The 576,716-nt window shown below is 46.0% G+C and overlaps 1 protein-coding gene and 2 long non-coding RNA genes across 12 annotated transcripts; 1 reads left to right on the top strand and 2 right to left on the bottom strand.

Moving 5' to 3' along the window:
- Positions 1-136,598: 136,598 nt before the first annotated feature.
- Positions 136,599-511,428, top strand: LOC308184725 (kinesin-like protein KIF2A). 10 transcript variants are annotated; one of them, XM_080572102.1, is made up of 23 exons: positions 136,600-137,687; positions 210,646-211,141; positions 222,360-222,454; positions 224,089-224,139; positions 235,600-235,719; positions 236,157-236,211; positions 239,833-239,955; positions 240,478-240,578; positions 245,637-245,732; positions 246,216-246,270; positions 249,643-249,805; positions 253,722-253,812; positions 253,955-254,018; positions 254,411-254,502; positions 254,749-254,891; positions 255,758-255,962; positions 258,993-259,103; positions 270,166-270,233; positions 280,950-281,063; positions 281,876-282,026; positions 283,607-283,708; positions 288,669-288,804; positions 291,136-293,419. In XM_080572102.1, the coding sequence occupies exons 3-23, from the start codon at positions 222,377-222,379 to the stop codon at positions 291,219-291,221; spliced, it is 2,205 nt and encodes a 734-aa protein (XP_080428228.1). In that variant the 5' UTR covers positions 136,600-137,687; positions 210,646-211,141; positions 222,360-222,376; the 3' UTR covers positions 291,222-293,419. The 10 variants fall into 10 exon arrangements, 9 of the variants coding, with proteins under 9 accessions (XP_080428225.1, XP_080428228.1, XP_080428227.1 ...); XM_080572099.1 differs by lacking the exon at positions 210,646-211,141 and having other exon boundaries at positions 136,599-137,687; XM_080572105.1 differs by lacking the exon at positions 224,089-224,139 and having other exon boundaries at positions 136,603-137,687.
- Positions 295,857-303,641, bottom strand: LOC308184679. The gene is made up of 4 exons (XR_013942804.1): positions 299,358-303,641; positions 299,058-299,150; positions 297,116-297,213; positions 295,857-296,356 (listed from the first exon to the last, which is right to left on the bottom strand). It is a non-coding gene; the product is annotated as an uncharacterized lncRNA (long non-coding RNA).
- On the bottom strand, positions 358,979-469,833 carry LOC308184892. Its single transcript, XR_013943010.1, has 2 exons — positions 469,254-469,833; positions 358,979-360,647 (listed from the first exon to the last, which is right to left on the bottom strand). It is a non-coding gene; the product is annotated as an uncharacterized lncRNA (long non-coding RNA).
- Positions 511,429-576,716: the final 65,288 nt, after the last annotated feature.

Genomic DNA, 576,716 nt, shown 5'->3' with positions numbered 1-576,716 from the left:
AGGAACCTGCTGCTGGCCAAAGCTGAGGAAATAAGCGACATTGTTTGCGCCTCTGGGAGAACATATTTAAGAAAGGGAAAAAATACTATGCAACAGCAGCTGGGAGAGCGAGGAGTGAGAAACAACCCTTCAGACAGCAAGGTCAATGAAGAAGGAGGGGAGGAGGTACTCCAGGTGCCTGAGCAGAAGTTCCCCTGCAGCCCATGGTGTATCACGGCAGAGCATATTTCCATGCTGCAGCCTGTGAAGGAGCCCACAGTGGAGCAGGTGGATTTGGGCTTAAGGACCTTGAAGTCCATGGAGAGCCCCTGCCAGCCAGACCTGCCTGTGGAGAGGAGCCCATGCAGGAGCAGGGGATCTGCCAGGAGCTGCCACCCAAGGGAAACCCATGTTGGAGCAGCTCCCTCCTAAAGGATGGACACCGTGGTATGGACCCATATTGGAGCCTTTCTTGAAGAGCTGCGGTGAGAAAAATCTCAAATAATTTTCTTCAGACAGGATCTTCTGTGAAGCTATTTTATTCGCGATTGCAATGGTGGGCGTCCTGTCAATTAGGAGTGCATTTTAGTAAACAAATCATAACCTTTTATTCCCTATTACCCGACGCCTGATCACCTCCCCTGTTTCCTCATTGGATGAGTACTACAGGTTCACAAGCTACTCGACGCTCCTCTATACCATATAGGTACAATTTTTCTGTTTTTCAACCCTTTAATTTCTCCTTTCTTATGTTTTGAGAACTTGTGATCTTTGTTTTACTGTTCTCACACTGCTCATCCTGTTTTTCTCAAGCTTCTACCTTATTTTGGAACAGTGAGGCCTTCTACTGTCCACTTATCTACTTAGCATTTCTCCTTGTTATGACTACACAACTACCTTGGAATACAGAAAATTAGTTCTCTACTGCAAAAACACGTTTGTTTCTCACAATTCCCCCCTCTTCTTTTCTTACTCCTATTGTTGTTTTTGCACCTCTTCACATACCGCACTCTTGAGTTTTTCCAACATTAGGGCACAATATTCTTCTTCAGATGTCACGGGGGATGACAGACATACAATGCAATTATTATTACAATACCAACAAATAGTTGTCTGAGCCAATTCTGTTCAGGTAATCACGAAATTAGTGTCTCCCAAATGTTTCTAAATCCCCAGGAACTGTCATCTTGAGTTACTCTATGTAGGATCTTGTTGTGTTTTGTTTTTTTTTTCCCCAAATAGTTTTGAGATCAAATTCGTCCCATTTGATCTACATATATACAGCAACTAGTATTAATTACAGTGCACGCTCCTCTTTATGAGTTTATTAATAAATCTAATACTATTCGATTCTAGAGTACTATTTTTGCAAACTTACCTAACTTATTTTCTAGTTTTTCAATTATAGCTGAGATATTTACAATAGCGTTTTCTAATTCACTCACCCTTAACCAAGGTAAAAACCACCTTGCAAAGCTGTGAAATGCTAGAGAATTTTACTAGAGGATTATCTGAAGTCTGCTTAATTCTGCGTGTGGTCTCAAGGGGGCTTTGGCTTTGTGGGTCTTCAATAATAGTTACATTTGGAATTATTGCCTCCAGGATGCAAGCTCCCTTCCATTCTAGGGGCAACACCTTCCTGGCTTTATTACCACATAGCCAGTACCACCCCTTGCCATTTGGGACAGGCCGTCTGGTTACAGGATTCTCATGTTGTATCTGGTGTGCATTATGTGTATTAGCATTCCCGTGGCTACTATATTCAGTACAGTATGAATTATTCCCTATTTCATGGATATTTCCACACCCGGGGTCAGTAATATTGCCCCCTGAGTTTCTATCAATGTTGTTTAAAAGGCACCTTTGATAACACAGTATGTTGTAGCCAGGAGTATGTGTAGGGAGCTCAACTTCAAAATCTATTCCTTCCCGGGACTGAGTATGATCTGTCATTTTTAGAAATCTAGAGAATCCAGACACAGTTGCTGCTGGAAATAGCAATCAGGGACAAGGCCTTTTCAGTCTTTCTAGGCATCTGGGTGCAAATCCAACAATTATTTCGAGATAGAACTCAAGAGATGTTCTGGATTAACTGGAAATGCTGATTTTTCCCTCCATCCTATCACTAGTCCATTGAGAATAGGTATTACTAAGATAAACTTAAAATACATCATTTCTATGTATATATACACCAAGACAATAAAAATCACAAACTAATAAGGATTCTTCTGGTGGGGATTAAATACCCTCCTTTCTTTTTCTCCCACTTCCAGAGAGTGTTCCCTGGAAACACTCCAATTCTGTGTAATTCAATCCCTTTTACTCATTAATTCATTAAGAATTCTTCTAAGGAGAAGTTAAAGGTTTACCAGAGATAGTTTTAACAGTTTTAACCTTAAAAGTCTTTGTTAATGCAGTCTCTCAGGTATCAGGGTTAACTGATGCTTTTACCCAGGTATGAGTCCACCCTTTCTCAGCTGTTCTTACTGTCGACTCAGTAGTCAGGAGCACTTGGAACAGTCGGTCCCACTAAGGTTGCAGTTTCAGTTCTCTCCATGTTCACATCAGATCCCAATCTCCTGCTCGGAATGGATGGATCAGGGCTTCCAAGGGTGGGATTTGAGCTAATGATCCACGGGTCCTGAGAGATGACAAAGAGGATGACAGCCCGAGTATATAGTTCTTGAGAAAAGCATCTTTTGTCTCAATTTGAGGTAATTCATTCCCTTTGTCCATGTACAGCAATCCAAATAATATTTCATATGGTGAAACTCCCACATCTTTTCTTGGTGCAGTTTGAATTCGGAGAAGTGCCAAAGGAAAGCACTTCGTTTGGGGAAGCCGAGTTTCCAGAACTTAATCAATTGCTGCTTATTGTCTGATCCTCTCCACCATTCCAGAAGGGGAAGGATGCCAAGGAGTGTGAAATTTCCACTTAATTCCTAGAGTCCACATTAGCCCTTGCAATATTTGTGACATAAAGTGATTTCCTTGATCAGAGTCAATATTTTCAACAATTCCATACCTGGGAGTTATTTGTTCTAGAATTACTTTAGTTACTATGTTTGCAGTAGCAACAGCAGATACTGAAGGGAAAGCTTCCACCCACCCTGACAAATGATCTACTGAGACTAACAAGTATTTAAATCTACCTACTCTAAGGAGTTCTGTAAAATCTACCTGTACATTTTGGAAGCGTTGAATTCCTGGTTCTCGCCCCCCCCTTTGTGCTGACTGTGGATAATTTTTCTATTTATCTTTTGACATACTACACAACTCCTGCATACACGTTCAGCCAGAGTATATATATTCCTACACATACATATTTCCATAGCTTGAATTCCCCAATGACCCTCTTGATGTTAAACAGTTAATATTTGCCTCATTAGCACTTTATTCAGCATTTCTCTCCCCTCAGGGAGTATCTGTTTTCCTTTGGACTTCGTGACTCCTAATTCCTTAAAAACCTCTTTCTCTTAAAACTTTTACTTCTTTTTAGTTTTGGGTAGGGGTAGCTCAACAATTCCCTGAACCCTCTCTGGATTTATTCTTCGTTCTCCCTCAGACACTAGATGCCCTAAATACTTGACTTCTCTTTCTACGTATTGTAATTTATTTTCCAATACTTTCAAGCCCTGTTTTCCCAGAAAGTCGAGTAGCTTGTTAGTGGCTTCCTTCACAACTGTTTTCTCCTGTCCTGACAATAAAAGTTCATCCACATATTGTAACAGTAACATCTCCTTTGGAGGTTGGAATTACTCCAAAATTTGTTCTAGAAATTGCCCAAATAAATCGGTGGCCCTGTAAACCCCTGAGGTAAAATTGTCCATCTGTATTGCTGCTTCCGCCCCATTTCAGGGTCTTTCCACTCAAAGGCAAATGTATCTTTGCTCCCAGGGTCTGAGAGCACCCCATTAATAATACCGTTATTCCAGCCTAACAATTTACTATTTGAATGCCCAATTTCATTATCAAATCCCTTCCCAACAAGTTAGTCCCTGCCTCGGGTGCATACAATAATTGCCCAGTGATCATTCTATCCCTAGTCTCAGCTTGGTGTCCCCAAAAAGTGGCACTGTTATCCCAGTCCCTTCTACCCCCATCACATTTAGGGTTTCATTAGTTAATTTAATCCCTGATACTTCACAGGCCAGTAATGACCTAGCTGCCCCAGAGTATTGGGTTCACATGGCAAGGTTCTGGTAGCAGGGTGGGGCTGCAGTGGTAGCCCCTGTGAGAAGAATCCAGCAGCTGCCCCATGTTAGATAAGGGCCAGTTTCAGCCAGCTCCAAAGGGGCCCACCATTGCCCAGAGCCAAGCCATGAGCAATGCAGTTTGTCCCTTTATGAGAGCACATTCAAGGAAAGGAAAAAAAACTGCTGCACAACAGCAGCTGGGAGAGTGAGGAGTGAGAAACCTCCCTGCAGACACCAAGGTCAGTGCAGAGGAGGGGGAGTGCAGTGCAGGGGTGCTCCAGGTGCCAGAGTCGAAGCCCCCCTGCAGCCCACAGAGAGGCCCCTGGTGGGGAAGGCAGACCCCCGCAGCCCATGGTGTACCGCAGCGGAGCAGATCTCCACGCTGCAGCCCTTTCCGGAGCAGCCCAGGAAGGTAGGCACCCCATGAGAGGTACCCCACACCAGAGCAGCTCCCAAAGAGCCTGTTTTTTGCTGCCCGTGGAGAAACTCACACAGGACCAGCCCAGGAAGGTCAGCACCCCACAACAGAGCAGGGAGAAGAGTGACCGTGAAGGAGCAGTGGAAACGAAGCACCACAGACTGACAGAAGCCCCCACTCCTGCCCCCCCTGTGCCACTCAGAGCAGGGAAGAGGTGGAAGAGAGTGGATGGGGGAAGGTGCCCCCAGCTTGTTTCTCTGTTTCTCACCGCTCTAGTCTGTCAGCAATAGGTAATAAATTTTATTAATCTTCCTATGCTAAGTCTGTTTTGCCCCTAACGATAATTGTAGAGTGATCCCCATTGAGGTACACTTTTTCATTTATCAGGGAACTAGCTTTCTGAGAAGCCCTGACTCCCCTATTCTGAATTTATAACAGCAATCTCTCCTCCTTCTTCCACTCCGGATATTCCTATTTGAAGTGGCTGCCCTGGTGTGGTGGTTTTACCCTGCTAGGCAGCTGAACACCACAACCGCTCTCTCACTCCCCCTCCTTAGATGAGGAGGGGAAGAAGAAAAGGAAAGAACAACTCACGGGTTGAGATAAGGATGATTTCATTAAAGGAAAAAAAAAAAAAAGAAATAATTATTAAGGAAAGATTATTATTAATTAAACAATTTAACTAAACAATTTAACTAAATTAACAATTTAACTAAAGGGGAAAAAAAGGCAAGGGGAAAAGGGAGGGGGAAAGGGAAAACTAAACAAAACAAGTAAAGGCTATGTGGGAGTGCAGAGGAAAGAAATTACTCTCTACTTCCCACAAATGAGCGATGCTTGACCACGTCCTTGAAGCAGGGCCTCAACGCACGTAGCCGGTGTTCGGGAGGAGGACAGACGTTTTCCCAACGAGAGCCCACCCCTCCCCTCTTCCTCCTTTTTCCACCTTTTATTGCTGAGTGTGACATCACATGGTATGGAATATCCCTTTGGTTGGTTTAGGTCAGCTGCCCTGGTGATGTTTCTTTTCTCACATTTTTGCCCACCCCTAGGGGGGTTAGAGAGAGTCCTGATGCTGTGCCAGCACTGCTCAGCAGCAGACACAACACTGGTGTGATGCCATTGCTGTTTTAGCTACGAGTGCAGAGCACAGCACTGTATGGTCTGCTGAAAGTTAAAATCCCAGCCCGACCCAGTACACCTGGCCACACTTAAAACATCTTCTCAAAGCCTGTCCCTGCTAGGATTTAGGATGCAACACAGGTAGCTTTCCTTGTCTGCTATTCCTCCATCTCTCTTCCTCTCCTTTCCATCCTGGGCCTGACTCCTCCCGAAAGTCCCTCTATCTCTAGCCCTCTGCCTCACTACCCAGTACGCTGTGAATACCATTAGTTTCACTCTCTGCTTTTCCTTCTCATCTCCCCTCTTGGTACACACCTTCATACTACCTGCACTCCATCCTCCCACCTTCTGGAGCTTTTTCTGCATATCTGGCCAGGCTTTAATCACAAAATGAACTTTAAAGAGCCCTTGGGCTACCGGGTCCTCAGGATTCATCCTCGAGTACTTTCTAATTCTAACCCCAAGTCTCTCATATAATTTCTGTGTTGTGGGTTGTTATTATTTCAGTTAGATAAGCAGATATTTCTGCTGTATCGGAATTACTCTCTGTCGGGGGATGTGTGTTAGTTCTTTCCCGTTCTTGCATAGCTGCCTGGCAAATCATTCCCCTCCTAAACATTCTTCTCCAGTGAATAACATACTCAAGATTGACATTTCCCCCCCCAGGAATACAAATTAGGCCTTAAAAATGGATTTGACTGTTCTGCTAGGTCCTCAATTAAAGACTTCATTTCCTTCTTAAAATTCCTAACCTTTCTGCTGGTAAGGGGGGAGTGGCACCGGCCCCGCGTCGGCCCTGCACGGCCCTGAGGCCCCACCGGGACCCCCCCAGCCTCCGCTCCTGCCGCTCCACGCTCCCCGGCATGACTTCTCCAGGGACAGCGTCAGTTGCAGTCCCTGTCTCCCCTTCTGGAGCAGCTGCCACTGCCTCTGGTGCAATATTAGGATTATAGGGAGCATAACTTGATTCCTCCTCCAAAAACCTTATTGTTTACATATAAATTTCAAGCCTGAGTTTTCATCAGACCTGTATTTTGGCCAAAATACGGAAGTTCCTTTTATTAGCTTTTTAGGCCAGACAGTTACACAATATCAAACCATTTTTAATTATATATATTTTTTAGTATTTTTCCCTAGTTTTTGGGTTGTTTTTCCAAATCCTTATCATTCTCTCCAAAGGGCTATCTTTAGGCACAATCCCGGGGTCTCCAACCCCCACCCTGCTGACTCTTGGAGCCCTTAATCCCCAGCTCTTCCTGACGTGCTGCTGTGGACTTTACCACCCACAGGGTATCACACGCCTTCACCTAGGATTAGGACAGAGGTGGGGTGTACTGCCGAGCACCTCACTTCACCGTGCTCGGGTACCGTACACCTAAGGGCTCAAACCCCCGAGACTCTCTCACTCCTCTCCTCTCTCTTTCGCTTCGTTCCTCTCCAGCCAAGGGGACTTCGTTCATCCTTTTGCAGGACCACCGAGCCTCGCGGATCAGGGCTTCACATTCGCTCCACACTAAAAGTGTGTCTCATTCACATTCGCACTCATTCACACGAGAGTCTCCCCGAACCCAACCCGAGGCAAGATACGGTAAAGTTTCCCTTACCTCGGTCCGTGCACGGCTTCCCGGTCCGGGTTATCAGCAGTAATCCCTGTGCCTGTTCCCAATCCGGGCTGGACTATATGTGGGCTGTGTCTGTGTATGTCAGTTCTGGCCTCCCTTCTCCCCAGAGCTTCGCAGAGCCTGTCTTCAGATTAATAGTCTCAGTCCTTTGCCAGCCGTACCGGGACAACCCACCACCCCCGATGGGACCGCTGAAATCAACGGGGTGCACCTTCCTGTCTGTGGTGGCAAGAAATCTTTGGCAGGCGACAAGATCCCGGACGAGCCCCCAAATTGTGAGAAACATCTCAAATAATTTTCTTCAGACAGGATCTTCTGTGAAGCTATTTTATTTGGGATTGCAATGGCGGGCGTCCTGTCAATCAGGAGCAAAGGAAACTTTGTTTCTCACACTGCCGCCTGTGGGAAGCCCACATAGGATCAATTCGGGAAGGACAGCATCCCATGGGAGAGTCCCCCCACTGGAGCATGGAAAGAGAGTGACCATGAAGGAGTGGCAGAGACAAAGCATTATGGACTGACTGCAACCCCCATTCCCCATTCACCTGCATTGCTCAGTGGGGGGAGGATTTAGAAGAGGGTGGATGAGGCTGGAAGGTGCTTTTAATTTGCTTTTAGTTTCTCACTGTTCTAGTCTACTAGTGATAGACAATAAATTATATTAATCTCCCTCTGCTGAGTCTGTTTTGCCTGGGACGATAATTATTGAGTAATCTCCCTGTCCTTATCTCAGCACTTGAGCCCTTTCCATCATATTTTCTCCCCCTTTTCCTTTGAGGAGGGGGAGTGAAACAGCAGTTGTGGCAGAGTTCAGGTGTCCAGCTTGGTAAAACCACCACATAGTCCAGCATTTCCCTTTTTCATATCCCTGCAAGTACTTTCACTGAGACAGTTTCACAAAGTTGAACGTATTTAATAAGGTGACAGACATAACAGATTTGGAATTGCTGTTGATAAATACTCTTACAGAAATAGCACCAATATATCATAATAGTGCTTTCAAAATGCTGTCCCAGGTATTCCTCACCAAAATGTAAAGGCACAGAGCTTACCAAGAAGGCATCCATGTGTTGGTGGAGGAAAAAGGAACACAGCTCTTTGACTGCCTCTTCTAGGTTTCCAATTCCCCCAACCCCCAGCTCTTCTTTTTTCCTAACTCTAACACTGTCTTTTCCTAACTCTGTGTCTTTTGTTATAGCCTAACCTTATCTGTTCCCCCCCAGGGTGACTTTTAGCATGATTTGGGTGGAGTACTATAGTCATATACGTTTATCATGTACTTTAAGCTCATTATCATATCCTGGGGTGTTAACTTTAATATTCATTTTACAAATAACCAACCAAAAGGCTTCACTCCTGGCACCATGGCCGTTAAGATTTTGTTCTGCTGCCAGAACAGGGTCATACTGCCACTGCAAGACTCCCTCTTTTGGCAACCTCTCATAACAAGCTTGCGGACCTCCATCCACAATGTTTGTATAAGAGATAAGCAGGAACAAGCTACTCAACTCCCCTTTGCCCAAGGCTGGTGCTTATGAGTGACACTAACAAGTCTGACTCTTGTCAGATGTGATGTCCCAGCTCCAGTCTAGGTCTAGCAATGCACAAGGCTGCTTTGCCTCCTGCTGGCTCAGATCCTCACCACAAAACCTCATCCTGAAGCTTTTTGGAGTGATTTCTAGACAACTCTTATGGTCCTGCCTCTGTTAAGTACATCCTGTTACTTTTTTTCTTTGAATTTAAGTGGTTTTTTTGTTGTTTTGTTTTGTTTTTGGTTTTGTTTTTTTAAATCTTTCATATGGCTTGAAACAACCACCAACACCACAGTGATTTTGTGTAACTAAACCAACCAACTCAAAGCCAAGTTGAAAGGAGCTGCAGCAAAATAATACCCATTGGCAGCTGGGAGGTTGACGTTGCTTTTAGCTTCACCTTTGATCTAATGCCTGGGCAGCTCTACTGGTTTCTAATAAAAGCACTTCTGCTTCACAAATATCTTTTTTAGATACATGCAAAGTGTTCCCATATTTGTTTAAGTGAAATAAGCTGCTCTGCAAATGACCATGCATGCCTTGTGCAAATTTAGACTCTGTTTGGAGGCCTAAAGAAGTCCCAAACCATTTCTTAACCATGTCACTTCTTCTTTATGGATTAGAAAAATTTCACGGCCTCTTCCTATGAAAACAAACAAACAAACCCAAACAACAACAACAAAAAAAACCCAACCCAATTTCTTCTGTAATGCTGCATATGGAGGCTTTTTTGAGCATATAGAAAATATCCACGTGATTTAAGTGAAGATGCATATTTTTAACACAATATGAAATCTATCTGAATATAAATACATTCCATGTTGTACTTTGTGGTAGTATCTTGAAAATATTGTAACAATTAGTGGAGAGCCACAGAGAAAACATCTTAATTCTGCACTATTATCCTCCCATTCCTTGGTACCACAGATGAAAGAGAATGGGTCACATTTGCAGTATTATGTGGGATTTTGTTTGTCCCTCTGTCCTGGTTCCAGTTAGGACAGAGTTAATTTTCCTCCTAGTAGCTGGTAGGGTGCTATGTTTTGGATTAGGGTGAGAAGAGCGCTGATAACATGCTGATGTTTTAATTGTTGCAGAGCAGTGTTTACACCAGGCCAAGGACTTTTCAGCTTCTCACTCTGTCCTGCCAGCGAGAAGGCTAGGGGTGCAGCAGGAGCTGGGAGGGGACAGACCCAGGACAGCTGACCCAAACTGGCCAAAGGGGTATTCCATACCATCTGACGTCATGCTAAACAATATATAGGGGTGGCTGGCCGGGGTGGGGGGCCGGCTGCTCGGGGATAGGCTGGGATAGAACGGCAGATGTCATGGTGGGAGTCTGTTATAGACCGTCCAACTAGAATGAAGAGGCAGATGAAATATTCTATAAGCAGCTGGGAGAAGTCTTGAAATCACTAGCCCTTGTTCTCATAAGGGACTTACACTTACCAGATGTCTGGTGGAAATACAACACAGTGGAGAGGAAACAGTCTAGGAGGTTCCTGGAGTGTGTAGAAGATAACTTCCTGACACAGCTGATGATGAGCCAAGTAGGGAAGGCACCCTGCCAGAACTTTTGCTTGTGAACAGAGAAGGACTTGTGGGTGATGCGAAAGTTGGAGGCCGACTTGCGTACAGTGATCATGAAATAATAGCGTTTTGGATTCTTGGAAAGATAAGGAGGGGGGTTAGCAGAACTGCTACCCTGAACTTCTGGAGGGCAGACTTTGGCCTGTTAAGGAGACTGGTTGGCAGAGTCCCTTGGGAGGCAGCCCTGAAGGGCAAAGGAGACCAGGAAGGCTGGACAGTCTTAAAGTAGGAGATCCTAAAGGTGAAGGAGAAGGCTGTCCCCACATGCCAAAAGGTGAGCCAGGGAAAGACCAGTCTGGTTGAACAGAGAACTGTAGTGAGAGCTCAGGAAGAAGAGGGTTTATGACCTTTGGAAGAAGGGGCAAGCCATTCAGGAAGACTACAAAGGGGTCATGAGGCTGTGCAGGGAGAAAATTAGAAGGGCCAAAACCCAATTTGAGCTCAGTCTGCCTACTGCTGTTAAAGACAATGAAAATGTTCTTATAAATACATAAACAAGAAAAAGAGGACTAAGGAGAATCTCCATCCTTTATTGGATGTGAAGTGGTCAGTGAAGACCTTGGTGTCTGCAGAGTTGTTTGTCACTCCTCTCTCTCCCAACTGCTATTGCACAGCAATTTTTTCCCTTTCATAGAATCATAGAATGGTTTGGGTTGGAAGGGACCTTAAAGATCATCTAGTTCCAACCCCCCTGCAATGGGCAGGGATGCCACCCACTAGATCAGGTTGCTCAAAGCCCCATCCAACCTGACCTTAAACACTTCCAGGGATGGGGCATCCACTACTTCTCTGGGCAACCTGTTCCAGTGCCTCACCACCCTCATAGTAAAGAATGTCTCCCTAATATCTAATCTAAACCTAACATTTTTTAGTTTAAAGCCATTACATCTTGCCCTGTCACTACACTCCCTGACAAAGAATCCCTCCCCAGCTTTCCTATAGGCTCCCTTTAGGTCCTGGAAGGCTGCTATAAGGTCTCCCTGGAGCCTTCTCTTCTCCAGGATAAACAACCTCAGCTCTCTGAGCGTGTCTTCACAGGAGAGGTGCTCCATCCCTCTGATCATCTTTGTAGCCCTTGTCTGGACGCGTTCTAATACATCCATGTCCTTCTTGTGCTGGGGGCCCCAGAGCTGAAAACAGTACTCCAAACGGGGTCTCACAAAAGCAGAGTAGAGGGGGAGAATCACTTCCCTCAACTTGCTGGACATGCCTCTTTTGATGCTGCCCAGGATATGGTTGGCTTTCTGGGCTGCAAGTGCACATTGCTGGCTCACATTGAGCTTCTCATCTACTAACACCTCAAGGTCCTGCTCCTCAGGGCTGCTCTCAATCTACTCTCAGCCCAGCCTATATTTGTCTTTGGATTGCCCCGGCCCAGACGCAGGGCTTTGCATTTGGCCTTGTTGAACTTCATGAGGTTCACACAGGCCATTGTGGTTTAACCTGGCCGGCACCTAAGCACGACACAGCCGTTCACTCACCCTGAGACCCCTCCCCGCTCCCTCTCTGGGATGGGGGGAGAGAATTGAAAAAAAAGTGAAATCCTGTGGGTTGAGATAAAGACAATTTATTAGGACAGAAAAGAAAAGAAATAATAATAATAATAGTAATAGTAATAGTAATAATGTGTACAAAACAAGTGATGCAAAATGCTTACCACCCGCTGACCGATGCCCAGCCTATCCCCGAGCAGCGGTCCCCTCACTCTGGCCAGCTGCCCCTATATATTGTTCAGCATGACGTCAGATGGTATGGAATACCCCTTTGGCCAGTTTGGGTCAGCTGTCCTGGGTCTGTCCCCTCCCAGCTCCTGCTGGAACCCTAGCCTGCCCACTGGCAGGAAAGAGCGAGAAGCTGAAAAGTCCTTGGCTTAGTGTAAGCACTGCTCTGCAACAATTAAAACATCAGCATGTTATCAGCGCTCTTCTCATCCTAATCCAAAACATAGCACCCTACCAGCTACTAGGAGGGAAAATTAACTCTGTCCTAACTGGAACCAGGACAGATATCCACCCCTTATTCCATACCATTTATGTCATGCTCAGGTTAGACACGTTCCAATACATTCCAATTAATCACCAGTTTTCAGATATGTATAAAAAATGTCCACTAAGTCTCTCTAGTCCGTGAGTCACTTCAGGCTCCATCTGTCCCAGCAGTCTTTCAGGACAGAAGAGATGGTGTGTGATGTTGGATCGTCGCACGCTGAAGACTGTTCTGGTTCCATCACACTGCTGTGCTTGTACAATTCAATTAACATTCATTCCTTGTTACCTGTGGGGCTTATTGTGATTACCATTAATAGGAAATATAGCAATCACAGTAGTGATGACATACAGTATTAGATAATAATTAACATACTAAAATTCAACTCATGGGCTATTCTCACACAATATTAAATCCCCACTCAATATTAAACACCCACTCATGCTCTTTGGCCCAAGTGTCTATAAGGTTGTTTCGGAAATGAGTCCCGTTGTCTGACTCAATTCTCTCCGGGGTGCCATGTCGCCATAGGACTTGCTTTTCAAGGCCCAGGATAGTGTTCTGGGCGGTGGCATGGGGCACAGGATACGTTTCCAGCCATCTGGTGGTTGCTTCCACCATTGTAAGTACGTGGCGCTTGCCGTTGTGGGTTTGAGGGAGTGTGATGTAATCAATCTGCCAGGCCTCTCCATATTTATATTTCAGCCATCGTCCTCCATACCAAAGAGGCTTTGACCGTTTGGCTTGCTTGATTGCAGCACATGTTTCACAGTCATGAATAACCTGTGCTATAGTGTCCATGGTCAGGTCCACCCCTCGATCACGAGCCCATCTGTATGTTGCATCTCTACCTTGATGGCCTGAGGTGTCATGGGCCCATCGGGCTATAAATAATTCACCTTTATGTTGCCAGTCCAGGTCCACCTGAGCCACTTCAATCTTAGCAGCCTGATCCACCTGCTGGTTGTTTTGATGTTCTTCAGTAGCCCGCTTCTTGGGCACATGAGCATCTACATGGCGTACCTTTACAACCAGGTTCTCGACCCGGGCAGCAATATCTTGCCACAATGCAGCAGCCCAGATGGGTTTGCCCCTGCGCTCCCAGTTGTTCTGCTTCCATTGCTGTAACCACCCCCACAGGGCATTTGCTACCATCCATGAATCAGTATAGAGATAGAGAACTGGCCACCTTTCTCGTTCAGCAATATCTAAAGCCAGCTGAATGGCTTTCACTTCTGCAAACTGACTCGATTCACCTTCTCCCTCAGCAGCTTCTGCAACTCGTCGTGTAGGACTCCATACAGCAGCTTTCCATCGCCGATGCTTTCCCACAATACGACAGGACCCATCAGTGAACAGGGCATATTTCTTCTCATTTTCTGGTAGCTTGTTGTACAGTGGGGCTTCTTCAGCACGGACCACCTGCTCCTCTGATGATATCCCAAAGTATTTGCCTTCTGGCCAGTCCATAATCACTTCCAAGATTCCTGGGCGACTGGGATTTCCTATTCGAGCCCGCTGAGTAATCAGTGCAACCCACTTGCTCCATGTAGCATCAGTTGCATGATGTGTAGAGGGGACCCTTCCTTTGAACATCCAGCCTAGTACCGGCAGTCGGGGTGCCAGGAGGAGCTGCGCTTCAGTACCGACCACTTCCAAAGCAGATCGAACTCCTTCATCTGCTGCCAATATCTCCTTTTCAGTTGGAGTATAGCGGGCCTCAGATCCTCTGTATCCCCGACTCCAGAACCCCAGGGGTCGACCTCGAGTTTCCCCAGGTTCTTTCTGCAAGAGGCTCCAGGTGGGGCCATTCTCCCCGGCTGCGGTGTAGAGCACATTCTTTACATCTGGTCCTGTTCGGACTGGCCCAAGGGCTACTGCATGAACTATTTCCTGCTTAATTTGTTCAAAGGCTTGTCGTTGCTCAGGGCCCCATTTGAAATCATTCTTCTTATGGGTTACTTGGGAGAGCGGGTTTACAATCAGACTGTAATTTGGAATATGCATTCTCCAAAACCCCACGACACCTAGGAAAGTTTGTGCTTCTTTTTTGCTAGTTGGTGGAGACATAGCTGTTATTTTGTTGATCACATCCATTGGGATTTGTCGACGTCCATCTTGCCATTTTATTCCTAAAAACTGGATCTCTCGTGCAGCTCCTTTAACTTTATTCTGTTTTATGGCAAAACCGGCCTTCAGAAGGATTTGGACTATTTTCTTCCCTTTCTCAAAAACTTCTTCTGCTGTGTCACCCCACACAATGATGTCATCGATGTACTGCAGGCGTTCAGGAGCTTCCCCCTGTTCCAGCGCAGACTGGATCAGTCCATGGCAAATGGTAGGGCTGTGTTTCCACCCCTGGGGCAGCTAATTCCAGGTGCATTGGACACCCCTCCAAGTGAAAGCAAACTGTGGCCTGCACTCTGCTGCTAGAGGGATGGAGAAAAATGCATTAGCGATATCAATTGTGGCATACCACCTGGCTGCCTTTGATTCCAGTTCATACTGGAGTTCTAGCATGTCCGGCACTGCAGCACTCAGTGGTGGCGTGACTTCGTTCAGGCCACGATAGTCCACTGTTAGTCTCCACTCACCATTAGACTTTCGCACTGGCCATATGGGACTATTAAAAGGTGAATGAGTCTTGCTGATCACTCCTTGGCTCTCCAGTTGACGAATTAGCTTATGGATGGGACTCAGGGAGTCTCGGTTGGTGCGATATTGCTGCCGGTGCACAGTTGTGGTAGCGATCGGCACTTGCTGTTCTTCAGTCCTCAGCAACCCCACAACAGAAGGGTCCTCTGAGAGACCAGGCAAGGTAGACAACTGTTTAATGTCCTCTGTCTCCAAGGCAGCTATGCCAAAAGCCCAGCGGAACCCTTTTGGGTCCTTGAAATATCCTCTTCTAAGATAGTCTATGCCAAGGATGCACGGAGCATCTGGGCCAGTCACAATACGGTGCTTTTGCCACTCATTCCCAGTTAGACTCACTTCAGCCTCCAATACAGTTAACTGCTGGGATCCCCCCGTCACGCCATAAATACAGATGGGCTCTGGCCCTTTATAGCTTGATGACATTACAGTACACTGTGCACCGGTGTCTACTAAAGCCTTATTACTTCTGTGCGTCTGACATGCCAGGCCATCGAATCCACATAGTCCAATAAACTCGATTGTCCCTTTCCTCCCCCTGGCTGGAGGCAGGGCCCCTCTAGTCCTGGTCAGAATCTTCGTTTCTGTGTTTAAAGGACTGCCTGTTGGAAGTTGGAGCAGCAAACTTTTCAGAGAACCCCTTTTTCCCAATTATTTTCTTTTGCAACTCACGTACCCGTGCCTCTAGGGTCGAGGTAGATTTTCCATCCCATTCTCTCATGCCCTCTCCATGGTCATGTAGGTAAAACCACAGGGTTGCGGGGGATGTATACCCACCATATTGTCTTCCTTGCACAGATGAACGTTTACCCCTGATAACTGAGACACTGGTTTGTACAGGTTGGGAGGAAAATAATCTCTCTTTAAATTGGTGGACCTCTTCAGAAAGTTTCTCCAAAGTATTCTCTTTTAGTTGGTGGACACTGGTTCGTTCAGGTGGGGAGGAAGATAAATTCTCTTTATCTTGGTGTAACTCCTCAGAGAGTTTCTCCACAGCCGAGACGCAGGCCTGTAGGGAAGAGGAGAGACTTTCTTCGTACTGCCATAGTTGTTTAGCCACTTCATCCACTGTGGGTTCCTCATCCTCTTTCCAGGCCATTATTGCCAATGAGCTGGCATATGATGATGGTGCACTCCGTACAAACTTCCGCCACATAGGTCGTGTACACCAGACTTCATCTGGATCTGTGGATATTTGTCCGTTGTCTAGGTCCTTATAAATCACCTCCCGTACGGCTAATTCCCTTAGGTACTGGATTCCCTTCTCCATGGTGGTCACTTGCCTGGTAGACATACAAGTTCTTCCTTGAAGGGATACCTTTCCTGCACAGCTGACAGGAGACACCTCCAGAGGCTGTGAGATCTTGCTCCATCTCCAATTGCTTTGTCAATGCCTGCGTCCCTAGCGAGGGATCCCAGCCGCCTGGCTTCCCTGCTCTCTAATTCCAGACTATTGGCTCCGGTGTCCCAGCACCGGAGCAGCCAGGTGACAAGCTGCTCACCTATGCAGCGACCAAAATCTTTTCGCACATCTCGTAGCTCACGCTGGTATAGGGTTCGAGTAGTTACTGTTGATTTTTCGACATCCTCATCCTCATCTTCATCCTCCTGCACATTTGATGGCCCAGCCTCGTCTTCTCTATACCCAGACCTAGCAGAAGACTGCGTTCTAAACGACCTGAGTCTCTATACCATTTTTTCACCTTGTCTACAGGGGCAACTTGCACTGCTACAGCTCGTTTCCCTGACCCAGCCACAGGGTCTGCCACAGGGGTTGGAATACCCTCTTCAGGGGCAACTTGCACTGCTACAGCTCGTTTCTCTGACCCAGACACAGGAGCGGGAGCGGCTGCAGGAGCTGGAGCTGCTGCAGGAGCTGTAACTGGAGTGGCAGTGGGAGCTGGAACTGGAGCGGCTGCAGGAGCTGTCGCTAGGTTGATAGTAGCATCAATTGCAGCTCGATAGGCACAAGCCAGACCCCAGCACGCTACAGTGATTTGTGTCACTTTGGAACTGCCAGAGTCATGACACCTAGAAGAGGCAGTCAAAGAGCTGTGTTCCTTTTTCCTCCACCAACACATGGATGCCTTCTTGGTAAGCTCTGTGCCTTTACATTTTGGTGAGGAATACCTGGGACAGCATTTTGAAAGCACTATTATGATATATTGGTGCTATTTCTGTAAGAGTATTTATCAACAGCAATTCCAAATCTGTTATGTCTGTCACCTTATTAAATACGTTCAACTTTGTGAAACTGTCTCAGTGAAAGTACTTGCAGGGATATGAAAAAGGGAAATGCTGGACTATGTGGTGGTTTTACCAAGCTGGACACCTGAACTCTGCCACAACTGCTGTTTCACTCCCCCTCCTCAAAGGAAAAGGGGGAGAAAATATGATGGAAAGGGCTCAAGTGCTGAGATAAGGACAGGGAGATTACTCAATAATTATCGTCCCAGGCAAAACAGACTCAGCAGAGGGAGATTAATATAATTTATTGTCTATCACTAGTAGACTAGAACAGTGAGAAACTAAAAGCAAATTAAAAGCACCTTCCAGCCTCATCCACCCTCTTCTAAATCCTCCCCCCACTGAGCAATGCAGGTGAATGGGGAATGGGGGTTGCAGTCAGTCCATAATGCTTTGTCTCTGCCACTCCTTCATGGTCACTCTCTTTCCATGCTCCAGTGGGGGGACTCTCCCATGGGATGCTGTCCTTCCCGAATTGATCCTATGTGGGCTTCCCACAGGCGGCAGTGTGAGAAACAAAGTTTCCTTTGCTCCTGATTGACAGGACGCCCGCCATTGCAATCCCAAATAAAATAGCTTCACAGAAGATCCTGTCTGAAGAAAATTATTTGAGATGTTTCTCACAATTTGGGGGCTCGTCCGGGATCTTGTCGCCTGCCAAAGATTTCTTGCCACCACAGACAGGAAGGTGCACCCCGTTGATTTCAGCGGTCCCATCGGGGGTGGTGGGTTGTCCCGGTACGGCTGGCAAAGGACTGAGACTATTAATCTGAAGACAGGCTCTGCGAAGCTCTGGGGAGAAGGGAGGCCAGAACTGACATACACAGACACAGCCCACATATAGTCCAGCCCGGATTGGGAACAGGCACAGGGATTACTGCTGATAACCCGGACCGGGAAGCCGTGCACGGACCGAGGTAAGGGAAACTTTACCGTATCTTGCCTCGGGTTGGGTTCGGGGAGACTCTCGTGTGAATGAGTGCGAATGTGAATGAGACACACTTTTAGTGTGGAGCGAATGTGAAGCCCTGATCCGCGAGGCTCGGTGGTCCTGCAAAAGGATGAACGAAGTCCCCTTGGCTGGAGAGGAACGAAGCGAAAGAGAGAGGAGAGGAGTGAGAGAGTCTCGGGGGTTTGAGCCCTTAGGTGTACGGTACCCGAGCACGGTGAAGTGAGGTGCTCGGCAGTACACCCCACCTCTGTCCTAATCCTAGGTGAAGGCGTGTGATACCCTGTGGGTGGTAAAGTCCACAGCAGCACGTCAGGAAGAGCTGGGGATTAAGGGCTCCAAGAGTCAGCAGGGTGGGGGTTGGAGACCCCGGGATTGTGCCTAAAGATAGCCCTTTGGAGAGAATGATAAGGATTTGGAAAAACAACCCAAAAACTAGGGAAAAATACTAAAAAATATATATAATTAAAAATGGTTTGATATTGTGTAACTGTCTGGCCTAAAAAGCTAATAAAAGGAACTTCCGTATTTTGGCCAAAATACAGGTCTGATGAAAACTCAGGCTTGAAATTTATATGTAAACAATAAGGTTTTTGGAGGAGGAATCAAGTTATGCTCCCTATAATCCTAATATTGCACCAGAGGCAGTGGCAGCTGCTCCAGAAGGGGAGACAGGGACTGCAACTGACGCTGTCCCTGGAGAAGTCATGCCGGGGAGCGTGGAGCGGCAGGAGCGGAGGCTGGGGGGGTCCCGGTGGGGCCTCAGGGCCGTGCAGGGCCGACGCGGGGCCGGTGCCACTCCCCCCTTACCAGCAGAAAGGTTAGGAATTTTAAGAAGGAAATGAAGTCTTTAATTGAGGACCTAGCAGAACAGTCAAATCCATTTTTAAGGCCTAATTTGTATTCCTGGGGGGGGAAATGTCAATCTTGAGTATGTTATTCACTGGAGAAGAATGTTTAGGAGGGGAATGATTTGCCAGGCAGCTATGCAAGAACGGGAAAGAACTAACACACATCCCCCGACAGAGAGTAATTCCGATACAGCAGAAATATCTGCTTATCTAACTGAAATAATAACAACCCACAACACAGAAATTATATGAGAGACTTGGGGTTAGAATTAGAAAGTACTCGAGGATGAATCCTGAGGACCCGGTAGCCCAAGGGCTCTTTAAAGTTCATTTTGTGATTAAAGCCTGGCCAGATATGCAGAAAAAGCTCCAGAAGGTGGGAGGATGGAGTGCAGGTAGTATGAAGGTGTGTACCAAGAGGGGAGATGAGAAGGAAAAGCAGAGAGTGAAACTAATGGTATTCACAGCGTACTGGGTAGTGAGGCAGAGGGCTAGAGATAGAGGGACTTTCGGGAGGAGTCAGGCCCAGGATGGAAAGGAGAGGAAGAGAGATGGAGGAATAGCAGACAAGGAAAGCTACCTGTGTTGCATCCTAAATCCTAGCAGGGACAGGCTTTGAGAAGATGTTTTAAGTGTGGCCAGGTGTACTGGGTCGGGCTGGGATTTTAACTTTCAGCAGACCATACAGTGCTGTGCTCTGCACTCGTAGCTAAAACAGCAATGGCATCACACCAGTGTTGTGTCTGCTGCTGAGCAGTGCTGGCACAGCATCAGGACTCTCTCTAACCCCCCTAGGGGTGGGCAAAAATGTGAGAAAAGAAACATCACCAGGGCAGCTGACCTAAACCAACCAAAGGGATATTCCATACCATGTGATGTCACACTCAGCAATAAAAGGTGGAAAAAGGAGGAAGAGGGGAGGGGTGGGCTCTCGTTGGGAAAACGTCTGTCCTCCTCCCGAACACCGGCTACGTGCGTTGAGGCCCTGCTTCAAGGACGTGGTCAAGCATCGCTCATTTGTGGGAAGTAGAGAGTAATTTCTTTCCTCTGCACTCCCACATAGCCTTTACTTGTTTTGTTTAGTTTTCCCTTTCCCCCTCCCTTTTCCCCTTGCCTTTTTTTCCCCTTTAGTTAAATTGTTAATTTAGTTAAATTGTTTAGTTAAATTGTTTAATTAATAATAATCTTTCCTTAATAATTATTTCTTTTTTTTTTTTTTCCTTTAATGAAATCATCCTTATCTCAACCCGTGAGTTGTTCTTTCCTTTTCTTCTTCCCCTCCTCATCTAAGGAGGGGGAGTGAGAGAGCGGTTGTGGTGTTCAGCTGCCTAGCAGGGTAAAACCACCACACCAGGGCAGCCACTTCAAATAGGAATATCCGGAGTGGAAGAAGGAGGAGAGATTGCTGTTATAAATTCAGAATAGGGGAGTCAGGGCTTCTCAGAAAGCTAGTTCCCTGATAAATGAAAAAGTGTACCTCAATGGGGATCACTCTACAATTATCGTTAGGGGCAAAACAGACTTAGCATAGGAAGATTAATAAAATTTATTACCTATTGCTGACAGACTAGAGCGGTGAGAAACAGAGAAACAAGCTGGGGGCACCTTCCCCCATCCACTCTCTTCCACCTCTTCCCTGCTCTGAGTGGCACAGGGGGGGCAGGAGTGGGGGCTTCTGTCAGTCTGTGGTGCTTCGTTTCCACTGCTCCTTCACGGTCACTCTTCTCCCTGCTCTGTTGTGGGGTGCTGACCTTCCTGGGCTGGTCCTGTGTGAGTTTCTCCACGGGCAGCAAAAAACAGGCTCTTTGGGAGCTGCTCTGGTGTGGGGTACCTCTCATGGGGTGCCTACCTTCCTGGGCTGCTCCGGAAAGGGCTGCAGCGTGGAGATCTGCTCCGCTGCGGTACACCATGGGCTGCGGGGGTCTGCCTTCCCCACCAGGGGCCTCTCTGTGGGCTGCAGGGGGGCTTCGACTCTGGCACCTGGAGCACCCCTGCACTGCACTCCCCCTCCTCTGCACTGACCTTGGTGTCTGCAGGGAGGTTTCTCACTCCTCACTCTCCCAGCTGCTGTTGTGCAGCAGTTTTTTTTCCTTTCCTTGAATGTGCTCTCATAGAGGCACAAACTGCATTGCTCATGGCTTGGCTCTGGGCAATGGTGGGCCCCTTTGGAGCTGGCTGAAACTGGCCCTTATCTAACATGGGGCAGCTGCTGGATTCTTCTCACAGGGGCTACCACTGCAGCCCCACCCTGCTACCAGAACCTTGCCATGTGAACCCAATACTCTGGGGCAGCTAGGTCATTACTGGCCTGTGAAGTATCAGGGATTAAATTAACTAATGAAACCCTAAATGTGATGGGGGTAGAAGGGACTGGGATAACAGTGCCACTTTTTGGGGACACCAAGCTGAGACTAGGGATAGAATGATCACTGGGCAATTATTGTATGCACCCGAGGCAGGGACTAACTTGTTGGGAAAGGATTTGATAATGAAATTGGGCATTCAAATAGTAAATTGTTAGGCTGGAATAACGGTATTATTAATGGGGTGCTCTCAGACCCTGGGAGCAAAGATACATTTGCCTTTGAGTGGAAAGACCCTGAAATGGGGCGGAAGCAGCAATACAGATGGACAATTTTACCTCAGGGGTTTACAGGGCCACCGATTTATTTGGGCAATTTCTAGAACAAATTTTGGAGTAATTCCAACCTCCAAAGGAGATGTTACTGTTACAATATGTGGATGAACTTTTATTGTCAGGACAGGAGAAAACAGTTGTGAAGGAAGCCACTAACAAGCTACTCGACTTTCTGGGAAAACAGGGCTTGAAAGTATTGGAAAATAAATTACAATACGTAGAAAGAGAAGTCAAGTATTTAGGGCATCTAGTGTCTGAGGGAGAACGAAGAATAAATCCAGAGAGGGTTCAGGGAATTGTTGAGCTACCCCTACCCAAAACTAAAAAGAAGTAAAAGTTTTAAGAGAAAGAGGTTTTTAAGGAATTAGGAGTCACGAAGTCCAAAGGAAAACAGATACTCCCTGAGGGGAGAGAAATGCTGAATAAAGTGCTAATGAGGCAAATATTAACTGTTTAACATCAAGAGGGTCATTGGGGAATTCAAGCTATGGAAATATGTATGTGTAGGAATATATATACTCTGGCTGAACGTGTATGCAGGAGTTGTGTAGTATGTCAAAAGATAAATAGAAAAATTATCCACAGTCAGCACAAAGGGGGGGGCGAGAACCAGGAATTCAACGCTTCCAAAATGTACAGGTAGATTTTACAGAACTCCTTAGAGTAGGTAGATTTAAATACTTGTTAGTCTCAGTAGATCATTTGTCAGGGTGGGTGGAAGCTTTCCCTTCAGTATCTGCTGTTGCTACTGCAAACATAGTAACTAAAGTAATTCTAGAACAAATAACTCCCAGGTATGGAATTGTTGAAAATATTGACTCTGATCAAGGAAATCACTTTATGTCACAAATATTGCAAGGGCTAATGTGGACTCTAGGAATTAAGTGGAAATTTCACACTCCTTGGCATCCTTCCCCTTCTGGAATGGTGGAGAGGATCAGACAATAAGCAGCAATTGATTAAGTTCTGGAAACTCGGCTTCCCCAAACGAAGTGCTTTCCTTTGGCACTTCTCCGAATTCAAACTGCACCAAGAAAAGATGTGGGAGTTTCACCATATGAAATATTATTTGGATTGCTGTACATGGACAAAGGGAATGAATTACCTCAAATTGAGACAAAAGATGCTTTTCTCAAGAACTATATACTCGGGCTGTCATCCTCTTTGTCATCTCTCAGGACCCGTGGATCATTAGCTCAAATCCCACCCTTGGAAGCCCTGATCCATCCATTCCGAGCAGGAGATTGGGATCTGATGTGAACATGGAGAGAACTGAAACTGCAACCTTAGTGGGACCGACTGTTCCAAGTGCTCCTGACTACTGAGTCGACAGTAAGAACAGCTGAGAAAGGGTGGACTCATACCTGGGTAAAAGCATCAGTTAACCCTGATACCTGAGAGACTGCATTAACAAAGACTTTTAAGGTTAAAACTGTTAAAACTATCTCTGGTAAACCTTTAACTTCTCCTTAGAAGAATTCTTAATGAATTAATGAGTAAAAGGGATTGAATTACACAGAATTGGAGTGTTTCCAGGGAACACTCTCTGGAAGTGGGAGAAAAAGAAAGGAGGGTATTTAATCCCCACCAGAAGAATCCTTATTAGTTTGTGATTTTTATTGTCTTGGTGTATATATACATAGAAATGATGTATTTTAAGTTTATCTTAGTAATACCTATTCTCAATGGACTAGTGATAGGATGGAGGGAAAAATCAGCATTTCCAGTTAATCCAGAACATCTCTTGAGTTCTATCTCGAAATAATTGTTGGATTTGCACCCAGATGCCTAGAAAGACTGAAAAGGCCTTGTCCCTGATTGCTATTTCCAGCAGCAACTGTGTCTGGATTCTCTAGATTTCTAAAAATGACAGATCATACTCAGTCCCGGGAAGGAATAGATTTTGAAGTTGAGCTCCCTACACATACTCCTGGCTACAACATACTGTGTTATCAAAGGTGCCTTTTAAACAACATTGATAGAAACTCAGGGGGCAATATTACTGACCCCGGGTGTGGAAATATCCATGAAATAGGGAATAATTCATACTGTACTGAATATAGTAGCCACGGGAATGCTAATACACATAATGCACACCAGATACAACATGAGAATCCTGTAACCAGACGGCCTGTCCCAAATGGCAAGGGGTGGTACTGGCTATGTGGTAATAAAGCCAGGAAGGTGTTGCCCCTAGAATGGAAGGGAGCTTGCATCCTGGAGGCAATAATTCCAAATGTAACTATTATTGAAGACCCACAAAGCCAAAGCCCCCTTGAGACCACACGCAGAATTAAGCAGACTTCAGATAATCCTCTAGTAAAATTCTCTAGCATTTCACAGCTTTGCAAGGTGGTTTTTACCTTGGTTAAGGGTGAGTGAATTAGAAAACGCTATTGTAAATATCTCAGCTATAATTGAAAAACTAGAAAATAAGTTAGGTAAGTTTGCAAAAATAGTACTCTAGAATCGAATAGTATTAGATTTATTAATAAACTCATAAAGAGGAGCGTGCACTGTAATTAATACTAGTTGCTGTATATATGTAGATCAAATGGGACGAATTTGATCTCAAAACTATTTGGGGAAAAAAAAAACAAAACACAACAAGATCCTACATAGAGTAACTCAAGATGACAGTTCCTGGGGATTTAGAAACATTTGGGAGACACTAATTTCGTGATTACCTGAACAGAATTGGCTCAGACAACTATTTGTTGGTATTGTAATAATAATTGCATTGTATGTCTGTCATCCCCCGTGACATCTGAAGAAGAATATTGTGCCCTAATGTTGGAAAAACTCAAGAGTGCGGTATGTGAAGAGGTGCAAAAACAACAATAGGAGTAAGAAAAGAAGAGGGGGGAATTGTGAGAAACAAACGTGTTTTTGCAGTAGAGAACTAATTTTCTGTATTCCAAGGTAGTTGTGTAGTCATAACAAGGAGAAATGCTAAGTAGATAAGTGGACAGTAGAAGGCCTCACTGTTCCAAAATAAGGTAGAAGCTTGAGAAAAACAGGATGAGCAGTGTGAGAACAGTAAAACAAAGATCACAAGTTCTCAAAACATAAGAAAGGAGAAATTAAAGGGTTGAAAAACAGAAAAATTGTACCTATATGGTATAGAGGAGCGTCGAGTAGCTTGTGAACCTGTAGTACTCATCCAATGAGGAAACAGGGGAGGTGATCAGGCGTCGGGTAATAGGGAATAAAAGGTTATGATTTGTTTACTAAAATGCACTCCTAATTGACAGGACGCCCACCATTGCAATCGCGAATAAAATAGCTTCACAGAAGATCCTGTCTGAAGAAAATTATTTGAGATTTTTCTCACCGCAGCTCTTCAAGAAAGGCTCCAATATGGGTCCATACCACGGTGTCCATCCTTTAGGAGGGAGCTGCTCCAACATGGGTTTCCCTTGGGTGGCAGCTCCTGGCAGATCCCCTGCTCCTGCATGGGCTCCTCTCCACAGGCAGGTCTGGCTGGCAGGGGCTCTCCATGGACTTCAAGGTCCTTAAGCCCAAATCCACCTGCTCCACTGTGGGCTCCTTCACAGGCTGCAGCATGGAAATATGCTCTGCCGTGATACACCATGGGCTGCAGGGGAACTTCTGCTCAGGCACCTGGAGTACCTCCTCCCCTCCTTCTTCATTGACCTTGCTGTCTGAAGGGTTGTTTCTCACTCCTCGCTCTCCCAGCTGCTGTTGCATAGTATTTTTTCCCTTTCTTAAATATGTTCTCCCAGAGGCGCAAACAATGTCGCTTATTTCCTCAGCTTTGGCCAGCAGCAGGTTCCTTTTGGAGCTGGCTGGAGCTGGCTCCTATCTAACATGGGGCAGCTTCTGGACTTTTCTTACAAAGGCCACCCCTGCAGCCCCCCTGCTACCATACCCTTGCCACATAAACCCAATACAGACTATTAAATACTTTCAGCTTTGCAAAACTGTCTGAGTTAAAGTCCTTAGCGGGACTCTGAAACAGGCAAACTTTCACCTCTGATAAGTCCCCTTTAACGAGACAGTGACAAAGCTATTATATCATTTTTGACATGACGCCTTAAGCATAAATAAATAAGGTTTTATTTATCGTCATGCAAATTTTATGTATCATTCATTGTCTGACATGCTTTCATTGTATCCCTTTCTCTTTTGCGCTTGACCAGCAAGATAACTGAGAGGCTAAGAGCCATGCATGTTCTTCACATGGGTTCACACTGGCACACACCTCATCAACAATGCTGTCCTGATTTAGGCTAGAATAGACTTAATTTTCCTCCTAGTAGCTGGTATGGTCCTGTGTTTTGTATTTAGGATGAGAATAATGCTGATGACATGCTGACGTTTTAATCAGTGAGCAGGCTGGGGGTGCAGCAGGAGCTGGGAGGGGACAGACCCAGGACAGCTGACCCAAACTGGCCAAAGGGGTATTCCATACCATCTGACGTCATGCTAAACGATATATAGGGGTGGCTGGCCGGGGTGGGGGGGCCGGCTGCTCGGGGATAGGCTGGGCATCGGTCAGCGGGTGGTGAGCAATTGCGTTGTGCATCACTTGTTTCTTACACATTATTATTAGTAATACTATTATCATTATCACTATTATTATTATTGTTATTATTATATTCCTGTCTTAATAAACTGTCTTTATCTCAACCCACAGGCTTCACTTTCCCGTTTCTCTCCCCCATCCCAGAGAGGGAGGGGGGAGGGTGAGCGAACGGCTGTGTGGTGTTTAGCTGCCGGCCGGGTTAAACCACAACAATTGTGAAGAGATGCCTGTGAGAAACAGACACAAACAGGTTGAGATCTTGTGGGTAAAAGTTAAGGACCGCACCAATAAAGGACACCTTGTGGCCAGGGTCTACTACAAGCTGCCTGATCAAGGGGAGCCTATTGATGAGGCCTTCTTGCTTCAGCTACAAGAAGCGTTGTGCTTGCAGGCTCTCATCCCAGTGGCGGACTTCAACCACCCGGATGTCTACTGGAAAAGCTACACGGCAGGCTGTAAGCAGTCCAGGAGACGCCTGGAGTGCATCAAGGATAACTTCCTGGTCCAGGTATTAGACAAACCAACCAGAGGAGAAGCGTTACTGGACCTGGTGCTCACCAATTGGGATGAACTCATTAAAGAGGTTAAAATGGGATGCGGTCTGGCCTGCAGCAACCACGCCCCGGTTGAGTTTGTGATCTCGAGGAATATGGGCCTGGAAAAGATCAAAGTCAGGACCCTGAAGTTTAGAAGACCAAACTTCCATCTGTTTAAAGAATTGTCTGATTAGATCCCTGGAGAAACTGTCCTTAGGGAGATAGGAACAGATCAGAGCTGGCAACTCTGTAAGGATATTTTTCTTTGAGTAAAAGAGTTCCCTATTCCTGTGTGTAAGTAATCCAGCAGGAAACTGGCATGTCTGAGCAAGGACCTGCTGGTCAAACTGAGGCACAAGAAGGAAATGTACAGGCAACGGAAGCAGGGGCATGTGGCCTGGGAAGAGTAAAGGGATGCTGTCCGGATGTGTAGGGATGGGATCGGGAAAGCCAAAGCACATACGGAACTGAGCTTGGCAAGGGATGCAAAAAATAACAAGAGGGGATTCTATAGGTACGTTTATGAGAAAAGAAAGGCCAAGGAGAGTGTACCACCTCGGGATGAGAAGGGTGAACTGGTAACAACAGACATGGAGAAGACCGAGGTACTCAACAAATTCTTTGCCTCAGTCTTCACTGCCAGTCAGGCTTTCCACGTCTCTTGTTTCCCTGAACATGAAGAGGAGGGCTGGGGCTGGGGGAACAAAGTCCCTCCCACTGTAAGCAAACACCAGGTTCGAGACCACCTGGTGAAACTGAACAGGTAAAAATCTATGGAGCCCTGTGGTGGTTTTACACATAAACGACTTGGATGGTGCCAAGGTGGTGTTTTGGTGGCCATCTTGGCCACAGTGACCATGAAGTAGTCAAATTTTAAATCTCTGGTGATAGGAAGAAAACTGGCACCAAAACTTCAGCCCTGGATATGGGGAGAGCAGACTTCAGACTGCTCAGGGAACTAGTTAGTAAGGTCCGCTGGGAAAGTGCTTTTGAAGACATTAGGGTACATCAGTGATGGTCGCTTTTTAAGGGACACCTCTTAAGGGCACAGGAACAGGCAATTACAAAATGTTGGAAGCCTAGCAGGTGGGGTAGAAGGTCGGCTTGGCTGAGCAGGGATCTTCTAGAGCTTAGGCGGAAAAAGAAAGCATATGGTTGGGCGACATGGGAGGACTACAGGGATGTTGTTCGCCTTTGTAGGGAGAAAATTCATGCGGCCAAAGCTCAATTAGAGTTGTAGCTGGCCGGTACTGTGGGGGACAATAAAAAGTTTCTAAAAATATTTTAACAGCAAAAGGAGGACCAGAGAAAACATCAGTCTGTTACTTGATGAGGATGGTTACCTCACAAATAGGAACGTAGACAAAGCAGAGACATTTACAGACTTCTTTGCCTCTGTCTTCAACAGCGATCACGGGCTCTGGGACCCCAGGTGCCCTGAGTTGGAGGACTGTGACTGCATCAACGATAAACTCCCAGCCAACCCCAAACTTCTGCGGGATTTGCTTCTCTACCTCGATGCATAAGTCTATGGGGCTGGATGGGATTCATCCCAGGGTACTCAGAGAGCTGTCTAATGTCATCATGAGAACTCTCAATTATTTTTCAACAGTCTTGGGAATCTGGAGAGGTCGCAGTTGACTGGAAGCTGGCAAACGTTGTTAAAATTTTCAAGAAGGCAAGAAAGAAAATCCTGGCAATTACAGGCCTGTCAGTCTCACTTCAGTGCCTGGTAAAATTATGGAGAAGATTATTCTGGGAGCTACTGAAAAACACCTGAAAGACAATGCAGGCATTGGTCATAGCCAACACAGGTTCATGAGGGGAAGGTCCTGCTTAACAAACTTAATTTCCTTTTATGACAAGGTCACCCATCTAGTTGACCAAGGGAAGCCAGCTGACGTAATCTTTCTGGATTTCAGCAAAGCTTTCAATACTGTTTCTCACAGTATCCTTTGTGGTGGTTTTACTCAGGTGGGCGGCCGAGCTCCACCACAACCGCTCTCTCACTCCCCCTCCTCAAAGAGGAACGGGGAGCAAATACGATGAAAAGGGCTCAAGGGTTGAGATTAGGACAGGGAGATCACGCAGTAATTATCGTGACGGGCAAAACAGACTCAGCATAGGGAGATAGTAAGATTTATTGCCTATTACTAACAAGCTAGAGAAGTGAGAAACAAAGGAAAGAAACCAAAAGCACCTTCCCCCCATCCACCCTCTTCCACCTCCTCCCCCCGAGCGGCGCAGGGGAACGGGGGAACAGGGGTTATGGTCAGTCTACAGCGCTTCTTCGCCGCCGCTCCTTCTCGGTCACTCTCATCCCCTGTGCTGTGGGGTCCCTCCCATGGGATGCAGTCCTTGCTGAACTGATCCGTCGTGGGCTTCCCACAGGCAGCAGCTCTTCAAGAACTGCTCCAGATATGGGTCCGTACCACGGGGTCCATCCCTCAGGGGCAAACTGCTCCAACCTGGATCCCCCACGGGCAGCAGCTCCTGCCAGGTCACCTGCTCCTGCGTGGTCTCCTCTCCACGGGCTACAGGTCCGTCCCGGAATCTGCTCCGGCAGGGGTCTTCCACAGGCCTCAGCCTCCATCGGTGCAGGTCCACCTGCTCCACTGTGGTCTCCTCCGCGGGCTGCAGCGCGGAATCCTGCTCCACCGTCGTACTTCGTTGGCTGCAGGGGGACAGCCTGCTTCACCATGGTCCTCACCACAGGCCGCAGGGGACTTCTGCTCCGGCGCCTGGAGCACCTCTCCCCCTCCTTCTTCACTGACCTTGGCGCCTGCAAGGCTGTTTCTCACTCCTCTCTCTCTCCCAGCTGCTGTGTGTGGCGCAGCATTTTTTTTCCCTGTCTTAAATATGCTCTCACAGAGGCGCAAAACAACATCGCTTATTGGCTCAGCTCTGGTCAGCAGTGGGGCCCATACCAAACATGGGGCAGCTTCTAGATCCTTCTCACAGAAGCCACCCCTATGGCCCCCTGCTACCAAAACCTTGCCACGTAAACCCACTACATCCTTCCAGACAAAATGTCTAGCACACCGCTAGACAAAATACATAATATGGTGGGTGAACAGTTGGGTGATGGGTCGGGCTCAAAGGGTTATAGCAAATGGGGTTACATCAGGCTGGTAGCCGGTCACTAGTGGGGTTCCCCAGTGCTCCATTTTAGGGCCAGTTCTCTTTGATGTTTTAATAAATGACTTGGATGCAAGAACAGGTGGTGTTTTGAATACATTTGCGGATGATACTGAATTGGGAGGAGCTGTTGACTCCCTTGAGGGTGGGGAGGCCTCGCAGAGAGATCTCGACAACTTAGAGAGTTGGGAAATCAACAACAATATGAAATATAACAAGAGCAAGTGCCAGATTCTGCACCTGGGATGGGGCAAACCAGGCTATACATACAGAGTGGGGGACAAGAGGCTGGAGAGCAACCCAACAGAAAGGGATCTGGGGATTTTGGTCAACAGCAAGTTGAATATGAGTCAACAGTGCGCCCTGGCAGCCAGGAGGGCTAACCTTATCCTGGGGTACATCAAGCACGGCATTGCTAGTCGGTCAAGGGAGGTGATTGTCCCACTCTACCCAGCGCTGGTGTGGCCTCACCTAGAATAGTGTGTGCAGTTTTGGGCACCACAGTACAAAAAGGGTGTGAAACTATTGGAGAGTGTCCAGAGAAGGGCTACAAAGATGGTGAAGGGCCTAGAGGGGAAGACGTACGAGGAGCGGCTGAAATCACTTGGTTTGTTCAGCCTAGAGAAGAGGAGGCTGAGGGGAGATAGCGTGGTCTACAGCTTCCTTACAAGGGGGAGTGCAGGGACAGGCGCTGATATTGTCTCTCTGGTGACCAGCAATAAAACCCACGGAAATGGTATGAAGCTGCGACAGGAGAGGTTGGATATCAGGAAAAGGCTCGTCACTGAGAGGGTGGTTGGGCAGTGGAACAGGCTCCCCAGGGAAGCAGTCGCAGCACCAAGCCTGTGGGACTTCAATAAGAATTTGGACAAAGCTCTGTATTGGGTTTACATGGCAAGGGCTTGGTAGCAGGGGTGGCCTCTGTGAGCAGAGTCCAGAAGCCGCCCCATGTTAGATAGGAGCCAGTTCCAGCCGGCTCCAAAAGGAACCTGCCGCTGGCCAGAGCCGAGCCAATAAGCAACATTGGTTGCGCCTCTCTGAGAACATATTTATGAAAGGGAAAAAACTTCTGTGTCACAGCAGCTGGGAGAGCGAGGAGTGAGAAACAGCCCTGCAGACAGCAAAGTCAGTGAAGAAGGAGGGAGAGGAGGTGCTTCAGGCACCGGAGAAAAAGTTCCCCTGAAGCCTGTGGAGGGGGACCATGGTGGAGCAGGTTGTCCCCCCGCAGTCCATGGTGTACCATAGCAGAGCAGATTTCCAGACAGCAGCCTGTGGAGGAGCCCACAGATGAGCAGGCAATTTATTGGGAGCTGCTGCCCGTGGCGGACCCATGTGTGGTGGTTTTACCTTGTTGGGCAGCTGAACTCCACCACAACCGCTCTTTCACTCCCCCTCCTCAGAAGAAGAGGGGGAGAAGAAAGTATGCTGGAAAGGAAAAAGAAAAACTCATGAGCTGAGATAAGGATAAGTTAATTAAAGGGAAAAGGAAGAGGGAAAAATGCAAGCAAAGGCTGCATAGAAGCACAGAGGGAAGAAAAAAAACCTCTCTTCTTCCCATCAACAAGTAATGTTCGGCCACATACTGGGAAGCAGGGCCTTGATATACGTAGTTATACATAGTTGTTGTTTGGGAGGACAGACATCTTCATAACGAGAGCTGCCCCCGCCCTTCCTTCCCCTTTCCCACCTTTTATTGCTGACTGTGACATCATACAGTATGGCATAGCCCTTTGGTTGGTATAGGTCAGCTGCCCCGGTGATGTCACAGAATCACAGAATCACAGCATGTTAGGGATTGGAAGGGACCTTGAAAGACCATCTAGTCCAATCCCCCTTCCGGAGCAGGAACACCTAGATCACGTCACACAGGAACACGTCCAGGCGGGTTTTGAATGTCTCCAGAGGAGACTCTACAACCCCCCCTGGGCAGTCTGTTCCAGTGTTCTGTCACCCTCACCGTGAAAAAGTTTCGTCTCATATTGGTGTGGTTTAACCCAGCCAGCAGCTAAGCACCACACAGCCATTCGCTCACCCTCCCCCCTCCCTCTCTGGGATGGGGGAGAGAATTAGAAAGAAATGAAAGCCTGTGGGTTGAGATTATTAGTTTATTAGGACAGAAAATGAAGGATAATAATAATAATAATGATACTAGTACTACTAATAATAGTGTGTACAAAACAAGTGATGCACAATGCAATTGCTCACCACCCGCTGACCGATGCCCAGCCTATCCCCGAGCAGCCGGCCCCCCCACCCCGGCCAGCCCCCCCCATATTAATTGTTCAGCATGATGTCAGATGGTATGGAATCTCTCTCGCTGAGGCAATCGGCTCTGGGGCAGACGTGTTCTGCAGCGGAGCGGGGGATCGAGGCAGACGGGGCTTTTTTTCGGCATCGAGGCCACTCAAAGCAGCCGAGGGAGCCGCCAGGAAGGACATCGAGGTGCTCAAGAGAGTCCAGAGAAGGGCAACGAAGCTGGTGAGGGGTCTGGAGAACAAGTCTTACGAGGAGCGGCTGAGGGACCTGGGATTGTTCAGCCTGGAGAAGAGGAGGCTCAGGGGCGACCTTATCGCTCTCTACAGGTACCTTAAAGGAGGCTGTAGCGAGGTGGGGGTTGGTCTATTCTCCCACGTGCCTGGTCACAGGACGAGGGGAAATGGGCTAAAGTTGCGCCAGGGGAGGTTTAGGTTGGATATTAGGAAGAACTTCTTTACCGAACGGGCTGTTAGGCATTGGAATAGGCTGCCCAGGGAAGTGGTTGAGTCACCATCCCTGGAGGTCTTTAAGAGACGTTTAGATGTAGAGCTTAGTGATATGGTTTAGTGGAGGACTTGTTAGTGTTAGGTCAGAGGTTGGACTGGGTGATCTTGGAGGTCTCTTCCAACCTAGATTATTCTGTGATTCTGTGACCCGGCAGCCCTCGCGAGGGAGGCTGACGAGGCGTAGGCAGAGCCAGCAGCATCAGCGGCGGGCCATTTAAATTGGGTGTAGCCGCCATTTTGCAGCCACTCGCCGAGGCGATCGGCTCTGGGGCAGACGCGTTCTGCAGCGGAGCGGGGGATCAAGGTGGGCAGGGCCTTTTTTCGGCATCGAGGCCACTCGAAGCAGCTGAGGGAGCCACCAGGACCCGGCAGCCCTCGCAAGGGAGGTTGACAAGGCGTAGGTGGAGCCAGCAGCGCCCCCTGCCCTGACGTTCAAAAGCAGCCCCTAGGGAGCGCGGCGACCAGGACGGGCAAACAGGGCATGGCGCGTCAGTAGGGCGGGGCGCAGCAGTTTGCGCGTCAGTTCGTGCAGGCAGGGCGCGCTCAGGCAGGGCAGAGCGTTCCGCCCCGCTCATAAGAACAACTCATCTACCGGCTGTCTACCTATAGCTAAACCACCATGGTCTCCACTAGGCAGAAAGCTCTTTCTAGAAAGTCTGTGGCCACCCAGACTGAGTGTCCGCTCAAAAATGCGGCAGTTCAGGTCTCTGGATGCACGGAGTGCCTGAGCCTGTTGCTGCCATCTGAGGGCAGCAGAGACATCATGTGTGTGAGGTGTGAGCAGGTGGATGACCTGGTCAGCCTGGTGGCAGAGCCCAAGGAGGAGGTGGAGAGGTTGAGGCCCATCAGGGAGTGTGAGCAGCAGTTAGACTGGTGGAGCAACTCCATGCCAGGCCTGAAGGAAAGGAACTAGGGTGAGACACCCCAAACAGCGGTGGACCCCCTGCCCTGTCGCTGTCGGGCAGGGGGAGGGGACCTAGGAGATGAGGAGGAATGGAAGCAGGTCCCTGCTCGGCGTCGCAGGCAACCCCCCTCCCTACCGGCCCCGCCTTCCCAGGTGCCCTTACACAACAGGTTTGAGGCCTTGGAGCTTGAGAGACTGGTGGGTGAGGATGAGGTGAAAAGTCTACCCAGGAGGATGCCTAGGGCGAGGAAGTCGACTCCGCACCTCAACACTGCCTCCACTAAGAAAGAAAGAAGGGTGATCGTTGTAGGCGACTCCCTTCTCAGGGGAACAGAGGGCCTTATTTGTCGGCCTGACCCCACCTGTAGGGAAGTCTGCTGCCTCCCTGGGGCCAGGGTCAGGGACATTGCCAGAAAGCTTCCTACCCTGGTTCACCCATCTGATTACTATCCTCTTTTGATAGTCCAGGCTGGCAGTGATGATACTGAAGAGAGAAGCCTGAAGGCTATCAAACGGGACTTTAGGGGACTGGGACGATTAGTAGATGGAGCGGGAGTACAGGTCGTGTTTTCCTCCATCCCTATAGTGGCAGGGAGGGGTACAGAGAGGACCCGGAAAGCCCACCTGATAAACACATGGCTCAGAGGCTGGTGCCAACACAGAAATTTTGGGTTCTTTGACCAAGGGGCGCTTTACTCGGCACCCGGCCTGATAACTGCAGATGGGTTCCACCTGTCTCTAAGGGGAAAACGGATCCTAGCCCAGGAGCTGGCAGGGCTCATTGAGAGGGCTTTAAACTAGGTAAGAAGGGGGATGGGGCTGAAATAAGGCTCGTTAGAGGTGTGCCAGAGGGAACAATGTCAGGGCTGGGGGAGAAGGCAATGGCCCAACTGAAGTGCATCTACACTAATGCACGCAGCATGGGCAACAAACAGGAGGAGCAGGAAGCCATCATGCAGCAGACTAGCTATGACTTGGTTGCCATCACTGAAACACGGTGGGACCACTCCCGTGACTGGAGTGCTGCAATGACTGGCTCTAGGCTCTTCAGAAGGGACAGGCAACAAAGGAAGGGTGGTGGTGTAGCTCTCTATATTAGAGAGTGTTTTGATGTTGTGGAACTCAAGGCTGGGAATGATAAGGTTGAGTGCCTATGGGTTAGGATCGGCGGGAAGGCCAACAAGGCAAGCATCCTGGTGGGGGTCTGTTATGGACCGCCAAACCAGGACGAGGAGACGGATGAGGAGTTCTACAGGCAGCTGGCAAAAGCCGCGCAATCGCCAGCACTTGTTCTCGTGAGCACATCAGCTTCCCAGACATATCCTGGAAATGCAATTCAGCTCAGAGGAAGCAGTCTAGGAGGTTTCTGGAGAGCGTGGAAGAGAGTTTCCTGACGCAGGTGGTTAGTGAGCCTACCAGGGGAGGTGCCCCGCTTGACCTTCTGTTCACAAACGGAGAAGGACTGGTGGGAGATGTGGTGGTCAGGAGCTGTCTTGGGCAGAGTGACCATGAAATGGTAGAGTTCTCGAGTTCTCTATTCTTGGCGAAGTCAGGAGGGGGACCAGTAAAACCGCTGTCTTGGACTTCCAGAGGGCAGACTTTCAGCTGTTCAGGACACTGGTTGGCAGAGTCCCTTGGGAGGCAGTTCTGAAGAGCAGAGGGGTCCAGGAAGGCTGGGCACTCTTCAAGAAGGTAATCTTAATGGCTCAGGAGCGGTCTGTCCCCACGTGCCCAAAGACGAGCCGGTGCAGAAGAAGACAGGCCTGGCTGAACAGAGAGCTGTGGCTAGAGCTTAGGAAAAAAAAGAGGGTTTATGACCTTTGGAAAAGAGGGCGGGCCACTCAGGAGGACTATAAGGATGTTGCGAGGCTGTGCAGGGACAAAATTAGAAAGGCCAAAGCTCATCTGGAGCTCAATCTGGCTACTGCCGTTAAAGATAACAAAAAAAGTTTTTATCAATACATGAACACGAAAAGCAGGACTAAGGAGAATCTCCATCCTTTACTGGATGCGGGGGGAAACTTAGTTACAAGGGATGAAGAAGGAAAAGAAAAAGGAAAAGGAAAAGGAGAAATTAACAATTGGTCAAATACAATTGCACATATATGATATAGTAACAAGCGTTGTGTAGGTTGTGAACATGTAGTACTCAGCCAATGAGGAAACAGGGGAGGAGTTAAGCGTCGAGTAATATGGAATAAAAGGTTATGATACACTTGTGCTGTGCACTCCTGCTTGCAACACACACACCATTGCAATCGCGAATAAAAATGCTACTTCACAGAGATCCTTGCCTGAGCCTTTGTTGTTGGCTGCAGATTGTTTCTCACAATCTGGCGGCTCAGCCGGGATCCAGTCGCCTACTAGGGAGCCCTGTTATCACTGCAGCAGTAAGGCATACCCTGCTGATTTTAGCAGTCCTGTGCCTTGGTGACCGTGATTCTGCAGAGGCACTTCTCCCAGTTTAGTGTCATCAGCAAACTTGCTGATGGTGCACTGTCCTGGTTCCAGTTAGGACAGAGTTAATTTTCCTCCTAGTAGCTGGTAGGGTGCTATGTTTTGGATTAGGATGAGAAGAGCGCTGATGTTTTAATTGTTGCAGAGCAGTGTTTACACCAGGCCAAGGACTTTTCAGCTTCTCACTCTGTCCTGCCAGCGAGCAGGCTAGGGGTGCAGCAGGAGCTGGGAGGGGACAGACCCAGGACAGCTGACCCAAACTGGCCAAAGGGGTATTCCATACCATCTGACGTCATGCTAAACAATATATAGGGGTGGCTAGCCGGGGTGGGGGGGCCAGCTGCTCGGGGATAGGCTGGGCATCGGTCAGCGGGTGGTGAGCAATTGCATTGTGCATCACTTGTTTCATACACATTATCAGTAGTAGTACTATTATCATTATTATTATTATTATTATTATTATGTTCCTGTCTTAATAAACTGTCTCTATCTCAACCCACAGGCTTCACTTTCCCGTTTCTCTCCCCCATCCCAGAGAGGGAGGGGGGAGGGTGAGCGAACGGCTGTGTGGTGTTTAGCTGTCGGCCGGGTTAAACCACAACATGCACTCTACTCCCTCATCCAAGTCGTTGATGATTATATTGAATAATACTGGTCCCAGTACTGACCCTTGAGGGACTCCACTAGATACAGGCCTACAACTAGACTCTGTCCCATTGACCACAACTCTCTGGCTTCTTCCCTTCAGCCAGTTCACAGTCCACCTCACCACCCGATCGTCCAGACGACACTTCCTCAGTTTAGCTGCGAGGATGCTGTGGGAGGTGGTGTCAAAGGCTTTACTGAAATCAAGATACACTACGTCCACTGCCTTTCCGTCATCTGTCCACCTGGTTATGTCCTCATAAAAGGCTATCAGGTTGGTCAAGCACGACTTCCCCTTGTTGAAGCCATGTTGACTGTCCCCGATGACTCTCTTATCCTTGATATGCCTAGAGACAATGTCAAGGATAAGTTGTTCCATCACCTTACCAGGGATGGAGGTGAGGCTGACCGGTCTATAGTTACCCGGGTCCTCCTTCTTGCCCTTTTTGAAGACCGGAGTGACATTTGCTTTCCTCCAGTCCTCAGGCACCTCTCCCGTTCCCCACAACTTACCAAAGATGATGGAGAGTGGTCTAGCAATGACTTCCACCAGCTCCTTTAGCACCTGCGGATGCATCCCATCAGGACCCATGGACTTGTGGATGTCCAGCTTGCTTAATTGGTCCTTAACCCAGTCCTCATCAACCGAGGCAAACTCTTCCTTTATTCCGACTTCCTCTGGGGCCTCAGGGGTATGGGGCTCTTCAGGAGAGCCTCTGGCATTATAGACAAAGAAGGTATTCAGTAACTCCGCCTTCTCTTTATCTTCTGACACCAGGGCACCCACCTCATTCATCAGTGGGCCTACATTGCCTCTAGTGTTAGCTTTATCTGCAATGTATTTGAAGAAGCCCTTTCTGCTGTCCCTGACCCCTCTTGCAAGGTTTAATTCTAGGGAGGCCTTAGCTTTCCTAGTTGCCTCCTTACATCCTCTGACAACAGCCTTATATTCCTCCCAAGTGGCCAGCCCCTCCTTCCATGATCTGTAGACTCCTCTTCCACTTGAGTTTGCCCAGCAATTCCCCGTTTAACCATGCAGGTCTCCTGGCTCTCTTTCCTGACTTCCTACCTGTAGGGATGCTCTATTCTTGAGCTCGGAAGAAGCAGTCCTTAAACAATAACCAGCTATCTTGGGCCCCTTTTCCTTCAAGTACCTTGTCCCATGGGATTTCCCATAGCAGATGCTTGAAAACGCCAAAGTTGGCCCTACTGAAGTCCAGGGTTGCAATTCTGCTTGGTACTCTGTTCCTGGCACATGAGATCCTGAACTCCACCACCTCATGGTCACTGCAACCAAGGCTGCCCTCAACCTTCACCGCTTCAACCAGCCCCTCCTTGTTAGTGAGGACAAGATCCAGCAGCGCTCCTCTCCTAGTTGGCACATCCACCATTTGCATCAGGAAGTTATCATCAGTGCACTGGAGGAACCTCCTGGACTGCGGATGGCTGGCTGAGTAGGCCTTCCAGCAAATGTCAGGGTAGTTAAAATCCCCCACAATAACCAGGGCCTGTGTTCGCGAGGCTGCTATCAGCTGCCTGTAGAAGGCCTTGTCAACTTCCTCATTCTGATCCGGGGGCCTGTAATATATACCCACAACAGCATCCCCCATGCCAGCCTGCCCCTTAATTCTCACCCACAGACTCTCAACTCGCTCCTCATCCGCCCCTGGACGGTACTCAATACAACGTTCACATAAAGAGCAACTCCGCCACCTCACCTTGCCGGCCTGTCTTTCCTGAGCAGGACATACCCATCCATGACCACATTCCAGTCATGTGAGCTGTCCCACCGTGTCTCTGTAATTGCCACTAGATCATAGTCTCCTGACCAAACACGGATTTCTAACTCCTCCTGCTTATTCCCCATGCTACATGCATTGGTGTACAGGCATTTCAGGGAGCAAGCTGAGCACGCCGATTTCACCCTAGTGGGGTGGGAGGCCTCCCATTCTTCATCACTGCTAGGGCGTCGCCCCACCGATGCAAGCCCAGCTACAACCCCCTCCCCCTTCGGATCTAGTTTAAAGGTTTCCAAATGAGCCCTGCTAATTCCTGTCCCAGAATCCTTTTGCCCCTGTGAGATAAACCTTTCTCGCGTACTACTGTCAGGCCTGGTGTCTTATAAAACCAGCCATTATCAAAGAACCCAAAGCCCTGCCTGTAGCAACAGTCACATAGCCAATCATTTATGGACCGGATCCTTCTATTCTGTCCCACATCATCACCCCAGAATGGAAGGAGGGAAGAGAAAATGACTTGTGCTCCAGACTCTTTCACCAACTGTCCCAAGGCCTTGAAGTCTTTCTTCATTCCCCTCACACTACAGGATGCAGCTTCCTCCCCACCTATCTGGAAGATCCGTAGTGGGTAGTACTCTGTTGAGTGCACCAGGTTGGGGAGTGTCCTGCTGATATCCCTGATCCAGGCTTTAGGTAGACTGCAGACTTCCCTTTGATGAGGGTCAGCTCTGAATATTGGGCCCTCTGTTCCTCTCAGAAGGGAATCTCCTACTATAATTACCCTTCTTTCTTTCTCTCTCTCTCTCTCTCTCTCTCTCTTTCTCTCTTTCTCTCTTTCTCTCTCTCTCTTTCTTTCTCTTCCTTCCTTCCTTCCTTCCTTCCTTCCTTCCTTCCTTCCTTCCTTCCTTCCTTCCTTCCTTCCTTCCTTCCTTCCTTCCTTCCTTCCTTCCTTCCTTCCTTCCTTCCTTCCTTCCTTCCTTCCTTCCTTCCTCCTTCCTTCCTTCCTTCCTTTTTTTCTTTCTTTCTTTCTTTCTTTCTTTCTTTCTTTCTTTCTTTCTTTCTTTCTTTCTTTCTTTCTTTCTTTCTTTCTTTCTTTCTTTCTTTCTTTCTTTCTTTCTTTCTTTCTTTCTTTCTTTCTGAGGCAGTCTTGGGGCATGGTGTCTACTGCCTCTTCCTACATGACCTCATAGGCAGGCCTTCCACCACATCCTCGCCTACCTCTCCTTCAAGATTCAGGGACTCAAACCTATTACGGAGGGGCACCTGGGGAAGCAAGGTAGGTAGGGAGGGGACTCGCTTCCAGCCCTCCTCGTCTTTTTGGTCCCCTCCTTCTTCCTGACAGTGACAAGGCAAGGGCTCCACTGTGGGAAAGGAATTCGCAGGTGGCTTTGCGCTGTTTCACATGCCCCTGAGTTAGAGATAATGAGGAAATAAGCAGTAGAAACAAGAACTTGAGCAAGGTCAAGATAAATTAACTTGGCTACAGTGTTAAAGATGAGCTTTGGGCAGTGGACAATTGCTGGCTGGCTTGAGGCGTGTGTCTGAGGGTATCTAACCAATTGTATGACAGAATCGGGCGTGTGGACAGCGTATGGGGCTACGGGGAAAGTATATGTAGTGGCGAAAAATGGCAATAAAGGCCTTCTGTTCAAGAGCCATCAGGAGTCCGTGTCTCATTCCCTTCAAATACGTAGAAAGAGAAGTCAAGTATTTAAGGCATCTAGTGTCTGAGGGGAAACAAATAATGAATCCAGAGAGGATTCAGGGAATTGTTGAGCTACCCCTACCCAAAATTAAGAAAGAACTAGGAAAGTTTTGGGTATTAATGGGTTATTGTCAAATATGGATAGAAGCATATGCTCCGAAGACAAAAGGGTTGTATCTTAAATTATTAGAGGAGGTGCCTAATATACTTGAATGGACAGAAGAGGAAAATTATTTGTCTAAACTGTTGGACCCAGTTTCCAGAGGATGGCCTGAATGTGTTCAAGCCGTAGCAGCAACTGCTATTCTGGTGGAAGAAAGCAGGAAATTAACCTTTGGGGGTCATCCGATAGTTACTACTCCACACCAGGTTAAGACGATCTTGACTCAGAGAGCTAGGTGCTGGCTGACTGATTCTAGGATTTTGAAATATGAGGCAATACTGACTGAGAAGGATGATGTAGTGCTAACCACAAGATCATGCTTGAATCCAGCTGCCTTCCAATGGAGAGGAGAAAGGGCTGGAGAGGATATAGAACATAACTGCCTGGATTTAGTCGAGTATCAGACTCACGTGAGACTCGATTTCACTGGAACAGGCTGCCCGGGGAGGTAGTGGAGTCTCGCTCTCTGGAGATATTCAAGGCCCGTCTGGACGCCTACCTGGGCAGCCTGCTCTAAGGAACCTGCTTTGGCAGGGGGGTTGGACCCGATGATCTTTTGAGGTCCCTTCCAACCCCTTCGATTCTGTGATTCTGTGAATTTACAAGATGTTCCCCTTGAGGAAGGAGATCTTCTGTTTATCGATTGATCCTCAAGGGTAGTACAGGGAAAGAGGTATAATGAATATGCCATAGTTGATGGATTTAATGAAGAAGTAAAAGAGATGGGCCGATTGCCCAATAACTGGTCAGCCCAGACGTGAATTATATGACTTGAATCAGGCACTCCAGCTTCTTGAAGGAAAAGAGGGAACCATTGATACCGATTCTAGATAAGCATATGGGGTGGTTCATACATTCGGTAAAATCTGGGAGGAGCGTGGGTTGATCAGTAGTAAGGGGAAAGAACTGGTCCACGAAGAGCTTTTAAAGCAAGTCCTAGATAGATTATTATTACCTACTGGAATTGCAGTAGTGCATGTAAAAGGGCACCAGAAAGGGAATTCAGTCACTGCCCGAGGGAATTGTGTGGCAGATGAAAAGGCCTGGGAGGCGGCCTTGCAGTTAGAAATCACTGTAAATTATCTTATACCTGAAGTACCCTCTGAAATGCAGATATAAGAGAAAGAGGTTTTTAAGGAATTAGGAACCACCGAGTCCGAAGGAAAATGGATACTCCCTGATGGGAGAGAAATGCTGAATAAAGCGCTAATGAGGCAAATATTAACTGTTTTACATCAAGGGAGTCATTGGGGGTTCAAGCAATGTGTGATGCTGTGCTACGGAAATATGTATGTGTAGGAATATATATACTCTGGCTAAACAAGTATGCAGGAGTTGTGTAGCATGTCAAGAGATAAATAGGAAAATTATCTGCAGCCAAAAGTGTACAGGTAGATTTTACAGAACTCCCTAGAGTAGGTAGATTTAAATACTTATTAGTCTTGGTCAATCACTTGTCAGGGTGGGTGGAAGCTTTCCCTTCAGTATCTGCTACTGCAAATGTGGTAGCTAAGGTAATTCTAGAACAAATAACTCCCAGGTATGGAATTGTTGAAAATATTGACTCCGATCAAGGAAATCACTTTATGTCACAAATATTGCAAGGGCTAATGCGGACTCTAGGAATTAAGTGGGAATTTCAGACTCCTTGCCATCCTTCCTCTTCTGGAAAGGTGGAGCGGATGAATCAGACAGTAAAGAAGGAATTGACTAAGCTCTGGAAACTCGGCTCCCCTGGACAAAGCTCTTACTTTTGCCACTTATCCGAACTCAAACGGTGCCAAGAAAAGATGTGGCAATTTCACCATATGAAGTATTATTTGGATCGCTGTACATGGACAAAGGGAATGAATTACCTCAATTCAAGACAAAATATGCTTTTCTTCAAAACAATATACTTGGGCTATCGTCCTCTTTGTCATCTCTCAGGACTTTTAGGATTTTTAGCTCAGACCCTACCCTTGCAAGTCCTGATACATCCATTCTGAGCAGGAGATTGGGTTCTGATACAAACATGGATGGAATCAAAACCACAACCTGAATGGGACGGACCGTTCCAAGTACTTCTGACAACTGAGATGACAGTAAGAACATCTGAGAAAGTGTGGACTCATTACACCTGTGTAAAGATGTCAGTTGACCCTGAGACCTGAGAGACTGTTCCTATAGGAGAACCTTTAAAATTAAAAATTAGGAGGAGATGTGAATCACGGTTGTAAACTAACCTTTAACTTCTCCTTGGGAAAAAATAATGAATACCACGTGTAATTGGGGAAAAGAGTCAGATTACATGGAATTAGAGTGTTCCCAGGGTATTCTGTTTTTATGTTAGTATGTATATCATTCTTCATACTGATGGAAATTCAGGTGGCAATAATACTGACCCTGGGTGTAGAAATGTCACCATACAATTATGGGAGTGCTAATATATGTAATGTACACCAAATACGCCTCAGGAATCATTCGGTAACTGGATGGCCAGTCCCGAATGGCAAAGGGTAGTATTGGTTATGTGGTAATAGGGCCAGGAAAGTGTTGCCCCTAGGATAGAATGGAGCTTGTTCCCTGGGGGCAATAAGTCTGAACATAGCCATTATTGAGGATATGCAAAGCCAAAGCACAGGCCTCCTTGAGACCCACCTATGCAGAATCAAGAGGACTTCAATTAATCCTCTAGTGGAGAGAGGAATGGCGTTCCACAGTTTAGCGAGGTGGTTTATCCCTTGGTTAGGGGTGAATGAATTAGAAAAAGCTATTGTGAATATCTCAGCCATAGTTGAAGAATTAGAAAATAGCACTCTAGATGCAATCTGGGCACTGCAAGAGGAAGTGACAAGTCTGTCAAAGATAGCATTCCAGAATCTAATGGTACTGGATTTATTACTGGCCTTGCTAGGCCAGTTGCTGTATGTATGTAGACCAAATGGCTCGAACTGAGACTGATCTCAAAAATATTTGGGAGAAAACCAAGATCTTACGTGAGGTGGCCCAAGACAAAACATCCTGGGGATTTAGAGACATTTGAGAATAACTGACTTCGTGGTTGCCTGGATGGGATTGGCTCAAGCAACTATTTGTTAGTGTTCTAGTAATAATAGCATTGTATATTTGTCATCCCCCATGACATCCGAAGAAAAGGATTGCACCCTAATGTTAGAAAAAATCGAGAGTGGGGGATGTGAAGAGATTCAAAACAACAATAGGAGTAGAAGAAGAGGGGGGAATCGTGAGAATTAAAGTTGAAGAGAATTCCACTAACCTTGCATATTCAAAATGATTGTGCAGACATAACAGTGGGGACTATGTTAAGCAGATAAGGGGACAGTGGAAGGTCTGACTGCCCCAAAATAAGGAGGATGGCTAAGAAAAACAAGAAAAGCTTTTGTGGAATCAGCAAAAAAAAAAAAAAAAAAAATCATGGGCCCTTCCAGTCATGAGCAAAGAAGAAAAAAGGGGGAAAAGGAGATATTAACGGTTGGTCAAATACAATTGCACATATATGATATAGTAACAAGTGTTGTGTAGGTTGTGAACATGTAGTACTCAGCCAATGAGGAAACAGGGGAGGAATTAAGCATTGAGTAATAGGGAATAAAAAGTTATGACACACTTGTGCTGTGCACTCCTGCTTGCAACACACACACCACTGCAATCGCGAATAAAAACGCTACTTCACGGAGATCCTCGCCTGACTCTGTGTTATTGGCTGCAGATTGTTTCTCACATCTATAACAAGTCTATAGAACCATAGAATCATAGCATATCCTGAGTTGGAAGGGACCCATAAGGATCATCAAGTCCAACTCCTGGCACCGCACAAGTCTATCCAAAGTTTAGACCATGTGACTGAGTGCACAGTCCAATCTCTTCTTAAATTCAGACAGGCTTGGTGCAGTGACTACTTCCCTGGAGAGCCTGTTCCAGTGTGCGACCACCCTCTCAGTGAAGAACCTCTTCCTGATGTCCAGCCTAAACTTCCCCTGCCTCAGCTTAACACCGTTCCCATGGGTCCTGTCACTGGTGATAATGGAGAACAGGTCACCTGCCTCTCCACTCTCCCTTGCGAGGAAGTTGTAGACTGCGATGAGGTCCCCCCTCAGCCTCCTCTTCTCCAGGCTGAACGGGCCAAGTGACCTCAGCCGCTCCTCATATGTCTTCCCCTCTAGGCCCTTCACCATCTTTGTAGCCCTCCTCTGGACACTCTCCAACAGTTTCATGTCCTTTTTGTACTGTGGTGCCCAGAACCGCACCCAGTACTCGAGGTGAGGCCGCACCAGCGCAGAGTAGAGCGGGACAATCACTTCCCTCGACCGACTAGCAATGCCATGCTTGATGCATCCCAGGATACGGTTGGCCCTTCTGGCTGCCAGGGCATACTGCTGGCTCATATTCAGCTTGCTGTCAACCACAACCCCCAGATCCCTTTCTGCGGGGCTGCTCTCCAGCGTCTCGTCGCCCAGTCTGTACGTATAGCCAGGGTTGCCCTGTCCCAGGTGCAGGACCCGGCACTTGCTCTTGTTAAACTTCATGTGGTTGGTGATCTCCCAGCTCTCCAATGTGTCCAGATCTCTCTGCAAGGCCTTTCCACCCTCAGCAGAGTCCACAACTCCTCCAAGTTTGGTGTCGTAGGCAAATTTGCTCAAAACACCTTCTAGTCCTACATCCAAATCCTTTATAAAGACATTGAAGAGGACTGGCCCTAAAATGGAGCCTTGAGGGACCCCACTAGTGACCATCCGCCAGCCAGATGCGGCCCCATTTACCACAACCCTTTGAGCCCTGCCCGTCAGCCAATTGCTCACCCATCGTAGGATGCTTTTGTCTAGCTGTATGCTGAACATTTTGTCCAGTAGGACCCTATGGGAAACTGTGTCAAAAGCTTTCCTGAAGTCCAAAAAGATCACATCAGCTGGTTTCCCTTGATCGACTAGATGGGTGATCTTATCCTAAAAGGAAATCAAATCTGTTAGGCAGGACCTTCCCCTCGTGAACCCATGTTGGCTGGGAGCAATGGCTGCATTGTCCCCCAGGTGCGCTTCAGTAACTTCAAGGATCATCCTCTCCATAATTTTTCCAGGCACTGACATGAGACTGACAGGCCTGTAATTGCTAGGGTCTTCTTTCTTGCCCTTCTTGAAAACTGGCACAACATTTGACAGCTTCCAGTCTACTGGGACCTCTCCAGATTCCCAAGACCTTTGAAAAATAATTGAGAGAGGTCCCGCGATGACGTCAGCCAGCTCTCTAAGCACCCTGGGATGAATCCCATCAGGCCCCATGGACTTGTATGGATCCAGGTGGAGCAGGAAATCCCGCACACGTTCAGGGTCGGTTGGGAATTTGTCATTCCCACTGTCATGGTCCTCCAGCTTAGGGCACCCTGGGTCCCAAAGCCCATCATCAGTGTTGAAGACAGAGGTGAAGAAGGCATTAAATGTCTCTGCTTTGCCTATGTCCTTGTCTGTGAGGAGACCTTCCCCATCAAGTAGCGGACCTATGTTTTCTTTGGTCCTCCTTTTTCTGTTCACACATCTAAAAAAACCTTTTTTATTGTCTCACACAGACATGGCCAGCTTCACCTCTAATTGGGCTTTAGCCACACGAATTTTCTCTCTACAAACACGAACAGCATCCCTGTATTCCTTCCTCGTCGCCTGACCCTCCTTCCAGCAGCTGTACACTTTGTTTTTTCGCCTAAGCTCCAGCAGAAGATCCCTGGTCAGCCGGGCCAGCCTTCTGCCCTGCCTGCCTGACTTCCAATATTTTGGAATTGCCTGATCTTGTGCTTTTAGGAAACAGTGCTTAAAGACTGACCAGCACTGATGGACGCCAATGCCTTCAGAAGCAGTTTCCCAGGGGACCTTGCTGACTAGTTCCCTGAGCAGCCTGAAGTCTGCTTTCCCCATATCCAGGGCTGAAGTTTTGGTGGCAGTTTTCCTTCTGTCACCATAAATTCTAAACTCAACCACTTCATGGTCACTATGACCGAGACGGCCGCCAATTGCCACGTCCCCCACAAGACCCTCTCTGTTCTCCAGCAACAGATCTAGGAGGGCACCTTTCCTAGTTGGCTCCCTTAGCACCTGCACCAAGAAGTTATCATCTAGGTGCTTTATGAACCTCCTGGACTTGCTCGTGTCGGCCGTGTGGTGATCCCAGTTGACATCTGGCGAGTTGAAATCCCCCATAAGGACAAGGGGAGTTGATCTTAAGGCATCTCTTAGTTCTGCAAAGAATAATTCATCAGCGTTGTCGTCCTGGCCAGGTGGTCTGTAATAGACTCCCACAGCGACATCCCCTTTATTTGTTTGTCCCTTAATCCTTACCCAGAGGCTCTCAACTTTGCCATCGCCAACTGCAAGTTCCACACAGTCCAGGCCATGCTTCACATACATCGCCACCCCCCCACCTTGCCTACCCTTCCTGTCCCTCCTGAACAGCCTGTAACCATCTATTGCAACACACCAGCCACAGGACTCATCCCACCAGGTTTCGCTTATGGTGATGATGTCGTAGCTGTGGGACTGGGCCAAGACTTCTAGCTCATCCATTTTATTCCTCATACTGCGTGCATTTGTGTAGAAGCACTTCAAATGTGCCTCCCTACATGCAGCACCTTGTGGAGCCGACCGAAGGACCTCACCAGCACACAGTCCCTCTGATTCTAGTGCATCATCCCTTAGCTCATCACTGGCATGCCTGGTTTTATCCCCTTCCCCCTTCGACTCTAGTTTAAAGCCCTATCTATCAGCCCTGCCAACTCCTGAGCAAAAATCCTTACCCCTCTCTGAGAGAGGCGCATCCCATCTGGTGCCAGCAGGTCCGGAGTCGCGTAGACCCTCCCGTGATCGAAAAACCCGAAGTTCTGCCGGTTGCACCAGTCCCGAAGCCACGTGTTAATATGATGAGTCTGCTTGTCAGCATCAATCCTCCCTATCGGAAGGACAGAGGCAAACACAACCTGTGCCCCTGATCCTTTAAGTAGTTGCCCCAAAGCCCTAAAGTCCCTTTTGATCGCTCTCGCACTTCTCGTTGCTACCTCGTCATTACCAGCCTGAAAGACCAGTAGCGGGTAGTAGTCGGTGGGCCGTACCAGGCGCTTGACTTTCTTAGCAATGTCTCTTACCCAAGCCCCAGGGAGGCAACAGACTTCCCTGTGGGTTGGGTCCAGTCGGCATATTGGGCCCTCTGTCCCTTTCAGAAGGGAGTCCCCCATGACGATAACCCTTCTTTCTTTTTTGACAGAAGATGTAGTGATGGGGGAGATAGGTTGCCTTGCCTTAGGCACCCTCTCCAACTGGGACGGGCTTTCTTCTACTTCGTTGTTCTGACTGTCGTGTTCTAGAGCCCCATACCTGTTACATAAGGGTAGATGGGAAGGTGAGGTGGGCAGGGACAGGGCTCGCCTACCACCCCTTGGAACAGGAACCTGCCTCCATTCCCCCCCTTGGCCTAGGTCTCATCCTACTGCCTGGCGGGATGAGGGAACTTTTGTCTTCTGCGTAGCAGGAGACACTTGTGCTGTGGCAGGCTCGTGAGTCTGTCTCAGAGAGGGTAGAGTACACCTCCACCAGTCAATTTCCCTCTCTGACTCCCTGATGCTCCTGAGCCTGCTCACCTCCTCCTGAAGCACCACTACCTGGCTGAGCAGCTCTTCAGCCTGGGCACACCTCCCACAGGCATACCCCTCGCTGCTGCTGTCAGATACCGACAGAAGACTCGGGCACACCCTGCAGCCCAAGACCTGGATGGCTGCGTGTTTCCCCGAGCCCTCCGTCTGAGTAGCCACATCGGTGACTGTGGCTGGAGAGGCCGCGAGAGATGCGGAGGCCATGGTTTTCTGCCTGGTTGATACCATGGCCAGGTTCCTCGCAAGCAAAAAATAATACTGATGGGAAGACCGCTGCAAAAGAGCGGCGAGGGGCCCTCCCTGCTCACCCTGCCTGTGCGAACTGCTGTGCAAACTGCCGCACCACGCCCTTCTGCCGCACCACGCCCTGTTTGCCCATCCTGTTCACCACGCTCCTGGTTGCTTGTGCTCCCTAGGGGCTGCTTTTGAATGGCCGGGGAGGGGGCGCTGCTGGCTCCGCCTATGCTTCATCAGCCTCCCTCGCGAGGGCTGCTGGGTCCTGGCGGCTCCCTTGGCTGCTTCGAGTGGCCTCGATGCCGAAAAAAAAGCCCTGCCTGCCTTGATCCCCCGCTCCGCTGCAGAATGCATCTGCCCCGGAGCCGATCGCCTCGGCAATTGGCAGGTTGTTTCTCACATCTGTAACAAGTCTATGTTATTTAGCTTTTTCCAAGACACATAAAAACATCTATAGCAACTCTGCTTTTTATGTACCTCCAGCAGTTTGGTCTATTTCTAGCTCTATCTTTGTCAGTCAGAATCCACATTTCATTTGAGACATTCCTTAGTCTGATTGATACATGTATGAAATCTCTCCCTGGGTTTTGTTCTACTGCTTTTGTCAAATGCTCTACCAAGTGCTTTTTCAATAGCCAGATCTCTACTAGGATTGCATTCAAACAGCAAATCATAAATCTTCAGAGAAAATGAAATCCTTTTAGTCTTGGATGACATTTGTGAAGCTCATTTTGTTTCATCATGATGCATGCTATATAATCACTCTCCACTGACACTGATCTCTCAGAAATAAAGTTCTGAAACCTTTTACATGTGAGGACTAAGGATCCTTGTCTATCTAAGCATACTAGCTTTCAGTTTTCATTGATACCTATAGCATATAAAAAGTTAAAACTTCCCAGATAAGACCTTACAGAGATATGAGGATGACAACGTGCTCTTCAGAAGCATCTGTGAATAAGAGACTAGCTCAGAGTGGAGCCTCAATCTCATTGTTGAAAACTCCTATTAAGATTTTCCTTCATTCCTCTTCAATATCTCTGTTCAAAAAGTCCTTGTTCAAAGCCAAAAAGACTACCATATAAGTCTTCAGTTTTATTAGCCACCTTTGCTGCCTGTGCTTTTTTTTCTTTCTTTTTCTTTTTCTTTTTCTTTCTTTCTTTCTTTCTTTCTTTCTTTCTTTCTTTCTTTCTTTCTTTCTTTCTTTCTTTCTTTCTTTCTTTCTTTCTCTTTCTCTTTCTCTTTCTCTTTCTTTCTTTCTTTCTTTCTTTCTTTCTTTCTTTCTTTCTTTCTTTCTTTTTCTTTTTCTTTTTCTTTCTTTCTCTTTCTTTCTTTCTCTTTCTTTCTTTCTTTCTCTCTCTCTCTCTTTCTCTCTCTCTTTTTTTGCAATTTTCACATAAGTTTCTAGCACCATTGGCACATGCTCCCATATTTTTATTAGTGAATGACCCATCTGAGATTAATTTGACAAGGAGGGCAGTGCAACCCTGAGACAGGCTGCTGAGAGCTATTCATGAACCTCTGTCCTTGGAGGTTTTCAAGACTTGAGTAGACAAAGCCATTGCTGACCCGATCTGGTGCTGGTGACAGCCCTGCTTTGAACAGAAGGCTGGACTAGATGCTGCCTCCCAGCCACCATTTCTGTGTCTAGTATAAGTTAACGGTCCAATCACCCTGAGCTGTGATGCTGGCCAATGCTTTGCAGAAGAGCTCCTGTGAGCTAATTGCTCTCGTCATCCTCTTTACCTAAGTAGAGCACTATGCAAAACCTTGGAGATTTTTTAAGCTGTATAATCCATTGTAATGCATCTGTATTTAAATACTGGTCACTGTCTTGGCTGGCGTAGTTTGCCATAGTGTATTCAGCTCAATGCTAGTTTTTATTGATTCCAGATTTGACCCTAGTGCTTCTTTCTGCCACTTGTCTGTTTTCATGCTGTTTTGGATCCCTCTGCATTCTCTACACTCTCTGCTTTCCCTCAGCTTCAGATAGAAGCAGACAACTACATATGCTTGACAAAATCAAACTGTCTGATCAAAAGTTATTTCTGGGTCTTCCAGTTGTTCTTCAGAGTGTCTGGCACAAGAACCTTATCCTTAATCAGGGATGTGGTTAACCCCTACAGCCAGATAGTGAGATTGCTTCCTTGGGGTTTGTGTATTCAAAATAGTTCTGTTTTCACCCTTTTTTCTTGTTGTCTCTATTTAAAAACATATAAACCATGTGCTGAGGAGTCATATGAAAGCCAATATAAATATAAATGTTTATATAGAGTGCAATATTCCTCAAATTTATCTGTGATAGTTTCATAGTTGGCCCTCTCTGCATGAGTTAACTGAAAACTGTTAAGACCAAGAATCTGAGAAGCACTGACTGCCAGAAATAAAGTTGCTTACTGATGATCTACCCCTTTGTTGGTGGCTACAGCTTGCAGAGATAGGGAAAAGTCCTGTTTAAGCTATCTCCAGTCATCCTTGCCACATCCAGTAATTTCATGACTCTTAACTGCTCCCTTCTGCCACTCAGGAGCTTTTCTTAGGTTCATTTTATAGGCAGTGGCAGGTATTGTTCAGCAACTGGCCAGAATCAAGACATCTATAGACTTCGGCTTCATTTGGCTCAGCGCGTGATGCAGCATCTGGTCCCATCAGTGCATTTCAGAGCCTCTTGGAAGTACTGCTTCCCATGGGGAAATACCCCAGTGAGACAGACAGTAGTTGAGCTTGCCCTATTGCCAACTACACAAAAGCTTTTCTCAAGAAAAGGAGTTTAGGGACAAGCCAACAACTGGCAAGGTCCCCTGACAGCCAGGCTCCTGAGGCAAGAAGGAAATCTCCTGGGAGGAGACTTAAACATCCTCTATGCTTCAGAAAGTCCCATTATGAAACCTGGCTTCATTGACATCTGCCTTGCCCTTACACTTAGTTACTCATACGGGCACCTCTGTTATGTCTGTGGAAACACTGTAAAGTAATGGTTTATGTTTGGGGTGATTTAAACTTTTTTTTGTTGTTGCAGGGTTGTGTTTGTTGTTGTTGTTTTTTTTCCATTTAGATATTGGATTATGTTGTCAAATTAGCTGTGAAATAATCCCTTGACCTTGTTTCTGTTTTTCTGGTAGAAATGTCTCTTCTTAATAAAGCTTTAATTGCTTTATACTTTTCTTATTTCAATCAAATATTATTTTAAATCTTTTTGGCCCTGTAGTTTACTCTGCAGGTCTGATCTTGGTGCATCTCAGTTCCTAGATTTTCCCTTATTTGAATTGTCATATTTAATTTTTGCTGGCCTAGTCAACTAACTGGAAGATATTTCCTTTGATTCATTACCCATCTGAATGCCAGGAGTCTCCCTATAACCAGCATACAGTGCATGGTAATAAGACAGTTTACACTAATGACAGCATTAGTGCATGCTGTCTTGCAGCCTCTGATGACAGATAGACTTTATAAAAATTGCATTATCACCTAGTGAAATGTGTCACCAAGAAAAGGAGATGGGCCCACAAGCAGGAAGACCACAAACTCCTCTGCTGCTCTGCTGCTCCTTTTTGTTTATACAAGATAAGAATTAATTTTGTGTAGCAGTATACTTAGCTCCAGATCAATCTGCTACAGTGTTGAGCAAGCACACCTTCATTACTCCATCATCCATTTTTCTTCCAAAGATATTTTTTAAAGCCTTGAAAGCATGAAGTATCAAACTGTTGAGATGCCATCAAAACACATGGGCCTGATTAAGCTAGTGTTATATAAATGATCTATGGAATTACGTAAGAGATCATCTCGGGTCTTTGTGTCATTATAGAGGTTACATACTCGTTTTACCAGAACTAAAATACAATAGGAAGCCTAAACTATATTTTTATAAAACATATCTGCTTTACCTGTTTTTATTAGATGCATCCTCTAGCTTGCAGCATGCTATGGAGTAGCCAGGAAAAAATGCAAAAGATGCATTTTATAGATAACCAAGATGTTCTCCCTACACTCTTGTACTTGCTATATTAACACTTTTCTTAATATTTGCCAACATATTTGCAGCTTTACCTAAGGTTTTTCATTGGAATAGGAAAGGGTCTTATATAAATCAATGAATACAATAACTACTTCAGAGTTTATTTTATTTTTGAAAGCACATTTTAACTAGAAATGCGATAATAAGCACATATGCAAGAGCATATTGAGACAGTACTTTATCATGAATACTTTAAAGAATGCAAATAGTCCTGGAATAGTCAAAATGGCAGCTATGCCTATTTATGCATACATCATAATGTCTATAATTTGAATGAATTATTTAAAGAAATCGCAGAAATGGTCTCATTTTACAATAGCATTGATTGGTTATCTTACTTGATGGTTGTTTAAAATTAAATAATGAATAAAAATAATTCAATTTTAAAATAATAAATGCAATCATGAAAGAAGTATTTCAAAATCATTTTCTTTGTCATTTCGTAAGGATTAAATAACAAAGTCTGTATTCTATATTGCTGATTCCTACTATTAATCCAGCTAGGTATAAGCAGTGCTGATTGCAATATAAAGCATTATTCTCTTGGGTCCTACTTATTTTCATTTTCACTCTACACTTTAAAAACCCATTCATCAATTAGTCTGCAGTGACACTAGAGCTTAGCATGTGCATATTTATCTTTTGCTCATATTCCAGTGCAGTCTTCTGGAGAGGAAAAGAGAAGCTGGGTGTGCATAGCATGTGTGACTTCCCTGCCATACACACATGCACACATAGATCTGCATCTGCATTTGTAGCACATCACATGTAATTGTTGAGAAGCCCATCACAGGGGGTGAATATAACGGACCTCGCTCCCTACTCCCCAGAATCTCTTGTAATCTATGGAGTCATAAACCAAACCAACCTTGCAAACAGCTCGGAGTTTTTTGATATGCAGCGTAAGTGAAAGTTTTTTGATATGCAGCGTAAAAGTTTTGATATTTTTTGCAGCGTTGAAAGTTTTTTGATATGCAGCGTAAGTGAAAAGCTGCATAATATAAAATGACAGTGCTATTAATCCTATAGCACTGGTGATTCCCAGCCCCATCTGCTATTGATACCAACACCATTGTCTCTAGCTTTTAAATTCATCAGTATGCAAACAGAATGTCACTATGATGGGTGGCAACTTGGTTGGATGCACTTTCTACATTTCTGGCAAATGAGTATAATTATTTTCAGAGCTGCGGGCAACTCATGCATATTTTATCCACCATCTGGACCTGCATGGCACACAATAGTCATAAAAGATGATTTTCCCCCTAGGATGTTCATAAGGCCATCATCGACACTGTCTTGATGAAATGGTCATGTATCCCCTAGCACTTCTATATCTGTCACAGCTTGACAACAAAATTATTTCCCTATAGTACTAAAACACTTGAAATATTCAAGCCCTTTGTGCATGTTTTTGTGTTTTAAAGCATTCAGCTTTAGCATAATGTGGTAATTTATTAAGTGACAAATTAACTATGCAGAAATCTGAATGGGGCCTTATGACGTCTGCAAAACAGCCGAAAAGAAAGAAAAAACATTTTGCGCTCTATACTAATAATCTTCTCAAGTGTCAGAGGAAGGTTTTAGTCTCCCATTGTTAGAGGTTTTGACTCCTGGGCTTAGTTACTGTATGCTGAAACTGAGATGCTAAACTATTGTCACGACTGCAGATCATGATAAACTGTGCCATCATTGCACGAGCAAAAAGGGGAAATAAGCTGTTTTGCTTGCTGATCGCTTACTCAATAAACTAATCGACTTACTATAAATGGTGGCATGGGATGTGTACCCACTGTATCGTCTTCCTTGCTCGGATGGACGCTTGCCCCTGATAGCTGAGACACTGGTTTGTACAGGTGGGGAGGAAAATAATCTCTCTTCAAGTTGGTGGACCTCTTCAGAAAGTTTCTCCAAAGTATTCTCTTTTAGCTGGTGGAACTCTTCAGAGAGTTTCTCCACAGCCGAGACGCAGGCCTGTAGGGAAGAGGAGAGACTTTCTTCATACTGCCAGAGTTGTTTAGCCAATTCATCCACTGTGGGTTCCTCATCCTCTCTCCAGGTTATTATTGCCAATGAGCTGGCATATGATGATGGTGCACTCCGTACAAACTTCCGCCACATGGGTCGTGTACACTTGACTTCATCTGGATCTGTGGATATTTGTCCGTTGTCTAGGTCCTTATAAATCACCTCCCGTACGGCTAATTCCCTCAGGTACTGGATTCCCCTTTCCATGTGTCCTGGTTCCAGTTAGGACAGAGTTAAGTAGCTCATAGTAGCTGGTAGGGTGCTATGTTTTGGATTAGGATGAGAAGAGCGCTGATAACATGCTGATGTTTTAATTGTTGCAGAGCAGTGTTTACACCAGGCCAAGGACTTTTCGGCTTCTTGCTCTGTCCTGCCAGCGAGCAGGCTGGGGGTGCAGCAGGAGCTGGGAGGGGACAGACCCAGGACAGCTGACCCAAACTGGCCAAAGGGGTATTCCATACCATCTGACGTCATGCTAAACAATATATAGGGGTGGCTGGCCGGGGTGGGGGGCCGGCTGCTCGGGAATAGGCTGGGCATCGGTCAGCGGGTGGTGAGCAATTGCATTGTGCATCACTTGTTTTCTTACACATTATTATTGTTAATACTATTACCATTATCACTATTATTATTATTATTGTTATTATTATTTTCCTGTCTTAATAAACTGTCTTTATCTCAACTCACAGGCTTCACTTTCCCGTTTCTCTCCCCCATCCCAGAGAGGGAGGGGGGAGGGTGAGCGAACGGCTGTGTGGTGTTTAGCTGCCAGCCGGGTTAAACCACAACAGTCTTTTTGGCGCCCAACGTGGGGCCCGAAGGGTTGAGATATCGACAAATCTGACCAGAGTGTGTTAAACTAAAATTGGTATAAGTATTGGACCTGCTTAATAGTTGCTAGTCACGATGTTGATTGCCTTAATCTCCAGTCTGCTGTACCTGTATTCCAAATTGAGTTTTATGGTGCGTTACTTTCTGTATGTGCTCCCTGTTGCACTGTTTATCCTTTCCGGGCCCTGGTTTAAGATTGTTATGGTACTGTGCGGTGTAGCAATGGCTTATGAAATGATGAGATATCTGGTCATGACTTTAACCTGGTATTTGTACTCAGCACTGACATCGACTCTATACTTTGGAACCCATATCTCGGAAACTATTAGCAATTACACCTATTGCCTGTTTTCGTTAGGGAGCCAATCTGTGAAGGGGACAGGGGAAGACATGTTTCCCTACCTGTTCACTCTCCCTTTCTCCTTCACCACCACCCTCTTATCCCCCGAGTTAGTTACGGTGGTTCTCCGAGATGTTGAATATCCTTGGGATACTCAGACCAGCCTGCTCTTGTTGTTATGTCTCCTGAATGCGCTTCAGATTTTGTGGAGGGTTAAACAACTACTTAGGAATCTCATCCGGAGATCTGTCTTGAGGCGGGATAGTTGCGAGTGGCAGGGAGTGTGGGAGGATATGGGCAGGTTTCTAGAGCAGTGGTCACCTCCAGTGTTTTGGACATTCACCCCTGAACAACTGCAAAATCCTAAAAAGCTGGCAGAATGCTTGAAAAAAAGGTGTCATGACTCTGGCAGTTCCAAAGTGACACAAATCACTGTAGCGTGCTGGGGTCTGGCTTGTGCCTATCGAGCTGCAATTGATGCTACTAGCAACCTAGCTCCAGTTCCAGCTCCTGCAGCTGTTCCAGTTCCAGCTCCTGCAGCCGCTCCAGCTCCTGCAGCCGCTCCAGTTCCAGCTCCTGCAGCTACTCCAGCTCCAGCTCCTGCAGCCGCTCCAGCTCCTGCAGCCGTTCCAGTTCCAGCTCCTGCAGCCGCTCCAGCTCCTGCAGCCGTTCCGGCTCCTGCAGCCGCTCCAGCTCCAGCCCCTGCAGCCACTCCAGCTCCAGCTCCTGCAGCCGCTCCAGCTCCTGCAGCCGCTCCAGCCCCTGCAGCCACTCCAGCTCCAGCTCCTGCAGCCGCTCCAGCTCCAGCTCCTGCAGCCGTTCCGGCTCCTGCAGCCACTCCAGCCCCTGCAGCCACTCCAGCTCCAGCTCCTGCAGCCGCTCCAGCTCCAGCTCCTGCAGCCGCTCCAGCTCCTGCAGCCGCTCCAGCCCCTGCAGCCACTCCAGCTCCAGCTCCTGCAGCCGTTCCGGCTCCTGCAGCCGCTCCAGCTCCAGCCCCTGCAGCCGCTCCAGCTCCAGCCCCTGCAGCCGCTCCAGCTCCTGCAGCTGCCCCAGCTCGTGCAGCTGCTCCCACTCCTGTGGCTGGGTCAGAGAAACGAGCTGTAGCAGTGCAAGTTGACCCCGCAGAGGGTATTCCAACCCCTGTGGCAGACCCTGCGTCTGGGTCAGAGAAACGAGCTGTAGCAGTGCAAGTTGACCCCGCAGAGGGTATTCCAACCCCTGTGGCAGACCCTGTGTCTGGGTCAGAGAAACGAGCTGTAGCAGTGCAAGTTGCCCCTGTAGACAAGGTGAAAAAATGGTATAGAGGCTCAGGTCGTTTAAAACGCAGACAGTCTTCTGCTAAGTCTGGGCGTAGTGAAGACGAGGCTGGGCCATCAAAGGTGCAGGAGACTGAAGATGAGGATGAGGATGGCGAAAAATCAACAGTAACTACCCGAACTCCATACCAGCCATCAAAGGTGCAGGAGACTGAAGATGAGGATGAGGATGTCGGAAAATCAACAGTAACTACCCGGACTCTACACCGGCCATCAAAGGTGCAGAAGACTGAAGATGAGGATGAGGATGTCGAAAAATCAACAGTAATTACCCGGACTCTATACCAGCGTGAGCTACGAGATGTGCGAAAAGATTTTGGTCGCTGTATAGGCGAGCAGCTTGTCACCTGGCTGCTCCGGTGCTGGGACACGGGAGCCAATTATGTGGAATTGGAGGGCAAGGAAGCCAGGCGGCTGGGATCCCTTGCTAGGGACGCATGCATTGACAAAGCAATTGGAGATGGAGCACAATCTCGCAGCCTCTGGAGGCGTCTCCTGTCAGCTGTGAAGGAAAGGTATCTCTTCAAGGAAGAACTTGTATGTTTACCAAGCAAATGGACCACCATGGAGAAGGGAATTCAGTACCTGAGGGAATTGGCCGTACGGGAAGTAATTTATAAGGACCTAGACGACGCACAAACATCCGCAGATCCAGATGCAGTCCGGTGTACACTACCCATGTGGCGGAAGTTTGTACAGAGTGCCCCATCATCATATGCCAGCTCATTGGCAATGCTAGCCTGGAAAACTGAGGAGAATCCCACAGTGAATGAAGTGACTAAAATACTCCGGCAGTACGAAGGAAATCTCTCCTCTTCCCTAAAGGCCTGTGTCTCAGCTGTGGAGAAACTCTCTGAAGAGGTCCACCAACTTAAAGAGAATTTATCTTCCCCTCCACCTGAACGAACCAGTGTCCACCAGCTAAAAGAGAATGCTTTAGAGAAACTTTCTGAAAAGATCCACCAACTTGAAGAAAGATTATCTTCCCCTTCACCTGAACGAACCAGTGTCCACCAGCTAAAAGAGAATGCTTTGGAGAAACTTTCTGAAAAGATCCACCAACTTGAAGAAAGATTATCTTCCCCTTCACCTGAACGAACCAGTGTCCACCAGCTAAAAGAGAATGCTTTGGAGAAACTTTCTGAAAAGATCCACCAACTTGAAGAAAGATTATCTTCCCCTTCACCTGAACGAACCAGTGTCCACCAGCTAAAAGAGAATACCTTGGAGAAACTTTCTGAAGAGATCCACCAACTTAAAGAGAGTTTATTTTCCTCCCCACCTGTACAAACCAGTGTCTCAGCTATTAGGGGTAAACGTTCATCTATGCAAGGAAGACAATATGGTGGGCACACACACCGCGCCACCCTGTGGTTTTACCTACGTGACCATGGAGAGGACATGAGAAAATGGGATGGAAAATCTACTGCGACCCTAGAGGCACGGGTACGTGAATTGCAAAGGAAAACAATTGGGAAAAAGGAGTTCTCTGAAAGGTTTGCTGCTCCAACTTCCAGCAGGCAGTCCTTTAAACACAGAAATGAAGATTCTGACCAGGACTAGAGGGGCCCTGCCTCCAGCCAGGGGGAGGAAAGGGACAATCGAGTTTATTGGACTGTGTGGATTCGATGGCCTGGCACGTCAGACGCACAGAAGTATAAGGCTTTGGTAGACACCGGTGCACAATGTACTCTAATGCCATCAAGCTATAAAGGGCCAGAGCCCATCTGTATTTATGGTGTGACGGGGGGATCCCAGCAGTTAACTGTATTGGAGGCTGAAGTGAGTCTAACCGGTAATGAGTGGCAAAAGCACCGTATTGTGACTGGCCCAGATGCTCCGTGCATCCTTGGCATAGACTATCTTAGAAGAGGATATTTCAAGGACCCAAAAGGGTTCCGCTGGGCTTTTGGCATAGCTGCTTTGGAGACAGAGGACATTAAACAGTTGTCTACCTTGCCTGGTCTCTCAGAGGACCCTTCTGTTGTGGGGTTGCTGAGGGTTGAAGAACAGCAAGTGCCGATCGCTACCACAACTGTGCACCGGCGGCAATATCGCACCAACCGAGACTCCCTGAGTCCCATCCATAAGCTAATTCGTCAACTGGAGAACCAAGGAGTGATCAGCAAGACTCATTCACCTTTTAATAGTCCCATATGGCCAGTGCGAAAGTCTAATGGTGAGTGGAGACTAACAGTGGACTATCGTGGCCTGAACGAAGTCACGCCACCACTGAGTGCTGCAGTGCCGGACATGCTAGAACTCCAGTATGAACTGGAATCAAAGGCAGCCAAGTGGTATGCCACAATTGATATCGCTAATGCATTTTTCTCCATCCCTCTAGCAGCACAGTGCAGGCCACAGTTTGCTTTCACTTGGAGGGGAGTCCAATATACTTGGAATCGGCTGCCCCAGGGGTGGAAACACAGCCCTACCATTTGCCATGGACTGATCCAGTCTGCGCTGGAGCAGGGGGAAGCTCCTGAACACCTGCAGTACATCGATGACATCATTGTGTGGGGTGACACTGCAGAAGAAGTTTTCGAGAAAGGGAAGAAAATAGTCCAAATCCTTCTGAAGGCTGGTTTTGCCATAAAACAGAATAAAGTTAAAGGACCTGCACGAGAGATCCAGTTTTTAGGAATAAAATGGCAAGATGGACGCCGTCAAATCCCAATGGATGTGATCAACAAAATAACAGCTATGTCTCCACCAACTAGCAAAAAAGAAACACAAACTCTCCTAGGTGTCGTGGGGTTTTGGAGAATGCATATTCCAAATTACAGTCTGATTGTAAACCCGCTCTACCAAGTAACCCGTAAGAAGAATGCTTTTGAATGGGGCCCTGAGCAACGACAAGCCTTTGAACAAATTAAGCAGGAAATAGTTCATGCAGTAGCCCTCGGGCCAGTCCGAACAGGACCAGATGTAAAGAATGTGCTCTACACCGCAGCCGGAGAGAATGGTCCCACCTGGAGCCTCTGGCAGAAAGAACCTGGGGAAACTCGAGGTCGACCCCTGGGGTTTTGGAGTCGGGGATACAGAGGATCTGAAGCCCGCTATACTCCAACTGAAAAGGAGATATTGGCAGCATATGAAGGAGTTCGATCTGCTTCGGAAGTGGTCGGTACTGAAGCGCAGCTCCTCCTGGCACCCCGACTGCCGGTACTAGGCTGGATGTTCAAAGGAAGGGTCCCCTCTACGCATCATGCAACTGATGCTACATGGAGCAAGTGGGTTGCACTGATTACTCAGCGGGCTCGAATAGGAAACCCCAGTCGCCCAGGAATCTTGGAGGTGATTATGGACTGGCCAGAAGGCAAATACTTTGGGATATCACCAGAGGAGGAGGTGGTTCGTGCTGAAGAAGCCCCCCTGTACAACAAGCTACCAGAAAATGAGAAGAAATATGCCTTGTTCACTGACGGGTCCTGTCGTATTGTGGGAAAGCATCGGAGATGGAAAGCTGCTGTATGGAGTCCTACACGACGAGTTGCAGAAGCTGCTGAGGGAGAAGGTGAATCGAGTCAGTTTGCAGAAGTAAAAGCCATTCAGCTGGCTTTAGATATTGCTGAACGAGAAAAGTGGCCAGTTCTCTATCTCTATACTGATTCATGGATGGTAGCAAACGCCCTGTGGGGGTGGTTACAGCAATGGAAGCAGAACAACTGGCAGCGCAGGGGCAAGCCCATCTGGGCTGCGGCATTGTGGCAAGATATTGCTGCCCGGGTCGAGAACCTGGTTGTAAAGGTACGCCATGTAGATGCTCATGTGCCCAAGAATCGGGCTACTGAAGAACACCAAAACAACCAGCAGGTGGATCAGGCTGCTAAGATTGAAGTGGCTCAGGTGGACCTGGACTGGCAACATAAAGGTGAATTATTTATAGCCCGATGGGCCCATGACACCTCAGGCCATCAAGGTAGAGATGCAACATACAGATGGGCTTGTGATCGAGGGGTGGACCTGACCATGGACACTATAGCACAGGTTATTCATGACTGTGAAACATGTGCTGCAATCAAGCAAGCCAAACGGTCAAAACCTCTTTGGTATGGAGGACGATGGCTGAAATATAAATATGGAGAGGCCTGGCAGATTGATTACATCACACTCCCTCAAACCCGCAACGGCAAGTGCCACGTACTTACAATGGTGGAAGCAACCACCGGATGGCTGGAAACATATCCTGTGCCCCATGCCACCGCCCGGAACACTATCTTGGGCCTTGAAAAGCAAGTCTTATGGCGACATGGCACCCCAGAGAGAATTGAGTCAGACAACGGGACTCATTTCCGAAACAACCTTATAGACACTTGGGCCAAAGAACATGGTATTGAGTGGGTGTATCACATCCCCTATCATGCACCAGCCTCTGGAAAAGTTGAACGATACAATGGACTGTTGAAGACTACACTGAAAGCAATGGGTGCTGGGACATTCAAAAATTGGGATACACATTTGGCAAAGGCCACCTGGTTAGTCAATACCAGGGGATCTGCCAACCGAGCTGCACCTGCCCAATCAAACCTGTTACGCACTGTAGAAGGGGATAAAGTTCCTGTAGTGCACGTAAGAAACATGCTGGGTAAAACAGTCTGGGCTACTCCTGCCTCAGGAAAAGGCAAACCCATTCGTGGAATTGCTTTTGCTCAGGGACCTGGATGCACTTGGTGGGTAATGCAAAAGAATGGGGAGGTCCGGTGTGTACCTCAAGGGGATTTGATACTGGGTGAGAATAGCCCATGAGTTGAATTGTAGTATGTTAATTATTATATAATAATGTATGTCATCACTACCATGATTGCTATATATCATAGATGAAAATGGTGATTAATTAGAATGTATTGGACAGAGTGTAACCTGAGCATGACATAAATGGTATGGAATAAGGGGTGGATATCTGTCCTGGTTCCAGTTAGGACAGAGTTAATTTTTCCTCATAGTAGCTGGTAGGGTGCTATGTTTTGGATTAGGATGAGAAGAGCGCTGATAACATGCTGATGTTTTAATTGTTGCAGAGCAGTGTTTACACCAGGCCAAGGACTTTTCGGCTTCTTGCTCTGTCCTGCCAGCGAGCAGGCTGGGGGTGCAGCAGGAGCTGGGAGGGGACAGACCCAGGACAGCTGACCCAAACTGGCCAAAGGGGTATTCCATACCATCTGACGTCATGCTAAACAATATATAGGGGTGGCTGGCCGGGGTGGGGGGCCGGCTGCTCGGGAATAGGCTGGGCATCGGTCAGCGGGTGGTGAGCAATTGCATTGTGCATCACTTGTTTTCTTACACATTATTATTGTTAATACTATTACCATTATCACTATTATTATTATTATTGTTATTATTATTTTCCTGTCTTAATAAACTGTCTTTATCTCAACTCACAGGCTTCACTTTCCCGTTTCTCTCCCTCATCCCAGAGAGGGAGGGGGGAGGGTGAGCGAACGGCTGTGTGGTGTTTAGCTGCCAGCCGGGTTAAACCACAACACCATGGTGGTCCACTTGCTTGGTAGACATACAAGTTCTTCCTTGAAGGGATACCTTTCCTTCACACCTGACAGGAGACGCCTCCAGAGGGTGAAGACTTGCGCTCCTTTTCCAATTGCTTTGTCAATGCCTGCATCTTCAGCAAGCTGCCTGGCTTCCCTGCCCTCTAATTTGAGACAATTGGCTCTGGTGTCCCAGCACCGGAGCAGCCAGGTGACAAGCTGCTCACCTATACAATGACAAAAATCTTTTCGCACATCATAGCTCACGCTGGTACAGGGTTCGGGTAGTTACTGTTTTTTTTTTTTTGTGACATCTTCATCCTCCTGTTCCTCTAATGGCCCGGCCTCGTCTTCTCCATACTTAGCACGAGTTTCTCTGCGTTCTAAACGATCTGACTCTCTAAAACATTTTTTCACCTTGTCTACAGGGGCAACTTGCACTGCTACAGTTTGTTTCTCTGACCCAGCCACAGGTCCTGCCACAGGAGTTGGATTGATCGCTGGGCCTGTCACAAGTGTTGGAACAACCGCTGGGCCCGCCACAGGGGTTGGAACAACTGCGGGGCCCATCACAGGAGCTGGAACGACCGCTGGGCCTGTCACAGGGGTTGGAACGACCACTGGGCCCATCACAGGAGCTGGAACAACCGCTGGGCTTGTCACAGGGTTTGGAACGACCGCTTGGACTGTCACAGGAGCTGGAACAACCGCTGGGCTTGTCACAGGGTTTGGAACGACCACTTGGCCTGTCACAGGTGCTGGAAAGACCGCTGGGCCCACCACAGGGGTTGGAGTGGCCGCAAGGGCTGGATCGGCTGCAGAGGCTGGAGTGGCCGCAGGGGTTGGAGTGGCTACAGAGGCTGGAGTGGCCACAGGGGTTGGAGTAGCTGCAGAGGCTGGAGTGCCTGCGGGGGCTGAAGTGCTTGCAGAGGTGGGGGTGGCTGCAGGGGCTGCAGTGTCCGCATGGGCTGGAGTGGTCGCAGGGTCTGTCACTGGGGTTAAGTGGCATCGATTGCAGCTCGATAGGCATGGGCCAGACCCTAGCATGTTGCAGTGGTTTGTGTATCTGGTATTGCCAGGGCGATGACACAAATTTTTCAAATATTCCACCAGTTTTCTAGGATTTTTCAGTTGTTCAGGGGTGAATTTCCAAAGCACTGGAGGTGTCCACTGTCCTAGGTGCCTGCCCACATCCTCCCACACTCCCTGCCACTCATAACTATCCTGCCTCAGGACAGATCTTTGGATGGCATTCCTAAGTAAATGTTTAACCTTAAACAAAATCAGAAGCACATTCAGGAGACACAACAATAACAACATGCTGGTCTGCACATCCCAAGGATATTCAAAATCTTGAAGAGGAATCGTAACTAGCCCGGAGGATAAGAGGGGGGTGAAGGAGAAAGGGAGAGTGAACAAGTAGGAAAAAATATCTCCCCCTGTCCCCTCCATAGACTGTCTCCCTGAAGAAAAAATGTAATAGGTGTAACTGTCAATAGTTTCTGAGATATGGTTTCCAAAGTATAGAGTTGAGGGCAGTGCTGAGTACAAATACCAGGTTAGTCTCATGACCACCAATTTCATCATATCATAAGCCAGTGTTACACTGTACAGTAAAATAATAATCTCAAACCAGCCCCCGGAAAGGATGAACAGCACGACAGGAAACACATACAGTAAGTAATGTGCTATATAACTCAATTTGGAAAACAGGCACAGCAGACTTGAGATGAAAGCAATCAACATTGTGACTAGCAACTATTAAGCAGGTCTAATACTGATACCAATTTTAGTTTAACACACTCTGGTCAAATCTGTTGTTATCTCAACCCGTCGAGCCCCACGTTGGGCACCAAAAAGAACTGTTGTGGTTTAACCCGGCTGGCAGCTAAGCACCTCACAGGCGTTCGCTCACCCTCCCCCCTCCCTCTCTGGGATGGGGGAGAGAAACGGGAAAGTGAAGCCTGTGAGTTGAGATAAAGACAGTTTATTAAGACAGGAATATAATAATAACAATAATAATAATAGTGATAATAGTAGTACTAATAATAATGTGTACGAAACAAGTGATGCACAATGCAATTGCTCACCACCTGCTGACCGATGCCCAGCCTATCCCCGAGCAGCTGCCCGCCCCCACCCCAGCTAGCCATCCCTATATATCATTTAGCATGACGTCAGATGGTATGGAATACCCCTTTGGCCAGTTTGGGTCAGCTGTCCTGGGTCTGTCCCCTCCCAGCTCCTGCTGCACCCCCAGCCTGCCCGCTAGCAGGAAAGAGTGAGAAGCTGAAAAGTCCTTGGCTTAGTGTAAGCACTGCTCTGCAACAATTAAAACATCAGTGTGTTATTAACATTCTCATCCTAAATCCAAAACATAGCACCCTATCAGCTACTAGGAGGAAAATTAACTCTATCCTAGATGAAACCAGGACACATCTAATCTAAATCTGCCCTCGTTTAAAACTGTTCCCCCTTGTCCTATCACTATCTGCCCATGTAAAAAGTCACTCTTCATCTTTTTTTAAGTTCCCTTTAAGTATTGAAAGGCCACAATGAGGTCTCCTTGGAGCCTTCTCTTCTCCAGGATGAACAACTCCAACTCCCTCAGCCTTACTTCATAGGAGAGGTGTTCCAGCCCTCTGATCATCTTCGTGGCCCTCTTCCGGACCCACTCTAACAGGTCCACATCTTTCTTGTGCTGGGGGCCACAGAGCTGAACACAGTAGTCCAGAGGGGACCTCAGAGTGGCAGAGTAGAGGGGGACAATCACCTCCTTCGACCTGCTGGCCAATCCTCTGTTGATGCAGCCCAGGGTATGGGTAGCCTTCTGGGATACACGCACACATTCTTGGTTCACGTCAAGCTTTTCATCCACCAGAACTCCCAAGTCCTTCTCTGCAAGGCTGCTCTCAATGAGTTCTTCTCCCAGTCTACTCATGTCTGAGATTGCCCCAACCCAGGTGCAGCACCTTGCACATAGACTTGATGAACCTCATTAGGTTCACATGGGCCCCCTTCTCTAGCTTGTCCAGGTCCCTTTGGATGGCATCTCTTCCTTCTGTTGCATCAACTGCACCACTCAGCTTGGTGTCATCTCCAAACTTGCTGAGGGTGCACTTGATCCCACTGTCTATATCATTGGTAAAGATATTAAACAGCACCGGTCCCAAGACAGACCTCTGAGGGACACCACTCATCAACAGCCTCCACCTGGACATAGAGCTGTTAACTGGAACTCTCTGGCTATGGCCATCCAGCCAATTCCTTATCCACCCGATGGTCCACCCTTCAAATCCATATCTCTCCAACTTAGAGATCAGGATGTCATGTAGGATTTATCAAAGGCCTTACAGAAGTTGAGGTAAATGATATTGATTGGTCATCCCTTGTCAACTGATGCAGTCACTCCATCATAGAAAGCCACCAGGTTGGTCAGGCATGATTTGCCCTCGGTGAAGCCATGCTAGCTATCTCAGATCACCTTCTTGTCTTGCATGTGCCTTGACATTGCTTCCAGGAGGATCCGTTCCACGATATTTCCAGGCACAGAAGTGAGGCTCAAAAGCCTATAGCACCAGGGGTCTTCCTTTCTAACCTTTTTAAAAATGGGAGTGATATTTCCCTGTTTTCAGTTAACGGGGACTTCACCTGACTGCCCAGACTTTTCAAATATGATGGAGAGAGGCTTGGCAAATCCATCACCCAGTTCCCGCAGGACCCTGTACAGGGAGTGGCTGGGATGGAGTTAACTTTCCCTGCAGCGGCCCTGTGGTGATTTTACCGTGCTAGGCAGCTGAACTCCACCACAACCCCTCTCTCACTCCCCCTCCTTAGATGAGGATGGGAAGAAGTAAAGGAAAGAACAACTCACGGGTTGAGATAAGGATAATTTAATTAAAGGGAAAAATAATTATTAAGGGAAGATTATTATTAATTAAACAATTTAAATAAAGGGGAAAAAAGGGAAAAGGGAAAAGGGAGGGGGAAAGGGAAAAAAAAAACAAGTAAAGGCTGTGTGGAAGTGCAGAGGAAAGAAATTACTCTCTACTTCCCACAAATGAGCGATGCTTGACCACATCCTTGAAGCAGGGCTTCAACGCACGTAGCCGGTGTTTGGGAGGACAGATGTTTTTGCAACGAGAGCCCACCCCTCCCCTCTTCCTCCTTTTTCCACCTTTTATTGCTGAGTGTGACATCATATGGTATGGAATATCCCTTTGGTTGGTTTAGGTCAGCTGCCCTGGTGATGTTCCTTTCTCACTTTTTGTCCACCCCCTAGGAGGGTTAGAGAGAGTCCTGATGCTGTGCCAGCATTGCTCAGCAGCGGACACAACACTGGTGTGATACCACTTTTCTTTTAGCTACAAGTGCAGAGCACAGCACTGTATAGGCTGCTGCAGGGAAAGTTAAAATCCCAGCCCAACCCAGTACAGGGCCATACAGTGCTGTGCTCTGCACTTGTATCTAGAAGATGTAGCGGGTTTATATGGCAAGGTTTGGGTAGCGGGGGACCATAGTGATGGCTTCTTCAAGAAGAATCCAGAAACTGCCCCATGTTAGATAAGGGGCCTGCCACTGCCCAGAGCCGAGCCAATAAATGATGGTGTTTGTGCCTCTGTGAGAGCATATTTAAGAAAGTGAAAAAAAAAAACTGCTAGGGAACAGCAGCTGGGAGAGAGAGGAATGAGAAACAGCCTTGCAGACACCAAGGTGAGTAAAGATGGAGGGGGAGGAGATGCTCCAGGCACCAGTTCCCCTGCAGCTTGCAGAGAGGACCATGGTAGAGCAGGCTGTCCCCCTGCAGCCCGTGGTATTCTACAGCAGAGAAGATTTCTATGCTGCAGCCTGTGGAGGAGCCCATGATGGAGCAGGTGGATCTGCCCTGAAGGAGGCTGTGGCCTGTGGAGGACCCCCACCGGAACAGATTCCGGGCTGGACCTGTAGCCCATGCAGAGGAGCTGATGCAGGAGCAGGTGACCTGGCAGGAGCTGCCACCCATGGGGGACCCATGTTGGAGCAGTTTGCTCCTGAAGGATGGACCCCATGGTACAGACTCATATTTGGAGCTTTTCTTGAAGAGCTGCTGCCTGTGGGAAGCCCATGCAGGATCATTTCGGGAAGGACTGCATCCTGTGGGAGGGACCCTGTGTTGGAGCATGGGAAGAGAGCGACTGAGAAGGGGTGGTGTAGGCAAAGTACTATAGACTGACCTCAATTCCCCATTCCCCATTCCCCTGTGGCACTCAGGGGGGGAGGATATGGAAAAGGGTGGATGGGGGAAGGTGTTTTTGATTTCTTTACTTTCTTTCTCACTTCTCTAGCTTGTTAGTAATAGGCAATACATTTCTCTAATCTCCCTACTCTGAGCCTGTTTTGCCCATCACGATAATTGATGAGTGATCTCCCCGTCCTTATTTCAACCCTTGAGCCCTTTGCATCATATTTTCTCCCCCTTTCCCTTTGGGGAATGGCTGTGGGAGAGCAGTTGTGGTGGAGCTTGGCTGCCCACCCAAGTAAAACCACCACAGAAGAGCACTGGTATCACACCAAAGTTTTGTCTATTGCCGAGCAGTGCTGGCACAGCATCAAGACTCCCTCCAAACCCCCCAAAGCCAGTAGTCTGGGGGTGGGCAAGAAGTGGGGAGGGGACGTTGCCAGGGCAGCTGACCTAAACCAACCAAAAAGATATTCCATACCATATGAGGTCATACTCAGCAATAAAAGGTGGGAAAGGAGAAGGGGGGGGGGGGGTTCTCTTTATGAAGGTATCTGTCCTCCTAAACAACCACTGCGCACATTGAGACACTGGTTCCCAGGATGTGGACAAACAGTACTTGTTGATAGGAAGTAGAAAATATTTTTTCTTCCCTTTGTGCTTCCACACGGCCTTTGCTTCTGTTTATACCTCTTCCTTTTCCCTTTAATTAAATTATGCATGTTCCAACCCGTGAATTGTGGTGTTGTTTTTTTCTTTCCAGCTTGCTTTCTTCTCCCCCACCACACTTCTTCACAGTAGAGTAGTTGTGGTGGAGTTTAGCTGCCCAGCTGTGTAAAACCAGCTGTTATTTTGGCACCCAATGTGGGGTTCAAAGGGTTGAGATAACAATAGAGTTGATCAGAGTGCTTCAGAGGGAACTTAAAATTATCATATTTAGTTAACAGTTGCTAGTCACAATATAGTCTGGTTTCCTCTTAATATTTTAGCCTTTTATAAAAAGGCTGTGGTGTTTTGGTTTTTTTTTCAGTTTGCTGTGCTGTAAAACATCTGCCCCGAGACAGTGTGGTGGTGGGCAGTAAGGTGTGTGGGAGGATATGGGCAGGTACTTGTTATGGTGGAAGTGGAAGAGGCAGGCAGCTGTAAAGCAGAGCCATCAGACATCACAAAAAAAAAGTAGGAAGAAGAGACGGAAATCATAAATGAGTCAGAAACCATCCGATCCTTATCCCTGAGTGAGTTGCGAGATATACGAAGGGATGTCAGCCATCGCCCAGGTGAGCACATTCTCTCCTGGCTGCTTCAGTGCTGGGATAACTTGGCCAATAGCCTGGAATTAAAAGGCAAGGAAGCAGAGCAGACAGGATCCCTCTCTAGGGAATAGGTTTTTAGTAGAGAGATAAGGAGAGAGGCACAGGTTCTCAGCCTCTGGAGGCAACTCCTGTCAGGTGTGAAGGAAAGGAAAAAGTAGTAGAGAGCAATAAGGTCTCTCCTGAGCCTCCTCTCTTCGAGATTAAACCCAGTTCCCTCAGCCACTTCTCACAGGACTTGTGTTCCAGACCCTTCACCAGCTTCATAGCCCTTCTCTGTACAGCACCAGGGCCTCAATGTCTTTCTTGTAATGAGGGGCCCAAAGCTGAACACAGTACTGGAGGTGTGGCCTCACCAGCATAGAGTACAGGGGAACTATCACCTCCCTGGTCCTGTTGGCTACACTGTTCCTGATACAAGCCAGGACGCTGTTGGCCTTCTGGCCACCTGGGCACACTGCCCGCTCATGTTCAGGTGAGCATCAGCCAACACTCCCAGATCGTTTTCCTCTGCACAGTATGAGGGGTCCCTTCCTTTGAACATCCAGCCTGGCACCAGCATTCGCCAGTAAGAGATGTGCTTCAATACCAACCACTTCAGAATCAGCTCAAACCCTTTCATACACTGTCAGTATCTCTTTTCAATTGGAGTGTAGCAGCCCTGAGATCCTCTGTATCCCCGACTCCAAAACCGTAGGGGTTGACCTTGAGTTTCCCAGGCTCTTTCTGCCAGAGGCTCCAGGTGGGGCCATTCTTCCCGGCTACAGTGTAGAGCACATTCTTTACATCTGGTCCTGCTTGGACTGGCCCAAGGGCTACTGCATGAACACTCTCCCATTTAATTTGTTCAAAGGCTCGTCATTACTCAGGGCCCTATTTGAAATTGTTCTTCTTCTGCATCACTTGACAGAATGGAATTACAATCAGACTGTAATTTGGAATGTGCATTCACCAAAACCCCACAACACCTAGGAAAGTTTGTGCTTCTTTTTTGTTAGTTGGTGGAGACAGAGTTGCTATTTTGTTGTTTGCATCCATTGGGATTTGACAATGTCCATCTTGCCATTTTATTCCTAAAAACTGGATCTCTTGTGCAAGTCCTTTGACTTTATTTTGCTTTATGGCAAAACCAGCCTTCAGAAGGATTTGGACTATTTTCTTCCCTTTCTCAAAAACTTCCTGTGCTGTGTCATCCCAAACGATGTTGTCATCAATGTACTGCAGGCGTTCAGGAGCTTCCCCCTGTTCCAGTGCAGACTGGATCAGTCCATGGCAAATGGTAGGGCTGTGTTTACACCCCTGGGGCAGTTGATTCCAGGTGTATTGGACACCCTTCCAAGTAAAAGCTAATTGTGGCCAGTGCACCATTGTGGTAGCGCTTGGCACCTTCTGTTTTTCAACCCTCAGCAATCCCACAACAGAAGGGTCTTCTTGGAGGCCAGGCACAGTAGACAGCTGCTTAATCTTCTCTGTACTTAAGGCAGCTATGCCAAAAGCCCACCAGTGCCTTTTTGGGTCTTTCAAGTACCCTCTCTGAAGGTAGTCTGTGTCAAAGACGCACGGACTCTCCTGGCCAGTCACAACGGGGTGCTTTTCCCACTCCTTGCCCGTTAGATTCACTTCAGCCTCCAATACAGTTAACTGCTGAGATCCCCCTGTCACTAAAGAAATACAGATGGGTTCTGCCCCTCAGTAGCCTGATGGCATTAGGGTACTCTGTGAGCTGGTGTCCACTAGACCCTTTTACTCCTGTGGGTCCAGTGTGTCAGGCCATCGGATCCACACAGTCCAGTAAATACGACTGTCCCTTTCCTCCCCCTGGCTGGAGGCAGGGTCCCTCTAGTCCTGGTCATAGTATTCATTACCGTGTTTGCGGGAGTACCCGCTAGAAATTGGAGCAGCAAGTCTCTCAGAGAACTGCCCTTTTGTGATTGTTTTTCCTCGCAACTCACGTACCCGTGCCTCTAGGGTCGAGGTAGATTTTCCATCCCATTTTCTCATATCCTCTCCATGGTCACGTAGGTAAAATCACAGGGTGGCATGGGGTGTGTATCCACTATATCTTCTTTCCTGAACAGGACGCTTACTCCTGATAGCTGAGACACTGTTTCATACAGGTAGGGAGGAAGTTTTATTCTCTTTGTTTTGGTGGACCTCTTGGGAAAGTATCTCCAAAGCATTGTCTTTGAGTTGGTGGAAGTCTTGAGAAAGCTTCTCCACAGCTGAGATGCAAGCCTGTAAGGAAGAAGAGAAACTTTCTTCATACTGCCGGAGTTGCCTAGTTAATTCATCCACCTGGTAATTCATTTTTCCTGGTCATTACTGCCAATGAGCTGGCATATGATGATGGTGCACTCCGTACAAACTTCCACCACATGGGTCATGTACACTTGACTTGATCTGGATCTTTGGATAGCTATTCGTTGTCTAGGTCATCACAAATCACCTCCAGCATGACTCATTCCCTCAGGTACTGGATTCCCCTTTCCATGGTGGTCCACTTGCTTGGTAGACATACAAGTTCTTCCTTGAAGGGATACCTTTCCTTCACACCTGACAGGAAACGCCTCCAGAGGGTGAAGACTTGCGCTCCTTTTCCAATTGCTTTGTCAATGTCCCCTTCCCTAGTGAGGGATCCCAGCTGCCTGGCTTCCCAGCCCTCTAATTCCAGACTATTTGCTCTGCTGTCCCAGCACCGGAGCAGCCAGGTGACAAGGTGCTCATCTGGATGACGAATGAAATATTTTCGCATATCTCATAGCTCACGCTGGGATAGGCCTCGGGTAGTTATTGATACTGTTATACTATCTTCTTCTCCTTCTTCCTGTTCCTCTAATGGCACAGCCACTTCGGAGTAGCCTGCCTTGTCTTCTCCCAGTCTGAGTAGGAGTTCCTCTGCTTTCTAAACGATCTGACTTTCTCGTTCATTGATTCATCTTGCATGTAGAAGAAACTGATACTGGCAAAGTTTGGTTCCCTGGCCCAGCCTTGGGTCCTGTCACATGGGCTGGAGTTGCTGCAGGTCTGGTCACAGGGGTTGGAGTAGCTGCAGAGACTGTCATTGTGGTTGTAGTGGCATTATCATAGAATCATAGAATATCCTGAGCTGGAAGGGACCCACAAGGGATCACTGAGTCCAACTCCTGGCACCACACACGTCTACCCAGAAATTCAGACAGTATAACTAAGAGCATAGTCCAATTGTTTGTGGCTCGGTAAGCATAGGCGAAGCCCCAGCATGTTGCAGTGATATCTGTCTCTTTGGAATTGCCAGAGTGATTTTTCAAGCATTCTGCCAGTTTTTTAGGATTTTGCACTTGTTCAGGAGTGAAGTTCCAAAGCACTGGAGGTGCCCACTGTTCTAGGTGCCTGCTCATATCCTCCCACACTCCCTGCCACTCATAACTATCCTGCCTCAGGACAGATCTCTGGATGGGCATTCCTAGGTAGATGTTTAACCTTAAACAAAATCTGAAGTGCATTCAGGAGATATAACAATAAGAACATGTTAGTTTGAACATTCCAAGGATATTCAAAGTTTTGAAGAGTTATTGTAACTTGCTTGAAGGAGAAGGGGGAGGTTAAAGAAAAAAGGAAAGAGTGAACAAGGGGGAAAAATATACCCCCCTGTCCCCTCCATAGATTGGCTCCCTGAAGAAAAAAGGTAAAAGGTGTAATTGTTAATAGTTTCTGAGATACCATTTCAGAAGTATGGAGGTGATGGCAATGCTGAGTACAAATACCAGGTTAGTCTCATGACCAGTAATTTTATCATATCATAAGCCAGTGTTACACAGTACAGCAAAATAATAACCTTAAACCAGTCTCCAGAAAGGATAAACAGGGAGCACATACAGTAAGTAATGTGCTATATAACTCAATTTGGAATTGAGCACAGCAGATCTGAGATCAAAAACATCAACATTGTGATTAGCAACTATTAAACTGATCTAATGCTTATTATAGCTATGTTTTAAAATGCTCTGGTTAGATCCGTCATTATCTCAGCAGTTTGGGCCCCATGTTCAGCGTGAAAAGTACTGCTGTGGTTAAACCGGACAGGCAGCTAAGCACCATACAGTCATTCACTCATCCTCCCCGCTCCCTCTGTGGGATGGGGGAGAGAATTGGGAAAAAAATAGTAATATCTTGTGGGTTGAGATAAAGACAGCTTAATAGGACAGAAAAGTAATAGAAATAATAATAATAATAAGGATAATAGTAATAATAATAATATGTACAAAACAAGAGATGCACAATGCAATTGCTTACCACCCACTGAGGCTATCCCTGAGCAGCGGTCCTCCCCACTCCGGCCAGCTGTCCCATATTAATTGTTAAGCATGACATCACATGGTACGGAATACCCCTTTGGCCAGTTTGGGTCAGCTGTCCTGGGTCTGTCCCCTCCCAGCTCCTGCTGCACCCCTAGCCTGCCCGCTGGCAGGACAGAGTGAGAAGCTGAAAAGTCCTTGGCTTAGTGTAAGCACTGCTCTGCAACAATTAAAACATCAGTGTGTTATTAACATTCTCATCCTAATCCAAAACACAGGACCATACCATATACTAGGAGGAAAATGAACTATATTCTAGCTGAAACCAGGACATGTGCACCAGATTTCCCGAAGACTCTTCCTTTCTTTCTTATACCTCTCGCTTCGTCTGTCTCCAGCCACGCTCCTCGCAGAGCTATGGAACCCGGGATCAGGACGCCACACTCACGTCGTACAAAAGTACATCTCAATCACACGTCATACAAGAGTCTTACCCGACCCCCAAGGCAATACTTAATATTTCTTACCTTGGTCTGTGCACAGTTACCAGGTCAGTTCTCAAAACCGGAGTACCTACTTTTCTTTCATCCCTAATTCTTCACCGATCCTGCCTTCCTAACCAGTCTCGATTCTTTTGTCAGCTCTCTGCAGAACCATCGTCACCAAGCACAGGACTGCTGAAATCAGTGGGGTATGCCTTCCTGCTGCATTGATAACGGGGCCCACCCGAAGGCGACTGGATCCCGGACGAGCCCCCAAGCTGTGAGAAACAATCTGCAGCCAACAACACAGGCTCAGGCGAGGATCTCAGTGAAGTAACATTTTTATTCGCGATTGCAATGGCAGGCATCCTGCAAGCAGGAGCGCTGAGCAAAAGAATTTCATAACCTTATATTCCCTATTACGCGACACTGACATTAATTTACCAGAATCCACTTGGCTAGTTAACAACAGAGGGTTCAACAACCATCCTGGTCCTGCTGAAACAAAACCCCTACACACGGAGGGAGGAGCTAAAGTCCCCATAGTGCATGTAGGGAAGTGGATAGGGAAGGCGGTGTGGGTTGCTCCTGCCTTGGGAAAAGGCAAACCCACTCGGGGGATTGTCTTCGTCCAAGGACCAGGGTACACCAGGTGGGTAATGCAAAGGGATGGGGATATCAGGTGTGTGCCTCAAGGAGATTTAACCTTGGGAGAAAAATAATCTGTAATCTAATTTATATGTTGTAGGAAGACACTGCAGAACAGCAAGTCAACTTTGCAAGGAACCAGGCAAGTGCGGCAACAACTCGAGCTAAGCTGGTGCTGGCGTCCAGAAATCCAACTCCGCCTGTCCAGAGTGACCACTTTGACAGATGAAGCCTAAATCGTCAACAGTTCTTACGGACATTTTGGGAGAGGCCTATAGAATGGAAAGAAGTATCTATATATATATCTGTTAAAGGACACGGAACAATGTTGATGAGAATACTTATATGCTAAAGTATGGGGGACCTGATTGTGACACAAATGTTATGGAATAAGGGGTGGAGGTTGTACTGGGTCAGGCTGGGATGTTAACTTTCCCTGCAGCAGCCCATGCAGTGCTGTGCTGTGCACTTGTAGCTAGAACAGCACTGGTATCACACCAGTGTTGTGTCTGCTGCTGAACAATGCTGGCACAGCATCAGGACTCCCTTCAACCTCCCCAAGAGACAGTAAGCTGGGGGTGGGCAAGAGGTGGGGAGGGGACTTGGGCGGTCTGTGAGATTACAAACTTACCATGGTGTCCACTAGGCAGAGAATTCACTCCAAAAGACTGTGGCGACCCAGACACAGGGCCTTCCCAGAGACGTGGCTGTTCGGGCCTCTGGCTGCAGGGAGTGCCTGAGCCTGCTACTGCTGAGGGAGGGCAGCAGGGAGACCGCCTTTTCTCAGGTGGAAGGTCTGCTCACCATGGTGGCTGAGCTCAAGGAGGACGTGGAGAGACTAAGGAGCCTCAGGGCGTGCGAGCAGATTGATTGGTGGAGCAACTCCCTGGCATGCCAGAGAGAAGGGTGCTGGGGGGATGTCCCCCAGCCCCGCAGTCCACACACCCGAATCTGTCATACAATTGGTTAGAGACCCTCAGACACGTGCCTCAAGCCAGCCAGCAATTGTCCACTGCCCAAAGCTCATCTTTAACACTGTAGCCAAGTTAATTTATCTTGACCTTGCTCAAGTTCTTGTTTCTACTGCTTATTTCCTCATTATCTCTAATTCAGGGGCATGTGAAACAGCGCAAAACCACCTGCAAATTCCTTTCCCACAATTCTCCCTTTTTTATTTTCAACCAACCAAATGCTTTCTATAGAATTTTCTATCAAGCACCGCAGACATTGCAATAAGCACAGTACAATAAGCAACAGGGTGAAAATCACAAGCAGAATTACGATTGTAAAGTAGCGTGCCTACTAGAATCTACATCAGTCAACAAGCCACTAAGCGCTAGGGATGTTGCTTCGCAGCGATGCTGCTTCTCACTCGCACAGCACAATCACACAGTCATGCAAAGAGGCCTCTTGCACTTCTCATTCATACCACAAGAAAATATCACTTAAAATAATTTGTCCGCGGCTTCAGGAGGTCCTTGTCTACTCCCGCGGTGAGCGGCTGAGAGTGGAGACCCCTCCGAGGAAAATGCTCGGGGTGCACCTAGGGGTGTCCGTTCCACAGTCGATCCCACAGCCGAGCAGAGCGGCTCCTGGCGCAAGGAAGGATGCTATTATAGTTTTGTATAATTACAGCAAAGAGATGCATTGTGATGAGGAGCGAGTGTGGCGTTGACCATTTGTTTCATGATTTGGTTTTTGCCCATGTAATTGAACCTTACACGTGCTGTTGCTGTTACACATTCCAGGATATCTAATTCCTGTGGCTCTAGGGGCGCTTGCGGCAAAGTAGACAGTCCAGTCTTTGTTATCTGCCGGGTTCCCCACCAGACATGTCGTGAATGGGTCATTAGCACTAGCCAGGGACAGGCATATCGCTTCTTGTCCTGTCATGTTGGCAAGGGTGACCCAGATGTTGCGGCGTGGTTGGATGGAGACCCAGGGCTGGCAATAACCGATGACAGCGGCGATTGTGAGGAGGAGGCCAACCATGGCCTTACCCCCCTTTCTGGTACCCATCTTGGGTGACCTGTGGAGACACAAGCATACACTCGACCCCAAGTTATTAGAGGCTGGGGTCCCTCCCAAAGACCTGTATTTAAATTTTTTACCATTACTAAGGCCTGCTCTGATTGTGGCACCCGTGACAGCGTGGAATTCATATTTTTGTAATGTTTTACTATGGGCGGTACCTCTTTGTGAGGAAAGGGTAATGATAGGTGAGTCATTATGTAAAGTGCCTTTCCCAACCTGTTCTGTGGTGTTTCCTGGGTGTCTCCCCCTTTTTGTTTATTTGGCAGTGCTTTCAAGGTGCGATGTGTGCGCTCAACAATGGCTTGACCCATGGGGGAATGAGGAATGCCTGTGATGTGTCGGATACCCCAAGTTCGAAAAAAGGTTTGAAGGGAGTGACTACCATAGGCAGGGCCACTGTCAGTTTTTATTTCCTTTGGGATGCCTAGCGCTGTGAAAGCAACATGGAAGTGAGCCTGGACATGGCGACTAGTTTCACCTACCGCAGCTGTCGCCGAAATAGCATGAGAGAAAGTATCTACCAATACGTGAAGATATCGGTAAAGCGACCAAATTCTGGAATATGTGTTACATCGGTCTGCCATAACTGTAAGGACCGTAGACATCTATGGTTTACCATTAAAGACGGGGTCGAAACATGTTGTTGACAGTCAGGACATGTTTGGACAATCAATTTGGCGTCAGTGATCGATATAGTGAATTGTTTCGCCAAGACTTTGGCGGATTGATGGAAAAAGGCATGGGATAACTGTGCTTGCTCCAGCACCTTAGGCACCAGGGCAGTCAGGGTCATATTAGTTAGCTGGTCAGCGCGTGCATTACCCTCTGCAAAAATACCGGGTAACATGGTGTGGCTTTGCATGTGAATAATACAATATGGGTGCACTCGCTGCTCTACCAAAAATAACAGCTCTTTAAATTTTAGAAAGAAGTTTTCCTTTGGGATATGTCTCAAATGTGCCCTCTCAGTGCGCTGAGCGACACCTACAGCATACTGAGAGTCCAATACAATATTCAAAGCTACTATTTATTGTTTTTTGTTTTTGTTTTTCCTTTTTTCTTTCTTTTTTCCTTTTTTCCTTTTTTCTTTTCTTTTCTTTTTTCTTTTTTCTTTTTTCTTTTTTCTTTTTTCTTTTTTCTTTTTTCTTTTTTCTTTTTTCTTTTTTCTTTTTTCTTTTTTCTTTTTTCTTTTTTTTCTTTTTTACTTTTTTATTTTTTCCTTTTTTTTCCTTTTTTCTTTTTTTTTCTTTTCTTTTTTTTTTTTCACCACACTAGCATGAAACATATTCTTCACAATTGTTGCTTTCTTAAATTCTTCACAACTATTACGTTCATAAAAAAAAAATCCAGTCCATGTTTTGCCCGTTACTTCTCTCGGCTATCATCCTTATCTCAAATTCCTTGAGCCCCACCTTGGGCAAGTAAAAAACGTAAGAAGTTATCACGGATTTGGGGTAGGAGGTTTAAAGAAACCAATCTTCCAGCAGTATCGGACAATAAATGGCACAGAAACTATAGTAATGCTGAGTCGTACTGGAGCAAACAATTTGTGAATAGCATATGCCAACACAAATGTGCTTGTACCAGCAGCCCTTTAGACTGCAGCGATGATTCACTGAAACCAAGTTTGAAGAGAACTGCAGTCATATCCACACCACTTGACACAGCCAGGTAGAAGATTCCTAGAGATACTAATGAAATTCCAACATGGAATTAAACCCCTACAGCACCATATTCTTTGAGAACTTTTTTCAGCTGCTAGGATTTATTGAGTTTCTTTTTTTCACTGCTGAGATCTGTGGCTGCCTTTTCAGGGGATCCACCCACATCCTTGGCCGAGCTGCCGGCGGCGGCCCGCAGCGCCAGCAGAAGGGCCGGCGGGCTGAGGGGAGGCCGGTGCCGGGGGGAGTGTGGCGGGGGGGCAGCAGCGGCGGCGGCGGCGGGCGGCGGCGAGCGGGGGCCCGCGGAGCGGCGCGCTCGGGCGCAGCAGCAGGCAGAACATGGCAGCGCCCGATGCGTGCGGGCGGGCGCTCAAACCTGAGAAACGCAGTAGCCGGCGGCGGCGCGGGCGGGCGGCTGCCCGGAGCTGACAATGGGGCGGGCGGCGGCGATGGCGGCGCTGATGGCCGCAATGGCATCGAGCGCAGAGTGGCCGCCACGGGTTGGGATACTGTCTCTGACTCTATTCCCAAGTCTATCAGGTTTGCTTTCTCTGGCGGTACGCAGTCACCGCTTTTTATTTCACCCGCCTGCGTAGCCCGAGTGGCCGCTGTCTATACACTTTTTTCCGTTTGCCACGATCTCAGTGTCTCAGTTGCTAAGCGCCAGGCCGTCATCACCTCGGCAGCTGTTGTATCTCCCCGCGAGGCAGTGTCCCATACAGCTGTCCCAGCATTTTCTCAAGTTTTTAAATCAAACACCGCTGAAACTGTCGACGGGGCCCCATTCTTTTGTAAGAACTTTAGCAATAGTTTCACTTTATATGGGTCATATTTCACTCCTCTTTTCACCAGGGGTTGAGTTAATAGTTTTACTGTAGCCTCTTCTTCTGCAGAGAGGTCAGCCCCCATGATTAATGCCTAGCCACTCACCTGTCCTTCAGGTGATGTCCCCGGGGTTGAAGCTGCAGTCCGGCTGTGAGCTTACTTCTTTCGGCTGGGGTCCCTTCGGACGCTCCTTGCAGCGCTGTTCCTCCGCGAATCACGTTGCGGCCACCATCTGAAGGGAATGAAACACGGACTCCTGATGGCTCTTGAACAGGAGACCTTTATTGTCATTTTTCACCACTACATATACTTTCCCCGTGTTGTGGTTTAACCCGGCCGGCAGCTAAACACCACACAGCCGTTCGCTCACCCTCCCCCCTCCCTCTCTGGGATGGGGGAGAGAAACGGGAAAGTGAAGCCTGTGAGTTGAGATAAAGACAGTGTATTAAGACAGGAATATAATAATAACAATAATAATAATAGTGATAATGATAGTAGTATTAATAACAATAATGTGTAAGAAACAAATTATGCACAATGCAATTGCTCACCACCCGCTGACCGATGCCCAGCCTATCCCCGAGCAGCCGGCCCCCCACCCCGGCCAGCCACCCCTATATATTGTTTAGCATGACATCAGATGGTATGGAATACCCCTTTGGCCAGTTTGGGTCAGCTGTCCTGGGTCTGTCCCCTCCCAGCTCCTGCTGCACCCCTAGCCTGCTCGCTGGCAGGACAGAGCGAGAAGCTGAAAAGTCCTTGGCCTGGTGTAAACACTGCTCTGCAACAATTAAAACATCAGCATGTTATCAGCGCTCTTCTCATCCTAATCCAAAACATAGCACCCTACCAGCTACTATGAGGGAAAATTAACTCTGTCCTAACTGGAACCAGGACAGATATCCACCCCTTATTCCATACCATTTATGTCATGCTCAGGTTACACTCTTTCCAGTACCTTGTAATTAATCACCATTTTCATCTATGATATATAGCAATCATGGTAGTGATGACATACAGTATTATATAATAATTAACATACTACAATTCAACTCATGGGCTATTCTCACCCAGTATCAAATCCCCTTGAGGTACACACCGGACCTCCCCATTCTTTTGCATTACCCACCAAGTGCATCCAGGTCCCTGAGCAAAAGCAATTCCACGAATGGGTTTGCCTTTTCCTGAGGCAGGAGTAGCCCAGACTGTTTTACCCAGCATGTTTCTTACGTGCACTACAGGAACTTTATCCCCTTCTACAGTGCGTAACAGGTTTGATGGGGCAGGTCCAGCACGGTTGGCAGATGCCCTGGTATTGTCTAACCAGGTGGCCTTTGCCAAATGTGTATCCCAATTTTTGAATGTCCCAGCACCCATTGCTTTCAGTGTAGTCTTCAACAGTCCATTGTATCGTTCAACTTTTCCAGAGGCTGGTGCATGATAGGGGATGTGATACACCCACTCAATACCATGTTCTTTGGCCCAAGTGTCTATAAGGTTGTTTCGGAAATGAGTCCCATTGTCTGACTCAATTCTCTCTGGGGTGCCATGTCGCCATAGGACTTGCTTTTCAAGGCCCAGGATAGTGTTCCGGGCGGTGGCATGGGGCACAGGATATGTTTCCAGCCATCCGGTGGTTGCTTCCACCATTGTAAGTACGTGGCGCTTGCCGTTGCGGGTTTGAGGGAGTGTGATGTAATCAATCTGCCAGGCCTCTCCATATTTATATTTCAGCCATCGTCCTCCATACCAAAGAGGCTTTGACCGTTTGGCTTGCTTGATTGCAGCACATGTTTCACAATCATGAATAACCTGTGCTATAGTGTCCATGGTCAGGTCCACCCCTCGATCACGAGCCCATCTGTCTGTTGCATCTCTACCTTGATGGCCTGAGGTGTCATGGGCCCATCGGGCTATAAATAATTCACCTTTATGTTGCCAGTCCAGGTCCACCTGAGCCACTTCAATCTTAGCAGCCTGATCCACCTGCTGGTTGTTTTGATGTTCTTCAGTAGCCCGATTCTTGGGCACATGAGCATCTACATGGCGTACCTTTACAACCAGGTTCTCTACCTGGGCAGCAATATCTTGCCACAATGCCGCAGCCCAGATGGGCTTGCCCCTGCGCTGCCAGTTGTTCTGCTGCCATTGCTGTAACCACCCCCACAGGGCATTTGCTACCATCCATGAATCAGTATAGAGATAGAGAACTGGCCACTTTTCTCGTTCAGTAATATCTAAAGCCAGCTGAATGGCTTTCACTTCTGCAAACTGACTCGATTCACCTTCTCCCTCAGCAGCTTCTGCAACTCGTCGTGTAGGACTCCATACAGCAGCTTTCCATCTCCGATGCTTTCCCACAATAGGACAGGACCCATCAGTGAACAAGGCATATTTCTTCTCATTTTCCGGTAGCTTGTTGTACAGTGGGGCTTCTTCAGCACGGACCACCTCCTCCTCTGGTGATATCCCAAAGTATTTGCCTTCTGGCCAGTCCATAATCACCTCCAAGATTCCTGGGCGACTGGGGTTTCCTATTCGAGCCCGCTGAGTAATCAGTGCAACCCACTTGCTCCATGTAGCATCAGTTGCATGATGTGTAGAGGGGACCCTTCCTTTGAACATCCAGCCTAGTACCGGCAGTCGGGGTGCCAGGAGGAGCTGCGCTTCAGTACCGACCACTTCCGAAGCAGATCGAACTCCTTCATATGCTGCCAATATCTCCTTTTCAGTTGGAGTATAGCGGGCCTCAGATCCTCTGTATCCCCGACTCCAAAACCCCAGGGGTCGACCTCGAGTTTCCCCAGGTTCTTTCTGCCAGAGGCTCCAGGTGGGACCATTCTCCCCGGCTGCAGTGTAGAGCACATTCCTTACATCTGGTCCTGTTCGGACTGGCCCAAGGGCTACTGCATGAACTATTTCCTGCTTAATTTGTTCAAAGGCTTGTCGTTGCTCAGGGCCCCATTCAAAAGCATTCTTCTTACGGGTTACTTGGTAGAGCGGGTTTACAATCAGAGTGTAATTTGGAATATGCATTCTCCAAAACCCCACGACACCTAGGAAAGTTTGTGTTTCTTTTTTGCTAGTTGGTGGAGACATAGCTGTTATTTTGTTGATCACATCCATTGGGATTTGACGACGTCCATCTTGCCATTTTATTCCTAAAAACTGGATCTCTCGTGCAGCTCCTTTAACTTTATTCTGTTTTATGGCAAAACCGGCCTTCAGAAGGATTTGGACTATTTTCTTCCCTTTCTCGAAAACTTCTTCTGCAGTGTCACCCCACGCAATGATGTCATCGATGTACTGCAGGTGTTCAGGAGCTTCCCCCTGCTCCAGCGCAGACTGGATCAGTCCATGGCAAATGGTAGGGCTGTGTTTCCACCCCTGGGGCAGCTAATTCCAAGTATATTGGACTCCCCTCCAAGTGAAAGCAAACTGTGGCCTGCACTCTGCTGCTAGAGGGATGGAGAAAAATGCATTAGCAATATCAATTGTGGCATACCACTTGGCTGCCTTTGATTCCAGTTCATACTGGAGTTCTAGCATATCTGGCACTGCAGCACTCAGTGGTGGCGTGACTTCGTTCAGGCCACGATAGTCCACTGTTAGTCTCCACTCACCATTAGACTTTCGCACTGGCCATATGGGACTATTAAAAGGTGAATGAGTCTTGCTGATCACTCCTTGGCTCTGCAGTTGACGAATTAGCTTATGGATGGGACTCAGGGAGTCTCGGTTGGTGCGATATTGCCGCCGGTGCAGAGTTGTGGTAGCGATCGGCACTTGCTGTTCTTCAGTCCTCAGCAACCCCACAACAGAAGGGTCCTCTGAGAGACCAGGCAAGGTAGACAACTGTTTAATGTCCTCTGTCTCCAAGGCAGCTATGCCAAAAGCCCAGCGGAACCCTTTTGGGTCCTTGAAATATCCTCTTCTAAGATAGTCTATGCCAAGGATGCACGGAGCATCTGGGCCAGTCACAATACGGTGCTTTTGCCACTCATTACCGGTTAGACTCACTTCAGCCTCCAATACAGTTAACTGCTGGGATCCCCCCGTCACACCATAAATACAGATGGGCTCTGGCCCTTTATAGCTTGATGGCATTAGAGTACATTGTGCACCGGTGTCTACTAAAGCCTTATACTTCTGTGCGTCTGACGTGCCAGGCCATCGAATCCACACAGTTCAATAAACTCGATTGTCCCTTTCCTCCCCCTGGCTGGAGGCAGGGCCCCTCTAGTCCTGGTCAGAATCTTCGTTTCTGTGTTTAAAGGACTGCCTGCTGGAAGTTGGAGCAGCAAACTTTTCAGAGAACCCCTTTTTCCCAATTGTTTTCTTTTGCAATTCACGTACCCGTGCCTCTAGGGTCGCGGTAGATTTTCCATCCCATTTTCTCATGTCCTCTCCATGGTCACGTAGGTAAAACCACAGGGTGGTGCAGTGTGTGTGCCCACCATATTGTCTTCCTTGCATAGATGAACGTTTACCCCGATAGCTGACACTGGTTTGTACAGGTGGAGGGGAAGATAATCTTTCTTCAAGTTGGTGGATCTTTTCAGAAAGTTTCTCCAAAGCATTCTCTTTTAGCTGGTGGACACTGGTTCGTTCAGGTGGAGGGGAATATAAATTCTCTTTAAGTTGGTGGACCTCTTCAGAGAGTTTCTCCACAGCCGAGACACAGGCCTGTAGGGAAGAGGAGAGATTTCCTTCATACTGCCGGCGTATTTTAGTCACTTCATTCACTGTGGGATTCTCCTCCTCTTTCCAGGTTAGTATTGCCAATGAGCTGGCATATGATGATGGTGCACTCCGTACAAACTTCCGCCACATGGGTCGTGTACACTGGACTTCATCTGGAACTGTGGATGTTTGTGCGTCGTCTAGGTCCTTATAAATTACTTCCCGTACGGCCAATTCCCTCAGGTACTGAATTCCCTTCTCCATGGTGGTCCACTTGCTTGGTAGACATACAAGTTCTTCCTTGAAGGGATACCTTTCCTGCACAGCTGACAGGAGACGCCTCCAGAGGCTGCGAGATCGTGCTCCATCTCCAATTGCTTTGTCAATGCCTGCATCCCTAGCAAGGGATCCCAGCCGCCTGGCTTCCTTGCCCTCTAATTCCACACAATTGGCTCCGGTGTCCCAGCACCGGAGCAGCCAGGTGACAAGCTGCTCACCTAACGAAAACAGGCAATAGGTGTAATTGCTAATAGTTTCCGAGATATGGTTTCCAAAGTATAGAGTCGACGTCAGTGCTGAGCACAAATACCAGGTTAGAGTCATGACCAGATATTTCATCATTTCATAAGCCATTGTTACACCGCACAGTACCATAACAATCTTAAACTAGGGCCCGGAAAGGATAAACAGTGCAACAGGGAGCACATACAGAAAGTAACGTGCTATAAAACTCAATTTGGAAAATAGGCACAGCAGACTTGAGATTAAGGCAATCAACATCGTGACTAGCAACTATTAAGCAGGTCCAATACTTATACCAATTTTATTTTAACACACTCTGGTCAAATTTGTCGATATCTCAACCCTTCGAGCCCCACATTGGGTGCCAAAAGGACTGTTGTGGTTTAACCCGGCCGGCAGCTAAGCACCTCACAGCCGTTCGCTCACCCTCCCCCCTCCCTCTCTGGGATGGGGGAGAGAAACGGGAAAGTGAAGCCTGTGAGTTGAGATAAAGACAGTTTATTAAGACAGGAATATAATAATAACAATAATAATAATAATAGTGATAATGATAATAGTATTAATAATAATAATGTGTAAGAAAACAAGTGATGCACAATGCAATTGCTCACCACCTGCTGACCGATGCCCAGCCTATCCCCGAGCAGCCGGCCCCCCCACCCCGGCTAGCCACCCCTATATATTGTTTAGCATGACGTCAGATGGTATGGAATACCCCTTTGGCCAGTTTGGGTCAGCTGTCCTGGGTCTGTCCCCTCCCAGCTCCTGCTGCACCCCCAGCCTGCTCGCTGGCAGGACAGAGCGAGAAGCTGAAAAGTCCTTGGCCTGGTGTAAACACTGCTCTGCAACAATTAAAACATCAGCATGTTATCAGCGCTCTTCTCATCCTAATCCAAAACATAGCACCCTACCAGCTACTATGAGGAAAAATTAACTCTGTCCTAACTGGAACCAGGACACCCCGTAGCCCCATGCGCTGTCCATGCACCCGAATCTGTCATATAATTGGTTAGAGACCCTCAGACACGCGCCTCAAGCCAGCCAGCCATTGGCCACTGCCCAAAGCTCATCTTTAACACTGCAGCCAAGTTAATTTATCTTGACCTTGCTCAAGTTTCTACCGCTTATTTCCTCATTATCTCTAATTCAGGGACGTGTGAAACAGCGCAAAGCCACCTGCAAATTCCTTTCCCACACGTATTGTAATTTATTTTCCAATACTTTCAAGCCCTGTTTTCCCAAGAAGTTGAATAGCTTGTTAGTGGCTTCCTTCACAACTGTTTTCTGCTGTCCTGACAGTAAAAGATCATCCACATATTGTAACAGTACCACCCCCTCCGGAGGTTGGAATTGCTCTAAAATCTGTTCTAGAACTTGCCCAAATAAATTCAGTGACTCTGTAAATCCCTGAGATAAAATTGTCCATCTGTATTGTTGCTTCCACCCTTTCAGGGTCTTTTCACTCAAAGGCAAATATATCTTTGCTCTCGGGGGTCTAAGAGCACCCTGTTTATAACACCGTTATTCATTTCTAACAACTTACTTTTCGAATGCCCAATTTCATCATCAAATCCCTTCCCAACAAGTTAGTCCCTGCCTCGGGTACATACAATAATTGCCCAGTGATCATTTTATCCCCTAGTCACAGCTTAGTGTCCCCAAAAAGTAGCACTGTTATCCCAGTCCCTTCTACCCCCATCACTTTTAGGGGTTCATTAATTAATTTAATCTCTGATACTTTACAGGCCGGCAATAACCTAGCTGCCCCAGTGTATTGGGTTTACGTGGCAAGGTTCTGGTAGTGGGGGGCTGCAGTGGTGGCTTCTGTGAGAAGAATCCAGCAGCTGCCCCACGTTAGATAAGGGCCAGTTTCAGCCGGCTCCAAAGGGGCCCACCTCTGCCCAGAGCTGAGCCATGAACAACGCAGTTTGTACCTCTGTGAGAGCACACCCAAGGGAAGGAAAAAAATAAACAGCTGCATAACAGCAGCTGGGAGACCGAGGAGTGAGAAATAGCCTTGTAGACACCAAGGTCAGTGTAGAAGGAGGGGGAGGAGGTGCTTCAGGTACCAGAGCTGAGGTTCCCCTGCGGCTTGTGGAGAGGCCCATGGTGGAGCAGGCTGTCCACTCTGAAGTCCGGGGTGTACCACAGCATAGCAGATCTCCACCCTGCAGCCCATGGAGAGGAGCCCATGCAGGAGCAGGTGATCCGGGGGGAATCTGCTACCCGTGGGGGTCACAAGCCGGAGCAGCCCGCTCCTGACGGATGGATGCCACGGCATGGACCACACCTGGAGCAGCTCCCATGGAGCCACTGCCCATGGAGAAACCCACACAGGACCAGCCCAGGAAGGTTAGCACCCTGCGGGAGGGACCCCACACCAGAGCAGGGGAGAGAGCGACTCTGAAGGAGCGGTGGAAATGAAACACCACGGACCGAACTCAGCCCCCACTCACGCCTCCCCTGTGGCACTCAGGGTGGGGAAGAAATGGAAGAGAGTGGATGGGGAAAGGTGCCTCCAGCTTGTTTCTTTGTTTCTCACTGCTGCAGCCCGTCAGCAATAGGTAATAAATTTTATTAATCTCCCTATGCTGTCTGTTTTGCCCATGACGATAATTGTAGAGTGATCTCTTTGTCCTTATCTCAACCCTTGAGCCCTTTTCCTTTATCAAGTGCTCTCAGTGGGACTAGCTTTCTGAGAAGCCCGACTCCCCTATTCTGAATTTATAACAGCAAACAATCTCTCCTCCTCCTTCTACTTCAGATGCTTCTATTTGAATTGGCTGGCCCGGCCACACTTAAAACATCTTCTCGAAGCCAGTCCCTGCTAGGATTTAGGCTGCAACACAGGTAGCTTTCCTTACCTGCCATTCCTTCGTCTCTCTTCCTCTCCCTCTCAACTTCTCCTGAAAGTTTTTCTTCCTCTGTCTCTAACCCTCTGCCTCACTACCTGGTCCACTGTGAATACCATTAGTTTCGCTCTCTGCTTTTCCTTCTCATCTCCCCTCCTGACATACACCTTCTGGGTCTTCCGCAGGAGGGTCTCCAGTGACTGTTCACTCCATCCTTCCACCCTTCTGGAGCTTTTTCTGTATATCCGGCCAGGCTTTAATCACAAAATGAACTTTCAAGAGCCCTTGGGCTACCGGGTCCTCAGGATTCATCCCCGAGTGCTTTCTCATTCTGACCCTAAGGCTCTTGTATGATTTCTGTGTTGTGGGTTGTTATTATCCCAACTGGAGTTGTCAAGTGGATATTTCTGCTCTATCAGAATTACTCCCGGTCTTGGGGAGTTAGGTCTTTCCCATTCTTGCATAGATGCCCGCCTAATCATTCCCCCCTCTTCTCCAGTGAATAACATACTCAAGATTGACATTTCCCCCCCAGGAATACAAATTAGGCCCTACAAACTGATCTAACTATTCTGCTAGTCCTGTAGGGACTAGTCCTGTAGGGACTAGCAGAAGACTTCATTTCCTTATTAAAACTCCTAACCTCTCTTATGGAAGAGGGAGAAATTCACATAACCTATTTGTCCTTGTCCCACTGGAACCTCCCTAAGAGGATAAATAGGAGTGTTACTGCTGTTAGTATCAGAGAAGGGGAAATTCTCAATATCTCTTCTATGTTGTTCTAATTCTTGCTAGATCCTAGAGTGCACTCCTTCTCTAGGGACAGTGTTAACTGCAGTCCCTGTCTCCGTTCCATGAGTGGCTGCTGCTACTGCTGGTGCAGTATTAGGATTACAGAATCACAGAATGGCCGAGGTTGGAAGGGACCTCTGAAGATCATCTAGTGCAACTCCCCTGTCAAGCAGGATCACCTAGAGCATGTTGTGCAGGATGGCATCCAGAGAAGGAGACTCCACAACCTCTCCGAGCAACCTGTTCCAGTACTCTGTCACCCTCACAGTAAAGAAGTGCCCCCTCATATTCAGCCAGAACCTCCTGTGCTTCAGTTTGTGCCCGTTGCCTCTTGTCCTGTCGTTGGGCACAACAGAAAAGATACTGGCTCCATGCCATTGACATCCTCCCCTCAGATATTTATATACATTAATGAGGTCTCCCCTAAGTCTTCTCTTTTCCAGGCTAAGCAGTCCCAGTTGGAACTAGATGATCTTTAAGGTCCCTTCCAACCCAAACCATTCTATGATTCTATGAAAGGGAAAAAATTGCTGTGCAATAGCAGTTGGGAGAGAGAGGAGTGACAAACAACTCTGCAGACACCAAGGTCTTCACTGACCACTTCACATCCAATAAAGGATGGAGATTCTCCTTAGTCCTCTTTTTCTTGTTTATGTATTTATAAGAACATTTTTTACTGCCTTTAACAGAAGTAGCCAGACTGAGCTCAAATTGGGCTTTGGCCCTTCTAATTTTCTCCCTGCACAGCCTCACATCGTTATCGTCCTCGTGAATGACCTGCCCCTTCTTCCAAAGGTCATAAACCCTCATTTTCTTCATGAACTCTAGCCACAGCTCTCTACACAGCCTGGACAGCCTCCCTCTGTGCCAGCTCATCTTTCGGCATGTGGAGATGGCCTGCTCCTGGGCCTTTAGGATTTCCTTCTTGAAGCGTCCAGCCTTCCTGGTCTCCTTTGCCCTTCAGGACTGCCTCCTAAGGGACTCTGCCAACCAGTCTCCTTAACAGGCCAAAGTCTGCCCTCCAGAAGTCCAGGGTGGCAGTTCTGCTAACCCCCTTCCTTACTTGTCCAAGAATCGAAAACTCTATTAATTTGTGATCCCTGTGCCCAAGATGTTCCTCCAACCTTCACATCATCCACAAGTCCTTCTCCGTTCGCAAGCAAAAGATCCAGTGGGGCACCTTCTTAGATGGCTCACTCACCAGCTGTGTCAGGAAGTTATCTTCCACGCACTCCAGGAACCTCCTAGACTTTCCTCTCCACTGTGTTGTATTTCCAGCAGACATAGGGTTTATGTGGCAAGGATTTGGTAGCAGGTGGGCTGCAGGGGTGGCTTCTTTGATAATAGTCCAGAAGCTGCCCCAAGTTATATAAGAGCCAGTTTCAGTCAGCTCAAGTCACCCGCTGCTGGTCAGAGCCGAGCAAAAAAAGCAACATTGGTTGTGCCTCTGTGAGGGCATATTTAAGATATGCCACCATCCGGTGGTTGCTTCCACCATTGTAAGCACACGGAATGTTGTTTATGGGAGTGTGATATAATCAATCTGCTAGGCCTCCCCATATTGATATTTCAGCCATCGTCCTAAAACTATAGCCATACTAAAGAGGCTTTAACAGCTTGGTTTGCTTGAGTTTTATCTCTGCCTTGATGGCCTGAGGTGTCATGGGCCCATCAAGCTATAAATAATTCACCCTTATGTTGCCAGTCCAGATCCACTTGAGCCACTTCAGCCTTAGCGGCCTGATCCACCTGCTGGTTGTTCTGATGTTCTTCAGTGACACGATTCTTGGGTATGAGTACATCTACGTTTACAATGAGGTTCTCCAATATCACAATATCTCCAATTTCACAATATTTTGCCACAATACAGCAGCCCATATGGGTTTGTGTCTGCACTGCCATTTGCAGCAGTGCAACTGTAGATCCAGCATGGACTCTGGATCAGTCCATGACAAATGATTGGGCTGTGTTTCCACCCTGGGGCAGTCCATGTGTACTGAATGCCCCTCCAAGTGAAAGAAAATTGTGGTCTACACTCTGTTGCCAAAGGGATGAAGAAAAATGCATTAGAAATATTGATCACATTATCAGTCGAGAAAAACACATTAGCAGTATTGATTGTGGCATACCACTTGGCTGCCTTTGACTCTAGTTCATACTGAAGTTCCAGCATGTCTGGCACAGCAGCACTCAGTGGTGGCATAACTTCATTCAGGCCACGATAGTTCACCATTAGTCTCCACTCACCATTAGACTTTCGCACTGGGACTATTAAAGGGTGGGCGAGTCTTGCTGGTCACTCCTTGGCTCTCCAGTCGATGAATCAGCTCATGGATAGGAATCAGGGAGTCTTGGTTGGTGTAATATTGCTCAGTGTACCATTCTGGTAGTGATTAGCACCTGCTGTTCTTTGACCCTCAGCAACCCCACAACCTTTCCTGGAAGGGACACCTTTCCTTCATACCTGACAGGAGTCACCTCCAGAGGGTGAAGACTTGTGGCCCTTTTCCAATTGCTTTGTCAGTGCCCCCTTCCTTAGAGAGGGATTCCAGCTGCTTGGCTTCCCTGCCCTCTAAATCCAGGCTATTGGTCATGTTATCCCAGTATCGGAGCAGCCAGCTGACAATGTGCTCGCCTGCAAAATGGCTAAAATATTTTTGCTTATCTTTTAGCTCACTCTGGGATAGGGAAAATGTGGTTACTGCTGCTTTTATGATATCTTTCTCTTCGTCCTCCTGTTCCCAATATGGCCTTACTTTGGAGTAGCCTGCCTTGACATCTTTTTCCTCTTTTCCTTTCCTTTCCTTGCCTTGCCTTGCCTTGCCTTGCCTTGCCTTACCTTGCCTTTCTTTGCCTTGCATTTCATTGCATTTCATTTCATTTCATTTCATTTCATTTCATTTCATTTCATTTCATTTCATTTCATTTCATTTCTTTCCTTCCTAAATGAGCTGACTTTTGCATCCATTGTTGCATCCTGTGTGTAAGTGCAACTGATACTGGCACAGGTTGGTTCTCTGGCCCAGAGGCAGGGCCTGTAACAGGGGTTGGAGTGGCTACAGGGCCCATTGCAGGGATTGGAGTTGTGCTAATTATGGCTTGGTAAGCATAGGCCAAGCCCCAGCACAGTGTAGTGATTTGTGTCTCTTTGGAATTGCTAGGGTGATAGCATACTTCTTTCAAGCATTTTACCAGTTTTTTAGGATTCTGCACTTGTTCGGGTAAAGTTCCAAAGCATTGGAGGTGCCCCTTGTTCTCGTATTCTCCCACACTCCCTGCCACTCTGGGTGGCATTATAGTTGTTTAACATTAAGCAAAACCAGAAACACATCCAGAAGACATAACAGTGGAAACATGCTGGTTTGAACATCCCAAGGATATTCAAAGTTTTGAAGAGCTATTGTAACTAACCTGGAGGAGAAGGAGGAGGAGAAAGGGAGGCTGAAGAAGTGGGGAAAAGCATGCCCCCTTGTCCCCCCCATAGATTGGCTCCCTGAAGAGAAAAGGTAAAAGGTATAATTAGCAATAGTTTCTGAGATACGGTTTCCAAAGTATGGAGGTGACAGCAATGCTAAGTACAAATAGCAACTTAGTCTCATGACTAGTAATTTTATCATATCATAAGCAAGTGTTACACAGTACAACAAAATGATTACTTTCAACCAGCCCCCAGAGATGATAAACAGCATGACAGGGAATACATGCAGTAAGTAATGTGCTACACAACACAACTGTGAGACCAAGAACAACAACCCTAAGAGCAAAAAAAATCAACATTGTGACCAGCAACTATTAAACTGATCTAATGCTTATAACAATTTTGTTTTAACACACTCTGGTCAGATGTCATTATCTCAACCCTTCAAGCCCCATGTTGTGTGCCAAAAGGACCATTGTGGTTTAACCTGGCAGGCAGCTAAGCACCACATAACTGTTCATTTACCCCCCACCCCAGTGCAATGGGGGAGAGAATCAGAAAAAAATAAGTAAAAGCTTGTAGAGTGAGATAAAGAGAGTTTAATAGGACAGAAGAGAAAGGGAAAATAATAATAATGATAACAACCATAATAATAATAATAAAGGAATATACAAAGCAAGTGATGCACAATGCAATTGCTCACCAACCACTGACTGATGCCCAGCCCGTCCCCAAACAGTGTCCCCTCCACATAACCCCAGCCAGCCACCCCATATTTATTATTCAGCATGACATCACATGGTATGTAATATCCCTTGGGCCAGTCTGGGTCAGCTGTCCTGCTTCTGTCCCCTCCCAGCTCTTGCTGCACCCCCAGCCTGCCTGCTGGCAGGACAGAGCGAGAAGCTGAAAAGTCCTTGGTCTAGTGCAAGCACTACTCTGCAACAATTAAAAGCAATTATTCTCATCCTAAATCCAAAATACAGCACCCTACCAGCTACTAGGAGGAAAATTAACTCTATCCTAGCTGAAACCAGGACAGTTGCTCAGTGACTCGTTTTGTTTGTGGCTAATGTATGAGTCCAGATTTCCTTCTGCTTTGTCCTGATATTGTCCTTCACGCTGTCTTTTGTATTCATATAGCAGCACTTCTTGTGTTAGCCCCAGGGAGCTACTGAGGAGCCTCCCCAACATGACTGTTGGAGGCTGGACCATATTTGTCCCTAGTATGATTGCACAATAGTTTCTTTGAAACTTCAACTACAACAGAACAGCTAGGAACTTGGCTGGTTGCTTAATGAATGATGTTTTATTTGTCATATGTTTTTGTTTTTGTTTGCTTGCTTTTTTATGTTTCTAGCTGTGGTAGTATTAGCCCAAACATGCTTAGAGTTTTTGTTGTTAGGTACTGTCTCTAAGTGCTACGCAAGTACATGAAAAGGCTCTCCTTGTACCCATGAAAGCAAAATGTATAACCATATACAGATGGTGGGTGAGGACTGACAGGTAGGGAAATACAAGGAATCACTACCAAGGGCAGACCCATCCCTGATATGGACTGGAGAGAGCAGGGGACTGTGTAGCATCATGGCTCCAGCTGCCTCACAGGAGATGGGCTTGCACTAAGCCAAGGGCAACATCAGCAGGGGGAGGATGTAGGAGAGGGTGGATGGGGGGGGGAAGGTGTTTTTAGTTTGCTTTTAGTTTCTCACTGCTCTAGTCTATTAGTAATAGGCAATAAATTATATTCATCTCCCTATGCTGAGTCTGTTTTGCCTGTGACGATAATTGTTGAGTGATCTCACTGTCCTTATCTCAACCCTTGAGCCGTTTTCATTGTATTTTCTCCCCCTTTCCCTTTTGTGGAGGGGGAGCGAGAGAACTGTTGTGGTGCAGTTCAGCTGCCCAGCTGAGTAAAACCACCACAAGGGGACATTTAATCCAATAGTAATGTGCTTTATAATATAAATATATATAATATTTATAATATTTTTTTCCAATAGAAACACCTTTATAAACATCATCATATCAGATGAAACATGCTGCTCAATTTAGCATGTCAGTCTGATGTTTCCAGGATTACAGGGCTTTCTTACCTTTGTTTCAAGCTCTTAACCTTATTGTTTTCCATATCTCGTCGACTTCCCATAGTCAAATGATACCTTACATGGAGAATTTTTGTCATCCCTCTCCTGTGTGAGAGCTGGTAAACTGTCATAAACCTTCAATTATTTTCAAGATGGAGACTCCTGATTTATTTTGTATTTAATTAACTCCCTTTGTTTTTGTGGAGCACCCCTCCACCTGTGAGAAATAAAGTCGTGGTTTTACAGTGGAAAATTCCACTAACCTTGCATATTCAAAAGTGATTGTGCAGGCATAACAGTGCCATAAGAGTGGGGAATATGTTAAGCAGATAAGGGGAAGGTCCACTGTCCCAAAATAAGGAGGATAGCTAAGAAAAACTAGGATGAGCAGTATGAAATCAGTAACAAGAAAAAGTCATGGGCTCTCTAGTCACGAGAGAAGAAGAAAAAAAAAAAGGAAAAGGAGAAATTAATGGTTGGTCAAATATGATTGTACATATATGGTATAGTGATAAGCTTCGAGTAGTTTGTGAACCTGTAGTACTCAGCCAATAAGGAAACAGAGGAGGAATTAAGCGTCAGGTAATAGGGAATATAAGATTATGATATACTTTTGCTGGGCGCTCCTGCTTGTAGGACATCCGCCATTGCAATCGTGAATAAAAATGCTACTTCACTGAGATCCTCATCTGAGCCTGTGTTGTTGGCTGCAGATTGTTTCTCACACACCAAATTAGATTACAACACTGTAGTGACTGATGCCAATGGTAGTAAATTTTTCCCAGTATAAAAAACTTGAAATACGCCCTCCCAAAAATAAACCAAAAAATAGGTGAAAGTAAAAGTGAGCATACAATTTTAACACAAAATGGTTTAAGTACTTTTAATGTGGCTGATAAGCTGTTATAGAGCTGGACAATTGCTAGTAGCAATGAAGATTGCCATTTTGGAATTATGTCTATTACTAGGCCATAGCAATTAAACCAATTTTAAAGAACAAGAAATGTGCCAAGGTTTTTATATCTATATTTTCAGATACAGTTTATGAAGTTGTATTGAATATAATAATTTTCTCTCAAGTGTATATATAGATACACACTTCCTAAATTCAGTCATGAAGATGTCTTTGAAATGTATTAATTGAAGCTAAATATAGAGGTATTACACTTCCCTTCATTTAATGCTATAAAATTAATGGCCCTTCATTTCTACCTTCAATGCAAATGGTCATCTCCAACTGCACACAGTCCTTTTTCTCATATGCTGAATATGATTAGTTTTCCTTAAGCAGAATTAGAGCATGTGATTCTCTGAGGTTAGGCAAGAGCAATGTCTCCTGGTGTTATTTCAAAGGTTTTGTTATGATGCATAGAATCATAGAATGATAGAATCATTAAGGTTGGAAAAGACCACCAAGATCTTCTGGTCCAACCATCCCCCTACCACCAATATCACCTCCTAAACCACCTCCCTAAGCATCATGTCCAACCTTTCCTTAAACACCACCAGGGACGGTGACTCCACCACCTCCCTGGGCAACCCGTTCCAATGCCTGATTACTCTTTCTGAGAAGAAATGTCTCCTCATTTCCAACCTAAACCTCCCCTAGCGCAACTTGAGGCCACTGCCTCTAGTCCTATCGCAAGTTATCTACGAGAAGAGGCCGACCCCCCAGCTCCCCACAACTTCCTTTCAGGTAGTAGTAGAGAGCAATAAGGTCTCCCCTGAGCCTCCTCTTCTCCAGACTTAAAAAGCCCAGTTCCTTCAGCCACTCCTCATAAGACTTGTGTTCCAGACCCTTCACCAGCTTCATAGCCCTTCTCTGGATACGTTCCAGGGCCCCAATGTCTTTCTTGTACTGAGGGGCCCAAAGCTGAACACATTACTCAAGGTGTGGCCTCACCAGAGCAGAGTACAGGGGGACGATCACCTCCTGCTGGCTACACTATTCCTGATACAAGCTAGGATGCCATTGGCCTTCTTGGCCACCTGGGCACACTGCCGGCTCATGTTCAGGCGAGCATCGACCAACACACCCAGATCCTTTTCCTCTGCACAGCTTTCCAGCCACTCTGCCCCAACCCTGTAGCGTTGCATGGGGTTGTTGTGGCAAAAGTGCAGGACCCTGCACTTAGCCATGCTGAACCTCATCCCATTGGCCTCTGCCCATCGACCCATCCATCCAATGTAGTATGCTTAACAGGATTTAAGAAATGTACACTCCAAAAATTTTAGACAAGTGAGCTCTAGAGGTTGTGGCCTTAGTAGACCAGACCACAGATGAAAACAACAGTGGCAACTCAGATCTCCAGCATCTTCATGTGAGATTAGCCAGACATTACAACAACCACTTGGAACAACAGTGTTATATAGGTATTTCTGAAAGAATATGCCATGCAGTTTGAAAATATTTCTGTAGAGCTCCATCTAGCTCCAACAGAAGGGAATGGCTTGAACAGTTTTAGTAGGGGCTGAGTAAAGCCTGTAACCTTTTTTTTTCCCAAACAGTATTTTATATTTGCCTAAAAGATAATTTCTTAGAAACCAGACAGGCATCACCTAATTTTTTAGAAGTTAGACATCTAAGCTCAAATCATACAGATGTGCGTGATCACAACATATATTCATTTTCTTCCATTTTGTTTGTCAATCAACTGCGTGTGCATGAGGATGGCAGAAAAGACATCTACCATTCAAGAGTGACAGCCAGACATAATTTTTAACGTGTTTCTGGCTGTCAGATCTTCTGCTTGGAAACATGGCAGACAAATACTGCAGTCATAAAAATAATTCGTGATTGAATGATTTTAAGATATATTCTCTCTAAGGGTAAACTTAGAGTAACTATATACCTCCTTTAGGTAGGAGGGATATTGACTGAAGGGATATTGTCCAGAAGGATCCAAAGCAAAGAAAAGTAGATTTAAAATAATAAACAAGATATATATTTTAAACTTTAAAAATATTTTAGTTTTGTTGTTTTAGCGCTCACTATTCTGTCATGGAGCTTTTATGACACAACGGATATACTAACTTGGGAAAGGCTGTGTACAAGAAGAGCTTCACCATGAACAAGCAGGGACCCCCCCCCCCCCCTTACTTGATGGTCCTCCAGTGTGCAGGGTGAAGGCCCAATGCTAGGAGGGGAGCCAGGAGGACCAGCTTGCTGGTGCAGTGAAAACAGCAGCATCTGAGAGGGGAGACCTGCATTCAGGTGTTGCAGTACCGGGGTTACTGACATGGTACTTGACAACCTCTGAGCAACAGCTAGCCTGGGGGCTGTGCAGTCTGCCTAGCAATGTCTCTCCTTGAAATTTTAAGCATTTGGCCCCAGTGGAAGGGAGTGAGGAGGACTCACCCTAGTGGTATAACCTCCTAAACTCTCTACAAAGTCAGAGGAGTGAAGCAGACATTGTTCATATCTGCAGAACAAGCGGGGACTTGGGTGCTTCTCCATTGGCTCTTCAGGGGACTTCAGTGTCTCCAGAAGATAATCCAGGCTTCAGAGATTAGCTACCTACTTTATTAGCTACCTAGGCTATCTGTCCATTGGGATTCATAGGAAACGTAAAGTTTTGGGAGCCAACCTCCTTATCCCTTTTGTTAGAGCAAGGCCCTGGTGTTTCACCTTCTGCATGGCTGACCAAAGACAGCTCAGTCACCGCAGACCCTAAGGTCTGGAGTTTAGGCCGTTTTCAGCATTCAGAGACTGGCCATGCTTTTCTTTCCTGGGTGGCATCCCATAACCACCAAGACACCAGGAAACCTGGGTGAATGCACTCCTTCTCCTGCAGCCTGGAGCTATGCCAGGAGCATGAGTCTCAGGTGAGCAGGAGAGGACCTGCTGTTAGGGTAGTGGCTGACATGCCCAGCTGGCAGGGGACAACTGGGAAACTGGGAGAAGAATAAAACCTACATTAGGCTTTTACTGAGATTTCACCAAAAAGCTTCTGACCATTTCAATAGGAGTATGAAAGCGTGAACAAAATATCCTTGAGAAATATCACAACTTTTCTGCCATCCTATAGATAATAGATTAAATAGCTACTGTCAACAGCGATTTTATTGATTTAAAAATACAATGAAGCAAACCAGAAATTAAAAATAGTTTGTGACCAGCCTGGGAGTATGTTCCAGCTACCTTAGCAAGGTTTGTATTCATCTGATATCCTCAGAAAACCTCTGCATGATCCTAATGTGTAGTGTCCTGTTGCTGCTGGGAGTAATTATGAGTTGGACCAAAGGCTGTCTAAACAAAGCACTGAAGATCATGAGGAAAAGCTCCTACCACAGCTCTGTAGATAGATATGTTTCTTGTGGAGCATAGGCATCTGACTGGAACTGCAGAAAACAAGCTCTGTGAGTAGAAAGGAGATTTCAAATTTCAGCCCTTCATGTTACCAATTTGGCATGGTCCACAGGCAGTCAATTTCACTTTGTTTTTATCTTCAGGGAAAGATGCTTCAATTTTCACTTGCACCCAGTCATTTCAGACTACAGTGTCCATGTCTGAGATTGCTGATGAGTGTGCAGAGAACATTTCTGATACTTCAAAATAGGTGTTGCTGTTCACTCACTCTTCCATGGAAATCTGAACTTGAGGTCTGACATCTTCCCAGGACAACTACAATTTTGGCATTTCCAGGTGTCTTTCATTATTTGAACAAGGTACACTATATATACTGTGCTCCCATGTGAACACTCTACAGACTTCTTCCTAATAGGTCAATTCCTATCAACCAAATACTGCAAAGCATTTGTAACTCATCCCCAGCAATGTTTTGTTTGATGGTTCGTTAAAGAACACCTGTAACAGCTGGTGACTTTTCCCAATTGTTTGAATGGTTGCTGAGATGACATCAACTATGACCCTTTCTGCTTTGGTATTCCACTCTCCATTTCTTTCAGCTATCAAAACTCAAACTAGTACAGTCACTCATTTTGCAGCTCCACAAGCAGTAGGCAGTGGAGGTGCTTAGCTCTAAATCTCTACACCATGTTCCCTGAATAATTTCTACTTATCTTTTTGATAAAATTAAAGGTGCATTGTCAAGCATCAACATCAACTTTTGCACTCCCAGCTCTATACAAGTCTTCTTTGCCACAAATCCTTTACCTACTTTCTCAATTTCTCCTATCACATTTCTTAGGAACACTGCAGTTTCCATGCATTAGTGTGGTGGTTTTACTCAGGTGGGCGATGGTGATGGTGATGGTCAAAACAGACTCAGCATAGGGAGAGAGTAAGATTTATTGCCTATTACTAACAAGCTAGAGAAGCGAGAAACAAAGGAAAGAAACCAAAAGCACCTTCCCCCCATCCACCCTCTTCCACCTCCTCCCCCCGAGTGGCGCAGAGGAACGGGGGAATGGGGGTTGTAGTCAGTCTATAGCACTTCGTCTCTGCTGCTCCTTCTTGGTCACTGTCATCCCCTGTGCTGTGGGGTCCCTCCCACAGGATGCAGTCCTTCCCGAACTGATCCAGCGTGGGCTGCCCACAGGCAGCAGCTCTTCAAGAACTGCCCCAGATATGGGACCACGGGGTCCATCCCTCAGGAGCAAACTGCTCCAACCTAGATCCTCCACGGGCAGCAGCTCCTGAGAGATCACCTGCTCCTGAATGGGCTCCTCTCCACGGGCTACAGGTCCAGCCCGGAATCTGTTCCGGCGGGGGTCCTCCACAGGCCACAGCCTCCGTCAGTGCAGGTCCACCTGCTCCACCGTGGTCTCCTCCACAGGCTGCAGCGTGGAACCCTGCTCCACCGTGGTACTCCATGGGCTGCAGGGGGACAGCCTGCTTCACCATGGTCCTCACCACAGGCCACAGGGGACTTCAGCTCCGGCGCCTGGAGCACCTCTCCCCCTCCTTCTTCACTGACCTTGGCGCCTACAGGGCTGTTCCTCACTCCTCTCACTCTCCCAGCTGCTGTGTAGCAGCGTTTTTTTTTTCTTCCCTTTCTTAAATATGTTCTCACAGAGGTGCAAAAGAACATCGCTTATTGGCTCAGCTCTGGTCAGCAGTGGGGCCTTTACCTAACATGGGGCAGCTTCTAGATTCTTCTCACAGAGCCATCCCTATGGCCCCCTGCTACCAAAACCTTGCCACGTAAACCCACTACAATTAGTCCCAGACTTTTTGTAACTGAGTTATTTCATTCTATACTAGCACTTGCTTGGAGAAATTATGCATTTCTTCCCTTATCTTTTCCTTTCTGCTTCTTACACGTTTTGAAATATGTATATATCTACATGTGTATATGGCAATCTTGCTGGCAACTATTAATGTCCAAAATCAGAAATTTAATACAGTAAACACATGAAGTCAGTTCTCAGTGTCTTATGTTAGGAGTAAAAAGCCTAGTAAACCAGAAGTCCATCAGAGCTGAGAGGAAATCCAAGTCTAGCTATCTATTTTGCATGACGTTTTATTTATTATAAAGAACCAAATCTTTCAATCTCAGCACTTATGTACATTTGGGAAGATAAGATCCAGATCTGTCCTTTATAAAGTCCTCTGCAATGCCACACTATTATCAAGGAATATATTTTTTTTCTAAAGTACTCATGGTTTGTACTAACTATCTCTGCATTCTCGGTCTGTGTGGTGTGTACTTAGAGTGCTGAACTTCACTTTAAGTTGCAGATCTGAAAAAACAGAAAAGCTAAAAGTAAATTAAACCCAAGCTATTGAGGTCAGCTGATTTCATATAAACCACGTGAAGCTGAAAATTTTGCCTGTTTTTTGCAGGTAATTGTAGCTTTGTCCATTTTCACTTCGAAAGGCTGCAGTCCTTCAGTGAACTAGACAACAAATCTGCAGGGTGTGAAGTGTGTAACTGTTGTGGTTTAACCCCAGAAGGCAGCTAAGTACCTCACTCTCCTGACTTGCGGAAAACGGACTCCACAATCAGTAAGACTGTAAAGTAGGTATGTTTATTCAGCACTGGGCAGCACGGGGGGTAGTCCCACCAAAATTGTGCGCACCTGACACGGCAATTTGCCATGGTTATATGCAGCAAAGAGTTACATATGCATGAAGTTTCACAATACGCCTGTACATATTCATAACCTGTCCCCGCTTCATATTAAAATTAGTTCCAAGGAGTCATTTCCATAAACTCCTTCCTTCTACGCTTGCGCAGTGTATCCTGGTGGTGGTCATCAGGGGTCGTGGGGATGAAGATTGATGACTTCCTCGTCACCGCTAGTTGACCTCTTGTCTTTGCGCAGACTCAGTTGCTCCTTGGCTCTTGTCCATCTGCAGGATCAGTTTCTACCAGTTTCTTAAGATAGGCTCACTCTCTTATTAGGACACTGACCTTGGTAAGGGGCCCAAGGCTTCTTGCTTTAGTTAATTTGCACAATGCACCATAGTTAGCAAAGACGCTAAGTAGCATCCTAGTTTAATGCTGTCAGCGCTCTCTCTCTACTTGATAAGATTCTCCTAACTCCCTCTCTGAGTCCCCCCTTTTCTAAAAAATTAGTAAATTCTTTTCCTATTTATAGGTTCAATATAGTGTTTCTCTATCTATCACTCTTTCAAAATATCTATTAGACTCGAGTTTCCGTCTGAGTTGGTTCTTTTCTGTCGCGTTAAGGGGTGTATCCGATTAACCATTACGGGTCCGGTCGTATTCAGGATACTGAACCACCCTTAGCACTGAACTACCACGGTCACGGATTCACCAATAACGTATAACCGCCCTTACTCTAGTCGCATTCAATGAGAACTATCACGGCTAGGAACAATGCAGTTAGGTGCAATTTATTACAGCAACAGGTACACAGGTTCTTTGGATTGCTGGCGATAGTTACTGTCTGCAAAAGCAAGCTAGCATGCATGAAATACGCAGGTGCACAGCCTGGAAATTAACGCGTTAAAAGGCACAAAGACTCTATAGAGATTCCTAAGTTTCCGCGGAGACACACAGTATAACCAAGTGTTCAAATCTCACCCAAAGGCGTCCCAATGGGGGGGGGAAGAGAGGCTCAGCCCGTCGACTGATCCCAGGAGTCAGGAGGTCCAATCGTGATGGTATATTCCCTCGTAATGGTATCTCCCCTGACGATGGTATCTTCCCTGACGATGGTGTCTTCCCTAACATCCCCTCTCTCTTAGGCCAATTTATATTATTTTCTGTCTTTTAGGTGGAGCTTGAGTGACTCTAGTCAAACATATCTTAGTTATGACTGGTGAAAAGTTTTCCCGTCTCTGTTTAAAGGAATAGGCTCCGAGAAATTCAGAGCGCATGCTCAGCGAGGGGTGGTCACACCTTGGAGGCGGGTAGCTTTTGGGATGGAGGTGTGTTTTGGTATTTTAATGATATTACAATGAGCAAAAGTACACTAGAGTACAGCATTTGTCAAAACATGACAGGTCGTTGGCTCAGGGTAGCAAAAAGTGTGGCTTATCAGTCTCGATGTGCAGAAGAACAATCCAGTCCCCACCTGGTCACAGAGCCTAGCCGTGGTGTCTCCACTCCACTCTATGCTCTGTACTGTTCCTTAGAGTCAGCACACCAGATTCCCCCAGTGCGATAGCATCTAAGGTTGCAAGCCTAGGGAACGCTCAGTTAATGCAGCTACGCCCTACCCTGAAAGCCTCTTCAATGCTGTACATTTTCTTTAAAATGTGAATATTAGTTTTATTTTCCTAGTTACTTTAGGCAGTTACACCACATAATCCACCCCGTGACTATAGTCACTCAAGCTTCATGACATTTGGAATATGTCGGGGGTATCACATACATTCTCGGGCGAGGTTTATCAAGTGTATGTACATTAAGTAGGAATGCTAAACATTTCATCATAATCCAGAGTTTAACATACAACCTAATTGTCAACATAAAGCGTAATACAGTGGGTATTAACAAAACAACAACAGGGTGAAGCATCTTGTTGAAGATTCGTGTGGCAGCTGGCGACCATCCAAAGTGTCTCACCAACGGTGTTTTTCATCTCTCTTTACTCTTTCCATCACTTGATGTATTTCTTCTATATCATGATGGACAGTAATCAAAGTCTTTCATCCATTTTCTTGGACTTGTTTCATCAGCCACTTTAAGTCTTCATGTAACAGCAATTTCTTCACCAAGGTAAGGTTCATTCCAACAGGAGTAGGCGGCAGATGAAGCAGAATATAATGGCAACGATTTTATCATTTTCTGCATAGTAGGTGAAGTTGACTAATTGCCACCATGCTTGAAACTCCTTTTCAAATTCTGAAGCATTATCCCAAATCAATTCCTGAATTTCAGTGGGTCAAGTTCCTCTTTCTCCCGCTCTAATAATAGCTGCTGCTACAGACTGTATCCATAACTGCACTTGGATGCAGCTCAAGGCAAGGGAGGTATTGCCTTGAGTTTTTCCAAGGGCATTTACAGTTAATTGATGATCATTTTCTTCAATATGTTTTCAGTGGGGTAAAATGTCTGACAGAAGCCACTGACTTGCTCCTAAGGCCAATAAGGATGATTTTATTGGTCATTCCAATTTCCTTAGGTCATCTGTAGCAGCAGTTATTAAATATACCTAATCCTGTTCCCAATAACCCAGTTGCATCTACCCTTTTTAGAGACCAGCTAGGGTTAAAGAGAATTTGTTGTTGTCCCACATTTTTAATTATGTAAGGACCAGGGTTGAAGATGGAAGGAGTTAGACCAATGGGAGGCCGAGCTGGTACATTTTCAAATATCTGTGGCGGCAGAGGCTTCTTATCCTTTGCAGTCGAAGAAGATGTTTCTGTATTGATCATAAATAGTAATTCTGTTCTTCTGTAACCCCAAAGACAGTACACAATTATAGATTTGGTGAAAGTAAAATTGTACCAGCAATCAAAATTTGGTTCAGTTATTTTGTTACAATCAGTACTATAATTTTGTGGTCTGGAAGAATCAGCATAAATTGTCTTAATTTCAGTCGGCCTATTGTAAGTAGATCCATTAGTTATTTGGCAACTGATTTGTACTGTCTGGCAAGATGTGGCTTGAACTTCAGCCATTCAAAGAGAATCGTTCCAACTCCATTCATCTTTGGAAAATGTTTTATTTCCATGTAGAACTAAAGTAGAGAGAGTTAGGTCGTTTTTGTTTTGAGATGTTCCAATGATAGCGCTATACCGCGACAATGCATGGTTAGATGCCAGGGTGAAACACCTCAGCTCCGTGCACAACCACAGTAGCTAAGCTTCCTTTAAGGCCTGTAATTGCATCAAGGTCAGGGTAAAGCAGAGCATTATTAATCCAAACTGTTGGTTTGCGATTCTCCAGCTGTCCACATGCAGTTCACTCAGGATTCCTGTGAACACAAAAGAAAATAAAATATGCTCGGTTGTATTCAACTGGCAGGGTTAGAAAGAGGGTGAAATAGCAATCTTTGACTTCCCATGTGTAGGGATATTTGGGAGTAGTTAGCACCATTGCTACTGTTAGATGCACAGAAGGCTTTCACTATCTCTGCCGTGTTTGGAACTGCAGCAGTCAAAGGTGTGGTGTTAGCATTTAACTGCCTGTAATCCACAGTAAAATGCCATTGCCTGGTTGGTTTCTTAACCGGCCACACCGGTGAATTGTAAGGTGAATGAGTCCTTTTAATAATGACTCACTTGCAATTCTGTTACCACCCCATCAATGTCAATCCCCATAAGTGCTGCTGCTGGCAACAGATATTGCCGAGCATTAGTGATTTTAGTGGGGGGTAAGGGTATGGATGTTAGTAACAGACTCAATTTCACTGTGCCTGAATCCCTTTGATGTGTCGTGAAACTCCACACAGTTCCATCTGGGAGTTTCCACATACAGTCACGCAGTATGTCAAATACTAAAATATTAGTATATGCAGCAACAACTAATACTTCTACCTTGGTTAATTTTTGTTCCTCTGGCAACCAGAGTGAAATTTTTGCGGTGGGGCATTGTTTTTCCACACCACTGATTCCTGTGAATTTAACCCTGCGTTGACCAGGTGTTATGCTCAGGGTTTGTGCTGTCTCGTGTAATTACTGACATTTGGGTCCCAGAGTCAAAAAGAAAATTTACCAATATTTTTCGGGGTTCAACGGGAATGGCAATGATAGGGTCAGAGTGTTCATTAGAGAGCCATTGAATTGCTAATGCCCGCCGAGCAGGGTGGCTCACTGCCCTCCCCAGGGATAGGAGTTTTTTTGCTGAGTTTCTGCCTCCTCAGATGGGCTCGATGCAGAAGTTGCACTTTCTTTATGGGTTGGGGATTTTCCAGTTAGGCAATTCTCCCCAGCCGGAATATTTTTCTTACCCAGAAATTGGACTAATGTACAGAGGTCTTCCATAGAGGCACCACACAAGAATGGTTGGGGTGCACCCAAAGCTAGAGCCTTACTCCACAACTCACCCCATTCTTTATTAGGTTTGAACCTCTCTTTGAATTTGGGGTATCTGGGATTTTGATTGTGGATTTGGCGGACTCGCCGAGAGTGGTCTTGGGACTTAATACTGGATGAACTAATCCGGCCCATTCGGTGTTCATACTTATCTATGTCTTGTACAAATTCACTCCAGGTGGGAATGGGGGAGTTTGGATTTCGCCTACAACCACGATCATCATCCCTACGAGCAGCTAGTATGCGATCCTGGCTATTTTCTACAAACATCTTAAGACAATCAGGGAGTCCACGGATGAGAGGGGTTAATCGAGCTGGGTCAATAGGAGCTAACATCAGGGATTTCCCAAATTCATCTCTTTCATATGTTGCCTGAATGCAGGCTGCTTTCTGTACTGCTACAGCCAGGTCAGAATAGCTTGTGGCTCTAATTTCCAGGGGTTCCCCTCTCTCCTGGGGATCTATACCGTCTGCCCAGTATGCATCCCGTGCAGTTATAGAGTAATTATGGTCTCCTGGTGTGGTAGTTAAAAATACTCCAGGTCCCCAAAAGCCTCCTGCCTCTTCCTCACTCAACATAATTCGATCTCCTCCTTCAAGAGAAACATGCCACACATACTCAACTTCTGATTCCCCTGACCGCCTTGAGAACTTCTCCTGTATTTTAACCAACTCTGCCGGTGACCATGGAATCATTCACACAGCAGTGCAGATTTCATCATCATCATCAACAGTAGTCTCAGTCTTAACCAAAGGTCTCAAGGAAATCGATTGAGGTTCAGAATCAGCAGTCTCTTTGACATCATCATCACTGTCAAACCAGAAATCACCATCCCAGCTTTCAGGGTCTGCACTATGCATTAATCTACGAACATGCTTAACTGGAGCAGAAGGCTGTACTTTATTTAACAGGTGATTAAACCTCTCCAGCAATTGTTTTAGATGATTATTCTCACTCACAAGTTTGTTATTCTCAATCAAAAGTTTATCCATTCATATTCCTAATGTTTTTCCCATCTCCCTTTCAAAGGCAAATGATGACTTCAACACCTCATTCTCTGATTTAAAGCTGTATATTCCACATCAGAAATCAGTTTGGGAGCAGGAGTTTTATTAGCTTCTTGCTGAGCACAAGACAAACAGGCATCTAACACAGCACAAACCACACCTTTACACTTTTACTGTCTGATCTTTCGTGAAGCCTGACACTGCTCAATGCTTTCTACCACTTTCTCTTGAACTTTCCAAAATTTTTGCGCCCACTCCTTCCCCACCTGGGAAGGGAAACATTTGCATTTTTGCAGCAGTTTATCCATAGCAATCCTGCCAACTACGCCAATTTCTCTGTCGCGTTAAGGGGTGTAACCAATTAACCGTTACAGGTCCGGTCGTATTCAGGATACTGAACCACCCTTAGCACTGAACTACCACGGTCACGGATTCACCAATAACGTATAACCGCCCTTACTCTAGTCGCATTCAATGAGAACTATCACGGCTAGGAACAATGCAGTTAGGTGCAATTTATTACAGCAACAGGTACACAGGTTCTTTGGATTGCTGGCGATAGTTACTGTCTGCAAAAGCAAGCTAGCATGCATGAAATACGCAGGTGCACAGCCTGGAAATTAACGCGTTAAAAGGCACAAAGACTCTATAGAGATTCCTAAGTTTCCGCGGAGACACACAGTATAACCAAGTGTTCAAATCTCACCCAAAGGCGTCCCAATGGGGGGGGGGAGAGAGGCTCAGCCCGTCGACTGATCCCAGGAGTCAGGAGGTCCAATCGTGATGGTATATTCCCTCGTAATGGTATCTCCCCTGACGATGGTATCTTCCCTGACGATGGTGTCTTCCCTAACATCCCCTCTCTCTTAGGCCAATTTATATTATTTTCTGTCTTTTAGGTGGAGCTTGAGTGACTCTAGTCAAACATATCTTAGTTATGACTGGTGAAAAGTTTTCCCGTCTCTGTTTAAAGGAATAGGCTCCGAGAAATTCAGAGCGCATGCTCAGCGAGGGGTGGTCACACCTTGGAGGCGGGTAGCTTTTGGGATGGAGGTGTGTTTTGGTATTTTAATGATATTACAATGAGCAAAAGTACACTAGAGTACAGCATTTGTCAAAACATGACAGGTCGTTGGCTCAGGGTAGCAAAAAGTGTGGCTTATCAGTCTCGATGTGCAGAAGAACAATCCAGTCCCCACCTGGTCACAGAGCCTAGCCGTGGTGTCTCCACTCCACTCTATGCTCTGTACTGTTCCTTAGAGTCAGCACACCAGATTCCCCCAGTGCGATAGCATCTAAGGTTGCAAGCCTAGGGAACGCTCAGTTAATGCAGCTACGCCCTACCCTGAAAGCCTCTTCAATGCTGTACATTTTCTTTAAAATGTGAATATTAGTTTTATTTTCCTAGTTACTTTAGGCAGTTACACCACATAATCCACCCCGTGACTATAGTCACTCAAGCTTCATGACATTTGGAATATGTCGGGGGTATCACATACATTCTCGGGCGAGGTTTATCAAGTGTATGTACATTAAGTAGGAATGCTAAACATTTCATCATAATCCAGAGTTTAACATACAACCTAATTGTCAACATAAAGCGTAATACAGTGGGTATTAACAAAACAACAACAGGGTGAAGCATCTTGTTGAAGATTCGTGTGGCAGCTGGCGACCATCCAAAGTGTCTCACCAACGGTGTTTTTCATCTCTCTTTACTCTTTCCATCACTTGATGTATTTCTTCTATATCATGATGGACAGTAATCAAAGTCTTTCATCCATTTTCTTGGACTTGTTTCATCAGCCACTTTAAGTCTTCATGTAACAGCAATTTCTTCACCAAGGTAAGGTTCATTCCAACAGGAGTAGGCGGCAGATGAAGCAGAATATAATGGCAACGATTTTATCATTTTCTGCATAGTAGGTGAAGTTGACTAATTGCCACCATGCTTGAAACTCCTTTTCAAATTCTGAAGCATTATCCCAAATCAATTCCTGAATTTCAGTGGGTCAAGTTCCTCTTTCTCCCGCTCTAATAATAGCTGCTGCTACAGACTGTATCCATAACTGCACTTGGATGCAGCTCAAGGCAAGGGAGGTATTGCCTTGAGTTTTTCCAAGGGCATTTACAGTTAATTGATGATCATTTTCTTCAATATGTTTTCAGTGGGGTAAAATGTCTGACAGAAGCCACTGACTTGCTCCTAAGGCCAATAAGGATGATTTTATTGGTCATTCCAATTTCCTTAGGTCATCTGTAGTAGCAGTTATTAAATATACCTAATCCTGTTCCCAATAACCCAGTTGCATCTACCCTTTTTAGAGACCAGCTAGGGTTAAAGAGAATTTGTTGTTGTCCCACATTTTTAATTATGTAAGGACCAGGGTTGAAGATGGAAGGAGTTAGACCAATGGGAGGCCGAGCTGGTACATTTTCAAATATCTGTGGCGGCAGAGGCTTCTTATCCTTTGCAGTCGAAGAAGATGTTTCTGTATTGATCATAAATAGTAATTCTGTTCTTCTGTAACCCCAAAGACAGTACACAATTATAGATTTGGTGAAAGTAAAATTGTACCAGCAATCAAAATTTGGTTCAGTTATTTTGTTACAATCAGTACTATAATTTTGTGGTCTGGAAGAATCAGCATAAATTGTCTTAATTTCAGTCGGCCTATTGTAAGTAGATCCATTAGTTATTTGGCAACTGATTTGTACTGTCTGGCAAGATGTGGCTTGAACTTCAGCCATTCAAAGAGAATCGTTCCAACTCCATTCATCTTTGGAAAATGTTTTATTTCCATGTAGAACTAAAGTAGAGAGAGTTAGGTCGTTTTTGTTTTGAGATGTTCCAATGATAGCGCCCTACCCTGAAAGCCTCTTCAATGCTGTACATTTTCTTTAAAATGTGAATGTTAGTTTTATTTTCCTAGTTACTTTAGGCAATTACACCACATTTTTCCACTTGGTGTAGGAGTTTTCTGTACTCTTAAAACACCATAAGGTACATCAGATTACTACGCAAAGAACCATGGATAAAACTACGACCACGATTATTGTGATAAACAATTGCTTTAGCCATGTTAAGTCTGGCAACCAGGAAGTCAATTTTTCTACCAAATCTGTAAATCCCCAGGATGTACCATCCTGAGCTACTGCAGTCTCAATCTGTTTTTGTTTGTTAACATATACACAGCAAGTTCGCATCTGGCGTATATGTTAACATTTTCTCGTGGGAGTAGTTCAAATCTCTGCCCTAGATGTTCACGATTGTCCTTGACAAATGGACATATTCCATTTCTTAGGTATTGTGCTCCCACTGTTCAGTTTCCTTGACCAATGATACCATTAAGACCATGAAAAATGTAACCTTCCAGGTTGCACCTGAGTAACCTTCCATGGGGTCTTGGGTGCCTTTTTCACACTGTTGTGATAGATCCAGGCATTCTGCTCCTTGATTCTTGTCGCTGTGACCTGGAACAATCCTTCCCAGTGTGGTTTCAAGGTCTTCTCGGCAAGAGACTTACACATAATCTCCAGGTTGTATATTGTGCACTGGTCCATCTAACCCTCTACCCCGAGTCCCACTCACATGCTGTCCAATTTCATCAAGCTGTTTACCTAAGGCCACCATATAGGAGGTCATAATTTCATCCCCAGTTTGCATGGATATCCCTCTTTGTATTCCATAGGGTCGTCCATATAAGATTTCAAAGGGGCTTAACCCTTCCTTTGCCCTTGGTATACGCAAAAGGGCTAAAGGAAGAGACTGAGGCCAGACCAAATTTGCATCTTGTCCCAATTTCACAATTTTCTGTTTGATTAAGTGGTTCATTTTTTCTACTTGGCCACTCGACTGAGGGCAATATGTGGTATGAATTTGCCAGTCTATACCCAAATGGCAGCTAATTTGTTGTACCACTTTTGCCCCTGTCAGAGGATATAGTTGCCGAAACTCCAAAACGAGGTATTATTTCTTGTATCTTAGTTACCTCCCGAGCCTTGGCTGTTCTGGTCGGGAATGCTTCTGGCCATCCTGAAAAGGTGTCAGTTAATACCAATAAATACTGATACCCCCCCCTTTTCTTGGGAGTTTGAAAAAAAATTAATTTACCACTGTCTGGAGCTTGATTACTTTTATACCTAACAACGGCATACAAATTAGGCCCTATCCATTTTCTATTTAAAACTCTTATATTACTTCAGCTCCCCAGCATGCTTTATTATGTTCTCCAATTATTGTTCAATTTAATATGGTATCACAATTCTCCCATCATTTATTTACATTAAACCTGTAGGTAACATTTTCCGTTTACATCTTAGAATATTCTACTTCATTTTCTAAAGCTTTTGTTAATACCTGGTTTTCTTTTCCTGGTACTAGTGCCAAAATTTGACTCTCATATGCCCGTTCTTCCACCTCTTTAGCTCCTGCATCAGCTAGTCTATTTCCCCTTTCAATATCAGTATTCCCTGCTTGGTGTAACTTTAGTAGGCAGGTATACCACTTGGAGTAATTTCAGTATCTCTTCTGCATGTTTAATTAAGGAAGATAAAAGTCCTCTCTCCTTCCAAATTGCCCCGTGTGCATGCACCACACCAAAGGCATATTTCAAATCTGTCCAAATGTTTGCCAGCTCAAAAGCTCTTATCAAGGTGATGATATCCACCTTTTGGGCTGATGTTTGTTACCGCATATCCTGTGAGGCGAAGTCCCTGGTGGACGAAGCTGCTGCCATCTATATACCAATCCTCCGCATCTTCTAGGGGTGTATCCTTTAGGTCTGGTCAGCTGGAGTATACAGTGTCCATGGTCTTGATGCAATCATGAATGGGTAATCTGGAAACTCTGTTACTAAGGAAAGAGGCTGGTTCCAAAAAAAATTTAGTAAACTAATAGTCCATTATACACATTCCTTTTCTTCTTCAGTAGCTATCATTTGAATATTGCAACAGTGTCCTCTTTTCCCAAAGGGGTCTTTCAAGCTTCAAAATCACAGGCTAGTTGTTTCCCAAATATGGTGGGGCTATTCGTGAACCCCTGTGGTAACACTGTCCAAGTAAGCTGAGTTTTCCGTCCTCTAGTAGGATTTTCCCTTTCAAAGGCAAAGAGTTTCTGGCTTTCAGTTGCCACGGGCAGGCAGAAAAAGGCATCCTTTAAATCTAGCACCGTGAACCAAACTCGACTGTTTTTCTCAGTTTGTAATTCCAATCATTTTTCCCAATTTAAATTTCAAGCATTGCAAAAAACGCCTTTTCCTGTTGGCCACTTGCTCCTATTACATTTACAGACTAATTAACACAGAGAAAGAAGCTCCTGTAACCAACAACAACAGAAAAATTATATCCAAGCCTCTCTCTTCATTCCCTAGCTTTATTTAAACCAGTGGACCTGCTAGGGTAGATGCCCCAGGTCCCCATCATTCCTGCTCTGACTGTTGCAAGTTTATCCTGCAAACTAAGGCAATCCTCTTTTTTTTTCTTTTTTTTTTTTTTCTCCCATGTCCTTCCTTCTTGCAGTACGCACACTGGTTCTGTCCTCTAAACACTCCTAAAGTCATTTCTTTACCTTTTTCAACTCCCCCTTTGCCCCCCTCCTTCTCTCTTTCTGTTCTAGTGCAGCCACTGTTTGCTGTGGCTATCACCTTAGATAACTTCTGTCCTTTGTGTCTTCCCTGTTCCTAAATGCTTTCTACGCTGCATTCAATAACCTTTCTGGGTCTCCCAAGTCTTGTCCCTCCAGTTTCTGTAATTTATTTCTGATATCAGGGGCTGATTGCTCTAGAAAGAGACTAGCCAATTGCCTCTGTTTGTTTTCTGAAGCCGGGTCCAAATTTTTTTTTCTTCATTGCATTTCAAAGTTGGTCCAAAAATTCAAAAATTCCATAGGGGTTTCCTTTGGACCTTGTTGGAACATATTCTCAATTCCCAATTTAACTAGATTTTGGTATTTACATGATCGTTCATAATTTCCGGGGTGATTAGGGTCTCAGTGGAGGGTTGGTCAGGGGAATGCAATCGTCAACAGTTCCCTGAGCAGTCTCATTGGCAATCTGAGCTCACACAGGAACTCAGGTTGTTTTAAGAGTTAGCTGCTTTTCTGTTTCCATGACAACTCTCTCAAGACCCTATATGATCCCTCTGCCCCAGAGGGCTCACACCCGCGATTTAGAGATCTCAGCCTCGGGTTGAGACGGAACTATTAACATTCCTACATCCTCTTTCCCTGCTCATTCAGCTTCAAACAGCTCTGTGAAATACCACATGCCACACCTTTAACACCTTCAACAACCCTTTTAACACTTCCTTTATCTTTCTCCAGCCTGTACTTTTCTAATGCCAACACCAAAAGCTCAGTCAGGGGCCAACTTAATTCCATACCTTTTCCCTCCAAGATGCTGAAACAACATATCAGTATACAACATTTCATCGTATTTCCCTTCTCTCCTCAAAAACAACATTAATTGCAAGACACTGTTATAGTCGATTGATCCATAAAGTGGCCATTTAGCTTATATAGTGGCCACCGTTGATTGCAATACTTAGTGAAAGTCCTCTTGCTTTCTGTGCCCCCATTTCTAACAATATCCTTCCAATGTGCCAATATGCACCCAAGGAGGTTTTCTTTAAAACGTCTTTGTTTTGGATATTACCCATTTCCTCGATTTCCCATTCCCTCTTGTCTTTGCGCAGACTCAGTTGCTCCTTGGCTCTTGTCCATCTGCAGGACCAGTTTCTGCCAGTTTCTTAAGATAGGCTCACACTCTTATTAAGAGACTGACCTTGGTAAGGGGCCCAAGGCTTCTTGCCTTCTTTCCTCTGCTTTAACTCACCCAGATTATAAATAGTAAGGTTCACTGGATTACAGTCTCTTGAACTACATTCTTTCTTTATTTCTCCCTTTTTAAGATAGGCCTTTAATCCAGTGCACAAAGTAGGTTCCTTCTGCCATGTACCCCAACATACACAGGTCCAGTCCCCGGGCACACGCCCACAGAAATAATGACTTTTGTCGACCTCTCCACCACTACTGATACCTGGAAAACACCATGTCAACCTCGTTCTATATTTTGGACATAGATATTTTTCTTGTTCACTGTAATATTTCACCCAACTCATTGTTCCACAGGGTGTATAATAATCGTCACTAGCAGCATCACGCACATCAAATTCGATTGATAATGGCTTACTAATATTTGTGGTGATGCGACTTTTCCCAATTAACCTTCCTCCTTCATTATTAGTTCTTACCTCTATCCACCACTGATAGGGGACCTCTTTGGGATCATAACAGGTTATCTTATTACTTTCATTACATCGAGCATACCCTGTTTGGTTTACATAGCATGGGTTTAATTCTTCCCCTTTACAGGCACAGATAGTATGATATACTAGTGTTCGTTCCTGAAATCTTCCTCTCCGGGTGTTAACAATACATTCACTACAATTCTGAGAATGTCCCTGGACCAATAGAATTATGCATGTAATTAGGAGAGGCCCGGTAAAGGTCATGTTACCCGGCAGTTATTACCCTAAGGGGTTGCATCCCTTGGTAAACCTTCTTGAGCCGCGGTACTGGTCCCTTCTCCGGTCTTGCCCTCTCCCTGATGCTTCTTAGGAAATGGTCCAGGCTTACACACCCGATGGCTCTCCTACCTGCATTCAACTTTTCCACGAGTTAGCGGGGGCTCGATACAAAGTAGATAACCAATCCTCTAGGTATATTTTCCCACCTATTATTTTAAATTTTCGGGACCAGGGTAATTCAAGATGTTTCGGATATAACATATGCTATCTTATCTCTACCAGAGGGGGCACTCCCCCTATGGGGTTTTGGGGTCCCCAAATCCTTCTATTAGGGCCTTTATATGAGTTTCCAATGATCACTAATATTCTAATCAATACAAGTTTTAATATACATACAATTAGCATCCAAAGGGTAGCTATGCCCTGATATACTTCAAGTTCTTTTAAGCTTAACTTTCAGATCTCCAGGAGTAGACTCAACCTTCCAGGTTCCTGTTACGGGTCCCTTTTCTCCTGACCCATCCTGGAACCTTCAAAGAGGTTCTGAATCCCTGGAACCCTTAAAGAGGTTCCGAATCCCTGGCTGTGCCTGTGTCTAGAGGTGTCTTCCAAGTGGTTAACCCACCCATGAATTCCTAGAGCAATCGTTTCAGTCCTTCACTGGCCGAGTCCCTCGCGGGAGATCGGAACCGCGGTTAGAAGACCTCCACACTCGCTTCGGAACTAAGTTCCGTCTCAGTCACACCCTTACACACAGTCACACAACCGAATCCCACCCCAACTGAACAGTATACTCACAAATCCTCTTCGTTCGGGTCTTTGCGCGCAGAATTACGGGTCACGGAGGGAGAGCTCCTGGTTCTTTACTTGCCTCTTATGTTCGAAATCTTGTTGGACTCTAGCGCCGCTATCGGCAAGGGCCACTAGGTGGGGCGCCTCCCTTTACCGGTCGCAGATCCAAAGTCCAAGAAGATCACGTCGGGGTCACCAAGTTGTTATAAATGAAGATACAACTCAATCTGAATTTAGTAATATTTATAAAAGGCAAGTAAACAGCGCCGGGTGCACAGGGAGTCTACGCTCTACCAACACGCACACACAACCGTCGAACTTTCTAAATATATAGAACATTGCTTTTACATATTCATAAGAAACCCGAGTACGCCTATACATAGGTACAATCAGAAAAGGTATCAACTGAAACATAAACATGGCAAAGTTTTCCGAATTCTGGCAAGTGTTTAACAAACAATCCTTTAAGTCTATTACTATTAATGTCCATGACTGGGGAACATAGTTGGACTTGGTAATCCTGGTTGAAGTGCTCCCATATCTTCCTTCCATGACTTCATTAATTTTTCACAGATCACATAAGTCTCCATTTTCCATTCCTTTCCTTGATTACAAACACCGGCGAGTTCCAGGGCTAGTCGTGGGAACAATATGTCTCACTTTAAGTTGTTAAGCAACTCGGCCTTTGGGCCCTATGTATCCTATTCCTCCCGGATCGAAGGGAAACAGATCCGGCTCCTTTTCAGGGCCTATAGGGCCTGGATCAAAAGGAACGTCCGGGTCACCAGGGGGCGTAACAGCAAAGGCCTGCGATGGCAGTAGCGGCAGGGGGGGCCGATGGTGTAGCAGAAGGATCGGTGGACGAGCCCGCAGCTCCCTCACTATCTGGCAAACCACACGTTTCTGATTGTGGTCGCACACGGCTCTTTAAGGCCTCAGAGATTGCTCGCCAGGTGCCGAGCAATCCCACCGCAACCTTGTCATTTTTAGTAGCAGAGTCCCACACCTTGACCTCAATTTGGTCCCATGTTTCAGGATCATAAACTGTCTGATTGTTAATAAAGGGAATAAGCTGTAAGGTTACCAGGACAGTCTTGTTTCTAAGGACGTATGGTTCCCCATAGCATGCAACTGCTTACCTTCGGCCAGCGAGGGGCAGTTGTGTGCGCGGGTCCGCTTCTCTCAGCTTGAGCTTCCTTCCAGCTCCGGTGCGCCTATTTCCAGCGACTTTCTATACAAGCTTCTTCGAGCGGTTTGCTGAGTTCGGCCGAACCCATCTTCATTAGGCGATCAATGTCCCTGTTCCTGTCCTGGTCCCTGTTCTGCTAGCCTGTCCCTGTTCCTGTTGTTCATGTCCCTGTTTTTCTTCATGCCCCTGTTTGTTTTCTTCAGGTCCCTGTTCGGGTGCCATTTGTGGCGTAACGACCTGTTGTGGTTTAACCCGGCTGGCAGCTAAACACCACACAGCCGTTCGCTCACCCTCCCCCCTCCCTCTCTGGGATGGGGGAGAGAAACGGGAAAGTGAAGCCGGTGAGTTGAGATAAAGACAGTTTATTAAGACAGGAATATAATAATAACAATAATAATAATAATAGTGATAATGATAATTGTATTAATAATAATAATGTGTAAGAAAACAAGTGATGCACAATGGAATTGCTCACCACCCGCTGACCGATGCCCAGCCTATCCCCGAGCAGCCGGCCCCCCCACCCCGGCCAGCCACCCCTATATATTGTTTAGCATGACGTCAGATGGTATGGAATACCCCTTTGGCCAGTTTGGGTCAGCTGTCCTGGGTCTGTCCCCTCCCAGCTCCTGCTGCACCCCCAGCCTGCTCGCTGGCAGGACAGAGCGAGAAGCTGAAAAGTCCTTGGCCTGGTGTAAACACTGCTCTGCAACAATTAAAACATCAGCATGTTATCAGCGCTCTTCTCATCCTAATCCAAAACATAGCACCCTACCAGCTACTATGAGGGAAAATTAACTCTGTCCTAACTGGAACCAGGACAGATATCCACCCCTTATTCCATACCATTTATGTCATGCTCAGGTTACACTCTTTCCAATACATTCTAATTAATCACCATTTTCATCTATGATATATAGCAATCATGGTAGTGATGACATACAGTATTATATAATAATTAACATACTACAATTCAACTCATGGGCTATTCTCACCCAGTATCAAATCCCCTTGAGGTACACACCGGACCTCCCCATTCTTTTGCATTACCCACCAAGTGCATCCAGGTCCCTGAGCAAAAGCAATTCCACGAATGGGTTTGCCTTTTCCTGAGGCAGGAGTAGCCCAGACTGTTTTACCCAGCATGTTTCTTACGTGCACTACAGGAACTTTATCCCCTTCTACAGTGCGTAACAGGTTTGATTGGGCAGGTGCAGCTCGGTTGGCAGATCCCCTGGTATTGACTGACCAGGTGGCCTTTGCCAAATGTGTATCCCAATTTTTGAATGTCCCAGCACCCATTGCTTTCAGTGTAGTCTTCAACAGTCCATTGTATCGTTCAACTTTTCCAGAGGCTGGTGCATGATAGGGGATGTGATACACCCACTCAATACCATGTTCTTTGGCCCAAGTGTCTATAAGGTTGTTTCGGAAATGAGTCCCGTTGTCTGACTCAATTCTCTCTGGGGTGCCATGTCGCCATAGGACTTGCTTTTCAAGGCCCAGGATAGTGTTCCGGGCGGTGGCATGGGGCACCGGATATGTTTCCAGCCATCCGGTGGTTGCTTCCACCACTGTAAGTACGTGGCGCTTGCCGTTGCGGGTTTGAGGGAGTGTGATGTAATCAATTTGCCAGGCCTCTCCATATTTATATTTCAGCCATCGTCCTCCATACCAAAGAGGCTTTGACCGTTTGGCTTGCTTGATTGCAGCACATGTTTCACAGTCATGAATAACCTGTGCTATAGTGTCCATGGTCAGGTCCACCCCTCGATCACGAGCCCATCTGTAGGTTGCATCTCTACCTTGATGGCCTGAGGTGTCATGGGCCCATCGGGCTATAAATAATTCACCTTTATGTTGCCAGTCCAGGTCCACCTGAGCCACTTCAATCTTAGCAGCCTGATCCACCTGCTGGTTGTTCTGATGTTCTTCAGTAGCCCGCTTCTTGGGCACATGAGCATCTACATGGCGTACCTTTACAACCAGGTTCTCTACCCGGGCAGCAATATCTTGCCACAATGCCGCAGCCCAGATGGGCTTGCCCCTGCGCTGCCAGTTGTTCTGCTTCCATTGCTGTAACCACCCCCACAGGGCATTTGCTACCATCCATGAATCAGTATAGAGATAGAGAACTGGCCACTTTTCTCGTTCAGCCATATCTGAAGCCAGCTGAATGGCTTTCACTTCTGCAAACTGACTCGATTCACCTTCTCCCTCAGCAGCTTCTGCAACTCGTCGTGTAGGACTCCATACAGCAGCTTTCCATCTCCGATGCTTTCCCACAATACGACAGGACCCATCAGTGAACAAGGCATATTTCTTCTCATTTTCCGGTAGCTTGTTGTACAGTGGGGCTTCTTCAGCACGAACCACCTCCTCCTCTGATGATATCCCAAAGTATTTGCCTTCTGGCCAGTCCATAATCACCTCCAAGATTCCTGGGCGACTGGGGTTTCCTATTCGAGCCCGCTGAGTAATCAGTGCAACCCACTTGCTCCATGTAGCATCAGTTGCATGATGTGTAGAGGGGACCCTTCCTTTGAACATCCAGCCTAGTACCGGCAGTCAGGGTGCCAGGAGGAGCTGCGCTTCAGTACCGACCACTTCCGAAGCAGATCGAACTCCTTCATATGCTGCCAATATCTCCTTTTCAGTTGGAGTATAGCGGGCTTCAGATCCTCTGTATCCCTGACTCCAAAACCCCAGGGGTCGACCTCGAGTTTCCCCAGGTTCTTTCTGCCAGAGGCTCCAGGTGGGACCATTCTCCCCGGCTGCAGTGTAGAGCACATTCTTTACATCTGGTCCTGTTCGGACTGGCCCGAGGGCTACTGCATGAACTATTTCCTGCTTAATTTGTTCAAAGGCTTGTCGTTGCTCAGGGCCCCATTCAAAAGCATTCTTCTTACGGGTTACTTGGTAGAGCGGGTTTACAATCAGACTGTAATTTGGAATATGCATTCTCCAAAACCCCACGACACCTAGGAAAGTTTGTGTTTCTTTTTTGCTAGTTGGTGGAGACATAGCTGTTATTTTGTTGATCACATCCATTGGGATTTGACGACGTCCATCTTGCCATTTTATTCCTAAAAACTGGATCTCTCGTGCAGGTCCTTTAACTTCATTCTGTTTTATGGCAAAACCAGCCTTCAGAAGGATTTGGACTATTTTCTTCCCTTTCTCGAAAACTTCTTCTGCAGTGTCACCCCACACAATGATGTCATCGATGTACTGCAGGTGTTCAGGAGCTTCCCCCTGCTCCAGCGCAGACTGGATCAGTCCATGGCAAATGGTAGGGCTGTGTTTCCACCCCTGGGGCAGCCGATTCCAAGTATATTGGACTCCCCTCCAAGTGAAAGCAAACTGTGGCCTGCACTGTGCTGCTAGAGGGATGGAGAAAAATGCATTAGCGATATCAGTTGTGGCATACCACTTGGCTGCCTTTGATTCCAGTTCATAGTGGAGTTCTAGCATGTCCGGCACTGCAGCACTCAGTGGTGGCGTGACTTCGTTCAGGCCACGATAGTCCACTGTTAGTCTCCACTCACCATTAGACTTTCGCACTGGCCATATGGGACTATTAAAAGGTGAATGAGTCTTGCTGATCACTCCTTGGCTCTCCAGTTGACGAATTAGCTTATGGATGGGACTCAGGGAGTCTCGGTTGGTGCGATATTGCCGCCGGTGCAGAGTTGTGGTAGCGATCGGCACTTGCTGTTCTTCAGTCCTCAGCAACCCCACAACAGAAGGGTCCTCTGAGAGACCAGGCAAGGTAGACAACTGTTTAATGTCCTCTGTCTCCAAGGCAGCTATGCCAAAAGCCCAGCGGAACCCTTTTGGGTCCTTGAAATATCCTCTTCTAAGATAGTCTATGCCAAGGATGCACGGAGCATCTGGGCCAGTCACAATACGGTGCTTTTGCCACTCATTACCGGTTAGACTCACTTCAGCCTCCAATACAGTTAACTGCTGGGATCCCCCCGTCACACCATAAATATAGATGGGCTCTGGCCCTTTATATCTTGATGGCATTAGAGTACATTGTGCACCGGTGTCTACTAAAGCCTTATACTTCTGTGCGTCTGACGTGCCAGGCCATCGAATCCACACAGTCCAATAAACTCGATTGTCCCTTTCCTCCCCCTGGCTGGAGGCAGGGCCCCTCTAGTCCTGGTCAGAATCTTCGTTTCTGTGTCTGGAGGACTGCCCGCTAGAAATAGGAGCAGCAAGTTTCTTAGAGAACCCCTTTTTCCCGATTGTTTTCTTTTGCAACTCACGAACCCGTGCCTTAGGGTCACAGTAGATTTTCCATCCCATTTTCTCATGTCCTCTCCATGGTCACGTAGGTAAAACCACAGGGTGGCGCAGTGTGTGTGCCCACCATATTGTCTTCCTTGCATAGATGAACGCTTACCCCTAATAGCTGAGACACTGGTTTGTACAGGTGGGGAGGAAAATAATCTTTCTTCAAGTTGGTGGATCTTTTCAGAAAGTTTCTCCAAAGTATTCTCTTTTAGCTGGTGGACACTGGTTCGTTCAGGTGGAGGGGAAGATAATCTTTCTTCAAGTTGGTGGATCTTTTCAGAAAGTTTCTCCAAAGCATTCTCTTTTAGCTGGTGGACACTGGTTCGTTCAGGTGGAGGGGAAGATAAATTCTCTTTAAGTTGGTGGACCTCTTCAGAGAGTTCCTGTTGTTCATGTCCCTGTTTTTCTTCATGCCCCTGTTTGTTTTCTTCAGATCCCTGTTCGGGTGCCATTTGTGGCGTAACGACCACACAGACACCAGGGTTCTTTTAGGATCAGTAACTGCTAGTACTTTATTGATGACAGAACTTCATCGTATCGTGTTGCATCCCATACTGAGGACAGGCTCCCTTCTTATACTATTCGCCCCACAGCAGTCCTTTTCCACTAACTCTTCATTGGTGAAACAACTTTGCCCGGCAACCAGCAAACCCCCAGCAACTTCCATGCCTTAACGGCTGGAGAACAAGCAACCCGAGACGGCATGGCGTCTCCTGAATCACCCTTCTTTGTTCCCTCTCAACTCTTTACATTCCTGATGGCCTCATCGTTATGAGTCCGATGTTATCACCAGCCATGGGGCTTTTGTCGACCCCCATGGCCACACTCCCACATCTCCCCCTTCTTTATTAACATCAACCATCTTCCTGACACGAATTATTACTCCATATATCACATGAGCATGACGTCATATGATATGGAATATGTCTTTGGTCAGCCCGGGTCACCAGTGTTGGCTGTGTCCCCTCCCAGATTCTTGTGCATCCCCAGCCTCCTCGCTGGCAGGGCAGCATGAGAAGCAGAAAAGTCCTTGGCTTAGTATAAGCACTGCTCTGTAACAACTTTAAAACATTGTTGTGTTATCACCACTCTTTCCATCAAAAATCCAAAACACAGCATTGTGTGAGCCGCTACAAAGTAAATTAACTCTATCCCAGCCAAAACCACGACAATATCCACCCCTTATTCCATACTGTTTTTGTCATGCTCAGGTCCCACACTTTTCAACGCATCCTCATTAACCACCACACCTGGGAAATGTCAGCTGAGTTGTTTTAGTCCATGACTTAGCTTCTATCTGTTATGGTGGTTGCTCAGGACAGGAGAGGTGGTATATTGCATTATAACTGGACTCCAAAGCCAGCTCGGGTCAGGTCACTGTTGTGGTTTAACCCGGCTGGCAGCTAAACACCACACAGCCGTTCGCTCACCCTCTCCCCTCCCTCTCTGGGATGGGGGAGAGAAACGGGAAAGTGAAGCCGGTGAGTTGAGATAAAGACAGTTTATTAAGACAGGAATATAATAATATAAGGAATATAAGGAATATAATAATAACAATAATAATAATAATAGTGATAATGATAATAGTATTAACAATAATAATGTGTAAGAAAACAAGTGATGCACAATGCAATTGCTCACCACCTGCTGACCGATGCCCAGCCTATCCCCGAGCAGCCCGGCCCCCACCCTGGCCAGCCACCCCTATATATTGTTTAGCATGACGTCAGATGGTATGGAATACCCCTTTGGCCAGTTTGGGTCAGCTGTCCTGGGTCTGTCCCCTCCCAGCTCCTGCTGCACCCCCAGCCTGCTCGCTGGCAGGACAGAGCGAGAAGCCGAAAAGTCCTTGGCCTGGTGTAAACACTGCTCTGCAACAATTAAAACATCAGCATGCTATCAGCGCTCTTCTCATCCTAATCCAAAACATAGCACCCTACCAGCTACTATGAGCTACTTAACTCTGTCCTAACTGGAACCAGGACAGTCACTTTTGTACTTGCACTGCTTCTCGTGAGGCTCATCCTTTGTTGGTTTGAGTGGTTCCTGCTATAGGACTTCCTATAAAAGGCAACTCACATCATGGGTTACAACAGTTTAAAGGCATATCCATTACAATCTCCCCCTCTTGTCCTTTTGGACTAGGCCATAGTGGTATCCAAATATTCATGCTCGGTGTGCCTGACCAATAGCAACACAGAGTTGGAATCCCCACAAAGGTCTTTTAATTAAAGAATTAATTGTATAATTCTGCAGAATCAGGTGCTTGGCGATCTTTCGCAAAGCAAGTACACCTCTGACTTGAATCACCGTTATTTATATAAAGCTAACTTGTGAAAATATCTCTGTCTACTTCTGATTGGTTGTTTTAGCTCACCTAACTATCTCTATTGAGCCTGCACATTACAGAGGACCAGTGTGTGTGTGTGTGGTGGGGGGGACGACGACACAACACCAAATCCCGTGTTTACATCCATGTGTATTTAGATGGGTGTGCTTTTTAATATGTTAATGACCCTTAACGAGCAAAAGAACCTGTAGCCCGTGGAGAGGAGACCACGCAGGAGCAGGTGACCTGGCAGGAGCTGCTGCCCGTGGGGGACCCAGGCTGGAGCAGTTTGCTCCTGACAGATGGACCCCGTGGTACGGACCCATATCTGGAGCAGTTCTTGAAGAGCTGCTGCCTGTGGGAAGCCCACGACGGATCAGTTCAGCAAGGACTGCATCCTGTGGGAGGGACCCCACAGCACAGGGGACGAGAGTGATCGAGAAGGAGTGGCGGAGAAGAAGCATTATAGACTGACCATAACCCCCTTTCCCCCGTTCCCCTGCGCCGCTCGGGGGGAGGAGGTGGAAGAGGGTGGATGGGGGGAAGGTGCCTTTGGTTTCTTTCCTTTGTTTCTCACTTCTCTAGCTTGTTAGTAATAAGCAATAAATCTTACTATCTCCCTGTGCTGAGTCTGTTTTGCCCGTCACGATAATTACCGTGCGATCTCCTCGTCCTTATCTCAACCCTTGAGCCCTTTTCATCATATTTTCTCCCCATTCCTCTTTGAGGAGGGGGAGTGAGAGAGCGGTTGTGGTGGACCTCGGCCGCCCACCCGAGTAAAACCACCACATAGGGAAAGGTGACTCCATTCCAGCCAGACACAGTATAACCTCCACCCCTTGAGCTGGAGTCCACCCCTATGGTAGTTCCCTTCCATAACATTTGGGTCACACACAGGTCCCACATACTTTAGTGTATAGATATTCTCATCACCACTGTTCCGTCTCATTTAACCTATATGTATATATATATATATGTACTTTTTTTTCATTCTATCGGCCTCTCCCAAAATGTCCATAAGAACTGTTGATGATTTAGGCTTCATCTGTCAAAGTGGTCACTCTGGACAGGCGGAGTTGGATTTCTGGACGCCAGCACCAGCTTAGCTCGAGTTGTTGCCTCACTTGCCCAGTTCCTTGCAAAGTTGACCTGCCATTGGTTCTGCAATGTCTTCCTACAACACATAACTTAGATTACCGATTAATTTTCTCCCAAGGTGAAAACTCCTTGAGGCATGCACCTGATATCCCCATCCCTTTGCATTACCCACCAAGTGTACCCTGGTCCTTGGACGAAGACAATCCCATGAGTGGGTTTGCCTTTTCCCAAGGCAGGAGCAACTCACACCGCCTTCCCCAGCCACATTCCTACATGCACTATGGGGACTTTAGCTCCTCCCTCTGTGTGTAGGGGTTTTGTTTCAGCAGGACCAGAATGGTTGTCAGACCCTCTGTTGTTAACTAGCCAAGTGGCTTCTGGTAGATTCACATCCCAGTGTTTCCATGTCCCAGCACCCAATGCTTGTAATATGGTCTTTAAGAGTCCATTGTACAGGCCTCTTTCCAGAGGCTTGTGGGTGATAAGGGATGTGATACACCCATTCAATGCCATGCCTCTTTGCCCAGGAAGTGACAAGATTGTTTCGGAAATGATTCCCATTGTCTGATTCAATTCTCTCTGGTGTACCATGACGCCACAGCACTTGCCTTTCCAGGCCCATGGTGGTGTGTCGGGCCATGGCATGGTTTACTGTGTATATTTCCAGCCACCCAGTAGTGGCTTCTACCATGGTGAGTATGTAGTGCTTGCCTTGGCAGGTTTGTTATATAGTCAATTTGCCAGGCCTAACCATATCAAAATACTAGCCAGTGTACTGGGTCGGGCTGGGATGTTAACTTTCCCTGCAGCAGCCCATACAGTGCTGTGCTCTGCACTCGTAGTTAAAACAGCAATGGTATCACACCAGTGTTGTGTCTGCTGCTGAGCAGTGCTGGCACAGCATCAGGACTCTCTCTAACCCTCCTAGGGGTGGGCAAAAATGTGAGAAAAGAAACATCACCAGGGCAGCTGACCTAAACCAACCAAAGGGATATTCCATACCATATGATGTCACACTCAGCAATAAAAGGTGGAAAAAGGAGGAAGAGGGGAGGGGTGGGCTCTCATTGCGAAAACGTCTGTCCTCCTCCCGAACACCGGCTACGTGCGTTGAGGCCCTGCTTCAAGGACGTGGTCAAGCATCGCTCATTTGTGGGAAGTAGAGAGTAATTTCTTTCCTCTGCACTCCCACATAGCCTTTACTTGTTTCGCTTAGTTTTCCCTTTCCCCCTCCCTTTTCCCCTTTCCTTTTTCCCCTTTAGTTAAAATGTTAATTTTTTAGTTAAATTGTTTAGTTAAATTGTTTAATTAATAATAATCTTTCCTTAATAATTATTTTTTTTCCTTTAATGAAATCATCCTTATCTCAACCCGTGAGTTGTTCTTTCCTTTACTTCTTCCCCTCCTCATCTAAGGAGGGGGAGTGAGAGAGCGGTTGTGGTGTTCAGCTGCCTAGCACGGTAAAACCACCACAGCCAGCACCCCAAGTTTCAGGGAGACTTTACCCTCATCGCTTGTTTGATCATAGCGCAGGTTTCACACTCACGAGTGGCCTGTGTGATGGTCTCAGTGGTCAGGCCTACCCCTCAGTCACGAGCCTATCTGTATGTGGCCTCCCTCCCCTTATGTTCTGACATTTCATGGGCCCATCGAGCTACAAACAACTCACCCTTACATCCCCCGTCCAGGTTCACCTGAGCAACTTCAGTTTTCAAGGCTTGGTCCACCTCTTCAATATTCTGATTTATTTTTTTTTTTGTGGAGTGACTCTTGGGCATGTGATCATCTACATGACGTGCCTTTACAGACAGGTTCTCTACCTGGGCAGCTTTCCACATCGGATGGTTCCTCAGCACGTGACAGGATCTATCAGTGAACAACACATACTCCTTTCTGTGTTCTGGCAACTCATTGTATGGTGGTGCCTCTTCAGAAAAACTTACCTCTTCAGTCAATTCTACGAAATCTCTGCCTTTTGGCCAGTCCATGATTTCTTCCAGTATTCCTGGGCAATTTGGTTTCCCCATTCGAGCCTGCTGCGTAATTAACGCTACCCACTTACTTCACGTAGCGTTGATTGCTTTGTGTGTAGTGGGAATTTTCTCTTCGAACATCCAATATAACACAGGTAGCTGTGGTATCAAGAGGAGCTGTGCTTCTGTACCCACAACTTCTGAAGCAGCTCGAACACCCTCATATGCCATTAGTATCTCCTTTTCAGTTGGGGTGTAATTGGCTTCTGATCCTCGATAGCCCCGGCTGCAGAACCCCAGAGGTTGACCTCGATTTTCTCCTGGGGTTTTCTGCCAGAGGCTCCAGGTGAGGCCATGCTCCCCAGCTGCAGTGTAAAGTATGCTTTGCACAGCTGGTCCTCTATGGATAGGCCCAAGGGGTACCGCATGAACTATTTCCTGATTAATCTGTTCAAAGGCCTGTTGTTGCTCGGGGCCCCACTCAAAATGACTCCTCTTTTGAGTCACTAGATATAGAGGACTCCCAAGCTGACTATAGCCTGGAACAAGCATTCTCCAGAAACACACAAGGCCTAGGAAAGCTTGTGTTTCCTTTTTACTAGTTGGTGGAGACATAGCAGTTATTCTGTTGATCACATCCATTGGGCCCATGGTGGGGCAGAGAGATTTTCTTCATATTGCTGAAGCTGGCTGGACACAACATTCACTTAGTCCCATCTCTCCAATTCATCTCTGTCAGCGTGCTGGCGTGTGATGGTGGTGTTCTCTGTACAAATTTCTGCCATGTGGACTGCGTGCACTAGACTTCATCAGGATCTTTCTGTGTCTGGTCATTGTTGAAATCGATACAAACCATCTCTAGCACAACTAATTCCCTCAGGTTCTGGAGACCTTTTTCCATGATTGTCCACTTGCCTAGTTATACACAGTATCTTTGGCACTTCTCCGAATTCAAACGGTGCCAAGAAAAAAAGTGGGAGTTTCACCATATGAAGTATTATTTGGATTGCCGTATCTGGGCAAAGGAAACGAATTGCCTCAATTCGAGACAAAAGATGCTTTTCTCAAAAACAATATACTCGGGCTGTCATCCTCTTTGTCATCTCTCAGGACCTGTGGACTGTTAGCTCAGACCCTACCCTTGGAAGTCCCGATCCATCCATTCCAAGCAGGAGACTGGCTTCTGATACAAACATGGAAGGAATCAAAGTTACAACCTGAGCGGGACGGACCATTCCAAGTACTTCTGACAACTGAGATGACAGTAAGAACATCTGAGAAATGGTAGACTCATTACACTCATTACACCCAGGTGAAGGCATCAGTTGATACTAAGACCTGAGAGAATATTCCTATAGGAGAACCTTTAAAATTAAAAATTAGGAGGAGGTGTGAATCATGGTTGTAAACTAACCTTTAACTTCTCCTTAGGAAAAAATAATGAATACCATGTGTAATTGGGGAAAAGAGTCAGATTACATAGAATTAGAGTGTCCCCAGGGGATTCCAGTTTTTATGTTAGTATGTATATCATTCTTCATACTGATGGAAATTCAGGGGGCAGTAATACTGACCCTGGGTGTGGAAATGTTACTTGTGAGGTAAGGAATTATCCATACTGTACCAAATATGGTAATTATGGGAGTGCTAATATATATAATGCACACCAAACACAGTACGGGAATCGTTACACTAACCGGATGGCCAGTCCCGAATGGGAAAGGGTGGTATTGGTTATGTGGTAATAGGGCCAGGAAAGTGTTGCCCCTAGGATGGAAGGGAGCTTGCACCCTGGGGGCAATAAGTCTGAACATAGCCATTATTGAGGATATGCAAAGCCAAAGCACAGGCCTCCTTGAGACCCACCTATGCAGAATCAAGAGGACTTCAATTAATCCTCTAGTGGAGAGAGGAATGGCATTTCACAGGTTCATGAGGTGGTTTATCCCTTGGTTAGGGGTGAATGAATTAGAAAATCTATTGTGAATATCTCATCTGTAGTCAAAGAATTAGAAAATAGCACTCTGGATGCGATCCAGGCACTGCAAGAGGAGGTAACAAGTCTGTCAAAGATGGTATTCCAGAATCTACTGGTAATGGATTTATTACTGGCCTTGCAAGGAGGGGTTCGCACTATAATTAATGCCAGTTGCTGTATGTATGTAGACCAAACGGGGCGAACTGAGACTGATCTCAGAAATATTTGGGAGAAAACCAAGATCTTGCATGAGGTGGCCCAAGATGACACTTCGTGGGGATTTAGAGACATTTGGGAAAAATTGACCTCGTGGTTGCCTGGATGGGATTGTCTCAAGCGACTATTTGTTAGTGTTCTAGTAATAATGGCATTGTGTATCTGTCATCCCCCATGACATCCGAAGAAAAATATTGTGCCCTAATGTTGGAAAAACTCAAGACTGGGGGATGTGAAGAGGTGCAAAAACAACAATAGGATTAAGAAAAGAAGGGGGGGGGGAATTGTGAGAAACAAAGTTCTGTTTTTGCAGTGGAAAATTCCACTAACCTTGCATATTCAAAAGTGATTGTGCAGGCATAACAGTGGCATAACAGTGGGGAGTATGTTAAGCAGATAAGGGGAAGGTCCCACTGTCCCAAAATAAGGAGGATAGCTAATAAAAACAGGACGAGCTGTGCAAAATCAGTAAAAACAAAAAATCACAGGCCCTCTAGACACAGGAGAAGGAAAAAAAGAAAAGGAGAAATTAATGGTTGGTCAAATAAAATTGTACACCTATGATATAGTAATATTATATACATCGAGTAGTTTGTGAACCTGTAGTACTCAGCCAATGAGGAAACGTGCAGGATCAAGCCTTGGGTAATAGGGAATATAAGGTTATGATATAATTTTGCTGTACAGTCTTTTTTGCAGGATGCCCACCATCGCAATCGTGAATAAAATAGCTTCACAGAAGACCCTGTCTGAGAAAATTACTGAGGTATTTCTCACACTCTCTCTCTACCAAAGACCCGTTCCCTAGAGAGAGGGATCCTGTCTATTCTGCTTCCTTGCCTTCTAATTCCATGCTATTGGCCCTGTTATCCCAGCATCGAAGCAGCCAGGAGAGAATTTGCTCACCTGGGTGACAGCAGAAATCCCTTCGTATATCTCACAACTCACTCAGGAATAGGGATTGGGTGATTTCTGACTTGTTTATGATTCCTGTCTCTTCTTCCTCCTGTTTTTGTGATGGCTCTGCTTTAGAGCTGCCTGCCTCTTCCACTTCTCCCTCCTGAAACTTCTTAGGAGGAGCTTCTTCCCTTACTAAACAAGCTGACTTCCGCTTCCATTGTTTTGTCTTGACTATGGGGGAGAATGATACTGCGGATGGTTGGCCCTCTGGGTTAGCCACAGTGTGTGTTATCTTGGTCATTGGATTCAGAGACCTCCTCCTTCCCTTGAGGGTGCTGGGTAGTGTTAACTACCATTTGATAGGCGCAGGCCAGGCCCCAGCACAGTGCAGCAAGCTGGAGTTCTCTGGCGTTGCCAATACGTCTTTCAAGCATTCTATCAGTTATTTAGGTTTTCGCACTTGTTCAGGGGTGAAGTTCAAAACCATCGGAGGAGACAACCGTGACAGGTACCTGCCCATATCCTTCCGCACATCTTGCCACCCACCACCACACTGTCTCGGGGCAGATTCCTGGGTGGTATTCTTAACTAATTGTTTAACCTTAGGAAAAAAGTAACACATTCTGCAGGCCTAGCAATAGGAGTGTGTTGTTTACCCACGGATGTTCAAAATACTCAAAAGCTGCTGTAATTAGCCCACAGGGAAAGAAGAAGGAAGTACCATTCCTGATATCATCCACAAACTAGATATCATCCCCCTCTCCTTCCCCTTTCCCACCTTTTATTGTTGAGTGTGACGTCATATGGTATATCCCTTTGGTCGGTTAGGTCAGCTGCCTCGGTGATGTCCCCTCCCCACATCTTGCCTAACCCCAATCTACTGGCTCTGGGGGGTTTGGAGGGAGTCTTGATGCTGCGCCAGCACTGCTCAGCAATAGACAAAACTTTGGTGTGATACCAATGATGTTCTAGCTACAAGTGCAGGGCGCAGCACTATATGGGCTGCTGCAGGGAAAGTTATCTCCATCCCACCCAGACCCAGTACACACTGATATCACCAAAGACAGGTTTCTGCTTTGAAATTCTGACATCCAAAAGAGTTTAAAATTTCTTCTTTCTCTGCTGCTGTCTCAGTGATTGTGCAAGTTGTGACTGAAGTAATAATTGTCAGGTTTTAGCAAGTGCAGCTTTTAAGTACCTGTTGAGGACACCTATGCCCAGCCTAACTTTATAAAACAGTAAATATGAAATAGTTAAAAGAGGAATAGAATGAGTCACACATCTTTTATATGAAGAGATACAAAATGTCCATTTTTGCTGACATTTTCCATCTTATGGAGAAGGAACATGCAGATCATTGCATGTCATATTCTGCCATCAGTTATTGGGGAAATCATTCCCCCCAATCATACCCCCCTCTGGGGTATGTGGGTATAACTGAGGGCAGTACTGAGGTCTGTATCTCCAATCTCACTGAAAAATGTGTTAATTTAGAAATAAAACAAGGCTCTGGGATTTTTTCAGGATCCTTTCCAGGATCCTATTCAGGATTCTATTAATTAATTTCAAAAGTTCCATTAGCTTGATGGAAGAAAGGCCATAAACTATAATCATCTGCCAGCTGGTGACTTGTGATTTTGAAGTAGATTTAGGGACACAGTTTCAGACTCTGGCTTGTTTGCTTTATGGAGGCAGCATAGAGCAACCAGAGAAGATAAAGTGGCCTCCAAAAGCCCTCACACATATCCGATGTTCTCCACCGGTTTCCCACTCCTGTCCTTACCTTTCAATGGAAAGTGCATACCACGTTTCCCTGGTGGGTACTGCAGCACTGGGCCAACATGGTAAGACATCTTTTAGGAAAGTCCATCTTCTGGTGTAAGCTATATCACGCTGCTTTGGCTACAGGAAAGGTCAGTGATGGGGAAAGAGGAAAACAAGCTCTTCTTTTGTATCTGCTCAGCTTCCCAGAGCACCACCTTCATTTTGCTGGGGACCCAGTCATGCGAGGATTTCTTCCAAAACAGCACCATGAAAACAGCGTTACTGGCTCCCATGTTTGTCACATCCCAGCAGCTCCCAGGTGCAGTTGCTCGATTTACAAATAAAACCATGTCTTCCCTCAGTCCTAGACTTAAAAATCCAAATAAGTTTGACAGTCAGCCTAAGCTCTTTTTTCTTCACTCTGATGACGACATGTGAAAGTGGAAATTCAAAAGTTTCCACAGAAATGCTACCTTACATATTTTATTTTCCTCCTTCATTTAGAGACATAGCCAAATATGAGCGTTTACTGAGAAGCTGACTGTACACAGTAGAGAGCACTGGGAGTCACCAGCACCTGGGACCAGGACTTTGGAGGTGCACAAACAAGGGAGGAGGGAGCAGCAGCCCATGCTGCTCCAGGTCCTACTCCTGCTGAAGCCACTATCCAGAGTATGTCATGCCAGGTCTAACACTGGGAGAAGGGGGGACAGTCAGGATGAGGAGCTGAGTTGAACCAACGCTGGTGATAGGATATGAGACATGAAGATGAGTGGCAAAGGGGAGTAGTAGAAAAGGAACCACAAAAAGTAGTGAACAGAGTAGATCTTGAAGGTGCCCACACTTATGCTGACGCTCCGGAAAGATGAAGCCATGGAGTCGGCTTGGCAGTTAGCGCAGGCAGTTAACAGGACCGGCTAGGCAGTTAGCGCAGGCAGTTTGCGCTGGGCATTTCAGGTGGGGCAGGGAGGAGTGCGAGGAGGATCCTCTCCTCCTTTTCCCACCTCCCTTTCTCTTCCCCTCCTCTCCTCGGGGAACTCTGCCTCGTTGCACCTAGAATTCACCATGGTGGGCACCTGTCGCAGCAGCCGGTCCGAGGCGGCAACCCAAACGGAGGAGATACTGCCTCTCTGGGCTCATGTGGGCACTCAGATGGATCCCCTGATGGGGGAAGTGGCAGTCCAGACAGGTGACTGTGGGGAGCTCCGGAATCTGGAGACCCACCTGGGTCCTGAGGGAAGAGAGGGCTGTCATGGGTGCAGGTGTGCCCTGCTTAAGGAACTCCTCAAGCAGGTGGCTGGGCTGCAGCGAGAAAGCAGCAGCCTGAGGGGCTCCTGGGAGTCTCTGAGGGTGAGAGATAGGAGGTGTCAACCTGCCCCTGCTGATGCCAAGCAGCCCCCTCCTAAGTCCCTGCAAGGGGTAGTAGCTGACCCAGCTGATCACATGCAGGACAGAGGGCTTGACTGCCCACAAGAGAAAAGGGGATGGACCCTCGTCTCAGCTCGAAGCAGAAAGAGACATTTGCCCCCGACACCCACGGTGCCACCAACCCCCACGGTGTCCTTGGGTAATAGATTTGAGACTCTCAGGCAGGAAAAGGAAGAGGTTGAGGGTCTGGACAGTAGTCAGAATCCAGGAAACAACCCTGAGAAGCGTGCCAAGATTGGGGGGAAGTACTGAGCATAGGGATCGGGGCCGGACGGGGCACCGCATCACAACCAGTGCCACAAAAAAAGAGCAGAGAGTCTTAGTGATTGGAGACTCCTTGCTGAGGGGCACTGAGGCTCCCATTTGTCACCCAGATAATCTATCCAGAGAGGTGTGCTGTCTTCCTGGGGCATGTGTCAGAGATGTTAGGAAGGCTCTGCCACAGCTCATTAAACCGAAGGACTACTATCCTCTTGTTGTCATTCAGGTTGGATCCTGGGAAGCTGCAACTAGAAAAATGAGGAATACTAAAAAGGACTTTGCATCCCTGGGAAGGTTGTTGAAGGGATCGGGGGTGCAGGTAGTGTTCTCCTCTGTCCTCCCGCTGGGTGACCGGGACCCAGAAAGAAGGAGGAGAATGGGACAGGTGAACGACTGGCTGAGGGGGTGGTGTCTGGACTAAGGATTTGGGTATTTTGATCTTGGGCAGGCCTTTGAGAAGCCGGGTATGTGGGCTGCTGACCGACTCCAACTCAGCAAGTGGGGCACATGAGTGTTGGGGAGCAAGCTCTCTGGGCTGATTACCAGGGCTTTAAACTAGGTTTGACGGGGGAAGGGAAGGGAGCTAAAAGTGACAGACAAGGGCTGGGGGAAGCTGTCACTGCTGTCACTGTTGAAGATAGTAGGGAAAAACCTCTGAGTTGTCCCATAGGATTGTCCGAGGGCTCCTCAGAGAAGGTAATGATCCCAATACCCCGTCCGGAATCTTCTTCTTGCGTCCCTCCAGGGGTAACTGCGCCTGCTGCTTCCCTCAAGTGCCTGTATACCAATGTGCGAAGCATGGGAAATACACAGGATGAGCTCGAGATCTGTGTTCAGTCGCAGGGCCACGATCTCGTTGTGATCACAGAGACGTGGTGGGACAGCTCGCATGACTGGAACGCTGTCATGGAGAGCTATGTCCTTTTTAGGAGAGACAGGCTGGGGAAGTGAGGGGGTGGGGTTGCCCTTTATGTGAGAGAGCAATTAGAGTGTACCCAGCTCCACCTGGGGGAGGGTGAAGAACAAGTGGAGAGCTTGTGGGTGAGAAGGGGTGGGCTGGAATGGGGGACACTGTTGTGGGGGTGTACTACAGGTCAACAGATCAGGAGGAGGAGGTCGACAAGGCCTTCTACAAGCAGCTGGAAGTAGCCTCACGATCCCGGGCACTGGTTCTCATGGGGGACTTCAATTATCCAGACATCTGTTGGGTAAGCAACTCAGCCAGGCACGTTCAGTCCAAACGGTTCCTGCAATGAGTTGAAGACAATTTTCTGACGCAGGTGGTGGAGGAGCCGATGAGGCAGGGAGTGCTTCTGGACCTTGTCCTTACCAACAGGGATGGGCTTGTTAGGGATGTGAAGGTTGGGGGAAGCTTGGGATGCAGCGACCATGAGATGGTGGAGTTCAAGATGGAACTTGGTGGAGGAAGTAAGGCTAAAAGCAGGATTGCTACCCTGGACTTTTGAAGAGCCAACTTCGACCTCTTCCGGAACCTGCTTGGGAGTATCTCATGGGCTAGATTGCTAGAAGGCAAGGGTGCTTGTGAGAGCTGGGCTATATTTAAACAGCACTTCTTCCAAGGTCAGGATCGGTGCATCCCGAAGAGTAGGAAATTGGGGAAGGGGGGCAGGAAACCTGCGTGGATGAGCAAGGAGCTCATCGGTAAGACCAAAAGGAAGAGGAAGGTCTATGAAATGTGGAAAAAGGGCCTGTCCTCTTGGGAGGAATATAGAAGTGTTGTCAGGGCCTGCAGGGACGCGATGAGGAAGGCTAAAGCCCACCTAGAGATGAGGCTTGCAAAAGAGATAACAGATAATAAGAAGGTTTTTTTAAGTATGTAAACAGTAGAAGGAAGACTAGGGATAATGTGGGTCCCTTGCTGAACGAGGAGGGTGTCCTGGTAACAGGGGATGCTGAGAAGGTGGAGATACTGAATGCTTTCTTTGCTTCAGTCTTTGCTTCAAGGACTCCTCCCCAGGACTCCTCAACCCTGGCAGGGGCAGAAAGAGGCTGGGAAATGGAGGGCTCCCCTGTGGTTGACGAGAGCGTGGTTCGGGAGTGTCTGAGTTGGCTCAACACACACAAGTCCATGGGTCCCGATGGGATGCATCCACGTGTGCTAAGGGAGTTGGCAGAGGTTATCGCCGAACTGCTCTATATCATCTTTGAAAGGTCCTGGAGAACAGGAGAGGTGCCTGAAGATTGGAGGATAGCCAGTGTCACTCCCGTCTTCAAGAAGGGCAAGAAGGAGGATCCGGGAAACTACAGGCCAGTCAGTCTCACCTCTGTCCCTGGAAAGGTGTTGGAACAGCTTGTTCCGGATGCCATCTCCAAGCAATTGGAAGAGAAGAAGGTTAGGAGTAGTCAGCATGTATTCACCAAGGGGAAATCCTGCTCGACCAACCTCGTTGCCTTCTATGATGGCATCACCAGCTGGGTAGATGGGTGGAGAGCAGTGGATGTCATCTACCTTGACTTTAGCAAGGCTTTTGATACTGTCTCCCATGACATCCTGATAGCAAAGCTGAGAACGTGTGGGATAGAGGAGTGGACAGTTAGGTGGGTTGAGAACTGGCTGACTGGCCGAGCTCAGAGGGTGGTGATCGGCGATGCAGAGTCCGGCTGGAGACCTATGACTAGCGGCGTTCCCCAGGGGTTGGTGCTGGGTCCAGTCTCGTTCAACATCTTCATTGAAGACCTTGATGAGGGAATAGTGTCCACCCTCAGCAAGTATGCCGATGACACAAAGCTGGGAGGAGTGGCTGACACGCCAGAAGGCTGTGCTGCCATTCAGCGAGACCTGGGCAGGCTGGAGAGCTGGGCAGGAAGAAACCAAATGAGGTTTAACAAGAACAAGTGTAGAGTCTTGCACCTGGGAAGGAACAACCGGACATATCAGTACAGGCTGGGGGACGACCTGCTGGAGAGGAGCTCTGAGGCGAAGGACCTGGGGGTCCTGGTGGACGACAGGTTGACCATGAGCCATCAGTGTGCCCTCGTGGCCAAGAGGGCCAATGGGATCCTGGCGTGCATTGAAAGGAGTGTGGCCAGCAGGTCAAGGGAGGTGATCCTCTCCCTGTACTCTGCCCTGATCAGGCCTCACCTGGAGTACTGTGTCCAGTTCTGGGCTCCCCGCTACAAAAAAGACAGGGATCTCCTGGAAAGAGTCCAGCGGTGGACCACAAAGATGATATGGGGCCTGGAGCATCTTCCCTATGAGGAAAGGCTGAGAGACCTGGGTCTGTTCAGCCTGGAGAAAAGAAGACTGAGAGGGGATCTCATCAATGTGTATAAATACCTGAGGTGTGGGAGACAGAGGGATTTGGCCAATGTCTTCTCAGTGGTTTGTGGGGACAGGACAAGGGGCAATTGCCACAAAATGGATCACAGGAAGTTCTGCACCAACATGCAAAAGAACTTCTTCATGGTGAGGGTGACGGAGCACTGGAACAGGCTGCCCAGGGAGGTTGTGGAGTCTCCTCTGGAGATATTCAAGGCCCGTCTGGATGCCTACCTGGGCAGCCTGCTTTAGGGAACCTGCTTTGGCAGGGGGATTGGACCCGATGATCTTTCGAGGTCTCTTCCAACCCCTTCGATTCTGTGATTCTGTGAGTCAAGGGCTGCAGACAACAGGGGCTGCCTATGGCTGTAGAGGAGGAAGGGGAGTCCTGCAGCTGTGTGGGTGGGACCTTGAGAAACTTTGGGAATGTGTAGAGAGTGGACAGCATGACAAGGGACACGGGCATGCTGTTTGAGGTGGGACTAATACAGGGACAAGGGCAAGCAGGGGTTCTGAGAGGATGGATTTTGGAGATAGGCATTTCTGTCTTCAGGACTAATAGTGGAGGATGAAAGTTGAAGTATACACAGGATATTCTATGATAAATTTAACTGTTACACAGAGACAATAGAGTGGCTATCCAAGTCTAATGTGGGTACTTCTCCAAGACAAAGCTGAATTATAAAAGATAAGTCTATGTAGTAGAAATTGTGCAGGAAGAACATTGTTCAGTCCACATCACTGAAGTGCCATGGAATTATAATGAGTAGAAGATTTTTTTTTCATTCAGCTTTAATATGTCTAATATTTGTTTGTTTAAACCATTTGTTGCATTTGGTTTTAATTCAAAAACAGCTACATTTTTAAAAGAACATGCATATCTTTAACTTTTATACTTAGAAGAGGCTTTCTTAAAGGCATCTGATCTTTTTCAAAGTAGCATTTCTTTGTGTTTGTCAGTAGTGTAAATTAAATGGATAGTGACCAAACTAGAAAGCCAAAATAGTTTTCTTGGATCTTGCTTGCTGCTTTTAGTATCATAATTCCAGCATAACTGTAGTAAGGAATGCCTTCCATGAATACAGTGATTCAGACCTAAATTTCTTGTGTAAAAAATGAAGCTGGGCAAGAATAAGAGAATAAGACCCAGTTTTTAAACCTCAAAAATAAAATTGTTAAACTTTCACTCATCTTTTATTTTTCCTTGGCAGTTCATCAAAAGGGTTGTTTATACCAGTCAGAGGCAATATAAATAACAATTAAGTTGTGCCAGACAGTTGCTGTTGTTTCTTTTTGTCAGTTCAACTTCTGGCTCTCTTTTGCATAGATTTATATAAAAGTATATTGAAAGCCTGCAGGAATTGGGAGCCATAAATCTCTGACTGACTCGCTCTGCTTTCAGCATAGTGAAAGCAGAAGCAGGGTGAAGACATGAGGGAAAGAGGGTGATGGGCTGCGGGGAGCTTGCAGCTCTCAAGAAGGGTGGCAAGGTGTCAGCTTTCATTATGTATTACCAGCTGGAGCTTGGATTGGGGAATTAGTTTTAATAGACTGGCTTTGCTGGGCAAAGATGTGTGTTTAGGAGTATTAATTGTGCTGCTGCTCAAGGTGACTAGAAAGCTGTGCAGGAAAGGCAATTTTAAACCCGTGGTGGCTTCGTCGGGTTAGGAACCACCCTTGCAGGAGAAACCCAAGGGACAATGTCTAATGAAGTGCCTTGCTTGAGGTACAGGAGCCACTGTAAGGAAATGAGGAACATGAAGTGTGTTTTGTTCCTATTAAAGTGGTACAAGTGCATGGGGCAGTCATGAGGTGGGGATAGATGGATGCTGTTGTCACCATGGCCTTGAGACAGGGAACAAGATAAAGGATGTTGATTCTGTAGGTCTTAGCTAGCACAGTTGTATGTTAACGACCCCAAAGATAAGGGAGTAAAAGACTGTATGCATAGATAATGGAACCAGCAAGAACTGGCTTGACTGCTGAAGTCTGTCAAAGAAAGGAAGGATCAGGAGTTTAGCAGCGAGGAAGACTTCTGGCCTTCATCAAAAGACCACCAGAGTGCGCTGGAGGACCACTTAAGGACTCCAGTACGCATGCGAACAGGGGCGGAAACCTATGTTAATGATTCTTCGGAGACCTGATGAATATGCAGGAGACTCACGGGAAATGAAATGAATATGTATTTTTCCCACTAATATAAGCACACTGTCAGTAACCCTTAGTGTGTGTGTGTGTTAGGCAGAACTATCCCCCACACACCCGGTGCTGTAACAAAGAATACCTGCTTAATAACTTTGGTTATTGAGTTTTCACTGTGTCAGCCTTACTTGGACTGAAGCTGCTGGCAGGTTGGGGAGCAAGTACAAAGCATCCTTTTAAGCTGCTCCACTTGGCACAAGGGACCTCTACGAGCAGACATGAGGTAAATTAAGCTATTACACTAAAACTTCAGAGCAGCTCAGCCACCGTCTGGTGCCACACGGGCGCCTGTCTGCAAGCCGGGGACAGGTGCGAGAGGTATAGGCTAGCACAGCCGCCCTGCGGCCGCGATGACCTCGTCCCGGTCCGGCCCCGGAGCACGGCTCTCTCGCCGGGCGTCGGCCCCCCACGCAGTGGGAGCGCCCATCGTGTGACACCCGCGAAGGGCGGCTGCGAGGGAGCACTGCGGCACGGAGAGTGGGGAGGAGGGCGCGGGAGAGGCGGAGCTCACCACGCGTGGCCCTGCAGCCGCGGGGCAGATACACTGGGAACCGCCAGACAAGCAGCCTCGCCTCGGGTGCCCCAGTGCCAGGGTGCGCGGCGGGGAACCCAGGCGCGCGGGTCCAGCGTCCCCTTCCTCCGCAGCAGGGGGAGGAGAAGACCGCAGACGGCTGAAGAAGGCAGTGACGACGCTTCAGCCCCCACCCCAAGCCAGTCCCGCCGTGACGCCACGACGAAGCTCGCAGGCGCAACAGCTCCTGACGCCTGTTGTATCCGGCTGCTGCCTTCTTTCCCTTCCCCCCTCCTCCCTCTCCCCGTCTCTTCCTCCCTCCCGTCCGCCCACCTTTCCCAGAGCTGCCGCCGCTGCTGTGCGCGCGCGCCTGCTCCACCTCCTGCGTGTCTGGTCGGCAGCGCCTCCGCTCTCCCCGGCTGCCCCATGAAGCGATGGCAGCGGCCAACTTCGGCAAGATCCAGATAGGAATCTACGTGGAGATCAAGCGCAGCGATGGTCAGTGGGGGTTGGCCGGCGGTAGGGGCCTGTGGGAGCGGCCGCAGCCCATGGCTGGGCACCGCCGCCCCAGTGCGCAGCGGGGATCGGGGAGGAGGCTGCTTGCGGAGTCCATTGTGTGCGTGGGGTCAGGGAGGGGCCGGGCCTGGCTCGCGCTGCGGTTGTCAGGAGAGCGCTCGTGCTCGGCGGTGGAGGGCGGTTGCGAGCGGCGGCCGCTGGGGACGGGGAGGCTGCGGCAGCGCTGGGAGGAGGAAGGGAGGGGCGGTGGCAGGGGTAGAGGGTTGAAATGTGGGGGGAGAAAGGTGAGGTGAACGAGAGGGGGACGCGTGAGGGAAGCGTGGATGGGCTGGGCTGGTGGGGGAGGGGAGAGGTCTAAGGTGGGTAACGAGACGCGTGGGGTGGGTTTGGATGGGGGCGATGAGGTGATGGGGGGGAGAAGGGCGTGGTTGGGGGAGGAGGGCCTGGGGAAGCTTTGGCATGGAGGTGGGAGGGCCTTAGGGGAGGGGATTAGATGACGGAGGGAGGAAGGGGCTTTAATGTAAAGAAATAACTTTGTTTTCTCTGGCGTACGAGCTGTGTTCTCAAAAAATTACACTACAGTATACACTGACAGAAATGCCTTTGAACACTTCCATCACGTGACAGAAAGCTTGATGGTATTATTTCAGATGTTCTTTATGGTTAAAATATAAGAAGAGTGCTTGCTGTTTATGCCTGAGTTGTTATTTTCTCTGTTGGGGATCCAGTGTTTGTCATCTTGCCCAGCATCTCCTGGCAGGAGCGTATATGTTGCTGTCTAGGAATACACGTGAATAAAGGATGTGTGTGTGTCACATTTAGTGTGCTAACTATTTGTCTGGATGGGGAGAACTGAAATGGGAAGTTCACTGACTGAAAGGCAGGTCACTCGGGACTTCAGCTCTTTAATTTGAGTGGGAATATGTCATCTGTTCCTGGCCTCTGTGAGATCTATGAAACCTACTAAACCAGGGTAGGGTTCTTCTCACATTTTCTGGAAAGTCTTTTATTTTCTTCAGTGTTCAGGAGCTTGCTAAAGAATAATCAAATGATTTTAATGGAAGAAAGACCCGAAGGTCAAAAGCACTGAAGTTAGCATGATTTTGTCATGAGGCAAGAAATGAGCAGCAAGTCTTCATGCAGCTAAGTCCCATAGTACAGTTCAACCCTACAATAAAAATCAAATGCTCAGTGTTAGCTGGATGCTGTATTAAACCTAACCCCTCAATTTGTGCTTAATGGCTTGTGTGTCATGTGAAGAATCTGATAGGTGCATAACTCCTGCAGATCTCTGTTTGAGGTTTCAGAAAACCTCACTGTAGCAGCTTGTAAAACTATTTTTCTGAGGCCCGTGTCAACTTCTAATACATGTAACTGACTGTTTTATATATCTTTTGGAAAATAAGGGATGAGAATGCTTTGCTGCATTTTCCACGTTGCAGGGTTCTGCTCACTTCTAAAATCAGAAGTGAGAACAGTAACTTGAACATAATACTTATTTTCATTACTGTTAACGATTCACATATTTTGCTGTATCACATATGTGATGCAGCATATTAAATATATTACACATCAGTAATATACTAGGAGGATATTTTCACAACAGTTGTGCAAACTGTTGAGCATTTTTGTTAGTTTGATCTTTGTGTGAGTAACCACAGTACAGTGTTGTACCAAGGTTAGTGGGTTCCGGCTATTGTGATGTTTGCTTGTTTTCCATTGAGACTGGTGGAGGAGATATCCCTAGGTATGCAGAAAGGAGCATTTTGAGACAAATATCGAAGTACAGCCCACACTAGATTGCATTTAGATTGCTTTGCCTTTCAGAAGGTAGGTTACCAACCTGGGCTGTGGTTGCGCAGGCAATCAAGATTGATTTGTCTGTTTCTAACAAGTGGAGTGTGCCTCTGTCAGCTGCATTGTTCCTACAAACTCTCTCTCCCATCCATTGTAGTCAATGTGTTTTTTTCCAGATTATTTAATGCATTAATTGCATTAAATTAGCAAACTTATGGATGTGATAGGTTTCCTCAGCATTAGTGAGTTCAAATGACTCTCAGAGGGTCTGTGACCCCAAAAGTGTCAGTGTGTAGGAAATGCATGGCTGGGATGGAATGTGAAGTTTGATCTTCTCCTTCAACAACAGTGAGCTACCTGGATCTGCTGAACTCAGACCTGTAACCCAGGTAGAATCAGGGCTGTGTATCATACCAGCTACCCTAGGTTGAAAGCACAATTTAAGCTGTTTAAGAATCTTCTTGAGAAAGCAGTTTGTTGGTCAGTCTGCGCTTTTTTTCACATTGTCTTGTCTGTAGGAAATCATTTTTTTAAGCTAAATATTGTTTTGAGAGGTAAGTATAATAGTTCATTAAAATTTCCTTATCTAAGTGTTTATTTGCTGAATAAAATGTTTACTTTGTTAATGGTGTCATTTTTAAAAGTATGCACTTCTTCCCATCTGTCCACAACTATGCTAAATGCTTTTCTGAATACAGAGCTTTATTAATTCCAGATAAGTATTTTTCTTTAAATAAAAAGAAGAAATAGGAGAATAACATTTTTGGTAAAACATCACTGTTAAAATTTGTACTTGTTCACTACAACAAAATTGCAAAGAGATGTAAAACACATTAAATGTGAGAATGAGACCAGAACATTCTGGAAATAAAAGTGACTTACATATTCTGTCATTTTGACAAGTTCTAATTAGGTTTAAGTGTTTCATGAAAGATTTCTTATAGGACTGAATAAAAATAGATTTACAAGTGAAAGCCACTGTTAGAACTCATGACCAAAACCACATGAAAACTAGGGTTTGGATAAAAAACAACATTTTTGAGGACTGACGCTGCAGAGTTGCTTGCTGTGTATCTGTTTTTTCTCAGTGGGTAAACATTGGTATGAATGTTGTCTAGAGTTACAGATAATATTTCCAGTTATAATTACATGGGATAACTCGTTATATTCATGTAATATAAAAGCATATTAGGTGGTCAGCTAGTTTGGCTTTTTATAATAATTTCTGATACTGAAATTTACTACTTATTTCAGTATAATTTATGTATGTTGCTTGAAATATGCCTTGATAGTCTGTCTTGGAAACAGGAAAGAACTCATTCATTTTAGGTTGTGAATTGCTAACAATGGACTGCATTTCCAGTCTTGAAAAATGTGCCTTATCACACAGAAGAGCTAGAGCACTAGAGAGTGGGCCAGAACATAGCTGCAAGACCAGCTGTAAGAGTTTCATTCTGTCCAGAAGATGTTCCTTTTTGAGGTCTAAATATGGACATTTGTCTGATGATAAATTCCCTTTACTAAAATAATAATAGCCCACTGCTTTGCAAGTGAACTTATACCCATATCTCCACTTCTTGTGCATTATCCAATTAATGATGACAAAGACCTACATAATCATTTGGAAAAATAATATCTCACTTTTTTTTTTTCATTAGTTCAGTCTTTTGCTGAAATAGGATAAATCAGTCTTATGCCCTGCAGACCTTTAGTAGGCTGATTGGTATTTTTCCTTTACGTTTCCAGTCCAGTCATGTTCTGTCCTTTTCTTCCTCAGGCTGAAGCACTGGAACAGGTTGCCCAGAGAAGTTGTGGGTGCCTCATCCCTGGAAATGTTCAAGGCCAGGTTGGATGGGGCTTTGGGCAACCTGATCTAGTGGGAGATGTCCCTGCCCATGGCCGGGGTTTGGAACTAAATGATCTTAAAGGTCCCTTCCAAACCAAACCTTTCTATGAGTCTATGATCCTATTCTCTCTGTCTTTGCAAATCTGAAATGCTACCTAGAAGAACAGAGAAATTAATTATATATTTGCTCATTTGGAAAGGGGAGGGGGGAATACAGTGGTGGTCTCACTATGTTAGAAATAATGTAACAGGCATGAGAAGGGACATTCCAGTAATTGGGAAGAGCAACTGAAGATGTGATGGAAGTTCCAGGAAAAGAAAAATGGTGATTTGTTTCTTATTTCTTATTTTTTTAGGGATTAACCATCAAATGGTGTTTAAAAAGAAAGATCACGAGCTTGTGTTCTTGTATTATGGGAAAGAAACGAACTTGAGAACTGTCAGTGTTGTAAAGAGAAAACTTAAAAATGATAAAGGAGAATAAATTAGGAACAGTTATCACGTGGAACATGTTACCAGAGGACATGGATGCTGGAAGCCTAGCAGAATTTTAAGGAGGATGTTGGTAGGGATGGTAGGAATATCCAATTCTATACTTAAAGCTTAAAAAATTTACACCGGCAATCGTAAAAGGTAGTTTCTGTTCTACCTGAGTTTGTAGTTTAAATCACCTCCAACTGATGGGAGACAGGAAGAAATCTTGTCTGTGGCTGCGTTATTTTGTAATTGCCTCTTAGGAATTTTTTTCACTTGTCTCTGAAGCAGCTGGAACTGGTCATGGTCAAAGACAATCCATCTAGTCCAAAAAACTACTGGCAGCTCCTCTCTCCTTAGGCTTGCCAAAACATCATCATAACTCTTTAACCTTCAAAAACAAAGGAGACTATGTTTTTTTTGTAACAGTAAGGGCTGTGAGGGTGGTTTTTTTTTTTCTTTAAAGCTCAACTTCGGTGAAATTGATGTTTGTTGATGTTGAGAGGTCTATACAGTCCTCTGTGTTTTGTGTAATCCCATATGACGATCTTGACATTTTTGTGCAGCTCCCAATAGCAACAATGATTTTATAGTAAGATAGAAGGTATAATGACACTATAAGAATTCTGTTCAGGATTGGGTAGACACCCTATTTTACAAGCTCTTGAGGGTATATTTAAATGGCAATGTGCTTTTATTCGTTCCTTTGGTGACATATATCTGTTCTTTCCCTGTGATTAAGACTTTTTTTTGTTACCACATTTAAATCAGTTGACCTCACTACCTAATCCCTATGTAAGCCATACTGGTACAATGTGTCTTTGTCTTTCCGTAATGGCCGGATCACACACAGGGCATCAAGTCGTCAAGTTTGCTACTTTTGGTAGAACTAATGGGACCAACATTTAGACTTACTTATCCAGTGTAGGTCCTCATCTTGTTCCATCCAGAATTTCTGGGCACTGTTCCTTACAGAAGTTTTGACCAGGAGGATGTGTTAAGTTTACTGTGTCATTCTTAAAACGGCTTTATAAGCATTCAGCTCATGATATGCAATAAACAGATTTTCACTGTAACTTGCTGTTTATGAGGTATTTATGTAGGCCTTCTGTATTTTGTATCAATAGCTCTATTGTGGTTTAACCCTGGTAGGCAGCTAAGTACCACACAGCTGCTATATTTGGTCTAGCACACCCCACACTCGAGTCAAATGTGTCGTCATCTCAAATCCTTCGTGCCTGGCCTGGTTTCAGCTGGCATAGAGTTAATTTTCTTCATAGAAGCTGCTATGGTGCTGTGTTTTGGATTTAGGATGAGAATAATGTTGATACCACACTGATTGTTTAGTCGTTGCAGAGCAGTGCTTACACTAAGTAAGTCAAGGACTTTTCACTTTCTCATACTGCTCTGCCAATGCACAAGAAGCTGGGAGGGGACAGAACCAGGACATCTGACCCAAACTGGCTAAATGGATATTCCATACCATATGACATCATGCTGAACAATTAATATGGGGTGGCTGGCCAGAGTGGAGGGGAACTGCTGCTTAGGGAGGGGATGGGCATTGGTCAGCGGGTGGTAAGCAATTGCATTGTGCATCACTTACTTTGAACATTATATTATTATTATTATGATCATTATTATTTCCATTCATTTTCTGTCCTATTAAACTGTCTTTATCTCAGCTCATGAGCTTTTACTTTTTTTTCCTCCAGATTATCTCCCCCATCCCTCTGGCGGGGGGATGTGAGCAAATGGCTGCGGTACGTTGCTGCTTACTGGGGTAAACCACAACAGTCCTTTTGGTGCGCAACGTGGGGCACAAAGGGTTGAGATAACAACAGATCTAACCAGAGCGTGTTAAAACAAAGTTGTTATAAGCATTAGACAAGATTAATATTTGCTAATCACAATGTTGATTTTTTTTAATCTCAGGTCTGCTGTCTGTTTTCCGAATTGTTTTGTATAGCATATTATTTACTGTATGTATTCCGTGTCATGCTTTTTATCATTTCTGGGGGCTGGTTTAGGGTTATTATTTTGCTGTACTCTGTAACACTGGCTTATGATATGATAAAATTGCTGGCCATGAGACTAATCTGGTATTTGTACTCAGCAGTACAAATTTGTACTCAGCAGTACAAACGCTACCTCAGAAACTATTAATAATTACACGTTTTTGGTGTAATGCCAGTGATCATTCTATCCCTAGTCTCAGCTTGGTAGCACTGTTATCCCAGCCCCACCTACCCCCCATGACAATTATACCCTCGTTAAAATGACCTGCAGTCATTGGTCCCAGCCAACATGGGTTCACGAGGGGTAGGTCCTGCCTAACAAATTTGATTTCCTTTTATGATAAGATAATGCATCTAGTCGATCAAGGGAAGCCAGCTGATGTGTTCTTTTTGTGCTCAAAGGGTTGTGGTAAATGGGGCCGCATCAGGCTGGCGGATGGTCACTAGTGGGGTCCCCCAGGGCTCCAGTTTAGGGCCAGTCCTCTTCAATGTCTTTATAAATGATTTGGATGTAGGACTAGAAGGTGTTTTGAGCAAATTTGCCTACGACACCAAACTTGGAGGAGTTGTGGACTCTGCTGAGGGTGGAAAGGCCTTGCAGAGAGATCTGGACACATTGGAGAGCTGGGCGATCACCAACCACATGAAGTTTAACAAGAGCAAGTGCCGGGTCCTGCACCTGGGACAGGGCAACCCTGGCTATACGTACAGACTGGGCGACGAGACGCTGGAGAGCAGCCCCGCAGAAAGGGATCTGGGGGTTGTGGTTGACAGCAAGTTGAATATGAGCCAGCAGTGTGCCCTGGCAGCCAGGAGGGCCAACCGTATCCTGGGGTGCATCAAGCACGGCATTGCTAGTCGGTCGAGGGAAGTGATTGTCCCGCTCTACTCTGCGCTGGTGCAGCCTCACCTCGAGTACTGTGTGCGGTTCTGGGCACCACAGTACAAAAAGGGTGTGAAACTATTGGAGAGTGTCCAGAGAAGGGCTACAAAGATGGTGAAGGGCCTAGAGGGGAAGACATACGAGGAGCGGCTGAGGCCACTTGGCCTGTTCAGCCTGGAAAAGAGGAGGCTGAGGGGAGACCTCATCACAGTCTACAGCTTCCTCGCGAGGGGGAGTGGAGGGGCAGGCCCCGATCTGTTGTCTGTAGTGACTAGTGATAGGACCCGAGGGAATGGAGTCAAGCTGAGGCAGGGGAGGTTTAGGCTGGACATCAGGAAGAGGTTCTTCACCGAGAGGGTGGTCACACACTGGAACAGGCTCCCCAGGGACGTAGTCACTGCACCAAGCCTGTTGGAATTTAAGAAGCGTTTGGACTGTGCACTCAGTCACATGGTCTAAAATTTTGGGTAGACCTGTGTGGTGCCAGGAGTTGGACTCGGTGATCCTTATGGGTCCCTTCCAACTCGGGATATTCTATGATTCTATTACCCTTTTTCATCAGGGAACCAACCTATGAAGGTTTGTGGTGGTTTTACCTTGCTAGGCAGCTGAACACCACAACCGCTCTCTCACTCCACCTCCTCAGAAGAGGAGGGGAAGAAGAAAAGGAAAGAAACAACTCACGGGTTGAGATAAGGATAATTTAATTAAAGGAAAAAATAATTATTAAGGAAAAAATATTATTAATTAAATAATTTAACTAAAGGGAAAAAAGGGAAAGGGGAAAAGGGAAAAAAAAAAAAAAAGCAAAGGCTGTGTGGAAGTGCAGAGGAAAGAAATTACTCTCTACTTCCCACCAACAAGAGATGCTTGACCACATGCTTGAAGCAGGGACTCAACGCACGTAGCTGTTGTTCAGGAGGACAGACGTTTTTGCAACGAAAGCCACCCCTCCCCTCTTCCTCCTTTTTCCACCTTTTATTGCTGAGTGTGACATCATATGGTATGGAATATCCCTTTGGTTGGTTTAGGTCAGCTGCCCTGGTGATGTTCCTTCCTCACCTTTTGCCCACCCCCAGCCTGCTGGCTCTGGGGGGGGTTAGGGGGAGTCCTGATGCTATGCCAGTATTGCTCAGCAGTAGACACAACACTGGTGTGATACCAGTGCTGTTCTAGCTACCAGTGCAGAGCACAACACTGTATGGGCTGCTGCAGGGAAAGTTAACTCCATCACAGACAGACCCAGTATAAGGGGACTGGGGAGATGTTTTTTTTCCCTCTTGTTCATTCTCCCTTTTTCCTTCACCTCCCTCTTCTCCTCCAGGTGAGTTATGATAGCTTTTCAAAACTTTGAATATCCTTAGGATGTTCAGACCAGCATGTTCTTATTGTTATGTCTCTTGAATATATTTCAGGTTTCGTTTAACATTAAACAACTACTTAGGAATGCCATCCAGAGATCTGTCCCGAGGCAGGATAGTTATGAGTGGCAGGGAGTGTGGGAGGATATGGGCAGGCATCCAGAGCAGTGGGCACCTCCATTGCTTTGGAAATTCAACCCTGAAGAACTGCAAAATCCTAAAAAACTGGTAGAATGCTTGAACAAGGTGTGTCACCACCCTGGCAATGCCAAAGAGACACAACTCACTGCAACGTGCTGGGGCTTGGCCTATGTTTACCGAGCTGCATTTGATATGACTATAACCCCTGTGACAGACTCTGCAGACACTCGAAGCCCTAGGACAGGCCCCAAGGCTGATCCAGGGAAACAGACTGTACCAGTGTCAGTTGCACCTGTAACCAAGATGAAAAAATGGTTGAGAAAGTCAGGTTGTTTAGAACGCGGGGGAACTCCTACTAAGATTAGGTATGGAGAAGACAGGGCTGGGCCATCAGAGGAACAAGAAGACGAAGATAAAGATATCGAAAAAATATCAATAACTTCCCAAAACCTATACCAGCGTGAGCTACGAGATATGCAAAACGATTTCGGCCGTTGTCCAGGTTAGCACCTTGTCTCCTGGCTGCTCAGGTGCTGGGACACTGGAGCCAGTAGTCTGGAACTAGAGGGCAGGGAAGTCAGGCGGCTGGGATCCTTTGCTAGGGACGCAGGCATTGACAAAGAAATTGGAGATGGAGCACCAGGCTTCAGCCTCTGGAGGTGTCTCCTGTCAGGTGCGAAGGAAAGGTATCCCTTCAAGGAAGATCTTGTATGTCAACCAGGCAAATGGACCACTATGGAGAGGGGAATCCAGTACCTAAGGGAATTAGCCATACGGGAGGTGATTTATAGGGACCTAGACAACAAAAAGATATCCACAGTTCCAGATGAAGTCAAGTGTACACGACCCATGTGACGGAAGTTTGTACGGAGTGCACCATCATCATATGCTAGTTCATTGGCAGTAATGACCTGGAAAGACCATGAGGAACCTGCTCTGATGCTGGGGTAACGAGGCCAATAGCCTGGAATTAGAGGGCAGGGAAGCCAGGCAGCTGGGGTCCCTTGCTAGGGAAGCGGGCATTGAGAAAATGATGGGAAAAGGGGCACAAGTCTTCACCCTCTGGAGGCGACTCCTGTCATGCGTGAAGGAAAGGTATCCCTTCAAGGAAGATGTTGCATGTCAACTCGTCAAGTTGAACACCATGGACAGAGGTATCCATTACCTAAAGGAATTAGCTGTGCTGGAGGTGATTTATGATGACCTAGACAACGACCAGAGATGCAAAGTTTCAGATGAAGTCAAGTGCACGCGATAAAGTTTGTACGGAGCGCACCATCATCGTATGCCAGCTCATTGGCAGTAACGACCTGGAGAAACTGAGAGGAATCCACGGTGGATGAATTGAATAAACAACTCCGGCAGTACAAAGAAAGTCTCTCTTGTTCCCTACAGATCTGTGTCTCAGCTGTGGAGAAGCTTTCTCAAGAGGTCCACCAATTTAAAGCAAATGCTTTGGAGAAACTTTCGCAAGAGGTCCACCAACTTAAAGAGAATATATCTTCCTCCCAACCTGTACGAACCAATATCTCAGCTATCAGGCGTAAGTGTCCCTCTGCTCAAGAAAGGGGATATAGTGGGTACATACCATGTGCCACCCTGTGGTTTTACCTATGTGACCATGGAGAGGACATGAGGAAATGGGATGGAAAATCTACCTTGACCCTAGAGGCACGGGTACGTGAGTTGCAAGGAAAAGCCATCACAAAAGGGGGGGTCTTCTGGGAAAATTGCTGCTCCAGACTCCATCAGGCAGTCCCCCAGAGTAATGAATACTATAATGAGGACTAGAGGGGTCCTGCCTCCTGCGAGGTGTAAGAAAGGGACAGCTGGATTTATTGGACTGTGTGGATTTGACATCCTGGCACATCAGACCCACAGAAGTATAAGGCTTTAGTAGACACCGGTGCACAGTGTACTGTAACGTCATCAAGCTAGGGCCAGAAGGGCCAGAACCCATTTGTATTTCATAAATGACAGGGAGATCTCAACAGTTAAGTATTGGAGGCTGAAGTGAGCCTCACTGGGAATGAATGGCAAAAGCACCCCATTGTGACTGGCTCGGAGGCTCTATGCATCCTTGGCATCTGGGGAAAGGTTATTTCAAAGATCCAAAAGGTACCAGTGGGCTTTTGGCATAGCTGCCTTGGAGATGGAGGACATTAAACAGGTGTCTGCCTTGCCCAGTCTCTTGCAGGACCCTTCTGCTGTGGGGTTGCTGAGGGTCGAAGAACAGCAGGTGCCAGTTGCTACCATGACAGTACACCAGTGACAATATTGCACCAACAGAGACTCCCTGATTCCCCATCCATAAGCTGATTCGTCAACTGGAGATCCAAGGAGTGATCAGCAAGACTCGCTCAACCTTTAATAGTCCCATATGACCAGTGTGAAAGTCTAATGGAGAGAGAAGGCTAACAGTGGACTATCGTGGCCTGAATGAAGACATGCCACCACTGAGTACTACAGTGACAGACATGCTAAAACTTCAATAAGAACTGGAAAATGCACCGAAGTGGTATGCCACAACTGATATCAAACAAGCAAACTAAAAAAACCTTATCCCCATCCACCCTCTTCTACGTCCTCCCCCCAAGCAGCTCAGGGGAACGGGCAATGGGGATTATTGTCAGTCCATAACGCTTTATCTCAGCCACTTCTTCATGGTCACTCTCTTCCCCTGCTCCAATGTGGGGTCCCTCCCACGGGATGCTGTCCTTCCTGAACTGATCACATGTGGGCTTCCCATAGGCAGCAGCTCTTCAAGAACTGCTCCAACATGGGTCCCGCACGGGTGGCAGCTCCTGCCAGATCACCTGTTCCTGGGTGGGCTACAGGTCTGGTCCAGAGTCTGCTCCGGCAGGGGCTCTCTATGGGCTGCAACCTCCTTCAGGTCAGATCCATCTGCTCCATTGTGGGCTCCTCCACGGGCTGCAGTGTGGATATCTGCTCCATCGTGGTACACCATGGGCTGCAGGGGGACAACGTGCTCCACCATGGTCATCTCCACAGGCCGCAGGGGAACTTCAGCTCCGGTGCCTGGAGCACCTCCTGCCCTCCTTCTGCACTGACCTTGGTGTCTGCAGGGCTGTTTCTCACTCCTCTCTCTCCCAGCTGCTGTTGTGCAGCGTTTTTTTCTCTTTCTTAAATATGCTCTTCCAGAGGCGCAACATCGTTTATTGCACAGTTCTGGCCAGCGGCGGGTCCCTTTTGGAGCCAGCTGGAACTGGTACTTTTCTATCATGTGTCAGCTTCTGGACTCTTCTCACAGAGGCCACCCCTGCAGCCCTCCTGCTACCAAAACCTTGTAACCTAAAACCAATACAAATGGACGTCGTTAGATCCCAATGGATGTGATCAACAAAATAATGGCTATGTCTCCAGCAAATTGCAAAAAGGAAACAAGCTTTCTTAGGCATCTTAGGTTAAAGGTTAAGGTTAAACAACTATTTAAGAATACTATCCAGGGATCTGCCCCGAGGCAGGATAGTAATGAGTGGCAGGGTGTGCTGGAGGATATGGGTAAGTATCTAGGACAGTGGGCACCTCCAGTGTTTTAAAACATCACCTGTTAACAAGTGCTGAATCCTGAAAAACTAGTAAAATGTTTGGAGAAAGTATGCTGTCACACTCTAGAATGCAATTCCAGAGAGACGCAAATCACTGCAACATGCTGGGGCCTGACCCATGCCTACTGAGCCTTGTTCTACACTGTTCATCAACCTCAAGGGGAAGAGCAGGTCTCTGGATCTGACAAGAAAGTGACAGGCCCTGTGTCCATCCCAATCCCTACGACAGGCACTGCAGCTGGACCAGTGCTGGTATCAGTTGTTGCTATACACAAGAAGAAACAATGGATGCAAAAGTCAGATTGTTTAGTAAGGGAGGAAACTCCTACTGAGAAGGGGAAGGAGGAAGAAGATGAAAAGGCAGGTTATTCTGAAGCAGGGCCATCACGGGAACAGGAGGAGTAAGAGGAATATCTCATAAACACTGCAGTTACCACCTGATCCTTATATCCCAGAATGAGCTGCAAGATATGTGAAAAGATTTCAGAAGTAGTGGGGTCGATTTCAGCTGAAAACGGGGCCAGTAACCTCAAATTAGGGATTCCAAGCAGCTGGGATCCCTCTCTAGGGGAGGGGGCATTGAGAAAATGATGGGAAAAGAGGCACGAGCCCTCAGCCTCTAGAGGTGACTCTTGTCATGCGTGAAGGAAAGGTATCCCTTCAAGGAAGATATTATATGTCAGCCAGGCAAGTGGGCCACTGTGGAGATAGTGTCCAGTACCTGAGGGAATTAGCTGTGCTGGAGGTGATTTAAGATGACCTAGACAATGTAAGATTAAAGTTGTGTTTTCGCAGTGGAAAATTCCACTAACCTTGCATATTTAAAAGTGATTGCGCAGACATAACAGTGGGGGGAATGTTAAGTGGATAAGGGGACAGTGGAAGGTCCTACTGTCCCAAAATAAGGAGGATGGTGTGGTGGTTTTACCGTGCTAGGCAGCTGAACACCACAACCACTCTCTCCCTCCCCCTCGTTAGATGAGGAGGGGAAGAAGTAAAGGAAAGAACAACTCACGGGTTGAGATAAGGATGATTTAATTAAAGGAAAAAAATAATTATTAAGGAAAGATTATTATTAATTATTAATTAAACAATTTAACTAAACAATTTAACCAAACAATTAACAATTTAACTAAAGGGGAAAAAAGGAAAGGGGAAAAGGGAGGGGGAAAGGGAAAACTAAACAAAACAAGTAAAGGCTATGTGGGAGTGCAGAGGAAAGAAATTACTCTCTACTTCCCACAAATGAGCGATGCTTGACCACGTCCTTGAAGCAGGGCCTCAACGCACGTAGCCGGTGTTCGGGAGGAGGACAGACGTTTTCGCAACGAGAGCCCACCCCTCCCCTCTTCCTCCTTTTTCCACCTTTTATTGCTGAGTGTGACATCATATGGTATGGAATATCCCTTTGGTTGGTTTAGGTCAGCTGCCCTGGTGATGTTTCTTTTCTCACATCTTTGCCCACCCCTAGGGGAGTTAGGGAGAGTCCTGATGCTGTGCCAGCACTGCTCAGCAGCAGACACAACACTGGTGTGATACCATTGCTGTTTTAGCTACGAGTGCAGAGCACAGCACTGTATGGGCTGCTGCAGGGAAAGTTAACATCCCAGCCCAACCCAGTACAGATGGCTAAGAAAAACGTGGATTGTTAGCTCAGACCCCACCGTTGGAAGTCCCGATCCATCCGTGCCAAGCAGGAGATTGGGTTCTGATATGAACATGGAGGGAACTGAGGTTACAACCTGAATGGGACAGACCATTCCAAGTACTCCTGACTGCTGAGATGACAGTAAGAACAGGTGAGAAAGGGTGGACTCATTACACCCAGGTGAAGGCATCAGTTGACCCTGAGACCTGAGATGCTCACCTGAACATGAGCCGGCAGTGTGCCCAGGTGGCCAAGAAGTCCAATGGCATCCTGGCTTGTATCAGGAATAGTGTAGCCAGCAGGACCAGGGAGGTGATCGTCCCCCTGTACTCTGCTCTGGTGAGGCCACACCTTGAGTAATGTGTTCAGCTTTGGGCCCCTCAGTACAAGAAAGACATTGGGGCCCTGGAACGTATCCAGAGAAGGGCTATGAAGCTGGTGAAGGGTCTGGAACACAAGTCTTATGAGGAGTGGCTGAAGGAACTGGGCTTTTTAAGTCTGGAGAAGAGGAGGCTCAGGGGAGACCTTATTGCTCTCTACTACTACCTGAAAGGAAGTTGTGGGGAGCTGGGGGGTCGGCCTCTTCTCACAGATAACCAGCGATAGGACTAGAGGAAATGGCCTCAAGTTGCACCAGGGGAGGTTTAGGTTGGAAATTAGGAGCCATTTCTTGTCGGAAAGAGTAGTCAGGCATTGGAACGGGTTGCCCAGGGAGGTCGTGGCGTCACCATCCCTGGGGGTGTTCAAGGAATGGTTGGACATGGTGCTTAGGTGCATGGTTTAGTGGGTGACATTTGGTAGTAGGGTGATGGTTGGACCAGATGATCTTGGAGGTCTTTTCCAACCTTAATGATTCTATGATTCTATAGGAGAACCATTAAAATTAAAAATTAGGAGGAGGTGTGAATCATGGTTGTAAACTAACCTTTAACTTCTCCTTAGGAAAAAATAATGAATACCACATGTAATTGGGGAAAAGAGTCAGATTACATAGAATTAGAGTGTCCCCAGGGGATTCTTGTTTTTATATTGATTTGGAAACCCAGAATTTGAAGACAAGCTGTGTGTGTGTGTGTGTGGGGGGGGGGGGGGGGTACTTAATCGCCACCAGAAGTGTGGTGCTGATTGGGAAAAACCTTAAAGTACAGAGAATGGGCACTGAGATCCGTACGGAAAACCCTAATTTCAGGACTAGACTTAATCAGTATTGCTGGTTTCGGTGAACTGGGCGATGGCCTTATGGCCCAGTAAAGGGATATGAAAATTTTTATGAAGAAATCCCTCCCAGGAGCTTTTGCTTGTTTGTAGCCTTCATGTTCTTGAATCATTAAAGATAATGTATTCCAAACTTATACTAGTAATACCTGCCCTCTATGGATTGGTGATAGGATGGGGAGAAAGTCAGCATCTTGAATGAATCCAGAACATTTCTCGAGTCTTGCCAGGAGAGCTGGGCAATCACCAACTGCATGAATTTTAACAAGAGCAAGTGCCGTGTCCTGCACCTGCACCAGGTCCTGCTGGGACGGGGCAAACCTGGCTATACGTACAGATTGGGCGACGAGACGCTGGAGAGCAGCCCTGCAGAAAGGGATCTGGGGGTTGTGGTTGATAGCAAGCTGAACATGAGCCAGCAGTGTGCCCTGGCAGCCAGGAGGGCCAACCGTATCCTGGGGTGCATCAAGCACGGCATTGCTAGTCGGTCGAGGGAAGTGATTGTCCCGCTCTACTCTGCGCTGGTGCAGCCTCACCTCGAGTACTGTGTGCAGTTTTGGGCACCACAGTACAAAAAGGGTGTGAAACTATTGGAGAGTGTCCAGAGAAGGGCTACAAAGATGGTGAAGGGCCTAGAGGGGAAGACATACGAGGAGCGGCTGAGGCCACTTGGCCTGTTCAGCCTGGAAAAGAGGAGGCTGAGGGGAGACCTCATCACAGTCTACAGCTTCCTCACGAGGGGGAGTAGAGGGGCAGGTGCCGATCTTTTCTCTTTAGCGACCAGTGATAGGACCCGAGGGAATGGAGTCATGCTGTGACGGGGGAGGTTCAGGCTGGATTTCAGGAAGAGGTTCTTCACTGAGAGGGTTGTCGCACACTGGAACAGGCTCCCCAGGGACGTAGTCACGGCACCAAGCCTGTCGGAGTTTAAGAAGTATTTGGACTGTGCTCTTAGTCATATGGTCTGAATTTTTGGGTAGACCTGTGTGGAGCCAGGAGTTGGACTCGATGATCCTTATGGGTCCCTTCCAAATCAGGATATTCTATGATTCTATGAAAATAACTGTTGGATTTGCAAACAGATGCCTAGGAATACTAAAAAGGCCTTGTCTCTGCGATTCTGTTACCAGCAGCAACCGTCTCTGGATTCTCTGGATCTCTAAAAGCGACGGATTATGCCCAGCCCTGGAAGAGAATAGATTTTGAAGTTGAGCTTCCTACACGTAATCCTGGTTACAATATAACTTGTTATCAAAGGTGTCTTTTAAAGAATACTGATGGAAATTCAGAGGGCAGTAATACTGAACCTGGGTGTGGAAATGTTACCCGTGACGTAGGAAATTATTCATATTGTTCCGAATGTGGTAATTACAGGAGTGCTAATATATATAATGCACACCAGAAAACGCGTGGGAATCATTTGGTAACTGGATGACCAGTCCCGAACTGCAAAGGGTGGTATTGGCTATGTGGTAATAGGGCCAGGTAAGTGTTGCCCCTAGGATGGAAGGGAGCTTGCACCCTGGGGGCAATAAGTCTGAACATAGCCATTATTGAGGATATGCAAAGCCAAAGCACAGGCCTCCTTGAGACCCACCTATGCAGAATCAAGAGGACTTCAATTAATCCTCTAGTGGAGAGAGGAATGGCATTTCACAGGTTCATGAGGTGGTTTATCCCTTGGTTAGGGGTGAATGAATTAGAAAATCTATTGTGAATATCTCATCTGTAGTCAAAGAATTAGAAAATAGCACTCTGGATGCGATCCAGGCACTGCAAGAGGAGGTAACAAGTCTGTCAAAGATGGTATTCCAGAATCTACTGGTAATGGATTTATTACTGGCCTTGCAAGGAGGGGTTCGCACTATAATTAATGCCAGTTGCTGTATGTATGTAGACCAAACGGGGCGAACTGAGACTGATCTCAGAAATATTTGGGAGAAAACCAAGATCTTGCATGAGGTGGCCCAAGACGACACTTCGTGGGGATTTAGAGACATTTGGGAAAAACTGACCTCGTGGTTGCCTGGATGGGATTGTCTCAAGCAACTCTTTGTTAGTATTCTAGTAATAATAGTACTGTGTATTTTGATCTGCTTGCTTATTCCTTGTATTATTCCTTGTATGACGTATCAAAAATATATGTTCTTGGCAGAGACTGTCATCTCCCATGACATCTGAAGAAAAATATTGTGCCCTAATGTTGGAAAAATATCGAGAGTGGGGGATGTGAAGAGATTCAAAACCAACAATAGGAGTAAGAAAAGACGAAGGGGGAACTGTAAGAATTAAAGCTATGGTTTTGCAGTGGAAAATTCCACTAACCTTGCATATTTAAAAGTGATTGCGCAGGCATAACAGTGGGGGGAATGTTAAGCGGATAAGGGGACAATGGAGGGTCCTACTGTCCCAAAATAAGGAGGATGGCTAAGAAAAACAAGAAAAGCAGTTGTGGAATCAGAAAGAACAAGAAGCTACAAAATCACGGACCCCTCTGGTTCCAAAAGAGAAAAGGAGAAATGAAAAGTTGGTCATATAAAACTGTACATACAGGGCATAGTAACAAACGTCGGGTAGGTTGTGAACCTGTAGTACTCAGCCAGTGAGGAATCAAGCATCGGGTAATAGGGGATATAGGGCTATGATACACTTCTGCTGCACACTCCTCCTTGCAGGACACCTGCCATTGCAATTGTGAATAAATCAGCTTCACAAGAGACCCTGTCTTAGAAAATTATTGGGGTATTTCTCACAACAATGAACAATGATCCCAGAGATCCAGATGAAGTCAAGTGCACACAACCCATGTGGCAGAAATTTGTATGGAGTGCACTGTTGTTGTATGCCAATTCATTGGCAGTAATGACCTGGGAAGACGTAGAAGAGCCCACGGTGGATGAACTGGCTGGCTAACTCTGGCAGTACGAAGAATGTTTCTGTTCCTCCTTATGGGTCCTGTGTCTCAGCTGTGGAGAATCTTTCTCAAGAAGTCCACCAACTCAAACCGAATGCTGTGCAGAAACTGTCCTGGGAGTTCAAGCAATTCAAAGAGGATACGTCCTACTCCCTACCTGTCCTATTAAACCGTCTTTAAACTGTCTGGGGGGAATGAACGAATGACTCTGTGGTGCTTATCTTCCTGCTGGAGTTAAACCGCAACAGTGCCCCACATTGGGCACTAGAAAGGACTGTTGCGGTTTAACCCCAGCAGGTAGCTAAGTACCTCACAGCCGCTCACTTGCTCTCCCCAGGTGGGACTGGGGAGAAAACTGGAAAGTTAAAAGTGTCGTAACTCATGGGTTGAGATAAAGACAGTTTACTAGGTAAAGCAAAAGCCGCACGCGCAAGCAAAGCAAAACAAGGAATTAATTTGCTACTTCCCATCAGCAGGAAAATCCAGGAAAGCAGGGCTCATCGCGCGTAATGGTTTCTTGGGAAGGCAAACGCCATCGCTCTGATCTTCCCTCCCTTTGGAATATCCCTTTGGCCAGGTGGGTCACCTGTCCTGGCTGTCCTCTTGCAGCTTCTTGTGCAATCCCACAGCCTCCTCGCTGGCAGGACAGCATAAGAAGCTGAAAAGTCCTTGACTCTGTGTAAGCACTGCTCTGCAACAACTAAAACATCAATGTGTTATCAGCATTATTCTCATCCTAAATCCAAAACACAGCACCATACCCGCTACTAGGAAGATAATGAACTCTATCCCAGCCAAAACCAGGACAAGCTCTTGAACGACAAGAGTTGAAATCCTAATCTTCAGAGAGTTTTCTCTTCTCTTTTCCATGTTTAATACATGTGGTTTTACGTGGCAAGCTTTTGGTAGCAGGGGGCTACAAGGGTGGCTTTTGTGAGAAGAATCCAGAAGCTGCCCCATGTTAGATAAGGGTCAGTTTCAGGTGGCCCCAAAAGGGACCCAAGTGATGGTTTCGGTGACCTCATGTCAGTATCCACCCACGAGCCAACCACCCCATGCCCAAGAACCACATGCCGCTCCCAAAACATGAGCTGACCGTCCTGGGACAGTTCATGTATACATTGCTTCCACTGGACACCTGTTTCAGTATGAAACCCATCTTGGTCTTTATCTACCTGTCATTGTCTAGGTCTCCTCCACCTTGCATCTTCTGGAGAAACTGACTGCTCATGGCTTGGACAGTTGTACAGTTCACTGGGTAAAAGAATGGCTGGACAGCCAGGCTCAAAGAGTCACAGTGAATGGAGTTCAATCCAGTTCGCAGCCGGTCACCAGTGGTGTTCCCCAGGGCTCAGCATTGGGGACAGTTTGTTTAAAATTTTTATCAGTGATCTGAATGAGGTGATCAAGTGCACCCTCAGTAAATTTGGAGATTATACCAAGTTGGACAGGATTGTCAATCTGCTTGAGGGTAGGAAGGCTTTGCAGAGGGATCTGGATAGGCTAGATTGATGGGCTGAGTCCAATTGCATGACATTCAACAAGGCTAAATGCTGGGTGCTGCACTTGTGTCACAACAACCCAATCCAGTGATATAAGCTCATGGAAGAGTGCATGGAAAGTTGCCCAGCAGAAAAGGACCTGGGGGTGCTGGTCGACAGACAGCTGAACATGAGCCAGCAGTGTGACCAGGTGGCCAAGAAGGCCAATGGCCTCCTGACTAGGGAAGTGATTGTCCCTCTGTACGTGGCACTGGTGAGACTGCACCTTGAGTACTGTGTTCAGTTTTGGGCCCCTCACTACAAGAAGGGTATACTGGATTTCTGTGGCAAGGGCTTGGTAGCGGGGGAGGGGCTGCAGGGGTGGCCTCTGTGAGAAGAGTCCAGAAGCTGCCCCATGTTAGATAAGAGCCAGTTCCAGCCAGCTCCAAAAGGGACCTGCCGCTGGCCAGAGCTGAGACAACGAGCAATGCTGGTTGCGCCTCTGTGAGAGCATATTTAGTAAAGGGAAAAACTGCTGTGCAACAGCAGCTGGGAGAGAGAGGAGTGAGAAACAGCCCTGCAGACACCAAGGTCAGTGCAGAAGGAGGGCAGGAGGTGCTCCGGGTGCCGGAGCAGAAGTTCCCCTGCGGCCTGCGGCCCATGGAGAGGACCATGGTGGAGCAGGTTGTGCCCCCTGCAGCCCATGGTGTATCACGGCGGAACAGATTTCCACGCTGTAGCCCGTGGAGGAGCTCACGGTGGAGCAGGTGGATCTGACCTGAAGGAGGCCGCGGCCTGTGGAGAAACCCTGCCGGAACAGACTCTGGGCCAGACCTGTAGTCCGTGGAGAGGAGCCCACGCAGGAGCAGGTGACCTGGCAGGAGCTGCCGCTCGTGGGGAACCCATGCTGGAGCAGTTTGCTCCTGAAGGATGGACCCCATGGTACGGACCCATACTGGAGCAGTTATTGAAGAGCTGCTGCCTGTGGGAAGCCCACGCAGGATCAGATCGGGAACGACTGCATCCCGTGGGAGGGACCCTGTGTTGGAGCAGGGAAGAGAGAGATCGTGAAGGAGTGGTGGAGACAAAGTATTATGGACAGACTGCAACCCCCTATTTCCCGTTCCCCTGTGCCACTCGGTTGAGGACACAGAAGAGGGTGGATGGGGGGAAGGTGTTTTTAGTTTCCTTTTAGTTTCTCACTGCTCTGGCCTGTTTGTAATAGGTAATAAATTATTTTAATCTCCCTATGCCAAGTTTGTTTTGTCCGTGACAATAATTGTTGATTGATCTTGCTGCCCTTATCTCAACCCTTGAGCCCTTTCCATCATATTTTCTCCCCCCCCCCCTTTTTTTCTTTGAGGAGGGGGAGTGAGAGAGCCATTGCGGTGGAGTTCAGCTGCCCAGCAGAATAAAACCACCACAAAGGGCTCTGAGTTGCTCGAGCATGTGCAGAGCAACAAAGCTAGTGAAGGGACTAGAAAACAAGAGTTATGAGGAGCGGCTGAGAGAACTGGGGCTGTTTTAGTCTGGAGAAAAGGAGGCTGAGGGAAGACCTCATTGCTCTCTACAACTACCTGGAAGCAGGTTGCAGCGAGGATGGTGTCAATCTCTTTTTTTCAGGTGACAAGAGATGGGATGCGAGGAAATGGCCTCAAGTTGCACCAGGGGAGGTTTAGATCAGATGTCAGGAAGAATTTCTTCACAGAGAGGGTGGTCAAGCATTGGAACGGGCTGCCCAGGGAACTGGTGGAGTGCCCATCCCTGGAGATATAAAAGAGATGTGTGGACGTGGCACTAAGGGACATGGTTTAGTGATGGGACTTGGTAAGTCAGGTTGATGGTTGGATTTGGTGATCTTGAAGGTCTTTGCCAACCTAGATGATTCTGTGATTCTTTTCTCCTTTTCTGAAACGCCCAATCCCCAAATCAACCCAAGTTGTCTCATTCACCCATTGTTTCAAGCTTCTGATTTAGCTATTTCAGTCATAATTTGGTAGTTCTCCAAAGTTCATGTTTTTATACAATCCAAACCTTTTAGGGCCTGCTGAGGGACAGAAAGGAAGAAAAACCTTAACTGGTATCCCGAATTATCTCACATAACAGCACAAGAAACAGATGTATATTTTTAGCATTTCTTTTATTGTAAAGGCTGCCTAATCATTCACACCAAGTTAAACCTAAGCAAAAAGAGAGGCTGCAAGTGTCAGGGAAGGTACCAGCAAATATGTGCAGTCTAATGTAGCATTCAGAGGGACAGACTGACTAAAACTCAAATGAAAGCACAGCAAACACAGGGAGTCATGAAGCAGCCGGCACCCTGGGCAGCAGTGTTTTCACATCTGCAGCACTTACCTTACTGTGAACATTACATTACACAACCATTTTTAACCTCTGCGCTTGTCCTTGCCCCAAGCATAAGAATAAGATTCAGTTCTCTACTAAAAAAGGTTAAGTAGTATTTTACTTATTAAAAAGAAAAAAAAAGAAGGAAAAAAAAAAACCTCTCCCCCTTTCTTTGGATCCTTTCCTCTAGCACTTGCAAGTTTTTATTTCTCTGAGACGTATTTTTTCCTGAATAAATGCTGCCATTTCTGCTTCTTGAACAGCACTCTCTCGGCACACCTCAGCCCTACCCCCCCACACACAGTGAAAGCAAAGTCTGGATCCTCACTTCTGGACTTCTGGTACCCACCGTGTCAATGTTGGTGCTTACGCTGCAAGTAAACTTGCTTAGGGCAAGTAAACGGTAGCATGAACACAACCACTATTTACACTGTGCTCACTCCACACAATACCCAACATGCACGATGAGCACAGTTTTCACCTTCCTCTGTGCGCATCAGCATAGATTTGGAAAAACCAAGATGTAGGGGTAGGAACCACAGCCACGCCCTCCCTGCTGCACACAGACCTTCCTCCTTTCCTCCGCACCCAAACAATGTTGCATAAGCACATCCTGCCCTTGGGACCATGCCCTAATTCTGCTGGTGATTGTGCTGAAGCAGACTCAGTCAGCATGGCATTCCTGCACTTCACTTCTTTGGAAATACTCTTTGGATGAGCATTTTTGTGCAAGTTTTCTTTGTGCGAAGTCCTCAGTACACCTCTCCATTTATTTTTCTGCAGCTAATAACCTCTAGTGACTTAATTTTGTGCAAGAACACTGTTGTAGAACTGTTTTAATTAGCTTTCTGGGTTGTTAGCAAAATAGCAAGAGACCACTTTTTTTCCTGTAGCAGTGCCACTTCTGCCATTGCTACAATGCTGGGTCTGCAAGAACCAGAATTTTTTCATCACTGTGGAAACTGGCAAACTCATCAAGCTTACATTGGTACAATCTTCTGCTACTGTTTTAAGGCTTGGCCCAGATGTCAATCTGGAATCAAAAGAAAAGTGATATATGAAAAATGCAAGTTTAGAGAAACGTATTCTATAAAATATTATTATAATCATTAGCATGTCAACAGATTTTACAAATTTTGAAGAAAAACAGTGTTTACAGCTGAAATGTGTCACACTATATTAGTTACAGAGCAGTCATATATCATATTACCTGCTCCTGTCTTTTATTATTTTTCACACAGAACAAATAATAATTAAAAAAACAGGTTTAATCTTTGCCATGACAAGTGAAAGGAGATCAAAGCGGGCTGATGAATGAACAGAAAATACCGAATCCTCTCACACAGTAAGCCAGCAGCATGTGGGGTGGTTTTACCCTGCTGGGCAGCACAACTTCACCACAACTGCTCTCTTACTCCCCCTCGTAAAAGAAAAAAAAGGGGGGGGAGAAAATATGATGGAAAGGGCTCAAGGGTTGAGATAAGGACAGGGAGATTGCTCGCCAGTTACCATCACGGGCAAAACAGACTCAGCATAGGGAGATTAATGTAATTTATTGCCTATCACTAGTGGACTAGAACAGTGAGAAACTAAAGGCAAACTAAACACACACACACACACACACATACACCATCCATCCCCTTCTCCCCCCCCGAGCAGTGCAGGGAAACAAGGAATGGGAGCTGCGGTCAGTCCATAACACTTGGTCAGCTGCCGCTCCTTCACGGTCACTCTCTTCCCCTGCTCCAACACAGGGTCCCTCCCACGGGATGCAGTCGTTCCCGATCTGATCCTGCGTGGGCTTCCCACAGGCAGCAGCTCTTCAATAACTGCTCCAGTATGGGTCCGTACCATGGGGTCCATCCTTCAGGAGCAAACTGCTCCAGCATGGGTTCCCCACGAGCGGCAGCTCCTGCCAGGTCACCTGCTCCTGCGTGGGCTCCTCTCCACGGACTACAGGTCTGGCCCAGAGTCTGTTCCGGCAGGGTTTCTCCACAGGCCGCGGCCTCCTTCAGGTCAGATCCACCTGCTCCACCGTGAGCTCCTCCACGGGCTACAGCGTGGAAATCTGTTCCGCCGTGATACACCATGGGCTGCAGGGGGCACAACCTGCTCCACCATGGTCCTCTCCATGGGCCGCAGGCCGCAGGGGAACTTCTGCTCCGGCACCCGGAGCACCTCCTGCCCTCCTTCTGCACTGACCTTGGTGTCTGCAGGGCTGTTTCTCACTCCTCTCTCTCCCAGCTGCTGTTGCACAGCAGTTTTTCCCTTTACTAAATATGCTCTCACAGAGGCGCAACCAGCATTGCTCGTTGTCTCAGCTCTGGCCAGCGGCAGGTCCCTTTTGGAGCTGGCTGGAACTGGCTCTTATCTAACATGGGGCAGCTTCTGGACTCTTCTCACAGAGGCCACCCCTGCAGCCCCTCCCCCGCTACCAAGCCCTTGCCATATAAACCCAATACACATTACCAGCAACTGAATGAAAACCTTAGTTGAGTTCAAATTTCTTTTGTATAAGAAGAAAAAGGTCAGCAGATTTGCCACCTTAGATTTTAAGAGGGCAAACTTTAAGCTTCTCAGGGAGCTACTTAGCAGTGTCTCCTGGGAATCGCCTCTAGAGGGATTTGGGGTCCATGAGAGCTGGTTGCTTTTCAAGAACCGCCGTTTAAAATCCCAGTAGCAGGCAATCCCATTGTTCGACAAGTCAAGCAAGCAGGGCAGAAGGCTGGCCTGGCTGAACGGGGAACTCCTGGAATTAGGGCAGAAAAAGAAAATATATGACCTCTGGAAGCAAGGTCTGGCTTCACAGGGAGAGTACAGAGCTGCAGTTCACATCTGCAGGGAGAAAACAAGAAAATCCAAAGCCCAACTTGTATTGACACTGGCCAGAGTGGTGTCAGACCACAACAAAGGCTTTTTCAAGTGTGACAACAGTAAGAGGAGGTCAAATGAAAACATTGGACTGATACTTGGAGCAGATGGTCACCTAAAAAGTAAGGAGGAGAAAAAGGCAGAGGCATTTAATGCCTTTTTTGCCTCAATTTTTAATAGTAACTACAGATCTTGAGCTGCCTGGACCTCAAAGTTGGAGGACCGTGGCTGGGCGAGCAGTGACTTTCCATCTGTGGTCACCAAAATTGTAAGGGAACAGCCTTATCAGATCAACGCTCATAAGTCCACAGAGCTTGACCGGATTCACTCCAAAGTGCTGAGGGAATTAGCAGGCATTATAGCTGGAGCCCTCTAAAAAATTTACCAAAGGTCGTGGGAGTCTGGTGAGGTCCTTGCTGACTGGAAGCTAGCCAACATTGTACCCATCTACAAAAAGGGCATGAAAGAAGACACAGGAAACCATAGACTGTTAGTCTAACCTCCTTCTATGATAAGATCACCCACGTGGTGGATGAAGGGAAGGCAGCGGACATAGTCCTTCTGGATTTTAGTAAGGCCTTTGATACTGTCCCTCACGGATTACTTCTGGACAAATTGTCCAACTCTGAACCTGTGAAACAGGTTCACGCTATGCTGGGTGATGAACTGGCTCAACTGTAGAGCTCAAAGGGTTGTAGTGAACGGGGCTACATCTAGCTGGCCAACAGTCACCAGTGGTACTCCACAGGGCTCAGTTCTTGGTCCAGTCCTGTTCAATGTTTTTTTATCAATGATCTGGATGCAGGAGTGGAGTGCATCCTCAGTAAGTTTGCCGATGACACTAAACTAGGAGGTGTTGTTGACTCCCTGGAGGGACGAGAGGCCTTGCAGAGGGATCTAGATACATTGAAGCATTGGGCAATCAGCAGTGGCATGAAGTTCAACAAAGGAAAATGCCAGGTTGTGCACCTGGGACAGAGTAATGCCAGACATAGGTACAGACTGGGAGACAAGTGGCTAGAGAGCAGCTCAGCAGAAAGGGATCAGGGGAGTGCTGATTGACAACAGGCTCAACATGAGTCAGCAGTGTGCCCTGGCAGCCAAGAGGGCTAACCGCCTTTTGGGATGCATTAAACACAACATAGCCAGACGGTCAAGAGGTAATTCTCCCACTTGTGGTGGTTTTACCTTGCTAGGCAACTGAACTCCACCACAACCGCTCTCTCACCACTATATTTAGCATTGGTGCATCCTCACCTTGAATGTTGTGTACAGTTCTGGGCCCCACAATACAAAAAGGTACTTGAAAGCATCCAGAGGAGGGCAACAAATCCGGTAAAAGGTATGGAAGGAATGCCTTATGAGGAGAGGCTGAGGACACTTAGGTTGTCTAGTCTGCAGAAAAGAAGGCTAAGAGGTGACCTCATTGCTCTCTACAACTTCCTATGGAGGGGATGTAGAGAGGGAGGTGTTGGTCTCTTCTCCCTGGTAACTGATGACAGGATGCATGAGAATGGCATAAAGCTGTGCCAGAGGAGGTTCAGACTGGACATTTCTTTCTGTGAGGGTGGTCAAACACTGGAACAGGCTTCCTAGAGAGGTGGTTGATGCCCCATGCCTGTCAGTGTTCAAGAGGCATTTGGATAATGCCCTCAATAATAAGCTTTAACTTTTGGAAAGTCCTGAGGTGGTCAGGCAGTTGGACTCAGTCTTTGAAAGTCCCTTCCAACTGAACTATTCTATTCACTTACGGAACAGTAGTAAAATAAAAATGTGATACAGGAGAGAAAATACTATAATGTCATATGTTAACATCTTGTTCTCTTGGATGAAATTTCTCTAATTACTTAATTAACTCTAATTACTTAATCTTTCTCAAATCTGAGAACTGCAGGTGGCTCAAATAGGCTGTGAGGGTGACCAGTGGGCGTTGGAAAAACTTCTGTGAATATTGAAAATGGGTGGTTTTTTGCTGTTTTGGTTTGAGCTTTATTTACGGTTTGGAAAGGAGATTGCCTTGTGAATGTAGGACAAAATGAATAAAATTACTTTATGAAAACTAAAGGGAAACTTTTATTTTTCATTCTGTATAGAACTTTTACTGAAATTGTAGAGTTTGGAGTGGGAGGATACAATGCAGTTTTCTCACTGTTTTTGTACAGGTCAAAGTGTATTACCATTTAAAAAAAAAAAAAAAAGTAAGTCTGAGGTCTCTAGGTATGCTGCTTTGACCACAGGGATGTACCTATACAAGCATTTCAGTTCAGATCAAGAATGAACTTTGGACATGTACCTTCTGATCTTTGGATGAAATTTCTGGAGTGCACCTTCCAGCTAAATGTACCTGATGCGCTCCAACACATGATGTTTGGTCTGTGGTAATATTTCCCCCCAGTCCCCTCCAAAACCTGCAGTGTGAATCACTGAATGAATCATAGAATGCCTTGGGGTGGAAGGGACCTTAAAAATCATCTAGTTCCACCCCCCCCCCCCCCCCCCCCCCCGCCATGGGCAGGGATACCACCCACTAGATCAGGTTGTTCAGGGCCCCATCCAACCTGGCCTTGAACACTTCCAGGGATGGGGCAGCCACAACTTCTCTGGGCAACCTGTTCCAGTGCCTCACTACCCTTACAGTGAAGAATTTCCTCCTAACATCTAATCTAAATCTCCCCTCTTTTAGTTTAAAAACATTTCCCCTTGTCCTATCACTCTCTGCCTGTGTAAAAAGTCGCTTTCCATCTTTTTTATAAGCCCCCTTTAAGTACTGAAAGGCTACACACCGGAGCCTTCTCTTTTCCAGGCTTAACAACCCCAGCTCTCTCAGCCTGTCATCATAGGAGAGGTGTTCCAGCCCCTTGATCATCTTTGTGGCCCTCCTCTGGACCCGCTCTAACAGATCCACATCCTTCTTGTGCTGGGGGCCCCATACTGGATGCAGTATTCCATGTGGGGCCTCACAAGGGCAGAGCAGAGGGGGACAATCACCTCCCTCGACCTGTTGGCCAATCCTCTTTTGATGCAGCCCAGGATACAGTTGGCCTTCTGTGCTACAATCATGCACTGCTGGCTCATGTCAAGCTTTTCATCCACCAGAACTCCCAAGTCCTTCTCTGCAAGGCTGCTCTCAATGAGTTCTTCTCCCAGTCTGTACTCATGTCTGAGATTGCCTCAACCCAGGTGCAGGACCTTGCACTTGGACTTGTTGAACCTCATTAGGTTAACGTGGGCCCACTTCTCTAGCTTGTCCAGGTCCCTTTGGATGGCATCCCTTCCTTCTGTTGTATCAACTGCACCACTCAGCTTGGTATCATCTGCAAACTTGCTGAGGGTGCACTTGATCCCACTGTCTATATCATTGGTAAAGATATTAAACAGCACCGGTCCCAAGACAGACCTCTGAGGGACACCACTCATCACCAGCCTCCACACAGACATAGAGCCGTTGACTGGAACTCTCTGGCTATGGCCATCCGGCCAATTCCTTATCCACCGAATAGTCCACCCATCAAGTCCATATCTCTCCAATTTGGAGACCAGGATGTCATGTGGGACCGTGTCAAAGGCCCTACAGAAGTCCAGGTAGATGACATCAGTCGGTCTTCCTTTGTCAACTGATGCAGTCACTCCATTGTGGAAGGCCACCAGATTGCTCAAGCACGATTTGCCCTTGGTGAAGCCGTGCTGCCTGTCTCAGATCACTTCCTTGTCTTGCATGTGCCTTGACATTGCTTCCAGGAGGATCTGTTCCTCTTCCCAGGCACAGAGGTGAGGCTCACCGGTCTGTAGTTCCCTGGGTCTTCCTTTCTACCCTTTTTAAAAATGGGAGCGATGTTTCCCTTTTTCCAGTCACCAGGGACTTCGCCTGACTGCCAGGACTTTTCAAATATGATGGAGAGAGGCTTGGCAACTCCATCACCCAGTTCCCTCAGGACCCTGGGATGCATGTCATCATTGTACCTGTTTAGTTTCATCAGGTGGTCTCAAACCTGCTCTTCGCTTATGGTGGGAGGGACTTTGCTCCCCCAGCCCCTGCCTAGAGGTTCAGGGACTTGAGAGATGTGGGAAGCCTGAGGCAAACAAGTTGTTGCGTACCTCAGCCTTCTCCATGTTTTTACCACTAATTCTCCCTTCTCATTTATTAGAGAGGGTACTCTCTCCTTGGCCTCTCTTTTCTGGCCAATGTACCTACAGAATCCCTTCTTGTTATTCTTTGCATCCTTTGCCAAGTTCAGTTCCATGTTGGATCCTCAGCACCACCTACTTTGCTCTGCAGGCCTGCTCCTGTTGTCGTATGCTACTTGCTAATGTAGGCACAGCTGAGGGACCTGGGCTGAACACTAAGTGCTGTAGGTGTGGGCAATGTGCCGTGAAAGGTACTGTCCTGGGGTGTTGTGGACATGAACCAACCTGTACTAGTTCACAGAATTACAGAATGGTTGAGGTTGGAAGGGACCTCTGGAGTTCATCTGGTCCAACTCCCCTGCTCAAGCAGTGCCACATAGAGCAAGTTGCCCAGGACCATGTCCAGACAGCTTTTGAATAGCTCCAAGGAGGAAGACTCCACAACATCTCTGGGCAACCTGTTCCAGTGCTCAAGTATCCCCATGAGTTATGTCCCTGATGTGGTCATAGAGGTAACCACCAGGACTTGAGTTTTTCCATTACAACCTGGTACTGCCTGCTGTTTGAGAATGAGAAGGCTGTTCATGGATTGTGCTATTGGTGTAGTTTCAGTAAGAGCACGGCACAATCTAACTTGATGGCAAAATGATAGATCCTCCCAGGAGTTGCTTCCACTCCCCACCAAAAAACAAAACAAAACAAAACAAACAAACAAAAAAAGACCATTCCAGTACCTCAATGACAAAACCAGGATAACTAAGTAAAAGAATTTTAGGTCATGGAGCAATCAGCCATGATACTAACATCAATTTCAAGAGTGATTTTAGCTCATCTTGCTTGAGTTTGCACTAAAACGGGGGAAAAAAATACAAACATAATTGAAACACTCTAGGAACTTAGAGTGCCTCAACTAGAAGTGCTAGCAAACGATGGAGGACAGATGCTGATGTACTTCTAGTCTCGCGTCCCAAACTAGTATCCTGGAAGTGATTAGGGTAAACACAGTACAAGAGGCTCTGCATAGCATTGCCAATGTCAACCGATTATTGAAAGTCATCCACAAATTTCTGTCAATTTAAGTAAAATATTTTGTAAAGCATAAAAATTGAATTAGATTAAGTTTAATACAAGAACTGTAATGCGTTTAAGGTGATAATGGTGTACCTAATGATTTTTACTTAATAGTGTACTTTCTGGGAACTGTTTTGGCACTGGCTGGCTGTTTTTTTTTTCCCATCCATTGTAGTTATTCATTCCTGGTCATAACACAAAAAGTAACATTGTCCTTGGGAAACTTTATTACTATACTAGAGTGGGAGTACCATCTCTATGGAGATTTATATCACGCAGGAAAAATATAAAAGATGGAATAATCCAGGGTAAAACATAATGGTACAAAGTACACATGCTTTTGCTTCAAACTGGGAGATCATAAACCATAAACGACAGGAGAAAAATCCTGATATTCTAGTTAATTACCAAACAATTGTGGACCGCCAGTGTGAAGAGGCAAAGGGAAAATCTCCATCCTTTATTGGATGTGGGGGGAAACATAGTGACAAGTGATGAGGAAAAGGCTGAGGTACTTCATGCCTTCTTTGCCTCAGTCTTTATCAGCAAAACCAGTTGTTCTCCAGGTACTTAGACCCCTGAGGTGGTAGATAGGGACAAGGTGCAGAATAAAGCCCTCATAATCCACAAGGAAATGGTTAGCGACCTGATAAACTTCTTGGATGTATGCAAGTCGATGGGGCCGGATGTGATCCACCCAAGGATTCTGAGGGAGCTGGTGGAATCATAGAATCATTAAGGTTGGAAAAGACCTCCAAGATCATCTGGTCCAACCATCACCCTACTACCAATGTCACCCACTAAACCATGTTCCTAAGCACCATGTCCAACCTTTCCTTGAACACCCCCAGGGACGGTGACTCCACCACCTCCCTGGGCAACCCATTCCAATGCCTCTTTCTGAGAAGAAATGGCTCCTAATTTCCAACCTAAACCTCCCCTGGTGCAACTTGAGGCCATTTCCTCTGGTCCTATCGCTGGTTATCTGCGAGAAGAGGCCGACCCCCCAGCTCCCCACAACTTCCTTTCAGGTAGTAGTAGAGAGCAATAAGGTCTCCCCTGAGCCTCCTCTTCTCCAGACTTAAAAAGCCCAGTTCCTTCAGCCGCTCCTCATAAGACTTGTGTTCCAGACCCTTCACCAGCTTCATAGCCCTTCTCTGGACATGCTCCAGGGCCTCAATGTCTTTCTTGTACTGAGGGGCCCAAAGCTGAACACATTACTCAAGGTGTGGCCTCACCAGAGCAGAGTACAGGGGGACGATCACCTCCCTGGTCCTGCTGGCTACACTATTCCTGATACAAGCCAGGATGCCATTGGCCTTCTTGGCCACCTGGGCACACTGCCGGCTCATGTTCAGGCGAGCATCGACCAACACCCCCAGATCCTTTTCCTCTGCACAGCTTTCCAGCCACTCTGCCCCAACCCTGTAGCGTTGCATGGGGTTGTTGTGACCAAAGTTCAGGACCCGGCACTTAGCCATGCTGAACCTCATCCCATTGGCCTCTGCCCATTGATCCAACCTGTCCAGGTCCCTCTGCAGGGCCTTCCTACCCTCCAGCAGATCGACACTTCCCGCACACTTGGTGTCATCTGCAAACTTACTGAGGTTGCACTCCACTCCCTCCATACAAATCATCAATAAAGATATTAAAGAGGATGGGCCCCAACACCGACCCCTGGGGATCACCACTAGTGACCCGTCACCAGCTGGATTTCACTCCATTCACCACTACTCTCTGGTCCCGGCCGTCCAGCCAGTTTTTAACCCAGCAAAGAGTGTACCTGTCCAAGCCATGGGCTGCCAGCTTCTCCAGGAGAATACTGTGGGAGACCATGTCAAAGGCCTTGCTGAAGTTCAGGTAGACTACGTCAACAGCCTCATCCACCAGGCAGGTCACCTGGTCATAGAAGGAGATGAGATTGGTCAGGCAGGACTTGCCTTTCATGAACCCATGCTGACTGGGCCTGATCCCCCAGTTGTCCCGCATATGCTGTGTGATTGCATTCAAGATGACCTGCTCTATCACCTTTCCTGGCACCGAGGTCAGGTTGACAGGCCTGTAGTTCCCCGGGTCCTCCTTATGACCCTTCTTATAGATTGGCATCATATTAGCAAGTCTCCAGTCATCTGGGACCTCTCCAGTTGACCGTGACCACAGATAGATGATGGAAAGCGGCTCGGCAATCACATCTGCCAACTCCCTCAGCTCCCTCAGGTGCATCCCATCTGGCCCCATGGACTTGTGACAGTCCAGGTGGAATAGCAGGTCTCTAACTGTTTCCACCTGAACTGTGGGGGGCTTTCTTCTGCTCCCCGTCCCAGACTTCCAGGTTTGGAGGCTGAGTACCCCGAGGATAAGTGGACTGACTAGTAAAGACAGATGTAAAGAAGGCATTAAGAACCTCAGCCTTTTCCTTATCCTCAGTAGTCATGTTCACCTCTGTGTCCAGTAAAGGATGGAGATTCTCCTTGGCCCTCCTCTTACTGTTAATATGGTTATAAAAGTATTTTTTGCTATCTTTTACCATATTGGCAAGGTTGAGCTCATGCTAGGCTTTAGCCTTCCTGATTTATTTCTCTGCATATTCTGGCAACTTCCTTGTACTCTCCCCAAATTGCCTGCCCCTTCTTCCACCAGAAATAAACTCTCTTTTTCTCCTGGACGCTCAGCAAAAGTTCCCTGTTCAGCCACACTGGTCTTCTTCCCTGCCGGCTCATCTTACGGCACACAGGGACAGCCTGATCCCCAGCAAATCCCCTTCCTCCTGAAGCGTAGCTCCTCCTGGCACCCCGACTGCCGGTACTAGGCTGGATGTTCAAAGGAAGGGTCCCCTCTACACATCATGCAACTGATGCTACATGGAGCAAGTGGGTTGCACTGATTACTCAGCGGGCTCGAATAGGAAACCCCAGTCGCCCAGGAATCTTGGAGGTGATTATGGACTGGCCAGAAGGCAAATACTTTGGGATATCATCAGAGGAGGAGGTGGTTCGTGCTGAAGAAGCCCCACTGTACAACAAGCTACCGGAAAATGAGAAGAAATATGCCTTGTTCACTGATGGGTCCTGTCGTATTGTGGGAAAGCATCGGAGATGGAAAGCTGCTGTATGGAGTCCTACACGACGAGTTGCAGAAGCTGCTGAGGGAGAAGGTGAATCGAGTCAGTTTGCAGAAGTGAAAGCCATTCAGCTGGCTTCAGATATGGCTGAACGAGAAAAGTGGCCAGTTCTCTATCTCTATACTGATTCATGGATGGTAGCAAATGCCCTGTGGGGGTGGTTACAGCAATGGAAGCAGAACAACTGGCAGCGCAGGGGCAAGCCCATCTGGGCTGCGGCATTGTGGCAAGATATTGCTGCCCGGGTAGAGAACCTGGTTGTAAAGGTACGCCATGTAGATGCTCATGTGCCCAAGAATCGGGCTACTGAAGAACATCAAAACAACCAGCAGGTGGATCAGGCTGCTAAGACTGAAGTGGCTCAGGTGGACCTGGACTGGCAACATAAAGGTGAATTATTTATAGCCCGATGGGCCCATGACACCTCAGGCCATCAAGGTAGAGATGCAACCTACAGATGGGCTCGTGATCGAGGGGTGGACCTGACCATGGACACTATAGCACAGGTTATTCATGACTGTGAAACATGTGCTGCAATCAAGCAAGCCAAACGGTCAAAACCTCTTTGGTATGGAGGACGATGGCTGAAATATAAATATGGAGAGGCCTGGCAGGAGGCCAGGCCTCCTCCTACCCAGGCCTCCTCCTACCCAGGAGGAGCTACGCTTCACTCCCCAGCAAAAAAAAAAAAAAAAAAAGACCATTCCAGTACCTCAATGACAAAACCAGGATAACTATGTAAAAGAACTTTAGGTAATGTACCAATCCGCCATCATATTAACATCAGTCGGTCAGTCCATAACACTTGGTCATCTGCCGCTCCTTCACGGTCACTCCCTCCCCTTCTCCAACATAGGGTCCCTCCTTCAGTTCCCTGTTCAGCCACGCCAGTCTTCTTCTCATCTTATGGGACACAGGGACAGCCTGATCCTGCACCTTTAAGACTTCCTTCTTCAGGATCGTCCAAGCTTCCTGGACCCCTCTGCTCTTCAGGACTGACTCCCAAGTGAACCTCCCTATGAGCATCCTGAACAGTTCAAAGTCTGCCCTCCAGAAGTCCAAGGTAGCACATCTTCCACCAGCCCTTCTCTCTTCGTGAACAGTAGGTGTAGCGGGGCATCCCCCCATTAGGCTCACTAAGCAGCTGAGTCAGGAAGCTATCTTCCTATGATGGTGTTACTCGGGTGGGCAGCCGAGTTCCACCACGGCCGCTCTCTCACTCCCCTTTCCTCTTTGAGGAACGGGGAGAAAATACGACACAAAGGGCTCAAGGGTTGAGATAAGGACGGGGAGATCGCTCAATAATTATCGCAACGGGCAAAACAGACTCAGAGTAGGGAGATAGTAAGATGTACTGCCTATTACTAACAAGCTAGAGAAGTGAGGAACAAATGAAAGAAACCAAAAACACCTTCCCCCCATCCACCCTCTTCCACCTCCTCCCCCCGAGCGGCGCAGGGGAACAGGGGTTGTAGTCAGTCTATAGCACTTCGTCTCCGCTGCTCCTTCTCAGTCACTCTCTTCCCCTGCTCCAACACAGGGTCCCTCCCACGGGACGCAGTCGTTCCCGAACTGATCCTGCGTGGGCTTCCCACAGGCAGCAGCTCTTCAAGAACTGCTCCAGATATGGGTCTGTACACAGGGTTCAATCGGTCAGGAGCAAACTGCTCCAGTCTGGGTCCCCCACGGGCAGCAGCTCCTGCCAGGTCACCTGCTCCTGCGTGGGCTCCTTGCTACGGGGCTACAGGTCTAGCCTGGAATCTGCTCCGGCGGGGGTCCTCCACAGGCCACAGCCTCTGTCAGTGCAGGTCGACCTGCTCCACCGTGGTCTCCTCCACAGGCTGCAGCGTGGAACCCTGCTCCACTGTGGTACTCCATGGGCTGCAGGGGGACAGCCTGCTTCACCATGGTCCTCACCACAGGCCACAGGGGACTTCAGCTCCGGCGCCTGGAGCACCTCTCCCCCTCCTTCTTCACTGACCTTGGCACCTGCAAGGCTGTTTCTCACTCCTCTCTCTCTCCCAGCTGCTGTTCCCCAGCAGGTTTTTTTCCCTTTCTTAAATATGCTCTCACAGAGGCGCAAACAACATCGCTTATTGGCCCGGCTCTGGCCAGCGGCGGGGCCCTTACCTAACATGGGGCAGCTTCTAGATTCTTCTCACAGAAGCCACCCCTATGGCCCCCTGCTACCAAAACCTTGCCACGTAAACCCATTACGCCCTCCCTACCAGCATCCTGAACAGTTCAAAGTCTGCCCTCCAGAAGTCCAAGGTAGCAGTTTTACTGACCCCCCCCCCCCACGCTCCTGACTTCACCAAGAATAGAGAATTCTACCATTTCATGGACATTCTGCCCAAGACAGCTCCCGACCACCACATCTCCTACCTGTCCTTCTGTGTTCGTGAACAACAGGTCTATTGGGGCTTCCCCCCGGTAGGCTCACTAACCAGCTGAGTCAGGAAGCTATCTTCCACACACTCCAGGGACCTCCTAGACTGCTTCCTCAGGGCTGTACTGATTTTCCAGCATGTCCGTGAAGTTCCCCATGAGAACAAGCGCTGGTGATTGCGCGATTTCCGCCAGCTACTTATAGAATGCCTCATCCGTCTCTTCATCCTGGTTTGGCGTTCTATGACAGACCCCCACCGGTATGTCCGCCTTGGTGGCCATCCCCCGATCCTTATTCACAGGGACTTTACCTTATCATTCCCAGCCCCGAGCTCAACAACATCGAAACACTCTCTAATATAGAGAGACAGGCCTCTGCCCCTCCTTTGTTGCCTGTCCCTTCTGAAGTGCTTATAGCCATCCATTGCAGCACTCCAGTCGTGGGAGTGGTCCCACCACGTTTCAGTGATGGCAACGAAGTCATAGCTTCCCTGCTGCACAGTGGCTTCCAGCTCCTCCTATTTGTTGCCTATGCTGCGTGCATTGGTGTAGATGCACTTCAGTTGCGCCACTGCCCTCACCCTCAGCCCCAGCATCGCTCCCCCAGGCTCACCTCTATCGAGCCTCATTTCCTCCCTGTCCCCCTTCATACCTAGTTTAAAGCCCTCTCAACAAGCCTTAACAGCTCCTGGGCTAGGATCCCTTTCCCCCTTTGAGACAGGTAGGACCCATCTGCAGCCGTCAGGCCAGGTGCCTTGTAAACCTCCCCATGATCAAAAAAAACAAAAAACCTTGCAATGGCACCAGCCTCTCAGCCATGTATTTATCAGCTGGACTTTCCAGGTCCGCTCAGTATCCCTCCCCGCCACTGAAGGGACAGAGAAAACCACCACCTGCACTCCTACTCCATCCACTATCCGCCACAATGCCCTGAAGTCCCTTTTGATAGCCTTCAGGCTTCTCTCAGCAGTTTCCTCAGTAGTCGAGTTCGGCTGCCTCGGATCCGGCACAGCCGCGGCCGTAGCGCCCAACCGCGAGTTACAGGGGGATCTCGGCCCCTTGCTTCGCCAGGGGTGGCCCGGGACAGCAGCGCGACCAGGCAGCACCCGCCAGCTCTCGCGAGAGAGGCTGACAGGGAGTGGGCGTTGCCACGGCAACGGCGACTGCGCCCCCGCCCTCTGCCTAGAAAAAGCCTCCAGGAAGACCTCCCTCCAGCGCGAGCTGGGAGGGGCAAGCAGGGACGGGCCAGGAGCGCATGCGCGCTGGTGTGGCAGGGTGGGGGAGCTCTGCACCAAGTATTGGCAGTCTGCGAGATTACAAACCTACCGTTGTGTCCATTAGGCAGAGAGCTCGTTCCAAAACGACTGTTCTGACCCAGACGGAGGGCCTGACCAGAGATGTAGCTGTTCAGGCCTTTGGCTGCAGGGAGTGCCTGAGCCTGCTGCTGCCAGGGGAGGGCAACAGGGAGACCAGACCGCCTGTTCTCAGGTGGAAGGTCTGCTCGCCATGGTGGATGAGCTCAAGGAAGAGGTGGAGAGACTGAGGAGCAGCAGGGTGTGTGAGCAGAAGATTGACTGGTGGAGTAACTCCCTGGTGTGCCAGAGGGAAGGGTGCTGGGGGTATGCCCCACAGAGGATGGTGGAACCCCTGCCCTGTCGCTATCAGGTAGAAGGAGGGGACCAAAAAGACAAGGAGGATTGGAAGCGAGTCCCAGTTCAGCATCGCAGGCAACCCCCCTCCCTATCTACCTCGCTTCCCCAGCTGCCCCTCCGTAATAGGTTTGAGGCCCTGGATCTTGAAGGAGAGGTAGGCGAGGATGTGGTGGAACGCCTGCCACTAGGTCACATCAGAAGAGGCAGCTGACACCATGCCTCAAGACCGCCTCCAAAAAGAAAGAAAGAAGGGTAATTGTAGTAGGAGATTCCCTTCTGAGAGGAACAGAGGGCCCAATATGCAGAGTTGACCCTCATCAAAGGGAAGTCTGTAGTCTACCTAAAGCCTGGATCAGGGATATCAGCAGGACACTCCCCAACCTGGTGCACTCAACAGAGTACTACCCACTACGGATCTTCCAGATAGGTGGGGAGGAAGCTGCATCCTGTAGTGTGAGGGGAATGAAGAAAGACTTCAAGGCCTTGGGACAGTTGGTGAAAGAGTCTGGAGCACAAGTCATTTTCTCTTCCCTCCTTCCATTCTGGGGTGATGATGTGGGACAGAATAGAAGGATCCGGTCCATAAATGATTGGCTATGTGACTGTTGCTACAGGCAGGGCTTTGGGTTCTTTGATAATGGCTGGTTTTATAAGACACCAGGCCTGACAGTAGTACGCGAGAAAGGTTTATCTCACAGGGGCAAAAGGATTCTGGGACAGGAATTAGCAGGGCTCATTTGGAAACCTTTAAACTAGATCCGAAGGGGGAGGGGGTTGTAGCTGGGCTTGCATCGGTGGGGCGACGCCCTAGCAGTGATGAAGAATGGGAGGCCTCCCACCCCACTAGGGTGAAATCGGCGTGCTCAGCTTGCTCCCTGAAATGCCTGTACACCAATGCATGTAGCATGGGGAATAAGCAGGAGGAGTTAGAAATCCGTGTTTGGTCATTAGACTATGATCTAGTGGCAATTACAGAGACACGGTGGGACAGCTCACATGACTGGAATGTGGTCATGGATGGGTATGTCCTGCTCAGGAAAGACAGGCCGGCAAGGTGAGGTGGCGGAGTTGCTCTTTATGTGAACGTTGTATTGAGTACCGTCCAGGGGCGGATGAGGAGCGAGTTGAGAGTCTGTGGGTGAGAATTAAGGGGCAGGCTGGCATGGGGGATGCTGTTGTGGGTATATATTACAGGCCCCCGGATCAGAATGAGGAAGTTGACGAGGCCTTCTACAGGCAGCTGATAGCAGCCTCGTGAACACAGGCCCTGGTTCCTGAGGACTGGAGGAAAGCAAATGTCACTCCAGTCTTCAAAAAGGGCAAGAAGGAGGACCCGGGCTGAAGGAGATTCCTTCAGTCAAAATATCCCCTTTTTCAACACTGGCAACCAGGATGAGGTGCAGCATTTTACATACAAGACCACACTGCAACACTCTCTGCCAAATTACAGTAATTCTGAAATTGCACTTACTTTTCATAGAATCATAGAATCATTGAGGTTGGAAAAGAACTCTAAGATCATCTAGTCCAACTTTTAACCTAGTACTGACAAGCACACCTCTAAACCATGCTACTAAGTTTTACATCTACATGTTTCTTGAAGACCTCCAAGGATCGTGAGTCAACCACTACCCAGGGCAGCCTATTCCGATGCACCACAACCCTTTCAGTAAACAAATTTCTCCGAACATCCAACCTAAACGTCCCCTGGCACAACTTTAGTCTATTCCCCTCATCACTTAAAAGTTTGGGAGAAGAGACAAATCCTCACCTCGTACAACCTCCTTTGAGGTAACTGTGAAGTACAATAAGGTCTCCCCTGAGCCTCCTTTTTTTAAGCTAAACAACCCCAGCTCCCTCAGCCATTCCCCATAAGACTTGTTCTCTAGACCCTTCCCCAGCTTCATAGCCCTTCTCTGGACACACTCCAGGACCTCAATGTCTTTCTTGTAGTGAGGGGCCCAAAAGTGAACACAGTACTCAAGGTGTGGCCGCACCAGAGCAGAGTACGGGGGGACAATCACCTCCCTAGCCAGCTGGCCATGCTATTTCTGATACAAGCCAGGATGCTGTTGGCCTTCTTGGCCACCCAAGCACACTGCTGTCCCATATTCAGCCAGCTATCAACCAATACCCCCAGATCCCTTTCTGCCAGGCAGCTTTCCAGCCACTCTTCCCCCAGCCTGTAGCATTGCATGGGGTTGTTGTGCCCCAAGTGCAGGACGCAGTACTTAGCCTTGTTGAACCTCATACAGCTGGCCTCGGCCCATCAGTCCAGCCTATCCAGTTCCCTCTGTAGAGCCTTCCTACTCTCAAGCAGATCAACACTCGCATCGTCTGCAAGTGTCGTCTGCAAACTTATTGAGGGTGCACTCAATCCCCTTGTCCAGATCACTGATAATGATATTGAAGAGAACTGGCCCCAGTACTGAGCCCTGGGGGACACCACTAGTGACCGGCTTCTAACTGGATTTAACTCCATTCACCATGGCTGTTTCGGCCTGGCCATCCAGCCAGTTTTTAATCCAATGAAGTGTACACCCATCCAATCCTTGAGCAGCCAGTTTCTCCAGGAGAATGCTGTGGGAAACAGTGTCAAAAGCCTTACTGAAGTTTAGGTAGACCACATCCACAGCCTTTCCCTTGTCTACTAAGCATGTCACCTTGTTGTAGAAGGAGACCAGGTTCGTCAAGCAGGACCCGCCTTTGATAAACCCATGCTGACTGGGCCTGATCACCTGGTTGTCCTGTAAGTGCTGCTTGATGGCACTCAAGATAATCTGCTCCATGAGCTTCCCTGGCACTGAGGTCCAACTGACAGGCCTGTAGTTTCCCAGATTCTCCTGCCGGCCCTTCTTGTAGATGGGCGTCACATTTGCTAGCCACCAGTCAACTGGGACTTCCCCTGATCGCCAGGACTGCAGATAAATAATGGACAGTGGCTTGACAAGCACTTCCAAGAGGAGAGATAAAGGACTATCAGGGAGTGTGAGCAGGAGTTAGTCTGGTGGAGCAACGCCCTGCCATATCTGAGAGAAAGACACTGGGGTGATACACCCCAAATAGTGGGGGATCCCCTGCCCTGTCGCTGTCAGGCAGAGGGAGGAGATCTGAGAGATGGAGAAGAATGGAAACAGGTCCCTGCTTGGCGTCACAGGTGAGCCCCCTCCCTACCCTCCTCGCCTCCCCAGGTGCCCTTCCACAATAGGTTTGATGCCCTGGAGCTTGAGGGATGGGTAGGTGATGGGGAAGGTCCACACAGGAGGTTGTCTAGGGCAAGGAAGTCAACTCCACACCTCAAGACTTCCTCCACCAAGAAGGAAAGAAAGGTAATTGTCTGTCCTGGTTTTGGCTAGGATAGAGTTAATTTTCTTCCTAGTAGCTGGTATGGAGCTGTGTTTGGGATTTAGGATGAGAAGAGTGTTGATATCACACTGATATTTTAGTTGTTGCAGAGCAGTGCTTACACTAAGCCAAGGACTTTTCAGCTTCTCATTCTGTCCTGCCAGCGGGCAGGCTAGGGGTGCAGCAGGAGCCGGGAGGGGACAGACCCAGGACAGATGACCCAAACTGGCCAAAGGGGTATTCCATACCATCTGATGTCATACTGAACAATTAATATGGGGGGGGGGGGGCTGGCCGGGGTGGAGGGACTGGCTGCTCAGGGATAGGCTGGGCATCGGTCAGCGGGTGGTGAGCAATTGCATTGCACATCACTTGTTGGTACACATCATTAGTAGTAGCACTATTATCATTATTATTATTTTCCTTTCTTTTCTGTCCTAATATACTGTCTTTATCTCAACCCGCAGGCTTTCATTTCTTTCTGATTCTTTCCCCCACCCCAGAGAGGGAGGGGGGAGGGGGAAGCAAACAACTCTGTGGTGCTTAGCTGCTGGCCAGGTTAAACCACAACATTGTAGGCGACTCCCTTCTGAGGGGAACAGAGTGCCCCATATGTCAGCCAGACCCTACCCATAGGGAAGTCTGCTGCCTCCCTGGGGCCCAGGTCAGGGACGTTACCAGGAAACTTCCTGGCGTGGTTCGCCCCTTGATTATTATCCCTTACAGATAATTCAGGCTGGCAGCAATGAATCACAGAATACTAGGGACTGGAAGGGACCTTGAAAGATCATCTAGTCCAATCCCCCTGCCAGAGCAGGAACACCTAAATCATGTCACACAGGAACGTGTCCAGGTGGGTTTTGACAGTCTCCAGAGAAGGAGACTCCACAACCACCCTGGGCAGCCTGTTCCAGTGTTCTGTCAGTCTCACCGTAAAAAAATTTTGTCTCATATTTAAGCGGAACCTCCTATGTTCCAGCTTGCGCCCACTGCCCCTTGTCCTATCATTAGATGTCACCGAGAAGAGCCTGGCTCCGTCCTCCTGACACTCACCCTTTACATATTTATAAACATTAATGAGGTCACCCCTCAGACTCCTCTTCTCCAAGCTAAAAAGACCCAGCTCCCTCAGCCTTTCCTCGTAAGGGAGATGCTCCACTCCCATAATCATTCTTGTGGCTCTGCGCTGGACTCTCTCACGCAGTTCCCTGTCCTTCTTGAACTGAGGGGCCCAGAACTGGACACAATATTCCAGATGTGGTGTCACCAGGGCAGAGTAGAGGGTGAGGAGAACCTCTCTCGACCTACTAACCACACCCCTTCTAATACAGCCCAGGATGCCATTGGCCTTCTTGGCCACAAGGGCACAGTGCTGGCTCATGGTCATCCCCCTGTCCACCAGGAACCCCAGGTCCCTCTCCCCTTCACTGCTCTCCAGCAGGGCAGTCCCCAACTTATGCTGATGTCTGGGGTTGTTCTTGCCCAGATGCAGGACTCTACACTTGCCCTTGTTATATTTCATTAAATTTGTCCCCACCCAATTATCCAAACAGTCGAGGTCCCACCAGATGGCAGCACAGCCTTCCGGCGTATCAGCCACTCCTCCCAGTTTAGTGTCGTCAGCAAACTTGCTGATGGCAAACTCTATTCCCTCATCCAAGTCGTTGATGAATATATTGAATAATACTGGTCCCAGTACTGACCCCTGAGGGACTCCACTAGATACAGAACTCCAACTCGACTCCGTCCCATTAACCACAACCCTCTGGCTTCTTTCCTTCTGCCAGTTCACAGTCCACCTCACCACCCGATCGTCCAGGCCACACTTCCTCAGTTTAGCTGCGAGAATGCTGTGGGAAATGGTGTCAAAGGCTTTACTGAAATCAAGATACACCACGTCCATTGCTTTACCATCATCTATCCACCTGGTTATGTCCTCATAAAAGGCTATCAGGTTGGTCAAGCACGACTTCCCCTTGTTGAAGCCATGTTGACTGCCCCCGATGACTCTCTTATCCTTGATATGCCTAGAGACAATGTCAAGGATAAGTTGTTCCATCACCTTACCAGGGATGGAGGTGAGGCTGACCGGTCTATAGTTACCCGGGTCCTCCTTCTTGCCCTTTTTGAAGACCGGAGTGACATTTGCTTTCCTCCAGTCCTCAGGCACCTCTCCCGATGCCCATGACTTACCAAAGATGATGGAGAGTGGTCTAGCAATGACTTCCACCAGCTCCTTTAGCACCTGCGGATGCATCCCATCAGGACCCATGGACTTGTGGATGTCCAGCTTGCTTAATTGGTCCTTAACCCAGTCCTCATCAACCGAGGCAAACTCCTCCTTTATTCCGACTTCCTCTGGGGCCTCAGGGGTATGGGGCTCTTCAGGAGAGCCTCTGGCATTATAGACAAAGAAGGTATTCAGTAACTCTGCCTTCTCTTTATCTTCTGACACCAGGGCACCCACCTCATTCATCAGTGGGCCTACATTGCCTCTAGTGTTAGCTTTATCTGCAATGTATTTGAAGAAGCCCTTTCTGTTGTCCCTGACCCCTCTTGCAAGGTTTAATTCTAGGGAGGCCTTAGCTTTCCTAGTTGCCTCCCTACATCCTCTGACAACAGCCTTATATTCCTCCCAAGTGGCCAGCCCCTCCTTCCATGATCTGTAGACTCCTCTTCCACTTGAGTTTGCCCAGCAATTCCCCGTTTAACCATACAGGTCTCCTGGCTCTCTTTCCTGACTTCCTACCTGTAGGGATGCTCTATTCTTGAGCTCGGAAGAAGCAGTCCTTAAACAATAACCAGCTATCTTGGGCCCCTTTTCCTTCAAGTACCTTGTCCCATGGGATTTCCCATAGCAGATGCTTGAAAACGCCAAAGTTGGCCCTACTGAAGTCCAGGGTTGCAATTCTGCTTGGTACTCTGTTCCTGGCACATGAGATCCTGAACTCCACCACCTCATGGTCACTGCAACCAAGGCTGCCCTCAACCTTCACCGCTTCAACCAGCCCCTCCTTGTTAGTGAGGACAAGATCCAGCAGCGCTCCTCTCCTAGTTGGCACATCCACCATTTGCATCAGGAAGTTATCATCAGTGCACTGGAGGAACCTCCTGGACTGCGGATGGCTGGCTGAGTAGGCCTTCCAGCAAATGTCAGGGTAGTTAAAATCCCCCACAATAACCAGGGCCTGTGTTCACGAGGCTGCTATCAGCTGCCTGTAGAAGGCCTCGTCAACTTCCTCATTCTGATCCGGGGGCCTGTAGGACATAGGAGGTTCCGCTTAAATATGAGACAAAATTTTTTTACGGTGAGACTGACAGAACACTGGAACAGGCTGCCCAGGGTGGTTGTGGAGTCTCCTTCTCTGGAAACTTTCAAAACCTGCCTGGACACGTTCCTGTGTGACATGATTTAGGTGTTCCTGCTCTGGCAGGGGGATTGGACTAGATGATCTTTCAAGGTCCCTTCCAGTCCCTAGTATTCTGTGATTCATTGCTGCCAGCCTGAATTATCTGTAAGGGATAATAATCAAGGGGCGAACCACGCCAGGAAGTTTCCTGGTAACGTCCCTGACCTGGGCCCCAGGGAGGCAGCAGACTTCCCTATGGGTAGGGTCTGGCTGACATATGGGGCACTCTGTTCCCCTCAGAAGGGAGTCGCCTACAATGTTGTGGTTTAACCTGGCCAGCAGCTAAGCACCACAGAGTTGTTTGCTTCCCCCTCCCCCCTCCCTCTCTGGGGTGGGGGAAAGAATCAGAAAGAAATGAAAGCCTGCGGGTTGAGATAAAGACAGTATATTAGGACAGAAAAGAAAGGAAAATAATAATAATGATAATAGTGCTACTACTAATGATGTGTACCAACAAGTGATGTGCAATGCAATTGCTCACCACCCGCTGACCGATGCCCAGCCTATCCCTGAGCAGCCAGTCCCTCCACCCCGGCCAGCCCCCCCCCCCCCCCATATTAATTGTTCAGTATGACATCAGATGGTATGGAATACCCCTTTGGCCAGTTTGGGTCATCTGTCCTGGGTCTGTCCCCTCCCGGCTCCTGCTGCACCCCTAGCCTGCCCGCTGGCAGGACAGAATGAGAAGCTGAAAAGTCCTTGGCTTAGTGTAAGCACTGCTCTGCAACAACTAAAATATCAGTGTGATATCAACACTCTTCTCATCCTAAATCCCAAACACAGCTCCATACCAGCTACTAGGAAGAAAATTAACTCTATCCTAGCCAAAACCAGGACAGACAATTACCTTTCTTTCCTTCTTGGTGGAGGAAGTCTTGAGGTGTGGAGTTGACTTCCTTGCCCTAGACAACCTCCTGTGTGGACCTTCCCCATCACCTACCCATCCCTCAAGCTCCAGGGCATCAAACCTATTGTGGAAGGGCACCTGGGGAGGCGAGGAGGGTAGGGAGGGGGCTCACCTGTGACGCCAAGCAGGGACCTGTTTCCATTCTTCTCCATCTCTCAGATCTCCTCCCTCTGCCTGACAGCGACAGGGCAGGGGATCCCCCACTATTTGGGGTGTATCACCCCAGTGTCTTTCTCTCAGATATGGCAGGGCGTTGCTCCACCAGACTAACTCCTGCTCACACTCCCTGATAGTCCTTTATCTCTCCTCTTGGAAGTGCTTGTCAAGCCACTGTCCATTATTTATCTGCAGTCCTGGCGATCAGGGGAAGTCCCAGTTGACTGGTGGCTAGCAAATGTGACGCCCATCTACAAGAAGGGCCGGCAGGAGAATCTGGGAAACTACAGGCCTGTCAGTTGGACCTCAGTGCCAGGGAAGCTCATGGAGCAGATTATCTTGAGTGCCATCAAGCAGCACTTACAGGACAACCAGGTGATCAGGCCCAGTCAGCATGGGTTTATCAAAGGCGGGTCCTGCTTGACGAACCTGGTCTCCTTCTACAACAAGGTGACATGCTTAGTAGACAAGGGAAAGGCTGTGGATGTGGTCTACCTAAACTTCAGTAAGGCTTTTGACACTGTTTCCCACAGCATTCTCCTGGAGAAACTGGCTGCTCAAGGATTGGATGGGTGTACACTTCATTGGATTAAAAACTGGCTGGATGGCCAGGCCGAAACAGCCATGGTGAATGGAGTTAAATCCAGTTAGAAGCCGGTCACTAGTGGTGTCCCCCAGGGCTCAGTACTGGGGCCAGTTCTCTTCAATATCATTATCAGTGATCTGGACAAGGGGATTGAGTGCACCCTCAATAAGTTTGCAGACGACACTTGCAGACGATGCGAGTGTTGATCTGCTTGAGAGTAGGAAGGCTCTACAGAGGGAACTGGATAGGCTGGACTGATGGGCCGAGGCCAGCTGTATGAGGTTCAACAAGGCTAAGTACTGCGTCCTGCACTTGGGGCACAACAACCCCATGCAATGCTACAGGCTGGGGGAAGAGTGGCTGGAAAGCTGCCTGGCAGAAAGGGATCTGGGGGTATTGGTTGATAGCTGGCTGAATATGGGACAGCAGTGTGCTTGGGTGGCCAAGAAGGCCAACAGCATCCTGGCTTGTATCAGAAATAGCATGGCCAGCTGGCTAGGGAGGTGATTGTCCCCCCGTACTCTGCTCTGGTGCGGCCACACCTTGAGTACTGTGTTCACTTTTGGGCCCCTCACTACAAGAAAGACATTGAGGTCCTGGAGTGTGTCCAGAGAAGGGCTATGAAGCTGGGGAAGGGTCTAGAGAACAAGTCTTATGGGGAATGGCTGAGGGAGCTGGGGTTGTTTAGCTTAAAAAAAGGAGGCTCAGGGGAGACCTTATTGTACTTCACAGTTACCTCAAAGGAGGTTGTACGAGGTGAGGATTTGTCTCTTCTCCCAAACTTTTAAGTGATGAGGGGAATAGACTAAAGTTGTGCCAGGGGACATTTAGGTTGGATGTTCGGAGAAATTTGTTTACTGAAAGGGTTGTGGTGCATCGGAATAGGCTGCCCTGGGTAGTGGTTGACTCACGATCCTTGGAGGTCTTCAAGAAACATGTAGATGTAAAACTTAGTAGCATGGTTTAGAGGTGTGCTTGTCAGTACTAGGTTAAAAGTTGGACTAGATGATCTTAGAGTTCTTTTCCAACCTCAATGATTCTATGATTCTATGAAAAGTAAGTGCAATTTCAGAATTACTGTAATTTGGCAGAGAGTGTTGCAGTGTGGTCTTGTATGTAAAATGCTGCACCTCATCCTGGTTGCCAGTGTTGAAAAAGGGGATATTTTGACTGAAGGAATCTCCTTCAGCCCGGGTCCTCCTTCTTGCCCTTTTTGAAGACTGGAGTGACATTTGCTTTCCTCCAGTCCTCAGGAACCAGGGCCTGTGTTCACGAGGCTGCTATCAGCTGCCTGTAGAAGGCCTCGTCAACTTCCTCATTCTGATCCGGGGGCCTGTAATATATACCCACAACAGCATCCCCCATGCCAGCCTGCCCCTTAATTCTCACCCACAGACTCTCAACTCGCTCCTCATCCGCCCCTGGACGGTACTCAATACAACGTTCACATAAAGAGCAACTCCGCCACCTCACCTTGCCGGCCTGTCTTTCCTGAGCAGGACATACCCATCCATGACCACATTCCAGTCATGTGAGCTGTCCCACCGTGTCTCTGTAATTGCCACTAGATCATAGTCTAATGACCAAACACGGATTTCTAACTCCTCCTGCTTATTCCCCATGCTACATGCATTGGTGTACAGGCATTTCAGGGAGCAAGCTGAGCACGCCGATTTCACCCTAGTGGGGTGGGAGGCCTCCCATTCTTCATCACTGCTAGGGCGTCGCCCCACCGATGCAAGCCCAGCTACAACCCCCTCCCCCTTCGGATCTAGTTTAAAGGTTTCCAAATGAGCCCTGCTAATTCCTGTCCCAGAATCCTTTTGCCCCTGTGAGATAAACCTTTCTCGCGTACTACTGTCAGGCCTGGTGTCTTATAAAACCAGCCATTATCAAAGAACCCAAAGCCCTGCCTGTAGCAACAGTCACATAGCCAATCATTTATGGACCGGATCCTTCTATTCTGTCCCACATCATCACCCCAGAATGGAAGGAGGGAAGAGAAAATGACTTGTGCTCCAGACTCTTTCACCAACTGTCCCAAGGCCTTGAAGTCTTTCTTCATTCCCCTCACACTACAGGATGCAGCTTCCTCCCCACCTATCTGGAAGATCCGTAGTGGGTAGTACTCTGTTGAGTGCACCAGGTTGGGGAGTGTCCTGCTGATATCCCTGATCCAGGCTTTAGGTAGACTACAGACTTCCCTTTGATGAGGGTCAACTCTGCATATTGGGCCCTCTGTTCCTCTCAGAAGGGAATCTCCTACTACAATTACCCTTCTTTCTTTCTTTTTGGAGGCGGTCTTGAGGCATGGTGTCAGCTGCCTCTTCTGATGTGACCTAGTGGCAGGCGTTCCACCACATCCTCGCCTACCTCTCCTTCAAGATCCAGGGCCTCAAACCTATTACGGAGGGGCAGCTGGGGAAGCGAGGTAGATAGGGAGGGGGGTTGCCTGCGATGCTGAACTGGGACTCGCTTCCAATCCTCCTTGTCTTTTTGGTCCCCTCCTTCTACCTGATAGCGACAGGGCAGGGGTTCCACCATCCTCTGTGGGGCATACCCCCAGCACCCTTCCCTCTGGCACACCAGGGAGTTACTCCACCAGTCAATCTTCTGCTCACACACCCTGCTGCTCCTCAGTCTCTCCACCTCTTCCTTGAGCTCATCCACCATGGCGAGCAGACCTTCCACCTGAGAACAGGCGGTCTGGTCTCCCTGTTGCCCTCCCCTGGCAGCAGCAGGCTCAGGCACTCCCTGCAGCCAAAGGCCTGAACAGCTACATCTCTGGTCAGGCCCTCCGTCTGGGTCAGAACAGTCGTTTTGGAACGAGCTCTCTGCCTAATGGACACAACGGTAGGTTTGTAATCTCGCAGACTGCCAATACTTGGTGCAGAGCTCCCCCACCCTGCCACACCAGCGCGCATGCGCTCCTGGCCCGTCCCTGCTTGCCCCTCCCAGCTCGCGCTGGAGGGAGGTCTTCCTGGAGGCTTTTTCTAGGCAGAGGGCGGGGGCGCAGTCGCCGTTGCCGTGGCAACGCCCACTCCCTGTCAGCCTCTCTCGCGAGAGCTGGCGGGTGCTGCCTGGTCGCGCTGCTGTCCCGGGCCACCCCTGGCGAAGCAAGGGGCCGAGATCCCCCTGTAACTCGCGGTTGGGCGCTACGGCCGCGGCTGTGCCGGATCCGAGGCAGCCGAACTCGACTACTGAGGAAACTGCTGAGAGAAGCCTGAAGGCTATCAAAAGGGACTTCAGGGCATTGTGGCGGATAGTGGATGGAGTAGGAGTGCAGGTGGTGGTTTTCTCTGTCCCTTCAGTGGCGGGGAGGGATACTGAGCGGACCTGGAAAGTCCAGCTGATAAATACATGGCTGAGAGGCTGGTGCCATTGCAAGGTTTTTTGTTTTTTTTGATCATGGGGAGGTTTACAAGGCACCTGGCCTGACGGCTGCAGATGGGTCCTACCTGTCTCAAAGGGGGAAAGGGATCCTAGCCCAGGAGCTGTTAAGGCTTGTTGAGAGGGCTTTAAACTAGGTATGAAGGGGGACAGGGAGGAAATGAGGCTCGATAGAGGTGAGCCTGGGGGAGCGATGCTGGGGCTGAGGGTGAGGGCAGTGGCGCAACTGAAGTGCATCTACACCAATGCACGCAGCATAGGCAACAAATAGGAGGAGCTGGAAGCCACTGTGCAGCAGGGAAGCTATGACTTCGTTGCCATCACTGAAACGTGGTGGGACCACTCCCACGACTGGAGTGCTGCAATGGATGGCTATAAGCACTTCAGAAGGGACAGGCAACAAAGGAGGGGCAGAGGCCTGTCTCTCTATATTAGAGAGTGTTTCGATGTTGTTGAGCTCGGGGCTGGGAATGATAAGGTAAAGTCCCTGTGAATAAGGATCGGGGGATGGCCACCAAGGCGGACATACCGGTGGGGGTCTGTCATAGAACGCCAAACCAGGATGAAGAGACGGATGAGGCATTCTATAAGTAGCTGGCGGAAATCGCGCAATCACCAGCGCTTGTTCTCATGGGGAACTTCACGGACATGCTGGAAAATCAGTACAGCCCTGAGGAAGCAGTCTAGGAGGTCCCTGGAGTGTGTGGAAGATAGCTTCCTGACTCAGCTGGTTAGTGAGCCTACCGGGGGGAAGCCCCAATAGACCTGTTGTTCACGAACACAGAAGGACAGGTAGGAGATGTGGTGGTCGGGAGCTGTCTTGGGCAGAATGTCCATGAAATGGTAGAATTCTCTATTCTTGGTGAAGTCAGGAGCGTGGGGGGGGGGGGTCAGTAAAACTGCTACCTTGGACTTCTGGAGGGCAGACTTTGAACTGTTCAGGATGCTGGTAGGGAGGGCGTAATGGGTTTACGTGGCAAGGTTTTGGTAGCAGGGGGCCATAGGGGTGGCTTCTGTGAGAAGAATCTAGAAGCTGCCCCATGTTAGGTAAGGGCCCCGCCGCTGGCCAGAGCCGGGCCAATAAGCGATGTTGTTTGCGCCTCTGTGAGAGCATATTTAAGAAAGGGAAAAAAACCTGCTGGGGAACAGCAGCTGGGAGAGAGAGAGGAGTGAGAAACAGCCTTGCAGGTGCCAAGGTCAGTGAAGAAGGAGGGGGAGAGGTGCTCCAGGCGCCGGAGCTGAAGTCCCCTGTGGCCTGTGGTGAGGACCATGGTGAAGCAGGCTGTCCCCCTGCAGCCCATGGAGTACCACAGTGGAGCAGGGTTCCACGCTGCAGCCTGTGGAGGAGACCACGGTGGAGCAGGTCGACCTGCACTGACAGAGGCTGTGGCCTGTGGAGGACCCCCGCCGGAGCAGATTCCAGGCTAGACCTGTAGCCCCGTAGCAAGGAGCCCACGCAGGAGCAGGTGACCTGGCAGGAGCTGCTGCCCGTGGGGGACCCAGACTGGAGCAGTTTGCTCCTGACCGATTGAACCCTGTGTACAGACCCATATCTGGAGCAGTTCTTGAAGAGCTGCTGCCTGTGGGAAGCCCACGCAGGATCAGTTCGGGAACGACTGCGTCCCGTGGGAGGGACCCTGTGTTGGAGCAGGGGAAGAGAGTGACTGAGAAGGAGCAGCGGAGACGAAGTGCTATAGACTGACTACAACCCCTGTTCCCCTGCGCCGCTCGGGGGGAGGAGGTGGAAGAGGGTGGATGGGGGGAAGGTGTTTTTGGTTTCTTTCATTTGTTCCTCACTTCTCTAGCTTGTTAGTAATAGGCAGTACATCTTACTATCTCCCTACTCTGAGTCTGTTTTGCCCGTTGCGATAATTATTGAGCGATCTCCCCGTCCTTATCTCAACCCTTGAGCCCTTTGTGTCGTATTTTCTCCCCGTTCCTCAAAGAGGAAAGGGGAGTGAGAGAGCGGCCGTGGTGGAACTCGGCTGCCCACCCGAGTAACACCATCATAGGAAGATAGCTTCCTGACTCAGCTGCTTAGTGAGCCTAATGGGGGGATGCCCCGCTACACCTACTGTTCACGAAGAGAGAAGGGCTGGTGGAAGATGTGCTACCTTGGACTTCTGGAGGGCAGACTTTGAACTGTTCAGGATGCTCATAGGGAGGTTCACTTGGGAGTCAGTCCTGAAGAGCAGAGGGGTCCAGGAAGCTTGGACGATCCTGAAGAAGGAAGTCTTAAAGGTGCAGGATCAGGCTGTCCCTGTGTCCCATAAGATGAGAAGAAGACTGGCGTGGCTGAACAGGGAACTGAAGGAGGGACCCTATGTTGGAGAAGGGGAGGGAGTGACCGTGAAGGAGCGGCAGATGACCAAGTGTTATGGACTGACCGACTGATGTTAATATGATGGCGGATTGGTACATTACCTAAAGTTCTTTTACATAGTTATCCTGGTTTTGTCATTGAGGTACTGGAATGGTCTTTTTTTTTTTTTTTTTTTGCTGGGGAGTGAAGCGTAGCTCCTCCTGGGTAGGAGGAGGCCTGGGTAGGAGGAGGCCTGGCCTCCTGCCAGGCCTCTCCATATTTATATTTCAGCCATCGTCCTCCATACCAAAGAGGTTTTGACCGTTTGGCTTGCTTGATTGCAGCACATGTTTCACAGTCATGAATAACCTGTGCTATAGTGTCCATGGTCAGGTCCACCCCTCGATCACGAGCCCATCTGTAGGTTGCATCTCTACCTTGATGGCCTGAGGTGTCATGGGCCCATCGGGCTATAAATAATTCACCTTTATGTTGCCAGTCCAGGTCCACCTGAGCCACTTCAGTCTTAGCAGCCTGATCCACCTGCTGGTTGTTTTGATGTTCTTCAGTAGCCCGATTCTTGGGCACATGAGCATCTACATGGCGTACCTTTACAACCAGGTTCTCTACCCGGGCAGCAATATCTTGCCACAATGCCGCAGCCCAGATGGGCTTGCCCCTGCGCTGCCAGTTGTTCTGCTTCCATTGCTGTAACCACCCCCACAGGGCATTTGCTACCATCCATGAATCAGTATAGAGATAGAGAACTGGCCACTTTTCTCGTTCAGCCATATCTGAAGCCAGCTGAATGGCTTTCACTTCTGCAAACTGACTCGATTCACCTTCTCCCTCAGCAGCTTCTGCAACTCGTCGTGTAGGACTCCATACAGCAGCTTTCCATCTCCGATGCTTTCCCACAATACGACAGGACCCATCAGTGAACAAGGCATATTTCTTCTCATTTTCCGGTAGCTTGTTGTACAGTGGGGCTTCTTCAGCACGAACCACCTCCTCCTCTGATGATATCCCAAAGTATTTGCCTTCTGGCCAGTCCATAATCACCTCCAAGATTCCTGGGCGACTGGGGTTTCCTATTCGAGCCCGCTGAGTAATCAGTGCAACCCACTTGCTCCATGTAGCATCAGTTGCATGATGTGTAGAGGGGACCCTTCCTTTGAACATCCAGCCTAGTACCGGCAGTCGGGGTGCCAGGAGGAGCTACGCTTCAGGAGGAAGGGGATTTGCTGGGGATCAGGCTGTCCCTGTGTGCCGTAAGATGAGCCGGCAGGGAAGAAGACCAGTGTGGCTGAACAGGGAACTTTTGCTGAGCGTCCAGGAGAAAAAGAGAGTTTATTTCTGGTGGAAGAAGGGGCAGGCAATTTGGGGAGAGTACAAGGAAGTTGCCAGAATATGCAGAGAAATAAATCAGGAAGGCTAAAGCCTAGCATGAGCTCAACCTTGCCAATATGGTAAAAGATAGCAAAAAATACTTTTATAACCATATTAACAGTAAGAGGAGGGCCAAGGAGAATCTCCATCCTTTACTGGACACAGAGGTGAACATGACTACTGAGGATAAGGAAAAGGCTGAGGTTCTTAATGCCTTCTTTACATCTGTCTTTACTAGTCAGTCCACTTATCCTCGGGGTACTCAGCCTCCAAACCTGGAAGTCTGGGACGGGGAGCAGAAGAAAGCCCCCCACAGTTCAGGTGGAAACAGTTAGAGACCTGCTATTCCACCTGGACTGTCACAAGTCCATGGGGCCAGATGGGATGCACCTGAGGGAGCTGAGGGAGTTGGCAGATGTGATTGCCGAGCCGCTTTCCATCATCTATCTGTGGTCACGGTCAACTGGAGAGGTCCCAGATGACTGGAGACTTGCTAATATGATGCCAATCTATAAGAAGGGTCATAAGGAGGACCCGGGGAACTACAGGCCTGTCAACCTGACCTCGGTGCCAGGAAAGGTGATAGAGCAGGTCATCTTGAATGCAATCACACAGCATATGCGGGACAACTGGGGGATCAGGCCCAGTCAGCATGGGTTCATGAAAGGCAAGTCCTGCCTGACCAATCTCATCTCCTTCTATGACCAGGTGACCTGCCTGGTGGATGAGGCTGTTGACGTAGTCTACCTGAACTTCAGCAAGGCCTTTGACATGGTCTCCCACAGTATTCTCCTGGAGAAGCTGGCAGCCCATGGCTTGGACAGGTACACTCTTTGCTGGGTTAAAAACTGGCTGGACGGCCGGGACCAGAGAGTAGTGGTGAATGGAGTGAAATCCAGCTGGTGACGGGTCACTAGTGGTGATCCCCAGGGGTCGGTGTTGGGGCCCATCCTCTTTAATATCTTTATTGATGATTTGTATGGAGGGAGTGGAGTGCAACCTCAGTAAGTTTGCAGATGACACCAAGTGTGCGGGAAGTGTCGATCTGCTGGAGGGTAGGAAGGCCCTGCAGAGGGACCTGGACAGGTTGGATCAATGGGCAGAGGCCAATGGGATGAGGTTCAGCATGGCTAAGTGCCGGGTCCTGAACTTTGGTCACAACAACCCCATGCAACGCTACAGGGTTGGGGCAGAGTGGCTGGAAAGCTGTGCAGAGGAAAAGGATCTGGGGGTGTTGGTCGATGCTCGCCTGAACATGAGCCGGCAGTGTGCCCAGGTGGCCAAGAAGGCCAATGGCATCCTGGCTTGTATCAGGAATAGTGTAGCCAGCAGGACCAGGGAGGTGATCGTCCCCCTGTACTCTGCTCTGGTGAGGCCACACCTTGAGTAATGTGTTCAGCTTTGGGCCCCTCAGTACAAGAAAGACATTGAGGCCCTGGAGCATGTCCAGAGAAGGGCTATGAAGCTGGTGAAGGGTCTGGAACACAAGTCTTATGAGGAGCGGCTGAAGGAACTGGGCTTTTTAAGTCTGGAGAAGAGGAGGCTCAGGGGAGACCTTATTGCTCTCTACTACTACCTGAAAGGAAGTTGTGGGGAGCTGGGGGGTCGGCCTCTTCTCGCAGATAACCAGCGATAGGACCAGAGGAAATGGCCTCAAGTTGCACCAGGGGAGGTTTAGGTTGGAAATTAGGAGCCATTTCTTCTCAGAAAGAGGCATTGGAATGGGTTGCCCAGGGAGGTGGTGGAGTCACCGTCCCTGGGGGTGTTCAAGGAAAGGTTGGACATGGTGCTTAGGAACATGGTTTAGTGGGTGACATTGGTAGTAGGGTGATGGTTGGACCAGATGATCTTGGAGGTCTTTTCCAACCTTAATGATTCTATGATTCCACCAGCTCCCTCAGAATCCTTGGGTGGATCACATCCGGCCCCATCGACTTGCATACATCCAAGAAGTTTATCAGGTCGCTAACCATTTCCTTGTGGATTATGAGGGCTTTATTCTGCACCTTGTCCCTATCTACCACCTCAGGGGTCTAAGTACCTGGAGAACAACTGGTTTTGCTGATAAAGACTGAGGCAAAGAAGGCATGAAGTACCTCAGCCTTTTCCTCATCACTTGTCACTATGTTTCCCCCCACATCCAATAAAGGATGGAGATTTTCCCTTTGCCTCTTCACACTGGCGGTCCACAATTGTTTGGTAATTAACTAGAATATCAGGATTTTTCTCCTGTCGTTTATGGTTTATGATCTCCCAGTTTGAAGCAAAAGCATGTGTACTTTGTACCATTATGTTTTACCCTGGATTATTCCATCTTTTATATTTTTCCTGCGTGATATAAATCTCCATAGAGATGGTACTCCCACTCTAGTATAGTAATAAAGTTTCCCAAGGACAATGTTACTTTTTGTGTTATGACCAGGAATGAATAACTACAATGGATGGGAAAAAAAAAACAGCCAGCCAGTGCCAAAACAGTTCCCAGAAAGTACACTATTAAGTAAAAATCATTAGGTACACCATTATCACCTTAAACGCATTACAGTTCTTGTATTAAACTTAATCTAATTCAATTTTTATGCTTTACAAAATATTTTACTTAAATTGACAGAAATTTGTGGATGACTTTCAATAATCGGTTGACATTGGCAATGCTATGCAGAGCCTCTTGTACTGTGTTTACCCTAATCACTTCCAGGATACTAGTTTGGGACGCGAGACTAGAAGTACATCAGCATCTGTCCTCCATCGTTTGCTAGCACTTCTAGTTGAGGCACTCTAAGTTCCTAGAGTGTTTCAATTATGTTTGTATTTTTTTCCCCCGTTTTAGTGCAAACTCAAGCAAGATGAGCTAAAATCACTCTTGAAATTGATGTTAGTATCATGGCTGATTGCTCCATGACCTAAAATTCTTTTACTTAGTTATCCTGGTTTTGTCATTGAGGTACTGGAATGGTCTTTTTTTGTTTGTTTGTTTTGTTTTGTTTTGTTTTTTGGTGGGGAGTGGAAGCAACTCCTGGGAGGATCTATCATTTTGCCATCAAGTTAGATTGTGCCGTGCTCTTACTGAAACTACACCAATAGCACAATCCATGAACAGCCTTCTCATTCTCAAACAGCAGGCAGTACCAGGTTGTAATGGAAAAACTCAAGTCCTGGTGGTTACCTCTATGACCACATCAGGGACATAACTCATGGGGATACTTGAGCACTGGAACAGGTTGCCCAGAGATGTTGTGGAGTCTTCCTCCTTGGAGCTATTCAAAAGCTGTCTGGACATGGTCCTGGGCAACTTGCTCTATGTGGCACTGCTTGAGCAGGGGAGTTGGACCAGATGAACTCCAGAGGTCCCTTCCAACCTCAACCATTCTGTAATTCTGTGAACTAGTACAGGTTGGTTCATGTCCACAACACCCCAGGACAGTACCTTTCACGGCACATTGCCCACACCTACAGCACTTAGTGTTCAGCCCAGGTCCCTCAGCTGTGCCTACATTAGCAAGTAGCATACGACAACAGGAGCAGGCCTGCAGAGCAAAGTAGGTGGTGCTGAGGATCCAACATGGAACTGAACTTGGCAAAGGATGCAAAGAATAACAAGAAGGGATTCTGTAGGTACATTGGCCAGAAAAGAGAGGCCAAGGAGAGAGTACCCTCTCTAATAAATGAGAAGGGAGAATTAGTGGTAAAAACATGAAGAAGGCTGAGGTACGCAACAACTTGTTTGCCTCAGGCTTCCCACATCTCTCAAGTCCCTGAACCTCTAGGCAGGGGCTGGGGGAGCAAAGTCCCTCCCACCATAAGCGAAGAGCAGGTTTGAGACCACCTGATGAAACTAAACAGGTACAATGATGACATGCATCCCAGGGTCCTGAGGGAACTGGGTGATGGAGTTGCCAAGCCTCTCTCCATCATATTTGAAAAGTCCTGGCAGTCAGGCGAAGTCCCTGGTGACTGGAAAAAGGGAAACATCGCTCCCATTTTTAAAAAGGGTAGAAAGGAAGACCCAGGGAACTACAGACCGGTGAGCCTCACCTCTGTGCCTGGGAAGAGGAACAGATCCTCCTGGAAGCAATGTCAAGGCACATGCAAGACAAGGAAGTGATCTGAGACAGGCAGCACGGCTTCACCAAGGGCAAATCGTGCTTGAGCAATCTGGTGGCCTTCCACAATGGAGTGACTGCATCAGTTGACAAAGGAAGACCGACTGATGTCATCTACCTGGACTTCTGTAGGGCCTTTGACACGGTCCCACATGACATCCTGGTCTCCAAATTGGAGAGATATGGACTTGATGGGTGGACTATTCGGTGGATAAGGAATTGGCCGGATGGCCATAGCCAGAGAGTTCCAGTCAACGGCTCTATGTCTGTGTGGAGGCTGGTGATGAGTGGTGTCCCTCAGAGGTCTGTCTTGGGACCGGTGCTGTTTAATATCTTTACCAATGATATAGACAGTGGGATCAAGTGCACCCTCAGCAAGTTTGCAGATGATACCAAGCTGAGTGGTGCAGTTGATACAACAGAAGGAAGGGATGCCATCCAAAGGGACCTGGACAAGCTAGAGAAGTGGGCCCACGTTAACCTAATGAGGTTCAACAAGTCCAAGTGCAAGGTCCTGCACCTGGGTTGAGGCAATCTCAGACATGAGTACAGACTGGGAGAAGAACTCATTGAGAGCAGCCTTGCAGAGAAGGACTTGGGAGTTCTGGTGGATGAAAAGCTTGACATGAGCCAGCAGTGCATGATTGTAGCACAGAAGGCCAACTGTATCCTGGGCTGCATCAAAAGAGGATTGGCCAACAGGTCGAGGGAGGTGATTGTCCCCCTCTGCTCTGCCCTTGTGAGGCCCCACATGGAATACTGCATCCAGTATGGGGCCCCCAGCACAAGAAGGATGTGGATCTGTTAGAGCGGGTCCAGAGGAGGGCCACAAAGATGATCAAGGGGCTGGAACACCTCTCCTATGATGACAGGCTGAGAGAGCTGGGGTTGTTAAGCCTGGAAAAGAGAAGGCTCCGGTGTGTAGCCTTTCAGTACTTAAAGGGGGCTTATAAAAAAGATGGAAAGCGACTTTTTACACAGGCAGAGAGTGATAGGACAAGGGGAAATGTTTTTAAACTAAAAGAGGGGAGATTTAGATTAGATGTTAGGAGGAAATTCTTCACTGTAAGGGTAGTGAGGCACTGGAACAGGTTGCCCAGAGAAGTTGTGGCTGCCCCATCCCTGGAAGTGTTCAAGGCCAGGTTGGATGGGGCCCTGAACAACCTGATCTAGTGGGTGGTATCCCTGCCCATGGCGGGGGGGGGGGGGGGGGGGGGGTGGAACTAGATGATTTTTAAGGTCCCTTCCACCCCAAGGCATTCTATGATTCATTCAGTGATTCACACTGCAGGTTTTGGAGGGGACTGGGGGGAAATATTACCACAGACCAAACATCATGTGTTGGAGCGCATCAGGTACATTTAGCTGGAAGGTGCACTCCAGAAATTTCATCCAAAGATCAGAAGGTACATGTCCAAAGTTCATTCTTGATCTGAACTGAAATGCTTGTATAGGTACATCCCTGTGGTCAAAGCAGCATACCTAGAGACCTCAGACTTACTTTTTTTTTTTTTTTTAAATGGTAATACACTTTGACCTGTACAAAAACAGTGAGAAAACTGCATTGTATCCTCCCACTCCAAACTCTACAATTTCAGTAAAAGTTCTATACAGAATGAAAAATAAAAGTTTCCCTTTAGTTTTCATAAAGTAATTTTATTCATTTTGTCCTACATTCACAAGGCAATCTCCTTTCCAAACCGTAAATAAAGCTCAAACCAAAACAGCAAAAAACCACCCATTTTCAATATTCACAGAAGTTTTTCCAACGCCCACTGGTCACCCTCACAGCCTATTTGAGCCACCTGCAGTTCTCAGATTTGAGAAAGATTAAGTAATTAGAGTTAATTAAGTAATTAGAGAAATTTCATCCAAGAGAACAAGATGTTAACATATGACATTATAGTATTTTCTCTCCTGTATCACATTTTTATTTTACTACTGTTCCGTAAGTGAATAGAATAGTTCAGTTGGAAGGGACTTTCAAAGACTGAGTCCAACTGCCTGACCACCTCAGGACTTTCCAAAAGTTAAAGCTTATTATTGAGGGCATTATCCAAATGCCTCTTGAACACTGACAGGCATGGGGCATCAACCACCTCTCTAGGAAGCCTGTTCCAGTGTTTGACCACCCTCACAGAAAGAAATGTCCAGTCTGAACCTCCTCTGGCACAGCTTTATGCCATTCTCATGCATCCTGTCATCAGTTACCAGGGAGAAGAGACCAACACCTCCCTCTCTACATCCCCTCCATAGGAAGTTGTAGAGAGCAATGAGGTCACCTCTTAGCCTTCTTTTCTGCAGACTAGACAACCTAAGTGTCCTCAGCCTCTCCTCATAAGGCATTCCTTCCATACCTTTTACCGGATTTGTTGCCCTCCTCTGGATGCTTTCAAGTACCTTTTTGTATTGTGGGGCCCAGAACTGTACACAACATTCAAGGTGAGGATGCACCAATGCTAAATATAGTGGTGAGAGAGCGGTTGTGGTGGAGTTCAGTTGCCTAGCAAGGTAAAACCACCACAAGTGGGAGAATTACCTCTTGACCGTCTGGCTATGTTGTGTTTAATGCATCCCAAAAGGCGGTTAGCCCTCTTGGCTGCCAGGGCACACTGCTGACTCATGTTGAGCCTGTTGTCAATCAGCACTCCCCTGATCCCTTTCTGCTGAGCTGCTCTCTAGCCACTTGTCTCCCAGTCTGTACCTATGTCTGGCATTACTCTGTCCCAGGTGCACAACCTGGCATTTTCCTTTGTTGAACTTCATGCCACTGCTGATTGCCCAATGCTTCAATGTATCTAGATCCCTCTGCAAGGCCTCTCGTCCCTCCAGGGAGTCAACAACACCTCCTAGTTTAGTGTCATCGGCAAACTTACTGAGGATGCACTCCACTCCTGCATCCAGATCATTGATAAAAAAACATTGAACAGGACTGGACCAAGAACTGAGCCCTGTGGAGTACCACTGGTGACTGTTGGCCAGCTAGATGTAGCCCCGTTCACTACAACCCTTTGAGCTCTACAGTTGAGCCAGTTCATCACCCAGCATAGCGTGAACCTGTTTCACAGGTTCAGAGTTGGACAATTTGTCCAGAAGTAATCCGTGAGGGACAGTATCAAAGGCCTTACTAAAATCCAGAAGGACTATGTCCGCTGCCTTCCCTTCATCCACCACGTGGGTGATCTTATCATAGAAGGAGGTTAGACTAACAGTCTATGGTTTCCTGTGTCTTCTTTCATGCCCTTTTTGTAGATGGGTACAATGTTGGCTAGCTTCCAGTCAGCAAGGACCTCACCAGACTCCCACGACCTTTGGTAAATTTTTTAGAGGGCTCCAGCTATAATGCCTGCTAATTCCCTCAGCACTTTGGAGTGAATCCGGTCAAGCTCTGTGGACTTATGAGCGTTGATCTGATAAGGCTGTTCCCTTACAATTTTGGTGACCACAGATGGAAAGTCACTGCTCGCCCAGCCACGGTCCTCCAACTTTGAGGTCCAGGCAGCTCAAGATCTGTAGTTACTATTAAAAATTGAGGCAAAAAAGGCATTAAATGCCTCTGCCTTTTTCTCCTCCTTACTTTTTAGGTGACCATCTGCTCCAAGTATCAGTCCAATGTTTTCATTTGACCTCCTCTTACTGTTGTCACACTTGAAAAAGCCTTTGTTGTGGTCTGACACCACTCTGGCCAGTGTCAATACAAGTTGGGCTTTGGATTTTCTTGTTTTCTCCCTGCAGATGTGAACTGCAGCTCTGTACTCTCCCTGTGAAGCCAGACCTTGCTTCCAGAGGTCATATATTTTCTTTTTCTGCCCTAGTTCCAGGAGTTCCCCGTTCAGCCAGGCCAGCCTTCTGCCCTGCTTGCTTGACTTGTCGAACAATGGGATTGCCTGCTACTGGGATTTTAAACGGCGGTTCTTGAAAAGCAACCAGCTCTCATGGACCCCAAATCCCTCTAGAGGCGATTCCCAGGAGACACTGCTAAGTAGCTCCCTGAGAAGCTTAAAGTTTGCCCTCTTAAAATCTAAGGTGGCAAATCTGCTGACCTTTTTCTTCTTATACAAAAGAAATTTGAACTCAACTAAGGTTTTCATTCAGTTGCTGGTAATGTGTATTGGGTTTATATGGCAAGGGCTTGGTAGCGGGGGAGGGGCTGCAGGGGTGGCCTCTGTGAGAAGAGTCCAGAAGCTGCCCCATGTTAGATAAGAGCCAGTTCCAGCCAGCTCCAAAAGGGACCTGCCGCTGGCCAGAGCTGAGACAACGAGCAATGCTGGTTGCGCCTCTGTGAGAGCATATTTAGTAAAGGGAAAAACTGCTGTGCAACAGCAGCTGGGAGAGAGAGGAGTGAGAAACAGCCCTGCAGACACCAAGGTCAGTGCAGAAGGAGGGCAGGAGGTGCTCCGGGTGCCGGAGCAGAAGTTCCCCTGCGGCCTGCGGCCCATGGAGAGGACCATGGTGGAGCAGGTTGTGCCCCCTGCAGCCCATGGTGTATCACGGCGGAACAGATTTCCACGCTGTAGCCCGTGGAGGAGCTCACGGTGGAGCAGGTGGATCTGACCTGAAGGAGGCCGCGGCCTGTGGAGAAACCCTGCCGGAACAGACTCTGGGCCAGACCTGTAGTCCGTGGAGAGGAGCCCACGCAGGAGCAGGTGACCTGGCAGGAGCTGCCGCTCGTGGGGAACCCATGCTGGAGCAGTTTGCTCCTGAAGGATGGACCCCATGGTACGGACCCATACTGGAGCAGTTATTGAAGAGCTGCTGCCTGTGGGAAGCCCACGCAGGATCAGATCGGGAACGACTGCATCCCGTGGGAGGGACCCTGTGTTGGAGCAGGGGAAGAGAGTGACCGTGAAGGAGCGGCAGCTGACCAAGTGTTATGGACTGACCGCAGCTCCCATTCCTTGTTTCCCTGCACTGCTCGGGGGGGGAGAAGGGGATGGATGGTGTATGTGTGTGTGTGTGTGTGTGTTTAGTTTGCCTTTAGTTTCTCACTGTTCTAGTCCACTAGTGATAGGCAATAAATTACATTAATCTCCCTATGCTGAGTCTGTTTTGCCCGTGATGGTAACTGGCGAGCAATCTCCCTGTCCTTATCTCAACCCTTGAGCCCTTTCCATCATATTTTCTCCCCCCCCTTTTTTTTCTTTTACGAGGGGGAGTAAGAGAGCAGTTGTGGTGAAGTTGTGCTGCCCAGCAGGGTAAAACCACCCCACATGCTGCTGGCTTACTGTGTGAGAGGATTCGGTATTTTCTGTTCATTCATCAGCCCGCTTTGATCTCCTTTCACTTGTCATGGCAAAGATTAAACCTGTTTTTTTAATTATTATTTGTTCTGTGTGAAAAATAATAAAAGACAGGAGCAGGTAATATGATATATGACTGCTCTGTAACTAATATAGTGTGACACATTTCAGCTGTAAACACTGTTTTTCTTCAAAATTTGTAAAATCTGTTGACATGCTAATGATTATAATAATATTTTATAGAATACGTTTCTCTAAACTTGCATTTTTCATATATCACTTTTCTTTTGATTCCAGATTGACATCTGGGCCAAGCCTTAAAACAGTAGCAGAAGATTGTACCAATGTAAGCTTGATGAGTTTGCCAGTTTCCACAGTGATGAAAAAATTCTGGTTCTTGCAGACCCAGCATTGTAGCAATGGCAGAAGTGGCACTGCTACAGGAAAAAAAGTGGTCTCTTGCTATTTTGCTAACAACCCAGAAAGCTAATTAAAACAGTTCTACAACAGTGTTCTTGCACAAAATTAAGTCACTAGAGGTTATTAGCTGCAGAAAAATAAATGGAGAGGTGTACTGAGGACTTCGCACAAAGAAAACTTGCACAAAAATGCTCATCCAAAGAGTATTTCCAAAGAAGTGAAGTGCAGGAATGCCATGCTGACTGAGTCTGCTTCAGCACAATCACCAGCAGAATTAGGGCATGGTCCCAAGGGCAGGATGTGCTTATGCAACATTGTTTGGGTGCGGAGGAAAGGAGGAAGGTCTGTGTGCAGCAGGGAGGGCGTGGCTGTGGTTCCTACCCCTACATCTTGGTTTTTCCAAATCTATGCTGATGCGCACAGAGGAAGGTGAAAACTGTGCTCATCGTGCATGTTGGGTATTGTGTGGAGTGAGCACAGTGTAAATAGTGGTTGTGTTCATGCTACCGTTTACTTGCCCTAAGCAAGTTTACTTGCAGCGTAAGCACCAACATTGACACGGTGGGTACCAGAAGTCCAGAAGTGAGGATCCAGACTTTGCTTTCACTGTGTGTGGGGGGGTAGGGCTGAGGTGTGCCGAGAGAGTGCTGTTCAAGAAGCAGAAATGGCAGCATTTATTCAGGAAAAAATACGTCTCAGAGAAATAAAAACTTGCAAGTGCTAGAGGAAAGGATCCAAAGAAAGGGGGAGAGGTTTTTTTTTTTCCTTCTTTTTTTTTCTTTTTAATAAGTAAAATACTACTTAACCTTTTTTAGTAGAGAACTGAATCTTATTCTTATGCTTGGGGCAAGGACAAGCGCAGAGGTTAAAAATGGTTGTGTAATGTAATGTTCACAGTAAGGTAAGTGCTGCAGATGTGAAAACACTGCTGCCCAGGGTGCCGGCTGCTTCATGACTCCCTGTGTTTGCTGTGCTTTCATTTGAGTTTTAGTCAGTCTGTCCCTCTGAATGCTACATTAGACTGCACATATTTGCTGGTACCTTCCCTGACACTTGCAGCCTCTCTTTTTGCTTAGGTTTAACTTGGTGTGAATGATTAGGCAGCCTTTACAATAAAAGAAATGCTAAAAATATACATCTGTTTCTTGTGCTGTTATGTGAGATAATTCGGGATACCAGTTAAGGTTTTTCTTCCTTTCTGTCCCTCAGCAGGCCCTAAAAGGTTTGGATTGTATAAAAACATGAACTTTGGAGAACTACCAAATTATGACTGAAATAGCTAAATCAGAAGCTTGAAACAATGGGTGAATGAGACAACTTGGGTTGATTTGGGGATTGGGCGTTTCAGAAAAGGAGAAAAGAATCACAGAATCATCTAGGTTGGCAAAGACCTTCAAGATCACCAAATCCAACCATCAACCTGACTTACCAAGTCCCATCACTAAACCATGTCCCTTAGTGCCACGTCCACACATCTCTTTTATATCTCCAGGGATGGGCACTCCACCAGTTCCCTGGGCAGCCCGTTCCAATGCTTGACCACCCTCTCTGTGAAGAAATTCTTCCTGACATCTGATCTAAACCTCCCCTGGTGCAACTTGAGGCCATTTCCTCGCATCCCATCTCTTGTCACCTGAAAAAAAGAGATTGACACCATCCTCGCTGCAACCTGCTTCCAGGTAGTTGTAGAGAGCAATGAGGTCTTCCCTCAGCCTCCTTTTCTCCAGACTAAAACAGCCCCAGTTCTCTCAGCCGCTCCTCATAACTCTTGTTTTCTAGTCCCTTCACTAGCTTTGTTGCTCTGCACATGCTCGAGCAACTCAGAGCCCTTTGTGGTGGTTTTATTCTGCTGGGCAGCTGAACTCCACCGCAATGGCTCTCTCACTCCCCCTCCTCAAAGAAAAAAAGGGGGGGGGGAGAAAATATGATGGAAAGGGCTCAAGGGTTGAGATAAGGGCAGCAAGATCAATCAACAATTATTGTCACGGACAAAACAAACTTGGCATAGGGAGATTAAAATAATTTATTACCTATTACAAACAGGCCAGAGCAGTGAGAAACTAAAAGGAAACTAAAAACACCTTCCCCCCATCCACCCTCTTCTGTGTCCTCAACCGAGTGGCACAGGGGAACGGGAAATAGGGGGTTGCAGTCTGTCCATAATACTTTGTCTCCACCACTCCTTCACGATCTCTCTCTTCCCTGCTCCAACACAGGGTCCCTCCCACGGGATGCAGTCGTTCCCGATCTGATCCTGCGTGGGCTTCCCACAGGCAGCAGCTCTTCAATAACTGCTCCAGTATGGGTCCGTACCATGGGGTCCATCCTTCAGGAGCAAACTGCTCCAGCATGGGTTCCCCACGAGCGGCAGCTCCTGCCAGGTCACCTGCTCCTGCGTGGGCTCCTCTCCACGGACTACAGGTCTGGCCCAGAGTCTGTTCCGGCAGGGTTTCTCCACAGGCCGCGGCCTCCTTCAGGTCAGATCCACCTGCTCCACCGTGAGCTCCTCCACGGGCTACAGCGTGGAAATCTGTTCCGCCGTGATACACCATGGGCTGCAGGGGGCACAACCTGCTCCACCATGGTCCTCTCCATGGGCCGCAGGCCGCAGGGGAACTTCTGCTCCGGCACCCGGAGCACCTCCTGCCCTCCTTCTGCACTGACCTTGGTGTCTGCAGGGCTGTTTCTCACTCCTCTCTCTCCCAGCTGCTGTTGCACAGCAGTTTTTCCCTTTACTAAATATGCTCTCACAGAGGCGCAACCAGCATTGCTCGTTGTCTCAGCTCTGGCCAGCGGCAGGTCCCTTTTGGAGCTGGCTGGAACTGGCTCTTATCTAACATGGGGCAGCTTCTGGACTCTTCTCACAGAGGCCACCCCTGCAGCCCCTCCCCCGCTACCAAGCCCTTGCCACAGAAATCCAGTATACCCTTCTTGTAGTGAGGGGCCCAAAACTGAACACAGTACTCAAGGTGCAGTCTCACCAGTGCCACGTACAGAGGGACAATCACTTCCCTAGTCAGGAGGCCATTGGCCTTCTTGGCCACCTGGTCACACTGCTGGCTCATGTTCAGCTGTCTGTCGACCAGCACCCCCAGGTCCTTTTCTGCTGGGCAACTTTCCATGCACTCTTCCATGAGCTTATATCACTGGATTGGGTTGTTGTGACACAAGTGCAGCACCCAGCATTTAGCCTTGTTGAATGTCATGCAATTGGACTCAGCCCATCAATCTAGCCTATCCAGATCCCTCTGCAAAGCCTTCCTACCCTCAAGCAGATTGACAATCCTGTCCAACTTGGTATAATCTCCAAATTTACTGAGGGTGCACTTGATCACCTCATTCAGATCACTGATAAAAATTTTAAACAAACTGTCCCCAATGCTGAGCCCTGGGGAACACCACTGGTGACCGGCTGCGAACTGGATTGAACTCCATTCACTGTGACTCTTTGAGCCTGGCTGTCCAGCCATTCTTTTACCCAGTGAACTGTACAACTGTCCAAGCCATGAGCAGTCAGTTTCTCCAGAAGATGCAAGGTGGAGGAGACCTAGACAATGACAGGTAGATAAAGACCAAGATGGGTTTCATACTGAAACAGGTGTCCAGTGGAAGCAATGTATACATGAACTGTCCCAGGACGGTCAGCTCATGTTTTGGGAGCGGCATGTGGTTCTTGGGCATGGGGTGGTTGGCTCGTGGGTGGATACTGACATGAGGTCACCGAAACCATCACTTGGGTCCCTTTTGGGGCCACCTGAAACTGACCCTTATCTAACATGGGGCAGCTTCTGGATTCTTCTCACAAAAGCCACCCTTGTAGCCCCCTGCTACCAAAAGCTTGCCACGTAAAACCACATGTATTAAACATGGAAAAGAGAAGAGAAAACTCTCTGAAGATTAGGATTTCAACTCTTGTCGTTCAAGAGCTTGTCCTGGTTTTGGCTGGGATAGAGTTCATTATCTTCCTAGTAGCGGGTATGGTGCTGTGTTTTGGATTTAGGATGAGAATAATGCTGATAACACATTGATGTTTTAGTTGTTGCAGAGCAGTGCTTACACAGAGTCAAGGACTTTTCAGCTTCTTATGCTGTCCTGCCAGCGAGGAGGCTGTGGGATTGCACAAGAAGCTGCAAGAGGACAGCCAGGACAGGTGACCCACCTGGCCAAAGGGATATTCCAAAGGGAGGGAAGATCAGAGCGATGGCGTTTGCCTTCCCAAGAAACCATTACGCGCGATGAGCCCTGCTTTCCTGGATTTTCCTGCTGATGGGAAGTAGCAAATTAATTCCTTGTTTTGCTTTGCTTGCGCGTGCGGCTTTTGCTTTACCTAGTAAACTGTCTTTATCTCAACCCATGAGTTACGACACTTTTAACTTTCCAGTTTTCTCCCCAGTCCCACCTGGGGAGAGCAAGTGAGCGGCTGTGAGGTACTTAGCTACCTGCTGGGGTTAAACCGCAACAGTCCTTTCTAGTGCCCAATGTGGGGCACTGTTGCGGTTTAACTCCAGCAGGAAGATAAGCACCACAGAGTCATTCGTTCATTCCCCCCAGACAGTTTAAAGACGGTTTAATAGGACAGGTAGGGAGTAGGACGTATCCTCTTTGAATTGCTTGAACTCCCAGGACAGTTTCTGCACAGCATTCGGTTTGAGTTGGTGGACTTCTTGAGAAAGATTCTCCACAGCTGAGACACAGGACCCATAAGGAGGAACAGAAACATTCTTCGTACTGCCAGAGTTAGCCAGCCAGTTCATCCACCGTGGGCTCTTCTACGTCTTCCCAGGTCATTACTGCCAATGAATTGGCATACAACAACAGTGCACTCCATACAAATTTCTGCCACATGGGTTGTGTGCACTTGACTTCATCTGGATCTCTGGGATCATTGTTCATTGTTGTGAGAAATACCCCAATAATTTTCTAAGACAGGGTCTCTTGTGAAGCTGATTTATTCACAATTGCAATGGCAGGTGTCCTGCAAGGAGGAGTGTGCAGCAGAAGTGTATCATAGCCCTATATCCCCTATTACCCGATGCTTGATTCCTCACTGGCTGAGTACTACAGGTTCACAACCTACCCGACGTTTGTTACTATGCCCTGTATGTACAGTTTTATATGACCAACTTTTCATTTCTCCTTTTCTCTTTTGGAACCAGAGGGGTCCGTGATTTTGTAGCTTCTTGTTCTTTCTGATTCCACAACTGCTTTTCTTGTTTTTCTTAGCCATCCTCCTTATTTTGGGACAGTAGGACCCTCCATTGTCCCCTTATCCGCTTAACATTCCCCCCACTGTTATGCCTGCGCAATCACTTTTAAATATGCAAGGTTAGTGGAATTTTCCACTGCAAAACCATAGCTTTAATTCTTACAGTTCCCCCTTCGTCTTTTCTTACTCCTATTGTTGGTTTTGAATCTCTTCACATCCCCCACTCTCGATATTTTTCCAACATTAGGGCACAATATTTTTCTTCAGATGTCATGGGAGATGACAGTCTCTGCCAAGAACATATATTTTTGATACGTCATACAAGGAATAATACAAGGAATAAGCAAGCAGATCAAAATACACAGTACTATTATTACTAGAATACTAACAAAGAGTTGCTTGAGACAATCCCATCCAGGCAACCACGAGGTCAGTTTTTCCCAAATGTCTCTAAATCCCCACGAAGTGTCGTCTTGGGCCACCTCATGCAAGATCTTGGTTTTCTCCCAAATATTTCTGAGATCAGTCTCAGTTCGCCCCGTTTGGTCTACATACATACAGCAACTGGCATTAATTATAGTGCGAACCCCTCCTTGCAAGGCCAGTAATAAATCCATTACCAGTAGATTCTGGAATACCATCTTTGACAGACTTGTTACCTCCTCTTGCAGTGCCTGGATCGCATCCAGAGTGCTATTTTCTAATTCTTTGACTACAGATGAGATATTCACAATAGATTTTCTAATTCATTCACCCCTAACCAAGGGATAAACCACCTCATGAACCTGTGAAATGCCATTCCTCTCTCCACTAGAGGATTAATTGAAGTCCTCTTGATTCTGCATAGGTGGGTCTCAAGGAGGCCTGTGCTTTGGCTTTGCATATCCTCAATAATGGCTATGTTCAGACTTATTGCCCCCAGGGTGCAAGCTCCCTTCCATCCTAGGGGCAACACTTACCTGGCCCTATTACCACATAGCCAATACCACCCTTTGCAGTTCGGGACTGGTCATCCAGTTACCAAATGATTCCCACGCGTTTTCTGGTGTGCATTATATATATTAGCACTCCTGTAATTACCACATTCGGAACAATATGAATAATTTCCTACGTCACGGGTAACATTTCCACACCCAGGTTCAGTATTACTGCCCTCTGAATTTCCATCAGTATTCTTTAAAAGACACCTTTGATAACAAGTTATATTGTAACCAGGATTACGTGTAGGAAGCTCAACTTCAAAATCTATTCTCTTCCAGGGCTGGGCATAATCCGTCGCTTTTAGAGATCCAGAGAATCCAGAGACGGTTGCTGCTGGTAACAGAATCGCAGAGACAAGGCCTTTTTAGTATTCCTAGGCATCTGTTTGCAAATCCAACAGTTATTTTCATAGAATCATAGAATATCCTGATTTGGAAGGGACCCATAAGGATCATCGAGTCCAACTCCTGGCTCCACACAGGTCTACCCAAAAATTCAGACCATATGACTAAGAGCACAGTCCAAATACTTCTTAAACTCCGACAGGCTTGGTGCCGTGACTACGTCCCTGGGGAGCCTGTTCCAGTGTGCGACAACCCTCTCAGTGAAGAACCTCTTCCTGAAATCCAGCCTGAACCTCCCCCGTCACAGCTTGACTCCATTCCCTCGGGTCCTATCACTGGTCGCTAAAGAGAAAAGATCGGCACCTGCCCCTCTACTCCCCCTCGTGAGGAAGCTGTAGACTGTGATGAGGTCTCCCCTCAGCCTCCTCTTTTCCAGGCTGAACAGGCCAAGTGGCCTCAGCCGCTCCTCGTATGTCTTCCCCTCTAGGCCCTTCACCATCTTTGTAGCCCTTCTCTGGACACTCTCCAATAGTTTCACACCCTTTTTGTACTGTGGTGCCCAAAACTGCACACAGTACTCGAGGTGAGGCTGCACCAGCGCAGAGTAGAGCGGGACAATCACTTCCCTCGACCGACTAGCAATGCCGTGCTTGATGCACCCCAGGATACGGTTGGCCCTCCTGGCTGCCAGGGCACACTGCTGGCTCATGTTCAGCTTGCTATCAACCACAACCCCCAGATCCCTTTCTGCAGGGCTGCTCTCCAGCGTCTCGTCGCCCAATCTGTACGTATAGCCAGGTTTGCCCCGTCCCAGCAGGACCTGGTGCAGGTGCAGGACACGGCACTTGCTCTTGTTAAAATTCATGCAGTTGGTGATTGCCCAGCTCTCCTGGCAAGACTCGAGAAATGTTCTGGATTCATTCAAGATGCTGACTTTCTCCCCATCCTATCACCAATCCATAGAGGGCAGGTATTACTAGTATAAGTTTGGAATACATTATCTTTAATGATTCAAGAACATGAAGGCTACAAACAAGCAAAAGCTCCTGGGGGGGATTTCTTCATAAAAATTTTCATATCCCTTTACTGGGCCATAAGGCCATCGCCCAGTTCACCAAAACCAGCAATACTGATTAAGTCTAGTCCTGAAATTAGGGTTTTCCGTACGGATCTCAGTGCCCATTCTCTGTACTTTAAGGTTTTTCCCAATCAGCACCACACTTCTGGTGGCGATTAAGTACCCCCCCCCCCCCCCCCCCCCCCACACACACACAGCTTGTCTTCAAATTCTGGGTTTCCAAATCAATATAAAAACAAGAATCCCCTGGGGACACTCTAATTCTATGTAATCTGACTCTTTTCCCCAATTACATGTGGTATTCATTATTTTTTCCTAAGGAGAAGTTAAAGGTTAGTTTACAACCATGATTCACACCTCCTCCTAATTTTTAATTTTAATGGTTCTCCTATAGAATCATAGAATCATTAAGGTTGGAAAAGACCTCCAAGATCATCTGGTCCAACCATCACCCTACTACCAAATGTCACCCACTAAACCATGCACCTAAGCACCATGTCCAACCATTCCTTGAACACCCCCAGGGATGGTGACGCCACGACCTCCCTGGGCAACCCGTTCCAATGCCTGACTACTCTTTCCGACAAGAAATGGCTCCTAATTTCCAACCTAAACCTCCCCTGGTGCAACTTGAGGCCATTTCCTCTAGTCCTATCGCTGGTTATCTGTGAGAAGAGGCCGACCCCCCAGCTCCCCACAACTTCCTTTCAGGTAGTAGTAGAGAGCAATAAGGTCTCCCCTGAGCCTCCTCTTCTCCAGACTTAAAAAGCCCAGTTCCTTCAGCCACTCCTCATAAGACTTGTGTTCCAGACCCTTCACCAGCTTCATAGCCCTTCTCTGGATACGTTCCAGGGCCCCAATGTCTTTCTTGTACTGAGGGGCCCAAAGCTGAACACATTACTCAAGGTGTGGCCTCACCAGAGCAGAGTACAGGGGGACGATCACCTCCCTGGTCCTGCTGGCTACACTATTCCTGATACAAGCCAGGATGCCATTGGACTTCTTGGCCACCTGGGCACACTGCCGGCTCATGTTCAGGTGAGCATCTCAGGTCTCAGGGTCAACTGATGCCTTCACCTGGGTGTAATGAGTCCACCCTTTCTCACCTGTTCTTACTGTCATCTCAGCAGTCAGGAGTACTTGGAATGGTCTGTCCCATTCAGGTTGTAACCTCAGTTCCCTCCATGTTCATATCAGAACCCAATCTCCTGCTTGGCACGGATGGATCGGGACTTCCAACGGTGGGGTCTGAGCTAACAATCCACGTTTTTCTTAGCCATCTGTACTGGGTTGGGCTGGGATGTTAACTTTCCCTGCAGCAGCCCATACAGTGCTGTGCTCTGCACTCGTAGCTAAAACAGCAATGGTATCACACCAGTGTTGTGTCTGCTGCTGAGCAGTGCTGGCACAGCATCAGGACTCTCCCTAACTCCCCTAGGGGTGGGCAAAGATGTGAGAAAAGAAACATCACCAGGGCAGCTGACCTAAACCAACCAAAGGGATATTCCATACCATATGATGTCACACTCAGCAATAAAAGGTGGAAAAAGGAGGAAGAGGGGAGGGGTGGGCTCTCGTTGCGAAAACGTCTGTCCTCCTCCCGAACACCGGCTACGTGCGTTGAGGCCCTGCTTCAAGGACGTGGTCAAGCATCGCTCATTTGTGGGAAGTAGAGAGTAATTTCTTTCCTCTGCACTCCCACATAGCCTTTACTTGTTTTGTTTAGTTTTCCCTTTCCCCCTCCCTTTTCCCCTTTCCTTTTTTCCCCTTTAGTTAAATTGTTAATTGTTTGGTTAAATTGTTTAGTTAAATTGTTTAATTAATAATTAATAATAATCTTTCCTTAATAATTATTTTTTTCCTTTAATTAAATCATCCTTATCTCAACCCGTGAGTTGTTCTTTCCTTTACTTCTTCCCCTCCTCATCTAACGAGGGGGAGGGAGAGAGTGGTTGTGGTGTTCAGCTGCCTAGCACGGTAAAACCACCACACCATCCTCCTTATTTTGGGACAGTAGGACCTTCCACTGTCCCCTTATCCACTTAACATTCCCCCCACTGTTATGTCTGCGCAATCACTTTTAAATATGCAAGGTTAGTGGAATTTTCCACTGCGAAAACACAACTTTAATCTTACATTGTCTAGGTCATCTTAAATCACCTCCAGCACAGCTAATTCCCTCAGGTACTGGACACTATCTCCACAGTGGCCCACTTGCCTGGCTGACATATAATATCTTCCTTGAAGGGATACCTTTCCTTCACGCATGACAAGAGTCACCTCTAGAGGCTGAGGGCTCGTGCCTCTTTTCCCATCATTTTCTCAATGCCCCCTCCCCTAGAGAGGGATCCCAGCTGCTTGGAATCCCTAATTTGAGGTTACTGGCCCCGTTTTCAGCTGAAATCGACCCCACTACTTCTGAAATCTTTTCACATATCTTGCAGCTCATTCTGGGATATAAGGATCAGGTGGTAACTGCAGTGTTTATGAGATATTCCTCTTACTCCTCCTGTTCCCGTGATGGCCCTGCTTCAGAATAACCTGCCTTTTCATCTTCTTCCTCCTTCCCCTTCTCAGTAGGAGTTTCCTCCCTTACTAAACAATCTGACTTTTGCATCCATTGTTTCTTCTTGTGTATAGCAACAACTGATACCAGCACTGGTCCAGCTGCAGTGCCTGTCGTAGGGATTGGGATGGACACAGGGCCTGTCACTTTCTTGTCAGATCCAGAGACCTGCTCTTCCCCTTGAGGTTGATGAACAGTGTAGAACAAGGCTCAGTAGGCATGGGTCAGGCCCCAGCATGTTGCAGTGATTTGTGTCTCTCTGGAATTGCATTCTAGAGTGTGACAGCATACTTTCTCCAAACATTTTACTAGTTTTTCAGGATTCAGCACTTGTTAACGGGTGATGTTTTAAAACACTGGAGGTGCCCACTGTCCTAGATACTTACCCATATCCTCCAGCACACCCTGCCACTCATTACTATCCTGCCTCGGGGCAGATCCCTGGATAGTATTCTTAAATAGTTGTTTAACCTTAACCTTTAACCTAAGATGCCTAAGAAAGCTTGTTTCCTTTTTGCAATTTGCTGGAGACATAGCCATTATTTTGTTGATCACATCCATTGGGATCTAACGACGTCCATTTGTATTGGTTTTAGGTTACAAGGTTTTGGTAGCAGGAGGGCTGCAGGGGTGGCCTCTGTGAGAAGAGTCCAGAAGCTGACACATGATAGAAAAGTACCAGTTCCAGCTGGCTCCAAAAGGGACCCGCCGCTGGCCAGAACTGTGCAATAAACGATGTTGCGCCTCTGGAAGAGCATATTTAAGAAAGAGAAAAAAATGCTGCACAACAGCAGCTGGGAGAGAGAGGAGTGAGAAACAGCCCTGCAGACACCAAGGTCAGTGCAGAAGGAGGGCAGGAGGTGCTCCAGGCACCGGAGCTGAAGTTCCCCTGCGGCCTGTGGAGATGACCATGGTGGAGCACGTTGTCCCCCTGCAGCCCATGGTGTACCACGATGGAGCAGATATCCACACTGCAGCCCGTGGAGGAGCCCACAATGGAGCAGATGGATCTGACCTGAAGGAGGTTGCAGCCCATAGAGAGCCCCTGCCGGAGCAGACTCTGGACCAGACCTGTAGCCCACCCAGGAACAGGTGATCTGGCAGGAGCTGCCACCCGTGCGGGACCCATGTTGGAGCAGTTCTTGAAGAGCTGCTGCCTATGGGAAGCCCACATGTGATCAGTTCAGGAAGGACAGCATCCCGTGGGAGGGACCCCACATTGGAGCAGGGGAAGAGAGTGACCATGAAGAAGTGGCTGAGATAAAGCGTTATGGACTGACAATAATCCCCATTGCCCGTTCCCCTGAGCTGCTTGGGGGGAGGACGTAGAAGAGGGTGGATGGGGATAAGGTTTTTTTAGTTTGCTTGTTTGATATCAGTTGTGGCATACCACTTCGGTGCATTTTCCAGTTCTTATTGAAGTTTTAGCATGTCTGTCACTGTAGTACTCAGTGGTGGCATGTCTTCATTCAGGCCACGATAGTCCACTGTTAGCCTTCTCTCTCCATTAGACTTTCACACTGGTCATATGGGACTATTAAAGGTTGAGCGAGTCTTGCTGATCACTCCTTGGATCTCCAGTTGACGAATCAGCTTATGGATGGGGAATCAGGGAGTCTCTGTTGGTGCAATATTGTCACTGGTGTACTGTCATGGTAGCAACTGGCACCTGCTGTTCTTCGACCCTCAGCAACCCCACAGCAGAAGGGTCCTGCAAGAGACTGGGCAAGGCAGACACCTGTTTAATGTCCTCCATCTCCAAGGCAGCTATGCCAAAAGCCCACTGGTACCTTTTGGATCTTTGAAATAACCTTTCCCCAGATGCCAAGGATGCATAGAGCCTCCGAGCCAGTCACAATGGGGTGCTTTTGCCATTCATTCCCAGTGAGGCTCACTTCAGCCTCCAATACTTAACTGTTGAGATCTCCCTGTCATTTATGAAATACAAATGGGTTCTGGCCCTTCTGGCCCTAGCTTGATGACGTTACAGTACACTGTGCACCGGTGTCTACTAAAGCCTTATACTTCTGTGGGTCTGATGTGCCAGGATGTCAAATCCACACAGTCCAATAAATCCAGCTGTCCCTTTCTTACACCTCGCAGGAGGCAGGACCCCTCTAGTCCTCATTATAGTATTCATTACTCTGGGGGACTGCCTGATGGAGTCTGGAGCAGCAATTTTCCCAGAAGACCCCCCCTTTTGTGATGGCTTTTCCTTGCAACTCACGTACCCGTGCCTCTAGGGTCAAGGTAGATTTTCCATCCCATTTCCTCATGTCCTCTCCATGGTCACATAGGTAAAACCACAGGGTGGCACATGGTATGTACCCACTATATCCCCTTTCTTGAGCAGAGGGACACTTACGCCTGATAGCTGAGATATTGGTTCGTACAGGTTGGGAGGAAGATATATTCTCTTTAAGTTGGTGGACCTCTTGCGAAAGTTTCTCCAAAGCATTTGCTTTAAATTGGTGGACCTCTTGAGAAAGCTTCTCCACAGCTGAGACACAGATCTGTAGGGAACAAGAGAGACTTTCTTTGTACTGCCAGAGTTGTTTATTCAATTCATCCACCGTGGATTCCTCTCAGTTTCTCCAGGTCGTTACTGCCAATGAGCTGGCATACGATGATGGTGCGCTCCGTACAAACTTTATCGCGTGCACTTGACTTCATCTGAAACTTTGCATCTCTGGTCGTTGTCTAGGTCATCATAAATCACCTCCAGCACAGCTAATTCCTTTAGGTAATGGATACCTCTGTCCATGGTGTTCAACTTGACGAGTTGACATGCAACATCTTCCTTGAAGGGATACCTTTCCTTCACGCATGACAGGAGTCGCCTCCAGAGGGTGAAGACTTGTGCCCCTTTTCCCATCATTTTCTCAATGCCCGCTTCCCTAGCAAGGGACCCCAGCTGCCTGGCTTCCCTGCCCTCTAATTCCAGGCTATTGGCCTCATTACCCCAGCATCAGAGCAGGTTCCTCATGGTCTTTCCAGGTCATTACTGCCAATGAACTAGCATATGATGATGGTGCACTCCGTACAAACTTCCGTCACATGGGTCGTGTACACTTGACTTCATCTGGAACTGTGGATATCTTTTTGTTGTCTAGGTCCCTATAAATCACCTCCCGTATGGCTAATTCCCTTAGGTACTGGATTCCCCTCTCCATAGTGGTCCATTTGCCTGGTTGACATACAAGATCTTCCTTGAAGGGATACCTTTCCTTCGCACCTGACAGGAGACACCTCCAGAGGCTGAAGCCTGGTGCTCCATCTCCAATTTCTTTGTCAATGCCTGCGTCCCTAGCAAAGGATCCCAGCCGCCTGACTTCCCTGCCCTCTAGTTCCAGACTACTGGCTCCAGTGTCCCAGCACCTGAGCAGCCAGGAGACAAGGTGCTAACCTGGACAACGGCCGAAATCGTTTTGCATATCTCGTAGCTCACGCTGGTATAGGTTTTGGGAAGTTATTGATATTTTTTCGATATCTTTATCTTCGTCTTCTTGTTCCTCTGATGGCCCAGCCCTGTCTTCTCCATACCTAATCTTAGTAGGAGTTCCCCCGCGTTCTAAACAACCTGACTTTCTCAACCATTTTTTCATCTTGGTTACAGGTGCAACTGACACTGGTACAGTCTGTTTCCCTGGATCAGCCTTGGGGCCTGTCCTAGGGCTTCGAGTGTCTGCAGAGTCTGTCACAGGGGTTATAGTCATATCAAATGCAGCTCGGTAAACATAGGCCAAGCCCCAGCACGTTGCAGTGAGTTGTGTCTCTTTGGCATTGCCAGGGTGGTGACACACCTTGTTCAAGCATTCTACCAGTTTTTTAGGATTTTGCAGTTCTTCAGGGTTGAATTTCCAAAGCAATGGAGGTGCCCACTGCTCTGGATGCCTGCCCATATCCTCCCACACTCCCTGCCACTCATAACTATCCTGCCTCGGGACAGATCTCTGGATGGCATTCCTAAGTAGTTGTTTAATGTTAAACGAAACCTGAAATATATTCAAGAGACATAACAATAAGAACATGCTGGTCTGAACATCCTAAGGATATTCAAAGTTTTGAAAAGCTATCATAACTCACCTGGAGGAGAAGAGGGAGGTGAAGGAAAAAGGGAGAATGAACAAGAGGGAAAAAAAACATCTCCCCAGTCCCCTTATACTGGGTCTGTCTGTGATGGAGTTAACTTTCCCTGCAGCAGCCCATACAGTGTTGTGCTCTGCACTGGTAGCTAGAACAGCACTGGTATCACACCAGTGTTGTGTCTACTGCTGAGCAATACTGGCATAGCATCAGGACTCCCCCTAACCCCCCCCAGAGCCAGCAGGCTGGGGGTGGGCAAAAGGTGAGGAAGGAACATCACCAGGGCAGCTGACCTAAACCAACCAAAGGGATATTCCATACCATATGATGTCACACTCAGCAATAAAAGGTGGAAAAAGGAGGAAGAGGGGAGGGGTGGCTTTCGTTGCAAAAACGTCTGTCCTCCTGAACAACAGCTACGTGCGTTGAGTCCCTGCTTCAAGCATGTGGTCAAGCATCTCTTGTTGGTGGGAAGTAGAGAGTAATTTCTTTCCTCTGCACTTCCACACAGCCTTTGCTTTTTTTTTTTTTTTTCCCTTTTCCCCTTTCCCTTTTTTCCCTTTAGTTAAATTATTTAATTAATAATATTTTTTCCTTAATAATTATTTTTTCCTTTAATTAAATTATCCTTATCTCAACCCGTGAGTTGTTTCTTTCCTTTTCTTCTTCCCCTCCTCTTCTGAGGAGGTGGAGTGAGAGAGCGGTTGTGGTGTTCAGCTGCCTAGCAAGGTAAAACCACCACAAACCTTCATAGGTTGGTTCCCTGATGAAAAAGGGTAATAGAATCATAGAATATCCCGAGTTGGAAGGGACCCATAAGGATCACCGAGTCCAACTCCTGGCACCACACAGGTCTACCCAAAATTTTAGACCATGTGACTGAGTGCACAGTCCAAACGCTTCTTAAATTCCAACAGGCTTGGTGCAGTGACTACGTCCCTGGGGAGCCTGTTCCAGTGTGTGACCACCCTCTCGGTGAAGAACCTCTTCCTGATGTCCAGCCTAAACCTCCCCTGCCTCAGCTTGACTCCATTCCCTCGGGTCCTATCACTAGTCACTACAGACAACAGATCGGGGCCTGCCCCTCCACTCCCCCTCGCGAGGAAGCTGTAGACTGTGATGAGGTCTCCCCTCAGCCTCCTCTTTTCCAGGCTGAACAGGCCAAGTGGCCTCAGCCGCTCCTCGTATGTCTTCCCCTCTAGGCCCTTCACCATCTTTGTAGCCCTTCTCTGGACACTCTCCAATAGTTTCACACCCTTTTTGTACTGTGGTGCCCAGAACCGCACACAGTACTCGAGGTGAGGCTGCACCAGCGCAGAGTAGAGCGGGACAATCACTTCCCTCGACCGACTAGCAATGCCGTGCTTGATGCACCCCAGGATACGGTTGGCCCTCCTGGCTGCCAGGGCACACTGCTGGCTCATATTCAACTTGCTGTCAACCACAACCCCCAGATCCCTTTCTGCGGGGCTGCTCTCCAGCGTCTCGTCGCCCAGTCTGTACGTATAGCCAGGGTTGCCCTGTCCCAGGTGCAGGACCCGGCACTTGCTCTTGTTAAACTTCATGTGGTTGGTGATCGCCCAGCTCTCCAATGTGTCCAGATCTCTCTGCAAGGCCTTTCCACCCTCAGCAGAGTCCACAACTCCTCCAAGTTTGGTGTCGTAGGCAAATTTGCTCAAAACACCTTCTAGTCCTACATCCAAATCATTTATAAAGACATTGAAGAGGACTGGCCCTAAACTGGAGCCCTGGGGGACCCCACTAGTGACCATCCGCCAGCCTGATGCGGCCCCATTTACCACAACCCTTTGAGCACAAAAAGAACACATCAGCTGGCTTCCCTTGATCGACTAGATGCATTATCTTATCATAAAAGGAAATCAAATTTGTTAGGCAGGACCTACCCCTCGTGAACCCATGTTGGCTGGGACCAATGACTGCAGGTCATTTTAACGAGGGTATAATTGTCATGGGGGGTAGGTGGGGCTGGGATAACAGTGCTACCAAGCTGAGACTAGGGATAGAATGATCACTGGCATTACACCAAAAACGTGTAATTATTAATAGTTTCTGAGGTAGCGTTTGTACTGCTGAGTACAAATTTGTACTGCTGAGTACAAATACCAGATTAGTCTCATGGCCAGCAATTTTATCATATCATAAGCCAGTGTTACAGAGTACAGCAAAATAATAACCCTAAACCAGCCCCCAGAAATGATAAAAAGCATGACACGGAATACATACAGTAAATAATATGCTATACAAAACAATTCGGAAAACAGACAGCAGACCTGAGATTAAAAAAAATCAACATTGTGATTAGCAAATATTAATCTTGTCTAATGCTTATAACAACTTTGTTTTAACACGCTCTGGTTAGATCTGTTGTTATCTCAACCCTTTGTGCCCCACGTTGCGCACCAAAAGGACTGTTGTGGTTTACCCCAGTAAGCAGCAACGTACCGCAGCCATTTGCTCACATCCCCCCGCCAGAGGGATGGGGGAGATAATCTGGAGGAAAAAAAAGTAAAAGCTCATGAGCTGAGATAAAGACAGTTTAATAGGACAGAAAATGAATGGAAATAATAATGATCATAATAATAATAATATAATGTTCAAAGTAAGTGATGCACAATGCAATTGCTTACCACCCGCTGACCAATGCCCATCCCCTCCCTAAGCAGCAGTTCCCCTCCACTCTGGCCAGCCACCCCATATTAATTGTTCAGCATGATGTCATATGGTATGGAATATCCATTTAGCCAGTTTGGGTCAGATGTCCTGGTTCTGTCCCCTCCCAGCTTCTTGTGCATTGGCAGAGCAGTATGAGAAAGTGAAAAGTCCTTGACTTACTTAGTGTAAGCACTGCTCTGCAACGACTAAACAATCAGTGTGGTATCAACATTATTCTCATCCTAAATCCAAAACACAGCACCATAGCAGCTTCTATGAAGAAAATTAACTCTATGCCAGCTGAAACCAGGCCAGGCACGAAGGATTTGAGATGACGACACATTTGACTCGAGTGTGGGGTGTGCTAGACCAAATATAGCAGCTGTGTGGTACTTAGCTGCCTACCAGGGTTAAACCACAATAGAGCTATTGATACAAAATACAGAAGGCCTACATAAATACCTCATAAACAGCAAGTTACAGTGAAAATCTGTTTATTGCATATCATGAGCTGAATGCTTATAAAGCCGTTTTAAGAATGACACAGTAAACTTAACACATCCTCCTGGTCAAAACTTCTGTAAGGAACAGTGCCCAGAAATTCTGGATGGAACAAGATGAGGACCTACACTGGATAAGTAAGTCTAAATGTTGGTCCCATTAGTTCTACCAAAAGTAGCAAACTTGACGACTTGATGCCCTGTGTGTGATCCGGCCATTACGGAAAGACAAAGACACATTGTACCAGTATGGCTTACATAGGGATTAGGTAGTGAGGTCAACTGATTTAAATGTGGTAACAAAAAAAAGTCTTAATCACAGGGAAAGAACAGATATATGTCACCAAAGGAACGAATAAAAGCACATTGCCATTTAAATATACCCTCAAGAGCTTGTAAAATAGGGTGTCTACCCAATCCTGAACAGAATTCTTATAGTGTCATTATACCTTCTATCTTACTATAAAATCATTGTTGCTATTGGGAGCTGCACAAAAATGTCAAGATCGTCATATGGGATTACACAAAACACAGAGGACTGTATAGACCTCTCAACATCAACAAACATCAATTTCACCGAAGTTGAGCTTTAAAGAAAAAAAAAAACCACCCTCACAGCCCTTACTGTTACAAAAAAAACATAGTCTCCTTTGTTTTTGAAGGTTAAAGAGTTATGATGATGTTTTGGCAAGCCTAAGGAGAGAGGAGCTGCCAGTAGTTTTTTGGACTAGATGGATTGTCTTTGACCATGACCAGTTCCAGCTGCTTCAGAGACAAGTGAAAAAAATTCCTAAGAGGCAATTACAAAATAACGCAGCCACAGACAAGATTTCTTCCTGTCTCCCATCAGTTGGAGGTGATTTAAACTACAAACTCAGGTAGAACAGAAACTACCTTTTACGATTGCCGGTGTAAATTTTTTAAGCTTTAAGTATAGAATTGGATATTCCTACCATCCCTACCAACATCCTCCTTAAAATTCTGCTAGGCTTCCAGCATCCATGTCCTCTGGTAACATGTTCCACGTGATAACTGTTCCTAATTTATTCTCCTTTATCATTTTTAAGTTTTCTCTTTACAACACTGACAGTTCTCAAGTTCGTTTCTTTCCCATAATACAAGAACACAAGCTCGTGATCTTTCTTTTTAAACACCATTTGATGGTTAATCCCTAAAAAAATAAGAAATAAGAAACAAATCACCATTTTTCTTTTCCTGGAACTTCCATCACATCTTCAGTTGCTCTTCCCAATTACTGGAATGTCCCTTCTCATGCCTGTTACATTATTTCTAACATAGTGAGACCACCACTGTATTCCCCCCTCCCCTTTCCAAATGAGCAAATATATAATTAATTTCTCTGTTCTTCTAGGTAGCATTTCAGATTTGCAAAGACAGAGAGAATAGGATCATAGACTCATAGAAAGGTTTGGTTTGGAAGGGACCTTTAAGATCATTTAGTTCCAAACCCCGGCCATGGGCAGGGACATCTCCCACTAGATCAGGTTGCCCAAAGCCCCATCCAACCTGGCCTTGAACATTTCCAGGGATGAGGCACCCACAACTTCTCTGGGCAACCTGTTCCAGTGCTTCAGCCTGAGGAAGAAAAGGACAGAACATGACTGGACTGGAAACGTAAAGGAAAAATACCAATCAGCCTACTAAAGGTCTGCAGGGCATAAGACTGATTTATCCTATTTCAGCAAAAGACTGAACTAATGAAAAAAAAAAAGTGAGATATTATTTTTCCAAATGATTATGTAGGTCTTTGTCATCATTAATTGGATAATGCACAAGAAGTGGAGATATGGGTATAAGTTCACTTGCAAAGCAGTGGGCTATTATTATTTTAGTAAAGGGAATTTATCATCAGACAAATGTCCATATTTAGACCTCAAAAAGGAACATCTTCTGGACAGAATGAAACTCTTACAGCTGGTCTTGCAGCTATGTTCTGGCCCACTCTCTAGTGCTCTAGCTCTTCTGTGTGATAAGGCACATTTTTCAAGACTGGAAATGCAGTCCATTGTTAGCAATTCACAACCTAAAATGAATGAGTTCTTTCCTGTTTCCAAGACAGACTATCAAGGCATATTTCAAGCAACATACATAAATTATACTGAAATAAGTAGTAAATTTCAGTATCAGAAATTATTATAAAAAGCCAAACTAGCTGACCACCTAATATGCTTTTATATTACATGAATATAACGAGTTATCCCATGTAATTATAACTGGAAATATTATCTGTAACTCTAGACAACATTTATACCAATGTTTACCCACTGAGAAAAAACAGATACACAGCAAGCAACTCTGCAGCGTCAGTCCTCAAAAATGTTGTTTTTTATCCAAACCCTAGTTTTCATGTGGTTTTGGTCATGAGTTCTAACAGTGGCTTTCACTTGTAAATCTATTTTTATTCAGTCCTATAAGAAATCTTTCATGAAACACTTAAACCTAATTAGAACTTGTCAAAATGACAGAATATGTAAGTCACTTTTATTTCCAGAATGTTCTGGTCTCATTCTCACATTTAATGTGTTTTACATCTCTTTGCAATTTTGTTGTAGTGAACAAGTACAAATTTTAACAGTGATGTTTTACCAAAAATGTTATTCTCCTATTTCTTCTTTTTATTTAAAGAAAAATACTTATCTGGAATTAATAAAGCTCTGTATTCAGAAAAGCATTTAGCATAGTTGTGGACAGATGGGAAGAAGTGCATACTTTTAAAAATGACACCATTAACAAAGTAAACATTTTATTCAGCAAATAAACACTTAGATAAGGAAATTTTAATGAACTATTATACTTACCTCTCAAAACAATATTTAGCTTAAAAAAATGATTTCCTACAGACAAGACAATGTGAAAAAAAGCGCAGACTGACCAACAAACTGCTTTCTCAAGAAGATTCTTAAACAGCTTAAATTGTGCTTTCAACCTAGGGTAGCTGGTATGATACACAGCCCTGATTCTACCTGGGTTACAGGTCTGAGTTCAGCAGATCCAGGTAGCTCACTGTTGTTGAAGGAGAAGATCAAACTTCACATTCCATCCCAGCCATGCATTTCCTACACACTGACACTTTTGGGGTCACAGACCCTCTGAGAGTCATTTGAACTCACTAATGCTGAGGAAACCTATCACATCCATAAGTTTGCTAATTTAATGCAATTAATGCATTAAATAATCTGGAAAAAAACACATTGACTACAATGGATGGGAGAGAGAGTTTGTAGGAACAATGCAGCTGACAGAGGCACACTCAACTTGTTAGAAACAGACAAATCAATCTTGATTGCCTGCGCAACCACAGCCCAGGTTGGTAACCTACCTTCTGAAAGGTAGCCCTGTTTTGAAGATGCTGACTTTCTCCCCATCCTATCACCAAGCCATAGAGGGCAGGTATTACTAGTACAAGTTTGGAATACATTATCTTTAATGATTCAAGAACATGAAGGCTATAAACAAGAAAAAGCTCCTGGAGGGGATTTCTTCATAAAAATTTTCATATCCCATCAAGACCAAGATGGGTTTCATACTGAAACAGGTGTCCAGTGGAAGCAATGTATACATGAACTGTCTCAGGACGGTCAGCTCATGTTTTGGGAGTGGCATGTGGTTCTTGGGCATGGGGTGGTTGGCTCGTGGGTGGATACTGACATGAGGTCACCGAAACCATCACTTGGATGTGATAAGCAGGTAGGACCTTGGAGCTGTGGGAGAAGGTGGGCAGCATGAGCTGTTGATGTGAGGTTGCTCAGTCATGATTTGCTGATTGCTGGGTTGCTTGTCATCTTGAATACTTGACTGGGAAGCTGCATAGTTGTATGGACTGCACTCAAGTGAGCCCTACCAGGTTGAACATGGCCTGGTGAAGACATCTTCACCAGATGTGGAGGTGCATCACTGTAAGCCATAAAGAAGTTAAAATTGTGTGGCTTTGGGGGAGTTCATAGAATGTTGGAGATGCTTTTTGCTGCATGTGTAAAGCTTTAAGAGTTTTATATATATATATATATATATATATATATTTCCCTTTTTGGGAGTTGATACAATTAAAACATTATTTAAAATTCATTTCTACCATATCATGCATGTTACCCTCTGAAATGCAACAAAGTAAGGGATTGCTTGTGCTATGGCTCCTTAAAATAGAGTATCAGAGGAGCAGTTCCATTGGACTTGTATTCTTTAGAAAGCCTAGTTTTTGGTATTCTTAGAATGGATGTGAACTCACTGTGACACTTGGATCTTGATCTTTTTGTGTCACGGCATGGATGCTCTGCTCTTCTAATCACTCCTTGCTACCATGCCTAGGAAATACGATAAAGTGTGATAGAGGATATTTTAAAAAAATGCAATATTCTTCATATTTAGGAAGGAAAATCTGTACTCCTACTGGAAGTTTACTGGATTTGTTCTTCTTTATGGGGGCTTGCTGGCTTGATATCTTTCACTGGAGAAGTCATAGCAATGGGACTCTAAGAATTTGTGTTAGTGGTGTTCTATAAAGTGATGATTTTTATTATTGTTGCAGGCAATTTAGTTTTAGCTGAATTACCAACTGATTGAATGATCATAAGTAGGGGATATCAGAATATAATTTTAGGGAGATTTACTCCTATGTCAGGACATTTAATGTTGTATTGTCCTAGAAAGGAGACAAAAAAGCCTTTGTAGAGCGCACCACAGTAAACTTTCCTGTCCATGGAAGAATAGTGGTCTTGGAAATGTTATCAAAACTTCTCACCAAAAAAAAATAAAGAGTTTTTAAGTGGCATGGATTTCACATGGTATTTTTCTTACATACCACTCAATTTTCTGTTTCTTGAATTTTTTCACTTGGGCACTCATTAGAGCCATTAGAGCCTCAGCTAATGGATCACATCTAAGCCAGTTTACAGTATGTGGCCAGGAACCATCTTTTATTTATTCCCTTTTCTTTTTTAACCTTCTTCTTCCTGCCTCTCTGCATACAGCAATTCAAATAACTTCTGGAATTTCATCTGATTAATAAATAATCATTTGTGTTTCCTTTCTAGGCCGAATTCACCAAGCTATGGTAACATCCCTAAATGAAGATAATGAAAGTGTAACCGTTGAATGGATTGAAAATGGAGATACTAAAGGCAAAGAGGTAAACTTTTAACTATTTTAAAACCTTTTTATTTAAAAAAGAAAGTGTAGTCTACATGAATGTTGCTTTGGAATTTGAACTAGAAACAGAGATAATATAAATCTTAATTTATTTCATGATTCTTTGTTTACAGACTATTTGGAATAGGAGCTGTTGGGCAAGCATTGTCTTCTGTTGTATTAAATTTGCCTTTCTGAGCTCTATATCATAGCTTATAAATAGTGCTTTTCATCTATTTATTTTGAACTAGATTACAAAGGCTGACCTTGTTATCCCCTTTTTACAAGTAAAAGAAAAATCAAATTTTTGAGAGGGAGAATGACTTGGAATTCAGACAGGAAACTAGCAGGAGAGCTAATTAGAAATCCTTTTGTGTTTGTTTTATTGAGGAATTCAAGTGCTAGCTTATTTATTTATTTACTTGTGGCAATAATTTTCCAGTGCTGTTTTCTTTGAGAAACTGTGTCTCCGTGTGTCTCAGTTATGCTTTGCTATCCCTTCTTCCTGGAAGTTTTGGACCATGTTAGCCTCTTTAAGCTGAGATTTGGAGAAGCATCTCAACAAGTAATTACACCTCACCAGTTTTATAAAAACACAGGAAAAAAAAGTGAGAATATCCTGGTGATCTCATCAGCTCAGCTTATCCCTCTGAGCACACAGAATCCATACAGTAGTGAGGTCTTTGAAAGGTCCATCCAGGGGAAATGGCAGTCTAGAAATCAAAGCTATTTAAGATATTTAGGAAACTAAGTTTCAATAGATCTGAAGATTGTTATTTTTGATTTTTTTTTTACTTTTGCCCTACATTTTATGGCATTTTGAATGAGGAACACATAGAAGAAAAAACAACAGGGCAATATATTTAATATGGTTTCAACTGTGCTTTTATTTTTTGGGTGGATGTAATTTATCTGTTTCTTTTGCACTGTCAGGGAAATATCAAATAATTGAGATCTCTTTATGCTATAGAATGTCTTTCATACTCTGGTAATTGTCAATTTTCTACAGTAAAACTGACTACTTTTGTTTTAAATCAATCACTCTACAGAATTCTACAGAATTATGAATTTTTTTTGGTCATTTTAAATTCAATTCATCCATTTTCTGAAGGGTGTATGTTTCAACTAAGACAATGACTAATGCTTAAGCTGCTTCAAGTAAACATAAAATGAGATATTTCAGGTGTCCTGGTTTTGGCTTAGAATAAATTTTCTTCATAGTGTCTGGTATGTTGCTGTGTTTTGGATTTAGAGAAAAATAATGTTGATAGCACACTGATGTTTTAGTTGTTGCTGAGCAGTGCTTACACTAAGTCAAGGACTTGTCAGCTTCTCATACTGCCCTGCCAGTGAGGAGGCTGGGGTTGCAACAGGAGCTGGGAGGGGACAGACCCAGGACAGCTGACCCAAATTGGCCAAAGGGATATTCCATACCATCTGACATCATGAAGAAAAATAAAAAATGGGGGGACCGCTGCTGGGGTTGGGGAGGGAGCTGCCACTGCTTGGGGACTGGCATATTTTAATAGTATTATTATTTAATTTCCCTTTCTTTTCTATCCTATTAAACTGTCTTTATCTCAACCCCGAAGTTCTACCTCTTTTTTCTTTTTTTTTCCCCAATTCTCTCCCCAATCCCACCTGGAGAGTGAGAGAACAGCTGCGTGGTGCTCAGCTGCCTGCCAGGTTATACCACACCAGTCCTTTTTGGCACCCAACGTGGGGCACAAAGGGTTGAAATAATGACAGATCTAACCAGAGAGTGTTAAAACAAGATTTGTTATAAGCATTATATGAGTTTAATAGTTGCCAGTCATAATGTAGATTTATTTGTTTACAATGTTGTTTTATGTGAACATCCTTGAAAGGTTGTTTTTCTTGTTATTTATCATCTTTGTAGGATGGCCTGAGTTTGTTTATGATTTTGCCAGTTTGTATATAGCATGCGCTCATATTACACCAACTGTGAATGTAATCCAGTATTTGTACGCAGTATGACCATCATTCTTGCACTTCAGGAACCTTACTATGGAAACTATTAACAAGTACACCCTTTACTCCAGGCTAGTTGAAATAGTTTTTGAAAATTTTTCATATTCTTGGGATGTTCAAACTAGCACGATCCTATTGCTATGTCTCCTACATGTGTTTCCAGATTTGTCTAAGGTTAGCCAACTATTTAAAAATTCCACCCAGAGATCTGCCCTGAGGCATGATGGTTATGGGTGGCAAGGTGTTTGGGAGGATATGGGCAGGTATTTATCACGATTGTCACCTCTGGAAAGTGACAACTGGGTTTATTGGACTGTGTGGATGCGATGGCCTGGCACATTGGACTCACTGGAGTATAAGGCTCTAGTGAATGCTGGCGTACAGTCTACTGTAATGCCATCAAGCTATAAAGGGGCAGAACCCATCTGTATTTCCGGAGTGACAGGGTGTTGTGGTAAAGGCTAAAGTAATTGAGATTGATGCCTAATTTGTCGTTATAAGTCTGGTCGCGTTCAGTGTACTGAACTATCATGATCTATCATGAACTATCTGTGGAAGACAATAAAAAGGGCTTTTTAAAATATGTGAACAGAAAAAGGAGGACCAGAGAAAACATAGGTCCGCTACTTGATGGGGATGGTCACCTCACAAACAAGGACAAAGGCAAAGCAGAAACGTTTAATGCTTTCTTTGCCTCCATCTTCAACGCCGAAGATGGGCTTTGGGATCCTGGGTACCCTGAGCTGGAGGACCGTGACAGTGGGAATGACAAACTCCCAACCGACCCTGAATGTGTGTGGGATTTGCTGCTCCACCTGGATCCATACAAGTCCATGGGTCCGGATGGGATTCATCCCGGAGTGTTCAGAGAGCTGGCTGATGTCATCGTGAGACCTCTCTCAATTATTCTTCAAAGGTCTTGGGAATCTGGAGAGATCCCAGTAGACTGGAAGCTGGCAAATGTTGTACCAATTTTCAAGAAGGGCAAGAAAGAGGACCCTGACAGCTACAGGCCTGTCAGTCTCACATCAGTGCCTGGTAAAATTATGGAGAAGGTGATCCTTGAAGTTACTGAAGCACACCTGCGGGACAATGCAGCCATTGGTCCCAGTCAACATGGGTTCACGAGGGGAAGGTACTGTTTAACAAATTTGATTTCCTTTTATGATAAAGTCACCCATCTAGTCGATCAAGGGAAACCAGCTGATGTGATCTTTTTGGATTTCAGTAAAGCTTTTGACAGAGTTTCCCATAGGATCCTACTGGACAAAATGTTCAGCATACAGCTAGACAAAAGCATCCTACGATGGGTGAGCAATTGGCTGACGGGCAGGGCTCAAAGGGTTGTGGTAAATGGGGCTACATCAGGCTGGCGGCCAGTCACCAGTGAGGTCCCCCAGGGCTCCATTTTAGGGCCAGTCCTCTTCAATGTTTTTATAAATGATTTGGATGTAGGACTAGAAGGTGTTTTGACCAAATTTGATGATGACACCAAACTTGGAGGAGTTGTGGACTCTGCTGAGGGTGGAAAGGCCTTGCAGAGAGATCTGGACACATTGGAGAGCTGGGCGATCACCAACCACATGAAGTTTAACAAGAGCAAGTGCCGGGTCCTGCACCTGGGACAGGGCAACCCTGGCTATACGTACAGACTGGGCGACGAGACGCTGGAGAGCAGCCCCGCAGAAAGGGATCTGGGGGTTGTGGTTGATAGCAAGTTGAATATGAGCCAGCAGTGTGCCCTGGCAGCCAGGAGGGCCAGCCGTATCCTGGGGTGCATCAAGCACGGCATTGCTAGTCGGTCGAGGGAAGTGATTGTCCCGCTCTACTCTGCGCTGGTGCAGCCTCACCTCGAGTACTGTGTGCGGTTCTGGGCACCACAGTACAAAAAGGGTGTGAAACTATTGGAGAGTGTCCAGAGAAGGGCTACAAAGATGGTGAAGGGCCTAGAGGGGAAGACATACGAGGAGCGGCTGAGGCCACTTGGCCTGTTCAGCCTGGAGAAGAGGAGGCTGAGGGGAGACCTCATCACAGTCTACAGCTTCCTCGCGAGGGGGAGTGGAGGGGCAGGCCCCGATCTGTTGTCTGTAGTGACTAGTGATAGGACCCGAGGGAATGGAGTCAAGCTGAGGCAGGGGAGGTTTAGGCTGGACATCAGGAAGAGGTTCTTCACCGAGAGGGTGGTCACACACTGGAACAGGCTCCCCAGGGACGTAGTCATGGCACCAAGCCTGTTGGAGTTTAAGAAGCGTTTGGACTGTGCACTCAGTCACATGGTCTAAAATTTTGGGTAGACCTGTGTGGTGCCAGGATTTGGACTCGATGATCCTTATGGGTCCCTTCGAACTCGGGATATTCTCTGATTCTACGATTCTATGATTCTATGATTACAGATGCACAAATAACATAATATACCCTCAATATAGTCACGTTCCATGAACTACCACGGCCACACTTAAAGAGTTTGGTTGCGTTCAGTGAGAATTACCACGGCTAGATTAATGAGTTGTGCAATTTATTAAAGCAACACGTTCACAGGTTCTTTGGATTGCTGGTGATAAATTCACTGTCTGTAAAGCACGTGCAAATCCCAAAATTATGAGTAACACAGCCTGGATACAAATGCGTTAAAAGATATAAAGAGACTCTATAGAGATTTCTAAGTTTCCCAGGGAGGCACTTGACATAACCAAGCATTCGAATCTTACCCAAAATGCATCCCAGTGGAGGGGAAGACAGGCTCAGCCTGTCGACTGATCCCAGAAGTCAGAAGGTATGTTTCGTAATGGTATCTTCCCTAATATCTTCTCTCCCTTAAGCTAATTTATATAATTTTCTATCTTTTAGGTGGAGTTTGAGTGATTCTAGTCACACATACATTTGTTATGATTGGTGCGAAATCTTCTTGCTTTGTTTTTAAAGGTATAGAGTAGAAAAAATTAAAGTGCAAGCTCAGTGAGGCATGGTTACACCTTGGAGGCAGGTAGCCTTTGGGATGGAGGTGTGTTTTGGTATTATAATATAAGTTAATTTCTAAGTCACCTCAGGCAATTATTCCACACCATCCACCCCGTGACTATAGTCACTCAAGATTCAGGACATTTGGAATGTATCGGGTGTATCACATATGTCCTTGTGATTAGGATTATCGAGTATATGTACATCTTGTAGGGATACTAGATGAAACATACGTTTCATAATAATTCAAAGTTTGACATACAGGGAAATTGTCAATATGAAACACAATACAGTAAATATTAATAAAACAAAAACAGGGTGAAGCATCTTGTTGAAGATTCCTGTGGCAGTTGGCAATCGTCAAAACAGTGTCCCACCAACAGTGTTTTTCATCCTTTACTCCTTCCAACACTTGATGTACTTCTTCTATATCATGATGGACAGTAATCAGAGTCTTTTGTTCATTTTCCTGCACGTGTTTCAGCAGCTGTTTCAAATTTTCATGTTGTAGTAGTTTCTTCACCAGTGTAACGTTCATACCAGTAGGGGTAGGCAGCAGGTCATGAAGTAGAGTATAACTAGATGTAATAAGTTGGTAAGAGGTGATGGAAGCTGAGTAACTAAAATCACATCTAGATTTTTGGCAAAGTTATGAACACAAACATTCGAGTGATTACTTGTATCTACAGTAGTATTATCTATGACTATAGAATCACAATGGGTTCTCATGCAAGCACAGTCTTTCCCAATATATACAAGTACAGTTTCAGGGGTTTCATTGGGATATATCTCGAAGTGACAAATATTTTGTTCAGTGTCAAGACAAATGTCTTGGGCTTCGAGCGTGTTACTTTCACAAATTAAGCCTTTTTGTTTGCACACAATACATGCATTTACATCAATCATCTGCCACTTTCCTCCCTTTTGATGGGCCCATGCTTTATGCTCCTTAGGATAGAGTATAGTTTCATTATGATTGAGTCCTAATGCAATAATTGTATATATATTGTATACTGTGGCATTGCTTATGGTAAGTATAAAGGCAATAATTTTACTTTCTGCATAATAGGTAAAGTTGACTAATTTCCACCATGCTTCAAACTCTTCTTCAAATTCTGAAGCAACCTGATCTAGTGGGTGGCATCCCTGCCTATCGCAGGGGGGTTGGAAATAGATGATCTTTGAGGTCCTTTCCAACCCAAGCCGCCATTCTATGATTCTATGAATTTTCAAATTTCAATGGGTAAGGTTCCTCCCTCTCTAATAATAGCTGCTGCTACAGACTGTATCCATAACTGCACTTGGATACAACTCAAGGCAAGGGAAGTATCACCTTGGATTTTTCCGAGGGCCTTTACAATTAATTCATGATCATTTTCTTCAATTTGTTCCCAATGGGGTAAAATGTCTGATAGGAGCCATTGGCTTGTTCCTAAGGCAAATAAGTGTGATTTTATCGGTCATTCCAATTTCCTTAGGTCGTCTGTAGTAGCAGTTATTCTACTCATTAGGACCTCGGCATCAATGCTATTTAATATACCTAATCCTGTTCCCAATAATCCAGTGGCATCTCATGGCATGCGCTGAGATTGTTTCAGAGAACATCCATGTAACCCTGATAACCCGCTGGTGTAGGCAGTTCTCAGAAAGGTGGTACATCTTGAGTTGATTTCTGAGATATTAATGCACAGTACTAGCTCTACCCTTTTTAGAGACCAGCTAGGGTTAAAGAGTACTTGTTGTTGTCCCACATTTTTAATTAGGTAAGGACCTGTGTTGAAGATGGAAGGAGTTAGACTAATGGGAGCCGGAGTTGGTATAATTTTCAAACATCTGTGGGGGCAGAGGCTTCTTATCGTTTGCATTTGACACAGATGTTGCTGTAACGATCATAAATTCAAATAGCAATTTGGTGCCTCTGTAACCCCAAAGACAGTACACAATTACAGGCTTGGTGAAAGTAAAACTGTGCCAGCAATTAGAATTTGGTTCAGTTATTTTGTTACAATCAGGACTATAATTTTTGGGTCTGGAAGAATCAGCATAATTTGTCTTAATTTCAGACAGCCTATTGTAAGTAGACCCATTAGTTATTCGGCAACTGATTTGTATTGTCTGGCCTGAAGTGGCTTGAAGATCAGCCATCCAAAGAGAATCATTCCAACTGCATTCATCTTTTGAAAATATTTTGTTTCCATGTAAAACTAAAGTAGAGACATTTAGGTCCTTTTTGTTCTGAGGTGTTCCAACACTTGCACTATACTGTGACAATGCATGGTTCCAAGGGTCATTATGAGATGTCACAGTGAAACACCTCAGCTCCATGCACAACCACAGTAACCAAGTTTAAGTTTTCCCCGATGGCATGTGTTCCCATAATTCCAGTGTATTTAACATGGCTTGGGACCATGGCCATTCTGGGTCTTTCTGGCTACACATCAAAGGGAGTGCATTAAGATCAGGGTGAAGCATAGTTTTATCAATTCAAACTGCTGATTTGTGATTCTCCAGCTGTCCATATGCAGTTCACTCAGGATTCCTGTGAACACAAAAGGAAATAAGATATGCTTGGTTGTGTTTTTTTAACTGGCAGGGTTAGAAAGAGGGTGAGATCCACCAGGTGCTAATCCGGTGTACTTTTCCTGAACAATCTTTGGCTTCCCATGCATAGGGGTTTAGTTGAGCAGTGTTCTCTGAATGTTTTCCACTGTGTCTCTTACAGTTTCCTGACTTTTTCCCCCTATCAGGATGTGAAACAGGAATCTCTGCTAAGATTTTAGCAAAAGCATTGTGAGCAATTGTGGGGGAATGTTTATATCCTTGAAGAAGCCTATTAAAAGGCCTGTCAGTTTGACCTCAGTGCCAGGAAAGCTCATGGAGCAGATTATCTTGAGGGTCATCACGCGGCACTTGCAGGGCAAGCAGGCGATCAGGCCCAGTCAGCATGGGTTTATGAAAGGCAGGTCCTGCTTGACGAACCTGATCTCCTTCTATGACCAAGTGACGTGCTTGGTGGATGAGGGAAAGGCTGTGGATGTGGTTTACCTTGACCTCAGTAAGGCTTTTGACACAGTTCCCCACAACATTCTCCTCAAGAAACTGGCTGCTCGGGGCTTGGACTGGCGTACGCTTCGCTGGGTTAGAAACTGGCTGGATAGCCAGGCCCAGAGAGTTGTGGTGAATGGAGTCAAATCCAGTTGGAGGCCGGTCACTAGTGGTGTCCCCCAGGGCTTGGTACTGGGGCCGGCCCTCTTTAATATCTTTATCGATGATCTGGATGAGGGCGTCCAGTGCACCCTCAGTAAGTTTGCAGATGACACCAAGCTAAGTGCGTGTGTCGATCTGCTCGAGGGCAGGAAGGCTCTGCAGGAGGATCTGGATAGGCTGGAGCGATGGGCTGAGGTCAACTGTATGAAGTTCAACAAGGCCAAGTGCCGGGTCCTGCACCTGGGGCGCAACAACCCCAAGCAGAGCTACAGGCTGGGAGATGAGTGGCTGGAAAGCTGCCTGGCCGAGAAGGACCTGGGAGTATTGGTTGATAGTCGGCTGAATATGAGCCAGCAGTGTGCCCAGGTGGCCAAGAAGGCCAACAGCATCCTGGCTTGCATAAGAAGCAGTGTGGCCAGCAGGTCTAGGGAAGTGATTGTGCCCCTGTACTCGGCTCTGGTGAGGCCGCACCTTGAGTACTGTGTTCAGTTTTGGGCCCCTCGCTACAGGAAGGACATGGACGTGCTCGAGCGAGTCCAGAGAAGGGCGACCAAGCTGGTGAGGGGTCTGGAGAACAAGTCTTACGAGGAGCGGCTGAGGGAGCTGGGCTTGTTCAGCCTGGAGAAGAGGAGGCTCAGGGGCGACCTTATCGCTCTCTACAGTTACCTTAAAGGAGGCTGTAGAGAGGTGGGGGTTGGTCTGTTCTCCTACGTGCCTGGTGACAGGACGAGGGGGAATGGGCAAAAGTTGCGACAGGGGAGTTTTAGGTTGGATGTTAGGAAGTACTTCTTTACCGAAAGGGTTATTAAGCATTGGAACGGGCTGCCCAGGGAGGTGGTGGAGTCACCATCCCTGGAGGTCTTTAAAAGACGTTTAGATGTAGAGCTTAGCGATATGGTTTAGTGGAGTACTTAGTGTTAGGTCGGAGGTTGGACTCGATGATCTTGAGGTCTCTTCCAACCTAGAAATCTGTGATACTGTGATACTGTGAAAAGTATATTGGATCCCTTTCCATGTGAAAGCAAACTGTGCTTTATCCTGTTCAAGGAGAAGAATCATGAAGAACATATCTTTAACATCTAAGGCAGCCATCCAAGGACGGGCAGTGCCTTGTATCAATGTCACTATTTCTGCCATGTTTGGAACTGCGACAGTCAAAGGTGCGGTATTAGCATTTAACTGTAATCTACTATAAAACGCCATTGCCTGGTTGGTTTCTTTACTGGCCACACTAGTGAATTGTAGGGTGAATAGGTCCTTTTAATAATGCCTCTTTCTTCCAATTCTGTTACCACTCTGTCAATCCCCATAAGTGGGTAGACTTTGGGATGGAGGTGTGTTTTGGTATTATAAGTTAATTTCTAAGTCACCGCAGGCAATTATTCCACCCAGGGAGATCCCAACAGTTAACTGTATCGGAGGCCAAAGTGAGCCTAACTAGGGATGAGTGGCAAAAGCACCCCATTGTGACTGGCCCGGAAGCTCCGTGCATCCTTGGCATAGACTACCTCAAGAGAGGGTACTTTAAGGATCCAAAAGGGTACCAGTGGGCTTTTGGCATAGCTTCCTTGAGCACAAAGATTAAGCAGCTGTCTACCCTGCCTGGTCTCTCAGAAGACCTTTCTGCTGTAGGATTGCTGAGGGTTGAAGAACAGCAGGTGCCAGTCACTACCACAACTGTGCACTGACGGCAATATCGTACCAACAGAGACTCCCTGATTCCTACCCATGAGTTGGTTCATTGGCTGGAGAGCCAAGGAGTGATCAGCAAGACTTGCTCACTCTTTAATGGTCCCATATGGCCAGAGTGAAAGTCTAATGGTGAGTGGAGACTAACAGTGGACTATCGTGGCCTGAACGAAGTCACGCCACCACTGAGTGCTGCAGTGCCGGACATGCTAGAACTTCAATACGAACTAGAGTCAAAGGCAGCCAAGTGGTATGCCACAATTGATATCGCTAATGCATTTTTCTCCATCCCTTTAGCAGCAGAGTGCAGGCCAGTTTGCTTTCACTTGGAGGGGCGTCTAGTACACCTGGAATCGACTGCCCTGGGGCTAGAAACATGGCCCTACCATTTGCCATGAACTGATCCAGACTGGAACAGGGGAAAGCTCTGGAACACCTGAAGTACATTAATGACATGATTGTGTGGGGCAACATGGCAGAAATTTTTGAGAAAGGGAAGAAAATAATCCAATTCTCCTGAAAGCTGATTTTGCCATTAAACAGAGTAAGGTCAAGGGACCTTCACAGGAGATACAGTTTTTAGGAATAAAATGGCAAGACTGAAGTTGTCAGATTCCAATGGATGTGATCAAAAAAATAACAGCTATGTCTCTGCAAAGTTTCAAAAAGGAAACACAAGCTTTCTTGTCACCCCAACTGCTGGTGCTGGGCAGGACTTTCAAAGGGAGGGTCCACTCTACACGTCATGCAACTGATGCTATGTGGAGTGAGGGTGTCATACCTATCACACAACAGGCTCAAATAGGAAATCTCAGTCGCCCAGGAATCTTGGAAGTGATCATGGACTGTCCCGAGGTCAGGGACTTTGGAATATCACTAGAGAAGGAGGTGACGTGTTCTGAAGAGGCCTCACTGTATAGTAAACTAGCAGAAGATGGGAAGCAACATGCTCTGTTCACTGATGGGTCCTGTCATATTGTGGGAAAGCATCATTGGTGGTAGGTTGCTGTATGGAGTCCTACACAAGTTGCAGAACCTTCTGAAGGAGAAGGTGAATTGAGCCAGTTTGCAGAAGTGAAGGCCATCCAGTTGGCTTTAGATATTGCTGAACGGGAAAAGTAGCCAGTGCTCTGTATATTGATTCATGGATGGCAGCAAATGCCCTGTGGGGGTGGTTACAGCAATGGAAGTAGAGCAACTGGCACTGCAGAGACAAACCGATCTGCGCTGCCACATTGTGGCAAGATATTGCTGCCTGGGTAGAGAACCTGGTTGTAAAAGTATGCCATGTAGATGCTCACGTACCCAAGAGTCCGGCCACTGAAGACCATCAAAATAACCAGCAGGTTGATCAGGCTGCTAATACTGAAGTGGCTCAGGTGGATCTGGACTGGCAACATAAGTGTGAGTTCTTTATTATTTTATTTTATTTAACCATGAATGTGAAACGTGCTGCAATCAAGCAAGTCAAGAGGTTAAAGCCTCTTTGGTATGGAGGACGATGGCTGAAATATAAATATGGGGAGGCCTGGCAGATTTATTATATCACACTCCCACAAACCCACATTGGCAAGCACCATGTGCTTACAATGGTGGAGGCAACCACTGGATGGCTGGAAACATATCCTGTGCCCCATGCCATTGCCCGCAACACTATCCTGGGCTTTGAAAACAAGTCTTATGGCAACACAGCACCCCAGGAACAATTGAGTCAGACAATGGGACTCATGTCCAAAACAACCTCATAGACACTTGGACTAAAGAACATTGTACTGAGTGGGTGTGTCACATCCCCTATCATGCACCAGCTTCCAGGAAAATCGAGCGCTATAATGGACTGTTAAAGACTGTGCTGAGAGCCATTGGTGTTGGAACATTCAAACATTGGGATACACATTTGGCAAAGGCCACCTGGTTAGTCAACACTGCCAACCAAGCCGGACCTGCCCAGTGAAACCTGTTACATACTGTAGAAGGGGATAAAGTCCCTGTAGTGCATGTGAAGAACACGCTGGCGAAGGCAGTCTGGGTTTATCCTGCCTCAGCAAAGACAAACCCATTGGTGGGACTGCTTTTGCTCAGGGACCTGGGTGCATTTGATGGATAATACGGAACGATGGGGAAGTCCGATGTGTACCTCAAGGGGATTTAATGTTGGGTGAGAATAGCCCATGATTTGAATCATATGATGTTAATTGATATATGATACTGCATGTCATCACTACTATGGTTGGTGTATGCCATATTAATAGTATCACAGTAAGAGTCACCCAGATAATGACAAATGAATTTTGATGGAACCAAGCAAATTGCACTGGTGATAGAACTGGACAAGCGCAACAGTATTGGAACCAGAGCTGGCCTCTGCATGGAACAATCCAACACCATTCATCATCTCTCCTGCCCTGATGGACTGCTATAACAGATGGAACCCAAACTCATGGACTAAACAAAGTCAACGGACATTTTAGAGGGATGACCCGTACACCAAGGGAATGATATCTGTGTGTATATATCAAAAGACAGGAAAGGTTGTGGTGATTAATTGGGATGTACTGGAAAGTTTGGGACCCGAGCCTGACATAAATCGTATGCAATAAAGGGTGGGTATTGTCCTGGTTTTGGTTAGGATAGAGTTAATTTTCTTTATAGTGGCTGGTATCTTGCTGTGTTTTTTATTTAGGAGAAAATTCATATTGAGAACACACTGATGTTTTAGTTGTTGCAGAGAAGTGCTTACACTAAGCCAAAGACTTTTCAGCTTCTCATACTGCCCTGCCAGCGAGGAGGCTGGGGGTGCACAAAAAGCTGGGAGGGGACAGAACCAGGACAGCTGACTCAAACTGTCCAAAGGGATATTCCATAGCATATGACATCAAGTGGAATGATAAAAACTGGAAGAATAAAGCTAGGGGGATGTGGCTGGGGTTGGGGCGGGAGCTACTGTTGTTCAGGGACTTGCTGGGCATCAGTGGCCTGTGGTGAGCTATTGCATTGTGCATCACTTATATATATATATATATAAAATTATTATTTATTTTACTGTTTTTCCTGTCTTATTAAATTGTCTGTGTCTCAACCCTTTTTTTATTTTCTACCCCATCCCACTGGCAGGGAGTGAGCGAAGTGCTCTGTGGTCCTCAGTTGCCTGTTGTGTTAAACTATAACATCAGGTTATAGAAATAACTAATTGTGAGGTAAAAACACTAAATGTATTTATTGTTTATACTCAAACATAACAGCAGAAATGGAGAGGATTAATTTGTTCTTAGACTCATCTTTTTATATTCTTTTAAACAGATTGACCTGGAGAGCATATTTTCACTTAATCCAGATCTTGCACCTGATGATGATACTGAACCTAGTCCAGAGACACCACCACCACCTACTCCATTAGCCAAATTAAATAGAATTGTGAAGGTTGGTAGTACCTATGTAACACGTTCATATTAAACTTACAGGAATCCTATAATTTTGTTATGTTTTAATTTTTAAATCTAATTTTTGTCTGTGGAGCTACTTGATAAATGTATTCCCCATTCACCATAGGTAAAAAAGGGTTTCTAAAAACTTTCTAAGAACAGGTTTGGCAGGGAGGGAGTTGGGGACTAATATTCATATAACAAGGTATAGTTCATAACAATTCATATAACAAGGTATAGTTCAAGGAAAAATATGTAAAAGAAGGTTGATTTGAAAAAGTACATACAGCAGTCTCCACCCAAGGCTCTTCAAGGAGGGATTTGGAAATAGTTACTTCTCTGTATTGCTGATCTTGTGTTAGAAACAGAGGTGGGGCTGCAGTTTACATTTTCAATAATAAGGTGATCAAATAATGGAGATTTCTTTCTTTATAGAGTCGACGAACTGTGGCACCTATTAAGAATGATACCTCTGCTAGAGATAACAGAGGTAAATGTTATATCTTTCCATTTCAAGGAAGCTAATATATGGGAACATTGTAACCTCCTGCTCATCTAAAATTCTTTAATAAAACTGCATTTCTAATTCAGTATGTACGCATGTGACGTAGAAAGCACGGTACATCATTCCTAGAATTACTTCTATATGTATTTAGGAATGGATACTGTATGAATATTATTTATGTGCAAGTTTAAGCAATATAGCATTAGGAAATTTGTGAATTTGTGAATGAACTGAAGGTACAAAAATTTGAAGTTAATTATCCTACAATAAATGATGCATGGACTTTTTCAAATTAAAACATCCTCAGTTTGCTTTAGCTTGAGTGTTTCAATATACTATAAGTAGTGCACTTAGAATTCTTACTCTTTCAGTTTTTAAGCTTAATTTTCTAACAGTCTGTGTGTAAACATTAATTCAAAGACCATTTAAACCCTACATGTTATTTCCCTACAGAAAAATCTATTAAAAATGTGGAATTATCACAGGAGGATAGGTGAAATGAAGTATGTATTAGATGACTACAGATGTAATGCATCTATAATATGAGAAGGAATAGTTATTGCTTAATGTTTTTTCTGAGCATAATTATCTTGTGTTGGTGATGGCAGTGATTCTTTCAGACATTAATCTAGTGCCATTTGTGGTGGTTTTACTCAGGTGGGCAGCCGAGTTCCACCATGGCCGCTCTCTCACTCCCCCTCCTCAAAGAGAAAGGGGCAGAAAATATGATGCAAAGGGCTCAGGGGTTGAGATAAGGACACGGAGATCACTCAGCAATTACCGTGACGGGCAAAAAGACTCAGAGTAGGGAGAGAGTAAGATTTATTGCCTATTACTAACAAGCTAGAGAAGTGAGAAACAAAGGAAAGAAACCAAAAACGCCTTCCCCCCCATCCACCCTCTTCCACCTCCTCTCCCCAAGCGGCGCAAGGGAACAGGGGAATGGGGGTTATGGTCAGTCTATAGCGCTTCTTCTCTGCCGCTCCTTCTTGGTCACTCTCTTCCCCTGCTCCAACGCAGGGTCTCTCCCACGGGATTCCGTCCTTACCGAACTGATCCGGTGTGGGCTTCCCACAGGCAGCAGCTCTTCAATAACTGCTCCAGTATGGGTCCGTACCATGGGGTCCATCCTTCAGGAGCAAAGTGCTCCAGCATGGGTTCCCCACGTGCGGCAGCTCCTGCCAGGTCACCTGATCCTGCGTGGGATCCTCTCCACAGGCTACAGGTCTGGCCCAGAGTCTGTTCCGGCAGGATTTCTCCACAGGCCGCGGCCTCCTTCAGTGTAGGTCCACCTGCTCCACCGTGGTCTCCTCCACGGGCTGCAGCATGGAACCCTACTCCACTGTGGTACTCCACAGGCTGCAGGGGGACAGCCTGCTTCACCATGGTCCTCACCACAGGCCGCAGGGGACTTGTGCTCTGGCGCCTGGAGCACCTCTCCCCCTCCTTCTTCACTGACCTTGGCACCTGCAAGGCTGTTTCTCACTCTTTCCACTCTCCCAGCTGCTGTGTAGCAGTGTTTTTTCTCCCCTTACTTAAATATGCTCTCACAGAGGCACGAACAACATAGCTTATTGGCTTGGCTCTGGCCAGCGGCAGGGCCCTTACCTAACATGGGGCAGCTTCTGGATTCTTCTCACAGAAGCCACCCCTATGGCCCCCTGCTACCAAAACCTTGCCACGTAAACCCACTACACCATTAATTCAAACTAGATTCCATTCCGTCTCTTTAAACTTTGAAAAACATGTGGTTTTTGCATATTTTTGCAAGTGTTCAGACTGTCTTCTGGTGGCCGATTGGGATCCCTTTCTCCCTTTTGCCATTTGCCTCTGAAGGTGCTAAACAAATTAGAAATCTCACAAAGAGGGAATAACTTTTTAATTTTTTTTTCAAACTAATATGGTCTCAATTTGAGACATTTTATTGATGGGCTGTCCTCACATCTATACAAGTTTTTAGAGGCCTCACCTCAAGTACTGTGTGCAGTTTTAGGTGCCACAGTATAAGAAAGACATAAAACTATTAGAGAGTGTCCGAAAGAGGACTGCAAAGATGGTGAAGGGTGTAGAGGGGAAGATGTATGAGAAACAGCTGAAGTCACTTGGTTTGTTCAGCTTAGAGAAAAGGAAACTGAGGGAAGACCTCATCGTGATCTACAGCTTCCTCACGAGGGGGAGTGGTGGTGCAGGCACGAGGAGGGAGCGACAGGACCCAGTGGAATGGCATGAAGCTGTGACAGGGGAGGTTCAGGCTGGGTGTTAGGAAAAGGTTCTTCACTGAGAGGGTGGTTGGGCACTGGAACAGGCTCCCCAGGGAAGTGGTCATGGCACCAAGCCTGTTGGAGTTCAAGAAGTGTTTGGACAATACTGTCAGACATATGGTTTGATTTTTAGGTGGTCCTGTGTGGAGCCAGGAGTTGGACTCTATAATCCTTGTGGGTCCCTTCCAACTCGGGATATTCTGTCATTCTACGTCATTTGTAGTAAATGGTCCGTTTCGTATGGATTAACCTTGTAACTTGCTTTTTAATAGGTACTATGCATCTTACTGTTCACAACCTACCTAAGGATTAGTTCTTTGTTCATCTTGCAGTTAAGCTTTTCTCAGCATATGGTCTTGTTTAGTGGAGTTAATTCATGCTATAAAGTAGATCTCCTATGATGTTTGGGACTGGTCTGGGAATTTGTCTTGTCTATCCCATTTGATACCTGTTTCCATAGTTGTCTCCATGTTATACATTGTACTGGCCTTTGGAATGTCATCTCTAAGCTATTAATCAAAGCTGTTACCTTCACTTTCATGCTTTTCTGTCAGACCTCATTAGTAGCACGTACAAGAAACTGGCCAGCTGAAGCAGAGGTGCTTGAAGCAACTCTTTGAAAAAACAACTTAAAATATTCAACTCTACCAGAGAGGCTTGCATGCTCACTACTCCCGCTGCATTCACTGGGAACAGATATCACTCTGCATTTTTAGAAATTAGCATCCCTATCACATAGGGAATCCATGCATAAATTTAGGTAGACATATCAATTGTATCCATATCCCTTTTGATATGGTGTCAAAAAGGTTTGATTTTTCACTTGTAGATTGAGCTGCACTTGGCTGCCTTTCATTTCTATCCCTCTATTCCTCCAGATATTGTAGGCCTCCAGATATTTTATTGTGGGGGACAATTTTCTAATTTCTAGAGACTGTGAAACAGCAGGGTCATTTTCTTGCTGTGTTTTTGGGCATAATCACAATATAAATAAAATTGCAGCACTTAAGGACTGCATATCTCCAAGTACATACTTCATTCTATGTACATAATAAGTTGTACTAACTCTGTAGTAGAGCGTTTAAAAATATGCATGGGCAGAATTGGTATTTCATGTTGTGTTGGTATACAATACTAGGATAAAAAAAGGCTGCATACCAAATATCTTTAATGACATTTGACTTTCCATCTATATGATAAATAACTTTCCATATATATGGTCCTCCCTGGCCCCACAAAATTGTTGTGTCTCAAAATGGTCCTTGTTTTATCTTGTCATACTAAAACACTTCAAAACTGGATAGAAATGTTATTTCTAGATCAGCTTTGTGCTTTTCGTCTGCAGTGGTTGGTTCTGCACGTGCACGGCCCACTCAGCTTCCAGAACAGTCTTCCTCCTCACAACAGAATGGTAGTGTTCCAGATATATCTCCAGTTCAAGCTGCAAAAAAGGACTTTGGACCCCCTTGTATGTAAACCATGTGTCAAAGATCCTTTCATTCTTGGCATTACATGTACATTCTCTTGGATTATGTTGTTTTCCATAAATGACAAATGGTCTATATATACAATTGTCTGTAGGCTTCCATACAAAGCTTTTTCAGAGCACTGGCGCACTAGTATTTATAATTTGTTTTTCCTTTATATTTTTTTAAACCATGAATGTGTTTTGTTTTAATTTGCCTGGGCTTTCTTTTAAAACAAACCAAGAGTTCACATGTATCTGTTCAAGTGCTTTTTGAGGGTCACTGTCCTTATATTTTTGGTTGTGTAATTATTGTCCCAATCCCATGATTTAATTCATTTATTCTATAAATTTTAGAAATTAAATTGCTGTAATTATTTTGTACTAATACTGATTTGCTTGAATATATAATTTATATAAATGCATTCTAATTATTGATAAATTAATATGATTGAAGTGTAGTGTAAATACTAAATCCATGCATGCAACACAGAAAATATTTTAAATCATATAATTTTCTCTAAGCACGTAGAAAATCTAATTGTGTAAAAGAAGTTGAAAAATTGCAAGAGAAACGTGAAAAAAGAAGATTACAACAGCAGGAACTTAGAGAAAAAAGAGCTCAGGTCAGTATTTTGTGCTTAGATGATGCTTTTTTCATTCTTAAATACTTTTTATGAACTGATAAACTTGAAATTAAATGTTTTCATCCTGCATACAAGTTTGACAAATATTTTTGGTGCATAGTTGCACTTCTCTGATAACAATTAGATGTTTTTCCCCCTCTTTTGCTTTCTACAGAAATAATTACTTATCTTTCCATGTGTTATTTCAAAATCAAGTGCTGCTGATGGCTATTTTTCAGTGAAAACATATTGATTTAAAAATAATCAAGCCTTTGGCTTTTAGATAGGGCTTTTATTCTACAGGAGATATTTCAACATTATAAATTGTTCTTTATGATCTTTGATGCTTTGTAGGAGATGTATTTGAGGTTAAAAAAAAACTGTTCAAACTTGAAATCTGTTATGAATTTATAGTTTAGCTTCTCATCATGCAGGCAGCTTGGCAGTGAGTTGTTGGAAACTTTTGTGAAAGAAATGAAGCTGCTAATCCTGTGAGAAAAAGATCTATTGATATTAAATTAGTTTCTGTCACAAAAAGCTTTAGCAAAACTAGTAGTATGATCTCATTGCAAGCTTGCATGTATGTGTTAGTCTCTTTAAAGAAATGCTACCAATGCACAACTGACTTGAGAAGTACTACCACTGAGTAAATAATTCAGCCAATTTACTTCATGCTTTAATGATGTTTCTAAGCTGACCTAAAATGACCTATGTTGAATTCATGTTCTCAAATTTAAACAAATGCAAAACATTAATATGTCTTTAAGTGTGAGGAAAAAAAAAAAAAAGGTTTATATCTTAAAGATTCTTTGATATGGTACTATAACTAAAGTTTTCTCTTCAGCACTTCTGTGAAGACTCCCTTTTCACCTGAGTCTTAAACTTCTGCATGAGAAGGTTCTGGTTGTCTTGATGACCTCTACCTCTGCTTTCTGGTGCTTTGTGTAGTCTGTTGTGAAATGCAGTAATAATTAGGCAACTGTCTTCTAGTGGACAAAACCTTTAAATAGAGAAGAACATTAGGCAAATGCTTTTTCCATAATAAGCAGCTCAATTTTAGAGGTAACATTTCATCAGTAATTCATTTTGTATGGACTTACTGTAAGTAGTTTTAATTTCACTGTAGTTAGGATTAAGAACTTGAAGGTGCAGTCAAATTCTGATTAGCAGGGTGCGGTGTTTTTACCCTGCTGGGCAGATGAACTCCACCACAACCACTCTCACACTCCCCCTTCTCAAAGGGAAAGGGGGAGAAAATATGATGAAAAGGGCTCAAGGGTTGAGAGGACAGGGATATCACCCACCAATTATCGTCATGGGCAAAACAGACTTGGCATAGGGAGATTAATGTAATTTATTGCCTATCACTAGCTGACTAGAACGGTGAGAAACTAAAAGCAAACTAAAAAAACCTTATCCCCATCCACCCTCTTCTACGTCCTCCCCCCAAGCAGCTCAGGGGAACAGGCAATGGGGATTATGGTCAGTCCATAATGCTTTATCTCAGCCACTTCTTCATGGTCACTCTCTTCCCCTGCTCCAATGTGGGGGTCTCTCCCATGGGACGCAGCCCTTCTTGAACTGATCCTACATGGGCTTCCCCTGGGCAGCAGCTCTTCAAGAACTGCTCCAAATATGGGTCTGTACCACAAGGACCAACTTTTAGGAGCAAACTGCTCCAACATGGGTCCCCCACGGGCAGTAGTTCCCAACAACTCACCTACTCCTTCATGGGCTCCTCTCCACAGGCTATAGCTCCAGACTGGAGCCTGCTCCTGCAGGGGCTCTCTATGGGCTACAGCCTCCTTTAGGCCAGATCCACCTGCTCCACCATGGCTGAAACATGGAAGTCTGCTCTGCCATGGTACACCATGGGCTGCAGGGGGAACAAACTGCTCCACCATGGTCCTCTCCACGGGCCACAGGGGCACCTGGAGCACCTCCTCCCCCTACTTTCTGTGCTGACCTTGGTGTCTGCAGGGCTGTTTCTCACTCCTCACTCTCCCAGCTGCTGTTGCATTGCATTTTTTTCCCTTTTTAAAATATGCTCTCACAGAGGCGCAAACACCGTTGCCCATTTGCTCAGGTTGTCCTGAAATGGTGTAAAAACTTCCAGGAAAGACATTTGAGTTATTCTGCAGCCTGCCCAGCCCAGTAGCTCTGGTTTAGCAAGGCTTAGGGAGTGTCCTGGTTCCAGTTAGGACAGAGTTAATTTTTCCTCATAGTAGCTGGTAGGGTGCTATGTTTTGGATTAGGATGAGAGGAGTGCTGATAACATGCTGATGTTTTAATTGTTGCAGAGCAGTGTTTACACCAGGCCAAGGACTTTTCGGCTTCTCTCTCTGTCCTGCCAGCGAGCAGGCTGGGGGTGCAGCAGGAGCTGGGAGGGGACAGACCCAGGACAGCTGACCCAAACTGGCCAAAGGGGTATTCCATACCATCTGACGTCATGCTAAACAATATATAGGGGTGGCTGGCCGGGGTGGTGGGCCGGCTGCTCGGGGATAGGCTAGGCATCGGTCAGCGGGTGGTGAGCAATTGCATTGTGCATCACTTGTTTTCTTACACATTATTATTATTAATACTATTATCATTATCACTATTATTATTATTATTGTTATTATTATATTCCTGTCTTAATAAACTGTCTTTATCTCAACTCACCGGCTTCACTTTCCCGTTTCTCTCCCCCATCCCAGAGAGGGAGGGGGGAGGGTGAGCGAACGGCTGTGTGGTGTTTAGCTGCCAGCCGGGTTAAACCACAACAGGGAGGCTCCATGCGTGAGCTCTTACATCTCTTTTCGCTATGGTACTTGTGGTTCCAGATTTACAGACAGGAGGGCTTGCGAGCCTGGATGTAGCATATTATATATCCTTGGGATTGCTTCTGCTTTTAGGGGCATCTGGGAGTACTGGAAAAGTTTCCAATGCATTCAAGTCACCATAGGAGTTAACTTAGGACCAGTAGTAGGATCAGCCTCCTTTAACCAATTCAGATCCGTTTAGAGCAGCTGGAGTACCTGCACTGTGCTCTGCAGCATTTTGTATCTGTATAATAGAGTCTATCCATTTGTTTGTTGGACTGCCTTATGTCAGATTAAGAAGCATTGACTGTAATGTATTGTCCTGGTTTCAGCTAGGATAGAGTTAATTTTCCTCCTAGTAGCTGGTAGAGTGCTGTGTTTGGGATTTAGGATGAGAAGAGTGTTGATAACATGCTGATGTTTTAGTTGTTGCAGAGCAGTGCTTACACCAAGCCAAGGACTTTTCAGCTTCTCGCTCTGTCCTGCCAGCGGGCAGGCTGGGGGTGCAGCAGGAGCTGGGAGGGGACAGACCCAGGACAGCTGACCCAAACTGGCCAAACGGGTATTCCATACCATCTGACGTCATACTGAACAATTAATATGGGATGGCTGGCCGGGGTGGGGGGAGCGGCTGCTCAGGGATGGGCTGGGCATCGGTCAGCAGGTGGTGAGCAATTGCATTGTGCATCACTTTTTTTGGTACACATTATTAATAGTAGTACTATTATCATTATTATTATTTTCCTTTATTTTCTGTCCTAATAAACTGTCTTCCTCTCAACCCACAGCCTTTCATTTCTTTCTGATTCTCTTCCCCCGTCCCAGAGAGGGAGGGGGGAGGGGGAGAGAAGGGCTGTGTGGTGCTTAGCTGACAGCCGGGTTAAACCAAAACATGTACTATTGTTGTGCATTTGTTTGGTAGTGTTTCCTTTGTGTGAAGATTCTGAGAAAAGGTGGGAGTCATTTCTCTTCCTTACAAGTAAAAGTGTAGTGAGTCCTTGTGGTGGTTTTGCTCGGGTGGGCAGCCATGTTCCACCATGGCCACTCTCTCACTCTCCCTCCTCAAAGGGGAAGGGGGAGAAAATACAATGCAAAGGGCTCAAGGGTTGAGATAAGGACACGGAGATCACTCAGCAATTTTCATGATGGGCAAAACAGACTCAGAGTAGGGAGAGAGTAAGATTTATTGCCTATTACTAACAAGCTAGAGAAGTGAGAAACAAAGGAAAGAACCCAAAAGCACCTTCCCCCCATCCACCCTCTTCCACCTCCTCTCCCCCCGAGCGGTGCAGGGGAACAGGGGAATGGGGGTTGTAGTCAGTCTATAGCACTTCGTCTCCGCTGCTCCTTCTCAGTCACTGTCTTCCCCTGCTCCAACATGGGGTCCCTCCCACGGGATACAGTCCTTCCCGAATGATCCGGCATGGGCTTCCCACAGGCAGCAGCTCTTCAAGAACTGCTCCAGATATGGGTCCGTACCAAGGGGTCCATCCGTCTGGAGCACACTGCTCCACTCCGGGTCCCCCACGGGCAGCAGCTCCTGCCAGGTCACCTGCTCCTGCATGGGCTCCTCTCCACAGGCTACAGGTCTGGCTACAGGCCTGGCCTGCAATCTGCTCCAGCGGGGGTCCTCCACAGGCCGCAGCTTCCTTCCGTGCAGGCTGCGCAGGCTGCAGCTTGGAACCCTGCTCGACCGTGGTGCACCATGGGCTGCAGGGGGACAACCTGTTCCACCATGGTCCTCACCACAGGCCGCAGGGGACTTGTGCTCTGGCGCCTGGAGCACCTCTCCCCCTCCTTCTTCACTGACCTTGGCACCTGCAAGGCTGTTTCTCACTCCTCTCTCTCTCCCAGCTGGTCTTCCCCAGCATGTTTTTTTACTTGTCTTAAATATGCTCACACAGAGGCGTGAACATCGCTTATTGGCCTGGCTCTGGCCAGCAGTGGGGCCCTTACCTAACATGGGGCAGCTTCTAGATTCTTCTCACAGAAGCCACCCCTATGGCGCCCCTGCTACCAAAATCTTGCCACGTAAACCCACTACATTTCTTAATTTAAAAGTGCTTTCTATTATATGGCAACCAAAAATTTTAAATAGAAGTTATATAATTGCTTTTCTTTATGATCAGTAGATTAGCTTCATCAGAACATCAGTTAATGTATATTTTATTTTTCTTTTAAGTAAATTTAGAAGGCATTGAAATTAGTCCATTTTAGGTAAAAATGTAAGAAATTTTGTTGCTTACTTCCCTAGGATGTTGATGCTACAAACCCAAATTATGAAATTATGTGTATGATAAGAGATTTCAGGGGAAGTTTGGATTATAGACCACTGACAACTGCCGATCCTGTAAGTACCCCAGGCTATGTGGAAATTTTTTGTCTGTATGTTTTTCTGTATTTTTATTTTTTTTTCAATGTATGAATATACTTCTGCCTGTAAACATTAAAAATAAGTAGCTTAGTGTATATTAGTATTCTTTATAGCATGGGTTTATTTTTTCAGAATCCTTAAATGATGTTATCAGACCATTTCCATCAATGGTGTATCCACCCTGTTACAGCTTGATTTGCTTACTGTGCTGCAAGATGTACCATGTACTCTACAGGATCAGATCACTATCTACAGGGAATTTGGTTATTCTTAATGTATGGTTCTGCCTTTCAGTTTCTTGGTTATTGTGCAAACACAGTGGGCTTTTGTACATTCAGATGACTCCTGAATTGGAAATTTCTTCATTTAAATGATTGCTTAATTAATTCAAAAATAGAGGTAAAATATCCTGTAACTGGAACTGAGGTATAGTTCACTGAAAGATTCTTTCCTTTATAGATTGATGAGCACAGGATATGTGTTTGTGTACGAAAACGACCACTCAATAAAAAAGGTATGACTGCTTAAGATTTTCCAGAATTCTTTCTCTGAAAAGCTGCTTCTGATAGTAATATTATTTGTATTGAAGAGATCTAGAATTACTGAACAACGATGAAACTCTGTTATACTAGACAATATGTATGAGGGACACATACAATTCATAGATTTATCATAACCTGGATAAAGACAGGGAGAAAAGTAGTTTAACTGTCACTATTAGGATCATCATTCTTTTAAACTATCTTTTAAGTAATCTCCTGATCAGTGAGCTACCCAATGAAAGCTTGTCTACACATTTTTTTATACACCTATTTTTTTATATATTTTCAAGTGGTCTTGAATCAGATGTTAATGGAAAAATTCAGGTGGTGCCTAAATGTCGGTGTCCTGTGAGATGTTAGGTACCCAAGGGTATTCAAGACATCCTATGGCTAGTGGATTACAGACAAACTGGAGACTTGCATCTCCTGGAACTGCAGCTCAGGGCTGGGCTAGATACCCTAGAGCATATGAAATGGCACTAAACACCTCTTTTTAGGTACTGGAATCACTCCCTAGTGATGTTTTTGATATATGAGTAATATTACAACTTACTTCTGACTGCCTGTTCATTAGGCTGGAGTCTGTATTCCAAAAAAACTTTAGGTTTTCAACTCCAGTTAAATCCCAATCTTTCCATGAAGTTCTTTACTTCAGTGGGAAATTAAGAACGGCAAATGTTTGGAAAAATAATTGGAACCTATCTGAATTCAGCACTAATTTAAGCTGATTTTCATCTTGAAAGTTGTTTCTTTCCTTCTATTTTTGTTATATATTTTTTTTGTTATATTCTGTTTAGCTAAAGGACTCAAAGAGCATCACTCTGGCTCTGAAACAACATGGGATACATTTAGAGTTTTTGAAATGTCAGAACTACATATTGAGGATTATCTGGAGCAAGCATATCCAGAGAGATACGGGAGAATTGTATAGGAAAGGGAAAACATATGCGGATGTCAGTAAATTGTTAGTTTTCTTTTCTGTTACTTTGCTTTCCTTCCATGTTGCTCCTGCTTCTACATTATTTTTTCCTTTAATTTTTGTTTTTTTTAGTTTCCTGTATTTTTTCTTTTATTGATCTGAAAAGAATGCATAATCTCAAAAATTGGTTAACTGGAACTATTTTGCACAACTTGTGTAATAAGGGCATTCAACACACAAATCTGGTAGCAGTTCAATTTCTGTTTTAGCATTGGAAGTTATCTGTAATAAAATATGACTTAGAAATCTGATACATTTGGGGAAGAATATTACCTTCTACCTGCACAGAAGGTGGACAAAGTGAAATTATAGTAAATGAGAGCCAGATGTCATGAAGCATAAGTTGGAATACAGAAGTGGGATTTGATTCTATGCAAGTTGCATACCTTGGGTATTAGTGGTTAGGAGCTATTAAGAAAATATTTCTGAGGAGTTTGTAGGAAGATGAGCGTCTGAGTAAAAATGGGGTTGGCACTAAAGTTATTTCGTATTTTTAAGAATAAGATATAATAAAAAGGTATTAATGAAATAATCTGTGCTGGGGAGGAACCATGAAGATAATCCAGTACCCCCAAGATACAATTTTCTGAAAACGTACTTTATTTCTGAGAATTCATAAGAAGCAGTATGCCACATTTTAAAATTGAAGAGTATGAACAAATCAAAGATATTAGTGTGTAACCCTCCGAAGGGGGGGGGGGGGGGGTTGTTTCTTTTATTATTGCAATAATAACATGTCAAAATATTACCTTTCCTTCTTCATGTTCTGTAATTTGAAATTCTGTAAGGTGTTCAAATCATTTAATAGAAATCAAGTGTAGAAATCAATTTCTGTCAGTCTCATGCACATGCAAAATTATCACCAAAGACTTCAGGTGTTCTCAGCACCAATCATTTTGTGGATTGATTTTGCAGGAAGTAGGGCTTCAGACTGATATTTTAAGATTTTATTTCAGTGGCATATATTTAGAATTGGGAAATGTATGGTGGGTTTCAGAAACACTATTCCAAATTTTCATCAGCAAGTAATACAGGTTGTTATAACAAATAGCTGGGAGCAGGTAAATGTCTTATTCCAAACAATTTTTTAAGAAATATCAGCTTTTGACTGCTTTAACTAAAAAGCTTTTTCTGTAAATAAGTTACTTTCATATATTCCTTTTCACCACTGTTCTTTATTTCTTCTCTGTGATTATTGCAGAATAATTACATTTTATTTTATTGCAGTGCAGTTGAAATTTTGATTATATTATGACTTGAATGCATACTGGTGTTGGTGTGTAACGTCATACAGTGGTAACCACTGTACTGTTTGATCAGTGTGTTAACTGATGAAAAGATTTCTATCTGACTGTGTAAAGGTACATCTAATTCTTGAACTGCATGGCTTAAGAAATTTTGCATATAAATTCAAGTAGGACATTAGTGATCTTGATTGTGATTAATTGATTGTGATTAATTGATTAGTGATCTTGATCACATTAGTGATCTTGATTGTATACACAAAAGATCTTTATTTGTGTGCATATCATGGATCGCTGGGTTCTCTGTATTCTGCTGACTCATATCTCCTACAACAATTAGCCATAAATTGTAGTGCTGTGTAGTAATTATAACCTGGGAACTCTCAACTGAAATTGCTTCTAGATGGCTTTTGTTCTTTCCCCATGATAGGAAGCATCATTAGCATTTTCAGCTTTTTCTGCTTACAAGATAATTTTTAGAAAGGATTTTACTGTAGAAAAATTCTATATTAAAGACTTGCACATTAGATTCCAGAAGGAATATACAAATGGAAATCTCTATGTGGAATGAAAGCAGTATTTTCCTTTTTCGAAACTGTGAAAGTATTATTATAACTTTAGGATTTAAGGAAAATAAAAAGATAAAATTTTAAAATAAAGAAAATTCTTCTAAGGATGTTAATTTCTTTGTTTTTTAACTTGGACAGTCCAAGCGGTAGTAGACTGCAGTGTCCAGTTTCTCCAATAGAGAAGTTATTTATAATAACTCACAGGATATGGCAGTAATCTATAAAAGAGTTTATAAGCCCCAGGAAAAGAAATCCATGGAAAGTGTAATTATAGAATACATAACAAGCTAAAATAAATGATCTTTGGTTTTCTAATCAGCTTTGTAACATCTCTCTTTAATTTCTAGCGGTTGGTAGAATAGGATGATTAGACTTCCAAAATGAAATCTGTTACTTAGTAGATTATTAACTAGGTATCAGAAGCCTAAGTTCATTGCACTGTTGTTACTTGGAGGAGCTGTGTTATCTGAGATGTTATAGGAGTGTAAACAATGAAAAAAAAATAAAAAGATGTGTTTCTAGATAAATATATATATTTCACTTATTTTATAGAAACTTTAACGAAAGACCTTGATGTAATAACAATTCCTAGTAAAGATGTTGTGATGGTACATGAGCCAAAACAAAAGGTGGATTTAACAAGGTACCTAGAAAACCAAACTTTTCGTTTTGATTATGCCTTTGATGACACGGCTCCTAATGAAATGGTTTACAGGTATGTGTATATGCTTTTTTTTTTTGGCAAATCTTTTTTCTCATTTATCTCCCATGTCAGTAACTGTGGGCTTCCCTTGGTCGTAGACTTGACCCTTATTTTCTGTTTTCAGATATATACATTGCTACCTCCATTTTTTTGCCTGTATACTTATATTTTAACTGTGTTTATCCTGAATTTTTAATCTGCAATGTCATCTCCACCTCTGTTGAACTCAGTGCTGCTCTCGGTTCTTCTCTAAGCACTGCCATGCCAGACTTGTGTATTGCCTGCCTTCTCAGACAGTGAATATTTGGAAAACTATATTGCCACTCCATCTGCCACAGCATTATTTTCTTATTGATTAGTATGTACGCAGCACACGGGGCATGCTTTTGGTCTTCAGGAAACTTGGATATCCAAATAGCTTGCAGTTTGGATATAAAATAATTAACAGATGGAAATAAATCAAAAAAGGTTGGAGAAAAGTACCAAAAAAAAAGAGCAATATTTTTTCATATTGCTAAGATTCCTTTGTTTGTTGCAAGAAATCTAGCTCATGTAACATGGACCTACATGGGAGCTAATTTATCTTGCTCAAAGTGCTGTAGCTTTCTGATTTAAAAAACAACATCAACAAAGACACACAGCCCCAAGATACTTGGATCTCCTTTTTTTCCTTTATTCTTATGTTTTATTTCCATGGTTAACAAAGAATAATGCACACAGCACTTTGAAAAACTTGTTTAGAAGTAACTGTTTGTCTTGTACCAGTCACTGAATGGATTAGATAAAATAGCAGGCAAGGTTAGACAGCATGATAGGTCATAATTTTGGAATGCAGTGTAAATACAGTGAAACTTTTTGCAAGGAATGTTGATATTAGAAAGGAATTTGATGAAGATAACTTTCCTTATGCTTGGAAAATGCTTCCCATAACCTTAAGGAGTAGTGACAGAAATATTTTAATTCTTGTTTTTAATCCAAAAGCTAGGAAGTGAAAGTTGGCATCGTATCTTGATTGATGCTGGATGCTAACATGCGGTTGGTAGATAAGAGAAAATGCAAAGTAAAAGATTTGTTAAAAGGCCTTGAAAATGAAAATTTGTGTCTTACGCTTGATATAATTAGGAGAGCAAAAGGCAAATCAGTTTAGTCACAGAATCGCAGAATGGCCGAGGTGGAAAGGGACCTCTGAAGATCATCTAGTCCAACTCCCCTGCTGAGCAGGATCACCTAGAGCACATTGTGCAGGATAGCATCCAGGCGGGTTTTGAATATCTCCAGAGAAGGAGACTCCACAACCTCTCTGGGCAATCTGTTCCAGTGCTCTGTCACCCTCCCGGTAAAGAAATGCCTTCTCTTATTCAGCTGGAACCTTCTGTGCTTCAGTTTGTGCCCAGTGCCTCTCGTCCTGTCACTGGGCACAACTGAAAAGAAACCGGCTCCATCCTCTTGACACTCTCCCCTCAGATATTTATATACATTAATGAGGTCTCCCCTCGGTCTTCTCTTTTCCAGGCTAAACAGGCCCGGTTCTCTCAGCCTGTCCTCATACGACAGGTGCTCCAGTCCTCTAATTATCTTTGTAGCCCTCCTCTGGACTCGCTCCAGTAGTTCTATGTCCCTCTTGTTCTGGGGAGCCCAGGACTTGACACAGCACTCCAGGTGTGGCCTCACCAGGGCTGAGTAGAGGGGGAGGATCACCTCCCTTGACCTGCTGGCAACACTCTTCTGAATGCAGCCCAGGATACCGTTGGCCTTCTTGGCCACAAGGGCACATTGCCAACTCATGGTCAGCCTGATGTCCACCAGGAGTCCCAGGTCTCTCTCTGCAGAGCTGCTCTCCAGCAGTCTGTTAGTTTAAGAGACTTTCATTAGTGTAAACTGCAGCAAAGCTATGCCCTTGGAGATTTCTCTCTAATGTTTGTCTATTGTCATCTTTTCTTTCTTGGTACAGAAGAGCTGTGGGAGAGCCATCTAGCTGGTAATGTGTGCCTCTTGCAATAGATTTCCTCCTGATTAACAACCAGTTCTTTAATCTCCATCCTTCCTGTTATTCCTCATTTATCTTTGTGAGCACATCATTTAATCGTGAAAGGTATTTTTGGCATATGACATTATCATATTTTTGTATACATTTTCTTCTGGATGATTTTTATTAGTTACATAATAAATTAATGGTAACACAAGAAAATATTAAAAGATGATTGTATTCATGCTGAAATAGTAAGTCTCTGGCCTATGTAGTAATACAGGCTTTTTTTTCCTCCCTCAGATGGCACAATATTGATTATTTGAAAGATAGCTTGTTTCAAGTTCTCCTTTAATAACATAATTGAGAGCAAGAATACATATCATATTGGACTCTCACAGTGGGGAAAAAAATCAATTTTTCTTCAGTAAGCTAAAATTACTTGCTATATTTCTATACTGAAATACATTTTTCAGTTTGTCTTGGAGAAATCTGCTACTCTTTTTTTTAGTATTTTTATTTTGCCTAAGCTGTATTTTAAGTATTTTTGAGTCCTTGAACCACAAATCTGTTACAGGTTTTCTTTAATATTTAAAAAAAAATCATGCTAGTTTGCGTGGGTATGCATTTTGAATATTTAAAGGAGAAAAAGAGTTTATATTTTTGAAAGATCAAGATTGCAAACTGTGGTTGTAGTAGAAGGAAATTTGGACTGTTTGTGGCTTGGTACCATTTGGAGTTGTATAATGCTTTATGAAAAATTGTCTGGATAATATCTTTTAAAATAAGGCAAAATACAATCATAAGTTCCTTTTTTATAAATCACAGTAAATCATTTCAAACTCAGTGAAACAGAGATAATGGAGTATGCTTATTAGGTGGATAGGTTTCTTGAAATTTATATTTCAAATATAAAATGAACAAACAGAAATATGGGAATATCATCTTGAGGACAAAAGTATATGCTTGGAGGAAATTAAAAAAAAAAAAAAAAGATTATTCTGTTACATTTTGAATAACCCTTGGCTGCTGAATGGGTTGGTTTTTACCCGTATTGTTTTTGTAAGTTTTGGGTTTGTTGCAAAGTGGAATGAAAGGAGCTTGTAACATCTCAGTGTTTCTATAAGCAATCATTCCTTTTTCTGTCATTAAACATACTTTATGAGTAAACACCTGGAGTAAGTTTAGAAAGAGAGACTGTTGCAAAGACTCTTACCATCATTATTTAATAGAGGTAACACTCCATTAGGTTACCCTTTGCTTTTTGAGATTTTCATGAAGTAACGTTGATAAGCAGCTAGAAGTAGGAGCAATAACTCTATGTGTTTTTTTAAAGTAGAAGTTAATGCTTTAAAATAGAAAAATGATACTTTGGGAAAATATTTTTGACATGTCAAATAATACCTCAGGGATCACTAGCTTTTTCTGTTCTGATGAGCTTGGTTATATGTTTTCCTGATCCTTTTCTTAGTGTATGTATGTTCTCAAGATATTAAGAAATGCAATGTTGTTTTGGCCACCTATCTTAGAAAATTAATCTTAAAAACTGTTTTGAAAAGGAAAAAAAGAAAAAAAAACAAAGTAGTATTGGCAAAACTTAACTATCTATTCTACTGACCTACTTCTGTATCTTCTAATGCTATGTCCTTTAGGTTCTTTAGGGAACTGCAGACTCCATGTAGTAAGCTGTGCTGTGTTGCATTATTAAAACAAGTTTTTTGTTTGTTTGTTTTTGTTGTTGTTGTAAAATAAATGGGAGACACCTTGTAGCTTTTGTTTAACTGTTTAGGATATTTTAATGCCTTAGAGCTGTGTTAGCCTCTTTGGTTCAGGAATTAATTTGGAGATGTTCTTTGACCTCTCAAAGTACAGAACCAGTTTTGTTACTTGTGGCCACTACCACATGGACACTATACATTTTAAAGTATTTCACCTTTTGCGTACTGTGTTTTTGCATTTAAGGTTTACAGCTCGGCCATTAGTGGAGACCATATTTGAAAGGGGAATGGCCACTTGTTTTGCATATGGGCAAACAGGAAGTGGAAAAACCCATGTAAGTATTTCTTCTACACGTCAGCAATGCACTTAATTAAATTTTAAAAAGTAACAAATATGTAAGCTACAGTTTTGTGATTTTTATTGTGTATTTTTTGTGTTTTTTCTGTTTTTGTGTGTGTGTTTTTTTTTTGTTTTAGACTATGGGTGGTGACTTTTCAGGAAAGAACCAAGATTGTTCAAAAGGAATATATGCACTTGCAGGTGAGACTTTATTGGTCTGTTGGCTTTTTACAAATTAATTGAGGTCAATAAATTTTCGACTCCCTATTGTACGGACATAAGGGTCTACATATTTTGCATTACAGTGGAGCTTTAGTAACATAAAAAGTAGTTCCTAGATGTGTAGTCTTTACATGGTAAAGTAAATGTATATATAGATTAATTTAAAAATGTAATAAAACTGATGATTGAGTTTATCATTTGGGGTCTTCTTCATCTTCCAACGGCAGTTTAAACTTCAGTGTTTTAGACTTGTTTGACTGACCATATCTGTTATACTTGCAAATTATGAGAGATGCTGTATAATGGATTATTAATATATTAACAGGTTTATGCTAACTAGATTTCTTTTTATTTTGGAAATATATTCACAGCTCGAGATGTCTTTTTAATGCTAAAGAAGCCAAACTATAAGAAGTTAGAACTTCAAGTATATGCAACATTTTTTGAGATCTATAGTGGTAAGGTAAGTACCAGATCTTTTTCTGAGGAAGTGCTTTTTCACAAACAAGATTGTGACCTTGTTACATAGATTTTTTTCCTTTTTTGTACCAAAAGCTTTATTTCAAATAATTCTTTACACTTCCCTTCCAATCATATTTTTGCATGGGATGCTTTGCATATTTTGATATGGAATTTGAAACAAGTATCTTTTAAAACTCCTCTTTAACTGTTCTGTTTCCTCCCCGCCCCCCCCCCCCCCCCCCCCAAGGTTTTTGACTTGTTGAACAGGAAGACAAAATTAAGAGTGTTAGAAGATGGTAAACAGCAAGTCCAGGTGGTGGGATTACAGGAACGGGAAGTCAAATGTGTTGAAGATGTTCTTAAGCTTATTGAAATAGGCAACAGCTGCAGGTATCTCCCATAGCTTCTACAAGCTTTTCATTGTAAATTAAAGAATCATAACATCTCCTGATTTTTTTTGTCTCTTCATATCTATGGCTTTTTAATATGCAGTGTGCTTTCTTGATGGTGTTGGCTGCAAATAATAAATCTGCCTGCCTTTTGAATTAAGAGTTTCTCTATCTCCTAGAGAGAAATAAGAACTGATTTTTCTATAGGATATGAACTGCATGCATTTATGTAACCAGTTTACTGGCTTAAATTCACATTGTTTATAATCTGGAATAATACCAGATTTTTTTTGGTTCTAAAAAGGCCTTAATACATAGTAACAGAGGTTAAGCATGAAACTTTTTTTTATTTTTCAGCTTCATTGTTTTTAAAATTAGCCTTTTGCATAGACTGCTGCCTCATCAGACAAAAATGCAATCAGCATTTTATGTGTAAGCTCTCTGATGATCTGAAATCTTTGAAAATCTCGTTATTCTTGTTTTTAATGTCTAGATGAGACCCTGAGCAACCTGATCTAGTGGGTGGCGTCCCTGCCTATGGCAGGGGGGTTGGAACTAGATGATCTATGAGGTCCCTTCCAACCCAAGCCATTCTATGATTCTATGATTCTATGATTAATAGGAAGGTAAAATATTATAAATCTTCCATTTATGCTTGAAGAGATGGAAACAGGTATAACTGTACTATGTACATCAGATTATTAGAGTTATATCTCAAGTGTCCATCAATATGTTAGACACAGTCAACATATGTAAGAAGATACAGGACACTGCTCTAAAAAAAATAGTGTTCTGAGGGTAGTGTGTTTAGCATGTATGGTCCTTCAGATCTTCATATGTCCTCCCCTTCTCTCCTTTTGTTCAAAGGACATCTGGTCAGACATCTGCAAATGCACACTCATCTCGAAGCCATGCAGTGTTTCAGATTATTCTCCGAAGGAAAGGGAAATTGCATGGCAAATTTTCTCTGATTGATTTGGCTGGAAATGAAAGAGGAGCAGATACTTCCAGTGCAGACAGACAGACACGGCTGGAAGGTGCTGAAATTAACAAGAGCCTTTTAGCACTCAAGGTAACTGAAATGTTTCCATTGAGTTTGTGTAAGTGGAAGCCTTCTACATATAATAGCAATGACTATTAAAACGAGTGTTTCTGCAGGCTTTGCTTGTCTACATTGTCTACTGATGTGACAGGTAAAATAATGTATTGATTTTTCCTTTAAATGCCTACAGGAATATCTGGTAATTACCAAGTAGAAACATTGTGCTACCAACTTTCATGTAGTTTAAAAATAAAAATAAAAAAAAAAAAAATCCCAGTTCTTGAATTTGAAGACTTTTCTGATATACACCTAAATTGGAATGAGAGTTAACTTACTTTGGTACTCAAGGTCTGAAATACTAACTGGAAATATTCTTACTGATCTCAGTGTGTGTACATGTGTTTATTTATATATGTCTATATATTTATAAAATATATATAAAAAAACCTTTATGACATATTTCTTTACTGCTGTTAATTAATTCACTGAAAACAATACAACAGCAATATATCCAGAAAAGTAACAAATAGATTAAATTAACCCTTGAAAATTGGGATCCATTTTTGATAACTCTTCATAACAAATTGTCTGATACAGTTGCTTTATAGATTTTCATACATTAATCCAGAAAACATCAAGGGAGCTAAGAAATATTATGTAAATATTAAAATGTGGCGTTTTGTGTGTGTGTGTGTGTGTGTTTTATAATGCTCTGAAGGGGTTCAGTCTAAATAGTGAAAATGATTATTTGGTCTCAGTTGGGGAAACAGTAATTTTGTCCTAGAACTTATCTCTATTGTTGGTTAGCTTTGCTTAGGTTTACTACTCTCTGCACTAGCACTGTGCTTTTATATAAAGAATCTAAACCCAAAGTCTCTGTGCTTATTGTATTATCCCCAATATAAACTTGAGAGAAGACTTTTATCTGCCTCTAAGCAGATCTCACAGAACACCACAAAATTGTAATGTGTCATTACAAAATTGTATGGCATGTAGAAAAATTGGAAGCAGCAGTTCCAAAACTGTCCTATTTTGATTTCACATCAAAATAAATAATGCAAGCAACACTGTGTTGACTTTTATCACTTTTTTTCCAAGTGTATTTAATTTACTTGCTGATTTTGTGTTGGCTAGTGTCTTCAGTGCAATATTCATACACAGTTCTTTTTCATACAACTCATCTTTTTAATTATAGTGAGAAGTTCTGCTGCTGTACTGGTGGTTGTGATCTAAATTATATGGAGAAGGGGAAATAAAAATAAGTGGAGGTCTTGCAGAGGTCTAAACAGCAGTATGATAAGATATAACTGTTTAACAATATGATAATTTTCCATTTTTCATCTATCTCCAAAATCATTACACAGCTTTTTCCATTTAATTTCAACCTGAAAATAACTTCAAGGCTCTTGAATACAAACTGGTATGTTCGTAGTCTTTGGTGCTAATCCAAGACTTGCTACTCACATGTGGATGTCAGTCCTGTCTTAACCCACTCAGGTTTTTGGTACAAGAAGTTATTTATATGTCTCTACATGGAATTAGTGTTGTCATTTCATTACCTGGTTTACTGAGCTGTGATGAAAAGAAAAACTAGTTAAAAACTCTGTTAATTTAGAAGCTGGCAGTGTCCTCCTATAATCCTTTTACTATTAAGGAGACAATACAATTCTAATTTTTCCAAGAGTGAGCAAACTAAAAATCATTACAGTAAATTAAAATATCATAATGAAACTTGTTGGTTGCCATGCCTGTAATTCAATGTATATGTTTGTTACTGTTTTTAGTTTGTAATGTCACACATTAAAAATCTGTTGTACCTCTTCCTGTCTAATCTACTTTTCTCTTTATGTAAGTATAGTAGTAATGTACAAAAAAAATCAAAAATTTCAAGGAATGCACTGCCTTGCTCACCTATGTGTATTGAGTTCTTTTTAGCATTTGCATGTAATATTCACATTCAACAAGCTTCAGTCTTTCTGTTTACCTGAGCTGTGTCCATTCTATAAAATTCAGCTGGTGAATTTTTAAATAATCACTTTAGTTAAAGCCAATTTGCCATTGTGTTTGTTCTGTTCTGTATCATGGCAGTTTTATTCTGAACCCTTTTTTAGTTCTGTTTTATGCTGTTTCACAGTTGCAATGTTTTCTCGGATTATCTTCCCACGTTTTCTGGCCTGGCTTTTGTAAGAACCTGTTTCTAGGAATTTTCAAAAGCTTAAATTTAAACTTTCTTATGTAAGAAGCAATTTATTAGCAGATGTTTGAACTCTGAGTGGGCAGAAGTGATGTTAAGGTTATAATGATGGTGGATAGTACTCTTATACTGCTGCTACAGTTGCTGCTATAACTTCTATAGTAATTTCATAATATTTCTGCACAGTATTTCTCACTGGAAGTCTCTAACCAGTTGTAAATATTAGTTTAGGCTCATACTCTTCTTATGAGTGAAAGAGGAGACATTAACCCTGTTTTTTCACATGAGAAATATTTTAAAACAGGAAATTGCTTACGTTTTCAAGTGTCTACTTGACGACATCAATGTAGAGCTATACTTGCTATGTTTGTGACCTGTGGAAGCTTTCAGAAAGTTTGGGCATTGGTGTTTTCATCTGAGCTGTAAAGAAAATTAGTGGTAGAGCCAGAATCAAAGCTATTGCTTTTAAGTGATAGAGTTAACTAACATGTCACCATCCACATTTCTTCTGTTGGTGGATGATATAGATCATTCAGGCTTCTGCAGCTGATAGAAATAGTTGTTAGTCTGAAGATATAAACACTGAATTTGTTGTTGGATACAGTAGATGTAAATATTTTGGATGAGATTGAAAAAGTTTTTAGGCGCCTAAATTCTTTTACATTCCTACCTCTCTACTGAACTTAATGAGAGGTAAAAGGCTTAACACTTCTTGAATCCAAGCTTTAATGTTAAATTAAACATTAACGTTGTTAGAGGACAGCAACATAAATAAAGCATGTATTATCTGATTTTTGAATTGCATTTGTATTATACATTTTTCTCTAACATGGGGTGAATAAATATCAACCTCTTTGTTCTTTCAGGAGTGCATTAGAGCCTTAGGCCGAAATAAACCTCATACACCATTCAGAGCAAGTAAGCTTACTCAGGTGTTAAGAGATTCGTTCATAGGAGAAAACTCCCGTACCTGTATGGTAAGTTTGTTTAGTTAACTGTATGTTTTAACAATTACAAAGAAAAAAGAATCTAGGAATACAGGATATTATGTTAAGAACTGCTCACTCACTGCTGGCAATCTGTTAAGCTTAAAATAAGAAAGAAGGAGAGAAAAAAACCACACACTATATTTGGAGGGAGTCTTTCAGAAGAAGTGTCTCAAATAATTTTCTCCCTCCTCTACTTTTTTTTGGCCTTTCTTATTGTTCTTCTTTTCTAGTTAGGCACCTAGATAGAAACACTTCTAGACTAGTGTCGTTGGGTTTTTATTGTTTGTTAGTTTTAATGTCTTAATTGTATGAGAGTACTGTTTGTTGAATTGTAATTTTGCAAAAGATGGTGTAAACTGCAAATATACTGATGAGTTACGGTCTTTAAATGACAAAGGCAAATTTAGAGTTGGTATCAAAGGCATCAGAATATGCTTTAGGCTGTTGAGGGGACCATAGCTGAGATAGGTGGGATGAATAGTTGTGTATTGTATAAGTGTGCATTTGCATTGGTCTGAAAAGCGGAATTCTTCTGTCAGGTAGAAAGATAAAAGCATTGATTTCCAGTGTTTTTACTTGTGCATCCATAACATTCTACCCTTATGGAAATGCAAACTATCTATGGTGAATGCTGTTAGGCTTGTTTGTATTACTTTTCGCAGACTCCTTGGAATTAGTCTACAGGCCACAGAAATCTGCAGACTCACAGCATGAAAACCATGGTGTTAGGGCAGACTAGTCTTCTCTCTAGCTGTTATGGTTCTAGTTTGAAAATTGTGGTAAAATAGCATTTTTTTAATTAATCTTTTATTCTCCTTCAGTTTTCTAATGCAAATACGGGATTGTTTTCTTTCCACTGAAACATGACTTCATAAATTCAGGATCAGAAAGCTAAACTGTGCATCTCTAGCTAATGTATCCACACTACTGAAGAAAATTTGGAAAGTAAACCTTGTGGGAACTACTCTCCGTACATAGAAGGATTAATATTTGTGAATGTTTCATGAAGATCTTACCATCACCCTTAACATTCCTTAAAGTGCTAACAAGATGTCTCCGTTTTGAAAATCTGAAGCTTTTTTATTTATTACTTTTCTCATAGAGTTGTAATAATGTTTTTCCTGTTTAAATGCATAAGAATGCCATCAAGAATAACCCATGATCTATGGGTGTTTAATTCCTGATAAAGTTCATATTCCTTATTTTATATTCAATATAGTTCTGAATTAAGGAAAAGAATCCCCTCTGAAAGTGAGTGGAAATATGACTGAATTATTTTTCTTGTTTATACAACTACAGTCACATTACAATTAAGAAAATGAACCTACAGTACATCTTTACAATTCTTTGAATTGAGCTCTCACATTTGCAGCACCTGTTCCTGCAATAGCTAGATAGATGCAGAAGAAAGCTGCCTGTCTAGAGATCTGCCAGGTTTCTGAACATTATATATTGAATTGAGGGAAGTGTAGGAGATACTTTAGCCTAGAATTACCTCCAGTCCTTTTCAGTTCCCTGGAAAGAGGAGAGATTTGCACTGCAGTGGCCAAGTGGTGGAAAGAGTAGATAATGGTCAGCAACTTCACCCATCTTCTGGGTCTTCCTTTGCCTCTTGTATCCAGACAATTTATTCAGCCTTCCACTCTGGTATTTACAGCTGGCTCTTTGGCAGGGTGTGCCTGATTTGTAAGCACATTCATATTTAGGTTTTATTTTGTACACTGGCAAAATTTTACTCACAAAATGTACAGGGAAAGAAATGGCAAGTCATTATTGTTTATAATAGCTAAAGTTGAACAATCTTTTATTAAATTAAAAGAGTACTTATTTTGAGGGTGCAGTGACTGCTTTTTTGCAGCTGAGATATAATATTAGCTGTGGTGCTTAGAACTTCTAAAATGATTGCAAAATAGTTTAAAAATAAATTGTTTAATTTCAGGTTTCTACAGTTGACTGTAGGGATCACTGATATGTTCTCTAGAATAGGGTCTACTTTATATGAAGTAAATGAAAGCATAGAAGAACTTCTTAGGTATAGCAGTGTTTCAACTATTACAAGGTAACACATAGATAATGGTATTATTTACTCCAAAATATTTTAGCCTGTTACAGGCAAAATAAATTAAAGAGATTGCAACATAGAAATATTATGCCGATTTTGCTTATCAGTGAGGCATTTATCGTAAAGAAATTCCTTAATGAGACAAAGATTTGATCCAATATTCTAATGTGCAAATAGATTAAGACATTTGCAAATATGCTGGTATTTTTCAGTGTGGAAAGCATATAAAAAGATGCAGTAAAAACTTGTGATTTTAACTTATTAAGAGATTCTTGAAATGTGCTGGTATAAAATATTTGGCCTTTTTCATTTGCTTTCTGACATACTTTCTGACGTACTAAGTGGGATGTTCGAAAAAAACTTCTTTGGTAATTCCTACACTTAATTCTTATTCACCTTTGACTTTCATAGTTTAGACTTCTGTTCCAATTTTACAAGTTACATGTTCAGGGATGGAGCATTCTCCCCTGTATATAAGGTTAAAATACGATTCAGAAACTTAATTTTTGAAGATAACTTCCACATGGACAGTTATGACTGGGATCTGCTTCATTCTAAACAAATACAGAGACGTACAATCAACATAAATTGTTTGATTTGAACATTATTAGTCATCGCAATTGCGCTGAAGTTCTTCTCCTCAAATAGTTCCAAAGATTATTTGAAGTTGGTTTTGAAGAGTTACATATTAGCATAATGTATCATCATCTGAAATTTGCAAGGTAGCTACATAGAATAGTCCTTTTAAACCAGTTCTGCATCCTTAAGATGCTGCATCCTTGACCTGCTGCAATCATTAGTGAAGTTCCAGACTGCCCAGTCCTCCAGGTTGGGAGTAGGAACTTGGAGACTTGAATGTCCCAAATGGGATGTTGATCCCACTGTAACGGCTTATAAGCAATACTGATAGGGAGAACGGTGATGGCTAGTCTTAAAGATATTCCTTTCCGTAGTGCAACCTTTTCCATTACTCAATTGGAATTACGAATGAGGAAGTGAGCTACGGAGAGGTCAGTCATAGAATCATAGAATGGTATGGGCTTCAAAGATCATATAATTTTGTTGTGGTTTAACCCAGCAGGCAGCTAAGCACCACACAACCAGTCACTCACCCCCCCCCTGCACCCCAGTGGGATGGCAGAGAGAATCAGGGGGAAAAAAAGTAAAAGATTGTGGGCTGTGATAAAGACAGTTTAACAGGACAGAAAAGGAAGAGATAATAATGATGATGATGATGATGATGATAATAATAATAATAATAATATGTACAAAGCAAGTGATGCGCAATGCAATTGCTCACCACCCGCTGACCGATGCCCAGCTCAGCCCCAAGCAGCAGTCCCCACCCCCTGCGGCCAGCCACCTCATATTAATTGTTCAGCATGACATCACATGGTACAGAACATCCCTTTGGCCAGTTTGGGTCAGCTGTCCTGGTTCTGTCCCCTCCCAGCACCTGGGGCGCCCCCCAGTCTGCACTGGCAGGGCAGTATGAGAAACTGGAAAGTCCTTGGCTTGGTGTAAGCACTGCTCTGCAACAGTTAAAACATCAGTGTGTTATCAACATGATTCTCACCCTAAATCCAAAAAACAGCACCACACCAACTACTATGAGCAAAATTAACTCTATCCTAGCTGAAACCAGGACAATATCCACCCCTTATTTCATACCATTTATGTCATGCTCCGGTCCAACACTTTCCAATACATTCCAATTAATCACCACTTTTTGTATATATTTATATAGGTGTATATATATATATATATATATATATAATGTCCACTAAGTTTGTTTAGTCTGTGACTGACTTTGGGCTCCCATTTGCCACAGCAGTCTTTCAGGACAGAAGAGATGGTGTGTAATGTTGGATCAACTGGACGTCCTCTACAGGTCCTTTGACCTTAATTTGTTTTATGGCAAAACCAGCCTTCAGAAGGATTTGGAATATTTTCTTCCTTTCTCAAAAGCTTCTTCTCCTGTGTCACCCCACACGATCATATCATCAATGTACTGCAGGTGTTCAGGAGCTCCTTGGCTCTCCGGTTGATGAATTAGCTTATGGATGGGAATCAGGGAGTCTCGGTTGGTGTGATATTGCCGCCGGTGCACAGTTGTGGTAGCGATTGGCACCTGCTGTTCTTCGACCCTCAGCAACCCCACAACAGAAGGGTCCTCCTAGAGACCGGGCAAAGTAGACAACTGTTTAATGTCCTCTGTCTCTAAGGCAGCTATGCCAAAAGCCCACTGGTACCCTTTTGGTTCCTTGAAGTACCCTCTCTTGAGGTAGTCTATGCCAAGGATGCACGGAGCCTCCAGGTCAGTCACAGTGGGGTGCTTCTGCCACTCCTTCCCAGATAGATTCACTTCAGCCTCCAATACAGTTAGCTGTTGGGATCCCCCTGTCACTCCAGAAATACAGATGGGCTCTGCCCCTTTATAGCTTGATGGCATTACAGTACACTGTGCACGAGTGTCTTCTAAAGCCTTATACTTCTGTGGGTCCAGTGTGCCAGGCCATCGAATCCACACAGTCCAATAAACCCGATTGTCCCTCTCCTCCCCTTGGCTGGAGACAGGGCCCCTCTAGGCCTTGTCAAAGTATTCATTACTCTGGAGGACTGCCAGCAATTTTCCCAGAAGACCCCCCCCTTTTGTGATTGTTTTTCCTTGCAACTCCCATACCCGTGCCTCTAGGGTCGAGGTAGATTTTCCATCCCATTTCCTCATGTCCTCTCCATGGTCACATACATAAAACCACAGCACGGCACATGGTGCGTATCCACTATATCCCCTGCACTGCTCTGCAACAACTAAAACCTCAGTGTGTTATCAACATTATTCTCATCCTAAATCCAAAACACAGCAACATAGCAGTTATTAGGAGGAAAATTAACTCTATCCTAGCTAAAACCAGGGCAAGTTTCAACCCCTCTGGTTCTAATTTAAATATACCCTCTTTCAATTTAAAGCCATTCCCCCTTGTCCTATCACTATGTGCCCGTGTAAAAAGTTCCCTCTCCAGCTTTCTTGTAGGTCCCCTTTAAGTACTGGAAGGCTGCTGTAAGGTCTCCCTGGATCCTTGTCTTCTCCAGACTGAAAACCTCCAATTTTCTCAGCCTGTCTTTGTAGGAAAGGTGCTCCAGTCCTCTGATCTTCTTTGTGGCCCTCCTCTAGATGTGCTCGAACAGGTCCATGTCCTTATACTGGAGGCCCCAGAGCTGAATACAGTACTCCAGGTGGGGGTCTCATGAGAGCCGAGTAGAGGGGGAGAATCAACTCCCTTGACCTGCTGGCCATGCCTCTTTTGATGCATCCCAGGATATAGTTGGCTTTCTGGGCTGAAAGCGCATATTTCTTTCCAACCCCTACAATTCTGTGACTCTGTCTCTAGGGAACCTGCCTTGACAGGGGGGTTGGACCCGATGATCTCTCGAGGTCCCTTCCAACCCCTACAATTCTGTGATTGCCAGCTCATGTCAAGCTTCTCATCAACCAACACCCCCAGGTCCTTCTCATCAGGGTTGCTCTCTATCCACTCTCTGCCCAGCCTGTATATGTGCTTGGGATTGCCCTGGCCCAGATACAGGACCTTGCACTTGGCCTTGTTGAACTTCATGAGGTTAGCACAGGCCCACCTCTCAAGGCTGTCGAGGTCCCTCTGGATGGCGTTCCTTCCCTCCAGTGTGTTGACTGCACCACTTAACTCAGTGTCATCAGCAAACTCTCTGAGGGTGCACTCGATCCCACTGTCCATGTTTCCAACAAAGATGTTAAACATCGCCGGTCCACACTACTGACCCCTGAGGAACACCACTCGTCACTCATCTCCACTTGGACATTGAGCCATTGACCGCAACTCTTTGAGTGTGACCATCCAGCCAATTCCTTATCCAACAAGTGGCCCATCTGTCAAATTCACGTCTCTCCAATTTAGAGACAAGGATGTCATGTGGGACAGTTTCAAATGCTTTGCACAACTCCAGGTAGATGACATCAGTTGCTCTTCCCTTATGTATCAGTGTCGTAGAAGAATTTGTCACGCATGATTTGCCCTTGGTGACACCATGTTGGCTGTCACCAATCACCTCCTTATTTTCCGTATGCCCAAACGTATTTTCCAGGAGGATCTTCTCCATGATCTTGCCAGGCACAGAGGTGAGACTGATTGGCCTGTAGCTCCCCACATCTTCCTTTTTTCTCTTTTTAAAAATGGGGGTTATGTTTCCCCTCTTCCAGTCTCTGGGAACTTCACTAGACTGCCATGACTTCTCAAATATGATGGACAGTGGCTTATCAGCTACATCTGCCAGTTCCCTCAGGACCCACGGATGCATCTCATCAGGTCCCCATGGACTTGTGCACCTTTAGGTTCCTTAGCTGGTCTTGAACCTGATCTTCTCCTACAGTGGCCAGTTCATCCTTCTCCTAGTCCCTGCTCTTTTGCGTTCTGGGACTTGGGCTATAGAGCAACCTAGGTCTCTTGCTGGCAAAGACTGAGGCAAAAAAGTCATTGAGTCCCTCAGCCTTCTCCATATCCTGGGTGTCCAGATCTCCTGTTTCCTTCGAGAGAGGGCCCACAGTTTCCCTAGCCTTCCTTTTATCACCAATGTACCTATAGAAGCCTCTACCTATAGGCTTCCTTTTTGTGTTTGAGTTTAGTCAGCAGCTCCTTGTTCATCCATGCAGGCCTACTGACGTTTTTGCTTGACTTCCTCTTTGTTGGGATGAGCTTGGAGGAGGTGACCCTTGAATAGAGACCAGCTTTCTTGGGCCTCTCTTCCCTCCAGGGCTTTCATAGAATCATAGAATCACAGAATATTCCGAGTTGGAAGGGACCCATGAGGATCATCGAGTCCAACTCCTGGCACCACACAGGTCTACCCAAAAATTTAGACCATATGACTAAGAGCACAGTCCAAACGCTTCTTAAACTCCAACAGGCTTGGTGCCGTGACTGTGTCCCTGGAGAGCCTGTTCCAGTGCATGACCACCCTCTTGGTGAAGAACCTTTTCCTGATATCCAGCCTGAACCTCCTCTGTCGCAGCTTGACTCCATTCCCTTGGGTCCTATCATTGGTCACTAAAGAGAAAAGATTGGCACCTGCCCCTCCACTCCCCCTCATGAGGAAGCTGTAGACCACTTTTCCAGGCTGAACAGGACAAGTGACCTCAGCCGCTCCTTGTATGTCTTCCCCTCTAGGCCCTTCACCATCTTTGTAGCCCTTCTCTGGACACTCTCCAATAGTTTCACACCCTTTTTGTACTGTGGTGCCCAGAACCGCACACAGTACTCGAGGTGAGGCTGCACCAGCGCAGAGTAGAGCGGGACAATCACTTCCCTCGACTGACTAGCGATGCCGTGCTTGATGCACCCCAGGATACGGTTGGCCCTCCTGGCTGCCAGGGCACACTGCTGGCTCATATTCAACTTGCTATCAACCACAACCCCCAGATCCCTCTCTATGGGGCTGCTCTCCAGCGTCTCGTCGCCCAGTCTGTACGTATAGCCAGGGTTGCCCTGTCCCAGGTGCAGGACCCGGCACTTGCTCTTGTTAAACTTCATGTGGTTGGTGATCGCCCAGCTCTCCAATGTGTCCAGATATCTTTGCAAGGCCTTTCCACCCTCAACAGAGTCAACAGCTCCTCCCGGTTCAGTATCATCAGAAAATTTACTCAAAACACCTTCTAGTCCTACATCCAAATCGTTTATAAAAACATTGAAGAGAACTGGCCCTAAAATGGAGCCCTGGGGGACCTCACTGGTGACTGGCCACCAGCCTGATGTAGCCCCATTTACCACAACCCTTTGAGCCCTGCCCGTCAGCCAATTGCTCACCCATCGTAGGATATTTCTGTTTAGCTGTATGCTGAACATTTTGTCCAGTAGGATCCTATGGGAAACTCTGTCAAAAGCTTTACTGAAATCCAAAAAGATCACATCAGCTGGTTTCCCCTGATCGACTAGATGGGTGACTTTATCATAAAAGGAAATCAAGTTAGTCAAACAGGACCTGCCCCTCGTGAACCCATGTTGACTGGGACTAATGACTGCATTGTCCCCCAGGTGCGCTTCAGTAATTTCAAGGATCACCTTCTCCATAATTTTACCAGGCACTGATGTGAGACTGACAGGCCTGTAGCTGTCAGGGTCCTCTTTCTTGCCCTTTCTTGAAAATTGGTACAACATTTGCCAGCTTCCAGTCTACTGGGACCTCTCCAGATTCCCAAGACCTTTGAAAAATAATTGAGAGAGGTCCCACGATGACGTCAGCCAGCTCTCTGAACACCCTGGGATGAATCCCATCCGGACCCATGGACTTGTATGGATCCAGGTGGAGCAGCAAATCCCACACACGTTCAGGGTCGGTTGGGAGTTTGTCATTCCCACCGTCACGGTCCTCCAGCTCAGGGTACCCAGGATCCCAAAGCCCATCTTCGGCGTTGAAGATGGAGGCAAAGAAAGCATTAAACGTCTCTGCTTTGCCTTTGTCCTTGTCTGTGAGGTGACCATCCCCATCAAGTAGCGGACCTATGTTTTCTCTGGTCCTCCTTTTTCTGTTCACATATTTTAAAAAGCCCTTTTTATTATCTTCCATAGACCTGACCAGCTTCAACTCTAATTGGGCTTTGGCCACATGAATTTTCTCCCTACAAATGCGAACAGCGTCCCTGTAGTCCTTCCACATTCCCTGACCCTCCTTTCAGCAGCCATAGACTTTCTTTTTGTGCCTAAGGTACTCTGGCACAAAGTACAGCTACTTTGTCCCATGGTACTCTACCAAGCCGATCCCTGAAGAGGCCAAATTCTGCAATCCCAAAGTCCAGGGTAGCGAGCTTGTTGTGTACTCTCTTCACCGCCCTCAGGATCCTAAACTTCACCATTTCATGCTCACTGCAGCTAAGGCTGCCCTTGAGTTTCACATTCCCCTTCAGACCCTCCCTGTTACTGAGTATGAGGTCCAGCATAGCACCTCTCCTCCTTGGCTGCTCTATCACTTGGAAAAGGAAGTTGTCATCAATGCATTCCAGGAACCACCTGGACTGCCTGTGCCGTGCTGTGCTGTCCCTTCAACAGATATTGGGGTGGTTGAAGTCCCCCATGAGGACCAGGGCTTGTAAACATGAGGCTGCTCCTATCTGCCTGTAGAGGTCCTCATCTGGTTGGGTGGCCTGTAGCAGACCCCTCACTATGTCACCTGTCCCTGCCCTCCCTTTAATCCTGACCCATAAACTCTCAGTCATCTCCTCATCCTAGGCAGAGGTCCATGCCCTCCATGTAGTCATTGACATAGAGGGCAACACCCCTTCTTCATCTCCCCTGCCTGTCTTTCCTGAATAGCCTGTATCCTTGCATTCCAACACTCCAGTCATGGAAATCATCCCACCACATTTCTATGATGCCAATAAGATCATAGCCCTGTAGGTGTGCGCATGTCTCTAACTCCTCTTGTTTATTCCCCATGCTGTATGCGTTGCCGTAGAGGCATTTTAGTTGGGCCCCTGATGAAGCTGACTTACTGGCTGGAGTGTCTGGAATTACTTCATGCTGGTCTTCAGGTGCTCTCCTGCTGACCTGTGAAGTCCTCCTGGACTGGGCTTGTTGGGGCATGAGAACATGTGACTTAGTAGGTGTTTCTTTTCAACAGAGTCTTGTGCCCTGAAGGTAGTATCATCATGGCTGTGGGCACCTACAGTGGCACTTCCCTATAGCTGTTCCTTATACACTTGAAGATGTAACAGTCTCCTGGCATTATGGCAGTTGCCACATATTGTATACTGTGAACAGTAAACTGATGAAAGCGATGCGTGCACCTTTCATATAAAGTGACTTTGGAAAGATTTTAGGAACATGTAGATTTTTGTTAATTAGTATCCACAATGCTTTATAAAGAGACATGCAATCAAATGATCTTTTCTAATCTACAATTATTTTCATTCGTAACTGATGCATACCGGTATTAGAGATTTATACAGTGTATTTATTAGCAAGCTCTTTAGACTTTCTAACCCCTTCCCATCGCATATTTTTCCTTTCTCCCTGGTAGGAAAAATTCCTCTCAGGATGACTACCTGTGCTCTTGTATGGTAATGTCAGCAGCAGGATGAAACAAAAGACCAGGATTATCTAATCTTCATCAGTTTCAGTCTCTTGATGCTGTGCTGCCAGCAAAAATGGTAGTGTGTAGGATCATAGAGGTGTTTTTCCTGGGTAGTGCCTCTACGGCTCTCCTGAAAGGAGCAGAGATGAAAAAAATGGACTACTGAGAGAAGCTAGCGAAAATCATGATGTCACTGTTGCATGATCACTGTTTTTATTTTTGCTGAGTGCTGAAAAGAAGGTGAGATCTTCAGGGTATTTTATTTAACTGGAAAAAGAAAGACTTACAGGTCCCAGATATGTCTGATAATAAGTTAGCTATCTAGTATTATTTACAGATAATTTCTAGTTCAGAAAAAGAAAACATTTATTTAGGAAAATACCTAAACACATGCTTATCTTTAATATCATTAAGTACAGTTTTGGACTATAGCCAAAACAAATCTCTTAATCAGTATGCAGTTTGCTTGAATGGAGAACAGCTTTTGAAGATGCATATAAAAAAATAATATCTGGTAATCATATGCAGGATGCATTAGACTTATTTTCTACTGAGTTGCATATTTCCTGTTTGAGGAGCCTTATTTTTTCAATTAGAGTTTTGCATTTACATATTATGTTACCAAGCTGTCAGATGTCGGAAATTGACTGAAATTTCCATGAATTCTTAATGTGTCAGGTGTGGTTAAAATAAAAATAAAAATGAAGGTTTGACTTGACATCTGTTCTTGAGATGTCATTGTATTGGGACAGCTGAACAGAGTAGATGTTTTTTGCGGAAGATCTCAAATGAAACGGGATTTAAAAAAAAAAAAAAGTTGATTTGACTTCATCTACCCCCTTTTATCTGTACAAAGCAAATTATTAATGTGTGGCTTCTTTTCTGCAGATTGCTACAATTTCTCCAGGGATGGCATCATGTGAAAACACTCTAAATACGTTGAGATATGCAAACAGGTATGGAAAATGTTATTGCTTGTAGCTTTCCATGATGTATAATTGTTTCAGACATTTGTTTAGTCATTTTTTACAACCGTTACAGTAGAATCAGTAGAAACTGCATTTAAGCCATTATCATAGAATCATGATAGAATGGCTTGGGTTGGAAGGGACCTCAAAGATCATCTAGTCCAACTCCCCTGCTGAGCAGGATCACCTAGAGCACATTGTGCAGGATAGCATCCAGGCGGGTTTTGAATATCTCCAGAGAAGGAGACTCCACAACCTCTCTGGGCAATCTGTTCCAGTGCTCTGTCACCCTCCCGGTAAAGAAATGCCTTCTCTTATTCAGCTGGAACCTTCTGTGCTTCAGTTTGAGCCCAGTGCCTCTCGTCCTGTCACTGGGCACAACTGAAAAGAAACCGGCTCCATCCTCTTGACACTCTCCCCTCAGATATTTATATACATTAATGAGGTCTCCCCTCGGTCTTCTCTTTTCCAGGCTAAACAGGCCCAGTTCTCTCAGCCTGTCCTCGTACGACAGGTGCTCCAGTCCTCTAATTATCTTTGTAGCCCTCCTCTGGACTCGCTCCAGTAGTTCTATGTCCCTCTTGTTCTGGGGAGCCCAGGACTTGACACAGCACTCCAGGTGTGGCCTCACCAGGGCTGAGTAGAGGGGGAGGATCACCTCCCTTGACCTGCTGGCAACACTCTTCTGAATGCAGCCCAGGATACCGTTGGCCTTCTTGGCCACAAGGGCACATTGCCAACTCATGGTCAGCCTGATGTCCACCAGGAGTCCCAGGTCTCTCTCTGCAGAGCTGCTCTCCAGCAGGTCAACCCCCAACCTGTACCGGTGCTTGGGGTTATTCCTCCCTAGGTGCAGGACCCTGCACTTGCCCTCGTTGAACTTCACAAGGTTCCTCTAGGCCCAACCCTCCAGCCTGTCCAGGTCCCTCTGAATGGCAGCACAGCCCTCTGGGGTATCAGTTACTCCTCCCAGTTTTGTGTCATCAGCAAACTTGCTGAAGGTGCACTCTTCTATCATCCAGGTCACTGATGAATAAGTTGAACAAGACTGGACCCAGTACTGACCCCTGGGGGACACCGCTAGCTACAGGCCTCCAACTAGATTCCGCATCACTAAGCACAACCCTCTGAGCTCTGCCATCCAGCCAATTATCAATCCAACCCACTGTCCACTCATCTATCCCACACTTCCTGAGCTTGTCTATGAGGATGTTATGGGAGACAGTATCAAAAGCCTTGCTGAAGTCAAGGTAGACCACATCCACCGCTCTCCCCTCATCTACCCAGCTAGTCATCCCATCATATAAGGTTATCAGATTGGTTAAGCGTGATTTCCCCTTGCTGAATCCATGCTGACTATAATGTGCTTTTTCATCCCCTTAGCATGCAGTTGCCAGCCTGTTTCATGTATATCTGCTAGCTTATTCTTATCAAAATTCTGCAGTTGCTGTGGCCCAGATTTTGTACTTTCTAAGTATAAGCAAATATCTGAGACACCTAAGTAAAATCTGGCTAATCCAGCAGTGACTTTATAATATACACAGAGAAATAAGCATCTCCAGAGGCTGAGTCAGCACCTCTGAGACCTGTACTGCTCTCTGAAAGTGTTAGCCTATCTTCAGTGATTGTAAAAGGAGTTTTTCCCAGCTGCAGTTCTGCTTAATTTCACATAGATGGGGCAATCTTGTGTGTGCTGCAGTGAGCATTGCTGCAGTTTTCCAGCAAGACCTGGAGTTCACAAAGAATAAAGGAAGCAAGCTAGCACCTAAGCCATCAGTAATCCTGCTGTTTTTTTGTTGTTGTTGGTTTGGTTTGGTTTGGTTTTGTGTGTGTGTTTTGTTTTTTTTTTTCCAGAAAAGGCTACCACCTAGTGGCCTGGAATCGCATTTTCTTGCCCAAATGAAAGATAAGGGCAAAATTGTGTCTGCTTCTGATTGTCTGGGCACTTCTTACTAGTCACTAATGGGCAAAAAGGGCTGCGAGAAAAGCTTATCACCACTTCCTCTTGGAATCTGAATTTGCCCCTGAATCAAGGGAATTAGTAGCAAGCCTGTCTGGCTTGGACTGGTCTGTGTAATTTCCTTCCTTGTGAAAATGAGGCATCTAGTCTAGTCCCCTGTATTAACGTAAAGGAGGGAGTTTTGTGTTCATGAAGACACGTTGGATCTTCCTGTCCCTTATAGACTACGCATTGCTGAAATCACTTCAGAAAAAGACACTGCAGAAAAATTAAATACCAAAACAGTTGTGCTGAATCTGTTTCTTCATCTTGGTATCCGTTTTGTACGTTGTTACAGGGTGTTGTGGTTTAACCAGGCAAGCAGCAAAGCACTACACAGCTGTTTGCTCCCGCACCCTCCCCCCCCCGCCCCAGTGGGACAGGGGAGATAATCGTGAAGAAAAAAAAGGAAAAGCTAATGAGTTGAAATAAAGACAATTTAATATGAGAGAAAAGGAAGAGAAATAATAATAGTAATAACGATGATAATAAAAATAATAATAGTAGAAAGTACAAAGCAAGTGATGCACAATGCAATTGCTCACCACCTGCCAACCAACGCCCAGGCAGATCCCAAGCAGTGCCTCTTCCCCTGCCCAGACAGCCCCCCAGGTTTATTGTTCAGCATGGAGTCATAAAGTATGTGATATCCTTTTGGCTACTGTCCTCCATCTCCAAGGCAGCTATGCCAAAAGCCCACCAGTACCCTTTTGGGTACTTGAAGTTGAGGTTGTTTTACTTGGGTGGGCAGCCGAGATCCACCTCAGCCGCTCTCTCACTCCCCCTCCTCAAAGAGAAAGGGGCAGAAAACATGATGCAAAGGGCTCAGGGGTTGAGATAAGGACACGGAGGTCACTCAGCAATTACTGTGACAGGCAAAACAGACTCAGGGTAGGGAGATAGTAAGATTTATTTCCTATTACTAACAAACTAGAAAGAAGTGAGAAACAAAGGAAAGAAACCAAAAACGCCTTCCCCCCATCCACCCTATTCCACCTCCTCCCCCCAAGCAGTGCAGGGGAACGGGGGAACGGGGGTTGTAGTCAGTCTATAGCACTTCGTCTCCACCGCTCCTTCTCGGTCACTCTCTTCCCCTGCTCCAATGTGGGTCCCTCCCACGGGATGCAGTCATTCCCAAAATGATCCTGCGTGCACTTCTCACAGGCAGCAGCTCTTCAACAACTGCTCCAAATATGGGTCTGTACCACGGGGACCATCCCTCAGGAGCAAACTGCTCCAACCTGGGTCCTCCACGGGCAGCATCTCCTGCCAGGTCACCTGCTCCATGGGCTACAGGTCTGGCCTGGAACCTGCTCCAGCGGGGGTCCTCCAAAGGTTGCAGCCTCCTTCAGTGCAGGTCCACCTGCTCCACCGTGGTCTCCTCCACGGGCTGCAGCGTGGAAACCTGCTCCACTGTGGTACACCGTGGGCTGCAGGGGGGCAACCTGCTCCACCATGGTCCTCACCACAGGCCACAGGGGAACTTCTGCTCCAGTGCCTGTAGCACCTCCTGCCCTCCTTCTTCACTGACCTTGGTGCCTGCAGGGCTGCCTCTCCTCTCTCTCTCCCAGCTGCTGTTCCCCAGCAGGTTTTTTTTCCCTTTCTTAAATATGCTTTCACAGAGGCGCAAACAACGTCACTTATTGGCTCGGCTCTGGTCAGCGGCGGGACCCTTACCTAACATGGGGCAGTGTCTGGATCCTTCTCACAGAAGCCACCCCTATGGCCCCCTGCTACCAAAACCTTGCCACGTAAACCCAATACAGAAGTAACCCCTCCTGAGTAAGTCTATGCCAAGGATGTACAGAGCCTCCAGGCCAGTCACAGTGGAGTGCTTCTGCCACTCCTTCCCAGTTAGACTCACTTCAGCCTCCAATACATTTAACTGTTGGGATCCCCCTGTCACTCCAGAAATACAGATGGGTTCTGCCTCTTTATGCTTGATGGCATTAGGGTACACTGCGCACCGGTGTCTACTTATACATATACTTCTGTGGGTCCGATGTGCCAGGCCATCGAATCCACACAGTCCAATAAACCCGATTGTCCCTCTCCTCCCCCTGGCTGGAGACAGGGCCCCTCTAGGCCTTGTCAAAGTATTCATTACTCTGGAGGACTGCCAGCAATTTTCCCAGAAGACCCCCTCCCTTTTGTGACTGTTTTTCCTTGCAACTCCCATACCCGTGCCTCTAGGGTCGAGGTAGATTTTCCATCCCATTTCCTCATGTCCTCTCCATGGTCACATAGGTAAAACCACAATGTGGCAGGTGGTGTGTACCCTCTGTATCCCCTTTCTTGAGCAGAGGGATGCTTACAGCTGATAGCTGAGATATTGGTTCGTACAGGTTGGGAGGAAGATATATTCTCTTTAAGTTGGTGGACCTCTTGTGAAAGTTTTTCCACAGCCCAGATGCAAGCCCATAGGGAAGAAGAGAGACATTCTTTGTGCTACCAAAGTTGTCTAGCCAATTCATCCGCTGTGCATCCCTCTCGGTTTCTCCAGGTCATTACTGCCAATGAGCTGGCATACGATGATGGTGTGCTAAGTACAAATTTCATCGCGTGCACTTGACTTCATCTGGATCTTTGGATAACTGGTCATTGTCTAGGTCATCATAAATCACCTCCAGCACACCTAATTCCTTTAGGTACTGGATACCTCTGTCCATGGTGTTCCACTTTTTGGGATGACATGCAACATCTTCCTTGAAGAGATACCTTTCCTTCACGACTGACAGGAGATGCCTCCAGAGGGTGAAAACTTGTACTCCTTTTCCAATTGCTTTGTCAATGCCCCCTTCCCTAGCGAGGGATCCCAGCTGCCTGGCTTCCCTCCCATCTAATTCCAGACTATTGGCTCCACTGTCCCAGCACCAGAGCAGACAGGTGACAAGGTGCTCATCTGGACAGTGGCTGAAATCTTTTCGCATATCACAGAATCACAGAATCACAGAATTGTAAGGGTTGGAAGGGACATCCAGAGATCATCGGGTCCAATCCCCCTGCCAAAGCAGGTTCCCTAGAGCAGGTTGCCCAGGTAGGTGTCCAGATGGGCCTTGAATATCTCCAGAGAAGGAGACTCCACAACCTCCCTGGGCAGACTGTTCCAGCGCTCCGTCACCCTCACCGTGAAGAAGTTCTTTCCCATGTTGGTCCGGAACTTCCTGTGATCCATTTTGTAGCAATTGCCCCTTGTCCTGTCCCCACAAACCACTGAAAAGACATTGGCCAAATCCCTCTGTCTCCCACACCTCAGGTATTTATAAACAATAAGATCCCCTCTCAGTCTTTTTTTCTCCAGGCTGAACAGACCCAGGTCTCTCAGCCTTTCCTCATAGGGAAGATGCTCCAGGCCCCATATCATCTTTGTGGCTCTCCGCTGGACTCTTTCAGGAGATCCCTCACTTTTTTTGTACCGGGGAGCCCAGAACTGGACACAGTACTCCAGGTGAGGCCTGATCAGGGCAGAGTAGAGGGGGAGTATCACCTCCCTTGACCTGCTGGCCACACTCCTTTTAACGCACGCCAGGATCCCATTGGCCTTCTTGGCCATGAGGGCACACTGATGGCTCATGGTCAACCTGTTGTCCACCAGGACCCCCAGGTCCTTCTCCGCAGAGCTCCTCTCCAGCAGGTCGTCCCCCAGCCTGTACTGATGCATGCGGTTGTTCCTTCCCAGGTGCAGGACTCTACACTTGTTCTTGTTAAACCTCATCTGGTGTATTCCTGCTGAGCTCTCCAGCCTGTCCAGGTCTTGCTGAAGGGCAGCACAGCCTTCTGGCATGTCAGCCACTCCTCCAGCTTTGTATCATCAGCATACTTGCTGAGGGTGGACACTATTCCCTCATCAAGGTCGTCGATGAAGATGTTGAACAAGACCGGACCCAGCACCGACCCCTGGGGAACACTGCTAATCACAGGTCTCCACCCAGACTCTGCGCCGCCGGTCACCACCCTCTGAGCTTGGCCAGTCAGCCAGTTCTCAACCCACCTTACTGTCCTCTCATCTATCCCACACATTCTCAGCTAAATCCTATGCTTTCTCAGCTATCTTGTAGCTCATGCTGGGATAGGCCTTGGGTAGTTATTGATGCTCTTATGATATCTTCCTCTGTCCTCCTGTTCCCATGATCGTCCAGTTTGAGAATAGCCTGCCTTATTGTCTTCTTCCTCCTTTCTTGTCTGAGTAGGAGCTCCTTTCCTTTCCAAATTGCCTGACTTTCGCATCCATTGTTTTGTCTTGCATATAGGGGCAACTGATAATGCCACAGGTTTCTTCTTTGTCCCATCCATGGGGCCTGTCACAGGGAATGGCGTGGCTGCAGGGCCCGTTAGATGAATTGGAGTGGCTGGAGGGCCTGTTGCAGGAGCTGGAGTGTCTGCAGGAAATTGACACGGGGGTTGGGAGTGCCTCCAGGGCCTATCACAGGAGTAAGAGTAGCTGCAGGGCCTGTTGCAGGGGTTGTAGTGGCGTTGATTGTGGCTTGGTAAACATAGGCCAAGTCCCAGCACACTTCAGAGATTTGTGTCTCTTTGGAATTGACAGGGTGATGACACACCTTTTTCAAGCATACTGCCAGTTTTTCAGGATTCTGCACTTGTTCAGGGGTGAATTTCCAAAGCACTGGAGGTGCCCACTGCCCTAACTGCCTGCCCATATCCTCCCACACTCCCTGCCACTCATAACTATCCTGCCTCAAAACAGATCTCTGGATGACATTCTCAAGCAGTTGTTTAACCTTAAACAAAACCTGAAACTCATTCAAGAGACATAACAATAACAACATGCTGGTTTAAACATCCCAAGGACATTCAAAGTTTTGAAGATCTATCATAAATAGCTTGGAGGAGAAGGAGGAGGTGAAGGAGAAAGGGAGAGTGACAAAGCAGGGAGAAGTGTGTCCTGTTGTCCCCCCATAGATTGGCTCCCCAAGGAGAAAAGGCAGAGTGCAATTATTAATGGTTTACGAGAGATGGTTCGCAAAGTACAGAAGTGATGGCAATGCTGAGTGCAACTACCAGATTAGTCTCATGACCAGCAATTTTATCATATCATAAGCCAATGTTACACAGTACAGCAAAATAATAACCTTAAACCATCCCCCAGAAATGATAAACAGCATGACAGGGAACACATACAGTAAGTAATGTGCTATACAACTCTATTCAGAAAACAGACACAGCAGACCTGAGATCAAAAAAATCAACATTGTGATCAGCAACGAGTAAACTGATCTGATGCTTATATCAATTTTGTTTTAACATACTCTGTTCAGAGCTGTCATTATCTCAACTCTTTGAGCCCTACCTTGGGCGCCAAAAGGACTGTTGTGGTTTAACTCGGCAGGTAGCTAAGCACCATACAGCCAACTAGCCAGGGGGATGTGGGAGAGAATCGGGAGGAAAGTAAAAGTAAAAGCTCGGGCGTTGAGATAAAAACATTTTAATAGGACAGAACAGGAAGAGATAATAATAATAGAGTGCTCCCTCAGGAAGTTTGCAGACCACGTTGGGGGGAAAATGTTGATCTGCCAGTATAAAGGCCCTGCAGAGGGACCTGGACAGGTTGGATCGATGGGCAGAGGCCAATGGGATGAGGTTCAAAATGGCTAAGTGTTGGGTCCTGCACTTTGGTCACAACAACCCCATGGAATGCTACAGGCTTAGGGCAGACTGGCTGGAAAGCTGTGCAGAGGAAAAGGATCTGGGGGTGTTGGTCGATGCTTGCCTGAACATGCCCAAGTGGTCAAGAAGGCCAATAGCATCCTGGCTTGTATCAGGAATAGTGTAGCCAGCAGGACCATGGAGGTGATTGTCCCCCTGTACTCTGCTCTGGTGAGGCCACACCTCGAATGCTGTGTTCAGCTTTGGGCCCCTCACTACAGGAAGGACATTGAAGCCCTGGAGCATGTCCAGAGAAGGGCTACAAAGCTGGTGAAGGGTCTGGAACACAAGTCCTATGAGGAGCGGCTGAGGGAACTGGGGTTGTTTAGTCTGGAGGAGAGGAGGCTCGGGAAACCTTATTGCTCTCTACTACTACCTGAAAGGAAGTTGTGGGCAGCTGGGGGTCGACCTCTTCTCACAGATAACCAGCGATAGGACCAGAGGAAATGGCCTCAAGTTGCACCAGGGGAGGTTTAGGTTGGAAATTAGGAGAATTTCTTCTCAGAAAGAGTGGTCAGGCATTGGAATGGGTTGCCCAGGGAGGTGGTGGAGTCACCGTCCCTGGGGGTGTTTAAGGAAAGGTTGGATGTGGCACTTAGGGACATGGTTTAGTGAGTAATATCGGTGGTAGGTGGACGATTGGACCAGATGATCTTGGAGGTCTTTTCCAACCTTAATTATTCTATAATTCCATGATTCTATAATGATTATAATAATAATAATAATAGAAAAAGCAAGTGATGCACATTGCAGTTGCTCACAACCTGCTGACCGATGCCTAGCCCATCCCTGAGTAGTGATCCCCGCCCACCCCAGCCAGCCACCCCATATTAATTGCTCAGCATGACATCACATGGTATGGAATATCCCTTTGGCCAGTTTGGGTCAGCTGTCCTGGGTCTGTCCCCTCCCAGCTTCTTGTGCACCCTCAGCCTCCTCGCTGGTTGGGCAGTATGAAAAAGCTGAAAAGTCCTTGACTTAGTGTAAGCACTGCTCTGCAACAACTAAAACATCAGTGTGTTATCAACCTTATTCTCATCCTGAATCCCAAACACAGCACCCTACCAGCTACTAGGAGGAAAATTAACTCTATGCTAGCCCAAACCAAGATACAGAGTAAATGCCTATCACTGTAAAGTTGTATTGTGTTTTTTGTATTTTTTTTCTAGGAATATAATATCATTTTCATAGTACAGTTAGTTCTTAGGTGCTGAGCACCACTGTGTGTACAGTATCACAGTATCACAGTATCACAGATTTCTAGGTTGGAAGAGACCTCAAGATCATCGAGTCCAACCTTCGACCTAACACTAAGTACTCCACTAAACCATATCCCTAAGCTCTACATCTAAACGTCTTTTAAAGACCTCCAGGGATGGTGACTCCACCACCTCCCTGGGCAGCCCGTTCCAATGCTTAATAACCCTTTCGGTAAAGAAGTACTTCCTAACATCCAACCTAAAACTCCCCTGTCGCAACTTTCGCCCATTCCCCCTCGTCCTGTCACCAGGCACGTGGGAGAATAGACCAACCCCCACCTCTCTACAGCCTCCTTTAAGGTAACTGTAGAGAGCGATAAGGTCGCCCCTGAGCCTCCTCTTCTCCAGGCTGAACAAGCCCAGCTCCCTCAGCCGCTCCTCGTAAGACTTGTTCTCCAGACCCCTCACCAGCTTGGTCGCCCTTCTCTGGACTCGCTCGAGCACGTCCATGTCCTTCCTGTAGCGAGGGGCCCAAAACTGAAGACAGTACTCAAGGTGCGGCCTCACCAGAGCCGAGTACAGGGGCACAATCACTTCCCTAGACCTGCTGGCCACACTGCTTCTTATACAGGCCAGGATGCTGTTGGCCTTCTTGGCCACCTGGGCACACTGCTGGCTCATATTCAGCCGACTATCAACCAATACTCCCAGGTCCTTCTCGGCCAGGCAGCTTTCCAGCCACTCATCTCCCAGCCTGTAGCTCTGCTTGGGGTTGTTGCGCCCCAGGTGCAGGACCCGGCACTTGGCCTTGTTGAACTTCATACAGTTGACCTCAGCCCATCGCTCCAGCCTATCCAGATCCTCCTGCAGAGCCTTCCTGCCCTCGAGCAGATCGACACACGCACTTAGCTTGGTGTCATCTGCAAACTTACTGAGGGTGCACTGGACGCCCTCATCCAGATCATCGATAAAGATATTAAAGAGGGCCGGCCCCAGTACCGAGCCCTGGGGGACTCCACTAGTGACCGGCCTCCAACCAGATTTGACTCCATTCACCACAACTCTCTGGGCCCGGCTATCCAGCCAGTTTCTAACCCAGCGAAGCGTACGCCAGTCCAAGCCCCGAGCAGCCAGTTTCTTGAGGAGAATGTTGTGGGGAACTGTGTCAAAAGCCTTACTGAAGTCAAGGTAAACCACATCCACAGCCTTTCCCTCATCCACCAAGCGCGTCACTTGGTCATAGAAGGAGATCAGGTTCGTCAAGCAGGACCTGCCTTTCATAAACCCATGCTGACTGGGCCTGATCGCCTGCTTGCCTTGCAAGTGCCGCGTGATGACCCTCAAGATAATCTGCTCCATGAGCTTTCCTGGCACTGAGGTCAAACTGACAGGTAACAGGTAACTACAGTGTAAGACAGTGGGCAGGATAGGATTTAAATTTTTGTAGCTGTAGTGGTTTTATATTTTAAAATCATAGAATCATTTAGGTTGGAAAAGACCTCTAAGATCATCTACTCCAGGCTCTAAAAGGAGCAGTTTAATTGAATATCGACCAAATTTTATTTACTGCACTAACTAAATTTTGGAATTACTCTTCTGAAAACACTGCTATTGTATTCTCCTGCAGATTAGTAGCACTGTTTTTTTCCAGGTCTGTTAGTGATCTTTATCTCTATTTGCAGAAAGTTTAAATAAGTTGATGCTTTTATTTGTGTTTTAATTTAAACATAATTTATTAGGTTTTTAAACTATAAAAGAAGAATGCTTAAGAAAGAGTTGCCATTTTAACTGTGTTTATGAGATCATTTTTTCTTAATTTGATGCTGTATTTTGCTACTGCAGAGTAAAGGAATTTGGAATTAGTCCTTCGGACATTCCCTTCTCACAGGGTAGTGGCAGTCGCTCTGATCTCTCTCCTTCCTATGAGTATGACGACTTTTCTCCTTCAGTCACCAGGTCTACTTTATTCTATACATTAAATATTCATTTTGAAGTTTTTATTTTAGCTATGTATTTTTACAGACCAACCTTTCACATTATTCCCCTTGTCTTGAATCACGCACTTTTTTTTTTATTTATTTTGCTTGGCAGGTGATGGTTCTGCATGATCTGCAGTCACCTTCCCAGTACTTTGTTCATCCTCCTTAAACATCTACCCTTTGTATCCAGGCTTGCTATTTTCCTTCATACATTTAAAAAATAAAATAAATAAAATAAAATAAAATAAAATAAAATAAAATAAAATAAAATAAAATAAAATAAAATAAAATAAAATGGTGATGTCACCTTTGTATATTTAGTGAACCAAATCTGACAAGTCTGTTTAAGATATTTTTGCCTTTGAAATTATTTTAGTTTAAGGTTATATTCATTATTATTTTTTTAAAACACAGTTGGGTGCACAGAAAAAAGAAAGATGGTCAAGTTTTGGGTGTTGAATGTACTTTTCTATCATATATTATTTACTGTTAAGGAGTTCATATTGAGGAGATTTTTGTTCTCAGCATTTTAATGAGTAGTAAGAGTTAATTTTAAAAATTACTTTTGTTAGAAAATGGACTTCAATCCATATTTAGTTGAAACTGAATGGTCCATGGTTTTTACAAGTTGGACTGACGTCTTTTTGGCAAATTAAATTTGTGAAGGTAGCATCATCATCCATGTTAAATGAATTAAATTATATATAAACCCATAGAGCTTTATTTTTGGTGGTGGCTACTTTGCACAGGAAGTTATTAATTTGAAAATGAAATATTTTCTGATTGTAGGGTGAAGGAGCTGACAGTTGAGCCTAGTGCTACAGGGGATATCCGTCCCATTATACACCACACTCCCAATCAGATCGATGACTTGGACACGCAATGGAGCATGGGAATCTCTCCTCAGAGAGATGATCTCAAACTGTTATGTGAACAAAATGTGAGTAGTTTACAGCATTATATGTAAAGAGATGACAATAAATACCATGGTAGAAGAAAAAAAGATTAATGTGTATTTATAGCCTGTTAGCAGTATAATTAAGTAAATACAACACGCATCTTCACCATCTCACTTTATAATTCATTCCCATATAGAATTTAAAAAGAAAAAGGTTTCTTGAAGGGTGAGAGGAGAATATTTTATTTTTCTTTATCTTTCTCACTGATTAGGATTTTTAATGTCTAGAAAGTGTCTGTTCTAGGCGCTGATGGTTTTTAGAATGCATATTTTCCACTATAGCTTCATCTTGCGTTAGGCAGTTAGAAATATCCTGGGAAATTTGTATGTTTTGTTTAAAACACTTGTGGTTTTGAGCATTATTTTCCATGCATCCAGCACCCATTTCAAGTGAGTTTGCCTTTCTCTGCATTTAGGAATCTGGCTGCCCATCATTCCTCTTACAGACATCCTGATTTTCATGGAGTGAAACCCCAGTGCCCTGTTTGGGAGAGAACCACACCACGTTCCCAAAATGTCTCCCTGGACTGAACGAGTAGGGAGCTGGGGCTGAAAGGCATCTTCCAAAGGACATTTTCTCATTGTTAATTATCAGCAATTGTCCTGGTTCCTTAAATGTTCGATAGGGATTAAAACTCAGTTTGTGAAAATGCCAATGAAAGATAGAAAAGAAAAATCTATACTATCCTAATATATTTTTCTCAAGATTCTATTCCTTCTCAAATACTTCTTTGTGGTCTTTGCTGTATTTCTCTCATTTTAGTAATGGGCTCTAGAACATGCTATGTGATTCCGAGTTTCCCACTGGACAGACATATTCTTTCATATCACACTTTTTCATTGTTCATGTGGAATTCAATTAAGCTTTACAATGTATATTTAAAAAGATTTCAAAGGCATGGTATAAGGAACCATACTGTCTTGCTAAAAAATGAATTGCAAACTACCTAGTGCTTTCCCCTTTGATTGTTGATTATTGTCTACAGAAGTCCTGTTTGCCCGAGTTTGTAAATCTATGCTGTGCATTCTTCTAACGTATTAATCACTATGTATTTTTTAGATTTTTCACTTTAGGTTTATTTATTTTTTTCCAAAGTATGACTTTAATTTTGATTTCCTGAAATGTATTGAATGTGTTCTCTTTTCTGAAAATTATTGTCTGTCTTTTGTAGCATGCATAACAAAGGCCCTGACAGAAAACCTAGTTTTCTGTAGGTGTTAAAACCTACTAAAAATTACCGTTATTCCCTTGATACTTTGTCTTCCCACGATTTTAACTTGTTCTTCTAATGTGGAATATTCTGTTTTCCAGTATTCACAAGGATGAGTGGCTGGAAATATTTAATGAATATGAACTAAATTTAACTATGTTAACATTTTTATTTTTATTGTCCTCTCCCTTCATTTCTGAAGGTTTTCATGTCAGAAGTATAAAATTCTATTTTTGACAAGCTCTGCTTTATGCATATTTCTTTTCATGCTCTGTGATAGGATGGAACATATTCAGTATATTTCCTGTAGCCACAGTTCTTTCCAGACTAACAAGCTTTTATTGTTTTTAGGAAGAGGAAGTTTCTCCACAATTGTTTACTTTTCATGAAGCTGTGTCACAAATGGTAGAAATGGAAGAACAAGTAGTAGAAGACCACAGGGATGTCTTCCAGGTAAAGGACGGAGCTCTGCTTTGTTTTATCCTAATACAGGAATTCAGATTTTCCCAAGTAAAGCACATATCCTGCATATGATGCAGGATATCATCTGGTCATTCCTCTGCAGTTAGGGTTTTCTAAATTATTTTATTACACTAACCCCATTGTAGCAAACAAATAGGGACAGATGTTTAGCTCTCATAACCACTAATCTTCGTCCCCAGGATGAAAGAGAAGCATGTTTTTCTATCATCCAAGAAATCTAGTAAAATTGTCTTTTTTTTTTTTTCTCACAAGCATTCCTAAATAGACTGTTCACTCTAAGAAAAGTTGCTATTTTCTTTTTACTTTCTTTTTACTACTGAGATATTTTCTGTTTTAGTCCTTTTCCAGCGTTAGCGACTGTGTTTTTTCTAGCTGCAGTAAGTTCATTCAGATTGGTCTTGAACTTTTCATTTCTATGATTCATTCTATGATTCTATGATTTCGTTGTCTAATCTATGCCAATATTCCTATTTCAAAGCTGGAAATTAATAGTAATGTCTCTATCAGAACCATTTCTGTTGACAGTTTGGTCATCTCCCTCTGAGATCCAGAAGAGACAGATATTTTTCTAACTGCCTGTTTGCTTCCTTTTTACAGATACATAAAGGTTTTCACTCTAGTCAGGGTCTTTGGAAGGAATACTGCCAATAGTGCAATGCTGGTCAGTGCCATGGATCCTTTTACATTCACAAAACAAATTGTAATAATAAGTATGAATTACTAGTTTTCAGAAGGAAATGTGAGTTGCTTCTGTTCATAACCTAAGAGTCTTTAGGCAGGCCATCCATTTGGCATGTCTACTGCGAGAGAATAGCAGAACATTAAACCTGTAGGGAATACACAGATCTCCTAATGTAGGCATCAAACTTAATGGAACATTGATGTGTATTCATGTAATACAGTAAGATACTAAATAAAACATTTTACAACAGATGTAGAGATTTAGTTATGAAACACTAGTCCCGAAGACACAGAAGTGTGAAAGTCTTATGCCATAGCTGTGTCCTAATGCTTGGGACATCTGGAAAGACAAGTTGCATTAGTTTAAGATGTTATTGCCTCTGTGTGTCCATCTGGCCTTCTGCTGGAGATTACTGCTGCTCACAGCAGTCACTAGAAGGAAATGTGTTTGAGCCTCAGCTCCCTTAGTTCACAGCATGGCTTGTTAGTTTATGCCATGGGTGGAGGTGGGATGCACCAATACAAAATCTACAAGCTGTACCAGGCAGAAGTTGTTTTCTGTCAGCTTTCTTCTGGAAGCTGTTGATTCTGGGATATGAAATATCCTATCCTGACAAAAATGCCTAAAATACACCAATGGAATGAAGTGTGCTCTGGACATGTCTGTCTTCCTGTGATTCTTGAATGTATAAGTTTACATTAGATGAGATGAATCCTGTCCCAATGTGAGCTCCATCTGTGTGAAAAAGCATACATGGGGTTTGGATGATGCTTTCGCTATTACTTGGGCTACTGAGCGCAGAGGGGAAGAGCTAATTTTAGTATTTCAGGCCCTGCATGCCTAGAACTGTCAGCTGCTTTCTCTTTTAAAACCAAAGCATTTCAAATGAGATCAGTTCTCCTGATCTTAGCTTTGCATGGTTCTGTAAGCTTTAAGCTCTTGGTTGCATTCTTTGCTGCGAGACTATTTTTTTAAATTCCTCTTTTTTTGGTAATATTTGGAATGCAAAGGTGCCCAAGAGCTGGTTTAACCAACCTTTACAATACTCTTGTCTATGTGAGGAGTTAGCACATGCAATAGAGAGCTTAAAATAGCTCTTCTTCTTCTCTCAAAACTGGTTTTGAGTATGGACAGAATTATCTTTGCTCCATGATTGTAATAACAACACCGTGATTGTAGTCAGTGGAAACCATCCTGTACTTAAAACTGAAGCCTGACTTTAGAACCACATAATGTTATGTTTGCTGATATGGCTGTTATAATTAAGAAACTATGTAGAAAACACACAACTTTGCTGAAATGGGAATAAGGATTCATTTTAGGATTGAAATCTGTTATAATGAGGTGACTAGACAGTATAGAAATGTGGTCATCTTGAGAAAAGGAGTAATTCAGCTTTTTGTCTTGAAACTAGTACCTTTGCTAATGTATTTCATAGAATCATAGAATGGTTTGGGTTTGTGGTAGTTTTACCCTACTGGGCAGCCAAACTCCACCACAACTGCTCTCTCATTCCTCCTCAGAAGAAGAGGGGGGGTGGGAGAAGAAAGTATGCTGGAAAGAAAAAAAAAGGCTCACAGGTTAAGGTAATGATAATTTAATTAAAGGGAAAAGGAAAAGGGAAAAAAAAACAAGCAAAGGCTGCGTGGAAGCACAGAGGGAAGGAAAAAATGTATTTTCTACTTCCCATCAATGAGTGATATTTGTCTACGTCCCAGGAAGCAGGGCCTCAACATGCGTAGCAGTTGTTTGGGAGCAATTGCTCTGCTCAGCAATAGAAAAAACATTGGTGCGATACCAGTGCTGTTCTAGCTACAAGTGCAGAGCACAACACTATATGGGTCGCTACAGGGACAGTTAACTCCATCCCAGCCAGACCCAGCACAACCTCCACCCCTTATTCCATAACATTTGTGTCACGCTCAGGTTCCACATACTTTAGTATATTGGTATTCTTATCACCACTGTTCCCTGTCCTTTAACAGATATATATAGGTACTTCTTTCCATTCTGTAGGCCTCTCCCAAAATGTCCATAAGAACTGTTGATGATTTAGGCTTCATCTGCCAAAGTGATCACACAGGACAGTCAGAGTAGGATTTCTGGACGCCAATGCCAGCTTAGCTCAAGTCGTTGCTGCACTTGCCCAGTTCCTTGCGAAGCTGACCTGTTGTTGGTTCTGCAGTGTCTTCCTACAACACAGGAAGAGGAGGAGGTACCATTCCTGATATCGTCCACAAACTGACTTCCAGAGGAGGAAAAAGAGAGAGTGTAGTTGTTAATATTCTCCAAGAGATAGTTCTCAAAGGACAGAGATGACAGTAATGCAGGGCCCGAATACCAGATTAGGCTCAAGGCCAGTGCTTTACAGAACAGCAAACTGAAAAAAACAGACACAGGCTTTAACAAACTCTCCAATCTGCCTATAGCAGATTGGAGAAGAAGTAGAAGGGAGAGTAGAAGGGAGTAGAAGGGAGAACATGGCAGATCACATAAAACAGGATGACATAGAAAAATATTAACAGCAATTCAGACAGCATTGTGACTAGCAACTGTAAACTAAATTCTAATTGCAAGTTCCCGTTAAAGCACTCTGATCAAATCTATTGTTATCTCAACCCTTCAAGCCCCATGTTGGGCACCACAAACAACTGTGGTGGTTTTACCCAGCTGGGCAGCTGAGCTCCACCACAACTGCTCTCTCACTCCCCCTCCTCAAAGGGAAAGGGGGAGAAAATACAATGGAAAGTGCTCAAGGGTTGAGATAAGGACAGGGAGATCACTCAACAGTTATTGTCACGGGTAAAACAGACTCAGAGTAGGGAAATTAATATAATTTATTACCTATTACTAACAACCTAGGGCAATGAGAAACTCCAAAAAACTAAAAATACCTTCCCCCCCCCACCCTCTTCCACCTCCTCCCTCCGAGTGCCACAGGGGAACAGGGAGTGGGGGTTGCGGTTAGTCTGTAACGCTTTGTCTCCGCTGCTCCTTCATGGTCACTCTCTTTCCCTTCTCCAAGGTGGAGCCCCTCCCACAGGCTACAGTCCCTGCCGAACTGATCCTACATGGGCTTCCCATAGGCAGCAGCTCTTCAAGAACTGCTCCAATATGGGTCTATACCATGGGGTCTATCCGTCAGGAGCAAACTGCTCCAACATGGGTCCCCCATGGTTGGCAGCTCCTGCCAGATCACCTGCTCCTGCATGGGCTCCTCTCCACAGGTCAAGCCCGAAGTCTGTTCAGGCAGGGGTTCTCCACAGGCCGCAGCCTTCTTCAGGTCAGATCCACCTGCTCCACCATGGGCTCCTCCACAGGCTGCAGGGCGGAGATCTACTCCTCTGTGGTACACCATGGGCTGCAGGGGGACAACCTGCTCCACCATGGTCCTCTTCACAGGCCGCAGGGGAACTTCAGCTCTGGCGCCTGAAGCACCTCCTCCCCCTCCTTCTTCACTGACCTTGGTGTCTGCAGGGCTGTTTCTCACTCCTCTCTCTGTCCCAGCTGCTTTTGTGCAGCAGTTTTTTTTCCCCCTTTCTTAAATATGTGCTCACAGACACAACCACCATTGCTTATTGGCTTGACTCCGGCCAGTGGCAGGTCCCTTTTGGAGCCAGCTGAAACTGGCCCTTATCTAACATGGGGCAGCTTCTGGACTCTTCTCACAGAGGTCACCCCTGCAGCACCTCTGCTACCAAAATATTGCCATATAAACCCAGTACACCCACCTTTTATTGCTGAGTGTGATATCATATGGTATGGAATATCCCTTTGGTTGGTTTAGGTCAGCTGCCCTGGTGATGTCCCCTCCCCCTCTTCTTGCCCACCCCCAGCCTGCTGGCTTTTCGAGGGGGGGGGATTGGAGGGAGTCTTGATGCTGTGCCAGTATTGCTCAGCAATAGACACAACACTGGAGTGATACCAGTGCTGTTCTAGCTACGAGTGCAGAGCACAGCACTGTATGGGCTGCTGCAGGGAAAGTTAACTCCATCCCAACCAGTCCCAGTACAGGGTTTGAAGGGATCTCAAAGACCTTATAATTCCAACCCCCCTGCCAAGGCCAGGGACACCATCCACTAGACCAGGTTGCTCAAAGCCCCATCCAACCTGGCCTTAAACACTGCCAGGGCTGAGGCATCCACAACTTCTCTGGGCAACCTGTTCCAGTGCCTCACCACCATCAAAGAATTTCTTCTTATTTACTTGTTTTTGTTTTTTGTTTGTTTGTTTTTAATTTTTATCTAGGAATCTATTAGATGGCTGGAAGATGAAAAAGCCCTTCTTGAGATGACAGAAGAAGTAGACTATGATGTGGATTCTTATGCTACACAACTTGAAGCAATTCTAGAGCAGAAAATTGATATTCTGACCGAACTTAGAGGTAGATTGCTTTTAATCAATTTTATGTGCGTTATTAGCAGTTCGTAGAGCGTGCTTATATTTTGGGATTTTTTTTTCCTCTTATGCTGTTCTTTAATGCCCTGTTGAAGTAATGCTTATTCTGCTGCCAAGAGCAAGTTCACATCTGTATTCTGTTCATCCTAGTTTAAAAGACTCCAGGAAGTAGGAACTTGTTCCTCCAACTTTCCTTTTCTTTTCCTTTGTTCCAAAATGATAAAGAGAGGGAAAAGAAAAGCCAAAAGAACTGTACAGAAAAAAAAAATAAGGTAATGCAATGAGGAAAAATTAGCTGCAACTCCCACCTCCTGCTCTGTTGCACTCTGTGGTGTAGCAGGGAGTCTGCTGTCATTTTTTTTTTTAATTTGTGCTTTAAGAGTTGCATCAAGCTCTGAGTAGCTTGTTTGTTAGTCTACTTTTTTCTTCAGCAGCCTTTCTGTCTGAATTTTACCAGCCTCTCTTTGTTAAAAAAAAAAAATGCAGTTAATTAGTGCCTGTTCCACTTGTCATCTAAAATCATCTTGTCAGCTTGATACCTCATGGAGATTTATTTTTCATTTTAGATTCTGTATCTCTTTGCACTCCAGCAGGCATGTTACACTGGTGAAAATTCAAGGATTTTTTTGTTGTTGTTTTTGTGGTTTTTGTTGTTTTTTTTTTCTTTTTCTTTTGTTTTTTGGATCCACATTAGAAAATTCCTTAGAAGATAAAATCTTAGATTTTTCTCAGTCTGAGTATCTACTGTAGGTTATAAGAATGCATTAAGCAAATCAGATGTGACCTGCTCAGCAAAGAATTGGTTGTATGTTCCTTTGCTTCTTACAAACTAAATGATGGCTTCCTCTTCAGGAAGAGACAATTTGAGACACCAGCAGCGAGAAAACACAGTTTAGGTGATTCTCTGTTCTTCTAAAGCTTATTAGATACCTCTTTTGAAACAAGACACTGGAGGTAAAGGTTATCTAAGAGATCCTTGTGTCTTTACAGGCAGGATGATGCTTGTATAGCTTTACAGAAGGGAAGTCAAAGATTCTCCCAGTAACTTCTGTGTTCTGCTGGTGGCACATAATGGTCACTGCATATTTCATTTTTTTTCCCCTTTCACTTTGGAACTAATTTCTTCACGCTGTCATTATGTTTTCCTTCATCTTCTTGGACCTATCACAGGAGAGTGGGGGGAAGAGGCATAGAAATATGAAGGAATGCCATGCTTCCTTTCTCAGGTTTCTCCCTCTCTCCTGATAGTTATGATTAATTTTTTTAAATGATGTGTTTATCCATTTACAGTGAAAAACTTCAAAAATATAATCACAAATGCATTCATAGGAAAATCATAGAATCATAGAATTACCTGAGTTGGAAGGGACCCACAAGGATCACTGAGTCCCAACTCCTGGCTCCAGAAAGGACTGCCCAAAAATCAAACCGTATGTCTGACAGTGTTGTGTAACGCTTCTTGAACTCCAGCAGGCTTGGTGCCATGACCACTTCCCTTGGGAGCCTGTTCCAGTGCCCAACCACCCTCTTAGTAAAGAACCCTTTCCTAATATCCAACCTCAACCTCCCCTGTCACAGCTTCATGCCATCCCCTCGGAGCCTATTGCTGGTCACCAGAGAGAAGAGATCAGCGCCTGCCTCTCTCTTCCCCTCATGAGGAAGCTGTAGGCTGCCATGAGGTCTCCCCTCAGTCTCCTCTTCTTTAGGCTGAACAATCCAAGTGACTTCAGCCACTCCTCATACATCTTCCCCTGTAGACCCTTCACCATCTTCATAGCCCTCCTTTGGACTCTAATAGTTTTATGTTTTTCTTGTATTGTGGCACCCAAAACTGCACACAGGACTCAAGGTGAGGCTGCACCAGTGTAGTGCAGATAGGGGAGCACAAAGTAGGGGAGAATGTTGCTGATCATAGACTAAGATACAATTTTGTCTGCTTTTAAGAATGATTCGGAAGCTGCTGGGAAGGAAAAGGAAGTATGCTGTGTGTATCTTCCTGTACTCTGTAAGTTAGAAGCAGAATTTAAGCACAAACAGGTTACATACTTGGAGTGCAATTGTGTAGTTTCCAAATCTATCCTGCCTAGAGACGGGTAGCATCTAAGAAGGGACTAAGTTGCTAAAAAGCTTGTTTGTATGGTGAGTACTGAATTTAAGCTTATCTTAATCCTCTTGGAGTTTCTTGTAGCTTCAACTGTTTTTGTGGAGGAATTTTCTTTGTTGTGCATTAGGGCAGGGTTGTGGAGTTCAGGGCTTAGTTTCAAGATCTTTGTTGGGTACAAGCACATCAGTACTCATTCTCTCTTTTTCATTAAAGATAAAGTGAAATCTTTCCGAGCAGCTCTACAGGAGGAGGAACAGGCCAGTAAACAGATCAACCCGAAAAGACCACGTGCCCTTTGAAATGGGCCTTTGCTGCTAAAGGAATCCACAAACCCTTACTGCTGTAGCACACATTTGTTACAAAACCCAGTGGCTGTAAGAACTCAACTACTTGAAAGTGTGAAAACATTAGAAATGTCTGTGGAAATGTCCTGTTTCTTATTCACCTGAATTACATTTTTGGTTTTGTGTGAAATGCTCCTATGATGTCTACAAAATGCTTCTAGACCAGACGGTACAACCATGCAGGGTTCAGATCCATGAAGCACTTTGTTTAAAATATTTCATTTATTCAAATTGTGAATTTTATGTTTGGAAAATTTGCCAAGTTTTTAATAATGAAGTAGAACTGTGGCCATTAAAAAGTCACAATATTTCCTTTTAACTGTGTTCAGTTTTGTTACAAAGACCAGCTATGCAGTTCTAAATTGTGTTTGCGTGCATGCACACCTCACTCATGGTTGTATATAGTTTCTCTTCTACAGGCAGCTGTGCTTACCTCTTCCCATTCTGTGCCTTGATGAAGGCTACTTAACCCTAAACATCCTCTTTCTGAAGCACAGACTTAATAAACAACATTCCTTAGTCAATATTAATTACTTTTAGTCTGTGTACATTTTTAATGTGTTTTGAGACTTTTTTTTTTGGTAGCTAGATCATTCATTTCACAGGATGTGCCACATCATTTGAACAGGAACTGCAAGAGCTGTTAGAGTGGACAAACAGCTGGACTTTCCATCCTCCTTGTAAAAAATCTGGAATCTAGATTTATTTGAATACCATAAAGAATAGTTATGCAATTCAAACATTTTTCTCAAGGAAAAAAAGAATCAAAAAAACAAAAATATAAATTAGTCGATGTATAAAAAAAGTAATGTTTAAGTACTGAGGAGAGTTGTAACAGGATAATGCTGGTATGTAGTATGTGGTATGGGATGATAATGCTGTCAGAAAAAAGGTACAATCTGAGCTCTGTATATGGATAGGATAACTGTCAAAGTTCAAGGATCCAGCTAAAGAAATATATATTGGCTTTTCACCTACTGTTAAAATTTGGGTTTTGATCCATGACAGACTTACATGTACATTAACTGTAGTTTGCAGGCAGTTTGAGTCGCTCTATTGCTTTAAATAAATAAAAAAAAAGTAGTTAATACCTATATTTCCCTTTATATACAGTGCCAACAGCTGAAAAGAGGGGTGAAATTGCATCATTTGAGGATTTGCATATCTCTACCTAGTGCTAGTTGAAATCTCTCAAGTATCAAGTACCTGAATTCTCACAAAGAATGCGTATCAGCACTTTTTAGTTGGTGTCACTCAAGTTACTTTTGCAAATCAGTATCCAAAAGATTGACCTTTCACGTAAGAACTTCTTGTCAAATGAAGAGTTATAGACCTCTCTAGGAGTTTTCCCTGTTTCCAGGAGTCTTCCTATCGGCAGACTTTCACTTGGAACTGTTTAAACATTACTTGTGGAATACAAACCTTGTTCATTTGAGCCAGGCTGGGAGGAAAATAAAGGGAATGCAATGAAAAACAAGATAAATGAGCCAGGAATTCTCATAGTGTTTAATGTTTGCACCTCCTATAAGAAGGTAGGCTATAAGAAGTTCTTGTTGCATCATGGTTAAAAATTAAAAAAACAATCCTCCTGTGTGTAAACATGAAAAGTGAAACAACAATGTAGATTTTACATAATGTGTTAAATAAATTAAGCTATTAACTGAATTACAGATGAGAATTTACTTCTATGAAAGGTCTGTTCTGCTTTGGGAAGGGGTACACTTTGTAAACACATGCAAGTTATTGCACTACTAAAAAGGCCTCTGATTTCAGAATGAGTATTTACTTCTGGAAATGACCATTCTGTGCAAATTTGTAAGGTAGGAAGATGTTCCCTAGATCCCTGTCCTGACTTTTGTTTTGCAGCAGATCTCAAAGAAACATCATGGCTTGTCAGGTACCAGATGGAAGTCAAAATTATGTCTAGAGGCTGTTAAGAGACTACCTTTGTGATAGAGCCTGCTGTAAAGATTAGATTGACACTGAGACTGAAGCAGTGAGAATTAAGATAGATAAACAATTGATATGGCTGGTTACAGCACTTGAATTCCTGTAACTCATTGCTCTGATGGGCTGACATTATTTGGATAGTACTCCGAGAAGTATATACTGTTTTGTGCGCTGTACAACAAAAACATTTATGAAGAGCATGATGCAAAGCTCCTACATTTGTTCCTTCTGTCTTGGTCTGTGCGTATTGCTGTGGCTACTTAACCATCACTCAAATTGTTTTGATAGGCAGTGAAGCAGTACTAGAGTTGTTAAATTCCTCTTTCAGGATGCCTGCAAATTCAAGTACATGTTTCTGAATCATTGACTTTTAACATATTGACATTGGACTTGTATAAAATTAAGTTGAATTTTGGAAAAGGATTCGGTAATGTTTCTTCTCTACTTATTGTGGTCTTATGGAAAAAGAGATGCCACCCATGAGACAGATGACTTACGTTTGTTAATACAGAGTTATGCCTTTACCTCTGCATGATGCTACAAAAAGTTAATAATTACTGTTTTCATGAATCATAAGACAAATCAAAGTAGATTTTTCTTTTGATGGCCATGATACAAGTTAACACAAATTTCATTGGGAAAATTCTGCCTTGTCCTTAATAAAAAATATCTAACTGTGGTGGCTTTAGCATCCTGGGCAACTAAACTACACCATAGCTGCTCTCTCACTCCCCCTCCTCAAAGGAAAAAGGAGGAGAAAATACGATGGAAAGGGCTGAAGGGTTGAGATAAGGACACAGAAATTGCCAATTACTGTCATAGGCAAAACAGACTCAGAGGGAGATTAATATAATTTATTGCCTATCACTAGCAGACTAGAACAGTGAGAAACTAACAGCAAACTAAAAACAACTTCACTTCACACACACGCCCCCCTCTTAAGTAGTGCAGGGGAAGGGGGGTTGTGGTCAGTCCCTAAAGCTTTGTCTCTGCCGCTCCTTCTGTTGTGGTTTAACCCGGCCGGCAGCTAAACACCACACAGCTGTTCACTCACCCTCCCCCCTCCCTCTCTGGGATGAGGGAGAGAAACGGGAAAGTGAAGCCTGTGAGTTGAGATAAAGACAGTTTATTAAGACAGGCAAATAATAATAACAATAATAATAATAGTGTTACTAATAATAATAATTTGTGTGAAACAAGTGATGCACAATTCAATTCCTCACCACCCGCTGACCGATGCCCAGCCTATCCCCGAGCAGCCGGCCCCCCCACCCCGGCCAGCCACCCCTATATATTGTTTAGCATGACGTCAGATGGTATGGAATACCCCTTTGGCCAGTTTGGGTCAGCTGTCCTGGGTCTGTCCCCTCCCAGCTCCTGCTGCACCCCCCAGCCTGCTCGCTGGCAGGACAGAGCAAGAAGCTGAAAAGTCCTTGGCTTAGTGTAAGCACTGCTCTGCAACAATTAAAACATCAGTGTGTTATTAACATTCTCATCCTAATCCAAAACATAGCACCCTACCAGCTACTAGGAGGAAAGTTAACTCTGTCCTAACTGGAACCAGGACACCTTCTTAGTCACTCTCTTCCCCTGCTCCAACGTGGGGTCCCTCCCATGGGATGCCGTCCTTACCGAACTGATCCGGCGTGGGCTTCCCACAGGCAGCAGCTCTTCAAGAACTGCTCCAGATATGGGTCCATACCACGGGGTCCATCTGTCAGAAGCAAACTGCTCCAGTCTGGGTCTCGCATGGACAGCAGCTCCTGCCAGGTCACCTGCTCCTGTGTTGATTCCTCGCCATGGGCTTCAGTTCCAGTCCAGAGTCTGCTATGGCAGGGGCTCTCCATGGGATGCAGCCTCCTTCAGGTTAGATCCACCTGCTCCACAGTTGGCTCCTCCACAGGATGCAGCATGGAGATCTGCTCCACCATGGTCCTCTCCACAGGCTGCAGGGAAACTTCTTCTCTGGTGCCTGGAGCACTTCCTTCTTCACTGATCTTGGTGTCTGCATGGCTGTTTCTCTCACATTTTCTCACTCCTCTCTCCTAGCTGCTGTTGCACAGCTTTCCCCCCCTTCTTAAATACGCTTTCACAGAGACGCAACCACCATTGCTCATTGGTTTGGTTCTGGACTTTTCTCACAGAGGCCACCCCTGCAGCTCCTCTGCTACCAAACCCTTGCCACATAAATCCAATAAAATAATCCAAACTATATTAAGACAGTTCAATAAGTCTGTCAGGGAACAGAAATGCATTGCTTTGAACCTCACTGAAAGCTTTGATCTTTGCTAAAACTCCTCAGTGACTTGAGGTACAAAGTTATTTTCTTATGAAAATAGCTGCCTTACTGTACAGTTGACAAAAAAAAACACCAATGAAAAACCATCTGGCCAGTTGCTAACTTTCTGCTGATTCCTACAAGGGGTTTGATGGCAGTAAGGGGGGGGGGGGGGGAAGGAGATGATGAGTAGTAATTTTAGATACCTCAGTGATGCTTTCATAACTATCCCACACCAAGCCCATAAGATACATGTTCCTGTTTCTGAAAAACACTTATTGGGATTTCTCTAATGGAAGCAGGTTACTAACAGATCTGGAATGCTGGTAGGTACCAGTGGACAAATGGAAGAGACCGTCATGTCAACTCAAAAGAAAGTTTTAAAGTATTTTTTTAAAACAAACAAAAAACAAATGGAATTACTACAAATCCATTTTTGTTGTGCAGACCAGACTTATGAGCTGTACTGTAAGTTTTGCAAGAATATACCGAGATGGAGTCCATGGCCAAAGAACACAGATTTCAGTTATGGCAGCATTGATCTTCATGTCATTGAGTATATTTAAAAATACACTGTTCTGTGGAAATCTAGCACCTCACTTCAGTACTGAAATAATTTAATACCTTTAAAATACAGGGCAGCATCTTCTTGCCTATTATCTGTGATAAAATTGTATGCAATGTTCTTAACAAGAACCAGATTGCGCATGATGTATTCTGTTTATTGCTTTTGTGAGAAGAGCTTGTCCCATTGCAGTCACTCTGGTTTAGGTAAGGCTTAGATAACAAAATATAGATTCTACTGTAAGAGTGACAGATCTGTGAGAAATGGATGCCTTCGTAATTGAAGCCATGCAACAGTCTGGAAGTGAAATATTCATGTTATAATTTCCCACTAATTTATATTGCTGATTAAGTCATTTCCAAGACATACTGGCTGGCAAAGAAGATACAAAAATACCACAAAAGCAGTCATTGTTCAAGTGCTATAAAAAAATGTTACAAAGGTTATACTAGAAGCTACTATTAAGTTTGCCATTTTAGAGATGTAGATATATTTCCAGCACAGTTATTTATATTGTACCCTACCAGGTTTACCACATCTCGTTAAAGAGTAATAGCTGCATTAAATTGTTATGCTGAGAAGTGGCTAGGAATTTTATCTTTAATTAGGAGAGGATTCCTGTTCCAACTTAAATTACTGACCAGAAGAATAGAATATAGTAATCAATTACTAAAATTTCCAAATTATGCTATAGATCAAGGCCTAATTCTCAAGACAGATGGACAGGGAAGGGCTGCATAAGTCTCCAGAGAAGTTACAATAACCAATTCTGTTATTAGAGCTATTTTTAGAAGATACATAGAAGTATCTAGTACACAAGTTACAGAAGTAGGAATCTTTAGTTTGTTCTGAATACTGTAAGCAGCAGTTAAAATATATATAGGGTTTAAGTGCTTCTTCATGTTTAGGACTGGGAAGCAAAAAGTGTCTGGTATTCAGAGGAAACCAGGGCTAGTATTTTCCCTGTGTAACCCAATACCAATCTGTACAACATCGGTATAGAAGCAGGTAAAATTGAAGAGGCTTAAAAGGAAGGCCTAAAGAGAAAAGATTTACCTAATGAAGTCATCTATATTCATTGAACAGGCTCGTTTTTCAGAGTAATCAGTATCTTAGGATTGTCTGTATTTTCACCATAATTTTGAAGTTATTTCCTGTCAACAGAAAAAGATGCAAATTACTTTTCTATTCATAGCATAGAATAAGGTTAATTTAAATCATCTATTCTTTCCCTGCTTTTAGAAGAGTTATTATTTCATGAGATAAGCTGTATTTTTTTTCTTCTATGGATTGTTTTCTTTCATTGTCTGAATTTTTATATCTCAGCTCATTCACTGTAAATAAATCACAAACAGTATCGCTAAGCAGACAAAAAAAAATCTTACTAGCTTTTTGGGAAAAAGTCAGGCCTTGAGACATGTGCAGCCAAGATATTAACAATATCCTCAGATATTTTTTTTCCACTGTAATTTAGTGACCCTTTTACATTTTTCTTTAGTAAGAGTTAAATTCTTCCCTTCCTGAAATTCTCTTAGAAAAGCTTTAACGTATTAAGCTTTTCAATTCTGATTTTTTTTATTCTTATGTTAGTATTTAGGTCACAGTACACAGGAATAGAATTTAATATATTAAAAAGGATCAGTGAATTCGGTAATTATGATCCAGCAACTGCTCTACAGCTCTTGACCTGAAAGGAATACAAGTCTAAAATGAAAACTGAACTTGTTGTTTTATTCAACTGATTCTTAATCTTTACGATAAAAAGCAATTAATATAATTAAACTACAGAGAGCTGTTCTTTTTGAATAACTGCCCAGTAGAGTTTTCTTCTAAAAAGTTTCATATGCTGAGGTCACAAACTCTTCTGATAAGTTCTCCATCATGGTTTATCCCAGACTCTGCTAGCATGTATATAACACTGCTAGACATTTGCACAAAAGAAATGGTTAGTTGGATGGACTCTGAAACTCCGATAAATTTACCTCTAATAAATGTTATTTAAAGGCTACAGAGAGTATCTTGTCTATCCTAACAAAGGTTATCCTTACTAGACAATCACGTTCCTGAAATTAAAGTGTTCAGTATTTAATCAAAGGAACATACAACTGCTATAAACAAGAACAAACACTATTGACAATTTCACAACAACACTGAACACAAAAATCTTTCAGGAAAGTATCTTTCTTAATGCAAAAACCATGCAGCCTTGGACAAGGCAATACAAAAGGAGGAAAAATAAACCAAAAAAACTTCACCCACAAAAACATTTCAATTGTTCTTTTTTGTGCCTAGGCACTACTGGCTAGATCTTAATTGCTGAGAAGGCAGATACTTCAAGAAAATCTGGCTAATGCTGGGCAAGGCTGAAATGGTCTTGAAGATCAAAGTATTTCAAAAATTAACTTGAAGAATACTATCCTATAACATGTCTTATCTTCAAATGACTCTGTAACGTCTATGAGAAGTTCTCATAGGCCCTCCTTTGATCATAAGTAACAAACTCATCAGCTGGAAGAGTTTCTGGGAGATGGGAAGTACTATGAAAGGAACATTATGAGTAACAACTCTCCAACTGACATGGAGATGGTACTTCAGCCTTATCAGAAATACTATAAGAAAATCATAAAATATTCCGAGTTGGAAGGGACCCACAAGGATCATCAAGTCCAACTCCTGGCACCACACAGGTCTACCCAAAAATTCAGACCATATGACTAAGAGCACAGTCCAAACGCTTCTTAAATTCCAACAGGCTTGGTGCCATGACTATGCCCCTGGGGAGCCTGTTCCAACACAGGAGCTGCACCTAAACTGATGGTGGCACATGCAGGTAATGTACTAATGCAAGCCTGATCAGTAGAGGAGTATTTTGGTGTTCTGTAAATGCCAATGGATACTTCGTAGTGAAATCAGCATAAAAAAAGTAAAGAGAAAAACAAATGAAATTAAATACTAATATTAGTATGTTACATTGATATTAGAGTATCCAATGCTTTACCTGGAAGTTGATAGGTGGTGGTTGGTTCTTTGGCTCTATTCTGACAACGCTGGATTCAACTTTGGGATGAGGTCTGAAGTTGTTCTTTCCAACCTGTTAGAAGTTAGACAGTTGCACAAATAAGCAGGAAATTCTCACATTCTACTCTCTTTGATAGCTTTGTAAGCTAACACAGAATAACATCCCTTCATCAGATCATCCACTCAAACTAATAACTGAGTATTAATAAGAAGTCTGCAGTATAGATCCTGATTTTACAACCAAAGTACAAATTCCTTTTGAAACATAAGTATTGCACACCTGAGAGTAAAGGAAATGAGAAAATAAATTCTAAGTCTAATCAACTTTCAAGTCAAAAGCAGTTATGTTGTCTGTAGGTTCATGCCCAGTGCACCCTGCTAATAAACATACAGAGTCAGAATCCACACAAAGGTCTTTTAATTATTTAATTAAAGACATAACTCTGCAGAGTCAGGTGCTTGGCAATCTTTTGCAAAGCAAGCACACCTCTAGCTTGAATCACCATCATTTATACACAGCAAACTTGTGAAAACTATCTCTCTGGCTACTTTTGATTGGCTGTACCAGCTCACCTAACTCATCTCTACTGAGTTTGTGCATTACAGAGGACCAGCGGGGGTGGGGCACCAAATCCCACATTAGCATGCATTATCATTTTGATAGGTGTGATTGTAATATGTTAATGACCCTTAATGAGCAAAAGGTTACCATAGGTCAGCCTGGAATCTTCCTGCAGCTGTTTTCTCCTTCTTGTTTTTTACCTTTCATCCCTTATCTTCTCTGCTTCTGCTAGCTCAAGGCTACCAGTCTCTGTTTCCTTTAAGGTTTCCTTATTTTCTCAGCTAGAGACTACACAAGCTACAAGCCTCCCTATTTTCTTCAACGTTGCTTTGCTTTTTCCCAGCTTTGGGAAAAAGTTAGAAAACACAGGTTTTTCCCCTCAGCACTTAAAGCAATGAAAGTCTATCATACACATACACACACTCCCTTAATTAGCTCAAACTCCATTTAAAAACAAAACAAAAAGCAAAAAAACTACACTGACACCTTAGCGAAACCATCCAAATTTCCTTAAAGTTACAATAGAATTTGATTCTTTATACTGCTAAATGGATAAAGATCAAAGAGATGAAGGCTAGTCTCAGAGTTGAGTGCATGACTGTATCATAGAATTAATCAAAATGATTTGTTAAGTCCTTCAAATCCAAATTCTCTAGCTCCAAAAACTGACCAGTAATGTCACTAACATTAGTACTTCAATGAGAGAAATGAAGAAACACTGACATGGAAAAACACATGTAAGTACATGGACAGTTACATTTTTCCAGGCAATAGGAAACATCTTGGCTTCAATTCTACCCTTAACACCCATACTTCCTAACATAGGAAGACATTTGAAATGTTACCATGCCCTGCTTATCCATGGAATAACAACTAGTTATAATTCTAGAGGAAACAGGTGCAACTGCTTTTTTCCATCAGTTGGACTCTCAGTTATGCCAAGACTAAATTTTCTCCTTGTGTATAATATGTTGACATTAACTAAATCACAGAATGGTTAAGGTTGGAAGGGACCTCTAGAGATCATCTGGTCCAACCCCCTGCTCAAGCAAGGTCACCTAGAGCACGTTGTGCAGGATAGCATCCAGGCGGGTTTTGAATATCTCCAGAGAAGGAGACTCCACAACCTCTCTGGGCAATCTGTTCTCTGTCACCCTCACAGTAAAGAAGCGCCCTCTCATATTCAGATGGAACTTCCTGTGTTCCTGTGTTTAAGTTTGTGCCTGTTGCCTCTCATCCTATCACTGGGCACTACTAAACCGTCTGGCCCCATCCTCTTGACACTCTCCCCTCAGATATTTATATACATTGATAAGATTCTCTCTTGTTCTTCTCTTCTCCAGGATAAACAGGCCCAGTTCTCTCAGCCTGTCCTTGTACGACAGGTGCTCCAGTCCTCTAATCATCTTTGTAGCCCTCCTCTGGACTCACTCCAGTAGTTCTATGTCCCTCTTGTTCTGGGGAGCCCAGGACTGGACACAGCACTCCAGGTGTGGCCTCACCAGGGCTGAGTAGAGGGGGAGGATCACCTCCCTTGACCTGCTGGCAACACTCTTCTGAATGCAGCCCAGGATACCGTTGGCCTTCTTGGCCACAAGGGCACATTGCCAACTCATGGTCAGCCTGATGTCCACCAGGAGTCCCAGGTCTCTCTCTGCAGAGCTGCTCTCCAGCAGGTCACCCCCCAACCTGTACCGGTGCTTGGGGTTATTCCTCCCTAGGTGCAGGACCCTGCACTTGCCCTCGTTGAACTTCACAAGGTTCCTCTAGGCCCAACCCTCCAGCCTGTCCAGGTCCCTCTGAATGGCAGCACAGCCCTCTGGGGTATCAGTTACTCCTCCCAGTTTTGTGTCATCAGCAAACTTGCTGAAGGTGCACTCTGTTCTATCATCCAGGTCACTGATGAATAAGTTGAACAAGACTGGACCCAGTACTGACCCCTGGGGGACACCGCTAGCTACAGGCCTCCAACTAGATTCCGCATCACTAAGCACAACCCTCTGAGCTCTGCCATCCAGCCAATTATCAATCCAACCCACTGTCCACTCATCTATCCCACACTTCCTGAGCTTGTCTATGAGGATGTTATGGGAGACAGTATCAAAAGCCTTGCTGAAGTCAAGGTAGACCACATCCACCGCTCTCCCCTCATCTACCCAGCTAGTCATCCCATCATATAAGGTTATCAGATTGGTTAAGCGTGATTTCCCCTTGCTGAATCCATGCTGACTACTCCTGATCACCTTCTTAGCCTCCACGTGCTTGGAGATGACCTCCAGGATCACTTTTCCAGGGATGGAGCTGAAGGTGACTGGCCTGTAGTTTTCTGTGTCATCCTTCTTGCTCTTTTTGAAGACTGGCGTGACATTGGCTTTCTTCCAGTCCTCAGGCACCTCTCCTGTTCTCCATGACCTTTCAAAAATGATGGAGAGTGGCCTAGCAATAACATCCACCAGCTCCCTCACCATTTGTGGGTGCATCTCATCGGGGTTAATGGATTTGTAGGTGTCAAGTTTGTTTAAATGATCTCTAACCTTGACCAAAGGAAAGTCCTCTGTGTGAATCAGTACAGGAAGGCAGCAGGAACAACCACAGACTGGTTGCTAAAATGTGAAGAGTAGATTTATTCTTGTTACCTCACCAACTGAGGGATCCCTGAAGCTACACCCAAGCAGAGGCACACAACTGGGGACACAGGAACTGCTAAACAGGGTCTGTGCCAGGAGATCACTGGCCTGTTGTTTTCGCCTGTTTTTAATCAAGTGTTTGTGCAGGCGCAGTTTTTACCACCATGCTGTGATCCTCACTGTGCTTCTTTGATCTTCTCTGTACCAAGGCCTGGAGCTCAAGCATGTCCAATAGGGTGCCTCTGAGCCCACCAAACAGCTATGTTAGTTAACCCATTCCTCCAAACACCTTCTTTCTCCAGACTTCCTCTCTTGTCTCTAGGATCTGAGATTCCCGAGGGCTGGTCTTAGCAGTAAAGACTGAAGCAAAAAAGGCATTCAGCAACTCTTCCTTCTCTGTATTCTTCATTACCAGGGCATTTGCCCCATTCAGCAGTGGGCCGACATTTTCCCGTCTTCCTTTTGCTACTGATGTATTTGAAGAAGCTCTTCTTGACATCCCCTGCCAGATTTAATTCCAAATGGGCCTTGGCCTTCCTTGTCGCATCCCTGCGTACTCTAAGAATGTCCCTATATTCCTCCCAAGTGGCCTGTCCCTTTTTCCACATGCTGTAAACTTCCTTCTTCTGTCTGAGTTTTGCCAGGATCTCCTTGCTCATCCATGCACTTCTCCTGCCCTCTTTACTTGCCTTCTTGCTCATAGGAATACATCAATCTTGAGCTTGGAGGAAGGGATACTTGAATACTGACCAGCTCTCTTGGACCCTCTTTCCTTCTAGGGCCCTGACCCATGGGATTCCTCCAAGCAGGTCCCTGAAGAGGCCAAAGTTTGCTCTCCCGAAGACCAGAGTCGCAACCCTACTTTTTGCCCTGCTTCCTCCTCACAAGATCCTGAACTCCATATCATGGTCACTGTAGCCAAGGCTGCCCCCAACCTTTACATCTCCAACCAGCCCTTCTTTGTTTGTTAATACAATGTCCAGCAGCACACCTCTCCTTGTTGGCTCCTTGACCGCACCTGTGTCAAGAAGTTATTATCAATGCACTGCAGAAACATCCTGGACTGCTTATGCCTAGCTGTATGGTCTTCCCAGCAGATATCAGGGTGGTTGAAGTCTCCCATGAGAACCAGGGCTTGTGATTGTGAGGCTTCTTCTAGCTGTCTGTAGAAGGCTTCATCTACTTCCTCTTCCTGATCAGGTGGCTTGTAGAAAACACCCACAACAGTGTCAGCCATGGTAGCCTGCCCTTTAATCCTTACTCAAAAGCTCTCAACTCGCTCTTCATCTACTCCTAGGCAGAATTCAATGCATTCCAGTTGCTCTATCCATTTTAATGAGGACCTCGCGCGGATCGGCTGCAGCGAGGGTTCCTGGCAGGGAGATGGACGGAGCCAACCCCTAACACCCCCCCCCCCCCGCCCCCGCAATAACGCAGTGCAGAGCCGTTTGATCAGAGCCACAGCCCAGCCCCGCCCCTCCCCCCCCCGGAGCAGGCAGGAGCTGTGCTTGTGCCGCCCACAGGCGCTGACGTGCTGAGGGCGGAACCGGGGTGACAACAGCCAACCCCCTGATGGTATAAAAGCAGTCCCTAGGGAGCACCACAAACAGGACACGCAAACAGGACAGACTTTGGCACTTAGCGCAGGCAGTTCAAGCGGGGCAGTTCAAGTGGGGCAGGGAGGAGCACAGGGAGGATCCTCTCCTCCCTTTCCCACCTCCATTCTTCTCCTCTCCTTGGAGAACTCCGCCTTTTACAATTTAAAATTCACCATGGTGGGCACCCGTCACAGCGGCAGAGACGAGGCAGCAACCCAAACTGAGGGGACATGGCCTCTCTGGGCTCACGTGGGCACCCAGGTGGATCCCCTGAGGGGGGAAGTGGCAGTCCAGACTGGAGACTGTGGGGAGCTCTGGAATCCGGAGGCCCCCCCTGGGTCCTGAGGGAAGAGAGGGCTGTCGTGGGTGCAGGTGTGCCCTGCTCAAGGAACTGCTTGAGCAGATGGCTGGGCTGCAGCAAGAAATCAGCAGCCTGAGGGGGTCCTGGGAGTCTCTGAGGGTGACAGATAGGAGGTGTCAACCTGCCCCTACTGAGGCCTAAGTCCCTGCAAGGGGTAGTAGCCAATCCAGTTGCTCACCTGCAGGACAGAGGGCTTGACTGCCCACAAGAGAAAAGGGGCTGGGCCCTCGTCTCAGCTCGAAGCAGAAAGAGGCGTCTGCCCCCAACACCCACGGTGCCACCAACCCCCACAGTGTCCCTGGGTAATAGATCTGAGGCTCTCAGGAAGGAAAAGGAAAAGGATGACAGTCTGGACAGTAGTCAGAACCCGGGCCCTGAGAAGCATGTCAAGGACGAGGGAAGTATCGAGCATAAGGAGCAGGGCCGGACGGGGCACTGCATCAAAACCAGTGCCACAAAAAAAGGGCGAAGAGTCTTAGTGATTGGAGACTCCTTGTTTGGGGGCACTGAGGCTCCCGTTTGCTGCCCGGATAACCTCTCCAGAGATGTGTGTTGTCTTCCTGGAGCACGTGTCAGAGACGTTAGGAAGGCTCTGCCACAGCTCATTAAAACAGAGGACTACTATCCTCTTGTTGTAATTCAGGCTGGGTCCCGGGAAGCTGCAACAAGAAAAATGAGTAATATTAAAAAGGACTTTGCATCCCTGGGAAGGATGATGAAGGGATCGGAGGTGCAGGTAGTGTTCTCATCAGGGTGCAGGTAGTGTTCTCCTGATGGGTGACCAGGACCCAGAAAGAAGGAGGAGAATGGGATAGGTAAATGACTGGCTTAGGGGATGGTGTCTGGACCAAGGCTTTGGGTATTTTGATCTTGGGCAGGCCTTTGAGAAGCCAGGTATGTGGGCTGCTGACGGACTCCGACTCACCAAGTGGGGCAGAAGTGTATTGGGGAGCAAGCTCTCTGGACTGATTACCAGGGCTTTAAACTAGGTTTGATGGGGGAAAGGAGGGGAGTTAGAAGTGACAGAGAAGGGCTGGGGGAAGTTGTCACTGCTGTCACTGTTGAAGATAGTAGGGAAAAACCTCTGAGTTGTCCCATAGGATTATCCGAGGGCTCCTCAGAGAAGATAATATTCCCGATACCCTGTCCGGAATCTTCTTCTTGCATCCCTCCAGGGGTAACTGCGCCTGCTGCTTCCCTAAAATGCCTGTATACCAATGTGCAAAGCATGGGAAATAAACAGGATGAGCTCGAGATCTGTGTATAGTTGCGGGGCCATGATCTCATTGGGATAAGAGAGACATGGTGGGAGAGCTTGCATGACTGGAACGCTGTCATGGAGAGCTATGTCCTCTTTAGGAAAGACAGGCTGGGGAAGCGAGGGGGAGGAGTTGCCCTTTATGTGAGAGAGCAATTTGAATGTACCCAGCTCCACCTGGGGGAGGGTGAAGAACAAGTGGAGAGCTTGTGGGTGAGAATTAAGGGGTGGGCTGGAATGGGGGACACTGTTGTGGGGGTGTACTACAGGTCACCAGATCAGGAGGAGGACGTCGATGAGGCCTTCTACAAGCAGCTAGAAGTAGCCTCACGATCCCGGGCACTGGTTCTCATGGGGGACTTCAATTATCCTGACATTTGTTAGGTAAGCAACTCAGCCAGGCACGTGCAGTCCAAACGGTTCCTACAATGAGTTGAAGACAATTTTCTGACGCAGGTGTTGTAGGAGCCGATGAGGTGGGGGGGTGCTTCTGGACTTTGTTCTTACCAATGGGGATGGGCTTGTTAGGGATGTGAAGGTTGGGGGCAGCTTGGGATGCAGCGACCATGAGATAGTGGAGTTCAAGATGGAACTTGGGGGAAGAAGTAAGGCAAAAAGTAGGATAGCTACCCTGGACTTCCGGAGAGCCAACTTCGACCTCTTCCAGGACCTACTTGGGAGTACCTCATGGGCTAGATTGCTAGAAGGCAAGGGTGCTTGTGAGAGATGGGCAACATTTAAACAGCACTTCTTCCAAGCTCAGGATCGGTGCATCCCTAAGAGTAGGAAATAAGCGAAGGGGGGCAGGAGACCTGTGTGGATGAGCAAGGAGCTCATCGATAAGATCAAAAGGAAGAAGAAGGTCTATGAAATGTGGAAAAAGGGCCTGTCTATACTCCTGGGAGGAGTATAGAAGTGTTGTCAGGGCCTGCAGGGACGCGACGAGGAAGGCTAAAGCCCACCTGGAGGTGAAGCTTTCAAAAGAGAAGAAGGATAATAAGAAGGGTTTTTTTTTAAGTATGTAAACAGTAAAAGGAAGACTAGGGATAATGTGGGTCCCCTGCTGAACGAGGGGGGTGTCCTGGTAACAGGGGACGCTGAGAAGGCAGAGATACTGAATGCCTTCTTTGCTTTAGTCTTTGCTTCAAAGACTCCCCCCTGGGACTCCTGGACCCTGGAGGGAGGAGAGGGAGTCTGGGAAATGGAGATCTCCCCCCTGGTTGACGAGGGAGTGGTCTGGGAGCATCTGAGTGGGATCAACACACACAAATCCATGTGCCCCGATGGGATGCATCCACATGCGCTGAGGGAGTTAGTGAAGGTGATCACCGAACTGCTCTCTATCATCTTTGAAAGGTCCTGGAGAACAGGAGAGGTGCCTGAAGACTGGAGGATAGCCAGTGTCACTCCGGTCTTCAAGAAGGGCAAGAAGGAGGATCTGGGAAACTACAGGCCAGTCAGTCTCACCTCTGTCCCTGGAAAGGTGTTGGAACAGCTTGTTCTGGATGACATCTCCAAGCAACTGGAAGAGAAGAAGGTTATGAGGAGTAGTCAGCATGGACTCACCAAGGGGAAATCCTGCTCGACCAACCTCGTTGCCTTCTATGATGACATCACCAGCTGGGTAGATGGGTGGAGAGCAGTGAATGTCATCTACCTTGACTTTAGCAAGGCTTTTGATACTGTCTCCCATGACATCCTGCTAGCAAAGCTGAGAAAGTGTGGGATAGATGAGAGGACAGTAAGGTGGGTTGAGAACTGGCTGACTGGCCGAGCTCAGAGGGTGGTGACCGGCGGCGCAGAGTCTGGGTGGAGACCTGTGACTAGCAGTGTTCCCCAGGGGTCGGTGCTGGGTCCGGTCTTGTTCAACATCTTCATCGACGACCTTGATGAGGGAATAGTGTCCACCCTCAGCAAGTACGCCGATGATACAAAGCTGGAGGAGTGGCCGACATGCCAGAAGGCTGTGCTGCCCTTCAGCAAGACCTGGACAGGCTGGAGAGCTCAGCAGGAATACACCAGATGAGGTTTAACAAGAGCAAGTGTAGAGTCCTGCACCTGGGAAGGAAAAACCGCATGCATCAGTACAGGCTGGGGGACGACCTGCTGGAGAGGAGCTCTGCAGAGAAGGACCTGGGGGTCCTGGTGGACAACAGGTTGGCCATGAGCCGGCAGTGTGCCCTGGTGGCCAAGAAGGGCAATGGGATCCTGGCGTGCGTTAAAAGGAGTGTGGCCAGCAGGTCAAGGGAGGTGATCCTCCCCCTCTACTCTGCCCTGATCAGGCCTCACCTGGAGTACTGTGTCCAGTTCTGGGCTCCCCGGTACAAAAAAAGTGAGGGATCTCCTGAAAGAGTCCAGCGGAGAGCCACAAAGATGATATGGGGCCTGGAGCATCTTCCCTATGAGGAAAGGCTGAGAGACCTGGGTCTGTTCAGCCTGGAGAAAAAAAGACTGAGAGGGGATCTTATTGTTTATAAATACCTGAGGTGTGGGAGACAGAGGGATTTGGCCAATGTCTTTTCAGCGGTTTGTGGGGACAGGACAAGGGGCAATTGCTACAAAATGGATCACAGGAAGTTCCGGACCAACATGGGAAAGAACTTCTTCACGGTGAGGGTGACGGAGCACTGGAACAGTCTGCCCAGGGAGGTTGTGGAGTCTCCTTCTCTGGAGATATTCAAGGCCCATCTGGACACCTACCTGGGCAGCCTGCTCTAGGGAACCTGCTTTGGCAGGGGGGTTGGACCCGATGATCTCTTGAGGTCCTTTCCAACCCCTACAGTTCTTTCAATTATTATTCTTCAATTATTTTCCTTTCTTTTCTATCCAAAGAAATGGTCTTTATCTCACCCCACAAGCTTTCACTTTTTTTCCCCAATTCTCTCCCCCATCCCACTGGGCCGGGGCCAGGGGGAGCAAACAGCTGTGTGGTACTTAGCTGCTGGCCAGGTTAAACCACAACGATTTAGAGCATCAGCTTAAAAATTCATGAAATAATGCATGTGGGAACAGAAAATGTTTGTTTTGCACCAGAATTGGTAACATAAGCACAGGAAGTACCAGACATGCTGCTTCTTGGGAATTCCCAATGTATTGGGGGTGGGGGGGGAAGGCGGAGAAAGGCAAGTACTAAATTGACGTTCAGCAGAAAAGCATTTACTGGGTAAATAAATAATGAGGGAAATTTTAGCTGTTCTACATCAAGGAAGCCACTGGGGAGTCCAGGCAATGTGTGATGCTGTATTAAGAAAATATATATGTGTAGGCATGTATACCATAGCTAAGCAGGTGTGTAATAGTTGCATAACATGCCAGAGAGTGAATAAGAAGGCTCTGTGGAAACAACCTCTGGGTGGACGGGAGCCAGGACTTCGACCTTTTCAGAGCATCCAAGTAGATTTTACTGAATTACCTTAAGTAGGTAGATTTAAGTACTTGCTAGTATTAACTGACCATTTGTAAGGATTTGTAGAAGCTTTTCCTTCAGTATCAGCAACAGCTAGTGTGGTGATAAAGGTAATCCTGAAACAAATAATCCCTAGATATGGGGTTGTTGAAAATATAGGCTCAGATCAAGGAAGTCATTTTACTTCATCTATTTTACAAGGATTAATGAGAACCTCAGGAATAAAATGGGAGTTTCATACTCCATGGCATCCTTCTTCCTCGGGGAAAGTCGAGCGAATGAATCAGACATTAAAGAAACATCTGTCAAAACTGGTTTTAGGGACTAAGCTTCCCTGGACAAAATGTTTACCTTTAGCACTTCTCAGAATTCGAACTGCTTCTAGAAAAGATATAGGAGTTTCACCATAGAAGATGTTGTTTGGACTACCGTACCTGGGTCGAAGTGGTGAGATACCTACTTTTGAAACTAAAGATATTTTTCTTAAAAACTATGTACTTGGATTATCTTCTTCCTTGGCTTCTCTCAGGGTTCGTGGACTGTTGGCTAAAACCCCACCTTTGGAATTCCCAGTACATTCATTCCATGCAGGAGATTGGGTCCTGATACGCACCTGGAGAGAATCAAAACTCCATCCTGAATGGGAAGGACCATTCCAAGTACTACTAACCACTGAAACAGCTGTAAGAACTGCGGAAAAAGGTTGGACTCACTATACTCGAGTGAAAGCACCCATCGACCCTAGTACCTGGGAACTTGTTCCTACAGAAGACTTGTTGAAAGTTAAAATCAAAAAGAAAAATCTCATAATAGACTCCGAGCAGGATAAAAGCTTACAATTGTAAACTAACCTTTTATTTTCACAGGTAACTAATGAGTGTGACTTGTGATTGAGAGAAAGGACTGGCCTATAGGGAATCAAAGTGCTCCCAGGGGTTTTTGTTCTAGTAGTAGTGTACATCTTATTCTTTGTATTGATAATTATTTGGAAACCTAAGGTTTAAAAATAATGACAGGGAAAAATCAACTATTAATTTTGTTTCTAGTGATTGTAGGCCTCAGAGAAGGCCTTGGTCAATTGGCAACTTGGAAAAGGCATGACCAGATAACAGTAAGACGGGATACCCCGTCAAAATATGGGTGAATGTGACAGAGGGTTATGTACCACAATCTGTCATGCTTGATGCTTGTGAGGTGTTAGCTTGTGGAGATTTAAATGCCCAACGACAATTGAGCAGAGAGAACAAATAACTGGGAGGGACCCAACAGCCAGATTGAGAATAGCTGTATGGAAACGATCCTCTATTGCCATCAGAGAAAGGGAGAAACTCAAGGAGAAAACAGGAGAGAAAACAGGAGGCCCTCTTTGAAATGTGGCAGTTCAAACATTTGAGATTGAAACAGGGTATGGGGATGTGAATGCCTGGATAGAATGGGTCAAATATACTGTCCAGAGTCTCAACCATAGCAATTGCTATGCTTGTGCCTCGGGACGACCGATTGCCCAGATAGTGCCCTTCCCATTGGGGTGGACCAAGGGGATTCCCAGGGGATATGATGTATGATTGCATTGTACCAAGAAAAGACTGCCTGGGGAAATGAGGCCTGTAAGTCTCTCTCTTTGCTGTTCCCTTCCTTGCATGATAGCAATATCAGGGTTCCCCCTGCATTCTCTACATCTATAGGTAACCATACAGCTTGCCTCTCACGGCAGGGTGTGAGTGCTACCCGGCATCTGGGAGAATTTGCCTTGTGCACGAGGACCTTGAATGCTACCAAGGACTTGATGGGAAACTGCTCAAGACTTGAGATCCCCAGGGCAGACCTCTGGTGGTACTGTGGAGGGAAGATCTTACGGTCCACCCTACCATCTAAACGGGGAGGCACTTGTGCACTTGTTCAATTAGCTATACCCTTCACCCTGGCATTTGAAAGAGAAACATCACAAATACCCAGAAGAAGTAAAAGGAGCTTAGGAGTATCATTTGATGATAGAGCGTACATAGATTCTATTGGGGTGCCTAGAGGAGTTCCTGATGAACATTAAGCCAGGAATCAAATTGCTGCAGGGTTTGAGTCACTGCTCTGATGGGTAACAATCAATAAGAATGTGGATTGGATTAATTATAGTTATTATAATCAGCAGAGATTCATTAATTATACAAGGGATGCGATAAGAGGAATCGCTGAACAGCTAGATGCCACCAGCAAAATGTCTTGGGAAAACAGAATAGCATTAGATATGATGCTTGTGGAGAAAGGAGGTGTGTGTGTGTGATACTGAGCAACCATTGTTGCACTTTTATACCCAACAATACTGCCCCGGATGGCACAGTAACTAGAGCATTGCAAGGGTTTACCACCCTTGCCAGTGAATTGGCAGAAAAATCAGGCATATTTACATCCTTGATCATAGTAGCAGGAGTTTTGACAGCCGATGGTTGTTGCATTATCCCCTGTGTAAGAGGACTAGTACAGTGGTTAATTGAAACTGCACTAGTGAAACAAATGACCATGAAGCCACCACCTTACTCAGATAAGGTGATGATATTAGAGGAGATGGAAAGCAAAGAAAGAGAAGAAGAGGAAGATATCTACCAAGTTAGACCTTAGAGAAAAGTATTGCAAAAATCAACAATTTATAAAGAAGAAAAGGGGGGAATTGTGGGAATAAAAATGTTGTTTTTGCAGAGTTACATTGTTTAAAGGTGAGGAATGGGGTATTGAGATATGCTTGCAGTGATAAGAAAGCTTAACAGACAACCTTGTAAAATGCAGACAACCAGACTCCTTAGAACAATTAGGTGAAAATCACAGTGTTAAGTCAAGTCAGATAAGTGAAGAAACATTACCACTTCAAACAGTAAAAAAGTCAAAAGAAATTTGAAATTTAACAGGCCGGCAACTGAAGGCCATGCATTGTCTGGGAAGCATCAGATAGATTGTGAACCTGGATTACCCACTCAGTGGGGAAACAGGGGAGGGTCCTGTCATCAAAAAGTATATAAACTGTGTTTTGGAACCAGTAGGTGCGCTGCTGCTTGTGGGACGCCCGCCATTGCAATCGCGAATAAATTACTACTTCACTGAGATCCTCGCCAAGTTATTGGCTATGGAGTGTTTCTCACAATCATATTGGGTCATACAGGATTTACGAGCTGTTAACAAGATAACATTTACCCTGTGGTGGCGAACCCATATACTTTACTAACATGCTTAACACCAGGGCTAACTTGGTTTACCGTTTTAGATCTGAAGGATGCCTTCTTTTGCCTCCCTCTCCATGAAGCCAGCCAGAAAATTTTGGCATTTGACTGGGAAAGCCCTAAGAGTGGGCGCAAAACACAGCTCATGTAGCAAGGTTGTCTCAGGGCTTTAAGAACTCACCCACCTTGTTCAGAGAACAACTCGCAAAGGACTTGGAGACCTGGGAAGCCCCACCCAGGTAAGGAAGACTGTTGCAATACATAGATGACATCCTAATAGACACCCAGACAAAAGAAGCCTTTGTGGCCTGGACGGTAAGGCTCCTAAACTTTCTGGGACTACAGGAGTACAGGGTATCGAAGAAGAAGGCTCAGGTGGTGAAGCAGAAGGTGACCTACCTGGGTTATGAGGTTAGTGCCGGACAACGGACCTTGGGGCAAGATCGTAAAGAAGCGATATGTCAAACCCCGAAACCTGAAACAATAAAGGAACTGCGAACCTTTTGGGGAATGATGGGGTGGTGCAGATTGTGGATCTATAATTATAGATTGCTTGTAAAACTGCTGTATGAGCTCATTGCAAATGGGAACAGGGACCTCCAATGGACAAAGGAGGCCACACGAGCCTTTGACCAACTAAAGAAGGCTCTCGTGTCAGCTCCAGCTCTGGGACTACCAGATGTGAATAAACCATTCTTCCTCTTCTCTCATGAGAATAGGGGATTGCCCTGGGAATACTAGCACAGGACCTGAGCCCATATCGAAGGGCAGTTGCTTATTTTTCTGAGCAGCTGGATGCCGCTGCCAAGGGATGGCCGGGATGCCTCAAAGCCATTGCAGCAGTGGTGCTAAATATCCAGGAAGCACGCAAGTTCACCTTGGGCCAGAAAATAACTGTGCTAGTGTCTCACACAGTGTCCACAGTGCTGGAAATGAAAGGCGGTCGCTGGCTTTCCCGAAAAAGGTTAAACCAAGGGGAGCCACTACACCACGACTGCCTGGAGACCATCGAAGCTACCTACTCCAGCCGTCCAGATCTGAAGGAAACTCCTTTTGATGATGTGGAAACATGGTTCAGTGATGGGAGCAGCTACGTCATCAGCAGAAAATGACATGCTGGGTATGCAGTTACCACTTGCAAAAAGGTAACAGAATCTTGACCTTTGCCAACAGATACCTCTGCACAAAAGGCCGAGATAATTGCTCTGACCAGTGCCTTAGAAATAGCAAGAGGAAAGAAAATAAACATCTATACGGACTCAAGATATGCATTTGGAGTCGTGCACGCACACGGAGCCATCTGGAAAGAAAGAGGGCTGTTAAATTCGCAAGGGAAAAACATCAAACGTGAAAGAGATTATGTGCTTATTGGAAGCGGTCCAGCTACCTGAAAAGGTAGCAGTCATGCATATTAAGGCACACCAGAAGATGAGCTCAGAATTGGAGAAAGGAAACGATCTGGCAGACAGAGAGGCAAAAGAAGCAGCAAAAGGTGAGGTAGCAACAGAAGGAGCCCTAATCCCAGACGGGCAGATTCCCCTTGAAGGTAAGCCAGTATATAACAAAAAGGACAGAAAATTAATCGAAAGTCAAAAGGGAGAGTATAACCAAGAGGGATGGGCTATTACTGAAGAAAGGAAAGGGAAATTAGTCATCCCCTCTAATTTGCAGTGGTCACTAGTAAGGGAAGAACACCGGAAAACTCACTGGGGAATAAATTCCCTATATAACTATCTGATTGGGAAAATTACGGCTAGGAATTTGTATGCTACTGTCACACAAGTAACCCGACAATGTGACCTCTGCCTCCAGACCAACTCCCAAAATACCCCCAAACTGAAATTGGGCCAAATTGGGAAAGGCCATGGGCCTGAACAACAGTGGCAGATTGACTTTTCTGAACTTCCAAGAAAAGGGGGGTATCGATATTTGTTGGTATTAACGGATACCTTTTCAGGTTGGCCAGAGGCGGTACCCACTAGAACTGCCAAAGCCCGAGAAGTAACCAAGGTATTGTTACAAGAAATAATACCACGCTTCGGAGTTCCAGCCACCATGTCCTCAGACCGGGGACCACACTTTATTTCAAAAACAGTGCAGCAAATTGGTCAGCATTTGGGCATAGATTGGGAACTTCACACTCCATACCACCCTTAATCAAGTGGTCAAGTGGAGAAAACGAACCATTTGATCAAACAACAAATTGTAAGGTTAGGGCAAGAAGCTAACTTGCCCTGGCCCCAAGCTCTCCCGCTAGCATTGCTGCGGATTCGGACAAAGCCCCAAACTAAAGAAAAATTAAGTCCTTTTGAAATGCTTTATGGGAAACCATACGGGGTCCAGAAGGGAATGTCTACCGAGGTTGGGGAAGAGTTGCTGACTACCTATATGGTGGCTTTGAGTAAGCAACTTAGAGAAATAGAGAAACATGTGGCTGGAACTCAGAGTAGAGAGCTGGATGGACCAGTACATGACATACAGCCTGGAGATTATGTATATGTCAAGTCTCATGCAGAGAAAACTTTGAAACCACAGTGGGAAGGACCATACCAGGTGCTCCTTACTGCCTTCACCACAATTAAGATCATTAGGGAAGGAAGTGAAGGCGTTTTCCCGGTTGAAGTCCGAAAGGCTGTTTGGGACAATGCCAATGATTTTGAGAAGAAGTTCCAGTCTTGGTGGACTCTGGTAATCTTTACCTATGATCCACTGTTAACATGGCTACTGCCTTTGTGCTTACTATACGTAATGCTACAGTTTGTTATCCACCTCATCACTGCACTAGGATTAAACCATGAGGAGACAGTGCTCTATCCTTCGGATCATAGAACTTGGGCACGGATGGGGAGTGGGAAATGGCAGACTGTAAATCTGGAATCATGTGTTACCAGGGAACAGCAAGGATTTATCTATGAAAGCAATACAATTGATGCTCAGGACGTATGTCTTGACATTGAACAAGGTGTTTGCCACTTTGAAATTCATCCAGATACTAGTCAAAAGACTGCTTATATATTGGTCAAGGCTGTGTATGTTTAAGAACTGCTTGTGCTTTTGTAGAAGTAGATAAGGAGAATATAACTCTCCCTAGCAAAAATCATTCTAACTTTTGTATTTGTAACTTTGTTAGAATTGTCAAGTGTGATTTTTATATTTGGCACCAGTGGTATCCCACCAGTTGATCAAGTCCAACAATACAATATAAACAAGACGCTAGTCATTACTGGTGGGATACACTCTTCGCGTGGTCACCAACAGTAAATGGCATTCTCAATACATCGTGTCACCTGATTGTAGTCAGATTGATTTTAGTTGGTATAAATCTTGTATTGTCTGTAATTACACTAATCTGGAACTGGAGAATGTTATACCGGATAGCCACACTGACTTCTTTGTTGCACGTCCATGGTATGCCACTGAGTGATCAGTACCAAGTTGGGAATCTTTGCTGCGAGTAAAAGAATTTACTAATCTTCTAGAAAAGGGGGGACTGAAGCCAGGGATAGAAGAATGGGGGCTTGCTTAATCGCATTAATGATTTCTAAATAAAACAATCATTATTATTAAAGCCAGGAATAGAAGAATGGGGTCTTGCTTAATCACTTTAAAATAGATATTGCTGAGTGTCGTTCCTTACTACTGTGCAAATTAACCAAAACAAGGAGTCTCGGGGCCCCTCACACAGGATGTTTCCTGACAAAATGAGGAACGTGTCTCAAAAACCAGCCGAGACCGATCTTGTGGTTTGGACAAGAGCCAAGGAGCAGCTGAGTCTGTAAAAAGGCAGGGGTTCAACTAGTGGTGATGAAGAGGAGTTATCAACCTTCATCCCCACGACCCCCCGATGACCACCACCAGAAGGCACTGCGCAAGTGCAGACAGGAGGAGTTTATGGAAATGACTTCTTTGAGCTAATTTTAATACAAAGCAGGAATAGGTTATGCATATGTATAGGCGTATTGGGAAACTTCATGCATATGTAACTTTTTACTGCATATAACCAAAGCAAGCTGCTGCGTTAAGGTGTGCATGCCTTTGGAAGCTATCCTGCATGCACCTGGCGCCAAAATAAACCACATACCTACTTTATAACTTATTTGCTTTGAGTTACAGAGTTCTTCCATGAATCATTTTGGTGAGCCAGGCAGGAGACTCTCTGTCTGCCCACAGGAGTGGCCGCGCCGCGGGCGTCGTAACGTGCACCGGGCACAATTCCCTGGAGGAACTCCACTCCTCCGCCGCTCACTGCGGGGGCAGACAACGACCTGCTGGACCGTGGACAAATGGTATGTGTAACAGTACAAGAAGGGCCTGTAAGTCGTACGCATGGCTGGGGCAGCTGGTAAATCGCGCAGAGACGTCTGGCGTTGTGAGAAACAAAGTTGTGTTTTTGCAGTAGAGAATTACTTTTCTGTATTCCAAGGTAGTTGTGTAGTCATAATAAGGAGAAATGCGAGGTAGATAAGTGGACAGTAGAAGGCCTCACTGTTCCAAAATAAGGTAGAAGCTTGAGAAAAACAGGATGAGCAGTGTGAGAACAGTAAAACAAAGATCACAAGTTCTCAAAACATAAGAAAGGAGAAATTAAAGGGTTGAAAAAAAGAAAAATTGTATCTATATGGTATAGAGGAGCGTCGAGTAGCTTGTGAACCTGTAGTACTCAGCCAATGAGGAAACGGGGGAGGTGATCAGGCGTCGGGTAATAGGGAATAAAAGGTTATGATTTGTTTACCAAAATGCGCTCCTGATTGACAGGACGCCCGCCATTGCAATTGCGAATAAAAGAGCTTCACAGAAAATCCTGTCTGAAGAAAAGTATTTGAGATTTTTCTCACAATTTGGGGGCTCGTCCGGGATCTTGTCGCCTGCCAAAGATTTCTTGCCACCACAGACAGGAAGGTGCACCCTGTTGATTTCAGCTGTCCCATCAGGGGTGGTGGGCCGTCTCGGTAAGGCCGGCAAAGGACCGAGACTGTTAATCTGAAGACAGGCTCTGCGAAGCTCTGGGGAGAAGGGAGGCCAGCACTGACATACAGTGACACAGCCCAGACATAGTCCAGCCTGGATCGGGAACAGGCACAGGGATTACTGCTGATAACCCGGACTGGGAAGTCGTGCACAGACCGAGGGAAGGGAAACTTTACCGTATCTTGCCTCGGGTTGGGTTCGGGGAGACTCTGGTGTGAATGAGTGTGAGTGTGAATGAGACACACTAGTGTTTTTTAGTGCGGAGTGAATGTGAAGTCCCAATCCATGAGGCTCGGTGGTCCTGCGAGGGGACGAACGAAGTCTAACGAAGTCTGTTAATTTCTAAATAAAACAATCATTATTATTAAAGCCAGGAATAGAAGAATGGGTACACATTTTTTAATTTTTTTAATTTAAGGTACAAATTTTTTACCATGACTTGTGCCCTTTCTTTAACTGAGTTTAAAGTATTGTGATTAAAATGTTTGTGAATTGGAGGACCTTCCTCTGTCCATCGACTTAAAAATTTAAGAACATAGCATGCTTTAGCTATCCTTTCCGGGGGTGGGGGGGGGGTGTCATACCCATACTCCCCCTTTTTTGTTTTTTAAGCGTAGCTTTTAGGGTACCATGGGCCTGTTCAATAATTGCTTGACCCGTGGGAGAATGGGGTATACCCATCAAATGTTGAATACCCCACTGTTGAAAAAAAAGTGGGTTGTGTGGGCCACATATCCTGGCCCATTATCTGTTTTAATTACTTTGGGGATTCCTAATGTAGCAAAAGCTGACAGAAGATGTTTACACACATTCTTTGCCTTTTCTCCTGCATGGAAAGATGCAAAAATACAGGCAGAAAAGGTATCAATTGAAACATAAACATAGCAAAGTTTTTTGAATTCTGGCAAACATGTAACAAACAATCCTTTAAGTCTATTACTGTTAATTTCCATGACTGGGGGAGCATAGCTGAAGATGGCAATCCTGGCTGAAGTGCTCCCGTATCTTCCACGACTTCATTAATTTTTCTCAAATCATGTAACAGTCTCTAGTTTCCATTCCTTTCCTGAGGGAAATGAAGGGGTCACCCTTCAAATGGTGACCCCAATGTGATCGGAAAGAGAGCAACGCTGAGAGAAGAATCTGAAGGGATCCCAGCTGAAGGGATGAAAGACACAGACTATGATGGCTCTTGAACAGGAGCAGTTTATTGCCATTTTTCTCCACTACATATAGTTTCCCCGTAGCCCCACGCGCTGTTCACGCACTGTCCATGCGCCGAATCTGTCATAAAATTGGTTAGAGACCTTCAGACGCACCTCGAACCAGCCAGCATTTGGCCACTGCCCAAAGCTCATCTTTAACACTGCAGCCAAGTTATCTTGACCTTGCTCAAGTTTTTGTTTCTACCGCTTACTTCCTCATTATCTCTAGTTCAGGGACGTGTGTGTTGTGGTTTAACCCGGCTGGCAGCTAAACACCACACAGCCGTTCGCTCACCCTCCCCCCTCCCTCTCTGGGATGGGGGAGAGAAACGGGAAAGTGAAGCCTGTGAGTTGAGATAAAGACAGTTTATTAAGACAGGAATATAATAATAACAATAATAATAATAATGATAATGATAATAGTATTACTAATAATAATGTGTACGAAACAAGTGATGCACAATGCAATTGCTCACCACCCGCTGACCGATGCCCAGCCTATCCCCGAGCAGCCGGCCCCTCCACCCCGGCCAGCCACCCCTATATATTGTTTAGCATGACGTCAGATGGTATGGAATACCCCTTTGGCCAGTTTGGGTCAGCTGTCCTGGGTCTGTCCCCTCCCAGCTCCTGCTGCACCCCTAACCTGCTCGCTGGCAGGACAGAGCCAGAAGCCGAAAAGTCCTTGGCTTGGTGTAAGCACTGCTCTGCAACAATTAAAACATCAGCATGTTATCAGCGCTCTTCTCATCCTAATCCAAAACATAGCACCCTACCAGCTACCAGGAGGAAAATTAACTCTGTCCTAACTGAAACCAGGACAACATGTGAAACAGCGCGAAGCTGCCTGCGAATTCCTTTCCCACAATTCCCCCTTTTTTTTATTTTCAACCAACCAAACACTTTCTATAGATTTTTCTATCAATCACCGCAGATATTGCAATAAGCAAGGTACAATAAGCAACAGGGTAAGAATCGCATGCAGAATTATGATTGTAAAGTAGCATGCCTACTAGAATCTACATCAGTCAACAAGCCACTAAGCGCTAGGGATGTTGCTTCGCAGCGATACTGCTTCTCACTCGCACAGCACAATCACACAATTACACAACGAGGCCTCTTGCACTTCTCATTCATACCACAAGAAAATATCACTTAAAATAATTTGTCCACGGCTTCAGGAGGTCCTTGTCTACTCCCGCAGTGAGCGGCTGACAGTGGAGACCCCTCCGAGGAAAATGCTCGGGGTGCACCTAGGGGCGTCCGTTCCACAGTCGATCCCACAGCCGAGCAGAGCGGCTCCTGGCGCAAGGAAGGATGCTATTATAGTTTTGTATAATTACAGCAAAGAGATGCATTGTGATAAGGAGCAAGTGTGGCGTTGACCATTTGTTTCATGGTTTGGTTTTTGCCCGAGAAATTGAACCTTACACATGCTGTTGCTGTTTCACATCCCAGGCTATCTAATTCCTGTGGCTCTAGGGGCGCTTGCGGCAAGTAGACAGTCCAGTCTTTGTTATCTGCCGGGTTCCCCACCAGACATGTCGTAGATGGGTCGTTTCATTGGGTCCACCAGATCCACTGCTCCACTGCTGGGTGGCAGCAACAGCAGGTGTAAGGAAGGAGGCTACGATAACTTTATCAGCCTCCCAGAAATCAAGATTTTCCTTACAGTCTTTCTGGTAGTGATTGACCGCTTGTCTCATCCGCCTATGGAGCTTTGTGATATTCAAGATCATAGATGTATTAGGTGTCAATAAAGTTAAACATCCCAAAGTGCAAGGTCCTCCCGCAGTATGTGAGGGGACACCCTGACAGGCCCGGTCGCCACAAATAAGGAACACCCTGGCTGGCAAGGCCAGTGCTGCTTTCGAGGACCTAGATATTTTAGGGGTGGTATAATTGCACCATTTAGATTCATTCCGGTACACAGATAGGCTGGCCGTGATGTTAACCGCAGTGATATTTTTCCCAGTATAATTCAACTTTAAGCAGACAAGCGCATTAACACTTCCCAAGATATCTAGCTCCTGAGGCTCCAACAGGGCTACCGGTAATTGGACCACCCAACCATCCCAGTTGTTCATTGCCTCCGTAGAGGCATTTCCTGTATCTGAGAGGTTCCACCCCCCCCACCCCCCCCCCCAAGGTGTGGCCCTGTCGATGTGCTGCTAACCAAATTTGTCAGATCCCTATCTTCTAGCGGAATCCCAACTAGGCACGTCGTGAACGGATTTCCTGCGCTGGCCATAGACAGACACATATGGTTTTGTCCAGTCATGTTGGCGAGGGTGACCCAAATGTTTCGTCTGGGCTGGATTGAGATCCAGGAGGCGCCGAAGCTGCAGAGGTGGACGAGGATGATGGTCCCAACCATGCTCGCACGCCACGAGCTGGCACAACATTGTGGTCCTTGTCCTGTGGAAACACAAGCGTACCCTCGCCCCCAGGTTATTAAGGGATATGGTCCTTCCCACCCCCCCAGTATCCAGATTTCTCATCATAACCATCGCTTTTCCTGTTGGAATGGACGTTAGTCCTGATTCCATTGATTTAAAATGCTTAATTATAGGTGGTATTTCTTCGTATTGAAAAGGTAGTGTCAAATGATTCATGACATATACCACTTTGTTTAATCTATTCTGTGGGGTCTCCTGTGTCTCCCCCTTTTTCTGTTTTGCCAATAAGTCCTTTAACGTGCAGTGAACATGCTCTACTATTGCTTGTCCTGTGGATGAGTGTGGGATGCCTGTCTTGTGAGTGATGCCCCAGGTATGGAAAAAAAGTTGCGTAGAGTGGCTCGCATAAGCCAGGCCGTTATCAGTTTTTATTTCTTTAGGGATTCCAAGGGCGGCAAAGGCCGCACGGAAATGTGCCTGTACATGACGGCTTGTTTCGCCCGTCATCGCAGAGGCCCAGAGCGTGTGCGAAAAAGAATCTATGGACACGTGAACGTATTTTAGCCTCCCAAACTCGGGAATGTGAGTAACATCGGTTTGCCAAATCTGAAGAGAAGAGAGGCCCCTAGGATTAACTGTAGTCGGTGGGCCTGGTCGTTGTTGACAATCTGGGCAGGTCTGTACTATGAGCTTAGCATCTCCTATGGGGATGGCAAACTGGACAATGCCTTTGCAGCCTGGTGGAAGAATTGATGTGATAAACGAGCTTGGGAGAATGTATTTGGCACTGGGACTTGCAATGCAATGTTAGTCAATTGATCGGCCCGGGCATTTCCTTCTGCAAAGAATCCCGGGAGTGTCGTATGACTTCTAATGTGGATCACGCAATAAGGGTGGGTACGGTGCTCTACGAGAAATAACAACTCTTTACATTTTAAGAATAGTGCCTCGTTCTGGATGTGTTTGATCTGAGATCTTTCAATTCGTTGTGCTACTCCTACTGCATAATGTGAATCAGAGACAATATTTAGTGGAGCCTGGTCCCATTGCTTGAACGTCATTACTACCGCATGTAATTCTACTATCTGAGGGGAGCCCTGTATTGTTTCTATGACATGTTGCCAGTGGCCTCCTTGTTCCCACGTGACTACAGCTTTTCCCATTCTCCCTGACCCGTCTGCGAATACTCTTTGTCCTTGGACTGGGTGCCACCGATATAGCGGCTTGTCAGTCAATGTACAGGTTGAGAACCTGTACATTATTATAAAAGGTAAGCATTTTATGAGACGGGAGATGTATATCAAGTTGACCATTGAAACCCGAAAGGGCTGATCGTAGCTCTAAGCTATTCTGGAGGCACCAATCAAGGTAGTCTTTAACTGTCGGATAATGGATTTTGGCTCTTCTCTGGCCATTTCTATAATTCGTTCTCTACCCTTCCTAATCAAATCCAAAAACATTTCAATGCGGGTGGCAAGTGTCTTTGTCGGTTGGTGGGGTAGAAACACCCATTCTAATAGCAGTAACAGGTCTGTTGCATTGGAGTCCCGTTGCGCAATAATAGCTAAAGGTTGTGGATTCTGGTTGCATATGTAGAGCTGAATGGGTAAATTTTCTGCTCGCCGCTGGCATTGTTGGGCAGAGATCTTCTCCTCTATGCGGTGTAGCGCCACCCTGGCTTCATTAGTCAGCCGGCGGGGCGCATTAATATCAGTGTCCCCTTTTAACAACTCGAACAGGGGTGCTAGTGTATGGTTGTCAATTCCGCATTGCGTCCTTATCCAATTTATATTGCCTATAAGCTTCTGGACATCACTGAGTGTGCAAATTTCCGTTGTAATAGCTACGTTTTGGGGTTGAATACTGTGCTGCAGTATCTTCCAGCCTAAATATTTCCAAGGCGCCTCCATTTCAATTTTTTCTGGCATGATTTGTAATCCCCATTTCTGTAACTCCTGCTGTAGAACAGGCAGTACTTCTTGCGTTAAGTTTTATGTCGGACTGGAGAGCAATATGTCGTCCATATAATGATAGATGTATACGTGCGGGAATCGTAAAGAAGCAGTCCTTTAAATTGATAATTACTATATTCCAATTTCGAGGGATCATAGTGGGAGAAGGTAATCTGGGCTGGGGAGCTCCCATGTCTTCCATTGCATTGTTTATTTGACGTAAATCATGAAGTTATTGCCATTTCCCGCTTTTCTTTTTAATAACAAACATGGGTGAATTCCAGGGGCTGGTTGTGGGGGTAATGTGTCCCAATTGTAACTGTTCTTGGACAAGTTCTTGGAGAGCAGCGACCTTTTCCGCAGGGAGCGGCCATTGATTCACCCACACAGGATTATCAGTTCTCCAGGTGAGTCTCATGCGTGGTCATTCGTCAATGGCCGCTATCGAAAACTTTCCAGAAAGCTCAGGGTGAACTCGCCCTGCCCCATCACATCCCTCCCCAGGAGACTGACAGGTATGAGGGCAGCATATGGCCGGACATTATAGAGCAAGCCTTCGTGAGTCTTAATGGTAAGCATATACCGGCTCTGAAAAGTATCGGAGGCACCACCGACTCCCACAAGGCCTTTTGTGGTGGAATCTAACGGCCAACCTTTGGGTCAATCCTGAAGAGCAATTACCATGACATCTGCCCCAGTATCCATTAATCGCCACCAGGCGATCAGGCGATCAGGCCCCATCAGCATGGGTTTATGAAAGGCAGGTCCTGCTTGACGAACCTGGTCTCCTTTTATGACAAAGTGACACGCTTAGTGGATGAGGGAAAGGCTGTGGATGTGGTCTACCTTGACTTCAGTAAGGCTTTTGACACCATTTCCCACAACATTCTCCTCAAAAAACTGGCTGCTCGTGGCTTGGACTGGCGTACGCTTTGTTGGGTTAAAAACTGGCTGGATAGCCGGGCCCAAAGAGTCGTGGTGGATGGAGTCAAATCCAGTTGGAGGCCGGTCGCTAGTGGAGTCCCCCAGGGCTCAGTACTGGGGCCAGTCTTCTTTAACAACTTTATCGATGATCTGGATGAGGGGATTAAGTGCACCCTCAGTAAGTTTGCAGATGACACCAAGTTAGGTGCGTGTGTCGATCTGCTCGAGGGTAGGAAGGCTCTGCAGGAGGATCTGGATAGGCTGGACCGATGGGCTGAGGCCAACTTCATGAAGTTCAACAAGGCCAAGTGCCGGGTCCTGCACCTGGGGCACAACAACCCCAAGCAGCGCTACAGGCTGGGAGATGAGTGGTTGGAAAGCTGCCTGGCAGAGAAGGACCTGGGAGTACTGGTTGGTAGTCAGCTGAATATGAGCCAGCAGTGTGCTCAGGTGGCCAAGAAGGCCAACAGCATCCTGGCTTGTATCAGAAACAGTGTGGCCAGCAGGTCTAGGGAAGTGATTGTCCCCCTGTACTCGGCTCTGGTGAGGCCGCACCTTGAGTACTGTGTTCAGTTTTGGGCCCCTCGCTACAAGAAGGACATGGAGGTGTTCGAGAGAGTCCAGAGAAGGGCAACGAAGCTGGTGAGGTGTCTAGAGAACAAGTCTTAAGAGGAGCGGCTGAGGGAGCTGGGCTTGTTCAGCCTAGAGAAGAGGAGGCTCAGGGGCAACCTTATCGCTCTCTACAGGTACCTTAAAGGAGGCTGTAGCGAGGTAGGGGTTGGTCTATTCTCCCACGTGCCTGGTGACAGGACGAGGGGGAATGGGCTAAAGTTGCGCCAGGGGAGGTTTAGGTTGGATATTAGGAAGAACTTTGTTGTGGTTTAACCCGGCTGGCAGCTAAACACCACATAGCCGTTCGCTCACCCTCCCCCCTCCCTCTCTGGGATGGGGGAGAGAAACGGGAAAGTGAAGCCTGTGAGTTGAGATAAAGACAGTTTATTAAGACAGGCAAATAATAATAACAATAATAACAATAATAATAATAATAGTATTACTAATAATAATGTGTACGAAACAAGTGATGCACAATGCAATTGCTCACCACCCGTTGACTGATGCCCAGCCTATCCCCGAGCAGCCGGCCCCTCCACCCCGGCCAGCCACCCCTATATATTGTTTAGCATGACGTCAGATGGTACGGAATACCCCTTTGGCCAGTTTGGGTCAGCTGTCCTGGGTCTGTCCCCTCCCAGCTCCTGCTGCACCCCCAGCCTGCTCGCTGGCAGGACAGAGCGAGAAGCCGAAAAGTCCTTGGCCTGGTGTAAACACTGCTCTGCAACAATTAAAACATCAGCATGTTATCAGCGCTCTTCTCATCCTAATCCAAAACATAGCACCCTACCAGCTACCAGGAGGAAAAATTAACTCTGTCCTAACTGGAACCAGGACAGATATCCACCCCTTATTCCATACCATCTATGTCATGCTCAGGTTACACTCTTTCCAATACCTTGTAATTAATCACCATTTTCCTCTATGGTATATAGCAATCATGGTAGTGATGACATACAGTATTATATAATAATTAACGTACTACAATTCGACTTATGGACTATTCTCACACAGTATTAAATCCCCTTGAGGTACACACCGGACCTCCCCATTCTTTTGCATTACCCACCAAGTGCATCCAGGTCCCTGAGCAAAAGCAATCCCACGAATGGGTTTGCCTTGTCTTGAGGCAGGAGTAGCCCAGACTGTTTTACCCAGCATGTTTCTTACGTGCACTACAGGAACTTTATCCCCTTCTACAGTGCGTAACAGGTTTGATTGGGCAGGTCCAGCTCGGTTGGCAGATCCCCTAGTATTGACTAACCAGGTGGCCTTTGCCAAATGTGTATCCCAATTTTTGAATGTCCCAGCACCCATTGCCTTCAGCGTAGTCTTTAACAGTCCATTGTATCGTTCAACTTTCCCAGAGGCTGGTGCATGATAGGGGATGTGATACACCCACTCAATACCATGTTCTTTGGCCCAAGTGTCTATAAGGTTGTTTCGGAAATGAGTCCCGTTGTCTGACTCAATTCTCTCTGGGGTGCCATGTCGCCATAGGACTTGCTTTTCAAGGCCCAGGATAGTGTTCCGGGCGGTGGCATGGGGCACAGGATATGTTTCCAGCCATCCGGTGGTTGCTTCCACCATTGTAAGTACGTGGCGCTTGCCGTTGCGGGTTTGAGGGAGTGTGATGTAATCAATCTGCCAGGCCTCTCCATATTTATATTTCAGCCATCGTCCTCCATACCAAAGAGGCTTTGACCGTTTGGCTTGCTTGACTGCAGCACATGTTTCACAGTCATGAATAACCTGTGCTATAGTGTCCATGGTCAGGTCCACCCCTCGATCATGAGCCCATCTGTATGTTGCATCTCTGCCTTGATGGCCTGAGGTGTCATGGGCCCGTCGAGCTATAAATAATTCACCCTTATGTTGCCAGTCCAGGTCCACCTGAGCCACTTCAATCTTAGCAGCCTGATCCACCTGCTGGTTGTTTTGATGTTCTTCAGTAGCCCGATTCTTGGGCACATGAGCATCTACATGGCGTACCTTTACAACCAGGTTCTCTACCCGGGCAGCAATATCTTGCCACAATGCAGCAGCCCAGATGGGTTTGCCTCTGCGCTCCCAGTTGCTCTGCTTCCATTGCTGTAACCACCCCACAGGGCATTTGCTACCATCCTTGAATCAGTATAGAGATAGAGAACTGGCCACTTTTCTCGTTCAGCAATATCTAAAGCCAGCTGGATGGCTTTCACTTCTGCAAACTAACTCGATTCACCTTCTCCCTCAGCAGCTTCTGCAACTCGTCGTGTAGGACTCCATGCAGCAGCTTTCCATCTCTGATGCTTTCCCACAATACGACAGGACCCATCAGTGAACAGGGCATATTTCTTCTCATTTTCTGGTAGCTTATGGATGGGAATCAGAGAGTTTCGGTTGGTGTGATATTGCCGCCGGTGCACAGTTGTGGTAGCGATTGGCACTTGTTCTTCAACCCTCAGCAACCCCACAACAGAAGGGTCCTCTGAGAGACCGGGAAAGGTAGACAACTGTTTAATGTCCTCAGTCTCTAAGGCACCTATGCCAAAAGCCCACTGGTACCCTTTCGGGTCCTTGAAATATCCTCTCCTGAGGTAGTCTATACCAAGGATGCACGGAGCATCTGGGCCAGTCACAATAGGGTGCTTTTGCCACTCATTCCCGGTTAGACTCACTTCAGCCTCCAATACAGTTAACTGCTGGGATCCCCCCGTCACACCATAAATACAGATGGGCTCTGGCCCTTTATAGCTTGATGGCATTAGAGTACACTGTGCACCGGTGTCTACCAAAGCCTTATGCTCCTGTGCGTCTGACGTGCCAGGCCATCGAATCCACACAGTCCAATAAACTCGATTGTCCCTTTCCTCCCCCTGGCTGGAGGCAGGGCCCCTCTAGTCCTGGTCAGAATCTTCGTTTCTGTGTCTGGAGGACTGCCCGCTAGAAATAGGAGCAGCAAGTTTCTTAGAGAACCCCTTTATCCCGATTGTTTTCTTTTGCAACTCACGAACCCGTGCCTTAGGGTCGCGGTAGATTTTCCATCCCATTTTCTCATGTCCTCTCCATAGTCACGTAGGTAAAACCACTTAACTTAACTGAAACCAGGACAACCTTCTTTACTGAAAGGGTTATTAGGCTTTGGAATGGGCTGCCCAGGAAAGTGGTTGAGTCACCATCCCTGGAGATCTTTAAGAGACGTTTAGATGTAGAGCTTAGTGATATGGTTTAGTGGAGGACTTGTTAGTGTTAGGTCAGAGGTTGGACTAGGTGATCTTGGAGGTTTCTTCCAAACTAGACGATTCTGTGATTCGCATTATGTAGGTTATTTGCTTGCTGCTTTGAATGAGGTGGTGAAGCTATTTGGCAAGGGAGAAAATCTCTTTTAAAGTTTAAATGACAACACTAAGGAGGAGCCAAAATGAAGGAAAATTGTATCAGTTTTCTTCCCATGCAATGTTGGAATTTAAACTTTCATCATTCAAATTACAGTTCAATTCCTGACATTTGAGTGTAGCTGAATAAAAAGGAAAAAAAATATCCTTTGAAAACAAACTGACCATGAGCTGAATTATAATCTTATCAAAACATGTTTAAAAGACGTTTTGTGTTTATTATTCTAACTTGATACGCATTGTTTTCCAAAATATGTCTTGTTATATGAAGTCTGCTGACACCAGATGGGGTCCACCTGACCAGGTGGGACAAGAGTGTTCTGGGCAGTAAGCTGCCTCTTGGCATCTGGGCAGATGCCTCTGAGAAACAGCCACAGACAGGTTGAGAGCTTCTGGGTGAAAGTTAAGGACCACACCAATAAAGGACACCTTGTGGTTGGGGTCTATTACAGGCCACCCGATCAAGGGGAGCCTGTTGATGAGGCCTTGCTTCAACTACAATAAGTGTCATGCTTGTACGCTATCATCCTTATGGGGGACTGTATGGGGTTTACATGGCAAGGTTTTGGTAGCGGGGGGACTGCAGGGGTGCCCTCTGCGGGAAGAGTCCAGAAGCTGCCCCATGTTAGATAAGGGCCAGTTTCAGCTGGCTCCAAAGGGGCCTGCTGCTGCCCAGAGCTGAGCCAATAAATGATGTTGTTTGCGTCTCTGTGAGAGCAGATTTAAGAAAGGGAAAAATCTGCTGCGCAACAGCAGCTAGGAGAGCGAGGAGTGAGAAATAGCCTTACAGACACCAAGGTCAGTGAAGAAGGAGGGGGAGGAAGTGCTCCAGGCGCTGGAGCTGAAGTTCCCCTGCGGCCTGTGAAGAGGACCATGGTGGAGCAGGTTGTCCCCCTGCAGCCCATGGTGTAACATGGAGGAGCAGATTTCCACCTTGCAGCCTGTGGAGGAGCCCACAGTGGAGCAAGTGGATCTGACCTGACGGAGGTTGGGCCTGAGAACCCCTGCCGGTGCAGACTCCAGGCGGGACCTATAGCGCATGGAGAGGAGCCCATGCAGGAGCAGGTGACCTGGCAGGAGCTGCCACCTGTGGAGGACCCATGTTGGAGCAGTCTGCTCCTGATGGATGGACCCTGTGGTATGGACCCATATTTGGAGCTACGAACTGACCGCAACCCCCATTCCTCATTCCCCTGCACCTCTTGGGGGAGGACATAGAAGAGGGTGGATGGGGGGAAGGTATATTTTTAGTTTTTTTTTTTTTTTTCAGTTTCTCACTTCCCTAGCTTGTTAGTAATAGGTAATAAATTTTATTAATCTCCCTATGCTGAGTCTGTTTTGCCTGTGATGATGATTGTTGAGTGATCTCCCTGTCCTTATCTCAACCCTTGAGCCCTTTTCATTGTATTTTCTTCCCCTTTCCCTTTGAGGGGGAGTGACAGAGCGGCTGTGGTGGATTTCAGCTGCCCAGCTGTGTAAAACCACCACAGGGACTTCAGCCACCTGGATGTTTGCTGGAGAAGCTACACAGACCAGAGGACAAACAACCAGAGGAGAAGCGTTACTGGACCTGGTGCTCACCAATGCGCATGAACTCATTAAAGAGGTTAAGATTGGAGGCAGTCTGGGCTGCAGTGACCTTGCCCTTGTTGAATTTGTGATCTCAAGGAATAGAGGCCTGAAGGAGAGTAAAGTCAGGACCCTGAACTTCCGAAGAGCAAACTTCAACCTATTTAAAGACCTAGTGGATGTGATCCCCTGGAACACTGTTCTTAGGGACAAAGGAGCTGAACAGAGCTGGCAACTCTTTAAGGATGTTTTCCTTAGAGCACAAGAACTCTTGGATGTCTGTGCAAGGACCTGTTGGTCAAACTGAGGCGCAAGAAGGAAATGCACAGGCAGTAGAAGCAGGTGTGCGTGGCCTGGGAAGAATACAGGGATGCAGTCAGGATGTGCAGGGATGGGATCAGGAAAGCAACAGATGGAACTAAACTTGGCAAGGGATGCAAAAAATAACAAGAAGAGATTCTGTATGTACATTGCCTGGAAAAAAAAAGGCCAAGGAGAGTGTACCCCCTCTGATGGATGAGAAGGGTGAACTAGTAACAACAGACATGGAGAAGGCTGAGGTACTCAACAACTTCTTTGTATCAGTCTTCACTGCCACTCAGGCTTCCCATGTCTCTTGTTTCCCTGAATCCATAGATGAGGGCTGGGGGGGGGTCAAAGTCCCTCCCACTGTAGGCAAAGAGCAGGTTTGAGACCACCTGATGAAACTAAACAAGTACAAGTCTATGGGGCCTGAAGACATGCATCCCAGGGTCCTGAAGGAATTGTCTGATGGAGTTGCCAAGCCTTTCTCTATCATATTTGAAAAGTCCTGGCAGTCAGGTGAAGTCCCTGGTGACAGGAAAAAGGGACACATCACGCCCCTTTTTTAAATAGGGTGGAAAGGAGGACCCGGGGAACTGCAGACCTGTGAGCCTCACCTCTGTGCATGGGAAGATCATGGAACTCCTGGAAGCAATGTCAAGGTACATGCAAGACAAAGAGGTGATCTGAGACAGACAGCATGGCTTCTCCAAGGGCAAGTTGTGCCTGACCTATCTGGCAGCCTTCTAAGATGGAGTGACTGCAGCAGTTGACAAGAGAAGACTGACCAATGTCATCTACCTGGATGTCTGCAAGGCCTTTGACATGGTCCCACATGACATCCTGGTCTCCGAATTGGAGAGATATGGACTTGATGGGTGGACCATTCAGTGGATAAGGAATTGGCTTGAAGGTCACACCCAGAGAGTGGTGGCCAAAGGCTCTGTGTCCAAGTGGAGGCCGGTGACAAGTGGTGTACCTCAGAGGCCTGTCTTGGGACCGGTGCTGTTTAATATCTTTATCAATGATATGGACAGTGGGATCGAGTGCACCCTCATCAAGTTTGCAGATGGCACTAAGCTGAGTGTTGCAGTCGATACAACAGAAGGAAGGGATGCCATCCAAAGGGGCCTGGACAAGCTTGAGAACTGGGACCACGTGAACCTAATGAGGTTCAACACGTCCAAGAGCAAGGTGCTGCACCTGGGTTGAGGCAATCTCAGACATGAGTACAGACTAGGAGAAGAAGCCATTGAAAGCAGCCTGCAGAGAAGGACTTGGGGGTTCTGGTGGACAAAAAGGTCAACATGAGTCGGCAGTGTGTGCTTGCCGCCCAGAAGGCCGGCTGCATCCTGGGCTGCATCAAAAAAGGAGTGGCCAGCAGGCTGAGGGACGTGATTGTCCCTCTGTACTCTGCCCTTGTGAGGCCCCACCTGGAGTACTGCATCCAGGTCTGGGTTCCCCAGCACAAGAAGAATGTGGATTTGTTAGAGCGGGTCCAGAGGAGGGCCGTGAAGATGGGTACATTCATTATCTGACTGATCAAACACTCGCTTTCCATCTTTTTTATAAGTCCCCTTTAAGTACTGAAAAACTGCAATAAGGTCACCCTAGAGCCTTCTCTTCTGTAGGCTGAACAGCCCCAGCTCTCTCAGCCTTTCTTCATAGGGGAAGTGCTCCAGCCTTCTGATCATCTTCATGCCGAGTAACTAAAATCACATCCTAGAATTTTGGTAAAGTTACAAACACAAACATTAGAGTGATTACTGGTATCTACAGTAGTGTTATCTATGACTGTAGAATCACAATGGGTTCTCATGCAAGCACAGTCTTTCCCAATATATACAAGTACAGTTTCAGGGGTTTCATTGGGATGTATCTCGAAGTGACAAATATTTTGTTTAGTGTCAAGGCAAATGTCTTGGGCCTCGAGTGTGTTACTTTCACAAATTAAGCCTTTTTGTTTGCTCATAATACATGCATTTACATCAATTGTTTGCTACTTTCCTCCCTTTTGATGGGCCCATGCTTTATGCTCCTTAGGATAGAGTATAGTTCCATTATGATTGAGTCCTAATGCAATGATTGGATATGCATTGTATACTGTAGCATTACTTATGGTAAGTATAAAGGTAAGTAAATTTTATCACTTTCTGCATAATAGGTAAAGTTGACTAATTGCCACCATGCTTGAAACTCCTTTTCAAATTCTGAAGCATTATCCCAAATCATTTTTTGAATTTCAGTGGGTAAGGTTCTTCCTTCTCCCTCTCTAATAACAGCTGCTGCTACAGACTGTATCCATAACTCCGCTCGGATACAGCTCAAGGCAAGGGAAGTATCACCTTGAGTTTTTCCAAGGGCATTTACAATTAATTGATGATCATTTTCTTCAATTTGTTCCCAATGGGGTAAAATGTCTGATAGAAGCCATTGACTTGCTCCTAAGGCTGACAAGGATGATTTTATTGGTTGTTCCAATTTCCTTAGGTCATCTGTAGTAGCAGTTATTTAATATACCTAATCCTGTTCCCAATAACCCAGTGGCATCTACCCTTTTTAGAGACCAGCTAGGGTTAAAGAGAACTTGTTGTCCCACATTTTAAATTATATAAGGACCTGTGCTGAAGATGGAAAAAATTAGACTAATGGAAGGCCGAGTTGGTGCATTTTCATATATTTGCGGGGGCAGAGGCTTCTTATCCTTTGCAATCGACGCAGATGTTGCTGTATTAATCATAAATTCAAATAGCAATTTGGTGCCTCTATGACCCCAAAGACAGTACACAATTATAGGCTTGGTGAAGGTAAAATTGTGCCAACAATCAGAATTTGGTTCAGTTATTTTGTCATGCTCAGTATTTTTTTGTGGTCTGGAAGAGTCAATATAAATTGTCTTCATTTCAGTCGGTCTATTGTAAGTAGACCCATTAGTTATTCGGCAACTCATTTGTATTGTCTTGCCTGAAGTGGCTTGAAGATCAGCCATCCAAAGAGAATCATTCCAGCTCCATTTATCTTTTGAAAACACTTCTTCTCCTTGTATGACTAGAGTGGAGAGATTTAAGTTCTTTTCTTTCTGCAGTGTTCCAACACTTGCACTATGTTGTAACAATGCATGGTTCCAAGGGTCATTATGAGGTGTCACAGTGAAACACCTCAGCTCCATGCATAACCACAGTAACTAAGTTTAAGTTTTCCCTGGTGGCACATGTCCCCATAATTCCAGTGTATTTAACCTGGACTTGAGGCCATGGCCATTCTGGGTCTTTCTGGCTACAAACCAAATGGGTTTGCATTAAGGTCAGGGTGAAGCATAGTTTTATCAATTCAAACTGCTGATTTGTGATTCTCCAGCTGTCCACATGCCGTTCACTCAGGATTCCTGTGAACACAAAAGGAAATAAACTATGCTTGGTTGTGTTTTTTTAACTGGCAGGGTTAGAAAGAGGGTGAGATCCACCAGGTGCTAATCCGGTGTACTTTTCCTGAACAATCCTTGGCTTCCATGCATAGGGGATTTTGGGGGTAGTTAGTACCATTGCTACTGTTCCAATCTGAGGCATTTTCGCCAGCACAGTTTGTCCAGTGTAAAATCCTGTAGGATATTCTCCTGGTTTAGTATGAACATTTGAGGTGATTGTATTGGTAGATGCACAGAAGGCTTTAATTTTGGGGCAGCCATCTCCACTCCATTGGTTATTTAATTGGTAGACGGCATCATATAACTGCAAATGCCATCCAGATTCATGAGTGTTTGCAAAATGCTTAACCAATCCACTGGTGTGTTCAACGATGCCATTAGCCTGAGGATAGTAGGGGGTGAGGATTACTCACTGAATCCCTTCCTCTTTGGCTCAGTTTTGTACTACTGCAGCTATAAAGTGTGAGCTGTTATCACTTTGGATTTCTTCTGGTAGGGGAAGCGTGCTGAACCATCCCTTAAGGCCTTTTACTGTGTTTTCCCCAGTAGCTGATGTAAAGGCAGCAGCCATGGTGAGATCCGATATAATCTCTACTCACACCAGGACATATTTTTTTCCACCCAATGGTCACAATGGGCCAATATAATCAATCTGCCAGGAGTGCCACAATGTTTTCCTTTCCCAAATGCGCAGGGGTGGTGCCTTACTTGGGTGGTCTTTGTTAAGCCGTAACCGACATTGGGAACAAGCAGTCACCACTTGTTCTCACAGTTTAACTGATATAGGCCATCCTCGGGCTACACCTTTCCGGTATAAATCAGCCCATCTGGTGTGGCCACGTTTAACATGTAACCACTTGAGTAAATGTTCCCATTGGTTATCATTTGTGACATCAAGTTGTCGCAACTGCGTGAGGCTATCTACCTGTTGATTGAATTGAGCAGCTATTGAGTTTGATTGATCATGTCCTTTTACCCATCCTATATGTAACATCTGCTCTTTTCCTATCTCTAACAGTTGTTTTTAACTTTCAGTTTGCCATACTGGATCTCTGTTCACTTGCCAATTACTGACTGACCAGTGGCCTATCCATTCAGTGGCTCCTTTAAAAACAGCATATGAATCAGTGTAGATATGGGTAGCAACATGTTGTGCAGCTAATAGAACTGCTCTGAGTTCTACCTGTGCACTGCCTTCACCTGTTTCAATCAGTTTTCCTCATGTTGCCACTTCCAGTGCTACAGCTTTGTATTTCCACTTATTGTTCTCCCTATGGGACGATGCATCTGTAAACCATACTCCTGTAAGATCACTGTTTTCCTTTAGAGGAGGTGTTTCCTGAATTGGGGATGGTTTGGTTGGTGGAGACTGGAACAAGAGGGTACTATCTATGTCCTTTTGTAGTTTATATATTTTAGTATTACCCTCGGTGATTGGCATAATTTAATTAATGCCTTCTAAATAGGCATACCACTTACGAACTGTGGGTTTCCGGGTGATACCAGCAGGTGGTATGGTTCCCTTACGGACTATGTGCAGGAGGCAGAAAGGCCCTTGAACGATCACGTTTTGCTCTCTCTCCTAATTTGTTCTGTTTGTTTTACTGCTCGCACCAGGGATAGTAAACCCTTCTCAAAATCCGAATATCTCCTTTCGGTATCACTGTAAGAGTGGAAGGTAAATTCCAGTGGTCTTTCCGGTCCCTCTGGTCCCCTTTGCCATAGGTTACAATGAGAACTGTGTTCACTGAACCCCCATTTCACATGGATAGGGTCAGTTGGGTGTATGGGACCAAGTTGCTGGAATAACCTCAATTCTTTTATTAACAATTCTAATGTGCTGGTATACTGTTCATCCATTCCCATGATTTTCCTTTTCTGAGCAAATTATATAAAGGGCTGTTGTGGTTTAACCCGGCTGGCAGCTAAAACACCACACAGCCGTTCGCTCACCCTCCCCCCTCCCTCTCTGGGATGGGGGAGAGAAACGGGAAAGTGAAGCCTGTGAGTTGAGATAAAGACAGTTTATTAAGACAGGAAAATAATAATAACAATAATAATAATAATAGTGATAATGGTAATAGTATTAACAATAATAATGTGTAAGAAAACAAGTGATGCACAATGCAATTGCTCACCACCCGCTGACCGATGCCCAGCCTATTCCCGAGCAGCTGGCCCCCCCACCCCGGCCAGCCACCCCTATATATTGTTTAGCATGACGTCAGATGGTATGGAATACCCCTTTGGCCAGTTTGGGTCAGCTGTCCTGGGTCTGTCCCCTCCCAGCTCCTGCTGCACCCCCAGCCTGCTCGCTGGCAGGACAGAGCAAGAAGCCGAAAAGTCCTTGGCCTGGTGTAAACACTGCTCTGCAACAATTAAAACATCAGCATGTTATCAGCGCTCTTCTCATCTTAATCCAAAACATAGCACCCTACCAGCTACTAGGAGGAAAATAAACTCTGTCCTAACTGGAACCAGGACACATATCCACCCCTTATTCCATACCATTTATGTCATGCTCAGGTTACACTCTGTCCAATACATTCTAATTAATCACCATTTTCATCTATGATATATAGCAATCATGGTAGTGATGACATACATTATTATATAATAATTAACATACTACAATTCAACTCATGGGCTATTCTCACCCAGTATCAAATCCCCTTGAGGTACACACCGGACCTCCCCATTCTTTTGCATTACCCACCAAGTGCATCCAGGTCCCTGAGCAAAAGCAATTCCACGAATGGGTTTGCCTTTTCCTGAGGCAGGAGTAGCCCAGACTGTTTTACCCAGCATGTTTCTTACGTGCACTACAGGAACTTTATCCCCTTCTACAGTGCGTAACAGGTTTGATTGGGCAGGTCCAGCTCGGTTGGCAGATCCCCTGGTATTGACTAACCAGGTGGCCTTTGCCAAATGTGTATCCCAGTTTTTGAATGTCCCAGCACCCATTGCTTTCAGTGTAGTCTTCAACAGTCCATTGTATCGTTCAACTTTTCCAGAGGCTGGTGCATGATAGGGGATGTGATACACCCACTCAATACCATGTTCTTTGGCCCAAGTGTCTATAAGGTTGTTTCGGAAATGAGTCCCGTTGTCTGACTCAATTCTCTCTGGGGTGCCATGTCGCCATAAGACTTGCTTTTCAAGGCCCAGGATAGTGTTCCGGGCGGTGGCATGGGGCACAGGATATGTTTCCAGCCATCCGGTGGTTGCTTCCACCATTGTAAGTACGTGGCGCTTGCCGTTGCGGGTTTGAGGGAGTGTGATGTAATCAATCTGCCAGGCCTCTCCATATTTATATTTCAGCCATCGTCCTCCATACCAAAGAGGTTTTGACCGTTTGGCTTGCTTGATTGCAGCACATGTTTCACAGTCATGAATAACCTGTGCTATAGTGTCCATGGTCAGGTCCACCCCTCGATCAGGAGCCCATCTGTAGGTTGCATCTCTACCTTGATGGCCTGAGGTGTCATGGGCCCATCGGGCTATAAATAATTCACCTTTATGTTGCCAGTCCAGGTCCACCTGAGCCACTTCAATCTTAGCAGCCTGATCCACCTGCTGGTTGTTTTGGTGTTCTTCAGTAGCCCGATTCTTGGGCACATGAGCATCTACATGGCGTACCTTTACAACCAGGTTCTCTACCCGGGCAGCAATATCTTGCCACAATGCCGCAGCCCAGATGGGCTTGCCCCTGCGCTGCCAGTTGTTCTGCTTCCATGGCTGTAACCACCCCCACAGGGCATTTGCTACCATCCATGAATCAGTATAGAGATAGAGAACTGGCCACTTTTCTCGTTCAGCAATATCTAAAGCCAGCTGAATGGCTTTTACTTCTGCAAACTGACTCGATTCACCTTCTCCCTCAGCAGCTTCTGCAACTCGTCGTGTAGGACTCCATACAGCAGCTTTCCATCTCCGATGCTTTCCCACAATACGACAGGACCCGTCAGTGAACAAGGCATATTTCTTCTCATTTTCCGGTAGCTTGTTGTACAGGGGGGCTTCTTCAGCACGAACCACCTCCTCCTCTGATGATATCCCAAAGTATTTGCCTTCTGGCCAGTCCATAATCACCTCCAAGATTCCTGGGCGACTGGGGTTTCCTATTCGAGCCCGCTGAGTAATCAGTGCAACCCACTTGCTCCATGTAGCATCAGTTGCATGATGCGTAGAGGGGACCCTTCCTTTGAACATTCAGCCTAGTACCGGCAGTCGGGGTGCCAGGAGGAGCTGCGCTTCAGTACCGACCACTTCCGTAGCAGATCGAACTCCTTCATATGCTGCCAATATCTCCTTTTCAGTTGGAGTATAGCGGGCTTCAGATCCTCTGTATCCCCGACTCCAAAACCCCAGGGGTCGACCTCGAGTTTCCCCAGGTTCTTTCTGCCAGAGGCTCCAGGTGGGACCATTCTCTCCGGCTGCGGTGTAGAGCACATTCTTTACATCTGGTCCTGTTCGGACTGGCCCGAGGGCTACTGCATGAACTATTTCCTGCTTAATTTGTTCAAAGGCTTGTCGTTGCTCAGGGCCCCATTAAAAAGCATTCTTCTTACGGGTTACTTGGTAGAGCGGGTTTACAATCAGACTGTAATTTGGAATATGCATTCTCCAAAACCCCACGACTCCTAGGAAAGTTTGTGTTTCTTTTTTGCTAGTTGGTGGAGACATAGCTGTTATTTTGTTGATCACATCCATCACTACCAGTTGTGGTAGCGATCGGCACTTGCTGTTCTTCAACCCTCAGCAACCCCACAACAGAAGGGTCCTCTGAGAGACCAGGCAAGGTAGACAACTGTTTAATGTCCTCTGTCTCCAAAGCAGCTATGCCAAAAGCCCACTGGTACCCTTTTGGGTCCTTGAAATATCCTCTCCTGAGATAATCTATGCCAAGGATGCACGGAGCATCTGGGCCAGTCACAATACGGTGCTTTTGCCACTCATTACCGGTTAGACTCACTTCAGCCTCCAATACAGTTAACTGCTGGGATCCCCCCGTCACACCATAAATACAGATGGGCTCTGGCCCTTTATAGCTTGATGGCATTAGAGTACACTGTGCACCGGTGTCTACCAAAGCCTTATACTCCTGTGCGTCTGACGTGCCAGGCCATCGAATCCACACAGTCCAATAAACTCAATTGTCCCTTTCCTCCCCCTGGCTGGAGGCAGGGCCCCTCTAGTCCTGGTCAGAATCTTCATTTCTGTGTTTAAAGGACTGCCTGCTGGAAGTTGGAGCAGCAAACCTTTCAGAGAACTCCTTTTTCCCAATTGTTTTCCTTTGCAATTCACGTACCCGTGCCTCTAGGGTCGCAGTAGATTTTCCATCCCATTTTCTCATGTCCTCTCCATGGTCACGTAGGTAAAACCACAGGGTGGCGCGGGGTGTGTAGCCACCATATTGTCTTCCTTGCATAGATGAACGTTTACCCCTAATAGCTGAGACACTGGTTTGTACAGGTGGGGAGGAAAATAATCTCTCTTCAAGTTGGTGGATCTTTTCAGAAAGTTTCTCCAAGGTATTCTCTTTTAGCTGGTGGACACTGGTTCGTTCAGGTGAAGGGGAAGATAATCTTTCTTCAAGTTGGTGGATCTTTTCAGAAAGTTTCTCCAAAGCATTCTCTTTTAGCTGGTGGACACTGGTTCGTTCAGGTGAAGGGGAAGATAATCTTTCTTCAAGTTGGTGGATCTTTTCAGAAAGTTTCTCTAAAGCATTCTCTTTTAGCTGGTGGACACTGGTTCATTCAGGTGGAGGGGAAGATAAATTCTCTTTAAGTTGGTGGACCTCTTCAGAGAGTTTCTCCACAGCTGAGACACAGGCCTTTAGGGAAGAGGAGAGATTTCCTTCGTACTGCCGGAGTATTTTAGTCACTTCATTCACTGTGGGATTCTCCTCCGTTTTCCAGGCTAGTATTGCCAATGAGTTGGCATATGATGATGGGGCACTCTGTACAAACTTCCGCCACATGGGTAGTGTACACCGGACTGCATCTGGATCTGCGGATGTTTGTGCGTCGTCTAGGTCCTTATAAATTACTTCCCGTACGGCCAATTCCCTCAGGTACTGAATTCCCTTCTCCATGGTGGTCCATTTGCTTGGTAAACATACAAGTTCTTCCTTGAAGGGATACCTTTCCTTCACAGCTGACAGGAGACGCCTCCAGAGGCTGCGAGATCGTGCTCCATCTCCAATTGCTTTGTCAATGCATGCGTCCCTAGCAAGGGATCCCAGCCGCCTGGCTTCCTTGCCCTCCAATTCCACATAATTGGCTCCCGTGTCCCAGCACCGGAGCAGCCAGGTGACAAGCTGCTCGCCTATACAGCGACCAAAATCTTTTCGCACATCTCGTAGCTCACGCTGGTATAGAGTCCGGGTAGTTACTGTTGATTTTTCGACATCCTCATCCTCATCTTCAGTCTTCTGCACCTTTGATGGCCGGTGTAGACTCCGGGTAGTTACTGTTGATTTTCCGACATCCTCATCCTCATCTTCAGTCTCCTGCACCTTTGATGGCTGGTATGGAGTTCGGGTAGTTACTGTTGATTTTTCGCCATCCTCATCCTCATCTTCAGTCTCCTGCACCTTTGATGGCCCAGCCTCGTCTTCACTACGCCCAGACTTAGCAGAAGACTGTCTGCGTTTTAAACGACCTGAGCCTCTATACCATTTTTTCACCTTGTCTACAGGGGCAACTTGCACTGCTACAGCTCGTTTCTCTGACCCAGACACAGGGTCTGCCACAGGGGTTGGAATACCTTCTGCGGGGTCAACTTGCACTGCTACAGCTCGTTTCTCTGACCCAGACACAGGGTCTGCCACAGGGGTTGGAATACCCTCTGCGGGGTCAACTTGCACTGCTACAGCTCGTTTCTCTGACCCAGCCACAGGAGTGGGAGCAGCTGCACGAGCTGGGGCAGCTGCAGGAGCTGGAGCGGCTGCAGGAGCTGGAGCTGGAGTAGCTGCAGGAGCTGGAACTGGAGCGGCTGCAGGAGCTGGAGCGGCTGCAGGAGCTGGAACTGGAGCGGCTGCAGGAGCTGGAGCTGGAGCGGCTGCAGGAGCTGGAGCGGCTGCAGGAGCTGGAACTGGAACGGCTGCAGGAGCTGGAGCTGGAGCGGCTGCAGGAGCTGGAGCTGGAGCGGCTGCAGGAGCTGGAGCGGCTGCAGGAGCTGGAACTGGAGCGGCTGCAGGAGCTGCAGCTGGAGTGGCTGCAGGAGCTGGAGCTGGAACGGCTGCAGGAGCTGGAGCTAGGTTGCTAGTAGCATCAATTGCAGCTCGATAGGCACAAGCCAGACCCCAGCACGCTACAGTGATTTGTGTCACTTTGGAACTGCCAGAGTCATGACACCTTTTTTTCAAGCATTCTGCCAGCTTTTTAGGATTTTGCAGTTGTTCAGGGGTGAATGTCCAAAACACTGGAGGTGACCACTGCTCTAGAAACCTGCCCATATCCTCCCACACTCCCTGCCACTCGCAACTATCCCGCCTCAAGACAGATCTCCGGATGAGATTCCTAAGTAGTTGTTTAACCCTCCACAAAATCTGAAGCGCATTCAGGAGACATAACAACAAGAGCAGGCTGGTCTGAGTATCCCAAGGATATTCAACATCTCGGAGAACCACCGTAACTAGCTCGGGGGATAAGAGGGTGGTGGTGAAGGAGAAAGGGAGAGTGAACAGGTAGGGAAACATGTCTTCCCCTGTCCCCTTCACAGATTGGCTCCCTAACGAAAACAGGCAATAGGTGTAATTGCTAATAGTTTCCGAGATATGGGTTCCAAAGTATAGAGTCGACGTCAGTGCTGAGTACAAATACCAGGTTAAAGTCGTGACCAGATATTTCATCATTTCATAAGCCATTGCTACACCGCACAGTACCATAACAATCTTAAACCAGGGCCCGGAAAGGATAAACAATGCAACAGGGAGCACATACAGAAAGTAACGCACCATAAAACTCAATTTGGAATACAGGTACAGCAGACTGGAGATTAAGGCAATCAACATCGTGACTAGCAACTATTAAGCAGGTCCAATACTTATACCAATTTTTGTTTAACACACTCTGGTCAGATTTGTCGATATCTCAACCCTTCGGGCCCCACGTTGGGCGCCAAAAGGACTGTTGTGGTTTAACCCGGCTGGCAGCTAAAACACCACACAGCCGTTCGCTCACCCTCCCCCCTCCCTCTCTGGGATGGGGGAGAGAAACGGGAAAGTGAAGCCTGTGAGTTGAGATAAAGACAGTTTATTAAGACAGGAAAATAATAATAACAATAATAATAATAATAGTGATAATGGTAATAGTATTAACAATAATAATGTGTAAGAAAACAAGTGATGCACAATGCAATTGCTCACCACCCGCTGACCGATGCCCAGCCTATTCCCGAGCAGCCGGCCCACCACCCCGGCCAGCCACCCCTATATATTGTTTAGCATGACGTCAGATGGTATGGAATACCCCTTTGGCCAGTTTGGGTCAGCTGTCCTGGGTCTGTCCCCTCCCAGCTCCTGCTGCACCCCCAGCCTGCTCGCTGGCAGGACAGAGCAAGAAGCCGAAAAGTCCTTGGCCTGGTGTAAACACTGCTCTGCAACAATTAAAACATCAGCATGTTATCAGCGCTCTTCTCATCCTAATCCAAAACATAGCACCCTACCAGCTACTATGAGCTACTTAACTCTGTCCTAACTGGAACCAGGACAAGGGCACGCAATAATAGCAAAACCTGGAATGTGTTTGTGCCAGTAACTTAAAGCTCCCCAAACTTGTTGTAATTTCTTTACGCTATAAGATCTTTGTCTATGTTCTATTTTTTCCAGGGTGTCCTGAGGAATAGAAGCAGCTCCATTAACCCACCAGACCCCCAGGAATTTAACTTCCTGTGCGGGTCCCTGACACTTTGAATCTGGGATTTCTAATCCTAAATCAAGTAGTATCCTCCGAATGCTTTCCTCTGTGTCTCTTATACTTTCCTGACTTTTTCCCCCTATCAGGATGTCATCGATGTACTGATATATTGTACTATCAGGTGAAATAGGAATCTCTGCTAAGATTTTAGCCAAGGCATTGTGAGCAATTGTGGGGGAGTGTTTATATCCTTGAAGAAGCCTATTAAAAGTATATTGGATCCCTTTCCACATGAAAGCAAACTGTGCTTTATCCTGTTCAAGGAGAAGAATCACAAAAAACATATCTTTAATATCTCTGGCAGCCATCCAAGGATGGGCAGTGCCTTGTATCAATGTCATTATTTCTGCCATGTTTGGAACTGCGGCAGTCAAAGGCGAGGTATTAGTATTTAACTGTCTGTAATCTACTGTAAAATGCCATTGCCTGGTTGGTTTCTTTACCGGCCACACTGGTGAATTGCAAGGTGAATGAGTCCTTTTAATAATGCCTCTTTCTTCCAATTCTGTTACCACCCCGTCAATCCCCATAAGTGCTGCTGCTGTCAACGGATATTGCTGAACATTAATGATTTTAGAGGGGGGTAAGGGTATAGATTTTCTGTAACAGACTTAATTTCACTGTGCCTGATTCCCTTTGATGTGTTGCGAAACTCCACCCAGTTCCATCTGGGAGTTTCCACATTTGCCCATGCAGTATGTCAAATCCTAAAATATTAGTATATGCAGTACCGACTACTACTTCTGCCCCGGTTAATTTTCGTTCCTCTGGCAGCCAGAGTGAAATTTTTGCAGTGGGGCATTCCTTTTCTACACCATCGATTCCTGTGAATTTAACCCTGCGTTGACCAGGTGTTATGCTCAGGGTTTGTGCTGTCTCATGTGTAATTACCAACATTTGGGCCCTGGTGTCAATGAGAAAGTTTACCAATATTTTTGGGGGTCCAACGGGAATGGTAGTGGTGGAGTCAGAGTATTCACCAGAGAGGCACTGTATTGCTAATACCCGCCGAGCAGGGTGACTCACTGCCCTCCCCAGGGATAGGAGTTTTTTTGCTGAGATTCTGCCTCGTCAATTGAGCTTGGTGCAGAAGCCCTGATTATTGCCCCCTGAATTTTCATCAAGGCTGTTTAAAAGACACCTTTGATAACAAGTTATATTGTAACCAAGATCACATGTAGGGAGCTCAACTTCAAAATCTCTTCCCTTCCAGGACTGAGCATAATCCGTCACCTTTAAAAATCTAGATAATCCAGAAACAGTTGCTGCTGGTAATGGAATAGCAATCAGAGACAAGGCCTTTTCGGGTACTCGGAGGTGTCTGGGTGCAAATCCATCAATTATTTTGAGACAGGACTTGAGAAATGTTCTCGACTGGAGATGCTGATTTTCTCTCCATCCTATCACTAATCCATAAAGGACAGGTATTACTAAAATAAGCTTGGAATGCATTATTATATCTTTATAATAATTCAAAAACATAAAAGCTACAAACCAGTAAAGATTCTTGGGGGGGGGGGTGAATTCTTCATATATTAATGTCTAGTCCTAAAATTAGGATTTTCCTTTACCAACCTCGGTGCCCACTCTCTATACTTTAAGATTTTTCTCTCATTAGGCACCACACTTCTGGTGGAGATTGAGTACCCCCCCCTTCTCCCAGCTTGTCTTAAGATTTTGGGTTTCCAATTCCCCATCAATACTAATATAAAAACCAGAATCTCCTGGGGACACTCTAATTCTGTACAATCCAACCCTTTTATTCAATTACACATGATAGTCATTAAAAATTTCTCCTAAGGAGTAGTTTACAATTATGATTCTTACCTCCTTCTCAGTTCTCATTTTTATTATTTTTGTTTTAACTTTTAAAGTTTCTGTAGAAATAGTTTCTCAGGTCTCAGGGTCAACTGATGCCTTCACCCGGGTGTAACGTGTCCACCCTTTCTCAGCCATTCTGACTGCCATCTCAGTAGTCAGGAGTACTTAGAACGGTCCGTCCCACTCACGTTGTAGCTTCGATTCCCTCCATGTTCGTATTAGAACCCAGTGTCCTGCCAAAACCCTGTGGTTTACCTTGCTAGGCAGCTGAACTCCACCACAACCGCTCTCTCCCTCCCCCTCCTTAGAAGAGGAGGGGAAGAAGAAAAGGAAAGATCAACTCACGGGTTGAGATAAGGATAATTTAATTAAAGGACAAATAATTATTAAGGGGAAATGATTATTAATTAAATAATTTAACTAAAGGGAAAAGGGAAAGGGGAAAAGGGAAAACAAACAAAAAAAACAAAACAAAACAAAACAAAAAACAATCAAAGGCTGTGTGGAAGTGCAGAGGAAAGAGATTACTCTCTACTTCCCACAAACAAGTGATGTTTGACCACGTCCTTGAAGCAGGGCCTCAACGCACATAGCCATTGTTCAGGAGGACAGACGTTTTCACAAGGGCCCACCCTTCCCCTCTTCTTCTTTTTTCCACCTTTTATTGCTGAGTGTGACATCATATGGTATGGAATATCCCTTTGGTTGGTTTAGGTCAGCTGCCCTGGTGATGTTCCTTCCTCACCTTTTGCCCACCCCCAGCCTGCTGGCTCTGGGGGGGGTTAAAGGGAGTCCTGATGCTGTGCCAGTATTGCTCAGCAGTAGACACAACACTGGAGTGATACCAGTGCTGTTCTAGCTACAAGTGCAGGGAAAGTTAACTCCATCCCAGCCAGACCCAGTACACCTGCTCAGAATGGATGGATTGGGACTTCCAAGGGTGGGATCTGAGCTAACAAACCATGGGTCCTGAGAGATGACAAAGAGGCCGACAGCCCAAGTATACAGATTTTAAGAAAAGTATCTTTTCTCTCGAATTGAGGTAATTCATTCCCTTTGCCCAGGTATGACAATCCAAATAATATTTCATATCGTGAAACCCCCACATCTTTTCTTGTTGCCGTTCTGTAAAACCTACCTGTATACTTTGGAAGGGTCAAATTCCTGGTTCTCGCCCCCATTTAGGCTGGCTGTGGCTGATTTTCCTATTTACCTTTTGGCATACTACACAACCCCTGCATATTTGTTTAGCCAGAGTATATAGTCCTACAGATACATATTTCCATAGCACAGCGTCACACATTGCTTGAACTCCCCAATGACTCCTTTGATGTAAAACAGTTAATATTTGCCTCATTAGCGCTTTATTCATCATTTCTCTCCCATCAGGGAGTATCCATTTTCCTTCGGACTCCATGACTCCTAATTCCTTAAAAGCCTCTTTCTCTTTTTTAATAAATATCTGCTTTTCCTGTAGGGAGGGTACTTCAGGTATAAGATAATTTATAGTGATTTCTGATTGCAAGGCCACCTACCGGGCTTTTTTATCTGTTGCATGGTTCCCTCAGGCAGTGACTGAATTCCCTTTCTGGTGCCCTTTTACATGCACTATTGCAATTCCAGTAGGTAATAATAAATTATCTAGGACTTGCTTTAAAAGCTCTTCGTGGACCAGTTCCTTCCCCTTACTACTGATCAACCCACGCTCCTCCCAGATTTTACCGAACGTATGAACCACCCCATATGGTTATCTAGAATCAGTATAGATGGTTCCCTCTTCAACTCAAGGAGTGCCTGATTCAAGGCATATAATTTACATGTTTGGGCTAACCAGTTACTGGGCAACTGGCCCATCTCTTTTACTTCTTCATTAAATCCATCAACTATAGCATATCCATTATACCTCTTTCCCTGTGCTACCCTTGAGGATCAATCTATAAACAGATCTCCTTCCTCAAGGGGAACATCTTGTAAATTGTGTCTCACGTGAGTCTGATACTCAATTAAATCCAGGCAGTTATGTTCTATATCCTCTCCAGCCCTTTCTCCTCTCCATTGGAAGGCAGCTGGATTCAAGCATGATTTTGTGGTTAACACTGAATCATCCTTCTCAGTCAGTATTGCCTCATATTTCAAAATCCTAGAATCAGTCAGCCAGCACCCAGCTCTCTGAATCAAGATCGTCTTAACCTGGTGTGGAGTAGTAACTCCACAGAGTAATCAGATGACCCCCAAAGGTTAATTTCCTGCTTTCTTCCACCAGAATATCAGTTGCTGCTACGGCTTGAACATATTCAGGTCATCCTCTGGAAACTGGGTCCAGCAGTTTAGACAAATAAGCCACTGGTTGCTGTTTATCCCCCCACTCCTGGGTCAATACTCCCAATGCTGCTCCCCGATCCACAGTAGCGAGGAGATAGAAAGGCTTATTTAATGGGGGAAGAGCTAAGATAGGTGCTGTGATTAAGCTCTGCTTAAGTTCTTCTGTTAACCCCTTCTCTTCTTATGTCCATTCAAGAATATTAGGCACCTCCTCTAATAACTTAAGATACAACACTTTTGTCTTTTGAGCATATGCTTCTATCCATAATTGACAACATCCCATTAACCCCCAAATCTTTCCTAGTTCTTCCTTAGTTTTGGGTAGGGGTAGCTCAACAATTCCCTGAATCCTCTCTGGAGTTATTCTTCATTTTCCCTCAGACACTAGATGCCCTAAATACTTGACTACTCTTTCCACATACTGCAATTTATTTTTTGATACTCTCAAGCTCTGTTTTCCCAGAAAGTTTAACAGCTTGTTAGTGGCTTCCTTCACAACTGCTTTCTCCTGTCCTGACAATAGAAGATCGTCCACATATTGTAACAGTAACGCCCCCTCCGGAGGTCGGAATTGCTCTAAAATCTGCTCTAGAACTTGCCCAAATAAATTGGGTGATTCTGTAAACCCCTGAGGTAAAACTGTCCATATATATTGTTGCTTCAGCCCTGTTACAGGGTCCTCCCACTCGAAGGCAAATATGCTTCTGCTTGCAGGGTCCAATGGACAGGTCCAAAAGGCATCTTTTAAAGCCATCATACTAAACCACTTATGCTCATGTGGGATCTTGCTCATCGGAGTATGTGGATTTGGAGCCACAGGGTGCCGCTTCTGCACCTCATTGATCTTTCTTAGATCCTGTATCAATCAGTAAGAACCGTCAGCTTTCCTTACTGGCGGGATAGGAGTGCTAAAGGCTCCAATAACCTATCTTTAATCAGCCCTTTTATTAGTGGTTTAAGACCAATTCATCCTTCAATTGAGATAGGGTATTGCTTCTGCTTTATTGCCTCATATCCTTCCCGCATACCTGTCTTCAGGGGACTGATATTAAACCTATTTCCTTCCGTGACCCACACCACAGGGTTTCTCTCTTTTTCATCAACCTCTGTTAATAACTTCATTGACACCATTATTCCAGTCTGACAACTTACTTTTCGAATGCCCAATTTCATCATCAAATCCCTTCCCAACAAATTAGTCCCTGCCTCGGGTACATACAATAATTGCCCAGTGATCATTTTATCCCCTAGTCTCAGTTTAGAGTCTCCAAAAAGTGGCACTGTTATCCTAGTCCCTTCTAACCCCATCACCTCTAGGGTTGCATTAGTTAATTTAAGACTTGATATTTTATGGGCCAGCGATGACCCAGCTGCCCCAGTATCTACTAGAAATTGCTGAGAGAGATGGCTGATGTGGCTGCCGAGCCACTCTCCATCCTATCTGAAAAATCATGGCTGTTGGGTGAAGTCCCCGGTGACTGGAAAAAGGGAAACATTACTCCCATTTTTAAGAAAGGGAGAAAGGAAGACCCGGGGAACTACAGGCCGGTGAGCCTCACCTCTGTGCCTGGGAAGATCATGGAGCAGATCCTCCTGGAAGACATGTTAAGGCATGCACGAGATAAAGAGGCGATCCGAGACAGCCAGAATGGCTTCACCAAAGGCAGATCTTGCCTAACCAATCTGGTGGCCTCCTATGATGGAGTGACGGCATCGGTGGACAAAGGAAGGGTGATGGATGTCATCTACCTGGACTTGAGCAAAGCCTTTGATATGGTCCCTCACCACATTCTTCTCTCTAAATTGGAGAGGTATAGATTTAAAGGATGGACTGTTAGGTGGGTAAAGAATTGGTTGGCTGGTCGCAGCCAAAGGGTTGTGGTCAACAGTTCTGTGTCTGGGTGGAGGCCAGTTACAAGTGGTGTCCCTCAGGGGTCGGTCTTGGGACCGGTGCTCTTCAACATCTTTATCAATGACATAGATGACGGAATCGAGTGCACCCTCGGCAAGTTTGCAGATGACACCAAGCTGAGCGGTGCAGTCGATACAATAGAGGGAAGGGATGTCATCCAGAGGGACCTGGACAGGCTGGAGAAGTGGGCCCATGAGAACCTAATGAGGTTCAACAAGGCCAAGTGCAAGGTGTTGCACTTGGGCTGGGGCAATCCCGGCTATTTCTATAGACTGGGCGAAGAAGAACTTGAGAGCAGCCCTGCAGAGAAGGACTTGGGGGGGGGTCCTGCTGGACGAGAAGCTGGACATGAGCCAGCAGTGCGCGCTTGCAGCCCGGAGGGCCAACTATGTCCTGGGCTGCATCAAAAAAAGGGGTGGCCAGCACGGAGAGGGAAGTGATTGTCCCCCTCTACTCTGCTCTTGTGAGACCCTACCTGGAATACTGCGTGCAGGCCTGGGGTGCCCAGCACGTGAGAAAAATCTCAAATAATTTTCTTCAGAGAGGATCTTCTGTGAAGGTATTTTATTCGTGATTGCAATGGTGGGCGTCCTGCCAATTAGGAGCCCATTATAGTAATCAAATCATAACCTTTTATTCCCTATTACCCGATGCCTGATCACCTCCCCTGTTTCCTCATTCGCTGAGTACTAGAGGTTCACAAGCTACTCGACGCTCCTCTATTTTTCTTTTTTTTTTTTCAACCCTTTAATTTCTCCTTTCTTATGTTTTGAGAACTTGTGATCTTTGTTTTACTGTTCCCACACTGCTCATCCTGGTTTTCTCAAGCTTCCACCTTATTTTGGAACACTGAGGCCTTCTACTGTCCACTTATCTACTTAGCATTTCTCCTTGTTATGACTACACAGCTACCTCTGAATACAGAAAAGTAATTCTCTACTGCAAAAACACAACTTAGTTTCTCACAATTCCCCCCTCTTTTCTTACTCCTATTGTTGTTTTTGCACCTCTTCACATACCGCAGTCTTGAGTTTTTCCAACATTAAGGTGCAATATTCTTCTTCGGATGTCATGGGGGATGACAGATATACAATGCCATTATTATTACAATACCAACAAATAGTTGTTTGAGCCAATTCTATTCAGGTAAACACAAAGTTAGTTTCTCCCAAATGTCTCTAACTCCCCAGGAAGTGTCTTCTTCAGAAATCTTATGTAGGATTTTATTTTTATCCCAATATTTTTGAGATCAGTCTCAATTCGCCCCCTTTGGTCTACGTACATACAGCAATTAGTATTAATTACAGTGCATGCTCCTCCTAATGAGGTTATTAATAAATCTAATATTATTTGATTCTAGAGTACTATTTTTGCAAACTTACCTAACTTATTTTCTAGTTTTTCAATTATAGCTGAGATATTTACAATAGCGTTTTCTAATTCACTCACCCTTAACCAAGGTAAAAACCACCTTGCAAAGCTGTGAAATGCTAGAGAATTTTACTAGAGGATTATCCGAAGTCTGCTTAATTCTGCGTGTGGTCTCAAGGGGGCTTTGGCTTTGTGGCTCTTCAATAATAGTTACATTTGGAATTATTGCCTCCAGGATGCAAGCTCCCTTCCATTCTAGGGGCAACACCTTCCTGGCTTTATTACCACATAGCCAGTAACACCCCTTGCCATTTCAGACAGGCCATCCAGTTACAGGATTCTCATGTTGTATCTGGTGTGCATTATGTGTATTAGCATTCCCGTGGCTACCATAATAGGTACAGTATGGATTATTCCCTATTTCATGGATATTTCCACATCCCGGGTCAGTAATATTGCCCCCTGAGTTTCTATCAATGTTGTTTAAAAGGCACCATTGATAACACAGTATGTTGTAGCCAGGAGTATGTGTAGGGAGCTCAACTTCAAAATCTATTCCTTCCCAGGACTGTGTATGATCTGTCATTTTTAGAAATCTAGAGAATCCAGACACAGTTGCTGCTGGAAATAGCAAACAGGGGCAAGGCCTTTTCAGTCTTCCTAAGCATCTGGGTGCAAATCCAACAATTATTGCGAGATAGAACTCGAGAGATGTTCTGGATTAACTGGAAATGCTGATTTTTCCCTCCATCCTATCACTAATCCATTGAGAACAGGTATTACTAAGATAAACCTAAAATACATCATTTCTATATATATATATACACCCCTATAATAATTAAGAAATAATAATTAAGAAAAACAATAAAAATCACAAACTAATAAGGATTCTTCTGGTGGGGATTAAATGCCCCCCTTTCTCCCACTTCCACAGAGTGTTCCCTGGAAACACTCCAATTCTGTGTAATTCAATCCCTTTTACTCATTAACTCATTAAGAATTCTTCTGAGGAGAAGTTAATGGTTTACAATAGATAACAGTTTTAACCTTAAAAGTCTTTGTTAATTGTCCTGGTTCCAGTTAGGACAGAGTTAATTTTTCCTCATAGTAGCTGGTAGGGTGCTATGTTTTGGATTAGGATGAGAAGAGCGCTGATAACATGCTGATGTTTTAATTGTTGCAGAGCAGTGTTTACACCAGGCCAGGGACTTTTCGGCTTCTCGCTCTGTCCTGCCAGCGAGCAGGCTAGGGGTGCAGCAGGAGCTGGGAGGGGACAGACCCAGGACAGCTGACCCAAACTGGCCAAAGGGGTATTCCATACCATCTGACGTCATGCTAAACAATATATAGGGGTGGCTAGCGGGGGTGGGGGGCCGGCTGCTCGGGGATAGGCTGGGCATCGGTCAGCGGGTGGTGAGCAATTGCATTGTGCATCACTTGTTTCGTACACATTATTATTAGTAATACTATTATCATTATCACTATTATTATTATTATTGTTATTATTTGTCCTGGTTCCAGTTAGGACAGAGTTAATTTTCCCTCATAGTAGCTGGTAGGGTGCTATGTTTTGGATTAGGATGAGAAGAGCGCTGATAACATGCTGATGTTTTCATTGTTGCAGAGCAGTGTTTACACCAGGCCAAGGACTTTTCGGCTTCTCGCTCTGTCCTGCCAGCGAGCAGGCTGGGGGTGCAGCAGGAGCTGGGAGGGGACAGACCCAGGACAGCTGACCCAAACTGGCCAAAGGGGTATTCCATACCATCTGACGTCATGCATTTGGTCGCTGTATAGGCGAGCAGCTTGTCACCTGGCTGCTCCGGTGCTGGGACACGGGAGCCAATTATGTGGAATTAGAGGGCAAGGAAGCCAGGCGGCTGGGATCCCTTGCTAGGGACGCATGCATTGACAAAGCAATTGGAGATGGAGCACGATCTCGCAGCCTCTGGAGGCGTCACCTGTCAGCTGTGCAGGAAAGGTATCCCTTCAAGGAAGAACTTGTATGTCTACCAAGCAAATGGACCACCATGGAGAAGGGAATTCAGTACCTGAGGGAATTGGCCGTACGGGAAGTAATTTATAAGGACCTAGACGACGCACAAACATCCGCAGATCCAGATGCAGTCCAGTGTACACTACCCATGTGGCGGAAGTTTGTACAGAGTGCCCCATCATCATATGCCAACTCAATACTAGCCTGGAAAGCGGAGGAGAATCCCACAGTGAATGAAGTGGCTAAACAACTCCGGCAGTACAAAGGAAATCTCTCCTCTTCCCTACAGGCCTGTGTCTCAGCTGTGGAGAAACTCTCTGAAGAGGTCCACCAACTTAAAGAGAATTTATCTTCCCCTCCACCTGAACGAACCAGTGTCCACCAGCTAAAAGAGAATATTTTGGAGAAACTTTCTGAAAAGATCCACCAACTTGAAGAGAGATTATTTTCCTCCCCACCTGTACAAACCAGTGTCTCAGCTATCAGGGGTAAACGTTCATCTATGCAAGGAAGACAATATGGTGGGCACACACACCGCGCCACCCTGTGGTTTTACCTACGTGACCATGGAGAGGACATGAGAAAATGGGATGGAAAATCTACTGCGACCCTAGAGGCACGGGTACGTGAATTGCAAAGGAAAACAATTGGGAAAAAGGGGTTCTCTGAAACGTTTGCTGCTCCAACTTCCAGCAGGCAGTCCTTTAAACACAGAAACGAAGATTCTGACCAGGACTAGAGGGGCCCTGCCTCCAGCCAGGGGGAGGAAAGGGACAATCGAGTTTATTGGACTGTGTGGATTCGATGGCCTGGCACGTCAGACGCACAGGAGTATAAGGCTTTGGTAGACACCGGTGCACAGTGTACTCTAATGCCATCAAGCTATAAAGGGCCAGAGCCCATCTGTATTTATGGTGTGATGGGGGGATCCCAGCAGTTAACTGTATTGGAGGCTGAAGTGAGTCTAACCGGGAATGAGTGGCAAAAGCACCGTATTGTGACTGGCCCAGATGCTCCGTGCATCCTTGGCATAGACTATCTTGGAAGAGGATATTTCAAGGACCCAAAAGGGTTCCGCTGGGCTTTTGGCATAGCTGCTTTGGAGACAGAGGACATTAAACAGTTGTCTACCTTGCCTGGTCTCTCAGAGGACCCTTCTGTTGTGGGGTTACTGAGGGTTGAAGAACAGCAAGTGCCGATTGCTACCACAACTGTGCACCGGCGGCAATATCGCACCAACCGAGACTCCCTGAGTCCCATCCATAAGCTAATTCGTCAACTGGAGAGCCAAGGAGTGATCAGCAAGACTCATTCACCTTTTAATAGTCCCATATGGCCAGTGCGAAAGGTGAGTGGAGACTAACAGTGGACTATCGTGGCCTGAACGAAGTCACGCCACCACTGAGTGCTGCAGTGCCGGACATGCTAGAACTCCAGTATGAACTGGAATCAAAGGCAGCCAAGTGGTATGCCACAATTGATATCGCTAATGCATTTTTCTCCATCCCTCTAGCAGCACAGTGCAGGCCACAGTTTGCTTTCACTTGGAGGGGAGTCCAATATACTTGGAATCGGCTGCCCCAGGGGTGGAAACACAGCCCTACCATTTGCCATGGACTGATCCAGTCTGCGCTGGAGCAGGGGGAAGCTCCTGAACACCTGCAGTACATCGATGACATCATTGTGTGGGGTGACACTGCAGAAGAAGTTTTCGAGAAAGGGAAGAAAATAGTCCAAATCCTTCTGAAGGCCGGTTTTGCCATAAAACAGAATAAAGTTAAAGGACCTGCACGAGAGATCCAGTTTTTAGGAATAAAATGGCAAGATGGACGTCGTCAAATCCCAATGGATGTGATCAACAAAATAACAGCTATGTCTCCACCAACTAGCAAAAAAGAAACACAAACTTTCCTAGGAGTCGTGGGGTTTTGGAGAATGCATATTCCAAATTACAGTCTGATTGTAAACCCGCTCTACCAAGTAACCCGTAAGAAGAATGCTTTTGAATGGGGCCCTGAGCAACGACAAGCCTTTGAACAAATTAAGCAGGAAATAGTTCATGCAGTAGCCCTCGGGCCAGTCCGAACAGGACCAGATGTAAAGAATGTGCTCTACACCGCAGCCGGGGAGAATGGTCCCACCTGGAGCCTCTGGCAGAAAGAACCTGGGGAAACTCGAGGTCGACCCCTGGGGTTTTGGAGTCGGGGATACAGAGGATCTGAAGCCCGCTATACTCCAACTGAAAAGGAGATATTGGCAGCATATGAAGGAGTTCGATCTGCTTCGGAAGTGGTCGGTACTGAAGCGCAGCTCCTCCTGGCACCCCGACTGCCGGTACTAGGCTGGATGTTCAAAGGAAGGGTCCCCTGTACACATCATGCAACTGATGCTACATGGAGCAAGTGGGTTGCACTGATTACTCAGCGGGCTCGAATAGGAAACCCCAGTCGCCCAGGAATCTTGGAGGTGATTATGGACTGGCCAGAAGGCAAATACTTTGGGATATCATCAGAGGAGGAGGTGGTTCGTGCTGAAGAAGCCCCCCTGTACAACAAGCTACCGGAAAATGAGAAGAAATATGCCTTGTTCACTGACGGGTCCTGTCGTATTGTGGGAAAGCATCGGAGATGGAAAGCTGCTGTATGGAGTCCTACACGACGAGTTGCAGAAGCTGCTGAGGGAGAAGGTGAATCGAGTCAGTTTGCAGAAGTAAAAGCCATTCAGCTGGCTTTAGATATTGCTGAACGAGAAAAGTGGACAGTTCTCTATCTCTATACTGATTCATGGATGGTAGCAAATGCCCTGTGGGGGTGGTTACAGCCATGGAAGCAGAACAACTGGCAGCGCAGGGGCAAGCCCATCTGGGCTGCTGCATTGTGGCAAGATATTGCTGCCCGGGTAGAGAACCTGGTTGTAAAGGTACGCCATGTAGATGCTCATGTGCCCAAGAATCGGGCTACTGAAGAACATCAAAACAACCAGCAGGTGGATCAGGCTGCTAAGATTGAAGTGGCTCAGGTGGACCTGGACTGGCAACATAAAGGTGAATTATTTATAGCCCGATGGGCCCATGACACCTCAGGCCATCAAGGTAGAGATGCAACATACAGATGGGCTCGTGATCGAGGGGTGGACCTGACCATGGACACTATAGCACAGGTTATTCATGACTGTGAAACATGTGCTCCAATCAAGCAAGCCAAACGGTCGAAACCTCTTTGGTATGGAGGACGATGGCTGTAATATAAATATGGAGAGGCCTGGCAGATTGATTACATCACACTCCCTCAAACCCGCAACGGCAAGCGCCACGTACTTACAATGGTGGAAGCAACCACCGGATGGCTGGAAACATATCCTGTGCCCCATGCCACCGCCCGGAACACTATCCTGGGCCTTGAAAAGCAAGTCTTATGGCGACATGGCACCCCAGAGAGAATTGAGTCAGACAACGGGACTCATTTCCGAAACAACCTTATAGACACTTGGGCCAAAGAACATGGTATTGAGTGGGTGTATCACATCCCCTATCATGCACCAGCCTCTGGAAAAGTTGAACGATACAATGGACTGTTGAAGACTACACTGAAAGCAATGGGTGCTGGGACATTCAAAAATTGGGATACACATTTGGCAAAGGCCACCTGGTTAGTCAATACCAGGGGATCTGCCAACCGAGCTGGACCTGCCCAATCAAACCTGTTACGCACTGTAGAAGGGGATAAAGTTCCTGTAGTGCACGTAAGAAACATGCTGGGTAAAACAGTCTGGGCTACTCCTGCCTCAGGAAAAGGCAAACCCATTCGTGGAATTGCTTTTGCTCAGGGACCTGGATGCACTTGGTGGGTAATGCAAAAGAATGGGGAGGTCCGGTGTGTACCTCAAGGGGATTTGATACTGGGTGAGAATAGCCCATGAGTTGAATTGTAGTATGTTAATTATTATATAATACTGTATGTCATCACTACCATGATTGCTATATATCATACATGAAAATGGTGATTAATTAGAATGTATTGGAAAGAGTGTAACCTGAGCATGACATAAATGGTATGGAATAAGGGGTGGATATCTGTCCTGGTTCCAGTTAGGACAGAGTTAATTTTCCCTCATAGTAGCTGGTAGGGTGCTATGTTTTGGATTAGGATGAGAAGAGCGCTGATAACATGCTGATGTTTTAATTGTTGCAGAGCAGTGTTTACACCAGACCAAGGACTTTTCGGCTTCTCGCTCTGTCCTGCCAGCGAGCAGGCTGGGGGTGCAGCAGGAGCTGGGAGGGGACAGACCCAGGACAGCTGACCCAAACTGGCCAAAGGGATATTCCATACCATCTGACGTCATGCTAAACAATATATAGGGGTGGCTGGCCGGGGTGGGGGGCCGGCTGCTCGGGGATAGGCTGGGCATCGGTCAGCGGGTGGTGAGCAATTGCATTGTGCATCACTTGTTTTCTTACACATTATTATTATTAATACTATTATCATTATCACTATTATTATTATTATTGTTATTATTATATTCCTGTCTTAATAAACTGTCTTTATCTCAACTCACCGGCTTCACTTTCCCATTTCTCTCCCCCATCCCAGAGAGGGAGGGGGGAGGGTGAGCGAACGGCTGTGTGGTGTTTAGCTGCCAGCTGGGTTAAACCACAACATTAATGCAGTCTCCCAGGTATCAGGGTTAACTGATGCCTTTACCCAGGTATGACTCCACCCTTCCTCAGCCGTTCTTACTGCCATCTCAGTAGTCAGGAGCACTTGGAACAGTCCGTCTCACTAAGGTTGCCGCTTCGATTCTCTCCATGTTCGCATCAAAACACAATCTCCTGCTTGGAATGGATGGATCAGGGCTTCCAAGTGTGGGGTTTGAGCTAATGATCCACAGGTCCTGAGAGATGACAAAGAGGATGACAGCCCGAGTATATAGTTCTTAAGAAAAGGATCTTTTGTCTCAAACTGAGGTAATTCATTCCCTTTGTCCATGTACAGTAATCCAAATAATATCTCATATGGTGAAAATCCCACATCTTTTCTTGGTGCAGTTGGAATTTGGAGAAGTGCCAAAGGTAAGCACTTCGTTTGGGGAAGCCGAGTTTCCAGAACTTAGTCAACTGCTTCTTTACTGTCTGATCCGCTCCACCCTTCCAGAAGAGGAAGGATGCCAAGGAGTGTGAAATTTCCACTTGATTCCTAGAGTCCACATTAGCCCTCACAATATTTCTGACATAAAGTGATTTCCTTGATCAGAGTCAGTATTTTCAACAATTCCATACCTGGGAGTTATTTGTTCTAGAATTACTTTAGTTACTATGTTCGCAGTAGCAGATACTGAAGGGAAAGCTTCCACCCACCCTGACAAGTGATCAACCAAGACTAATAAGTATTTAAATCTACCTACTCTAGGGAGTTCTGTAAAATCTACCTGTATATTTTGGAAGTGCTGAATTCCTGGTTCTCGCCCCCTTTGGGCTGACTGCGGATAATTTTCCTATTTACCTTTTGACATACTACACAACTCCTGCATACTTGTTTAGCCAGTGTATATGTATTCCTACACATACATATTTCCATAGCACAGCGTCACACATTGCTTGAATTCCCCAATGACCCTCTTGATGTAAAACAGTTAATATTTCCCTCATTAGCATTTTATTCAGCATTTCTCTCCCATCAGGGAGTATCTATTTTCAACAACTTTGTCAACATCTTTGCCCAGCAACTGCAAACACCCAGCAACTTCCATGCCTTAAGGGCTGGACACCAAGCAACCCAAGACAGCAAGGGGTCTCCTGTATCACCCCTCTTTGTTCCCTCTAAACTCTTTACATTCCTGATGGCCTGATCGTTAAGAGTCCATTGTTATCACCAGCCGTAGGACTTGCCGTGCATCAAGCACAACATCGCTAGTCAGTCGAGGGAAGTGATTGTCCCGCTCTACTCTGCACTGGTGCGGCCTCACCTCGAGTACTGGGTGCAGTTCTGAGCACCACAGTACAAAAAGGACATGAAACTGTTGGAGAGTGTCCAAAGGAGGGCAAGGAAGATGGTGAAGGGCCTGGAAGGGAAGACATATGAGGAGCGGCTGAGGTCACTGGTCCTGTTCAGCCTGGAGAAGAGGAGGCTGAGGGGGGACCTCATCGCAGTCTACAACTTCCTCGCAAGGGGGAGTGGAGAGGCAGGTGACCTATTCTCCATAATCACCAGTCATAGGACCCCCGGGAACGGTATTAAGCTGAGGCGGGGGAAGTTTAGGCTGGACATCAGGAAGAGGTTCTTCACCGAAAGGGTGGTCGCACACTGGAACAGTCTCCCCAGGGAAGTAGTCACTGCACCAAGCCTGTCAGAGTTTAAGAAGCGATTGGACTGTGCACTCAGTCACATGGTCTAAACTTTTGGGTAGACCTGTGCGGTGCCAGGAGTTGGACTCGATGATCCTTATGTGTCCCTTCCAACTCGGGATATTCTATGATTCTATGATTCATCGCCAAGTACATCCTCATTCTGTCCCTAAGTCTTTCCAGAAAGTCATTAGGGGATTCCTCCTTTTGTTGTTGGACTTCAAATGCCTTGACGAAATTCTGGAACTTTGGTACTGCTTCCCTAATTGCCATTGTTATTATATCCCTTAAATCTGTCCTATGATTTCTATATTGTGGGTTGCTACTATCCCAAGCAGCTTTGGCAAGCGAATATTTCCGCTCTACTGGATTACTCCCTGTTATAAGTGAGACCATACAAATTTCTTGGTCTATCAGAAATATTTTATTAATTAAGTAAGCAGGCACAAGCAAAACAGCGCTGGGCGGCTGGGGAGTCTCCGCTCCACCACAGCACGCAACTTTCCCTTTTCAGTGTCGCCGTTTTATAGCATCCAAGTTTCGGCTTGTCAGGACTTGTTGGACCTTCTGAAGCTGTGCAGTTCGTTGTTGGGGGTCGTTGTTTTTCTTTCAATGATCATGCATTGTGCTCGTGTTCAAGGGGGAGGGTAGTGAAGCGGGAAACAGTATTTCACAGAGTCTTTGTTTTACCAAGGATGTTTATCCAACACCCCCACCCCACTATCTACTTGCTTAGTCTTCCCCCTTAACAAGGTCGTAAATTGCAAAACCTTATCTTCTCAGCAGATCCTCTGAATTCCTTTTAAAGACAATGAACAAACACCCGCTAATTTATCACAATCCCTCCTTTTTCTTTTTCTAACATATTTTGTTCATTGATGAATTTTTGAAGCACTTGTTTGCTCAATATTAAAGTTTCTGCGTCATCCTCCTCCTGTTCAAGAGATTCATATTTCGCACGCACAAGCATAAGGTGAGCTGCCTCTAATCGGTTTTTTTACAATCGCGATTATTCGATTGAATATACATGGTACAAAAGTTAGTGTTAATATGAGCAGCAACAAAGGTCCTGCTATAGTTGATAGCAGTGTAGTGAGCCAAAGTGAGTAATTAAACCAGGATTCATACCAGTTCTGGTGGGCCTCATTTTCTATTTTTCGTTTTTCTAACCCTTCTCTCAATTTAGTCATTGTATCCCTTACTACTCCAGTAGGATCTGCATATACGCAACACTCCTCTCGTAGGGCTGCACACAATCCTCCTTGTTGTAGAAAAATCACATCTAATCCCCTACGATTTTGTCGTACAGATTTCTCTAAAGCTGATACAGATTGCTCGATACGGGCCAAATCCTCATCTACAGCAGTGCGTAGAGAGGTAAATTCTTGGCTTTGTTTTACCAGAGAGGTAATTTCAGTTCCGGCTCCTGCAGCCCCCAGAATCATCAGAGTGGCTAAAGTGACAGCCGTAATAGGCTCTCTCTTCCTTAAGTGTTTTTTTTTTTGCCATAGCATGTTGGATGTACATATACTCCTCAGAATGGTAAAGAATCCTAGGTATAATTACTACCTGTACACAAAAATCATGAGACGAGTTGAACAATTTCAAAGATAAGCATGGAGTTACCCCCAGAGACGAACATACCCATCTGGTGTTATCTGCTGGTATTAACCATTTTTCTTTGTCTAATTGTGTAACATTTTCTGTAATATTGCATAGATGGAACTTCTTACTGTGAGAAACACTCCGTAGCCAACAACCCAGGCCCAGGCGGGGATCTCAGTGAAGTAGCAATCCATTCGCGATTGCAATGGCGGGCGCCCCACAAGCAGGAGAGCGCACCTACCAGCTCCAAAAACACAGTTTATATACTTTTTGATGACAGGACCCTCCCCTGTTTCCCCACTGGAGTGGGTAATCCAGGTTCACAATCTATCTGATGCTTCACAGACAATGCCTGGCCTTCAGTTGCCGGCCTGTTTTTGAGATGGTAATGTTTTCTCCCCTTATCTGGCTTGACTTAACATAGTGATTTTCACCTGATTGCTCTAAGGAGTCTGGTTGTCTGCATTTTAGGAGGTCACCTGCTGAGCTTTCTTATCACTGTAAGCATATCTCAATACCACATTCCTTCCTTCTAAACAATGTAACACTGCAAAAACAACATTTCTATTCCCACATCACCAGGGACCGTGCCTACGCATCTGCCATTCCCAGTTACTTCCGTTAACGTTATTCCTACATCCCTTCCCCAATTGCATTGTGGGGGATCGGTTTCGTTTGAACGGGTGGTCTCTCCCAGATCCCCAATGGCGTCGTAATATGAGGGCCTTATATCAAGACATAACCAGCAAGGTCTAGGCACGTCTGGATTTGGTTGATTCAACAACTGATAACTAGCATTCATGATTCTCCATATGTTATTCCCGGTCACCCCTTCATTTCTAATCCCGTACTCCGGGTTTACTGATTTATTAGCAACCTCCAGTGGTTTAGGGCTATTAGGAGTTAGCATTCTAAAAGCTTGTGTAGGCTGAATCCTCAAAACACTCCCCGACAGTTTCTGATTTGGTCCCACCCGTTGGGGACTCTTAGTCTCTTCCTTCTTTATATAGATGATGCCTTCCCTATCAGTCCCCCAGCAGTAGTTATCTGCTGAACAACATGGTGATCTTCCCATCTAATCAGGCTCCATTTAAAAGGTTTGTGAGGGTGCGCAGACCCAGGAACAGTGTAAACAATCGTACCCATTACTATGTATCGCAAAAAAAAATGGCTAGGGCCCATTTTCCAGAGTTCTTTACCTGGCCACGTAATTCCCCACCGTTTCACTCTCTGCCTCGCTTGTCAGTTCGGTTGCAGCGAACTACAAGGTGCAGGTTCTTCTCGGCAGCAGCAGTGTTCTTCAGGGGAGTTTCTCAGGTAACCGCGACCTTTTTCTGATCAAACAGGGTCCCCTTTCCTCCTTTTTTTTTTTTTACGATACATAGACAGTTAGACCATACTTATTGAGTTCGTTTCAACGTGAGCTTTAAGTCATCAGGGCCTGCGACCGCTTCCCATTCGCTTTTCTGGATTGGTCCTTTCACGCGACTGGCATGCGTTCACCCCTTCTCAGCCGTCCGGATAGCCGTCTCTGTGATAAGTAAAACAACATAGGGACCTCCCCACCGTGGTGTTAAAGACGTTTCTTTCCATGTCTTAATTAGAACCCTATCTCCAGGTTGTATCCTATGGATTGCTAAATCTAGCCACCAAGCCTTTCGCTTGCAACTCCCTCCGTCGGTTCATAAGCTGTATTAAATAAGGTTTTAATTGGATATCCTGTACCTGGGGGTGATCAGATGGCATCTCTAAATCATAAGGCATACCATACAGCCTTTCAAAAGGTGAGATTCCGACATCGGCTCGGGGCTATGTCCGGATATTCAATAGTGCAAGCGGTAAACATTTCACCCAGGAGGTTTTTGTCTCTATCATAAGCTTTGTTAGTTGCTTTTTAATTTCACCATTCATTCGTTCTACCTTTCCCGAACTCTGAGGATGCCAGGGAGTGTGATATTCCCATTTAATTCCCAGAGCCTTCATCGTGTCTCGGGATACCTTTGACACAAAGTGTGGGCCTCGATCAGAGTCAATTGCTTCTATTACCCCGTATCTGGTATGATGCTTTCTAATAATATCTTTACCACGGTTTGAGCTGTGGCCCTTGCCGTAGGGAATGCTTCAACAAAGTTTGTGAGGTGGTCTACAATAACTAATAAGTATCTATATCGCCCCGTTTTTGGAAGTTCAGTAAAATCTAATTGAATCTTTGCAAAAGGTCGATGTGCCAATTCTCGTCCTCCTCCCGGGACCCTTTTTCTCATGTGTTGAGCATTTACCCTCCGACAAGTTATGCAATCATTTACGATCCTCTTTGCTATATTATAAATCCCTATACACATATAATATGTGGCAAATTGATCCACCAACGCCTGAGTACCCCAGTGCGTCTGTTCATGAAATCTCCGTAGCACCCTCATAGCTACTGATTTTGGTAACACTTCCCGTCCATCAGGCAGTACCCATTTCCCTTTATCGTTTTTTTTTTTTGTTTGTTTTTTTGTTTTTTTGTTTTGAACCCCCATTTGTGTCATCTTGTCTTCTTCTGTAATAGTGAAACAGAGTAAGGGGAGGGGAATGGGTCCATTCGACCACAGGGAGTTAGTCGGCCCGCACTTGTAGCAGTTTTTATAAGGCGGGCTTTCTTCCTCAGAACAATTGCATTCAATCCCATCAACTCCCCATTCACTCCAGCAATCATAACATGGAAATTCCTTTAAGTCTTTCCCACAGTATTAAGTATTATATTAAGCATTATTATATACTATTATATTATTATTATATTAATTACTATATCTTAAGTATAAGTATTAAGTATTTCCCACAGTCTGGGCAATCTTCCCTCGTTCTTCTAATTCTTATACTCATTAATGCTGCCCTTTTTGCCTCCTGATCTGCTAGATTATTACCCCTAACCTGAGGGGTGAGGCCTTTTTGATGCCCTTTTATATGTACTACGGCAATTTCTTTGGGCTCTCTGATAGCTTGTAAAACCTGGGTAATCAATTCCTGATGTATTAAACCCTTTCCTTGTGAATTGATGATCCCCCTTTCTTCCCATATTTTACCAAATGTATGTACTACCCCATAAGCATATTTTGAATCTGTATATATTGTACCGCTTTTATTTTTCAACAATTTTAGGGCCCGCAATATGGCATATAGCTCGCAAGCTTGGACCAGCTAGGACTCAAAGGTCCAGATTCCACTATCTCAAATGTTTTCCCGTTTACTAACGCGTATCCTGATTTTTGCTTTCCCTCGACTACTCTCGAGGAACCATCCACATATATCTGTTCACCGATGGGTAAATCCACCTCCTCTAGATCAGGTCTCAATTTCGTTTGCTCTTCTATATTTCGGAGGCAATCGTGTCCTAAGGACTCATTTGGTTCCCCATAAAGAAATTGAGCAGGGTTCTGTAGGGAGGTTGTTCCTAATGTTAATTTTGGAGAGGAAATCAAAATTCCTTCATATTTTAATAATCTGGCGTCAGTGATCCATTTCTCTGCCTTCTGTTGCAGTACCCCGCATATATTGTGTAGAGATATTACTTTGATTTCCCCCCCAAAAGTGATCTTCTGTGCTTCTTCCGCTAACAAGGCAGCAGCTACCACTACCTGCAAACAGTTTGGCCAACCCCGGCTAACCGGATCCAATAATTTAGACAAATAGGCCACAGGTTTGTTTTTTTTTTTTAACTCCTTGCCCATTCTTGGGCCAGCACTCCGTATGCCGTGCCTGCTGCACTGTTCACAAAAAAAACAAAACAAAACAAAACAGCCTCCTTAAATCTGGTAAGCTTAACACTGGGGGGCGTACTAGTTCCTCCTTTAACTTGTTCAGTCGTTCCTCATCTTCTTTTGTCCATTTGAGTAATCCATCCTTATTCAGCTTGTTATATAAAAATTTAACCTTTCCACTATAATCTTCTATCCATTGTCTACAGTATCCGGTCAACCCTAACAGTTGCCGTACCTGCCTTTTAGTTCGCGGGGACGCTAAAGCCAATATTCCACTGATTCTGCCTGGGTCTAACTTCTTAGTCCCCTTACTTAACTGGTGACCCAGGTACTTTATCTCTTGCTCCACAATTTGTAATTTTGCCCCTCCTTTTTCTTTTAAAGGGTACAGAGGGTACAGATTAACTCGATTCTCTGAGCCAATCCAAAGGCTCGCATATTCGCTCCCCTCTAAACAAAAAGGTTCCTTTGTATTTACATAAATGTTTAAGGCTTGGCAAACCCAGTCTTCAAAAGACCCAAATATGGGCCAATAATTTGCCTACCTCCCCAAACTTCAACACAATAATGAATCATTTTTACTTTATCCTTTCCCCGCCTAAAAGGGGAATCACTCCAATTCTTAATCATTAACCCCAGTGGACTATCTGGGGGAATAGGGGGCAACCTAGCACTAGGCATTACCCCACCCATGGGACCAGAAGACTTACTCTTCTTCTGTCCCATCTTCCGGAGTGCCTTCACACACACACACAGCCGCTTCCCCCTGGTCGTGGACCAGTCCCTCGCGGGATGTGGGAACCGCACTACTGAGGGGTCCGCACTCACTTCGTCCGCAATTGGACGTCTCACACAGACGCACTCCGGGATCACCAACCCCAACCGAACGGATCACCGGCCTATACTTACCCACCCCGTGGGTCTTCGTTCGGTCTTCGTGCACAAAGATTGCTTGGGGTTACCGGTTTTATTTGCTTGTGCCTAATTTTGGGTTCGTCGGTGAAGGGCTCGAGCGGGATTTCCCGTTCCCGGGGCCGCCAGAATCGGCGGGGCGCCTCCCCTAGAGGGATTCCCAGTCAATCCGTCTTCATCCGAGTCACGGCACCAAATTTGTTATAAGTGAGACCATACAAATTTCTTGGTCTATCAGAAATATTTTATTAATTAAGTAAGCAGGCACAAGCAAAACAGCGCTGGGCGGCTGGGGAGTCTCCGCTCCACCACAGCACGCAACTTTCCCTTTTCAGTGTCGCCGTTTTATAGCATCCAAGTTTCGGCTTGTCAGGACTTGTTGGACCTTCTGAAGCTGTGCAGTTCGTTGTTGGGGGTCGTTGTTTTTCTTTCAATGATCATGCATTGTGCTCGTGTTCAAGGGGGAGGGTAGTGAAGCGGGAAACAGTATTTCACAGAGTCTTTCTTTTACCAAGGATGTTTATCCAACACCCCCACCCCACTATCTACTTGCTTAGTCTTCCCCCTTAACAAGGTCGTAAATTGCAAAACCTTATCTTCTCAGCAGATCCTCTGAATTCCTTTTAAAGACAATGAACAAACACCCGCTAATTTATCACACTCCCTGTCCTGGGGAGTTGTTTCTTTCCTTTTCTTGCATAGTTGCCTGCCTAATCATTCCCCCCTCTTCTCCAGTGAAGAACATACTCAAGATTGACATTTCCCTCCCCCACCCCCAGAATATAAATAAGGCCTTAGAAACTGATCTAACTATTCTGCTAGTCCTATAGGGTCCTCAGTTAAAGGCTTAATTTCCTTCTTATAACTCCTAACTTCCGTGCTGGTAAGGAAGGGAGTTCACATAACTTATTTGCACTGATCCAATTGGGACCTCCCTAAGAGGATACATAGGAGTGTTAGCACTGTTAGTATCAGGGAAGGGGAAATTCTCAGTCTCTCTTCTACCTTGTTCTAATTCTTACCAAAGCCTAGAATGCACTCCTTCTCTAGGGACAGTGTTAATTGCAGTCCCTGGCTCCTTTCCTGGAGTGGCTGCTGCCGCCAGCAGTGCAATATTAAGATTATAGGGAGGGGGTAAATTATCCAAGGGTTTCCATCAACCCATCCTTCCCTCTGACTCCTCTTTCTCCAGGTCCTGACCTGTTTTCAATAAAAACTGACTTACCCCCTGCACTCAGCAAGCAACATAACTTGACTCCTCTGAAAAAGGAGTCTTATTGTTTACGTATAAATTCAAAGCCTGACGAACCCAATCTTCATCAGACCTGTATTTTGGCCAAAGTACTCAAGTTCCTTTTATTGGCCCCTTGGGCCATACAATTACACAATACCTAACCGTTTTCAGCAGAAATGTATCATAGCCCTATATCCCCTATTACCCGATGCTTGATTCCTCCCCTGTTTCCTCATTGGCTGAGTACTACAGGTTCACAACCTACCCGATGCTTGTTACTATGCCCTGTACGTACAGTGGGACCTTCCACTGTCCCCTTATCTGCTTAACATACCCCTGACTGCTATATCTGCACAATCACATTTTAATATGCAAGGTTAGTGGAATTTTCCACCGCAAAAACACAACTTTAATCCTTGCAGCTGTGAGGGTGGTGAGGCACTGGAACAGGTTGCCCAGAGAAGCTGTGGATGCCCCATCCCTGGAAGTGTTCAAGGCCAGGTTGGATGGGACTTTGAGCAACCTGGTCTAGTGGTAGGTGTCCCTTCCCATGGCAAGGAGGTTGGGATTAGATGATCTTTAAGGTCCCTTCCAACCCTAATCATTCTATGTTTCTACATATCTGTCGTATCTAGATCAATATGATATATATAACTATGTAGATATCTATATAGGTATATACAATATAGATATGTCATATGTTGTTATAATATAGAGATATATTGAGGAATAGATATATATATTGAAATATCTATACATTTAGATTTATATAGGTATATATACACATTGAGTTTGGTAATCCTATTTTAAAAACATCAAGTAAATTTAAATCTACAGTCCTTTCATGTTGTTAGTGTTCTTTGAATATACTCAAATTTTATTTCTCTCTGGCTAAAGCTTTATTAAATTTCTTGTTGAAATTCTCTTAATCTTAAGTTACAAGTTGACTTTAATAGTTTGGGTATGTATTTAGAAATTTAGAGTTGGTAGGTTTAATATGGACTACCATCAATGTGGATATATAGGAAAAATGAAAAGAAAGGCTCATTGTTTTATGACCATTATCGTTCTTCCTTATCATCCTAAATAATACAATGCAGTAGTATAGTGTTGATAAACACAATAATAATGAAGAAACTGTTATGGGGTCACATGTAATATGAAGACATTGGTCATTTGGGTAATTAGTTTTGCCTGTGTTTAAAGAGAAATGGCTGTGCTTTGATAATGAGGAGCCAGAACCTGTAAGGACATGACAAGACAGATTTTAATTTACATAGGAAATATATTTTCCCTTGAGCAGTGTCACTTACTTTCCTTTTTTCTCGAAGGAATTGCTTGTGATTTATTCCTCTGCTGTTCTTCAACATTCAACTAGAACACTTTGTCAATTTTTGTGTCCTTGGAATAAATTGTTCTGGATGGTGCAGAAGCTGAGACTTCCCACTTCTCACAAATGTTTATTTCAAATGATACAGATCATTTAGTAGTAGAAGTATAATAATCCTGGTTGTTGTTTGACACAGGGCTTTGAAAGCACAACCAGCATTTGATTTGAAAAACTGGATTAAAAATAAAACACCTGGGATGTTCCCATCCACCTGCATTGGAAGCTTCTTCCTCTCTGTAAGAACATCAGCACACACACAATTCATGTGATATTTAGAACAACTGCAGTAGCAGATACCTTTGGTGAAACGAAGGTGGGAACAAATTTGAGGTGAAAAGAGAAAGATGAGGAACCACCTAAAGGGAATCTGCAATTGATTTAAGAAAGTTTCCAGTCTCCTGTCCTCCTCTTCCTGCAAGAGGTTTATACCCTCTTACATATTGTAAATGCAGAATCAGCATAATAAAAATAGTAATAATAATAATTCAGAATAATAATGTTTTGCAACTTTAAAGGCCATTAGTGTGAGAAAAAAGATAAACTAGCATGGTCCATGCTAAGTATCACTTTGTGATGTTTGTACAGGGTCTAGATATTTTTCTTTGATCTGTCCCTTGATCCTGTCATTGCTCCCTATCTTTATTATTATGCATAGCTCATAATTGCTAAAGGCAGTTTTAGCTAGACAGTGCTTTAGTTTATGATAACTTTATGTAATCTACATTTACCAGATACTGATACATTTTATTGTAATTACAAATATATTGAGGAAAATGTGAATAGATGGATAGTGATTCATGACCTTGCATTGCACATAGTATTTAGACCTAAGGTGTTTTTTATATGCCCTTAATGTATATGTTTTTATGAACTCCAGTATCATTGTTCCAAAAGGGAGTTAACCTTTTTCAGCTGTTTATTTGAAGCTGTGGGAAGGAAAAATATATTTTCCAATAAAATTCTTATTTCAACTTGACTTGTCCATGCTAGCACATTTTAGATGATGATTATGTGTAAATATAGAAAGTCTGGGAGTGTTTTTATTTTACCCTAGTGTGGAAAGAAACTGGTTAAATCATGACTTTATATCCTGAGGAAAATAAATAGATGAGTGACATTGTATTAAGCCAAATGGTCAAGTTTTATGTGATAAAACTTAGAATACTTTTTTTGTGTTGCTTGAGGTATAATTTATGTCTATACACTTAATCTGGAAATAAGACACAGATCTAATCCAAGGCCCATTGAAATCTGTGAAAAACCTTTAGTATTGTCTGGCTCCATTTTATAATCTTAGATCATTGTTAAAAGTAAAGGATATGTCCCCACCTTAAATCATTTTTCCAGTATTTCCCAGAGCATCACAGTCGCAAGATACTAACCATTATGGTAAATATATGTAACTTCATGTCCACCATTCTTGCTTCCTCTTTAGTATCAAAAAAACATCTCTGGCCACACAGCTAGTATCGCAACATACATACTTAAATCCAAAAGACCATTTGTCCCTGACCCAGTGTTTACAGACTAAGTAGCCAGTGTTAATACTGATATGGTTTTTCTGTGCTCGACAGATGTTGGATACTCAGTGCTTACCGAGCTGTAGACTTAATTTTCAAGAGGACGATTGTTCCTCGAAAAATCTGGTAGAAAAGGCTGAAAACATCTGAAGGGTCATCTCTTAAATGAGATACTATTTTAATTGTCATAATGAAAATAATTCATAGACTAATTACTGACTTTCACTGTTAATTTTGAAGGACTTTTTAAAAAATATATACACACTGAGTTGCACCCTATTACCTTTGTGAAAGTCTGCTGTGTTCAGGGGAGACTTCCACTGAGGCAACTTTTTCAGTGGTGTTAAAAGATGAAAGATCAGAGCCTGAATGCTTACTGTTCTTCCAAACTGATAATTTTGCTTGGTTATTCATCTGAGACTGCAGCTGATCATCTAATACTGTCTACAAACTAATTATACTAAGCTGTTTCATTTCTGTTAGTTCCGAATACAAGTTCCAAAAATGTAAAGTGAAGGGAAAGCAAATTTAATTTACTCAAAATATTTTTAATGTGATAATGACCAGCAGGAGGAAGAGTCTTCCCCTAAAGCCTGAGGAACCCTTACAGAACCGCTTCAATCCTCTGCTGACTGAAAAGGAAAGACCACTGGGGGGGGAGTTGAGTAAGACAGCCTGATCTGCTTCCTGCATCCTGCATAACAACTAGTCCAACTAAGAAAAGTAAGAAAAGATGATGGGTGATAGTAGTAGGAGACTCCCTTCTGAGAGGTATGGAGGCATCTATCTACTGACCTGATCTGCTCTTGAGAAAAGTCTGCTGCTTACCATGGGCTCGTGTCAGGGATGTCACCAAGAGACTGCTGTGGAGTAATTGCCTAAAGTGACTAGGAAAATTAAACTAATATTCACATTTTAAAGAAAATGTACAGCATTGAAGAGGCTTTCAGGGTAGGGCATAGCTGCATTACCCAAGCATTCCCTAGGCTTCCAACCTTAGATGTTACTGCACTGGGAGAACCTGGTGTGCTGACTCTAAGGAACAGTACGGAGCGTAGAGCAGAGTGGAGACACTGTGGCTAGGCTCTGTGACCAGGTAGGGACTCGACTGTTCTTGTGCACACCGAGACCGATAAATTGCACATCTGCTACCCTGAGCCAACGACCTGTCATGTTTCTGACAAATGCTGTACTCTAGTGTACTTTTGCTCATTATAATATCATTATAATAGCAAAATACACCTCCATCCCAAAAGCTACCCACCTCCAAGGTGCGGCCACCCCTCACTGAGCACGCGCTCTGAATTTCTCGGAGCCTATACCTTTAAACAGAGATGGGAAAACTTTTCACCAATCATAACTAAGATATGCTTGACTAGAGTCACTCAAGCTCCACCTAAAAGATAGAAAATAATATAAATTGGCCTAAGAGAGAGGGGATGTTAGGGAAGATACCATCGTCAGGGGAGATACCATCACGAGGGAATATACCATCCCGAGGGCCTCCTGACTCCTGGGATCAGTCGATGGGCTGAGCCTCTCTTCCCCCCCCCCCCCCCACCCCGTCACTGGGACGCCTTTGGATGAGACTTGGTTATACAGGAAACTTAGAAATCTCTATAGAGCCTTTGTGCCTTTTAACACGTTAATAGCCAGGCTGTGTACCTGTGTATTTCATGCATGCTAGCTTGCTTTTTCAGACAGTAAATTATTGCCGGCAATCCAAAGAACCTGTGTACCTGTTGCTGTAATAAATTGCACTTAATTGCAGTGTTCCTAGCCGTGATAGTTCTCATTGAAAGCAACTAGAGTAAGGGTGTGTTGCGTTGTTGGTGAATCCGTGACCATGATAGTTCAGTACCCTGAATCCCACTGGACCCGTAAAGGTTAATCGGCTACACCCCTTAACGCGACAACTGCCAAGCCTCATACAACCTGAAGACTATTATCCACTGCTGCCATTTGACATGGGCATCAGGGATGCAGCCAGGAGCAGTCTGAGGAGTATCAACTGGGATTATAGAGCCTTGGCAACAGCAGTAAAGGACTCAGGAGCACAGGTAGTTTTTTCCATCAATCCTCCCGGTCAAAGGAAAGGGGTGGTCGAATCTGGCAAATTAACAAATGCTTATAGGACTGGTGCCACAGACCAGGGTTCAACTACTTAGACCATGGGACTCGCTTTGAGAAACCTGGTCTGATGAGGGTTTATGGGGTCCACCTGTCAGAGAAGGGGAAGAGCATTTTTGGTCATAGGCTTGCCAAGCTGGTGGAGACGGCTTTAAACTACTAAAGTTGCTGGGGGAGGGTAACCTTAATCCATGTTGCTCCTTCCAGTTTGATGCCAGTGTCAGTGATAGATGTCCAGAGCCTGGAGAAGGGCCACGCGTCAGCAGGAAAGCACCTGAAGAGCAGCACAAAGGAACTCCAGCCAGTAAGTCAGCTTCATCAGGGGCCCAACTTAAATGTCTGTATGCTAATACACATAGCATGGGCAATAAACAAGAGGTCAGAGATGTATGTGCGCCTGTAGGGCTATGACCTCATTGGAATTCCGGAGATGTGGTGGGATGGCTCCCATGACTGGAGTGTTTGAATGGAAGGCTATAGGATCTTTAGGAAGGACAGGTAGAGGAGATGAGGAAAGGGTGTTGCCCACTATGTCAGTGAACACCTGGAGTGATTAGAGCTCTGCCTGGGGTTGGATGAGGAGCTGACAGATAGCTTATGGGTCAGGATTAAAGAGAGGGCAGGGACAGGTGACATTATAGTGGGGAAGTATTGGGTTTACAATGCAAGGTTTTGGTAGCGGGGGGGCTGCAGGGGTGGCCTCTGTGGGAAGAGTCCAGAAGCTGCCCCATGTTAGATAGGGGCCAGTTCCAGCTGGCTCCATCCAAAAGATGGCCAGAGCCAAGCCAATAAATGATGTTGTTTGCGCCTCTGTGAGAACATATTTAAGAAAGGGAAAAACTACTGCACAACAGCAGCTGGGAGACAGAGGAGTGAGAAACAATCCTGCAGACACCAAGGTCAGTGAAAAAGGAGGGGGAGTAAGTGCTCCAGGCACAGCAGCAGAAGTTCCCCTGCAGCCTGTGGAGAGGACCATGGTGGAGCAGGTTGTCCCTCTGCAGCCCATGGTGTACCACAGTGAAGCAGATCTCCATGCTGCAGCCTGTGGAGGAGCCCACAGTGAAGCAGATAGATCTGTCCTGAAGGAGGCTGTGGCCTATGGAGAGCCCCTGCTGGAGCAGATTCTGGGTTGGACCTGTAGCCTGTGGAGAGGAGCCCATGCAGGAGCAGGTGACCTGGCTGGAGCTGCCGCCTGTGGAGGCCCCATGCTGGAGAAGTTTGCTCCTGACAGATGGACCCCATGGTACAGACCCGTATTGGAGTAGTTCTTCAGGAGATGCTGTGTGTGGAAGACCACGTAGGATCAGTTTAGAAAGGACTGTATCCCATGGGAGGGATCCCATGTTGGAGCAGGGGAACTGAGTGACCATGAAGGAGCGGTGGAGATGAAGCATGATGGACTGACCACAAGCCCTGTACCCCTGCGCCACTCAGGGGGAGGACGTGTGTGTGTGTGGGGGGGGGAAGGTGTTTTTAGTTTGCTTTTAGCTTCTCACTGTTCCAGTCTGCCGGTGTGTTGTGGCTTAACCCAGCCGACAGCTAAGCACCACACAGCCGTTTGCTCACCCTCCCCCTCCCTCTCTGGGATGGGGGAGAGAAACGGGAAAATGCAGCCTGTGAGTTGAGATAAAGACAGTTTATTAAGACAGGAAAATAATAATTATAATAATGATAATAGTACTACTAATAATAATGTGTACGAAACAAGTGATGCACAATGCAATTGCTCACCACTCGCTGACCGATGCCCAGCCTATCCCCGAGCAGCCGGCGCCCCCACCCCGGTTAGCCACCCCTATATATTGTTTAGCATGACGTCAGATGGTATGGAATACCCCTTTGGCCAGTTTGGGTCAGCTGCCCTGGGTCTGTCCCCTCCCAGCTCCTGCTGCACCCCTAGCCTGCTCGCTGGCAGGACAGAGCGAGAAGCTGAAAAGTCCTTGGCTTGGTGTAAGCACTGCTCTGCAACAATTAAAACATCAGCATGTTATCAGCGCTCTTCTCATCCTAAACCAAAACATAACACCCTACCAGCTACTAGGAGGAAAATTAACTCCATCCTAGCTGAAACCAGGACATAGTCATAGGCAACAAATTATGTTAATCTCCCTACGCTGAGTCTATTTTGCCTGTGACGATAATTGTTGAGTAATCTCCCTGTCCTTATCTCAACCCTTGAGACCTTTTCATCATATTTTCTCCCCCTTTCCCTTTCAGGAAGGGAAGTGAGAGAGTGGTTGTGGTGGAGTTAGGCTGCTTAGTGGGGTAAAACCACCACAGAGGGTCTGCTACAGGCCACCTGGTCAAGAAGACCAAGCAGATGAGGCCTGATATATACAGACAGCAGCAGCCTCACATTCACAAGCCCTGGTCCTCATAGTGGACTTCAACCACTCCAATATCTGTTGGAGGTACGGCACAGCAGGTCATAGGGGGACACTGGGGCCAACAGCCAGGAATAAGAAGGCAAGGAAGCCAAGCAGCTGGGATCCCTCTCTAGAGAAAGGGTCATTGACAGAGAAATTGGGAGAGAGGCACAGCTTCTCAGTCTCTGGAGGAGACTCCTGTCAGGCATGAAGGAAAGGTATCCCTGCAAGGAAGATACCGTATATCAGCTAGGTATCCCTTCCATGAAGATATTGTATATCAATAGATAAGTGGACCCCCATGGAGAAAAGTCTCCAGCACCTGAGAGAATTAGCTGTGCTGGGGTGGTTTAAAGTGATTTGGACAACCACCAGACATCTAAAGATCCTGATGAAGTCCAGTGCACGCCATCCATGTAGCGCAAGTTTGTACGGGGTACACCATCATCACATGCCATTGCAGGATTGGAACGATGAGATGGGACCAACAGTGGATGCTCTGTCCAGGCAGCTTCAGCAATATGAAGAAAATCTCTGCCCCTCTACTGGCCTGCATCTCAGCTATGGAGAAGCTGTCCCAAGAGGTCCACCACCTTGAAGAACATATATCTCCCTCCTAACACAGATGGAGCAATATTTCAATGAGATCATAGTCTTGCGACCGAACACAGATCTCCAATTCTTGCTGTTTGTTTCCCATACTATGTGCATGTCCTGGTTCCAGTTAGGACAGAGTTAATTTTCCTCATAGTAGCTGGTAGGGTGCTATGTTTTGGATTAGGATGAGAAGAGCGCTGATAACATGCTGATGTTTTAATTGTTGCAGAGCAGCGTTTACACCAGGCCAAGGGCTTTTCAGCTTCTCACTCTGTCCTGCCAGCGAGCAGGCTAGGGGTGCAGCAGGAGCTGGGAGGGGACAGACCCAGGACAGCTGACCCAAACTGGCCAAAGGGGTATTCCATACCATCTGACGTCATGCTAAACAACATATAGGGGTGGCTGGCCAGGGTGGGGCGCCGGCTGCTCGGGGATAGGCTGGGCATCGGTCAGCGGGTGGTGAGCAATTGCATTGTGCATCACTTGTTTCTTACACATTATTATTATTAATACTATTATCATTATCACTATTATTATTATTGTTATTATTATATTCCTGTCCGAATAAATTTTCTGTATCTCAGCCCACAGGCTTCACTTTCCCGTTTCTCTTCCCCCATCCCAGAGAGGGAGGGGGGAGGGTGAGCGAACGGCTGTGTGGTGTTTAGCTGCCGGCCGGGTTAAACCACAACAGCAGGCTTCTAGGGTAGTGGGCACCTCCAGTGTTTTGGAAATTCACCCCTGAACAACTGCAAAATCCTAAAAAACTGGTAGAATGCTTGAAAAAAGGGTGTCATGACTCCGGCAGTTCCAAAGAGACACAAATGACTGTAGTGTGCTGGGGTCTGGCTTGTGCCTATTGAGCTGCAATTCATGCTACTATCAACCTAGTGACAGACCCTGCGGCCACTCCAAGTCCTGTGACAGGCCCAACGCCCACTCCTCCCCTACAATGGACCCCGCAGCCACTCCAGCTCCCGCAGCTGCTCCAGCTCCTGCAGCCGCTCCAGCTCCTGCAGCCACTCCAGTTCCAGCTCCTGTAGCCATTCCAGTTCCTGCAGCTGCTCCAGCTCCTGTGGCTGGGTCAGAGAAACGAGCTGTAGCAGTGCAAGGTGACTAAATGGTATAGAGATTCAGGTCGTTTAGAACGCAGACAGTCTTCTGCTATGTCTAGGTATAAAGAAGACGAGGCTGGGCCATCAAATGTGCAGGAGGATGAAGATGAGGATGAGGATGTCGAAAAATCAACAGTAATTACCTGAAACCTATACCAGCGTGAGCTACGAGATGTGCGAAAAGATTTTGGTCGCTGCATAAGTGAGCAGCTTGTCACCTGGCTGCTCCGGTGCTGGGACACCGAAGCCAATTGTGTGGAATTAGAGGGCAGGGAAGCCAGGCGCCTGGGATCCCTTGCTAGAGATGCAGGCATTGACAAAGCAATTGGAGATGGAGCACGACCTCGCAGCCTCTGGAGGCGTCTCCTGTCAGCTGTGAAGGAAAGGTATCCCTACAAGGAAGAACTTGTATGTCTACCAGGCAAGTGGACCACCATGGAGAAGGGAATCCAGTACCTGAGGGAATTAGCCGTACGGGAGGTGATTTATAAGGACCTAGACAACGGACAAATATCCACAGATCCAGATGAAGTCCAGTGTACACGACCCATGTGGCGGAAGTTTGTACGGAGTGCACCATCATCATATGCCAGCTCATTGGCAATAATGGCCTAGAAAGAACATGAGGAACCCACAGTGGATGAAGTAGCTAAACAACTCCGGCAGTACGAAGAAAGTCTCTCCTCTTCCCTACAGGCCTGCGTCTCGGCTGTGGAGAAAATTTCTGAAGAGTTCCACCAACTTAAAAAGAATTTATCTTCCCCCCCCGCCCCCCCCCCCCCCCCCGCCCCGTACAAACCAGTGTCTCAGCTGTCAGGGGTAAACGTTCATCTGTGCAAGGAAGACAATAAGACAATATGGTGGCTACACACCCCGCGCCACCCTGTGGTTTTACCTACGTGACTATGGAGAGGACATGAGAAAATGGGATGGAAAATCTACCGCGACCCTAAGGCACGGGTTCGTGAGTTGCAAAAGAAAACAATCGGGATAAAGGGGTTCTCTAAGAAACTTGCTGCTCCTATTTCTAGCGGGCAGTCCTCCAGACACAGAAACGAAGATTCTGACCAGGACTAGAGGGGCCCTGCCTCCAGCCAGGGGGAGGAAAGGGACAATCGAGTTTATTGGACTGTGTGGATTCGATGGTCTGGCACGTCAGACACACAGAAGTATAAGGCTTTAGTAGACACCGGTGCACAGTGTACTCTAATGCCATCAAGCTATAAAGGGCCAGAGCCCATCTGTATTCATGGCGTGACGGGGGGATCCCAGCAGTTAACTGTATTGGAGTCTGAAGTGAGCCTAACTGGGAATGAGTGGCAAAAGCACCCTATTGTGACTGGCCCGGATGCTCCGTGCATCCTTGGTATAGATTACCTCAGGAGAGGATATTTCAAGGACCCGAAAGGGTACCAGTGGGCTTTTGGCATAGCTGCCTTAGAGACTGAGGACATTAAACAGTTGTCTACCTTTCCCGGTCTCTCAGAGGACCCTTCTGTTGTGGGGTTGCTGAGGGTTGAAGAACAAGTGCCAATCGCTACCACAACTGTGCACCGGCGGCAATATCACACCAACCGAGACTCCCTGATTCCAATCCATAAGCTACCAGAAAATGAGAAGAAATATGCCCTGTTCACTGATGGGTCCTGTCGTATTGTGGGAAAGCATCGGAGGTGGAAGGCTGCTGTATGGAGTCCTACACGACGAGTTGCAGAAGCTGCTGAGGGAGAAGGTGAATCGAGTCAGTTTACAGAAGTGAAAGCCATTCAGCTGGCTTTAGATATGGCTGAACGAGAAAAGTGGCCAGTTCTCTATCTCTATACTGATTCATGGATGGTAGCAAATGCCCTGTGGGGGTGGTTACAGCAATGGAAGCAGAGCAACTGGGAGCGCAGAGGCAAACCCATTTGGGCTGCTGCATTGTGGCAAGATATTGCTGCCCAGGTAGAGAACCTGGTTGTAAAGGTACGCCATGTAGATGCTCATGTGCCCAAGAATCGGGCTACTGAAGAACATCAAAACAACCAGCAGGTGGATCAGGCTGCTAAGATTGAAGTGGCTCAGGTGGACCTGGACTGGCAACATAAGGGTGAATTATTTATAGCCCGATGGGCCCATGACACCTCAGGCCATCAAGGTAGAGATGCAACCTACAGATGGGCTCGTGATCGAGGGGTGGACCTGACCATGGACACTATAGCACAGGTTATTCATGATTGTGAAACATGTGCTGCAGTCAAGCAAGCCAAACGGTCAAAACCTCTTTGGTATGGAGGACGATGGCTGAAATATAAATATGGAGAGGCCTGGCAGATTGATTACATCACACTCCCTCAAACCCGCAACGGCAAGCGCCGCGTTCTTACAATGATGGAAGCAACCACCGGATGGCTGGAAACGTATCCTGTGCCCCATGCCACCGCCCGGAACACTATCCTGGGCCTTGAAAAGCAAGTCCTATGGCTACATGGCACCCCAGAGAGAATTGAGTCGGACAACGGGACTCATTTCCGAAACAACCTTATAGACACTTGGGCCAAAGAACATGGTATTGAGTGGGTGTATCACATCCCCTATCATGCACCAGCCTCTGGGAAAGTTGAACGATACAATGGACTGTTAAAGACTACACTGAAAGCAATGGGTGCTGGGACGTTCAAAAACTGGGATACGCATTTGGCAAAGGCCACCTGGTTAGTCAATACTAGGGGATCTGCCAACCGAGCTGGACCTGCCCCATCAAACCTGTTACGCACTGTAGAAGGGGATAAAGTTCCTGTAGTGCACGTAAGAAACATGCTGGGGAAGACAGTCTGGGCTACTCCTGCCTCAGGAAAAGGCAAACCCATTCGTGGGATTGCTTTTGCTCAGGGACCTGGATGCACTTGGTGGGTAATGCAAAAGAATGGGGAGGTCCGGTGTGTACCTCAAGGGGATTTGATACTGGGTGAGAATAGCCCATGAGTTGAATTGTAGTATGTTAATTATTATATAATACTGTATGTCATCACTACCATGATTGCTGTATACCATAGAGGAAAATGGTGATTAATTACAAGGTATTGGACAGAGTGTAACCTGAGCATGACATAGATGGTATGGAATAAGGGGTGGATATCTGTCCTGGTTCCAGTTAGGACAGAGTTAATTTTCCCTCATAGTAGCTGGTAGGGTGCTATGTTTTGGATTAGGATGAGAAGAGCGCTGATAACATGCTGATGTTTTAATTGTTGCAGAGCAGTGCTTACACCAAGTCAAGGACTTTTCAGCTTCTCGCTCTGTCCTGCCAGCGAGCAGGCTGGGGGTGCAGCAGGAGCTGGGAGGGGACAGACCCAGGACAGCTGACCCAAACTGGCCAAAGGGGTATTCCATACCATCTGACGCCATGCTAAACAATATATAGGGGTGGCTGGCCGGGGTGGGGGCGCCAGCTGCTCGGGGATAGGCTGGGCATCGGTCAGCGGGTGGTGAGCAATTCCATTGTGCATCACTTGTTTCTTACACATTATTATTATTAATACTATTATCATTATCACTATTATTATTATTATTGTTATTTTCCTTTCTATTCTGTCCGAATAAATTTTCTGTATCTCAGCCCACAGGCTTCATTTTCCTGATTCTGTTCCCCCATCCCAGAGAGGGAGGGGGGAGGGTAAGTGAACGGCTGTGTGGTGTTTAGCTGCTGGCCGGGTTAAACCACAACAGTGCATTAGTATACTGAGTATTTAGCTGAAATGCTTTTCTCTCATGCTGCATGTGTATGTATAGAAACACTTAAGATGTCTTTCATTCAACTCAGCCCCCTGTGGGGCAGACTGAAGGGCTTCACCAGCATGCAGTTCCTCCAAAACTGGTGTGCAGTACCATAGCTTATCTCTGGTGGGCCTGGTTTTGTCCCTTTCCCTCTTCAAATCCAGTTTAAAGCCCCATCAGTCAGCCCTGCTAACTCCTGGGCAAAAATCCTTTTTCCCCTCAAAGAAAGGTGCTCCCCATCAGGAGTCAGTAGTCTCGATGTCATGTAGACCTTCCCATGATCAAGAAACCCGAAACTGTGTATCCTCGGAGCCACGTATTGATCAGCTGGGTCTGCCTGTTCCTTTCAGTATTGATCCCCACTACTGGAAGGATGGAGGAAAACACTGCCTGTGCACCCGATCCTTCAACCAATTGCCCCAAAGCCCTGAAGTCCCTTTTGATCGCTCTTGGGCTTCTCTTTGCCACGTCATCCCTGACAACTTGAAAAACATTCGATAAAGTGTAATAATCAGAGGGGTGTATCAGGCAAGTGACTTTCCAAGCGACATCTCTTACCTGTGCCCCAGGGAGACAGCAGACTTCCCTATGGGTCGGGTCTGGACGACAAATTAATCTTAATCAAGAGTCAAAAGACAAATTAATCTTAATCAAGAGTCGACTCCTTGAGTGAATTCTGGATGCGTGGGGAGACCCATTCTGCTACGGGAAACAACAGGATCCCCTAACAAACATGTCTCAAGGATGGCACTTCCTGAACTTGGAAGACAGTAGCATTACTTGCTTTTCTTTGGAAATATACAAAAGAGGAAAATGTTTATTAGATGACTTTTACGTTATTTAAATCATGAAATATTTGCATTTTGTATCATATATATACATATATGATCTGTATTTTCTCTATATATATTTATTCTATCAAGCCCGTCTGATATATAATGCCTTTAACAAAGGCTCCACTGTATCTCCGTACTGCTTAAACTATGCTTGCTTGAGCAACTTTGAAACTTTGGTATGGACAAAAAGGATAAGAAAACCTTGAGCTTTGTTAATAGTATGCACAAATAGATCAGAAGCCTTGGGCCTTGCTGAGTACTGTGATTAAAACCCGCTAGGACCAGTTTAGGACCAGATAACTGGGAAAAAGAGATGAACTATCTGGGGTGCGCCACACTATGCATGCGTTAAGGTAAGAGTTGAACTAGAGGACACCAAGAAAACAACCACCAGAGGGTCTCAGAGACCCCTAAAGACCACAGAACCATTTAACAGCACATACCCAAAGGGGCAGACACTATGTAAATGATTTTGGGGTAAAGTATTAAATACGTATATGTCTTACGGGAAAACTTATGCATAGGTATACGCCTGCAGTGCATATAAGCTGAAGAGTTTTTGAGCCAGATATGCACGCGAGGAGGAACTATCCCCCATGCATCCAGTGCTACAATAAAAAGAATGCCTGATTTCTAAAACTCCAAAATTGGGTCTTAGAGAGTTTCTTCGACTGGCTTTTGCGGTAACATATAGAGGACATGGGACAATTACTTCATAGTTTGCATTGGCTGCTTGTGCATGCTTATAAGCATTTCCACTGTCTGCAGCAAAATTTATTCTAATACTTGCTGTCTACAAATTCCTGATACACAAAAATGCTCACAAGTACCACAAGGAGGAGTGAATATGTCTGGAATGAATTTTGTAAGTATTTAAACAAAAGTATTCATGGAAACTCAGTTTCATTTTTCCAGCTACAGTCAGATTCTGTGCACAAATAATTTTTAAAAGCCAAGGGAGTTTCAAGCATAAAGAGGGAGTTGAGTTTTTTGTTTTAAACTCTACCTTTCAGATTCCAGCACTGATTTTTCTTTTCTGAAATTTAAAATCCTAACTGTCAAAAATGTTGTTCCCTCAAAAGTGTAATGATGACACCACCACAACCCCCCTGCCCCACAAATGCACACCAATAGATCAGAGTAAAACTGCAATGCAATCACACATCAACATGTTTGTCTGTCTTTCTAAATCATTAATTAAGTTTTCATAGTTGATAGGTTCATGTTAAGATGCAGAAATTTTTATGCATTACTTCATATATATTATTGTGCATATACAACAAAATAACCAAGGAGTACTGGCTTTTTATAATTTTTTTTTTAATTTTCTGGAAGGCTTGCATTCTCTCAGGTGCTTCTAAAAAGAATTCAAGCAACCAGTAAGTCGACTGTCATGCAGCTGTAATCCCCAGTCTAGTTTTTAGCTACTGTGACCAAGGGCCCAGATCACCACAGCACAGCTGGGTAATACTGTTTTAGCTTTATTGAAAAAACAGTTCTTGAGCTGTGACACACTATAATAAAGCTAAAGCCAGTCAAGACAGGAAATCACAGAATCACAGAATCGTCTAGGTTGGAAGAGACCTCCAAGATCACCCAGTCCAACCTCTGACCTAACACTAACAAGTCCTCCACTAAACCACATCACTAAGATCTACATCTAAACGTCTCTTAAAGACCTCCAGGGATGGTGACTCAACCACTTCCCTGGGCAGCCCATTCCAATGCCTAACAACCCTTTCGGTAAAGAAATTCTTCCTAATATCCAACCTAAACCTCCCCTGGCGCAACTTTAGCCCATTCCCCCTCGTCCTGTCACCAGGCACGTGGGAGAATAGACCAACCCCCACCTCGCTACAGCCTCCTTTAAGGTACCTGTAGAGAGCGATGAGGTCGCCCCTGAGCCTCCTCTTCTCCAGGCTGAACAACCCCAGGTCCCTCTGCCACTCCTCAGAAGACTTGTTCTCCAGACCCCTCACCAGCTTCGTTGCCCTTCTCTGGACTCTCTCGAGCACCTCCATGTCCTTCTTGTAGCGAGGGGCCCAAAACTGAAGACAGTACTCAAGGTGCGGCCTCACCAGAGCCGAATACAGGGGGACAATCACTTCCCTAGAACTGCTGGCCACACTGTTTCTGATACAAGCCAGGATGCTGTTGGCCTTCTTGGCCACCTGAGCACACTGCTGGCTCATATTCAGCTGACTATCAACCAATACTCCCAGGTCCTTCTCTGCCAGGCAGCTTTCCAACCACTCATCTCCCAGCCTGTAGCGCTGCTTGGGGTTGTTACGCCCCAGGTGCAGAACCCGGCACTTGGCCTTGTTGAACTTCATGAAGTTGGCCTCAGCCCATCGGTCCAGCCTATCCAGATCCTCCTGCAGAGCCTTCCTACCCTCGAGCAGATCGACACACGCACCTAACTTGGTGTCATCTGCAAACTTACTGAGGGTGCACTCAATCCCCTCATCCAGATCATTGATAAAGTTGTTAAAGAAGACTGGCCCCAGCACTGAGCCCTGGGGGACGCCACTAGTGACCGGCCTCCAACTGGATTTGACTCCATTCACCACGACTCTTTGGGCCCGGCTATCCAGCCAGTTTTTAACCCAACGAAGCGTACGCCAGTCCAAGCCATGGGAAGCCAGTTTCTTGAGGAGAATGTTGTGGAAAACGGTATCAAAAGCATTACAAGGTAGACCACATCCACAGCCTTTCCCTCATCCACTAAGCGTGTCAATTTGTCATAGAAGGAGATCGGGTTCGTCAAGCAGGACCTGCCTTTCATAAACCCATGCTGACTGGGCCTGATCGCCTGCTTGCCTTGCAAGTGCCGCGTGATGACCCTCAAGATAATCTGCTCCATGAGCTTCCCTGTCACTGAGGTCAAACTAACAGGCCTATAGTTCCCCGGGTCTACCCTCCGGCCCTTCTTGTAGATGGGCATCACATTTGCTAGCCGCCAGTTGACTGGGACCTCCCCTGATAGCCAGGACAAATGTAAAATCAAAGACAGAAGTTAAGTTAAAAATAAGAAACTCGAGGACTGAAGAGAAAAATACCGACATGAAAAGTATGAAGAATTGAAAGAAGGAAGGAAAAAAAAAACACACCCAAGAGTAAGCATATTAAGCAAGGCTGAGGATCAGCGTGTTTCTGGGTTTATAAAGACTGACGTATCCCCACCTGACTGACAGCTGTCCAGACAGCAAAGACCCAATGGGGGCTTTGATCTGTTGGAAGGATATGATAAGCTATTGAACTAGCGTGTGTGTGAATGAAAGGCCCAGCATCCCCAAGGCTTTTTTATTATGATTAATTCATGGAAATTCTGCATAGTAGAATGTAAAATTGTACACGGCATGCAATATCCTCTGGGAATTTCTTTACTTTTTGCATTTTATCTATTTTTCCTTTTTTTTTTTTCCAACTGGAATAGCATAAAATTGAAATCCTCTTGATCGTCTCTTCCTTCCTTCCCCCCTCACGAGGGGGAGTGGAGGGGCAGGCGCCGATCTAGTCTCCTTAGTCACCACTGATAGCGGGAATGGCGTCAAGCTGAGGCAGGGGAAGTTTAGGCTGGACATCAGGAAGAGGTTCTTCACCGAGAGGGTGGTCGCACACTGGAACAGGCTCCCCAGGGAAGTAGTCACTGCACCAAGCCTGTTGGAGTTTAAGAAGCATTTGGACTGTGCACTTTGTCACATGGTCTAAACTTTTGGGTAGACCTTTGTGGTGCCAGGAGTTGGACTCGATGATCCTTATGGGTCCCTTCCAACTCGGGATATTCTATGATTCTATGGTTCTATGATTCTGATTATATGCATCATATAGGGGGATTTCAGGAAAGGATAGTTGCTGTCAGGCCCAGCAGCAGCAGTAGAATAGGAATGTGAAGTTGATCTTTGTCCGCTGTGTAAAATTAACAGTGGTATTGAAATAAAAAATAGATTTGGATTATATTTGCCCTTTTCCTTGCATAAGAGAACTTAGTGTGCCATTTGGACAAAGGGATGAGAACAGGAACTTGTGTTGCTACCAATGGAGAACATTTTTGCTACGTTAGCTGAAAATGCCTGGATTTTTTGATTACTTTTTGTTGCAATCTGAAGCCTAATCTCCTTACTGAGGAGGTTTTGTTTGTTTGTTTGTTTTTCTCTGCTCTCATGAAATCTTGAGCTGAAGAAAACAACGAAACCTTGAAGAAAACAGGGAGATTGGTAGCCTTGAGCTACCAGAAGCAAGGGAGTTAAGGGATGAAAGACTACCCTAGACTTCAGGAGAGCAGACTTTGGCCTCTTCAGGGATCTGCTTGGTAGAGTACGATGGGACAAAGCCCTGGAGGGAAGAGGAGCCCAAGAAAGCTGGTTAATATTCAAGGATCACCTCCTCCAAGATCAGGAGGGATGCATCCCAACAAAGAAGAAGTCGGGCAAAAACGCCAGGAGGCCTGCATGGATGAACAAGGAGCTCCTGGACAATCTCAAGCAGAAAAAGGAGACCTAAAGATGGTGGAAGCAAGGACAGGTAATCTGGGAGGAATACAGAGAAATCGTCCAAGCAGCCAGGGATCAGGTTAGGAAAGCTAAAGCCCTGTTAGAATTAAATTTGGCCAGGGACATCAAGGGCAATAAGAAAGGCTTCTATAGGTACACTGGTGATAAAAGGAAGACTAGGGAAATTGTGGGCCCTCTCTGGAAGGAAACTGGAGACCTGGCTATCTGGGATACAGAGAAGGCTGAGGTACTCAATGACTTTTTTGCCTCAGTTTTTGCTGGCAAGAGCTCTAGCCACACAGCCCAAGTCCCAGAAAGCAAAGGCAGGGACTGGGAGAATGATGAGCCGCTCACTGTAGGAGAAGATCAGGTTTGAGACCATCTAAGGAATCTGAAGGTGCACAAGTGCTCTGCAACAACTAAAAACTTCAGCATGTCATCACCACTGTTTTCATCAAAAACCCAAAACACATCATTGTGTGAGCCTCTACAAAAAAAAATAACTCTGTCCCAGCCAAAACCATGACAGTCCATAATAAGAAAGACAAAGAGCTTACACTTCTCTTTTGTGATAATTGCGATGTTTTGGGATGTTTTACTCTTTCTTTGCTTTTATTTTTGTAATAAACCACTAATAGGCAAACAGAAGTATTTGCAGTATAAGAAGTTTTATCTTTATGTGGTTGTTTCATTTGGTACTCCCCACAAGTAAATCTTAAAGTTTAATGACTTCAACTATATATTAAAATTCAAATATTTCTTTTTTTTTTTTTTGGTATCTTGACAAAATAGAAAACTACAAGAAAACATGAAGAGAATCCTTTCTATCGCAAACTATGCAACATTATGGCATGTAAGAATTATGTATGAATGTGCAATATGATATTTTTCTTTAAATAAACTTTTTGTTAGAAAATTAATCCATTAATGTTAGAAAAATGATGCAGCTCATTTGGTGAAAGTAACCTATGATCAGTACTCCAATTAAAAATGAAAGCTTTCTTAGACAGTAGACATCTATGCTATTACTTACGTGTTGATGTTCAACCTCATTTGTCAGACCAGGTAGTTTTTTAAGGAATACTTTCTATAACGCATTACCACTTGATAAGTAAATCCCATAGCTTCTAGTCAGAGAACAATTAAATGCCTTATTTACTAGTTCTGATTCAACCCAACAAGGCAATTTGATCAAAAAATGTACATTACTGAAATTTAATGAGATCAGGTATATCCTTTGTCTATAGCAAAAATCCTCTATAGTTTTCACTTTGGGTTTGTACATCGCAGCTGCTAAGATAATGTTTTAATAATGTATCAGACGTGCTATAAATTGTGTGAAATAAGAATGAGAAGGAATAAAGAAAGTGTAGTTGTGCAAGGTTAATATACCCCCATTTATTTGTAAATAGCAATATAGCAGGGTATACAAGCTTGGAAGTCTTCTATTTCAGTGGGCTTTGAGACATAGCATTATATCTTGTTTCCTGACCTTTCAGCATAAATAGTAGTGTTGTTTGGTATTGACACTAAGACAAGCAGAAGATCATGCATCTGCAGTAACTGACTATTTATTTATATATCCTACTTTGTGATGCTCTAGGTGTCCTCTCCTCCTCTTCATCTAGCTTGGTGGACTGAGAGACAAACACTGTATAACTATCCATGTCGCTAGCCTTCCCACACCTCTCTTCTTATTTTAAAATTATGAATAGGTCGTCTGTCAATGAGACCAGCTAAGGAAGCTAAAGGTGCAGAAATCAATGGGACCAGATGATATGCATCCGCAGGTCCTGAGGGAACTGGCGGATGTAGTTGCTAAGCCACTATCCATCATATCTGAGAAGTCTAGTGAAGTTCCCACTGACTACTCTGTCATTGTAGCCCTTCCATTTACCGGTTTTGCTTTTATTTAGAAGCAGTTAATGTGGAAAACAGACACATATTCTCTCCCCACCTGAAAGAAAATTGCATAATTTGGCTGTACATGTTGTTATATAGGTACTGCTACAGAAGAAGTGTGTCTATTCTTTATGCATAGGAACAATTTATTTCAGCTATGGAGTTATGCTGATCATAAACTGATTTTTATTTCCATCTCTTGTTTTTCTGTATAAGGAAATCTAAACCATTTCAACTTTTCCAGTTTTGTTTTCTTACTAATAAAATATAACTGATCATAACTCGTGCAATATCTAAAGTGCTTATCATGGTAATATCTGATGTGTTCCTTAGGAATTATGGGAAACTCAATCAGCAGTAATTAACAAAACAGCTTTGAAATAGTTTTATCTTATAGAAGGGTGACATCTTACAACAGACTGGGTTCATGATTTGAGGCTGTTGTTTCAAATATTTTTAAACTAACATTTGCTATTGATGATAATTAATTCGATCTTTGTTTTACAGTTTTTCCTCTTGTTTCTCAAATAAGTACAAAGAAAATGAGATTTCTTCCCTGGGCTCAGGTTATAAAAAAGATGAATATTTGCAGAGTATTTTTTAAGTGCATTACTATACTATATATATTTTTTCTTGTTTTCCACAACTTGCACTGAAGGACCCTGTACACACTGTGCCATTGCAGCAGTTTGTCTATGAGAAGCTAAAGGCACAGCAGGAATTACTGGGAGAACAAGGTTTCCATGCACTTATGGAAACCATGGATACAGAAGTAGTTGCACAGCTACAAGAATTTTTACAAGGCTTCTAAATTAGCAAAAACAAGATTTTATATATCCAATTTCCCTTTCAAAGATATGAAAAAAAATCTAGCTTTCCCTCTTGTATGGAAGAGCCTACTGAAAGCTGAAAATTACGTGTTAAAAAAGAAAATAAAAAGCATATTTTTTTTTTCTCACTGTACAGTTGAAAGAATAAATTTAAATTGTCTCCTGGTTGGAATTTACAAACTGTTTTCATGAGTGTGTGCATTTTTTTTGTGCGTAAAGAATGATAAATTGTATGAGGAAATATGTTTATTTTTTTCCAATTTTTATTTCACAAAAATTGGTATTGTTGTTAGCAGCTATTATACTGATGTAACGCTTATAAGAATGTTGTTTTAACACACTCCGATCAGATCTGTCATTATCCCAACCCTTCGTTCCCCACGTTGGGCGCCAAAAGGACTGTTGTGGTTTAACCTGGCCGGCAGCTAAGCACCACACAGCCGTATGCTCACCCTCCCCCCTCCCTGTCTGGGATGGGGGAAGAGAATCAGGAAAATGAAGCCTGTGGGTTGAGATAGAGACAGTTTATTAAGACAGGAAAAGAAAGGAAAATAATAATAATAATAATGATAACAGTATTACTAATAATAATGTGTATGAAACAAATGATGCATAATGCAATTGCTCTCCACCCACTGACTGATGCCCAGCCTATCCCCGAGCAGCCGGTCCCCCCCCACCCTGGCCAGTCCCCCCATATTAATTGTTCAGCGTGACGTCAGATGGTATGGAATACCCCTTTGGCCAGTTTGGGTCAGCTGTCCTGGGTCTGTCCCCTCCCAGCTCCTGCTGCACCCCCAGCCTGCCCGCTGGCAGGACAGAGCGAGAAGCTGAAAAGTCCTTGGCTTAGTGTAAGCACTGCTCTGCAACAACTAAAACATAAGCGTGGTATCAACATTATTCTCATCCTAAATCCCAAACACAGCACCATACCAGCTACTAGGAGGAAAATTAACTCAATCCTAGCTGAAATCAGGACAGTCAGCTGCCCTGATGTTCCTTCCTCACCTCTTGCCCACCCTCAGCCTGCTGGCTCTTGGGGGGTTAGAGGAAGTTCTGATGCTGTGCCAATATTGATCAGCAGTAGACACAACACTGGTGTGACACCAATGCTCGTCTAGCTATAACTGCAGAGCACAGCACTGTATGGGCTGCTGTAGGGACCATTAACTCCATCTCATACAGACCCAGTACAGACCCCAAATTAGCCAGCTTCAGATGGATTTCTGTTTGCTAAACATAAATTGTCCTTATATTTTTACTTTACAGCGAATATAAATTTCATCCTTACTTTGTCTTACTTTTTCTTTCCTTGAATTCAGTTTTTAAAAACAAAAACTAACTAATCTAAATATTTATGCATGATTCATTATACCTGCACTGCTAAGGTCTTTTCTAATTTTTTTTTCAGTGGTATTAAAGAATCCAGAGGTATTTAAGACAGATAAAACTGAAGGTTTCAATTACGGTCAGGAAGGTCAGTCTTATACAGAAAATATTGAAGGAAAGAAGCAGTAATAGCTGTAAACAAAAATATTTCAGACAGGATAGCATTTCAAAATGAGGCATTTCTCTCTTTTACATATCAGATGTGTAGGTAGTAGTTTACTGTGTCTTCAGTAAAATCTCAAAAAGAAATTTGGTACTGTACTGGGTCTGGCTAGGATGGAGTTAACTTTCCCTGCAGAGGCCCATACAGTGCTCTGCTGTGCACATGTAGCTAGAACAGCCCTGTTATCACTCCAGTGTTTTGTCTACTGCTGAGTGGTGCTGACACAGCATCAAGACTCTCTCCAGACTCCCCAAAGCCAGCAGGCTGGGGGTGGGTAAGAACTGGGGAGGGGACATCACCAGGGAAGCTGACCTAAACAGGCCAAAGGGATATTCCATACCATATTATGTCACACTCAGCAATAAAAGGTGGGAAAGGGGAAGGAGAGGGGGGGACTTTCATTATTAAGGTGTCTGTCCTCCCAAACAACCGCTTTGCATATTAAGGCCCTGCTTCTGAGTAGATTTTTTTTCTTCCTTCTGTGCTTCTACATACCCTTGCCTTGTTTTCTTCCCTCTTTCTTTTCCGTTTAATTAAACTATCCTTATTTCAACCTGTGAGACTTTTTTTTTTCCAGCATACTTTCTTCTCCACCCTCACTTCTTGTGAGGATGGGGAGGGAGGGAGCAGTTGTGGTGGAGTTCAGCTGCCCAGCAGGGTAAAACCACCATAGGTACAAAGACTCAGGTGGAAAATGTGTTCAATATCTTGGCCATGACGCCTGGGAAAAAGTCCTTGCTTCACCCCTTGAACCCATGCAAGGCTTGATGAATTTTTGACCATGTCAGGTTCCTGAAAATAAATTGCCAGTGGGGTGAAATAATAGGCAAAAGGAAATGGCCATTAATAGCGCAGACTTGTTTCAAGCAGTTTAAGATTAGACTCACAGCAGTGACCTGACCATTTCTAATTAGCACCAGGAAATTCTAACTTGTCTGGACATCTACTAACATTTTTTTTGGTTCTATTTAAAAAATACAAGACAAAATATAAAAATAGCACTAGTTCTAGGAGTCCCCCTTTTTGCTGCTGTATTTCCTTGCAGTTCATGTACCTGAACTACTAGGGTTGAGGTAGGTTCGCCATCCCACTTCCTAATGGTTCCTTTCCGGCTGGAGACCTGTTACTAGCGACGCTCCCCAGAGGTCGGTGCTGGGTCCGGTCTTGTTCAACATCTTCATCGACGACCTTGATGAGGGAATAGTGTCCACCCTCAGCAAGTACGCCGATGATACAAAGCTGGGAGGAGTGGCCAAAATGCCAGAAGGCTGTGCTGCCATTCAGCGAGACCTGGACAGGCTGGAGAGATGGGCAGGAAGAAACCAAGTGAAGTTTAACAAGAGCAAGTGTAGAGTCCTGCACCTGGGAAGGAACAACAGCATGTATCAGTACAGGCTGGGGGATGACCTGCTGGAGAGGAACTCTGAGAAGAAGGACCTGGGGGTCCTGGTGGACAACAGGTTGGCCATGAGCCAACTGGTGACTGGGGTTTCCTATTCGAGCTCGCTGGGAAATGCTGACTCTTAACGGCTGAAATATTGCTCCATCTGGGTAAGGAGGAAGATATATGTTCTTCAAGGTGGTGGACCTGTTGGAACAATTTCTCCATAGCCAAGATGCAGGCCTATAGTAGGGCAGGGAGATTTTCTTCATATTGCTGAAGCTGGCTGGACACAGTATCCAGTGTTGGTCCCATCCCGTCTCTCCATTTCATAGCTGCCAGCGTGCTGGCATATGATGACGGTGCACTCCATACAAACTTCTGCCACATGGACTGCATGCACTGGACTTCATCGGGATCTTTAGGTATCTGGTGATTGTCCAAATCCCGATAAACTACCTCCAGCACAGCTAATTCCCTCAGGTGCTGGAGACCTTTCTCCATGGTGGTCCACTTGCCTAGCTGATATACGGTATCTTCCTTGCAGGGATACCTTTCCTTCATGCCTGACAGGAGTCTCCTCCAGAGGCTGATAACATGTGCCTCTCTCACAATTTCTCGGTCAGCAACCCTTTCCCTAGATAGGGATCCCTGCTTCTTGGCTTCCTTGCCTTCTAATTCCTGGCTACCGGCCCCAGTATACCAGCATTGGAGCAGCCAGGTGAGAATGGGCTTTCCTGGGTGATGCCTTAAATACCTTTGTATATATAAGAACTCACTAAGGGATAGGGATGAGGTGGTGTCATGGTTTCGGCTAGGATAGAGTTAATTTTCCTCCTAGTAGCAGGTATGGTGCTGTGTTTTAGATTTTGGGTGAGAATAACGTTCATAACAGACTGATGTTTTAATTGTTGCAGAGCAGTGCTTACACTAAGCCAAGTACTTTTCGGCTTCTCGTGCTGCCCTCCCAGTGGGGAGACAGGGGGTGCATCAGGAGCCAGGAAGGGACAGAACCAGGATGGCTGACAGCTGACCCTAATTGGCCAGACGGATATTCAAGGTCCACCTGAGGCACTTCAACCTTAGCAGCCTGATCCACCTGCTGTTTGTTTCGATGTTCTTCAGTGGCCCAATTCTTGGGTACATGAGCATCTACATGGTGTACTTTTACAACCAGGTTCTCTACCCGAGCAAGAATTTATTACCACAGTGCAGCAGCCAAGATGGGTTTGCCTCTGCGCTGCCAATTGCTCTGCTTCAGCAGCTTCTGCAACTTGTTGTGTAGGACTCCATACAGAAGCCTTCCACCTACCATGCTTTCTCACAATACGACAGGACCCATCAGTGAACAGGGCATATTGCTTCTCATTTTCTGGTAGCTTGTTTTACAGTGGGGCTTCTTCAGCACGGGCCACCTCCTCCTCTGGTGATATCCCAAAATATTTGCCTTATGGCCAGTCTACAATCACTTCTAAGATTCCTGGGCGACTGGGGTTTCCTATTCGAGCCCGCTGAGTAATCAGTGCAACAAACTTGCTCCATGTAGCATCAGTTGCATGATGTGTAGAGGGGACCCTTCCTTTGAACATCCAGCCTAGTACCGGCAGTCGGGGTGCCAGGAGGAGCTGCGCTTCAGTACCGACCACTTCCGAAGCAGATCGAACTCCTTCATATGCTGCCAATATCCCCTTTTCAGTTGGAGTGTAGCGAGCCTTGGATCCTCTGTATCCCCGACTCCAGAAGCCTAGGGGTCAACCTCAAGTTTCCCCAGGTTCTTTCTGCCAGAGGCTCCAGGTGGGACCATTCTCCCCGGCTGCGGTGTAGAGCACATTCTTTACATCTGGTCCTTTTCGGACTGGCCCAAGGGCTACTGCATGCACTATTTCTTGTTTAACTTGTTCAAAGGCTTGTTGTTGCTCGGGGCCCCATTTGAAATCGTTCTACAAACGGGTTACTTGATAGAGCATATCATAGTGATCATAGGCTGCTGTATCGTGGCAAGATCACAGAATCACAGAATTGTAGGGGATGGAAGGGACCTCCAGAGATCATCGGGTCCACCCCACCTGCCAAACCAGGTTCCTTAGAGCAGGTTGCACAGACAGGTGTCCAGACGGGCCTTGAATATCTCCAGAGAGGGAGACTCCACAACCTCCCTGGGCACCCTGTTCCAGTGCTCCGTCACTCTCACCGTGAAGAAGTTCTTTTGCATGTTGGTGCAGAACTTCCTGTGATCCATTTTCTGGCCATTGCCCCTTGTCCTATCCCCACAAACCACTGAAAAGAGGTTGGCTAAATCCCTCTGTCTCCCACACTTAAGATATTTCTAAACATTGATAAGATCCCCTCTCAGTCTTCTCTTCTCCAGGCTGAACAGACCCAGGTCCCTCAGCCTTTCCTCATAGGGAAGATGCTCCAGGCCCCATATAATCTTTGTGGCCCTTCGCTGGACTCTTTCCAGGAGATCCCTGTCTTTTTTGTAGCGGGGAGCCCAGTACTGGACACAGTACTCCAGCTGAGGCCTGACCAGGGCAGAGTAGAGGGGGAGGATCACCTCCCTTGACCTGCTGGCCACACTCCTTGTAATGCACGCCAGGATCCCATTGGCCCTCTTGGCCCCCAGGGCACACTGCTGGCTCATGGTCAACCTGTCAGATATTGCCAACCAGGTAGAGAACTAGAGATCATAAAATATGCCAATGTAGATGTTCACATATCCAAAAGTCATGCCACTGAAGAACATCAAAACAACCAGCAGGTCTATCATGCTGCTAAGGTCGAAGTGGCTCACCTGGATCTGGACTGGCAATGTAAGGGTTATTACTGATAACTCGATGGGCCCATGACACCTCGGGCCATCGAGGCAGAGATGCAACATACAGATGGGATCGTGATCGAGGGGTGGACCTGACCATGGACACTATAGCACAGGTTATCAATGACTGTGAAACGTGCTGCAATCAAGCAAGCCAAGCGGTTAAAGCCTCTTTGGTATGGAGGACGATGGCTGAAATATAAATATGGAGAGGCCTGGCAGATTGATTATATCACACTGCCTCAAACCCGCAACGGCAAACACTATTGCATGAACTATCTCCTGTTTAGTTTATAAAAGGCTTGTCGTTGCTTGGGGCCCCATTTGAAATCATCCTTCGTATGGATCACTTGATAGAGTGGCCTTAAAATCAGACTGTAATTTGGAATGTACATTCTACAAAAACCCAGAATCATGGAGTCATAGAATGGCTTGGGCTGGAAGGGACCTTAAAGATCATCTAAATCCAACCCCCCTGCTATGGGCAGGGATGCCACCCACTAGGTCAGGTTGGCCAAGGCCCCCTCCAGACTGGCCTTGAACACTTCCAGGGATGGGGCATCCACAACTTCTCTGGGCAACCTGTTCCAGTGTTCTGTTTTTTTCCTCCACAGAAAAAAAGTGCTGATGGGAAGCGGAATAAGGAGAAATCTATTTTTGTGTAGTTCTCCTATGGTGACAGAATTCTTAGGTGGGGTGTCAAAATGTCGTATAATTTTCATTTGAATTGTCTCAGAGAAAAAGAAACTTAGATTGTAACACTTAAGTTGTATTTGTAGAGGTGTTAGAGAATGTCAATGTATATCTCTATCTGAAGATGAGGGTTTTTTTTTTATCACTGATTTATTTCTATTATGAAAATTTTCGTGCTTTATCTCTCTTTCTCTTTTAGCTGTCGTAACACAGAGAAACTCACCGGAGGTTTATGAGTAATTAATTCCAATTAACTCTGGGCTGTACTTGGACTTAAAATTGCTGTTATCCAGTATCTCATTTCATTCTTTTTCATCAAAGGCATATCATCAGTATACTTCATAACTGTTACTAAAAAGTTTGAGCCCAGACCGCCACAATTCAAATAATTATCTACAAACTTGAGACTCAAAGACAACTTTGAGTTTTAATTATTTTAAATAACTGCAGGAATGACAGGGTACAGTTTCTCCTTTCTGTGTGCCGTTGTCTTTGGGGGGTGTGGTGGTTTTACTCAGGTGGGCAGCCGAGCTCCACCACAACCACTCTCTCACTCCTCCTCCTCAAATGGAAAGGTAGAGAAAATACGATGCAAAGGGCTCAAGGGTTGAGATAAGGAAGGGGAGAACTCTTTTAACAATTATCGTGACAGGCAAAACAGGTCACCTGCTCCTACGTGGTCTCCTCTCCTTGGGCTACAGGTCCAGCCTGGAATCTGCTCCAGCAGGGGTTCTCCACAGGCTGCAGCCTCCCTCAATGCGGGTCCACCTGCTCCACCGTGGTTTCCTCCATGGGCTGTAGCATGGAAACCTGCTCCGCTGTGGTACACCATGGGCTGCAGGGGGACAACCTGCTTCACCATGGTCCTCTCCATAAGCCGCAGGGGAACTTCAGCTCTGGTGCCTGGAGCACCTCCTCCCCCTCCTTCTTCACTGACCTCGTGTCTGTAAGGCTGTTTCTCCTTCCTCTCTCTCTCCCAGCTGCTGTTGAGCAACAGGTGTTGTTTTTTTTGTTTGTTTGTTTTTTCCTTTCTTAGATATGCTCTCACAGAGGTGCAAACAACATTGCTTGTTGGCCCGGCTCTGGCCCTTATCTAACATGGGGCAGCTTCCGGATTCTTCTCACAGAAGCCACCCCTGTGGCCCCCCGCTACCAAAATCTTGCCACGTAAACCCACTACAGGGAGGCTGAGGGGTGGAGAAGGCTCTTTTGCATTTTGAGATTTTCCTTTTAAATTCCGATCTTTCACCTTAAATGCTGAAGTAGACTTCCATAGAATCATAAAACGGCTCGGGCTGGAAGGGACCTTAAAGATAATCTAAATCCAACTCCCCTGCCATGAGCAGGGCTGCCACCCACTAGGTCAGGCTGGCCAAGGTCCCCTCCAGACTGGCCTTGAACACCTCCAGGGATGGGGCATACACAGCTTCTCTCGGCAACCTGTTTCAGTGCCTCATTACCCCTACAATGAAGAATTTCCTCCTAATGTCTAGTCTAAATCTGTCATCTTTTAGTTTAAGACCATTCCCCCTTGTCCTATCATTATCTACCGGAGTAAAGAGTCCTTCTCCATCTATTTTATAAGACTCCTTTAAGTATTGAAAGGTTGCAATGAGGTCTCCCCAGTCTTCTCTTCTCCAGGCTGAAAAGCCTCAGCTCTATCAGCCTTTCTTCATAGGAGAGGTGCTCCAGTCTTCTGATTGTCTTTGTAGCCCTCCTCTGGACTCTCTCTAACACGTCCACATCTTTCTTGTGCTGGGGGCCCCAAACCTGGACACAGTACTCCAAGCGGGGCCTCACAAGGGCAGAGTAGAGGCAGGTAAACTCCTCCCTCGACCTGCTGGTCACAACTCTTTTGATGCAGCCCAGGATGCAGTTGGCCTTCTGGGCTGCAAGCACGCACTGCTGGCTCATGTTGACTCTTTCGTCCACCAGAACCCCTAAGTCCTTCTCTGCAAGGCTGTTCTCAATGAGTTATTCTCCCAGTCTGTACTGCTGTCTGGGATTGCCCCGACCCAGGTGCAGCACCTTGCACTTGGACTTGTTGAATCTCATGCGGTTCACATGGGACCACTTCTCCAGCTTGTCCAGGTCCCTTTGAATGACATCTCTTCCTTCTTTCGTATCAAACGCACCACTCAGCTTGTTGTCATTTGCAAACTTCATGAGGGTGCACTCAATCCCATCATCTATGTTGTTGATTAAGATATTGAAAAGCACCGGTCCCAAGACCAACCCCTGAGGTACACCACTTGTCACCGGTCTCCACTTGGACATAGAGCCATTGACCACCACTTCTGGGTGAAGCCATTGAGCCAGTTCCTTATCCCCTGAATGGTCCGCCCATCAAATCCATAACTTTCCAACTCAGAGATTAGGGTGTCGTGTGGGATGTGTCAAAGACCTTTCAGAAGTCCAAGTAGATGACATCGGTCGGTCTTCCCTTGTCGACTGATGCAGTCACTCCATCATAGAAGGCCACCAGATTGGTCAGGCATGATTTGCCCTTGGTGAAGCTGTGCTGTCTGTCTTGGATCACCTCCTTGCCCTGCATGTTCCTTAACATTGCCTCCAAGAGGATTTATTCCATGATCTTCCCAGGCACAGAGGTGAGGCTCACCAGTCTGTAGTTCCCCAGGTCCTCCTTTCTACCCTTTTAAAAAATGGGAGTGATGTTTCCCTTTTTCCAGTCACCAGGGACTTTGCCTGACTGCCATGATTTTTCAAATATGATGGAGAGTGGCTTGGCAACTGCATCAGCCAGTTCCCTCAGGAGCCTGGGATGCATGTCATCGGGGCCCATAGACTTGTAGTTGTTAAGTTGCATCAGGAGGTCTCGAACTTGCTCTTCGCTTACAGTGGGAGGGACTTCGTCCCCCCAGCCGTCATCTATGGGTTCAGGGAAACGAGAGACATGGGAAGCCTGACCTTTAGTGAAGAATGAGGCAAAGAACTTGTTAAGTACCTCTGCCTTCTCCACATCTGTCATTGCCAGTTCTCCATCTTCATTTGTCAGAGGCACTACACCCTCCCTAGTCTTTCTTTTGCAGCCAATGTACCTGTAGAACCCCTTCTTGTTATTCTTTGCATCCCTTGCCAAGTTTAGTTCTGTCAGTGCCTTGGCTTTCCTATGCTATGCTGATATGCCACCAGAAAAAGGTTATAAAAATCTGCTGGTAATAGTAGATCAATTGTTTGGATGGGTGGAAGCTTTCCCCGCAAGAAAGGTCAGCTTAAACGGCGCAGTTAAGGCTCTGTTAAAGGATAGTATTCCACAATATGAAGTCCCACAAACGATTGAATCAGACAGGGGGACTCATTTTACGGTCAGCCTCATAAAACAACTTTATAAAGTATTAGGGATTGAACAGGACCTACAAACTCCCTATCACCCACAAGCCTTGGAACAGGTGGAGTGAATGAATCGGACATTAAAAGAGAAAATAGAGAAAATATGTATCCATACTGGATTAAAGTGTCAGGAGTCCCTGAACTTAGCCCTGTGGGATGTCTGGAATGCTCCAAGGCAACCTCTTGGGCTAACAGCAGCCGAAATTCTCTTTGGTAGACATTTAGCTATACTAGGAACTTTTATCCCAGCTAAGACCAGCCTGTTGGATGGAGATGATTGAGTAATCCAATACGTAATGTACTTGCAAAAAACAATTTGAGAGCAATCATAAATATGCACCATGGTATCAGCTGGTACCACCCAGATTACAGGTGCATGATATACAACCGGGGAATGAGGTAGGAATTAAAATGTTTTCACAGAAAACCAAGCTAGACCCAAAATGGAAAGGCCCGTATATGGTCGATGATTTGCACAAATTATTAGAGCATATATGACACAACAAACAGAAAATCTTAATCACTGTCCATCATAATACAAAGGAAATACACCGTGTTCTGGAGAGGGTTAAGAAAGATGGTGGATACCACTGGTGGAAAGTACTATTGGGATGGTTTCCCACCATTACCGGGGTTCTAAATCTTATGTTACATCCAACCACTGTATTGATTATAATGTTAGTCTTAGTGTGCTTGCTCGCTGTAATCCTCTATGTACGTGTTTGGAGATTATACCTAAACATCCAGAGGCAAACTGAATGTTTGAAATATATGTATTACAGAAGGCAGGGATACTCATAAAAACGAAGGGAGGACAATGAAAGGGAAACAAGATGCTGGTATGTAAGGAATTCAGCTAGCTATTGTTTCATGTTAGTAGAGTAAATTTAGTGAAGCCTTAGGCCACAGCATGAGCTCTGCATCACCTAAACCTGGTATGCACTGGTGATTGAGCAACAGTGAACTATACAAGGCATTGTATAGGGGCCTGGGTAGTGCCATTGGGGAAGAGGGGATGTGTTGACCAAGGATGGTGCCAGATCAGAGCCTGTCCTGATAACAGAAGCCACCTTGCCTTGCCCAGGGAGATAACTAAAGCCATCCTGCCATGCAAAAAAGAACCGCCAATCTGAAGGAACATGACGTATATGTGTTGAGAGCTGATTGGACTATAGCGGACAAAACAAAGCTTGTATGGGTATTAAGAACCCAGGGAAAGTTTTGAGCGGGGTCCCTCCTTGGAGGCACCCAGCTTGAGCTGATACATGGGTACCATTAAATTCTTGCTGCTTTAATTAGGAGTTGACTCCTTGAGTGAATTTCGGATGCCTGGGGAGACCCATTCTGCTAGGGAAAACAGCGGGATTCCCTAACAGTCGGTGACATGAACAGTGCACCCTCAGCAAGCTTGCCGATGACACCAAGCTGTGTGGTGTGGTAGACACACTGGAGGGAAGGGATGCTATCCAGAGTGACCCTGACAGGCTTGAGAGGTGGGCCTATGCGAACCTCATGAAGTTCGACAAGGTCAAGTGCAAGGTCCTGCATATAGGCCGGGGCAATCCCAAGCACAAATACAGGCTGGGCAGAGAGTGGATTGGGAGCAACCCTGATGAGAAGGACCTGGGGGTGTTGGTGGATGAGAAGCTTAACATGAGCCAGCAATGTGCGCTTGCAGTCCAGAAAGCCAATCGTATCCTGGGCTACATCAAAAGAAGCGTGGCCAGAAGATCAAGGGAGATGATTCTCCCTCTCTACTCTGCCCACGTGACACCCCACCTAGAGTACTTCATTCCACTCTGGGGCCCCCAGCACAAGAAGGACGTGGATGTATTAGAATGAGTCCAGAGGAGAGCCACAAATATGATCAAAGGGCTGGAGCACCTCTCCTATGAAGACAGGCTGAGGAAGTTGGTGTTGTTCAGCCTGGAAAAGAGAAGGCTCCGGGGAGACCTCATTGCAGCCTTCCAGTACCTAAAGGGAGCCTAAAAGAAAGCACAAGAGGGACTCTTTGTCAGGGCATAAAGTGATAGGACAAGGAGTAATGGCTTTAAACTAAGAGAGGGTAGATTTAGATTGGATATTAGGAAGAAATTCTTCACTATGAGGGTGGTGAGGCACTGGAACAGGTTGCCCAGAGAAGCTGTGGATGTGTTCCAAGCCTGGAAGTGTTTAAGGCTAGGTTGGCTTGTGCTTTGAGCAACCTGGTCTAGTGGAAGGTGTCCCTGCCCATGGAAGGGGGGTTGGAATTAGATGATCTTTAAGGTCCCCTCCAATCCAAACCAATATGATTCTATGATTCTATGACATTTTATGTCTTATGATCCAGCTGGATCTGGTGCTATCCATATATATTATATCTATATATTTAATTTTTCTTTTTGGACACTTGAATAAGATCTCTGACAGAGATGACAGTCATGTTTTTTCCTCCTACCAGCTGATGGTTCTCAGCTACGTACCCTGTTTTCATTGATTCACCTATTGTTAAATATCCTGGAAACAATCAGGTTTTAGATGATGAGCTGCAGGCTGGAGCAGACAGTTGTAGAAGACCTGGCTGATATATTGTCTCTGTATTCAGCGATGGCAGGAACCCTACATATCAGCATTTTGTAAAACTCTGAAAGACCTGCTGGAGTTCTCTATATTGGGAGCAGTAGTGTCAGTTTCCAAATATTTGATTTCTTCTTGGTCCCATGGTTTCAGTGTTTCAAGAGGTTTGTCCCACTTTTCTCAGATTTAGTTTAGTTCTGTCAGTGCCTTGGCTTTCCTGATCCCATCCCTGCACATCCAGACAGTATTTCTGTACTCTTCCCAGGGCACATGGCCCTGTTTCCACCATATTTTCATTTCCTTCTTTTGCCTAAGTTTGACCAGCAGATCCTTATTCAACCATGCTGGTTTCCTACCTTCCATGCTTGATTTATTACATACGGGAACTCTTGCACTCCAAGGAAAATATCCTTAAAGAGTTGCCAGCTCTGGTCTGTCCGTAAGGACCATGTCCCATGGGATCTCATCCACTAACTCTTTGAACAACTGGAAGTTGTCTCTTCTGAATTTCAGGGTCCTGACTTTGCTCTTACCCAGGGTGTGATCACTGCAACCTAGGCTTCCTCCAATCTTAACTTCTTTCATGAGATCTTCTGCATTGGTGAGCACCAGGTCCAGTAACGCTTCTCCTCTGGTTGGTTTGTCTAATACCTGGATGAGGAAGTTGTCCTCAATGGACTCCAGGAGTGTCCTGGATTGCTTACTTCCTGCCACGTGGCTTTCCCAACAAACATCCAGGTGGTCGAAATCCCCCAGGGGGATGAGAGCCTGTGAGCGCAATGCTTCTTCTTGTTGGAGCAAGAAGGCCTCATCAACAGGCTCCTCTTGATCGTGTGGCTGGTAGTAGACCCCAACCACAAGGTGTCCTTTGTTGGTCGGTCCCTAATTTTTACACACAGGCTCTCAACTTGCTCTTGGCTGTTTCTTAGAGGGAACTCTTCACAATCTATCCAGTTCTTAACATACAGGGCAACACCCTCATGCTTCCTTCCCTGCCTGCTTCTCCTGTAAAGCTTGTAGCCCTCCATTCCGATGTTCCAGCTGTGTGATTCATCCCACCACGTTTCTGTGGTAGCAATTAGATCATAGGACCCCTATCTATCAGAAGGGCCATAAGGAGGACCTGGGGAACTACAGGCCTGTCAGCCTGACCTCAGTGCCAGGAAAGGTGATAGAGCAGGTCATCTTGAATGCAATCACACAGCATATGCGGGACAACCTGGGGAGCAGGCCCAGTCAGCATGGATTCATGAAAGGCAAGTCCTGCCTGACCAACCTCATCTCCTTCTATAACCAGGTAACCCGCCTCGTGGATGAGGGAAGGGCCGTTGACGTAGTCTACCTGAACTTCAGCAAGGCCTTTGACATGGTCTTCCACAGTATTCTTCTGGAGAAGCTGGCAGCCCATGGCTTGGACAGGTACACTCTTTGCTGGGTTAAAAACTGGCTGGACGGCTGGGCCCAGAGAGTGGTGGTGAATGGAGTGAAATCCAGCTGGTGACCAGTCACGAGTGGTGTTCCCCAGGGGTCGGTGTTGGGGCCCATCCTCTTTAATATCTTTATTGATGATTTGTATGGAGGGAGTGGAGTGCAACCTCAGTAAGTTTGCAGACGACACCAAGTTGGGGGGAAGTGTCGATCTGCTGGAGGGTAGGAAGGCCCTGCAGAGGGGCCTGGACAGGATGCGTCAATGGGCAGAGGCCAATGGGATGGGGTTCAACATGGCTAAGTGCCAGGTCCTGCACTTTGGCCACAACAACCCCATGCAATGCTACAGGGTTGGGGCGGAGGGGTTCGAAAGCTGTGCGGAGGAAAAGGTGTTGGTCGATGCTCACCTGAACATGAGCCGGCAGTGTGCCCAGGTGGCCAAGAAAGCCGACAGCATCCTGGCTTGTTTCAGGAATAGTGTAGCCAGCAGGACAAGGGAGGTGATCGTCCCCTTGTATTCTGCTCTGGTGAGGCCACACCTCGAGTCCTGTGTTCAGCTTTGGGACCCTCACTACAAGAAGGACATTGAGGCCCTGGAGCATGTCCAGAGAAGGGCAACGAAGCTGGTGAGGGGTCTGGAGAACAAGTCTTACAAGGAGCGGCTGAGGGAGCTGGGATTGTTCAGCCTGGAGAAGAGGAGGCTCAGGGGCGACCTTATTGCTCTCTACAACTACCTGAAAGGAAGCTGTGGGGAGCTGGGGTTAGGTGTCTTCTCGCAGATAACTAGCGATCGGACAAGAGGGAATGGCCTCAAGTTGCGCCAGGGGAGGTTCTGGTTGGAAATTAGAAGACACTTCTTCTCAGAAAGAGTGGTTAGGCATTGGAATGGGTTGCCCAGGGAGGTGGTGGAGTCACCGTCCCTGGGGGTCTTTAAGGAAAGGTTGGACTCGGTGCTTAGGGAGATGGTTTAGTAGGTGACATTGGTAGTAGGGTGATGGTTGGACCAGATGATCTTGGAGGTCTTTTCCAACCTTAATGATTCTATGGTAGTTTTCTAATTGAACCACGGCTTCCAACTCCTCCTGCTTGTTTCCCATGCTACGTGCCTTAGTATACAAGCATTTCAGAGAGCTGAAATGCTTATTTCTCATGCTATGCATGTATGTACAGGAACACTTCAAATGTCTTTTATTCAACTCAGCCCCTTGTGGGGCAGACTGAAGGGCTTCACCAGCATGCAGTTCCTCAAAAATCGGCATGAAGTCCCATAGCTTATCACTGGTGGGCCTGTTTTTGTCCCTTTCCCCCCCAACACCTAAGAAAGTTTGTATTTCTTTTTTGCTAGTTGGTGGAGACATAGCTGATATTTTGTTGATCACATCCATTGGGTGGGTGAGTCTTGCTGATTACACCTTGGCTCTCCAGTTGAAGAATCAGCTTATGGATGGGAATCAGGGAGTCTCAGCTGGTGCGATATTGCCGCTGGTGCACAGTTTTGGCCTGCAAACTGTGGCCTTCACGCTGTTGCCAAAGGGATGAAAAAAAAATGCATTAGCAATACCAATTGTGGCATAGCTTTTGGCTACCTTTGACTCCAGTTCATACTGAACTTCTAGCATGTCTGGCACTGCAGCACTCAGTGGTGGCGTGCCTTCATTCAGGCCACGATAGTCCGCCATTAGCCTCCACTCTCCATTAGACTTTTGCACTGGCCATACAGGACTATTAAAGTGTGAGCGAGTCTTGCTGACCACTCCCTGGCTCTCCAGCCAATGAACCAGCTCATGGATGGGGATCAGCGAGTCTCGGTTGGTGCAATATTTCCATCGGTAAACTCTTGTGGTAGCAATTGGCACCTGCTGTTCTTCGACCCTCAGCAATCCCACAACAGAAGGGTCTGGTGAGAGACCAAGCAAGGTAGACAGCTGTTTCATGTCCTCCGTCTCTTTGGCAGCTATGCCAATAGCCCACCAGTACCTTTCTGGTTCTCTGAAACTGTGGTGGTTTTACCGTGCTAGGCAGCTGAACTCCACCACAACCGCTCTCTCCCTCCCCCTCCTTAGATGAGGAGGGGAAGAAGTAAAGGAAAGAACAACTCACAGGCTGAGATAAGGATAATTTAATTAAAGGGAAAAATACTTATTAAGGAAAGATTATTATTAATTAAACAATTTAAATAAAGGGAAAAAAGGGAAAGGGGAAAAGGGAGGGGGAAAGGGAAAAAAACCAAACCAAACCAAACCAAACCAAAACAAGTAAAGGGTATGTGGAAGTGCAGAGGAAAGAAATTACTCTCTACTTCCCACAAATGAGCGATGCTTGACCACGTCCTTGAAGCAGGGCCTCAATGCACGTAGCCGGTGTTCGGGAGGAGGACAGACGTTTTCACAACGAGAGCCCACCCCTCCCCTCTACTTCCTTTTTCCACCTTTTATTGCTGAGTGTGACATCATATGGTATGGAATATCCCTTTGGTTGGTTTAGGTCAGCTGCCCTGGTGATGTTCCTTTCTCACTTTTTGCCCACCCCCCTAGGAGGGTTAGAGAGAGTCCTGATGCTGTGCCAGCACTGCTCAGCAGCAGACACAACACTGGTGTGATACCACTGCTGTTCTAGCTACAAGTGCAGAGCACAGCCCTGTATGGGCTGCTGCAGGGAAAGTTAACATCCCAGCCCGACCCAGTACAACCTCCACCCCTTATTCCATAACATTTGTGTCACTCTCAGGTCCCCCATACTTTAGCACATAAGTATTCTCATCAACATTGTTCCGTGTCCTTTAACAGATTGATAGGTAGGTATATTTTTTCATTCTATAGGTCTTTCTAAAACAATGTTCATAAGAACTGGTGGTGATTTAATCTTCATCTGCCGAAGTGGTCACTCAGAGCAGGCGGAGTTGGATGTCTGGACGCCAGCCCCAGCTTAACTCAAGTCCTTGCTGCACTTGCCCGGTTCTTCGCAAAGTTGACTTGTCGTTGATCCTGCAGTGTCTTCCTACAACATATAACTTAGATTATAGATTACAGATTAGTTTTCTCCCCAGGTTTAATCTCCTTGAGGCACGCACCTGATATCCCCATTCTTTTGCATGACCCACCAGGTATACCCTGGTCCTTGGGTGAAGACAATCCCACCAGTGGGTTTGCCTTTTCCCGAGGCAGGAGCAACCCACACCGCCTTCCCCATCTACTTCCCTACATGCACTACGGGGACTTTAGCTCCTTTCACTGTGTGTAGGGGTTTTGTTTCGGCAGGACCAGGACAGCTGTCAGACCCCCTGTTGTTAACTAGCCAAGTGGCTTCTGGTAGATTTATGTCCCATTGTTTCCGTGTCCCAGCACCCAATGCTCCTAACACAGTCTTTAACAGTCCATTGTACCTCTCAGCCTTCCCAGAGGCTTGTGGGTGATAGGGGATGTGATACACCCACTCAATACCATGCCTCTTGGCCCAGGAGGTGACCAAATTGTTTCAGAAGTGACACACATTGTCAGACTCCATTCTCTCTGGTGTACCATGAAGCCACAGCACTTGCCTTTCTAAGCACAAGATTGTGTTTCGGGCTGTGGCATGGTTTACGGGGTATGTTTCCAGCCACCCAGTAGTTGCTTCTACCATGGTGAATATGTAACGATTGCCTTGGCGGGTTTGTGGGAGTGATCCGATATAGTCAATTTGCCAGGCCTCACCATATTAAAACCCTAGCCACCTCCCCCTGTTCCAGGGAGATTTTACCTTCATGGATCTCTTAATTGCAGCACAGGTCTCACCCTCATGGGTAACCGTTGTGATGGACTCAAAGGTCAGGTCCACCCCTCGATCATGAGCCCATCTGTATGTGGCATCCCTCCCCAGATGTTCTGATGTTTCATGGGCCCATCGAGCTACAAACAGCTCACCCTTACGTCCCCAGTCCAGATCCACCTGAGCCACATCAATTTTTGAATCTCGATTCACCTCTTCGGTGTTCTGATGTTCTTCAGTTGCGCGACTCTTGGGCATGTGGGCATCTACATGATGTGCTTTTACATCCAGGTTTTCTACCCGGGCAGCAATATCTTGCCACAGGGTAGCAGCCCAGATAGGTTTACCTCTGCGCTGCCAGTTGCTCTGTTTCCATTGCTGCAGCCACCCCCACAGAGCATTTGCCACCATCCATGACTCAATGTAGAGATACAGTACCGGCCATATTTCTCTTTCGGCAATCTCTAGGGCCAGTTGTATGTCTTTTACTTCTGCATATTGTGAGAAACTAAGCTGTGTTTTTGCAGTAGAGAACTAATTTTCTGTATTCCAAGGTAGCTGTATAGTCACAACAAGGAGAAATGCTAAGTAGATAAGTGGACAGTAGAAGGCCTCACTGTTCCAAAATAAGGTGGAAGCTTGAGAAAACCAGGATGAGCAGTGTGGGAACAGTAAAACAAAGATCACAAGTTCTCAAAACATAAGAAAGGGAAAAAAAAAGGAAAAAGGAGAAATTAAAGGGTTGAAAAAAAAAAGAAAAATTGTACATACATGGTATAGAGGAGCATCGAGTAGCTTGTGAACCTGTAGTACTCAGCCAATGAGGAAACAGGGGACGTGATCAGGTGTCGGGTAATAGGGAATAAAAGGTTATGATTTGTTTACTAAAATGCCCTCATAATTGACAGGACGCCCGCCATTGCAATCGTGAATAAAATAGCTTCACAGAAGATTCCGTCTGAAGAAAATTACTTGAGATTACTCCACACAGCAGCTTTCCATTTCCGATGGCTCCCTACCACACGACAGGATCCGTCAGTGAACAACACATACTGCTTTCTGTCTTCAGGCAACTCATTGTATGGTGGCGCCTCTTCAGCACGGGTTACCTCTTCTGTCGGCACTCCGAAATCTCTGCCTTTCGGCCAGTCCATGATCTCTTCCAGGATTCCTGGGCGATTAGGTTTTCCCATTCGAGCCCACTGTGTAATTAACGCTATCCACTTACTCCACGTAGCGTCAGTCGCATGGTGTGTAGTGGGGATTTTCCCTTTGAACATCCAGTGTAACACAGGTAGCCGTGGGGCCAAGAGGAGCTGTGCTTCTGTACCCACAACTTCTGAAGTGGCTCGAATCCCCTCATATGCTGTTAATATCTCCTTTTCAGTTCGGGTGTAATTGGCTTCTGATCCTCGATAGCCCCGGCTCCAGAAACCCAGAGGTCGACCTCGAGTTTCTCCTGGGGTTTTCTGCCAGAGGCTCCAGGTGAGGCCATGCTCCCCGGCCGCAGTGTAAGCTATGTTTTGCACAGCTGGTCCTGTATGGACAGGCCCAAGGGCTACTGCACGAGCTATTTCTTGTTTGATTTATTCAAAGGTCTGTTGTTGCTCGGGGCCCCACTCGAAACAGTTTCTCTTTCGAGTCACTCGATGTAGAGGGCTCACAAGCTGACTATAGCCTGGAACATGCATTCTCCAGAATCCCACAAGGCCTAGGAAAGCTTGCATTTCTTTTTTGCTAGTTGGCGGAGACACTGACGTTATTTTGTTGATCACATCCATCGGAATATGGCAACGACCATCCTGCCATTTTACCCCCAAGAACTGGATTTCCTGTGCAGGTCCCTTGACCTTACTCTGTTTAATGGCAAAACCAGCTTTCAGGAGAATTTGGATTACTTTCTTCCCTTTCTCAAAAACTTCCTCTGCTGTGTCACCCCACACGAGGATGTCATCAATGTACTGCAGGTGTTCAGGAGCTTCCCCCTTGTTCCAGCACAGACTGGATCAGTCCATGGCAAATGGTAGGGCTGTGTTTCCACCCCTGGGGCAGCCGATTCCAGGTGTATTGGATGCCCCTCCAGGTGAAAGCAAACTGCAGCCTGCATGCTGCTACCAAAGGGATGGAGAAAAATGCATTAGCAATATCAATTGTGGCGTACCACTTGGCTGCCTTTGATTCCAGTTCGTACTGGAGTTCTAGCATATCTGGCACTGCAGCACTCAGTGGTGGCGTGACTTCGTTCAGGCCCCGATAGTCCACCGTTAGCCTCCACTCGCCATTAGACTTTCACTCTGGCCATATAGGACTATTAAAGGGTGAGCGAGTCTTGCTGATCACTCCTTGACTCTCCAGCCGATGAACCAACTCATGGATGGGAATCAGCGAGTCTCGGTTGGTGCGATATTGCCGTCGGTGCAGTGTTGTGGTAGCGATTGGCACTTGCTGTTCTTCAACCTTCAGCAATCCTACAGCAGAAGGGTCTTCTGAAAGGCCCGGCCGGGTAGACAGCTGCCTAATTTTCTCTGTGCTCAAAGCAGCTATGCCAAAAGCCCACCGGTACCCTTTTGGATCCTTGAAGTACCCTCTCTTCAGGTAGTCTATGCTGAGGATGCACGGAGCCTCGGGGCCAGTCACAATGGGATGCTTTTGCCACTCCTTCCCAGTTAGACTCACTTCAGCTTCCAATACAGTTAGCTGTTGGGATCCCCCTGTCACTCCAGAGATACAGATGAGTTCTGCCCCTTGGTAGCCTGATGGCATTAAGGTACATTGTGCGCCAGTGTCCACTAGAGCTTTGTATTGTTGTGGTTCCAATGTGCCAGGCCATCGGATCCACACAGTCCAATAAATCCAGTTATCCCTCTCCTCTACCTGGCCAGAGGCAGGGCCCCTCTTGTCCTGGTTGGAGTATCTGCCACTTAATTCTTGCAAATGAGAAGCAGATGTCCCTTCATCAGGGTCAAGAATAACATCAGCTCTTCTACTGCCTCTGGGGAACTGCCCAACAGAAACTGGAGCAGCATTTTTCTTAGGAGCCCCTCTTCTTTCTGCTGTATTTCCTTGCAGTTCACGTACCCAAGCAGCTAGGGTTGAAGTAGGTACACCATCCCAGTTCCTCATATCTTCCCCGTGGTCACGCAGATAAAACCACAAGGTGCCACGTGGTGTGCGTCTTAGATACTCTCTCTCTCGAGCAGGAAAATACTGATTCTTAGTGGCTGAAATATCACTCCGTCTGGATGAGGAGGGATATGCTCGTTCTACAAGGTGGTCAAGTCTTTCGGACAGTTTCTCCACAGCTGAGACACAGGCCCGTAGCGGAGCAGAGAGGTTGTCTTCATATTTTTGAAGCTGGCAGGACGTAGTATACACTGTTGGTCCCATCCCCTCATCCCAATGAATTCCTGCCAGTGTACTGGCATGTGATGATGGTGCATTCCGCACAAATTTACGCCACATGGATGTTGTGCACTGGACTTCATCGGGATCTTGAGGTGTCTGGGCATTGTCCAAATCACTTTAAATCATCTCCAGCACAGCTAATTCCCGCAGATGTTGGAGACCTTCATCCATAGTGGCCCACTTGCCTACTTGATATACAATATCTTCCTTATGGGGATACCTTTCTTTCACAGCTGCCAGGAGTCGCCTCCAGAGGCTGAGAACCTGTGCCCCTCTCCCAATTACTTTGTCAATGACCCTTTCTCTAGAGAGGGATCCCAGCTGCTTGGCTTCATTGCCTTCTAATTGTTGGCTATTGGCCCCAGTGTCCCAGCATCGAAACAGCCAGGTGAGGATGTGTTCACCTGGGTGTTGACCATAATCCTTTTGTATTTTTCGCAACTCACTCAGGGATAGGGATCGAGTGGTTTCTGATTCCTTTATGATTTCCATCTCTTCTTCCTGCTGTTTTTGTGATGGCTCTGCTTTAGAGGTTCCTGCCTTCTCCCCTTCTCCCTCCTTCTTAGGAGAGTCTTCTTCCCTTACTAAATGAGCTGACTTCTGTTTCCACTGTTTTGACTTGACTATGGGGGCGACTGATACCACAGTCGGTTGGTCCTCTGGGTCAGCCACAGCATGTGTTATCTGGTCATCAGATTCAGAGACTTCCTCCCTCTCTTCAAGGTGCCGGATGATGTTAAACAGTGTTTGATAGGAGTAAGCCAGGACCCAGCACAATGCTGCAAGCTGTCGTTCTCCGGCATTGTCAGGGTCAGGGCATACGACTCTCAAACATTCTATCAGGTTTTTAGGATTTTGCACTTGGTCAGGGGTGAAGTTCAAAACTATTGGAGGAGACACCCGTGACAGGTACCTGCCGATATCCTCCCACACACCTTGCCACCTGCCACCAGACTGTTTCGGGACAGATTCCCGGGTAAGCTTTCTAAACAATCGACTAATCTTAGAGAGAAGAGGAAACCCGTAATTCAGAATTAGAAATAGCAATATATGGGTAACACATGGATATTCAGAATACTCAATAACTGTTGTAATTAGCCCACTGTGAAAGAAGGAGGAGTGCTGTGGTTTAACAAGGCTGGCAACTAAACACCACACAGCCGTTCGCTCACCCTCCCCCCTCCCTCTCTGGGATGGGGGAGAGAAACGGGAAAGTGAAGCCTGTGAGTTGAGATAAAGACAGTTTATTAAGACAGGAAAATAATAATAACAATAATAATAATTGTGATAATGATAATAGTATTAGTAATAATAATGTGTATGAAACAAGTGATGCACAATGCAATTGCTCACCACCCGCTGACCGATGCCCAGCCTATCCCCGAGCAGCCGGCCCCCCCACCCCGGCCAGCCACCCCTATATATTGTTTAGCATGACGTCAGATGGTATGGAATACCCCTTTGGCCAGTTTGGATCAGCTGTCCTGGGTCTGTCCCCTCCCAGCTCCTGCTGCACCCCTAGCCTGCTCGCTGGCAGGACAGAGCGAGAAGCCGAAAAGTCCTTGGCCTGGTGTAAGCACTGCTCTGCAACAATTAAAACATCACCATGTTATCAGCGCTTTTCTCATCCTAATCCAAAACATAGCACCCTACCAGCTACTAGGAGGAAAATTAACTCTGTCCTAACTGAAACCAGGACAGATATCCACCCCTTATTCCATACCATTTATGTCATGCTCAGGTTACACTCTTTCCAATACCTTGTAATTAATCACCATTTTCATCTATGGTATACAGCAATCATGGTAGTGATGACATACAGTATTATATAATAATTAACATACTACAATTCAACTCATGGGCTATTCTCACCCAGTATCAAATCCCCTTGAGGTACACACCGGACCTCCCCATTCTTTTGCATTACCCACCAAGTGCATCCAGGTCCCTGAGCAAAAGCAATCCCACGAATGGGTTTGCCTTTTCCTGAGGTAGGAGTAGCCCAGACTGTCTTCCCCAGCATGTTTCTTACGTGCAGTACAGGAACTTTATCCCCTTCTACAGTGCGTAACAGGTTTGATGGGGCAGGTCCAGCTCGGTTGGCAGATCCCCTGGTATTGACTAACCAGGTGGCCTTTGCCAAATGTGTATCCCAGTTTTTGAATGTCCCAGCACCCATTGCTTTCAGTGTAGTCTTTAACAGTCCATTGTATCGCTCAACTTTCCCGGAGGCTGGTGCATGATAGGGGATGTGATACACCCACTCAATACCATGTTCTTTGGCCAAAGTGTCTATAAGGTTGTTTCGGAAATGAGTCCCATTGTCTGACTCAATTCTTTCTGGGGTGCCATGTCGCCATAGGACTTGCTTTTCAAGGCCCAGGATAGTGTTCCAGGAGGTGGCATGGGGCACAGGATATGTTTCCAGCCATCCAGTGGTTGCTTCCACCATTGTAAGTACGTGGCGCTTGCCGCTGCGGGTTTGAGAGAGTGTGATGTAATCAATCTGCCAGGCCTCTCCATATTTATATTTCAGCCATCGTCCTCCATACCAAAGAGGCTTTGACCATTTGGATTGCTTTATTGCAGCACATGTTTCACAATCATGAATAACCTGTGCTATAGTGTCCATGGTCAGGTCCACCCCTCGATCATGAGCCCATCTGTATGTTGCATCTCTACCTTGATGGCCTGAGGTGTCATGGGCCCATCGGGCTATAAATAATTCACCCTTATGTTGCCAGTCCAGGTCCACCTGAGCCACTTCAATCTTAGCAGCCTGATCCACCTGCTGGTTGTTCTGATGTTCTTCAGTAGCCCGATTCTTGGGCACATGAACATCTACATGGCGTACCTTTACAACCAGGTTCTCTACCCGGGCAGCAATATCTTGCCACAATGCAGCAGCCCAGATGGGTTTGCCCCTGCGCTCCCAGTTGCTCTGCTGCCATTGCTGTAACCACGCCCACAGGGCATTTGCTACTATCCTTGAATCAGTATAGAGATAGAGAACTGGCCACTTTTCTCGTTCAGTAATATCTAAAGCCAGCTGAATGGCTTTCACTTCTGCAAACTGACTCGATTCACCTTCTCCCTCAGCAGCTTCTGCAACTCGTCGTGTAGGACTCTATACAGCAGCCTTCCACCTCCGATGCTTTCCCACAATACGACAGGACCCATCAGTGAACAAGGCATATTTCTTCTCATTTTCCGGTAGCTTGTTGTACAGGGGGGCTTCTTCAGCACGGACCACCTCCTCCTCTGATGATATCCCAAAGTATTTGCCTTCTGGCCAGTCCATAATCACTTCCAAGATTCCTGGGCGACTGGGGTTTCCTATTCGAGCCCGCTGAGTAATCAGTGCAACCCACTTGCTCCATGTAGCATCAGTTGCATGATGCGTAGAGGGGACCCTTCCTTTGAACATCCAGCCTAGTACCGGCAGTCGGGGTGCCAGGAGGAGCTGCGCTTCAGTACCGACCACTTCCGAAGCAGATCGAACTCCTTCATATGCTGCCAATATCTCCTTTTCCGTTGGAGTATAGCGGGCCTCAGATCCTCTGTATCCCCGACTCCAAAACCCCAGGGGTCGACCTCGAGTTTCCCCAGGTTCTTTCTGCCAGAGGCTCCAGGTGGGACCAGTCTCCCCGGCTGCGGTGTAGAGCACATTCTTTACATCTGGTCCTTTTCGGACTGGCCCGAGGGCTACTGCATGAACTATTTCCTGCTTAATTTGTTCAAAGGCTTGTCGTTGCTCAGGGCCCCATTCAAAAGCATTCTTCTTACGGGTTACTTGGTAGAGCGGGTTTACAATCAGACTGTAATTTGGAATATGCATTCTCCAAAACCCCACGACTCCTAGGAAAGTTTGTGTTTCTTTTTTGCTAGTTGGTGGAGACATAGCTGTTATTTTGTTGATGACATCCATTGGGATTTGACAACGTGCATCTTGCCATTTTATTCCTAAAAACTGGATCTCTCGTGCAGGTCCTTTGACTTTATTTTGTTTTATGGCAAAACCGGCCTTCAGAAGGATTTGGACTATTTTCTTCCCTTTCTCGAAAACTTCCTCTGCAGTGTCACCCCACACAATGATGTCATCGATGTACTGCAGGTGTTCAGGAGCTTCCCCCTGCTCCAGCGCAGACTGGATCAGTCCATGGCAAATGGTAGGGCTATGTTTCCACCCCTGGGGCAGCCGATTCCAAGTATATTGGACTCCCCTCCAAGTGAAAGCAAACTGTGGCCTGCACTCTGCTGCTAGAGGGATGGAGAAAAATGCATTAGCGATATCAATTGTGGCATACCACTTGGCTGCCTTTGATTCCAGTTCATACTGGAGTTCTAGCATGTCCGGCACTGCAGCACTCAGTGGTGGCGTGACTTCGTTCAGGCCACGATAGTCCACTGTTAGTCTCCACTCACCATTAGACTTTCGCACTGGCCATATGGGACTATTAAAAGGTGAATGAGTCTTGTTGATCACTCCTTGGCTCTCCAGTTGACGAATTAGCTTATGGATGGGAATCAGGGAGTCTCGGTTGGTGCGATATTGCCGCCGGTGCACAGTTGTGGTAGCGATTGGCACCTGCTGTTCTTCGACCCTCATCAGCCCCACAACAGAAGGGCCTTCTGAGAGACCAGGCAAGGTAGACAACTGTTTAATGTCCTCAGTCTCTAAGGCAGCTATGCCAAAAGCCCACTGGTACCCTTTCGGGTCCTTGAAATATCCTCTCCTGAGATAATCTATGCCAGGGATGCATGGAGCATCCGGGCCAGTCACAATACGGTGCTTTTGCCACTCATTCCCGGTTAGACTCACTTCAGCCTCCAATACAGTTAACTGCTGGGATCCCCCCATCACACCATAAATACAGATGGGCTCTGGCCCTTTATAGCTTGATGGCATTAGAGTACATTGTGCACCGGTGTCTACTAAAGCCTTATACTCCTGTGCGTCTGACGTGCCAGGCCATCGAATCCACACAGTCCAATAAACTCGATTGTCCCTTTCCTCCCCCTGGCTGGAGGCAGGGCCCCTCTAGTCCTGGTCAGAATCTTCGTTTCTGTGTTTAAAGGACTGCCTGCTGGAAGTTGGAGCAGCAAACTTTTCAGAGAACCCCTTTTTCCCAATTATTTTCCTTTGCAATTCACGTACCCGTGCCTCTAGGGTCGCAGTAGATTTTCCATCCCATTTTCTCATGTCCTCTCCATGGTCACGTACGTAAAACCACAGGGTGGCGTGGGGTGTGTGCCCACCATATTCTCTTCCTTGCATAGATGTAGGTTTACCTCTGACAGCTGAAACACTGGTTTGTACAGGTGCGGAGGAAAATAAACTCTCTTTAAGTTGGTGGACCTCTCCAAAAAGTTTTTCCAAAGCATTCTCTTTTAGCTGGTGGACACTGGTTCGTTCAGGTGGAGGGGAAGATAAATTCTCTTTAAGTTGGTGGAACTCTTCAGAGAGTTTCTCCACAGACGAGACGCAGGCCTGTAGGGAAGAGGAGAGATTTCCTTTGTACTGCCGGAGTTGTTTAGCCACTTCATTCACTGTGGGTTCTTCATCCTCTTTCCAGGTTATTATTGCCAATGAGCCGGCATATGAAGATGGTGCACTCCGTACAAACTTCCACTACATGGGTCGCGTACACTGGACTTCATCTGGATCTGTGGGTGTTAGTGCGTTGTCTAGGTCCTTATAAATTACTTCCCATACGGCTAATTCCCTCAGGTACTGAATTCCCTTCTCCATGGTGGTCCATTTGCCTGGTAGACATACAAGTTCTTCCTTGAAGGGATACCTTTCCTTCACAGCTGACAGGAGACGCCTCCAGAGGCTGCGAGATCGTGCTCCATCTCCAATTGCTTTGTCAATGCCTGCGTCCCTAGCAAGGGATCCCAGCCGCCTGGCTTCCCTGCCCTCTAATTCCACACAATTGGCTCCGGGGTCCCAGCAACGGAGCAGCCAGGTGACAAGCTGATCAACTATACAGCGACCAAAATCTTTTCGCACATCTCGTAGCTCACGCTGGTATAGGGTCCGGGTAGTTACGGCTGATTTTTCGACATCCTCATCCTCATCTTCATCCTCCTGCACATTTGATGGCCCAGCCTCGTCTTCTCTATACCTAGACCTGGCAGAAGACTGTCTGCGTTCTAAACGACCTGAGTCTCTATACCATTTTTTCACCTTGTCTACAGGGGCAACTTGCACTGCTACAGCTCGTTTCTCTGACCCAGCCACAGGGTCTGCCACAGGGGTTGGAATACCTTCTGCGGGGGCAACTTGCACTGCTACAGCTCGTTTCCCTGACCCAGCCACAGGGTCTGCCACAGGGGTTGGAATACACTCTGCAGGGGCAACTTGCACTGCTACAGCTCGTTTCTCTGACCCAGACACAGGGTCTGCCACAGGGCTTGGAATACCCTCTGCAGGGGCAACTTGCACTGCTACAGCTCGTTTCTCTGACCCAGGCACAGGAGTGCGAGCAGCTGCAGGAGCTGGAGCTGCTGCAGGGGCTGGAGTGGCTGCGGGAGCTGAAGCTGGAGCGGCTGCAGGAGCTGGAGCCCCTGCAGGAGCTGGAACTGGAGCGGCTGCAGGAGCTGGAGTGGCTGCAGGAGCTGGAGCTGGAGCGGCTGCAGGAGCTGGAACTGGAGCGGCTGCAGGAGCTGGAGCGGCTGCAGGAGCTGGAGCTGGAGCGGCTGCAGGAGCTGGCACTGAAACGGCTGCAGGAGCTGGAGCGGCTGCAGGAGCTGGAAGTGGAGCAGCTGCAGGAGCTGGAACTGGAGCGGCTGCAGGAGCAGGAGCAGCTGCAGCGTCTGTCACTAGGTTGATAGTAGCATCAATTGCAGCTCGATAGGCACAAGCCAGACCCCAGCACGCTACAGTGATTTGTGTCACTTTGGAACTGCCAGAGTCATGACACCTTTTTTTCAAGCATTCTGCCAGCTTTTTAGGATTTTGCAGTTGTTCAGGGGTGAATGTCCAAAACACTGGAGGTGACCACTGCTCTAGAAACCTGCCCATATCCTCCCACACTCCCTGCAACTCGCAACTATCCCGCCTCAAGACAGATCTCTGGGTGAGATTCCTAAGTAGTTGTTTAACCCTCAACAAAACCTGAAGCGCATTCAGGAGACATAACAACAAGAGCAGGCTGGTCTGAGTATCCCAAGGATATTCAACATCTCGGAGAACCACCGTAACTAGCTCGGGGGATAAGAGGGTGGTGAAGGAGAAAGGGAGAGTGAACAGGTAGGGAAACATGTCTTCCCCTGTCCCCTTCACAGATTGGCTCCCTAACGAAAACAGGCAATAGGTGTAATTGCTAATAGTTTCTGAGATACGGTTTCCAAAGTATAGAGTCGATGACAGTGCTGAGTACAAATACCAGGTTAGAGTCGTGACCAGATATTTCATCATTTCATAAGCCATTGTTACACCGCACAGTACCATAACAATCTTAAACCAGGGCCCGGAAAGGATAAACAGTGCAACAGGGAGCACATACAGAAAGTAACGTGCTATAAAACTCAATTTGGAAAACAGGCACAGCAGACTTGAGATTAAGGCAATCAACATCGTGACTAGCAACTATTAAGCAGATCCAATACTTATACCAGTTTTAGTTCAACACACTCTGGTCAAATCTGTCGATATCTCAACCCTTCGTGTCCCACACTGGGCGCCAAAAGGACTGTTGTGGTTTAACCCGGCTGGCAACTAAACGCCACACAGCCGTTCGCTCACCCTCCCCCCTCCCTCTCTGGGATGGGGGAGAGAAACGGGAAAGTGAAGCCTGTGAGTTGAGATAAAGACAGTTTATTAAGACAGGAAAATAATAATAACAATAATAATAATAGTGATAATGATAATAGTATTAATAATAATAATGTGTATGAAACAAGTGATGCACAATGCAATTGCTCACCACCCGCTGACCGATGCCCAGCCTATCCCCGAGCAGCCGGCCCCCCCCACCCCGGCCAGCCACCCCTATATATTGTTTAGCATGACGTCAGATGGTATGGAATACCCCTTTGGCCAGTTTGGATCAGCTGTCCTGGGTCTGTCCACTCCCAGCTCCTGCTGCACCCCTAGCCTGCTCGCTGGCAGGACAGAGCGAGAAGCTGAAAAGTCCTTGGCTTGGTGTAAGCACTGCTCTGCAACAATTAAAACATCAGCATGTTATCAGCGCTCTTCTCATCCTAATCCAAAACATAGCACCCTACTAGCTACTAGGAGGAAAATTAACTCTGTCCTAACTGGAACCAGGACAGAGGAGGTACCATTCCTGATATTATTCATAAACTGACTTCCAGAGGAGGAATGGAAGGCAGTGTACTTCTGAATGTTCTCTAAAAGATAGCTTCCATGAGACCCAAATGATAACAGTGCAGAGCCTGAATGCCAGCTTAAACTCAAGGCCAGTGCTTGGCATTACAGGGGGTTAAAAAAAACAGATTGTAGCACATTCTTGGATTGGATATAGAGGAGAAAGGAGAACATGACACAGATTGCATGACACATGATCAAACAAGCCAATATTAACAGGACACTGAACATGGTCACTAGCAAGTGTGTTAGTTTTAAGAGTTTTAATCAATTCTACTGTTATCTCAACCCTTCGATCCCTATGTTGGGCGCGAAAAAGGACTGTGGTGGTTTTACCCTGCTAGGCAGCTGAACACCACAACCACTCTCTCCCTCCCCCTCCTTAGATGAGGAGGGGAAGAAGTAAAGGAAAGAACAACTCACGGGTTGAGATAAGGATGATTTAATTAAAGGAAAAAAAAATAATTATTAAGGAAAAATTATTATTAATTAAACAATTTAACTAAACAATTAACAATTTAACTAAAGGGGAAAAAGGAAAGGGGAAAAGGGAGGGGGAAAGGGAAAATACAAAACAAAACAAGTAAAGGGTATGTGGAAGTGCAGAGGAAAGAAATTACTCTCTACTTCCCACAAATGAGCGATGCTTGACCACGTCCTTGAAGCAGGGCCTCAACGCACATAGCTGGTGTTCGGGAGGAGGACAGACGTTTTCGCAACGAGAGCCCACCCCTCCCCTCTTCCTCCTTTTTCCACCTTTTATTGCTGAGTGTGACATCATATGGTATGGAATATCCCTTTGGTTGGTTTAGGTCAGCTGCCCTGGTGATGTTTCTTTTCTCACATCTTTGCCCACCCCTAGGGGGATTAGAGAGAGTCCTGATGCTGTGCCAGCACTGCTCAGCAGCAGACACAACACTGGTGTGATACCACTGCTGTTCTAGCTACAAGTGCAGAGCACAGCACTGTATGGGCTGCTGCAGGGAAAGTTAACATCGCAGCCAGACCCAGTACAGACTTACAGTACAGCTGGGAATGCGTGAAGTCTGGGGAGCAGCTATGTAGAAAAACATATAAATTATGTCTGCTGCTGTTTGTGCTCCGTGTGTTTGACAAGTAGCACACCTGTGCATAGATAGCACAGGTATTTGGTAGACTTCAAGGTGCCTTGTCGTGTATGCTCGAGGTATGTCGGGTATGCTTCTGTCAGGTATGCTTCTGTTTGAAAACCAGATGGCACTTGGAGAGAGCTTCTCACACTGTCCTGTCAGTGAGCACAAGGAGCCGGGAGGGGACAGAACCAGGACAGCTGAACCAAACTGGCCAAAGGGGTGTTCCATACCATATGAAATCAGGCTAAGCAATTAATATGACGTGCCTAACCAGGGTGGGGGGGAACACTGCTCGGGGATGGGGTGGGCATTGGTCAGTAGTTGGTGAGCAACTGCACTGTGTATCACTTGCTTTGTACATTCTATTATTATTATCTCATCCTAAATCCAAAACACAGCACCATACAAGCTACTTGCAGGAAAACTATCCTAGCCGAAAGCAGGACAGGGGCATCACCACCACGGCCTCCCCAGTCCCCCACTTTATTGCTACCCACAGCATGGTTGTTCCTGAATCCTGCTGACTATGCCAAATGTATGACTCAGCACAGGCGGGCATCAGGAACAACCACAGACTCGTGACTAAAATGCAAAGAGTAGATTTATTCTCGCTACTTCGCCAACCAGGGGATCCCTGAAGCAGCACCCAAGCAGAGGTACACAAGCACAGGCACACAACCTGGAACCCAAGAACCACTAAACAGTATCCATGCTGGGAGATCAACGGCCTGCTGGTTTCACCTGTCTTTATCGAGAGTTTGCACAGGCGCAGTTTCTACCACCATGCTGTGATTCTCACTGTGCTTCAATGATCTTCTCTGTACCAAGGCCAGGAGCTCGAGCATACCCGACAGGACACCTTGAAGTCTACCAAATACCTATGTTATCTATACACAGATATGCTAATTGTCAAACACAAGGAGCACAAACAGCAGCAGACATAATTTATACGTTTTTCTACATAGCTGATCCCCAGACTTCATGCATTCCCAGCTGCAAGGTCACCTGAGCGTATTTACAGTCCTCTTCAGTCTTCCGTTCTGAACCCATCCTCCTCGCCAATCTTCCGCTTTTAAACTATTCATCCCAACAGTATCCCTTCAAGGAAGATCTTGTATGTCAACGAGGCAAGTGGACCACCATGGAGAAGGGAATCCAGTACCTGAGGGAATTAGCCATGCTGGAGGGGATTTATGATGATCTAGACAATGAACAGATATCCACAGATCCAGATGAAGTCAAGTGTACACGACCTGTGTGGCGGAAGGTTGTACAGAGCGTGCCATCATCATATGCGAGCTCATTGGCAGTAATGACCTGGAAGGACCATGAGGAACCCACGGTGGATGAATTGACTAAACAACTCCGGCAGTATGAGGAAAGTCTCTCCTCTTCCCTACAGCCCTACATCTCAGCTGTGGGAAAAATTTCTCAAAAGGTCCATCAACTTAAAAAGAATTTGTATTCCTCTCCACCTGTACGAACCAGTGTCTCAGCTATCAGGAGTAAGTATCCCGCTGTTCAAGAAAGAAGATATAGTGGGTACACACCCCGTGCCACACAGTGGTTTTACCTGCATGACCATGGAAAGGACACGAGAAAATAGGATGGAACATCTACCTCAACCCTAGAGGCACGGGTACGTGAGTTGCAAGGAAAAACAATCGGAAAAAGGGAATTCTCTGAGAAACTTGCTGCTCCAATTTCCAGCGGGCAGTCATCCAGACACAGAAATGAAGATTCTGACCAGGATTAGAGGGGCCCTGCCTCCAGCCAGGGGGAGGAAAGGGAAGTCAGGTTTATTGGACTGTGTGGATTCGATGGCCAGGCGCATCAGACCCACAGAAGTGTAAGACTTTAGCAGACACCGGTGCACAGTGTACTGTAATGCCATCAAGCTATAAAGGGCCAGAGCCCATCTGTATTTATAGTGTGACGGGGGGATCCCAGCAGTTAACTGTATTGGAGGCTGAAGTGAGTCTAACCGGGAATGAGTGGCAAAAGCACCATATTGTGACTGGCCCGGATGCTCCATGCATCCCTGGCATAGATTATCTCAGGAGAGGATATTTCAAGGACCCAAAAGGGTACCAGTGGGCTTTTGGCATAGCTGCCTTGGAGACAGAGGACATTAAGCAGTTGTCTACCTTGCTTGGTCTCTCACCAGACCCTTCTGTTGTGGGGCTGATGAGGGTCGAAGAACAGCAGGTGCCAATCGCTACCACAACTGTGCACCGGCAGCAATGTGACACCAAACGAGACACCTTAATTCCCATCCATGAGCTGGTTCATTGGCTGGAGAACCAAGGAGTGATCAGCAAGACTCACTCACCTTTTAATAGTCCCATATGGCCAGTGCGAAAATCTAATGGCAAGGGAGACTAATGGTAGACTACCGTGGCCTGAACGAAGTCACGCCACCCCTGAGTGCTGCAGTGCCGGACATGCTAGAACTCCAGTATGAACTGGAATCAAAGGCAGCCAAGTGGTACACCACAATTGATATCACCAATGCATTTTTCTCCATCCCTTTGGCAGCAGCAGAGTGCAGGCCACAGTTTGCTTTCACTTGGAGGGGAGTCCAATACACCTGGAATCGACTGCCCCAGGGGTGGAAACACAGCCCTACCATTTGCCATGGACTGATCCAGTCTGCCCTGGAACAGGGGGAACCTCCTGAACACCTGCAGTACATCGATGACATCCTCGTGTGGGGTGACACAGCAGAGGAAGTTTTCGAGAAAGGGAAGAAAACAGTCCAAATCCTTCTGAAGGCCGGTTTTGCCATAAAACAAAATAAAGTCAAAGGACATGCATGAGAGATCCAGTTTTTAGGAATAAAATGGCAAGATGCACGTTGTCAAATCCCAATGGATGTCATCAACAAAATAACAGCTATGTCTCCACCAACTAGCAAAAAAGAAACACAAACTTTCCTGGGTATCGTGGGGTTTTGGAGAATGCACATTCCAAATTACAGTCTGATTGTAAACCCGCTCTACCAAGTAACCCGTAAGAAGAATGCTTTTGAATGGGGCCCTGAGCAACGACAAGCCTTTGAACAAATTAAGCAGGAAATAGTTCATGCAGTAGCCCTCGGGCCAGTCCGAACAGGACCAGATGTAAAGAATGTGCTCTACACCGCAGCCGGGGAGACTGGTCCCACCTGGAGCCTCTGGCAGAAAGAACCTGGGGAAACTCGAGGTCGACCCCTGGGGTTTTGGAGTCAGAGATACAGAGGATCCGAGGCTCGCTACACTCCAACCGAAAAGGAGATATTGGCAGAATATGAAGGAGTTCGATCTGCTTCGGAAGTGGTCGGTACTGAAGCGCAGCTCCTCCTGGCACCCCGACTGCCGGTACTAGGCTGGATGTTCAAAGGAAGGGTCCCCTCTACACATCATGCAACTGATGCTACATGGAGCAAGTTTGTTGCACTGATTACTCAGCGGGCTCGAATAGGAAACCCCAGTCGCCCAGGAATCTTGGAAGTGATTATGGACTGGCCAGAAGGCAAATACTTTGGGATATCACCAGAGGAGGAGGTGGTCCGTGCTGAAGAAGCCCCACTGTACAACAAGCTACCGGAAAATGAGAAGAAATATGCCTTGTTCACTGATGGGTCCTGTCGTATTGTGGGAAAGCATCGGAGGTGGAAGGCTGCTGTATAGAGTCCTACACGACGAGTTGCAGAAGCTGCTGAGGGAGAAGGTGAATCGAGTCAGTTTGCAGAAGTGAAAGCCATCCAGCTGGCTTTAGATATTACTGAACGAGAAAAGTGGCCAGTTCTCTATCTCTATACTGATTCAAGGATGGTAGCAAATGCCCCGTGGGGGTGGTTACAGCAATGGAAGCAGAGCAACTGGGAGCGCAGTGGCGAACCCATCTGGGCTGCTGCATTGTGGCAAGATATTGCTGCCCAGGTAGAGAACCTGGTTGTAAAGGTACGCCATGTAGACGCTCATGTGCCCAGGAATCGGGCTACTGAAGAACATCAAAACAACCAGCAGGTGGATCAGGCTGCTAAGACTGAAGTGGCTCAGGTGGACCTGGACTGGCAACATAAGGGTGAATTATTTATAGCCCGATAGGCCCATTGAGAGAAAAATCCCAAGTAATTTTCTTCAGACGGAATCTTCTGTGAAGCTATTTTTTTCACGATTGCAATGGCGGGCGTCCAGTCCATTAGGTGCGCATTTTAGTAAACAAATCATAACCTTTTATTCCCTATTACCCGACACCTGATCACGTCCCCTGTTTCCTCATTGGCTGAGTACTACAGATTCACAAACTACTCCATGCTCCTCTATACCATATATGTACAATTTTTCTTTTTTTCAACCCTTTAATTTCTCCCTTCTCCTTTTTTGTTTTTTTCCCTTTCTTATTTTTTGAGAACTTGTGATCTTTGTTTTACTGTTCCCACACTGCTCATCCTGGTTTTCTCAAGCTTCTACCTTATTTTGGAACAGTGAGGCCTTCTACTGTCCACTTATCTACTTAGCATTTCTCCTTATTGTGACTACATAGCTACCTTGGAATACAGAAAATTAGTTCTCTACTGCAAAAACACAACTTAGTTTCTCACACCATGACACCTTGGGCCATCAAGGTAGAGATGCAACAGACAGATGGGTTCGTGATCGAGGGGTGGACCTGACCATGCACACTATAGCACAGGTTATTCATGATTGTGAAACATGTGCTGCAATAAAGCAATCCAAACGGTCAAAGCCTCTTTGGTATGGAGGACGATGGCTGAAATATAACTATGGGGAGGTCCGGCAGGTTGATTACATCATACTCCCTCAAACCCGCAACGGCAAGCGCCACGTACTTACAATGGTGGAAGCAACCACCGGATGGCTGGAAACATATCCTGTGCCCCATGCCACCGCCTGGAACACCATCCTGGGGCTTGAAAAGCAAGTCCTATGGCGAAATGGCACCCCAGAAAGAATTGAGTCAGACAGTGGGACTTATTTCTGAAACAAGCATGTGTTTCTGAAACAACCGTGTGTTTCTGAAACACTTGTGCCAAAGAGGATAGTACTGAGTGGGTGTATCACATCCCCTATCATTCACCAGCCTCCGGGAAAGTTGAACGATACAATGGACTGTTAAAGACTACACTGAAGGCAATGGGTGCTGGGACATTCAAACACTTGGATACACATTTGGCAAAGGCCACCTGGTTAGTCAATACTAGGGGATCTGCCAACCGAGCTGGACCTGCCCCATCAAACCTGTTACGCACTGTAGAAGGGGATAAAGTTCCTGTAGTGCACGTAAGAAACATGCTGGGGAAGACAGTCTGGGCTACTCCTGCCTCAGGAAAAGGCAAACCCATTCGTGGGACTGCTTTTTCTCAGGGATCTGGGTGCGCTTGGTGGGTATGGGGAGAGTGGGGAGGTCCAGTGTGTGTGTACCTCAAGGGGATTTAATACTGGGTGAGAACAGCCCATGAGTTGAATTGTATTATGTTAATTATTATATAATACTGCATGCCATCACTACCATGATTGCTGTTTGTCAATGTCCTATTAATGGTATCACAGTAACAGCCACGAAGAGAATGATGAATGAGTTTTGATAGAATTGGACAAGCACGGTGGTGTGATGCAACCATAACGGGCCTCAACATGTGACTATCCAACATCACACACCATCTGTTCTGCCGTAAAAGACTGTTGTGATAGATGGAGCCCGAAGTCTGTCATGGACTACACAAACTCAGTGGGCACTTTGTATACATATATGAAAAATGGTGATTAATTGGAATGTATTGGAAAGGCTGTAACTCAAGTGTGACATAAATGGTATGGAATAAGGGGTGGATATTGTCCTGGTTTCAGCTAGGATAGAGTTAATTTTCCTCGTAGTAGCTGGTATGGTTGAGATTTAGGATGAGAATAATGTTGATACCACGCTTATGTTTTAGTTGTTGCAGAGCAGTGCTTACACTAAGCCAAGGACTTTTCAGCTTGCTTCTCGCTCTGTCCTTCCAGTGGGCAGGCTGAGAGTGCAGCAGGAGCTGGGAGGGGACAGACCCAGGACAGCTGACCCAAACTGGCCAAAGGGGTATTCCATACCATCTGACGTCATGCTAAACAATTAATATGGGGGGACTGGCTGGGGTGGGGGGTCCTGCTGCTCAGGGATAGGCTGGGCATCGGTCAGCGGGTGGTGAGCAATTGCATTGTGCATCACTTTTTTTGTACTTCTTCTTCTTCTTCTTATTATTATTATTATTATTATTATTATTATCCTTTCTTTTCTGTCCTAATAAACTGTCTTCATCTCAACCAACAGGCTTCATTTTCCTCATTCTCTCCCCCATCCCAGAGAGGGAGGGGGGAGGGTGAGCAAACGGCTGTGTGGTGCTTAGCTGCCGTCCAGGTTAAACCGCAACACTGACCTAAAACAACCAAACGTGTATTCCATACCATATAATGTCACACTCAGCAATAAAAGGTAGAAAAAGGAAGCAGAGGGCAGGGGTGCGCTCTCATTGTGAAAATGTCTGTCCCCCTGAACAATGGCTACGTGCATTGGGGCCCTGCTTCAAGGACATGGTGAAGCATCGCTCGTTGGTGGGAAGCAGAGAGTAATTTCTTTCCTCTGCACTTCCATATGGTCTTTGCTTGTAGTTTTTTTTTTTTCCCTTTTCCCCTTCTCCTTTTCCCTTTAGTTAAATTATTTAATTAACAATAATTATCCCTTAATAATTATTTTTCCTTTAATTAAATTTTCCTTATTTCAACACGTGAGTTTTTTTCCTTTTCTTCTTCCTCTCCTCTTCTGAGGAGGGGGAGTGAGAGAGCAGGTGTGGTGAAGTTCATCTTCCTAGCAAGGTAAAACCACCACAGGGCCTGTATAGACCATTTTTGAAGTAAATTTTTTCTTAAGTGTCAAGGGCCAGAAAACATGAATAATGCAAATCTGCCCTTCTAGAAGTCAAGAGAACACTTGCCACGAGGCTAAGGAAGCTGCTTTTTTTTTTTTTTTTTTTTTTTTTTTTTTTAAACTTAGAATCAAAGAATCACAGAACATCCTGAGTTGAACAGGGCGCACAATGGTCATCGAGTACAACTCCTGGCTCCACAGAGGTCTACCCAGAAATTCAGATCATATGACTAAGAGCATAGTCCAAATGCTTCTTAAACTCCGACAGGCTTGGTGCCTTGACTACTTCCCTGGAGAGCGTTTTCCAGCACGTGACCACCCTCTCGGTGAAGAACCTCTTCCTGATATCCAGCCTGAACCTCCCCTGTCACAGCTTGACTCCATTCCCATGGGTCCTATCACTGGTCACTAAAGAGAATAGATCGGCACCTGCCCCTCCACTCCCCCTCGTGAGGAAGCTGTAGAATGCAATGAGGTCTCCCCTCAGCCTCCTCTTTTCCAGGCTGAACAGGACAAGTGACCTCAGCCGCTCCTCATATGTCTTCCCCTCTAGGCCCTTCACCATCTTTGTAGCCCTTCTCTGGACACTCTCCAATGGTTTCACATCCTTTTTGTACTGTGGTGCCCAGAACTGCACACAGTACTCGAGGTGAAGCCGCACCAGCGCAGAGTAGAGCGGGACAATCACTTCCCTCGACCGACTAGTGATGCCGTGCTTGATGCATCCCAGGATACGGTTGGCCCTCCTGGCTGCCAGGGCACACTGCTGGCTCATATTCAGCTTGCTATCAACCACAACCCCCAGATCCCTCTCTATGGGGCTGCTCTCCAGCGTCTCGTCGCCCAGTCTGTACGTGTAGCCAGGGTTGCCACGTCCCAGGTGAAGGACCCAGCACTTGCTCTTGTTAAACTTCATGAGGTTGGTGATCGCCCAGCTCTCCGATGTGTCCAGATCTCTCTGCAAGGCCTTTCCACCCTCAACAGAGTCAACAGCTCCTCCCGGTTTAGTATCATCAGCAAATTTACTCAAAACACCTTCTAGTCCTACATCCAAATTGTTTATAAAAACACTGAAAAGAACTGGCCCTAAAATGGAGCCCTGGGTCACCTCACTGGTGACTAGCCGTCAGCCTGATTTTATCATAAAAGAAAATCAGATTTGTTAAGCAGGACCTACCCCTTGTGAACCCATGTTGACTGGGACTAATGACTGCATTGTCCCCCAGGTGCACTTCAGTAACTTCAAGGATCATCCTCTCCATAATTTTACCAGGCACTGACATGAGACTGACAGGCCTGTAGTTGCCAGGGTCTTCTTTCTTGCCCTTCTTGAAAATTGGTGCAACATTTGCCAGCTTCCAGTCCAATGGGACCTCTCCAGATTCCCAAGACCTTTGAAAAATAATTGAGAGAGGTCCCGCGATGACGTCAGCCAGCTCTCTAAGCACCCTGGGATGAATCCCATCAGGCCCCATGGACTTGTATGGATCCAGGTGGAGCAGCAAATCCCGCACATGTTCAGGATCGGTTGGGAGTTTATCATTCCCACCGTCATGGTCCTGCAGCTCAGGGCACCCAGGATCCTGAAGCCCATCATCAGCATTGAAGACGGAGGCCAAGAAGGCATTAAATGTCTCTGCTTTGCCTATGTCCTTGTCTGTGAGGTGACCTTCCCCATCAAGTAGTAGACCTATGTTTTCTCTGGTCCTCCTTTTTCTGTTCACATGTTTAAAAAAGCCCTTTTTACTGTCTCCCACAGACCCGGCCAGCTTCAACTCTAATTGGGCTTTGACCACACGAATTTTCTCCCTACAAATGCGAACAGCGTCCCTCGTCTCCTGACCCTGCTTCCAGCAACCATAGACTTTCTTGTTATGCCTAAGCTCCAGAAGAAGATCCCTGGTCAGCCAAGCCGGCCTTCTGCCCCGCCTGCTTGACTTCCGACATTTTGGAATTGCCTGATCCTGTGCTTTTAGGAGGCAGTGCTTGAAGACTGACCAGCACTGATGGACGCTGACACCTTCAAAAGCAGTTTCCCAGGGGACCTTACTAACTAGTTCCCCGTTCAAGTGGCCTCCATGCAGGAAAAAACCCTGCCCGGCTCGATCCCCCACTCCACTGCAGAACACGTCTGCCCCAGAGCTAATCGTTTAGTGCATACTTTGCATGCAGTAAGCAGCACATATCCCTCCCCAGAACCATTTCTGAGGAATGTTTCTAAGTCTCTTCTCTATTTTAGTGGATGATTTTTCCCAAGTCAAAAATGACAAGCATCCAGTTCAAAATCTTTTTTTTTTCCTCTTCTTTGAAAAGTTATCAACAAAGTATTGTTGCTGCATTGTGGATGAAATGTGAACATTGTTATGGAAGTTTTCATTTAACTGCAGCTGTAAACATTATGTTAGTGACGCAGTGAAAACTTAATAACCAAAGTTATTAAGCAGGTATTCTTTATTATGGCACCGGGTGTGTGGGGGATCGCTCCGCCTAACACACACACCAAGGGTTACGGACAGTGTGCTTATATTAGTGGGACAAATACATATTCATTTCATTTCCCGTGAGTCTCTTGCATATTCATCGAGTCTCCAAAGAATCATTAACATAGTTTCCCGCCCCTATTCGCATGTGTACTGGAGTCCTCAGGTGGTTGTCCGGTGTACTCTAGTGGTCTTTTGATGAAGGCCAGAAGTCTTCCTCACTGCTAATCTTCTGGCCTTTCCTGTCTTTCACAGACTTCAGCAGTCAAGCCAGTTCTTGCTGGTTCCGTTATCTATGCATACAGTCTTTTACTCCGTTATCTCTGGAGTCCTTAACATACAATTGTGCTAGCTAAGACCTCCAGAATCAACATCCTTTATCTTGTTTTATTATTCTCCAGTAAGAGAGGGTAAAAAGGGTGGAGGAGAACATTGTCCTGCTTGCTCAGTCCCTAGTGCAAAGAAAGGTTCCAGCCTATTACAGCCAACCTGTACTTGAGGAAGCAAAGGAATGGATATCGGAAGTATACGCATGAGTATATAGGACAAGAGGTAATATTTGACTTGATCACCACCCTGCAGTCCTAAACTCTGTGTAATTTAGTGGGAGCTTTTGCTAAAATAATCAAAAGGAAAGCAGTTCCTCATGCTGGAAATTCATATCAGATATCTAAATTAGCAAAACAATGAGGTAATTGTTCCACTGACACCTCTTTATTAGATATTCTTTTAAAGCATCTCACTCCAGAGTGAGGCCATATTTTCACAATCATCAATAACAAATTAACACATTTCTGACTCACTAATATATAAGAAATTGAGCCACATCAAGTATGTAGTTCACGGTTGTGTTTACATGGCTTTATCTGGAGCTAGTGGTGTAGCCAGTAGTGTCCCCCAAGGGTCAGTACTGAGTCCAGTGTTGATCAATTTCACAGAATCACAGAATCATTCAGGTTGGAAGAGACCTCCAAGATCATCTAGTCCAACCTCTGACCTAACACTAACAAGTCCTCCACTAAATCATATCACTAAGCTCAACATCTAAACGTCTTTTAAAGACCTCCAGGGATGGCCACTCAACCACTTCCCTGGGCAGCCCATTCCAATGCCTAACGACCCTTTCAGTAAAGAAGTTCTCCCTAATATCCAACCTAAACTTTCCCTGGCACAACTTTAGCCCATTTTCCCGTGACCTATTACCAGGCACGTGGGAGAACAGACCAATCCCCGCCTTGCTACAACCTCCTTTAAGGTACCTATAGAGAGCGATAAGGTCGCCCCTGAGCCTCCTCTTCTCCAGGCTGAACAATCTGTTGTGGTTTAACCCAGCCGGCAGCTAAACACCACACAGCCGTTCGCTCACCCTCCCCCCTCCCTCTCTGGGATGGGGGAGAGAAACGGGAAAGTGAAGCCTGTGAGTTGAGATAAAGACAGTTTATTAAGACAGGAAAATAATAATAACAACAACAATAATAATAATAATAATGATAATCGTATTAATAATAATGTGTACGAAACAAGTGATGCACAATGCAATTGCTTACCACCCGCTGACCGATGCCCAGCCTATCCCCGAGCAGCTGGCGCCCCCACCCCGGCCAGCCACCCCTATATATTGTTTAGCATGACGTCAGATGGTATGGAATACCCCTTTGGCCAGTTTGGGTCAGCTGTCCTGGGTCTGTCCCCTCCCAGCTCCTGCTGCACCCCTAGCTTGCTCGCTGGCAGGACAGAGCGAGAAGCTGAAAAGTCCTTGGCTTGGTGTAAGCACTGCTCTGCAACAATTAAAACATCGGCATGTTATCAGCGCTTTTCTCATCCTAATCCAAAACATAAGAGGAGCTGGAAGCCATCGTGCAGCAGGCAGGCTACGACTTGGTTGCCATCACGGAGACGTGGTGGGACCGCTCCCACGACTGGAGTGCTGCAATGCCTGGCTATCGATTCTTCAGGAGGGACAGGCAGCACAGAGGGAGTGGTGGCGTGGCTCTCTACATTAGAGAATCTTTTGATGTTGTGGAACTCGAGGCTGGGAATGATAAGGTTGAATCCCTGTGGGTTAAGGATCCACGGGAAGGCCGGCAAGGCTAGCATCCTGGTCGGGGTCTGTTATAGACCGCCGAACCAGGATGAGGAGACGGATGAGGAGTTTTATAGGCAACTGACAGAAGTTGCAAAATCGTCGGCGCTTGTCCTCGTGGGGGACTTCAACTTCCCGGACATATCCTGGAAACACAACACGGCACAGAGAAAGCAGTCTAGGAGGTTCCTGGAGAGCGTGGGAGATAGCTTCCTGACACAGCTGGTCAGTGAACCTACCAGGGGAGGTGCCCCACTTGACCTTCTCTTCACAAACAGAGAAGGACTGGTGGGAGATGTGGTGGTCGGAAGCTGTCTTGGGCAGAGTGACCACGAAATGGTAGAGTTCTCTATTCTTGGCGAGGCCAGGAAGGGGACCAGTAAAACTGCTGTATTGGACTTCCGGAGGGCTGACTTAGAGCTGCTCAGGATGCTGGTTGGCCGAGTCCCTTGGGAGGCGGTGCTGAAGGGCAGAGGAGTCCAGGAAGGCTGGGCACTCTTCAAGAAGGAAATCTTAAAGGCTTGGGAGCAGTCTGCCCCACGTGCCCAAAGACGAGCCGGCGTGGAAGAAGACCGGCCTGGCTCAACAGAGAGTTGCGGCTTGTGCTTAGCAGAAAAAAGAGGGTTTATAATCTTTGGAAAAAAGGGCGGGCCACTGAGGAGGACTACAAGGATGTAGAGAGGCTGTGCAGGGAGAAAATTAGAAAGGCCAAAGCTCATCTGGAGCTCAATCTGGCTACTGCCGTTAAAGACAACAAAAAATCCTTTTACAAATATATCAACGCGAAACGGAGGACTAAGGAGAATCTCCATCCTTTACTGGATGCGAGGGGAAACCTAGTTACTAAGGATGAGGAAAAGGCTGAGGTGCTTAATGCCGCCTTTGCCTCAGTCTTTAGCGGCAATACCGGTTGTTCTCTGGATACCCAGTGCCCTGAGCTGGTGGAAGGGGATGGGGAGCAGGATGTGGCCTTCGCTATCCATGAGGAAATGGTTGGCGACCTGCTACGGAGCTTGGATGTATGCAAGTCGATGGGGCCGGATGGGATCCACCCGAGGGTACTGAGCAAACTGGCGGAGGAGCTGGCCGAGCCGCTTTCCATCATTTATCAGCAGTCCTGGCTATCGGGGGAGGTCCCAGTTGACAGGCGGCTAGCCAATGTGATGCCCATCTATAAGAAGGGCCGGAGGGCAGACCCGGGGAACTATAGGCCTGTTAGTTTGACCTCAGTGCCAGGAAAGCTCATGGAGCAGATTATCTTGAGTGTCATCACGCGGCACTTGCAGGGCAACCAGGCGATCAGGCCCAGTCAGCATGGGTTTATGAAAGGCAGGTCCTGCTTGACAAACCTGATCTCCTTTTATGACCAAGTGACGCGCTTTGTGGATGAGGGGAAGGCTGTGGATGTGATCTACCTTGAGTTCAGTAAGGCTTTTGACACTGTTTCCTACAGCATTCTCCTGAAGAAACTGGCTGCTCGGGGCTTGGACTGGCGTACGCTTTGTTGGGTTAAAAACTGGCTGGATAGACGGGCCCAAAGAGTCGTGGTGAATGGAGTCAAATCCAGTTGGAGGCCGGTCACTAGTGGCGTCCCCCAGGGCTCAGTGCTGGGGCCAGTCCTCTTTAATATCTTTATCGATGACCTGGATGAGGGGATCGAGTGCACCCTCAGTAAGTTTGCAGATGACACCAAGTTAAGTGCGTGTGTCGATCTGCTCGAGGGTAGGAAGGCTCTGCAGGAGGATCTGGATAGGCTGGACCGATGGGCTGAGGTCAGCTGTATGAAGTTCAACAAGGCCAAGTGCCGGGTCCTGCACCTGGGGCGTAACAACCCCAAGCAGCGCTACAGGCTGGGAGATGAGTGGTTGGAAAGCTGCCTGGCAGAGAAGTACCTGGGAGTACTTGATAGGCAGCTGAATATGAGCCAGCAGTGTGCTCAGGTGGCCAAGAAGGCCAACAGCATCCTGGCTTGCATAAGAAGCAGTGTGGCCAGCAGGATTAGGGAAGTGATTGTCCCCCTGTACTCGGCTCTGGTGAGGCTCGCACCTCGAGTACTGTGTTCAGTTTTGGGCCCGTCGCTACAAGAAGGACATGGAGGTGCTTGAGAGAGTCCAGAGAAGGGCAACGAAGCTGGTGAGGGGTCTGGAGAACAAGTCTTCTGAGGAGTGGCAGAGGGACCTGGGATTGTTCAGCCTGGAGAAGAGGAGGCTCAGGGGCGACCTCATCACTCTCTATAGGTACCTTAAAGGAGGCTGTAGCGAGGTGGGGGTTGGTCTATTCTCCCACGTGCCTGGTGACAGGACGAGGGGGAATGGGCTAAAGTTGCGCCAGGGGAGGTTTAGGTTGGATGTTAGGAAGAACTTCTTTACTGAAAGGGTTGTTAGGCATTGGAATAGGTTGCCCAGGGAAGTGGTTGAGTGGCCATCCCTGGAGGTCTTTAAAAGACGTTTAGTTGTAGCCCTTAGTGATATGGTTTAGTGTAGGACTTGTTAGTGTTTGGACAGAGGTTGGACTAGATGATCTTGGAGGTCTCTTCCAACCTAGACGATTCTGTGATTCTGTGATCTCCAAGCATGTGGAGGATAAGAAGGTGATCAGGAGTAGTCAGCATGGATTCACCAAGGGGAAGTCATGCTTAACCAATCTGATAGCCTTTTATGATGAGATGACTAGCTGGGTAGATGAGGGGAGAGCGGTGGATGTGGTCTACCTTGACTTCAGCAAGGCTTTTGATACTGTCTCCCATGACATCCTCATAGACAAGCTCAGGAAGTGTGGGATAGATGAGTGGACAGTGAGTTGGACTGATAATTGGCTGGATGGCAGAGCTCAGAGGGTTGTGCTTAGTGATGCGGAATCTAGTTGGAGGCCTGTAGCTAGCGGTGTCCCCCAGGGGTCAGTACTGGGTCCAGTCTTGTTCAACTTATTCATCAACGACCTGGACAATGGAACAGAGTGCACCTTCAGCAAGTTTGCTGTCGACACAAAGCTCACAGGAGTGGCTGATACCCCAGAGGGCTGTGCTGCCATTCAGAGGGACCTCAACAGGCTGGAGGGCTGGACCGAGAGGAATCTCATGAAGTTCAACGAGGGCAAGTGCAGGGTCCTGCACCTAGGGAGGAATAACCCCAAGCACCGGTACAGGCTGGGGGGTGACTTGCTAGAGAGCAGCTCTGCAGAGAGAGACCTGGGAGTCCTGGTGGACAGCAAGCTGACCATGAGTTGGCAATGTGCCCTTGTGGCCAAGAAGGCCAACGGTATCCTGGTCTGCATTCGAAAGAGTGTTGCCAGCAGGTCAAGGGAGGTGATTCTCCCCCTCTACTCTGTGAGGGTGACTGAACACTGGAACAGGTTGCCCAGAGAGGCTGTGGAGTCTCCTTCTCTGGAGATATTCAAAACCCGTCCGGATGCCGTCCTGTGCAACGTGCTCTAGTTGATCCTGCTTTGGCAGAGGGGTTGGACTAGATGATATACCAATCCTGCCCAACCTGTGATTCTGTAATCTGCATTAACAATTAAGAATATCACCATTATGTACTGGCTCTTAAGCATTACTTAAAAATGCCTTCCTACTGTTTGATTTATCCAAAATAGTTATGAGATGAGCTGTGAAGATGTTTTCTTTTTCTTCTTGCAGACTGCAAATGATAATCTGCATACCATTTAGTACTGCCCATTTTAACGAGGACCTCCAGTGGATCGGCTGCAGCAAGGGCTCCTGGCAGGGAGATGGACAGAGCCAACCCTCCCCGCAATAACGCGGTGCAGAGCCGTTTGGTCAGAGCCGCAGCCCTGCCCCAGCAACCCAAACTGAGGGGACACGGCCTCTCTGGGCTCACGTGGGCACCCAGGTGGATTCCCTGAGGGGGGAAGTGGCAGTCCAGACTGGAGACTGTGGGGAGCTCTGGAATCCGGAGGCCCCCCCTGGGTCCTGAGGGAAGAGAGGGCTGTCGTGGGTGCAGGTGTGCCCTGCTCAAGGAACTGCTTGAGCAGATGTCTGGGCTGCAGCGAGAAAGCAGCAGCCTGAGGGGGTCCTGGGAGTCTCTGAGGGAGACAGATAGGAGGTGTCAACCTGCCCCTACTGAGGCCTGGCAGCCCCCTCCTAAGTACATGCAAGGGGTAGTAGCCAATCCAGCTGCTCACCTGCAGGGCAGAGAGCTCAACCGCCCACAAGAGGAAAGGGGCTGGGCCCTCGTCTCAGCTCGAAGCAGAAGGAGGCATCTGCCCCCAACACCCACGGTGCCACCAACCCCCACAGTGTCCCTGGGTAATAGATCCGAGGCTCCTGGGCAGGAAAAGGAAAAGGATGACAGTCTGGACAGTAGTCAGAACCCGGGCCCTGAGAAGCATGTCAAGGATGAGGGAAGTATCGAGCATAGGGAGCGGGGTCGGACAGGGCGCTGCATCAAAACCAGTGCCACAAAAAAAGGGCGAAGAGTCTTAGTGACTGGAGACTCCTTGTTTGGGGGCACTGAGGCTCCCGTTTGCTGCCCGGATAACCTCTCCAGAGATGTGTGTTGTCTTCCTGGAGCACGTGTCAGAGACGTTAGGAAGGCTCTGCCACAGCTCATTAAACCAGAGGACTACTATCCTCTTGTTGTAATTCAGGCTGGGTCCCGGGAAGCTGCAACAAGAAAAATGAGTAATATTAAAAAGGACTTTGCATCCCTGGGAAGGATGATGAAGGGATCGGAGGTGCAGGTAGTGTTCTCATCAGGGTGCAGGTAGTGTTCTCCTGATGGGTGACCAGGACCCAGAAAGAAGGAGGAGAATGGGATAGGTAAATGACTGGCTTAGGGGATGGTGTCTGGACCAAGGCTTTGGGTATTTTGATCTTGGGCAGGCCTTTGAGAAGCCAGGTATGTGGGCTGCTGACGGACTCCGACTCACCAAGTGGGGCAGAAGTGTATTGGGGAGCAAGCTCTCTGGACTGATTACCAGGGCTTTAAACTAGGTTTGATGAGGGAAAGGAGGGGAGTTAGAAGTGACAGAGAAGGGCTGGGGGAAGTTGTCACTGCTGTCACTGTTGAAGATAGTAGGGAAAAACCTCTGAGTTGTCCCATAGGATTATCCGAGGGCTCCTCAGAGAAGATAATATTCCCGATACCCTGTCCGGAATCTTCTTCTTGCATCCCTCCAGGGGTAACTGCGCCTGCTGCTTCCCTAAAATGCCTGTATACCAATGTGCAAAGCATGGGAAATAAACAGGATGAGCTCGAGATCTGTGTATAGTTGCGGGGCCACGATCTCATTGTGATCACAGAGACGTGGTGGGACAGCTCGCATGACTGGAACGCTGTCATGGAGGGCTATGTCCTCTTTAGGAAAGACAGGCTGGGGAAGCGAGGGGGAGGAGTTGCCCTTTATGTGAGAGAGCAATTTGAATGTACCCAGCTCCACCTGGGGGAGGGTGAAGAACAAGTGGAGAGCTTGTGGGTGAGAATTAAGGGGTGGGCTGGTATGGGGGACACTGTTGTGGGGGTGTACTACAGATCATCAGATCAGGAGGAGGAGGTCGACGAGGCCTTCTACAAGCAGCTGGAAGTAGCTTCACGATCCCGGGCACTGTTTCTCATGGGGGACTTCAATTATCCTGACATCTTTTGGGAAAGCAACTCAGCCAGGCACGTGCAATCCAAACGGTTCCTACAATGAGTTGAAGACAATTTTCTGACGCAGGTGGTGGAGGAGCCGATGAGGTGGGGGGGTGCTTCTGGACTTTGTTCTTACGAACGGGGATGGGCTTGTTCGGGATGTGAAGGTTGGGGGCAGCTTAGGATGCAGCGACCATGAGATAGTGGAGTTCAAGATGGAACTTGGGGGAAGAAGTAAGGCAAAAAGTAGGATAGCTACCCTGGACTTCCGGAGAGCCAACTTCGACCTCTTCCAGGACCTACTTGGGAGTACCTCATGGGCTAGATTGCTAGAAGGCAAGGGTGCTTGTGAGAGATGGGCAACATTTAAACAGCACTTCTTCCAAGCTCAGGATCAGTGCATCCCTAAGAGTAGGAAATAAGCGAAGGGGGGCAGGAGACCTGTGTGGATGAGCAAGGAGCTCATCGATAAGATCAAAAGGAAGAGGAAGGTCTATGAAATGTGGAAAAAGGGCCTGTCTATACTCCTGGGAGGAGTATAGAAGTGTTGTCAGGGCCTGCAGGGACGCGACGAGGAAGGCTAAAGCCCACCTGGAGGTGAAGCTTTCAAAAGAGAAGAAGGATAATAAGAAGGGTTTTTTTTTAAGTATGTAAACAGTAAAAGGAAGACTAGGGATAATGTGGGTCCCCTGCTGAACGAGGGGGGTGTCCTGGTAACAGGGGACGCTGAGAAGGCAGAGATACTGAATGCCTTCTTTGCTTTAGTCTTTGCTTCAAAGACTCCCCCCTGGGACTCCTGGACCCTGGAGGGAGGAGAGGGAGTCTGGGAAATGGAGATCTCCCCCCTGGTTGACGAGGGAGTGGTCTGGGAGCATCTGAGTGGGATCAACACACACAAATCCATGTGCCCCGATGGGATGCATCCACATGCGCTGAGGGAGTTAGTGAAGGTGATCACCGAACCGCTCTCTATCATCTTTGAAAGGTCCTGGAGAACAGGAGAGGTGCCTGAAGACTGGAGGATAGCCAGTCACTCCGGTCTTCAAGAAGGGCAAGAAGGAGGATCCGGGAAACTACAGGCCAGTCAGTCTCACCTCTGTCCCTGGAAAGATGTTGGAACAGCTTGTTCTGGATGCCATCTCCAAGCCATTGGAAGAGAAGAAGGTTATGAGGAGTAGTCAGCATGGATTCACCAAGGGGAAATCCTGCTCGACCAACCTCGTTGCCTTCTATGATGGCATCAACAGCTGGATAGATGGGGGGAGAGCAGTGGATGTCATCTACCTTGACATTAGCAAGGCTTTTGATACTGTCTCCCATGACATCCTGCTAGCAAAGCTGAGAAAGTGTGGGATAGATGAGAGGACAGTAAGGTGGGTTGAGAACTGGCTGACTGGCCGAGCTCAGAGGGTGGTGACCGGCGGCGCAGAGTCTGGGTGGAGACCTGTGACTAGCAGTGTTCCCCAGGGGTCGGTGCTGGGTCCGGTCTTGTTCAACATCTTCATCGACGACCTTGATGAGGGAATAGTGTCTGCCCACAGCAAGTACGCCGATGACACAAAGCTGGGAGGAGTGGCCGACATGCCAGAAGGCTGTGCTGCCATTCAGCGAGACCTGAACAGGCTGGAGAGATGGGCAGGAAGAAACCAAGTGAAGTTTAACAAGAGCAAGTGTAGAGTCCTGCACCTGGGAAGGAACAACAGCATGTATCAGTACAGGCTGGGGGATGACCTGCTGGAGAGGAGCTCTGAGGAGAAGGACCTGGGGGTCCTGGTGGACAACAGGTTGGCCATGAGCCATCAGTGTGCCCTGGTGGCCAAGAAGGCCAATGGCATGCATTTAAAAGGAGCGTGGCCAGCAGGTCAAGGGAGGTGATCCTCCCCCTCTACTCTGCCCTGATCAGGCCTCACCTGGAGTACTGTGTCCAGTTCTGGGCTCCCCGGTACAAAAAAGACAGGGATCTCCTGGAAAGAGTCCAGCGGAGAGCCACAAAGATCATATGGGGCCTGGAGCATCTTCCCTATGAGGAACGGCTGAGGGACCTGGGTCTGTTCAGCCTGGAGAAAAAAAGACTGAGAGGGGATCTTATCAATGTTTAGAAATATCTTAAGTGTGGGAGACAGAGGGATTTAGCCAACCTCTTCTCAGTGGTTTGTGGGGATAGGACAAGGGGCAATGGCTACAAAATGGATCACAGGAAGTTCTGCACCAACATGCGAAAGAACTTCTTCACGGTGAGGGTGACGGAGCACTGGAACAGGCTGCCCAGGGAGGTTGTGGAGTCTCCTTCTCTGGAGATATTCAAGGCCCGTCTGGACACCTGTCTGTGCAACCTGCTCTAGGGAACCTGGTTTGGCAGGTGGGGTGGACCCGATGATCTCTGGAGGTCCCTTCCATCCCCTACAATTCTGTGATTCTATGTGATTCTGTGATACAGATGATGAGCATGAACTCAGAGGATATGAAGAATGCTATCTCTGTGCAGTGTGCCTGAATCTTTATTTCAATCCTTACGTGTGCTATCCATGATACCACATCTTTTGTGAACCTTGCTTAAGGATGGTTCATAGAATCATAGAATCATAGAATATCCCGAGTTGGAAGGGAACCATAAGGATCATCAAGTCCAACTCCTAGCACCGCACAGGTCTGCCCCAAAGTTTAAGCCATGTGACTAAGTGCACAGTGCAGTCGCTTCTTAAATTCAGACAGGCTTCGTGCAGTGACTACTTCCCTGGGGAGACTGTTCCAAGTGTGCGACCACCCTTTCGGTGAAGAACCTCTTCCTGATGTCCAGCCTAAACCTCCCCTGCCTCAGCTTAACACCGTTCCTGGGGGTCCTGTCACTGGTGATAATGGAGAATAGGTGACCTGCCCCTCCACTCCCCCTCACGAGGAAGTTGTAGACTGCGATGAGGTCCCCCCTCAGCCTCCTCTTTTCCAGGCTGAACAGGACCAGTGACCTCAGCCGCTCCTCATATGTCTTCCCCTCTAGGCCCTTCACCATCTTTGTCGCCCTCCTCTGGACATTCTCCAACAGTTTCATGTCCTTTTTGTACTGTGGTGCCCAGAACTGCACACAGTACTCGAGGTGAGGCCGCACCAGCACAGAGTAGAGCGGGACAATCACTTCCCTCGACCGACTAGTGATGCCGTGCTTGATGCATCCCAGGATACGGTTGGCCCTCCTGGCTGCCAGGGCACACTGCTGGCTCATATTCAGATTGCTGTCAACCACAACCCCCAGATCCCTCTCTGCGGGGCTGCTCTCCAGCGTCTCGTCGCCCAGTCTGTACGTATAGCCAGGGTTGCCCCGTCCCAGGCGCAGGACCCGGCACTTGCTCTTGTTAAACTTCATGTGGTTGGTGATCGCCCAGCTCTCCAATGTGTCCAGATCTCTCTGCAAGGCCTTTCCACCCTCATCCGAGTCCACAACTCCTCTAAGTTTGGTGTCATCGGCAAATTTGCTCAAAACACCTTCTAGTCCTACATCCAAATCCTTTATAAAGACATTGAAGAGGACTGGCCCTAAAATGGAGCCTTGAGGGACCCCACTAGTGACCATCCACCAGCCAGATGCGGCCCCATTTACCACAACCCTTTGAGCCCTGCCCGTCAGCTAATTACTCACCCATCGTAGGATGTTTTTGTTTAGCTGTATGCTGGACATTTTGTCCAGTAGGATCCTATGGGAAACCGTGTCAAAAGCCTTTCTGAAGTCCAAAAAGATCACATCAGCTGGTTTCCCTTGATCGACTAGATGGGTGATCTTATCCTAAAAGGAAATCAAATTTGTTAGGCAGGACCTACCCCTCCTGAACCCATGTTGGCTAGGAGCAATGACTGCATTGTCCCCCAGGTGCGCTTCAATAACTTCAAGGATCATCTTCTCCATAATTTTACCAGGCACTGACATGAGACTGACAGGCCTGTAATTGCTAGGGTCTTCTTTTTGCCCTTCTTGAAAATTGGCACAAAGTTGCCAAAGACAATCCAGCCAGCACTCCATGTCTACTGTGTCACACTATGATTGCCAGTCATTTTCCAAACAGCTATAAAAACGAAAGCCTTTATAGTATAGAAAAATATTTCTAGCTTTTCCTTCCTGTATTTCTGGTCTGAATAATATGTAGTTATAAGTATGCTAAGTACATGTGTTTACGTGGCAAGGTTTTGGCAGCGAGGGGGCTGCAGGTGTGGCCTCTGTGAGAAGAATCCAGAAGCAGCCCCATATTAGATAAGAGCCAGTTTCAGCTGGCTCCGAAGGGACCCTCTGCTGGCCATAACCAAGCCAGTAAGTGATATAATAATAGTAAATAATGGGATGTGTTTAGTATTGACTTCAGGTGAGAGAAATCCATATGACCTTACAGCAGCTATTTGTATATTTCTATTCAGTATGTAGCAGTATTTTTATGTATGACTTAGCAATATATTTGTAAATAAATTCACGAAATTCATTTTTTATTATATGTATACTAAGAAAAATGTTTTGTAATTTCCCAGTGCATAACATGTTGAGCATCTTTTAAATCAACCAAGAAATACTGATCATATCCTTAGAGAAATTAATAAAATCAACACATTAGGGAATATGGATGGTGTTGGACCAATATAAGGGGCAGTGAATAGTTTTGGGATTTTTTACTCAGGAGGTTTATTAAGCCTTTTAAAAGTTAAGCAGAAGTCACTACTGTTATAAGTTTGGGCAGCCAAGGAAGCAGAATTGCTAGCATTCTATACGTATTTCTTTAATGCTACAGCTTGGATGTTTCATTTCACTTATTCATTTATTCTGGATGTTTTCAGCAACATTCCTTTTGTATGGTTGCATTTTATTTTACAAGGATATCACAAAAAGAAAACATTTTTAAGAAGCTCACTTTTTAGTTTGTGCAATTTTGCAAACTGAACATAACTACAATGGAAAGATGCATGTAATGTATCAAAAAAGATGAAGACAGACTGATTATCCACCAGTTATGAAGAGAAAATGCTTAACTCAGAGCAGTGAAGCCAGGCATGACTCACGAGGATACTTCATCTGTCCTATTGCCCACATCAAGTGAGCCTTTTCAGTTACCTTGAAAGTAAGTCCATTCCCATCCTTCTTAAAGGCTTTCTTAAAAACTCTTCTCCCATTCACATCTAGTCAGACGATGGAGTGCCTGGACGTACTGGGTTTACATGGCAATAGTTTTTAGAATGAGACCAGCATATTTATATTTACTTCAAATCTGCTAAAACGGAAAGAGCTACTGCAAACAAAATTAAAGTTTGCATTTTTTTTTCTTTCTGGAACCCGCTCATAAAAAGGTTAGCTTTCTCAAACTTGTTGGAGAAAAATATTTGTCTCTTTCATAAAATAACGATCATTGAAAAAGTATGTAAAATTGCAACAAACCAAGTAAAGTAATAATACATAAGCCTTTTCAAAATACTTTGAAGGGCCTTATCTTTCTTTTCAAGTATATAAGGAATTGTGGTAGCCACTGCTATTATTACTACTTATCTAGAGCCATGACAGTTAGAAGGGAGAATCTTTGTTAAGCAACCAAAACTGCAGGTTTTGAGGTTTTCCCTGCTAACTGCTAGCTTGACAACTCTGTCTGCTGCTATCAGATCACTGTGAGAAACACTTCGTAGCCAATAACTTTGGCTCAGGCGAGGATCTCAGTGAAGTAGTAATTTATTCGCGATTGCAATGGCGGGCGTCCCACAAGCAGGAGCGCACCTACTAGTCACATAGTACAGTTTGTATACTTTCTTTCTCGATGACCGGGACCCTCCCCTGTTTCCCCAGTGAGTGGGTAATCCAGGTTCACAACTTATCCGATGCTTCCCAGACAATGCATGACCTTCAGTTGCCGGCCTGTTAAATTTCAAATTTCTTTAGACCTTTTTTACTGTTTGAAGTGGTAATGTTTCTTCATTTATCTGACTTAACACCGTGATTTTTACCTAATTGTCCTAAGGAGTCTGGTTGTCTGCATTTTACAAGGTCTTCTTCTAAGCTTTCTTATCACTGCAAGCATATCTCAATACCACATTCCTTACCTTTAAACAATGTAACTCTGCAAAAACAACATTTTTATTCCCACAATTCCCCCCTTTTCTTCTTTATAAATTGTTGATTTTTGCAAAACTTTTCTCTAAGGTCTATTTTGGTAGATATCTTCCTCTTCTTCTCTTTCTTTGCTTTCCATCTCCTCTAATATCATCCTCTTATCTGAGTAAGATGGTGGCTCCATGGTCATTTGTTTCAATAGTGCAGTTTCAAATAACCACTGGACTAGTCCTCTTACACAGGGGATAATGCAACAACCCATGGCTGTCAAAGCTCCTGCTACTACGATCAAGGATGCAAATATGGATGCTACCATCCCTTTCCACTTACCAAACCAAGATTCCAAACATCCTGTGATGGAAGTGTCTGTTCCTAAGTTTCCTGCCAATTCACTGGCAAGGGTGGTAAGCCCTTGCAATGCTCTAGTTACTGTGCCATCCGGGGCAGTACTGTTGGGTATAAAAGTGCAACAATGGTTGCTCAGTATCACACACACACACCTCCTTTCTCCGCAAGCATCATATCTAATGCTATTCTGTTTTCCCAAGACATTTTGCTGGTGGCATCTAGCTGTTCAGCGATTCCTCTTATCGCATCCCTTGTATAATTAATGAATCTCTGCTGATTAAATAACTATAATTAATCCAATCCACATTCTTATTGATTGTTACCCATCAGAGCAGTGACTCAAACCCTGCAGCAATTTGATTCCTGGCTTTATGTTCATCGGGAACTCCTCTAGACACCCCAGTAGAATCTATGTAGACTCTATCATCGAATGATACTCCTAAGCTTCTTTTACTTCTTCTGGGTATTTGTGATGTTTCTCTTTCAAATGCCAGGGTGAAGGGTATAGCTAATTGAACAAGTGCACAAGTGCCTCCCCAATTAGATGGTAGGGTGGACCGTAAGATCTTCCCTTCACAGTACCACCAGAGATCTGCCCTGGGGATCTCAAGTCTTGAGTAGTTTCCCATCAAGTCCTTGGTAGCATTCAAGGTCCTCGTGCACAAGGCAAATTCTCCCCAAATGCTGGGCAGCACTCACACCCTGCCGTGAGAGGCAAGCTGTATGGTTACCTATAGATGTAGAGAAAACAGGGGGAACCCTGATATTGCTATCATGCAAGGAAGGGAACAGCAAAGAGAGAGACTTACAGGCCTCTTTTCCCCAGGCAGTCTTTTCTTGGTACAATGCAATCATACATCGCATCCCCTGGGAATCCTTGGTCCACCCCAACGGGAAGGGCACTATCTGGGCAATCGGTCGTCCCGAGGCACAAGCATAGCAATTGCTATGGTTGAGACTCTGGACAGTATATTTGACCCATTCTATCCAGGCATTCACATCCCCATACCCTGTTTCAATCTCAAATGTTTGAACTGCCGCATTTCAAAGAGGGCCTCCTGTTTTCTCTCCTGTTTTCTCCTTGAGTTTCTCCCTTTCTCTGATGGCAATAGAGGATCGTTTCCATACAGCTATTCTCAATCTGGCTGTTGGGTCTCTCCCAGTTATTTGTTCTCTCTGCTCAGCTGTCTTGGGCATTTAAATCTCCACAAGCTAACACCTCACAAGCATCAAGCATGGCAGATTGTGGTACATAACCCTCTGTCACATTCACCCATATTTTGACGGGGTATCCCGTCTTACTATTATCTGGTCATGCCTTTTCCAAGTTGCCAATTGACCAAGGCTTTCTCTGAGGCCTACAATCACTAAAAACAAAATTAATAATTGATTTTTCCCTGTCATTATTTTTAAACCTTATGTTTCCAAATAATTATCAATACAAAGAATAAGATGTACACTACTACTATAACAAACCCCCCTTGGGAACACTTCAATTCACTATAGGTCTGTCCTTTCTCTCAATCACAAGTCACACTCATTAGTTACCTGTGAAAATAAAAGGTTAGTTTACAATTGTAAGCTTTTATCCTGCTCAGAGTCCACTATGAGATTTTTCTCTTCGATTTCAGCTTCCAACAAGTCTTCTGTAGGAACAGCTTCCCAGGTACTAGGGTCGACGGATGCCTTCACTCGAGTATAGTGAGTCCAACCTTTTTCCGCAGTTCCTATGGCTGTTTCAGTGGTTAGTAGTACTTGGAAGTGTCCTTCCCATTCAGGCCGGAGTTGATCCTTTCCAGGTCTGAATCAGGACCCAATTTCCCACGGGTCCTGAGAGATGACAAAGAAGAGGACAACCCCAGAATACAGTTCTTAAGAAAATTCTCTCTTGTTTCGAATTGTGGTATCTCATCCCTTCTGCCCAGACAGGGTAATCCGAACAGCATCTCATATGGTGAAATTCCCATAACCTTTCTTGGTGCTGTTTGAACCTGGAGGAGTGAGCATTTTACCCAAGGAAGTTGGGTTTCTAACACTAATTTAGTTAATTGCTTCTTTAATGTCTGGTTCATTCGCCTTACCTTCCCAGAAGAGGAGGGGTGCCAGGGGGTGTAAAAATCCCACTCAGTCTCTAAGGCCTGCATTAACCCTTGCAGTACTTGTGAAGTGAAATGAATTCCTTGATCTGAATCAATGTTTTCAGCTATGCCATATCTAGGGACTGTTTGCTCCAGCGATACCTTAGCCACCGTGTTCGCAGTGGCAGATACCAAGGGGAAAGCTTACACCCATCCAGTCACATGGTCAATTAGGACAAACAAGTACTTAAGTCTCCCTGCTTTAGGTAATTCAGTAAAGTCTACCTGTACACTTTGGAAAGGTCGAATCCCTGGCTCCCGTCCCCCTCTAGGTGGGTTACGGGTGACCTTTTAATTTACCTTTTGACATATGGTACATCCTCTGCATATTTGCTTCACTAAAGTGTATATTCCTACACAGACATACTTTCTCAGCACAACATCACACATTGCTTGCACCTCCCAATGACTCTCTTGATGTAAAATGATTAATATTTGCCTCATTGGTGCTTTATTCAGCATTTCTCTCCCATCAGGGAGTATCCATTTTCCCTCAGACTTTGTGGCTCCTGATTCCTTAAAAAAATCTTTCTCTTAAAACTTTTTAGTTCTTTCTTAGTTTTCAACAATTCCCTGAATCCTCTTTGGATTTATTCTTCGTTTTCTCTCAGACATTAGATGCCTTAAATACCTGACTTCTCTTTCTACATATCGTAATTTATTTTTCAATACTCCCAACCTGTTTTCCCAGAAAGATGAATAGCCTGTTAGTAGCTTCCTTCACAACTGTTTTCTCCTGTACTGACAATAAAAGATCATCCACATTTTGTAACAGTAATTCCTCCTCGGGAGGTTGGAATTGCTCCAAAATCTGTTCTAGAACTTGCCCAAATAAATCGGTGGCCCTGTAAACCCCTGAGGTAAAACTGTCCATCTGTATTGTTGCTTCCGCCTCCATTTCAGGGTCTTTCCAGTCAGAAGTGAATATATCTTTGCTCTCAGGGTCTGAGAGCACTCCGTTAATACCACTGTTATTCCAGTCGAACAATTTACTATTTGAATGCCCAATTTCATCATCTAATCCCTTCCCAACAAGTTAGTCCCTGCCTTGGGTACATACAATAATTGCCCAGTGATCATTTTATCCCCTAGTCTCAGCTTGGTATCCCCCAAAGGTGGCACTGTTATCCCAGCCCCTTCTACCCCCATCACTTTTTAGGGTTTCATTAGTTAATTTAATCCCTGATACTTTACAGGCCAGTAATGACCTAGCTGCCCCAGTGTATTGGGTTCGATGGCAAGGTTGGGGGGGGCTGCAGTGGCAGCCCCCACGAGGAGAATCCAGAAACCGCCCCGTGGCAGATAAGGGACAATTTCATCCGGCCACAAAGGGGCCCACCGCTGCCTAGAGCCAAGTCATGATCAAATATACCAAAACTTCTAGACTGTTACTATGCCTACATCCTCTTTCCCTGCTCATTCAACTTTCCCAACTCATTCAAAAAAAACCTGTCGAACACTACATACCACACCTTTAACACCTTCAATAACCCTTTTTAACACTTCTTTCTATCTTTCTCCAGCCTGTACTTTCACCAAAGGCTCAGTCAGGGGCCAACTTAATTCCATATATTTTTCTCTCCAGGATGCTGAAACAACATATCAGTATACCATATTTCATCCCATTTTCCTTCTCTCTTCCTTCTTCCACTCTGGATATTCCTATTTGAAGTGGCCAGCCTGGCCACACTTAAAACATCTTATCGAAACCTGTCCCTGCTAAGATTCAGGCTGCAACACGGGTAGCTTTCCTTGCCTGCCATTCCTTCATCTCTCTTCCTCTCCTTTCCATCCTGGCCCTGACTCCCCCTGAAGATTTTCTTCCTCTTTCTCCAACCCTCTGCCTCACTACCTGCTACACTGTCAATACCATTAGTTTCACTCTCTGCTTTTCCTTCTCATCTCCCCTCCTGACATACACCTTCAGGGCCTCCCTCAGGAGGGCCCCCAGTGACTGTTCACTACATCCTCCCACCTTCTGGAGCTTTTTCTGGGTATCTTGCCAGGCTTTAATCACAAAATGAACTTTCAAGAGCCCTTGGGATGCCGGGTCCTCGAGATGCATCCACGAGTACTTTCTCATTCTGACCCCAGGTCTCTCATATGATTTCCGTGTTGCGCATTATTATTATTCCAGCCAGGGTCAGCAAGGGGGTATTTCTGCCCTGCCGGTATTACCCCCGGTCCTGGAGGATGAGCTCTTTCCCGTTCCTGTAAAGCAGCTCTCCTCCTGATCATTCCCCTTTCTTCCCCTGTAAACAACATACTTAGTACAGACATCATTTCCCCCCCCAAGAGTATAAGTTAGGCCCTAGGAACTGGTCTAATTGTTCAGTTAGCCTGATGGGGTCCTCAATTAAAGACTTCATCTCCTTAAAACTCCTAACCTCTCTGCTGGTAAGGAGAGGGGGAGTTCACCTAAGAGGATACACAGTTAGTGTTAGTACTGTTAGTATCAGGGAAGGCAAAATTCTCAGTACCTCTTCTACCTTGTTCTAATTCTTGCCAGAGCCTAGAGTACGCTCTTCTCTAGGGACAGTGTTAATTGCAGTCTCTGTCTCCCTTCCTGGAGCGACTGCTGCTGCCACCGGTGCAATATTAGGATTATAGGGAGCATAACTTGGCTCCTCCTCCGAAAAAAAAGAATCTTATTGTTTACACATAAATTTCAAGCCTGAATTTTTATCAGGCCCGTATTTTGGCCAAAATACTGCTGTTTCCTTAATTGGTTCTTTTGTCCAGACTAATACACAATATTTAACCTTTTTTTTTTTTTTCCTTTTATCATCTCCTCCAATTTTGAGATTATTTTTCCAATTTCTTATAATTCTTCAGGAAGAACTTTTGGTAGGCACTCCCCCAGGGATATCTCCCTGTCCCCTGGAACTCATATTTCCCATTCTTCCTAGCCCTTTTCAGTGTGCTGCTACAGAAATTTCTCTCCTGCAGGGCACCACACACTAACATTCCGATTCTGGAAAATGGGGGTGTACTGCCAAGCACTTCCCTGTGCAAGGGGTACCGCACACCTATGAGTTTACCACATTCCCTGGTGTACTGCCAAACAAGGGCTACTGTACACCAAATTTCCCGAGACTCTTCCTTTCTCTCCTTTATCTCACGCTTCGTCCGTCTCTGGCCGTGCCCCTCGCGGAGCTACGGAACCGCAGATCAGGACTCCACACTCGCTTCATACAAAAGTACGTCTCAATCACACGTCACACAGAGTCTCACCCGCCTCACCTCAGAACCGACACCGTCGATGCACAGGACCGCTGAAATCAGCGGGGCATGCCTTCCTGCTGCTACGGTGGTGGGGCTGGTGGTGGGGCTCTTCGGTAGGTGACTGGATCCCGGACGAGCCCCCAAATTGTGAGAAACACTTCGTAGCCAATAACTTTGGCTCAGACAAGGATCTCAGTGAAGTCGTAATTTATTCACGTTTGCAGTGACAGGCATCCCACAAGCAGGAGCGCACCTACTGGTTCCAAAACACAGTTTATACACTTTTTGATGACAGGACCCTCCCCTGTTTCCCCACTGAGTGGGTAATCCAGGTTCACAATCTATCCGATGCTTCCCAGACAATGCATGGCCTTCAGTTGCCGGCCTGTTAAATTTCAAATTTCTTTAGACCTTTTTTACTGTTTGAAGTGGTAATGTTTCTTCACTTATCTGACTTGACTTAACACCATGATTTTTACCTAATTGTCCTAAGGAGTCTGGTTGTCTGCATTTTACAAGGTCCTCTTCTAAGTTTTCTTATCACTGCAAGCATATCTCAATACCCCATTCCTTACCTTTAAACAATGTAACTCTGCCAAAACAACATTTTTATTCCCACTTCACTTCTTTTCTGTGTTAGGAAAATAAGATTATTTTAAGCTGTTTTTCATTGTTGTATTGCTATCGATAGGTTAATTTTCCCAGTTTTGAGTTTCAGTCTGTGTAGATATTTCCCCAAGTTATATCCCGAGGAGCTAATGAGTTCTTGAGACTCATAGGTTATTATCAGCTCTTACAATCTATCATTGATCTTTCTATGAATGTGCTCTTAATTCCTAATCCACAGTATAAAAAAATTCTCCAAAATACTTTTTCCCTCTCTTTGAATTACAAGCTGTTATTGAGTGACATTATTAAAACAAAAACCAGCATGAACTGAGAATTAATACCACAGTCAGATCGATAGATGTTGTTTCATTCATACAAATCATCATAGCCTGATTTATAATGTACTTAATTTTGTTAGCAATTGAAATCATCTTTTCTAAATGGTTTAGTTCCGAGGAATAAAATCAAAACAGCATGTTTAAGACTTGTTCTCGCTATATCTGGAAAGTTGTTTTTCATGTGATTTTAAAAAACTTTAATAAATGTTTTAAACAGAAAAAAATATTACACAGTAGGTAAGGCACTTTTAAGGTATAGTCATATGCAAATTATTGCTATATATACAGCATTGATATATATATTCTTTCCTATTGATTACTATAGAATTGAACAACTCTAACAAATCTTTTTTACCTTATGGAATATTTGAAGTTACAAGGAAGTTTTCAAAAATCAAATTCTGATAATGTCCTGTCATTATCTGACTGAGCAAAGAGTCGCTCTGCATCTTTTTTATAAGCCACCTTTAAGTACTGAAAGGTTGCAATGAGGTCACCTGGGAGCCTTCTCTTCTCTAGGCTGAACAGCCCCAGCTCTCTCAGCCTTTCTTTGTAGGAGAGGTGATCCAGCCCATTGATCATCTTTGTGGCCCTCCTCTGGACCCGTTCTAACAGCTCAACATTCTTCTTGTGCATCTGAGGTCTCCAGACCCGGATGCAGTACTCCAAGTGGAGCCTCACAAGGGCATAGTAGTGTGGGAGTATCACCATGGGGGTCGACAAGCCCCATGGTTGGTGATAACATCGGACTAATAACGATGAGGCCATGAGGAATGTAAACAAGTTAGAAGAAACAAAGAAGGGTGATTCAGGAGACGCCTTGCTGTCTCAAACTGCTTGTTCTCCAACCGTTAAGACATGGAAGCTGCAAAATGTTTGCTGTTGCCGGGCGAAGTTGTTAACCAATAAATAGTTAGTGGAAAAGTACCGCTGGTAGAGCTAATGGTATAAGAAGGGAGCCTGTCCTCAATAAAGAAGTTGAAGTTATTGTCATCTTAAAGAAGAAGTTATTGATCCCTAAACTGTCCCTGGCCTCCGTGTGGTCATTACGCCACAAGCAGAGGGGGCAATCATCTCCCTCAACCTGCTGGCCACTCTTCTGTTGATGCAGCCCAGGATGCAGTTGGCCTTCTAGGCTGAAAGTGTGCATTGCCGGCTCATGTCGAGCTTTTCATCCATCAGAATCCCCAAGTCCTTCAAGGGGACTTCTTCTCTTCAGGGCTGCTCTCAATGACTTCTCCCAGTCTATACTCATGTCTGGGATTGCCCTGACCCAGGTGCAGCACCTTGCCCCTGGAATCTTAAACCTCATTAGGTTCACATGGGCTGAATTCACAAGCTTGTCCAGGCCCCTTTGGTTGGCTTCCCTTCCTTCTGTTGTATCAACCACACCACTCAGCTTGGTGTCATCTGCAAATTTGCTGAGGGTGCACTCAGTCCCACTGTCTATGTCACTGATAAAGATATTAAACAGTACCGGTCCCAGGACAGACCCCTGAGGTACACCACTTGTCACCAGCCTCCACCTGGACATAGAGCCACTGACCACCACTCTCTGGGTGCGACCTTCTAGCCAATTCGTCATCCACTGAATAGTACACCCATCAAAATCATCTCCCTGCAATTTGGAGTCCAGGATGTCATGTGGGACCATGTAAAAGGCCTTGCAGAAGTCCAGGTAAAAGACATCAGTCAGTTTTCCTCTATCAAGTGATGCAGTCACTCCATCATAGAAAGCCACCAGATTGGTCAGGCAGGATTTACCCTTGGTGAAGCCATGCTGGCTGTCTCAGATCACCTCTTTGTCTTGCATGTGCCTTCCTAAAGGGCGAGTGAGTCTTGCTGATCACTCCTTGGTTCTCCAGTTGATGAACCAGCTCATGGATGGGAATCATGGAGTCTCGGTTGGTGCAATATTGCTGCCAGTTCACTATTTTGATAGCAAATGGCACCTGCTGCTCTTTGATCCTCAGCAACCCCACAACAGAAGGGTCCTGTGAGAGACCAGGCGACGTAGACAACTGTTTAATGTCCTCCGTCTCCAAAGCAGCTATGCCAAAAACCCACTGGTAACCTTTTGCATCTTGGAAGTATCCTCTGCTGAGGTAGTCTATGTTATAAATTACTCTTTTAGCCAGAAAGAATTAGTTTATTGAGTAAGCGATCAGCAAGCAAAACAGCGCTGGGTGGCCGGGGAGTCCATGCTCCTCCAAACGGCGCGCACCCCCCCCCCCCTTTTTCGCAGTCCCCTTTTATCATCAAGTTCTTCCGGGGTTACGTAGCCCCTTCCTAGTACTGCGGCTGCGTCGACTGTTGCTAGGGGGTCGTCTCTGGTCCCTCTGGTGGTCGCGCGGATGAAGGCAGTAGTCTTCCTCTGCTTGGTATGTGGTGTTTTCCCCTCCTGAATTGGTCATGTTAGTTTGTCTTAAGATAGGGCAGTGGGTTATCGGTTTGGCAATTATATTATTTACACAGAGTTCTCTCAATCTTATGTCCGAGACATCAACAGGCAGGATGTCTCAAGGTTCTTACCGCCGCCTGGGTGACTCCTTTTGTTCCTTCTTAATATAGCCATGAGAAATAATGAACAAACATTCTTTATACATCACAATCCCTCCTTTTTCTTTTCGTTAGTTATTTTGTTCATTAATTCCTGGTATGCCTGACTACTGAGCATTAAAGTTTCAGCAGTTTCAGCATCCTCATCCGTAGTTATAGGTTCATATTTAGCACGGATAAGCATCAAATGCACTGCCTCTAAACGGCTTTTTACAATCGCGATTACTCGGTTAAAAATACATGGTCCAAAGGTTAGCCCTAACACTAATAACAACAAAGGTCCTTCAACCACAACCCCCAGATCCCTCTCTGCGGGGCTGCTCTCCAGCGTCTCGTCGCCCAGTCTGTACGTATAGCCAGGGTTGCCCCGTCCCAGGCGCAGGACCCGGCACTTGCTCTTGTTAAACTTCATGTGGTTGGTGATCGCCCAGCTCTCCAATGTGTCCAGATCTCTCTGCAAGGCCTTTCCACCCTCATCCGAGTCCACAACTCCTCTAAGTTTGGTGTCATCGGCAAATTTGCTCAAAACACCTTCTAGTCCTACATCCAAATCCTTTATAAAGACATTGAAGAGGACTGGCCCTAAAATGGAGCCTTGAGGGACCCCACTAGTGACCATCCACCAGCCAGATGCGGCCCCATTTACCACAACCCTTTGAGCCCTGCCCGTCAGCTAATTACTCACCCATCGTAGGATGTTTTTGTTTAGCTGTATGCTGGACATTTTGTCCAGTAGGATCCTATGGGAAACCGTGTCAAAAGCCTTTCTGAAGTCCAAAAAGATCACATCAGCTGGTTTCCCTTGATCGACTAGATGGGTGATCTTATCCTAAAAGGAAATCAAATTTGTTAGGCAGGACCTACCCCTCCTGAACCCATGTTGGCTAGGAGCAATGACTGCATTGTCCCCCAGGTGCGCTTCAATAACTTCAAGGATCATCTTCTCCATAATTTTACCAGGCACTGACATGAGACTGACAGGCCTGTAATTGCTAGGGTCTTCTTTTTGCCCTTCTTGAAAATTGGCACAAAGTTGCCAAAGACAATCCAGCCAGCACTCCATGTCTACTGTGTCACACTATGATTGCCAGTCATTTTCCAAACAGCTATAAAAACGAAAGCCTTTATAGTATAGAAAAATATTTCTAGCTTTTCCTTCCTGTATTTCTGGTCTGAATAATATGTAGTTATAAGTATGCTAAGTACATGTGTTTACGTGGCAAGGTTTTGGCAGCGAGGGGGCTGCAGGTGTGGCCTCTGTGAGAAGAATCCAGAAGCAGCCCCATATTAGATAAGAGCCAGTTTCAGCTGGCTCCGAAGGGACCCTCTGCTGGCCATAACCAAGCCAGTAAGTGATATAATAATAGTAAATAATGGGATGTGTTTAGTATTGACTTCAGGTGAGAGAAATCCATATGACCTTACAGCAGCTATTTGTATATTTCTATTCAGTATGTAGCAGTATTTTTATGTATGACTTAGCAATATATTTGTAAATAAATTCACGAAATTCATTTTTTATTATATGTATACTAAGAAAAATGTTTTGTAATTTCCCAGTGCATAACATGTTGAGCATCTTTTAAATCAACCAAGAAATACTGATCATATCCTTAGAGAAATTAATAAAATCAACACATTAGGGAATATGGATGGTGTTGGACCAATATAAGGGGCAGTGAATAGTTTTGGGATTTTTTACTCAGGAGGTTTATTAAGCCTTTTAAAAGTTAAGCAGAAGTCACTACTGTTATAAGTTTGGGCAGCCAAGGAAGCAGAATTGCTAGCATTCTATACGTATTTCTTTAATGCTACAGCTTGGATGTTTCATTTCACTTATTCATTTATTCTGGATGTTTTCAGCAACATTCCTTTTGTATGGTTGCATTTTATTTTACAAGGATATCACAAAAAGAAAACATTTTTAAGAAGCTCACTTTTTAGTTTGTGCAATTTTGCAAACTGAACATAACTACAATGGAAAGATGCATGTAATGTATCAAAAAAGATGAAGACAGACTGATTATCCACCAGTTATGAAGAGAAAATGCTTAACTCAGAGCAGTGAAGCCAGGCATGACTCACGAGGATACTTCATCTGTCCTATTGCCCACATCAAGTGAGCCTTTTCAGTTACCTTGAAAGTAAGTCCATTCCCATCCTTCTTAAAGGCTTTCTTAAAAACTCTTCTCCCATTCACATCTAGTCAGACGATGGAGTGCCTGGACGTACTGGGTTTACATGGCAATAGTTTTTAGAATGAGACCAGCATATTTATATTTACTTCAAATCTGCTAAAACGGAAAGAGCTACTGCAAACAAAATTAAAGTTTGCATTTTTTTTTCTTTCTGGAACCCGCTCATAAAAAGGTTAGCTTTCTCAAACTTGTTGGAGAAAAATATTTGTCTCTTTCATAAAATAACGATCATTGAAAAAGTATGTAAAATTGCAACAAACCAAGTAAAGTAATAATACATAAGCCTTTTCAAAATACTTTGAAGGGCCTTATCTTTCTTTTCAAGTATATAAGGAATTGTGGTAGCCACTGCTATTATTACTACTTATCTAGAGCCATGACAGTTAGAAGGGAGAATCTTTGTTAAGCAACCAAAACTGCAGGTTTTGAGGTTTTCCCTGCTAACTGCTAGCTTGACAACTCTGTCTGCTGCTATCAGATCACTGTGAGAAACACTTCGTAGCCAATAACTTTGGCTCAGGCGAGGATCTCAGTGAAGTAGTAATTTATTCGCGATTGCAATGGCGGGCGTCCCACAAGCAGGAGCGCACCTACTAGTCACATAGTACAGTTTGTATACTTTCTTTCTCGATGACCGGGACCCTCCCCTGTTTCCCCAGTGAGTGGGTAATCCAGGTTCACAACTTATCCGATGCTTCCCAGACAATGCATGACCTTCAGTTGCCGGCCTGTTAAATTTCAAATTTCTTTAGACCTTTTTTACTGTTTGAAGTGGTAATGTTTCTTCATTTATCTGACTTAACACCGTGATTTTTACCTAATTGTCCTAAGGAGTCTGGTTGTCTGCATTTTACAAGGTCTTCTTCTAAGCTTTCTTATCACTGCAAGCATATCTCAATACCACATTCCTTACCTTTAAACAATGTAACTCTGCAAAAACAACATTTTTATTCCCACAATTCCCCCCTTTTCTTCTTTATAAATTGTTGATTTTTGCAAAACTTTTCTCTAAGGTCTATTTTGGTAGATATCTTCCTCTTCTTCTCTTTCTTTGCTTTCCATCTCCTCTAATATCATCCTCTTATCTGAGTAAGATGGTGGCTCCATGGTCATTTGTTTCAATAGTGCAGTTTCAAATAACCACTGGACTAGTCCTCTTACACAGGGGATAATGCAACAACCCATGGCTGTCAAAGCTCCTGCTACTACGATCAAGGATGCAAATATGGATGCTACCATCCCTTTCCACTTACCAAACCAAGATTCCAAACATCCTGTGATGGAAGTGTCTGTTCCTAAGTTTCCTGCCAATTCACTGGCAAGGGTGGTAAGCCCTTGCAATGCTCTAGTTACTGTGCCATCCGGGGCAGTACTGTTGGGTATAAAAGTGCAACAATGGTTGCTCAGTATCACACACACACACCTCCTTTCTCCGCAAGCATCATATCTAATGCTATTCTGTTTTCCCAAGACATTTTGCTGGTGGCATCTAGCTGTTCAGCGATTCCTCTTATCGCATCCCTTGTATAATTAATGAATCTCTGCTGATTAAATAACTATAATTAATCCAATCCACATTCTTATTGATTGTTACCCATCAGAGCAGTGACTCAAACCCTGCAGCAATTTGATTCCTGGCTTTATGTTCATCGGGAACTCCTCTAGACACCCCAGTAGAATCTATGTAGACTCTATCATCGAATGATACTCCTAAGCTTCTTTTACTTCTTCTGGGTATTTGTGATGTTTCTCTTTCAAATGCCAGGGTGAAGGGTATAGCTAATTGAACAAGTGCACAAGTGCCTCCCCAATTAGATGGTAGGGTGGACCGTAAGATCTTCCCTTCACAGTACCACCAGAGATCTGCCCTGGGGATCTCAAGTCTTGAGTAGTTTCCCATCAAGTCCTTGGTAGCATTCAAGGTCCTCGTGCACAAGGCAAATTCTCCCCAAATGCTGGGCAGCACTCACACCCTGCCGTGAGAGGCAAGCTGTATGGTTACCTATAGATGTAGAGAAAACAGGGGGAACCCTGATATTGCTATCATGCAAGGAAGGGAACAGCAAAGAGAGAGACTTACAGGCCTCTTTTCCCCAGGCAGTCTTTTCTTGGTACAATGCAATCATACATCGCATCCCCTGGGAATCCTTGGTCCACCCCAACGGGAAGGGCACTATCTGGGCAATCGGTCGTCCCGAGGCACAAGCATAGCAATTGCTATGGTTGAGACTCTGGACAGTATATTTGACCCATTCTATCCAGGCATTCACATCCCCATACCCTGTTTCAATCTCAAATGTTTGAACTGCCGCATTTCAAAGAGGGCCTCCTGTTTTCTCTCCTGTTTTCTCCTTGAGTTTCTCCCTTTCTCTGATGGCAATAGAGGATCGTTTCCATACAGCTATTCTCAATCTGGCTGTTGGGTCTCTCCCAGTTATTTGTTCTCTCTGCTCAGCTGTCTTGGGCATTTAAATCTCCACAAGCTAACACCTCACAAGCATCAAGCATGGCAGATTGTGGTACATAACCCTCTGTCACATTCACCCATATTTTGACGGGGTATCCCGTCTTACTATTATCTGGTCATGCCTTTTCCAAGTTGCCAATTGACCAAGGCTTTCTCTGAGGCCTACAATCACTAAAAACAAAATTAATAATTGATTTTTCCCTGTCATTATTTTTAAACCTTATGTTTCCAAATAATTATCAATACAAAGAATAAGATGTACACTACTACTATAACAAACCCCCCTTGGGAACACTTCAATTCACTATAGGTCTGTCCTTTCTCTCAATCACAAGTCACACTCATTAGTTACCTGTGAAAATAAAAGGTTAGTTTACAATTGTAAGCTTTTATCCTGCTCAGAGTCCACTATGAGATTTTTCTCTTCGATTTCAGCTTCCAACAAGTCTTCTGTAGGAACAGCTTCCCAGGTACTAGGGTCGACGGATGCCTTCACTCGAGTATAGTGAGTCCAACCTTTTTCCGCAGTTCCTATGGCTGTTTCAGTGGTTAGTAGTACTTGGAAGTGTCCTTCCCATTCAGGCCGGAGTTGATCCTTTCCAGGTCTGAATCAGGACCCAATTTCCCACGGGTCCTGAGAGATGACAAAGAAGAGGACAACCCCAGAATACAGTTCTTAAGAAAATTCTCTCTTGTTTCGAATTGTGGTATCTCATCCCTTCTGCCCAGACAGGGTAATCCGAACAGCATCTCATATGGTGAAATTCCCATAACCTTTCTTGGTGCTGTTTGAACCTGGAGGAGTGAGCATTTTACCCAAGGAAGTTGGGTTTCTAACACTAATTTAGTTAATTGCTTCTTTAATGTCTGGTTCATTCGCCTTACCTTCCCAGAAGAGGAGGGGTGCCAGGGGGTGTAAAAATCCCACTCAGTCTCTAAGGCCTGCATTAACCCTTGCAGTACTTGTGAAGTGAAATGAATTCCTTGATCTGAATCAATGTTTTCAGCTATGCCATATCTAGGGACTGTTTGCTCCAGCGATACCTTAGCCACCGTGTTCGCAGTGGCAGATACCAAGGGGAAAGCTTACACCCATCCAGTCACATGGTCAATTAGGACAAACAAGTACTTAAGTCTCCCTGCTTTAGGTAATTCAGTAAAGTCTACCTGTACACTTTGGAAAGGTCGAATCCCTGGCTCCCGTCCCCCTCTAGGTGGGTTACGGGTGACCTTTTAATTTACCTTTTGACATATGGTACATCCTCTGCATATTTGCTTCACTAAAGTGTATATTCCTACACAGACATACTTTCTCAGCACAACATCACACATTGCTTGCACCTCCCAATGACTCTCTTGATGTAAAATGATTAATATTTGCCTCATTGGTGCTTTATTCAGCATTTCTCTCCCATCAGGGAGTATCCATTTTCCCTCAGACTTTGTGGCTCCTGATTCCTTAAAAAAATCTTTCTCTTAAAACTTTTTAGTTCTTTCTTAGTTTTCAACAATTCCCTGAATCCTCTTTGGATTTATTCTTCGTTTTCTCTCAGACATTAGATGCCTTAAATACCTGACTTCTCTTTCTACATATCGTAATTTATTTTTCAATACTCCCAACCTGTTTTCCCAGAAAGATGAATAGCCTGTTAGTAGCTTCCTTCACAACTGTTTTCTCCTGTACTGACAATAAAAGATCATCCACATTTTGTAACAGTAATTCCTCCTCGGGAGGTTGGAATTGCTCCAAAATCTGTTCTAGAACTTGCCCAAATAAATCGGTGGCCCTGTAAACCCCTGAGGTAAAACTGTCCATCTGTATTGTTGCTTCCGCCTCCATTTCAGGGTCTTTCCAGTCAGAAGTGAATATATCTTTGCTCTCAGGGTCTGAGAGCACTCCGTTAATACCACTGTTATTCCAGTCGAACAATTTACTATTTGAATGCCCAATTTCATCATCTAATCCCTTCCCAACAAGTTAGTCCCTGCCTTGGGTACATACAATAATTGCCCAGTGATCATTTTATCCCCTAGTCTCAGCTTGGTATCCCCCAAAGGTGGCACTGTTATCCCAGCCCCTTCTACCCCCATCACTTTTTAGGGTTTCATTAGTTAATTTAATCCCTGATACTTTACAGGCCAGTAATGACCTAGCTGCCCCAGTGTATTGGGTTCGATGGCAAGGTTGGGGGGGGCTGCAGTGGCAGCCCCCACGAGGAGAATCCAGAAACCGCCCCGTGGCAGATAAGGGACAATTTCATCCGGCCACAAAGGGGCCCACCGCTGCCTAGAGCCAAGTCATGATCAAATATACCAAAACTTCTAGACTGTTACTATGCCTACATCCTCTTTCCCTGCTCATTCAACTTTCCCAACTCATTCAAAAAAAACCTGTCGAACACTACATACCACACCTTTAACACCTTCAATAACCCTTTTTAACACTTCTTTCTATCTTTCTCCAGCCTGTACTTTCACCAAAGGCTCAGTCAGGGGCCAACTTAATTCCATATATTTTTCTCTCCAGGATGCTGAAACAACATATCAGTATACCATATTTCATCCCATTTTCCTTCTCTCTTCCTTCTTCCACTCTGGATATTCCTATTTGAAGTGGCCAGCCTGGCCACACTTAAAACATCTTATCGAAACCTGTCCCTGCTAAGATTCAGGCTGCAACACGGGTAGCTTTCCTTGCCTGCCATTCCTTCATCTCTCTTCCTCTCCTTTCCATCCTGGCCCTGACTCCCCCTGAAGATTTTCTTCCTCTTTCTCCAACCCTCTGCCTCACTACCTGCTACACTGTCAATACCATTAGTTTCACTCTCTGCTTTTCCTTCTCATCTCCCCTCCTGACATACACCTTCAGGGCCTCCCTCAGGAGGGCCCCCAGTGACTGTTCACTACATCCTCCCACCTTCTGGAGCTTTTTCTGGGTATCTTGCCAGGCTTTAATCACAAAATGAACTTTCAAGAGCCCTTGGGATGCCGGGTCCTCGAGATGCATCCACGAGTACTTTCTCATTCTGACCCCAGGTCTCTCATATGATTTCCGTGTTGCGCATTATTATTATTCCAGCCAGGGTCAGCAAGGGGGTATTTCTGCCCTGCCGGTATTACCCCCGGTCCTGGAGGATGAGCTCTTTCCCGTTCCTGTAAAGCAGCTCTCCTCCTGATCATTCCCCTTTCTTCCCCTGTAAACAACATACTTAGTACAGACATCATTTCCCCCCCCAAGAGTATAAGTTAGGCCCTAGGAACTGGTCTAATTGTTCAGTTAGCCTGATGGGGTCCTCAATTAAAGACTTCATCTCCTTAAAACTCCTAACCTCTCTGCTGGTAAGGAGAGGGGGAGTTCACCTAAGAGGATACACAGTTAGTGTTAGTACTGTTAGTATCAGGGAAGGCAAAATTCTCAGTACCTCTTCTACCTTGTTCTAATTCTTGCCAGAGCCTAGAGTACGCTCTTCTCTAGGGACAGTGTTAATTGCAGTCTCTGTCTCCCTTCCTGGAGCGACTGCTGCTGCCACCGGTGCAATATTAGGATTATAGGGAGCATAACTTGGCTCCTCCTCCGAAAAAAAAGAATCTTATTGTTTACACATAAATTTCAAGCCTGAATTTTTATCAGGCCCGTATTTTGGCCAAAATACTGCTGTTTCCTTAATTGGTTCTTTTGTCCAGACTAATACACAATATTTAACCTTTTTTTTTTTTTTCCTTTTATCATCTCCTCCAATTTTGAGATTATTTTTCCAATTTCTTATAATTCTTCAGGAAGAACTTTTGGTAGGCACTCCCCCAGGGATATCTCCCTGTCCCCTGGAACTCATATTTCCCATTCTTCCTAGCCCTTTTCAGTGTGCTGCTACAGAAATTTCTCTCCTGCAGGGCACCACACACTAACATTCCGATTCTGGAAAATGGGGGTGTACTGCCAAGCACTTCCCTGTGCAAGGGGTACCGCACACCTATGAGTTTACCACATTCCCTGGTGTACTGCCAAACAAGGGCTACTGTACACCAAATTTCCCGAGACTCTTCCTTTCTCTCCTTTATCTCACGCTTCGTCCGTCTCTGGCCGTGCCCCTCGCGGAGCTACGGAACCGCAGATCAGGACTCCACACTCGCTTCATACAAAAGTACGTCTCAATCACACGTCACACAGAGTCTCACCCGCCTCACCTCAGAACCGACACCGTCGATGCACAGGACCGCTGAAATCAGCGGGGCATGCCTTCCTGCTGCTACGGTGGTGGGGCTGGTGGTGGGGCTCTTCGGTAGGTGACTGGATCCCGGACGAGCCCCCAAATTGTGAGAAACACTTCGTAGCCAATAACTTTGGCTCAGACAAGGATCTCAGTGAAGTCGTAATTTATTCACGTTTGCAGTGACAGGCATCCCACAAGCAGGAGCGCACCTACTGGTTCCAAAACACAGTTTATACACTTTTTGATGACAGGACCCTCCCCTGTTTCCCCACTGAGTGGGTAATCCAGGTTCACAATCTATCCGATGCTTCCCAGACAATGCATGGCCTTCAGTTGCCGGCCTGTTAAATTTCAAATTTCTTTAGACCTTTTTTACTGTTTGAAGTGGTAATGTTTCTTCACTTATCTGACTTGACTTAACACCATGATTTTTACCTAATTGTCCTAAGGAGTCTGGTTGTCTGCATTTTACAAGGTCCTCTTCTAAGTTTTCTTATCACTGCAAGCATATCTCAATACCCCATTCCTTACCTTTAAACAATGTAACTCTGCCAAAACAACATTTTTATTCCCACTTCACTTCTTTTCTGTGTTAGGAAAATAAGATTATTTTAAGCTGTTTTTCATTGTTGTATTGCTATCGATAGGTTAATTTTCCCAGTTTTGAGTTTCAGTCTGTGTAGATATTTCCCCAAGTTATATCCCGAGGAGCTAATGAGTTCTTGAGACTCATAGGTTATTATCAGCTCTTACAATCTATCATTGATCTTTCTATGAATGTGCTCTTAATTCCTAATCCACAGTATAAAAAAATTCTCCAAAATACTTTTTCCCTCTCTTTGAATTACAAGCTGTTATTGAGTGACATTATTAAAACAAAAACCAGCATGAACTGAGAATTAATACCACAGTCAGATCGATAGATGTTGTTTCATTCATACAAATCATCATAGCCTGATTTATAATGTACTTAATTTTGTTAGCAATTGAAATCATCTTTTCTAAATGGTTTAGTTCCGAGGAATAAAATCAAAACAGCATGTTTAAGACTTGTTCTCGCTATATCTGGAAAGTTGTTTTTCATGTGATTTTAAAAAACTTTAATAAATGTTTTAAACAGAAAAAAATATTACACAGTAGGTAAGGCACTTTTAAGGTATAGTCATATGCAAATTATTGCTATATATACAGCATTGATATATATATTCTTTCCTATTGATTACTATAGAATTGAACAACTCTAACAAATCTTTTTTACCTTATGGAATATTTGAAGTTACAAGGAAGTTTTCAAAAATCAAATCTGATAATGTCCTGTCATTATCTGACTGAGCAAAGAGTCGCTCTGCATCTTTTTTATAAGCCACCTTTAAGTACTGAAAGGTTGCAATGAGGTCACCTGGGAGCCTTCTCTTCTCTAGGCTGAACAGCCCCAGCTCTCTCAGCCTTTCTTTGTAGGAGAGGTGATCCAGCCCATTGATCATCTTTGTGGCCCTCCTCTGGACCCGTTCTAACAGCTCAACATTCTTCTTGTGCATCTGAGGTCTCCAGACCCGGATGCAGTACTCCAAGTGGAGCCTCACAAGGGCATAGTAGTGTGGGAGTATCACCATGGGGGTCGACAAGCCCCATGGTTGGTGATAACATCGGACTAATAACGATGAGGCCATGAGGAATGTAAACAAGTTAGAAGAAACAAAGAAGGGTGATTCAGGAGACGCCTTGCTGTCTCAAACTGCTTGTTCTCCAACCGTTAAGACATGGAAGCTGCAAAATGTTTGCTGTTGCCGGGCGAAGTTGTTAACCAATAAATAGTTAGTGGAAAAGTACCGCTGGTAGAGCTAATGGTATAAGAAGGGAGCCTGTCCTCAATAAAGAAGTTGAAGTTATTGTCATCTTAAAGAAGAAGTTATTGATCCCTAAACTGTCCCTGGCCTCCGTGTGGTCATTACGCCACAAGCAGAGGGGGCAATCATCTCCCTCAACCTGCTGGCCACTCTTCTGTTGATGCAGCCCAGGATGCAGTTGGCCTTCTAGGCTGAAAGTGTGCATTGCCGGCTCATGTCGAGCTTTTCATCCATCAGAATCCCCAAGTCCTTCAAGGGGACTTCTTCTCTTCAGGGCTGCTCTCAATGACTTCTCCCAGTCTATACTCATGTCTGGGATTGCCCTGACCCAGGTGCAGCACCTTGCCCCTGGAATCTTAAACCTCATTAGGTTCACATGGGCTGAATTCACAAGCTTGTCCAGGCCCCTTTGGTTGGCTTCCCTTCCTTCTGTTGTATCAACCACACCACTCAGCTTGGTGTCATCTGCAAATTTGCTGAGGGTGCACTCAGTCCCACTGTCTATGTCACTGATAAAGATATTAAACAGTACCGGTCCCAGGACAGACCCCTGAGGTACACCACTTGTCACCAGCCTCCACCTGGACATAGAGCCACTGACCACCACTCTCTGGGTGCGACCTTCTAGCCAATTCGTCATCCACTGAATAGTACACCCATCAAAATCATCTCCCTGCAATTTGGAGTCCAGGATGTCATGTGGGACCATGTAAAAGGCCTTGCAGAAGTCCAGGTAAAAGACATCAGTCAGTTTTCCTCTATCAAGTGATGCAGTCACTCCATCATAGAAAGCCACCAGATTGGTCAGGCAGGATTTACCCTTGGTGAAGCCATGCTGGCTGTCTCAGATCACCTCTTTGTCTTGCATGTGCCTTCCTAAAGGGCGAGTGAGTCTTGCTGATCACTCCTTGGTTCTCCAGTTGATGAACCAGCTCATGGATGGGAATCATGGAGTCTCGGTTGGTGCAATATTGCTGCCAGTTCACTATTTTGATAGCAAATGGCACCTGCTGCTCTTTGATCCTCAGCAACCCCACAACAGAAGGGTCCTGTGAGAGACCAGGCGACGTAGACAACTGTTTAATGTCCTCCGTCTCCAAAGCAGCTATGCCAAAAACCCACTGGTAACCTTTTGCATCTTGGAAGTATCCTCTGCTGAGGTAGTCTATGTTATAAATTACTCTTTTAGCCAGAAAGAATTAGTTTATTGAGTAAGCGATCAGCAAGCAAAACAGCGCTGGGTGGCCGGGGAGTCCATGCTCCTCCAAACGGCGCGCACCCCCCCCCCCCCTTTTTCGCAGTCCCCTTTTATCATCAAGTTCTTCCGGGGTTACGTAGCCCCTTCCTAGTACTGCGGCTGCGTCGACTGTTGCTAGGGGGTCGTCTCTGGTCCCTCTGGTGGTCGCGCGGATGAAGGCAGTAGTCTTCCTCTGCTTGGTATGTGGTGTTTTCCCCTCCTGAATTGGTCATGTTAGTTTGTCTTAAGATAGGGCAGTGGGTTATCGGTTTGGCAATTATATTATTTACACAGAGTTCTCTCAATCTTATGTCCGAGACATCAACAGGCAGGATGTCTCAAGGTTCTTACCGCCGCCTGGGTGACTCCTTTTGTTCCTTCTTAATATAGCCATGAGAAATAATGAACAAACATTCTTTATACATCACAATCCCTCCTTTTTCTTTTCGTTAGTTATTTTGTTCATTAATTCCTGGTATGCCTGACTACTGAGCATTAAAGTTTCAGCAGTTTCAGCATCCTCATCCGTAGTTATAGGTTCATATTTAGCACGGATAAGCATCAAATGCACTGCCTCTAAACGGCTTTTTACAATCGCGATTACTCGGTTAAAAATACATGGTCCAAAGGTTAGCCCTAACACTAATAACAACAAAGGTCCTGCTATTGTTGACAGCAAAGTTGTAAGCCAAGGTGAATAATTAAACCAAGATTCGTACCAATTCTGCCTGGCTTCATTTTCTCGTTTCCTCTTTTCCAATCCTTCTCTGAGTTTCATTATTGTATCCCTCACTACTCCAGTGTGGTCTGCATATACACAACATTCTTCTTTCAAGGCGGCACATAATCCACCTTGTTGCAAACATATCAAATCTAGTCCTCTACGATTTTGCAAAACAACTTCCAATAGTGACCTTACCGATTTTTCCAGGGCAGTAATAGATTGTTCAACTCAAGTTAAATCTTCATCTACAGCCACACGTAGGGAGATGAACTCCTGACTTTGTCTGACTAGAGAGGCAACTCCAGTGCCTACCCCGGTACCTCCCAAAATTATTAATGTAGCCAGTGTTACAGCCGTGATTGGTTCTCTTCTCGTTAGATGGTAATCTGCTACCGTGTGCCGTGTATATACGTACTCTTCAGAATGGTACAGAATTCTTGGTACAATTATTACCTGTATACAGAAATCTTGAGACACATTTAATGAGTTTGAGTGATAAGCAAGGAGTAACACCCGTCGATGAACAGACCCATCTAGCGTTATCTGCGGGTATTAACCATTTTTCTTTACTTTCTGGTGTAACTTTCTCTGTAATACTGCATAGATGGAGCTTCTCACTAGGGACCGTACCTACACACCTGCCATTCCCAGTTACTTCCGTCAATGTTATTCCTACATCCCTTCCCCAATTGCATTGTGGAGGATCGGTTTCACTTGAACGGGTGGCCCCTCCCAGATCCCCGATGGCGTCGTAATATGGGGGCCTGATATCAAGACATAACCAGCAAGGTCTAGGTACGTTTGGATTTGTTTGATTCAATAAATAATAACTAGCATTCATGATTCTCCACATGTTATTCTCAGTCATCCCTTCATTTTTAATCTCGTATTTTTGACCCACTGATTTATTAATAACCTTCAGTGGTTTAGGGCTATTAGGAGTTTGTGTTTCAAAAATTTGTGTAGGTTGAATCCTTAAAATACTCCCTGACAGTTCCTGATTTGGTCCCACCCGTTGGGGGTTCTTAGTCTCTTCTTTATATATATTATACCTCCCCTATCAGCTCCAGGTTCATAAAACCTGATTCCCCAACGTTGTCCTAGGGTCCATCTTTGATCATCCGGTTGGGTTACATTGATGTATGTGAATTTGCAATTCATGTGATCTGACCTGTAGTGCTGTAGACTTCCACCATGGCGTCGTGGCGGTCTGCCCCTATTCTTCCAGTTACATCCCGGTGGCCCATGCCCCGCCTTCAAATACTTATCTGCTTCAGCCCCGGGATTCCAGTCTGTGGCGATAGTCTCGCAATTCCAATAAGCACAATAGTATTCATTTGGATAATTACAATACGGCCTTCCCGGGTTAGAACTTGGGCACATATAGAAGCTTAATTGATTAAAACACGTTTGCTATATTTTGACCCCATGTTACAAGGTCACACAGTGAGACCTTAAAGCTAGGGCCCCCAGCAGTAGTTATCTGCTGCACAACGTGGTGATCTTCCCATCTAATTAGGCTCCACGTAAAAAAGTTTATGAGGGTGCGCAGACCCAGGAACAGTGAAAACAATCGCACCTATTACTATGTATCGCAAAAAGTGGCTAGGGCTCATTTTCTGGAGTTCTTTACCTGGCCACGCAGTGCCCCACCGTTTCACTCTCTGCCTCGCTTGTCAGCTCGGTTGCGGCAAACTACAAGGTGCAGGTTCTTCTCGGCAGCAGCAGTGTTCTTCAGGGGAGTTTCTCGGGTAACCGCGACCTTTTTCTGATCAAACAGGGTCCCCTCTCCCTTTTTTTTTACGATACATAGACAGTTAGACCATACTTATCGAGTTCGTTTCAACGTGAGCTTTAAGTCATCAGGGCCTGCGACCGCTTCCCATTCGCTTGTCTGGATTGGTCCTTTCACGCGACTGGCATGTGTCCACCCCTTTTCAGCCGTCCGGATAGCCGTCTGTGTGGTAAGTAAAACAACATAGGGGCCTCCCCACCATGGTGTTAAAGACGTTTCTTTCCATGTCTTAATTAGAACCCTATCTCCAGGTTGTATTCTATGGATTGCTATATCTAACGGGGGACACTGTGCCACCAAACCTTTCGCTTGTAATTCCCTCTGTCGGTTCATAAGCTGTATTAAATAAAGTTTTAATTGAATATCCTGTACCTGGGGGTGATCAGATGGCATCTCTAAATCATAAGGCATACCATACAGCATTTCAAAAGGTGAGATTCCGACATCGGCTCGGGGCTGTGTTCGGATATTCAATAGTGCAAGCGGTAAACATTTCACCCAGGAGGTTTTTGTCTCTATCATAAGCTTTGTTAGTTGCTTTTTAATTTCACCATTCATTCGTTCTACCTTTCCAGAGCTTTGAGGGTGCCATGGAGTATGATATTCCCAACTTGTCCCCAAAGCTTTCATAGTTTCTTGGGACACTTTCGATACAAAGTGCGGGCCTCAGTCAGAATCAATTGTTTCTATAATCCCGTATCTCGGGATAATGTTTTCCAATAGTAGTTTCACCACGGCATGGGCCGTTGTTCTCGTCGTCGGGAAAGCTTCGACAAAGTGCGTGAGATGGTCTACAATCACTAATAAATATTTGTACCTTCCTACTTTTGGAAGCTCTGTGAAATCCAGCTGGATTTTGGCAAAAGGTCGGTGTGCCATTTCCCAACCTCCTAACACTCTTTTCCTCATTTGTCAGGCGTTCACTCTCCTACAGACAAGGCAATCGTTCACAATTCGTTTTGCTACATTGTATATTCCAATACACAAATACCTTGTAGCAAATTCACAGATTCACAGATTCACAGATTTCTCTAGGTTGGAAGAGACCTCAAGATCATCGAGTCCAACCTCCGACCTAACACTAAGTACTCCACTAAACCATATCCCTAAGCTCTACATCTAAACGTCTTTTAAAGACCTCCAGGGATGGTGACTCCACCACCTCCCTGGGCAGCCCGTTCCAATGCTTAATAACCCTTTCGGTAAAGAAGTACTTCCTAACATCCAACCTAAAACTCCCCTGTCGCAACTTTAGCCCATTCCCCCTCGTCCTGTCACCAGGCACGTGGGAGAATAGACCAACCCCCACCTCTCTACAGCCTCCTTTCAGGTAACTGTAGAGAGCGATGAGGTCGCCCCTGAGCCTCCTCTTCTCCAGGCTGAACAAGCCCAGCTCCCTCAGCCGCTCCTCGTAAGACTTGTTCTCCAGACCCCTCACCAGCTTGGTCGCCCTTCTCTGGACTCGCTCGAGCACGTCCATGTCCTTCCTGTAGCGAGGGGCCCAAAACTGAACACAGTACTCGAGGTGCGGCCTCACCAGAGCCGAGTACAGGGGCACAATCACTTCCCTCGACCTGCTGGCCACACTGCTTCTTATACAGGCCAGGATGCCGTTGGCCTTCTTGGCCACCTGAGCACACTGCTGGCTCATATTCAGCCGACTATCCACCAATACTCCCAGGTCCTTCTCGGCCAGGCAGCTTTCCAGCCACTCATCTCCCAGCCTGTAGCTCTGCTTGGGGTTGTTGCAGCCCAGGTGCAGGACCCGGCACTTGGCCTTGTTGAACTTAAATTGATCCACTAGTGCTTGAGCTCCCCAATGAGTGTTTTCATGAAACCTCCGTAGCACTCTTAAAGCTGCAGATTTAGGGAGCATCTCCCGTCCATCGGGCAATACCCATTTACCCCCATCGGTCTCTTTTATACCCATTTGAGCCATTTTATCCTTTTCTGGCTGCGTAAAGCAGAGCAATGTATATATGGGCCCATGCAAGTAGCAATGCGGGGTTTTCCCTTCCTCCTTTTCCCAGAACGGGCAACTACACTGTATGGCATCAAAGCCAAAATCCTTCCAACAAGCATAACATGGAAATTCCTTTAAGTCTTTCCCACAGTCTGGGCAATCTTCCCTCGTTTTTGTAATTCTTATACTCATTAGTGCTGCCCTTTTTGCCTCCTGATCCACCAGGTTATTACCCCTAACCTGAGGGGTGAGGCCCTTTTGATGCCCTTTTATATGTACTACGGCAATTTCTTTGGGCTCCCTGATAGCTTGTAAAACCTGGGCAATCAATTCCTGATGTATTAAACCCTTTCCTTGTGAATTGATGAGCCCCCTTTCTTCCCATATTTTACCAAATGTATGTATTACCCCATAAGCATATTTTGAATTTGTATATATTGTACCACTTTTATTTTTCAACAATTTTAGGGCCCGCAATATAGCATATAGCTCACAAGCTTGGGCTGACCAGCTAGGGCTCAGAGGTCCAGATTCTACTGTCTCAAATGTTTTCCCGTTTACCAACGCATATCCTGATTTTCGTTTTCCTTCGACTATTCTTGAGGAACCATCCACATATATTTGTTCACCGACGGGTAATTCCACCTCTTCTAGATCAGGTCTCAACTTCGTTTGCTCTTCTATATTTCGGAGGCAATTATGTCCTAAGGACTCATTTGGTTCCCCATAAAGAAATTGAGCAGGGTTCTGTAGGGAGGTTGTTTCTAATGTTAATTTTGGAGAGGAAATCAAAATTCCTTCATATTTTAATAATCTGGCATCGGTGATCCATTTCTCTGCCTTTTGTTGCAATACCCCACGTATATTGTGTGGAGATATTACTTTGATTTCCCCCCCAAAAGTGATCTTCTGTGCTTCCTCTACTAACAAGGCAGCAGCTACCACTACCTGCAAACAATTTGGCCAACCCCGGCTAACTGGGTCCAATAATTTAGACAAATAGGCCACAGGTTTTTTACTCCCTGCCCATTCTTGGGCCAGCACTCCGTATGCTGTGCTTTCTGCACTGTTCACAAACAGAAAAAACGGCCTCCTTAAATCTGGTAAGCTTAACACTGGGGGGCGTGCTAGTTCCTCTTTTAACTTGTTCAGTCGTTCCTCATCTTCCCTGGTCCATTTCAACAACCTGTCTCTAGTTAGTTTATCATAGAGAAATTTTACCTTTCCACTATAATCCTCTACCCATTGTCTACAATAGCCTATTAATCCCAGTAATTGCCGTACCTGCCTTTTAGTTCGTGGGGACGTTAAAGCCAATATTCCACTGATTCTGTCTGGGTCTAACTTCTTAGTTCCCCTACTTAACTGGTGCCCCAGGTATTTTACCTCTTGCTCCACAAATTGTAATTTTGATTTTGAAACTTTTAGTCCCTGTAAGCTGAGGAAATTTAACAGCCGTATACTTGCTTGTCTAACAGCAGTTTCATCCTTTCCTGCTAGTAGTAAATCATCTACGTATTGTACTAAGGTTACTCCTGGTACCCTGTCATAATCCTGCAAAATTCGTTCTAATGCTTGTCCAAATAAGTTGGGGGATTTGGTGAACCCCTGGGGAAGTACTGTCCACCGCAATTGTTGTTTTTGGTGGGTATCCGGATCTTCCCATTCGAAAGCGAAATAATCTCTGCTCTTTTCTTCCAGGGGACACGCCCAGAACGCATCCTTCAAATCTATCACGCTATACCATCGATCCTCTGGGTGTAAATGACTTAGCAGGGTATGGGGGTTGGCTACCACTGGAAATCTAGTTACTGTTCTTTTATTAATTTCTCTTAAATCGTGAACCAATCAATATTTACCATCTTTTCTCTTTACTGGCAAAATTGGGGTATTAAAGGGGGACATACAGGGTTCTAATAACCCCTGTTGTAGCAATCTGTCGATCTCAGGCTTTAACCCTCATCTGCCTTCCTCAGACAAGGGATATTGCTTAATTCGTATTGGCACACCTGGGTTGGTTATAGTCACCTTAAAAGGTGTAATATCTAATCTTCCCACACTTTCTGGAGTATACCAAACTTCTGGATTTATATCTTGCTCATCCTCTACTCTCAGAGGACATCATTTAACTTTCAATTCTTTATCTACTACTTTCAGACTTATACCTAATTCTATTATTAAGTCCCTACCCAATAAATTATAATCTGCCTCAGGTACCAAAAGTAAAGACCCTATTCCCAGTTTCCAATTTGATTCAATTAGCACTTCTTTTATAACGGGGACCCCAAACGGTTCCCCTTTGGCCCCAATCACCTGCACCTTCTCCGTTGATATTTCGCACCCCCAAGGCAGAAATTGGACCGTAGATTTTTCAGCACCTGTATCTATGAGAAACTCTACCTCTTCTCGCTGGGGACCTACTTTTAATTTTATCAAGGGCTCAGTCTTTTTCCGGGTCCCCAGCAAATAGAGCCCCTGACACCCCTAATCCTCCTTAAACATCCTTTCATCTTCCATCCTCTGTCGGCATTCCCTTTTCATGTGACCCTTTTTATTACAATAAAAGCAGATCACATCCCTCGGCCTTCGGCCAGCTGGCTTGTCTTCTCCCACCGGTCTCCGATAACCCACTCCAGACCCCTTTTTACACTCAACTCTCCTCTGTCCTTCCCTGACCGCCGCCACCATCATTCACACCTGCTTTCTCTCCTTCTTATTCTCTCTCCTAACAAACACTTTCTGCGCCTCTCTTAACAATTCGTCCAAACCCCGATCCTGCCAATCTTCTATCTTCTCTAATTTCTTCCTAATATCCATCCAGGATTTTGCTACGAATTGAGTTTTCAGCAGGGCCTCTCCCACAGGAGTCCCCGGGTCCACCCCTGAATATAGCTGCAGGCTTTTATGCAGCCTCTCTAGCCATTCCGTAGGGGTTTCATCCTTTTTTTGTTGTTCGCTAAAGACCTTATTGATGTTGTGACCTCTTGGGACTGATTCCCTAATTCCTTGCATAGTAATGGTTCTTAAATCTTGCATATGACCACGGTGTACGGGGTCCTGATTATTCCAATTAGGTCTCTGCAGTGGCCATTTAACATCTGCAGCTGGACCTTGCTGATGCTGTTGATCCCAGATTCGCATCCCCGCCCTCCTAATCATTCCCCTCTCTTCTGAGGTAAATAAAATCCCCAATATAGATTGCACCTCCTCCCAAGTATACACGTTGGGTCCTAGGAATTGATCCACTCGTTCTGCTACTCCAAGGGTGTCTTCCAATAAATTTCCCATCTCTTTCTTAAAATCACGGACATCCCCGGAATTAATGGGGACCGCCACATACCCCATTTCAGGTTGCGAACCTCCCATAGATATTTCTCTCAACGGATAAAGCCCTCCCCACACTCTCAGATTTCTGAGATTTCTGTCTTCGTCTTCTAGTTCGGCTTCTAGTTACTGGTCCCTGGATGATTGGATCGACATCACTGTCCGACTCCCCTGAGGACTGTGAGTTAGAAGGCCCTGGAGGGGCTGTGGGCAGGATATAGGGAGGTGGTGATGTCGGGACCTTCAATTCCCGGTTCTTTTTCTTACGTTTCTCCTCCCCTCCTTTTTCTTTTAAAGGATACAAATTAACTCGATTCCCCGAGCCAATCCAAAAGCTCGCATATTTGCTCTCTTCTAAACAAAAAGGTTCCTTTGCATTCACATAAACATTTAAGGCTTGGCACACCCAGTCGTCAAACGACCCAAATACGGGCCAATAAAGACGGTCGCCTCGAATTTGCTTACCTCCCCAAACTTCAACACAGTAATGAATCATTTTTACTTTATCCTTTCCCCGCCTAGAAGGGGAATCACTCCAATTCTTAATCATTAACCCCAGTGGGCTATGTGGGGGAATAGGGGGCAACCTAACACTAGGCATTACCCCACCCATGGGACCAGAAGGCTTACTCTTCTTCTGTCCCATCTTCCGGAGTGCCTTCACACACACACACAGCCGCTTCCCCCTTGTCATGGCCCAGTCCCTCGCGGGATGTGGGAACCGCACTACTGAGGGGTCCGCACTCGCTTCGTGATTGGACGTCTCACACAGACGCACTCCGGGATCACCAACCCCAACCGAACGGCTCACCGGCCTATACTTACCCACCCCGTGGGTCTTCATTCGGCCTTCGTGCACAAAGATTACCTAGGGGTTTTGCCGGCTTTATTTGCTTGCTGCCCGAAATTTAGGGTTCGTCGGTGTAATGGGTAAAGCCTTGTTTGTTCATTAAATATTGCTGATGGGAAGGTTTTCAACGATTAACTGCTTATACCCCCAATATCCTGTTGAAGGAAAAAACAAGTATAGGAATTTCCTGTTAAGTTAACAATTGCAGTAGAAACCAGCTCCAAAAAAAAAAAAAGGAAGGGGCACAATGGCATTCCCCCCCCCCGCGTGGGAACACACATATCAGCAGCAAAGTCACGACCCCAACGCAGAGGAAGACGACGATCTTCATCCTCACGACCACCAGAGGACTGACGAAGACCCCCTAGCAACAGGCCTTGCAGTGTAAGAAGACACCAGGATGTGCCACTAAAAACCCGGAACCACAAGACTATAAATCGAGACTCTGGTGGGCTTAGGGGTGCACGCCGTTGGCGGAGCAGGAGACTCCCCGGCCGCCCAGCGCTGTTTTATTTATCGCTGCTTGCTGAATTGCTCAAATAAATTAAAATTCGGTCTACCTTACCCACGATGTGTCGGGAATGATTTCTACCAAACTAATTTATAACAAATTGGTGCCGTGACTCGGATAGTGGTAGCTTGGCTGGATCCCTCCCAGGGGAGGCGTGCCCCGCTGATTCTGCGGTCCCTGTCTGGAGGTCCCCAAGCCAACGCACCCCTACCAACGAACCTAAAGTTCCAGCGATAAGTAAATAAACAACCGGTAACCCCTTAATCGTTGTGCACGAAGCTCCGAACGAAGACTCAGGAGTGAGTAAGTATAGGCCGGTTATCCGTTCGGTTGGGGTTGGGAATCCCAGAGTGTGCCTGTGTGAGACGTCCAATCAAGGACGAAGCGAGTGCGGACTCCCTGGTAGTGCGGTTCCCACCTCCCGCGAGGGACTGGGCCACGAACGGGAGGTGAAGTCTGTGTGTAGGCACTCTGGAAGATGGGACAGAAGAAGAGCAAGTCTTCTGGTCCCATGGGTGGGTCGGAACCCAAGGCTAGGTTGCCCCCGATACCACCGGAAAGCCCGTTAGGGTTAATGATTAAACATTGGAATGATTACCCCTCTAGGCGGGGTAAGGACAAAGTTAAGATGATACATTATTGTATGGAAGTTTGGGGTGGGAAGCGAATTAGGAGTGACCCATTATATTGGCCAGTGTTTGGATCCCTTGAGGATTGGATCTGTCAGGCTCTAAACATTTATGTGAATTTGAAGGAGCCTTTCAGCCTAGAGGAGAGTGAGTATGCACACTTATGGATAGGATCTGAGACCCGAGCCAACTTGTACCCATTAAAAGAAAAAGGGGGGAGGAAAAGGAATGAACGAAGTGAGGAGGAAGTCCCACTTTCACCCCCCCCCTTATTTATCTCCTTCTCCACCTCCAACTCCCCCTACGGCTCCGAATTACCATACTGATTCTGATTTGACCACGGACACCCCTCGGAGTACTAGACGGGTAACTCGGAGCCAAACTAGAAATCGAGAAGATGGGGGTAGACTATATCCCCTAAGAGAGATTGCAATGGGAGGGCCCCAGCCCAGCATGGGATATGTCTCCATCCCCCTAAATACGGGAGACGTCAGAGAATTCAAGAAGGAAATGGGAAATCTCTTAGAAGATCCTCTTGGAGTCTCTGAGCGAGTAGACCAGTTCTTGGGGCCTAATGTTTAAACCTGGGAAGAACTCCAGGCCATTTTAGGTATATTATTCACTGCAGAAGAGAGGAACATGATCCGGAGGGCTGGAATGCGAATCTGGGACCAGCAACACCAGCAGGGTCCTGCGGGAGACCTTAAATGGCCCCTACAGAGGCCTAACTGGAATAACCAAAATGAACAAGATAGGGTTCATATGCAGGATTTAAGGACTATTATTGTACAAGGTATAAGGGAGTCAGTCCCTAGAGGACAAAATATAAATAAGGCCTTTAGTGAATATCAGAAGAAGGATGAAACTCCCACAGAATGGCTGGAGAGATTAAGGAAGAATCTCCAGCTTTATTCGGGACTGGACCCTGGTACACCGGTGGGACAGGCCCTGTTAAAAACGCAAAATCATGGGGGGATATCAGGCAGAAATTAGAAAAATTAGAGGATTGGCAGGATAGAGGGATGGATGAACTGCTGAGAGAAGCTCAGAAGGTATATGTGCGCAGAGAAGAAGAGACTCAGAAAAGGCAGGCCAGGATTCTAGTGGCAGCGGTCCGGGAAGGACAAAAAGGGCTCCCCCCTTGCCCGATGGGTGTTCCGCTACTACGAAAAAGACCCCTGAGGAGCCAGAGGGATCAGAGGGATCCAAGACAAATAGAATGTTTTTATTGCCAAAAGAAGGGACATGTGAAAAAGGACTGCAGAAAACGCTTACAAGACGAGCGAATGTTTAAAGAAGATTAGGGGAGTCAGGGGCTCCATCTACTGGGGACTTCTGGTATAACGGAGCCCTTGATAAAATTGAAGTTAGGTCCCCAGCATCAAGAAGTGGAGTTCCTTGTGGACTCTGGGGCAGAAAGATCGACTGTCCAAATGGTACCCCGGGGATGTCAACCTTCCTCGGAGAAATTACAGGTGATAGGAGCAAAAGGAGAGCCCTTTAGGGTCTCAGTAATAAAAGGGGTGGAAATAGAGACCCCAGCCCAAAGTTGCACAGGATCCTTTTTATTAGTACCAGAAGCTGAATATAACCTGTTGGGAAGAGACTTAATGGTTAAGCTAAAAATTAATTTGGAGGTGAAAAATAAAGGTATTGAAGTTAAATTATATGCCCTCACAGTAAAGGATGAGGCAAAAATAAATCCCGAGGTATGGTATTCCCCCGAATCAGTAAGCCGCTTAAATATTAGTCCCTTTGAAGTCACTATCAGGAATCCTGAGATTCCCATCAGGGTAAAACAATACCCAATGTCTCAAGAAGGCAGGGAGGGGCTGCACCCAGTAATCAAGAGGTTACTACAACAGGGATTACTGGAGCCTTGCATGTCACCTCATAACACTCCTATATTACCGATCAGGAAACCGGATGGCTCTTATCGGCTAGTCCAAGATTTGAGAGAAGTCAATAAAAGAACAATAACCAGATTTCCTGTAGTAGCTAACCCACATACTTTGCTAAGCCAGCTGTCCCCAGTGCAGAGATGGTATAGTGTCATAGACCTAAAAGATGCGTTTTGGGCATGTCCTTTAAAAAGGGAATGCAGGGATTATTTTGCTTTCGAGTGGGAAGACCCTGTAACCCATCGGAAACAACAATTAAGATGGACTGTGCTTCCCCAAGGATTCACGGAATCACCAAATCTATTCAGTCAGGCATTAGAACAAGTATTAGAGAACTATGAACCGAATCCTGAAGTAACCTTAGTCCAATATGTGGATGATTTGTTGTTAGCAGGAGAGAGTCAGGAGGCAGTCAGAACAGAAAGTATCAAGCTACTAAACTTCTTGAGCTTAAAGGGACTAAAAGTATCAAAGTCAAAATTACAGTTTACGGAGGAAGAGGTGAAATATTTAGGACATTGGCTAAGTAAAGGCACTAAGAAACTAGACCCCGAACGAGTAAATGGGATTTTGTCACTACAAGCGCCAAAAAGCAAAAGACAAGTTAGGCAGCTGCTGGGATTGTTAGGATATTGTCGGCAATGGATTGAAAATTATAGTAGTAAGGTGAAGTTTTTGTATCAGAAACTGGTTGGGGAAGGATTAATGAAATGGAGCCAAAGCGATGAGCAAAGCCTGATAGACTTAAAAATGGATTTAGTGAACGCTCCCGTGTTAAATTTACCCGATGTGAAGAGACCCTTTTATCTATTTATTAACACAGAGGAGGGGACAGCGTTCGGGGTCTTAACTCAAGACTGGGCGGGAAAAAAGAAACCCGTGGGATATCTTTCTAAACTTTTGGACCCTGTGAGTAGGGGATGGCCCACCTGTCTCCAGGCAGTGGTTGCGGCTGCGCTCTTGGTGGAAGAAGCACATAAAATCACCTTTGGGGGCGAATTAAGAGTATTGTCACCTCACAATATAAGGGGGATCCTGCAGCAAAAGGCTGACAAATGGATAACTGATGCACAGCTCCTGAAATATGAAGGCATCTTAATCTCCTCACCTAAATTGGAGCTTGAAACGACAGCTCTACAAAACCCGGCGCAATTCTTATATGGGGAACCAAAAGGAGACATATCCCACGACTGCTTGCGTAATATAGAAGAACAGACAAAAATTAGGCCAGACCTAGAGGAGGAGGAACTGGCCGAAGGGGAGAAGCTGTTTGTGGATGGTTCGTCACGGGTGGTCGAGGGAAAAAGGAGGTCAGGATATGCAATTATCAATGGAGAAAACTTCTTTGTAATAGAGTCAGGACCTCTGAGTCCCAGTTGGTTGGCCCAAGCATGCGAACTATATGCAGTATTAAGGGCCCTACAAATGTTAAAAGGTAAAATTGGAACCATATATACTGATTCCAAGTATGCTTTTGGGGTAGTGCATACTTTTGGAAAAATTTGGGAAGAAAGGGGCCTAATAAACTCTCAAGGTAAGGGATTGATTCATCAGGAATTGATCACTGAAATTTTGCAGGCTTTGAGAGGGCCAATAGGAATAGCAGTAGTACATTTGAGAGGACATCAAAAGGGATTGAATCCACTAGTTAGGGGAAACAACCTAGCTGATCAGGAAGCCAAAAGGGCAGCGCTGATGATGATATATACCAAGGAGAATCGGAAAGATTGCCCATCTTGTGGGAAGGATTTAACCGAGTTCCCCTGTTATGATTGTTGGAAGGATTATGGAACAGAGGCAGTGCACTGTAGATGTAACAACCCTCGATATAGCTACTGCCATCTCCATGGGGAACAACATTTCATCCTCAGCTTCACTGTGCAAGAGAAAGACAAATTAACTCAAATGGGTGTGAAGGAAATAACTGAAGGTAAATGGGAACTCCCTGATGGCCGAGAGGTTCTCCCGAAATCTTTGGCCCTGAGGGTTATGCAGAACTTCCACGAAAAAACTCACTGGGGAACTCAAGCGCTGGTGGACCAATTTGCTACGAAGTATATGTGTATTGGTATATACAATATCGCTAAGAGAATAGTTAATGAATGTATGATCTGCCAAAGAGTAAATAAGCAACAACTAAGAGAGAGGCCTTTAGGGGGAAGAGAATTAGCCCATAGACCATTTGCTAGAATTCAAATAGATTTCACAGAGCTGCCAAAGGTGGGACGATATAAATACTTACTGGTAATGGTTGACCACCTAACTCATTTTGTGGAAGCCTTTCCAGTAGCCCGAGCTACAGCTCAGACGGTGGTAAAGATACTGTTGGAGAACATAATCCCTCGATATGGATCGATCGAGGCAATAGACTCCGACAGGGGGCCGCATTTTGTCTCAAAATTAGCCAGAAACACTCTCTCCTCTCTGGGGACCAAATGGGAATATCACACCCCGTGGCATCCACAAAGTTCGGGAAAGGTAGAGAGGATGAATGGGGAAATAAAAAAACAATTAACCAAGTTGATGATAGAAACAAAAACCTCATGGGTAAAATGCCTTCCATTGTCTTTACTAAACCTAAGAACCCAGCCCCGAGCAGATGTAGGAATCTCCCCTTTTGAGATGTTATACGGGATGCCATATGATTTAGAGCTCCCAACCGATCACCCTCAGCTGGAAGAGTCCCAAATACAATCATATGTAGTACCACTTATGATTAGGAGGAGGCAGCTGCGCGAAAAAGGATTAGTGGTACAACGCCCCCCTCTAGAGATGGCCATACACAGGATCAAACCAGGAGACCAGGTTCTGATAAAGTCCTGGAAAGAGGCCTCCTTAACTCCTCGTTGGGAAGGACCCTACCTTGTTCTACTTACCACAGACACAGCTATCCGGACAGCCGAGAAAGGATGGACTCACGCCAGCCGAGTTAAAGGACCAATACCGGAGGAGCGGTGGAGAGTGACCAGCCGACCTGGAGATTTGAAGCTGATCCTGCAAAAAGGGACTGATGGGCGAATTCGCGATCGTATGACTCATAACCCTCTCTAAGGAATAAACAGGTTCATTGTAAATGGGAACTGGGAAGTAGGGGAGGGGAAATTCCTTAATGTGCCAAACCCCATACATCAGTAGGGTAATGTGCCTAAGGAGGAGTGAGTAACTGGGACTGGGAGTGGCTGGAACAGGAAAGACGGTACCTAGGCCCCTGAAGATTACTCTTGCTGCCGTGAAGAAAGTAAACCCCGCTGCTTGAGGCAACCAAGTAGGCGGGTGAGGCAGAGGGGTACAATGGTGGGGCAGATTATGTGGTACCCACCTCTATTTTGGATAATGGGATCTGGCCGAATGAACTGCCCTGGTACCCACCGTGACTCGAAACAACCTCCCCAGAATTATAAATGGACGTTGCCCTTCTGGTGTATGTTGGTGCTACCTCTCTTACTGAATATCCCCTGTCCAGCTGGAGCTGACGGGGGATATTTGCACCAGCCCTTTAGGTGGAGTTTAATTAGGTGGGAGGACCAAACTATCATTAAACAAGTAACTACGGCGGGTGCACCCAGTTTTCTCACATCCCTTTGTCAACTGGCACCCATAAGTCCGTGTCTGAACCAAATAGGTTTCTACTTCTGCCCTAGCTCGAACCCAGGAAGGGGATACTGCAATTATCCCAACTCCTACTATTGTGCTTATTGGGGTTGTGAAACAATTGCTTCAGATTGGAGTCCTGGAGCGGGGAGGGATAAGTTCCTAACTGTAGGATATGGACCCTATGGATGTAGGCCTCCGAGCCGAGACTGGAGCGGAGGGATCCGAATGCCCTATGGAGACTGTGAACAAATGTATGTTAATATAACGAATCCAACTGACCCAGCCTGGTTTACAGGGAAAACGTGGGGTGTGAGATATTGGGAACCTGGAGCCGATAGAGGAGGTTTAATATTTATAAAAAAGGAGGTTGTACCACCGGAACCTGAATTGATGGGACCCAACCCGGTATTGAACCCAAGTTTGGATAGAGAGGGTATCAAGAATAATACCAGGAATGTCACTGTTAATAATGACCCTATTGTCCAGAGTCTCGAGAACGACAACGGGAAAAATTCCCTGTGGAAATTAATGCAGGTAAGCTACCAGCTGTTAAACGCCACCAGCCCTAATCTGACTGAGCGGTGCTGGCTCTGTTATGGGGTAAGGCCGCCCTTTTATGAAGCTGTAGGGGTCAATGAGAAGGCCCGGCGGATAAATGGATCCAATCCCTTGCAATGTACGTGGGGGAAAGAGAGTCAGAGCATAACGATGACCCAAGTAACTGGGAAGGGGAGATGCGTGGGACAAGTCCCACCCGATAAAATGCACTTGTGTGCAAATCAAACTAATGTCGGAAGTATAAAAAAAACCGGCGAAATGGTTATTACCTGCAGAGAATGCTAGGTGGGTATGCTCAAAGACGGGAGTTACCCCTTGTCTATCCCTGGACTTGTTCGATGAGTCTGTAGAATTCTGTGTTCAAGTAATAATTATTCCAAAGATACTCTACCACCCAGAGAGTTTTATGTATGACAATCAGATCAATCAAGAACACCATTTGACAAAACGGGAACCAATTTCCACATTGACCGTGGCTACCCTAATAATTTGGGGGGGTGCAGGGGCAGGCACAGGGGTTGCCTCATTAATCAAACAAGGAAAAGAGATCACCTCTCTGAGAGTGGCTGTGGATGAAGATTTAGCCAGAATTGAAAAATCTATCAGTGCTTTAGAAAAATCTGTAAGATCGTTATCCGAAGTAGTATCACAGAATCGCAGAGGACTAGATTTATTGTATTTACAACAAGGAGGGTTGTGCGCCGCACTCAAGGAGGAATGTTGTGTATATGCTGACCATACTGGAATTGTGAGAGATACCATGACCAAACTTCGAGAAGGATTGGAAAAGAGAAAAAGAGAGCGGGAGGCCCAACAAAGCTGGTACGAGTCCTGGTATAATCACTCGCCGTGGCTCACCACTCTGTTGTCAACAATAGCTGGCCCGCTGATTTTATTAACCCTAGGACTAACGTTTGCGTGGGAACACACATATCAGCAGCAAAGTCACGACCCCAACGCAGAGGAAGACGACGATCTTCATCCTCACGACCACCAGAGGACTGACCAGGATGTACCACTAAAAACCCGGAACCACAAGACTATAAATCGAGACTCTGGTGGGCTTAGGGGTGCACGCCGTTGGCGGAGCAGGAGACTCCCCGGCCGCCCAGCGCTGTTTTATTTATCGCTGCTTGCTGAATTGCTCAAATAAATTAAAATTCGGTCTACCTTACCCACGATGTGTCGGGAATGATTTTTACCAAACTAATTTATAACAGTCGGTAGAGGGCTTGAACGGGAATAGTCCCAGCGAAGGCCGCCGAAATCGGCGGGGCGTGCACCCCTAAGCCCACCAGAGTCTCGATTTATAGTCTTGTGGTTCCGGGTTTTTAGTGGCACATCCTGGTGTCTTCTTACACTGCAAGGCCTGTTGCTAGGGGGTCTTCGTCAGAAGTATCTGAATATTAGAAATATCCTCTCCTGAGGTAGTCTATGCCAAGGATGCACAGAGCCTCCGGGCCAGTCACAATGGGGTGCTTTTGCCACTCATTCCCAGTTAGACATATAAATGGGTTCTGCCCCTTTATAGCTTTGTGGCGTTACAGTACACTGTGCACTGATGTCCACTAGTGCCTTATTTTCCCGTGGGTCTGATGTGCCAGGTCATCTAATCCACACAGTCCAATAAAGCCGATTGTCCCTTTCCTCCCCATCTGGAGGCAGGGCCACTCCAATCCTGGTCATAGTACTCAATACCTGTGTCTCGGCTGTGGAGAAGCATTCTCAAGAGGTCCACCAACTCCACAAACTCAAAAGAGAAAGCTTTGGAGAAACTTGACCAAGAGGTTCACCAACCTAAAGAGACTATATCTTCCTTCCCACTTTTACGATCCAGAGTCTTAGCTATCATGAATAAGTGTCCTGCTGCTTAAGAAAGGGGATATATTGAGTACAAACCATGTGCCACCCTGTGCACGTGCCACCTGCATGACCATGGAGAGGACTTGAGAGAATGGGATGGAAAATCTACCTTGACCCTAGATGAAAGGGTATGTGAGTTGCAAAGAAAAACAATTGCAGAAGTGGGGGAGGTCTTCTGAGAAAATTGCTGCTCCAGTTTCCAGTTTGTAGTGTGCAGTCCCCCAGAGACAGTAATGAATACTATGGAATACATGGACTGTCCAGAGGGCAGGGATTTCAGCATATCACCAGAGGAGAAGGAAATGTGCTGAAGAAGCCCCACTGTATAATAAACTACCGTCAAATGAGAAGTAACATGCCCTGTTAACTGATGGGTCCTGCTGTACTGTTGGAAAGCATCGGAGATAGAAGTCTTCAGCATGGAACCCTACACAACTAACTGCAGAAACTGTTGAAGGAGAAGATGAATTGAGCCAATATGTAGAAGTGAAAGCCATCCATCTGGCTTTAGATATTGCTGAACGAGAGAAGCGGCCAGTTCTCTATCTCTATACTGATTCATGGATGGTGGCAAATGCCCTGTGGGGGTGGTTGCAGCAATGGAAAAAAATCAACTGGAGGCACAGAGGGAAACCCATCTGGGCTGCCGCATAGTGGCAAGATATTGCATCCCAGGTAGAGAACCTGGTTGTAAAAGTACAGCACGTAGATACTCACATACCCAAGAATCAGGCCACTGAAGATCATCAAAGCAACCAGCAGGTGGATCAGGCTGCAAAGAATGAAGTGGCTCAGGTGGATCTGGACTGGTAACATAAGGGTGAATTACTGATAGCCTGGTGGGCCTATAATAAGTCACCTCAGATAAGTCACCTCCAGCAATTATTCCAGATAATCCACCCTGTGACTATAGTCACTCAAGCTTCACAATATTTAGAAGGAATTGGGGACATCATGTGTTTTCTTGTAGTGAGGATTATTAATTACATGGGAAATGCATAGACGAGTTAAGTGTTTCACCATAATGAAAAGTTTAACATAGAGGGAGATTGCCAATATGAAACACTATACAGTGAATATTAATAAAACAACAGGGTGAAGCATCTTGTTGAAGATTCCTGTGGCAGTTGGTGACCATCCCCAAGAAGTGTCCCACCATTTATGTTCTCCAACTTTCTTTACTCTTTCCAATACCTGATGTATTTCTTCTACATCATGATGGACAATAATCATTTTTTTTGTCCATTTTCTCGAACTCGCTTCAGCAACCACTTCAGGTACTCATGTTTTATCAGTCGTCCCACCAAGGTGAGATTCATTCCAGTGGGGTAGGCAGCAGATCGTTAATTAGCATATAGCTGGATTGTAGCAATTGGCAAGAGGTGACAGGAGCTGAGTAACTAAAATCACATACTTGTATCTGCAGTAGTATTATCTGCGGCGACTGAATGCATGGACTCTTACTGTGATCAAGTAAGAGTCTTTATTGCAACCTGGCTATGCTCCTTTTATACACTTTCCTTCCAGAGATTTTCCTTCCAAAAAAAAACTCCAGCCCCCCCTTTATAGTCCTTTAATCCTTGTATTTCTCAAGCTGGTAGGTACCTTATCGCAACCTCCTGTTCCCATGCCAGGTTTTGGTCACACTTCATTACTGATCTCCTGAGGTCCCTTCCAGCCCCTACAGTTCTGTGATTTTGTGATTCTGTGATTCCTTCAGAGGGGGCGCTTCCTGAACTGCAGATGGTTTGTTGGGTGTAGGTTGGAACAACAGAGTACCATCTATGTCCTTTTGCAGTTTAGACATTTTAATATTACCCTTGGTAATCAGCATGATTTCATTAATTCCTTCCAGATAAGCATACTGCTTACGAATCGTGGGTGTCTGGGCAATACCAGCAGGTGGTCCCTTATGGACTACATCTAGGAGGCAGAAAGGTCCCCAAATGATAACACACTGCTCTCTTCTTATCTGTTCCCTCAACTTTACCACTCTGATTAGAGACAGCAAACCCTTCTCAGGATTTGAATATCTCCTTTCGGCATTGTTGAAAGAGTGGGGAGCCCAGAACTGGACACAGTACTCCAGGTGAGGCCTGACCAGGGCAGAGTAGAGGGGGAGGATCACCTCCCTTGACCTGCTGGCCACGCTCCTTTTAAATGCATGCCATTGGCCTTCTTGGCCACCAGGGCACACTGATGGCTCATGGCCAACTTGTTGTCTACCAGGACCCCCAGGTCCTTCTCCGCAGAGCTCCTCTCCAGCAGGTCATCCCCCAGCCTGTACTGATACATGCTGTTGTTCCTTCCCAGGTGCAGGACTCTACGCTTGCTCTTGTTAAACTTCATTTGGCTTCTTCCTGCCCATCTCTCCAGCCTGTCCAGGTCTCGCTGAATGGCAGCACAGCCTTCTGGCATGTCGGCCACTCCTCCCAGCTTTGTGTCATCGGCGTACTTGCTGAGGGTGGACACTATTCCCTCATCAAGGTCGTCGATGAAGATGTTGAACAAGACCGGACCCAGCACCGACCCCTAGGGAACACTGCTAGTCACAGGTCTCCACCCAGACTCTGCGCCACCAATCACCACCCTCTGAGCTCAGCCAGTCAGCCAGGTCTCAACCCACCTTACTGTCCTCTCATCTATCCCACACTTCCTCAGCTTTGCTAGCAGGATATCGTGGGAGTTCAGTCCCATGATTTTCCCTTTTTGATCAAATTGTATAAGGGACAAGCAGCAATGGAAAAGCCAGGAATATGTTGGTGCCAGTAACCTAAAGCTCCCAATACTTGTAACTCCTTTATGCTAGAGGGGGTCTGTCCCTGTTGCATTTTTTCTAGGGTGTACGGAGGAATAGAAGCAGCTCCTTTAATCCACCAGACTGCAGGTGCACCGGGATCTTCGGCGAGGCTCTACGCGGGGGAGCGCGGAGCGGCGCGACGGGGCGCGCTCCCTGCCGGGAGCATCGCGCGAATTTCAGCGGCCGCTGTATGGAAGTCCTCCACCGGCCACGGCCGCGCACGCCACTCCGACGACTACAGGAAGGAGGACGGCAGAGCATGACACAGGTGGGGCGTTTCCACAGGGACTGACATGATGAAGGAGGGAAGGCTCCGTCCCCTCCGCCTCTCCTCACGGTAGCGGAGGTTATGCTGCAGGGCGCTCCCCAGTTACTCCCGCAGGTGCCAGGCTATCGCCCACATCAGCTGCACTCACTGCCGTGAACGGCGAGGCCCCGGGCGGGACGAGGCGACGAGCGGCTCAGGCCCGCACCCCTCCTGAGGGCGGCGGCGGCGGGGGAAGGAGCTGCCCGAACCTGCGGGGTCAAGCGCAGCGGGTGGCTCCACGCGGCGGATGCGTGTGCATGAGCTCTGCACCGAGCGGGCGCAGGAAGCGCCCCCACTCCACCGCCTCCATCTTCCAGGGCAGCAAGACCTCGTCGCATGGCCGCGACAGTGAACGCCTGGGGAGTGGCTCTGAGAGCGCCTACCAGACCCAGAGAGCCCTGGATGACTGCAAGAAGGTGGGTAACGCAAAAGGGCTTGCCGTAATTTTTATCTTTTCCGAGTGTTCTCGTCGTTGGCGGCGGTGCCTCTGCTCCCGCCGTCTTGCCTATTCCCATCACATGGAGTTGCATTATTTTTACAACTGCAGTCCCCGTCGGGGGTGCTGCCCTGCTGCCTAACTCATAGCGATTCAAATGCGGGAGGTGGGAGGGAAAAGCAAGATCTCTGGGGATCCAGCTGGGTGCTGGGGGATAGGCAGGGTCGGTACCGGAGTCCAGCTCCTGGTCCTGCAGGAGCCCTCAGCCCAGCAGCTGCCGTTGCGGCACTGCCAAGCAGCTGGAGTTGCTTTTTGCTAGATCTGGCCAAATTTGTCCCCAGACTTCCACACGCTGAAGCTTAAACAGGTAAACAGTTGCATCAGCGCACTCTCTGCTTGCTGTCTTGGTGCGCAAAAAACACACTCTTGCCCTAAAATCTTTCTCAGACAGGATCCAGAATTTGAGGCCCCAAAATTCTGTGCCTGACATGAGTGGTATCTACTCCCCAGAGTAGCTGGTCACAATTGTAAAATCTCAGGTCAAGCACCCATATCCATGTTATTTTTGCACTGTCACATCATGGTATGGCATTTTTCCTCATTCATGCTCAGAATGCTTGGAACCTGACACTTTCTTCCAAATCAGTGTCATACACCTGGTATCTGGATAGGCTAGACATCAGGAAGAGGTTCTTCGCCAAGAGGGTGGTCACACGCTGGAACAGGCTCCCCAGGGAAGTAGTCACTGCACCAAGCCTGTCTGAATTTAAGAAGCATTTGGACTGTGCATTTAGTCACATGGTCTAAAATTTTGGGTAGACCTGTGTGGTGCCAGGAGTTGGACTCGATGATCCTTATGGGTCCCTTCCAACTCGGGATATTCTATGATTCTATGATTCTATCTGGATCCTTGGGCTACAGCCAGCTGGGCATTGGGCCCCAGAATTGCTCACCTCACCCATCACAGAAATAGAGACAAATGAAGTTGCTGCTATTTTACCTTGAAAAATCTGAATCTTGCTGCACCTATCCAGCAGCATTGGAAATGTGTCTGCTGCTTCTGTTCTGCTGGACTCTGGCAATACTTTTCTCTAATACTGCAAATTGTGCTGTCAAATATCCACTCTGATACTTCAAAATCACTAGCAGTACACAAAGGCTGCCACAGTAGCTCTATAAATATATCCAACAAGTGCATTCTACTAGGTCCTGGCTTTTTTCTCATTCCCAAGAGCTTAATTTGGTTAGTTAAACAGAAGTGCTAGCTTTGTTTTTCACTCTTTATCTGGTAGAATTTACTGATTTACAGATGGATTGTCAAGATGCAGTGAGATTCAGGAGATAAAACAAGTGCTTTTTCTTTTGTTCTGTCTCGATGTTGCAATATCAGTATGGTTTTGTTTTCCTTAGCAATGCTGAGGTGGCTACATGTGTTCTCTAGACAGGGGATATCAGGTGAGAACTGGCAAAATGTGTCTGGTTTACCAGTTGCAGGATGAGAAGGTTTTTTCTTTTCCTTAATGCAGAATAATTATGCCATGACACAATGGCGTAATACTCCTACATAGGACTTTTTTTTTCCCCATTGGTTTCTTGCATCCTCTTAAGCTAGAGAATAAAAGTGCGGAAGCCACAAAGCCACGTTGAGTAGAGTATGGGTGTTGTGTTTGGGGTTTTGTTCAGTGTGTGCTTTTTGGGGGGAGTGGGGTTTGCAGGTATACTAGAATGCACTAGGATTGTTTTGCTGCTCCGGAAACAGCGAAACCTAGTTGCTACTCTTAAAATGAAATTTGAGAAAGCATAGCCAAAAGATGTATCCTGAAACTAGTTCCTAGTTATACAGAGTACGCATGAAAAGCCAGAATGTGACACCTCAGGAGAAATGACTTGTTTATTTTCTGTTTCTGATTATGAGAATTTGAGGGCTTTACATTTGGTATAACTGATAGAATTCAGGTGCCAGACCCAGGTTTTTAACATGCTTGCATGCTGGGTGTTGTGGTTTAACCCGGCTGGCAGCTAAACACCACACAGCCGTTCGCTCACCCTCCCCCCTCCCTCTCTGGGATGGGGGAGAGAAACGGGAAAGTGAAGCCGGTGAGTTGAGATAAAGACAGTTTATTAAGACAGGAATATAATAATAACAATAATAATAATAATAGTGATAATGAGAATAGTATTAATAATAATAATGTGTAAGAAAACAAGTGATGCACAATGCAATTGCTCACCGCCCGCTGACCGATGCCCAGCCTATCCCCGAGCAGCCGGCCCCCCACCCCGGCCAGCCACCCCTATATATTGTTTAGCATAACGTCAGATGGTATGGAATACCCCTTTGGCCAGTTTGGGTCAGCTGTCCTGGGTCTGTCCCCTCCCAGCTCCTGCTGCACCCCTAGCCTGCTCGCTGGCAGGACAGAGCAAGAAGCCGAAAAGTCCTTGGCTTGGTGTAAGCACTGCTCTGCAACAATTAAAACGTCAGCATGTTATCAGCACTCTTCTCATCCTAATCCAAAACATAGCACCCTACCAGCTACTAGGAGGAAAATTAACTCTATACTAGCCAAAACCAGGACAATATCCACCCCTCATTACATACCATCTATGTCATTTTCAGGTACCAGACTTTCCAATACATCCCAATTAATCACCACTTTTCCTGTCCTTCGATATATATACACACAGTTATCATTCTTTAAGTCTATGCACCATCCCTCTAAAAAGTCCACTGAGTTTGTTTAGTCCACGACCTTGAGCTCCATCTGTCATAACAGTCCTTCAAGGCAGGAAAGATGGTGTATGGTGTTGGATTTTTGCATGCTGAAGCCAGATCTGGTTTCGTCATTGCTGTGCTTGACCGATTCTGTCACTGCTGCACTTTGTTCAGTTCTGTGGTGGTTTTACCCAGCTGGGCAGCCGAACTCCACCACAACCACTCTTTCACTCCCCCTCCTCAAAGGGAAAGGGGGAGAAAATATGATGAAAAGAGCTCAAGGGCTGAGATAAGGACAGGGAGATCACTCAATAATTATTGTCACGGGAAAAACAGACTCAGCATAGGTAGATTAATATAATTTATTACCTATTACTAACAGGCTAGACCAGTGAGAAACTAAAAGCAAACTAAAAATGACATGCAGAAAACGCACTCCACAATCAGTAAGATTGTAAAGTAGGTATGTTTATTCAGCACTGGGCAGCACAGGGGGTAGTCCCACCAAAGTCGTGTGCCCCTCAACACGGCAACTTGCCTTGGTTATATGCGGTAAAGAGTTACATATGCGTGAAGTTTCCCAATGGGCCTATACATATGCATGACATATCCCTACTTCATATTAAAATTAGTTCCAAGAAGTAATTTCCATAAACTCCTCCAATCTGTGCTTGCGCAGTGTCTCCTGGTGGTGGTCGCCGGGGGTCATGGGGATGAAGGCTGATAACTCTTCTTCATCACCACTAGTTGACCTCCTGTCTTTGTGCAGACTCAGCTGCTCCTTGGCTCTTGTCCAAACCACAGGATCGGTCTCAGCTGGTTCTTGAGACAGGTTCCCCGTTTTTATCAGGAACCATCCTTTGTGAGGGGCCCCAAGACTTCTTGTTTCGGTTAATTTGCACAGTAGTAAGCAAAGACATTAAGCAACATCTATTTTTAATACAATAATCTAGGTATTGATTAGTCAGCGTCCTGTCTACTAAGATTCTCTTAACTCCCTCTCTCAAAAACACCTTCCCCCCATCCAACCTCTTCTACATCCTCCCCCCGAGCAGCACAGGGGAACTGCGAACGAGGGCTGTGGTTAATTTGTAACACACTGTCTCCGCTGTTCCTTCACTGTCACTCTCTTCCCCTGCTCCAACGTGGGGTCCCTTCCACGGGATGCCGTCCTTCCCGATACCAAGTCAGAAGGACATATGTTTCTCTCCTCAGTTTGGGAAGGACGGCATCCCGTGGGAGGGACCCCACGTTGGAGCAGGAGAAGAGAGTGACCGAGAAGGAGAGACGGAGACAAAGTGCTATAGACTGACCACAACCCCCATTCCCTAGTAGACTGACCACAACCCCCATTCCCTAGTTCCTCTGCACTGCTCGGGGGGAGGAGGTGGAAGAGGGTGGATGGGGGGAAGGCGTTTTTTTTTTCTTTCCTTTGTTTCTCACTTCTCTAGCTAGTTAGTAATAGGCAATAAATCTTACTGTCTCCCTACTCTGAGTCTGTTTTGCTCATCACAATAATTATTGAGTGATCTCCCCATCCTTATCTCAACCCCTGAGCCCTTTGTGTCATATTTTCTCCCCCTTTCCCTTTGAGGAGGGAGAGAGACTGGCCATGGTGGAACACGGCTACCCACCCGAGTAAAACCACCACAGCCCTTTTTGGCACCCAACATGGGGCTTCTTCAGCACGGGCCACCTCCTCCTCTGGTGATATCCCAAAATATTTGCCTTCTGGCCAGTCCACAATCACTTCCAGGATTTCTGGGTGAACAATTAATACGGGGTGACTGGCCTTGGTGGGGTAACCACTGCTCAGGGTCTGGCTGGGCATCAGTCAGATTGTGGTAAGCAATTGTGCATCACTTGCTTTGTATATTATTATTATTATTATTCCTTTTCTGTCCTATTTAACTGCCTTTATCTTAACCCACGTTTTAACTTTTTTCCAATTCTCTCCCCCATCCCAAATAGCTGGGGGAGTGGCGCAGTTAGCGAACAGTTGTTTGGTGCTTAGCTGCCTACCAGGTTAAATCACAACAGAAAGAAAAAATATTATTTCACAGCAGTAGCTGGGAGAGAGGACCATGAAAATGTAGAGAGAAACAACCCTGCAGACACCAAGGTGAGTGAAGAAGGAGGGGGAAGAGGTGCTCCAAGTACCAGAGCAGAAGTTCCTCTGTGGCCTGTGGAGAGGACCATGGTGGAGCAGGCTGTCCCCCTGCAGCCCTTTGTGTACCACAGCAGAGCGGATATCCACGCTGCAGCCTGTGGAGAGGAGACCACACAGGTGTCCTGGTGAGAGCTGCCACCCATGGGGGACCCATTCTGGAGCAGTCCATTCCTGATGGACTGCACCCCGTGGTACAGACCATGGTATTGGAGCAATTCTTGAAGAACTGCAGTCTGTGGGAAGCCCATGTAGGATCAGTTCGGGAAGGACTGCATTCTATGGGAGGAATCCCATGTTGGAGCAGGGAAGAAAGTGAAGATGAAAGAGTGGCAGATGATGAAGTGTTATGGACTGACTACATCCCCCATTCCACATTCCCCTTCACTGCGTGGTGGGAGAAAGTAGAAGATGGTGGATGGGGGAAAGGTGTTTTTGGTTTGCTCTTGGTTTCTCACTGCTCTGTTCTGTTAGTAATAGGCATTAAATTGCATTACTCTCCCTATGCTGAATCTGTTTTGCCTGTGACAGTAATTGGTCAGTGATGTCCCTGTCCTTTTTTCAACCCTTGAGCTGTTTTTATCTTATTTTCTCCCCCTGTTCCTTTGAGGAGGGGGAGTGAGAGAGTGGTTGTGGTGGAGTTCAGCTGCCCATCAGTGTGAAACCACCACACTTTGATAATGATAATCATATGTTTTTTATTGTTGATTTTCATATTCTATTTTTAATATTCTTAATTCCTGCCGATGGGAAGTAGTGAATTCTTTCTTTTGCTTTTCTTGAGCACACAACTTTTGCTTTACCTAGTAAACTGTCTTTATCTCAACCCATGAGTTCACACACTTTTACCTTTCTGATTCTCTCCCCCATCCCACCTGGTGAGAGTGAGTGAGCAGCTGTGTGGTGCCTAGCTGCCTGCTGGGTTAAACCACAGCACAGTGAAATCTAACTGTCGTTCACTTGCTTTTGAAATCTGAAAATATTTGTCGTTTAAATGTTATTAAATCTTTACTTTTTAATCTTAGAACTACTGAAATATAAAAATAATATTTCAAAAAAGAAATATAGGTGTATGCATATATCTTAGTAGCAAGACTGTTTCCATTAGTATAGCTCATGCTGGTTGCTACTCCATTTCTGAACACCTGATCCATAATGAGTAGGAGACAGTAGAGATGTAGTGGCAAGGCATTTCTCATACTGACTAAACCAGAATTTTTATATAGGACTTTATTTCTGATAATCACAGGGGTCTACAGAACAACAATTGGCACTATGATGACTATGTATTTTGTTATTTATGCCACCTCTATAAAGCATATAACTTTTTAAAATGTTCCTGAAGATATAGTGGAAGGCCTATGTACTGGTCCAGGCATTTTTCCTATAGGAGTAAAGGCGATTATTTGGTTTTGGTATTTATGTGTTATTCTCAAATTCTCACAAGATTAGACTTTTGTTTGTTTGTTTGTTTCCCCTGAATACACAGAGGACTGCAATTTATGCATTTAATATAAAAACACAAACCCTACACATTTCTCCTATGCATCCATCAAGAAGTCTGCCAAACCACTATATGCCAAACACTGCATTTTCAAAGTAGCAAAGCACCGGTACATTTACAGACATTGTTTTCTTAAACATTTATTTGGCTAGAGCTGTATTTTCTCACTCGGTCTTACAGCTCCTCACAAATCCATGGTATGCTCTTTGCCATAGCTGTTCCTGTTCTACTTTGAATAATAGTAATGCTTTACATAAAGAGTTTAATCTTCACCATTCCATAAATAATGTACAGATTTATTATGTGTAAGAATTTCTTCTAATATTTTACTACCTAGTCATTTATGAAAATTGTCATAGGACATGTAGTTAGAGGGAATTTAAATAATATCATAAACCCTAACCTTTAATAATTAGTTCTTAAAAGTATTTTTAATTTATTTTTTTGTTTTGTGATTTCACACTTCTTCTGTTATGTTTCCTGAATGCGTTTCAAATTTTGTTTAAGTTTATACTTCATGTTTTGTTTAAACAACTACTTAAGAATGCCATCCAGAGATCTGTCCTGAGGCAGGATAGCTATGAGTGGCAGGGAGTGTGGGAGGATATAGGCAGGCATCTAGAGCAGTGGGCACCTCCAGTGCTTTGGAAATTCACCCCTGAGCAAGTACAAAATCCTCAAAAACTGTCAGAATGCTTGAAAATGGTGTGTCTTCACCCTGGCAATTCCAAAGAGACACAAATCACTGCAGCGTGCTGGGGCTTAGCCTATGCTTACCAAGCTGCAATTGATGCCACTATAACCCCAGTGACAGACCCTGCGGCCACTCCAAGCCCTATGAAAGGCACAGCGGTCGTTCCAACCCCAGCGGCCACTCCAAACCCTGTGACGGGCCCAGTAGCTGTTCCAACCCCTGTGACAATCCCTGCAGCTGTTCCAACCCCTGTGACGAGCTCTGCAGCTGTTCCAAATCGTGTGACAGGCCCCAAGGCTAGGCCAGGGAAACAGACTGCAGCAGTGTCATTTGCCTCTGTATCTAAGATGAAACGGTGGATGAGAAAGTCAGTTTGTTTAGAACGCAGAGGAATTCCTATTCAGACTGGGGAGGAAGACAACGATGAGATAGGCTACTCCAAAGTGGCTGGGCCATCACAGGAACAGAAGGACAAAGGGACAGATATCATAAGAGCATCAATAATTACCGAAGGCCTATATCAGCATAAGCTATGAGATACGCAAAAAGATTTCATTTGTTACCTAGGTGAGCACCTTGTCACCTGGCTGCTGGGACAGCAGAGCCAATAGTCTGAAATTAGAGGGCAGGGACGCTAGGCAGCTGGGATCCCTTGCTAAGGACGTAGGCATTGACAAAGCAATTGGAAATGGAGCACAAGTCTTCACCCTCTGGAGCCATCTCCTGTGAAGGAAAGGTATCCCTGCAAGGAAGATCTTGTATGTCAGCCAGGCAAGTAGACCACCATGGAGAGGGGAATTGTCCTGGTTCCAGTTAGGACAGAGTTAAGTAGCTCATAGTAGCTGGTAGGGTGCTATGTTTTGGATTAGGATGAGAAGAGCGCTGATAACATGCTGATGTTTTAATTGTTGCAGAGCAGTGTTTACACCAGGCCAAGGACTTTTCGGCTTCTTGCTCTGTCCTGCCAGCGAGCAGGCTGGGGGTGCAGCAGGAGCTGGGAGGGGACAGACCCAGGACAGCTGACCCAAACTGGCCAAAGGGGTATTCCATACCATCTGACGTCATGCTAAACAATATATAGGGGTGGCTGGCCGGGGTGGGGGGGCCGGCTGCTCGGGAATAGGCTGGGCATCGGTCAGCGGGTGGTGAGCAATTGCATTGTGCATCACTTGTTTTCTTACACATTATTATTGTTAATACTATTATCATTATCACTATTATTATTATTATTGTTATTATTATATTCCTTATATTCCTTATATTCCTGTCTTAATAAACTGTCTTTATCTCAACTCACCGGCTTCACTTTCCTGTTTCTCTCCCCCATCCCAGAGAGGGAGGGGGGAGGGTGAGCGAACGGCTGTGTGGTGTTTAGCTGCCAGCCGGGTTAAACCACAACAGTCCTTTTGGCGCCCAACGTGGGGCACGAAGGGTTGAGATATCGACAAATCTGACCAGAGTGTGTTAAACTAAAATTGGTATAAGTATTGGACCTGCTTAATAGTTGCTAGTCACGATGTTGATTGCCTTAATCTCCAGTCTGCTGTACCTGTATTCCAAATTGAGTTTTATGGTGCGTTACTTTCTGTATGTGCTCCCTGTTGCACTGTTTATCCTTTCTGGGCCCTGGTTTAAGATTGTTATGGTACTGTGCGGTGTAGCAATGGCTTATGAAATGATGAAATATCTGGTCACGACTTTAACCTGTTATTTGTACTCAGCACTGACGTCGACTCTATACTTTGGAACCCATATCTCGGAAACTATTAGCAATTACACCTATTGCCTGTATTCGTTAGGGAGCCAATCTGTGAAGGGGACAGGGGAAGACATGTTTCCCTACCTGTTCACTCTCCCTTTCTCCTTCACCACCACCCTCTTATCCCCCGAGCTAGTTACGGTGGCTCTCCGAGATGTTGAATATCCTTGGGATACTCAGACCAGCCTGCTCTTGTTGTTATGTCTCCTGAATGCGCTTCAGATTTTGTGGAGGGTTAAACAACTACTCAGGAATCTCATCCGGAGATCTGTCTTGAGGCGGGATAGTTGCGAGTGGCAGGGAGTGTGGGAGGATATGGGCAGGTTTCTAGAGCAGTGGTCACCTCCAGTGTTTTGGACATTCACCCCTGAACAACTGCAAAATCCTAAAAAGCTGGCAGAATGCTTGAAAAAAAGGTGTCATGACTCTGGCAGTTCCAAAGTGACACAAATCACTGTAGCGTGCTGGGGTCTGGCTTGTGCCTATCGAGCTGCAATTGATGCTACTAGCAACCTAGCTCCAGCTCCTGCAGCCGTTCCAGTTCCAGCCCCTGCAGCCACTCCAACTCCAGCTCCTGCAGCCGCTCCAGCTCCTGCAGCCGCTCCAGCTCCTGCAGCCGCTCCAGCTCCTGCAGCCGCTCCAGCTCCAGCCCCTGCAGCCACTCCAACTCCAGCTCCTGCAGCCGCTCCAGCTCCTGCAGCCGCTCCAGCTCCAGCTCCTGCAGCCGCTCCAGTTCCAGCTCCTGCAGCTACTCCAGCTCCAGCTCCTGCAGCCGCTCCAGCTCCTGCAGCCGTTCCAGCTCGTGCAGCCGCTCCAGCTCCAGCCCCTGCAGCCACTCCAGCTCCAGCTCCTGCAGCCGCTCCAGCTCCTGCAGCTACTCCAGCTGCAGCTCCTGCAGCCGTTCCGGCTCCTGCAGCCGCTCCAGCTCCAGCTCCTGCAGCCGCTCCAGCTGCAGCCCCTGCAGCCGCTCCAGCTCCTGCAGCCGCTCCAGCTCCTGCAGCTGCTCCCACTCCTGTGTCTGGGTCAGAGAAACGAGCTGTAGCAGTGCAAGTTGCCCCTGTAGACAAGGTGAAAAAATGGTATAGAGGCTCAGGTCGTTTAGAACGCAGACAGTCTTCTGCTAAGTCTGGGCATAGTGAAGACGAGGCTGGGCCATCAAAGGTGCAGGAGACTGAAGATGAGGATGAGGATGTCGAAAAATCAACAGTAACTACCCGGACTCCATACCAGCCATCAAAGGTGCAGGAGACTGAAGATGAGGATGAGGATGTCGGAAAATCAACAGTAACTACCCGGACTCTACACTGGCCATCAAAGGTGCAGGAGACTGAAGATGAGGATGAGGATGTCGAAAAATCAACAGTAACTACCCGGACTCTATACCAGCGTGAGCTACGAGATGTGCGAAAAGATTTTGGTCGCTGTATAGGCGAGCAGCTTGTCACCTGGCTGCTCCGGTGCTGGGACACGGGAGCCAATTATGTGGAATTGGAGGGCAAGGAAGCCAGGCGGCTGGGATCCCTTGCTAGGGACGCATGCATTGACAAAGCAATTGGAGATGGAGCACGATCTCGCAGCCTCTGGAGGCGTCTCCTGTCAGCTGTGAAGGAAAGGTATCCCTTCAAGGAAGAACTTGTATGTTTACCAAGCAAATGGACCACCATGGAGAAGGGAATTCAGTACCTGAGGGAATTGGCCGTACGGGAAGTAATTTATAAGGACCTAGACGACGCACAAACATCCGCAGATCCAGATGCAGTCCAGTGTACACCACCCATGTGGCGGAAGTTTGTACAGAGTGCACCATCATCATATGCCAGCTCATTGGCAATACTAGCCTGGAAAGCGGAGGAGAATCCCACAGTGAATGAAGTGACTAAAATACTCCGGCAGTACGAAGGAAATCTCTCCTCTTCCCTAAAGGCCTGTGTCTCAGCTGTGGAGAAACTCTCTGAAGAGGTCCACCAACTTAAAGAGAATTTATCTTCCCCTCCACCTGAACGAACCAGTGTCCACCAGCTAAAAGAGAATGCTTTGGAGAAACTTTCTGAAAAGATCCACCAACTTGAAGAAAGATTATCTTCCCCTCCACCTGAACGAACCAGTGTCCACCAGCTAAAAGAGAATACTTTGGAGAAACTTTCTGAAAAGATCCACCAACTTGAAGAGAGATTATTTTCCTCCCCACCTGTACAAACCAGTGTCTCAGCTATTAGGGGTAAACGTTCATCTATGCAAGGAAGACAATATGGTGGGCACACACACCGCGCCACCCTGTGGTTTTACCTACGTGACCATGGAGAGGACATGAGAAAATGGGATGGAAAATCTACTGCGACCCTAGAGGCACGGGTACGTGAATTGCAAAGGAAAACAATTGGGAAAAGGAGTTCTCTGAAAGGTTTGCTGCTCCAACTTCGAGCAGGCAGTCCTTTAAACACAGAAATGAAGATTCTGACCAGGACTAGAGGGGCCCTGCCTCCAGCCAGGGGGAGGAAAGGGACAATCGAGTTTATTGGACTGTGTGGATTTGATGGCCTGGCACGTCAGACGCACAGAAGTATAAGGCTTTAGTAGACACCGGTGCACAATGTACTCTAATGCCATCAAGCTATAAAGGGCCAGAGCCCATCTGTATTTATGGTGTGATGGGGGGATCCCAGCAGTTAACTGTATTGGAGGCTGAAGTGAGTCTAACCGGTAATGAGTGGCAAAAGCACCGTATTGTGACTGGCCCAGATGCTCCGTGCATCCTTGGCATAGACTATCTTAGAAGAGGATATTTCAAGGACCCAAAAGGGTTCCGCTGGGCTTTTGGCATAGCTGCTTTGGAAACAGAGGACATTAAACAGTTGTCTACCTTGCCTGGTCTCTCAGAGGACCCTTCTGTTGTGGGGTTACTGAGGGTTGAAGAACAGCAAGTGCCGATCGCTACCACAACTGTGCACCGGCGGCAATATCGCACCAACCGAGACTCCCTGAGTCCCATCCATAAGCTAATTCGTCAACTGGAGAGCCAAGGAGTGATCAGCAAGACTCATTCACCTTTTAATAGTCCCATATGGCCAGTGCGAAAGTCTAATGGTGAGTGGAGACTAACAGTGGACTATCGTGGCCTGAACGAAGTCACGCCACCACTGAGTGCTGCAGTGCCGGACATGCTAGAACTCCAGTATGAACTGGAATCAAAGGCAGCCAAGTGGTATGCCACAATTGATATCGCTAATGCATTTTTCTCCATCCCTCTAGCAGCACAGTGCAGGCCACAGTTTGCTTTCACTTGGAGGGGAGTCCAATATACTTGGAATCGGCTGCCCCAGGGGTGGAAACACAGCCCTACCATTTGCCATGGACTGATCCAGTCTGCGCTGGAGCAGGGGGAAGCTCCTGAACACCTGCAGTACATCGATGACATCATTGTGTGGGGTGACACTGCAGAAGAAGTTTTCGAGAAAGGGAAGAAAATAGTCCAAATCCTTCTGAAGGCCGGTTTTGCCATAAAACAGAATAAAGTTAAAGGACCTGCACGAGAGATCCAGTTTTTAGGAATAAAATGGCAAGATGGATGTCGTCAAATCCCAATGGATGTGATCAACAAGATAACAGCTATGTCTCCACCAACTAGCAAAAAAGAAACACAAACTTTCCTAGGAGTCGTGGGGTTTTGGAGAATGCATATTCCAAATTACAGTCTGATTGTAAACCCGCTCTACCAAGTAACCCGTAAGAAGAATGCTTTTGAATGGGGCCCTGAGCAACGACAAGCCTTTGAACAAATTAAGCAGGAAATAGTTCATGCAGTAGCCCTCGGGCCAGTCCGAACAGGACCAGATGTAAAGAATGTGCTCTACACCGCAGCCGGAGAGAATGGTCCCACCTGGAGCCTCTGGCAGAAAGAACCTGGGGAAACTCGAGGTCGACCCCTGGGGTTTTGGAGTCGGGGATACAGAGGATCTGAAGCCCGCTATACTCCAACTGAAAAGGAGATATTGGCAGCATATGAAGGAGTTCGATCTGCTTCGGAAGTGGTCGGTACTGAAGCGCAGCTCCTCCTGGCACCCCGACTGCCGGTACTAGGCTGGATGTTCAAAGGAAGGGTCCCCTCTACACATCATGCAACTGATGCTACATGGAGCAAGTGGGTTGCACTGATTACTCAGCGGGCTCGAATAGGAAACCCCAGTCGCCCAGGAATCTTGGAGGTGATTATGGACTGGCCAGAAGGCAAATACTTTGGGATATCATCAGAGGAGGAGGTGGTTCGTGCTGAAGAAGCCCCCCTGTACAACAAGCTACCGGAAAATGAGAAGAAATATGCCTTGTTCACTGACGGGTCCTGTCGTATTGTGGGAAAGCATCGGAGATGGAAAGCTGCTGTATGGAGTCCTACACGACGAGTTGCAGAAGCTGCTGAGGGAGAAGGTGAATCGAGTCAGTTTGCAGAAGTAAAAGCCATTCAGCTGGCTTTAGATATTGCTGAACGAGAAAAGTGGCCAGTTCTCTATCTCTATACTGATTCATGGATAGTAGCAAATGCCCTGTGGGGGTGGTTACAGCAATGGAAGCAGAACAACTGGCAGCGCAGGGGCAAGCCCATCTGGGCTGCGGCATTGTGGCAAGATATTGCTGCCCGGGTAGAGAACCTGGTTGTAAAGGTACGCCATGTAGATGCTCATGTGCCCAAGAATCGGGCTACTGAAGAACATCAAAACAACCAGCAGGTGGATCAGGCTGCTAAGATTGAAGTGGCTCAGGTGGACCTGGACGGGCAACATAAGGGTGAATTATTTATAGCCCGATGGGCCCATGACACCTCAGGCCATCAAGGTAGAGATGCAACCTACAGATGGGCTCGTGATCGAGGGGTGGACCTGACCATGGACACTATAGCACAGGTTATTCATGACTGTGAAACATGTGCTGCAATCAAGCAAGCCAAACGGTCAAAACCTCTTTGGTATGGAGGACGATGGCTGAAATATAAATATGGAGAGGCCTGGCAGATTGATTACATCACACTCCCTCAAACCCGCAACGGCAAGCGCCACGTACTTACAATGGTGGAAGCAACCACCGGATGGCTGGAAACGTATCCTGTGCCCCATGCCACCGCCCGGAACACTATCCTGGGCCTTGAAAAGCAAGTCCTATGGCTACATGGCACCCCAGAGAGAATTGAGTCAGACAACGGGACTCATTTCCGAAACAACCTTATAGACACTTTGGCCAAAGAACATGGTATTGAGTGGGTGTATCACATCCCCTATCATGCACCAGCCTCTGGAAAAGTTGAACGATACAATGGACTGTTGAAGACTACACTGAAAGCAATGGGTGCTGGGACATTCAAAAATTGGGATACACATTTGGCAAAAGCCACCTGGTTAGTCAATACCAGGGGTTCTGCCAACCGAGCTGGACCTGCCCAATCAAACCTGTTACACACTGTAGAAGGGGATAAAGTTCCTGTAGTGCACGTAAGAAACATGCTGGGGAAGACAGTCTGGGCTACTCCTGCCTCAGGAAAAGGCAAACCCATTCGTGGAATTGCTTTTGCTCAGGGACCTGGATGCACTTGGTGGGTAATGCAAAAGAATGGGGAGGTCCGGTGTGTACCTCAAGGGGATTTGATACTGGGTGAGAATAGCCCATGAGTTGAATTGTAGTATGTTAATTATTATATAATACTGTATGTCATCACTACCATGATTGCTATATATCATAGATGAAAATGGTGATTAATTAGAATGTATTGGACAGAGTGTAACCTGAGCATGACATAAATGGTATGGAATAAGGGGTGGATATCTGTCCTGGTTTCAGTTAGGACAGAGTTAAGTAGCTCATAGTAGCTGGTAGGGTGCTATGTTTTGGATTAGGATGAGAAGAGCGCTGATAACATGCTGATGTTTTAATTGTTGCAGAGCAGTGTTTACACCAGGCCAAGGACTTTTTGGCTTCTCGCTCTGTCCTGCCAGCGAGCAGGCTAGGGGTGCAGCAGGAGCTGGGAGGGGACAGACCCAGGACAGCTGACCCAAACTGGCCAAAGGGGTATTCCATACCATCTGACGTCATGCTAAACAATATATAGGGGTGGCTGGCCGGGGTGGGGGGGCCGGCTGCTCGGGAATAGGCTGGGCATCGGTCAGCGGGTGGTGAGCAATTGCATTGTGCATCACTTGTTTTCTTACACATTATTATTGTTAATACTATTATCATTATCACTATTATTATTATTATTGTTATTATTATATTCCTTATATTCCTTATATTCCTGTCTTAATAAACTGTCTTTATCTCAACTCACCGGCTTCACTTTCCCGTTTCTCTCCCCCATCCCAGAGAGGGAGGGGGGAGGGTGAGCGAACGGCTGTGTGGTGTTTAGCTGCCAGCCAGGTTAAACCACAACAGTCCGGGTTAAACCACAACAGGAATCCAGTACCTGAGGGAATTAGCTGTATGGGAGGTGATTTATGATGATGTAGTGGGTTTACGTGGCAAATTTTTGGTACCGGGGGGCCATAGCGGTGGCTTCTGTGAGAAGAATCTAGAAGCTGCCCCATGTTAGGTAAGGGCCCCACTGCTGACCAGAGCTGAGCCAATAAGTGATGTTGTTTGCGCCTCTGTGAGAGTATATTTAAGAAAGGGGGGGGGGGGGGGGGGGGAAACCTCTGCACCACACAGCAGCTGGGAGAGTGAGAGGAGTGAGGAACAGTCTTGCAGGCGCCAAGGTCAGTGAAGAAGGAGGGGGAAAGGTGCTCCAGGCGCCAGAGCACAAGTCCCCTGCGGCCTGTGGTGAGGACCATGGCGAAGCAGGCTGCAGCCCATGGAGTACCACAGTGGAACAGGGTTCCACGCTGCAGCCTGTGGAGGAGACCACGGTGGAGCAGGTGGACCTGCACCAATGGAGACTGCGGCCTGTGGAAGACCCCTGCCAGAGCAGATTCCGGGCCGGACCTGTAGCCCGTGGAGAGGAGCCCACGCAGGAGAAGGTGACCTGGCAGGAGCTGCTGCCCGTGGGGGACCCAGATTGGAGCAGTTTGCTCCTGAGGGATGGACCCCATGGTACGGACCCATATCTGGAGCAGTTCTTGAAGAGCTGCTGCCTGTGGGCAGCCCACGCTGGATCAGTTCACCAAGGACTGCATCCCGTGGGAGGGACCCCACAGCACAGGGAACGAGAGTGACCAAGAAGGAGCGCTATAGACTGACCATAACCCCCGTTCCCCCATTCCCCAGCGCCGCTCGGGGGGAGGAGGTGGAAGAGGGTGGATGGGGGGGAAGGTGCTTTTGGTTTCTTTCCTTTGTTTCTCACTTCTCTAGCTTGTTAGTAATAAGCAATAAATCTTACTATCTCCCTATGCTGAGTCTGTTTTGCCCGTCACGATAATTACTGCGTGATCTCCTCATCCTTATCTCAACCCTTGAGCCCTTTTCATTGTATTTTCTCCCCGTTCCTCTTTGAGGAGGGGGAGTGAGAGAGCGGTTGTGGTGGAGCTTGGCTGCCCACCCGAGGAAAACCACCACAGATGACCTACACAACTAACAGCTATCCAAAGATCCAGATGAAGTCAAGTGTACACGACCCATTTGGCGGAAGTTTGTACAGAGTGCACCATCATCATATGCCAGCTCATTGGCAGTAATGACCTGGAAAGACCATGAGGAACCCATGGTGGATGAAGTGGATAAACAACTCCGGCAGTCCAAATAAAGTCTCTCCTCTTCCCTACAGGCCTGGATCTCAGCTGTGGAAAAACTTTCTCAAGAGGTCCACCAACTTAGAGAGGATTTATCTTCTTCCCCACCTCTACAAACCAGTGTCTCAGCTATCAGGGGTAAGTATCCTTTTGTTCAAGAAAAAAGATATAGTGGGTACACACCCTGTGCCACCCTGTGGTTTTACCTATGTGACCATGGAGAGGACATGGGAAAATAGGATGGAAAATCTACCTCGACCCTAGAGGCACGGGTATGTGAGTTGCTAGGAAGAACAATCACAGTAGAGGGGTTCTCTTAAAACTTGTTGCTCCCATCTCCAGTGGGCAGTCCCCCAGACACATAATGAATACTGTGAGCAGGATTAGATGGGCCCTACCTCCAGCCAGGGGGAGAGAAGGACAATTGGTTTTATTGGACTGTGTGGATTCGATGGCCTGGCACGTCAGACCCACAGAAGTATAAGGCTTTAGTAGTCACTGGTGTGACTGGCCGGGATGCTCTGTGCATCCTTGGCATAGACTACCTCAAGAGAGGGTACTTCAAGCACCCAAAAGGGTACCGGTGGGCTTTTGGTATGGATACCTTAAGTACAGAGAAGATCAAGCAGCTGTCTACCCTGCCTGGCCTCTCAGAAGACCCTTCTGTTGTGGGATCACTGAGGGCTGAAGAAGAGCAGGTACCAATCGCTACCACAACTGTGCACCGGCGGCAATATCTCACCAACCGATAATCCCTGATTCCCATGCATAAGCTAATTCGTCAGCTGGAGACAAGGAGTGATCAGCAAGACTCACTCACCTTTTAATAGGTTCAGGACACTGGTTGGCAGAGTCCCTTGGGAGGCAGTTCTGAAGGGCAGAAGAGTCCAGGAAGGCTGGGCACTCTTCAAGAAGGAAATCTTAATGGCTCAGGAGCGGTCTGTTCTCACGTGCCCAAAGACGAGCCGGCGCAGAAGAAGACCGGCCTGGCTGAACAGAGAGTTGTGGTTCGAGCTTAGGAGAAAAAAGAGGGTTTATGATCTTTGGAAAAGCAGGCGGGCCACTCACAAGGACTATAAGGCTGTTGCGAGGCTGTGCAGGGACAAAATTAGAAAGGCCAAAGCTCATCTGGAGCTCAATCTGGCTACTGCTGTTAAAGATAACAAAAAACGTTTTTACAAATACATCAGCACCAAAAGGAGGACTAAGGAGAATCTCCATCCTTTACTGGATGCGGGGGGAAACTTAGTTACAAGGGATGAGGAAAAAGCTGAGGTGCTTAATGACTTCTTTGCCTCGGTCTTTAGCGGCAAAACCAGTTGTTCTCTGGATACCCAGTACCCTGAGCTGGTGGAAGGGGATGGGGAGCAGAATTTGGCCCTCACTATCCACGAGGAAATGGTTGGCGACCTGCTACAGCACTTGGATGTATGCAAGTCGATGGGGCCGGATGGGATCCACCCGAGGGTACTGAGAGAACTGGCGGAGGAGCTGGCCGAGCCACTTTCCATCATTTATCGGCACTCCTGGCTATCAGGGGAGGTCCCAGTCAACTGGCGGCTAGCAAATGTGACGCCCATCTACAAGAAGGGTCGGAGGGTAGATCCGGGAAACTATAGGCCTGTTAGTTTGACTTCAGTGCCATGGAAGCTCATGGAGCAGATTATCTTGAGTGTCATCACGCGGCACTTACAGGGCAACCAGGTGATCAGGCCCAGTCAGCATGGGTTTATGAAAGGCAGGTCCTGCTTGACGAACCTGATCTCCTTCTATGACAAATTGACACGCTTAGTGGATGAGGGAAAGGCTGTGGATGTGGTCTACCTTGAGTTCAGTAAGGCTTTTGACACCGTTACCCACAACATTCTCCTCAAAAAACTGGCTGCTCGTGGCTTGGACTGGCGTACGCTTCGTTGGGTTAAAAACTGGCTGGATAGCCGGGCCCAAAGAGTCGTGGTGAATGGAGTCAAATCCAGTTGGAGGCCGGTCACTAGTGGAGTCCCCCAGGGCTCAGTACTGGGGCCAGTCCTCTTCAATATCTTTATCGATGATCTGGATGAGGGGATTGAGTGCACCCTCAGTAAGTTTGCAGATGACACCAAGTTAGGTGCGTGTGTCGATCTGCTCGAGGGTAGGAAGGCTCTGCAGGAGGATCTGGATAGGCTGGAGCGATGGGCTGAGGTCAACTGCATGAAGTTCAACAAGGCCAAGTGCCGGGTCCTGCACCTGGGGCAAAACAACCCCAAGCAGCGCTACAGGCTTGGAGATGAGTGTTTGGAAAGCTGCCTGGCCGAGAAGGACCTGGGAGTACTGGTTGATAGTCGGCTGAATATGAGCCAGCAGTGTGCTCAGGTGGCCAAGAAGGCCAACAGCATCCTGGCTTGTATCAGAAGCAGTGTGGCCAGCAGGATTAGGGAAGTGATTGTCCCCCTGTACTCGGCTCTGGTGAGGCCGCACCTCGAGTACTGTGTTCAGTTTTGGGCCCCTCACTACAAGGACATGGAGGTGCTCGAGAGAGTCCAGAGAAGGGCAACGAAGCTGGTGAGGGGTCTGGAGAACAAGTCTTAAGAGGAGCGGCTGAGGGAGCTGGGATTGTTCAGCCTGGAGAAGAGGAGGCTCAGGGGCGACCTTATTGTTCTCTATAGGTACCTTAAAGGAGGCTGTAGCGAGGTGGGGGTTGGTCTATTCTCCCACGTGCCTGGTGACAGGACAAGGGGGAACAGGCTAAAGTTGCATCAGGGGAGGTTTAGGTTGGATATTAGGAAGAACTTCTTTACCGAAAGGGTTGTTAGGCATTGGAATGGGCTGCCCAGGGAAGTGGTTGAGTCACCATCCCTGGAGGTCTTTAAAAGACGTTTAGATGTAGAGCTTAGTGATATGGTTTAGTGGAGGACTTGTTAGTGTTAGGTCAGAGGTTGGACTGGGTGATCTTGGAGGTCTCTTCCAACCTAGATGATTCTGTGATTCTGTAATAGTCCCATATGGCCAGTGCAAAAGTCTAATGGTGAGTGGAGACTAATAGTGGACTATCGTGGTCTGAACGAAGTCACGCCGCTGCTGAGAGCTGCTGTGCCGGACATGCTAGAACTCCAGTACGAACTGGAATCAAAGGCAGCCAAGTGGTACGCCACAATTGATATTGCTAATGCGTTTTTCTCCATCCCTTTGGCAGCAGCATGCAGGCCTCAGTTTGCCTTTACTTGGAGGGGTGTCCAATACACCTGGAATCGGCTGCCCCAGGGGTGGAAACACAGCCCTACCATTTGCCATGGACTGATCCAGTCTGCACTGGAGCAGGGGGAAGCTTCTGTACATCTGCAGTGCGTTGATGACGTCGTGTGCCGCAACACAGCAGAGGAATTTATCGAGAAAGGGAAGAAAATAGTCCCAATCCTTCTGAAGGCTGGTTTTGCCATAGTGCAAATTAAGGTCAAAGGACCTGCACAGGAGATCCAGTTTTTAGGAATAAAATGGCAAGATGGATGTTGTCAGATCCCAATGGATGTGATCAACAAAATAACAGCTATGTCTCCAACAACTAGCAAAAATAGGAAATACAAGCTTTCTTTGTGGGTTTTTGGAGAATGCACATTCCAAATTACAGTCTGATTCTGAGCCCACTCTATGAAGTGACCTGTAAGAAGAACAATTTCAGATGGGCCCCCAAGCAATGACAAGCCTTTGAACAAATGAAACGGAATATAGTTCATGCAGCAGCCATTGTGCCAGTCCAGGCAGGACAAAACATAAGAAATGTACTCTACACCACAGCTGGGGATAATGGTCCTACCTGGAGCCTCTGGCAGAAAGGTCGTGGGGAAACTTGAGGTCAAGCTCTAGGGTTTTTGAGTCAGGGATACAGAGGATCCAAGGTGCGATACACTCTAATGAAAAAGAGATATTGGTAGCGTATGAAGGGGTTTGAGCTGCTTCAGAAGTGGTTGGTACTGAAGCACAGCTCCTCCTGGCACCCTGACTGCTGGTGCTGGGCTGTATTAAAGGATTCCGTTGTTTCCCCTAGCAGAATGGGTGTTCCCAGGCATCCGGAATTCACTCAAAGGGTTGACTTAATTAAAAGCAGCAATAATTTCATGGTACCTATATGTCAGCTTTAGCTCGGTGTCTCCAAGGACCCTGCTCAAAACTTTCACTGGGTTCTTATACCCGTGTAATGCTTGTTTTGTCTGCTGTTGTCCAATCAGTTCTTAACACATACATATTATGCTCCTTCAGATTGGAGGTTCTTTGTTGCAGAGCAGCATGACTTCTGTTATCTCCCAAGGTAGAGTGGCTTCTGTTATTGGTGCTGGCTCTGATCTGTCGCTGTCCTTGGTCAGCACATCCCCTCTTCCCCATCTGTGCCACCCAGCCCCCCCAGTGCCACTCACTCAATTACCAATACATATCAGGTTCAGGTGATGCAGAGCTCATGCTGTGGCCTAAGGCTTCACTAAATTTACTCTGTAATGTGAAACATTAGATACCTGAATTCTTTACATACCAGCATCTTGTTTCCTTTTCAGTGTCTTCCCTTTGTTTTTATGAGTATCCCTGCCTTCTATAATAGATATATTTCAAAGCTTCAATTTGCCTCTGGATGTTTAGGTATAATCTCCAAACACGTACATAGAGGATTACAGCGAGCAAGCACACTAAGACTAACATTATAATCAATACAGTGGTTGGATGTAACATAAGATTTAGAACCCCGGTAATGGTGGGAGACCATCCCAATAGTACTTCCCACCAGTGGTGTCCACCATCCTTCTTAAGCTTCTCCAGAACACAGTGTATTTCCTTTGTATCATGGGTCTCATAACCTCATTGACACGTTAGACAGCTTCTGGTTATTCTTCTGGTGGTTGCATACGCTCTTGGTGCCACCCAAACTCATTGCACTTGATTAGCTATTGCTTCCACTTCCCCATGGCCCTTATCATGGAACCGTCTTACAAGAGGGACTAAGAACCTTTTTGGCAGTATCGGTTTCCCACTGATATAGTCCATATCCCTTCTGTTAACAGAGCTTCCCAGCTTTAGATTTTGAAGAGTCCTCTTGATACATTTTTTCCGGGTTTGTTAGATTTGGCCATTTGACTTCCCCAGGTTTACCGGTAGTAATAACTCCTATAATGAGCAGTTGTCTTGTGGCTGCTTTGACTTCAGAGTCAGCCAAGGCATTTCCTTGACTTTCTTCTGTAGCATTATTAGTGTAGGCTCTACAGTGAATTTCCTTTGGAGTTTGATGGCTTCCAATAGTTTTCTTATTTCCCTCCCATTCTGGATCCCCTCTCCTTCCGCAACATTCTGGTTTCATGACACACACTGAACACATACCACGAGTCAGTATAGATATTAACTCTCTTTTGCTGTGCCAATACGGCCACACGAGTTAGACCAACGAGCTCAGTTCCTTGTGCACTTAAGTTAGGCAGAAGTGTCCCTGCCTCTATTACTTTAAACCGGCTCACCATCGCATGCTCTGTCTTCCATTGGACAGATAATACATTGATCCATCAACATAAAGGGTCAAATCTGGGTTTTCCAGAGGTACATCAGTTAAATCATCTCTTGGCATACTAGAGACCTCAATAGCCTGAGCACAGTGATGATGTTCCTCCTAACCCCAAGGTAATGGATTCAAAGTGACTGGATCTAGAGTATTACAATGCTTGAGTTATGTTGTTTGCCATTAGGAGGATCAGTTCATACTTATGGGCCCTTTGCGCTGACAATGCTTGGGTAACATAGTGTTTCAGGAGTATCTCTACCACAGGATTGGGGAAATAGCATGTTGGTTAATCACTCGTAAGTCTTGTACAAATCTTTATTCTGGATCTCCATCTTCATCCAGCCTGTTCATTTTTTTAAGGGGAGTATAGGTGCATTATATGGAGAACTGCATTCTTTGAGGATCCCTTGTGACATATACGGATCAATCAACTTTTGAATACTCCTTTCAGCTTCCTTAGGAATTGGGTACTGCTTAAAATCTGGTGGGGATCCTCCCTTTCTTTTTATCACTACTGGCTGGGCAGAGACCAGCAGACCTATGTCTGTACTGGTCCTACTTCACAGATTTGTTGGTACCGTGCTCAAGTCTCCTGGGATTTTTAACTCATCTTTTAGGGCATTAGTAATCACACCTGCCCCCATAATTATAAGGTAAATTCCTTCCGGTGATAATTTTCATAGAATCATAGAATCATTTAGGTTGGAAAAGACCTCTAAGATCATCTAGACCAACCTTTAACCTAGCACTGCCAAGTCCACCGTTAAATCATGTCACTACGCACTACATCTACATGTTTTTTGAAGACCTCCAGGGATGGTGACTCAACCACTTCCCTGGGCAGCCTGTTCCAATACTTTACAACACTTTCAGTGAAGAAATTTCTCCTAATATCCAACCTAAACCTTCCCTGGTACAACTTAATGACATCACTTAGTGCTTTGGGAAAAGAGACCAATCCCCACCTCGATATAGCCTCCTTTAAGGTAATTGTAGAGTACAGTAAGGTTTCCCCTGAGCCTTCGTTTCTCTAGGCTAAACAACCCCAGCTCTCTCAAATGCTCCTCATAAGACTTGTTCTCTAGACCCTTCAGCAGCTTTGTTGCCCTTCTCTGGACACACTCCAGCACCTCGATGTCTTTCTTGTAGTGAGGGGCCCAAAACTGAAAACAGTATTTGAAATGTGGCCTCACCAGAGCCAAGTACAGAGGGACAATCACTTCCCTAGTCCTGCTGGCCACGCTATTTCTGATAAAAGCCAGGCCTTCTTGGCCACCTGCGCACACCGCTGTCTCATATTCAGCCGGCTATCGACCAATACCCCCAGGTCCCTTTCCACCAGGCAACTTTCCAGCCACTCTTCCCCCAGCCTGTAGTGTTGCGTGGGGTTGTTGTGTCCCAAGTGCAGGACCCAGCACTTAGCCTTGTTGAACTTCATACAGTTGGCCTCAGCCCAATTCGGTATTGTCTGTGCACTTATTGAGGGCTGCGCTTTCCATTTGTTTGAGCCATCCCACCATGTTTTCTGTGATGTTTCTGTGATCTTAATTCTAAATCTAATGACTGCAACAAGTCTCACGCAACAGGCAAGCTGGTGATTCTTCTGCTAGTATGGAATAATTGCTGGAGGTGATTTATTGAGACTAAAGGTATGTCCACATTTTAAGAGAAGGTTCAGCGTTGAGGAAACTTCCAGGGTGAGATGTGGCAGATATGCAAGGAATCCTTGCAAGTCCCCTTGGCAACATAACGTGTAGCCTTAGATACTGGCAACACCAGGGGAGCTTGGTGTGCTGACTCTAAGAGAAATAGCAGGGAGAGTGGAGTGAAGACACTGCGGCCAGGCTCTGTGCTATCACTGCAGGGATGAGGAACTTGATGGTACTATGGAACTGATAGACTGCATGGCCAAACTTGAGCCGAACTGATAACCAAATCATGTCCTCTGGGTGAACTTTGCTCATTTTAATCTCATTATAATGCCAAAACACACCTCCATCCCAAAGGCTACCTGCCTCCAAGGTGCGACCACCCCTCACTGAGCATGAGCTCTGAATTTTTCTGAGCCTATACCTTTACAGTAAAAGAAACAAAATTTTATACCAATCATAATAAAGATATGTATGACTAGAGTCACTCAAGCTCCACCTAAAAGTAAGAAAGTAGTATAAAAATGGCTCCAGAGTGGAAGAATGTTAGGGAAGATACCATCGCAGACAAGTCAGGAGGACATCATTGACTTCTGGGATCAGTCCATGATTGTGGTAATTCAATACATTTAATGCGACTAGACTTAATGCGGCTGAATTTGGCATCACTCAGCATCTAAGCCCAGCCTCTCCCATACCCTCTGATATCTGAGAACAAGCTGTAGTGCAAGGGGGTGTAGGTCCTGCCAAACTTCTTTACCCTTTAAATGGAACAAGGCCCTAGTCATTTACTAAATCTTAGGCCATTGACCCTGAATGCCATGAAATTGTGAGCAGCAGGAACAAGTCCTAGATTGGGCATGCTTTTATAAAAAACTTGATTGTTTTTATCAGTGTAGCTAAATGTCTCATGTACATAAATCATCTTTGTTTTTCAGCTTGTCCAGGAGTTCAATACCCAGGTGGCGCAATACGGAGAGCTGGTCATTTCCATTGGGGATGTCTCAGTCACCTGTCCGTCTCTGCATGCAGAAATGCACAAAACTCGAACATGAGGATGTGAGATGGCCTATGAGGCTCATCAAAAACTAGCAGAAATTTCTGGGTAGGAGTCTATGTATGTTTAATTAAAGCTGTACTCATATACATGTCTTTATTAAATTTTACACTAATGAAACTTTCAGCGAAAGCATTGACTTGTGCTTCTGTTTTAGGCACAGAGATGTATGACCACAAATTCTACAGAATGCCCATATCTTTATTACAGTACAATTTGGGGTCAAATCCTTGTTCCCTTACAAAGATGGTATCTTACTGATTTCAATGGATTCTTTTATGTAGGGTGAACAGGATTTTACTCTGTATCACTAGACAACTTAAAAAGATCAAGGGAGAAGCCTTGCCTTTCAAGGCTGAAATAGCAATAGTTCTCTTCCAAGTCCTTCATTGATTATACCTAATTGAACAATTAGAGACAAGTAATTCAGCTCAACTAGAAACTTAGCATAATTATTGGAAAAATAATTAGGTGAAAATTACGTAAGGGGGGAAATACAAATACTGTTGTGAAACTTGTATTTACTTTCTGCATGTTTTAAAATTATTTGTGTTGAAATGAGGATTTAATCTTTCCAAGCATATATATATTTTAATTCTCCCATGGACTTAGTGTATTACATTATATACATTCATTTCCATGGTGACAGAAAGCAAAGCATCTGACGTTGTCCCGCATTATATCCTTGTCTCTAAATTGGAGTGCCATGGATTTGACGGATGGACCACATTGTAGGTAAGGAATTGGCTGGATGGTCGCACTCAAAGTGTTGTGGTCAACAGCTCGATGTCCAGGTGATAATCAGTAAGGAGTGGCATTCCTCAGGGGTCGGTATTGAGACTGGCGCTGTTCAACATCTTTGTTGGTGACGTGGACAGTGGGATTGAGTGCACCATCACAAGTTTGCCAATGACACTAAGCTGTGTGGTGCAGTCAACACTCTGGAGGGAAGGGATGCCATCCAGAGGGACCTGGACAGCCTTCAGAAGTGGGTCTGTGCAAACCTCATGAAGTTCAATAAAGACAAGTGTAAGGTGCTGCATGTGGGCTGGGGCAATCCCAAGCACAAACACAGGCTGGACAGAGAGTAGACTGAGAGCAGCCCTGAGGAGAAGGACCCAGTTCATGTTGGTGGATGAGAAGCTCAACATGAGCCAGCAATGTGCGCTGGCAGCCCAGAAAGCCATCTGTATCCTGGGCTGCATCAAAAGAAGCATGACCAGCAGGTTAAGGGAGGTGATTCTCCTGCTCTGCTCTGCTTTTGTGAGACCTTAAGAAGGACGTGTCTGTATTAGAATGAGTCCAGAGGAGGGCCATGAAAATGCTCAGAGGGCTGGAACACCTCTCCTATGAAGACAGGCTGAGGGAGTTTGGGGAGTTAAGCATGAAGAAAAGAAGGTTCTGTGGAAACATAATAGCGGCCTTCCAGTACCTATAGAGGCCCTACAGGAAAGCTGGAAAGAGACTCTTACAGAGAATGTAGTAATAGGATGACGGGTAATGGTTTTAAACTAAAAAAGGTTAGGTTTAGATTAGATATAAGGAAGAAATTCTTTACTCTGAGGATGGTGAGGCACTGGAAAAGGTTGCCCAGAGAAGGTGTGGATGCCCAATCCCTGGAAGTGTTTAAGGCCAGGCTGGATGGGGTTTTGAGCAACCTGGTCTAGTGGATGGTGTCCCTTGTCAACGGCAGGGGTGTTGGAATTAGATGATCTTCAAGGACCCTTCCAACCCAAATCATTCTAAGATTCTCTGATTCTATGAGAATGTATCATCGCATATTGGAGACTATGCTTCAGTACAAGATAAATCAGGATGCAATCTTGGTATCTTACAAAAAGTAAATTCATGCTGCTTACACACAAAGTCTAATTATTTGTGGATTATTCATGACAATGTGACTGGGTCATTTATATGAACGCATCCACCTCCTAAGTCTTGCCTCTTTGACCACGCTTTGTCAGAGCTTTCTGCACCTGCCTCATCCAACATAAACAATTGTGGGTCACTAGAAAGTCTTTCTTTTTAGCAACTCTGCCTAATCTCTTCTGAAGTGTTGTTTTGGGTTTATGTGACAAGGGCTTCGTAACAGGGGAATACAGTGGTGGCATCTGTGAGAAGTGCCCAGAAGCTGCCCCATGTTAGATAAGAGCCAGTTCCAGCCGGCTCCAAAAGGGACCTGCTGCTGGACAGAGCTGAGCCAATAAGTGATGCTGGTTGCACCTCTGTGAAAGCATATTTAAGAAAGAGGAAAAAAAAAAAAACTGCTACGCAACAGCAGCTGGTGGGAGAGAGGAGTGAGAAACAACCCTGCAAACACCAAGGTCAGCGAAGAAAGAGGGGGAGGAGGTGCTCCAGAAATAAGAGCAGAAGTTCCCCTGTGATCTGTTGTGGTGGTTTTACCGTGCTAGGCAGCTGAACACCACAACCGCTCTCTCACTCCCCCTCCTTAGATGAGGAGGGGAAGAAGTAAAGGAAAGAACAACTCACGGGTTGAGATAAGGATGATTTAATTAAAGGAAAAAAATGATTATTAAGGAAAGATTATTATTAATTAAACAACTTAACTAAACAATTTAACTAAACAATTAACAATTTAACTAAAGGGGAAAAAGGAAAGGGGAAAAGGGAGGGGGAAAGGGAAAACTAAACAAAACAAGTAAAGGCTACGTGGAAGTGCAGAGGAAAGAAATTACTCTCTACTTCCCACAAATGAGCGATGCTTGACCACGTCCTTGAAGCAGGGCCTCAACGCATGTAGCCGGTGTTCGGGAGGAGGACAGACGTTTTCACAACGAGAGCCCACCCCTCCCCTCTTCCTCCTTTTTCCACCTTTTATTGCTGAGTGTGACATCATATGGTATGGAATATCCCTTTGGTTGGTTTAGGTCAGCTGCCCTAGTGATGTTTCTTTTCTCACATCTTTGCCCACCCCTAGGGGGGTTAGAGAGAGTCCTGATGCTGTGCCAGCACTGCTCAGCAGCAGACACAACACTGGTGTGATACCATTGCTGTTTTAGCTACGAGTGCAGAGCACAGCACAGTATGGGCTGCTGCAGGGAAAGTTAATATCCCAGCCCGACCCAGTACATCTGTGGAAAGGACCATGGTGGAGCAGGTTGTCCCTCTGCAGCCCATTGTGTACCACAGCTGACCAGATTTCCACTCTGCAACCCATAGAGGAGATCACGGTAAAGCTGGTGTATCTGGGATGAAGGAGAGTGCAGCCCATGGAGGACCCATGCTGGAGCAGTCTGCTCCTGAAGGATGAACTCCCCCGTACTGGAGCAGTTCTTGAAGAACTACTGCCTGTGGGAAGCCCACATAGGATCAGTTCTGGAAGAACTGCATCTCCTGGGAGGGACCCCATGTTGGAGCAGGGGAAGACTGACCAGGAAGGAGCAGCGGAGACATAGCATTATGGACTCACCACAACCCCCCGCTCCCATCGTGGGGGTAGAAGGCAGAAGGCGGTGGATGGGTGTGGTGGTTTTCCTCGGGTGGGCGGCCGAGCTCCACCACAACTGCTCTCACTCCCCCTCCTCAAAGAGGAACGGGGAGAAAATACAATGAAAAGGGCTCAAGGGCTGAGATAAGGATGAAGAGATCGCACAGTAATTATCGTGACGGGCAAAACAGACTCAGCATAGGGAGATAGTAAGATTTATTGCCTATTACTAACAAGCTAGAGAAGTGAGAAACAAAGGAAAGAAACAAAAAGCACCTTCCCCCCCATCCACCCTCTTCCACCTCCTCCCCCCGAGCGGCACAGGGGAACAGGGGAACGGGGGTTATGGTCAGTCTATAGCACTTCCTCTCCGCCGCTCCTCGGTCGCTCTCATTCCCTGTGCTGTGGGGTCCCTCCTGATCTCCCGCAGGACCCTGCTGGTGTTGCTGGTCCCAGATTCGCATTCCAGCCCTCCAGATCATATTCCTTTCTTCTGCAGTGAATAATATACCTAAAATGGCCTGGAGTTCTTCCCAGGTTTAAACATTAGGCCCCAAGAACTGGTCTACTCGCTCAGAGACTCCAAGAGGATCTTCTAAGAGATTTCTCATTTCCTTCTTGAATTCTTTGACGTCTCCCGTATTTAGGGGGATGGAGACGTATCCCATGCTGGGTTGGGGCCCTCCCATTGCAACCTCTCTTAGGGGATATAGTCTACCCTCACCCTCTCGATTTCTAGTTTGGCTCCGAGTTACCCGTCTAGTTCCCCGAGGGGTGTCTGTGGCCGAATCAGAGTCACCCAGAGTAACCCGGAGCCGTGGGGGGGGGGGGGGGGCTGGAGGTTGCGGAGGAGGGGGTATATAAGGGGGGAGGTGAAAGTGGGATTTCTTCCTCATTCCGTTCATTCTTTTTCCTCCCCCCTTTTTCTCTTAATGGGTATAAGTTGGCTCGGGTCTCAGATCCTATCCATAAGTGTGCATACTCACTCTCCTCTAGGCTGAAAGGCTCCTTTGAATTCACATAAAGGTTTAGAGCCTGACAGATCCATTCCTCAAAGGACCCAAACATGGGCCAATATAATGGGTGAGCCCCTAATTTGCTTCCCACCTGTCCTAGTTTCAGTTAGGACAGAGTTAATTTTCCTCCTAGTAGCTGGTAGGGTGCTATGTTTTGGATTAGGATGAGAAGAGTGCTGATAACATGCTGACGTTTTAATTGTTGCAGAGCAGTGCTTACACCAAGCCAAGGATTTTTCGGCTTCTCGCTCTGTCCTGCCAGCGAGCAGGCTAGGGGTGCAGCAGGAGCTGGGAGGGGACAGACCCAGGACAGCTGACCCAAACTGGCCAAAGGGGTATTCCATACCATCTGATGTCATGCTAAACAATATATAGGGGTGGCTGGCCGGGGTGGGGGGCCGGCTGCTCGGGGATAGGCTGGGCATCGGTCAGCGGGTGGTGAGCAATTGCATTGTGCATCACTTGTTTCATACACATTATTATTAGTATTACTATTATTATTATTATTGTTATTATTATTTTCCTGTCTTAATAAACTGTCTTTATCTCAACTCACAGGCTTCACTTTCCCGTTTCTCTCCCCCATCCCAGAGAGGGAGGGGGGAGGGTGAGCGAACGGCTGTGTGGTGTTTAGCTGCCGGCCGGGTTAAACCACAACACCACCCCAGACTTCCATACAATAACGTATCATCTTAACTTTATCCTTACCCCGTCTAGAGGGGTAATCGTTCCAATGTTTAATCATTAACCCTAACGGGCTCCCTGGTGGTATCGGAGGCAACCTAGCCTTGGGTTCTGACCCACCCATGGGACCAGAAGACTTGCTCCTCTTCTGTCCCATCTTCCAGAGTGCCTACACACAGTCTTCGCCTCCTGTTCGTGACCCAGTCCCTCACAGGAGGTGGGAACCGCACTACCAGGGAGTCTGCACTCGCTTTGTCCTCGATTGGCCGTCTCACACAGGCACACTCTGGGCTTCCCAACCCCAACCAAAAGGATAACTGGCCTATACTTACTCACTCCTGAGTCTTCGTTCGGAGCTTCGTGCACAAAGATTAAGGGGTTACCGGTTATTTATTTACTTATCACTGGAACTTTAGGTTCGTCGGTAGGGGTGCGTTGGCTTGGGGACCTCCAGACAGGGACCGCAGAATCAGCGGGGCGCGCCTCCCCTGGGAGGGATCCAGCCAAGCTACCACTATCCGAGTTACGGCACCAATTTGTTATAAATTAGTTCTGGTAGAAATCATTCCCGACACATCGTGGGTAAGGTAGATCGAATTTCAATTTATTTGAGCATTTCAGCAAGCAGCGATAAGTAAAACAGCGCTGGGAGGCCGGGGAGTCTCCTGCTCCGCCAACGGCGCGCTCCTAAGCCCACCAGAGTCTCGATTTATAGCCTAGTAGTTCCGGGTTTAGTGGCACATCCTGGTGTCTTCTACGACTGCGAGGCCTGTTGCTAGGGGGGTCTTCATCAGTCCTCTGGTGGTCGTGGGGATGAAGATCGTCGTCTTCCTCTCTGCTGGGGTCATGACTTTGCTGCAGTATGTGTGTTCTCATGCGAGGGGGAATGCCATTTTGCCCTTATTTGGAGCTGGTTTCTACTGCAATTGTTAACTTAACAGGAAGTTCCCATACTTGTTTTTTTCCTTCAACAGGATATTGGGGGTATAAGCAATCAACCGTTGAAACCTCCCATCAGCAACATTTAATGAACAAACAAGGCTTTACCCATTACATTACCTATTGCTGACGGGCTGGAGTGGTGAGAAACAGAGAAATAAGCTGGGGTACGTTCCCCCATCCACTTTCTTCCACCTCTTCCCTGCCCTGAGTGGCACGGGGCGGGCGGTAGCGGGGGCTGCAGTCAGTCCGTGGTGCTTCATTTCCACTGCTCCTTCACGGTCGCTCTCCCCCCTGCTCTGGTGTGGGGTCCCTCCTGCGGGGTGCTGACCTTCCTGGGCTGGTTCTGTGTGGGTTTCTCCATGGGCACCGAAAAACGGGCTCTGGGAGCTGCTCCATGTGTGGGTCTGTGTCACGGGGTCTATTCATCAGGAGCAGGTTGGTGTAGCTTGTGACCCCCAGGGGGCCACTCCCCCCACCCCCGATCACCTGCTCCTACATGGGCGCCTCTCCACGGGCTGCAGCATGGAGATCTGGTACGCCGTGGTACACCATGGGTTGCGGGGGGGGGGGGTCTGACTTCCCCACCAGGGGCCTCTCTGTGGGCCGCGGGGGGGCTTCAGCTCTGGCACCTGGAGCGCCTTCTCCCCCACCTTCTGCACTGACCTGGGTGTCTGCAGGGAGTGCAGGGAGGTTTCTCACTCCTCACTCTCCCAGCTGCTGTTGAGCAGCAGTTTTCTTTTCCTTTTCTTGGATGTGCTCTCACAGAGGCACAAACTGCATTGCTCGTGGCTTGGCTTTGGGCAGCAGTGGGCCCCTTTGTGGCCGGATGAAATTGTCCCTTATCTAACATGGGGCAGCTGCTGGATTCTTCTTAAAGGGGCTACCACTGCAGCACCACCCCCCCCCCCCCCCCCCCGAGCCTTGCCACGTGAACCACATGAACTGGGGCAGCTAGGTCATTACTGGCCTGTAAAGTATCAGGGATTAAATTAACTAATGAAACCCCTAAATGGAATTGGGGTAGAAGGGGCTGGGATAACAGTGCCACCTTTGGGGGATACCAAGATGAGGCTAGGGATAGAATGATCACTGGGCAATTATTGTATGCACCCGAGGCAGGGACTAACTTGTTGGGAAAGGATTTGATAAAGAAATTGGGCATTTAAACAGTAAATTGTTAGATTGGAATAATGGTGTTATTAACGGGGTGCTCTCAGACCCTGGGAGCAAAGATATATTTGCCTTTGAGTGGAAAGACTCTGAAATAGGGTGGAAGCAGCAATACAGATGGACAATTTTACCTCAGGGGTTTACAGGGCCACTGATTTATTTGGGCAAGTTCTAGAAGAAATTTTGGAGCAGTTCCAACCTTTGGAGGTGGTGTTACTGTTACAATATGTGGATGATCGTTTATTGTCAGGACAGAAGAAAACAGTTGTGAAGGAAGCCACTAACAAGCTATTCATCTTTCTGGTAAAACAAGTCTTGAAAGTACTGGAAAATAAATTAAAATACGTAGAAAGAGAAGTCAAGTATTTAGGGCATCTAGTGTCTGAGGGAGAATGAAGAATAAACACAGAGAGGGTTCAGGGAATTGTTGAGCTACCCCTACCCAAAACTAAAAAGAAGTAAAAAGCTTTAAGAGAAAGGGTTTTTAAGGAATTAGGAGTCACGAAGTCCAAAGGAAAACAGATAGTCCCTGAGGGGAGAGAAATGCTGAATAAAGTACTAATGAGGCAAATATTAACTGTCTTACATCAAGAGGATCATTGGGGAATTTAAGCAATGTGTGATGCTGTGCTATGGAAATATGTATGTGTAGGAATATATATTCTCTGGCTAAACAAGTATGCAGGAGTTGTGTAGTATGTCAAAAGGTAAATAGAAAAATTATCCGCAGTCAGCACAAAGGGGGGGGGGGGGGGCGAGAACCAGGAATTCAACGCTTCCAAAATGTACAGGTAGATTTTACAGAACTCCTCAGAGAAGGTAGATTTAAATACTTATTAGTCTTGGTAGATCATTTGTCAGGGTGGGTGGAAGCTTTCCCTTCAGTATCTGCTACTGCGAACATAGTCACTAAAGTAATTCTAGAACAAATAACTCCCAGGTATGGAATTGTTGAAAATATTGACTAAGTTCTGGAAACTCAGCTTCCCCAAACAAAGTACTTACCTTTGGCACTTCTCTGAATTCAAACTGCACCAGGAAAAGATGTGGGATTTTCACCATATGAGATATTATTTGGATTGCTGTGCATGGACAAAGGGAATGAATTACCACAATTTGAGACAAAAAGATGCTTTTGTTAAGAACTATATACTCGGGCTGTCATCCTCTGTCATCTCTCAGGACCCGTGGGCTGTTAGCTCAAACCCCACCCTTGGAAGCCCTGATCCATCCATTCCAAGCAGGAGATTGGGTTCTGATGCGAACATGGAGAAAATCGGAGCTGCAACCTGAGTGGGATGGACCGTTCCAAGTGCTCCTGACTACTGAAACGGCAGTAAGAACGGCTGAGAAAGGGTGGACTCATATCTGGGTAAAGGCATCGGTTAACCCTGGTACCAGAGAGACTGCATTAACAAAGACTTTTAAGGTTAAAACTGTTTAACTATTGTAAACTTTTAACTTCTCCTTATAAGAATTCTTAAAGAATTAATGAGTAAAAGGGATTGAATTGCACAGAATTGGAGTGTTTCCAGGGAACACTCCCTGGAAGTGGAAGAAAGGGGGGCATTTAATCCCCACCAGAAGAATCCTTATTAGTTTGTGATTTTTATTGTTTTTCTTAATTATTATTTCTTAATTATTATAGGGGTGTATATATACATAGAAATGATGTATTTTAAGTTTATCTTAGTAATACCTATTCTCAATGGATTAGTGATAGGATGGAGGGAAAAATCAGCATTTCCAGTTAATCCAGAACATCTGTAGAACAGATGTTCAAAAACATGTAGAACTTTTTTTTTGCAGTAGAGTGTGGTTTTGCAGTAGAAAACTAACCTGTATTCAAAGGTAGTTGTGTAGTCATAACAAGGAGAAATGCTAAGTAGATAAGTGGACAGTAGAAGGCCTCACTGTTCCAAAATAAGGTAGAAGCTTGAGAAAACAGGATGAGCAGTGTGAGAACAGTAAAGCAAAGATCACAAGTTCTCAAAACATAAGAAAGAATTAAAAAAGGGGGAAAAAGGAGAAATTAAAGGGTTGATCAAAAAAATTGTACATATATGGTATAGAGGAGCGTCGAGCAGCTTGTGAACCTGTAGTACTCAGCCAATGAGGAAACAGGGGAGGTGATCAGGCGTCGGGTAATAGGGAATAAAAGGTTATGATTTGTTTACTAAAATGCGCTCCTGATTGTCAGGAGGCCTGCCATTGCAATCACGAATAAAATAGCTTCACAGAAGATCCTGTCTGAAGAAAAGTAATGAGATTTTTCTCACAGTGTCCACAACTTCTGTTTTAAAAATCAGTTTTGAAATAGATATGGTGGCTGATGAAGTAGCCTATTCGTCACAGGACTGTGGTTGAATGGAAGATGTTTAGCAGAGCCCTTATTGTTCCTGGTGACTACTGCTAAAAAGTTTCAATAAACTACATATATTAATCTCTCCATTCCCAAACTTTGTGGTCAAATCAGACAATATTATGATATCAAGTATCATATTACAGTAATAAGATTCACAGATTGTCACTGTGCCTTTAACTAAAGAGACTGCAGAAACATACCCCACAAAATACAATGGGAACTGACATGACATAAAAATAGATAAAATAGTTTATCAGGTAAAGTTTCAGTTAGCCTTTAGCAGTCTAGCTTCAGCAGACATATATACTTAGAGAATAAAATCATTCTGAATACGTTTCAAATTGTTTTGTACTTGCTGTCTGTAATTGTACTGTGTCTGGCTGGGATGGAGTTAACTTTCCCTGCAGTAGCCCATACTGTGCTGTGCTCTGCACTTGTAGCTAGAACAGCACTGGTATCACACCAGTGTTTTGTCTACTGCTGAGCAATACTGGCATAGCATCAGGACTCCTTCTCACCCTCCCAGAGCCAGTAGGCTGGGGGTGGGCAAGAGGTGAGGAAGGAACATCACTAGGGCAGCTGACCTAAACCAACCAAAGGGATATTCCATACCATATGATGTCACACTCAGCAATAAAAGGTGGAAAAAGGAGGAAGAGGGGAGGGGTGGGCTCTCACTGTGAATATGTCTGTCCTCCCGAACACCGGCTATGTGCATTGAGGCCCTGCTTCAAGGACGTGGTCAAGCATCACTCGTTTGTGGGAAGTAGAGAGTAATTTCTTTCCTGTGCACTTCCACAAGGCCTTTGCTTGTTGTTTTTTTTTCCCCTTTTCCCCTTTCCTTCAATTCACTTTATTTAAATTGTTTAATTAATAATATTTTTTCCTTAATTATTTTTTCCTTTAATTAAATTATCCTTATCTCAACCCATGAGTTGTTTCTTTCCTTTTCTTCTTCCCCTCCTCTTCTAAGGAAGGGGAGTGAGAGAGCGGTTGTGGTGGAGTTCAGCTGCCTAGCAAGGTAAAACCACCACAGTAGTGCAATTCCAACAGCAAATGTAATGCTACCCTTGGCAGCGGCTGCCTCAAAACCTCGTGCACAATATTCTAAATCTCCAATGGAGAGTTTACTGAAAACAAAGTGCTAAAACAGATGTTTAATGTGACAAGATATGTTTTAATTTTTTTTTACTAATCCCGTATTCCCAAAAGTGTGACTATTATTTTATGCAAACAACCTACCCTATCCCCAAGAAAGTGCTTCCAAACTTTACCATCATCATTATACTGTGGAGTAGCTCAATCTTCCTGAAAATTTCAAAGAATGACAGAATGGTTGAGGTTGGAAGGGACCTCTGGAGATCATCTCGTCCAAGCCCCCTGCCAAGAAGGGTCACCTAGCACACGTTGCACAGGATTGCATCCAGGCGGGTTTTGAATATCCCCAGAGAAGGAGACTCCACAACCTCTCTGGGCAACCTGTTCCAGTGCTCTGTCACACTTACAATAAAGAAATGTTTCCTCATATTCAGCCACAACTCCCTGTGTTTCAGTTCATGTTTGTTGCCTCTTGTCCTGTCACTGGGCACTACTGAAAAGAGTCCGGCCCCATCCTCTTGACATCCTCCCTTCAGATATTTGTATACGATGATCACATCCCCTCTCAGCCTTCTCTTCTCCAAGCTAAACAGGCCCAGCTCTCTCAGCCTCTCCTCCTATGAGAGATGCTCCAGTCCCCTAATCATTTTAGTAGCCCTCCACCGGACTCATTCCAGGAGCTCCATGTCCCTCTTGTACTGGGGAGCCCAGAACTGGACACAGTACTCCGGGTAAGGCCTTCACCAGGGCTGAGTAGAGGGGCAGAATCACCTCCCTTGACCTGCTGGCAACACTGTTCCAAATGTACCCCAGGATACCGTTGGCCTTCTTGGCCACAAGGGCACATTGCTGGCTCATGACTAACCTTCTGTCTGCCAGGACTCACAGGTCCTTCTCCGCAGGGCTGCTTTCCAGCAGGTCAGCTCCCAACCTGTAATGGTGCATGGGGTTATTCCCCCTAGGTGCAAGACCCTGCACTTGCCCTTGTTGAACTTCATGAGGTTCCTTACCACCCAATGCTCTGGCCTGGCTAGGTTCCTCTGAATGGCAGTACAGCCTTCTGGGGTATGAGCTACTCCTATGGCTATCAGATTGGTTAAACATGACTTCCCCTTGGTGAACCCATGCTGACTATTCCTGATCACCTTCTTATCCTCCACATGCTTGGAGATGACCTCCAGGATGAGCTGCTCCATCACCTTTCCAGGGACGGAGGTGAGGCTGACTGTCCTGTAGTTGCCTGGGTCCTCCTTCTTGCCCATTTTGAAGACTGGCATGACATGGGCTTTCCTCCAATCCTCAGGCACCTCTCCTGTTCTCCATGACCTTTCAAAGATGATAGAGAGTATCCTACCAATAACATCTGCCAGCTCCCTCAGCACTCGTGGATACATCCCATTGGGGCCCATGGATTCGTGGATGTCAACTTTGCCCAAGAGATCTCTGACCAGATCCTCTTCAACCAAGGAAAAAGCCCTCCTTTCTCCAGGCTTCCTCCCTTGTCTCTAGGGTCAGAGATTCCTGAAGGCTGGTCTTAGCAGTGAAGACAGAAACAAAGAAGGCCTTCAGCAACTTTGCCTTCTCTGTATTCTTTGTCACCAGGGCACCTACCTCATTAAGCAGCAGGCCTACATTTTCCTTAGTCTTCGTTCTGCTATTGATATATTTGAAAAAGCTCTTGTTGTTACATCCCTTGCCAGATTTAATTCCAAATGGGCCTTGTCACATCCCTGCATCCTCTGACAATGCCCCTATATTCTTCCCAAGTGGCCTGTCCCTTTTTCCACATTCTGTATACTTCGTTCTTCCATTTGAGTCATTCCAGGAGTTCCCTGCTCATCCATGCAGGTCTCCTGCCCCCTTTGCTTGCCTTCTTGCTCATAGGAATACATTGATCTTGAACTTGGAGGAAGTGATGCTCGAATACTGACCAGCTCTCTTGGACTCCCTTTCCTTCTAGGGCCCTGACCCATGGGATTCCTCCAAGTAGATCCCTGAAGAGGCCAAAGCTTGCTCTCCTGAAGTCCAGGGTTGTGAACCTACTTCTTGCCCTGCTTTCTTCTTGCAAGATCCTGAACTCCACCATCTCATGGTCACTGTAGCCAAGGCTGCCCTCAACCTTTACATCGCCAGCCAGCCCTTCTCTGTTTGCAAGCATAAGATCCAGCAGCACACCTCTCCTTGTTGGCTCCTTGACCACCTGTGCCAAAAAGGCATCAGTGCTCTGAAGGAACCTCCTGGACTGTTTCTGCCTAGCTGTATGGTCCAGCAGACTGTGGTGTAATGACCACATGAACACCAGGGTTTCTTTAAGGATCAATAACTTCAACAACTTTATTGAGGACAGGCTCCCTTCTTATACCATTAGCTCTACAAGCGGTATTGTCCCACTAGCTATTCATTGGTTAACAACTTTGCCGTGCAACAGCAAACATTTAGCAACTTCCTTATCTTAAAGGTTGCAGAACAAGCAGTTTGAGACAGCAAGGCATCTTGTGAATCACCACTTCTTTGTTCCTTCTAACTTGTTTACATTCCTCATGGCTTCATCATCACGAGTCTGATGTTATCACCAACCATGGGGCTTGTTGATGACCATGGCGATACTCCCACAGCAGACATCAGGGTGGTTGAAGTCTCCCATGAGAACCAGGGCCTGTGATTGTGAGGCTACTTCCAGATGTCTGTAGAAGGCTTCATCTACTTCCTCCTCCTGATCAAGTGGTCTGTAGCAAACTCCCACAACAGTATCAGCCATGGTAGCCTGCCCTTTAATCCTTACCCATAAGCTCTCAACTTGCTCTTTGTTCACCCCTAGGCAGAGCTCCACTCATTCCATTTGCTCTCTCACATAAAGAGCAACCTCCGTCACCTCACCTTCCTGTCTGGTCTTTTCTAAAACGCACGTAGCCTTCCATGACAGCATTCCAGTCATGTGAGCTATCCCACCACGTTTCTGTAATTGCAATGAGATTGTAGCCTTGTGATTGCACACAGATCTCCAGTTCATCCTGTTTATTCCCCGTGCTATATGCATTGCTATACAAGCATTTCAGAGAGGTGATCGAGTCTACAGGTTTCCTAGGAGGGGTGCAAGGGCACTTCATAGTCATGTCATGTACTCACTTCCCCAGCTGCATGCACCCGCTGGGGCCATCCTGACTTGAGCCACTTTTTGCTGCCTACCCTGTCCCTGTAATTCTCCCCTTCCCCTGTCTTTCCTAGTTTAAAGCCCTCCTTTACCAGGTTGGCCAACCTGTTAGTAAAGACACGTGCCCCTCCTAGTGAGGTGGATCCCATCTCTCCCTATCAGTTCTTGCTCTTCAAACAGGGTTCCATGGTCGTAGAAGCCAAAACCCTGTTGCCAACACCAGCGGCACAGCTAGTCATTAACCTAGAATATGTCTCCTCCTCCTCCCATCCTTCCCCCTCACTGGAGGTATTGAGGAAAAAATGGCCTGGGCTCTCAGCCCCTTGACCACCATGCCCAGAGCTCTAAAGTCCTGCTTGATGGTTTCTAATTTACCCTTGGTGTCATTAGCACCCACATGGAAAAGCAGCAGAGGGTAATAGCTTGACTTATAGACAAGCTTTGGCAGCCTTTCTATGTCTCTTATCTGAGCCCCTGGCAGGCAACAAACCTCTCTAGACAAGAAGTCAGGTTGGCAGATGGGTGTCTCCATACTTTTCAGCAGGGAGTCACCCACAGCAATCACCCGCCACTTCTTCCAGGTGTTCCTACTAGGCACAGGGTCTGTCAGCCCAGTTGCCTCCCCTGAAGTCTTGCCCAGCTCATCCTCAGCCTAGAGGACACTGAACCTGTTCCTCAATGGCAAGGCTTCAGGAGGAGGAAGAGCCTTTCTCCTCCTATGAGAAGTGACCAGCTCCCAGCCCTCTTCTATAGTGTTATTATGTACTGCTTCATGCAGCAGAGTCCTCTGACAATTCTCCTGCTGTACAAGGCTAGGACTCCTGGAGCTGTATGATCTCCATGAACACCCTGTCTATCTCCTGCTCATCTTCTCAGATACTTCGCAACCTGCTGACTTGCTCTTGTAACTCCCTTACCTGATGACACAGCTTGCGGACAACAGCACACTTTCTACAGGAGAGCTGTCTGTCAGTCCAGGCCTCCTAGGGAGGCACCAAGCAGTCCCTGCAGTCTGAGACCTGAAGAGACGCATCTGCTATCAGAGGGTCTATCTGGGTCGACACCTCCAACATAGCTGATGCAGTGACTCAAGCAAGTACCAGGGAATATGCTCTACAGTGTATCATAACCATCTTTGAGGTTGTGTACGCTACTAGGACTGGAAACAAAGGTGTCCTCTTATGCCCTTCTGCGCAGACTGCTGTGTCTGTTCACTGCCTCCATTAGCTGTGACTCTTGGCCCATACAGATCCGTGTACGGGGGTCAAAGTATACCCGACGCCTCCCACTCGGCCAATGGAACAGCCCTCCTCGAAGGGACGCCTCCCCGCGAGAACTGACACGCCACACTCCAGGTCACTCGTGCTCCCTAGGGGCTGTTTATACAGGAGTGGGAGGGGTGCCGCCGTCACTGCTGGCCCCGCCCACACTTCGTCAGCCGCTCTCACGCGAGCTTCCGGCCCCTGGCGGGTCTCTGCGCTCCCCTGGGGCTTCCCCGGCTCAGGAAAGCTCCCTGTACATAGTGATCCCCTGCTTCGCTGCAGAATGCACCCGCCCGAAGCTGATTGCCTCGGCGAGTAACTCAAAAACATATATATTATGTTCTTATCTTGGGTTAGCAAAACTAAGTTGTCCGGCCCATAGACTGGGAGCACTGGATTTTGAGAGAAAGGAACCAGGAAGTTTGTTGTGGTTTGAAATGGGAAGGGAATCCCCTCAGCTAGCCTGACCCTTCTGCAAACTAATGACTTGTTGCTGAAGGTGCTTTTTCCCCACAGTGGAGTTCCAAAGCACAAAGCAGTGCAACTGTGTGGCATGTGGACAAAATCCCTATGTTCGAACAGATATTCTTTGTTATGTACATGCACTCCCAAGGGGCAGAACCCTCCTTCCCTGAAACCCAAATACAGAAAACACAGTTCACATCTCACTGTACCTGAAGAGAGACAAAAGCATACATATAGGCACAGAATGCCCCTCAAAAATATTTCCACAAGGAAATAGCAGAATTCAAACACTTTTTGCTTAGAAACAAATTATCATTTAAAATGGAATCAAAATAATAACAACAAACATTGCTAAAACTGGAATTGTCCATTCAAGTGAATGTGCTTTCAGATATATGAAAACTCTTGATCTTTCCAAAATCACCAGATTTTATTTTAAAAAGATGTGGTATTAGTTGTGCTCTTTAGTATTAGTTAGTTCTTGAAATCTTAAAAGCTTTCTGTTTGTCCTGGTTTTAGCTAGGATAGAGTTAATTTTCCTCCTAGTAGCTGGTAGGGTGCTATGTTTTGGATTAGGATGAGAAGAGTGCTGATAACATGCTGATGTTTTAATTGTTGCAGAGCAGTGCTTACACCAAGCCAAGGACTTTTCAGCTTCTCGCTCTGTCCTGCCAGCAGGCAGGCTGGGGGTGCAGGGGACAGACCCAGGACAGCTGACCCAAACTGGCCAAAGGGGTATTCCATACCATCTGACGTCATGCTAAACAATATATAGGGGTGGCTAGCCAGGGTGGGGGGGCCAGCTGCTCGGGGATAGGCTGGGCATCGGTCAGCGGGTGGTGAGCAATTGCATTGTGCATTGTTATAAATGTCTGAGTCCCAAATAGGATTACAGTCAAAGTTTACAATTTATTAAACGAATAGAGGCAAGGAAACAGCGCTGGGTGCGCCGGGAGTCTCTGCTCCACCAGGACGCACACCTGTTACGTAAGGCGGCTGGTTTTTATGCTCCTAGGCTAATACATATTCATTACTACTTCTAGAAGAGGCAGGGTTATTATAATTGGTTTCCCGAATCCGAAGTCCTCCCAGGTGCGCCTGCTTATCAGTCTCTGTTAGTCTCTCGGGGGCCGCTCGGACGGGGAGGCTCATATTCTTCCTCCTTATCTAGTGGTCTCTTGGCCAGCTGTCAGAAGTTACTGCACGTCCGTGCAGAGTCAGCAGCTTTTCTCTGAAGAAATCCCTTTGTTCTCTTCTCGCCTAAACCCAGGCCTCAATGTTAACCCTTCAAACCCCTTAGTGGCATGAATTGCTGGACCATTCCTTACATGCATCACTTGTTTTGTACATATTATTATTATTATTATTATTATATTGCATTTTCTGTCCTAATAAACTGTGTCTATCTCAACCCACAGGCTTCAGTTTCTCGTTTCTCTCCCCCATCCCATAGAGGGAGGGGGGAGGGTGAGCAAAGGCTGTGTGGTGCTCAGCTGCCAGCCGGGTTAAACCACAACACCGTTATCTCTAGTATGCTGAAAAAGACTTGCCTCTCTGTTTAAAGGGTAAGATTTTACTAACACAAGAGATGTCAGCTCCTCTCATGTCTAAGGATTTTTAAGGTCAAAAGCGTAAGCAGAAATTGTGCAGTACCTGCACATTATTTTGCAGATACTCACAGTTTGTGCTTCTTATATTCAGTGTTTAATTGTAGCTCTGAAGTGATTATAAATTAGGATATAAATTTAAGAAATGCTTGCAAAAAAAATGAAAAAAATTTGAAAACGTGTTTTTTTCTAATTTTGGGATAAGGCACCCTTAGAATTTCATGGATGGTAGCTAGGTACTCTGAGAGGATGTAGGTATTTTAAATTGTTAAACGAACTTTGAGATTATATTTACTTTTGAGCCACTTGAGCCAATTAACCACTTACAAATAATCAGTGGTTTCCAGTAAATACCTTCAATGTGGGACAAAAGCAAAAATGGAGCACTCGGTGGTAAAGCAACTGTTTGGAAAGTATCTATTAGGTATCTATTGGAAGAGAGTGTGCTGCAACTTCTTCCTCTCAATTCTTCCTTGGACTTATTAGCTCAAGTAAAGTGCTATGCTAATGAGGCTGCATGGCTGTCACTAACAAGGTGGCCAACTCAGAGTGCAGGCCAAAGAGTTGAAGTCCATCTGGAATACTATGTAAGTGGTTATCAACATTTTTATTTTGTGGATACCAAAAGTTTTTCAGTGAAGTTGTAGGACCCTGGAAAACAATATTGCTTTTCATAGATACCCTGCACAGCTCCACTTTAAAGATATCTATGAACAACCAGTGTCCATATATCACAGACAGAAAACCCCTGATGGTATCCATCTATAGGAAATCAGCATAATAATGATAATAATATCCTGATAAAATTAAAGAATCACTAATGTAATGACTATTAATAACAACATAACTTTTTCACCTTGAAATTAAGAGGAGACTGAGACTTAATCATGCCCACTTAAAAGTACTTTAGTACCTTCCTTACTTTGGAAAGGAAAGACAACATCTATGTTTGGAAATAAAATAGCCTTTGAGCTTTAAAAGACAAAGTTTCCTAAATTGATAATAATCGCCTAAAGATTACTTAAGACCACTAAACATAAAAATGGAAATTAAAGTAACCAAGGAAAATTCTATTATTAAAATGCATTTTAAATGACAACATGGGATGACAAGCCTTTATTTAAAATTAAAACTAAAACCTCTGAGCGATAAATTATGGTGCTCATAGACAATCATCAGTGTATTTCTGAGAAGATTTTTTAGTATGCTACATTTTATTAAGATATCTCCATTTGACAGACTTTTATGACAACTTTGAATCTACAGTGTGAACCTGAATGCATACAGAAGGTATTAAATGAACACCAAATCAGGGAAGACTATAGCATAAATTTGCCTTTTTAAATTTAAAATTAAAGTATTTGTTCCATATAAATAGGATATTAAACTCCAGTATAGTTGGAAACTAGTGTAAAAAACACTCCATGTTACAAATTTTACATTAAATATGTTAAAGGAGCAGTGTTAGTGACATTGTGAAATCAAGCACTCAAAATTTAGGGAATACCTGTTTCAAGAGAACTACAATTGCAAAAATCTTTCTTGGTTTTTAGACATGTATTATGATAATTTTTGATTGCTTTTTCCCTTCCACACAAAATGGAATGTATCCATCTGATGAGCAACTATTCTAATTTTTTATGATCAGCAAGGAAAGATTTTTTTTTCTGCCTAGCACTCAAATTCTACTTTGAAGACAGATTTTCCCAAGAGATTTACATGAGGAATTCATGAGTCCAGCCCTGGAACTTTTCATAAACAATAATAAGCTTATTTTGACATTATTATCTAACATATTTTGTAACAAAAATATGTTATGATGAGGATAGTTAATAGTCTGATTAAATTAGGCTGTACAATGTAATAATACTGTCATTATTTCAAACAGGCAGTATGAGACCAGGAAATTCAAAATTAATTAGAAGGAGCTGAAAAGTCAAAGTATACAAACAGAACTGTAGCACCATGTAGCATTAAATATGTAGTCCCAGTTTTTCAACTAACATGCAATTAACTATTTTTGCCTGTACATTATGTTAACCAGAGAACGTACAAACTCAGTGGATTAAGAAGTATATCATACTCTCCCTGCTATCATGAATGTTTCCACTGAACCAATAAAGAGACTGGGAAATTAATGACGCAAAATGATAGCATTTTGTCTGTGGCTTAGGCTAAATATATATATATATATAAAGTTTGTTTGTTTGTTTTAACAAAGAACCTATATTTAGCTTCTCTTTGACTTCACCTTTGAACTACAATAACTATTTAGAAAATAATTGTAAAAAATTAGTTTGCAGTCTGGAAGATGATATAATGTAGATTTTTACTAATAAATGAATGAAGTAATACTGACCATGTCACTTCACTCTTTTCAGACTAAATTATATTAAGATGTTAAACTTACCTTCCATGTTGGAAATGGGAGTGCTGTCACATTTACTTTCACACTGTTGCATTGATGGAGGTCTAAATGTTTCTGGACACTCACTGGATGCTTGTCTGGTATATGAGAGGCACTGTACTATTTGCATCTGTTGCCTGAGACCACACTGTGCAGAACACTAAAAATAAGACAGATAAAAAAGTGAAACAACTTGGATTCAATTTTTAAATATAAAATGAGATAACAGGAGAGCAATCAGGAACAGTACACATGGACAATTTTTTTAAAAAGGTATCAAGAGAGATTTGGTTAATATAAAAAATAATTTTCATAAAATATTTTTCATAAAATATTTAGAAATTTTCTTTTTTGACAATATATTCAAACACTTGTCTTTCAAAGAAAATAAAACAGTGCAATGTTAGCTCCCTAAACAAATTAGAGTTAAGAGAATACAATTTTACACTATTTCATATATCATGTCTGAGTTTAAGTGCATATTTTCAAGAGAGAAATCGTTTACTTTAGAGCAAAGATTAAAGAAACCAAGGATTCAAATCTGCTAAAGGACTTCTTTTAAGGACAAAGAAAACTATCTTTCAAACAAAAAGACTTTGTGATTTCAAAATATTTTGAATTTCTATAACTAATAGTGATTTTAAGACTTAAATCAATTTAAGATAAATGTGTGTCTGGACAACTAGCATAAAAGAAAAGATGGATTGCAAGTGAATTAGACTGTAATACCAGAAATGATTGTCTCCTGGTTAGTTAGGCTAACTGGCATTTATTAATTAATTTATTTATTTATTTCTTTATTTTCCCGCAAGATATCCTTGTTTCTAAATTGGGGAGTCATGGATTCGATGGATGGACCACTTGGTGCATAAGGAATTGGCTGGATAGTTGTACTCAAAGAATTGCGGTCAACCGCTCAATGTCCAAGTGGATATCAGTGCCAAGTGGTGTTCCTTGGGGGGGGGGATCGGTATTGAGACCAGCAACATTGAACATTTTTGTCAGTGACATGGACAGTGGGATCGAGTGCACCCTCAGAAAGTTTGCTGACAACATCAAGCTGTGTGGTACAGTCAATGTGCTGGAGGGAAGGGATGCCATCCAGAGCGACCTGGACAAGCTTGAGAGGTGGGCCCGTGAAAACCTCATGAAGTTCATGAGGTATGAACCTCATGAGGTTCAACAAGGCCAAGTGTAAGGTCCTGTACCTGGGTTGGGGTAATCCCAAGCACAAATAAAGGCTGGGTGGAAAATGGATTGAGACCAGCCCTGAGGAGAAGGGCTTGCTTGACAAGAAGCTCAACATGAGCCGGCAATGTATGCTTGCAGTCCAGAAAGCCATCTGTATCCTGGGCTGCATCAAAAGAAGCATGGCCAGCAGGTCGAGGGAAGTGATTCTCCCTCTCTACTCTGTGCTTGTGAGACCCCACCTGGAGTAATGTGTTCAGCTCTGGGGCCGCCAGCACAAGAGGTACGTGGACCTATTGGAATGAGTCCAGAGGAGGGCCAGGAAGATGATCAGAGGGCTGGAGAACCTCTCCTATGAAGATGGGCTGATGGATTTGTGGTTGTTCAGCCTGGAGAAGAGAAGGCTCCAGGGAGCCCTAATAGCAGCCTTCCTATACCTAAAGGGGGCCTACAAGAAAGCAGGAGAGGGACTCTATCAGGGAGTGAAGTGATAGGACAAGGAGTAATGGTTTGAAAATACAATATGGTAGATTTAGATTAGATATTAGGAGGAAATTCTTCATTCAGAGGGTGGTGAGGCACTGGAATGAGTTTCCCAGAGTAGTTGTGGATGTCCCATCCCTGGAAGTGTTCAAGACCTGGTTGGACGAGGCCCTGGGCAAACTGATCTCGTGGGTGGCGTCCCTGCCCATGGCAGGGGGGTGGAACTAGATGATCTTTAAGGTCCCTTCCAATCCAAGCGGTTCTATGATTCTTTGATTTTCATTACTGGCAAATTGGTCAGAAAACTTAGAAACTTAGAAAATATAAAGAAATAAGAATAAGAAATAAAGAAAATATAAAGTTATTATAATGTATTATTACATATACAATATATATATTATATAGTTATAATATATTATAATATATATAATTATATTAATTATAATTAAAATATAATATTATAATATAAAGTTATTATTTATTAACAGGGCATTTATCATAATTAAGATGCAAAACCATAACGAAAGAAGGAAACTCAGTATATCCTATTTAGAAACACTGCATTACTGGCAGCACCATTTCATTTTCATTCATGTTACTGTGCTGTAACAATTTAGATCCTCTGATAATTAAGCTTATTTTATGTAAATCTATATAGATCTTTAAGTTTTGGGGGCTGCTATATATCTTTCTGTACAGTAAAATATATTAAAATTGTAAATAGCTTTGTATTTCCATCAGGTTTCTCAAACTAAGTTCAATGTGTTTTAAAAATACTAAGGCTTGCAACATTGCTGTGTTGCAAATTGCCCTTCCATAAAACTGTAATAAGGAATATTTAATTTATAAAAAAGTATGTATGGAAACTCATCCAGTAGAAACTAGATTATTGTCAGCAACTCCTTTATAGTTCAGCAGACAGCTATCAGTCTGAATCATATTTCAATCTGAGACAAACAGGAGAAAAGCTTTTGCTTCAGTCACGGGAATCATCTCTTATTCATTTCCAGAAACATCTTTATCCTTAAAAGGTGGTAGACTGATAGATAATGTGTAGGAGACTAACAGCAATAAATACTTATATGGACTATCTTACCTGGCTCCATGCATCCTTCGCATAGACTACCTCAAGAGAGGGTACTTCAAGGATCCAAAAGGGTTCCGGTGAGCTTTTGGCATAGCTGCTTTGAGTACAGAGAAGATTAAGCAGCTGTCTACCCTGCCTGGCCTTTCAGAAGACCCTTCTGCTGTAGGATTGCTGAGGACTGAAGAACAGCAAGTGCCAATCGTGACCACAACTGTGCACCAGCAGCAATATTGCACCAACCGAGACTCCCTGATCCCCATCCATGAGTTAGTTCATCGGCTGGAGAGCCAAGGAGTGATCAGCAAGACTCTCTCACCCTTTAATAGTCTTATATGGCCAGTGCGAAAGTCTAATGGCGAGTGGAGGCTAACGGTGGACTATCGGGGCCTGAACGAAGTCACGCCACCACTGAGTGCTGCAGTGCCGGACATGTTAGAACTCCAGTACGAACTAGAGTCAAAGGCAGCCAAGTGGTATGCCACAATTGATATTGCTAATGCATTTTTCTCCATCCCTTTGGCAGCAGCATGCAGGCCGCAGTTTGCTTTCACCTGGAGGGGCATCCAATACACCTGGAATCGGCTGCCCCAGGGGTGGAAACACAGCCCTACCATTTGCCATGGACTGATCCAGTCTGCGCTGGAACAAGGGGGAGCTCCTGAACACCTGCAGTACATTGATGACATCCTCGTGTGGGGTGACACAGCAGAAGTTGTTGAGAAAGGGAAGAAAGTAATCCAAATTCTCCTGAAAGCTGGTTTTGCCATTAAACAGAGTAAGGTCAAGGGACCTGCACAGGAAATCCAGTTCTTGGGGGTAAAAAGGTAGGATGGACGTCTCCATATTCCGATGGATGTGATCAACAAAATAACGTCAGTGTCTCCGCCAACTAGCAAAAAAGAAACACAAGCTTTCCTAGGCCTTGTGGGATTCTGAAGAATGCATGTTCCAGGCTGTAGTCAGCTTGTGAGCCCTCTACATCGAGTGACTCGAAAGAGAAACTGTTTCGAGTGGGGCCCTGAGCAACAACAGGCCTTTGAACAAATCGAACAAGAAATAGCTCGTGCAGTAGCCCTTGGGCCTGTCCATACAGGACCAGCTGTGCAAAACACACTTTACACTGTAGCTGGGGAAAATGGCCTCACCTGGAGCCTCTGGCAGAAAACCCCAGGAGAAACTCGAGATCAACCTCTGGGGTTCTGAAGCTGGGGCTATCGAGGATCAGAAGCCAATTACACCCGAACTGAAAAGGAGATATTAACAGCATATGAGGGGATTCGAGCCACTTCAGAAGTTGTGGGTACAGAAGCACAGCTCCTCTTGGCACCACGGTGTTGTGGTTTAACCCGGCTGGCAGCTAAACACCACACAGCCGTTCGCTCACCCTCCCCCCTCCCTCTGTGGGATGGGGGCGAGAAAAACGGGAAAGTGAAGCCGGTGAGTTGAGATAAAGACAGTTTATTAAGACAGGAATATAATAATAACAATAATAATAATAATAGTGATAATGATAATAGTATTAATAATAATAATGTGTAAGAAAACAAGTGATGCACAATGCAATTGCTCACCACCCGCTGACCGATGCCCAGCCTATCCCCGAGCAGCCGGCCCCCCACCCCGGCCAGCCACCCCTATATATTGTTTAGCATGACGTCAGATGGTATGGAATACCCCTTTGGCCAGTTTGGGTCAGCTGTCCTGGGTCTGTCCCCTCCCAGCTCCTGCTGCACCCCTAGCCTGCTCGCTGGCAGGACAGAGCGAGAAGCCGAAAAGTCCTTGGCCTGGTGTAAACACTGCTCTGCAACAATTAAAACATCAGCATGTTATCAGCGCTCTTCTCATCCTAATCCAAAACATAGCACCCTACCAGCTACTATGAGGGAAAATTAACTCTGTCCTAACTGGAACCAGGACACACGGCTACCTGTGTTACATTGGACGTTCAAAGGGAAAATCCCCACCATGCAACCGACGGTAGGTGGAGTAAGTGGGTAGCGTTAGTTACACAGCGGGCTCGAATGGGGAAACCCAACCGCCCAGGAATCCTGGAAGAGATCATGGACTGGCTGGAGGGCAGGGATTTCGGAGTACCAACAGAAGAGGTAACTTGTGCTGAAGAGGCACCACTATATACTGAGTTGCCAGAAGACAGAAAGCAGCATGTGTTGTTCACTGACGGATCCTGCCGTTTGGTAGGGAGCCATCGGAAATGGAAAGCTGCTGTGTGGAGTCCCACACGACGAGTTCTGGAGGCCAAGGAAGGGGAAGCTGAGTCGAGTCAGTATGCAGAAGTGAAAGCCATACATCTGGCCCTACAAATTGCTGAAAGAGAAAAATGGCCAGTACTGTATCTCTACACTGATTCACGGATGGTGGCAAATGCTCTGTGGGGGTGGTTGCAGCAATGGAAACAGAGCAACTGGCAGCGCAGAGGTAAAGCTATCTGGGCTGCTACCCTGTGGCAAGATATTGCTGTCCGGGTAGAAAACCTGGCTGTAAAGGTATGTCATGTAGACGCTCACATGCCCAAGAGTCGTGCCACCAAAGAACATCATAATAACGCAGAGGTGGATCGAGCTTGATTGAAGTGGCTCTGGTGGACCTGGACTGGGGATGTAAGGGTGAGCTGTTTGTACATCGATGGGCCCATGAAACATCAGGACATCTGGGGAGGGATGCTACATACAGATGGGCTCATGATCGAGGGGTGGACCTGACCTTTGAGGCCATCAGACAGTTCACCCATGAGGGTGAGACCTGTGCCGCGATCAAGAGATCCATGAGGGTAAAGTCTCCCTGGAACAGGGGGCGGGGTGGCTAGGATTTCAATATGGTGAGGCCTGGCAGATTGACTATATCGGACCACTCCCACAAACCCACCAAGGCAAACGGTATATACTCACCATGGTAGAAGCAATTACTGGGTGGCTGGAAACATACCCCGTAAACCATGCCATGGCCCGAAACACTATCTTGGGCCTGGAAAGGCAAGTGCTGTGGCGTCATGGTACACCGGAGAGAATCGAGTCCGACAATGGGAGTCATTTCCAAAACAATCTTGTCACCTCCTGGGCCAAGAGGCATGGTATTGAGTGGCTATATCACATCCCCTATCACCCACAAGCCTCTGGGAAGGTTGGGAGGTACAATGGACTGTTAAAGACCATGTTACGAGCATTGGGTGCTGGGACATGGAAACAATGGGACATAAATCTACCAGAGGCCACTTGGCTAGTTAACAACAGAGGGTCTGACAACCATTCTGGTCCTGCTAAAACAAAGCCCCTACATGCTGTGGGAGGAGCTGAAGTCCCCGTAGTGCATGTAGGGAAGTGGCTGGGGAAGGCAGAGTGGGTTGTTCCTGCCTTGGGAAAAGGCAAACCCACTCGTGGGATTTTCTTCCCCCAACGAAGGGGTATACCTGGTGGGTGATACAAAGAGATGGGGATATCAGGTGCGTGCCTCAAGGAGATTTAACCTTGGGAGAAAACTAATCTGTAAACTAAGTTATGTGTTGTAGGAAGACACTGCAGAACCAATGACAGGTCAGCTTTGCGAGGAACCAGGCAAGCTCAGCAAGGACTTGAGACCCCTGACTATCAAAACCTTGCCACATAAGACGAATACATAACCCACATCGTGTGTCTGTATACTTAGAACCCAATTTTGCCCACAGCACTAAATTCAACTCAGTGAGTATACTATATTCAACTATTTGAATCCTACTATATTTAGCATTGGTGCGGCCTCACCTTGAATACTGTGTGCAATTCTCGTCTCCACAATATAAAAATGATATTAAGACACTTGAAAGCATCCAGAGGAGGGCAACAAACTGGTAAAAGGGCTGGAAGGCATGTCCCATGAGGAGAGACTGAGGACACTTGGGCTGTTTAGTTTGGAGAAAAGGAGGCTAAGAGGCAACCTCATTGCTCTCTGTAACTTCCTGAGGAGAGGGAGTGGAGAAGGAGGTACTGATCTCTTCTCCCTGGTAACCAATGGTAGGATGCATGGAAATAGCAAAAAGCTGTGCCGGGGAGGTTCAGACTGGACATCAGGAAAATTTTATTTACCATGAGCGTGGTCAAACACTGGAGCAAGTTTCCTAGTGAGGTGGCCGATGCATTTGAGTAATGCACTTAACAATATGCTTTAACTTTTGGTCAGCCCCAAAGTGGTCAGGCAGTTAGACTAGATGATCTTTGTATGTCCCTTCCAACTGAACCATTCTATTCTATTCTATTCTATTCTATTCTATTCTATTCTATTCTATTCTATTCTATTCTATTCTATTCTATTCTATTCTATTCTATTCTATTCTATTCTATTCTATTCTATTCTATTCCATTCCATTCCATTCCATTCCATTCCATTCCATTCCATTCCATTCCATTCCATTCCATCCTACCCCACCCCACCCCACGCCACGCCACGCCACTCTAATACAGGCCTAATTTTAATAGTTCCCCCATTTCTCTGTGTCCTGGTTTTGGCTGAGATCGGGTTAATTTTCTTCATAATGGATGGAAAGGTGTCGTGTTTTAGATTTAGGACTGGAATAATGTTGATAACACACTAATGTTTTAGTTGTTGAGCAGTGCTTACACTAAGTCAAGGACTTTTCAGCTTCTCATACTGCCCTGCCAGCAAGGAAGCTAGGGTTGCACAAGAAGCTGGGAGGGAACAGAATCAGGACAGCTGATCCAAACCAGCCAAAGGGATATTCCATACCATATTTAAGAGAGCATATTTAAGAAAGGGGAAAAAAAAACAACTGCTGTTTGTTGTGGTTTAACCCGGCCGGCAGCTAAACACCACACAGCCGTTCGCTCACCCTCCCCCCTCCCTCTCTGGGATGGGGGAGAGAAACGGGAAAGTGAAGCCTGTGAGTTGAGATAAAGACAGTTTATTAAGACAGGAAAATAATAATAATAATAATAATAATAGTATTACTAATAATAATGTGTACGAAACAAGTGATGCACAATGCAATTGCTCACCACCCGTTGACCGATGCCCAGCCTATCCCCGAGCAGCCGATCCCCCCACCCTGGCTAGCCACCCCTATATATTGTTTAGCATGACGTCAGATGGTATGGAATACCCCTTTGGCCAGTTTGGGTCAGCTGTCCTGGGTCTGTCCCCTCCCAGCTCCTGCTGCACCCCTAGCCTGCTCGCTGGCAGGACAGAGCGAGAAGCCAAAAAGTCCTTGGCTTGGTGTAAGCACTGCTCTGCAACAATTAAAACATCAGCATGTTATCAGCGCTCTTCTCATCCTAATCCAAAACATAGCACCCTACCAGCTACCAGGAGGAAAATTAACTCTGTCCTAACTGAAACCAGGACAGATATCCACCCCTTATTCCATACCATTTATGTCATGCTCAGGTTACACTCTCCAATACCTTCTAATTAATCACCATTTTCATCTATGATATATAGCAATCATGGTAGTGATGACATACAGTATTATATAATAATTAACATACTACAATTCAACTCATGGGCTATTCTCACCCAGTATCAAATCCCCTTGAGGTACACACCGGACCTCCCCATTCTTTTGCATTACCCACCAAGTGCATCCAGGTCCCTGAGCAAAAGCAATTCCACGAATGGGTTTGCCTTTTCCTGAGGCAGGAGTAGCCCAGACTGTCTTCCCCAGCATGTTTCTTACGTGCACTACAGGAACTTTATCCCCTTCTACAGTGCGTAACAGGTTTGATTGGGCAGGTCCAGCTCAGTTGGGAGATCCCCTAGTAGGGGATGTCAAGCCCTCTGTCCTGCAGGTGAGCAGCTGGATCAGCTACTGTCCTTTGCAGGGACTTAGGAAGGGGCTGCTGGGCTTCATTGGGGGCAAGTTGATACCTCCTATCTGTCTCCCTCAGAGACTCCCAGGAGCCCCTCAGGCTGCTGCTTTCTCGCTGCAGGCTGGCCATCTTCTCAAGCAGTTCCTTGAGCAGGGCATACCTGCACACGACAGCCCTCTCTTCCCTCAGGACCCAGGGGCGCCTCCAGATTCCAGAGCTCCCCACAGTCTCCAGTCTGGACTGCCACTTTACCCCTCATGGGATCCACCTGGGTGCCCACATGAGCCCAGAGAGCACCAAATAACATCACAAAGCCCATGGGACCATACATTGGTGGGACATACAGGGCAGATGGGCCTCACACCTGACAGTCGGTTGAACCTAGTCACTCTGGTAATCAATGGCAACGGAATATACTTGCAAGATAGGTAGGAATGGAATGAGCAGAGGAAATTGCTATGACTGATCACAACTCTCAATGATGATATAATGGTGGAATGCTGACTGATTAACAACCTTCAGATTGAGAGAATAAGACACATCTCCACAACCATGACTAACTGCACGGCGAAACGCACGATGGTACTATACTCTATCCTTTAGAACATAGAGTGTGGGCCCAACGAAACGGAAACAAATGGCAAACTGTTGATGTTAATGCATGTGTTGTTCAAGAACAACAAGGTTTCATTTGTGAAAGTAACACTCCTAAAGCTCAAGATACCTGTCTAGATACAGAACAGAATATTTGCCACTTTGAAATACATCATGATGAGATTCCTGAAATAGTAGTTATATACATTGGGAAAGGATGTGTACGTATGCGAGCATTGTGTAAATCCTTGTTAATAGATGATGCTGTTTATAGTGTTACTAACCACTCTAATTTATGTCTGTATAACTGTCCTGGTTCCAGTTAGGACAGAGTTAATTTTCCCTCATAGTAGCTGGTAGGGTGCTATGTTTTGGATTAGGATGAGAAGAGCGCTGATAACATGCTGATGTTTTAATTGTTGCAGAGCAGTGTTTACACCAGACCAAGGACTTTTCGGCTTCTCGCTCTGTCCTGCCAGCGAGCAGGCTGGGGGTGCAGCAGGAGCTGGGAGGGGACAGACCCAGGACAGCTGACCCAAACTGGCCAAAGGGATATTCCATACCATCTGACGTCATGCTAAACAATATATAGGGGTGGCTGGCCGGGGTGGGGGGCCGGCTGCTCGGGGATAGGCTGGGCATCGGTCAGCGGGTGGTGAGCAATTGCATTGTGCATCACTTGTTTTCTTACACATTATTATTATTAATACTATTATCATTATCACTATTATTATTATTATTGTTATTATTATATTCCTGTCTTAATACACTGTCTTTATCTCAACTCACCGGCTTCACTTTCCCGTTTCTCTCCCCCATCCCAGAGAGGGAGGGGGGAGGGTGAGCGAACGGCTGTGTGGCGTTTAGCTGCCAGCCGGGTTAAACCACAACAATAACTTTTCCATAATCATAGGTTGTGATTTTAATTTATCTGCACCCATAATTACTTGTGAAGATTTGTCTTTTGATTATATGCTATATCATGAATTGCAACCAACATCTATTGGAATGAATTTGACCCTGGTCAAGTAGTGTGCCCTGGTGGCCAAGAGGGCCAGCTCGGTTGGCAGATCCCCTAGTATTGACTAACCAGGTGGCCTTTGCCAAATGCGTATCCCAATTTTTGAATGTCCCAGCACCCATTGCTTTCAGTGTAGTCTTTAACAGTCCATTGTATCGCTCAACTTTCCCAGAGGCTGGTGCATGATAGGGAATGTGATACACCCACTCAATACCACGTTCTTTGGCCCAAGTGTCTATAAGGTTGTTTCGGAAATGAGTCCCATTGTCTGACTCAATTCTCTCTGGGGTGCCATGTCGCCATAGGACTTGCTTTTCAAGGCCCAGGATAGTGTTCCAGGCGGTGGCATGGGGCACAGGATATGTTTCCAGCCATCCGGTGGTTGCTTCCACCATTGTAAGTACGTGGCGCTTGCCGTTGCGGGTTTGAGGGAGTGTGATGTAATCAATCTGCCAGGCCTCTCCATATTTATATTTCAGCCGTCGTCCTCCATGTTATAAGCGAGACCACACAATTTTCTGGTCTATCGAAGATAGTTTATTAATTAAGTAAGCAGGTACAAGCAAAACAGCGCTGGGCGGCTGGGGAGTCTCCGCTCCACCACAGCACGCAACTTTCCCTTTTCAGTGTCGCCGTTTTATAGCATCCAAGTTCGGCTTGTCAGCATCCAAGTTTCGGCTTGTCAGGACTTGTTGAATCTTCTGAAGCTGTGCAGTTCGTTCTGTTTCTTTCAATGATCATGCGTTATGCTCGTGTTCAAGGGTAGCAAAAGCAAAAGCAGCAAACAGTATTTCACAGAGTCTTTGTTTTACCAAGGACGTTTATCCAACACCCCCCCTCCCCACTATCTACTTGCTTAGTCTTCCCCTTAACAAGGTCGTAAATTGCAAAACCTTATCTTCTCAGCAGATCCTCTGAATTCCTTTTAAAGACAATGAACAAACACCCGCTAATTTATCACAATCCCTCCTTTTTCTTTTTCTAACATATTTTGTTCATTGATGAATTTTTGAAGCACTTGTTTGCTCAATATTAAAGTTTCTGCGTCATCCTCCTCCTGTTCAAGAGATTCATATTTCCCACGCACAAGCATAAGGTGAGCTGCCTCTAATCGTTTTTTTACAATCGCGATTATTTGATTGAATATACATGGTCCAAAAGTTAGTGTAAATATGAGCAGCAACAAAGGTCCTGCTATAGCTGATAGCAGTGTAGTGAGCCAAGGTGAGTAATTAAACCAGGAATCATACCAATTCTGGTGGGCTTCATTTTCCCTTTTTCGTTTTTCTAGCCCTTCTCTCAATTTAGTCATTGTGTCCCTTACTACTCCAGTATGATCAGCATATACACAACACTCCTCTCTTAGGGCTGCACACAGTCCTCCTTGTTGTAGAAAAATCAGATCTAATCCCCTACGATTTTGTAGTACTACTTCAGATAAGGATCGCACAGATTTCTCTAAAGCTGATATAGATTGCTCGATATGGGCCAAATCCTCATCTACAGTAATGCGTAGAAAGGTAAATTCTTGGCTTTGTTTTACCAGAGAGGTAATTCCAGTTCTGGCTCCTGCAGCCCCCAGAATCATCAGAGTGGCTAAAGTAACAGCCGTAATAGGCTCTCTCTTCCTGAAGCGGTTTTTTGCCATAGCACGTTGAATGTACATATACTCCTCAGAATGGTAAAGAATCCTAGGTATAATTACTACCTGTACACAAAAATCATGTGAAGAGTTGAACAATTTTAAAGGTAGACATGGTGTTATCCCCAAAGACGAACATACCCATCTAGTGTTCTTTGCAGGAATTAACCAATTATGTGACTGATGCCCATTTTCAGTAATATTACATACATTTCTCTTCCCATTTGGGACTGTCCCCACACATCTACCTTTTCCCGTGACCTGAATTAGTGTTATCCCAATCTCCTGTCGCCAGCTACATTTGTAGGGACTAGTTTCGTTCGAGTATTCAGGGGTCCCCATATCCCCTACTGCTTCGTAGTACGGAGGCCTAATACCAACACACAGCCAACACCCTCTTGTTATATCCGGGTTGGTTTGATTGAACACTTGGAAGCTAGCATTTATGACTTTCCACATACCGTTTATAGGGGCAATCTTATCTCCCTCGGTAACACTGGGGAATTGGGCCAAAGGGGGTGCTGTTTCGGTCGTACTTATGCTTTTGTTAGACTGTGTGAAGCGGGGCACCGTATAAAGTGGTCCCAAACTTCGGTTGGACCTCTGTCGCTTCCGTGCTCATAATATCGTATTCCCCAAGTTTTTCCAAAAATCCATCCCTGATCCGTAGGGTTAGTTACATTTATCCATAAAAATGTGCAGTTTCCCCTAACGAGGGGAACCCCACGTATCCACCTTGTTACCCTGTGGTTTACACAGCCCTTAGGTCCAAATTGGACAGCTAAATATTTGTCTTTCCCCCCACCTGGATTCCATGCTGAGGCAATAGTCTCACATCCCCAGGAAGCGCAAAAATACTGAGTTGGGACATTACAGTAACCTTTTCCTGGATGGGAGGCTGGACAAAGATAGAAATCTGATCGATTATTGCACGGTTTTACGGTTGTTATTTTGCAAAGGTCTGTCTTAAAACTGGGGGCACCAGCCGCAATGATTTGTTGTACCATAGTGGTGTCTTCCCTTCTTATCAGACTCCACTGGAAAGGCTGGTGTGGGTGGTGTTGAGTCGCTACGCAGGAGGTGATTACTGCGAGGACCCCCAAATACCAATAGGAATGACCGAGACCCATCTTTCCCCACTAATTCACTCCTCTGCCTTGCTCGTCAGTTGGGTTGCAACCAACTACGAGGTTTTAGTTCTTCTCGGCAGCAGTAGTGTTCTTCAGGGGAGGGCCTTTGCCTTAACCCACGATACTTATCGGGTCCGTCGCAGGGTGAGCTTCAGGTCCTCAGTTCCTGGAGCAATCTCCCACTTTTCGTCATGGATCAGTCCTTTAATACGACTGGCGTGTGTCCATCCCTTTTCCGCAGTTCGAACGGCAGTTTCTGTAGTAAGCAAAACAACATAGGGACCTTCCCATTGTGGTGTCAGTGAAACTTCCTTCCATGTTTTGACCAAAACTTTATCACCTGGCTGTATGTTATGTACTGCCATGTCCAACGGGGGGCGCTGTGCGATTAAACCCTTCCTCTGTAATTCCCTTCTCCGGTTCATTAGCTGTATTAGATAGGGCCTGATTTTATCATCTTGTAAACGAGGGTGATCAAGAGGTACCTCTAAATCATAAGGCATGCCATATAGCATTTCAAAGGGTGAGATTCCCAGGTCAGCCCTGGGTTTAGTACGTATGTTTAACAAGGCTAACGGCAAGCATTTTATCCAAGAAGTCTTTGTTTCTAACATGAGCTTAGTAAGTTGTTTTTTAATTTCTCCATTCATTCGTTCTACCTTTCCTGAACTCTGAGGATGCCAGGGAGTGTGATATTCCCATTTAATTCCTAAAGCTTTCATGGTATCACGGGATACTTTTGACACAAAATGTGGTCCCCGATGAGAATCAATTGTTTCTATTACCCCGTATCTAGGTATGATGTTTTCTAATAATATATTTACCACGGTTTGAGCTGTGGCCCTTGCCGTAGGGAATGCTTCAACAAAGTTTGTGAGGTGGTCTACAATAACTAATAAGTATCTATATCGCCCCATTTTTGGAAGTTCAGTAAAGTCCAATTGAATCTTTGCAAAAGGCCGATGTGCCAATTCTCGTCCTCCTCTCGGGACCCTTTTTCTCATGTGTTGAGCATTTACCCTCCGACAAGTTATGCAATCATTTATGATTCTCTTTGCTATATTATAAATCCCTATACACATATAATATGTGGCAAATTGATCCACCAACGCCTGAGTACCCCAGTGCGTCTGTTCATGAAATCTCCGTAGCACCCTCATAGCTACTGATTTTGGTAACACTTCCCGTCCATCGGGCAGTACCCATTTCCCTTTATCGTTTTCTCGAATCCCCATCTGAGTCATCTTGTCCTTTTCTGTGGTAGTGAAACAGAGCAGGGGGAGGGGAACGGGTTCATTTGACCACAGGGAGTTAGCCGGCCCGCACTTGTAGCAGTTTTTATAAGGCGGGCTCTCTTCCTCAGAGCAATTGCATTCAATCCCATCCACTCCCCATTCACTCCAGCAATCATAGCATGGAAATTTCTTCAAATCCTCCCCCTTTCCACAGCTCGGGCAATCAGCCCTTTTTGTCACCTCATATACACACAGGAGTGCTGCCCATTTGGCCTCCTGGTCTGCCAAATTGTTTCCCCTAATTTGAGGGCTTGTTCCCTTCTGATGTCCCTTGACATGTACCACAGCGATGTTTTTTGGTTCCCTTACAGCTTGTAGCACTTGGGTAATTAACTCCTCGTGAACCAGCCCTTTCCCTTGAGAATTAATAAGTCCCCTTTCTTCCCATATTTTTCCAAAGGTATGGATTATTCCATATGCATATTTAGAATCCGTGTATATTGTTCCACTTTTATCTTTCAGCAATTTCAGAGCTCTTAGCATTGCATATAGCTCGCAGGCCTGTGCTGACCAGCTCGGGCTCAGAGGGCCTGATTCTATTACCTCGAATGTTTTTCCATTAACCAATGCATATCCCGATTTTCTTTTCCCTTCAACTACCCTCGAGGATCCGTCTACATATATCTGTTCCCCTAAGGGTAACTCCACATCTTCCAAACCAGGTCTCAATTTTACCTGCTCTTCTATATTTCTAAGGCAATTATGTTCAGGCTGCTCGCTCGGTTCACCATAAAGGAATTGGGCGGGGTTCTGTACTGAGGTTGTTTCTAATGTTAATCTGGGTGAAGATATTAAAATTCCCTCATATTTTAGCAGCCTTGCATCTGTAATCCATTTTTCAGCTTTCTGTTGCAACACCCCACGTATATTGTGGGGGGATATAACTCTGATTTCTCCCCCGAATGTAATCTTTTGAGCTTCCTCCACTAATAGGGCGGCTGCCACCACTACCTGCAAGCAGCTAGGCCAACCCCTACTAACGGGGTCCAATAATTTAGATAAATAGGCCACAGGTTTTTTACTGCCTGCCCACTCTTGGGCAAGCACGCCGTAAGCAGTTCCCTCTGTACTATTTACGAACAAGAAGAATGGTTTCTTTAGCTCTGGGAAGCTTAAAACTGGCGGATGCACAAGCTCTTCCTTTAATTTTTCTAATTGCTCCTCATCTTCTTTTGTCCATTTGAGTAATCCATCCTTATTCAGCTTGTTATATAAAAATTTAACCTTTCCACTGTAATCTTCTATCCATTGTCTACAGTATCCGGTCAATCCTAACAACTGCCGTACCTGCCTTTTAGTAGCTGGGGCTTTTATCCCTAGAATTCCTTTAACCCTTTCAGGATCCAATCCTTTTGTCCCTTTATTTAACAAATGACCCAAATATTTCACTTTTTCTTCTACAAACTGCAGTTTTGACTTAGACACTTTTAATCCCCGTGACCCCAAAAAATTCAGCAGGCTAATGCTAGCTTGCCTCACGGCATCCTCATCTTTCCCTGCTATTAGCAGATCATCCACATATTGAATCATTGTTGTACCCGGTATCCTATTATATTCTTGTAAAATTTGCTCCAAGGCTTGCCCTAACAAGTTTGGGGATTCTGTAAAACCCTGAGGCAAAACTGTCCACCTCAGCTGTTGTTTTCTATGTGTGTCTGGGTCCTCCCATTCGAAAGCAAAATAGTCCCTAGATTTCTCGTCCAGAGGGCATGCCCAAAATGCATCTTTCAGATCGATCACACTATACCATCGATCGTCCGGATGTAGGTGGCTCAACAGGGTGTGTGGGTTTGCCACCACAGGGAACCTGGCAACAGTTCTTTTATTAATTTCCCTTAAATCATGTACTAGTCTGTATTTACCATCTTTCTTTTTTACTGGTAAGATAGGAGTGTTAAAAGGAGACATACAAGGCTCCAACAGCCCTTGCTGCAATAATCTTTGGATCTCGGGTTTCAGCCCTCTCCTTCCTTCTTCTGAAAGAGGGTATTGTTTTATCCTAATCGGTATTTCTGTTTTTTTTACAGTTACTTTGAAAGGTCTTATATTCAATTTCCCTACGCTTTTTGAGGTATACCAGACTTCAGGATTAATATTCGCTTCGTCTTCTACTCGAAGCGGGCACAACTTAATTTCTAACCTTTTACCTATCACTTCTAATCCTATTCCTAACTCTATTATTAAATCCCTACCTAACAGATTATATTCGGCCTCCGGTACTAGGAGCAAAGATCCCTTACCCTCTTTAGAATCAGATTCAATGGTTACTTCCTTTATAACAGGGACCCCAAAGGGCTCCCCCTTTGCTCCGATCACCTGCACTTTTTCTGTAGAGGCCCTACATCCAGTGGGTAAGGTTTGAACTGTTGATCTTTCAGCCCCTGTATCTACGAGGAATTCCACCTCCTCGCGCTGGGGACCCACTTTTAGTTTTATCAAGGGCTCATTTTTATTTCAGATCCCCAGCAGATAGAGCCCCTGACACCCCTATTCAGTTTTGAACATCTTCTCATCTTCCTTCTTCTGTCTGCACTCTCTTTTCATGTGACCCTTTTTGTTGCAATAGAAACAGGTCACATTTCTTTGTCCCTGGCCACTCTTTTTCTCCTTTCTGAATTTCCCATGCATGAGGCCAAACCTCCGATTCAACCCAACTCCTCTCTGTCCCTCCCGTACCGCTGCCACCATCATACGCACTTGCTTCCGTTCCTTTTCATTTTCTCTACAAACATACACCTTCTGTGCTTCCCTCAGGAGTTCATCTAACCCTCTGTCCTGCCAACCTTCTATCTTCTCTATTTTTTTTCCTAATATCTATCCATGATTTTGCTACAAACTGAGCTTTGAGTAATGCCTCCCCGACCGGGGTTCCAGGATCCAGACCACTATATAACTGCAAGTTCTTTCACAGTCTTTCTAACCATTCTGTCGGGGTTTCATCCTTTTTTTGTTGTTCTTTGAAAGCTTTATTTATGTTCTGTCCCCTAGGGACAGATTCTCGTATTCCCTGAATTATGATTGTTCTTAAGTCTTGCATATGCCCTCGGTGTATAGGGTCTTGGTTGTTCCAATTGGGCTGCTGCATTGGCCACTTTACATCTGCAGCCGGCCCCTGCTGGTGCTGCTGATCCCAAATTCGCATACCGGCACGCCTAATCATTCCTCTTTCCTCTAATGTAAAGAGAATTCCCAGGATGGACTGTAATTCCTCCCAGGTATATATATTGGGACCCAGGAATTGATCTACTCGTTCTGCTACCCCCAGTGGGTCCTCCAACAGGCTTCCCATTTCTTTTTTAAAATCTCAAACATCCCCTGAGTTAAGGGGGACTGCTACATATCCCATCCCCGGCTGGGGTCCTCCCATTGCTATTTCTCGCAATGGATACAATCCTCCTCCTAGATCAATCTTTTGATTTCTTGCCCTACTTCTAGTTATTGGCCCTTGTATCTCATGATCTGACTCTGATTCCTCTGATTCGTCTGATATTATTGGCTCGCAAAGTCCGTTAGGGACAGGGGCCGTTGGTGCAGGCGGTGGTACATAGGGTGGGGGTGGTGGTGGGATTTCTAAGTCTCTCCTCTTCTTATTCTTCTTATTCCGCCCTCCTTTTTCTTTTAGAGGGTATAAATGCGTCCTCAAATCTGAATTTATCCAGAGGTGCGCATACTCGCTTTCCTCCAAGTTAGAGGGCTCTTTGGAGTTTACATAAATATTTAAGGCTTGACATACCCAATCCTCAAAAGAACCAAACGGGGGCCAGAAAACACTGTCCCCTTTTATGGGCTTATTGCCCCACACTTCAATACTATAATAAATCATTTTAACTTTGTTCTTTCCCCGCCTAGAAGGGGAATCATTCCAATGTTTAATCATTAACCCTAACGGGCTATCAGAGGGAATGGAGGGTATCCCTATACCACTGGATTCCCTTCCCATGGGGCCAGAAGGCTTACTTTTCTTCTGCCCCATCTTCCGGAACACCTTCACACACTCACACACAACGCTTCCCCCTTTTCGTGGCCCAGTCCCTCGCGGGATGTGGGAACCGCACTACTGAGGGGTCCACACTCACTTCGTCCGCAATTGGACGTCTCGTATGTCGTGTTCCAGGATTTCCAACCCCAACCAAATGGATCACCAGCCTATACTTACTCAATCTTGAGTCTTCATTCGGTCTTCGTGCACAAAGATTGCTTGGGGTTACCGGTTTTATTTGCTTGTGCCTAATTTTAGGGTTCGTCGGTGAAGGGCTCGAGTGAGGCTTTCCGTTCCAGGGGCCGCCGAAATCGGCGGGGCGCCTCCCCCGAAAGGGTCCTCAGTCAATTTGCCTTCATCCGAGTCACGGCACCAAATTTGTTATAAGCGAGACCACGCAATTTTCTGGTCTATCGAAGATAGTTTATTAATTAAGTAAGCAGGTACAAGCAAAACAGCGCTGGGCGGCTGGGGAGTCTCCGCTCCACCACAGCACGCAACTTTCCCTTTTCAGTGTCGCTGTTTTATAGCATCCAAGTTCGGCTTGTCAGCATCCAAGTTTCGGCTTGTCAGGACTTGTTGAATCTTCTGAAGCTGTGCAGTTCGTTCTGTTTCTTTCAATGATCATGCGTTATGCTCGTGTTCAAGGGTAGCAAAAGCAAAAGCAGCAAACAGCATTTCACAGAGTCTTCGTTTTACCAAGGACGTTTTTCCAACACCCCCCCTCCCCACTATCTACTTGCTTAGTCTTCCCCTTAACAAGGTCGTAAATTGCAAAACCTTATCTTCTCAGCAGATTCTCTGAATTCCTTTTAAAGACAATGAACAAACACCCGCTAATTTATCACACTCCATACCAAAGAGGCTTTGACCATTTGGCTTGCTTGATTGCAGCACATGTTTCACAGTCAGGAATAACCTGTGCTATAGTGTCCATGGCCAGGTCCACCCTTCGATCACGAGCCCATCTGTATGTTGCATCTCTACCTTGATGGCCTGAGGTGTCATGGGCCCATCGAGCTATAAATAATTCGCCTTTATGTTGCCAGTCCAGGTCCACCTGAGCCACTTCAATCTTAGCAGCCTGATCCACCTGCTGGTTGTTCTGATGTTCTTCAGTAGCCCGATTCTTGGGCACATGAACATCTACATGGCATACCTTTACAACCAGGTTCTCTACCCGGGCAGCAATATCTTGCCACAATGCAGCAGCCCAGATGGGTTTGCCCCTGCGCTCCCAGTTGCTCTGCTGCCATTGCTGTAACCACCCCCACAGGGCATTTGGTACCATCCATGAATCAGTATAGAGATAGAGAACTGGCCACTTTTCTCGTTCAGCAATATCTAAAGCCAGCTGGATGGCTTTCACTTCTGCAAACTGACTCGATTTACCTTCTCCCTCAGCAGCTTCTGCAATTCGTCGTGTAGGACTCCATACAGCAGCCTTCCATCCTTCTTCCATCCCCAGAAGGGTCCTCTGAGAGACCCGGCAAGGTAGACAACTGTTTCATGTCCTCTGTCTCTAAGGCAGCTATGCCAGAAGCCCACTGGAAACCTTTTGGGTCCTTGAAATATCCTCTTCTCAAATAGTGTATGCCAAGGATGCACGGAGCATCCGGGCCAGTCACAATACGGTGCTTTTCCCACTCATTCCCGGTTAGACTCACTTCAGCCTCCAATACAGTTAACTGCTGGGATCCCCCCATCACCCCATAAATACGGATGGGCTCTGGCCCTTTATAGCTTGATGGCATTAGATTACATTGTGCACCTGTGTCTACTGAAGCCTTATACTTCTGTGCGTCTGACGTGCCAGGCCATCGAATCCACACAGTCCAATAAACTCGATTGTCCCTTTCCTCCCCCTGGCTGGAGGCAGGGCCCCTCTAGTCCTGGTCAGAATCTTCGTTTCTGTGTTTAAAGGACTGCCTGCTGGAAGTTGGAGCAGCAAACTTTTCAGAGAACCCCTTTTTCCCGATTGTTTTATTTGCAACTCATGTACCCGTGCCTCTAGGGTCGTGGTAGATTTTCCATCCCATTTTCTCATGTCTTCTCCATGGTCACGCAGGTAAAACCACAGGGTGGCGCGGGGTGTGTACCCACCATATTATCTTCCTTGCACGGATGAACGCTTACCCCTAATAGCTGAGACACTGGTTTGTACAGGTGGGGAGGAAAATAAACTCTCTTTAAGTTGGTGGACTTCTTCAGAGAGTTTCTCCACAGCTGAGACGCAGGCCTGTAGGGAAGTGGAGAGACTTTCTTCGTACTGCCGGAGCTGTTTAGCCACTTCATCCACTGTGGGTTCCTCATCCTCTTTCCAGGCCATTATTGCCAATGAGCTGGCATATGATGATGGTGCACTCCGTACAAACTTCCGCCACATGGGTCGTGTACACTGGACTTCATCTGGATCTGTGGATATTTGTGCGTCATCTAGGTCCTCATAAATCACCTCCCGTATGGCTAATTCCCTCAGGTACTGGATTCCCTTCTCCATGGTGGTCCACTTGCCTGGTAGACATACAAGTTCTTCCTTGTAGGGATACCTTTCCTTCACAGCTGACAGGAGACGCCTCCAGAGGCTGCGAGATCGTGCTCCATCTCCAATTGCTTTGTCAATGCCTGCATCTCTAGCAAGGGATCCCAGGCGCCTGGCTTCCCTGCCCTCTAATTCCACACAATTGGCTCCGGTGTCCCAGCACTGGAGCAGCCAGGTGACAAGCTGCTCACTTATGCAGCAACCAAAATCTTTTCGCACATCTCGTAGCTCACGCTGGTATAGGTTTCAGGTAATTACTGTTGATTTTTCGACATCCTCATCCTCATCTTCATCCTCCTGCACATTTGATGGCCCAGCCTCGTCTTCTTTATACCTAGACATAGCAGAAGACTGTCTGCATTCTAAACGACCTGAATCTCTATACCATTTAGTCACCTTGTCTACAGGGGCAACTTGCACTGCTACAGCTCGTTTCTCTGACCCAGCCACAGGAGTGGGAGCGGCTGCAGGAGCTGGAACTGGAACGGCTGCAGGAGCTGGAACTGGAACGGCTGCAGGAGCTGGAGCGGCTGCAGGAGCTGGAAGTGGAACAGCTGCAGGAGCTGGAACTGGAGCGGCTGCGGGAGCTGGAGCGGCTGCAGGGTCTGTCACTAGGTTGATAGTAGCATCGATTGCAGCTCGATAGGTACAAGCCAGACCCCAGCATGCTACAGTGATTTGTGTCTCTTTGGAAGTGCCAGAGTCATGACACCTTTTTCTCAAGCATTCTGCCAGCTTTTTAGGATTTTGCAGTTGTTCAGGGGTGAATGTCCAAAACACTGGAGGTGACCACTGCTCTAGAAACCTGCCCATATCCTCCCACACTCCCTGCCACTCGCAACTATCCCGCCTCAAGACAGATCTCCGGATGAGATTCCTAAATAGTTGTTTAACCTTAAACAAAACCTGAAGCGCATTCAGGAGACATAACAGCAAGAGCAGGCTGGTCTGAGTATCCCAAGGATATTCAACATCTCGGAGAACCACCGTAACTAGCTCGGGGGATAAGAGGGTGGTGAAGGAGAAAGGGAGAGTGAACAGGTAGGAAAAAATATCTTCTCCTGTCCCCTCCACAGATTGGCTCCCTGACGAAAAAAGGCAATAGGTGCAATTGTTAATAGTTTCTGAGATATGGTTTCCAAAGTATAGAGTCGACGACAGTGCTGAGTACAAATACCAGGTTAGAGTCATGACCAGAAATCTCATCATTTCATAAGCCATTGTTACACTGCACAGTACCATAAAGATCTTAAACCAAGGCCCGGAGAGGATAAACAGCACGACAGGGAGCACATACAGAAAGTAACGTGCTATATAACTCAATTTGGAAAACAGGCACAGCAGACTTGAGATTAAGGCAATCAACATCGTGACTAGCAACTATTAAGCAGGTCTAATACTGATACCAATTTTGGTTTAACGCACTCTGGTCAGATTTGTCGATATCTCAACCCTTCGAGGCCCCACGTTGGGCACCAAAAGGACTGTTGTGGTTTAACCCGGTCGGCAGCTAAACGCCACACAGCCGTTCGCTCACCATCCCCCCTCCCTCTCTGGGATGGGGGAGAGAAACGGGAAAGTGAAGCCGGTGAGTTGAGATAAAGACAGTTTATTAAGACAGGAATATAATAATAACAATAATAATAATAATAGTGATAATGATAATAGTATTAATAATAATAATGTGTAAGAAAACAAGTGATGCACAATGCAATTGCTCACCACCCGCTGACCGATGCCCAGCCTATCCCCGAGCAGCCGATCCCCCATCCCGGCTAGCCACCCCTATATATTGTTTAGCATGACGTCAGATGGTATGGAATACCCCTTTGGCCAGTTTGGGTCAGCTGTCCTGGGTCTGTCCCCTCCCAGCTCCTGCTGCACCCCTAGCCTGCTCGCTGGCAGGACAGAGCGAGAAGCTGAAAAGTCCTTGGCTTAGTGTAAGCACTGCTCTGCAACAATTAAAACATCAGCATGTTATCAGCACTCTTCTCATCCTAATCCAAAACATAGCACACTACCAGCTACTAGGAGGAAAATTAACTCTATCCTAACTGAAACCAGTACACTAGGGAAGGGGGCATTGACAAAAGAATTGGAAAAGTGACTGTAGTGGGTTTACGTGGCAAGGTTTTGGTAGCAGGGGGCCGTAGGGTTAGCTTTTGTGAGAAGAATCTAGAAGCTGCCCCATGTTAGGTAAGGGCCCCACTGCTGACCAGAGCTGAGCCAATAAGCTATGTTTGCGCCTCTGTGAGAGCATATTTGCGACAGGGGAAAAAAACGCTGCGCCACACAGCAGCTGGGAGAGTAAGAGGAGCGAGAAACAGCCTTGCAGGAGCCAAGGTCAGTGAAGAAGGAGGGAGAAAGATGCCCCAAGTGCTAGTGCGGAAGTCCCCTGTGGCCTGTGGTGAGGACCATGGTGAAGCAGGCTGTCCCCCTGCAGCCCATGGAGTACCACGGTGGAGCAGGGTTCCACGCTGCAGCCCGTGGAGGAGACCACCGTGGAGCAGGTGGACGTGCACCGACGGAGGCTGTGGCCTGTAGAAGACCCCTGCCGGAGCAGATTCCGGGCCGGACCTGTAGCCCGTGGAGAGGAGACCACGCAGGAGCAGGCGACTTGGCAGGAGCTGCTGCCCGTGGGGGACCCAGGTTGGAGCAGTTCGCTCCTGAGGGATGGACCCCGTGGTACGGACCCATATCTGGAGCAGTTCTTGAAGAGCTGCTGCCTGTGGGAAGCCCACGCTGGATCAGTTCGGTAAGGACTGCATCCCGTGGGAGGGACCCCACAGCACAGGGGACGAGAGTGACCGAGAAGGAGTGGCGGAGAAGAAGCGCTATAGACTGACCATAACCCCCATTGCCCCGTTCCCCTGCGCCGCTCGGGGGAGGAGGTGGAAGAGGGTGGATGGGGGGGAAGGTGCTTTTGGTTTCTTTCCTTTGTTTCTAGCTTCTCTAGCTTGTTTTTAATAAGCAATAAATCTTACTATCTCCCTATGCTGAGTCTGTTTTGCCTGTCACGATAATTACTGTGCGATCTCCTCGTCCTTATCTCAGCCCTTGAGCCCTTTTCATCATATTTTCTCCCTGTTCCTCTTTGAGGAGGCGGAGTGAGAGAGAAGTTGTGGTGGAGCTCGGCCGCCCACCTGAGTAAAACCATCACAGGGGCACAAGCCCTCACCCTCTGGAGGTGACTCCTGTCAGGCATTGTATGAGTCAGCACAGGCAGGCAGCAGGAACAACCGCAGACCCACGGCCAAAATGCAATGAGTAGATTTATTTTCATTACCTCATCAACTCGGAGATCCCCAAAGCAACATGTGGGCAGAGGCACACAAGTCAGGACATAAGCACTGCTAAGCTCAGTCCATGCTAGATCACTAGCCTGCTATTTACACCTGTTTATCAAGAGTTCGCACAGGCACAGTTTTTACCACCGTGCTGTCATCCTCACTGTGCTTCTTTGACCTTCTCTGTACCAAGGCTGGGAGCTCAAGCACGTTCGATAGGGTGCCTCCAAGTCTACCAAACACCTATGTTTTCTATACACAGATGCGCTGCTTGCCAAACCCACAGAGCACAAACAGCAGTAGATACAATTTATGTGCTTTTCTACATTACTACTCCCCAGACTTCATGCATTCCCAGCTGCAAGTTCACTTGAGAGTATTTACAATCCTCCTTGCCAGTCTTCCGTTCTGATCCCATCCTCCTCACCAGTCTTCTGCTTTTAACTCATTCCTCCCAACATCTCACCCCCTTCACTCAAGCGACCACTGGTGCTGGGGCAGGCAATGTGAGACAGGATAATTTACAAGGCACATAATAAAACATATAGGGAAAGGAATAAACATATCTCATTCCCCTGCCTGTCAGGGAATTAAACCACTCAGCTAGCTGGGCACCACCAGTAGATTGTTTCATTCAAAGCATTAAGCCCTGAAGATGTTGAATGTTGTCCTCTAAGCTAGCTGATTCATAAGTTATGTTGAGGCATTGCATGCCTTCAAACTCAGAACAGTGTCTATGATGTTGAAGAAGGAGGTAGTCCATCACCAATCGATGTTGTAAAGTTCCTTGGCATACAGCAGTTACTTCCAAATTTAAGGCAACAATTACCTTTGATGTCCAATTTAAACCCTGTGTGAGGGCACATGCCAGGTGCTCTATATTTGCTACTCAGAAAGAATAACAATGAGTTATTTACAGTAAAATCCAACTACATACAAGTATTTACATATTGATCTTGCAGAAATGTATCCAGGCTATGTGCTTATAGTAGAAGACTGCATTCTCAGGGGTTCTTATATGAATTTTCAAATATAGATTAATAGGTTGCAGTCCCACCACACAGTCTGTTGGTGTAAACAGTTCCATTTCCCCTGTGGTTAGTATTTTTGGGGAGACACCGTCTGGAAGAATTTCAGTCCTCACCATGTTTTGTACTGGAGGTGTTATGATACAGTCATAGGGTGTCTGATTATGAATATTCTGGTTCATTAACAAAAAAAATGCTTTAAGTATATTCCAATGTTGTAAAGTTTTAGTGCTGGTTAACTCTTAGTTAAACCTCCCTCTTTTAGTTTCAAATTCTTCCCCCTTGTCCTATCACTATCTGCCTGTGTAAAAAGTTGCCCTCCATCTCTTTTATAAGCCCCCTTTAAGTACTGAAAGGCCACAATGGGGTCTCCCTGGAGCCTTCTCTTCTCCAGGCTGAACATCCTCACCTCTCTCAGTCTTTCTTCGTAGGAGAGGTGCTCCATGCTAGTACTCCTCTAGCATAGATGGATCGTCATCCACCTCATCATGTCCTTGTCCGTCCAATTCCAGAGCCTCATATCTTTTGTGTAAGGGCACCTGGGAAGGCAAGGTAGACAAAGAGAAAAATGATCCTTCTGTATTCAGCACCTGTGAGAATGCATGCAGGGTACTGTGTCCCATTTTGGGCTCTCTAGTACGAGAAAGTCATTGACATGGTAGAGCAGGTCCAGCAGATGGTTGCCAAGGTGGTCATGGGGCTGGAGCACATGCCAAAAAATTATATTTTATTATATGACCTGAAAAATTCTCTCTCCTCTTTTTTTTTTTTTTTTTTTTTTTTTTTGTTGCGGAGTCACAGTAATGTTTTTAGACTGGACCAATACAGCATTATCTTTTAATATTCCTAACTGGTACTTTAAGATGACATTATTACAACTAGCTGTTGCTTCCTTAGGAAGGTAGCTTCCTAATGAACCAAACATAGTCAGATACACTGTGGATGTAGAAGTTTACTTGACAACTGAAAAAATATGAGCAAGAAAAAGTTAATTTCTAAAATAGCATGGATAAGGGAGGATGGAAAGAGCAGGAACTGCTTTCTGCTAGAGGAATACATGTAACTCATGAGAGTGGCTGCTGCAGCAACTGTCTTCAGCAGCTTGCACAGGAATTCTGTTGTACACTTTAGTAGGAGGCATGATCATACCTTTGTTCTAGATCACTTCCAAAATCAACTGAGGTTGCAACTTATTCCCTGAATTTGGCCCGTAATAAGAACTCTGATTATTTGAAAGACTGAGACATGCATGACTGCTTGGCACATGGAGGCAACATACACACAGATCAAAAGCATTAGGACTGGTCGTAGAGATCTTGGTTCTGAGAGCCAGCAAAGTGGATTAAGTATGAATTAACGATTGGAATTTCATACACACAACCACATATGCCATTTTCTGTTTGACGTGCTACCCTTAACAGAGCATGTATTCTCGGAAATCACAAAATCTCAACATTTAAGAAAATTAACAGCACCTTGAAGGCACAAGAGAAAGCATGAACTTTTTATTAGCAGAGATAACTAATCCTTAATACAAATGCAAAAAAGGGGTAGGTGTGACTTGATCAGATGAGACAAAGATTACACTTAATTTGATTCCATTTAAGTGGTTTGAATGACATTGTTCTAAATCCATGGGCTACTAGTCTAGCTTTAAGGACTCCCAGCCTTTTTCCACAATAAAGACAAAACTTCAAAGGAAATTAAGCTATTTCCATAGCTCATAACAAAATAATAATAATATTTCAAAAAAACGCACTAGAGGTTTACAGTCAGCTGAATTTCCTGTTAAAGTGATTACATGAGATGAAGTTTGGTCAGTTCCCTACTAACAAATATATATATTTTTTGAAACATTAATCAAAGGTCCAGCAACACAGGTTGCACACAGACAAAAGCTTTTGATGTTACAGTTCTAAATCATGCACAATCCCCCCCATGACAAAGGGTCATGGTTTGCTCAGGTTTTCTTTGGAGAGGGAAAAGGGAAGAGAGGAAGGGAAGGGACACAGGAATTCATCCATTTATTACCTGTATGAAATAAAGCCTAAAAAGGCTCATTCTTTACAAAGCCCTTCTTCTATCTCCCATTTTTACCTTACTCGGCAAATTATCTCTATTTTTCTTTAGGTCACTTGGAGTCTCAAAGGATGCCTCAAATTTGGAAGGGGGGGAAAAAGGCAGTAATGATAGCCTCTTACAGCAGTTTCCAATGGTCTAACAACTATTATTTGAAAGAAGAAAAGGCCACTAAAGAAAATACTAACAATCCGATCAAAAAACTCCTCTTAAAACTAACGGGTTTACATTCTTTGAAAAAAAAATCAAGGAAAAAACAAAAAGCAAGTAAACAATTTCTGATACTCTATACAAACAATAAGGTGTATATTTTCCTCTGAAAACTACTTAAGAGCTTCCACCAAAACTTTTTCATTTACATTTGATTAGGCTTGTTTTTTAAATGCATTCTGAAAGCAGGAATTAAAAACAAAAAAAAAAATAAAAAATACAAAAATTTAAGGCCAACATAGTCATACATGTACAATATATTTGGAATACAAGTATTTGACTATATTATGAAAAGATTAGACTAGTAAACAATTAGTAATGAGTAATTAGCAATGAAACACCAAAAAAAAAAGATTCCCTGTATGTTACAATCATTCTGTTACTAAGTGGTTAGAAATATTTGGAGTTTTTTTTTTCTTAAGTACATAACTTTTTCCATTTATGCATACACTTTTTTCCCTCACCTGAATATTTAAAGATAATCTTTAATTTCTCTATGTTTTAGGTTCTTTCACATCGAATACATATTTGAGTTTTCAAGTTGGCATTGTTAGAAGTAACAACGTCTAAACAATGATTTTTTTTGTTTCGATTTACTCAACTGCTTTCCTCCAAGACAAGGCTGGCAGTGTCCTATAGTTACCTTTTGAAAATCAAGAAAGCAATCATCCTTGAAAAAGTATAAGAACGAGCAGATTTGTTCATTATCCATTTCCTGATAAAGTCTGCTACCCCAAATCATCAGTCAAGAACACAGAGGATTCTGCAGAATGAAAATGACACATGAGTATTTTAAATCCAGCCAAAAAAAAGTTTTTTTAAAAAAAATTCAATATTATCACCATAAGAAACAAATTACTACCTGCCAACACATCTCCTCGTCTCACTTTTCCACTGTTGTTCCTGAGAGAGAAAAGGCACAACACTGAAATTTAATTTTCAACAGTCCTGCAGGGCAAATCTCAACTTGAACATTTCCTAATGTATAATCTACAAGTTTACACGTTATTTATTCAAACAGTTCTTCATTTGTTCTAGATGCCTTGCATCATCATCCTGTAGAATACAGCAGCTTTAGACTTAAAAAAGGACTAAATTCTATAATCATCAGAGATCTATCAGTTCTCTTTGACATTTTTCTAAATATCCTTAAGCTTTGGATGTTGAATGGAATCAACAACAACAAGCGCTTGTTATGTTTCCAGTAAGAGTTACAATAAAACATATAACTTCCTGAATCGTAACAGTTTCTGGCTTTTTTTTTTTTTCCCAAGAGAAATACAGGTGAAAGGCAGAGAATCTGAATCAAGATCGCTTGTCTCTATTGCTCTACAAGGAAAGGCTTGCATATCATTCTCTAGCTGATCTGCTTCTGAATAAGTTTTTGGAAAACATACCAGTTCACTGTTTAGCAGCCTCCTAGCAGAAGCGTGCTGGAATTTATGCCCGCTCTCAACTAGGCTTATATCACTCCACGTTTCTGTAGATTTCTCTTTGGAAAATACTACCGAAGAACTACAAATTTAATGTACGCTGTTATGCTGTTGTGAGAAACTAAGTTGTGTTTTTGCAGTCGAACATGTTTTTGAAGTAGAGTGTGTTTTTGCAGTAGAAAACTAACCTTCTGTATTCAAAGGTAGTTGTGTAGTCATAACAAAGAGAAATGCTAAGTAGATAAGTGGACAGTAGAAGGCCTCACTGTTCCAAAATAAGGTAGAAGCTTGAGAAAAACAGGATGAGCAGTGTGAGAACAGTAAAAAAACAAAGATCACAAGTTCTCTAAACATACAAAAGGAGGAAAAAAAAGGAAAAAGGAGAAATTAAAGGGTTGATCAAAAAAAAAAAAAGTACATATATGGTATAGAGGAGCATCGAGTAGCTTGTGAACCTGTAGTACTCAGCCAATGAGGAAACAGGGGAGGTGATCAGGCGTCGGTTAATAGGGAATAAAAGGTTATATGTTTACTATAATGTGCTCCTAATTGGCAGGATGCCCGCCATTGCAATCGTGAATAAAATAGCTTCACAGAAGATCCTGTCTGAAGAAAATTATTGAGATTTTTTTTTCTCACAATTTGGGGGCTCGTCCAGGATCTTGTTGCCTACCAAAGAGTTCTTGCCACCACAGACAGGAAGGTGCACCCCGCTGATTTCAGCAGTCCCATCGGGGGTGGCGGGTCATCTCGGTATGGCTGGCAAAGGACCGAGACTGTTAATCTGAAGACAGGCTCTGCCAAGCACTGGAGAGAAGGGAGGCCAGCACAGACACAGCCCAGACACAGGCATAATTGCTGATAACCTGGACCGGGAAGTCTGTGCACGGACTGAGGTAAGGCAAACTTTACTGTATATTGCCTCAGGGTGGGCTCAGGGAGACTCTTGTGTGGAGTGTGAATGAGACGCACTTTTAGTGTGGAGCGAGTGTGGAGTCCCGATCCACGAGTTTCTGTAGTCCTGCAAGGGGCACGGCTGGAGACGGACGAAGCGAAAGATAGATGAGCGAAAGAGAGTCTTGGGGGTTTGGGCACTTAGGTGTACGGTACCCCAGGCACGGTGAGGTGAGGTGCTCGGCAGTACACCCCACTACTGTCCTAATCCTAGGTGAAGGCGTGTGGAACCCTATGGGTGGTAAACTCCACAGCAGCACGTCAGGAAGAGATGGGGAATAAGGGCTCCAAGTATAAGTAGAATGGGGATGGAGACCCCAAAACTGTGCCTAAATATAGTACTTTGCAAAGAATGATAAGGAATTGGAAACACAACCAAAAACCAGGGGAAAAGATAAGAAAACAATGGTTAGATGTTGTGTAATTGTGTGGCCTAAAAAGCCAATAAAAGGAACTTCAGTATTTTGACCAAAATACGGGTCTGATTGAAATTCAGGCTTTAAATTTATAAGTAAACAATAAGACTCCTTTTTCGGGGGAGGAATCAAGTTATGCTCCCTATAATCCTAATATTGCACCAGAGGCAGAGGCGGCTGCTCCAGGAGGGGAGACAGGGACTGCAATTGACGCTGTCCCTGGAGGAAGAGCGCACTCTAGGCTCTGGCAAGAATTAGAACAATGTAGAAGAGATATTGAGAATTTCGCCTTCCCTGATGCTAACAGTACTGACACTAACTGTGTATCCTCTTAGGGAGGTTCCAGTGGGACAAGGACAAATACATTATGTGGACTCTCCCCCTTACCAGCAGAGAGTTTAGGAGTTTTAAGAAGGAAATTAAGTCTTTAACTGAGGACCCTATAGGACTCGCAGAACAGTTAGATCAGTTTCTAAGGCCTAATTTGTATTCCTGGGGGGGAAATGTCAATCTTGAGTATGTTATTCGCTGGAGAAGAATGTTTAGGAGGGGAATGATTTGGCAGGCAGCTATGCAAGAATGGGAAAGAACTAACAGCCTCCCCCCCCAGACTGAGAGTAATTCCGATAGAGTAGAAATATCTGCTTATCCAAATGATAACATAGAAATCATATGAGAGACTCGGGACCAGAATTAGAAAGTACTCGGGGATGAATCCTGAGGACCCGGTAGCCCAAGGGCTCTTTAAAGTTCATTTTGTGATTAAAGCCTGGCCAGATATACAGAAAAAGCTCCAGAAGGTGGGAGGATGGAGTGAACAGTGCAGGTAGTATGAAGGTGTATGCCAGAAGGGGAGATGAGAAGGAAAAGTAGAGAGCAAAACAAATGGTATTCACAGCGTACTGGGTAGTGAGGCAGAGGGTTGGAGATAGAGGGACTTGCAGGAGGAGTCGGGCCCAGGATGGAAAGGAGAGGAAGAGAGAGAAAGGAAGGGCAGACAAGGAAAGCTACCTGTGTTGCAGCCTAAATCCTAGCAGGGACAGGCTTTGAGAAGATGTTTTAAGTGTGGCCAGGCCGGCCACTTCAAATAGGAATATCCAGAGTGGAAGAAGGAGGAGAGATTGCTGTTATAAATTCAGAATAGGGGAGTTGGGGCTTCTCAGAAAGCTAGTTCCCTGATAAATGAAAAAGTATACCTCAAGGGTTCCTCAAGTGTACCTCAATGGGGATTACTCTACAATTATCGTTGCGAGCAAAACAGACTTAGCATAGGAAGATTAATAAAATTTATTACCTATTGCTGACAGGCTGGAGCGGTGAGAAACAAAGAAACAAGCTGGGAGCACCTTTCCCCATCCACTCTCTTCCACCTCTTCCCTGCCCTGAGTGGCGCGGGGGGGCTGGGAGTGGGGGCTGCAGTCAGTCCGTGGTGTTTCATTTACACCACTCCTTCACGGTCGCTCTCTCCCCTGCTCTGGTGTGGGGTCCGTCTCGTGGGGTGCCGACCTTCCTGGGCTGGTCCTGTGTGGGTTTCTCCACGGGCAGCAAAAAACGGTTTCTTTGGGAGCTGCTCCAGGCGTGGGTCTGTGCTACAGGGTCTATTCGTCAGGAGCAGGTTGGTCCGGCTTGGGACCCCCTGGGGACACCCCCCCCTCCTGCCCCGATCACCTGCTCCTGAATGGGCTCCTCTCCATGGGCTGCAGCATGGAGATCTGCTCCGCCATGGTACACCATGGGCTGTGGGGGGGGTCAGCCTTCTCCACCAGGGGCCTCTCTGTGGGCCACAGGGGAGCTTCAGTTCCGGCACCTGGAGCACCTCCTCACCCTCCTTCTGCACTGACCTTGGTGTCTGCAGAGAGGTTTCTCACTCCTCACTCTCCCAGCTGCTGTTGTGCAGCAGGTTTTTTTTTCTTTTTTCCTTTTCTTGGATGTGCTCTCACAGAGGCACAAACTGCATTGCTCATGGTGAAGCCAGGGATAGAAAAATGGGGGCTTGCTTAATCACATTAATGATTTCTAAATAAAACAATCGTAATTATTAAAGCCAGGAATGGAAGAATGGGGGCTTGCTTAATCGCATTAAAATAGATATTGCTGAGTGTCTTTGCTTAATACTGTGCAAATTAACCAAAACGAGGAGTCTCGAGGCCCCTCACAGAGGATGTTTCCTGACAAAATGGGGAACCTGTCTCAAAAACCAGCTGAGACCGACCTTGTGGTTTGGACAAGAGCCAAGGAGTAGCTGAGTCTGTACAAAGGCAGGGGGTGAACTAGTAGTGATGAAGAAGAGTTATCAACCTTCATCCCCACGACCCCCTGACGACCACCACCAGAAGGCACTGCGCAAGTGCAGACAGGAAGAGTTTATGGAAATGACTTCTTGGAGCTAATTTTAATACAAAGCGGGGATAGGTTATGAATATGTATAGGCGTATTGGAAAACTTCATACATATGTAACTTTTTACTGCATATAACCAAAGCAATTTGCCGTGTTAGGGTGCGCATGCCTTTGGGAGCTATCCCGCATGCACCCGGCACCAAAATAAACCACGTACCTACTTCATAACTCATTTGCTTTGAGTTGTAGAATTCTTCCACGAATCAATGGCTCGGCTCTGGGCAGTGGTGGAGCTGGCTGAAACTGGCCCTTCTCTAACAGGGGGCAGCTGCTGGATTCTTCTCACAGGAGCTAGCACTGCAGCTCCCCCCCCACCCTGCTACCAGAACCTTGCCATGTGAACGCAATATGCTGAGGCAGCAAGGTCATTAATGGCCTGTAAACTATCAGGGCTTATTTATTAAACAATTCAATTAATTAATTTAATTTAATTTAATTTAATTATTTAATTAAATAATTAAATAATGAAATCCTAAATGTGATGGGGGTAGAAGGTACTGGGATAACAGTGCCACTTTTTGGGGACACCAAGCTGAGACTAGGTGATAAAACAATCACTGGGCAATTATTGTATGCACCCAAGGCAGGGACTAACTTGGTGGGAAAGGATTTGATAATGAAATTGGGCATTCAAATAGTAAATTGTTAGACTGGAATAATGATGTTATTAATGGGGTGCTCTCAGACCCTGGGAACAAAGATATATTTGCCTTTGAGTGGAAAGACCCTGAAATGGAGCAGAAGCAGCAATACAGATGGACAATTTTACCTCAGGGGTTTACAGGGCCACTGATTTCTTTGGGCAAGTTCTAGAACAAATTTTGGAGCAATTCCAACCTCCAAAGAAGGTGTTACTGTTACAATATGTTGATGATCTTTTATTGTCAGGACAGTGAAGGGAATGACGACACAGACTCCAAGATAGTCGAGAAATGGAGACCCTTTATTGTTCCAATGCCAGATCTTATATAGTTTTCTGAACCCGCTGCACGCGCTGCACGTGGCTGGCAAACATAGTTACAGACTTCTGATTGGTGCATTCCTTTTGATCACGCGTAGCCCTCTATAGGCCCGTCCGAGCCTAACAACTTCTTATTGGTTCCCACTTTCTCTTATTCTAGCCTAGTTACCACTCCATGCCTCTGAGTAACCTTCTTCTTAACCCTTAGTGCACCACCGTGTCAATCAGCTCCAGTTTGTCAACGAACGGGTCACCCATAATTCCCCCTTTTTTTGTTTCTACAAGCCAAATCGTGCGCAACGAACAATTAATCATTTTTTACAACCATTGCAGCAGGCATGGTGTAACTATTACAATTGCAACAAACGCGATAAACAAAATAATCACCCCTTTTACCAACTCCGTTAGCCACCCGGTTATTCCTAATCCTTTTAGCCAAGACTCCAATCCCAGTGAGCTTGTTGTTAGCTTATCAGACAACTCATTCAGTTTTTTAAGCTGTTGAAATATCGTCTGGGCTGGATTGAGACCCAGGAGGCGCCGAAACTGCAGAGGTGGAGGAGGGTGGTGGTCCCAACCAAGGCCGCATGCCACGGGCTGGCACCCATCGCGGTCTTTGTCCTGTGGAGACACAAGCGTACCCTCGCCCCCAAGTTATTAGCTGGTATGGTCCTTCCCACCCCCCGGTATCCAAGTTTCGCATCATAACCATCGCTTTCCCTGTTTTAACTGATGTTAGTCCTGATTCCATTATTTTAAAATGCTTAATAAGGGGTGGTACATCTTCGTGTTGAAAATGTAGTGTTAAATGATTCATAACATAGATTACTTTAGCTAACCTATTCTGTGGTATCTTTTGAGTCTCCTCCTGTTTTTGTTTTGCTAGCAGGTCCTTTATTGTGCGGTGTACTCGTTCTACTATGGCTTGTCCTGTGGGTGAGTGTGGGATGCCTGTCTTGTGCGTGATACCTCAAGTGTGGAAAAATGCCGTTGTAGAGTGGCTGACATATGCAGGGCCATTATCTGTTTTTATTTCTTTTGGGATGCCAAGGGCGGCAAAGGCTGCACGAAAATGTGCTTGGACATGGCGGCTAGTCTCACCTGCCATAGCCGTGGCCCAGATTGCATGTGAAAAGGTGTCTATGGATACATGAACATATTTTAACCTTCCGAATTCGGGAATGTGAGTAACGTCGGTTTGCCAAATCTGGAGGGAGGAGAGGCCCCTAGGATTGACAGTAGTCAGTGGGCCTGTCTGCTGTTGACAATCTGGGCAGGTTTGGACTATGAGTTTTGCCTCTCCTATAGGGATGGCAAATTGTCTGGACAATACTTTCGTTGCCTGGTTTAAGAATTGGTGTGACAAACGAGCCTGAGATAGTGTATTCGGTACCGGGACTTGCAATGCTACGTTAGCTAGGTGGTCGGCTCAGGCATTCCCCTCTGTAAAGAAACCCGGTAAGGTGGTATGACTCCTAATATGAATTATGCAGTATGGATGGGTACGTTGCTCAACAAGGAATAGCAATTCCTTGAATTTTGCAAATAATGCTTCATTCTGAATGTGCCTGATTTGAGATCGTTCAATTCGTTGTACCACTCCCACTGCATATTGTGAATCTGACACAATATTCACTGGGACCTGATGTCATTGTTTAAATGCCAATATTATTGCATGTAATTCTACTATTTGTGGGGAGCCTTGAATGTTTTCAATTATGTGATTCCACTGGCCCCCTTGTTCCCATGTAACTACTGCTTTTCCCATTCACCCCAACCCATCAGTGAATACAGTTCGTCCTTGGACAGGGTGCCATCTATATAGGGGTTTAACCTCGAGTTGAACATTATTATAAAAGGTGAACATTTTGTGAGATGGGAGGTGTATATCTAATTGACCATCAAAGCCCAAAAGGGCTGCTTGCAGCTCAGTGCTATTCTGGAGGCACCAGTGGAGGTAGTCCTTAACTATCGGGATAACAATGCTTTTTGGTTCCTCTCCAGCTATCTCTACGATACGTTCTCTGCCCTTCTAAATTAAGGCTGCAAACATTTCAATGCGAGTCACGAATGTCTTAGTAGGTTGATGAGGTAAGAACACCCATTTTAGTAACAATAGTGGATTCGCTGCAGCGGGATCCCATTGCGCGATGATACCTAAAGGTTGCAGATTCTGGTTGCATATGTAGAGCTGAATGGGTAAATTTTCCACGTGTCGTTGGCATTGTTGGGCTGAATTTTTTTCCTCAACGTTGCTTAAAGCTACTCTGGCCACATTAGTCATGTCCGTGTCCCCCTTCAAAAGTTCAAACAATGGTGCTAAGGTTTGATTGTCAATGCTGCAGAGCGTTCGTAACCAATTTATATTTCCTATAAGCTTCTGGACATCATTCAGCGTGCGGATTTCCATTGTGATGGCTACATTTTGGGGTTGAATACTCTGTTGTAATATCTTCCAGCCTAAATATTTCCAAGGCGCTTCCGTCTGGATTTTTTCTGGCGCAATTTGTAACCCTCTTTTTTGCAACTCCTGCTGTAGAGCAGGCAGCACTTCTTGCGCTAAGCTCTCGGATGGGCTGGAGAGCAATATATCGTCCATATAGTGATAAATGTACACGTGAGGGAATTGCCTTCGCACAGAGCGCAAAGCTTCTGCAACGTATGTTTGGCATATAGTTGGGGAATTTTTCATCCCTTGGGGTAGTACAGTCCAATGATATCTGTCTATGGGTTCACTCCTGTTGATTTTTGGGACTGAAAAGGCAAATCGGGGAGCATCTTCAGAGTGAAGTGGTATAGTAAAAAAACAATCCTTCAAGTCAATAATTAGTATATTCCAATTTCGAGGGAGCATAGTAGGGGAAGGCAATCCGGGCTGGAGAGCTCCCATGTCTTCCATGACGTTGTTTATCTGGCGCAGGTCATGGAGCAGTCGCCATTTCCCATTTTTCTTTTTGATCACAAATATTGGTGAGTTCCAAGGCCTAGTTGTGGGGGTGATATGTCCTAATTTCAATTGCTCCTAAGTTCTTGGAGCACAGCGATCTTTTCCGCTGGAAGCAGCCATTGATCCACCCACACTGGCTTCTCAGTTTTCCAGGTGAGTTTCATGAGTGGTCGCTCGTCAATGGCTGCTATCAAAAATTTTCCGGAGAGCTCACAGTGAAATTGCCCTGCCCCATCACATCTCTTCCCAGGAGGCTGACAGGTATTGGGGCAGCATATGGCTGAATGTGGTATGCCGAATCTTCATGAGTTTTAATGGTAAGCATATACTTACTCTGGCAAGTATTGGAAATGCCACCCACCCCCATGAGGCCTTCTGCAGTTGAATCCAACGGCCATCCACTGGGCCAGTCCTTTAGGGCTATTACTGTTACATCTGCCCCTGTATCCATTAACACCGTGACTGGGGCATTCGGGGGCTTGGCGGTCAGGTGATGTAGTGTCAGGGTCAATATAGGTCTTTTGGTGGCAATGGTCGAGGCCCAAAAGACTGACGGGGGTCCTGTTGACCCAAAACCCCTGTCACATTGCTCGCGCTGTTCTGCTTGGGGAACTGTTGCTTTGAATAATATTAACTGGGCAATTCTGGTACCCTTTGGCACGAGCACCGGTGGCGAGGGAGTCCATGCCATGGCTTGTATGACCCCTTCATACTCAGCATCAATAACTCCAGGCAGTACAAAAAGTCCTGTCAAGGTGGTGCTTGAGCACCCCAACAGGAGTGCGCTATATCCTTTACCTATTGGTCCCTTAACGTTCAGCATTATTTTGCGCACCCGAGTGTCCCAAAGGGTGCAGTCCTCTACTGTGGAGACATCCAAACCGACGCTTCCTTGGGTTTTGGCAGTGAGGGAATCCACAGTGATATATTTGGCGAGGCCACTGGAGCAGTGCTCTGCTGTTGTTGTGATCCGGCTGTCATCATTACTCGAGGCGGGTCCCATGAGGGCGGCCTGCCCACCACCGAGGACCGGGGCACTTGTGTCATTGTGTGGCCCCGCCCCATGCTCCGCCTCCCATTTCTCTGCCACGGTTGCAGGGACCGACCTTCTGTATTATATCTCGAGCAACACTGGCTAGCCCAGTGCCACCCTTTTCCACACCGGGGACAAGCAGAGGGGGGAGCAGGGTTACCACGGCCTCCCCCCATGCCCCACTAGGGGCATTCGACAGGAAAGTGTCCTGTAGCTTGGCAGCAGAAACGTTTACCCACGATTTGAAGCGCTGCCGCAAAGGCTCCAGCTAAGGTGGCAGTGTGGTGCTCCACTGATCCAACTCCGTTACACGCCTCTATCATCTGCACTAACGTAGTATTAACTGGTAACGCTTGGATTATCTTTTTACAGTCCGTGTTTGCGTTTTCTACAGCCAATTTTAACATCAATACCTCTTTTGCCTCACGATCGTCGACCTGTTTATTTACAGCATCCCACAATCTACCGATAAATTGCATGTACGGTTCACTTACTTGTTGTTTAATACTCGTAAATGAGTGTTCAACTTTTCCTACTTCCGGTAATTTCAACATTGCCTGGAGAGCCAGAGATGCAGACTGCCGCAAGATGGCATCATTGAGCCTAGCCTGCAATCTCGGGTCCAGCAATGGCTCAGTCCCCATTAGTTGTGGGATCCCGGCTCCCATAAGAGGGTCGCCAGGCTGTCTCTCCAGGTTTTGTAAGGCGGCCATTTCGCAGCCTCCAAGAGACCTCCAAGATCACCCAGTCCAACCTCTGACCTAACACTAACAAGTCCTCCACTAAACCATATCACTAAGCTCTACATCTAAACGTCTCTTAAATACCTCCAGGGATGGTGACTCAACCACTTCCCTGGGCAGCCTATTCCAATGCCTAACAACCCTTTCAGTAAAGAAGTTCTTCCTAACATCCAACCTAAACCTCCCCTGGCACAACTTTAGCCCATTCCCCCTCGTCCTGTCACCAGGCACGTGGGAGAATAGACCAACCCCCACCTCGCTACAGCCTCCTTTCAGGTACCTGTAGAGAGCGATAAGGTCACCCCTGAGCCTCCTCTTCTCCAGGCTGAACAATCCCAGCTCCCTCAGCCGCTCCTCAGAAGACTTGTTCTCCAGACCCCTCACCAGCTTCGTTGCCCTTCTCTGGACTCTCTCAAGCACCTCCATGTCCTTCTTGTAGCGAGGGGCCCAAAACTGAAGACAGTACTCGAGGTGCGGCCTCACCAGAGCCGAGTACAGGGGGACAATCACTTCCCTGGACCTGCTGGCCACACTGTTTCTTATGCAAGCCAGGATGCTGTTGGCCTTCTTGGCCACCTGAGCACACTGCTGGCTCATATTCAGCCGACTATCAGCCAATACTCCCAGGTCCTTGTCTGCCAGGCAGCTTTCCAACCACTCATCTCCCAGCCTGTAGCGCTGCTTGGGGTTGTTGTGCCCCAGGTGCAGGACCCGGCACTTGGCCTTGTTGCATTCAATGAGAACTATCATGGCTAGGAACAATGCAATTAAGTGCAATTTATTACAGCAACAGGTACACAGGTTTTTTGGATTGCCGGCAATAATTTACTGTAGGCAAAAGCAAGCTAGCATGCATGAAATACACAGGTACACAGCCTGGCTATTAGCGCGTTAAAAGGCACAAAGACTCTATAAAGATTTCTAAGTTTCCGCGGAGACACCTGATATAACCAAGTGTTCAAATCTCACCCAAAGGCATCCCAGTGTGGGGGGGGGGGGGGGCATGGAGTACCCACGGTGGAGCAGGGTTCCACGCTGCAGCCCTTGGAGGAGACCACGGTGGAGCAGGCGGACCTGCACTGACAGAGGCTGCGGCCTGTGGAGGACCCTTGCTGGAGCAGATTCCGGGCCAGAGCTGTAGCCCGTGGAGAGGAGACCACGCAGGAGCAGGTGACCTGGCAGGAGCTGCTGCCTGTGGGGGACCCAGGTTGGAGCAGTGTGCTCCTGAGGGATAGACCCCGTGGTACGGACCCATATCTGGAGCAGTTCTTGAAGAGCTGCTGCCTGTGGGAAGCCCACGCAGGATCAGTTCAGCAAGGACTGCATCCCGTGGGTGAGACCCCACAGCACAGGGGACGAGAGTGACTGAGAAGGAGCGGTGGAGACAAAGCGCTATAGACTGACCATAACCCCCATTCCTCCGTTCCCCCGCGCCCCTCAGGGGGAGGAGGTGGAAGAGGGTGGATGGGGGGGAAGGCGGTTTTGGTTTCTTTCCTTTGTTTCTCACTTCTCTAGCTTGTTAGCAATAAGCAATAAATCTTACTATCTCCCTGTGCTGAGTCTGTTTTGCCCATCACTATAATTGTTGAGTGATCTCCCCGTCCTTATCTCAACCCTTGAGCCCTTTGCGTCATATTTTCTCCCCCTTTCCCTTTGAGGAGGGGGAGTGAGAGAGCGGCTGAGGTGGAGCTCGGCCACCCACCCGAGTAAAACCACCACATAGTCAAGCATATCTTAATTATGATTGGTGAAAATTTTTCTCACTTTCGTTTAAAGGTATAGGCTCTGAGAAATTCACAGCGCGTGCTCAGTGAGGGGTGGTCGCAACTTGGAGGCGGGTAGCTTTTGGGATGGAGGTGTGTTTTAGTATTATAATGATATTATAATGAGCAAAAGTACACTAGAGTACAGCATTTTGTCAAAAACATGACAGGTCGTTGGCTCAGGGTAGTGACTGTGCATATTATCAGTCTCGGTGTGCACAAGAACAGTCGAGTCCCTACCTGGCCACAGAGCCTAGCCGCGGTGTCTCCACTCCACTCTATGCTCCGTACTGTTCCTTAGAATCAGCACACCAGGTTCCCCCAGTGCAATAGCATCTAAGGTTGAAAACTTAGGGAACGCTCAGGTAATGCAGCTATGCCCTACCCTGAAAGCCTCTTCAATGCTGTACATTTTCTTTAAAATGTAAATATTAGTTTAATTTTCCTAGTTACTTTAGGCAATTACACCACATATGCCCAGTCCAGAAGAATTGCTACCGTAGGATGAGTCATTTTTTCCTCTTCATGTGTTTGTCAGTTTGGATCCCATCAAAGCTGAATGGCAAATAGTGCACGCTCAAGTTGAGAGTTTCTACTGAAACAGTCAAAACCTCACGGTTTTGGCCTCTGAATCAGCAGGTGATCATTTATTTATCCATTAATTATGTCCTGGATGGTGACAAGATTGTGACTGACATCTTTTTGTTGTAGATATTAGAGGTACAGCCACCAGCTCAGTACTGGGAGAATATGATAGGGGGTAGATGGAGAAGCCTCCTGCTTATTTGATACTTAGCAGAGTCAGAGTTCTGAGGGTTTTTAAGCAGTGTCAATACTCCAGAGACATAGGCTCAATCAAATTAACCCTGCCAAATACAATATTACCCTAGTCAGAAACAATCGAAGTTGAGGAAATCTGTCCTTACTGCTTGTTGCTGTCATGGCATCTATTTTGATCACTATTGCTTACTATAGAAAACAAAAAGTTTCATTTTAGTTTATTAAGAAGCCTGGTCGACACTTCTCAAGATTCTCCTGTTATGAGCAGCCAATTGTCTAGATATTGTTGCATTAAAGGGGACTTATCTAAGTCAAACATTTGCTTGTTTCAGAGCCCTGCTGAGGGCTTTCACTGAAACAACTTTGCAAAGTTGAACGTCTTTAATAAGGCAACAGATATAACAGACTCAGAGTTGCCGTTGATAAATATACTTACTGCAATAGCACTAATATATGATAATAGTGCTAGCAAAAATTCTATCCCAGGTATTCCTCACCAAAAGGTGAAGGCACAGAGCTTGCCAAGAAGGCATCCCTGTCTTGGTGAAGGACAAGGACCACAGTTCATTGACTGCTTCTTATAGGATTCCAATTTCTTCTTTCTCCCTCCCCTAGCTCTTCCTTCTCTTCCTTTTTCATCACTCCATCACTCTAACTTTCTTTTCCTAACACTAACTTCTTTATTTTCTTTTTACACTGACTCATAACACTCTTTTATAGCCTAACCTTATCTGTTCCCTCCCTAGGTGATGTTTATCGTGATTTGGGTAAAGAGTTGAGTACTATAGTCACATACGTTTAGTGTGTACTTATTTAAGCCCCTTATCATATTCAGGGCCGTTAACTCTAATATTCATTTTACACATAATGAAGCAAAAGGTTTCACTCGGGCACCATGGCCCTTAAAATTATTTTCTGCCACCAAAACAGGACCGTCCCACCAATGCCAAACTCCCTCCTTCAGCAACCTCTCATACCAAGCTTGTGGACCTCCATCCACAAAGTCTGTATAAGAGATAAGCAGGAGCAAGCTGCTCAACTCCCCTTTGCCCAAGGCTGGTGCTTATGAGTGACGCTAACAAGTCTGTTCTCCACAGATATTAGGTGATAACAAGGTTTTAATTAAGATCTCAGAGTCCAAGGGCAGTTCTGTGTAGTAGTAAAATTGGCTCAACTGTGAGTCACAGGTACAATTCTCAAAGCTGACATGGACAGCAATATGACAACTTCTGTGGGGAGGAATGGGTAAAAAGTGGAAGATTGGCAAGGGGGGTGGGTTAACAACAGAAAATTGGTGAGGAGGATTATGAATACGATCAACTGACCTTGCAGCTGGGATGACCTAGAGCCTGGAGAGTAGTCATGTAGGAAAATACACATATACTTACTGTTGTTTATCCTTTGTGCGTTTCACAAGTAGTACAGCTGTGTATAGAAAACATAGGTATTTGGTAGACTTGGAGGCACCCTATCAGACATGCTTGAACTCCCTGCCTTGGTAAAGATCAAAGAACAGTAAAGATCAATACACAGTGATAAACTACACCTGCATGAACCCTTGATAAACAGGCATAAACAGAAGGTCGATGATCCTCTAGCATGGTGTGGTGGTTTTACCCTGCTGGACAGCTGAATTCCTCCGCAACCACTCTTTCACTCTCCCTTCTGGAAGAAAAAAAGGTGAGAAAATACACTGGAAAGGGCTCAAGGGTTGAGATAAGGACAGGGAGATCACTCACCGGTTATTGTCACAGGCAAAACAGACTCAACATAGGGAGATTAATAAAATTCATTTCCTATCACTAGCAGACTAGAACGGTGAGAAAATAAAAGTAAACTAAAAACACCTTCCTCCATCCACCCTCTTCTACATCCTTCCCTTGAGCAGCACAGGGGAATAGGGAATGGGGGTTGGGGTCAGTTCATAATGCTTTGTCTCTTCCACTCCTTCATGGTCACTTCTCTTCCCCTGCTCCAACGTGGAGTCCCTCCCATGGGATACAGTCCTTCCCGAACTGATCCTGCATGGGCTTGCCACAGGCCCAGTCTTCTTCAAGAACTGCTCCAAATATGGGTCCATACTAAAGGGTCCATCCATCAGGAACAAACTGCTCCAACATGGGCCCCTTCACGGGCAGCAGCTCTTGCCAGATCATCTGCTCCTGCGTGGGCTCCTCTTCACGGGCTACAGGTCCAGCACAGAGTCTGCTCTGGCAGAGGCTCTCTCCATGGGCCACAGCCTCTTTCAGGCCAGATCCACCTGCTTCACTGTGGGCTCCTCCACAGGCTGCAGCATGGAAATCTGCTCTGCCATGGTACGCCATGGGCTGCAGGGGGACAACCTGCTCCACCATGGGCCTCTCCACAGGCCACAGGGGAACTTCAGCTTTGGCACCTGGGGCATCTCTTCCCCCTCCTTCTGCGCTGACCTTGGTGTCTGCAAGGCTGTTTCTCATTCCTCACTCCCAGCTGCTGTTGTGCAGCAGTTTTTTTTGTGTGTGTGTTTTTCTTTTTTTTTCCTTTCTTAAATATGCTCTCACAGAGGCGCAAACAACGTCGCTTATTGGCTCGGCTCTGGGCAGCGGCAGGTCCCTTTGGAGCTGGCTGAAACTGTCTCTGATCTGACATGGGGCAGGTTCTAGCCTCTTCTGACAGAGGCCACCCCTGCAGCCCCCTGCTACCAAGCCCTTGCCGTGTAAATCCAATACACATGGACCAAGCTCAGCTGGGCCTGCATCCCAGCTTGTGTGCCTCTACCTGAGCATTGCTTCGGGGATCCCCTGGTTGACAAGGTAACAAAAAAAATGTAGTGTTTGCATTTCAGTCATGGTTCTGTGGTTGTTCCTGATGCCTGCCTGTGCTGACTCACACAACCTTTAAGTCAAAAACATGACTCTGAAATGATGGAAAGAAGTATTGCCATTCAGTATTTGTGGTAACATACATAGTGTTCGGTTTCCTTTGATCTAGGATATTCTGAAGTTTCCTCTTCTTCAGAATAGAGAAATAAGAATTTCTGCTTATACTTCTACATAATCTCTCCTACAACTCCAAAGTAAAGCACTTCTTCAAAGCAACCACATCTTTTATAATAATTTCCTTGAAAAGAGCTATCGAAGAGGTGCAAAAATCGCCATAGGAGCATAAGATGTTTACCACTGCTGAAAACATCTACTGTTTGTAATCTCTGATCACGTCCATTGGAAATCAGCTTTCCAACAGTCAGATCCAGGATGGTTTTAATGTGATTCATGCTCATGTCATGGAACTGTAAACAAGATAATCAATTATTTTAAGAACAGATGAGACACTTTCCCCGGCTGGAATCCCAGACACCTCTAAATAGTGTTCCAAATTGTGACTCCTGTGGCCATGGATCAAGCATACTAAAAACTCTTTTGTTACACAGATGATTCATATGAAGTCAAAGTTATTGACATCAACATAAACACAACCTGTTTTAATGTAGGTGTTTTATTTTTTTTTTCCAAAATGTGTGTCAGATCTTCAGTTCAGGACTTAAAAAAAGCAAAATCTCAAGGATACCAACAGTTACAGCAATCCACGGGTGGTCTTTGCCATTGTTCATGTGTTGGACCTCACTATGGGATGCTTTCTGGATTTTAGTTTTGTGATTACTACTACCATGTCTGCTAAATGAAGATGAACAAAGTGTTTTCAAAGATACTTTGGTACCAGGAAGAATTTATCTAGGCTGGTATGTTTGGTGTCAGCATTGAAATATTTTTTTTTAAATTATTATCACTGTCATTTGTTATTGTTCCACAAATGTTTTAATGAATTGGCTTGGTTTGGCTTTTCTTTATAAGTTGGATGCATTTGTATTAATTTATAAATATGGCACTAGGTATGTGAAACTGAAAATGTGTTGTCTGTCACAGAGATGATGCTGATGAAAGGGTAATTGTTAAAGTTTCCTAAATTTTGGCTGAAGGAAAGTAACAGATCAGAACAGTGCTGTATCTGAGTATTCAGGTGTGGGATGAAAGAGAGCAAGAACAATGGGTACAGTATTTGTCAGGAATGTGTCCTCTCATTGGGGAGAAGATTTACCTGCTACATTTGTTGACTGATGATGTGAAACAGTTATGTAAGACCAATTCTAGTCATTATTGATAGCTGAAGGTGAGGGGAATATCTGTGTCTATTCCTGAGTGTTCTCTAACTTATTTGGGGGAGGAAGAGTATAAAATAACCAGGAAAAATACTTATGAAAGGAAATGTTACTTTTTCTTCAAAGATAGGGTTTGAACTTATGCTGATTCAGACCACATCTCCTTGCCATGAGTAAGAGTTTCAATGCTATCCCGACCTTTCCCTTGTACTAACACATAAGGTATGTATATAGCTTAAAAAAAAAAAAAAAAAAAAAAAAAAAGCTATTCAGGAGTTTATGGGCTCTTGGTAAAAAGGCATGTACAATAGAATCTACACTGAACCACATGCAAAATAAGAATTTTTTTCCACAAAGCCAGACAGCATACTCAAATGACAGATTTAATATTCAGTGGTAGACTTAAACCCACTGTACAGGTCTGCCCTTTCTACTGAGGTTTCACATAACCGAGACAATTTATCTTAAGAAGCAAAAATGAGAAAAGAAGCCTGGGGAAAACTGAGTAGGGAGGAAGAGGGTGCAGAGCATTCATTACCAGCATGTAGTCTTAAGCTGGGGAAAACAAGGAAACCTTGAAGAAAACAGGGAGACTGGTAGCTTTGTGTAGTCAGGAAGGAGAAAAACAGCTAAAGGAAGATTCCAGACTGACCTATGCTAACCTTTTGCTCATTAAGTGTCATTAACATATTAAAAAACACACAGATAATGTGTGCTAATGCTGGATTTGGGGCAGGGGGTCCTGCTGGTCCTCTGTAATGTGCAAACTCAGTAGAGATAAGTTAGGCGAGCTGAAACAGCCAATTAAAAGTAGCCAGAGAGATAGTTTCACAAGTTTGCTGTGTATGAATAACGGTAATTCAAGCCAGAGGTGTGTTTGCTTTCCGAAAGATCACCAAGCACCTGACTCTGCAGAGTTATTTAATGAATTATATCATTAAAAGACCTTCGTGTGGATTCCAACTCTGTGTGCTTATTGGCAGAGCGCACTGGGCACGAACCTATGGATAACAGTTTTGGCACCCCAGATGGGACCCTAAATTAGCCTTGCCCAGTCCAACTTGCCATCATCGAAGTTGGAGGGGAGTACGCCAGAGACCAGGCACGCACTGGTGATTTTATTGGGGTCCGGCCTCGACCTTCCGAAAGTCCAGGGCCAGCAAGTGATACAACTTCGGAACACTCTGAGGAATCCACCAAACGCCTGGGGATAAAGGGGAAGTCACCAGACTGGTGAGTACGATTTATATCTTCCTATGGGTATTTAGAGAGTGGATTGTCAGCCTCACATGTAGATGCTGTGGTTTAGCAAGAACAGGAGATGGCCCCGTGACCTACCTGACCTGACTGGTGGGTTAAAGCCGAGTGTGAGCAGCCGCCAAACAGAAAATGGGAAGCTGTCAGCCCAGAATCCCCCCTTCCTTCTCCCTTGGACGCATCCTCAAAAATTGATCTAAATTTTATGTTGAATACATGACAAAGGGTAAAATGAGGCAATATTGTAATCAGGAGTGGCCTCAGTACAAAATGGATGATGGTGAACAATGGCCAGGAAACACAGAATCACAGAATTGTAGGGGTTGGAAGGGACCTCAAGAGATCATCGGGTCCAACCCCCCTGCCAAAGCAGGTTCCCTAGAGCAGGTTACCCACGTAGGCATCCGGACAGGTCATCCACCCGAGGGTACTGGGAGAACTGGCGGAAGAGCTGGCCAAGCCGCTTTCCATCATTTATCGGCAGTCCTGGCTACCAGGGGAGGTCCCAGTCGACTGCCAACTAGCAAATGTGACGCCCATCTACAAGAAGGGCCAGAAGGTTGACCCGGGAAACTATAGGCCTGTCAGTCTGACTTCAGTGCCAGGGAAGCTCATGGAGCAGATTATCTTGAGTGTCATCACGCGGCACTTGCAGGGCAAGCAGGCGATCAGGCCCAGTCAGCATGGTTTTATGAAAGGCAGGTCCTGCTTGGCTAACCTGATCTTCTTCTATGTCAAAGTGACACGCAGGGTGGACGAGAGAAAGGCTGTGGATGTGGTCTACCTTGACTTCAGTAAGGCTTTTGACACCATTTCCCACAACATTCTCCTCAAAAAACTGGCTGCTCGTGGCTTGGACTGGCGTACGCTTTGTTGGGTTAAAAACTGGCTGGATAGCCGGGCCCAAAGAGTCGTGGTGAATGGAGTTAAATCCAGTTGGAGGCCAGTCACTAGTGGAGTCCCCTAGGTCTCAGTACTGGGGCCAGTTCTCTTTAATATCTTTACTGATGATCTGGATGAGGGGATCGAGTGCACCCTCAGTAAGTTTGCAGACGACACCAAGTTAGGTGCGTGTGTCGATCTGCTCGAGGGAAGGAAGGCTCTGCAGGAGGATCTGGATAGGCTGCACCGATGGGCTGAGGTCAACTGTATGAAGTTCAACAAGGCCAAGTGTCGGGTCCTGCACCTGGGGCACAACAACCCCAAGCAGCGCTACAGGCTGGGAGATGAGTGGTTAGAAAGCTGCCTGGCAGAGAAGGACCTGGGAGTATTGGCTGATAGTCAGCTGAATATGAGCCAGCAGTGTGCTCAGGTGGCCAAGAAGGCCAACAGCATCCTGGCTTGCATAAGAAACAGTGTGGCCAGCAGGTCCAGGGAAGTGATTGTCCCCCTGTACTCGGCTCTGGTGAGGCCGCACCTCGAGTACTGTGTTCAGTTTTGGGACCCTCACTACAAGAAGGATATCGAGGTGCTCGAGCAAGTCCAGAGAAGGGCAACGAAGATGGTGAGGGGTCTGGAGAACAAGTCTTACGAGGAGCAGCTGAGGGAGCTGGGATTGTTCAGCCTGGAAAAGAGGAGGCTCAGGGGTGACCTTATCGGACTCTATAGATACCTTAAAGGAGGCTGTAGCGAGGTGGGGGTTGGTCTATTCTCCCACGTGCCTGGTGACAGGACGAGGGGGAATGGGCTAAAGTTGTGCCAGGGGAGGTTTAGGTTGGATATTAGGAAGAACTTCTTTACTGAAAGGGTTGTTAGGCATTGGAATAGGTTGCCCAGGGAAGTGGTTGAGTCACCATCCCCGGAGGCCTTTAAGAGATGTTTAGATGTAGCACTTAGTGATATGGTTTAGTGTAGGACTTGTTAGTGTTAGGTCAGAGGTTGGACTCGGTGATCTTGGAGGTCTCTTCCAACCTAGATGATTCTATGATTCTGATTCTGTGAATATCTCCAGAGAAGGAGACTCCACAACCTCCCTGGGCAGCCCGTTCCAGTGCTCCGTCACCCTCACCGTGAAGAAGTTCTTTCGCATATTGGTGTGCAACTTCCTTTGATCCATTTTGTGGCAATTGCCCCTTGTCCTGTTCCCACAAACCACTGAAAAGAGGTTGGCCAAATCCCACTGTCTCCCACAGTTAAGATATTTGTAAACATTAATAAGATCCCTTCTCAGTCTTCTCTTCTCCAGGCTGAACAGACCCAGGTCTGTCAGCCTTTCCTCATAGGGAAGATGCTCCAGGCCCCATATCATCTTTGTGGCTCTCCGCTGGACTCTTTCCAGGAGATCCCTGTCTTTTTTGTAGCGGGGAGCCCAGAACTGGACACAGTACTCCAGGTGAGGCCTGATCAGGGCAGAGTAGAGGGGGAGGATCACCTCCCTTGACCTGCTGGCCACGTTCCTTTTTATGCACGCCAGGATCCCATTGGCCTTCTTGGCCACCAGGGCACACTGCTGGCTCATGGCCAACCTGTTGTCCACCAGGACCCCCAGGTCCTTCTCCGCAGAGCTCCTCTCCAGCAGGTCATCCCCCAGCCTGTACTGATACATGCTGTTGTTCCTTCCCAGGTGCAGGACTCTACACTTGCTCTTGTTAAACCTCATTTGGTTTCTTCCTGCTGAGCTCTCCAGCCGGTCCAGGTCTCGCTGAATGGCAGCACAGCCTTCTGGCATGTCGGCCACTCCTCCCAGCTTTGTGTCATCGGCGTACTTGCTGAGGGTGGACACTATTCTCTCATCAAGGTCGTCGATGAAGATGTTGAACAAGACCGGGCCCAGCACCAACCCCTGGGGAACACTGCTAGTCACAGGTCTCCAGCCGGACTCTGCGCCGCCGGTCACCACCCTCTGAGCTCGGCCAGTCAGCCAGTTCTCAACCCACCTTACTGTCCTCTCATCTATCCCACACTTTCTCAGCTTTGCTAGCAGGATGTCATGGGAGACAGTATCAAAAGCCTTGCTAATGTCAAGGTAGATGACATTCACTGCTCTCCCCCCATCTACCCAGCTGGTGATGCCATCATAGAAGGCAACGAGGTTCGTCGAGCACGACTTCCCCTTGGTGAATCCATGCTGACTACTCCTCATAACCTTCTTCTCTTCCAATGGCTTGGAGATGGCATCCAGAACAAGCTGTTCCAACACCTTTCCAGGGACAGAGGTGAGACTGACTGGCCTGTAGTTTCCCGGATCCTCCTTCTTGCCTTTCTTGAAGACCGGACTGACATTGGCTATCCTCCAGTCTAAGCGCATCTCTCCTGTTCTCCAAGACCTTTCAAAGATGGTAGTGGTTCGGCGATCACCTCCACCAACTCCCTCAGCACACGGGGATGCATCCCATCAGGGATCCAAAATGGATCCTTTAAGTATGATACCATGTTGCAATTAATGTTATTTTGCCATTCGGAAGGAAAATGGAACGAAGTGGTGTATGTTAGTGCTTTCATATCATTGTATCAGGACTTGAGAAGTCAGATGGAGTGTGGATTGTGGGAAGATCATATTATGTTATGCACCAAAAAGAAAAGGAAGAAAGGGAGTGATAAACACCCTAAAATCTATCCGGATCTAGAACAAGAAGTTCAGTTTTTGGTACCCTTGGCACCACCACCGTATAAACCAGACGTTTCCCCTATTTCTGAGGCTTCTGTGGGGATGTCAGAAGCCTCCCGTAGCAGGTGAATTTCCAAGGTTTCAACTAGAACATTGGAAATCTCTCCTGAAGCTCAGGCTGCGGGTGTTTCTGCAGGCATTTCTGCGGGGACGGGGATTGCTCCTGGGGCTTGGGCTGCAGTTGTTTCTGCAGGGACAGATCACTCCTGAGGCTCAGGCTGCAGAGGTTTCTATGGGGACATCAGAGTCCTCTCCTGAGGCTCAAGCTGTAGAGGCTTCTGCAGGAACATTGGAGACCTCTCCTGAGGCCCAGGATGATTCTAATTTTAGCCCAATAGCGCTTCCAACCCGACAAAGGGTAGGGCCAGTTATCGAGGCTCCGTTAAGGCAGGCGGTGGGACCAGAAGGAGAACCTGGTTTTGTTCATGTTCCATTTACAACATCTGATTTATTAGACTGGAAACACTGTGTTGGACCTTATAGAGAGAACTTGGCAGCAATGCAACAGTTGTTAGAACCTGTTATGATTTCCCATAACCCTAACTGGGGGGGTATTCAAGTCATATTAAACACCTTCTTGAGTGCAGAGGAAAGAAGAATGGTTTTAGAAAAAGCTCAGGCAGAAACAAAGAGGTACCCCAAGAGAGGAGGTAGAGGAAGTGT

Source organism: Anser brachyrhynchus, assembly GCF_964034855.1.
Source record: "Anser brachyrhynchus genome assembly, chromosome: W".
Classification (NCBI taxonomy): domain Eukaryota; kingdom Metazoa; phylum Chordata; class Aves; order Anseriformes; family Anatidae; genus Anser; species Anser brachyrhynchus.
This window is presented reverse-complemented; position numbering and strand designations above follow the sequence as displayed.

What these genes read in the sequence shown, in the direction of transcription:
- LOC308184725 (XM_080572099.1), top strand. Translation starts at nt 137,624, where the DNA reads ATGGCAGCGGCCAACTTCGGCAAGATCCAGATAGGAATCTACGTGGAG. An exon ending in TTAGAGAAAAAAGAGCTCAG is followed by an intron (nt 240,579 to 245,636) that starts GTCAGTATTTTG and finishes TTACTTCCCTAG; the next exon opens with GATGTTGATGCTACAAACCC. An exon ending in ACCACAGGGATGTCTTCCAG is followed by an intron (nt 283,709 to 288,668) that starts GTAAAGGACGGA and finishes ATTTTTATCTAG; the next exon opens with GAATCTATTAGATGGCTGGA.